A 573,017-nucleotide genomic window follows, 5' to 3' on the forward strand; every position below is an offset into this window, starting at 1 on the left:
TTCACAAAGGGAGGGACGGGGGGAGCCACTCCCCACAAGCCCCTTCCCACCATTCACTTGCTTCTTAAGCAGGAAATTAACTACCCCCGAGTGATGCCCCCCCCATCAATTTTACCTTCTGTGGGGCTAGTATGGACTCTCATTCATTCACAGCCGCCCTTGCTTTTCTGAAACGATGTGCTGCGCCCAGCTAGAGAGTGTCACCTTAAAGAGTAAACATTTATTTCTCTTGCATCTGAGGAAGGGAGCTGTGACACACATGAGCTCATAGAGAAATAAACGCCAGTCTTTAATTTATTATATTTATATTCCGCCCTCCCCGCTTTCGCAGGCTCAGGGCGGATCGCAGGCTCAGGGCATACCACTGGAGTTTTATTTTGCTGCAGTAAGCTAACACAAGCTACTCCGTGCCTGTCTGAGAGTTTCTCTGCACAAGAGATCTTACACAGGGATGCTCAGGTGAAAGATCTTACCCTTGTTCTCCCATTGTGGATACACATGCACTGCTAGAGAGAGAGAGCACACTTGAATATAAGACCACACAGAAAATCAATCACTTGACAGTCCCCTTGTAAGATGTCTTGTGTAGAGAGAACTCTGAGTATTGGTTAGATCCTAGTGAGACCAACGAAAAGCTTATTTTCAAATCCACAGCCAATGTGTTGTGAAAAGGATTGTGTGTGTGTGCACACATGCATGTTGTGAAACACTTAGGGCCAGGGCTTTTTTTCTGGAAAAAGAGGTGGTGGAACTCAGTGGGTTGCCAGCACAGGCGGGAGGTGGTGCCCCTGGTACCACATGTGTGCGTGCAAAGTGCACGCATGCTCCCAGGGCCAATGACGTCATTTTGGATCAGCTGGAACAAGGGGGGAGTTTTTAAAAGTTTAAATCACCCTCAGCGAAAATGATCACATGGCTGGTGGCCCTGCCCCCTGATCTCCAGACAGATCAGGGGAGCGGGGCCACCAGCCATGTGACCATTTCCAAGAGGTTCCGGAACTCCGTTCCACCGTGTTCCCACTGAAAAAAAGCCCTGCTTAGGGCCCAATCCTACTTTATATCAAATGCAAAATGATCTGACTTGCGAGGGAAGAGCCCTTTACTGACTCACAGCGTCTGGTTTTCACTCTCAATGCTCGGCCAATTCTGTCTTCTTCAGAGGCCCTGGGGGCAGTGAGGGATGGAATGATGGCTCCAGTGGCAAAGAGAGTCTTTGGCACCTTGGGGGGGGGTCTTCTGCCCGTGTCCCCTGGTCCTCTTGGGTGAAACCCACACAGAGACTGAGAAACCAAACAAGCTGTCAGCCAGGCCCTGCTGACAGTAGGCCAAGAAAGGGGCTACGCTTTCACTCGACAAGTCTCTGCTTAGTTTTGGCTTGGCTGCATCCATGATTTCCCAGGACCCCCGGACGCTCTTCTTCAGATGAATCTCTGTATCCTTGATGATCAGCCGCTGCGTTACTTCTCCTTTGTGGCAGCAGCATTGGAGCAAAAGATAGCTTGCGAAAATTAGCCCCCTCCCTTAAGGGGAAGATCGGTGCCTGGAGGGGCACTTTGTGGCACAGTTACCAGATTGGGCACCTGAGTCCATCTCGCTGCCAGCGTGGGGCGTTGTGGTTCTCCTGGATGTCAAAGCACAGTAAGGCAAAAGGAAGGCCTGAAACCTCTGAGGGACAAGAAAGGCAAGCGGACATTGTCACGTGAAAGGAAGTTGGGCCCTCCGTTACACTGGTATCAGCTGCTTGACCCCCTCTCCACAATTCTTGAGAAGTTGCATTCGTTTGTCACTCGTTTCTAAGTCAAGTGGGTCATTTCCTAGTCATTTCATTGCAATTCAGCTCCCTTGTGGAAATCGGACATTTTCAGTATGTTCTCCTCTATGGCCACTACCTTGACCGGAAAATACAGTTGGCAGCTAAATGGAATGTTGAGAGTGAATTCAGGAATGTCAGCCCCGTGGGGCAAATCGGTTCTCCCTTTCTTTCTAAGTACCACAGCACAGAGACGTTAATGGGACGAAGAATTTCTTCCAATGAGACCACGAAACACCGTCCTTCCGTGCTGTGGCAACGTTGCCACCCTTTCGGCATTTTAACCTTCCTTCCTCCCACCGTGCTGTGGCAACGTTGCCACCCTTTCGGCATTTTAACCTTCCTTCCTCCCACCATTCGCTAAACAAACCGAGGATCTTGGGACCAACATTTGTTCCTTCGTGGAGCCACAGGAGCCAGCTGGCATTCCTGAGGAACCAAACTCGTTCCTGCCACAGGAAGATGATCTAGGATGCAGAATTTGTTAGCAGCTATTGTGTGAGGGCGTTTCATCCACACGCAATTATGAATTGGTGATGTGGTAACTGAGCTCATTCCTCACCAGATCCTTCCGAGTGGCTGTCATGAGGCATGTGGTTGCACGTGAGGAGACGATGCGCGTTCAGAAAGTTCGATACAGTCGGTTGGCCAAGAAACGACGACACACATGAATTAGACGGTGGCTGTGGTTCCCTTGAGGTTGCGTTGTTCCTTCAGGATTAGCCCTCCAAAAGACCGTGGTCCCCTGCCGTGTGGCCGCTACCATCTACAGAAGGGGGAAGATACTTTGTAGGACACCTAATGGAATTGGCAACGTGTGTGGTGCTCAGGTAGAGCGGGTTGGTTAGAAGAGATTCGCCTTGAGGGGGTTTGGCTTCCTATGGAAAGAAGACAGGACGCCGGAGAAAGGTCCTGGCATGGCTTCAGCCGGCTGCCAAGCTTTCAGGAGATCGGCTGTGTTGGTGGCACCATTGCTGGTGGTCACGCCAGGCCAGAGGGGAGCCTTGAGCGCCTGGGTGACATGGCTGGGCCCCAGGCCTTGCCCGGTGCCAGGACTTGGGCTCAAGCTGCTGCCAGGACTGTTCAGGTTGCCGGTTGTGGGTAAAGAGGCAGTGCTGTCAGGGGTTGGGCTGCAGTTAGATTCCTTGGACTCATCATCTTCCGAAGACGAGCGGGGGTCGGGCTTCTTGCTAGCTGTGGAGCTGCCATTGTTGGCATTCTGCCCTTTAGCATTGGCCGCCCGCTCTTGCTTGCGGAACTTGGCACGGCGGTTCTGGAACCAAACCTGGATGAAAAAGAGACAGGCAGGCATTGAGGGTGTGGCCAAAACACTTGGAAGCTGTCCTTGATTTATATAAGAAGGTCCACTGGAGCCCACAAATGAGGAACAAGGAGTATATTCCAGCAATGTATAACATTAGGTTCATAGCCAGTGATGTTACAATGCAAAAAAATTCATTATATAAAACAAATAAGAGTGCAATATCCAAATTACCAGGGCTTTTTTTCAGTGGGAACACAGTGGAATGGAGTTCCGGCACCTCTTAAAAATGGTCACATGGCCGGTGTCCCCGCCCCCTGATCTCCAGACAGAGGGGAGTTTAGATTGCCCTCCGTGCCACCAAGCAGCGCGGAGGGCAATCTAAACTCCCCTCTGTCTGGAGATCAGGGGGCGGGGACACCGGCCATGTGACCATTTTTGCCAAGGGCAATTTAAACTTTAAAAAAATTCCCCCTTGTTCCAGCTGACCCAAAGTGACGTCATTGTGCAGTCTTGAGTTCCACCACCTCTTTTCCCAGAAAAAAGCCCTGCCAATTACATAATCTAACAAAACATATAGAAAGATCATGTGTTTAGAGATTATTTTCTTTCACCAAGGATAAAGTATCCCATTCAAATAAAATTTCTGTCCAACTTTCACCTGCAGTCTACGTGATTCAAGGGAGCAACTAAATCATGTTAGAGACAAGTGACAACTATTGATTCGGAGCTTTGCCATTGGAAAGGTAATGTTTAATAACCACCCAGCAAAGACTTCGAAACAACGTTCTGCTAGCTGATTACCACTTCCTGAATTCAGCACCTACATTTTCTTTGGCTGTAATCTTTGGATTCCTATAGATGAGAGGCGGACATACAATTCATTTGAATTGGAAATTTTATCCTTAGTGAAAGAAAATAATGTAAGCCACAAGGAAAGGTGGGGCATAAATATTTTAACTGATAAATATTTATTGTGTGTGATGTAACAGTGTGGAATAGGGGTTAGAGAATTCGGTTAGGATCTGGGTGGCCCAGGTTCAAATCCCCACTGCGCCGTGGAAGCTTACTGGGTCGCTTCGGGCCTATCATACACTCTTCCCATGTACATGTCAGGCCTGTGTTCCCTCATGCTGCTCTGCATGAAATGTGTTAGGGGGGTGCACTGCCATTCTTAAGGGTTTGGTTGCCTCCCTTAAATGTCTTAGTTGGCTAGGCAAGTGCACCTTGCCTTCAGTGCACGTACAGGCAATAACAACAACAACAGGCCTTTTATACTGCTCTTCTAGACAGATTAGTGCCTCACCCAGAGCGGTGAACAAGTTAGTGTTGTTATTATCCCCACAATGCAGCTGGGGAGCTGGGCTGGGAGGAGTGGCTGACTCAAGGCCACCTACTGAGCTCATGGCAGGAGTGGGATTCGAACCAGCAGAGTGCTGATTTGCAGCTGGACCACAGTTCAACTTAACACCCACTCAGAATAGCTTAAAAGCTATGTTGTTATTATCCCCACAACAACAATCACCCTGTGAGGTGGGTGGGGCTGAGAGAGCTTCAAGAAGCTGTGACTGACCCAAGGTCACCCAGCTGGCTTCAAGCGGTGGAGTGGAGAATCAAACCTGGCTCTCCAGATTCAAGTCCTGCCTCTCTTAACCACAACACCAGACATCAGTTTATGAATGTCGAGGTCCCCTGCAGTTCACAGGCTGCCATTTCACAACCTGAAGCTGCCGAGTTCTGCTTTGGGACTATCGAGAATGTACTGTAGAACAGCTATAGTTTTCAAATCATATCTTCATCCCAAAGATCACCTCCGACTCTCCTCTTTTAAAACCACAGAAGGAAGCACGGTGAACGAACACAGCAGGGGCTCAGGGGCTTGGGCCCAGGGTGTGGTGCTTACAAAGCATCCCACAGTAAAGGCCTGGGATGCTACAAGCACACACCCGTTTTCCTCTGGGGGATGCAGGAGGCTTTGCTAGCAGCAGGCCTGCCCATCTATTTTGAGCAAGAGGATCTTATTTAGAATGGGTGGGTGGGAAACACTCACTCACTCACTCACTCACTCACTCACACACGATGCACTTACCTGCACTCTGGCTTCAGTGAGGTCTATTTTGAGGGCCAGCTCTTCCCTGGTGTAGATGTCCGGGTAGTGAGTCTCAGCAAAAACTCTCTCCAGCTCTTTCAGCTGTGAGCTGGTGAACGTTGTCCGAATCCTCCGCTGCTTCCTTTTCTCATTGATGGTGGACGGGTCCGAGAAAAACTTGTAGGGAACTAGTTGGGAGAACAAACAGAGAAGAGCGCTTGGCTTAGAACTGGAAATTAGGAGGGGTCTTTTCCAGGATAAGGCACCTGAAAGGGGCAGATATTGCGGCCTGTTATCTAGGAGAATGAGATGGTACTTCAAGGTTTTCAAACACTGGTAGAACCACCTGCCTGTCGCCATTTTACCCTCGGCATTGATGGATATAGATTTGGAGGTTTTTTATATACTTATTTTTATATACTAAACCTATGCTTTTTCAGTATTACATGCTTTGCACTTTTTCTATGCTCAGGAGCCAAAGTACTACTTGTAGTGTAACCTGTAAGAATTTGACACTTGAAACAAGAAGACTTGAAACTCTGTAAGAACTGGTATACTGCTTTTAGGGCTGCACTTATATTATATGTTATATTATTCTATAGATTCCAATAGAAATCAGTACCAGAGAGCCTTTTGTAGAAAACTGATTTGACGCAGCAAGCTGGTTTTGGCCACCTGTGGTATTATCTTCCTTAAAGCTGAGAAGAAACTGGGGAAAAGGGCACGAATAGGAAAACATCCTATCCACAGAATACAGTTATCAGAAGATATCAAGGCACCAGATTGAGACTCATTGGCGCCCTTGAAAGTATTATGCCCAGAAGAAAGTAGGTAAAAGGTTAGACAGTGTCCTTCCAAAATGAGGGCAGAGGAAAAAAAACTGTGAAGACTGGAATTCCCCCAAATAGAGGGGCCAGCCCAGAATTGCATCTTCAAATCAGAACTGACCCTAGATATGTTACGAGCCAATAAGATATCAAATATTAGAATATTGTAATATTGTTATGATTATCTGAAAGTACTAATTGCCTGTGCTTCTATTGTAATTTTGATGAGCTCCGGACACAAGGAGACCACCTACTCCTGTGAAAATGGGCTCCTCCATTGTTTAAATTAAACAATCATATATTGCTTCATTCTACAGGACTCTGTGGTGTGTCTCTCTCTCTTATTGTGATTGGTGAGAGGGACACCTAAGGCACAAGTTTGTGCATAACACCATAGATCTTGAGTGCCTCTGAAATCTGAGGAGAATACCTTTGGCTGGTATCGCACGAGTTTCTGAAACGACAACACTGAATCATTTCGGACACTACTCAAAATGAGTACTAGCAAGGTGGCCTGAAGGAATGCAGAACCTAATTCTGCCCCAGCGGATTCCCCCATCACTCTGTGGTTTTGTTTTTGCATATAGGGGGATTGTGCAATAAGAATTCTCCAATGTTGACTGAAGTGTTTTAATTATTACGCCGCTTGTTTCATATATTTTTATCCGCTCTGAGCCTGGTTCTCAGGGAGAGTGGAATACAAATGTAATACGTAAATAAAAGAAGAAAAGGCTATGCATGGTAACCTGGGACTGGGTCCAAAAGAATAGTGCCGCTTGCACTTGTAGAAAGAGGAGTTAATTGTTCAAATAATACAACATTTGCAAAATGGTATAAAGCATATTCTACACTATGAAATCAGATGTTCTCTCACCAGGAAAAGGTGGGCACTGTGATCTACATAGATTGTGCCATCCATATATATTTGCATCATTTATTCTTCTTCTGGAACTTGTTTGTGGAATATGAAGGTTTTATAACAATAATATTTGATTTATATCTCACCCTTCAGGACAACTTAATGCCCACTCAGAGCAGTTTACAAAGTATGTTGTTGTTATCCTCACAACAAAACACCCTGTGAGGTGGGTGGGGCTGAGAGAGCTCCAGAGAGCTGTGACTGACCCAAGGCCACCCAGCTGGCTTCAAGCAGAGGAATAGGGAATCAAACACAATTCTCCAGATTAGAGTCCTGCTGCTCTTAACCACTACACCAAACTGGCTCCCTGATGTTGAATTCCCCATTCTGTACTAAGTTCCATGCTTGTGTGGAACGGGGTGGGGAGTTGGAGACTGTGGTGTGGGATATTGGGCGAGCCTAACACTTTGCTCTGAAATTATGTTACATCTCAAGTGGCTGAGGTGGTTCAGTGTTTTCCTGCCAGGGCACCTTGACGATCACAGAACCAAAGAGCTGGGAGGAACCCCAAAGGTCATCTAGTCCAACCCCTTGCACAATGCAAGCAATTTACAGCTACCACCCCACACTCCACCAGTGATCCCTGCTCAATGCTCAGAGGAAGGTGGGGGGGGGGAACCAAGATCCCCATGGAACAGATTTTTATCCGTGTCTTTACTAAGGCTTCCACTATGGCACAGAGTTGTTTTCTACTGCCCCAGCAGGTTGGATCAGAACCAACGGCTTGAAATTAAATCAAAAGAATTTTCAGCTAAACTTTAGGAAGAACTTCCTGACAGTCGGAGCGGTCCCTCAGTGGAACAGGCTTCCTCGGGACGTGGTGAGCTCACTTTCTTTGGAGGTTTTTAAGCAGAGGCTCAATGGCCACCTGACAGCAAGGCTGATTCTGTGAACCTGGGCAGATCATGAGGGGGTGGGCAGGAAGGGCTGAATCAGTGCTTACTTCTTGCAGCCCCTTCTTACATGCCCAGGGTAATGCCAATTGCTGCTCTGGGGTCAGAAAGCAATTTTCCCCAGGCCAGTTCGGCTAGGGATCCTGGAGGTTTTTTGCCCTCTTCTGGGCATGGAGCAGGGGGCACTGGGTGTGTGTGTGGTGGGGGGAGGTAGTTGTGAATTTCCTGCATTGTGCAGAGGGTTGGACTAGATGACCCTGGAGGTCCCTTCCCACCCTATGATTCTATCTCATCCTAAAGATGTATCTTTACTCTTGGATAGCTTTCAGCAATTCATTAAGACTTGCCAAACTGAACCTGCTCTTTGAACAGGTTTTGCTTATCAGTACAAAGATTTATAGTGTTCTTCTTGCAAGGCTTTTTCCCCCTCAAGACACCCAGAAACCTTCTAGAGTTTATTTATTTCTTTTTATTGAAATACACCCTAGTCTTTTAAAGAAGCAAGATATCAAAACATATATGATTATTAATATAAATCCTACAAACATGGAACACAGAAAAGCAATAAGAATTAGGTTTGCTAACATTTCCTAATTGACTCTTAAGTTTAAAACAATCAAAGTTTCTATGAAATGCATTAAGATTCCCATAGCAATGGTAAAATTCTCACCTAGGTCCCCAAGAGATTTCTTTCAGTCCAAACTCTGATGTACTATATAAGTTGGCAATTTTATAGGTTATCAGGCAAATATCTAAGATCTTTTTCATGTGATAACATAGATAAACTATGATTGATTTAATGCTTAATTAAATATCCATATTTTCTATTGTATAACATTCTAATTAGCCAAAAAGTGATGTTATATCCAACTTGCAAAACAAAACTATATATCTGTGAGAGGTGACAGAAAAAAAGTTAAGTTAGTAGATCACCATTAGTCCATTCTGTGACTGAAGAACATTAAGTTAGATAGAGTCCACTATTTTTAATTGGCTGTCAAAAATGAAAGCACGCCTAGGTTTAGTAAAGAGTCCAGTAGCACCTTTAAGACTAACCAACTTCACTGTAGCATAAGTTTTCGAGAACCACAGCTCTCTTTGTCAAATGCATCTGACGAAGAGAGCGGTGGTTCTCGAAAGCTTATGTTTCAATAAAGTTGGTTAGTCTTAAAGGCGCGACTGGACTCTTTACTGTTTTGCTGCTACAGACTAAGACGGCTAACTCCTCTGGATCTAACACCTATATTTGTTATACAACACTCTGAAAAAACTACAAGACAGTTCATGCAAAGTACAGAAGTTCACTTAGAATACAAGAGTATTGCTTTGTGTAATGTGTCTTAAACTATATCACTGCCACAACCAGCCAATCTGGCCTGGAGGAAAGGCCATCCTGACCCCAGAGTGGAGACTGGCACATAAGAAAGGCCCACATGAGCCAAGCATTGGCTAATCCCTCCCTGCATGCCAAGCTCAGACTTGGCAGGTCACCCTTGTACCAGCCCAACATTTTCAGGTTGTAAAAATTTCCCCAAAGTGCCCTAGAGCCTGGGTAGGAAGCAATTGGGCAATTCTAGCAGGAAGTCCTGCAAACCTTTCCTGCTAACCCAATATTGCAGCAACTCAAAGGAGGGCTGCGTATGCTCAGGGAAAGCAGGGTGCATGGGCTCACGGGTCCTTTTGTATTGCACAGCGACAGGGCTGGGTGCTGGCTGGACCAAAGTCCTGGGTGCGAGTGCAGGTAAGGCCAGGCTGGCTCAGGAAAAGATTTGCTGATGGTCAGACACGGAGGGGAGGCAGCAGATGCAGGTGCAGGAAGGGCTCTGCGGAGGGCCTGTTTCAGGCATCCTGGGAGGCAGACAGAAGACATGGATGGGGGAAGAGAGAGAGACATCGGCCTCTGATGAACACTGGAGTCCTGAGACTGCCGGGGTAAAAGGACGAGTCCTCTCGCGGACCAAAAACTGGCTAATGAATAGGAAGCAGAGAGTGAGTATAAGTGGGCAAATATTCACAGCGGAGGGTGGTAAGCAGTGGGGTGCCGCAGGGCTCAGTATCGGGTTCGGTGCTTTTTAACTTGTTCATTAATGATTTGGAGTTGGAGGTAAGCTGTGAAGTGGCTAAGTTTGCGGATGACACTAAATTGTTCTCAGGGTGGTGAGAACCAGGGAGGGTCGTGAGGCACTCCAGAGGGATCTGTCGAGGCTGGGCGAGTGGGCGTCAACGTGGCCAATGAGGTTCCACGTGGCCAAGTGCAAAGTAATGCACATTGGGGCCAAAAATCCCAAATATAAATACGCAATGATGGGGTCCGAACTGGCGGAGACTGACCAAGAGAGAGATCGTGGAGTTGTGGTGGATAACTCACTGAAAATGTCGATACAGTGTGTGACGGCAATAAAAAAAGGCCAACGCTATGCTGGGGATTATTAGGAAGGGAACTGAAAACAAATCAGCTAGTATCCTAATGCCCCTGTATAAATCAATGGTACGGCCTCGTTCGGAATACTGTGTACAATTCTGGTCACCACACTTCAAAAGAGATATCATAGCCCTGGAAAAAGTGCCGAAAAGGGCAACTAGAATGATTAAAGGGATGGAACACTTCCCCTGTGAAGAAAGGTTAAAGCGCTTGGGGCCCTTTAGCTTGGAGAAACGACGACTGAGGGGAGACGTGATAGAGGTCTACAAGATTATGCATGGGATAGAGAAGGTAGCGAAAGAAGTATTTTTCTCCCTTTCTCACAATACAACAACTCGTGGGTACTCAATGAAATTGCTGAGCAGTCGGGTTAGAACGGATAAAAGGAAGTACTTCTTCACCCAAAGAGTGATTAACACATGGAACTCACTGCCACAGGAGGTGGTGGCAGCTTCAAGCATAGACAGCTTCAAGAGGGGATTGGATAAACATGTGGAGCAGAGGTCCATCAGTGGCTATGAGCCACAAGGTATAGATGGTACTCTCTGTCTAGGGCAGTGATGCTCTGTATTCTTGGTGTGTGGGGGGGGGATCAGTGGGTGGTCTTCTAGTGTCCCTTCGCCACTGGCAGACATCCTGGTGACACCTGGTGTTTTGGCCACTGTGTGACACAGAGTGTTGGACTGGATGGGCCATTGGCCTGATCCAACATGGCTTCTCTTATGTTCTTATGTTCTCTTATGGGCCTTCCTCTGGCCAGCGCTTGTGCTGACGGACATTTCTAAATTCTGCGATGGGTACAAAGCATGCCCACGTTTGCCTCTCACGTTTCCATCATTCTCTTCTTGCAGCAAGAGCTGTGAGAAAAGGAATACCCGATCCCTAAACTCTAGAAGTCCTGCACTACATTCTGCTCATATGGCGCCGGGTGCTCCCCACACTTATCCAAGCCTTTGGCAACCTGAAAGGGAGGAGCCTTCTTGAAGGGGGAAGGGCAGACAGCAGCAGTCCTGGAAAGGACACCCCCCCAACCACACCCCCTCCCCAAAGAGCCAGCTGAAGAGAAAGGAGGGGCTATTCTGGAAGCAGCTGAGAGGCTGGTTCCCGGGTAGTTTCGACGCGCGCTGCCTCTTTCAACCCAGATTTTAAAGGAATCCTTACTTACAGTTGGAGCCAGTAAGCAAGACATGGTTCAGTCAGAAGCCAGGTACATCTTTAGATTTATTTGTAGACTAGCAGTAAATTCATGATGACTTTTGCATCCTTGCTTGAGGGGGTAAGTTGCTGAACAAAGGAGGGAAGAGGACCATAAAACTACTAGCACTCTAACAGGAAGATCTACAATAAACTTCTCAAATGTCCCGCTGTCCCAATGTTGGAGAGGGAACTACAATTCCCATGAGTACCAATTGTTAAAGGGACAGCACATAGTTCTGACTACGCAGATACAGAGGCTTGCTAAGCTGTGGTGACAGTACAGCGGCCACTGGGCCATGGGGGTGGGGTGGGGGAGCTCTGGAACCAGTGGCCTTCCAGCATCCCCCCCCCCCCGCTGTAAACTACATGGCGGATCCATTCTGTTTCTTTTCCTGTATATATTTTTTTATTTATTTGAGCAATAAACAATACATAAAAGATAAAAACAAAATTATCTATCAAACAAACCAAATTAACAATACATATAAACATAAAAAGGAAAAGGAGAAAAATGAGAAGAAAAAGAAGACAGAGAAAGAAAATAAAAGAAAAACTAACAGCACAATCCTTAGCAGAGTTACGTTGGTCGAAGCCCATTGATTTCAGTGGGCTCAGACTGGAGTAACCTTGCTTAGGACTGCTCTGTAACTAAACTACAACCAGGGTTCCAATTTTCTCCCAAACAAATATATATCATTTTCAAATTTTCACTTGCTCTGTGTGAAGAAATGCCCTCTTTTTTCGAAAGTTTGTATTCCTTAATCCATAAATCCACATACCATCAAATCAGTATTATCTATTTCATATTTTTAAAAAGGTAAAGGTAGTCCCCTGCGCAAGCACCGAGTCATTACTGACCCATGGGGGGACATCGCATCACAACGTTTTCTTGGTAGACTTTTATTACGGGGTGGTTTGCCATGGCCTTCCCCAGTCATCAACACTTAACCCCCAGGAAACTGGGAACTCATTTTACAGACCTCGAAAGGATGGAAGGCTGAGTCAACCCTGAGCCGGCTACCTGAACCCGGCTTCCGCCAGGATCGAACTCAGGTCATGAGCAGAGCTTGGGCTGCAGTACTGCAGCTTACCACTCTGCGCCATGGGGCTCTTGAATCTATTTCATATAAAAAGCCTAAAAAGCCTATAAAATCCACTCTGTTTCTGAACCCAAAACCAGTTTGTCTCTTGGCAGAACACATGGAGGGGGGGATTCCAAAATCACACACACAGCACCAAGAAAAGGCCAGCTGTTTGTTTAAATAGTAGTACCCTGCCTTTTCCTTGTGGCTTAATGGTGTTTGCAATTCCTAAAATTAGAAACACACAAAACATAATAAACCCTCATATCCTCCTCCTCAAGAAAATGCCCACAGCTTAAATCCCATTAAAAGCCCTTGCAAATCAAAAGCTTTTGAAACTTTTAAAGACACCCTGTGCCCTTAGCCGCAGCTTAGAAGGTTGTATTATTGTAGCAAACTCGCCTTATTGGGAGCTCGACCAAAGACGGCCCGTTCTGGCCTGTAGTAGAGACACGTCTTTGGACTCTGAACAGACGACGAAGAACCCGGGACAGCCTTCTGCCTGCACAGCTTCTGCGAGCCCACCCTCTCCTGCAGACTTCAGGTGGTCCCAACATCATATTTATTTATTAATTGGACTTATCGTCCGCTCTCCCCACGATGCAGGCTCAGAGCGGATCACCACCCAATTAAAATACAATATACTATCACAGGCCATGAAGGGCTTTAAAGGTCATAAACAACATCTTGAATTGAATTCAAAAACAAACAGGCAGCCAGTGTGGTTATTTTCGGAGAGGAGGCATGCCTTCCCCTAGGCTAACTGCTGGGCTGCCACATTCTGAACCAGTTGGAGTTTCTGGATGTCTCCAAGGGAAGCCCAATGTACAGGACATGGCAGTAATCCAGCATGAAGCAAATCAAGGTTATGAAAGCATGGATTCATTGACTAGGGAGGGAGTTGGTGAAAACAAGCTGGCAACCCATGTGTAGTCGTTTTACGCTAAGTGGGATGTGCCCCCATTTGCTAGCATCTGCCAGTAATCAGGCTGCTGCCTTCTGGACTAGCTAGAGCTTCTGAGCTGTCTTTAAGGGCAGCCCCAAAGCAGAACTGATGGCAGAACTGATCAGCCGAGTCTGAGAAAGGAGAGAGTTAGGGAAGCAGACGCAGCTGACGGAAGGCACTCTTGGCCACACTCCAGCCAGCCCTTCAGGCAGCAAGGTTGGGCCCATGAGCACCCCAAGCTCCTTCGCCTGCTCTGCAGATGCCAGCTCCGCTCCATCCAAGGCAAGTGGATCCGAGCAGCCTTCCTGACCAGCATCGCCTTCGTCTTGTCTGGATTGAGCCTCGGCTCGGTCTGTCTCAGCCACCTGGCCCCAGCCTCCAAGCGCTGGCTCAGAGCCAAGACCGGTGCATCTTGGAGGCTTCGCGGGTGAAATACGGAGCTGTGTTTCATCTGCATGTTGATGGTCTTACGAAGCAGCCTCAGATATCTAACGCAGACCGTGGCTGAGAGAATCCCATGCGCTCCGCAGCACGTATCCCGTTCTGCTGATTGGGCCCCTTTGGTGGAAGCCCTTTCTGTCTGCTCAGACAGGGAAGACCAGAGCCACTGAAGAACTGCTCCTCTAATGTCAGCGCAGTGTTCCAACCAGGGGCTTAGAACAGAGTGGCCAGCTGTTCCAAGGGCCGCTGACAGCGCTATGAGGGAAGGTTGCCCCCGTCCAGCTTTGAACAGAGATCATCCATCCGTGCCACTCAAGTTGTCTTGGTTCCGAACCCAGGCCTGAAGGCAGGCTGAAGTGGGTCGGGGCAGGTGTGTCCTCCAGGAACCCCTGAAGGCGCTCTGTCCCCACATGTTCTGTCGTCTTTCCTAAAAAAGGGAAATTGGAGACTGACCTGTCACTGGCCACTGTATCCTTCCTTAGCCAGTGAATTTTTTGGAAATCAGAATTCTGTCAAGTGCTGCCTTCCAAGCTCTGGGCAGAGCTCCCTCACTCATAAAAGGCATTAACGACTCTAACCAGCAGCTCCAGCACCTTTTCCAGGCATGAGTTTGAAAGTCAAGGTGGGCATTGATCAGGAGCGCCACTGAAGGCGGTCATACCCTTTCGGCCTCTGTCCGACAAATCAGTCTGAATCTGTCTATGGAAGACAGTCAAGCAGGTGCTTCTTGTGCTACACCCACCGCACCCACCTTCGGCTGGGCCCCCGAGTTAGAACGGATGAAAGAGATTTCATTAGCAAAGAACCTTGCAAAAATATCACAGTTGGGGGCCAAATTATCACCGTTGGTGGGGTTGGACTTATTTATTTATAATTTTTTAAAATATATTTAATCAGATTTATAGCCTGCTCGCTCTTCAACCATGTTATCATGTAAGTAAAAACATGGTACCATAAATAGTATAAAAACATCACTATACAATTTGGTAAAAACAGCAGCACAGATATTGCACAACCCTCCAGCATCAACAAACCCCTTATTTATACCCCCCTTTCTCCCCATTGGGGACACAACGCAGCTTACAATGGAAAAAAGGAGAAGAGTGTATCTTCACAACAGCCCTGTGAGGTAGGATAGGTGGAGCAAATGTGGATGGCCCAAGGTCACCCAGTGGGCTTTCATGGTCGAGGGGTGACTCGAACCTTGGTCGCCCAGGTCCTAGTCTAACATTCTAACCACTACACCAGAACAGCTTCCTGCCTTTCTGCCCAACCAAGGCTACCTAGGCAGTAACAAAAAAAAAATAAGCATCATAAAAACACATCATGATACCAATTAAAAATAGGTCTTAAAAATACACATATGAAACAGAAGGTAGCCAAGTAATACCTAAGGCAGGAAGGAGGAATCACTGAGGCAGCACCAGACAAAAGAAAAAAGCCTTCACCTGCTGCCTGAAGACAATAAGAGGACAGACAAATACCCCCAGGGAGGGAGTTCCGTATTTTTGGCACCATGACCCAAAGGCCCGCTGTCGGGTGGACTTAGTTTTTATCAAGTCACGAACCACGCTCCAAACAATTCCTGTAAGGGGAACAAGATTTGACCGGTGCAGTGATAGCAGAGAAGAAAGCTGCTTATCTCAACATCCCTGCTGCCTCCTCGGCCTGCTCATGAGCTGTACTACAGCATGCTCTGCTTGATACACCCCAGATCTTTCACCAACAATGTGCAGTTGTCTCCTAGTCCATTTTTATACCCACCAGTTCCCTCATACATTGCTTGGTTAAGGTGTATGAAGAAGAAGAAATTAAGTCTATTTCTGACCAGTATGCAACCTTCCAGAGTCACACAGTGCTCTTAAGCAGAATCAATCTTGAACCATTTGGATGTCCAACATTCTGGGTGTTTCTCTAGTCAAAGCCTTGCAAGGGCTGAGATTGGCTCCAACCATTCGTGGCGCAGAGTGTTTGGCAGGACAAAAATACCTGGAACCAGCCCTGACAATATTTTAAAATTAATCCAGTGCCATTGATAGCTAATCATATATCCTATAATCAGAAATGCAGACAAATGTTTAAGGAATTATCGTCTATGTAAACCCTCCCCTCCTCCCTTCAGTGAGGAAGAAGACGCCTAAAGCAAGCTATTTGCGCCCCATCCATTCCATAGTATAAAAGGTGAACGGAAAGTGCTCCAGAAAGGAACATTTTAATAGAATTCAAAGCCTTGCACAATGGTGCAGGGCTGGCCACACAACTGCACACACAAGCTATCCAGGGCAATAATATTTTGCAAGGGCCCCGAGGAAAAGACCCCCTCCATGCAAGCCAAAAGGGGCGGGTCAGAGGGCCCCTGGCAGTGCTGCAAAGAATGCTAGTTGTACAATAAATAGCTTTTGGGGGAGGGAGGCAAAGCATCTGGGAATATTCTCCCCTCCAAAAATCGTTTGCGCCTCATCCTCTGCTACTAGATATCCCGGGAAGCAACACAACGTCAGCTAACAAGGCGTGGAGGAAACGCAAAAGAGCAACTCGTTCATCAGCCGCCTTGAGCATTTTCTTTGTAAAGGAAAAATGTCCCAAGTCAGAAAAGAAAAGCGTCTGTTGGCTGCATTAGGGGCTGCTTCTGAAGGAAAGAACATAACCTGCTTAACATATCTGCTGCTTTAAATATGTACTCCTATGTACCACCAGTGCTTCATGTTGTCTAATGTTAGTCCTAGAATTGATTATGTTCTGCTCCAGTATTTTTTCTACCCTGTATTGGATTCTTGCTAATACTATGTCTTTTAAACTTCTATCTATTTACCCTGTGGCAATGTTTATGAAATGTCCTTGATACTGATTGTACTAATCTCATGCTGTGTAATCCGCCTTGAATCTCAGTGAGAAAGGCGGACTATAAATGACATATGTATTGTCAAAGGCTTTCACGGCCGGAGAACGATGGTTGTTGTGGGTTTTCCGGGCTGTATTGCCGTGGTCTTGGCATTGTAGTTCCTGACGTTTCGCCAGCAGCTGTGGCTGGCATCTTCAGAGGTGTAGCACCAAAAGACAGAGATCTCTCAGTGTCACAATGACATAAATAAAATAAAATAAATAAAATAAAAACAAGATCTTGTTCGTGTCTTGTCTTGAAAACCCTGCAGGGTTGCCATAAATTGGCTGTGACTTGACAGCACTTTTTACATATGGGGGGAGAGCACTCCGGGGCATATTCACTCATTCATTCTTTCATTCATTCATTCATTGTGGGCCTTTCTCAGTGAGACCCAAAAGGGATCACACGGTGCAAGTCAACAGAACCACAGCTAGGACATTCATTTAGCACTTTTTTTTAAAAAATCGCTCTCTTCTGCCAGCAGATATTTCATGCGCCCCAATTTTTTTCCGGATTGGGCCGTCCCATTCTGGCCTTGCTCAAAAGTATTTCTGGGGGTCTTTTTCTGCACAATCCAAAGTCTTGCGTCAGGTTCCTTCCTCTCCCGAACGGGGCTGCTGGAGGAGCCCGTCTCCTGCCTGGGGGACCGCCCTTTCTGTCGCACCTGAGGCCAGAGCGGGGAAGCGTTTTCCCTCCAGGTGCCTCAAGCAAGCTGGCCAAGCCGCCAACCTCTGCCTGCCGTGCAACCCGGGCTTGGCTAGCTGGCCTGAGCCCTCCGGAGCTTCGGGCAGGGCAGCTGCTCTCTGGATGTGCCATGCTGGGGAAAGGGGCGCGCCCCAAGGGAAGTGCTCCAATGCCCTTGCCCAGCAGACCTGCCCCGCCCCCCCTTAATGGGCTCTTTTGTGATAGGGACCATCAAAGCGCCTCGCAATTCGCACTTGATCCGCTGCTTCAAAGGCCGCCCGATGATACTGGGTGGGGTCACTCCGGAGTGACTCCGGAATGCAGCGGCGGGATCCTTCCCCTTGTTCTCACTTAAAACCGGGTCCGCAAAGCCCTCTGGCTCGGCCGGGGCCCCGCGGGTGGCACGCTGGGCTCCTTTCACCTCCAGCTGCCAGGAATTTATTTATTTATTTACTTGTGTCATTTATAGTCCGCCTTTCTCACTGAGACTCAAGGCGGAATCCACAGCGTGAGATTAGCACAAGGACACAAGGTCACCCACTTCCATAACCCACGCCATCGGGGAAATAGATACAAGTTCACAAAGACATTCGCAGGAATCCAATTCAACATAGTGGGGAAGCCTGCGGTCCCTAACTCATTCGCGAAGCATCCGAGAGCCCCTCCCTACAATACAGCCCTCCTATCTGAGTAAAAAGCCTTTTTGAATAATTCGGTTTTGCATCGTTTGGGACGCCACCTCGTTCTTGACCGTGATATTAGGCGCTTACTTGGGAGTAACAGCTATTGAAAATCAAGGAGGCCCGCTTTGGCCCTGAAGTGCGTTCCCCCTCCACCTTCTTAGGGCAATTAGTCCGGAGCGGGCGGAATTCACACGAGCTGCAGCGCCTCGACCGCGCACCGGTTTCCTCGAATATAAAGCCCCGCAGGCGCTGCCGGCGCACAAGGGGGGCCCCTGACAGCGAGAGCTGCGCGCCTCCTCCCTGTGCTCACCTACTTTTTTGGGGGGGGGGGAGAGAAAGATCCCACACGCCTTCACTTCACAAGACTCGGACCAGTAACCTGGATCCACACGGAATTTAAATCTCACCTACTGAGCCAAACAAAAATTACTCCGCACAATACCGGAAAAGCAAGCTGGCACTGTTCACGGATTCAGAGGAGTTAGCCGTGTTAGTCTGTAGTAGCAAAATAGAAAAGAGTCCAGTAGCACCTTAAAGAGTAACCGACTTTATTGTAGCAGAAGCTTTCGAGAGCCGCAGCTCTCTTTGTCAGATGCATGTGACGAAGAGAGCTGTGGTTCTCGAAAGCTTATGCTACAGTAAAGTTGGTTAGTCTTAAAGGTGCTGCTGGACTCTTTTCTATTTTGTACACGGATTGTACTTGGTTCACTGCAACGTGTGAACAGAGCTTACGTGTTCAGTGTGCACGTCACGATTTTAGCACCCCATAACTCGAGCCTTACATTCCACCGCTGCAGGGCCGGACGCGCTATTGCAACGGGTATTCGCGCCCTGGTCCCCCGTTTTATTTTTAGACAGACAATTTATGTTTTATGAGTTGGGGGGTTGCTTTAGCTTGCAAGCCCGCTGGAGCAGAATTCTGGGGAGGCGGCAGGCACCCTCCCTGAAGAACACTTGAAAATCCAAATGGCCGCGCTTGCAGGTGGGCTTCGTTGCACAGGGTGGAGAGGGCCTTAAGCCCCACTCCGTTCGCGGGAGCATCAAATCGCAGCCTCCGCGGGGAGAGGGAGCGAGCCGCTGCTCCCCTTAACTGGTTTCAGAGGCGTTCCCCCAGCCCTAACAGGCGCCTCTTATTTTTGTGGGAACTAAAGACAGTTAAAGCGCTCGATCTCACCGGCCGCTTGATCTGGTTCTTTGCGAACTCTCAGCCACGTCTGGAAGGCCCGGGTCTGGGGCAAACCCAAGCGCGCTGCGCCCGGCGGGCGAGAGAAACCCTCTTCCCGGGGCAAAGGCGGCGGCGGCTCCAAAGGTCAAACCGGCACTCACAACAGGGCTGGATCCTGCTCAAGTGAAGGCTGCGATCCTGAAGGTCTTCCCGGAGAATAACTGCCCCCTCCCCCCTCCAGCGACTTCTGGCCAAGAAGTGCAACAGACCGGACTGGAAGCTGCGCTCTTTCCTTGCAAGGAACATAGCCCGCTTAAATACGGACCTCTGGGAGGACTGACTTCAAAGCGTTTTCACTTTAGCAGGATCGGGCCCTGCCCATTGACCGCGATCTATCGTTCGGGCGGCTCACAGGCTCGGCTGCTACCGTCTCCTCCGTGGCCCGCTCCTCGGAGAACCCGCCCAGAGGCCGGATCCGTTTGAGCCCAAACCACCTCGGTGCTCCCTCGGCCTTGGGATCTGGCACTGGAGCTCCTCGTGGCCGGCAGCGCCAGCGCAGAGAAAAAGTCTCTTGCAGAGCGGCTCCCACTCTGTCCCCATTCCGTCGCCATGGCGCGTTGGTCGCTCCAACCTTTCACGGAGGCCATTTCCACACACGTTGAATAATGCACTTTCAATGCACTTTCGCAATCCTTTGGAAGTGGATTTTTTGTTCCACCCATGGAAAAGCAGTTCCAAATGTTCACTAAAGAGTATTGAAAGTGGATTATCCAACCTGTGTGGAAGCAGCTGGAAAGGAGAACGAAATACCCCTCCGCTGGAAATGGGTCGGGGCCCGCGCAAAAGCCCTGCTTTTTTTGGCCAGAACCGGGACCCCTCCGGGATTATTCTAAAGAAGCGTCCATTTCAGTTCAGGAACAAAGCAAGAAGGAGCAGCCTGCAACAGAGCCCTCTTTAGCGTCAACCTGGACTCTTCGGGAGAAAGAAAATCGGCGTTCGAAGAATAATGCAATTTATTCCAGAAGAAGGTTCGGTGGGTCAGGAAAGGAGCCCCCCCCCCCCCCGGTTTCGGTCCTCTCTTTGAGGTGCCGCTGAGTGCGCTTTCATTCTGTTGCGACAACTAAGCGAATTAAACCCCAATGGGTCGAGATTTTAGGAGGAGGTTTTAGAAGGAAACCGTGCGGTGCAACGGCGGCGGGTCCGTATTGTTGTCGGCTCTCTGGAAAGATAGCGCCGAGTTTGGCAATTTTGCCTCCTCTCGGGGATTCCGTTCGTCTGAACGCACCTCGGGTCAGCTCTGGAAAACCGGCTTCCGGCACCTTTCCCAGGTTCTCCCGATTGCTAAAAATGTCACCAGTATGCATTCCAGGAAACTCCCGCTGGGCAGGGGCTCCGTTTCGGGCCAGGGTGCCGGGAAGAGCCGCGGGGGGTAGGAAGCGTTATTAGGGTGGTTCCGAATCCCCCAACCAAACCCAGATTCGTTCGCTGTTTTCAAAGCGCGAGGGAAACGGCCCAAACCGAAACGAAAGGAGATGGCCGGGCTCAGATTTAGCTTGCAAATGGAGCGGGGGAAACAATGAAAGCGTTCGGGAAATGCAATCGCAGGATTTGGGTCCAGTGGCACCTTAGAGACCAACTGGATTCGGGTCCAGTAGCACCTGAAAGACCAACTAGATTTCCACTAGCACCAACCAGCTTTTCAGGGCATAGATTTTCAGGGTAAAGACCAGATTTGCGTAAGCATCGAAAGTCAAAGCTCCCTTCTTCAGATACTTTTGGGAAATGCAAGTAAATTCGAATCGGAAATCGAAGTCCCCCACCCCACCCCGATGCCACCCAGAGTGTAGATCACTCTGGGCGATTCCGACTTCCACCCTCAAAAGAGGCCGAAAGGAAGCCGAATTAGGAGAAGTCGCTAAGACGACGCTCCTCTGGGCATTTACTTGGGAGTAAGCTCAACAGTGGGACCTAGTTCCAAGCAAAAGAGCGTAGGCTTGGTATAGACAGGACTCCACTGGGACTGGAGATGCTAGTCCGACTGCATTTTAACACACACACACACATACACACACACACCAGCTGTGGGGAGTCGCTGAAGCTCTTCCAGCTCTCCAGCATCAAGAAAAAAATTCCTCAGTTCCCCTCGCCCCACCCCAAGCAGAAAGAGGGGACTGTACGCATTCACACGACGAGAAACCCAGCCTTGAAGATCGCCGCAATTCTGACTTTCCATAAGATCTCGGGGCGCCCAGGTAGCCTTCAGCCCCGGCCTCCCTCCTCTCCTAGCCGAGCGAGTCTGGGATGAAGAGAGAGCCCGAAGGGGCGCCTGGTTGGGGGCAGGAGCTGGGCAGCCTTCAAGTAACACAGAATTCTTCGGCCGCGAAACTGGAAGAGAAGGCTGAGAGCGGGGCAGAAAGGGAAAGACCGGCAACATTTAGGGACGTTACAGTTAGTAACAAGAGGAAAGGCGGCCGTGTTCCCGTGGCATTTCAGTAGGTCTCGTTGTGGATCAGGTTCTTAGAAGGGCCAGGCCAGACTTTTGCTGGGAGCGCCCAATGCGGAGCTCCACGGGATTTTTCACATTTAATTCCCAGTCACCCTGGGTTCCCCATTCGGATTCGGGTCCGTGTCCCGAAGCTCCTCCCCACGGTTCCGATCCGAAAGACCTCTGGAAATTAAACCTCACGAGGCTTTGGGAGCTGGGAACCCTCTCGTCCACCAAGCGCCCGTCCTGGTTTGCGTCGGGAACCGGCAGTCAGAAGCGCCAAAGAGTATTTCCTACTCCGGGGGAGGAGGGGAAACGAGCGTTGTGGCGCCTTGCAAAAGAAGCGGTGTCCCGCGGCACGGCCAGTGTGGCCGCGCTCCAAGTGCCACCAGGTCTTTTCGAAACTGAGCGGGGGGGCCGTGTCGGCATTCGCCTCCCGCTTCTCTTCGGAGCGCCTTTTTCTGGTCAGTTACAAACACTTTTCGGTCCGCTACAAACTTGCCTTGAAATTGACCCGCAGGCTCTTTGAGCCCGAGGGCTGCGGGCGCGCCGCTTGTCCACAGCCTCGGGCCGCGATCCTCAGCAACGACGCTCAACGGGGGGATTTGGAGGCGCTCCCGAACCGAACCGGGTTCTTCTCCGGCTGCGAGCGCCCGGCGCGTCCCCCCGAGGAAGCCCATGAAATATTTCGAGGCGCCCCTTCTGCAAAACACCAAATTAGATTTCTCGCCCTAATCCCTGCATGCGCCCTAACCTGATTACCCCTTAATTCGTTTGGGCTGCGAACGGAGGCGGCGGCGCCGTAACTCGATTAGCGCCAACGTGCGCTCCGGCTCGCCGCATCCTGCGCCCTCGCTGCGCCTACCTGGCGGGGGGCCGGCCCGGGGGCAGGGGCTGCAGGGGGGCCGCAGAGCCGCCGGGCGCCGGGCGGGCCTTACCTGTGGAGTAGGGCGAGGGCTGGTGGTCGCGCAGGGCGCCGAGCGCGCAGTTGGCCGTGCCCAGCGGCGGGCAGGCCGGGTTGGCGCCGAAGCCGCTGCGGATGGGGTTGTACTGGAAGCTGTTGGCCTGGCTGCAGGAGCTGAAGTCGGCGTAGGCCGAGGCCTCCATGGCGGCCATGCAGGAGTCGTAGGAGTTCAGGTAGGAGTAATCCATTTGGTACATGGAGCGCCGCTGCGCCGGGCCGACGGGGCGGGCGGCTGATATAGTTGGCCGCGCTCGGGCCGGGCCAGCGACGAGGCGGAGGGCTCCTTTGCATGACAAAGTCTCCCGGAGTCGATTGGGGGCGGCGGCGCGGGGGGGCGCCCGCAGGCCCCGCCCACCCGTCCATCACTCGCCGCCTTAACCCCTTCGGGCCCCTCCCCAGCCCGGAGGAGGGAGGCGGGCGGGCGGGCGCGATGCCCAGCTGGCACTGGGGGCTGCAAAGAAGAGCGGGGCGCTTCTGCCGTCCGGCAACCCCCAGCAACATCTTCTCAGACTGTGCCCCCCCTCCAAGCCCACGGGGGGGGGAACTCTTCCTTTCTCTGCTGAAGAAAAGGCCTGGCCTCCCCCGCAGGGGTGTTGTGCCTCCTCGCGCTGAACTCCCAGAATGGCCCCAGACCCGCGGCCAGTTGCTTCCTTCTATCATGACACGTGTCTTCTTCCTGTGCCGTGACGGGACCTGCGGGTCGGCAGGGGCATTCTGAGGCTTGTGCCCCCCCTCTCAGAGGAGTCAAGAAGACCGGGCGGGGGCGCTTTGCCCACCGCACTTTGGGCTTGGCGGCGGCTGCGGGTTCAAGGGGCGACGCTTCCAGAAGGGGCGACACTGAAATGGTGGTTTAGGGTTGCAGGAGTTGCCCCTTTCTGCCAGACGCCAGGTTTTCTCTTTCTCTGAGACAAGCCGCACTCCTTTTCTTCCTCGTGGCCTACCTTGCAGGGTTGCCAAAGACGGGCTCCGATTATAGGGGTGCCAGCTCTGGCTTGGGAAATTCCTGGAGATTTGGGGGGCGGAGCATGAAGAGTGCGGGGTTTGGGAAGGCGAGAGACCTGAGCAGGTTATAACGTCATAGAGTCCACCCTCCAAAGCAGCCATTTTCTCCAAGGGAACTGATCTCTGTCGTCTGGAGATCTGTTGTAATTCCGGGAGATCTCCAGCCACCACCTGGAGTCTGGCAACCCTAGCCTCGAAGCCCTGGGGGTTGGTTCTTTCTTTCTTTCTTTCTTTCTTTCTTTCTTTCTTTCTTTCTTTCTTTCTTTCTTTCTTTCTTTCTTTCTTTCTTTCTTTCTTTCTTTCTTTCTTTCTTTCTTCCCCTGATATTTGAGTGAATATTTGCGAGGCAGCGCAGGACGCCGTCTCTGCTCTTGCCCAGCCCCCCCCCGCCAGACCCCCCCCCCCAGACTGGTCTCCCCACCCCGTCAGCAACCCATCCTCTGGAGGGGCCGGAGCGAGAGGACAGAACCGGCCCTGTTGCAGAACAGAAAACGAAAAGCTTGGCTGGATTTTCCTAACGCCCCCCCACTCTATGGCGGGCCCCCCTCCCCGTTCCCTCCCTCCCTCTCCCTGTTGGTCCAGCGCCCCCACCGGCGCCGCTTGACCCGGTGGGGCTCCACGGAGGGCCAATTCTGCCCGGGTCTTGCCCTTGGCACGGGCACCTTTCGGGTTGTTGGGGGGTGGGGGGAAGCGGCTGCGGAGGCTCAGATCTCAGCTGGGCTCTCGGGCCGGGGCCTCCCCGCATCCGCATTGCAATAGATTGGGGGGCGACCCCCCCATCTCCCCCTGGAGGCTTCGGGCGCCTCTCCGGCCTCAGGAGCAAGGCTTCAGCCCTCCCGACCAGCACCAGCTCCATGCGGGCAAGATTCGGGGTTCTTTTGGGGTCCGGCCCTGGATGCCACCCTGGGTGGATTCTCGGATTCGGTGGCCCACTTTTAAGGCACCGATTCTTGCCGCGCTGGCGGCCTTGTCGCCTTGCTTGGGAGCCGTGGAGTCCCCCTGAGTCTTAGGGAAAGGCGGGCTATAAACGCAGCAGTCATAATAAATCTAGTTTTTTGGGGGGGGGGGGTCTGCAGGAGAAGAGCAGGGCTGGAGCCCGGGGGCACCTTAGAGAGCAGCAAGACTTCCAGGGCCGGAGCTCTGGCGAGTGAGATGGAATAAATCGGTCCCGGCCGCTCTTCGGGGGGCTTCTTCGCCTCCCCGAAGTCCTTCCCTGCCGGGCCTGGAGGGGGGTGTCTTGGTGACCCCCCCCAGCTCCAGCCCTGCTGCTTTATTGGCACCCCTAACAGGTCCCACCCCAGAGGGCTGCTGCCTTAGCGCTGCTTTCGCAACCCTCCATTCGGGGGCTGGCTTGTGAAGACCCCCCCCCAATAAAGTGCCCTGGCCCAGCGGGGAGGGGCAGATGCAGGCGGGGCCCTGAAGTTTTAAGAGGAAATCGAAAGGCCTCCCCAAAGCAGGACGGGGAGCAAGCGTGCCTAGTGGTGCGAAGAGGGGCTGCGAAGCCGGGGCGGGGGTCGCGCAAGCCGAGCTGGAAGTATCGGGAAGCCGGAGAAGCCAGGCGGGTTGGCTTGAGAGCCTCGGCTCTGGGTCTGCCCAGGCAAGGAAGGGCGGGGGGGGGACTCCTGGGGACCCCGAAGGCGGGCTGGGTGGGTCTGGTGGGAGGGACCTGGGGGGGACGCCCGATAGAGGGGCCCTTAGACGCCTCCTCCTCCTCCTCCTCCTCAGTAATGGAGGGGGAGAGAGGAGTTGAAACCCCCACCATAGTGCAGATTTCTTTCTTTCTTTCTCTCTCTCTCCTTCCTTCCTTCCTTCCTTCCTTTCTTTTTTTCTTTCTTTTTCTTTTTTCTTCCTTCCTTCCTTCCTTCCTTCCTTCCCCTCCCTCCCGCCCTTCTTCCTTCCTTCCTTCCCTCTCTCTCCATTTCTTCCTTTCATTCTTCCGTCCTTCTCCCTCTCTTCCCTTTCTTTTTCTCTCTCTCTCCCTCCCTCCCTCCTTCCTTCCTTCTCCCTCTCTTCTCTCTTTCTTTCTCTCTTCCTCCTTTCCTCCTCTCTCTCTCCAGTCCTCCCTCCCTCTCCGGTTGTGCCTGTGGAGTTCACCCGCCTCTCTTCTGGGGTTAAACAAGCGGGCGCCCCCCCCCCCGCGGGCGCCCCCCCAACCTCCCCCTCGGGGCTGGACGGCCGGATTGTCAAGTGGGGGGGGGGGGTTGCAACTGGCGGCTCAGGCGCGCTTGGGGGGGGGGTCTCGGCAGGCCTTTGGCTCTCAGGGCGCGACGCCTGCCCCCCCCGGCTCCCCCCGCCCCGCCCCCGGCGGCTCCCGCGCGCCCCTGCCTGGCCCTGCTGGCCCCTCGGGCTCCTCTCCCCTCCGGGCTGCAGGGGCGATCCTGGCGCAGGGCCCTCTGAGCCCCCGGGCCGGCCCCCAGGAAGGCTGGAGCCCCTCGGGGCGGGCGGGCGGGCGGGCGAGCCTCCCCGTCCAGGGGCAGTCGGCCTCCGGGCGCCTCCGGGGCAAGAGCCGGCCGGGGCCCGAGCGCGCGACAGGAGGGCCGGACTGCGGAACCGGCTCCGTCCAGGACATCCGCGGGCCGCCTCCGGCCACTGCCCTGCCCCGGCCGCGCTGCTTCGCGGGCCCAGGAGGGCCTGTCCCGGGCCGCCCGGCCCCCGAACCCGGGCCCCGAACCGGGCCGCTGCTGCTGCCGCCCCGCCGGCTCCTGCCTCGCCCCGTCCCAAGGCGACCCAGAGCAGGCCCCTCGGCCCGGCCCAGGACCCCGCAGCTGCCCGCCAGGACTCCCGGCGGCGCTGCCCTCTGCAAGGAGCTTTCCTGCTCCGGAGCGCCCCCCCCCCCATTGGCTTCCATGCCAGCCCCAAAACCGGGGAGGGGGCCGCAGAGGGGCCTTGAGCAACCTGCGCCCCCCCCCTGCAGAAGAAGGGGTTGCAGAAGAGCCGCAGAGGCGCCGCCAGGGCCCCGATTCTGTCCCTTGCTAAAGCTCGCCCGGAGACGCGGAGCCCAGGGCTGGCCGGGCAGGGCCACGGGAGGCGGCGGAGCCTTGGCAAAGACCCGGGGCGCCTGGGGAGGGCCTCTGGCCGCCCAAGCGGCTTGCTCTCCGGTGCGGTGTGTGTGATGTGCCTGGTTGTTGCCGACCGGTGGCGACCCTCTGAAGGAAATGGATCCAGAGGAGCTAGCCCCGTTAGTCTGAAGCTGCAAAATAATCAAGAGTCCAGTAGCACCTTTAAGACTAACCAACTTTACTGTAGCATAAGCTTTCGAGAACCACAGCTCCCTTCGTCAGATGCATCTGACTCCGGGGTTGCATCTGACGAAGAGAGCTGTGTACTTGTCAGAGATGCTTTAGGCTGATCCTGCACCGGCCAGGGGGTTGGACTAGATGGTCTGTATGGCCCCTTCCAACTCTTATGATTCTATGATTCTCGAAAGCTTATGCTGCAATACAGTTGGTTAGTCTTAAAGGTATTACTGAACTCTTTACTATGAAGGAAAGACCTCCAAAGCGTCCTATCATTAACGACCTTGCTGATATCCTGCAAACTGCGGCTGCTTTTACTGAGTCAAGCCGTCTCCTTTTAGGTCTTCCCCTTTTCCTGCCGCCTTCCACTTTTCCCAGCATCATTGACTTTTCCAGAGAATCTCGTCTTCTCATGATGTGACTAAAGTACGATAGCTTTACTCTTGTCATTTCAGCTTCTAGGGAGAATTCAGGCTTGATGTGATCTAGAACCCACTTATCGGTCTTTCCTCTCAGGTGCTACTGGACCCAAATCCTGCTATTCTTCTGCAGACCAACCTGCTACAGATGCGCATTTCTGCTGGAGTGAAGCTCCTTTGCTGCCTGACTCCCTTCTCTGCAACACCCGCTCCCACCTCCTGTGATATAAAGGCTCCGCTCCTCCCTGTATCTGAAGAAGGGAGCTCTGACTCTTGGAAGCTTGCGCATTAAAAATCTTGTTGGTCTCTAAGGCGTCACCGGACTCAAAGCCGGCTGTTCCACTGCAGACCAACGCTGCTAACCCACCTGAATGTATTTCTCTCTTTGGCATCTTCCCTTGGTTTATACAGCCCCCCTGAATAGAAAAGGGCCTGGGGGGGGTCAACAATGAATTTTAAAGTCCAAGTGTCCTCTCCTTTGAGGAATACCAGAAGTGGGGGCTGGGAGAGAGAGCCGGGGATTAAAAGCATTTTCAGGACAAACACTTTCCCTAAAGAGGATTTAAAAGCCTAATTAGCAATGCTTCCTTTTGTTAGCAAGTTTCAATGGGGCAAGTCCTCCTTAGGAAACATATAAAGGAAAAAAAGAGGGGGGGGGATTGCCAACTCCCCCCCCATCAGGGCTCCTGCAACTTTTAATAGCACAGAAAAAAAATTGCTGGTGAACCTTCCCCATCCCTGCAGTTCCCTGTCAGGAAAGGATTCCACAATGAGTTTTGTGCTTTGCCAAATTCAAGGTACTAGCCGGGAAAAAGTTTTAATTTGCTTAATTTAGACCCCCGTGTTTTTTCCCCAATGGGGACCCAAAGCATCTCACATCAGCCTTCTCCATTTTATCCTCATAACTGAGAATGGAACTGGCCCGAGGTCACCCAGCAAGCTTCCATGGCAGAGCAGGGATTCGAACCCAGCCCTCCCAAATCCTAGTCTGACACCCTAATCACCCAAACTGGCCCTCAAACCCAAGCAGCAACCAGGCTCCAGCCCATAGCCCTCACATGCAAGACTCGCATCCTAAACAGGGGGCCAAGCATCTGGGGTGGGGGTGGGGGAGCTGGACTCCTGCCTTTACCCAAGGATCTGGGGGTGGGAGAGGTTTTGGTAAGAGAAACCAAGTTTTGCTGTAAGCCAAAAGCTCAGCAAACACACCACCTGATGGCCAGCTCTTGGGAAGGTAGCTTTGTGACAGGAGACCTGCTTGGTGGATTGGGCCCACAGGCTTCTCCTCCAGACCTTGACACCACTGTGTCCTCACTGCTTGCCCCAGTCTCTCTTGGGCCAAGGAGAGCAGGGCACAGATTGCCCTATGACAATTCTTGAACACACAGTAAGGAGTCCAGTAGCACCTTTAAGACTAACCAACATTATTGTAGCATAAGCTTTTGAGAACCACAGCTCTCTTTGTTGGATGCATCTGACGAGGAGAGCTGTGGCTCTCGAAAACTTATGCCACAATAAAGTTGGTTAGTCTTAAAGGTCTTAAAGGTGCTACTGGACTCTTCATGATTTTGCAACTACAGATGAACACGGCGAACTCCTCTGGATCTATAAACACACAGCGCAATCCTAAGTAGAGTTATGCCAGTCTTTAGACTTGCACTGACCAGCTAGTAACAGCAAAACCTCACCTGTTTCTTAGGATCTCGCTGGGGTGTGTGTGGGTGAGCAGCAGTGTTATTATTTTCTATTACTGTTCTTTATTCATTCTGAGGGAAGGAGGTGCTGGAACAGGAATTCTTCAGAGGTCCATCCCGTAGGCCTTTCACTTGTCCGTCTGCATCAGGTCTAGCAAAGTTGCTCTTGATTCAGTCACAAAGGAGTTGTGATGTCTTGCAAATTCTGTTGAACTTCCTTGATTAAGTGGAAAAGAGCAAGAGCACCTAAAGAGCACCTAAAAGACTGACAAAATTTGTGGTAGGGTATGAGATTTCGTGAGTCACAGCTCACTTTTTCAGATACTAAGAAAGCTCCTAACCTACTACAAATTTTGTTAGTCTTATAGCTGCAACTGGAGTCTTGCTCTCTTCCACTACTGCAGACAGACTAACACAGCTAACCATCTTGGTCTTCCTCGATTGCTCCATTCTGTTCTGGTCTTTATTTAGTTTAATTGTCAAGGAGGCTGTTTAAGGAGAAAGCTGAAAAGGGTAAACTGACAAGAGTGAGGAAGGAAAGCACGTCTCCGACTAGATCTCTCCCTCTGGAAAGAGATTTGGTGGACCCCTGCCTTGCTTGCTTCTCTGATGGGGCTCAGGGAGTCCTGGCCGTGAAAAAATGTGCTGTATTTGAATGACAAAGAAAAGGTACTAAAATGTCACCAAATAGCCAGACAGCTGTCTTTTCTTCTCCGAATTCTTTCCCCCTACTCCCATGTCTTGGGATACCTTTCTCTTCCCCCCCCCTTTGCTTTGTTTCTCTTTTTCTCATAAATATTCAAATTGCTCATTATTTTGCTATGTTTTAGTTGGTTCTAATAAAAATATTTTGCTGATTTGGGATTTTTTCCCCTATTGGGCCAGCAGTGCAACTTGCAATCTTCGCCAGGCCCCTGAAGATCATCTTTTAAATGTTATTTGGGCTGCGTAGCATTTCACATGCCTCCAGCCATGAAAGAGAGAAGCTTGACTTTCTTTTCATAGGGATGTAAAAATGAACCAAGAAATGCAAATGGGACCTTCCTGCTCTTTGCTCAATGCAATCTGGGTGCCCCAGTGAAAGAGGAATTCGAGTCCGAAGGAAGTGTTCTAGGAAGGGGATCAGCCTAGGCAACCTTCAGACCCCTGATGGTCGTACGTTCTGTCTATCTGTACTTCTGTGTGATTGACCTGCAAAGTAAGGCTGGTTCACACATAAATTCTTGAAACTCAGGGATCCCGAGTAGCAGCCCAGGTATTGCTTGCAACATGTGACTGAGTTCACACATGGACCTGCAGGTAATCCACTGATATACTGAGAGACGTGTGAACCAGGCCTTATGCTCCTACCAATGGATATGCTTGCACAGCGGTTAAGTGGTTCGGCTGCAAATCAGCACTCTACTGGTTCGAATCCCTCGACTGCCGTGAGCTTAGTAGGCGGCCTTGGGTCAGCCACTCCTCTCAGCCTAGCTCCCCAGCTGTACTGGGGGGATAATAACAAATTAACTTGTTCTCCACTCTGGGTGAGGCACTAATCTGTCTAGAAGAGTGGTATATAAGCACACTTCTTATTATTAAATAGAAGCTGTGTCACTGCCCCCAGTCATGAAAGGCAGCCCTCTCCGACATGCCCTTCTGACATTCCATGCGTGCCCGGAGAATGGATTGGGGGGGGGGTTCAGGCAGCTGCCCCTCTGACTAATGTCTGTGTACCAAGACCAGCCCAGTGACCCCCCCCCCATGCGCGCACACACACTGTTAAACCTCCCACTGTCCTCAGGTTCTCTCTCAGCAGTCTCCTTTTCCTCCAAAGGGACACCAAGGCCAGAAAATGGGGCACACCTTTGGCCAAGCTTAGGGTGTAGCCAAGAGACTGAGCAGGAAATCTCTTCTCTGCCACAAGCTCAGTGGGTGGCCTTGGGTAAGCCCTCATCTCTCAGCTCCCCCCCCCCACCTCTACTTAGTCAGCCTTCTGATTCATCAAGGTCAGTCTTATCTACTCTGATGGGCAGCCGCTCTCCAGGGTCTCTGGTAAAAAGTCTTCAACTTCACCTCCTACCAGGTTAGTTTTAGGTTTAGCCCTGTTGGTCTGCAGTAGAACAGCAGGGTTTAGTTTTAGGAAAATAGATTTTTTTTTTTAAGGAAAATAGATTTTTATTTATAAATAACCATTCTACAAACAAACTGTAAGCATCAAATTTCCAATATACAAAATTGCTATTAAAACGATTATATACCAAGGTGAACTGTAGAAGTACAAAAACCAAAACTCTGTAACGGAGCTATTTTTTAGCCCTGTTGGTCTGCAGTAGAACAGCAGGGTTTAGTTTTAGGTTTAGCCCTGCTGGTCTGCAGTAGAACAGCAGGGTTTAGTTTTAGGTTTAGCCCTGCTGGTCTGCAGTAGAACAGCAGGGTTTAGTTTTAGGTTTAGCCCTGCTGGTCTGCAGTAGAACAGCAGGGTTTAGTTTTAGGTTTAGCCCTGCTGGTCTGCAGTAGAACAGCAGGGTTTGAGTCCAGCAGCACCTTAGAGGATAATTGTGCCACTGGACCTTTTGAGAGTCAGAGCTCCCTTCAGATATCTTGGTATCTGAAGAAGGGAGCCTTGACTCTTGAAAGCTCATACCTTGGAATTCTGGTTGGCCTCTAGGGTGCCACTGGGCTCATCTCCTACCAGAGGTCCTTTTAACTGGAAAACCAGGGATTGACCTGGGCCCTTGTGTGTGCCGAGGAGACGTTTTGCCACAGAGCCACAGCCCCTGCCCTCCCATCTGCAACATGATCATAACACAGGCCTACCTTACTGGGCTGTTGTGATGACTACAAGTGCTTTGGGTACTGAAAGTGCTAAGTAATGTTACCCTTTTACTATTAAGGCACAACTGGTGTTGCAAAGGAGTAAGGCAGCAGTTGGAGGTACACTTAACTTGGTGTAAAAATTTATTCCCGAGTACGCTAGGAGGGGAAGAAGTCCCCAGCTCAAATCTTGCCTCAGCCACAAATTCAGTCATTATTCTCTGGGACAGTAAGGCGGTGCCTGAATTAGCAGTTGAAATGGGTTCCAAGGATTGCAGAAGAGCATTCTGCAGACCTCTGTTGGGAATTTACGTTCAGGGTTTACGTTCAGTCGTGAGAGAGTTAAACTGCTTGTGTTACTTAGTTAGTAAACCTATTTGCACGTAACCACTTAGGCTGCCATAGAAAGGGGAGTCTCTCTTCTTAATGAAGTAGAATTAGGATTCTTTATTGGGCAACCAGTTTATTGGGGGGGGCGCAATTAAGTGGAAAGATATACTGAAGTTTTATTGCTCTTTGTTCAGCCTGTCTTCAGTCTCTAGTCTGCTTTTGCTGTCTAGGATGGAACAGTCCAAAGAAAGTCTCTGTCTAGTCTAGAAGCTAGCAAGATGTAGCTAGAAAGGAATTTCTTATTTTATTCCAATGTAACCTTTTTCCCTTTTATGTAGCACGCTATTTTTTTAGAGCTAAACACTGGAGTGTGTGTGTTCTCGTTATATCCAATGTGCATTTCTGCTAAACTCTGCTTATGAATATATCCGTACAAGCTCCAGTTGGTGGCTGGTTGACATAATTCATCACAAGCACAGAGGCTGATCTCTGCTAGGCCAGCTCAACCTAAATAGGTCCAAATGGCTATCCCCAAAGCATTTAGCTAGGAATGGATCCTCCATCTTCAAAGGAAGTGTATCTTTGATTACCAGAAGTAGTAGGTTGCTCTCTCTTTGCAAATCTGTACTGTTTCTATGCTTTACTCATGCACCTGCCTTGGCCTGGAGTGTCCGGTGTTCTGACCCCAAATGGCTAAAGCTCACCCTCTTGGCTTTTACACATGTGCCTTCCCTTTCTGTGAAGCTGGGCAGGAGAGCTTCCCAGGCAATGGAAATTGGGCAGACCAGGTCACCAGCTGGAAGGGACCCTAAACTCTGCAAGGGGACCAGTGACAAATATGTAAGTACCCTCCCTCCTGAATGCCCCCCCCCCAGCGGCTGCCGCCACTGGCCAGGGAGTGCAAGCTTGGGAGGTGGACAGCTTGCTAAACAAGCTAATTAGATCAAGGGGCTGGTGAAAGAGAGCCCCAACTGTCAGGCTGCGGGAGTTGTGAAAAAGTTAATTCAATTAAGTTTCCCCTCTAAACTAATTAGGCAGCAGGCTGCCACGCGAGGGGAGGGGAGCGGCTGTTCTTCTGCTTGCCCAAAGCCAGAGGCAGAATTGGGAGGGGGGAAAAAAGATTTGACAAAGAAATAAGAGGGAGGGAGATAATGGAGGGGGGCTGCTCAGAGAGCCGGTGGGGCCATAGCTCAGTGATAGAGCACCTGCTTTGCTTTGCAGTAGGAACAAGGTTCAATCTCTGGGGCTGGAAGCGGCAGGCCTTGGAAGACGGGGCTATATCCTTACCCCATATTTGGGACAGTGGGGAGGGCTGGTGAAGCCCAGGGGTGCTACTAGCCTGGCTTTGGGCCTTTGCCTCCTTTCAAACGGGCCCTGCCTTCTGCCCCTCACTAGCCATGTGGAGAACGAGCTGCCGCAGGCCAAGATCTGTAGAAGGTACCCATTCCACACCTGTAAGTTGTTCTTCTGACAATGCACAACTCCACCTCCTTAGGGGAGGCCAGCAGCTCTTCTCATGTATCGAGCAAGGAAGGGCCTCCCTCCAGAAGGCATCCAACCAGGGTCGGTTCTCCAGTCGAGGCCCCCACGTGATACTTAGAGCGTGGGGTGCCCACACGTGGAAGGGGCTTGGTTGGCTCCCTGGCATCAGCCGCCCAAGAGGGAAATGGCATCTCCGCCTGGGCCTCTGCAGCTGGCATCCGGGTCCAGGTAAGCTTTACGAAGGCTACAGAGCTGCAGCAGATTCTTCTGGGACTCAAACATTTCTGTGCTGCTTTATCACTCTGTTCAAAACAGGCCAAAAGCATCTCTGAAAATAAAATCCTTACAATCCGACAAGTAACACTTTGCACAATATTTTGCCGTATGGTGCGGCTCACGCCATGCTTTTGGACTATTGAGAAGCAGTGTGGTGTAGGGGTTAGAGTGTCAGACTAGAGTCTGGGAGAACCAAGGTGGGAAGAATCCCTAATCTGCCACAGAAGCTCGCTGGGTGACCTTGGGCCAGCCACACACTCTTGTGAGGATAAAATGGTGAATGAGTAAAGAGTCCAGTAGCATCTTTTAAGACTAACCAACTTTACTGTAGCATAAGCTTTCGAGAACCACAGCTCTCTCCGTCAGATGCATCAGCTTTTGAGAACCACAGCTGTCTCCGTCAGATGCATCAGCTTTTGAGAACCACAGCTTTCTCCGTCAGATGCATCAGCTTTCGAGAACTACAGCTCTCTTCGTCAGATGCATCAGCGAGAACTATAGCTCTCTTCGTCAGAGGCATCAGCTTTCGAGAACTACAGCTCTCTGTCAGATGCATCAGCTTTCGAGAACCACGGCTCTCTTCGTCAGAGGCATCTGATGATGCCTCTGACCAAGAGAGCTGTGGTTCTCGAAAGCTTACGCTACAATAAAGTTGGTTAGTCTTAAAGGTGCTACTGGACTCTACTATTTTGCAACTACAGACTAACATGGCTAACTCCTCTGGATCTATGGAGAATGAGGTAAGTCATGTTGGATCCTTATTGGGAAGAAAGGCGGGGTAGAAATGACGTAAGTAAATAAATAAATATTTGGGAACTAATTTGTTCAGGCTGTCCTCCACTCCCAGTAGGCAAATTCGAGGAGGATGGGTCTATCAGTGGCACATGACAGCAAAACTAATTCCTTATTCCATGTCGTGTTGCTTTTCAACCAAAATTTCCGATTAGACTCTAAGACTTAGAGCACCATACAATAAGAAGATGTTTTAAAAATTAGGAAAAGACTGAGAATACAAATAAACGTGCACAGAACTTCCAGGTCCACAAGCAAAAAAAAAAAAATCTTTTTCAATGCCAGTGGTTCTGGGGCTGCAATAGGTAGGATTTTGACCCCCACTTTCTGGCTTCCTGGAGGCTCCTAAGGGGCCACTGTAGGCAAGAGGATGTTGAATCAGATGGGCCCTCCGTCTGACCTGGCAAAGATCTTTGGATCTTGTCGGGATCAGGCCCTTCCGATGACAGGCTGTGGGCCTGGCGCATGGCTGGGGCAGCAGGCTCCGCGCTCCCACTCCGAGGAGCACAATGTATCCTGCTTATCTCTGAGTGCCCAAAGATAACTGAATTAAGCTGCATAAGTACCTTTCTGGAGAGAAGGCAGCCGCTGCAAAGGGCCTCTAAAAGCTTGTAGGAAAAGGCCCAGCAGCTGGGCAAAGTCGAATTAGAAAGCAGGCGTGTCTGTGTGTAGGCGCGTGCGCGCACACCCCAGTGCTGTGGGGATTAATCATCCGGCAGTTTAAAGCAAGGCAAGGTGTGCTTCGAAGATGCAATTCTCAAAAATCTGATATGGAGCGTAAGGTCAAGATGCCGAGTCATGTTCGCGACTGGGCTGTCAGGCAAGGGTGGGGGGGTTGGGGAAAAAAACCCCGCCCAAGGCAGGGGAGGAAGGAAATGACTTCGGACAAGGTAAAGGAGCTTGAAGCAGGTGGGAGAAGAGGGCACCGGCAACTGAAGGGGGCCTGCAAAAGAGTGCCTGATGATGGTCACGCTGCGTGATGTGGAGGCTTAGCCAGAATGTAAGCAGCAGGCACAGCGGAACCAATCTGTGCATTTTCTAAGAAGAAGGGCACCCTCTCCTTGCATGTTTCCAAGCAGCCTGACTATTGTGCTGGCCTTGGAGCTGTGTGTCCCGGGCTCAAATCCCCATTCAGCTCACGGAGGACCTTTCGGGCCAGTCACGCACAGCCTCCACTGCCTTGCAGGGCTGTTGTGAGTGGAAAATGGGCAATTGATAGTGTCTGCTGCTTTGAGCTCCTTAGAAGAAGTGTAAAATAGTAAAGAGTCCATAGCACCTTTAAGACGAACTGGCTCTATTGTAGCATAAGCTTTTGAGAACCACAGCTCTCTTCGTCAGATGCATCGTCAGCTTTCGAGAACCACAGCGCTCTTCGTCAGATGCATCGTCAGCTTTCGAGAACCACAGCTCTCTTCGTCAGATGCACCGATGCATCAGACGGCATCTCCCATTGCAGGGCCTGCTACCTTAAAGGTGGGAAGCTGGACAGATCCCCCGCAAATATTTCTTTGAGAATACCTACTGGTGGACTTGAAAATGGTCTGATGTTCTCGTATTAAGGTTCGGGTGAGAAACTTCCTCCTCCAAGACAGAACCTATACTCTCATGGGGTTCCATCTTCGCCAGCAGATTGCAGCTGGGCTCGCTTGCTGGAGTCAGCTGCAGCATTGCTGCGCACGTACCCTTTCTGCAAGTGCCTGCCCTTTCCCTATTTCAGGTTCAGGAGCACTTCCTCCGGCAAGGCCATGCGAGAAAAGGGCAGGCTGAATGCCGCGCTCCAAACTGACAAGCCACACAGGGTGGGGGATTGGCCCCTCGAGTGCCCAAACGGGACCAAATGTCCAGCAGCAAGCAGCAGGCCACAGCCCAGGGGCCCTCCTTCCTGGACAGACGATTCCTCTCCCTGATTCGTCTAATTTTTAATGAAATGACTCAATTGCCTTTTCACAGTCCATACAAAAATCTTCTTTTAAAGAATAACATGTTCCAATAAGAACAGATGGGAATTGAACATGTCAGCAGAAACACTGCTCAACCAGTTGGCTGCAGCTCTACCACTCCCTGGCCAAGGCCACTTGGGACGGAGGCTGGCGCAGCCTCCCGGGGGGGGGGGGGTTGTCATTCCAAAGGTTGGTGCCAGAACAGAGAAGGCCCTGCACTGCCCTCTCTCAGGTCTAGCCCAAGCAAGCAAGGGGGCCACAAGGCACGGCTGCTTTCACGGAGCATTCCAAGCCCAGCCAGAACGCTGCGGGTGCTGCACGGGTGTTCAGTGTGCAAACTGTGGAGCACTAAGGGTCCGTAGCCTGCCCCGGGGGGACGGCGTGTTCTGCTGCATGCTCATCCCGTTCTGTCCTGTCCCAGGCCTAACCTGCCCGGAAGTAGCCCGGGGTCCCAGCACCGGCTGCTTTGACACACAGCAGGCCAGCCTCTCCATCTTCCCCCGGCTCACCCCCTTCCTGTGGCATTGTTTGTTCAAGCGCAGGTGAAGCAAGCTGGCTCCAGGCTGGCCCACTCCTCTGCTCCGGCGCAGCAGCCCCTTCTGCTAGCGGGAGCCTGCCTGGGCCTAATTGAATTACCGTCCCGGCACGGGGCTGAAGGCTGCCGGTAATTGAATTTCTGCCGTCACAGGCTGCCGTTTCTCTCCTCCAGCCTTTGCCTGGTGTTTATTGTTTCTTGGTTCGACTGTGATGGCACATTTATTTGATCTGTCACAAGGAGCCCTTTCACCCTTGGCGTGTGTTTGCTTAAAGGCACACCATTGCTTTCTTCTTTACTCCCACCCCCCAAAAAAGCACAATTAAAAACAAATATCAGAGTTTTGTGCCTCATCACAGCCTTTTGTGGAAACCTGCATGCGCCACCATTCCAGGGTTGTGGCTCCATGGAGCAGATGCCGAGTGCTGAAAAGTGCACACATATCGGCCTTCTGAATGGCAGCGGGCACCTTTCTTTCTCAAGCAGGGGCTGCTGTTTTCGGGCAGAGCTAAGGGCGACCGGATATGAGACAGGCGGAGCTGGTCCTCGCAGCAGAATCTCACGGGATGTGCTTAGGTTAACGTGCAGCTGCCCCTGCCCCCCCCCCCGTTCTGTCAGGTGGGGCTCATGCACCCGCATGAAGTAGCATGTAAGCAGAGGGCCACTTGAACCCCCCCCCCTCCAACACCTCAGACACTTGGGAGAGTTTTGCCACATCTAAACATGCACAAAATATGTTCATGTTGCATGCTTTCAACAAACAGGGGACACTGCCTTCCACTTGCGATGCCTCTGGTCCACAAGAGGGACAGAGCTTGCCTTTTAAGCCACTCCATCTCAAAAGCCAGGCTCATAGCCATACCGCCAGACAGCTGATAAACAGATGCCACACCTCCTCCATTCAGTGCCCACACCTGATTGCTGCACCACTCAACGTCCCCAGGCGTGGCTGGGCAACTCCCGTTTTGGATGAACTGCTACGGGGCGCCAGGGCTTCCTTGCGCACAGCTTCTCTACGCAGGTTGGGTTGTGTGAACGGCAAGTCTAGTGGTGTCCCGTGGAAGAATGTAACCTCCCTGCTTCTGGAGTTCTTCCTGGATGGAAGTTGACAAAACCCAATGGGGTTTCTCTGCAGTGTGAATGTGCCTCCAGCTCAGAAGTGGGGACATTAAAGCAGAGGTCCCCTGAGGACACACACACCAGCCCTGGGAGCGCCGTCAAGGCAGATGCTCCGTTTGCAGGCCACAAGCGCCAAACCCAAAAGGCAGAGGAGGCTTTGCTGCCAAAGAGAAAAGCAGTGAAGTTGTTCGAATGTCAGAAGATCTGAGAGACTCGAGTTCAAATCCACACTCAGTCACGACATTCAGGGTGGGTCCTTGGGCGACCCAGCTACCAGGGCTGTTGGACAGAATGAAACAGACAGGTGGTGCTCCTCCTGTTGGGGCGTGTAGCCTTGGCCAGTGGTCCTTTGGCCCTAGGTCCACTAGAGATCTGTTTCCTCTGGGATGCTGAGGAAAGCGTCCTTCTCCAAGGCAGCCTCCTCAAGACAAGGCACGAGGAACAGGCACCCGTTTCCTTTTCAGCAGGAGACGAGAACCTCTAGCTGCTTCCTGACTGCGCCTGGGGCAGATCCCACCTCTTGCATCATTACGCTATGAATTTTCCTGCCCCAGCTGCTAAGTGAGCCTCGCAGACAACTGGGTACAGTGTCAGAAGAACAAGACGATGTCTCTGCCGGCTGCCATTTCCTCTGTCCACGTTTATATCCTACACCATCATCAATATTTATTAATCGGCTTATTCCTTGCCATTCCGCCCACTCCAGGCCTCCAAGGCTGCTTATAACCAAAGTTACAAACAACAGTTAAGAGCAACCAAACAAAGGCTGTGCAGCTGCAGGAAGAGATCCGAAAAACTCCAGATGCCACCCCCTCCCCCGAATCTTGGTGGGCTAGGAACACTTAGACCTTGTCCCTTCACAACAACAACAAACACAACAACAACAACAAACAACAACACATTCCATTTATATACTGCCCGTCAGGACAACTTAATGCCCACTCAGAGCGGTTTACAGAGCATGTTATTAAGGGGACAGATGAGGTGCCAGACCAATACGTCTGAGGTGGGTGTTCCAAAGTCAAGGGGCCACCACTGGAAAGGCCTCGTTTGCAACCACCACTTGCTTATGGGATCAGGGCCTCAGCAGCAGATATAAAGGCAGGGTCTGTACCTGCTCAGAGGCCAATTAGGGTTTTAATAGCATGAAGCAGCACTTCCAATTGAGCTCAGAAACAAGCTGGCAGCTAGAGAGGGCTTGGAAAAGCACCGGCAAGATGCAACCAGTACTGCAGGTCCCACCATTGTAGTAGGGATTCAAAGTAGTTAAATATTGTAGCAAAGCATGGGGGGTATCAAGCTAGTAAATAAAGAACTAGGGAAGGTTCTCTCAACTTTACAGGCTCTTGAAACCAGTTGGGGGGTTACAGTCTTCAAGCATAAGGCGCTGAAGAAACCTAACTTGGATACTGCACTAATGAAGTGGGGATAACAATAATAAGTGCACAAATGTGTGTGCCCTGACCTGGATGGCCCAAGTGAGGCTGATCTCGTCAAATCTTAGAAACGAAGCAGAGTCGGCCTTGGTTAGTAATTGGATGGGAGACCTCCAGTGAAGACCAGGGTTGCCTCTGTGAGTCTTTTGCCATGAAAACCCCACCAGGGGTCGCCATTACTCAACTCTGACTTGAGGGCACCACGCACACATGCGCGCGGGAACCCTTCTGGGCCCCAAGCGCCTTGTCTGGGTTTCCCCAGGCCTGGCACTGGAAATAGGAGCCACTGTCCAACTGTGAGCTTTCCAAAGCAGGCAAGGACCCAGATGTGGCCATTCTTTCGGGAGTTGTAACTGCGCTCTGAGGGGCTAAAGCGCCTGTCAGGTTAGGCAACTTGAGGGCCAGAGGTACAGCCCCTGTGGGTCAGATGCGGGACTCCAACCACAATTGGCCTGCCTCTGGGGTAGACGGTACTAGAACTGGAGAGTTAAGAATGTAAGAGCCCTGTCGGATCAGGCCACTGGTCCATTCAGTCAGCATCCTGTCTCACGCAGTGACAGAGCCAACAACAGGGCAGAGAGGCCATGGCCTTTCCTTGATGTGGCCTCCTGGTCCTGGAATTCAGAGGTTGACTGCCTCTGTACGCGGAGATCCCCTTTAGTTACCACGGCTAGTAGCCCCTGATAGACCTGTCCGCCATGCCTCTAATCCATAATTCTGTCAGTGTATCCATTTCTTCCATCTCTAAGACTTTCTCTATTAATTCTTCTTTTGTTGGTATATCTGTGTTTTCCCAGTATCTGGTATATACTACTCTTGCAGCTGTTATTATATGTATTATCAAATATCTATTTTCCCTGTTTAGCTCCTCCGGTATTATATTTAACAGGAGCATTTCCAGTTTATAGGGTATGTTTATTTCTAGCACCTCTTGCAACAGCTCATTTATCCCTTTCCAATATCTCTTCGCTTTTTTACATAGCCACCATATATGGGAAAAGGTGCCCACTTTTTCTTTGCACTTCCAACATTTATTGGGTATTTCAGTGTACATCTTTGCTAATTTTTCTGGTGTCACATACCACCTATAGAACATTTTATATAGGTTTTCTTTAAAGGTGGTTGATTTTGTTATTTTGATGTTTACTCTCCATGACTGTAGCCATTGCTCCAGATCTATGCCGTGCCCCAGATTTTGTTCCCGCTTTATCATATGGACCTTTAAAGCCTCCTCTTCTGTCTTCAATTGTTTCATAAAGGCATATAATTTTCCTATCAGTTTTCCATCTGTTTCTAACAGCAACTTATCGAAAGGACATCGTTCCATGTAGAATCCCTGTGTTTTGTCTTTGGCAAACCTGGATTCTATTTTCGCTCTTAGCCACCCTCCTGTCTCTATGTTCTGTTCTTTTAGTTCTTCTGTTAACTTTAGCTTACCATTCTTCCCCAATAGCCGTTCATAGGTGTACATATTCTCCCACTTTAGTAAATTTGGTTGGGTGAATGCTTCCACTGGTGATATCCATCTTGGTGTTTTGGTATATATTTGGGGTTTTATTTTCTCCCAGACATTCATCAGGGATTATCTTATTAAGTGGTCCTTAAAATATTTATGTGTATCTTTTTTGGTACCAGAAGTAGGCATGCCATCCCATTTTAAGGTCATGCCCTTCTCATTTTAAAAGCCTCGGATTGCGCAATAAGATCCATTCCGTTATCCATACCAAAGTACAGGCCTCTAATCCCCTTTTAAAGCTGTCTGTGCCTGTGGGCATCACTATATCCTCTAGTGGCAAATTCCACATTTTTATCACTTGCTGTACAAAGAGGCATTTCCTTTTGTCCGGCATGAAATCTACTGCCCCTCAGCTTCATTGGGTGCCCGCGAATTCTAGTGTTTTGGGAGTGGGAGAAAAAGTTCTGTGTCCATCCTGTCCACCCCATGCATAATTTAAAAAACCTCTATTGTGCCCCCCCCGCCTTAGCTGTCCCTTTCCTAAACTGAAAATTCCCAGACTCTTCTGCCTTTTCCTTACAGGAAAGGTGCTCCACCCCAATCGTCTTGGTTATCCTCTTCTGTGCTTTTTCCAGCTCTGCAATGTCCTATTTGAAATACGGTTACCAAAACTGACATAAATCTGCTATCAAAAACCACAACATTCAAAAACCAGTGGGAGAACATTTCAGACTGCCAGGACATTCCATCACAGTTCTAAAAGCAGAGAACCTTCAAGGGAAAAATACAACAGAGATTGCTGAAACTGAATTTATTTCCAAATTTGGAACAACGAATCCCCCAGGGTTGAATGAGGAGATAGGATTTTTCTCGCATCACAGATGCTGATTTTCTGCACTTCGCACCCAGGCTCGATCACGCTAACTGCAACATGTATTATAGCTAGCTTCCGGAGACTCTAATTCCAGAGACTCTAATCTAAGGCCCCCCTCACCCTTCAGCCCACACCTTTTCTGGGTATTTACGGTAGAACTTGGCTACATGCTTGGGAGCATTTACATGGGTGGCCTCTACCCACTCTCTAAAACTACCATCAAAATCTTTCCACTTGATAAAAGAGTTTATTATGTTTCTTCTTGGAGTCCAATATTTCCTCCATTTCATAATGTATTTGTCCGTCTATGAGAGTAGGGTGTGGTATTGGACTTTCAGGATGCCAGTCATCAGGTGAGTTTCTGTGCCCTTCCGCCCAAAGTCATGTCACATCTTTATATGATCATCTATAAATGGTGATAGGTGAATGTATAACGTGCTGCTATGTTTGTAATTTTGATAGTTGTACTTACATGGTGCTAATATAGGTTTTAAATGAATGATATGTATTATTTATATTTTAATGGCTATTGCTGGTGAATTGTGTAGTGTGTTTTAAATTGTTGTGATCCACCCTGAGCCCACTTGGTTGGGGAGGGTGGACTATAAATTTAAGCAAATAAAAATAAATAAATAAATAAAATAATTTACAATATCCCTCCCACCCTCTGCCTAGATTATAAGGATGCCTTCCCTTTTCCTCTCCTTGTATCTGACGAAGGGAGCTCTGACTCTTGAAAACTTATTCCCTGGAAATTTTGTTGGTCTTTAAGGTGCTACTAGACCTGAACCTTACTCTTATAATACAGACCAACACGGCTACCCATCTGAACCTATAACTAAACACAATGTTCCAAATGAGGCCACACCACTAGCTATACAGGGGCATTGCATTATTGGCCATTTTATTTTCAGTCCCTTTCCTAATAATCGCCAGCATAGAGCTTTCTGTGGCACACTGGGTTGATGCTTTCATTGATCTATCCACCATGACCCCAAGGTCTCTTTCCCTCTCAAAGCCAAGCTACAAGGGACGCCTTACACAGGTTGGACACTTGTCAGCTTCCCTCAAGTTTTGATGGGAAATGTAGGCGTCCTGGTTTTACAGCTTGGCTCTCCATTACAGCTGCAAGACCAGAATGCCCACATTTCCCATCAAAACTTGAGGGAAGCTGACAAGTGTCCAACCTGTGTCACGTGTCACTTGTAGCTTAGCTCTCATTCTCATCAAGTTCAGACCCCATTGGCATATACTAGAAGTTAGGACTTCTTGTTCCAGGGTGCATCACCTTACACTTGCCTACGGTGAACTTGACTGGCCACACTGTTGCCCACCCACCCAGTTTGTGGAGCTCCTCCTGGCACTCTTCAGTCAGCTTTGATTTTCACCATCCTGAATAGTTCTGTGTCATCTGAAAACTTGCCCACTATACTGCCTGCGGCAAGTTCCAGATCATTTATGAACAAATTAAATAGCATGGGCCCCTGTACCGATCCTTGTGGGACCCCGCTACTTACTTCCCTCCATTGTGAGAACTGTCCATTTATTCCTATTCTTTGCTTCTGTCGTTTAACCAGTTTTAATCCATAAAAGGACCTGATCTCTTATCCCGTGGCTGTTGAGCTTACCCAGGAGTTTTTGGTGAGGAACCTCATTAAAAGTTTTTGAAAGGCCACGTATATAATGTTTACTGGGTCACTGTTAGCCACAAGCTTGTTCACTTTCTTTTAAAAAAAATGGCGAGGCAGGACTTCCTTTGAAGAAGCAGTGATTTTCCCTCAGCGGGTTTTGTGCCTCTCAGTGCCTAATAATTCTGTCTTTCTTTTACAGTTTCAACTAATTTGACTGGGACAGATGTTAAGCTAACTTCCCTGTAAATTCCTTGTTCTCATTTGGACCCTTTTTAAAACATCAGTGTAACATCTGCTACTCTCCAGTGTCCTAGTACAGAGGCTGATTTTTGTGCGTTATGTGCTGCCAAGTCATTTCCGACCTATGGCGACCCTATGGAGGGAAGACCTCCAAAACATCCTATCATTAACAGCATTGCTCAGATCCTGCAAACCAGAGGACGTGGCTTCTTTTACTGAGTCCAGCCATCTCATTTTGGGTCTTCCCCTTTTCCTACTGCCTTCTACTTTTCCTAGCATTATTGACTTTTCCAGAGAATCTTCTCTTCTCATGATGTGATCAAAGTACGATAGCCTCAGTTTTGTCATTTTAGCTTCTAGGGAGAATTCAGGCTTGATTTGATCTAGTATCCACTTATTTGTCTTTTTGGCTGTCCATGGTATCCGCAGAACTCTCCTCCAGCACCACGTTTCAAATAATCTATTTTCTTCCTGTCCGCTTTCTTCACTGTTCAACTTTCACATCCACACATAGTAATGGGGAATACCATCGTTTGAAGTATCTTGATCCCCAGAGAGACATCTTTATCTTTAAGGATCTTTTCTAGCTCTCTCACAGCTGCTTTTCCAAGTCTCAATCTTCTTCTAATGTCTTCATTGCAGTCTCCCTTTTGGTTGATGATTGAACCAAGATATAGAAAATCTTGAACAATTTCAATTTCCTCATTGTCAACTTTAAAATTGTGTAATTCCTCAGTAGTCATTACGTTTGTCTTCTTGATGTTCAGCTGTAATCCTGCTTTGGCGCTTTCTCCTTTAACCTTCATCAGTAGTCGTTTCAAGTCTTCGCTATTTCCTGCCAGTAACGTGGTCTCATCTGACTATCTCAAGTTGTTAATGTTCCTCTCACCAATTTTCACTCCATCTTCTTTTAGATTCAGCTTTCCTTACGATATGCTCTGCATAAAGGTGGAACAAGTAAAGAGATAATATGCATCCTTGTCTGACACCTTTGCCCATTGGAAACCATTCTGTTTCCCCATACTTTGTCCTAACCCCCTCTTGGATACACACCTTAACATGGTGAAGGGGTTTGAGTGTGTCAGTGAAGCTAAGAGCAACACTGCCAGGAACACAGGCTTGGTCAAGAGTCTAAACTCCTGGAAGAGTCACTCAAGGCGGAATGGTCAAAGCTGAGACACCAGACAAAGATGCCTCCACCCCCTTCAGGAATCAATGGTCACATCAGCAGAAGAGAACTGAATGTCCCAATGGCGATGGGAGCGGAGGAATCCTTGAAGTTTAGCTACTGGGCAGCAGCAGTAATGGAAGGTGACGCTGGTGGAGGATATTTCACAGACAACAGCAGTGCCACTTGAGTTAACCCTAGTTAGTACCGTGCAGAAGGCAATGTTAAAACACCGTCTCCTAATCTCTTACCTTGAAAACCTTATGATGAGACAATCCCAAATGAAAGAAGTTACATGTACAGTTAATAGATTAACCATTTCACAGCTAAGTTCCCTAAAAAACCCTCAACTGTATACCATCAGGTCCTGGAGACTTACTGGTTTTTAATTTCTCCAGTAGATCTAAAACTTTATCTCTTGACACCTCAATTTGACTCAGTTCTTCAGCCTCTCTTCCCGAAAATAGTGGCTGTGGTGTGGGTACATGACACACGCTTTCCACAGTGAACACAGACGCAAAGAATTCAATGAGCGTCTCTGTCATCTCACTTTCTTCCTTTGGCAGTTCTTTTATTCCTTGGTCAATCCAAAAGCCCCACTGCTTCTCTGGCTGCGTTCCTGCTCTGGATATATTTAAAGAAATGTTTACTGTTTGTCTTGATGCTTTTAGCAATCCACTCCTCGAATTCTCTTTTTGCTTACATAATTATATAAATCAAAATCAAATGTTAAAATTATTAACTTACAATTCTTTTGACAGACCTTGTGTTCCCTTCTGCTCACTTCATGAGGGCAGACCTTCTAGTTTTAAAAGAAGTTTTTAAAAAAGGCCATTAAAAGAAAAGATGGAGACTCCTCAAGGGTAACACACAGATTTAATTCTCCACCTGACGGAGTGCAAGAACGGAAGCACTTGCAAGGAGCTCAGCAGCCCTCTTACCAAAGATGGACTTACTAAAAATCTGCATTTCCCTCAATGAACTACTATAGAGAAGTCCTGCAGTCCCAGCAGCACAAAATGGCTGGAAAGAAAAAGGGGAGACTTAGCTGGTAGGAGCAAACAAGAGATATGGGCTCATTTCGAGGGGGAACGCACAGGAACGCAGTTCTGGCGGTTCCCCAAAGAGGTCACATGTCAGGTGGCCCTGCCCACCTGACTCTCGGCCATTTGGGGCCCGTTTCGGACTGGATTGGGGCTGAAACGGCCTGGATCGGGCCTCTGACGGGTGGTGGATCGCACTCCCGCTCAGCAGTGGGCCGATCCTGACCATTTTGGGCCCCTTTCCAGTCATTTTCAGCCCCTTTTTGCCATTTTGGGCCCAATTTCGGCCCTGAACGGCCAGGATTGGGTCTAAAACAGCCAGAATAGGTGATGTCAGGGGGTGTGGCATATGCAAATCAGTTATACTAATGACACATTTCTGGTGATGGCAAGAGGCGTGGCATATGCTAATGAGTTATGCTAATGAGTTCCTCCAGCTCTTTTTCTACGAAATGACTCCTGGATGTGGGACAAGGGGGGTGGCAAATCTTACAAGTGCTGTGTGTGCACAAACACTGCCAAAGAAATGGCCAGTCCTGCAAGCTGAAGAAACGGCACGTCTTGAGAAAAGTTGCTTATCGGCTTGGATGAGGCTCCCGAAGAACCACAAACAGGTCCGCAGGGCTCTCCCCACCCAGGCCTCTCCCCCCAAATCCACCTACACAGCCCAGGCCGCAAGCAGACAGCAGACGTGTTGCCAAGCAAAACCACTCAAGAAGTGAGCTAAGCCACATGCTGTACGGCAAGAGGAAGGCAAATGAATCCAAGATCATCATACAGGGAGAGGGCGCACGAGTCGCCCTGCAGGATCAGGCCTGCGGTCCATCCAATCCAGAGTCCCATTTCCAACAGAGGCTGCACAGGTGCCACAAGGAAGCGACGGGCCTCTTCTGCCGGCTGCTCCCCGTCATCCGATGATGATTTTTTCCTTTGGAGGTTCCCATTCAGTGATCATGGTTAATAGCCAGCAATAGATAAAACCTGTCCAACCCCTTTAAATCCATCTAAGCCAGTGGCCATCACTACATCTTGTGGCAGTGAGTTCCACATGCCATCTAGTCTGTGTGAAATAGTGTTTCTTTCCGTCTTCCCACTCCTAATGGGCAATTTGAGGTACTTATCATATAACATGCTCAAGACTTTTATTTTAATACCACCACCTCGAAGTATGCTGCCATCAAAGCCTGCATTTGGACCGCAGCAGCATCCCAATAACCCTCTTGGTGAAACAGTCCCAATTGCTGCCTCCCCCCTCCCTGCCCCCAGTGGCAAACAAAACTGATGTCGGGGCTGACAAATCTCCTCTCCTCCTGCTGAGCTCCATAAGGCTGAGTCGCATCCCGGTCAGCTCCTGTTGCTTTGTAAAATAAACAAATAAGGGACGCAGAGCACTTTTGGATGCAGAAAAGAGCTAAAACAACCGTCATGGTAATAAAGGTATTCCTGTTCCACTTCTGCTGCCTTCCCTGTCCTCTGGCTCTAATTTGATTAGCTGGCAAACCTCGAGGCAAACTCAATCAATGGGCTGAAATTCTGCATGCTGATGAGAGTTATGTATGCTCTCTGGTGACCAATCAATCAATTCACACTCAAGGTACGACTGCACTGGCTGCTTTTTGTGCAAAGATGGTACAGTCTGCACCTGATCCCTTGGCTCATTCCCAGCGAGCGCTCCGTTGCCTGGTAAGCTTGCAAGAATGTTCGTGCCTCAATAAAGAGGAACTAACCTCCCCGCTACCAGGGCAGTCTGGCACAGTACCTGGGAATTCTGGTCCTGGCCACTCACCCCTCCCGATCACATCTTGGCTTCATTTCTTCTATACTGTGATCAAGCATGCGCTTAAAAACAGCTCTAGAACATGACTTGGTGCACCTTCAGAGACCATGAAGGAACAGCCGATGTGCGTGGGGAATGTGACGAGCAGCACGTGAACATTGAATGCCAAAGAGGATCAAAATGTTCACCCCTGTAGCAACAATGGGTGGTGCAGGTGTGACCTTAGAGGAAAGGCGCCAGGTCCAAGCCAACGGGAAGCTGCCCTGCACAAGCCCCACCGAGGCTTTTGTATGGCACCCGTTCCTTTCCAAAGCCTCCTGCAGGACTGTGTCTTAAATGCCTGAGATACACAGACAGCAGTTACTTGGGGTACAACTTTACATTTATTGCAATAAATTAAGTATCTGGAAGGCGCCCATGTGGTTGCAGAGAGCATCCTACGCCTTCATAAATCCATCCCATAACCCAGGAAACCATCTGACTTCGATTCTGCAATACATCCATCCCAAACACGTTCTGCAATGTCACCGTTGGGGTGGGGCGGCGGCGGCAGGCAGGCTCAGCCGCCCGGATGTAACGAGCAAATTCACATTTGTTTATCCTGAGTACCCCCTTCCCTGCCACATACACACATTCCCAGGTCCTCCCAAGTGGCTCTCTGGGGCAAGGGACTAAAACTTGCCTGCCCCCCCAATCCCCTGGAACACTCTTGCCATACCAACAACGTGAACTGTACAGGTGGAGACACCCTATGGAGCTCTCTCCAGAGAAGCCTCGGCTTCCCACACCACCGTTCTTACTCGCTTGTCCACCTCTCATGATAGTTTTATTACAGGACGCACAGTCCAAAGCTTAGCAGCAGTCCCTGCTCCCACCCCAGGCGAAGGGAAGCCTGGGGCAGCCGTTCCACCTACAAGGAATAGGATACCTCCTCTGGGGTCAGGGGGGCCTGAATATCCAGCTTCCGGCTCTTGCTGTCTTTCTCAACGATCTCCAGCCGTATGCTGGGCCCTTTCCTCTGGCTCTCCTCCTTGGGCAAGGAACTGTCCTTGGTCTTTAGCAGCTGCTTGTCTGAGTCGTCCACTATGATCCGCAAGGTGCACCCGTGCGGCAGAAGCTCCTGTTCGTAGGCAGCAGCCAGCTGGTTCACAACCCGGCGCTCAACCTAAGGGGGGGGGTCAGAGGAATGAAAGAAGAAGTGCAGCCTTGTGACCACCATGGCCCAGGTTGCTGCGGCAGGGAAAGCGCAAGGCAAAGGGAAGGCAGGCTGCGCGCCTTCAAGAGAGGCAGAAGCCGAGCATGCCGGACGCCTGCCATGCCAGAGAAAGGCTCTGCCTGAAGGTGGCCCATTGCTTTTCCTTGGGGGTGCATTCTCTGTCCAGATGCCCACCTGCAAGGGAGGCATCCTTTTCTGTCTACTGCAGTCCCGGTACCCCTATTGCCAGGACGTAACAACCTCAGAAGAGCCCCGCTGGATCAGACCAGAGGTCCGCTTAGCCCAGCATCCTGTCTCACACAGTGGCCAGGCAGTTACTCTGGAGGGTCAGCAACAGGGCAGAGAGGCCAACGCCTTCCTCTGAAGTTGCCTCCTGGCGTTGGGATTCAGAGGTTGACTGCCTCTGGAAGTGGAGGCTCCCTTTAGTCACCAAGGATAGTAGCTGCCAGAACTCTCCTCTAGGAATCGGCCCAATTCCCTTTTTAAGGCTGTCTGGGCCCATGGCCATCGCCACACCCTCTGGCAGCGAATTCCGCCTCTTAATCACCCCTTGTGTAAAGACGTATTTCCTTTCGTTTGTGCTGACTCTATTGCCCGTCAACTCCATTGGCTGCCCCCAACTTCTAGTTTGGGGGAGGGAGAAAAAGCCTCCCCCACCCCGACTGGACCTCCTCTCTGCCTCGCCTTGCTGCCTTTCAACCACAGCCATGGACTTGGACAGAAGGAGCAAAGGGTGCCGATGCACAAACCTTTCACACACTTGTCACCCCAAGTGGGATGTTCCGGGGGCTTGGCAAGTATCCGAGAGGTCTTGTGAACAGTCCCCACCCCCCCCAGGCTCTCTCAGGCCCAGCAAGTCCCAACACCTTTGCCTGCCAGATGCCAGGTGGTTTTTCACTGTTGTCTAGTGAGGCTGCCGGGTGAGCTCTTGCCTGCCCCTGACGAACAGGTGAGGAGGTGGCCGAACCAGTTCACCATTTGGCCTCAAACACAGTCCGATCCATTTTTAACGAGTATTAGGAAGGCTCCGGATCTGGGTCGACACATTCTGAAGGCCTGTCCAATATGCCTCCAGCAATCCACTGAAGAGTCAAATTGCGTTCTGTGTGAAAAGGGACACACCGCCTGCTCTTTGGCTGCGACCTCATTTGAGACATGCGCCAAGAGGACCCAAGACTGCCGGGAGGCAGGAAACTGAAACGAAGCCCCTTGGCTGTGCCTGACGTCCCGCTCTGGTGGCTGAACCATGAAGTCCTTTGCGGGTGGCTGGATTCTAACAGCCCACGGTTACTTCTTTGGCTCAGGAACGGCAGGTCAGTGAAGCAAATCTCATTGACAGACCACTGCCACGGGTTCTGTGCGCAGTCCCACTTGAGGACTGCAAGTCCTGCCACAGAGCGACCTGACTCAGGCCGGGGAGGGGCTGCTGGAAGCATGTGGCCAAAGCACATCTGCAGCTGCGCTGCCCCCCCTGGCACGTCCCAAGGCAGTGGGGCTTTGCTTTAAAAAAAAGCCCTTGGGGTTTTTTTTGACCCGTCTAACTAAGAAGCTGCCTGCTGTGCCATGTCCCACCTTGGCACCTTCTGTGTTCTTCTCAAGGCGGGCACACAGCGGGAGCTCTGCAATTCCTTTGCCAAGGGACATGCCAAAGGCTGAGCGTCTTCTGGAAAGGCCGCCAGATGTGTTCTCCTCTCACTTCTCGGGGCTGGAGGGAGCTGGCACAGCTGCTGTCCCCTTTTCAGGCAAGCCAACTTTGGACACAACAGCAGCATTTCTTTGGCATGTCTGCTACCTTCCCTGAGTCTTCAGGGCCAGGAGGGATATGAATGGAATTGTTTTGAAAAAGCCTGGAGGAGATTCTCTGTCTTTGGACACTCTTCTCACTCTGTGGTTCAGACCTGGAAGGCTGAGCTTATCTACCTGGGGGTGGAGGAAGAGATTCCAGAACACAGGAGTGTAACTGATGGCTGTGAGGCCGTGTCTGTCTCTAGCCTGCAGGAGTATTTTTATCTGGCCCTCAAGCTGCATAACGGTTTGTTGGGAGCACCCCCCTAACAGACTGCAGCAGATGCTCCCTCCCAAATTGTTAACTAGCTTCAGGGCTGAATGTCACGAATAGCAGCAGAGCGGGAGAGAGGGCCGCATCTGGTTCTTGGCCTGCTCTGGAGGGCCCCAAGCGGGACACTGGTTTTCAGTGCTACTTGGGGCCCTTAAAAGTGGGCGGAGACCCAGAGGCGACCGACCAAAACATTGGCCGAACCCTCGTTCGGAGCAGCCGTGCCTTGAGGTCGGCCTGGAGCTGCTTTCCTTCTGGCCCCTTCAGCTCCATCAGCGCCAGAGAGGAAGCTGGAAGGGAAAGGGCGGCTCTCCTGCCCACTGACCTCATGCTTGATGGAGCGGGCCCCGTAGTGCAAGTTGTAACCGTCGGCCAGGACGCCCATGACTTCCCTGTCCCACAGCAAAGTGATGCTGTGCCTCGCCTTGGCCTGCAGAGGGCAAAAGAAGCAGCCTGTTAGGGAGCTCGCTGTCCTTCCAGCTCTGCGCTTCGGGCAGCTGCAGAGGGGCCAAGGAACCTTCCGAGAGCGCATTCCCTACCCCCACCACCCCCCGCTTTGGGGGCTGCTGCTCACCCTCTTGGCCCAGAAGCTCAGCTCCTTGTTAACGAGCTGGATGAGCTCAGAGTGGCAGAAGGGGAGGAAATAGACGATTTCGTTGATCCTGCCGAGGAACTCGTCCCTTCGGAAGTGAGCCTGCGGAAGGAAAAGGCAGAGCGGTGGAAGAGCGCTGGGAACGCACAGCACCCAGAAGCCGCCATTCGAGGAGGAGAAACTCAGACTGGGGGAAGCGGACGCTGGGCCTGTCTGGTTTATTGGCTAATCTGCACTATGCTTCTCCAAAGCCCAAACCCTTGAGCTCTTCCCGGCAGGGCTCATACTTGGGGACGGTCTGAACGGGCGCCTGGCCTCCACCCCTCTGCAAGTCAAAGCGGGTGTGCCTAGACCCTTCGGGAGGCCTTGGGCACGCCTCCGGATGGCTGCTTTTGGGAAGGCTGGCGGCATCTCTAACCTCCTCAGATCCTGTTACTGACCAGTGGGAAGAGGCAGGCCTTTTTTAATCCTGCTGGCTCACCTGGGACAAAACATCTTCCCAATCAAACCCAAAGCTCAGATGGCAGCTCTTCTCCCGTTCATTCAGGTGCCCTTCCCAAAACAAACGCCAAGGCTTTGCCTAGGGGTGCTTGCGCTTCGGAAACCCAAGGCAGCCCAAAGGGTGATCAGCAGCACCCTCTGTACCTTCAAGATGGGGCGGATGACTTTCTCCTTGAACTGCTTGGAGATGGTGATCTTGTCAGTCATCTGGACATCATCTGAAAGGCAGGACAGGGCACGGGTCATGGGCTGCTGCTGGTAGAGCCCTTGGCACAGCAGGGCCTCCTTCGCTCCCTGCCCCCTTCCCCCTGGAAGAGGAAGGCCAGGAGACCCAGGGTGTAGCAGAGAATTCACTCCTTTGGGTAGCTTTGGAGGCAAGCAAGAAGACTCCTTCATACGTAAAAAGCCGGGGCTCGGGTGGTGAGCCATGGCAAAAACAGGGGCTCTAGAGGTAAGCCATGGCCCCCTCTGCCCAACCTCTCATCCCATGTGGGCCAGGGTGCCTTTGCCCCACTTAGCCCCTTTTGAGAAGGGAGCTGTAATTTTCACACCCACCAAAAAAACGCACAAGGACAGGCCCCAAATCAGCTCCACATCTCACATTCAAGAAAGCTGCAAGAGTGGGAATTTAAGTGTGATTAAAAGGAATCTCCAGAGTCATAAGCAATCTGCTCGTGGATACCAGGTGCTGGGGACAAGACCCAAGGGACAGCCCCTGTTCTCCTCCCAGCCCGCTTGTGAGCCGTGAAAGTCAGACAGCCTGCTCCTGCATGGGAGTTGCTATGCTTTTAGGGAAGCAATGCCGGGGGAAGCAGCACCTGAGAGCCAGTTTGGTGTGGTGGTTAGGAGCGGCAGGACTCTAATCTGGAGAGCCAGGTTTGATTCCCCACTCCTCTGCTTGAAGCCAGCTGGGTGACCTTGGGTCAGCCACAGCTCTCTCAGAGCTCTCTCAGCCCCACCCGCCTCACAGGGTGATTGTTGTGAGGATAATAAAAACAGACTTTGTAAACTGCTCTGAGTGGGCATTAAGTTGTCCTGAAGGGTGATATATAAATCAAATGCTATTATTGTTATTACTAGAAACAAAGCCTGTTGTAGCAAAGAATACAATGGGCTCTAGAAAGGGCAGGGGGCCCTGGCCGGCCATTGCCCCCTCCCCAGCGTCCTGAACTGGGCAAGAGGGAGGAGGGCAGGGTGTCATGCCCGCCTCCATGCCCCTCCCTCGTTACTTACTTAATACTCACCCCCATTGTGGCTGGGAGGGGAACGATATATGCCTGCCGCCGTGGCCCCCCTTACTCATGCCTGCTCCGCTTTCCCCATTGCGATTTCAAGTAGGGTTGCCAGCTCCAGGTTGGGACATTCTGTCACTTGACACCCCCCCGAGGATTGCAGCTGGGGGGGGGGAGGCGAGCGAGGCTTGCATGCTGCCCCACCCCCCCACCCCCCAGGATTGCAGCTTGGGGGTGAGAGGAGGCAGCGAGGTTTGCATGCCACTGTTTGATGCCCCCCCCTGCCCCCCAGGATCGCGGCTTTAGGGGGAAGAGGAGGCCAGTGATGGGGTGCTGCAGGTGGGGAGTGCGTGGGGAGGCGGCTCCAGGCTCCTCCACCCGCCAGACACCCCGATGGGGCGCTGCGGGCGGGGAGTGCGCGGGGAGGCATCTCTGGGCTCCTCCGCCCGGCAAACACCCCATCTGCTGCTATATGAAGCGACTCCCTTCCTATTCCTGCTAGGGGCGCAATAACGTGCCTGCACTCTGAGTTACATTGTGAGTCGTCGGAAAGACGCTAGGGGAATTATATTATAGGATTATTACCCAGGTTTTCAGCAATCCTCTTCCGGCTCAGCTCCATGGTCTCCTGCCTTAGCTGCAAAGCATGCTGGGCAATCTCGTCACTGGCCACGTTGGAGGTCATGATAAAGATGGCATCCTTGCAGTCAATGGTCTTCCCTTTCCCGTCGGTCAGCCGGCCCTTCAACAGACAAGGACAAAACACGTAACTTTTGGGGCGGGGGGGGGGGTGGTTCCAGAGATCCCTTCACCTACTTTCAGGTTTCCAACCATTTCAGTCTTCAAAAGCTTTTCTATACAGCGGTCTTCACTGGGGAGGGGCCGTGCTTTCCTGAGAGAGCCCTGTTTTGCATGCGGAAGGTCCACAATTAAATCCTGGACCTGCCTCATCCAAGGATCAGGGAGCAGGTGTTGGGGAAAATCTCTCCTCTGCCTGATACCATGGAGAGCCGCTGCCAGAGCACAACACTGATGGACCCAGAGGTCTGGCTCAGGAGAAGGCCGATGGGCATATTCATAAGGACTAGACACTCCACTTTCCAATGTGCTGGAATGGTCAGAATTCTGAATATGCCTGAAGACTCTGTATTGTAAGGGCAAGTTACAAATACACGGGTTTCGACAATGGCAGGTTTTCAGCCAAGGCTTAGAAGTCTGTAGCAGAGGTTACAAAAAAGGAGGTAACATAAACAGACAAGATCCTCCTTGGTTGCGTTCTCTGGACTGCGTCCTTTGGTACTGGTTTGGCGTAGTGGTTAAGACAGCCAGTTTGGTGTAGTGGTTAAGAGCATGGGACTCTAATCTGGAGAACTGGGTTTGATTCCCCACTCCTCCACTTGAAGCCAGCTGGGTGACCTTGGGTCAGTCACAGCTCTCTCAGAGCTCTCACGGCCCCACCCACCTCACAGGGTGTTTGTTGTTGTGGGGATAATAATGACATACTTTGTAAACTGCTCTGAGTGGGCATTAAGTTGTCCTGAAGGGCGGTATATAAATCAAATGTTGTTGTTGTTGTTATTATTATTATTAGTGAGGCCTCATTGAGACTGATCCTGCACTGAATTCTGGGCCCCTGACTAGAATCAGTGGAGGGCGGCAGGAAGCCTGGAAAAGAGTCACAGGAGAGCTACAAGAAAGCCAGACCTGTGCAAGACTTCTTCCAGCCTGCTAAAGAAAAAAACCTACTCATTTATGTCATTTATAGTCCGCCTTTCTCACTGAGACTCAAGTACAAGGCGGAGTACACAGTATGAGATTAGTACAATCAGTAGCAAGGGCATTTCCATAAGCAATGCCACAGAGTAAATAAATACATATTAGCATGGATCCAATACAGAGTTGAAGAAATGCTGAAACAGAACATAATCAGTTCTAGGGCTGACGTTAGACAACAGGGAGCACAAGTGGAGTACATATTTAAAGCAGGAGATAACATGTAAGGCAACATAGTGGTGAAGTCTGTGGTCCCTAACTCATCAGCGAAGCATCTGAGACCTCCTCCCTACAATACAGCCCTCCTATCTGAGTAAAAAGCCTTTTTGAATAATTCAGTTTTGCATCGTTTGCAGAAAGCCAGGAGGGTGGGGGCTCTCCTGACCTCCTCTGGCAGGCCGTTCCACAAAGTAGGGGCCACCACAGAGAAAGCCCATGTACGGGCTGCTGTTGAGTTCACCCATGTGCAGGAGACCCTGTTCAGATGAGCAAAGCTGCCATGGAGGGACATAGGGAGGGAGGCAGTCCCATAAGTATGTTGGGCCAAGGCCGTGCAGAGCTTTGTATGTAATATAATAACCAATACCTTGAACTGAGCACAATAACTGATAGGTCACCAATGGAGCTAGCAGCGTAAATAGGAAGAACCACATCCCAAGTATAAGAGTCCACACTGGAATGACAGAGACTGGCGTGTGCCGCTTGGACTTCCTTGAAGAAAGGGCAGGACACAAATGTCTAGAACTGCTCAGTTCTCCATGCTGGAGGGGGTGGGGTGGGGGAATAGGCTGGGTTCTTTGTTTTTCCTAAAGATTAATAACACAGTTTTTTCCCTTCTTGCATAGATCATGGTGGCAGCTGCTAAATGCAAAATCAATGTCTGCACTGCCTGCCTGGGCAATTGCTGAAATGTTAATCCCAAGTACCCGGAGCGCATTTGTCCGGAACTGCTGGCATGCCCGCTCCTGGCGACATGTGGTGGGGACAACACGGGGGCCCTGCAGTCTCTTCTCTCCCCCCTCCAAAGGGTTATTGTTTTAGTTTTCGTGGAGGGACCCTTATGGCAGAGGAGACGAGTGTTCAGAACACGGCGAATGGCTCTCCTGTGCAGGCCTGTGTGCCCGCTGCCCTCCCCTCCGGTTAGCACGAGAGAGGCAGAATTGGAAGCGCTTACAACCTCAGCTCTGAGCAATCCCACTGTACCAATCTTCCTGCTTTATAGCCCACAGCCATTTCCTGAACAGTCTATTAAACTGCCTTTCCCAAACAAGTTCGCTCCCCTGCCCAGCAAATGACAGCCTCAGCTGAGGATGCCATCGGCTCCTGGCCAGAACAGGACGCCCTGTAATGGCAGAATCCCAGACAGCTGCCTTTAAATTTTGCCTTAGAAGACGAATGGAATAAACGCTTTGCTGGATCAGTCCAGCGGCCCATCTCTGCTCTTAACAGCAAACCAGATGCCTCTGGGTGGCTCACAAGGAGGGCGTGAGGGCAGTAGGCTTCCCGTCTAACATCACCCCTGCAGCTGGTACTCAGAGGTAGACTGTATCTGAGCATGGAGGTTTTCTCAACAAAGGAGGTTCTATGGTCTCCCCTCTCATTTTATCCTCACAACAACTCCATGAGATAGGTTAGGCTGGGAGAGTATGACAAAGCCACGCAGACAGAGGCAGCTGCCTGCTTCGGGACAGGCACTCCTGGGCCGATTCCAGACGGCCCTCCGCCTCCTGAAACGTCGCGCGGAAAACGCAAAATATTGCGTTTTCTCGCGCGACGACGCGCAATGTTTCGGGAGGCGGAGGGCCGTCTGGAATCGGCCCTGGAATCAACAGTCTCTGGAGCGCCCTCAATAAGCCCTGGCAATGCTCAGAACAAGCCCCGCAGCCCTTACTTCATCAAACAGCTGCAGCATGATGGTGAGGACGTCGGGGTGAGCCTTGTCCACTTCGTCAAAGAGGACCACGGCGTTTGGGCACTGCTTGAGCTTCTTGGTGAGCTGCCCACCTTCCTCGTGGCCGACGTAGCCTGGCGGGGAGCCAATAAACTTGGCAACCTAGAAGGGGGAGAGGTAGCCGACATCCCGTCAGAAGAACTCAGTCACTCGAGAAAGAGGCCTGCCCCGTGGAATAACCCCAAAGTCTAACTCAAGACAACACCATTAATTTAATAGCAAGGGAAAGCACTCCCCTGTGTATAAAATAAATACAGTATTTTCCCGATGGTGAAACAACAAGGAGGAAGGTGCTTGACAGAGCAACTCCAGGTTAAGTCTGGTGAAATCAACGGGCTTAGACCGGAGTAACTCTGTCTAGGCCTCCAGTGGCAGGCAGGGAACTCCAGGGGCGAGGGGATTAGCATGGCAGAAAAAAGCCCTTTTCTACCTCCTGCTCAATCTCCAACCCTCTGATCTGAGGGGTGGTGGAAGAAGATACAGGGATGAGGTTCTCCAGAAAGAACGTGCCATTTAAATGCCAAACAGCGTTCTTATTAAAAGGTGATGCAAATGGTGCATGGTTGGGAATTGGGAGGGAGGGGTGCGAGGGGCCCCCCAACACAGATGCAAGCAACGGGCAGGGTCACCGTACAGAAGCTGGACAGAGGCCCCTCCGCTGGAACAGGTTCATGATTCCACATTACAACGCTGGTTGATGCTGCAACACGAGCAAGGGCCCCATGGAAGGTATTTGCTTTGGGAGCTTATTTTTCCTTCTGAACTTTCTATCAAAAGATCAATTAAAAAAGGAAAGCGGAGAAGACCCCCCCGTACTAACCTCGTGCCTCTCCTGAAACTCTGACATGTCCAGCCGAATAAAGCCCTGGAGAACAAAGAACATCCCTTTAACGGCAGCCCTCCCGTGACCCGGGGGAGGCAGCCACCCTGGGTGGGGGGCCGCGAGTTCCGTTTCATCCACCACAAAGAGCAAATGGCAAAGAGCTGCAGCCTCTCCTGGCATCCTCACCAAATATGACGCCCTATACCCCTTGCCAGGACCCAGTGCCCTTGGATCCAGCCATCTTCCAAGGAGCCTTCTTACAACCTCCGATGACAAGTCGCTTAGATCGGAGGAAGCCTTCAAATGTGAGTCAAAAGCAAAGGCAGGATATAGATATTTTAACAAATGAACACATTTTGCTCAGTGGAGTGGTAGGATAAGGGTAGGATCCACCCCAGTTCCCATGTGTGCAAACTAGAGGCGGGCATGAACTGGGAAAATGGCGGTTTGTTGCTTTTCACGAACCACCATGAACTTGCCCAGTTCACGATCTGGGCCGTTTGGTTCGTTGGTTTGTTACTTCTGGGGCTGCAGAGGGTCTGCAGAAAGCTCACCCCCCTGTTGCCTAGGTAACAGATTGATTGGTGCCAGGCTGTCTGCAGTGACGAAAGGAAAAACAAACCATACGAACTGCTCTAAACATCATAGCGGTTTGTTGCGGTTCGTCAGAAATGAGCTCCAACGAACTGCTGGTTCGTGACCCAAAAAAACCCAGCCTGGTTTGTGACGAACTTTGGTTCGTATTTCGGTTCATGCCCATCTCTAGTGCAAACACTTTTTTCTCACGTTCACATTCTTAGGTACGCGCTTAAAAAAAACATCTACCCCAAAATGTAACGTGTGAAGTAACCGATGGGGTGGTGGCATAATTGGAGGCAGGCAGATCCGATTCACGGGGCACAACCCAGAGGGAAGTTTTAGGTGGGTAGCCGTGTTGGTCTGCAGTAGAACAGCAGGATTTGAGTCCGCTGGCACCTTAGAGACCAACAAGATTTCCAGGGTGTGAGCTTTTGAGAATGAGCTTTCTTTGTCTGGAGAAGAGAGCTCTGACTCTCAAAAAGATACATCCTGAAAACCTTGCTGGTCTCCAAGGTGCCACTGGACTCAATTCCCGCTGTTCAATCCAGTGGGAATTTCTCCTGTGCAGTGTGCACTGCAATGAATGGGAGCTGCACAGGTACACTGCTGCTGTTTATTTCAGTGCTTATTTCACATGGAACTCGGTGCTGGATTGCGCCTGAAGCCCTTGAAGGGACGTGAGCTTCTCTTCTGCTCTTTCAGGTCCCAGGTCTTGCTATTGGCTTGTTTCACACATAATGCTTAACGGTGATTTTGCACATACCTGAATGAGCCTAGAGGGGGGACGAGTTTTGCAAAACAAATAGCCAAACAAATGTCAGGCAGCTCAGTCACTCATTCCCCCAACTGGCAGAGTTTTAATTCACATTCTGATGACATTTTGTTTTTGTTTTTTGGCATCTATGCTCTCCAAACTAGAGCAGCTCTACGGAGCTCCAACATGGTGGTTGCATCTGGGGCCTCTGTACATTGCCCCAGCTCCTCTGCATACGTAACAAAAGCTCCTCTGCAGGCAATGTGTATTCATGGTAAACGTCCTGAGGAGTAAAAGGCAAGTAAAAACCCCCCGGGAATGGCTGACGGGAATAAACTGGGCTGGGCTTTCGCTGTTCATCCCGTGGAAGATGGGAATGCTGAAGATTCTGCTTTCCACTGGCACAGAAACAAAATCTCCACGGGGACACCTTGGATGATCGGTTAAATTGCTGCTCCAGCTGCTCCTCCCCAATAATTTCCTCCATGTTCTGTGACCCCCCCCCAATTTGGTGCATTAATTACCTAAATGATCACCAAACTGATTAGCCATCAATAAGCCACTGGTTGTGTGCGTGCCATTGAATTAGGGCGGCCTCTTTGTCCTTGGCAGTGCATGAAATCTGATGTTGAGCCAGGAAACAAGCGGACGGGACGAATGCAAAACATGAATCCCGATGGATTTTTGCTCTGAAACCTGCACTCGCAGAGGAGCCCTGGAAGGGCCCAAACTGACAATATGTTTAAAATGAGCTTAGTTTACTTATTTATTTTATTTATACCCTGCTTTTCTCCTAATGGAGACCCAGAGCAACTTGACATCATTCTCCTCTCTTCTATTTCTCCTCACAACGACCTTGTGCAGTAGGTTGGTCCCAGTGTGTATATCTGGCCCACAGTCACTTAGCAAGCTCCCAAGTCAGAGTGGGGATTCGAATCTGTGTCTCCCAGATCCTAGTGTGACACGACACCCCCACTGGCTGATCCCAGCAGAAGCCACCATCCTGGCCAGCGCCGAGCTTCGGGGTTGATTCTCGTGGAGCCCCGCGCAAGGAGAGGGACAGGTTGGAACGGTGCGGACTTGGCACGGCTCATCCTTCACGCAAGAGCTAGCAGGAGTCTAGCCCACTGTTCACACATCTGCTCCTTCAGCTATGTTTTCTGTCTATTTCTTTGTTCAAGGCTCCAGAGGGATTGGGAAACTCTCTTCCAGGACCAAGAAGCGCACCAAGCCACCCTTAAACACAAGGGGGCCGGCAGCTCCAGGCCAGTTCCAGCTCCTCCCTAGGCCAAGCCTGGGGGCAGTAAAGAGGCCCCAAGCTGGTCTTGGAAGCTGCGGTGGCCTCACGTGGATCAAGAGTGGAACCATCACACAACCAGCTGTGCTGACAGCTGAGCTCTGCCTCCTGCCTTCCCTCCCCAGTCTCTCCCGGCGCTTGCACGACTCCAGCCAACCCACCCCCTGCTTGGATCCCTCTTCTCTTCTCTGGCTGCTCCACCCACTTCTCCACCTTCCTTCCTCCCAGGCCTCAAACCCTGCCTGGATATCGCAGGAGAAGCTCTGCCAGCTCCTGCCCTGAGGGTCCGACTTCGCCCTCGACCCAAAAGGCAGCAGCCCAGGTCTGCCGGAGCCTGGCCCAGCAGGCATCACAGAATCACACAGAGTTGGAAGGGGCCAGACAGATCCTCCAGTCCAACCCCCTGCCCAGTGCAGGATCAGCCTAAAGCATCCCTGACAAGTATTCATCCAGCCTCTTCTTGAAAACTGCCAGTGAGGGGGAACTCAGCACCTCCCTAGGCAGCTGATTCCACTTTTGAAATACTCTGACCGTGAAAAGGTTTTTCCTAATATCCAGCCGGTACCTTTCTGGATGTAATTTAAGCCCACTGCTTCGGGTCCTACCCTCTGCTGCCAACTGGAACAGCTCCTTGCCCTCCTCCAAATGACAGCCTTTCAAATATTTAAAGAGAGCAATCATGTCCCCCCTCAACCTCCTCTTCTCCAAACTAAACATTCCCAAGGCCCTCAGCCTTTCCTCGTAGGGCTTGCCAAACCCTGGCTCTGGCAGGGCTGCTTAGGAACCACAGCCTGGCCTTCAAAGGGCAAACAGAAAAGGACTCACCTTCTTGACGTCTTTGTGAAGGTACTTGGCCGTCTGCTTGGCCAGCTCAGTTTTACCTGTGTAAGAAGGGGGTGGGGGGGCAGGGCAAAGGGAGAGTGCGCGGTTAAGCCAGGCTGTACGGAGCTCAGGCTATGGCCTGTTTTCATGACTTGGATGTATTTTTATAGCGCCACCCCTGCTCCGTGCAACTTCTGGCGCCAACACACAGACACGGGGGAGGTAAACTGAGGGAAGAGGACAGGTGGGGGGGAGAAAAAGTGCCCTGGGCTTCCCCCTCTTCAGATCGCTTTCCCCACCTGAGCTACAAGAGAAGGCCTGGGCCCCCGGGGCAATCCCCACACCACAGGGCCTCCACACAGGCCTCTGCTGCTAGCCTAGTTTCCAGAGGCTGTTGTGGGGAGGCACCACAGCGGGAGCTCCGCGGCCTTGTGTCGCATGTGGTAGGGGCCACGTAGGAGATTGTCCTTCGGCCCCCTCCTTCATCCCTGGAGCAGGCAAGGGTCTAACTGGCTGCCCCTGCTCTGGTTTGGGAATTCTCCACAACGGGGACCCCAAGGGGACTGCGACGTCATTCTCTTCCGCCTCCATTTTCTCCTCCCCAAAATTCCTGTGACCCATGTTAGGCTGAGACCGACTGCCCCAAGGTCACCCCATGAGCATCCATGGCAGAGCGGGGATTCGAACCCAAGACTCCCTATTCCACCAGATCGTGCTGGCTTCACTGTTCAGCTTGTTTCCATGGAGCCCAGAGATGAGCACATGGAGACACCGGTCGCTTCTAGTCTGTCCCACTTTGGACACAAACTAGCAAACTGACTCATCATTACAAAAGATGACGTACATGTGGAAGGAGAGCTCGGGGTGGGGGGCATGCATCTCCCCAGGTTCTGTGCACAGACACATGCTGCAGTCGTTATTTTTTAATTTTATTCACATCCCACTTTACTTTGTGTTTTCTCACACCATTCTCCCCTCCTCCACTCTACCCCGTCAACAATCTCGGGAGACAGGTTGGACCGAGCGATCGCGATGGGCCCAAGGTCGCCCGACGAGCTCCCACGGCACAGCTGGGATCTGAACCCAGCTGTCCAAGGTCCGGCTCCGATACCAACAACGACTCCACATCAGCAGTCCCTGCAGGACCTGGGCCAGGGACGGTTGGGTCAGCTCAACTCATGGATGCAAGGAAGGTTTTGCTGTCACTGCTTCCAAGTTCGGCACCTCGTTGTCTCCTGTGTAAGGGAATGGCTGCCGTTCCTTCCCAGGTGGAAAGGTGAAGGAAGATCAAGGCAGTTTATTGGTCTTGAACGCTGTAGCCAATGAGAATCAAGCCTTCTCCCGTCTGCATAGCCCCGCCCCTTCACCCTCAGCCTTGGTTCCATTTCTTGGACGCACTAAATGCTGACGGGTCGATGGAAGCTGGCGCATCTCTCTCTATTTCTGCGCACGGCCATCAGAGCACCACTGGGTATTCTATGACGTGGTGCAGCATGGATTTCAGTGGCACCTTGGAGACCAACAGGTCTTTCAGGTGTCAGCTTTTGAGAGTCAGAGCTCTCTTCTTCAGACACGGATTCAAATCCTCACTCTGCCACGGAAGCTTACTGGGTGACCTTGGGCTGCTCACACTCTCTCAGCCTAGCCTACCTCAAAGGGCTGTTGTGAAGATACAAGTGGGGAAGGGAAAGCCATGCATGCCACCTGAGATCCTTGCAAGAAGGGCGGGATGAAAAGGCACCAGACAGGTAAGGGGCTGTCGCTGTTACTGATGGCAACAGACCCAATCCCTGGATGACCTCTCCCGTTTCCGGAAGATGGCAAAGAGCGCAGGTGCCAAGATGGGAACCTGCAGAGCCTCACAAGTCAAAGGCTATGGGGTGGACCAGCCAGTGCCCGTTTCCTGGGATTTACCTACCAGGAAGGGCCTTCCACACTCAACAAATAAGAAGGGGGAAAATCTATCAAGGAAGATGCCTCCTTCCTGAGCAGTGACATGAGAGAACACGGAAGAATTCCTTTGCAAGACTGGATCGGCTGCACTGGCTCAGCCAAGCAACACAAGGCTTCCCCTCATCGCAGTGTCCTTGACGGCGAGACAGGGAGGAGATTCGCTAGGAAACAGGATATTCTCTGTTTACTGAATTTATATGCAATGCCTGTCATAAAACTAGAGGCGTGAAGGCAATCAATAATTCAAAACACATATTACGGAATAAATCTACATCGACATGGTATCAACACACGCGCCAGTCCAGCGACAACTGGAGACTCGTCTCTCCGCAAAGGAGGAGCCTGCATGGACACGGACCCGAGGGGACTCAGGCAAAGGCTCTGGGGGGGTCAAAGAGCGCCTGAAGAGGGAAGCTCCCTAGATGAGGATCTTTCCCTGAACTCCCCCCACCCCCCGCCACCTACATGGCTGCCAAGTCCTGCTTCTGCTTCCCTTGGGAGTCGCTCCAAACACCAAGCTCACTTCTCTGAGTCTCTGCAGCAGCCCTCCTCCTAGGCGGCCTTCTCATCTAGCCCGGTTCTCTGCCTCTGAAGAGGGCACCTCCATTCCAGACATCACCCCAAACACAGCTCCCACCCCCTCTTGTTCAACTGCTCCTCTCCAACAGCAGTCATGATGGGAATGGGCCCCGTGTTCTGGATCCGCAGAGCCCAGCTTTTCCATAGGATTTGGTGGGCCTCACGTCAGAGCTGACTTATGGCGACCCCCTGGCGAGGTTTTCATGGCAAGAGACTAACAGAGGCGGTTTGCCATTGGCAGCCTTTGCAGACCTGGTCTTCATTGGAGGTCTCCCATCCAATTGCTAACCAAGGCCAACCCTGCTTAGCTTCTGAGATCTGACGAAATCGGGCTCACCTGGGCTATCCAGGTCAGAGCATGCAAAACAATTTTGGATCAGTTTCGGATATGACCATGTAGAGAACATTAAGGCTTAAAAAAAAATTGCTGGACAGGAACAATGTTTTGTGAGTTATGGAAATACTGTACCTAGTGCAAACAGTATGGGTTTAGATCCAGAAGAGTTAGCCGTGTTAGTCTGTAGTAGCAAAATAGTAAAGAGTCCAGTAGCACCTTTAAGACTAACCAACTTTACTGTAGCATAAGCGTTTGAGAGCCACAGCTCTCTTTGTCAAATGCATCTGACTAAGAGAGCTGTGACTCTTGAAAGCTTATGCTACAGTAAAGTTGGTTAGTCTTAAAGGTGCTACTGGACTCTTTACAACAGTATGGGTTGGATGCTATGGATCTGTTCTGCTCATGGCTGTGCACTCCTTGGGTGCTACAGTTGCAAGAACCTCAACAATCAACAGAAGGGCTCCTTCCACCAGAGGAAAGCACCGCCATTCCTAGAGCGGTCCGAGGGGTTCATTTTCCCTGATATATCCTATGGAGCCCCATTGCTTGGGAAGGACCACATCGAGCGCCTGAGGTGGGTGAATAGGTATGGGGGCTGCAAAACCCAACAGAGAGGGGGCTTGAAAAAGTAGCCTGAGATTTCTGGCCTCCAGGTAAGAGCATTCCGTACTCTCCGCTAGAGACAAAAAGCCACGAGAGTTTATCTTCAGCAAGGTCTCGACTACCAGTTCGCCTGCTCAGCCTCTGGACAAAGAAGGCCAGCCGCGTTACCTATTCCGGACGATCCCAAGAAGAGGAACACCAGCGGATGCTCTTCGTCGTACCAGCCATTTTCCTTTCTCCGGATGGCTGCAATTGAAACACAACAAAAAAAACAAAAGGAAAGGGGTTATATATCTGAGCGTGTAAAAAAGGGAAAGGCAAATAAATCAATGACACAACAGCAAGTATAATTATCACTAAGTATACACTATGTTTTACTGCTCTCTGCCCACTCAAAGTCCTCGCTACCATTAGAGCTACCTAATTTGATTAGCCGGCAAGGCCCCCAGAGATACCTAATCAGGTTAGCATGGATTTGGAAAGCTGCCCAGAGCAGATTTCGGATAAAGTTTTCCAGGATGTGCACTCAGGGTTGCCAGGGAAACAGAACGGTGGACGGACACTGAACGAACCAGAAAAGGACCCACTGGGTAGGTGGGGAGGGGCGGAGTTCAGGGGAGGGAGGGATGCAAGGGGTGCAACATCTCTCCAGCTTGTAAACGTTACCTTTTGTGCACAAAACCCTGGCAAGGAGAAGTTTGCTATTTCTTTTCTGCTAGCGGGAAGGAAGGTTCGAATTCAAGGTCACGGAAGCCTTGAACAGATGTGCAAGCAACCATAAGCACTAAGGGAAGAATGCAGAGGGGCAGCCAGGGAATAAGAGAGAGATTTTGGTAAACCAGATCCGCCCCCCTAAAGAGAAACAAAAAACCTCCGCTATAAGACAGCAGCATTTAAAAAGCTGGGTGGGTCAGCCCCAGCCCCTGCCCATCTGTCCGGGGGCACTTTTCGATCATGCGGACATGCCCACCGTTGGTATGAGCCACCACCGTAGTCAGTTTAAATTGCACCACATCTAAACAACAAGAAAGGGATGTGCACAAAAACAAACAGGAGAACACCTCTTAGGCACGAATCACACTTATGAACACACGAAGCTGCCGCCTTCTACCGAGACAGCCAATCGGTCTATCAAGGACAGTGTGGTCTATAATGACCGTCTCTTTTCTTTTCTGGAGATATGGGAAACCACAGCCCCGACTCCTTGTTCTTTTTCATAATCAAAAACAAGAATCCATTTGATTGAGGAAGGGGGTAATGAGCATTACAAATCGTAACTGATTCGGCGAACCACGCTCTGTGGCCCTTTTCACACTACACACCTGCTTCCGGGACATCGCGAAACGTCGCGCAAAAAATGTGGAAGATAGCGTCTTCTCGTGAGAGTTTTGCGCGATGTCACGCAAAACTCTTGCGAGAAGGCGCTATCTTCCACAGTTTTTGTGCTACATTTCGCGATGTCCCGGAAGCAGGTGTGTAGTATGAAAAGGGCCTATGTCTGTTTCTTGATCGGGGGACGACTTGCACGAGGTCTACTCGCCATAAGGTTATAGATCCAGAGGAGTTAGCCGTGTTAGTCTGTAGTTGCAAAATAGTAAAGAGTCCAGTAGCACCTTTAAGACTAACCAACTTTATTGGCGATGCATCCGACGAAGAGAGCTGTAGTTCTCTAAAGCTTACGCTACAATAAAGTTGGTTAGTCTTAAAGGTGCTACTGGACTCTTTACTATTTCACCACACGGTGACTCTTCTGGGTGGCATGGCGAAGCAACCCCCGGAATGTGCCAACGCACGTTCTGATCGTGATTCCTCAAGCCCAGGAAAATGTTTAAGAACAGGTTTCAGTCAGGACGCAGAGATCTGCCGTCCCATTCTGCGCTGGAGCATTCAGAAAATCACTTTGCCACACCGAAGCCGCCCGGGAAAGCCAGCCCAGGAAGTGCTGGGAGCTTCAACCATTTTTTCCTTTCAGTGTGGAGGGTCAAGACTAACCTTATGCATTATTAAAAGTGCCTGGAAGAGGTCACCTGCAATTGATATTTGTTTATTGTCCGTCTTTCTCACTGAGATCCAAGGCAGATTACAACAGTGTGAGTGAAAATACAATATAACCCACAGCTAGGTCATACACTGAGCAAAAGACAATAATGGAAAGCTTCTGGATTATCTTTAAAATCAGAAGTTGCTACTGCAATCTAACGTTCTACCAATGTATCACCATGAATGCTGGAGTCCCAGCTTTCATTTTTTAAAAAAGCAAGTCTCTAGCCCATTCCAGAGTTGTAAGGGGAAAAGGCGAGGGCAGCACTTTCCCCCTTATAACTCCGCAATGAAAGGGACTAAAGATAAATTCGAGCCAACCCAGTTACACTTTCATAGGCCAGGACTCAGGTCAGGAGGAATACCTAAAAAGATGAGAGTGCTAACATCTGCCGAGCACCCCAAAACATCTAGAATACAGGGAGACACCATACATATATGCTGCAGATTCCAGGCCGGGCTATGCCTTCGCGCCTCTTATTTATTTACAATATTTCACATGCTTTTCTCCATAAAAAGGGACCTGAGGTGGTTTACAGCAGGCCCTTAAAATTCACAACTGTATATCCAAAAAAGATAAACATAGAAAAGAGCAAGAGGGGAAAGAGTCATTTAAATGTTCACTTATTGTACTAGAACGTTGCTGTCCCTTCCCTGCACCCTGTGGAGGATCCACAACCAGTGTGCAGACACCCAGGGAGGGAGAGGAGAGGCGCCTTTTTCAATGGCCAGCATCTCTGTGTCAAGGGATCTCATGGGACAGGCTGAGAAAGGGCCTCTGCTAACCAGAGAACGCAAGACTGGGTTAGATGGACTCATGGGCCAACCTGAAGGTTTTTGTGCCACTGGTAGATTAGGATACCCAAATCAGGATTGGGCTATCATGGTGAGAGATCATGGAGATGGCTGAATTGCAACTGATAAGCGCAAGACAATAACATCCCCCTGGACTGAATTGAGACATTGGCTTCCTGTCCCATTACCAATGCTGATTCCTCCACAACCCACTACCCCTCTGCATACCCCACCCTATCCAATCACGCCTGCCTTTGTCATTCACCGGTTATCGTCATTGGGCTTCTACAATCACTCCACTCTCCAAGATATAAGGACAGATGGACTCACATTCCAGCTGTATCTGAAGAAGTGAGCTGTGGCTCAGGAAAGCTCCTACCCTACCACAAATGTTGTGAGTCTTATAGGTGCTACTGGCCTCTTGCTCTTTTCTACTTCATGGAGAGAGAGAGTCACACCTGCCCTAAGGGCCTTCCCGAGTACCAGGCACCATTTCCGGTCTTAGGCTTGCCAGCTTCCAGGTGGTGGCTGGAGATCTCCTGGAATTACAACTGATCTCCAGGCCACAGAGATCAGTTCCCCTGAAGCAAATGGCTGCTTTGTAGGGTGGATTCTATGGAATCATTCCATGCTGAGGTCCTTTTCCTCCCCAAACCCTGCCTTCTCCAGGTTTCACCCCCAAATCTCCAGGAATTTCCCAACTTGGAGCTGACAACCCTATCCTGTCTGGTCCTCTTTCTTCTGCTGCATCTCTTAGAGGATTAGTCTAGCTGTATCCATCATAAAAGCATTCTGTGATCGTTTGCACGTCCCCCCAAAAGGGAGGCACAGAAAACTAAATACACGATGCTGAGAGTTCACCCATAAGGCTGCTCTTTAAAATTCTGCACAGACCAGCCCCGGGCAGCCCTTGTCAGAGGTCAGAGGGCCCAGAGATGCAACATATTGCGTTTGACAGAAGCACCGCCTAAAAGTAGGCAGAACGCCAAGCTTTAAAGGAAAGACAAGCAAAGATACTGTTTTTCGGAGAACAGAATGGAATAATGGAAGCAGAAAGGCAGACAGAGCGGAAAATGAAGAGCACCCCCCGAATTGCGGGGTGTCTCAAAGGGCAGCTGTGCTCCTGCCAGAATACGGCGACATCGGGGACGGTGGGGTCAGAAGCGCCCGTGACCAGTAAAGTCCAGAGCAGGACTGGGGAGCCCTGCAAGACCTTCTGGCAGCGCAAGAACAAGCAACTCCCTGCTGACGAGCACGTGCAAGATGCAACCAAGGAGCAGGATGTGATCCATCTGCAGACGTTACTATCTGGCGTGGAACTGGGTTTGTGAAGAAACTCAGACTTCCCTTATTTTTAAAGCGAGCAAACGCTCAGCCCTTACAAATCACAGGGGTAGTAGAAAAGAGCAAGAGTCCAGTAGCACCTAGAAGACTAACAACATTTGTGGTAGGGTCTGAGCATTTGTGAGCCACAGCTCACTTCTTCAGCTGTATCTGAAGAAGTGAGCTGTGACTCACAAAAGCTTAACCTACCACAATTTTTGTCAGTCTTATAGGTGCTACTGGACTCTTGCTCTTTTCTACTGATATAGACAGACAAACACGGCTACCAAAATTTTTGTCAGTCTTATAGGTGCTACTGGACTCCTGCTCTTTTCTACTGCTACAGATTGACACGGCTACTCATCTTGATCTAAACCACCGGGGTGTGAATGCTACCTTTGGCCCAGTCCTGCCTACTCTGCCCGACAGTGGTCTCCAGAGACTTAGAGAAACACTTTCCATGCACCTGCTGCCACTGAACCAGGAGCCCCCCTAATAAACATATCTGGGAGACCCAGGTTCGAATCCCCACTCTGCCATGAAAACTTGTTGGGGGACCTTGGGCCTCCGAGTGAGCTTCAGGGCCAACTGGAGTCTCGAATTCAGGATTCCTCATTCCCAGTCTAGCACTCCAACCACTGCACCGCACCGGACCACATAATAAATATTTATTTTCAGGATGCATATATAGCCTAGCGTGTGTGTGTGTGTGGTGCCCTCAAGTCATAGCTGACTTATGGCGACCCCTGGTGGGGTTTTCATGGCAAGAGCTGAGCCAGTAGGATATGGGAGACCTAGGTTCATTCAGTCTCTCTTCCTCTCTCTCACACAACTCCCATTACAGTGATCTCATCTTTACTTTCCCCACTTCTCTCGGCCCTGGCTCCCTATCTGTAAAATGGGCCTAAGAGAGACCTACTTTGCAGGGCTGTTGTGAGCCAGAACAGCAAAGCCTTTTAAAGCACTGCATGGTGTTTCTGTTTGGCCACAAATGAGGGGCACGTGAGAAAAGAGAACAAAGGCACCCAGCGAAGAAACCCTCCACACTGAGACAGGAAGGCTAAAACGTCAGTTAGCAACGCAGCCAGCCCCGGCTGACGTGGCGTTTCAGGTGCTGAATGCCTTTAACGTCCTTTTATATGGCCGCATCATTAATTTTTCATCCCTGGCCTCAATGGTTGGGGCAGGGGAAATGCACCCCCCCCCCAAAGTTATATGCCTCTCACAGCAGTGAAATGTTGTGGGGAGCCTCGGCAAGGCATTCCCCTCCCCCCAAAAAACTCCACTGGAAGCAAGCGTGGTTCCTGGGAGCAAAAAAGAGATGACCCCCCACATCCCCGTTCCTAGCCCTGGCTTTATGTTTCCATCCGTACCCGTGAAGACGCAGCTCCGGGTCTCCAAGAGGCCCTTTCAGCTGGCTATTGAACTGATAAATTCACTGTATTACTTTACACAAATCAATACCTCAGCAGTTATCAGGGGTTGACGTGGCCAAAATTGGTTTCAGCCAATTTGTGAGCGTAATAAATGTCCATTTATCAAATCAATTCATTCTGTGGGGCTTCTTGGGCCGAGTGTGCCTGCGATACCAAAGGAGTGACGTCCTTCGGGCATGAACCGAGGACCAGCCTGGCGCTTGTGAGCCAACGTGTTGGCATTCATGGAGCTGGCCTGGCTTTGCCCCCTTCTCTGATTTGCTTGCTCGTGGCCCTGGCAGTTAATGGGTTGAGACCAAATGGGTCTTTGAAGGTGAGGCGGTGCAAGGTCAGTGTGCCAGTTAAGGACCAGACAGACCCAAATTCCAATCCCTGCTCACCTCTGACGCTCGCTGGGTGACATTGGGCCAGCCTAACCTACCTTGCAGGGTTGTTGTGAGGATAAAACTGGGGTGGGGAGAATATGTAATGCCTCCTTGGTGGAAAGGTGACATAAAAATCTACTATACATACAACGAAAGCTGACCTGGAAATCTGCTGGTCGCCCAGCCCCCCCTACCCAGTTGCTAAAATGACTTGGGATTCATACCAAACATTGAACATGGCGACATGCATCTTCCAAACAGAACGCAACAGGTGTGACTGCAAATTGCTGCCCTCTTGATCTACGACTGCTCTCAGTTCAAAGGGAAGGAAATACGCTCCCCCTTCAAGGGAGCTCACTTCTGATACAGCAGTGGATGGGGCGGAGGGGAGATGCAGCTCAGCTCCTCCTGGGCTCCTGCTCGGTGGTTGGGCACAAGAGGATCCTCCCATGTTCTCAGATGGAGAAGAGCTCTCCTGGTCTACTGTCATGCTGGAGCGTGACCACGTGGCAAGGCTCTGACACGGATGGGAGGCCATGAAAACAGGGCTTCACACACCGTCATGGCAAGGTCGCTGGAACGCAGAGTAAAAGGCCCGGCCTCTCCAAACATTTCTGAGGCCAGCCAAGGTGGCTCTCGTTCCTCTTCCGCCCACGGAAGGCCCCACCGGAGGCAGAACTGTGATCCTCTAGGACTCCCCCCTTTCACTTCCACTAGCATGGGAAGGGGCACACAGACTAAGTGGCTCCGGCACTGGACCTGGGGCACAGAGAACCTTCCTCTGCCCGGAAGTGTACCGCATGCATCTGGCAAGGCCAAGCCTGAACAGCACCCCAAATGGGAGACCAGAAGGGCCGGGCTAGAAATGGACCAAGGAGAGCAGGGGGTGCCAGGGAAGGACACCTCTCCATATTCAGCAAGTCGGGGATGGAGTGGCAGCGGCGGCAGCAGCAACGTCCCGGGCAGGTCCCAGCTTCCCAGCACAACGTCCCGAGGCAGTCAAGGCGGAGCGCCTGGTCCCGGGTAATTCGATCAAGGGCGCTGGCAGGAAGGCAGCTGCTCTCGCCACCACCTGTGTCTGAGAGGGGCTCTGCCCATTAATCAAAGCTGCCCAATTAGCCCCCGCTGCTGCCTTCAGGCACAGCCGTGCTCTAAATGGGGCGCACACGTGGCAAGGCTCATCCTCTCCGCTCCCTCCCTCCCTCCGTCCTGTGAAGAAACAACATCCAGAGACCTTCCTTTACTGCACGGCTGCGACTTGACAGGCTGGGAGTTTTGCCCGTCAGATTTTAGCATCTGGGCTCTCGGATGCTTTTAAAACACTGTTCAGTTTCTCGGCCAAGAAGCTTAAATATTGCACGGATATACACATTCTAAATGTTGTTGTAATGTTTTAGTATCTGTCATTTGCTGTCTTGGGGACCCTCTATTAGGGATGGAAAAGTGACATACAAATGCTTTAAACAAGCAAAGAAATAAGTAGGTGAGGGCAGAATCTAGGGGCCAAGTGCTGGCAAATGATGGCAGTTTCAGAAGTGGTGAGGTGAGCCTTCTCCATTTCCCTCACCCCGCCCTGCTCTCCTGTTCCATGCCAGTAACCCCCAAGTGCTCCTTCCCCTCGACTGCTTCCTCTTTGGGCAGGCAGCCTAACCTAAGGAGGGGACCACGAACAGTCCCCAGTCGGCCAGTACCAGAGATTTGTATCCTCTGCCATCTCCTCATCCCAAATGCAACTGTATGCCGGGAAATGCCACCTGACGTTAGTTCGACCTACGAGCAAGGTCTTGGTTCTGCACTTACGCCAGCTTAGGGCACTTATCAAGGGATAAGTACTATGATTATCATGCATTATGCAAATCTATCACATTTGCATATCGGCTTCTTTTTCGTAATTTGATTGTGCTTGTCCTGGCTTTTTAAAGACTAACCAACGTTACTGAGGCATAAGCTTTCGAGAACCACAGCTCTCTTCGTCAGATGCATCTGACGAAGAGAGCTGTGGTTCTCGAAAGCTTATGCCTCAGTAACGTTGGTTAGTCTTAAAGGTGCTACTGGACTTTTTACTGTTTTGCAACTACAGACTAACATGGCTAACTCCTCTGGAGGGACAAAGATCCAAATGAATACAGAAAGGGTGGGTGATCTACAGGTGGCCTGCTAAGCCCCCTTCTGGCTGCCACAAGTTAATGAGCATCACCCACGTGCTTCTAAGGGAAGCCCAAAGGACTAGAAACGCTTCCCACCCCTAAATGAAGGCTTGACACTGTCTGGAAGTTGAATTATGTGCAGATTGTGAAAAACACAGACGCAACGATTATCTGTTCTTCCACGAGCTGCCGTCTCTTTGCCTAGCAGCCCATGACCAAGGGCAGCTGATGTGTTCCTGAACAACCTCTTGTGCATTTAATGGCTGATGGTTACAAGAGGCAGACCCGGTCCTCAGGGCAGGGCTTTCAATTTTAGAGCCCTCTCTGACGGTGGAAGCAGATCTGAACTCTTACTCAAATTACTGCAAAGTCGCCCGGCTCACAGCAGCAGACCACTTGCGCAAACTGTTGAAAGTACGAGAGAGAGGAAGGAATGAGCGTCCATCACAACGCGCCTAGAGCTGGTTTCCATCTTGCTGTTCTGGGTACTCCTCTCCCTGTTCAATCCATCCCTTTTAATGGTCTCATGAATGCAAGAGGGGGAGATTTCAGCACCAGGAGTCTGACAAAGAGTTTTAATATTCTTTATTTACTACACACCGTGCTCTGAGCGTCAGAGAAGTGGAAAGAGCTTTGTTATCTTTCCTTCCGAAGGCAGCCAGAGGTTTCAGAGATCTCTGCTTCAGAATGCAATCTGCCTCCCATCTCTGCTTTGGGATACAGCTTGCCTTTCTGGCAGAGGAAACTCACTCTAGGTCCCGTGTGGGTTTTTTGTGGGTGTCAGGGATGCTCCTACAGCACACGTGCTCACAGAGCCCACAACTCGTACTTTGTTTCTGACCTCTCGTGGGACAAAGATCACTTTGATAACAGCTTATGCTACAGTAAATCTGTACATATACTTTTGATGTGTTTATACTATAACGTGTGTGTATAGTGTCATCAAGTAACAAATACACAGCAGTTAGCCCTGTTAGTCTGTAGTTGCAAAATAGTAAAAAGGCCAGTACCCGCCTTTAAGACTAACCAACTTTATTGAGGCATAAGCTTTCGAGAACCACAGCTCTCTTCGTCAGATGCATCATCAGCTTTCGAGAACCACAGCTCTGTATTGTTGAAGGCTTTCACGGCCGGAGAACGATGGTTGTTGTGGGTTTTCCAGGCTGTATTGCTGTGGTCTTGGCATTGTCGTTCCTGACGTTTTGCCAGCAGCTGTGGCTGGCATCTTCAGAGGTGTAGCACCAAAAGACAGAGATCTCTCAGTGTCACAGTGTGGAGATCCCTGTCTTTTGGTGCTACACCTCTGAAGATGCCAGCCACAGCTGCTGGCGAAACGTCAGGAACGACAATGCCAAGACCACAGCAATACAGCCCGGAAAACCCACAACAACCAACCACAACTCTCTTCGTCAGATGCATCATGCTGGACTTTTTACTATCAAGTTACAACTGACTTATGGCGACCCCAGCAAGGGGCTGTCAAGGCAAGTGAGGAGCAGAGGGGGGTTGCCATTGCCTTCCTCTGCAGAGTCTTCCTCGGGGATCTCCCATCCGAGTACCGACCCTGCTTAGCTTCCGAGATCTGACAAGATCAGGCTATACCGTGCTGCCTCCCCTCTCTTTATACTGTAATATCATATGGTGATTTTTGTAGTATATATTTTGTAGTCTAAACCTATTTTGGTTGAACTGGTGTATTTTGCGATTTTTCTAAATGAAGCACATGCTACAGAAATCTGCCTGTCCTTCAAGTGCCTGTTTTTCCTGCAACAGACGTAACGCAGCTATCCCTGTCTGACGTAACGTTTTCCGTGCGTAGAAGAACAAGCATGAGAAAGATTGCATCAGCGTGCAAAACCAGTGCCCGAGTGAATTTTACAGGCAAGTTCTGTGAACAGAAGCCCCTCAGAACCCAGCCTCTCTCTTCTGCAACATCCAGGAAAGCGTTTCATTCTTACATTAAACACAGCCGGGCGTGACTCAATAGCAGCGTCCCTGTTCTGCATGCAGACAAACTAGGGTTCAATGTCTGCAACTCTAGCTCAAGGCCCTCGGACAGGCACCAGGCCCGGGAGATCCCCCTTCTTGCCCGAAATTTCGGAGAGCCCTCCCAAGTGCAGCAGGTCGTACTGGGCCTGTGTCATAACTGGCAGCTTTGCATGACACCAGGAGCTGCTCTACAATAAAAAGCTGCCAGGGAAGGTTTGGGACCCTTAAAAAGGTGAGGCCGGGAATGCTTTGGGGGCCACAATCACATGCTACAGCGTGACCATTTCGGGTTGGTGGGAGATACAGCTGGCCCGTTTGCCAGATGGCCTTTCCTGGCCACTGAAAACCAGACCGCCTCCCTACTTCCTATTTCCAGAAGCCATCTTCCCCCATCCCTGCACTGGAAAAAAACAACCCCGCCCCGTATGAAGCAATTCTGCACTCCTGAATAAATATCTATCCTGTTTCTTCCCATTTAGCTCAAGGCAGTCTCCATGTAACTGGATTTCTGGCATTGTCCCGTATTTTTCCCTCTGCTAATATCACGGCAAGAAACTTATTCCTCCAAAACAGAGATAAGTTTTTCAAAGGTGAAATCTTGAGCTCTGCAGCGCGCTCAGGACACAGCACGTACTTTACTGTACATGCACACTTCTGTTTCAACGAAGTAAGACGCAGGCCGTCCTATTCTTGTTCCAGATACCTGTTCTTTGCTTCTCAGAGGGCTCTGTGAAACAGCAGGCTAATCGAACTGGACGGACTCTTACCCGCTCCCACAGTTGCTATGGCACTCTCCTGGCCAATGATATGTTCTCGGAGCCTCTGCTCCAGGGGAAACCGCCGCCGTTCCTCTATTTCTCTCTTGCGCTGCTCTTCCTGGAACTGCGGGAAGGAGGAGGAGGATATCAGCACCAGCTTCTTAAAAAACATATTCTAACGGCCATTATACGCCGTCTGAACAGAGGACACGAAACCCACACAGCAAGCGTGCTCACAACACAAGATTCTTCACAATCTGCTTTGAGATGTAACGGAGAGATTAATGTTAAAGCCCCAGTGCTTCAGAATGGCCTTGGGGAGAGGTAAAGCATAGAGGCGTAAGTGACTAATATGGCCTCTAGCAGATTATAAACCATATAATTAATATCAATAGATATAATATGTGTCTAGGCCCAGATGGGAGAAGCATCCGAGAATGATAAGAAAGTCCAACTAAACAAGGAACTGAGTATCTAGTTCAAAGACCGGGTGGGTTGGTTGGGGTCCCACAGACAGTCATGTGTATGAAAAAAGAACGTGATCACTTTTTTTTTATATTCTTGGTAATGATGATTAAATATAGGAGAAATGTGTTCACATGGCATTTATGTTTGTTTGGAGAGATGAGTATCAATAACTTTGTATGGTGTTTGAAAGTACAAGATAATTAGCTAACAATGTGAGTGATGGTTGGTAGATGATTTTGAAAACTTATAAATACAGGAAACAAAAATCATCCAGAGTGTCTTCTTTGAACATGTTCCTTGCCTTGTGAACCAGCTTACTTTTGGGCAAGATAAAATGCCTCCTGGAATCACACTCCTGTTACGATCTATACAGAATCAGTGGACGGTACTATCTTATTCTTTTAAGAGCAACATTCGGGTTCAGTAGCACCTTGAAGACCAACATGGCTACCCTCTAAAAATATTAAGTTAGTTAACATCAAATATATAGTTAATTATGTTTTATGTTTTAATATTTAATTAATTAATTAATATCATTTATAGTCCGCCTTTCTCACTGAGACTCAAGGCGGATTACATTGTGCGAGAGTACAACCAGTAGGAAGGACATTTATAAAAACAACAACAACAACATTCGATTTATATACCGCCCTTCAGGACAATTTAATGCTCACACAGAGCTGTTTACAAAGTGTGTTATTATTTATTTATCACATTACATTTCTAGACCGCCCTCCCCGTCAGACGGGCTCAGGGCGGTGTAACAACCAACAATTTACAACATACAATTTAAAACAATAAAAACATCATGAACAAACATTTAAAACGTTTTCCTGTATACAATAAAATTTCTCAATGGCAGATATGAATATTATTATTCAGCATTTTCAATGCAGGGCCTGGGTCTGACAACATGCCCTGCATCAGACTTTGCGAGCTCCTGCATGGGTGGCGAGACGTTCTTAATCTGCTCTGAGCCGGCTTGTGGGGTGAGTGGAATATAAATCAAAATAAATAAATAAATAAAAGTAAAATATAATGATAAACATATAAATGGAAGCAATATTAAATGGAAGCAGTGATTCTCTAGTACTATTTTTTACCTGCGCACTATATGCCAAGCACATCGTTGAGGTGTCCCTCTTGCCAGGAAATAAATGGTCTGATACGGGAAAGCTAACAAGACGACTTGGGATGCTAAATGGCACGCCTATACCCGAATCAGGCCAGACCAGTCAGTCAAGACAATGGGACTCCCCCAAACAACGAGCCTGAACCATCTCACGGGCAGAAGCAATTTTTAAGGACTGCAGGCTCTGCCGCCACATGCTCAAGATCCATGCTCAAGACCGGAGGATTCAAAATAGGCAACACATGCTTGGTCACAGATAGAGGCTGCTACACACACGCACACTCACGCACACACGTGAACTGACAGATGCTAATTTTCTGCACTTCCCACCTTTTCTAATCAAGCTGATTACATTTTGCACCATACCTCTGACTTCTGACCCTTCTTGGTAACACCCCTCCCAGCCTCTGAACTGGGTAGAAGAGATGGATCTTCATTCTTACTTGTATCTGATGAAGTGAGATGTAACTCATGAACGCTTACCCCCCGAAAATTTTTGTTGGTCTTTAAGGTGCCTCTGGATTCTGCTACCGGATACTAACACGGCTTCCCACAGTTAACTGACGTGGAATTCATGGTGGCCACCATCTGGTGGCTTTTAAAAAGTGTTTTGCCAGATTAATGGAGGCGAGAGAGATCTACTGGTGGTTAGTTTAATTTTTAAATTTATTTTACTCCATGCATACCCTGCCATTCTCCCCGTTGGGGACCCAAAGCAGCTTCTATCATTCTCTCCTCCATTTTATCCTCCCTACAACCCTGTGAGGAAGGAGGCTGTGACTAGGCCAAGGTCACCCAGCGAGCTTCCAAGACAAGAGCGGGGATTGAACCTAGGTCTCCCAGATCCTCTAAATACTACACCACACTAGCTCTCTTCTGGGTTACTGCCCAAAACAGCTGCGATGCAATGGGATTCCCAGGGGCAGTTTGCAAGATGCACAGAGCAAAGTGATTTCTTTCCTTCCAGGATGGGTTCCGAGATGCTTCCTTCTCTTACCTCCCCGCAAGAGCAACCTGATACTGTGGCTTCATCCAAGTACCAGTACAGAGAGAATCACGAGAGTCAATAGCCAAAAGATACTGTATATCGTGACATACTAACTAAACAATAAATCGATTTTTAAATATAAATGCCTTATTATTTGTAATAAATATTTTCTTATACACACAAACTGCCTTCAATATATATTGTTACACGCAAACTTCCCACCACAATGGCTGTACAACAAGTGCTAATGCATACGTAAACATGAAGTTCTATGAACAATCATTAAAGTGCTAATAAGGCAAGATAAAAGGCATATTCAGCAGCAATTCAAAGCATAAAGTTCATTGGAGAAATGCCAGGTACAGCACAAAAGGTGTCGATGGAAGGACCATCTGACGGGTGGACCGCTTCACTTTCTTAATCCCGTTTCCGTTCTTTATCAAAGATGGTTGAAGAGCCAATGCCAATTTCAAGTTCGAAAAGCCTTTACAAAAGTACATATGAACAGTTGAAACATAATAAATCATCATAAATTCATAATATACAGTTAATTAATACATACTCACAAGCCATTCATGTATTGACTAGAAACAAAGCCCATTGTGGGGAAAAATACAACAGGCTCTAGAAAGGGAGAGCGGGCAGGCAAGCATTCCCTCCTCCTCCGTCACTGATCCCAGCGGGTGAAGGAGGGGGGTGGGCATTGCCACCTGCTCCGCACCTGATCTCAGCAACATGAAGGGGTGGGTGGTGGGCTTTGCTGCCTGCTGCATGCCTGATACAGGTCAGGTAAAGGGGGACAGGCATTGCCACCTGCTCCGCTTCTGATCCCAGCCGGGTGAAAGGAAAACGGGCATGGCCTTAAGCTCTGTGCCTGATTACGGCTGGGTGAAGGGGGATAGGCATTGCTGCCTGCCCCAAGCTTGATCCCAGCTGGGTGAAGAGGGGTGGGCACTGCCACCTGTTACCTGCTGGGTGAATGAAGGAGCCGGCATTACCTGCTGCTACTTGTCTGATCCTGACAGGCAAAGGCGGGTGGTGGGCTTTGCTGCGTGCTCTTCTCCTGGTCCCAACTGAGTGAAGAGGGTGTGGGCATTGCCACCTTCTCAGCTCCTGATTCCAGCAGGTTGAAGGTGGGTGGACATTGCTGCCTGCTCAGTGCCTTATTCCAGTAGGTTGAAGGGGGTGGGCATTGCCACCTGCTCCACTTCTTATCCTGACTGGCTGAAGGGCAGAAGGGAATTGCCTCCTGTTCTGTGCCTGATCCCACCCAGGTGATAGATCCAGAGGAGTTAGCCGTGTTAGTCTGTTGTAGCAAAATCAAAAAGAGTCCAGTAGCACCTTTAAGACTAACCAACTTTATTGTAGCATCACAGTTCTCTTCGTCAGATGCATGGAGGGCAAGAAGAAACTGGTCAGGTATAGAGGAGGAGAGGGGAGGGCGGAGTAGATGCAAACAGCTCCTTCTGATATGGAGATCAGTTTGCTTCTGTAAAGGAAATCGGTTACTTTTGATAATGAGATAACCATTCATAGTCCCTATTCAATCCCAGCCTGACTGAGTCCAATTTACATATGAATTCCAATTCAGCAGCTTCCCGCTGGATTTTGTTTTTGAAAGGTTTCTGTTGAACTACAGCGACCTTTAAGTCCTTGATGGGATGTCCTGGTAGATGCAAGTGTTCTCCCACTGGTTTCTGGACGTTGCCATTTCTAATGTCAGATTTGTGTCCATTTATTCTTTTGCGCAGAGGTTGGCTGGTTTGTCCCCTTCTCTGATTTGCCGGCTCGTGGCCCTGGCAGTTAAGTGTAATCATTGTTAATGTTCAAGCCCCTGGGCACTAAGGTGTTAAATCTGTAGCTCCAAACGGACTCTTTTCTATGTAGATCTATGTCAATTGCCTCCAGGTTTTTTTTTCTTTTGGAGTATACACTGCCATGCATTTTAAATCCATTTCATTATGTCCTGCCTCCATAAAATGATTAACCATCTTCAACCATCTTTGATAAAGAACGGAAACGGGATTAAGAAAGTGAAGCGGTCCGCCCGTCAGATGGTCCTTCCACCTACCCCCTTTGTGCTGTACCTGGCAGTTCTCCTATGAACTTTATGTTTTGAATTGCTGCTGAAGATGCCTTTTATCTTGCCTTATTAGCACTTTAATGATTGTTCATAGGACTCCACGTATGCACTAGCACTTTTTGTACAGCCATTGTGGTGGGAAGTTTGCGTGCAATGGTTTATACTGAAGGCAGTTTGTGTGGATTCATCCAAGCCAGTGCTCAGCCACTAAAGGGGCTCAACGCTGTTAAAGGAGAGACATGTGCAAGCTGCCCTTCCTTCCGAATGACGACAAGCAGCCTCGTGGCTGGGAGGAGGAGGACGGGGGGCCTCAGGGAGTGGGGGAGGCTATGACCAGCCCCAGAACTGAGCTCCAGAACCTTTCATTTTTGAAATGATGCGTGCGGCACACCTTGGAAGGCCAGCTGTCATGGAGGACACAGCAGGGGAAGGCGGTAGCCTGCGGAGTTCCTGGACTCCTCTAGCCAGCTGCTGTGGAAAACAGGATGTTAGACTAGGCAGACCCTCGATCCGATCCAGCAAGGGCACGTTACATTCTTTTCTTGCAAGACTGTTGTGGAAAGCAAGTTACACAAGGTGGGAATCTGCCCTTGGGGTGTGCTACATCCAGGCCCAAGCCCTACCACAGGCATGCTCCGAGAGCGCCGTGGCAGCAGCGTAAGCAGCAGAAATGGCATGGGAGGAGCGCGTTGCTCCTCTGGCTTAGAAAGACAACAAAACACACCAACCGGCCAGTGCTTTTTCTGCCGTGTTAGTGACCTTGACAGAAGTTTTTAAAAAAATAAATAGCAAACAATCCAATTTTGGCTGCTGCTATCAGTCTAGTGTGTAACTGAGACACCCCATCAGTCGTGATGCTTCTATATGGAGCAATAACTTCCCGGCCGATCCCAGCGGAACGACACTTGCGGGACGGCATCCAGAGCGTCAATGGTGGAGCTCCCTGAGGCTCTGTATATATCACCGACCTCAAACTACTCCAGCCCCATCTATACATCTCTGTCTTTCTAAATATATAGGCCAATTCTTTTTCCCCCCTGCCTTTTTTTTTTTACATTTCGAAAATAAAAGAATACATAAAAGCTGCTCTGTCATAATATAAATGATCGGATGTGACCGAAGGGCAGACAGAGGGAGCTACATAAAAAAGCTAACTGATCGGTGAGGACGAGAGGGGGGGTCTCTGAGAAAGCGTCCTCTCCGGGGGCCTTCGGGAGCGCCAGGAGTATAAAGGAATCGGCTGCTTGCAAAACTCAGACAATGAAACTGACAAAACAGAGACAAAGGGTGAGTTTCTTTGTACAATGTGCAACCAACCTGTGGAACTCATGGCTACAGGATGCTGCAATGGCAACAGACCTATCTGGCTTAGGCTACAATTCAATGCATGTTTATCTGGGAGCAATCCCAGTATGACATATCTCCCCCCCCCCCCCCGCCTCAATCTTGGGAAGATTTTCAAAGCGAAGAAGCTCAGCGGATCATGGTTCAGTGTATAATCAACTTTTTGCAAAGACGCTGAGAATGCAATCTCCTTTGTGATACAGGGGAAGGAGCTTCTTATGAAAGATCATCTAATCCCTTCACCTTTAAGACAATTTTAATAAAGGGAAAGGGGCTGTGGACGATAGCACAGTACGTACTATCGGTTGCTGTATGCGTGAACCTACTATGCAATGTATTGTTGATGGTTGTTGTGGATTTTCCAGGCTGTACAGCCGTGGTCTTGGCAATGCCTACTATGCAATGCCTGCACCATTTAATATGCCCAGTTAATACTTACGCTTCGGTTTCAGGTTTTTGCAACCTTAATCCTATTAACACTGTTAACTGGATGCCCCATCCTGTTGATTTACTCTGCGTAATTCGCCTTAACTCTCTGTGAGAAAGGCAGACTATAAATAAAATATCAAACAAACAAACACACCTAGCAATAAAATGCTCTGTGAAGAAGCATCAAGCACTTATTTATTTAGTATCTTTTAACATTTATGTCATAAGGAAGGGAGGGATCTTTTAGTGAGATCCACCAGAACACCCTAAACTCAAAAGACACCCACCCAGCCTTTTCTTGAAAGCCTCCAATCTTTGTGTTCGGTGGCACCTGAGAGACCAACCAGATTTCCAGAGTGTAAGCTTTCAAGAGTCACAGCTCCGTTCTTCAGACAGGAGTCCTCTCGTGTCTGAAAAAGAGCGCTCTGCCTCTCGAAAGCTCAGACTCTGGAAATCTGGTTGGTCTCTCAGGTGCCGCTGGACTCCAATCCTGCTGTGCTACTGCAGACCAACACGGCTGCCCACCTAAAACTTCAATCTCTGTGCAACTCTCTGCCAACTGATTGCTCCTATCTTGACCCCACATCTACTCTCTGCTGCTTTTCCGCCCATTATTCTACTCCTGTTCTCTACTCCTTGGTGGTCAACATGCATGAATGCTCTGGTCGCTTTGAGACAAATATTTATTTTTATATGACATATTTAACTTGCCTTTCCCCTGTTAAAGACTCAAGAGACCAGTCCATCGCTAACCTTCTGCAGAGAAAAAGAGTCTTCCCTTTCGCTCTTGGTAGTATAAAGTGTCCAGGGCAGAACCGATCCACTGGACCTTTAGTGTTGGCTTCCAGATGAGACAGGCATCACATTCGTCAATCTACCTAGAATCCGGCTAATTGAGGCAGGCAGCAGATGCTACCGCCAGTCACCCGGGAATGGAAAAATACCACCAGCAGGTTCCTTATTGGAGCTGTTGCCACTGCCTGACACTCGGAGAAAGATCTTGGAGTTCTGTGCAGGCTCAAGGGTACCGTGGCCAATGAGCCACAGGTCTCCTGACTTCAGTCTGAAGAGCAGGTCTTCCAGTCCTAAGGAGACAGACAAACGGCTTTCTCTCCACAAGGGCAAGGCCTATGATAACTCAGAATTGTATGCAGGCAACATGCTTTTTGCGTACGCTGAGATCCGGCATCAAACACTGACCTTGTAAAACAGGAGGGAGGAAACCCTGGTCTGGCTTCCATAGGGTGTCAAAGGACAGGCCCCCGGTGAGGTAGCAGGAGGTGTGTGTGTGTTGAGGCCCAAGACCACTCATTACACACACACACACCCAGCTTAAACTGCAAAAAGTCCTCAAAACAAGGCAAGGGGGAAGGAAACTCTGCAAGAGCTGACAACAATGGTGTGAGCCCAATATTAAGCCAGAGCAGCAGACCTCAAAGACTTTGAGCGGAACCACAAGTGACAAAAGGCACAGGGTGGACACTTGTCTGCTTCCCTCAAGTTTTGATGGGAAATGTAGGCAGCTTGGCAGAATGTTGGACAAGTGACAGTTGAAAAGTCCATTGGACAGCAGTCAGAGAGCCAAGCTGCAAGACCAGGATGCCTACATTTCCCATCAAAACTTGAGGGAAGCTGACAAGTGTCCAACCTGTGCCTTTTGTCACTTGTAGTTCCGCTCTTTGTGACAGTCCATTGGTGAGACTGTAGTTGCTCAGAAGAGAAACTAGCCGCTAATCTGCTCCCCATGGAGTCTGGGGTTTATGCCACCAGGCCAAAATCTAAGCCCCCAGGAGCAGCCCCCTGGCTGGACCCGTTCGAACTGAGGGCTGCCCCCGGGAAGAGGAAGGCCTGGACTTCAGCCACCACTTCGAAACCTCCCTGTTGCTCTCAGGAAGGAACTGGGGGCCCAAGTCAACCCTCAGACCTAGAGAGGAAGCCCCACCCTGGCTACTCACCACCAACCGCCAGGACAACCATCGCACCATCATCTGCTCCCTATTTCCCACGTGCTTCACCACTGAGGAATGCCACAGAGACGTCAGCAGGCTTCCCTCCCAAAGCCAACGCCTGCTCTTCCACCTATGCCTCAAGCAGAGCCCTGCGAGCCCTTTCAATGGCAGCAGCGCGACGTGCCACCATGGAAGCCCTGCGGTGTGTGCTGCTTTCAGAGCAGATCTGGGGTACAGGTGTAAGAAATAACTAAAGAATCTGGCTACGAGCTTCCGACCCGGTTGCTTCACTCCTTCCTATGACCATTCACAAGAGCAACACATGTCTGACACCGGCGTGGGGGAGAGCGTTCCTAAAAAGAAACAGAATTCACATATGGAAATGCCTTGCTGCTTTGTCACCGGAGTATGTAAATAAAATCGATGGGATGTGTCTACCCTGTTAATAGTGCCACCAATTCATTCTCCAGCAGTGATTAAAATGGGCAATAAATTCTCAAAGACTCTCGGTGGGCTCCAGGCAGGAAAGCAGGGCTTGCAAACCCTCTACCACCGCATCCCTCCCAGCTGTATATTCATCACGAAGGAGCTCGGAAGACCGCCAGGCGTTATGCGCACACCAACACAAACCCAGAGCACTGCTCCCACCCAGCCACACCTAACTGTGCACGGTGTCCCTCTTTCTCCGCTGCAGCATGTGTCATGTGTTGGTCTAGCCACCGAAGGGAAGCTTCGCTGGATGGCAGAATGACTCCAGAGGACTGTTAAACTTCACTCAGTTCTCTCTCCCCTCCTTTTAGAGATCTAAGTCTGTGGCTCCTGACATGCCCTTCATAAAATTTTTAAGCAGCTGTCCAGGAGGCCACAACTCATTCCAAGAGGCATTCCAAGTGCCACACGCTCAAAACAATACCCACAGATCAGCCATCAAGGGGCCTGCCCTGAGCAGCCAGCAAGAATGCCTCTCTAAAGGTGCCGTTGCCATTCATGTGCAGCGACAGCCAGGCTGCCTATTGCAGCTGCAGCTGGCACTCAACAGCGCCTGAAGCACAACTCTCTGCCAGCTTTGCATCCAAGTTGCACAAATGGGGTGGGCGCTTATTTCTTTACCCTACGGATAGTTATGCCTTTCTCACTGAGACTCGTGCCAGATTGCACAGTGAAAGGCGATGTAATTAACAGGATGCAGCATTTCATAAGGAACGTAACGTGACTAGGATTACAGCAAGCTGAAACAAGCATTGAATGAGACATGTCACACAGAACGCAGACACGATGCAGAAAAATGGTGCTACACCAATAGAAAATAATGCACAGGCTGCAGGATATTCATGTATTCATTTACGTTATTTATACTTCTGTGTCCTGTACACAGTGGTATAGTCCACAGTCCCTATTACCTTTACAGAAATGTTCTCCTGAACAATTTTGTTTTACATAGTTTGCAGAATAGTAAAGAGTCCAGTCGCACCTTTAAGACTAACCAACTTTATTGTAGCATAAGCTTTCGAGAACCACAGCTCTTTTTGTCAGATGCATCTGACGAAGAGAGCTGTGGCTCTCAAAAGCTTATGCTACAATAAAGTTGGTTAGTCTTAAAGGTGCGACTGGACTCTTTACTATTTTGCGACTACAGGCTAACGCAGCTAACTCCTCTGGATCTATGACCACAGTTTGCAGAAAGACAGAAGTGTGGGAGCATTCCTGACCTCCTCAGACACACCATTCCACATGGTGGGGGCCACAACAGATAATACGCACATGTCCAAGCAGTTGTTGATCTTCCTCATTTGCCAGGTGGCCCTGCTCGGGGGAGCGAAGCTGTTGGGGTGGAGCATAGGAACATGTGCGTGGGAGGTAGTTGTGAATTTCCTGCAATGTGCAGGGAGTTAGCCTACATGGCCCTAGAGGTCCCTTCCAACCCTATGATAGGGGGAGAAGCAGTCCTGGCGATATGGGGGACCAAGGCCATGAAGGGGAATAGTCAATCTGAACTGAACCCAGTGGCTGAAGGGCAGCCAATGGTGTGACGGCAGGATAAGCACATCCTGATAATCCTCGAGCTGTGGCATTCTGCACCAGCCGGAGCCTCTGAGTTTTTTGATAGGAAAACTATATAGAGTACACTACAGTAGTCTAGTCTCAATGTTATCGTGGCACGGATTCAGGCGGCCAGATCGGCAAAGTCAAGATACGGAAAAGATTTCAGATCTGAAATCTACCCTAAAACAACAACGACAATAACAACAACAACATCCAATTTATATACCGCCCTTCAGGACAACTTAATGCCCACTCAGAACAGTTTACAAAGTATGCTATTATTATCCCACAACCGGGTTCATTGAGAAATGGCTCCCATTTCTTGAGCACATTACCAAAGAGGATAGCCTGCCCCAAAACCTAGTCTATCTGAAACTCTTATATCTATAAAATTTAGCTGTCTTTTAACCGTATGAGAGATCTAAGGTTACTCTTTGTTGTGTGCAATGTCCAGCTGTGGAGTACATGCTGACATCTTTAACAGAATGTTACTGCTCATCTCCCTCTCATTTGCAACTTGTTGTGTTCGCTTCAATTTAATATGTTTAATTGGCTCTGATAATGTGACCCATCCGTAATTCGTTCTCAGTTATATTGTAACTCATATGAAACATCAAAAATAAAATTTGAAAAAAAAATGTTTAAAAAAAAGGCGGGGGGGGGGGCATTTTCCAGGCTAAACTGAGTTGGAAAAAAGCATTTTTTTTGCAGCCGCACTAACTTGCTTCTCTAGCACTAATGTTGGATCCCGGATAGTACCGAAGCTTGTAATCGACTCAGCAAGGATCAATTCAACTCCATGGAAAGTGGCAAGTACATGAATGAAGCATCCGAGGCAGGAGAATGGATTGTATCCCACCTCTACGCTCAGTATTCAAAGCTATTCCTATACAATGTAGAGGCAGCCTTACATGTTTCTTGGCCGCATCTGTTTACGGAGAAGTATTGCTGAAAACCCTCTTCTAAAGGTGTTTTTCAGAAGTCACAGAACAATTTCAACAACTTCTCGAAGGCCATCCTCAAAGGCCCGTTTTACGACCACTCTCATAACACGGAATCCAGGCACACCCACCTTTGTTTGAGAAGCTGTCAAGAGCTTCATGACCTCTCCTTCTCGGGCATAATCCACGGCTGTGTGCCCCATTTCATTTCTCTGCAGGGGACTGGCACCTGAAAAGGAAGAAGAGGCACTCAACCCATGGGACAGAAGAAGGCGGCTGGCCGGGCACGCAGCTCTCGCGGCCTCTGAGCTATCTGACACCCTCTTTAACCTTTGCTCTCGTTGGGGCTTGGCTCAGAAAGGGACAAGGGGCTACCAGTGGCGAGCCGTACAGATGTCAGAGGACAAAACAAAAGGGGGACCTCACCGGAAACAATGGACTTTGGCAAGGAAAAGCTGTTCCGAGGACGGGGCATGTGAAAGTGAGCCAGAAATGAAAGCTTCGCCCTGCAGGCCGACAACGCTCCTGTGGATTGACCATAGCTACAATTTGATTCGGTGCATTTTGCTCATGGCCTCAGCGGTTGCAAAACACAGTTGTGGGGCTGCCACTACCCCAAACGGCAACATATGATGGCAGAACAAGAGCGGCTCAGTGCAGGGCGTGGAGAAAGAAGAGGACTCTTGGGGTGGAGATCTGCACTTCAGCATTAAAAAAACTCACTTCTGTGTGCAGCCATGAACTACCACACCCGACAGACGCACATAGGGAGGCCATTCCCTTGCAATGGTCCCAGACATGGCTGCATCCAAACGAAACAGAAATCTTGCAGCTCCTTCAAGCTTTCATGGACTAGAGCCCATCAGAGGCCTCAAGACACCTGCTTATCCTTGTAAAGAGACCAGGATGAAGAAGAAAAGGAAACCAGCTCTTTCTGCTCAGGGTAACAAAATCAGTGCTGGGCTACCTCCATAAGCCCTCCCCCACTTGAAACAGTGCCTGTTCCCAGCTCTCGTGGCTGAAAGGAGTTCTCTGCAAAGACAAAAGAGGAGGTTCAAGGTTCAGTCTCAGCCCCTCTCGTCAAATATCTCACGCAACAGGTTGCTGAGAAAGACTCCTCTCTGCACCAGTCCCCGGCATGCTGCCGCCACAGTAGAAGTAGTTATTCGCACTGCAGAGAATGTCCAGATTGAAACCAAAGATGGGCTGCAATCCGAAGCGGACTTGCTCAGAAGTCAGTGGCAGGTCTCCTTTTGGAGTCAACACTGAGGAAGGGCTGGGAGTTGCAGAGAAGCCTGGATGGGTGGGACTTGGGTTACCCAAGGCCCTTGCTGTGACAAAGCAGAAAAAGGAAAACGGGCTCCAAATTTCAACGGCTGTGTATACTCCTAAAGGGCAAGGTCTGATGCAGTGGCCAGAGCGCTGGGCTACGAGCGGGAAGACCCAGGACCAAATCCCCAGGTTGCCATGAAGCCTGTTGGCTGGTCTGGGGCCATTTAGACTGACCTACTTTACAGGGCTGTTGTGATGGTAAAATGGAGAAGGGAGACACACCTCAGCTAGCCAGAAGGCGTTGGCAGGTGAGGTTCACAAGGGCCTGGCTCAGCTCAAGGCAGCTAGCCTGCTTTGTTAAGTTCTGAAGTTACAAGGCTGGCTGAGGCCAGGAAGCGAAACTCATTTCCATGGCAAAATTTTGATGTGTGCCGAGCAGAACTTTAAATTCCTAAATCACAATAATAAGGCTGTATCTAAATCGTATCCTGCTCCTTCCCCCCAGGAGTTCAGGGCGTACATTTCCATCCCTCCCCATCTTAAAACTTTCACAACGGGCCTGGGAGGTAGGTTAGGCAGGGAGACAGTGACCAGCCGAAGGTTGGCCAGTGAGCATCACGGCCGAGCCCGGGGGCGGGGGGGCGGGGGGGATACAAGCCCAGGTCTCTCTAGCCCCCGGCTCTCTGAAACGGCACTGCGCTGTCACGCTGCCGAGACTTCAACAGAGACTGGGAAGCCAGTGAGAGACAGAGAGAGAAATTAGCCATCTCCAGGATCCAGCGTAAGGGATCTATATTTGCTTACAGAATGAAAAATGTGCTCCATAAACATCCGACACAGAGTAATTTCTGCTGTAAGGCTTGTCGCATCCAATAAAGAATATGATCGGGACAGGTGAGAGAGTATACTGCCGGCCCCGGCCACTCAGTGTCTTTTAAAGAGACAGCACCACAATCCCTTCCCCGGCTCTTTTGTTGCAAAGCGGTTCGCCTCCTTTCAAAGAGGAGGAGAGAAAGTTTTCAGGGTGCCCCCATCGGAGGGCATCCCCCAGGCTGGCTTCCCCCCCTCAAATTTCCCCTCTTAGATCTATTAATAATGGCTAACCAATATAGGTCTAATCCCCTGTTAATGGCTTTGACGACTTGACTAATTGCTGCAATAATTGATAGAACCAGACTTGTACAACCGGTCGATTTTCACCTCCGGTACCTACGGCAATAAAATATTATGCTTTAATAAATAACCGGGTGTCAGGCCGCTGGGCAAAGGCAGTACAGAGGTGGCCTCTGGTTCCTTTGGAGCCCTGGCCTGACCCCAGACCTTCCACTCCGCAGGGGCAGTTGCCCCCAGGAGCAGGGCCCTCTGCGTGCAGCAGCAGTCCGGGGCCAGCTCTTGTGATCCTGCTGAGAGGGCGCCAACCTCGCAGCATCCCGATGGCAGGCAATTTGTCACCTCCCACTGGCTGTCTCGCACAGAGGAACGACACCTGGGCAACGCCCCCGGCTCTGCGAAGCATACGCCCTCCGCTCCCCCGCCCCCGCCCCACCACAGACTTCACTCATATTAGCAGGCCCCAGCTTATAATATTTGATAAATAGCAGGCTGCCCTGTTCCTAGCACCAATGCAGCGATGCAGAACCGGCACAGCTGCGGAAGGTCATTCATTGGGGAAATATGTTTCTGTCGGTAGTATTGAAAAAAGTTTAGCCGAGTGACAGGTCTCAATTTTTCAAATTTTATTAACTCCATCCTCTTAATCATTTGTCTTGAATTCCTTCAGATTCCAGATAACTGTCAATAGGAGGGATGGGGGGGCAGAATTAGGGATGTACTCGGCTTTCTTGATGGTGTTCGCTTGTTAATGACACTGGGTGGGGAGGGGGGAAGAAGATGTGCAAGCTAGAAAAAGACAGCGGGGGGGGGGGGCTCCTCTGTGATGCTACTTTGTGCATAAAATCTGGGAGAAGATTGCCAACCGGTTTTATAATGTACGAACCCCGCTGTTGGATCAGCCGATGCACCCCTCTTTCTAATGTCACAGAGAGGCCCACAAGTGGCAAACAAAGGCAGGAGCCGTGTCCTATCGTCCCCACCTCATGAACTGACCCTCAAAGGTATACTGCCTCTGCAGATGGGGGTTCCATTTTAGCTACCACGCCTATCGGCAGGCGCGTTTTTAAAGTCATCATGCCACTCTACTGTATCAATGAAATCCATCAAGTCTATCGGGTTAGAAGACTTGTTGCCCAGTAAGTGACTGACAACCAGTCCCTCCAGCCTCTACCTCTTCCCGACTCGCCATCCCCACACTGCCCATGTGCTTTTTCTTTGTTTACGGCTACGCATTGTGATGAGATGGCGCATGCCCACCTCGCAGGGTGGTGGTTATATCGTGGCAAGAGAACACAAGGTGGGGTTCGGCCTGTTTAAGCTTGGGAGAAAAGGAGGCTTCAAGGCGGCGTGAGAGCTTTTCCAGGCTCATTCTAAGGGCCAACGCAGCAGGCTGGGGAGGTGGGAGTTGAGCTGAGAAGACGGTGCAGCCACGGAGCCACCGGATCTCTGCAAGTGCCTGTCAGAAACCCGGGGAAGGGAATTAGCTACGGGGAAGTAAAAAGAGTGTGAAAATCCCACTCTGTCGGCACAGTCTCTCACTGGGGACATTTATGTCCGGTCTCCTGCCTTTTCTAGGTATTTTGAAAAACAGTAAAGAGTCCAGCCGCACCTTTAAGACTAACCAACTTTACTGTAGCTTAAGCTTTCGAGAACCACAGCTCAGATGCAAGAGAGCTGTGGCTCTCGAAAGCTTATGCTACAATAAAGTCGGTTAGTCTTAAAGGTGCTACTGGACTCTTTACTGTTTTGCAACTACAGACGAACACGGCTCACTCCTCTGGATCTATAACTGGAGAGATGCAGCCTGACTCTGGAAACTGAGCCACCTGATGTTACTGCTCTGTAACCACTGATGTTCCAGTCACTGGGCAATCGTTCATTATAGCCGGGGCTGGGGGCAGACGCCCCTCCTCTCCAGCTCTTGGGCTCTGTGAAGATGGACAGAGTCCTTCGTCTTTGCACAACAAACTTGCTTTATAAATGGCAGACCCAACCCTGCACACTCCTTAATTGACAACAACCAGGAAGGAACTGCAGGCAAAGTCCCAACGCGTGCGCGCATAAGTATGCATGCCAGCACATGTCACCTTGCCCAAGCTCCGGCGCAGTCCAGCATGCGCCAGAAGGAAGCAGGCCCTCGCAGCGGCACCAGGGATGACAGCGTGTCATCAGGCATCACTCCTGACAAGGCCTGACACCCTTATTGCTCTACATGGCTGGTTAAAGTAATAGAAAGAGACGCCTGTCCTCCTGAGCCTCATGCTGATTGGATTAACATGATCACCCTTTCCCCCAGTAAAATAAACGGGCTTCTGTTATGGGACAGCAGGAAAGCTTCTTCGGCAGGCTCTGGGAAGCAGCCAGCCAGCCCCAGTCCAAGCCCTCTCTCCATTTCCATCGCTCCCACCCATGTCCAGACGCTGCGTGCCTGCTTGCTTGCCTCTGTTGGGGGGTGGGGTGAGCCCTCTCCCCATGTGCTTGTTTTGGGGACATCGATGCCCCAAAGGGTGGCAATCTTTTCTTTGTTCTGTGGCTGTCGTGCTCTCTCTCTAGCCAGATGCACGAGTCACAGACCGTCATGCCTCAAAAACAAGGACCATTTTGAATTCAGGAGCTACTAAGCATCAGGGCACCTTAGCCCTGAACGTGGTGGTCCAGAGCAGGGAGGGGGTAGTGTTTCTCCTCCCCCAGCAGTCTCACTCTCTCTAGGATGCTCCAGCAAGCCAATGCCCCCTTCCTCCTCTGCCCCCCCCCTTTAAGGGATGCTCCACTGCCTTCAATATTAGGAGCATGCTCAGACTTTGCTGGATCATTGGGAGTTGGTGGGGGGGGGCGGGTTAGTGTTTTTTTTCATGTACCTTGGGAATCAACAGCACGCAGAAGCCTCAACTTTGGGAGGTAATCTCCCCCTCCCCCAAGGCAACTGATAGCAACATCTGTGCATGTGCAGACATTTCTAAAAATGGAAGAAGAAAAAGAAAAGGCCATTTCCAAAATGACATGGGATGAGCAGAAGCAAGGAGAGGGGGGAGCCAATTCAGTGGCGGCAGCAGAGAGCCTCGGGTGAGGGAAGAAGAGCCCTCGGGAAGCCGGAGCTGATGGGTGGGGCGGGATTTCTCTTTATTAACCATAATGATTATTTAACTCTTTTGTAGTGCTTTGAAGTCCTCAAAGTGCTTGTTATAATCTTGACAACAGTCCTGCCGAGTAGGTTAGCATTAATACTCAAGGACTGTTCGTGTGGTATAGCGGCTGGAGCATCAGACGAAGAAAGGGGAATTTTTATCCAGTTAGTCACCGTAAATAAGCTCTTAAATCTTCCTGCAAGCCCTGCTGGATTAGACCAGTGACCCGGCTGGTGCAGCATCCTCTGTCCAACAGTGGACAGCCAGTGCCCCCAGAAAGCCGATAGATGGGGGCTCCATTTAGACAGCGTGTCTAATGAACAAGCTTCCCCTCTTTGGAACAAGGCAATTCAGGAAACAGCCAGAGCTGCAGCAGGAAGAGGATCTTTGTGCTGCTTTCCTGGATCAGAAATTTTAGCACCGCAACCTCCTTTACAACCCCCCCCCCCCGCTTTGTTCCTGTGGTTCTCTGCTTAGAAGTGGAAGGAGCTGGCAGCAGGCGGAGGAAACCTTTGACCAAAGAGGAGAAACGAGCGTTGCCAAATTTCTACAAGACAAAATCAGATTTTTTTTTTTTAATCTGCCTCAAGATTGTACGAGTCAAACTCTGCATTGCTTGTGGATTTGCCAGCCCAGGTATCTTTTGTGATCAAAAAGCAGACCGCTGCGCCAACAGTGGAATTAACTCCTCTTATCCTGTCAGAGCTATTGCCATGAATGTACTGGAGGCATTCAGGTACATTCAGGTGTAATGCTTTCCTCCTGGGGTTGTGCTACGTCAAATAGCCGCTAAGGGGGGGGGGGGTCGAGGCTCCCTGCTTGTTGACAGGTAGCCTTTCAGGGAGAAGAGCGTCAGCTGAGTTTTCTCCCCAAACAGCTTTCCAGAACCAGTCAAACGAACATTATTTATTATATTTATTTATTTATGGCCCGCCTTTCTCACTGAGATTCAAGGCGGATTACACAGTGTGGGTCAGTACAGTCAATACCATCTAACTTTACTTTCCAACCCGGACGCTGCACCATAATATGTTAAGTTTAAACACCTAAAGAAACATAAATGATCTCTAGCGGCTTTATCTATTTTTCACTGCTTAACGTGTAAATTACCTTGTGGAACTCAGATGTTTATTTAGTTTATTTATTTAAAACACTTTTAAGCTACTTGTCCTTCCAGTTAAGGGTATTCAAGGCAGAGAACCGATGACAGCAATCACAGAATCAAACAAGGTTGGAAGGGACCTCTAGGGTCATTCAGTCCGACACTTGCAAAATGCAGGCAATTCCCAAACACCTCCCACCCACCCCCAACACAGTGACCCTTACTCCATGCCCAGAAGATGGCAAAACACCGTCAGGATCCCTAGTCAAACTGGCCTGGGGAAAATTGCTACCTGACCCCCAAGGCTGCAATCAGCCTTACCCTGGGCATGAAAGAAGAGGCCACGAGAACTAAGCACTGAGCACAGTAGCTTATTTTTTTTAAACACACACACACACACATGCAAAAACCCCTTGACAGAAAGCCAGACCAACCAAACTATCTCATCAGAAGCTCTGGGAGGGCAGAAACATTTTTGCCTGGCACCTAAAAGCTTGATGCCAAGCAAACTGGCATCAGGAGGGAGTGGCCATGTTAGTCTGTCCAATGGTACCTTAAAGACTAACAACACTGCAATAGGACTGTGTGTTTCATAGCTCACTTCCTCAGATACAGGAGGGAGTTCCATAGTTGAGGTACCACAACTGAGAAGGCCATGCTGGGTGCCACAACTGAGAAGGCCATGCTGCTGGGCTTTGCACCAATTGAAACCTCCAAAAGGCCAGCGGCCCCTGCTTCAGCAGTACAGCCTAGACAGGATTAGGACTGTGGATGTCTCACATAAGCAGACCAATGGCCGGTTTTGTTTTAGGTGCAGCCAGAAGTCACCGAGGATTCAGTGGTTAAGTGGTTCGGCTAACAAATTAAATCATACAAATTAATGTGATTTTAGTAATCACATTATAAAACCATTAAAATCAACTAAAACACATCATTAAAACCAGACATAAAAGACATTAAAACAACAATTAAAACATTGGGTGTGAAGAAGGGATCACTGAGGATAAAGGTAAAGGTAGTCCCCCTGTGCAAGCACCGAGTCATTACTGACCCATGGGCGGACGTCGCATCACAATGTTTTCTTGGCAGACTTTTGTTATGGGGTGGTTTGCCATTGCCTTCCCCAGTCATCTACACTTTACCCCCAGGAAACTGGGAACTCATTTTACTGACCTCGGAAGGATGGAAGGCTGAGTCAACCTTGAGCCGGCTACCTGAACCTGGCTTCCGTCAGGTCAAACAAAACAAAAAAGTCTTTACCCTCTGACAGAAGATCCAACAGAAGGGGGCAGACGAATCTCCCTGGGGAAGAGCTTCAGAGCTTTGGTGCCCTCTTCTGGGTTTTCACTCGTCTAGTCTTAGAAAGGGGGGGAGCACCCAAAGCAGGGCCTCCAAAGGTGACTGCAATGGTCAGGTAGGTTCGTAAGGGAGTAGTCAGTCCTTCAGGTATGTTGATCCCAAGCCATGTAAGAGCTTTAACGGACAGCACTAGCCAGTATAGATAGGCCAAGATTGAAGTGATATGGTCCCTATGGCCCACTCCAAGCAACAACTTGGCTGTTGTCGCATTCGGCACCAACTGAAGTTCCTGAACACTTTTTAAGGGCAGCCCCAAGTAGAGTGCATTGCAGTAATCTAACTTTGATGTAACCAGGGTTTGCACCACATTGGTCAGGTGTTTTCTGCCTAGGAAAGATTGCAGCTAGCTAACCAAATCAAGCTGGTAAAAGGCACTCCTGGCCACAGCTGCCACCTGCTTATCCAGCAGTAGGCCTGAGTCCACGAGCACCCCTGAACTATGGACCGGTTCCTTCTAGGGAAGTGCAACGCCATACAGAATGGGTGACACCTTATATCCTGGGTCAGACCTTCTGCTCACCAGAAGCATGTCCATCTTGTAGGGATTAAGCTTCAGTTTACCAGCTCGCATCCACTCCAAAATGCCTAAGATGGAGCCTTGCTGGACCCCGCAGGCCAAAGGCCAAGGAGCTACACAACAGTCCCCCAGCACCACCTTCCGAAACCCACCCTGCAGGTAAGACCAGAACCACTGCAAAACAGTGCCGCCCAGTGCCAGCTTGGAAAGGCGGTCCAGGAAGATACCAAGATGAGATGTTATCGAAAGCTGCTGAGAGGTCCAGAAGATGCATCAGAGTTGCTCTCCTTCTGTCCATCTCCTGACGCAGGTCGTCCTGTTTCGGTCCCATAATCAGGTCGCCCAAGAAAGCGTGAAGTTGTCCAGCCACCGCCCCATTCAATCACCTTGCTCAAGAGCGGAAAATCTGAGGCTGGGCAATATTTGTTGAGATCTCCTTGCCGGGTCCAGGGTAGGCTGGGTCTAGGGTTGGCCATGTTTAATACTTGGAATGAGACCGCCAAGGAAGACCAAGGTTGCTACATGGAGGAAGCCAAGGCAAACCACCTCTGCTCATCTCAAGAGATCGCCATAAGTTGGCTGTGACTTGACAGTGCTTGGTTATTATTAATATTCAAGCTATCGATAGGAGCTCGGGGGGTTGTTAATTTCTCTGCTGAGGAATTATTAATGTTAAGTGTGCGCTGTTGTGTTTATATATCATACAAACATTTTATTTCTTTATTGCTCTATAAAGTATGTCCTTTAGCCAATCTCTACATAAAAAAGGGGAACCATATTCCAGATGACTCATCTCTTATCCCAGAGCTCAGGCGTGGTAGCGTTCCCGTAGTGGGGATAAGAGGGGAGTCACTCCCCGCCTGCAGCAGCCCGATCCAGCCCCAACGGGGCCGAAACAGGGGTCTGGAGGGCACAGGAGCCCACCGGGGCACCTGGTACTGCCCCCCCCCGGCAGCACTCCCCTCCTGTGGTGGCCCAATCTGGCCCCAGTGGGGGCAGGCACCCAACTGGGGCGCTGGGGAGGGGCCAATGCCAGGCTCGGCTGCCCTGCCCTCCCTCCACCCAGATCGGGGCACGGCAGAAGCGGCAATGCCTGCCCCACCTGCCCTGCAGTGGGGATTGTTACTAGTACAAAATAAAAGATTACTAAACACACAATCCCACTCCAAACAGTCAAAGGGGTGGAGATTGCAGAGCAACCTCCTTGGCCTTTCCCTGCAAATCTGAATCTCTTTTTTGGCTTTTATGATGTTGGGCCAAGAAAAACCAAGCTAAGGATTGGTGTATTTTTGCTGCCCAGTACGCCCACGTGCACACGCGGGCATGCACTCTATTTCTCCCTCACTATACGGTGCTATTAAATGTCTTACAAATGGTTATGTCAGTGCTCAAACCTCGGTACCCAGAAAGGCTTTGGAGGGCTCCATTTGTTCCCCCGGCCTGTGGGGAAACGATTCTTAAAAGCTTCGACACAGACATAAACCTGCTGGCGGCCAGGTGCTTATTGCACTCCTGGTGTCAGGATGGAGGGGCCCTCGGCACGCTGACATGATTGGCGTTTACACCCTGGTCTCGCAGGAGTTTAATTACTGGTCTGGGGCTGCCGGGGGTTGGAGCTCTCTGCCTTCAGATACGGGGGTCGATACTGCCGGCCCGCAACATATTGAGCCCTGGTGCTGGCAGACTCTATTGCACTATTTAATCATCTTTTGCAAAATTTACAGGGCAACAGAAGGAATCAATACGGAATTTATCACATTCTCTTGTAAATATGAGCCGAAAGAGAAAGAGAGATCCAGGCACGCGATACAGAGCTGCGAGTATGGGCAGAGGGCTGATCCCACAATGGGGGAGAAAAAGCAGCAGGCGCAGCCCGAACCCCGGGAGGCCTCCACCTGGGCCCGTCCCTGCTGTCTCATTCCTAGCTGCCCCCGCCCCCCCCCGGCCAGTCCAGGTGAAAAGAGCAGCTCATAACGCTCTGGAATTGTGTAACACAGCAGTAAAGGAGTGTGTGTACATGTGTGTGTGGTCCTGGCACCATGGACAGGATTGTGCTTACTCCACAACCCCCCCTCCCCATCACAAACTCCTCTGATCCGTGCAAAGCATGAAGCGGAAGTACCAGTAATCATCGGTACAGGAGCCTGTAATTGCCCCCAGGTTTAGGAGGCTGGAACAGGGGAGGAAGGAGGACCCGAACAATGAAAGACCTCACAGATGCCTAATCCAACTACGCAAACTGAGAAGGGCAGCAGGGCCATACCCTTGCGCCGCTGGCACATACACACCTGCCACCTGCCGTTTTACCAGGCAGTCAATTGCTGGGGTAAGTTTCCAGCAGCACCAACTTTATTGCAGCATAAGCTTTCGGGAACCACAGCTCTCTTCGTCAGATGCACCTGACGAAGAGAGCTGTGGTTCTCGAAAGCTTATGCTGCAATAAAGTCGGTTAAGTCTTAAAGGTGCTGCTGGGCTTTTTACTGTTTTGCAACTACAGACCAACACAGCTAACTCCTCTGGATCTATGGGGTAAGTCTGTGACATTTCTAGCACTAAAATATCCGCAATGGGATTCGCCCCTTTTCTTGCTGAGCGGCGGGTTTTTAAATGAAAGCCTCAAGGAAGTGGGAGGCGCTGAAGACCTACAGACGCCAGAGATTCAAGCGTGTCCCACTTTTCCTTGGATGCTGGCAAAAAGATGTAGAAGCCCAGAGCTGGTCCATAGGACCACCCTCTTCCCAAAGACACACGAGGCACCTCAACAGACAGTCTGATACATGAAAAATGTCACCCATGGGACCGTGGAGTGGCGCAGACACAGCACTCCCATCTCCTACCCAGGGCTGAGACATCTGGGCAAGCAGTTTCCACCCTCCTGCCTCGTTCTTTCCACGGCTTCCTCCAAGCATGAGATCACGTTGAGTCTAGAGATGCGATAGGCCGGGGGGTGGGGGTGGGGGTGGGGGGATAGAACTGGCCTTTTCCCCCCCTCAATCCTTCCACTGGAAAAATGGGAAAATTTGAGGGAACACTGAAAAGAAACTCCCACAAAATATTTTTCTCTTTTAGACTGAGTAAAATTCTCCTTAATGCAAGGTTTTTCACATTCCAAATGGATAGCATGAAAAAGCCTGAGGACTTTCTCAGTTCTTCAAATGGAAAAATTGGTAATTTCGCTCATTTCACTCCCCGCAAATGTACGGCACGAAAATGTCTGAGAACTTCCTCAATCGTTCCAATGGGAAAACTGGTAATTTTGGGAGCACTGACGAGAAACTCTTTATCATGTAGACCCATACAAGATTTTCAAGGTTTTTTGTTCAAATGAAAATAATTTTAAAGGTAAATGTAAACAATATGCAGTAATGTGTTTAATGGTAATATATTATTAGGTTGTCCATTTTTTCAATGTTATAACATTTAGCTTAATATCCGAATATGCTGGCAGTCCTACCTATTGTGATTTTAAGAGAGAGCTTCTGTCTAAACGATATGTTTTCTTTTGATTACTCCAAAATTTGTTTTCTGCCTTTGACTGTTTTTTTTTTCTGCCTCTCAGACAGCAAAAATTAAAGATACGCAGGCTACAGTAGCATAGGGTGCAGCAGTTTGCAATTCTTTCTCAAATACCGAGTATTCTTGCAATTAGTCTAATAGAAAATGAAGATATTTATACTTTCAACTTTCATATGCTGACTAAGTTATAAATAATGCATTTCATGTTGCTAAAACAGTAAAAGAAGTTTTGGGTTGATAGGAAAGTAAGTATAGCCTATGTTTCAATTTATTGTCGAAGGCTTGCCAGAGAACGATGGCTGTTGTGGATTTTCCAGGCTGTATAGGTACCTGCCAACATCTTTTCCACACTGTGACACTGAGAGATCTCTGTCTTTTGGTGCTACACCGCTGAAGATGCCAGCCACAGCTGCAGGCGAAACGTCAGGAACTACAATGCCAAGACCACGGCTATACAGCCCGGAAAATCCACAACTACCATATGTTTCAATTTCCCCCCAAATTTCTGTCCCCCCGTACGTTTTCCCCCCGAAGCTTCAACATTTCCAAACATTTCTAGAGCTGCTTCTGCATTGGGACTTATCAGGATTGCCCCTCTAAGAAGGCCTTGCAAACATCAGTTAGAAGGGTCACCTAGTTAGTAGATCCAGAGGAGTTAGCCGCATTAATCTGTAGCTGCAAAATGGTAGAGTCCTTTAAGACTAACCAACTTTATTGTAGCACCTTTAAGACTAACCAACTTTACAGTAGGATTTTCGATTTTGCTACTACAGACTAACACGGCTAACTCCTCTGCAACTTTATTGTATAAGCTTTCGAGAACCATAGCTCTCTTCGTTAGATGCATCTGACGAAGAGAGCTGTGGTTCTTGAAAGCTTATGCTGCAATAAAGTTGGTTAGTCTTAAAGGTGCTAATGGGACTCTTTGCTATTTTGTAACCTCGTTAGTGTCAACCCCCTTCTTCCCTGCCACTCTACATCCTATTGTGTAGTTGGGGCGTTTAAACTTTGCTCCTAATTCTTCAAGCGCTTGAGTGTCTCAGTATCTGGTTGGATTATGACCACAGCATAACTTGCTTCACAAGTCTGTTGCGATGATAAAATGGAGGAGCGGAGGGCTGTAAAAACAGTCCTGAGGTGCTGGGAGGAAGAGTACAAATGCGAGAGACAGAAGACACGTAAACGTGAACAAGAGCTGGATTGTACATGAATACACACAAAGCTGCCTTATACCGAATCAGACCCCTGGTCCATTAAGGCCAGTCTTGTCTACTCAGATGGGCAGTGGCTCTCCAGGGTCTCAGGTGGGGGTCTTTCACGTTCGTTCGTTCGTTCTAGCCCACCCTCCCCTCAAGCAGGCTCTGGCCAGGTTACAACAGTTTCACTAGACTTTAAAATTACAATAAAGCACAACAAAACAGCAGGAATATTGTCACAAAACATAGTGTTATTACATACAAAGCTCTTCGTGGTCTTGTCCCAGCATGCCTACGGGACCGCCTCCCTCCCTATGTTCCCCCATGGCAGCTGTGTTCATCTGAACAGGGTCTCCTGCAGGTGCCAACCTGCACATGGGTGAAATCAACAGCAGCCCGTACAAGGGCTTTCTCTGTGGTGGCCCCTACCCTGTGGAACGGCCTGCCTGAGGAGGTCAGGAGAGCCCCCACTCTCCCGGCTTTCTGCAAACAATGCAAAACCAAATTACTCAAAAAGGCTTTTGTACTGTAGGGAGGGGGGCTTCTCAGATGCTTCTCTAATGAGTTAAGGACCACAGACTTCACCACTACGTTGCCTTACGTACCACCTGTTGTCTTAAATATGTGCTTCTATGAGCTGCTTGTGCTTCATGTGGTCTAATGTCAGTCCTAGGATTGCTTATGTTTTGTTTCAGCATTTCTTCAACTCTGTACTGGATTCCTGCTAATGCCATGTCTTTGTAAACTTGTGTTTATCTGCCCTCTGGCATTGTTTATGGAAATGTCCTTGAAATTGACTGTAGTGAGAAAGGTGGACTATAAATGGCATAAAACAAACAAACAAACAAACAAACAGTGCAGCCCCCCACTGCTAACAGTGTACGGGGAGGGGAGGGAGCCGTCTTTCTGCCCCCACTGCAGTTTGTGCAAGGGGCGAAACAGCCAGCCAAACAGCAAACATGACCCACCGTCTGATCCTTTTAGCCGGAGATGCCAGGGGCTGAACCCGGGACCTTCTGCCTGCCAAGCAAAGGCTTTGCCACTGAGCCACGCACGGCCCCTCCCTTCCTTTACAGAGGCCGCGCAAAGGTGGCCTTACAGCACGGAGGCCTTTGAACACACTCAGGCCCTGCACAGAGGAACACAATTAATAGGTCACAACGTCCACAGGAAAGTGCTATGAAGCCGAAAACGGCAGCAACGGCCTGTCCCAGTTCCCGGCCTGCTTGCGGTGGCGGCTGGCCCCTGCCCGGACGCATCCTTCATCCCTGGGCAGCCCCTTCTGTCTTGCAGGATTGTGGCTCTTTGGCTGCTAAATGCCCCAGAGCGAGAAGGTGGAGAAAAGTTTGGAGCTGCGCCATGGAAATGCGATCATCATAATAAGCCTCTCGCTTCAAAGGGCTGCTTGCATGATTAAGGCCCCCCCACCCCGACCCTGCCTGCCTGTGTCGGGAGCTCAAGGCCCCCTTTTCCAATCAAAGGGACACAAAACCTGAGGATCGATTCCGTATTAAGGCAGCCGAATAAAGCCTGAAACGAGGAAGCCCGGCTCCCCGCGTGCCATTTACTGGTGTCAGCGCAGGTCAGGAGACTGTCACACGTCAGCGGCAGCCACCCCCAGGAGCACAAGAGAGACGGGCCTTGCGCCTCGCGGTCTGCTGGGCACATACAGACTGACCACAAGGAAGGGTCAAGTGATTCAGCGGAGAGACGGCCAGAGGCCAATGCCACGGGGTGATGGGGGGAGGCGAAGGTTGCCTCCAGCCAGGAGCAGGCCTGAAAAGGAACACCCTCCTCCATACAGTGGGGAGGCTGTTTAAGCACAGAGAAGGGCGGGGAAGCCAGGCTAGTTAATGACTTTGGCCCCAGGGCCAGGTAGCCAGCGGAGGACGTGCTGGCTGGGAGAGAGGGCACTCAGTTAGAGGCCTGGGGGAAAGGGCAAGGGGCACCTGTTCAGAGCAAGCGCCCGGAAGTGTCCGAGTCCCAAGTGTCAGCAGTACAACACACAGGGAGATAATCTGCACAAAGGCCCTGGGGGGCAGCGAGCATGCTCTTCGAAGACTCTCTAGCCAGTGCTTGGGAGAGGCCCCCAAAGACGCCAGCGTCACCAGCAAACGAGGCCTGTTGCGTGAACAGGCCGGGTCCCAGGTCCCAGGTATTTCGTCGCCTTCAGGAAGGTACACCCCATCACCTCCAGGGTCCGTGTACCCTCAGCAGGCCCAAGCCCAGGAGGGGAAGCCAATCCCGTTCTTTTCCCGCTGATGGCTGGGAATGAACGGAGCCTGAAGGGCATCAGTGCCCTCAAGCCGTCCCTTAGGTGGCCTGGCCTGAGAACTGGCCCTGCACGCAAAGCCCCAAGTCTCTCAGGACTGTGGGGGGGGGGAACCCCTTTTACAACCTCAGTGTGGCCTGGAAGATGGCTTCTTACCTTGACATGGCCAACCAGGCCACCTGGATCCAGGTTATGGTAACATCAAGGCTTGACTATTCTAATGCACTATACACCCAAATTAACTAGGAGACTCCAATTGGTGTGAAATGCTGTGGCACAACTGCTATCAGGAGCGAGCAGAAGCATGAACATCACCCCCATTCTGCAGTCACTCCATTGGCTACCCATCGTTTACCGTGCCCAGATCAAGGTATTGGTTATCACATACAAAGCTCTTCACGGCCTTGATCTGGCACACCTGCGGGACTGCCTCCCTCCCTATGTTCTTCCATGGCAGCTTTGCTCATCTGAACAGGGTGCCACCCTGCACATGGGCAAAATCAAGAGCAGCCTGCACACGGGCTTTCTCTGTGGTGGCCCCTGCCCTGTGGATCGGCCTGCCTGAGGAGGTCAGGAGAGCCCCCACTCTCCTAGCTTTCTGCAAACGATGCAAAATGGAATTATTCAAAAAGGCTTTTGTTTTATGGGGAGGGGGGCTCTCAGATGCTTCGCTAATGAGTTAAGGACCACAAACTTCACCACTACATTGCCTTAAACATGTGCTCCTATGAGCTGCTTGTGCGTCATGTGATCTACTGTCAGCCCTAAAATTGCTTATGTTCTGTTTTAGCATTTCTTCAGCTCTGTACTGGAGCCTTACTAATGCTGTGTATTTGTAAAATTGTGTTCATTTCTCCTATGGCATCGTTTATGGAAACGTCCTTGAAACTGACTGCCCTCATCTCACACTGTGTAATCCGCCTTGAGTCTCAGTGAGAAAGGCCGACTATAAATGACATTAAATAAATAAAATAAAAAGGCTCCCAACAAATGCAGCGGAGCTGAGGCATATTTAAAGCTCCGTGGGGCAACAGCAGAGCCAGAGACAAGTCCAGCCCCAGAAGCCCCCTATTTGCTTACCTCCATCGAGAAGCATCTTGATGGACGGGCAGTCGTCGGCGAGCACTGCGTAATGCAAAGCTGTGCAGCCTTTGAAGCTGGCCCGGTTGTTCAAACGGTTGTTGAAGTCGTCCTCCCGTGTGACCAGAACTGCAAGGGAAGGCAAACAGGGAGAGAATACGGATCGCTGTCACGGAGCAACACCACCCAGGCGGCCCAGTCATTGGCATTTCAAACAGGGCGGTGGGGGTGTCCACGGATAAGAGGGAGTAATTGCATCAACAGACTGAGGCTGAGGACACCCAAGCAGGGTATTGTGGTGACTCCACCTGGAACAGGAAGAAGGTGGCAAGACCTTGAAAGCGGGGGGGGGGGGGCACACATCCAATATCGAGGGAAGGGGCAGGCTCTCTCCCAGTGGGGATGCTTTATGAACAAAAACGGCCTTGCTACCTTTCTGTCCCAAGACACACACAGCAATAGTCAAAAGGGGGTCTGGTCTCAGGACAGAGGTGGGACCACAGAACTCATCGGGCCCGGCCTTGAGTCACGGCAGGAAAGGTGGGCTATTCATAAAGGAAATAAATAAAAAACGCGGCCAAGGGGCTAGTGCTTGAGCGCCCGCCTGCAGGGGCTGACAGAGGTACGAGCCTCCCACTTGGTCATCCCACACCTACCTGACGCGGCCAGAGCGCGGGCGAGGGGGGCTGCATGCCAGAAATGAACACAGCGTGGGGAGACCGCTAGAGGAGTTAGCCCTGTTAGTCTGTAGTCGCAAAATAGTAAACAGTCCAGTAGCACCTTTAAGACTAGCCAACTTTATTGTGGCACTAGCAACAAAGCCCACCGTAGAAAAAAAATACAACAGGCTCTAGAAAGGGCCGTGGAGGCGGGCTGGCCATTGCCCCCTCCCCAGCAACATGATCTGGGGTGGGGGAAGGAGGGCAGGGTGGCCCAGCTGGCCATTGCCCCCTCCCCAGAACCCCTATCTGGGGCGGGAGGAGAGAAGGGTAGGGTGGCCTGGCTGGGCATTGCCCCCTCCCCAGAACCCCTATCTGGGGTGGGAGGAGAGAAGGGTAGGGTGGCCTGGCTGGGCATTGCCCCCTCCCCAGAACCCCTATCTGGGGCAGGAGAAGGGTAGGGTAGCCTGGATGGGCATTGCCCCCTCCCCAGAACCCCTATCTGGGGCGGGAGGAGAGAAGGGTAGGGTGGCCTGGATGGGCATTGCCCCCTCCCCAGAACCCCTATCTGGGGCGGGAGGAGAGAAGGGTAGGGTGGCCTGGATGGGCATTGCCCCCTCCCCAGAACCCCTATCTGGGGCGGGAGGAGAGAAGGGTAGGGTGGCCTGGATGGGCATTGCCCCCTCCCCAGAACCCCTATCTGGGGCGGGAGGAGAGAAGGGTAGGGTGGCCTGGATGGGCATTGCCCCCTCCCCAGAACCCCTATCTGGGGCGGGAGGAGAGAAGGGTAGGGTGGCCTGGATGGGCATTGCCCCCTTCCTAGCGCCCTGATCTGGGGTGGGGGAAGGGGGGTAGGGCGGTGGGGCTGGGCATTGCCCCCTCCCCAGTGCCCTGAGCTGGGGTGGGGGAAGGGGGGCAGGGCGGCCTGATCCATGAACACTTTTGCCACAATTCATTTGTTAACCTTTAAGGTGCCATGAGACGCTGCTTGCTTTGGCTGCTGCAGACCTCTGTCAAGATAGAAAGAATGCACCTTTCCGCGAATCGGTGAGCTGTTGTTATGGTGCTAGACTGCAGCTATTAAAACAAAGCTGCTATTTCTCCTGACTATAAAGACTATAAACCTGAAAATATGACTGCAGAGCAAATAAAAGCAACACCGTGGGTTTTTTTTTAAAATTCCCAGGCAGAAATGGTTCTGCTACTTCTAAAAGGCAGAACCGTGAGTCTGAGTGGGTTCTTCAGGCTAGCAACAGGGTAGGCAGTCCAGTCCAGCTGCCTATAAAGAAGGCATTGATGCACAGCGGGGCCCGGCTGGCTCCCAGCCACCCCTGGCAGAGGAGGAGACTGGCACCCCTGCTTGGGCCTGCACCCCCAACCACCAGCCAGGTCCAAGCAAAGCCACGATGGCAGCGCCACAGCTGGTGGTGACACAGGCCCAGAAGCAGAGGGCCGAGCGGTCACGAGGCGAAAAGAGAGCTTGTACTGGCCCTGGCGGTAATAGGCTACCAGCAGCCTGATCCTACACGTGTTTACTCAGAAGTCAGTCCCCTTGAATTCAGTGGGACTTACACCCTAGTAAAACTGTTTGTGGCTGTGCCAGATCTCAGACTGGTGCTTTCCACAAGGGAAGCAACTCTCATGTCACTAAACCACAGATGAGCCTCTCTGCAAGCCCTTCTGGATGCTCTTCAGCTGTCTGGAGGAGGCCGGAAGACCCCCTTTGTAGAGACCGGAAGACCCCCTTTGTAGAGACCGGAAGACCCCCTTTGTGGAGTGCTTGCCACACTAGCTTAGTTTAAACATCACAAAGTATGGGCTGCTTTAGGTCTGGGGAAGGGGCTGACGGGGTTTTTCTTGGACTTCCACAAAAGCATCAGGCCTGGGATTTCTTGGAGAAACAGAAGAAAAGAGCAAGAGTCCAGTAGCCCCTATAAGACTAACAAAATTTGCGGTAGGGTATGAGCTTTCGTGAGTTCTTCAGAAACAGAGACAGCCAGATCCAGTTTAAAACTGGCTCGAGCGTAGGTCGGGGCAGACATTCCCAAAGCTGTGAAAACTCATCCTTTGCTGTTCTGAGAAGCAAGTCGCTGTTAGCAAAACCAGGAAACAGAAATTGAGTTTGGTTCCTTGGCAGCGAACAACAGCTACACCGCCTTCCTGTAGCTGCCGCCGGATTCCCAAAAAGCAAGTTCTAATCCGAGCCAAATCTAAAACATTGTAATTAATAGCCAGTCCCTTCACTCGCTGGCATCGTTGCCAACAGACCGCAGCAGCACCCACAGAAGCAGCGATCAGCGTGGTGGGTCGACCCGCCTTTCCGGTCTAGTTTTCTGCCGGAGCTCGTGTGGTGGGGGTGGGGGGGGGGAAGAGGTGCATATGTATATTTATTTATTTCCCTCCTTTGCCTATCCAGGGAGGGGCAGGATAATCAAGTGGCTGGTGTCAGGGAAGATGAATCTGAGATACTAGGGAGCACTGCAGTAAAAAGATTAAAGTGTTATTATTGCGGGGCTGCTTTCCCCCATGGTCCACCATGACAGCTCGGCCGTCATCTGTAAAAAATGTCTCCACGAGAGATAATCATCGGAAACTCAATAAAGCGTCATGGGGAGCCTCGCCTGCCATCAATCACCGGCAGCCTGGAAATTTTCAGCTCTCCGTCTCTCCTCCCTGCCATCCATATAAATGTCTGTAATATATTTTGCCTGGCATGCGTGGTGGCGGCAGTAGTGTGCGCCTCCCTGCCCCCCCCCCCCCCCGATTTGGATGTTTTTATGAAAAAAAATATTTATACACAAAATATGCAAATCATTAAAAATAACCCTGCAAAACAAAGGCCGTTTTTCTCTCTTGCGTGCACAGTCCTTCTCTCCCTCTCTCCCTCTTTTAAAAAAAGGCAACTGAATTTATTCTTTTTAATAAAACATGTCAACCCCCCAAAAATTAATGCAACTTCCTTCTGAGTGGCTTCATTTTCCTCCACTCCAGCCGCTCCCCCCTCCCTTTACCAAAAAGTAATAAATATATATATATATATATATATATATATATATATTTATATATATATATCAGTTGAAAGGGCAGAATGCAGACAAAATAATTAACTTTATTGGTTGATATATTTTTGTTTTAAATAAAGTCTAGCAACGTGCATTATGCACTGGTTTCCACCTTTTTTTTTGGTGTTGTTTTGTGGATTTTGCATTTAGCGCCAAAGAGGCCTGCCGCACATGATAAACACACACAGGCCACCTGGCTTGCCCACTCTTGCAGCGGCAAGGCGAGGTGCAAACTCCTTCCCTTCCTCTTCCTTGCTTTCAAAGCTGATCCATTGACCCTGAGTCTGCACTGCTCAGTTTAATCCTCGTTGGCATTTCCAAAAGGGGCATTTAGTGGAGGGTGTAAAGCTCAGGTGGATCAGGCTGGGTTTATCTTGCTGACGGACCGTTATGTTGTGTGGTGTCCGTACTACTTGTTGTTACTCTGTTAAGCTGCCTTGAATCTAAGGAGACGAGGCAGGATATAAACATTTTAGATAAATAAAAATAAATCAATAAAATAAAAACACTGTTAATGACAATTAAGTTTAATCTTCAAAGAGCTGGCGTTGCTAAGGCAGAGCAAAACACATAAAAAACCTCTACTGCTAGAAAAAAAATCTGAAAACTATGCAAGACCTAAGGTCTTTAAGATCAATGTTGCTAAGCCTGAGATGAGATACAGATTAGGTCTCGCTAGCAGACCTTGCAAAACCTTAGGTGTTTTGCCAGGAAATAAGAAGTGCAAAATATATGCAGGCTTGGAGAAAGTATGTTAACCTATATATGTAGCAAAGGGGATACCTGCTATTTGGGCAATTATGGTGGCTCTACACAGCTGGCTGAGGATTTAGTTAACTTTGAAGTTTGAAAGTTTCAAGGGAAAAAGAGGGTGCAGCCAAGAAAAAGGCTTTTCAAATACTTTTTAAAACCACCAGCTGCTTTAGCCTGAGCACGCAGCAGGCTGCAGTACCGCAAGTGGATCCCTTCACACTCCAGTTCCTCATCCAGCCAATTGCTAGCAGGAGTAAAGTTGGGGTACAAGCCTACAGGGATTCCAGGCACAGAGGATACCGCGAGGATTTCAAGCACTCCCCCCTCCCCGCAACACAGACAGCATGCCAGTCCAATAGGGGAGGCCTGGAGAAAGCCGGCTTGCTTTTCAAAGCAATGGAGCCTAATGGCGGAGGGAGGGCCACTTGCTGCACTTGCAAAGCTGTCTCCTGGCAAGCCGCAAAAGGCAACCAGCTGGGCAGCTTTCTTGGTAGCAGATGCCACAGGGGCTGCGAGGAAGTGCTTAATAACTCCACTGCCGAACTTCACTCCGCTCATAGGACCGGATTCCTGGGCCCTGCTTTGTGCGGATCCTCCCTCCCTGCTAGAATGAGAATGAACGACTGAACGGCAGGCAGGTTGCTAAGAAGAAGGATCTCCTTGGCATCCAGCAAGGCTTCTTAGGGGAAGAAGGGCGAGCAAGGCACAAACTCTGCCCCAGGAATCAGGCAGACAAATGACCTCTTTGCTACCTTCCAGGGAATGGAGCCCCTTCTCTTTGGCGGTTTCATAGACGCTGCTGAACTCATCTCCCAGGTTTGGGTCAGCACCGGCTGCGAGAAGAAGATTCACCACGCTGTTGGCAAAAGCATAAAGAGCAACGCTGAGTCAGTCACCACGGGCACAGGAGGAAAAAGCCTCTCTAATATAAGCACTCAAGGAAAGAGTTTGTCCATTTTGAATGGTTTTTATACGGCTTTATAATTTTAGCATTTGTTTTGTAAGCCGCCTCAAGGAGATTCTCTGGGCAGGAGGCGTAGAAGTTTTCTAAATCAATAACAGGGGGTGCTTGGGATAAAAAAAAAATATCTCAATCACAGTTCAATTTTCAACCGGGAGGCAGCCACGTTCCGATCTGTTCCATTTGGCAAACTTTCAATCAGGCAAATTTGGTAGTGAAGGAGTTGGAACTCCCCCCACCCCAAAAAAACCCCCAGCGGGCTGCAGATCTGGCAGAGAGAAGACAAAATAGCTGGCCCCTCCCTCTCATCTGGCAGGAGATCAACAAGTTTGAGACCTTCAACAACCAATGAGTACACAGGTGGACACATTTTGCCTGCAACCACAGGGGCTTTTGGGCTAGCAATTTCATATAGGCGGGGCCTGATTCTACCCCTGCCCTTCACATGAAAGACAAGATGCCACCATGTGCTGCAAGGATCAATCGCGTTTCTCTAGCAGAGCATCTCCAACTATGTGATGATTTGCAAGAATCCTGAACTAACTTTGCCACTGTGTGGACCACTGAGAGAGTTTGGTGAAAGCGGGCTCCCTTCTCTCTAGTGAACTGGCTATGCGAAACTTGAGATTTGTCCCCAACAGAGATGTACAATTTCCAGAAATGTTGAAACCATGTAGGGTGGGGGTGAACGGGGGGGTTCTCCCAGTAAAAAGTAGAATATTTTTGAAAAACAGAAATATATGCGTTACGTTTTTCTCAAGCCTAAACTTATTTTACTGTTGAAACAACATAAAATGAATAATTTATAACTTAGTTACCCATATAAAATGCATCGTTTATAACTTAGTCGCAATATAAAATTGAACTGCTTGGCACATTTATGAAATTTAAAAATTATAAACATCTTAGTTTCCTACAAACATCCTTGCACATATGCCCAGTACTAAAGTGGGAGAGTGCTGCAAACTGCTGCACCCCCTGACACCAAGTCAGCACATGTATCTTATAGCGGAACTACAAGTGACCAAAGGCACAGGTTGGACACTTGTCAGCTTCCCTCAAGTGTTGATGGGAAATGTAGGCAGCTGGGCGGAATGTGGGACAAGTGACAGTTGAAAAGTCCATTGGACAGCAGTCAGAGAGCCAAGCTGCAAGACCAGGACGCCCTACATTTCCCATCAAAACTTGAGGGAAGCTGACAAGTGTCCAACCTGTGCCTTTTGTCACTTGTGGTTCTGCTCTTAGTGTCCTCCATGAGAGAAGCAGGGAAAAAGCAACACAAATTTGTGATAAAGAACGAAGCATGTTATGGGGACAGAAACCGTCTCACATAGCTGTAACGGGGAGTATAGCGTATCTAGACAGCAAGCTAACCTGGAAACAGTCAACTCTTTCCTAGTGTATTATCATCCACTGTAGCATATTAATTGTGGATGAAATTAGTTGGATGTAAATTTTATTTCATTTATTTACGAAAGTTTGTGCAGCCTTTCTGGCCAATAAAGGCCACCAAGGCAGCTAACAGTCAAAACAAAACGTTATAAAAATATCACAAAAGCAATTAAAACCAGAACAAAAATAGACATAAAAATGGTAGTAAAAACAAGCTATATATATACATACACACATGTGCTTGCACACACTTATATATGCTTGAAATATGCTGTATATATCTGCACTATACATAGGGCTGATTACCTAATGCTGTAGAGGGAAGATTCTTTATGTAAAACATATTACGCATTCTGAAAGTGCAAAAACCTTGTCTTAAAAAACATTATATTCATTTTTAAAAGAAAAAAAAAATCTGTAGGTGTTTTTTCAGTGCTTTTTTCTCTGAATTTTCCTGCTCCTTTCCCAGGCCGCCACATTTCCTATCCCCAGTCAAATTCTCTTCAGGGAGTCTCAATGGCTTCCTGTGAATTCTCGAACTTCCAGAACCGTCTCCCACCAAACTCAGCCATGGCCTCCAGCTTACAGGGCTTTCAAAAGGGCAGAGGGGCAAACTCAGGGAGGAGGGGCCTGCCAATGGCTATGAGCCCCAACGGCGCCTGGGGCACGGCGTGGCCACGTATTCTCAGTGGTGGCCCAGTCAGCCTCTCCGATGGGCTTCCTCCAGGGAGCGAAGGCCTCCTTAGTTGTTTTATTAAAATGCGTTTCCAACTGGATGTGAACATTTACTAGGTTTTACGGAGCCCTGCCTCTGGAACCGACATTTCCGACTGCTTTTAATGACTGGTCTGTCATAATTTTATAATCCTATAACTTTGTTTGATGTCCTTTCCAATTGTTTGGTGTGGTAAAATCGCCTGCAGCTTTTCAAAGAACGGCATCTGATAAATACATTAAAATAAATATATTTAAACACGCTCGCAATGGACCAGAGGGAGCTGAGTCAGCCCTCGCGAGGCCGCTCTGGAGTTGTGCTTGCCACACCCAGGGGTCAGGCTGACCAGGGACTTCGTGGCAATCCTGCCTCCTGCTGCAACGTGGCTTATTTGTTCGAGTCCCTCTTTGCTTTGCAGTCACCTTAATGCAAAGCGTCAGTTCTGCGGTCGTAGCACGTGGAGGCCTGGACTCATCCTGCTACGCATCCTAGCCCCACAGAGTCATTCTGCACAAAGTGCCACAAACAGGGACTCCGCCCTGCAGAGTCCAACAGTGCAATCCTATGGAGAGTTACGCCACTCTAAGGCCATTGACTTCAACGGGCTTAGACTGGAGTAACTCTCCATAGGATTGCACTGCGAGAGGTTCTAAACTGTCAGCACCCAGGCCCTTCGACCAGCATCCTGCGCCCGTCTGACATCCTAGCAAAATGGCAGGCTGTCCCCTCTGGGCTGCTCTCTTCCCCACCTTTCCCTTTTATGGAGCCAGTATGACATTTGAGCAATTGCGGGTATTGATCACCCCTGTCCAATTTGCAGGTAACAAAACACGATTCCCAACTCGCAAGCAAATTAGCCTTTGCAAAGGTGAACGATGGGCAGCACAGCCCCTGCAAAAGTCACTGTCCTTTTCTTTCTTTGCTGGCAGACTTTTCTTCCTCGCCATCCATCCCAGAACACTCTCAGGGCAGGTCATCAGACCACTGGCAACAAAGCCCCTAAAACATTTGTTGCTCTTAAAGTCCACTGCCCAATCATACATTTTCACAAAAAAGCAACAGAATTGAAACTATGATGGGATTTTTAAGGCAAGCTCAGGAAACCATGAACCCGGCAACCAACTTACTGTAGCAGGGACCAACGGTAAGCCACGTAAACCACGTATCGGTGGCCAAGGCTTCCCTCATCTGTAAAACGGGTAGAAACCCTTCAGCGCTTCTCCGCAGGAGAACTGAGCACTCAACTACAGAAATATACACAGTAACAAACCGAAGCCCAAATGGCTTTGCAGTCGAGGCACATTCAAGTCCCATCTGTTTACTGAAAGCCGCTGCTTCTGGCTGAAGACCGTACACTTCCAATGCCCCTGGTTCCTACCGCTAGCAAGAAAGCCATGGCCACTTCACCCGGAAATGATTCCTGGAGCTAGGAAAAGCCATCCTTTGGAGCGTGGTTTTTCCCACCAAAGTGAGCTGGCACGTGCGTTCTTACTTCAGAGTACTGAAGTCCACTCGTTTAGCGTGTGCGTGTGCGCGCGCACGCACAGAATTCTGCTCTGCGGTTATGGCTTATTTAGTGCACCAATTGATTAAATAAAGCTTGCAGTCGCACTCAGAAGCGGCATGAATGTGGATCACTGAGCCCTGGGAAGCCCCCATCGTCTTGTTTCACACATTACAAAAAAAACTCAGACACTCCACAGCATACATGGGAAAAAATGAGGGACATCTCCACCTTCTTCTGTAACTTGTGAATCGGTCGGTGCCGTTTCCCATTTGGGAAGCAAGTGCAACGGGGCTATGTGAAGGGAGGAAGCCTTGGGCATCGTCAGCGGAGCCCTCCAGTCCTGGGGCCAGCTAAACGCATTACGAGGCTGGCTGGCTGGGGAGCGTCAATAACTTGTGACTGAGCTCGGGCTCCAGCCCCTCGCCCGAAGAGGGCATTAATTTGCTGATCAGGTCTTAATTGCATTAGCGTCTCCTTAATTGTGGCGTCTCCTCATCTGCGTGCATATAAATCTGCATTGACCCCCCGAGGGCAGCCTTTAACTAAAGTTCACCAGGCACTCAATCGATGGCGGTAAGTGCCTTCTGCTGTTAGTGGCTGGGGGGTGTGATGGGAAGGGGGCGGGGGGGGGATTCACAAGGAGGCTCGGGGCGCCCTAAGGAGACTTGACCGGGCCTCAGAGGGAAGCAGCCCCAGAGGCCCACCAAGGCAGCAGCTGGAGCCCGAGAACCACAGAGGCACGCTGGAGCCCAAGGGGCACAACCTGGCAGCCCTCGAGGGAGAGAGATTCTTTCTTCAAGCAGAGTTCAGTATGAAAGCTAACGGGGGCAGAATTTGCCACGTGCAGCCCCAAGGCACATGCCACCCTCTTCACTTGCCACCAGAACGCGTGGGTGGCCACAGACCTGGCCTCCTCCCCCTTTTCGGCAGCAGGAATGCATCTGGATGGGTGGAATGGCTGGGCCCAACCTCCTCCCTCTAGTGCAGGAGTCTCCTCCTTCGAACGCCACCGAGGAGGAGGGGGGTCTAGCAACATTTACTTGTTTGCTGCACTTATACCATGACGGTTCTCCCCCACAGTGGGTTCTCCGCTCCTCCATTTATCCTCCCAACCACCCTGTATGGTTGGCTAGGCTGAGAGGGTGTGACTGGTCCAAGATCACCCAGCCAGATTCTCATGTGAATCTCCTGGATCCTCGTCCAGCACTCTAACCACTACACCACACTGGCTGGGTAGCCAAGCTGGTCTGCAGTTGAAGAGCAAGATCCAGGTCCAACAGCACCTTTAAGATGAAATCAACAACAGCCCGCATATGGGCTTTCTCTGTGGTGGCCCCTACCCTGTGGAATGACCTGCCTGAGGAGGTCAAGACAGCCCCCACTCTCCTAGCTTTCAGCAAACGATGCAAAACCGAATTATTCAAAAAGGCTTTTTACTTAGATAGGAGGGCTGTATTGTAGGGAGGGGGTCTCAGATGCTTGGCTAATGAGTTAGGGACCACAGACTTCACCACTATGTTGTCTTACGTACTGCCCGTTGTCTTAAATATGTGCTCCTATGAGCTATGAGCTTCATGTGGTCTAATGTCAGCCCTAGAACTGACTATGCTCTGTTCCAGCATTTCTTCTACTCTGCATTGGATACCTGCTAATGCTCTGTCTTTGTAAAATTGTGTTTATTTACCCTCTGGCATGGTTTACGGAAACGTCCTTGAAACGGACTGTTCTAATCTCACGCTGTGTAATCCGCCTTGAGTCTCAGTGAGAAAGGCGGACTCTAAATGACATAAATAAAATAAAAATAAATAAATAAAGACCAACGAGATTTCCAAGGACAGTTCCCTGGCTGAACAGCCCTTGGAATTCCTTCTAGGTTTCAGCCTCTAGGAGGATCGAGTTGCGAGAAAGACAGGCCTCTCCATACTCCGGTCACAACCCCAACAGACCAAAAAGGAGTCGTTTATTAACTTCATTAGCTTTTCATTGTATTATCAGAAGGCTGGCCCTGCTGAGAGTCATTTACTCGAGGACTTTTTCTTAAAAACAAAATTGGAAAGTAATTAAGAGGAAATGGCCACTCCCCCTGCCACTGAGTGCTTCCTGGCCATTTCTAAGCTTTCGCTTCCACACCACTTCTAACAGGGTACCATCTTGGTAATAATGGTTTCACCACCGCTCTGGCAGATAAAGGGCCTGAACTCCGGGAAAGACCGAACCAGCTGGGGCAATTATTGTACCATGAAGAGCCTTTTCTCCTTTGAGTCTTTGCACCTCCCCAAGCCTTGTTCTGGTCCACCGGCCACTCGGAATGGTCAACAAACGTCACACTCCATTGCTGGCCATTGTCCCTCGGCAGAGGTCTGGAGCTCTAAACCCATCCCTCCGCAGCGGCCGCAAACAAGGGAGTCGTTGCTGCACGGACATCAAAGTTAAACAAACAGACCCCGGTCCTTCCCACCTCCCTTGGTCCGCCTTAAGGAGCTCCCCGAGGGGGTCACGACTTTCAGCTTGTCATAGCACACATCAAAGTTTGCACCACACACGAACTGGGCACATGGATGCGCGGAGTGTCGCCCGAGAGCGGATATTCAGCCTTTGTGCCCCCTATTTAATCCTGTGTTTTCCCAAATAATTAAGCCCTTTTTTTGCTTATGAACTTGTGACTAAGTAAAGCACCCCTGAGAGGTTGTAACATCAAAGCCCATCCCAGCCGGCTGTCCCGTATTTCCTAAAATTGGATTTCTCCCCCTCCCCCCAACCCTTGGCTTCATCTTTAAATAAAAACTAATTGAATTTAGCTGTGGACTGAATACATTGAAGGGCTGCCTTTAAAGGTTACCAGAAGACACGACAATGGTCCTGGGAACCTCGGGGAGGCAGGGCACAGCATGAGGCGTGCCTTTGGCCCACAAACACACACCACGGCACACAAAGGCAGGTGCTCGGAAGGACGCCTCTTGCAGAAACGTGCCTCTGGAACACCGAAGCTGCACCGGGACGCTGCCAGTACCACCCGCCCTACGGCACAGGGAAGGCGGATTTCTAATAGGAAAACAGTCGCAAAAGCATCAAAATGAGGCAACTCGCAGACAAGGGTTCTCCACATATGCAGAGGTCTCACCAGGCATACAGATAAAAAACTGCCCACCCCTTAAACCTGGTGACGACTGAATATCCTCCAGGAGGAAGGGAATGTTGGCTGACTGAGAGGGAGCCTAGGGGGAGGATTAGCATAGAACCATGAAATCATAGGGTTGGAAGGGCTCACCAGGGTCATCTAGTCTGACCCCCTGCACAACGCACAAAATTCACAAATACCCCCCCACACACACACACTGACCCATGCTCCATGCCCAGAAGACGGCAAAACACCATCAGGATCCCTAATCAAGCTGGCCTTGGTAAAATTGCTTCCTGGCCCTGATTGGCATTACCCCAGGCTTGGGCATGTAAGAAGGGGCCACAAGAAGTAAGCACTGATGCAACCCTTCCTACCCTCCCTCTCACGATCTGCCCAGGTTCACAGAATCAGCATGGCTGTCAGGTGGCCCTCTAGCCCCTGCTTAAAAACCTCCAAAGAAAAGAGGAGAGCCCACCACCACCGGAGGAAGCCTGTCCCACTGAGGGACCGGTCTACCTGTCAGGAAGTTCTTCCTCATGTTTCACCGAGAACTCTTTTGATTTCAACCCGTTGGTTCTGGTCTGATTCCGACCTTCTGGGGCAGCCGAAAGCAGCTCTGCGCCACGTGGGATTTCCAAATCCCCCCCACCCCACAGGTTTCCTTATGAGCTTCAACTTGTCCCATCCTCTGTCTTAAGCCCAGCACAGATAACAACCATTTCAAAGATAAAATTGAGCTATGCAGGAGCCTGCCCCTTCCTTGAAGAATCTCGGCACCAGCATTCTGGCATCTCTGCAACTTTCCAATATTCAAAGTTTAACGGTGGCCTCATGGAGGTAATCTCTATCAGTGGCTGCTGGCCGGGGTGACTAAAGAGAACCTCCACGTTCAGAGGCAGTCAACCTCTGAATCCCAGTGCTGGGGGGCAACAAGAGGGGACAGCTCGGCCTCTAAGCCCTGTTCTTGGCTCTTCTGGGCAACTGGTTTGCCCCTGTGTGAGGCAGGATGCGGGACTAGAGGGCCCCTCACTGGTCTTATCCAGCAGGGCTCTTCTGACGCTCTTATCTTAGCCCTCACTCGCTCGGGCGACTTATTGCTGGAACCGCTTCCTCTCCGCGTTCTAGCCAGCCAGCGTAAAGAATTTCTGGGGGCAGCAGATGCTGGGGAAGGCCTCTCTCTGCCTGAGACCCTGGGAAGCTGCTGCCGGTCAGCTAATGCTCAGCTACAGGGAGCCGGGGCTGACGAGTAAGAAGGCAGCTTCCTTTGGTTCGGTGCGTCCAGTCTCGGAGAGTGACACGTGGGCCCTCCGTAGAACTTTCTGCATGGGCCCCAGGGAGCCTCCGGTGGGCCTCAGGCCACTGTGCATATTACAGAGGAAAACATAAAAATCCCAGTGTTTATAAAAAATTTAGCACGGGAAGCAGTTGGCCTCTAGCAAAGCAAACACTGCCGTGGAAAAGGCAAAGGACCCCCCCCCCTCCTTTCCCCATGGGCTTGGGTCTCCCCCTCCCGTGCGCCTGCAGCTTCACTGGACTTTGGTGTCCACATTCCAAGCGTCAGCTGCACGGAGTCACACCCAGGCTGCACGTGGGCGAAATCAACCGCAGCAGCCCCTGCCCCATGGAACAGCCTGCCTGAGGAGGTCAGGAGAGCCCCCACTCTCCTGGCGTTTTGCAAACAATGCAAAACCAAATTATTCAAAAAGGCTTTTGTATTGTAGGGAGGGGCTCTCAGATGCTCTGCTAATGAGGTAGGGACCATAGACATCACCACTATGTTGCCTTACGCACTATCTGTTGCTTTAAATATGCGCTCCTGTGTTAGTCCTAGAATTGCGTATGTTCTGTTTCAGCATTTCTTCAACTCTGCATTGGATTCTTGCTAATGCTATGTCGTTGTAAACTTGTGTTTATTCACTCTATGGCATTTGTCCTTGATACGGACTGTACTAATCTCACGCTGTGTAATCCGCCTTGAGTCTCCGTGAGAAAGGTGGACCATAAATGACATACATAAATAAAAATAAATGAATAAAAATAAAAGTAAGAGGGCACAGACGTGTCACCTATGAAGAAGCCACGCACTGACCTTGCATTCCGGTTGATAGCTGCAACCATCAGCGCCGTCCAGCCGAGCTTGTGCCGAGCGTTCACGCTGGCTCCTTCCTGCAGCAACCTGAACAGGAACAGAGGGGGGGGATTGGGGGTGGGTGGGGGGGCATCAACCAGAGGAGCTCGACCCAAGAACAGCCTCGCAGGCTGTGCCTCCTCCCCACCACCACCTGCAAATAAGGACCGAGAAGGGGCTCAGTCCCTTCCACTGTATTTTACTATCAACACCGTAACAGCAAAACATTTAACATAGCATACAATAATGGAAAGAGCAAGAATCCAGTAGCACGTGTAAGGCTAGCAAAATTTGTGGTAGGGTGTGAGCTTTCGTGAGCCACAGCTCTCTTCTTCAGATACCAATACAACAATGGCGACAGTATGAATATAAATCAAAGGCAAAATAACCCCACTCCAAGATACATATAACTGCAAATATTAATACAACCAAATCAGTTGAAAAAGACTGAACCCATCTGCCTCTTTTAAACAGATCAGTAATTTGATCTTAAGGTCTGGAGTCAAATTAGACTGAAAGAGGGTATCAGGGTAACTGGGCTTTCCAGTATCACTGACACCGAAAGGACAGAAAATCTTCTGTGATGAAGTTCCTTTGCCCCCATCTAAATGAGTGCCAATTGCCCACGGTTTGTGGAAAGCCGTGTGTCAGGAATGCCTGAACTTCTGTGAGGGACCAAAGATATGAGATCGACCCCCCCCCCCGCCCCCCCTGTCCCATGCAGACTGAGGTGCCATAAGTGAGAATGAGTCACGCAACGGCCAACAGGAGGGTTTGAAAGAGCAGGGGGAGCCAGCGCTATCAGGAGGACCCAATGTCACACCTTCCTTGCCACTCATCAATACCACACACCAAATTCTGCGTGCCACAAAACCCCCAAAACATTCCCACCGAAATGCAGCAAGCAAACAAATGCAATTCCCCTGTAGCGGCTCATTTTGCATTACCCCCATCACCCCAAAACAGTGGGGAACAACTGACCATAGTAAAAATATTACCTGCACAGTGCCTTTGAATATTTAGCCTATATTCTCTTGCTCTCATTCTTGGAAAAGTCACTTTAAAGGCACTTTAAAGACTAACAACATTTATTTCAATATCGCAACAGGCTGATGTTGCAATAAATGTTGTTAGTCCTTAAGGTGCCACTGGAGTATTGCTCCAGTTTAGTGTAGTGGTTAAGAGCGTGGGACTCTAATCTGGAGGGCTGGGTTTGATTCCTCATCCTCCACTTGAAGCCAGCTGGGTAGCCTTGGGTGAGTCACAGCTCTCTCAGAGCTCTCTCAGCCCCATCCACCTCACAGGGTGTTTGTAGTGGGGATAATAATGATATACTTTGTAAACCGCTCTGAGTGGGTGTTAAGTCATCCTGAAGGGCAGTACATAAATCGAATGTTATTATTATGTTATTGTTATTATTTATGCAGCTATGAAAGACTAACACGGCTGCACCTTTGCAACTGCCATTCTTAGAACAACCCTGGAAAGTCAAGGTTGCTGATAAAGGATTCAGAGACAGAGAGGCCGGCATGTCAAAGGCCAAGCAGCAATTCTACAACAGAGGCCAAATTTGACCCAGGAACCCGTGCCCAGTCTCCGCATTGCTATGCTGTGTGCCAGTGGCTCTTTAAGCAGTCTGACTCTGTGACAGGGGGGGGTTAAACACCTGCAGCCACGTTATATAAAGAAAATAACCCCCTTGCTGTAATTTAGACTGTCAGCTTCCTGCGGCAGACGCCCGGCCCTGGCCGTGGACACTGGTGGTGTCACAGGAAGACCCCTGGCTGGATAGGTTTGTTTACTTCTGCGCTACTCTTAGTTGTCCTGAGCAGGGAGGGCTTTTTATTGAAAAGCAACCAACCACCCCAGGGGCTGTTTTAGTGGCACACATCTCTGCAATAGGAAGAGCAGAACATGAAGCTGCATCAATATGTAAGGGGAGGACAGAGTCCGCTACCCAGAGGCAGTTTCAGTGGAGAAAAGCATTTTTACACAAGCGTTGGGAAAAGATCCAGACTTGAGGATTACGGAGACAGAAGCCCTGGTTTGCCTACTTTGGCTTCTGAAATTTCGCCTATGCTGCCCGCCCACCCGCCTGGAGTCCTGGGAGTAAGGCAGGTGAGAAAGAGCGTAATAAATAAACCCTGAAGCACAGCAACAAAACGCTCAAAAAGACACCCTCCCCCACCACGCAGAACACAGCTTAATGCACTTCTCTCTGCAAGGAACACCCAGGTACAGGATAACCTGCTGGAAAGCCAGATTGGATGTCGATGGGGGGGGCGGGGGGCGGCGGGATTCTGTTTACAGCAACACAAGGGTGCCTTCCGCTTTGCAGCTGGACAGGTCTTGCTCAAAGGAGCACTGCCTGCAGCGTGAATCGACACCTCGGCTCCACCTGGGAGCTCCTGACGGCTCCCCCCCTCCCCCCCAACCCCCCATTTTGAATGAAAATTGTCAACAGCTTTGATAAAACACCGGCCAGAACAAAATCTGGGTCTCAACGTTTGGGCAGAGAGTCACAACCCACCGCCTTCAAACGTACTTCTCACGTTACTCATTCAGACGATTTCCAGAGGGAAACAGAGCAAGCCTGCCACGGCCAAAGTGATCAAGAGTGCTGTGGTTTCTTAAAGAACGCACAATTAGGGCATCCATATAACACACCACAAGACTCTTGTCTGTTCTAGGCTCAATGAATCCCGGTGACCTGTTAAGAACCTAAGAAGAGCCTTACTGGAGCAGACCCCGTTGTCTATCAAGCCCGGCACACTGTCTCACACAGTAACCAACCAGTTACTCTGAAGGGCCAGCAACAGGGCAGAGAGGCCTTCCTTCTTGTTGCCTCCAGGCACTGGGATTCAGAGACTGACTGTCTCCGGACATGGATCCAGAGGAGTCAGCCGTGTTAGTCTGTAGTTGCAAAATAGTAAAGAGTCCAGCAGCACCTTTAAGACTAACCAACTTTATTGTAGCATAAGCTTTCGAGAACCACAGCTCTCTTCATCAGATGCATTGTCAGATACATCTGAGGAAAGTGAATCTAATGAACTAGAATATTTTCATATGCCTTTTGTATTTTCATGTGATTGAACTGTATTTTTACTGTGCAAAGCAGAGAGTGAACACTGGGGTAAAGTGCCAAGGCAGATGACATGTGCAAATGCCAGTCACTGCCTGCTATTTGAAGTTTCGGTGAAAGGATACCCACATGTAGACTTGGCTAGGTTACTGGTAGCAAGAGGCACCTACACTACTACGCACTCTGCCATACCCACAGGCAAATAAGAGAAATCTCTTTCTGAGTTAATTATGCTAGAAGTAGCAGTAGAATACCAGATGAACTTTGCTTTATAGGTGGTATGGGACACCAGAAAAATTAGCAAAGATGTATCCTGAAGTACCCAATAAATGCTGGAAGTGTAAAGAGAAAACAGGCACCTTTTTCCATATATGGTGGCTATGCAAAAAAGCGAAGAAATATTGGAAAGGGATACATGGATTGTTGCAAGAGGCGCTAGAAATGAATATACCTTTCAAACCGGAAATGCTCCTACTAAATATAATGCTGGATGAGATAAACAGGGGAAATAGATATTTGATAATTCACATAATAACAGCAGCAAGAATAGTATATATCAGATACTGGAAAAATATAGATATACCAACAAAAGAAGAATTGATAGAGAAAATTTCAGAGACGGCAGAACTGGACACACTGACAGAATTAATAAAAGAAAAAAACAGACATAATGGGAGACAAAAATGGACCCCGCTCTACAGATGGATTGAACGAAAATATAAAGTAGGGACTTAGCTGCACATTAGCAAACCACAATTAAATGAACGGAAAAAGAAAAGAAGTATTAGAACTAAAAGAAGGTAGACTTACAGTGACAATAGCTTAGTGAAAGGTAATATCAATATGATGGAATTGTAGAGATGGAATGAAGTGCATGGTATATAACATGTAACAAAAAACCCTGTAAGATCTCGATTAATTCTGTGATCAGAGTGAACTGGAACGAAAACCAATAAATATATATATATTTTAAAAAGAATACAGGCTGAACTTTGCTCTAGAAAACAAGGACGTAGAGAGAAGGGCTTGCGTCCTTCCCCCTAGACCAGCATGACGCGTCGAGGACATGAAGAGCTCCCAGGTGTCAGAAGGGAGCCTAAGTAGCTTCAAAGATGGTATTTTGCCTGCAAAGCACAAAACGTTGCTAATAAAAGGAGGTGTTCCTTGAATCGGGCTGTGACTCCGTGGTACAGACCCTGCTTGGCATGCAGAAAGCCCCAGATTCAATTTGTGGCACCTCCGTTTAGACCAGAGCAGGCAGTAGGGGATGATCAAATACCCCTGAAGACAGAGATAGAATTCCATGAGATCTGAACACACTGAAAAAGTGGGAAGATCTGAATAAGATGCCATTTAACATGCGCCAGGTTCTGCACCTGGGTAATAAAAACGTAAAGCATGCATACTGGATGAGGTTAGGGTTAGGGTTACCAATGTGTGTGAACAAGAACTTGAAGTATGGATCGATGGGAAGCTAAATATGAGCCCTCAGTGTGACGCAGCAGCTAAAAAGGGAAATGTAGTCTTGGGGTGTATCAACAAAGGCATAATGCCCAAATAGCAGGGTGTTCTCATTACACGATGTACCGCATTACTCAGGCCCCACCTGGAGTATTGTGCGCAGTTCCGGAGGCCTCGCTTCAAAAAGGACGCGGACAAACTGGAAGGGGTGCAGAGGAGAGCAACCAGGATGGTCAGGGGCCCAGAGACCAAGCCCTGTGAGGAAGGACGGAGGGACCTGGGATTGTTCCGTTCAGAGAAGAGGAGGTTGTGGGGAGACACGATTGCTCTCTCTACGTATTTAAAAGGCTGTCACTTAGAGGAGGGAAGGGGGCTGTTCCTGCTGGCGGCAGAGGATAGGATTTGCAATCATGAGTTTAAACTGAAGAGAAAAAGTACCGGCTGGACATTAGGAAAAACCTCTTCATGTTAAACGTAATTCAGCCATGGAATCGGCTGTCTAGGGGTGTGCTGGGTTCCCCCTCCTTGGCAGTCTTCAAGGAGCGGGTGGAGGAATCCCTGTTGGGAATGCTCGAGGCTGTTCCTAAAGGAAAGGAATGGGGGTGGGGAGCACAGCTCCAGGACGTTGCTCCGGGGCAGAGGTGGGCGCCCTGCAGTGTGTGGTGGTGGGGAGACACCATGCCCTCAAGCGGCTTGACACTACATGAGCCGCACAGATCCACTGAGCTGCGGCATTGGCCAGCAGACTTCTGCTTCCAAACACTGTTAAACAGCTGGAGAGCGGAGCGTTATAAAGAGCAGCAATGAAGAAGTGACTGCCCCATCACAGTCTCCGCCCTCTTGGGAGGATTCTGAACTGGACGCTGCCTCTTCCTGCTGTAGTGCTGGAAGAAGGAAGAGCCAATGGCCAACTCGGAGCCCTCCAAAGTGGCACAGAGAGCCAGAGTTGGTCCTCTGGCTGAAACCCCTTGCCACCCCGATGAGGAGACCCGGCCTGGGGAAGACGAACGATATTAGTGGAGCTCTTCCAGAACAGCTCTTCCTGCTCCTCATGCGAAAGCACACCCGAGACTGGCACAGACAATGCTAGGAGAACCCATGGCTGGAAACAGGATCTCGGTGGCTCGAGGCCCTCTGGAACGGCGGAACAGCCCGAGTGTCATCTAGCAGCATAACGTGCATCGGTGTTTCAATTAGGGGCATTTTTAAAACTCAGCACCTTGGCAGTTTTCTGAAAGGGCTGCACTTCCTGTTTGGGGCTCTCGTCGTCATCATTAATATATTCCTCACTTGATTCAATCAAGGCCAATCAATAATGTGACGACCGCTGCTCAGCTCCTAGACAAACAAATGTATTTACCAGCAGAAGCATTTGATTGCTAACTGAATCAAAGCCTCGGATCAATGCTTAAGGATGTTTATCCACATTTTAACCAAATAAGACCCGAGCAGCTCGGCTCATCGGCTTCCGCAGCGCCACATGAGGATGGACACATACACATACCAAGCAGCAACGCAAACTCTAGAGAATAATTTTAGGTGGGAAGATGTGCTGATCTGCTGAGAGGGGAACTGGCAACCGAACAAAACATCCTTGGCCGGTAGGGTTGCCAGCCTCCAGGTGGCGCAAAGCAAAAACACAAGAGGCGTCCCTGAAACAGGACCTAAGCAACTGGTTGGAATAACCACAATCAGGGGCAGATACAGTAAACCCATGCAAAGATAATTGTAAAGAGTGTTTAGTAAATATTTAAGTGCAAAAGTGACTAGTGCTCTTAATAAATACTTATAAATATCTAAAAATACATTTGATGAATCTTAATATCATAAACAGAGGACAAAATATACAACTATCACATATGATTACAAATAGTGTAAGCCGTGTCCAAAGACAAACTATATAAATCTCACAGTCTCAATCTTTTTTTCCTTTTTTTCCTTCTAGATGGTTTGCCAAAGAAAGACGGTCAAACAGGACTGTTCAACAGGCAGGTACTCCGATAGCCAAGGTCATTATTAATTTCTCTTCTTTTCTTTCTGTATTTCTAGGTGGAGCCATAAAGATGGGTGATCTCCCGGAACTACAACTGCTCTCCAGGCCAAAGAGATCAGTTCCCCTGGAGAAAATGGCTGCTTTGAAGGATGAACTCTACGGCATTACATCCCACTGAGGCCCCTCCCCTCCTCAAACCCCACCCTCTCTAGGCTCCACCCCCCAAATCTCCAGGAATTTCCCAACCTGGACCTGGCAACCCTACTGGCCACATTAAGTCAGAGGTTACACCACCATAACAGATACACAGCCAGCCCTGGGCTGATCCTTTGTATAAAATCCTCCACGGCCCCACAGACGTGACACAATGAGGTGCATTCTAAACTTCTAGAAAGTTTTACACTTTGTATTTTATACAAAGGATCAGCCCAGGGCTGCCTAGATAAGACGACGACAGCAGCGGTTCACAAACTGTGCAGAACGGCTGTAGATGTGAAGCCTGGGGGCAAGGGGCGTATGTGAAAAAATCCAAACATTTTCCTCTGTTCTCCTGGTTGTTTTTAACTATTGGTTGTATTTGTGGGACTCCTTAATTGTAGTTTTTAGTGTTAATAGATAATATTGTTGTTATTAATGGTTTTTAATATTGTAAACTGCTCTGGGCCTTGTTGGAGCAAAGGCGGTATAAATATTATCCCATGATAAATGAATGAATTTTTAGTGTGATGTTTTTATAATTTTCTGCCACCCTGTTTGATTTTAGATCTTCTGTTTGTAATCCACTCTGAGCCCGCTTGCAAGGCGAGTGGAATATAAATCTAATTAAATAATTTTTTTTAAAAAAACAATCCCAAGGACTTTTTTTCAATAGAAAAATCAGGAAATGTTGAGAAATACTGGATATGGGGGGTGGGGGGAAACTCCTGTGAAATATCTTCTCCTTTGGAGTAAGTGAAATGCTTCTAAAGACTGAAGGCGGGGTTTCTCACACACAACCATACAGCATGGAAAGTCTGGGAGTCTTGTCTGACTGACAGTTTGAAATTTTTGGAATGTTGTAATTTTGAAACTGGGAATTTTAAAAGTTTGGAATTTTGTAATTTGTTAGTTGTATTTTACATTGTACAAATTCTATGTAATCATTGTATGGAGAATAAGTATGATCAATAAATTTTTTTTAAAAAAAGTCTGGGGGACTTTTTCTGTCTTTCTGACAGAAAAACTGGGAAATTTAGAGGAACAAGGAAAAAAGCTCCTATGATTTTCTTTCCTTTGGGAGCGAGTGAAAGGGGCTGCCTCTGCGGACAGTTAAGAAGCCAAAACCTGCGGCAAACGAAGTGGCAAGACAGAGCGGACGGGCACGAGCGCAGAGGATCAGGTCTCCCCATTCTAAAAAGTCTGTGCTGGAGCCCAACTGGGTGTGTGTGAGCTGGTGGGATATTAACACTTTCTTCCCAAGTATGGTCACAGATCCAGAGGAGTTAACCGTCTTAGTTTGTAGTTGCAAAATAATAAAAAGTCTAGTAGCACCTTTAAGACTAACCAACTTTATTGTAGCATGATGCATCTGATGAAGAGAGCTGTGGTTCTCGAAAGCTGACGATGCATCTGACGAAGAGAGCTGTGGTTCTCGAAAGCTGACGATGCATGTGACGAAGAGAGCTATGGTTCTCGAAAGCTGACGATGCATCTGACGAAGAGAGCTGTGGTTCTCAAAAGCTCATGCTACAATAAAGTTGCATCTGACAAAGAGAGCTGTGGCTCTTGAAAACTCGTTACAATAAAGTTGGTTAGTCTTACAGATGTTACTGGACTCTCTACTATTTTCCCACATATGACTTTCCTTGATAAGAATGTCCTCTGGAGGTGTTATATTTGCCTCCAGGTAGCCGCTTACTGCACAAAGACAGTAAGATTCACACACACACACCTCTTTGCCCAGCACCAGTGTCCCTGTCCAAATCTACCACCTGTCCTACTGGTGGGTGCCGTGTTTCCAACACCTTGTCTAGCTTCTTTAAGACTAACCAATTTTATTGTAGCATAAGCTTTCGAGAATCAAGTTCTCTTCGTCAGATGCATGGTACAGAGACTCTGTACCAGTCTCTGTACCATGCATCTGACGAAGAGAACTTGATTCTCGAAAGCTAATGCTACAATAAAATTGGTTAGTCTTAAAGGTGCTACTGGACTCTTTTTGATTTTGCCACCACAGACTAACACGGCTAACTCCTCTGCATCTATGACCTTGTCTTGCTTGGCCCTCATTCTCAGGCCACGGGGGTAAAAAGTAATTTTTACAATCACGTGCTGAGTCGTGGGGGAGAGGGAGCAAGCACACCCAAGAGAGTAATTCACATCTGATAGGCAGTAAACACACACGCAAACACACACACAACACCCAGCATGGTTGGGCAGGGAGAGCTCGTGCAGGGGTAAGTTCAGGGATTCCCTTTGCCAGGAGCCAGAGATGCACCAATCTGGGCCGTGCCGCCCTCTCCCCACCAATCTTTTATCAAATCCAAATGCTGCAAGAATCCATTGCAGCTGGGCAGCTCGCCAACCGAGGTACCGATCAGGAAGTCCCCGATTCAAATCCTGCCTGTGCCATGATCAGGCCAGCAGCTCCTAGAATAACACCACTGCCTACTTCATATGTATGATTTCAGGATACCGATATTCACAGGCTCTACGTAAAGGCAAAGTACTGACACACCAGACTCCAGCCAGCCTGCACGATCACCCCAGAAAGAGGGCCAATTCCTCCCCCCCCCAGGCTATTTCATTCCTGTAATAAAAATAGGTTGGCAGCCCAGTTCGTGCCCTCCTCTCCGTCCACCGGAGCAGAGCTCCACATGACTTAGGGGGGCAAAGCAGAACAGCTCAGACTCCCCACCCAAGTCTCAGCTTCGAGGGAGACGCGCCATCCCCCGACCCCTGCTGGATTCCTGCCTACTGCCAAGGCCCCCAGCGGAGAGGGGGCTTTGGAACCCAGGAGCGGCTCCAGGGCTAGGCAGGAGAAAGGGCCACGGATGCGGCAGGGATCGTGTTTGTGCCCTGAAGACACGGGATCCAGTGACTCGCTGGTCTGCAGGCCCCTCTGTCCTGCTGCCAGGCAGGCATGCGGCTCCCCCCTCGCCCCCAGCCCAGACATATGGGGCTTCTATTCAGCCTCTCCTCCCGCAAGTTCTGGGTGAGTGACTCCGGGTCGCTTCCACTTAAAGCCAGGGCCCAAAGGGCATGTTTGAGTTTGTGCTCAGTGCCTGCTAGCAGGACCTGCTTCACCCTCCTGACAGGTGGAGGAAGAGGAAGCTGGAAACTTGAACTTTTGCCCACAACAAAGGCTTCTGTCCCGGGCCCCCAGTGAAAATGCTGCCCCCCCCCACCCTCCCCAGCAGGCTACTGTTTAACAGCTGGCGCAACCTATGCTTTCGGAAAGCTTTCTCCCGTGAGGCTTTGGTAGATTCCTGGCAAGGCATCCTGCCCTCCTGTCTCCAAAGGGACGGCCGAGCTACAATCCTCGGGAGAGATTTAAACAGGATGGCAGCACTGTGTAATGGTTAGAGAGTCGAACTAGTATTTGGAGGAGTTAGCTGTGTTAGTCTGCAGTTGCAAAATAGTAAAGAATCCAGTAGCACCTTTAAGACTAATCAACTTTATTGTAGCATAAGCTTTCGAGAGCCACAGCTCTCTTCGGCAGATGCATCGTAACTTTATTGTAGCATAAGCTTTCGAGAGCCACAGCTCTCTTTGTCAGATGCATCTGACGATGCTACAATCAAGTAGGTTAGTCTTAAAGGTGCTACTGGACTCTTTGCTATTTTGGAACTAGTATCTGGGTGTCCTGGCTTCAAATCCCCCCTCTGCCAGGTAGGCTCTGGAAGAAACCTTGGGCCGGTCGCTCTCTCTCAGCCTGGCCAACCTCACATGACTGTTGTTGTGAGGGGAGAATGATGCTGCAAACTGCCTTTGGTCCCCTCTAGGGAGAAACCTGGGTATAAATGCCTAAATAATTCAAGGCCAGTGAAGCAAGGGTTTTGCACTCTTGAATGGGGCTCATTAAAACTGGGCCACGTGCACAGCCGCCACGCAAGACTCTGGCGGCGCCAAGTTTAAATCAGGCCTCGGGACAGCCTGTCCAGTCGTCCCATTTCCCGCTCTCCTTTCCTTCCAAACACTGAAGACTTGCCAGGAACGCCTGAGCACGGCCACGATCTTACAGGTGGACAAATTAAGCCCAAGTCCCTTACTAAAAGCCAGCATCGATTCTCATGGGGATTCTGGAAATTAACTGTTCTGTTTTGCATCTGCAAATGAAGGCAAGGAACCTGAACGCTGCCTTGTGATGATGCTAGAAACGCCATCTGCAGAATCTTCCAAATGCGGTAGGGGCTCCCCGCTCTCTTGGAGACAGAGGCCTCTCTTCTCGGCAGTGCCAATGGCAAATGTGTGGCTGACAAGAGACTTCTTCAAGACCGTGACATTAAAAGGTGGGGAAAGTGTTACCAAGAAGGGCCTCTGGAATCCCCCTCTTACCTTCTGACCTGGATATAAGAGCTGATGGATCTCCATTCTCACCAGTATCTGATGATGGAAGCTTTGATTCACGGAAGCTGAGAGCCTGGAGAAGGCGGCTGGCCTTTTAAGGTGCTAGCGGACTCTAATCTTGCTCCATTTTCTGTTTCCATTATAAGAATTGTGCACATTTTGTGGAATGACAGAACGGTGGGCTCCCTCCCACCAGCACTGCGGATTCAGTATGCTTCAAAAGCATTCTGAGCGGTGACTCACCTGTCCACTTCGGAGACATTGTTGATCCTCGCCGCTTCCAGCAGAGCCTCTTCTGGAAAAGACAACGGGGAGGAAGAGCCTTGAGCGAGGGACAGGCAGAGGGCCACACGCAATGCAGGAATCTTGGAAAAAGAGGCACCTTTCGAAAAAATGGACGGCGCCCGCTCCCTTGCCAGGGCTGCTTCTACCACCAACCCCACTTGCCCAGAAACAGATATTTATGTTAGTGTTTGTACAGATGAAATTTTGTAATCATTGGAGGGAGCTGGATATATGCTGTGATTATATTTACGTATAGGACTTTGTAGATATTTTTGTATGAGATTTTGTATGAGATATATTAATTCACTAACAGCACTTGTCACTTTGTAAGAACATGCATGTGATTCTCTATAGCTCTTTGCATATTTTCCTCCTGTGTCCGGGGTTTTCCCAGCTGACTGCTGCAGAAACAATTGCTGGCTGCGGCCGCAGCTTTGGCCCAGAACCAGGCGCCGCACTAAAATCAGAGCCAGGTTGGTTGCGCTGCCAGATGTTGGCGAAGATTTTACATCAATTCGCATATGTCTGACCCTCGCCCTAGTTTTAGCACAAACGATGGACATGAAGCCAAGTGTCAGATGTCCCAGTTGTGCCTCAAAGCCACAGCGCCATGGGAACAAGACCTGTAAGACTCTTCCAGAAGCAGCAGTGCTCTTCATCTACTGCGGCCCCTTTAAAAAGTCAGGCTGTCAGCCCTTGGATTCACCAGGGGAACTCAGCAATTGGAGTTTCGGACACAGACTTTTATGGTTGTCCTAGGACTGTGAGAGGAGTGGGTTTATTCAAATGTGCTCAAGAAGAAGAGCCAGATTGCAAGATTTTCAGGCATATTCAGGAGGAAACTACACCCCAAAAAAGTGTGTGTGTGTGTGTGTGTGTGTGTGCGTTTCATATCTCAGACTTACAAAAGTCATGTTATCAGCAAAGTTACTTTCTTCTAGGCAGAGGGCTTTGTGTTCTTAGCGTGCAAACGCCATACGCAGGCCCTACTGATGCTGGACAAACTTGTCGACCGAAAGGACTTGTCGACCGAAAGGACTTGTCGACCGAAACTGGCATCGGGATAGGGCATGGTGCTCAGGCGAGATGGTGCTGCTGCGATGAAAGAGCACCCAGGGCGCCACGCCCAGAAGCAGCTCAGGTGTCTTGGGAGAAGAACAAGAAGAAAGGAATCGCCCCGAGGGACAGAAGCTGCCCTGAGAAGGCAGGCGGGCCAGAAGCCAGGCAACCGGGAAACGGACACCGCAGGGACACGACTCCTAGACCTCCTGCTGGAAAGCTGCAGGCGGCAGCCGAAGCTCAAACCAAGTCAGGGGCAGAGCCTCCCAGGGAGGAAGTCCAACCCCTTCCGAGGCTCTGGGGCAGCACGCAAGATCTCAGGCAGAGATCCTGGAAAGCCAAGACGGACAGACCATAATTCTCGCTCAGCTGGCCGCCTTGGCTGAAATGCTCAACTCAAACACTCCCCCTGCTGGCTAAGACTCCGCCAGACAAGACGGCCAAGATTCAAAGAGCCAATGTGGCGCAGTGTCAGACTCAGAGCCAAAACTGACGAGACGCCTGACGCGTGGACAACGCGCGTCAGTTTCCCGCAAGGTCCCACAGGAAGTGTAGTGAGAAAGGACCTCTGCCAGGGGGAAGGGGGAGAGCATCCCTCTTCTCCCTGGCAGAGGTTCATTCTCTAGGCGTCTCGTCTAGACTTCTCGGCTCCCTCTCGCCGCCGCCAGCTCCCCTTGCTCCCCTAAAAGCACTCCGCAGCCAGAGTGAACCGAGCGTGCGGGCAGCGGCAAAAGGGGGCCGATTGTGCCGGCAGCGGTCAGAGGGAGCTGGCAGCAGTGACCGGCTCCTTGTTCCTCTCGCCCCCGCCAGAACGCTCCTCTTGCTCCCCTGAACGCGCTCGGCAGCCAGAGGGAGTCGAGCGTGCTAGCGGGGGCGAGAGGGGCAAGCAGCCTATCGCTGCTGCCAGCCCTCTCCGACTGCTGCCGGCGCAATCGGCTCCCCCTTGCTGCCACCCACACGCTCAGCTCCCTTGGGCTGCGGAGTGCTTCTAGGGGAGCCCGTGATGGTGAGAGGGAGCTGAGCGGACTAAACAAGATACCTAGAGAAAGAACCTCTGCCAGGGAGAAGAAGGATCCTCTCCCTCTTCTCCCTGGCAGAGGTTCATTTTCACTACACTTTCCGTGGAACCTTGCAGGAAACCGAGGCGTGTCCTCCACGCATCAAGTGTCTTGTCTGTTTTGGCTCTCAGATCTCAGAGAGCCAGGTTCGAATCCCTGCTGCCATCGAAACTTGCTGGGTGAGTCTGGGCCAGTCACACACACTCAGCCCCACCAACCTCACAGGGTTGTTGTGAGGATAAAACACAGAAGAAGAGAACAACCGAAGTCCCTTCGGGTCCCATTGTGGGGGGAAGACGAGGAATAAACGAAGCAAATAAATAATTAAAGGGACGGCCCCTTTGGAGACTTCAGGGAGCCACGTCCAGCAGTGACAGGGGCTAAAAAAGAGATTGAGCCTGCCAGACCCACCGCCTGCAAATTGTCTCCTGACTGTCTCCCCTTCCCCTATGTATCCCATCGCTGGCTCCCCCAGGCTTGCGCCACAGGGGTATCCATGCTTTTTAAATAACTAATGTAGCCTGTACTTTTCATGGCGTCAGTCCTGTACTTGTGTATTGTATTGAGCTTTTAAACATTGTTTTTAGATGAATGCTTATGAGACTAAGATTTATGATTTTAATGTCTAATGTTTTATTTTGTTGCTAGCCACCCTGAGCCCATTCGCAAGGAAGGTGCGGTATCAATTTGATAAATTAAATAAATAAAATAGTCACCTGCTTGGCTTGAGCGCAACAGGCAGCAACAGTAACAGTGTGCTTAGATACTGCCCTTCTGGACAGGTAAGTGTCGACTCAGAGCAGTGAATAAGGTCAGCTTTATCATCCCCACAATGCAGCTGGGGAGCTGGGCTGAAAGGAGCGGCTGACCCAAGACCACCTGCTGAGCTCATGGCAGTAGAGTAACACAGCCAGCCGCCCGGCCTCAAATGCAGCCACACAGCAGCCAACACCAGGAAAAAAAAGAGCGCTGCTCCATCTCGCTCTTGCCCCAGGCCTGGGCGGAGCCCGGGCACGCTCCCTTCACCTGGCAGCTGCATCTCACAAAAGCCAATTCCAAGCAATCAGAGGGAATGCCATGACAGGGTGGGCCAGCGTGACGCCAAGTGGTGTGCGTTTCACTGCCAAACATATCGAGAGGGGAAGCCAAATCCCAGCTCTCACGGCAAGGGAAACCCACGTGGTAGCAGCTTGGCTTTGCAAGGAAACGCAGCTCAGCCTCCGGACTGCTGGAGGCAGCCTCGGTCTCCCAGGCTGCTCTGCTGCTCCATCAAAAGACAAGGCAACTGGAGTGATTCTCGAGAGTTTCACTGAGCAGCGGCTTGCCTTTCTCTGAGAGACGGCTCCTCTCAGGAAAAGCAACAACTCCCCCAGGCCTTATTGAGGAGCACAGAGAAATATTCTTAAAAAAGAACACCAGAATATGCTCTGACACTGACTGGAAACAGTAAAAAGTCCAGTAGCACCTTTAAGACCAATCAACTTTATTGTAGCATAAGCTTTCGAGAATCACAGCATGCATCTGACGAAGAGAGCTCTGGTCCTCAAAAGCTTATGCTACAGTAAAGTTGGTTAGTCTTAAAGGTGTTACTGGACTCTTTACTATTTTGCAACTAACATAGCTAACTCCTCTGGATCTATGGCTGAAAACAGGCCTAGGAAAGAGAAAACGTAAGCCTGGTTGATCTGTGAATCCAAAGGTGTGGTGGCCGTGGGTGTCAGGTGGAAAGTCAAAATTCAGAGAAGAGGCTATTGGCTACAACAGATAAAAAACAGAACCTCCAGGATCAGAGGCAGGATACCTGAGGGTACCAGATACTCAGGAGCAGAGACAGAGGAATGTAACCACCTCCCTCTGCTGCCCGCGATCATTTCATGGGTTTCTGGCTAGCAAGGGTTACCGTGTGGGCTAGACAGACCTCCAGCCTGACAGAGCACATGGCAGGGTAGCATTGTGGTTAAGTGACTAAGCTGCAAACCAGCACTCTGCTGGTTCGAATCCCACTCCTGCCATGAGCTCAGTAGGTGGCCTCGGGTAAGTCCTTCCTCTCAGCCCCAGCTCCCCAGCTGCATTGTGGGGAAAATAACAACACTGATGGTTGTTGTGGGTTTTCCGGGCTGTATTGCCGTGGTCTTGGCATTGTAGTTCCTGACGTTTCGCCAGCAGCTGTGGCTGGCATCTTCAGAGGTGTAGCACCAAAAGACAGAGATCTCTCAGTGTCACAGTGTCTGAGAGATCTCTGTCTTTTGGTGCTACACCTCTGAAGATGCCAGCCACAGCTGCTGGCGAAACGTCAGGAACTACAATGCCAAGACCACGGCAATACAGCCCGGAAAACCCACAACAACCATCGTTCTCCGGCCGTGAAAGCCTCCGACAATATAACAACACTGACTTTGTTCATGCTCTGAGTGGACCCTAATTGGTTTTAAAGAGTGGTAAGTACACTGTTGTTATTATTTTATTTGGTTTGTTTTTGTTTATTTTATAGTCTGCCTTTCTGACTCTGAGAAAGGCAGATTACTACAATACAAGTGACAGTGCAATATAAACAAATGCTAGAACTAGGACATTCATTGAGCAAAATATAACAGTGACGAACAGCTAGGACATTCAGGGAAAGAGATATAGTAAGGCATGGTAGCAGAAATTTTTTCCAGCAAACACTGAAATGGAAACTATGCAAGGGAGAAAATTCCCAGGCGCCCAGTCACCCCAGTGTCTAGCCAACTCCACCCTGCCTCTTAGAGCAGCAACTGGCCTGTTCTCCACTAGCCTTGCCGCAGGGCCTCTAATTGCAGGTGTCAAAGCAGCAGAAGCTTTCCCTAGCCAACCAGGAATGCAAGGCTGGCGGCCAGCCCCCTCCGGCCCCTGCACAAGGCGGTCATTCGGGACAGGCCAGTATCTCTCTCTAGGCTCCTCACCTTTGGACATGTTGCTCTTGCTGTAGCAGAAGGCTAGTCCGGCAACCGCCATGGCAGTGGCTGTGAAGGCAGGCACCCTGATGTGGTGGCTCCATCCCTCGTGGCTGCGGTGGTGCCTCCCAGCATGCACCAGGTTGGGCCACAGGTGCAGCCTGCTGGGCTCCTTGGGGAGGGGGACTGGGGGCTCCTGGGCGGGCCCCTCCACCAGGCAGGGCTGCCAGGCCCCCCTCTGGCCCCTGGGGGCGATGCCCGCCACGTGGCTGCTCAGCTGCTGCCCCCTGCTGGCCACCGCCGGGCACTGCAGCCGCCTCTCATCCCCGCTGCGCCCCCTGGCGGCCGCCTGAGGAAGAGGCAGCTCGTCGGGCGCTGCTTGGAAGTTGGCTTCGTGGCGACCCCTGGCGGCCACTGCCGGGTACTGCAGATCGGCGGAGAAGGCCGCGGCGACGCCCCAGTTCGGGTCCCGCGCCGAAGCTCCGACCACGGCCGGCGGGTGCCTGGTCCTCGCCACGAGGAAGCGGGCGAGGCTCCATGGCAGCGGCCCGCTCATCCGGCGGGGCAGCATGTCTGCCCTCCTGCCCGGACCGGCTCCTGTCTGACAGCCTGTCTTGTCGCCCGGGAAACCAAGATGGCGGACACAAGGCGCCGCTGTGAGGGAGCCGTAGCTGCACGGGAAAGGCGTCGAAGCATTGGCTCATGGGAGTTGCAGTCTTTAGTCTTTTCCTTCCGCTTCACTCTTCGATGGGCTTAAATGGAAGGGACTACAGTTCCCAGAAGCCTCCAGAGCAGTGACGTCAACAAAGAGCACCGTGGTTTCTCTTGAGATGCTGGCTGGGAAATAGAGTCCGGCTGGGTGGGGGAAGGAGGGGCTTTCGGCGCTTTTCCGGCTGAGCCTGTCGGGATGCGAAAAAAGCCACGAGTTCGAAACTGACTGGGGGGGGGGGAAGTGTTTAAAAAAATTACAACGTTTATAACGATATTTTAAACAAATAAAAAGCATAGTGCATTATATACAGTTATGATTTAAACCCTTTTTTACTTTTAATTTTTAACTTTTAAACCCTCTTTAAACTCTTTTGTAAATCAAATCATCCTCAAGTGCCCTATTGTCTGGAAAGCGGGTATAAAAGATGTATTTCTTTGTTGAAAAATGTGTAACCATTTCCCCGCCCCTGCTCTTCATATTTCCATACCAGTATCTTCTAAAATAGCTTGCATCTTCCTCCAGAGCAGGATAAGTAACCTTGTATAAGATCGCACATAGCTGCCACTGTTGTCATATTGTGCAACACTGATTTTATTCCAGCACACTTTTAGAGAGTAGAACCGCTGGATGCAGGTAGGTTTACCTGCTCCAGGTTGAGAAACTCCTGGAGAATTGGGGGCTGGAGCCTCGAAAGGGCAGAGTTGGAGAACGGGATGGACCTCAGCATACAATAGACTCCATCATCTAAAGCAGCCATTTTCTCCAGGGGAGCTGATCTCTGTTGCCTGGAGGTCAGTTGTAGTTCCAGGAGCCACCACCTGGAAGGTGGCAAGCCTAGCTCTCTTCCCCTTGATCCTAACTACCCGGTTTAGGCTGAGAGAGACTGGCTAACTCAAGGTCACCCCATGAGCTTCACAGCAGTGGAGAATTTGAACCCAGAACTCCTGGTCTTGACTTACACCCTACTAATACTTCTGACTACATTCCAAACTGCAGCTGCTGTGTGGCGACTCTTCTGTGTTAAATACTTCTGAGTGTGCAAAGACAGGGCTATGGGAGTTGAGCGGGTGCCACTCTGTGCCATACTCTGTGCAGGAAGAGGGCTTCAAGACCACCGCAGGCTGGAATGGGGTCCGAAAGGGGGCACATGCAGGTGCAGGCCCCCCTCCCTGCACCCCTCCAACTCAACGCCTGGTTGCTGCTTTACGGTTTCTTGCAGGGCTCCCGTGCCTTCTCCATTGGTGCATCAGCTGGGAGTTCAACAGGTGTAGTACTCTCCATCACCCCGCTGCTATGCTGGGTGAATGACACCACTGGAATGTTTGCCTGACTGGGAGCTTTAAAAAGCACAGGTTCTAGGGCTGCCAACCTCCAGATGGGGCCTGGAGATCCCCTAGAATTACATTTGATTTCCAGAATATAGAGAGCAGTTCCAGTGGAGAAACGGTGGACTCCATGGGATTCTGCCCACCTGAGGTCCCTCCCATCTCCAAACCGGACCCCCTCCCCAAGCTCCACCCTGAAATCTCCAGTGTTGGCACCCATAGCAGAATCCCTGCCCCAGACCAGAATGCTACCTGGAGTCTGGCTCACCGCTCAGCCCTCTGCCCCAAATGGAACATCAAAATATTTCATTTTCTGACTCCATCCTTCCTCCAAGGAGTTTGAGGCAGCTGGCCTGGGTGTTACCATCACCGCAAGTCTGAGAGGTGGTGACTGGCTGAAGATTCCTGAAGGATTCGAACTTGGGTCTTCCCAGCAGAAGTCTGACCGGATAACCATGCTTCACGCCCGCTGTTCTGTGCAGATGTGTCTGTACTTGTGCATCTGGATCCCTTAGTACTCTCCCCTCCATTTTTTTGCAACTGTAAGCTCTTCGGGGCTGGGTCTTTTTACCAAGAATTACGTCATTCTATAATAAACCACATCTGTTTATGGGACTAAGCGTATGGTCAGGTGTCTGAATGCTGGTGTGCGTGTGTGAGAGAGGAGAGAGGCTTAAAATGATGTCATTAAGCCCTTTGCCTTCATCAGTGAAGGAACTGGATTTCCAACCTGGCCAAGGGAACTCAAGAGGCAGTCCTAAGGGTTGCCAACTCCAGTTTGGGATAATTCCTGGACAGTTTGGGGGTGGAGCCTGAGGAGGGCGGGGACCTCAGCAGAGCAGGATGCCACACTCTTTGAAGCAGCCATTTCCTCCAGGGGAACTGAGCTCTGTAGTCAAGATAACTCGTAATTCCCTGAGATCTCCAGGCCTGACCGGGAGGTTGGCCGGACCTCTTTGGAAGAGAGACAAACAAGAGAGGCTCTTTCAAAAGGATGAAAATCATACATTTATTTTATTTATTTCATGTATACCCTACTTATCTCCCCATTTTATGCTCACGACAACTCTGGTAGGCTAGGCGGAGTGTGTGTGACTGGCCCGTGGCCGGTCCTCTGAATTAACTAGATTATTTTCCTGCAAATTGAGGCCTTCAGCTGTTAGGAGTGTCTAGTCCATATGCCCTGAAGGTCTCGGTCTCTCTCTCTCTCTCTTTCTCTCTCTTCTGGAGTCCCAAGACTGAATGAATCCGGACAGAAAATGCTCTTTGTATGTAACCTCACAGCAGCATGCAACAGCCCGGAAGCCAAACCGGTCTCCAGTTCCTCCTTCCCCTCCTCCTTTCTGCAGTCGTTCCGCAAATGTGTTGTCTCATTGCAATGACTCAGCCCTGCAGGGAGGAGTTCCCCAGAATTGTAAGCAGGGGGAACCGTGCTGTGTGCATCCCCCCACCCAACTCAACACACTGCTTCTCTGGCTGCCTTGCTGGCTGATCTGAAACAGATGTTTCTGCTTCTTTCAGGGTCTCGCCGCAGCTCACTGTTGCTGCTACCACCAGAGGCACCTTCTGATTGCCAAGCTTGCTCATTAGGACATGTAGCTGCATTGATCTAGGCTAACATGCACCCGTGAGAGAAACTGGAGCAAAGAGGAAGAAGGGGCATTGCGCTGGGAAGACCTGTTGCCGTAAGAAGCGGCCCGTGAACGGTGGCACAGTTGAATCTGAGCAGGAGCTCAGCGCTGGATCATTGAGACGGACAAGTGCACACCTCTGAGTGATTGATTGCCTGCCTCCCCTAGGGGTGGCGCTGCAAAGGAGATACAGGTGCAGGAAGAGAAGTCTTCTTCTAATTCCACTTGAGCTAGGGTTCTTAAATTTTTATTTATTTACTTTATTTCTCATCCGCCTATAAGTTTTTCAGTGAGTCTCAAGGCGGATTGTGCAGTGTAAATCAATATGAACCACACCTGGAGCATCCCATAAACTATGCAATAAGTTACAGTAACAGTCAGTACACAGCAGTAGAGTCTGCAGTCCTTATCCCTTCCCCAAAGCATCTCTCAGAGTCTCTCAACGTGAGACATCTTACATGGGGACACTCAAGTGTAGGGAGACGCAATGTTAGCCGGGAAGCGTATTTTAAAGACAAAGCCAGCGGAGATCGCTCTTCAGAGGGATTGTTAATTTTATCTTCGCCTCCCTGAAGGGGAGGTGAAATTGACAGAGCCTGTGGGAAGCAAAGATGAAATTAACAAACCCTCTGAGGAGTGATCTCTGCTAGCTCTGTCTTTTAAAACTATGCTTCCCGGCTAATATTGCGTCTCCCTACACTTGAGTGTCCCCGTGTAAGATGTCTCGTGTAGAGAGAGACTCATAACCATTTCCTTACAGTACAGCCCTCCTATCTCTGTAAAAAAAACCTCTGGAATAATTCAGTTTTGCATAGTTTGTGGAGGACCACAAGAGTGGGAGACCTCCTAACCTCATTAGGCAGGCCATGACGCAACGTGGGGTCACTATAGAGGTTGCTCATGTGCAGACCGTTGTTGATCTTGCCTATTTGCAGGATGGTTGAGATGAGCAAAGCTGCCATGGTGGGGCATAAGGAGAGAGGCGGTCCCATAAATATGAGGGGCCGAGGCCACGAAGGGCTTTGTAGGTGACCGTCGTGACCTTGAATTGAGGCCAGTGTCTGATGAGAAAGCAACGGAGTGACTGCAGAATGGGAGTGATATGCATGCTCTGTCTAGCTCCTGATAATAATTGAGCTGTGGCATTCTGCACCATCTAGAGTCTCCAAGTTTACTTTGAGGGGAGACCTAGGTATAGTGCATTACAGTAGTCTAGGCTCAATGTTACCATGGTGTGGATCTGGGTGGGCAGACCAGCCATGTCAAGGTAGGGGGCCATCTTTTGGGCTAGACTGAGTTTGTAGAAAGTATTTTTTGCAGCTGCCTCAACTTGCTTTTGTAGCAGTAGAGTGGAGGAGAGTGCCCTCAAGTCATCGGTGACTTATGGTGACCCCAGTAGAGTTTTCATGGCAAGATACTAACAGAGGTTGTTTGCCATTGCTTGCAACCCTGGTCTTTGTTGGAGGTCTCCCATCCAAGTACTAAGCAAGGCCAACCCTGCTTAGCTTCTGAGATCTGACGAGATCAGGCTCACCTGGGTTATCCAGGTCAGGGCTTGTAACAGTCAAGCTTATCAAGTATAACCCCTAGTCTGTTAACCAAGTCTGCAAGGGTCAGTTGCATCCCATGAAAAGTGGCGAGCATGATGAGTTTCAATATCTCTGCCTGCCCCACCTATGTGGGTCCTTACTCGATTTTAGCAGCCAAGATGGGCAAAGATCCAGTGCACAAGCAGCAGCCTTCACGGATGCCAAGATCCCGTCAACGTCCATCTCTGTAACTGGGTCAAAATGGTCCTTAAGCAGACCACATGATGTAGGAAGCATTTCTTCCGCCTTGCCTATATTGCAGCGGGCATTCAGAACGGAGCGTGTCCTTGCCATTTTATCAACAAAATAATGTGCAAAGGTAAGTCACAGTTAATTATCCGTTCCTGAGATTGTAACGGTTCAGATCTAGGAGTCAAAAGATGTCGAGATACCTTAAACAATTAGGAAGGTCATGGATAGACATGGGCACGAACCAAAAAAAATTAATGAACCTGTGGTTCGTGGTTCGTGGCTACTGACACCGAACCTGAACAAATGAACCATAACGAACATTTCCTGTTGCCGAACTGGTTTGCGGTTCGTGGTTCGTGGGCGTCGGAATGCCCCCCCGTTGCACTTAGAGAAGTGTTTAGCAGGCTCTCCTCCAGCCAGCATCCAAGTTTGGTCAAGATTGCAATAGGGATCTTGGAATTATACCCTCTCCAATCCGAGGCCCCCAGGAAACTCCCACTCGATATAATTAGAGCCACCAGTTGACGTTGGCCCAGTGTACAAGGGCTTGGCCATCAGAACTGCCTATCAGGGTTTGCAGGGATGAGATTGGAGTGCCCATGGCTACAGAACACCCCCCCTTCCCTCCCCCCGGGTGTCTTCTCCCATGTAACCAATTGTAACCAATTTGCAGCTCCATGGTTGAAAGGAAGACCTGCCAATCAAGGTAAGCTGGGCTTCGATTCGGGTTTCCAGAGCGACAGAAGGAGTGCAGACAGAGTTTAGGCATTCTCCCAGCTCCGTTTCCAAGGGAATTGATTGTTGGTGCCTGACTGTCTGGCTTCACGAACCGCGGGTGAATGCTACGAACTGGGCTTCCAACAAACGCTGGTTCATTGGCCATGGACCTTCACAAACCACCGGATTGCGAATGGACGATCAGGAGGTTTGTGAGTTTTTTTGGTTCGTAATGCGGTTCGTGCCCATGTCTAGTCGTGGGCCAGCTGATGCAACCGTTGCAGCAAAATAATGTTTCTTTGCTGCTGTCATTGACACTCCATAGGTCTTCCACTGAGCTTTGTAGCATGCTCTATCAGATTCAGTGTGGGTTTTCCACCAGTGCCTTTCTAGATGTATTCCAGCCCTCTTCAGGTCACCCACTTGGGCAGGCCAGGATCCTCTCAGATTTATCTGCCATACCAAGCGCATGATACCGGCCATCTTTAACAACCTTGCTGTTGATGAAACTGTGTATCAAAAAGAACAAAGTGTTTTGTGGCACCTTACAGTGCAGTCCTAAGCATATCTGAAGAAGCGAGCTGTGACTCACGAAAGCTCATACCCTAGCAGAGATTTTGTCAGTCTTCTAGGTGCTACTGGACTCTTGCTCTTTCCCACTGCTACAGACAGACGAACACGGCTACCCATCTTGATTTCTCTCCTAAGCAGAGTTACTCCAGTCTAAGCTCATTGGTTTCAAAGGGCTTAGACTGGAGCAACTCTTCTTAGGATTAGACCTTAAAAACAAACTGACCTCTTGTGGCTTTCAAGAGTTGCGCTATAGCGCTACTGGAGAAGGTTGCTGTATTGCTACTCGTTTTAAATGCTGTTCTTATATTTTATACAATGCTATTTTAACTACCTATTTTTACTATATTGACTCTATGCATGTTAGTTGCTCTAAGCCCGCTTGGCGGGAAGAGCGGATTACAAATCAAATAAATAAGTTGTGCTCAGTAAGCAGCTATGCAAAATGCAATCCTATACATGTTTACTCAGAACCAAGTCTCATTGGATTCAATCGGACTTTCTGCTTGGACTGAAGCCAGAGAGGGGGAAAGATGTAGATGCGGGAGGTAAAATGGCGTGGAATGCAAGAAGCACACACTTAGGAATCTGAGGTCATATCTTCCATGATGTGCACAACATTTGCAATAGTGTGTGTATGTTGCCATGGAATAACCACTACTGAGACCTTCTGTGCATGACTCATGGAGGGTTTTATTTCTTTTAATTATGTTCCTGCCCATCTTTTCCGCCCTCTAGTTTATCCTCACAACAACCCTAAGAGATGGGATTCGTCTGAGAGTGGGTTACTGGTCTTCGGCCACCTAGTAAGCTTTCGGGACAGATGGGGGAATGGGTCTATCCTCAGTTAGAAAGGCTCTTCATGATGGCTTGATGTTTTGTGACCTGCGGCTGCAATCCTAAGAATGCTTCCCTGGGACTAAGCCTCATTGCCTCTGAGTAGGCTTGCTTCGGCTTGCTCCCTGTGAGTACCAGATGCTTGGAAGCAATGGCCGGGCTCGTGGGCAGCTGCCTGGCCTGGCTGCAAGGGGGTGCTGGATCGGCAGGGCCTTGCCATCTGAGCCATCCAGCCCTGCAACATTCCTTCCTCGGGTAGTTTACAGGCTCATGCAGAGTTCCCCCATGGCTAAACCTATCTGTGAGAGGGTCAGCCAGCCAAACCTTCTGAAAGCTGGCCCGTGGAGCCTTGTTGCTCTGGGTGTATCAGCAGGCCACGTTCTCCTCTCTGCTCCCTTCTGTCTCTGGTTCCCGTCCTGGAAGGTGGAAATTCTAGGGAGGCAGCCCTAGCTAGGCCAGCCCCCCACCTCACCCCCGAACGAGGGTCATCTAGTCCAACCCCTGAGTTTTGCCATCTTCTGGGCATGGAGTAATGGTCATTGTGTGGGTGTGTGGGCGGGGGCATTTGAGAATTTCCTGCATTTTGCAGGGGGTTGGATTAGATGACCCTAGCGGTCCCTTCCAGCTCTGTGATTCTATGATTCTATCAGGCATTCTTCCCATCACAAGGAAAACGATCCTCCGGGAATCAGCAACCGCTGCGGCTCTCTCTTTGCTCGGGGAGGTGTGCAAGAGGACATTCTGAGGGCTGCCAACAGATGGGCAGGCGAGGAGGTCCTGGTGGCTGCCCGCGCGAAGCCAGAGCGAGCCGAGAGCAGTGACGGGGAGGGAGTGGGAACGAGCCCCTTCGGGCCGCAGGCATGAGTCACACCACAGCCGCCTTGGACAGCCTCGCTCTGTTTGTTGTTTCTCTTCCCATCTGCCGGTGTTTGCAGGAACACGTGGGAAGCCAGACCATGTTTCTCTTCCTTCTCCACCCCCACAGGCTGCAGGCGGCGAAACAAATAATGACAAAGGGGAGCTTTGGCTCCCTCCGGCTGGTGGCGCCTGCCTCAGCCCCAGCACCCAGAGAGCCAGGAGGCGGCACTCAGGCTGGGGCGGGGGGTGCAAAATGAAACCCCAAGTGGGAAACAGCCCCCAAGCGTACCCCCTCCCCTCCAGACCTGTATCTGAGGTTGCTCAGTTTAGTGGGAATTGCTTGTGCTATGCTGGCTAGAGAGGAGAATTTGTGCACAGCGTGGCTACTAAGCCCAGCCTCAGGGACACGCCTGTCCTTGGAACCCTGGAAGGTGAGGCTTTATTCAAGGGGTGAGGGGTGGACCCTTGAAGCTAGGGGTGGGGCCTGGTATTTCAGGGGAGGAGCCTGCAGGCACATGGGCAGGTGTACATGGCGGATGGGTCGGGGAGCGCAGCTCAGCTGCCACTGGTGGCCCAGGTGGGCAAGGGGTGTAGCTAGTGGGCAGAACACCCACGCCCAGCCAGAAATCAGAGTGACAAGAAAAGCGTGACGCACAACCTGAACTTCTGGAAAAAATCGAAAGCAGTCAGCGGCCAAGACTCTATGAACAAAGTACTTTTGCCGTATAAAGCCAGTGTGGTGCAGTGGTTAGGGGGTTGCACTAAGATCTGGGCGAGCTAGGTTCAGAGTTGCCAGCTCCAGGTTGGAAAATTCCTGGAGATTTTGCAGTGGAGCCTGAGGAGGGCGGGGTTTGGGGAAAGGAGGGACCTCAGTGAGGAACAATGCCATAGAGTCCACCCTCCGAAGCTGCCATTCTTTCCAGGAGAACTGATTTCTGAGCCTGGGGATCAGTTGTAATTACGGGAGATCTCCAGGCACCACCTAGAGGTTGGCCTACTTGACAGTGCTGTTGAGAAAGTAAAGTGGAGGAAGGGGAACTTTGTATGGTACCCACTCATGGAGTAAAGCAAGGCTCCTGGAGATCTTTTGAACATTTCCAAGTGTTGTAGGCCTTCAGAAAGAAAGATAATAATAATGACACAGTGAGCGTATATACTGCTCCTCTAGACAGATTGTGGAGAACAAGGTCTGTGTTATTATTATGGCCACAGTATAGCTGGGCTGGGAGGAGTGGCTGACCCAAGGCTCATGGCAGTCATGGGAGTCTAACCAGCAGAGGGCTGATTCTCAGCCCAAACACTTAACCACTATGTTACAGCAGCCAACAAGGCTCTTTAATAACAACAATAACAGTATGCTTATCTACTGCCCTTCTGGACAGATGAGTGCCCCACTCAGAGCAGTGAACAAAGTCAGTGTTGTCATTATCTCCACAATTCAGCTAGGGAGTTGAGGCTGAGTGGAGTGGCTGACCCAAGGCCATCTACTGAACTTGTGGGAGCAGTGGGATTTGAACCAGCAGAGGGCTGATTCGCACCCCAACCACTTAACCACGCTGCTACAGCATAGCACTGCTGCGCATTGTACCATTTTTATTCCACCTTCCCTCCAAGATTCTCCCTTCACAATTTTATCTTCACAACAACCTTGTGAGGTAGGTTAAGGTGAGATAAAATGTGAGTGTTCACCCAGTGAGCTTTCGGACAGAATGGGGATTTGAATCCGGGTCTCTCAGGTCCTAGTCTGGGAGTCTAACAACTGTACCCTATTGGGTTTCCAGAACAATGTGGTTTCCACCTTTGGAAATACTATCGGCAGCGGTCCGTTCAGAATAGCAAAGAGTCCAGTAGCACCTTTAAGACTAACCAACGTTGTTGTAGCAAGTTGGTTAGTCTTAAAGTTGGTGGTGCTACTGGACTCTTTACTATTTTGCACGGCTAACTCCTCTGGATCTGTCCTATCAGAGTCCCCTTATCATTATTTCCTATCTTTATGTGTGGACAGCAGCAGCTGGATTTAAACCCCTCTTCCCCAGACACAACACAGGAGTGGCTCGAACCACCATCAGGTGGAGCTACAATTCCATGCGCTTTCTCAGAAAGAGAGTGACTGAAGGGCCAGCAAGTACCATTGGTGCACATTAATTATGGACGTGAAAGGAGGTGGTGTCCGTGTACCGAGCCAGACCTCTGATCCTTCCGGCCCTTTGACTGGCAGGGGCTCTCCAAGGTCTTGGACGCGGAAAGGTCTTTCTCATACCTGCCCCCAAAGATCCTTTTGCATGTGGAGATACAAGGACTTAACCCTGGAACCTTCTGTACAGGAATGTCTCCTTTATTTATTTACTAGGCCATTGGGGGCTACTCAACACTATTTTAGCAACATGCCTCTGTCTTTCAGGTGCCGAAGGACCGTTATTTTCTATGGGGAGTCAGAGCTTTAAAAGAAACACTTAATAAACATGGTTTCTCAAGTCTAGTTTTTAAAGATGTACCCGAAAAATCTCCGCAGGTGTTTTTGAAAGGGCATCTTTGCATGTCTCTGCATTCTCAGTGGGAGAAAACAAGGCAGTGTTCTGTCAGTTCCCGAACCTGGCTGGTGCCTTTCCCCACTTGTGCTCATGGCAGGCAGACCCACAGGGCTCTAGTGGTGGTGTGTTTTGCTGTGGAAAAAGCAGAGCCAGAAACGGTGTTGCTCCTGAAATAAAAAAGGGACGGGTGCCTCTGATCATGTGCAGAGAGCCTTTTCCCCCAGTGTTGAATAGCCAGACGCACCTCTGGAAGTGAACGTGATAAGGACCTCCCGCTTAGCCTGGGGCTGTGTTACGGATTGGTTGAGGTACAGCCTATTGTTCAGCCGGAAACAACCCTACAAAACAGCTGCCTGGAGAATTTAAACTGCTAATCCTCTTCACGCGCTCTCTTCAGCGGGACTGGGATACCCATTCACATTTTGTTTAGCTGCAAACGAGACTGCTAGAGAGCTAGTAAGTCGACCCAATGCTGGTTTGCATCCCTGCCCTTTTTATTAAGGGTGGGGGCGCCGCCTGTCGATCTTTGCAACCTCTCTGGTTTTTATGCAGTGGGATTCTTTGCAGTTAAAGGGTAGGCAGGTGGACTAGTTTCTGCCAAGTGGACCCTTCAGTCAAATATATATCCCCCCGCCCCCAGATTTGGTATCCTGGTCCTTTCTAGAGAGCGACAGGATGTACTAGAGATGTTGCTGCATTAAGAGTTATTAAGGCTCTTTGGGGAATTTCTGCTGCTAACCGGATTGGGCCGAAGTGCCTCAGCAGTTATGTAACACTGCGACAACTGGACAATATTAAACGGGAGGGTTTTTAATTGATTCACAGCATGGGGCTTTTCCCGCTGAGTGGGCATGGCCAGCTTTAGGAAGGATTTAGCCCAGGAACCTCCTTTTGGAAGCCAGAGTGGAGCTCTGGAATGTGTTTCGTAAGACCAAAATGTTTTTCCAGGACAGCAGATACAGCCACTTCCCAATCCAGCAGATCTCCAGAGCATCAAATATAAAAACTGTAAGGGTTTCGGGACCCTGACCTGGATAGCCCAGGTGAGCCTGATCGTGTCAGATCTCAGAAGCTAAGCAGGGTCAGCCTTGGTTAGTATTTGGATGGGAGACCTCCAAGGAAGACCAGGGTTGTGGAGGCCGGCACTGGCCAACCACCTCTGATAATCTCCTGCCATGAAAACCCCACTAGCGGTCACCGTAAGTCAGCTATGACTTGAGGGCATCACATACACACACATAAGGGTTTCCGGACCCTGACCTGGACAGCCCAGGTGAGCCTGATCTCGTCAGCTCTCAGAAGCTAAGCAGGGTCAGCCTTGGTTAGTAATTGGATGGGAGACCTCCAAGGAAGACCAGGGTTGCAGAGGCAGGCAATGGCAAACCACCTCTGATAGTCTCTTGCCGTGAAAACCCCACCAGGGGTCACCATAAGTCAGCTATGACTTGAGGGCATCACATACACATAAGGGTTTCGGGACCCCCTGCGTCTCTCCTCCCTACAGAAAAAGAGACAACGTCTATCCAGCTGGAATGACATGCTGGGGAGAACAGCTGACTCAAGCTTTGGAACAGGAAGGGAACTTTAAAGAAATACTGATACTTTAAAAATGATAGGGTGGGCTGAGGGTGAACTTTGAAGAAAACACCTAGCCCCCCTCCCTTCTGGCTCTATGCCCTGCGCTACTCCTCTTCCCCCTAAGAAGACAATGGGGGACGACGTAACAGTTCCCTTTTGAACCTTGCTGTTTGTTGGTCACAATAAGGTCGTTTGCAAGGAGAGAGCCTCCGCTGCAATGGAACCTCTCTGTACTTATGGAGGACCCAAGTGGCTGCAAGCAGAGAGCAGCTGAGAGAGTGAGCTGTGATCTAGAAGGGCCCAGGTTGAAACGTCACCTTTACCAGTTCAGCAGGTGGCCTCAGGCAGGGCACAGTCCCACAGCCTGCCTCCCCTCCCTTGCAATATGAGAATAATAATACTGGCCTACCTTACTGGGCTCTTGTAAGAATAATGTGGGTGAAGAAGTTTGTTCCTATTATGAGGCAAGATGGGGCAGAAATCGTCGTCTTGCTTTTCAATGCAAAAACGCAAACTGCTAAATCCTGGAAAAGCAAACTTGGGCCCGTCATAAATACTTAGTGTGATGTGATGGGGACATCGTACTAACTGTATATATTAAAGCTGCATAAAATTTCTCTTGCATAAACATATATTAAAACGGATCCACTTTTGACCTTGTTTTGACTCAAATAAGGGCTTTGGCACATGCTCTGAAGGATTTCTTTATATAGCTACTTTATACTGAATTGGACCACTGGTCTATTAAGTTTGGTATTGTTTGGCAGCAGAGATCCAATGTCTCAAGCCGAGGTCTTTTACATCCACATACAACCTGATCTTTTTAACTGGAGATGCCGTGATATGAACCTGGGACCTTCGGCATATAAAACAGATGTTCTACAACTGGGCCATACCCTGTACCCATGCGTGTCTGTCTACCTATCTACCTTTTCATCTTCATAAATGTTTTGCAAAATACTGTAACTATAGGGTGTAAAGAATATGTTTACCAGTCCTTTTCATATTTGATAGATCTGTTGAAATTCTGCATTTCTTCCTGTATCGAAACATCCCAAACTGGAAAAAGAGTATGGTATTTTAATTTTATATATGGTAACAGCAGCACGGATTTTGTATGCTCAGAAATGGAAGTGTAAAGATATGCCTTCATTGAAAGATTGAACTGGAAAGACTCAGCTGAAATGGCCAAACGTACAGCATTAATTAGAGACAAGACGCTTTCTGTATTCATGGCAAGTTGGAAACCCTTTATGGACTTTCTGCGAGAGACAAAGAAAAACGAATTAATGAATTGTGGGTTTGATTTTTAAGAACAAGGATCTGGGTTACTAAAAAGATGAGGTATAGAAAAAAGATATTACTTAAACCAACAAGCTGATTTACACTAAAGGAGGAAGTATTGTAGGGAAAAAACTGTATGGATTAATAAGACGCTTATGTTTTCTGGTTGTTCTTACTTTGTTGTTTTAGATGTGTAGGCCGCTGTTGCCTCTTTATAGTTGTGTTATTGTAACATCTTTTTCTTTCTTTCTTTCTTTCTTTCTTTCTTTCTTTCTTTCTTTCTTTCTTTCTTTCTTTCTTTCTTTCTTTCTTTCTTTCTTTCTTTTTCTTTCTTTTAACTTTTCCATAATAAAAATTTAAAAAAATTAAAAAGAAACATCCCATACTGTGCCAGAGTTATAATATAATAGTTATATAATGTTATAAAAATTCAAAATAATTTTTTTTTAAAAAAAAGAAGAAGATGGGGCAAGGAAAGGAGGAGAACGTGAAAGAGGATTCAACAGCGAGACAAGATGTTGGGGAGGAGAAGTGGGGAAGGGACACAGAACTCTTTGGCTGCAGATTAGCAAGATGGAAAATCCCCAGGGATATTTGCGTGCTCTACTTTGCCCTTGGACTTTCTTGACTTGACTTGTGTTATGCCTGCTAGGGAAGATTGGTTTTGCAGAAAGATATCCCGGTGTACAATTACCATGGCTTAAGACTGGGCTGTGGCTTGAGCCAAGGCCATATTCTGGACAAAAAAAATAGTTTGGCGGGAGGAATGTTTCACTTGCCCAGGGCGTTCATGCCCTGACATTTCAGCCTGTGACATTAACATTTAACTTAGGAAGAACCACAAAAGGTTCTATGTCAGGGAATACCTCACCAGTGGGGACATATGCTGTTTTTACATTGGTTTTTAATATATTTTTAAAAAATATCTGTTGTTTTAATGTTTCTTCTTTTATTCTGTTGTTTCCCTCCTGGGGTCCTGAGATGTTCAGGAGAAAGGCGAGCATGTAAATAGTTTTCAATAAAAAAATAAGAGCAAGAGTCCAGTAGCACCTATAAGACTAACAAAATTTAGTCTACACAATCTATATCCATCAGTAGGGTAGGAGCTCACGAAAGCCACGGCTTACAAAAACTCCTACCCTACCACAAATTTTGTTAGTCCTATGGGTGCTATTGGACTCGTGCTCTTTTCTACTGCTACAGACAGACTAACACAGCTACACATGGTTGTTGTGGGTTTTTCGGGCTGTATTGCCGTGGTCTTGGCATTGTAGTTCCTGACGTTTCGCCAGCAGCTGTGGCTGGCATCTTCAGAGGTGTAGCACCAAAAGACAGAGATCTCTCAGTGTCACAGTGTGGAAAAGAGAAGAGATGTACGTCAGGAACTACAATGCCAAGACCACGGCAATACAGCCCGAAAAACCCACAACAACCATCGTTCTCCGGCCGTGAAAGCCTTCGACAATACAGCTACACATCTTAATTTAAAAAAACATACTGGAATGTTTTGCCATATAAATTAGTTTTGTGTTTTGTTTCTGTTAATTCATGTGGGATTTTGAATATATGTTTGCTGTGGGTTGAAATGCAGGCCTCTAAAGTAGGGGGGGAGGCGGGGGGGCTTTGATTTCAATTCTAAGTAGAGTTACTCCAGTTTAAGCCCATTGATTTCAGTGGGCTTAGACTGGAGTAACTCTGTTTAGGATTGCCTTACAAGCGAAGCATCTGTGATGTGTTGCTTCACCAAGGGGGGGGGGGGTAGCGGGAATGGCAGTTTTTAGTCAGAGAGTGCTGAGGGAAAGCTTGGTGAGAGCCAGTTTGGTGTAGTGGTTAAGAGCAGCAGGACTCTAATCTGGAGAGCCAGGTTTGATTCCCCACTCCTCCACTTGAAGCCAGCTGGGTGACCTTGGGTCAGTCACAGCTCTCTCAGAGCTCTCTCAGCCCCACCCACCTCACAGGGTGTTTTGTTGTGGGGATAATAATGACATACTTTGTAAACTGCTCCAAGTGGGCATTAAGTCGTCCTGAAGGGTGGTATATAAATCGAATGTTATTATTATTTATTATTAAAGCTTCAGTCAATCGGAGTCTGGGTGTGTGAGAGAAGAAAGTTATTCTGAGGGGGAAGCGCTGAGGGACGAAACCTGTGTGTTTGACTTTAGGGAGGAAATCAGCGTGTGACAATTTTGGGGGGAAATAAGTCTTTGTGACTGAGTCTGTGTAGAAAGACTTTAAAGATCTGTACCTCTTTTGAAACCACTACGTTTAGGAACTATTTTGAAAAACCACCACGCTTAGGAATTACTCTGAAACCATTATACCTATGTACTTATAAATAAATACAATTACTGGTTAAGCAAAATGCCCTTTTCATCTATCATAAACAATTCCATTTTTACCTCATAGCCACTGCCACACACTGATCATTCTTACTGCTACTACCTCTAGCTAATACTTCCTATATAATACCTCAACCTGAGAAAGGACTACGGCCTTTGGTGGCAGCAAACGCCTTTTGGGAACTAGGGTTGCCATCCTCCAGGTAGCAGCTGGAGATCTCCCGGAATTACAATGGCTCTCCAGGTCACAGAGATCAGTTCCCCTGGAGAACATGGCTGCTTTGAATAATGAACTCTATGGCAGAGACTCCTCCCCTCCCCAAACCCCGCCCTCTCTAGGCTTCACCCCCAAAATCTCCAGGAATTTCCTGACCTGGATCTGGCAACCCTATTGGGAACTCGAAGCAACTCAAGGAGGCAGCAATATACAGGTCACATAGAAGTGGCAAAATACCACACGTACCAATCCACAATCAACTGCAGCCATGCAAAGAAGCCTTTTTGTACTTGGGGGGTGAGGGGTGGAAGGCAGGCAGGGGGCTGTTTGAGCTGTCAAGGCCCCAATGCCATGGTCAAGGGCTGCTTGTATGTCTGTGCTGATGACTATCTCAAAAAGGCCTTGTGACACTCTATACTCTCTCCTCCAGCTGCTCATCCATCACCCCCCCCCCTTTGTTTTTCATAAACTGACAAAAAATATGCTTGGGCAAGCAAGAGGAGGAGAGGAAGACACCTCACTCAGTGGCACCTGCTGGGTAAGCAGTGGGCCAGTACTTTGCATGCCCGCTGGCCAGGCTGGGAAAGTCCTCTCTAGTTTGAGACCTTGAAGATTCTAGTCCTCTTTACCAAGCAGTGGTATTGGCCTGCCATTGGTATGAAGTTAAGACAAGCCAAGGGAAACCGCCCGGATAGTAGTACGCTGCGACCAACAACTCTGGGAATACGTGTTAGACTAACAATTTTTTTTATCTTTAGTGCAAAAGTGCAAAGTGCAAATGAATAAATACACAAATGAATAAATATACAATAAATGCAATAAGATCTTCTGATTCTTCTGTCCAAACATACAATAAATGCAGTGAAAACTCCTAATTTTTATGTCCGAGTCGTTATGGAAAAATTTCAGTATCAATGAAGATTGCCGTAAGATGTCACAATGGGAACTTAGCAGCGCGCAAAAAGCAAACGGAGAGTCCCGATGTAAATGATGGGTGACCCCAGTCCAATATTTTTCAGTTTGGACTGGGGTCACCCATCATTTACATTGGGACTCTCCGTTTGCTTTTTGCGCGCTGCTAAGTTCCCATTGTGACATCTTACGGCAATCTTCATTGATATTGAAATTTTTCCATAATGACTCGGACATAAAAATTAGGAGTTTTCACTGCATTTATTGTATGTTTGGACAGAAGAATCAGAAGATCTTATTGCATTTATTGTATATTTATTCATTTGTGTATTTATTCATTTGCACTTTGCACTTTTGCACTAAAGATAAAAAAAATTGTTAGTCTAATACGTATTCCCGGAGTCATTGGTATGAAGTTGCCAAACCAACCTGCATTCCCTGTCCAGTCCCATTCATACCATCTCAACGGTTAGGGAAGAAGAAGAAGAAAATCTATTTGGTCTCTAAAATGACATAAACAGGCCCCCTACATCTCTGTCTCTCAGCAAAAGGCACTCCTTTCCAACCCCTATCCCTTGGCTCTGCCATCTAGAGCAGGCAATATGGAGATGAACTGATCGATCACCTCCTTCTCTCCTTCCTTTAGTTAGCCTACCAGCTGCTTCACAGTGTAATAAACAAGAAACCACCTTGGATGCATGATAAGAGACAGGTGGTATGCTGTCCATAAATAACTCAATAAATGAGAACAAGCAACGAGTTCTTGCTCGGAGGAACTTGCAATTTAAAGTCGGGGGGGGGGGAGGAAAGGGAGAAGCAGGTAAGAAGATACCTTTTGTTCACCTAGCACATAGGTCTGCTAAAGTTACTGGCCCACCAACCCATTTGGCCCCTCCCCCTGACTGTGGCATATCAAGGGGGAGCCCCTTTACAAAATATTCCTGTCTTGCTCACCTGACCACAGTTTCTCACTCAGCAGCACATGTCTGAGGCTGCTGTAGCGCGCACACTGAATTCATCTTAAATTGTAGAACTGGCAACAAGTTTATTGGATTGCTAAACGGATGTGGGGGGCGGGTGTCGGTTGCTACTGAACTGTGACAGCTCCGCACAGAGCCCTTCCCATGTTGACAGCTGAATTAACATTTGTATGCCAGAGTGCATCCCATTCAGGCAGGAATGAGACACACCCTGGTTTCATTCATTCTGAAAAAGACTTCTCAGATCTTTCCCTCCCTTTGTAGCACATGTGCAAAACTGAGAGCCAAGCTACAAGTGACACCTGACACAGGTTGGACACTTGTCAGCTTCCCTCAAGTTTTGATGGAAAATGTAGGCATCCTGGTCTTGCAGTTGTAATGGAGAGCCAAGCTGTAAAACCAGGACGCCTACATTTCCCATCAAAACTTGAGGTAAGCTAACAAGTGTCCAACCTGTGTAAGGCGTCACTTGTAGCTTGGCTCTCAGTGTTCGGTGTAAAAGTGTGGTAAGATTTCTTCCCTGATTCACTCTTTGGGCTGTCTGTGGATTTAAAGCACCTGCAGAAAAGCTTGGATTGGGGCCTTTTAGATGACAGAGTAGAAAAGGCCCCTCTGCCTCCTGGGATTTTCCAAAGAGAGCTCACCTTTGAAAGACTCTCTCTGGGCCTATCAGCCTGGCTGGGCTACAAGGGAAAGAGGAGGGGTGCCTTTGCTTTCTCTTGGCAAATATGCACACGTCTGCTTCTTTATCTGCCCAAGAAAGGTGGCCACAGTGAAAACAACCAAGGATCTTCTGGCCCCTGAAAGAGTTCATAGAATCATAGGGTTGGATCTCCAAAGCCATCTAGTTCAACCCCCTGCACAATGCAAGAAGTTCACAATTACCCCCCCCCCCCACATCCAGTGACCCCCCTGCTCCATGCCCAGAAGATGACAAAACACTGCCAGGATCCCTGGCCAAACTGGCCTGGGGAAAATTCCTTCCTGACCCCAAGGTGGCGATTGGCCTTACCCTGGGCATGTAAGAAGGGGCCACAAGGACTAAGCCCTGATGTAGCCCTTCCTGCCCTTCCTCTCACAATCTGCCCAGGTTCCCAGACTCAGCGTTGCTGTCAGGTGGCCCTCTAGCCTCTGCTTAAACACCTCCAAAGAGGGAGAGCCCACCACCTCCCGAGGAAGCCTATTCCACTGAAGGACCACTCTGTCCGGAAGTTCTTCCTTATGTTTAGCCAAAAACTTTTGATTTAATTTCAACCCGTTGGTTCTGGTCCGACCTACTGGGACAATGGGAAACAATTTCTATGGCATCAGCTCTGATCCCCCCCCCCAAGCATGCACCAAAGTGAGCTCTGGGCTTCTGCCACCAAAAACACTGACTGGGCTTCAAGTTGACTCAGGACTCTCTTCTCCATTGTGCGTCTTTCTTGCTGGCTGCTGCTCCTGGGAGAAGCGGAAGAGTCCCACCGGTCCTTCACTATGGTTACGCTTTGTTTGCTGACCAGATCTCCCCCCACAAGTCTGTTTGTTGGAGGCAGAGTCGGCGAGGCACATGCTGAAATCTAAACCTGCAAGGTGGCCTGATAGCTGGGCTAGCACCTGAAGGCCGCAGTCCAGAATTTCCAAAATGTCTGATAGGTGAGCCATGCTAATTTTCAAGCCACGTTCAACTCTTACACCTGAAACAAAGCTTACATTTCAGATGTGTCAGGGCATGATGGATGGAGGTAGGAAGGGCTGTAGCCAGCTTGCTGGGCTTGAGAGGATCTGCCCAGTAAGACTTCAGAGGAGACCTCCTCCGTGCTTTTGCATGAGTCGCTGTTCTGGTTTATTTATTTTGGGGAAAAAAAGTTTATGGTTCCTCTCTAGGGAACTCTAACTAAAAGCTTGGGTGAAGGGAAACATTTTGGCCCAGCACCTAAAAGAGAGCTGTAATCTAGCCTGAATGCAACCAGTGGGTCACTGTGGCTGGATCACACTTTGGGAGGAGCAGCTGTTGCTTGGCGTATCAGCTGAACCTGATAGGGAACATGCAGGAAACTTGGGCCCCCAAGAGTAGGCCTGGATCCAGCAAGACCCCCAGATATGCACCTGCTCCTTCAGGAGGAGTGCACACCCCTCAAGGACAGGCTGTCCTGAGCAGTTTTTCTATTGACCAACAGCACCTCACTCTTGTCTGGCTTGAGTTTCAGTTTACTAGCCCTCAACCATCTCATTACCATCTCCAGGCCCTTGTTCAGGGTTTCCAATGGGTCGCATGATGCAGCTATTAAGGAGGAGATCATATTTGGTGCTGAAATGAAACCCTGCCCTCAAGTCATAATTGGCTTATGGTGACCCCCTGTTGGGGTTTTCATGGCAAGAGAATAACAGAGGTGGTTTGCCATTGCCTGTCTCTGCATAGCAACCCTGGCCTTCATTGGAGGTCTCCCATCCAATTGCTAACCAAGGCCGGCCCAGCTTAGCTTCTGAGATCTGATGAGATCCGGCTTTCCTGGGATAAGCCCAGAGCAGTGACTCATGAAGAGATATAACAGGGAGCCTCAGCTGAACAACAATAATAAATGTGCTTATACACTGCTCTTCTAGACACTCAGAGCAGTAAACAAAGACATTGATATTATTTTCCCCACCGTACAGCTAGGGTGCCGGGGCTGAGAGGGGGGGGCTCGCCAAGGCCACCTGCTGAGCTCATGGCAGAGGTGGGAATCGAACTGGCAGAGTGAGGATTCGCAGCCCCACTACTTTGGGCTCGCTGAGCCTTGGCACCTTTCCAGCCCTGGTCTTCTTCTACGCCTCTGCTTCACCACTGCTCGCAAACGCCGAGCGGGGGCCAGGCAGAGCCGGAGCGCTCCCCGCCCCCCCCACCGCGAAGCCTGAATCCCGCGGAAGGCAGGACCCGGCAGACGCCTCCAGCGCCGGCAGGGAGGGGAGCGCTTGGCCGGGGCGGGCTTCTGCCTCGCCCGCCTCTCGGCGCGCCTCCAGCCCGGCCAGTCACCAGGGGCGGGCAGAGGGACGCGCGGGGCCGGCCAGGTTAGCCGCTCCTCCCGCCCAGCCTCCCGCCCGCGCCTCCTTCTGCGGCTGGCCTCCCGCCCGCGGCTGGAGAGGGCTCCTCGGGAGTTGGCACCCTCCCGCGGGGCCCGCCCGGCGGCGCCAGCCAATCGCAGCCGGGGGAGGGCGGGGCGAGGCCGGCTGGCTGCACCTGTGCCCTCCCGGGGCGGCCCGGCGGTGACTCACCTGGACGGCGGCGGCGGCGGCGGCGCAGCGCAGTGCGAGAGGCTCGGCTTGGTTTGGCTCGGCAGCCGCGCAGGAGCGGAACGGAGCGCGGAGGGGCTGTGGCCGGCGGAGGAGCGCCCCGCCTGGAGCCCCTCCTGGGAGCGAAGGCGCCTCTCCGGCGGCGGCTGGCGAGGGGCAGCAGGCCGGGCCGGGCCGGGGGGCTGAGCGAGCGGGTCCCGCCTGCGCCTCGCCCGCAGCATGTCCGCCCGCGACAGCGTGCAGATCCCGGACGACCGCGACTTCGGCCTCTTCCGCACCGAGTGCGACGCCGACGCGGGCTGGACGCTGACCTACAGCAAGGGCGGCGTGGGCGTGTGGGTGCAGGCGCTGGAGGCCGAGCGGGCGCTGCACAAGATCAAGGTAGGGGCAAGGGCGCGGGCCAGCCAGGGGGAGGGCGCCGGCGCCGGGCCCCAGCCCTGCAGGGACGCTTGCCAACCTCCAGGCAGCGGCGGGGGATCTCCCGGAACCGCAACTGCTCTCCGGGCCACGCTGCTGTGGAGGGTGATCTCGGTAGCGTGGCGGTGCCTTGACGCGGCCCCTCCTCTCGCCACTCCAAATCTCCAGGAATTTCCCAACCTGGAGCTGGCAACCCTGCCTACGGGGGCCATGTTTCCCGGTAAGGGACAAGCCACGGACCAGGGGAAAGTTGTGCGCCTCTGAGGACTTCCTGCCGGTTCTTGCCTCAGCGACTTCTGCCGGGGCCACTTCTGGTTTTCGCTGCCTCTTTTTCACCCCCCAGCTCGTGCTGCAGGGAACCGGAGGTGGCTCAGGGTGCTGGAGGCAGGGCAGGGCGGAGAGGGCAGCTCAGCAGCAGTCGTGAAAGCGACAAGGAGCTGTGCAAAAACACACTTGTGGTGCTCTGGCCGATGGTTTCCCTAGGGCTTGCGTGCCAGCTGTTCCCAGGGGGGGTTGCTGGAAGAAAGGCTTGGAGGCTTGACCTGTTCTTCCTTCCTTCCTTTGCAGGACTAGAAAAGCCATCTTCTTAACAGGGCATTTTGTTGTCGTCCCCGCGCCCCCCCCCCCCCCGCCCCTGTCCCCAGTCTGGAGCTTGACCTAAAAATGAATGGCGGTGCAATTCATTTCGAAATCCGGCTGCACAATCCTAGTTAGGCAAACACAGATTCCTCTACTTAATCAAATTCCCCATCTTGCCCTCGCTGTTTCTTAGCGTGGCCAAATTGCTTCCCAAGGACAGGAGATTTCAATAAGTCATTCTGTGAGATGACATCTTGAAGGGGACCAGGCTGGTGTCGGAGAATGCTGGATTTCAGGCTTAGAATAACTCTTTGTCTGCTATAAACTGATGAAGAATTCTGTGAAACCTGAATGCTTGCATGCTCCCGTTCCAGCCCAAGTTTATCTGAGAAGAGAGCCGCTTCCTGTACTCTGCAGCCCTCCCGCAAGTGTCCTAGTTAACATTACAAAGTGTAATTATCCTCATCATTTAAGTTAGCTCTGGGGAAGTGATAGCCCAAAGATCAGCAACATTAGGAGATCTGGGGAGGCAGTCTGGTGAATAAGGAAGTCCTGAGTTTGACTCTTGTCTCACTGGGTGGCCTTACCCAAAGTCCCCCTCCTTGCCCTCAGCCCTTCCTTATGGGAGTCATGATACTGACCTACCTCACAGTGTTGTTGTAAGGATTTATAGTAAGGCTAGTAACAAAGCCTGTTGTGGGAAAAAATACAATGGGCTCTAGAAAGGGGAGGGCGGGCAGGTGGGCATTGCCTCCTCTTCCGTGACTGATCCTAGCTGGGTGAAGGCGGCGGTGGGGGGGGGGCAGACATTGCTGCCTGCTCCGCTCCTCCTGACCCGGCCGAGTGAAGGAGCTTGGAATAACGTAGGCAGCTTGGAATACTCTGTGTTTATTATTAATGATTTCTGAAGCACTTTTTACTGTACTAAGTAAAAATATATCTTGCTCAAAGTCTCTCTGGAATACAGTTTGAATTTGCCCATGCTGTCCGACAGACAATGCACTAAGATGGATTCGGTGGTTTTTTTGATCCTGTTTGAATTTTGCATAATTACGTCTTATCCTGGATTTCCTAGAGTGCATAGCCCTTTGCTCCTGCACTATATATATATATTTTCTTATATATAAATGTCTCCCTCATGAGGAACCAGGGCAGGCATCTGATAAAGTGGGGGAATGCTTATTCTGTGTGAGATAAAACCTTGCATTGCAAAGCTGCTGATTTAGTTTTCCTGTAGTGGACTAACATAGCCGTTGTTTAGGAGATGTTCTTGTATCTCTCTTTGGATTTAAAAGCCGCTGTGCTGGATCAGGCTTGTGGTCCATCATCTAGATCCCTGGAAACTTTTGAAGTGTTCACAGCGCTTCATGCACATGATCTTAGTTATCTCTCCAAGAACCCTGTAAGGTAGAGCAGTGTCATAATTCCCAGCCTGGAGTCGGGGGAAGCAACGACCGCATCCTTGTTGAGGTTCGCCTGGTGGGAATGTGGCAGAATCGAGGTCTGCGCTGAGCATTTCCTGGCTGAGAACTCCAATACATAGTCTGTGCATTGAGCCACCCATGGATTGGCACAGTGATGGGCCATCAGAAATATATTTTATTTATTCATTTACTTACTTCATTTGTAGTTTGCCTGTTTTCCCAATGGGCCCCCAAAGCGATTTGCATCAGTCTCCTCTCCTGTATTTTATCCTTCCAACAACCCTGTGAGGCAGGCTAGGTGGAGAGCGTATGACTGGCCCAAGGTCGTCCAGTAAGCTTCCCCCGATGGTTGGAGGGACAACCTAGGTGATTGAGATACATGGCAGGCTGGGCCACGTGGCCTTTACCATGGCAGTGGTCAGATTTGGGGATCCGTTGACTGTTTGCCACCTCCTTGTCTTAACCCAAAAGCGGGGAGGTCTTTTCAGTATGGAAGGCTGTTCTCTCCGTGATGGTTCTCCAGTACTCTTGGGGCATTGCCTTCTAAGTCCGGGCCATGTCTTGGTTCAGGGGCTTGGCATGCCAGCCGCAGCACAAGCGGGACCTATGAATGTACCTCTGGGGGTGATAAAATACCTTGCACTTGATTTGGTTCATTGGGTGCCAATCTGCACATTCCCAACTAACCACCAAGCCAAACTGCAGTGGCTGTTTCATAATACCCCACACACTGTGAACCTGCCAAAAGTTTCTTTCCGTGTTGTGCCCATGAAGCAGTGGAAACCTTCTTCTGTCCTGACAGCTTCTCGTTAGACCCTCGTTCATCATCTTCTCTCCCCGTTTGTAGATGTCAGGCTTTTAGCTATGATCCTCTTACTTAATCGCATCCAGAGACAGCCGGCTGATAAATCTTCCAAGGCAAAACTAATGTCTCCGTGCCCATTAAAGTTTCACGGCACTTAGGGGCCGAAGGTCAATTTTGACTGGAAGCTGGGAAGCCCTTGATTTTCCTTCTGTCTCTATGACTGAAAGCATTCATTACTTAAGTGAGGCAGAAACCCCATTGTCAGGGGTCAAAGGAACTTGAATTTCTTACCAGTACTGTCTCTTGGGGGGCGGGGAGGAGGTGACTGTGCCCACTTACTTGGATTTGCCTGTATTCATTGTGGCTTTAAAAGGAGAATCTGAAAAAAAAAACCAAGGCAGAGAATTGCAGCTGTCTCTTGTAGAATGGCTCGATAGATCAATTCATCTGTTAGGTGTGTTGCCAGCTGACCAGGAAGAAACCTTCGGCATGCTCTTGCGCCTTGAACAGCCACTTGCTCTCTCTGCAGAAATCAGACGCTGAACCTTTCTCCAGCAGGGAACTCAAACTGACCCCTACTAATGTTTGAACCTCACTCTGCTCTCAGAGGCACAGGAGCACAGTGCCGGGTTGAAATTTGGCTGCCCAAGACCTGCTGTCCATGTCCTTTGAGCTAGGCAGAGTCTGTGAACAAGATTTATTCTGAAAGAGGAAGTGAGGGGTGGGGGGAAGGTGCGGTTGATTTATTTATTTACTTTATTTATAGTTCGCCTTTCTCGCTAGTTGTCCAGGTGGATTACATGATAGTAAACAGCGCAGCCAGACAGCACGAGACAAGCAGTGAAAGATGAGTTAACTTGACAATCAGTTAACAAGAGACGTAGCAGGGGGGTGGCAGAGTTTTCGGCCTGAGGGTCAAATCTGTATCTCTTTTTGCTTTTGCGGGTTCTGAGTTGGACACCAGCTCTTTCTGCTGGAGACTTTTGGAAACAGGCGGAGACCCAGATCATAGAACAGAATCATAGAGTTGGAAGGAACCGCTGGGGTCATCTAGTCCACCCCCCTGCACAATGCAAGAAATTCACAAATATACCCCCCCTCCCCGTGACCCTTACTTCATGCACAGAAGATGGCAAAACACCGTCAGGATCCCTAGCCAAACTTGCCTGGGGAAAATAGCTACCTGACTCCAAGGTGGCGATCGGCCTTACCCTGAGCATGTAAGAAGGGGCCATGAGAACTAAGCACTGATGTAACCCTTCCTGCCCTCCCTCTCACGATCTGCCCAGGTTCACAGACTCAGCATTGCTGTCAGATGGCCCTCAAGCCTCTGCTTAAAAACCCTCCAAAGAAGGAGAGCCCACCACCTCCCGAGGAAGCCTGTCCCACTGAGGGACCACTCTAATTGTCAGGAAGTTCTTCCTAATGTTTAGATGAAAACTCTTTTTAATTTCAGCCCGTTGGTTCTGGTCCGACCTTCTGGGGCAGTGGAAAACAACTCCGCGCCATCCTCTCTATGGCAGCCCTTCAAGTACTTGAAGATGGTTATCCTATCCCCTCTCAGTCTTCTCCTCGACAGGCTAAACATTCTGAGCTCCTTCATCCTTTCCTCAGAGGACTTGGTCTCCAGACCCCTCACCATCTTCGTTGCCCTCCTCTGGACACGTTCAAGCTTGTCAACATCCTTCTTAAACTGTGGTGCCCAAAACTTGAACACAGTACTCTAGGTGAGGTCTAACCAGAGCAGAGTAGAGCGATACAGAGAGAGTAAGCTGTCCTCTCCCTTTCTGGGGCTGTGACGGACCTTTGACCCTTGAGCTCTTTTCTTCAGGAGCACCAGATCGCAGGCCAATTCTGTGCTCAGGTGGGCTGACGCTATTAAGCAGCTCGGAGCCTGGATAAACGCCACCCGCCGTGGGCCAGATGTGGCCCCTGCCGTAATCTGCCTGCCTCTGTTATATAGCCTCCTAAATCCTATCTCATAGGGATATTGTATTACGTTTACTCCAGTCAATTAATCCATCTGTTTAAGACAGATAAGCAAGGGTGTGTTTGCACTGGCTGATTACGGGCAGCCCCAGCGTTTATTGCTCCCAGAACCTCTCTGCTTTGAACAGCTGCTCCTCAAGCACAAAGCCGATGGAGCAACTTCTCTGACTGCTCTCCCGGGAAGGGAAAAGGGGACCCTGGTTGGTTTCTGCGGTGGAGGTGGGCCCATTATAGAAAGGTGGCTCGTTTATCATTCGTTTACTGGCCACATGCAGTGGTGGTATTCTGCCCGGTGGTGGTGGTGGAAAGTGCTGCCAGGTGGCAGCCGACTTACGGTGACCCCTCATGGGGTTTTCAAGGCAAGAGACTAACAGAGGTGTTTTTCCATGGCTGGGCTCTCCGTAGCAACCCTGGACTTCCTTGGTGGCCTCCCGTCCAAGCATTAACCAGAGTCAATCCTGTGTAGCATCCAGTGAGATCAAGCTAGCCTGGGCTGGGCTGTCTAGGCTGTTTTGGTTCCACATAGGCAAGTTATCCCTGGAAGCTACTCATGTTTGTCATGAACAGCACATTGTATGCAAATAAGTGTGTACATTGGAGCATTCTTCAGGATGGGTAGCCGTCTTTGTCTGCCTGTAGCAGTAGAAAAGAGCAAAAGCCCAGTAGCACCTATAAGACTACCAACACACATGGTAGGGGATGAGTTTTTGTGAGTCACAGCTCACGTCTTCAGGTGCAGCTAGAATGTGAGTCCATCTGTCCTCATATCTTGGAGAGTGGAGTGATTGCAGAAGCCAAATGACAATAGCCAGTGAATGACAACAGCAGGCAAGATTGAATAGGGTGGGGTATGCAGAGGGGTGGTTGGTGTAGAGAAATCTGCATTGGTAATGAGACAGGAAGCCTAGATCTTGATTCAGTCCAGGTGACTGCATTGTCTTGAGCTTCGTTATCAGTTGCTATTCAGCAGTCTCTCTTTCTAATCTCCCTTTGAAATTCTTTTGCAGGATAACTGGAACATTGCGGGTTATATGTGGTACTTAATTTCTTATATGAGTGTTTGGGGTGCCGGAAACTTTACTTTACTTTACTTTACTTTACTTTACTTTACTTTAATTGAATTTTTATACCGCCCATCTCCCGAAGGACTCAGGGCGGTGTACAGCAAAAGTAAAACATACAAATATAAAACAATAAGAATATAAAATATAAACATATTAAATAATTTAACTAAAAACAGGACAATTCACTTAAAACTCATTTAGGCATCCTCTGACCCCAGACAGAGCCTAACCCCCAGTGTGTGGCAGATTGCTCTAGTCGTTCAGTGGCTACTGAAATGCACTTTGCACATGGTCAGAGGCTCTCTGTTCTTCGTTATTTGCATGTTCCAGAACTGATCCAGGAAGTGAAATTTCTAACCTTGGTATAACCCTCTTATATCTGCAGACGCCACTTTCCGTATCAGTGCTGTGGTTTTGCCCAAAGGTGACATGACGGCATCACTTACGGGCATCCGGGAAGTGATGTTGTCACATTGCAGACGATGTCATAATGTTGCCTAGAAGGGCCCCGCAACAGCCAGTAAGTTCCCCCTTTTCTTCCCCTACTTGCCAGCTGATGGGCTGCGGGGTGCACAGTCTGGGGGTGCTGGGAACCCTAAATATATCAACTAATTAGTAACCACAGTTATAAATAATGGCCTACATTTAAATTATTAGGAAAATACATTTAAATTATTAGGATGAATTTTTGGCAAACAGAAATGAGTTAAATAGAAAAGAGTCCAGTAGCACCTTTAAGACTAACCAATTTTAATGCAACATAAGCTTTCGAGATCCACAACTCTGTCAGATGCATGTGACGAAGAGAGCTGTGGTTCTCGAAAGCTTATGCTACAGTAAAGTTGGTTAGTCTTAAAGGTGCTGCTGGACTCTTTTCTATTTTGCTACTACTGACTAACATGGCTAACTCCTCCGGAGAAATGAGTTAGATTTTACTTGGTGGATGAATTTTGTGCAGTTTCGAAAGCTTGCACCCTGGATTGTGAGTGCTGTTCTAGAAGCACTGGAATTGCCTTGGGTTTGCTGCCCCTTTTATAGCTGTGCAATAGGCAGAAATTTAACACATGTAGTTTCCAAAGCATTGCATGACTAGGAAGCTCTACCAGCTGAATTTCTGCCTGTTGCACTGAAGCACAGGCGCCCAGCCAAACAAAAAGGCAGCGATCCAAAGAGCAGCTCTGAAGAGCATCGGCTGTATCTTTGAAAGCAATTTCTTTGCAAACCCAAGCAAGGATGTGGAGAAACAGGCCGGGTCTTTTTTTAGAAGCCAAAGCTTCCAATTGTGCAGAGCTGACAGCTTTTAAATTTTTTTTTTTTTTTGTGCCGCGGCGTTTACACTCTGCAGATTCAAAGCTTCCCACTCCCTACGGGGGAGCAAGTTTTAGCTCATTGTTGAGTAAATGGAAAGCCTCTCTCTCTCTCTGTGCCGGCGGGAGACGCTTCATGTCGGCCCAGAATTCACACTCAAGCAAGATAAAGACTTTTTGTTTTGGGGGACAAAAAGATATGAAAAATATTGCATCTTCCTCCCAGGCCCGAATCTGGTACTTCAAATAAATACTGAGAAGTGCAGGGTCAGAGCCATTCAGAGACTGCCTGAAATTCCAAGCCAATTGCTGCGCCTGGAAAGATCTCTGGGTTCGTCATTGTGAGGCCGAGGGCCCCTTCTGTAAGGCCAGGTGGAGCAGACGTCTGGAGGAGCAAATTTCTTTAAAGGTGGCAGAACTGGAGACAGACAGATGGACTGACAGGTGCATGATGTTCTCCTGGGCTCAGGCGCATTTCCACTTCAGTTCCTTGAGGCTCGTCTGGGAGAACGTCCGGGTGGATTGTACCCGTCCCTTTCAGGTTTTTATACAGCTGTGGTTTCCTTCCTTCCTAGCTCCTGACCAGAGCTGTACACAACTTTCTTCAAAAATCTAAATCAATTTTGCCAATAGATAGACAAAAAGCTTGTCATGCTTAAAAAAAAATCTGACATGGTTTCACGTTCTGTATTCATTACTCAAAAGGCTGTAGATAATGGGGTGAGAAGATATTTTGGTTTGAGGTTCACAACTGGGTCTTGGCCCAGAGGAAGCTGCACTGAAAGGAAATGGTTCTGCAAGATACTTTGGTAAAGGGATAAGAACTGTGGACTATACTATACATTTGTCTGTTGCTGTAAGCATGCTCCTACTAGGCAGTTTCCACATTGTTTAATGTCCCCTGCTTAATTGCTTATGCTCTATTTCACCTATGCATCAGATTTCTGCATTTTTCAGGTTTCTGCAGTCCGAATCCTACTGCATTGTTTACTGGATGTCTCGGTCGTTGACCCTGTTGACTTTACCGTGTGTGATCTGACTTGAGTCTTAGTGAGAAAGATCCAGAGGAGTTAGCCATAGTAGCAAAATAGTCAAGAGTCCTGGAGCACCTTTAAGACTAACCAACTTTATTGTAGCATACGTTTTCGAGAACCACAGCTCTCTTTGTCAGATGCAACCGTCAGGCTCTCGAAAGCTTATGCTACAATAAAGTTGCATCTGACGAAGAGAGCTGTGGCTCTCGAAAGCTTATGATACAATAAAGTTGGCTCGTCTTAAAGGTGCCCCTGGACTCTTTACTATTTAGTAAGAAAGGTGGCCTTATAAATAGATAGGTAGGTTGGATTTCAGCTCTTCCTCTTTCAGTGTTGGTAACTCCTGGAAGATGGGTTCTGTGTAGCTCAAAAGTTTGCATGCTTTATTGTGAATACTAGTGAACACAGCATTTGCTTGAGATTCCCCTGATCTGTTTAACTTCTTAACTGAAGCCAAATGTCGTGGCATTTATTAGCCAGGGGTTGGAGGATGAGCTCTGTGTCATTTGGAAACCTTGCACAGTCTGTTGTGAACAGACTCTAATTTGAACTGACTCTGAATTCACGGCCCCTGATTTGTGCAGACACCGACCCCTCACCTTGTTCTTCAGGTCCAGCATGAACACAAGTTGGTAATGCCAGAAGAGAGCAGAATTTTTGCTTCTCAACTGGACAGACCAGTTCTCCCTGTTCTTTGGACACGTCCTCTTAACTTTTTCACTTGCCTTGTCGTAAAAGGCAAAAACTACTTCCTCTAGATAGAGATCCCTGAGGAAGCTCTTGCCCACGTCCTGTCTCAGGTTTGCTAATTCTCCGATTGTTATCTGTGAATTGCAAACACCAAAGCTTTGCAGGAGTTACTGGAAGCGAAGTCTCCCTGCGGCTTAGGCCTGGGACCTGTTTTCAGTGCCGGAGCCTAGTCATGGGACGTCGAAGTGATGAGAAAGAAAGGTGACTTTGAACATGCACAGAGTACCTCTTCTTCACGGCGGCACAATTAGTGCTTGTCTCTTTGCATCACAGATTAGGCAGAATCCAACTTCCGGCACAGAATAATTATTTCTTGTTCACAGAATTGCTCAGGGAGTTGGGGAGCCCGCCTGTCCCGCAGGCAGCTGCACTTCCCCATAAGGGGCAGGTTCGTAGCTTAGTGCGTCTTCCTGGCCTGTGGCTAAGGGCTTGGGTCTTCTCTGTGGCACGTAGCACCTTTTGCCAGCTTTGGCAGATGCACCGGCTGTACCCCACGCCTTGAAAAGTGGGACTTGTCCCTTGTCAGATTCAGGCTAGACTACTGTAATGTGCTGTTCAACGGGCTGCCTTTGAAGACTGTTTGAGAATGCAGCAGTGAGATCGCTGCTTGGGATTTTTACCCATTTCCCAAAACATCTATTTCCAGATGCAAGTCAAAGTGATTGTCTTTAATGCCCTAAACATCTAGGGACTGGGTTATGGGAAGGATTGCTTTCTCCCCTCCTGTCCTGCCCATCCACTCAAGTTCCCATCCCAAGCCCTTCTCTCTATGCCATAGTTGCTGTGTGGTGTCAAGGGACAGGGCCTTCTTAGTAGTGGCGTCCCAGCTGTGGAATGCCCTCTCCCTGGAGGCTTATCCTCTTTCTACTTTGCTGGCTTTTCACCAGAATTTTTGCTTTTTGTTTTTCCATCCTCTCTGACATTTTCACAATGCTACCCCACTCAGAAGTTTATGGGCTGGCCTGCGTTGTGAATTATTTACTTCATTTATAGTCAGCCTTTCTCACTGAGGCTTGGTTATGTTATGGGACTGATTTGCTTAGTTATTGCATCCCTAGGACGGTGTTACTGCTAAGAGTTTTACTGTCAGGAACTTTTGGAATGATTTTTAACTTTCTGAATTAATTTGTTTTTGCAAGCTGCCTCACGCAAGACTTAGAAGATGCATAACAGAAAAACAAATAGTACCTCCACTCTTTTCTTCCAAGGCGTTCAGGCTGGCCTTCATAGGATTTTTGCCTCTCACAACAGCCCTGTGGAGAGTGGATTCTTTTTGTACATTCAAGATATACATGAAGGCAGGCACAAGAACTATCATGGGCAAAACCTTTTGCTTTTGATCGTCTGGCTTTCTGTGTTGGCCAGAGGCATTGCAAGAAATCTGGAAATTAATTAAGATCAACTTTGCTAAACCTGAGTGTCCAGACAGCTGTGGTCTAAAGCTTTCCGTGCGGACCCTGCAGCACCCTTTTATAGGCAATGTACCCTCATAAAGGACTTTTATGTGCCATTTAGTTCCATACAGGGATAAGAACTGCAACGTGCCGGCATTTAGCTTCCCACTGGGAATACGTCAGGAATGACTGCAACCAATGTCTGGGACATTCAGTAAACAGTACAATAGGGTAAGGATAGCAGAGATTTGAAAACAAGCAGAGATCTGATATAGAGCAGAAGACAGTGCTGGACTAAAGCATAAGCAGATTGACACGACATATTACACAATGTGGAAACTCTCCAGTAGGAGCATATTTACATACAGACAGTACACCCTGATTTTCTGGGGTTTTGTGGTCAAGGAACGTGGCTGCAACTTCAAGATTAGGTGGTAGCAGAGGATTTTCAGCATGCTGGGAGCAAGTGTGGAATGTCTGAAGAACAGTAAATGGAGGAAAATGAATGCAAAGTATAGCTAAAAGTGACAGTTTTATGCAAATGGGAAAGACTTCACTTAGCAAGCTAAAGAGCCAGGCAGGAGAGAAGGGGAGTGGCTATCATCGGCCTTCCCTTCCAGCAGATAGTGGGCTCAAGTATATTCCTGATACTCCCTTGGGCATGATCTCTCACAACTCCATTCGGCAGCTTTGGAAAGGAACCAGTTCTGGGAATGGGACAATAGTACAGGTCAGTGTGGTATGAAATGATACATTCCAAATGAGAGACCTGGCAGTTAATGTTTAAACAGCTGCTGTGACCTGCTTTCAGCTGGCAGCGGTAGAGATCTGGCATGTGAACTGGGGGCAGGTTATATCCTGACATCCCCACTTCTGGAGATGGGAAAGATGCAAATCCCAAAACCATCATGCTGTAAGCTGGGCTAGAGAGTGATCCAGCGGAGAGATTAAGGCCCAACTCCATGCAAATTGCTCAGGCTCAACGCTGCCTGATCCGAGCGGCTGGATAGCTAGCCTTGCGAAACCAAAAGTTATTGGCCATCAGCCCAAGTAAAGCTCTTGGTACGGTAACAAAGTGGGAAACTCAAGACTGTCCCGTCTGACAACTCAGCAGTACAAAGCATGTGGATGTGTTTCCTTTCTGCATATATCTAGAAATATTATCTGTGTCCAAATATCAGTTTACACGCCGTGGTTTTCACGACAATGCTTTTGTCACGGGTCGAGATGTGGAAACAAAAACTGGCCCCGGATCTTCTGTTTTAAACATTTCCTAAGTGTGGCCGCTAAGCAAGGGCCTAGGGAAGGCAGGAAATAAAAGAGGTAGGAAAAGCTGGATATTCACTCACCCAACTCCTGTTAAGGCACAGAAGTGAAATACTTAAAATGCTCACAACAGTGTATGTGCTCCAATTGTGGGGGCTCAGTAGGAGGGGCCGTGCGTTGCCAGAGTGCAGTTTCGCTTAATTGCTTTTGGGCCAAGCAAAGAGCTATCAGCTGTGTACCCAAAAAGGACCCCTTCCTTTTTAGCCCAGCCTTTCCCCCCAGGTAAACGGGAGGCAGACTTTCTGCAGTGAAGGTTCCCCACATCCGTGCCGGGAAGTGATTCAGTGGCTGAATTTCCACCTGGGATGCAGCTGTTAACTTCCAGAATGTCCTATGACTGATGTCCCCCACATACTTGGAGTGAGTTTATTTGCAAATCTGGAACAATGGATCCTCCAGAGTTGAATCGTGACATAGGATTTTTCTCCCGTTACAGATGCTGATTTTCTGGTCTTTACACTCCCACTCTGCCCAGCCAGTTACAACATGTATTATAGCTAGCTTCCTGACACTCTAATTTGCAATACCTCCCACCTTTCCTTTTTTCCTTTCCTCATATCTGATGAAGGGAGCTTTGACTCTCAAAAGCTCATACGTTGGAAATCTAGTTATTCTCTAAAGTGCTACTGGATCCAAATCTTACTGTTAATTTTCATGCAGTCAATTTAATTTGCATCTTGTTTTCCTGAACATGACGGATGTCAAACTATAGAGAAAGGATAAGTTGGATCTTGCACTCTTTTTCTTGGATTTCTATTGTTAGTCTTTTCTGCTAGGATTTGGTGTGTGTGTGTGTTTTGGCCATTACACATATTTCCACAATGAGGACTAGAAGCATATTAAAATTATAAGTAGGATTCTCCAAAAGCTTATGATCTTTAATGGTCTCAGAATCTTTCCACTCTTTTGTGACACCTACAGAAAAAGCGGTGAGGGTGGGGGATAAGAAACCAGTTTTATCTCTTCCCTTCCTGGATGACAGGTGCCGATTGAGTAAATACTTACTGTACTTACGTTCCACGTATGGTTGGAATGTGGATGTCGTCAGGCAAGCCACGTAAAATAAGAGTTAATAAGGAACAAGGAGAAAAAAACCCCCAGAACCATTAGTGTCATTAAATATTTGCGTTGCTGTGTGGATCGTTTCCCAAAATGTAAATCCTCAAGACGCAAAGAAACAAAGTGCCATTAAGGAGGGAGAAATGGGAGGTGGACACATCTGTCCGATGGGGCTCAGTCTCCAGTTTCTTTCAGCGCAACTTGCGCAAGACAACTTCCCCACAGGAGAAGAGGCAGCCGAGCATGTGTCTGCTTGCCCGAGACATCCCGCATCATCCTGAACGCTGCAGTCTGGCAGGGCTGGTTTTGTAACGTGTCATCAGTTGCAAGAGGAGCTATACAGACAGCTAGTCAGTTTTTTGCATGTCTGGACTTTGTGGTCGTTCTGCTGTTGGTGTGGTTCTTTCTGAAAACCCTCTGTTTAGCCCTCTTCTCTGTTAATAGTTGTGAGTCGGGACACCAGGCAGTTCTCTGTATGTGCCTTGCAGTTGGTGGGTAGGTGGCTTTGGTTTGGGGGGGAAATGCCACATACCTTTTAAAAGCTAAATATGATTGCTGTCTTTAAGTATTTAGGAGCAGGGCTTTTTTTCAGGGGGAACGCGGGGGAATGGAGTTTCAGCACCTCTTGAAAATGGTCACATGGCTGGTGGCCCCGCCCCCTAATCTCCAGACAGAGGGGAGTTTAGATTGAGTGGCGTGGAGGGCAATCTAAACTCCCCTCTGTCTGGAGATCTGGGGGGCGGGGCCACCAGCCATGTGACCATTTTCTTCAAGGGCAACCCACTGAGTTCCACCACCTCTTTCCCCAGAAAAAAAGCCCTGCTTAGGAGGCTGTCGCTTAGGGGAGAGAAGGGGGTTGTTCCTGTGGGCAACAGAAGATAGGACTCGAAGCAACGGGTTTCAGCTACAGGAGGGAAGGTACCGGCTGGGCATTAGGAAAAGCTGCTTCCTGTTAAGAGTAATCCAGCAATGGAATCAGCTCCCTGGGGAGGTGGTGGTTCCCCCCCCCTCATTGGCAGTCTTCAGGGAGCGGGTGGATGAATACTTGTTGGGGATGCTTTAGGCTATTCCTGCATTGGGCAGGGGGTTTGACTAGATGGTCTGTAAGGACCCTTCCCACTCTAGGATTCTAGGATTCTTTAACAAATAGAACGACTGTCAGCACAGTTCTCTTCTGTTGCCAGACCTCTTTGACTTTGCTGATTGGAAAGCTTTGATTGCAGTTCCGTAGCCAATTTCCTCACACATTCTATTCTGCTCAAACTGACTTCTTTGAATTCTCTGCACTGGATGTTGGGTAAATGTATGAAAAATATGACATTCATTCGTTCCTCCATTCCTATTCTGATTCGTGTTTATTACCTATTTTTCCGATTCACTTTTTCATTAGTTTGGGAACGAGCGCATATCCCCGTTAGGATTTTCAAACAGACTGCAGTACCATTTCAAGCTAACACGTGGCAGCATGAAGTGCCTTAACGTTGGGTGGTTTTGCCCCGAGAGCCACGGCTTTCCAGGGTTTGCAGAGTGATTCGTGCTGCAAAGCGCTCCAATGGGATCCAGCGGCCTCCGCGTAGCTCGTGGGAAGCGTGCTTGAATTGCCAGGATTTTTCACCTTCCGCGTGAAATCACGGTTGCGCCTTCCGTGTGGTTTTCCTGTACAGCCTGTCCACAGCCCTCCAGAAGGGAAGGTGGGGGGTGGGGTGGGTGTTTCAGACTGAAGGGGGAGGGGATCTGCTTGGCGTGCCTCAGTTTCCTTCCCTTGCCTCTCTCGCCTGCCTTCCCCCACCTGCCTCTCCCAGCCTGGGAGCAAATGTCAATATTGACCCAAGGATGCCGTGAAACTCCTGCAGCTTCCTGGAACTGTTGCTGTGTGCCGCATGGGCACGGAGGCTGCCTTTACCGGCTCCCTCGTAGGGATTAGAGTCCGCCTTGCTTTTCCCATGGCTGCCTCAGCCTGCAGGTGTTGGTAGAGAAGATTGCCATCCGAGCACCGCCACTTCCCCATGACTCATCGTCCACAGAGTCTGCTGTGGTCTGGCTGCCTGCGTTTCAGGAGGCAGCCGATGGCCCGCTGAGCGGCATCCTGGCTGGCTCCTCCTGCCTCCTTGCCAGGCCTGGAGCTGAGCAGGCACTGAAAGCTGGGCCAGCCCTTGATGGAGGCAATGAAAAGGTCATCCCTGTTACTAAAGGCACAGCGAAGCCTGGTGGTGCGTATGCATTCCTCTTTGCCGATCGTTCCGACCCAGCCATATCCGGGGAGCTCTCTTCCCCAGAGGCTGAGAAAATCCTGCGGCCGAGCCTTGCTCAGGTGCAGTTTACGTCTGGCTTGGCCCACCCTTGCACAGGTCACTCTGGAAACAGGTCTCTTCCACTGGGCAGTAAATTATGCAAAACACACGCACTTGCATTTTCTTCTTTTGAATAATTGATTCTGTGTTTTTCTTGATTAGGACTGAATCTTACATAAGGACATTTCACCCTGTATTTCCTGAATTCTGTGATATTCTGACCCTGCAGTTTGTTTTAGTCAAACCTCCTACCTCGAAGGTCTATCTAGTGAGGACCCCTACTTTGTATATGCAGAAGTGGGCTCTAATTGGGGTTGCTAACCCTGGGTGAGGAAATTCCTGGAGATATGGGGGTGGAGCCTGGAGAGGGCGGGGTTTGGGGAGGCGAGGGACCTCAGAGGGGTGTAATGCCATAGAGCCCACCCCCCAAAGCTGACATGTTCTCCAGGGAGATTAACCTGTGTGTTGTCTGGAGACCAGTTGCAATTCTAGATCACCAAGCTCCACCTGGGAGGTTGGGAGCCCTAATTCCAATCCATAAAGCCCTGAATAAACTGCTATCAGAACCCAATTTTTGTTACAGTTACTAGTCTGGAATTATTCTGCTTCTGATATCTAGGTTCAATTTCAAGGCTGTTTTTAATTAATTAATTACTTAATGTCATTTATAGTCCAGCTTTCTCACTGAGGGCCAAGCTACACATGACGAATGACACTTGAACGGCAAGTGGATTGAGTGGAGGGCAAGTGAACAGGGAGAAATACACTTGCCGTTCAAGTGTCATTCGTCATGTGTAGCTTGGCCCTGAGACTCAAGGCGGATTACACATTGTGATAGTACAGTCAGTATCAAGGACGTTTCCATAAACAATGCCAGTAAGTAAATACAAAGACAGAGCATTAGCAAGAATCCAATACAGAGTTGAAGAAATGCTGAAACAGAACATAAGCAATTCTAGGGCTGACATTAGACCACATGAAGCACATATAGGTAGCACATAGGAGCACATATTTAAAGCAACAGATAATATGTAAGACAACATAGTGGTGAAGTCTGTGGTCATAAGCAAAGCATCTGAGACCCCTCTCTTCAATATAGCCCTCCTATCTGAGTAAAAAGCCTTTTTGAATAATTCCGTTTAGCATTGTTTGCAGAAAGCTAGGAGAGTGGGGGCTGTTCCACAAGGTAGGGGCCACCACAGAGAAAGCCCGTGTACAGGCTGCTGTTGATTTCGCCCATGTGCAGGGTGGCACCTGCAGGAGACCCTGTTTGGAAGAGTGAAGCTGCCGTGCAGAAACATAGGGAGGGAGGTGGTCCCACAGGTATGCTGGACCCAGGCCGTGAAGAGCTTTGTAAGTGATAACCAATACCTTGAACTGAGCACGGTAACTGATGGTTAGCCAATGGAGCGACTGTAGGATGGGAGTGACGTTCATGCTCCTGCGCGCTCCTGATAACAGTCTTGCCAAAGCATTTTGCACCAATTGGGGTCTCCCAGTTTACTTAAATGGGAGACCTCTGTATAGTACATTACGGTAGTCAAGTCTTGATGTTACCATAGCATGGATCCAAGTGGCCAGGGCTGGAATCTTGCTATCTACAAATTTAAAGAAAGAAGAAAAGAGACCCAAGTTGCAGAAATGTGAATCCTGTAACGGGTTGCAAACTGGAAATCTCCCAGAATTATAACAGTCCTCTGGACTACAGAGATCTGTTCCCTTTGGAGAAAATGGCGGTTTTGGAGGATGAGCTCTGGGGTATTATACCCTGGTGAGGTCCCTCCCTTCCCCCATCACCCCCAAATCTCCAGGAATTTCCCAACCAGGAGCTGCCTGCGCTCTTTCCTGCCTGAAGAGTCACACTGGATTTATTTGTATATCCGATGAAGGGAGCTCTCAAAAGCCCAGGCCTTGGAAATCTAGTTGGTCTTTTTGGTGCTGCTGGACCTGAATCTTGCTCTTCAACTACAATCACAACTAACCACCTGAAATTATTTGTTATTTATAATCCGCCTTTCAGAGTCTCAAGGCGGATGACAGTGTGCATCAATACAGTCAATTTCAAAGGCTTTTCAACAAACAATATAATAGAGTATATACATATACATTTGCAAAGATTTAAAACCAGCAGGAATCCAATATAAATTTGAAGCAATGCTGCGACAAAGCATAAGCGACTGACATATTAAAGAATATAAGAACTACCTAGTAGGATCCTACATACAGCAAAAGTCTCTTTACTGATCATGTGTCTTTGAGACCGCTTCCTTTTGGTACTGCCCTCCCATCTGAATAAAAAGCCCCCTTGAATAATTCAGTTTTGCATTATTTGCAGAAGGCCAGGAGAGTGGGAGCTTTCCTGTTTTTTCAGACAGGCCATTCCGAAAGATGGGCCCCCCCACAAAGAACGCCCGTGTGCGGGCAGCTGCTGATTTTGCCCATGTGCAGGGTGGCACCTGCACAGGGCCCTGTTCAGATGAGTGACGCTGCCGTCGTGGGACCAAGGTCGGATGCCTTTGCTTTGCAGCGTTTCTACATCCTGCTCTGAACTCTGAAGAGGGAAGGAGTTAAAAGAAAGGCATTTTAAAAAAATCACACATTAGAAACACACATTCGAGTGGCAGCTTTTGAACGCCTGCTGGGCCCTGCCGAGTAAATGTTTTGGTGAAGCGAGCAGCAGCTGCTGCTGCTTGGCATGGTTGGGAAGCGGGATGCGAAAGCTACCTGGGCTGGGATCGACACTCCCTATCGAGAGGGTAAAAATAGCAGTCGGGTTTGACACGTTCCTTCGAACTCGGTCGCTGATCCTTGAAAGTGCTACAGCCGCCTCTCCCCGCCTTTCTCTGTGTGTTGCTTCCCCCCCCCCCAAACCGCCTCCCTGCTTTCCTAGCTCCTCTGCCTGCTCACCCGGACAGCTCCCTGCACCTTGCAAGCAATTGTGCCAAATCCAGAGACGGCCTTACATTTGGACCAGTGTTCCCGGTGGCTTCTCTTCCTCTCCCTGATGTGCACGCACACCCTTCTCTAAGCTGTTCTGCTCTCCCAGGCTCTTAACACACTTGGGGAGGGGAAAACATCTGGGGAGGGGGGAGGTCTGTTTCCGTAAGGTAACGTGCAGGAGTGTGGGCTGTGGCCTCGGTACATTGGCCAGTCTGGTTGAGACAGGACAGATCATAGAGAATCGTAGGGCTGGAAGGTACCTCCAGGGTCATCTAGTCCAACCCCCTGCACAATGCAGGAAATTCACAACTACCTTTCCCCACACCCCCAGTGACGCCTGCTCCGTGCCCAGAAGATGGCAAAACACCGTCAAGATCCCTAGCCAAACTGGCCTGGGGAAAATTGCTTCCTGATCCCAAAGTGGTGCTGTGCGTGTAAGACGGGGCCACGAGAACTAAGCCCTGATGCAACCCTTCCTGCCCTCCCTCTCATGATCAGTCTTTGGAAAGACTTTCCTTGTGACTGAACTTGCACTCAGCTCAGATTTTTGCACTTCCGTCTGAAAGCCGCAAAGATGCCCTCGAGTGCATTTGGGATCTGACGTCAGATGCTAAAAATGGCCCGTTCTTCTGCATTGTAAATATTCCAGGAGCCCAGCAAGCCCGACTTGCTGACGTGGCCCCCGCAAGTGCTCCGTCCATGAGCCCTGGCGTGGCATCAGACACAGCAAGGAAAAGCCGATCCATAATTTGTGACCTAAATTATATGTTAAAGTGTAGCCTACATTCTCATTTCTTTCATCCTTTCCGCTCTGCATTGGCTCCTCTTTCTCTGGAAGTGCTTCAGGCTCTGACTTTGGCAGTTCTCCAAAGGAAGGGAGTTGCAATAACAGGCGGAGAGTGAGTAGGAGGGGAGGGGAGAGTGAACTTAGCATGAGAGAGTGTGGTTGGGGTGCTGAGCTCGACCTGAGGAGACTCAGGTTCCAATCCCCCCACTCTGCCATGAAGCTAAGTGGGTCAATCCCTGTCTCTCGGCATAACCTACCTCACAGGGTTGCTGTGAGGATAACATGAGCTCCTTGGAGGAACTGTGGGATTCAAATGAGACAATTTCAACTGTAGAGCCTTTTAAAAGACCAACACTTGAATGTATTGCATATCGATGACAGTTGCATATGGACTTATTTTTAGATATTTGGACTGTTCACTTGTAGATTCACCACTGTTTTTTGCTTTGCACAGATAAATGATTTTTTCCCAAAAGTCCTTAAAAGATCTGAAGGACAGGATTGGACCTCAAAGGGAACTGCAGGCCTTACGGGCTGAGACCTCTTTGCTCACCTTCTCCAAGACAGCAAAAGGTGGAGCGTGGCGCAGTTCCGTCCACCTGTGCCTATCCCGGCCTTCCTCCGAGACATTCAAGATGGCGTATGTGGTCCTCCTCACCTCTGCTTTATCCTCACAAGAATCCTGCAAGGCAGGCCAGGCTAAAAGACAGAGAGTGATAAGTCCAAAGTCACCCCATGAGTGGACCTTCTCGGTGGCTTTTAACATGGTAGCAAAGGTATCCAACTGAGTTGCTGTGGTGGGGATGGAAGGAAGCGCTCTGCAGTGGTTCGGGTCCTTGCTGGAGAACCAACTTCAGAAGGGGGTGTGTGTGCTTTCCTGGGAGCGTACTGTTCCTCCCCTGAGAACTGCCCTCGGGGGCTCCTTGGGGTCCATTTTGTCTCCCAGGCGGTTTAATATCTGTATCATGGAACTGCTGAGAGGTTGTCCAAGGACATAGAACGAGGCATGCCGGTGTGAGTTTTATAGCAGCTTTTCCATATATATGTCCATAGCATTGCTCAGAGGCAAAAAGCATCTCAGTAGTACACGGTTCCTTGATAGGAATCCTGTGTACTAAGAAAAAACCAAGAAAAAAACCTTACTTGAAAATAAGCATCTTTTAAGTCCAGTTTCAAAAAGATTTTGCCTTGCGCCACCACACTGAGCAAGTCTCTGATTAAGGGGAGGGGGATATGCATTTGATATGGATATAGCATGTATTCCACAATAGTCAGTACACAATCTTAGTCCCCCATCTTTCTTTTTGCAGAACAACACAGGTGCAGCATGGGGGGAACTGGCTGGGTGGATGAATCCTCGCTCTAAGTTCTTGTCAATAAAACTTCTCAGCTCCTTTCTTTCGGCTGGGCTCATCGAGTACAATTTTCCTTTAGGCAACTTCTTCCCTGGAATGAGTTCAATCGCACAGTCCGTGCCTCTGTGAGCGGGAAGCTCATCAGCCTCTTTTTCATCAAACACTTGTTTCAAATCTCGATATTCGGAGGGAATGGCGTTCTCTTCCTCCGAGGTTAATAGCACAGTCTCTAATGGGGAGGGTGCCTCCCTGCCCCAGACTTTAGTCCATGCATGTTTTGCACAATGATCTCTTTTAAATTCCACCATCCCAGTAGACTATCTGATGTACGGGTCACGGTCCCAGAGCCAGCGACTTCCCAGTACCAAGGGATATTTAGCCACATCGCTGACTACATATGTTCGGTTTTCCCAGTGATCTCCCATGCCCGTAGGAGTAGGTTCAGTTTTGTAGGGTGCCGGATGCATGTTAGACCCGTCCATTTGCTCAAATACTATGGGGTCTTTGAGTTCTGTTCAAGTAACAGAGTACTTGAACGGACAAGCGGGGATACATTTAAACCGAATCCACGCAAGAAACAATTTGGGGGTGGGAAGTCTGGCTACCTGAGAAGACGCCTGTTCTAGATGGTTTCTAGATGGTAGCAGAAGAGCAAGATTTGGATTCAGTAGCACCTTAAAGACCAGCTAGATTCCCAGGGTATGAGGTTTCGAGAGTCTGAGCTCCCTTCGTCAGTAACAAGGAGTCAAAAAAGGAAATCCTTCCTTTTCCCATTCCTCATATCTGATAAAGGGAGCTCTGACTCTCAAAAGATCGGACCCTGGAAATCTAGTTGGTCTTTAGGGTGTTACTGAACCCAAATCTTGCTGTTCTAGATGGGGTTCTGAAAGATCAGAACCACAGCTTGGGAAGTTATCTGGGATCCACCCTTGATTTTGCTGTCATCTGCAGTGCTTTTTTTTTCCCAGCCCCCTCCCAGCACTGCTTGATCATTGTCATTCACGTCTTGATGATTTCCAGCTTAGACTGCTGCAATATGTGGGGCTGGCTTTGAAGACTGTTCGCAGGCTTTCTTAGTTCCAAACGCAGCGGCCTACGTTTTGTTAGGACGAAGCAGACGGGAACGTATTACACCTTTTGCAAAACAGGTGCTGGTATGTTTCTGAGCTTTATTCAGGGTGCTGCTGTTAACTTGTGAAGCCTTTGGTGGTCTCAGTCCAGAATACTTTAGGATGAGCCTGCGCCCTCCTGGCCTTTCCGATCTGCCGGTGGGGCCTTGTTTAGGAGGATGAAAGCGTAGCATCCTCCAGGAGACGGCTGCCTTTTCAGCCGTCGCTCCAGCATCGTGGAGTGCCCTCCTGCTGGTGCGTCATTCAGCGTTACCTTTTCAGAGGCAGTTACAAGCTTCCTTTCCGCTGGGAATTTTAGAGACAAGGTTCTGGTAACTGTGGCTGGAGAGCTGGCGGCGGCGGCTGCTATTTCGGGTTCTGGTTTGAGCCAATGAGCTGTTCGGGTGGATTTTATTTTTGCGTTGTTACACTTTGATCTGTAAACCACTTCTCGTAAATGCTTGCTGGAATGTACCCAATACTGTACATAAACAAACGTGGCGAGGATGTTGAGCAACGTGGCACAGGGCAGGAGCGCTCCAGTCAGCAGGGCGGCCCTCCGCCTTCCCCTGCAGATCCAAAACAGAAGCCACGTGGGTCTCACAGCATATGGGGCTCCCGATATAAGGAGCTCCCGAGGGGCAGAGCTCCCATTGTATGGAGTTCTCAAGTACTTTCCCCTTTCAAATAACCGGTGTGTGGGACCCAGATTGGAGTAAACATGCAAGCTCCTATCCGAGCTGTGATTAGAAGCCCTCTGTTTTCCCCAGGAAGGCAAATAATGGCTTCCAGGGGTGGGGGAAGGCTTAAACCTCTCTCTACCTGCACCACCATCCAGTCTGGATTAGGGTCCTGTATGCCAACAGTTTACCAGGAAATAAAGACTTATTTATTTATTTATTTCTATTCATATTCCGCCCTCCCCGCATCGGCAGGCTCAGGGTGGATTACAATTAATACAATAATATAAAATACATATACCTATAAAACCCCGTAAAACACCGTAAATATTTAAAAACACACAACAAAGCAATACAGCAGCAGATTAAAAAAAAAAACATAGGCGCTAATTCACTGAACTCCCAGTGTCGTGAACGGTTTATTGATTTTATTTCATTTCTGCCCTGCCTTCTCCCCAACGGGGACCCAAAGCAGCTGACGTCATCCCCCTTTTCCTCCATTTTATCCTCACAACAACTATAATGATGATGATGATGATGATGATAATGTACCGCCTTTCAGGACAATTTAACACCCACTCAAAGAAGTTTACAAAGTATGTTGTTATTATCCCCACAACAAAACACCCTGTGAGGTGGGTGGGGCTGAGAGAGCTCTGAGAGAGCTGTGACTAGCCCAAGGTCACCCAGCTGGCTTCCAGCGGAGGAGTGGGGAATCAAACCTGGCTCTCCAGATTAGAGTCCTGCTGCTCTTAGCCACTACATCACAGGCTCTGTGAAGTAGGTTAGTCTAAGAGTGTGTGATTGACCCATGGTCACCCATTGATCTTCAACAGCAGAGTGGGGATTTGAACCTGGGTCTTCCAGCTCCTAGCCCAGCACTCTAACCACTACGTGACGCTTGCTCTTCTTTTAAATAGCCAGTGTGTGGTTTGCCCCCCCCCCCCACAGTGCTAACAGACCCAATGTGGAGTCAAGGAAGACACACTGTACGAAAAAAGGAGCAGATTTTGTATGTTACATTTTACTTCTTACATTTTTAAGTTGCTTCCCCCTTGGCCACAGAACTGCCACAGGGAACAGCTTTTTAAAGGACTGTAATGAAATGATTAGCCTGGGAGAGCCTGATCTTGTCAGAGAAGCTAAGCAGGGTCGGTCTTGGTTAGGAATTGGATGGGAGGCCTCCAGCGAAGACCAGGGTTGCAGAGGCAGGCAATGGCAGACCGCCTCTGTTAGCCTCTTGCCTTGAAAACCCCACCGGGGGTCGCTGTAAGTCAGCCATGACTTGAGGGCAGGATTTCAATGAAATGATCTTGCTACACCACAGAGACCTTGATCACAGCTACGACTCTGAGAATCCAGAGCTTTCTCTTTCCAGCAGGGGCAGGTTGGGATCTTAAAGCAGACCTGGAAGAAACTGAGCCAAGCGGACTCCCCATCCTGTGCCACAGGGCCTGCTAAGCTTGAACCTGGGCTGTGATCAGAAGGGTGTGGACCTTCAGCGCCATTGCCCAACACAATACAAGAACTCGTGGGCACTCGATGAAATCGCTGAGCAGTCGGAACGGATAAAAGGAAGAACTTCTTCACCCAAAGGGTGATTAACACATGGAACTCACTGCCACAGGAGGTGGTGGCAGCTTCAAGCATAGACAGCTTCAAGAGGGGACTGGATAAACAGATGGAGCAGAGGTCCGTCAGTGGCTGTTAGCCACAAGGTATACATGGAACTCTCTGTCTAGGGCAGTGAGGCTCTGTATTCTTGGTGTTGGGGGGGGGGGCAATCAGTGGGAGGGCTTCTAGTGTCCCTTCCCCACTGGCAGACCTCCTGAGGACACCTGGGGGGGGTTTGGCCACTGTGTGACACAGAGTGTTGGACTGGATGGGCCACTGGCCTGATCCAACATGGCTTCTCTTATGTTCTTAGAAGGCCTGCAGGGAGCCACTCAGCCCAGCTTGCCAGGAGACTTCCCTGTTAAGTTTAAGGGCCAAGTCACCTCCCTCCCCTACTTCCTAATCCTTGGGATCTGTCCCAGAGCACTTCGTGAGCCCAGCCATGTGCAGCTGGTTCTGGGGAAGAGCTTGGCAACTGTTTGGCTGCTCACACTTACTCCACGGCGTTGATGAAGCCCAGAATGTGAAACCCACGTCATGTGGATTTTGTAGCGATGTCCAACGTTTCCAAAAATACCAAGAAGGGAAGAGCCTCGTGCCATGGAAGGTATACCGTCTGGCTCTGTCAAAGGAGTGGAGGAGAAGCGTTGAGCTGAAGCGACGAGGGAGTGCAGATGAGAGGCACGCAGCCCTGGTGAGCGCAACGGCACAGTCTCTCTCTCTGAACCTGTGGCGTCACATGGAAACGAGCACACGCTATCCCCAGAAGAATTTCAGGCGCCGGCAAGGAAATCTAGGCTGCATTTGACATAAAGGCAGATAATCTCTCTGTGTTTTGTGTGTGCGATGCGCCGCTAGCTCTGTGGCGGAAAGGAAACCGGCTGCCGTTCTTTGCAGATCAAAGCGAGAGCTTCTTGGAGGAGATCAAATAGCAAAATGTAAATCAATGGAAGTGTTTTTCAGCACACTCGGCTGCCTAATTGGCTCTTTGCGCCAGGAGTGGAGCAGCTGAGGCCAGCTTCAAAGGCAGCCCTCGAATCCCACCAGCCTGCCTCGATGGAGGCCTCTGTGACCACCCCCCGCCCCCCCGCAAGAGGCAAGCAAAGGGCTTGGTTCTTGGAGCAGCACATGAAAATACTCAGAGAGCAAACCCTTCTGGAGTTGAGGCACCTTGGGACATGATTCTGGGTAGGTGTCATCGGAACAGCTGGAGGGGTGTAGTAAGAATCATAGAATCGTGGGCTTGGAAGGAAACTCCAGGGTCATCTAGTCCAACCCCCTGCACAATGCAGGAAATTCACAATTGCCTACACAATCTTAACTAGTAGTCAGGAGAGCGGCTGAGAGTTCCTAGTTCAGGTTCTCGTTGTGTCATGGAACCTCACTGGGTGATCCTAGGCCAGTCACACACTGTCGGCCAAACCTACTCCACAGGGTTGTTGGTGTGGGTAAGATGGTGGAAGGGAGAGCTGTGCTCCCCATGGAATAAAAATGTACAAGAGAGAGAGAGACAGAGAAAGAGAGATTCCTGAAATGCATAGAATCTGGGCAAATCCCAATGAGAAAGTGTTGGATTTGAGCGGGTGTTCCTGGACCTTCCCAGATTCCCCCAAACTCGCCACTCCACTAAGCACAGAGCAAAGCTGCCTACAGCCTAAAGCGCCTTCCTCCAACTTAAGCGGCTCTTCCTGCAGTGCAGACTGGTGGAACTTTCTCCAGCTTGAGGCAGGTTGCTGCCCAACAGGTGAGCCTTCTTTGACCGCATGAGCAATTCAGTTGCCCCTGCTCTTCAGGGGTTGGCCCTTTAACTTAGAGCCAAGCTACTAGTGACGCCTGACACAGATTGGACACTTGTCAGCTTCCCTCAAGTTTTGATGGGAAATGTAGGCATCCTGGTCTTGCAGCTGTAATGGAGAGCCAAGCTGTAAAACCAGGACGCCTACATTTCCCATCAAAACTTGAGGGAAGCTGACAAGTGTCCAACCTGTGTAAGGTGTCACCTGTAGCTTGGCTCTGACTAGGAAAGGTCTCTTGGGCCGGCACAGGCTGAGCCAGAGTTTCTTGCCCTACATGGACTACCCAGCATATAGTAACATAATTTTATTTTTATTTATGTCACTTATAGTCCGGCTTTCTCACTGAGACTCAAGGCGGATTACACATTGTGATAGTACAGTCAGTATCGAGGACATTTCGATAAACAATGCCAGCAAGTAAATACAAGTTTACAAAGACATGGCAATAGCAAGAACCCAATGCAGAGTTGAAGAAATGCTGAAACAGAACCCAAGCAATTCTAGGATTGACATTAAACAACATGAAGCACAGGTAGTACAATATACTACCTGTGTACATATTAAAATCAACAGGTAAGGCAACATAGTGGTGAAATCTAAGAAGAGCCCTGTTGGATCACACCGGTGGTTTGCCTATTCCAGCATCCTGTCTCGCGTCAGGGCCAACCACGGGCCACTCTGGTTACACTTAGCTTCCTCCTGGGCTGTTTCAACGTCTCAATCCCCCACCCGCCCATCAAGGCTCATGCAGAGATGCAGCCAAATAAAAAAGAACAAAGAGTCTCTGAGAAGGGGGACCATCTAGATTTCTGCAGAAGAGGGAGGGAGGGAGAGGACGAGTCAGCCACAAGGATGCCAGGGGCCCAATGCAGTTGAGGCCAGGCTGGGCTTTGCTTCTGCTGCTGGGGGACAGGCGGAGCCTCAAAAGCCCCACTGAAGAAGCAAGGAAGAAAGTGAACCCTCGGAGGACTTTCTTCCCAATCCCAAATAATAAGGCAGCATTTTTGCTTGAATGTAAGAAGAGCCCTGCTGGATCAGACCTGCGCTCCATCTAGTCCGGCATCCTGTCTCACCCAGTGGCCGACCAGGTACTCTGGAGGGCCACCAACAGGGCAAAGACTTGCATTAATTGGCCGTAATCAGGGGTCATTTCGTAGAAAAAAAGCTGCAGGAACTCATTAGCATAACTCATTAGCATATGCCACACTCCTTGATCGGGCCGAAATGGCCGGGATTTGGCTGCTGCCAGATGGGGGATTGTTCCCCCACCTGGCAGTGGCCCGATGGGGGCCCTTTTGGCCCCAATCCAGGTCGAAAGGCCCCAAATGCCTCAAAATGCCCATTTTGCGCACGTTTTGGCCTGGATTGGACCCAAAATGTCCCAGATCGGGTCAGTGCTGGGCAGGGGAGTGGTCCCCACCAGGCACCGACCCAATCCTGGCGGTTTTGGTCCTGATCCCAGCCGAAACAGGCCCCAAATAGCCAAAAATGGCTATTTGGGCCCCGGTTGGGCCCGGATCAGGGCTGAAACAGCCAGGACCAGGTCAGTGCCGGGCAGGGGAGGGTTCTTCCACCTGGCACCGACCCAATCCCGGCTGTTCTAAAATGGCTAAAAATGACCGTTTTGGGCCCGTTACAGCTTGGATCAGGGCTGAAATGGCCAGGACTGGGTTGGTGCCAGAAGGGGCAGGCTTCCACTGCCCGGCACCAACCCAATCCTGGCCATTTCAGCCCCAATCCCAGCAGAAAATGTCCCCAAATGGCTGAAAGTGGCGATTTGGAGCCTTTCAGGCCCAGATCAGGGCCAAAACAGCCTGATCAGGCCGGTGCCGGGTGAGGGAACCCTTCCCTGCCTGGCACTTACCTGGTCTGGGCTGTTTTGGCCCTGATTCAGGCCCCAAAAGGGCCAAAAATGGCCCTTTTGGGCCTGGATTGGGGCCAAAACGACGGGCTGGGTTGCTGCCAGGCGGGGGAGGCTTCCCCTGGCTGACACCGACCCGATCCAGCCCATTCGGTCCCAAGCCAGGCCGAAACGGGCCCAAAATTGCCGTTTTCTCCAGGGGGAACTGATCTATGTCATCTCAGGAGGTGGTGGGCTCTCCTTCTTAGGAGGTTTTTAAGCAGAGGCCGTCGGACAGCAATGCTGATTCTGTGAACCTGGCCAGATCATGAGAGGGAGGGCAGGAAGGGTTGCATCAGTGCCTAGTCCTTGTGGCCCCTTCTTGCATCAGGGCTTAGTTCTCATGTTCCTTCTTACACGCCCAGAGTAAGGCCAATCGCCACTTTGGGGTCAGGTAGCAATTTTCTCCAGGCCAGTTCAGCTAGCGATCCTGATGGTGTTTTGCCATCTTCTGGGCATGGAGCAGGGGGGTCACTGGGTATGTGGGGGGGGGGGATGTATTTGTGAATTTCCTGCATTGTGCAGGGAGTTGGACTAGATGACCCTGGAGGCCCCTTCCAACCTTATGATTCTATCTGGAGATTGGTGGTAATCCTGGGAGGTCAGTAGGCTCCACCTAGAGATTGGTTGCCCTGCTATCCAGTGAACAAGGCAGGAATAAAGACAATGTAATGTCCTGTATTGAGAAACAGGAGGCCCAGTCTGAGAGCCTTTGGTACTTAAGCAGGGGCTATTTATCTACTAGCAAGCTTAGGAGCAAAGCTCGGATTCTTGCTGCCATCGAATACCGAAGCACTTCTCTTTTTCTAGCTTGTCTCTTGTGTCTGGCTCCTCCTTCATGCTTTATATGATTGAAGTACCCGCTGGCTCCCGTGTATGTTGATGTATTGCGTAGGGCCGCACAACTGCTGGGAAGCTGCCATAAAGCCCTCTTGCTGAAAATTACGGGAAGACGGCAGAAGTATTGGATAGAATCAGAGTGAGAGGGAGGGCCTGTGTTGATCGTGGGATACATTATAAGGAGGGGGTAATGCAAGTTAGAGGGGAGTGGGGAAGGGAAACTGGAAAGATGTGGAGCCAAGGGAATTCTACTGGATGTAGCTACATTCAGCAAAGTGAGGAAGAAAAATGGATGATGTATGTAGATCAGAGAAGACAGAGCTGGAAAGACTGTCAAAAGAAAGAGCAATCTGTGGATTGGAGTCCGGGAGTCTCGCTACACGAGACGCCTTGGCGCATGTTCATCAAGTGTAGGGAGATGCAATGTTAGCTGGGAAGCATAGTTTAAAAAGACAGAGCTGGCAGAGATCGCTCCTCAGAGGGTTTGTCAATTTCATCTTCGTCTAGATCTATCAATTTCACCTCTTCCATCTAAAACTGTGTGGGATCCCAACCAGCCAGGAATGGAAATGGGCTTGGAGCTGCCTTCCAGAGCTGAGTTTGGACCTGGAGAGGTTATAGGCTGAAGTTTCCCTTCTGGCATTTCACAGCCCCTTCACTCAGCTCCAGTGTATAGCAAAGCCTTTGCCCTGCTGCCTGCTCTGTTTTTTTAAACTACTCTTCCCAGCTAACACTGAATCTCCCAACACGTGTTCTTTACGTGTCAGATGTCTTGTGTAGAGAGACTCCAAGAAGGCAAATGAAACACTAGCAAAATTCTACATCCAAATAAGCCCCTCGCTGGACATTCCTCCTGCAGCTTTCAGGCTTTAGCCCGTACAATTCAATATACTTTCGAGGGGCTCCCTTCTTACGTCTGCTGTACAGAGTTTGTTAGGATGCTCGATTCTTGCCTGTGTCAGAAGGCCAGTTGTACAAACACACCACAGAATTCACGCCACCAAACAGATGAGAATAGGATAGCCGTTGCCAAACACAACGTTCTTCAGACGCTGAAAAGATCTGCTCTCAAATCTCCTTCCCCCTCACCTCAAAAGCCTCACTTGTAAATGTTTTTGTTGAACGTTTACTTGGCGTGGCTGAATATTTGGTATCCTCTCGACATTTTATGGATTGGATCCCACAGATCTATTCTGCTACTGGTGGCATTTTTCTCCTTTTGAAAGAGGCTCCTTCACGCATTTTAACAATCCTGAGAGTGGAGAAAGTGTGTGCGGGTGGGTGGGTTGATGCCCTGTGGCAAACAGGAATGTAACACAGCGTGTGCAACACAAACTGTATGTACTAGCACATGCAAGGCCCAAAGGCGCACTCTCCTTCCAGCCCTGTAGTGCCGACTCTAGTCCAGAGTGGTTGAAGGGGGCGGTGCCATGTTGGCCTCCCACCTTTGGGTTGGGGAGGGTTCTCCCCACCATTGCACCTTAATGTCTTTGGTTAATTTATTTTATTATTGTTTATTGTATGTTGATTTTAGAATTATTGTTTTCTTGTTTTTATTGATTTTAACTGTTGTTCAACACCCAGAGCCCCTGAGGATGGGTGGTTTATAAATTGAAATAATAATAATAATAATAATAATAATAATAATAATAATACACAAAATTCCCCCATCTGGTGTACACTGCTGCACGTACACACCTTGCACTCCTGCAGCTTGGGGTGCTCTTACCTCTAGTGTACACAGGTGCCAGGGGAGGGGGGAGCAGAAACACAGTGCAGGAAAGTGAAGCTGTTAGGTAGGCCCCTAGGGCCCAGCAGGATGCGCCCCCTCTTCTCTTCCCCACGGCAGCTCGTACCAGTTCTGGAACTCGTTTTTCATTAAGCCTGAGCTGATCCCCCCGCCCCGCCACCCAAGACTCTTCCGTATCGGTTGCTGCTCTCGCTAATATAAAAGATGGCGCATCCAGTTTCATCTGGCATAAGTTAGGAGGTGTTTGCAGAGTGGAAAAAGGAGCACTTTGAAAGGGGTGTAATTGCAGCGTGTGCCAGACAGCGGCTTGACAAAAGGCCGGCAGCTTCTATGAGCATCAAGGTTGTGAGTCGCAGGCTGCCTCGTGTTCAGCACATGATGTTCGTTGCTGATGGGGGTATCGGTGTGCGCATCAGGTTCCCGGGCACTGACCTTTCCATTGTGCTGTTGACGGGGCAGCAGCATTTCCTCCTTTGTATTGTCGAAGGCTTTCACGGCCGGAGAACGATGGTTGTTGGGGGTTTTCCGGGCTGTATTGCCGTGGTCTTGGCATTGTAGTTCCTGACGTTTCGCCAGCAGCTGTGGCTGGCATCTTCACAGCTTCACAGCTGCTGGCGAAACGTCAGGAACTACAATGCCAAGACCACGGCAATACAGCCCGGAAAACCCCCAACAACCATCATTTCCTCCTTTGTTTGATCGTTTCTGGGCTGGTGGGGAGGCGGCGAGAAATGAGTCCTGCGGGGTTGATGAAATATTTAGAGTTCCGGCTTGTAAGCAGACATAAATGATAGCCCTGATTAATAATGAGCGAGCTTGGAAATCAATCCTGAGACCCACTTTGCGATGAATTCAGGCCTGGGAAACGACGGGCAGCCTGCTGATTGTACTAGGAGCCTCCATGTGCGGGTGTGCGGGTGTGCGGGTGTGGTGGAAATACACTGGCTGCAGTTAGGCTGGTCTGGTTTTGTGGCACAGAGTCCCTTTTCTGGAGACTACAGTTGTTTACAGCACATTCCATGGCACTTTTGGGAAAAAAATGCTGGAGGGTGGGGAAAACAGGTTGCCTTTGACTTAAATGTTTGGGGCTCTTCATTATTGCCACATTTCCAGATTGTTCATGTTCTTGCACGTGCGCTCTGCAAGGAAGCCAAGGCAGCGGCGTAGCGTGGGTTTGGAGTGCCCGGGGCAATTCCTGGGCTCCACACATGCGCATGCAAAGTGCGTGCATGCTCCTGGGACTGCACGATGACGTCGTTGGAAGTGACGTCATCGCACAGGGCATCGGAGCGCTCCTGCGATTCAGGCCACTCGCCTCCCTCTCCTCATCAGACAGCCCTCCATGGCAGCTGCCCGCGCCACTGCCGCCAGCTTGGCATGTTCCTCAGCTGCAGGAGGGCCAGCTCTGCACCCACAGAGCCGCCCACCCCGTCACCACGGGTGGTCTCCCACGGAGTACAGGCTGTCCTTGGCATGGCGCTCTGTGGTGCTCCCCCCAAATTATGTGCCCAGGGCGACCGCCCCTCCTCCCCCCTATACTACGCCACTGAGCCAAGGAATGCTTTTTCTTTGTTCTATTTATGTGACCACTGAGTACATGCAGCCCATTTTTAGGCACAACGTGGCACTGTGGTGACCTACATTGTGGCCACAAGTATGTTTGTATCATATATACGTTCACGTCACAGCAGGTTCAAGGTATTTTGAAACCGAGAGCAAGGTACGCCTCTTGGGCCTGCACTGCCACAGTGCCAGTCCACCCAGCTACTGTAGGTCCAGGAGGGAAAGCCAGTCCCTCCCCAGCTGTGCAGCTGCTGCCCCCCAGCTGTGCCCCTCTGCTGCACTGAAGCCGCTCGCTTTGTGTTGCTTGCGTAGCTCAACTGGAGGAAAGGCTGGCCTTGCTGATCCCTTCTTGGGGGTTGGGTCCCACCGAGGGGATGCAGGATCCGTTGATAGGTTTCTGACCCGCTTTGTCTCTCCAGTGCAGGATGGACTGCAAGGATGTTGCGGCAGAGACCCTCTACGACGTGCTGCACGACATCGAATACCGGAAAAAGTGGGACTCCAACGTCATCGAGACTTTTGACATCGGCAAGCTGACGGTCAACGCAGACGTGGGATACTACTCCTGTGAGAGGGGGCGTGGGTGGGCAGTGCTTTGCGTCTTCATTGCATGCCCGAGAAACTGTGGCCAAGCTAGTGCTTGGCTTCCACGTCTTTGGGCAGACCCAACACCCTTTTGCCAAGGAGGACCTTAGCTTGGGGCAAAGGTTGCCTCTTGGCAAAGTGGTTGACCCCTGCCCTCACCAAGGTAACTGCCTGAGGCCAGGGGGAATAATATTGATGATGACGATGATAATAATAATAATTACAACAACAACGGTGTGCTTATATACCCCCCTTCTGGACTCAGAGCACTGAACAAAGTCAGTGTACTTATTATCCCCACAATACAGCTGGGGGCTGGGGGGAGTGGCTTACCCAAGGCCACTTACTGACCTCATAGCAGTAGTGGGATTCAAACCAGCAGGGTGCTGATTCACAGCCCAAACACTGACCCACGGCCACCTACTGAGCTCATGACAGTAGCGGGAGTGGAACCAGCAAAGTGTGGAGTGGCAGTCCGACCGCTTAACCACTATGCTACAGCAACTCACTGAGCAGCACACTTATACACCGCTCTTCTAGGCAGATGAGTAGCCCACTTAGTGTGGTGAATAAAGTCAGTGTTATTATTATCCTTACAATACAGCAGGGGGGCTGGGCTGAAGGGAGTGGCTCACCCAAGGCCACCTTCTGAGCTCATGGCAGGAGAGGGACTCGAACCAGCAGAATGCTGACTTGCAACCCAACCACTTCACCAGTATGTTACGGCAGCTCTTTCCCTGGTGTTGCTTGGCTCTGGGGGTCAGTTCTGCCAAGAGGTGCTGCATTTGGCCATGCACCAGGTACAGACAGTGTCAGAAGCCTCGCCTATGCACGCCCGACTAGGTTACCAAGGCACACATGGTGATACACTGCTCCGTGTAAATCACCACCGGGGGCTCCATCTCGCCCTGCCCTCCCCCCCCTTCCCAGTTTCAGGCCCAATTGCAACATTGGCTGGGCAAAAGAAACCCCCTGGGAGACTTGGCACGTGCATGGCCGGAGCAGCTCCTGGGTGGGATGCTGTGCGAGCACAGAGGCCCACCCATGAGTCCCTATGCCTCAGCCAGCACCCGATGTCCGTTGGGCCCCTCTGAAGTCACGGGCTGAGAGCCAAGACCTCCCTTGCTTCTCTTGCTGTCCTCGGGATCGATATTTGATAGGTTCTGATGCCGATGGAAGAAGGTTGGCGAGCGACCTCTTCTTGTAGTCTGCAGCTCAGGCACGGTTTGGAAAGATGCACGTCACTGGCTTCCCCAGGGCACGTCCCCTGACAGGTGGAGCAACGCAGAAGGGGCCAGTGAGGGTTGGCATCAACCTCTCCTACAGCTCGTGTTGGCTTCCAGGGGGGTCTGCTCCGGAGAATTTCCCCCTGAGCGCTGCCCCACCCTCATGGAGCCCAGCCTCCCGCGCTGTTCCAAATCGGTGTCCTTTGGCAGATGGCTTCCCTTATTTCCGGGTGAGGTCACCTCTTGTCGCCCTCAGAACATCTGGGAGAAGTTTTAGGATGGTGCCTCTTTTTGCTGAGCCTTCTGGCTGCTACAGACCAACCTGACTGGTCGTCTTCTGCAGTCTGAATTTGCATACATCAGCATATCAGATGAGCAACACCCTTTCTTCTTAGCTCAGCTGCAGCACCCGCCCCCCATACACACCCCGCTCCTACGCCCCCTTCTCCCCTTCCTCTCTCTGTGCTGCTGGCCCAGCTAAAATCCCCACTTGGCCATATTGCCGGTCTGGGGGAAAGGGGTGGCGGGATAAGCAAGAAAGTGCCTTGGGGTTGCCAGGCCACCCCACATTAAATTGGGGAGATGAAGGGACAGCTTGCGAGGGTGGGGCTGGGGTTAGCTGCAGCCTGGAAGAGTTCACGCACAGTTCACCATCTTTTCCCTTTGATAGGGAAGTGCCCGAAGCCCCTGAAGAACCGGGACGTGATCACGCTGCGTTCCTGGCTGCCCATGGGCAGCGACTATATCATCATGAACTACTCAGTCAAGCACCCGGTGAGTCCTCTTTCTTTCCAGGCCGGGGGGGGGAAGAGGGGGGGGGAGGCACATGCCCTATGCATGCACGAGCTGCAGGAATTCAGCAGCCACGTTCAGGCGGGATAGGAACACGTAAGCAGGCGGGGATTGCATTTCCGGTGGATTTGATGGGGTTTATTTAGGACAATTTTGGCCCCACGTCTCATAAGCCAGTAAAAACCGACCCTTCAGTTCTGGGCATGCAGCACTACTGCTGTTTCTCTGCAGTACTCGATGCTTCTGCGTCCCCCACCTCTTCAGGTGGCCCGGCTGTCATTTCAAAATCTTTTTTTAAAAAGATGCTTAAAATGGGATTTGCACTTCAGTGGCGAGGCCTGAAAGTGAAAATGTCAGCAAAAACGGCGGCATGCTTTGATCTTATGGATCTCTGTTTCGTGGCTATGACTTTTTAAAAAACACCGAATGTCTAGAGTTTGTCTTTGTTGGGCTTCAGATGTTTCTTAATTTCTTTTTTAAAAAGAGACGGGTTTGGAGGCTCACATCTGCCTGACACAACCCTCCGTGCTTCCTAATCTCAGACTGAGGTTGCCAGGTTGGAGATTTGGGGGTAGAACTTGAGGAGGGTGGGGTTAGAGGAGGGGGAGGACTTCTGCAGGCTATAATGCCACAGAGCCCACCCTCTGATGCTGCCATGTTCGCTGGGGAAACTGATCTCTGTAGTCCGGAAATCAGTTATAATGTCTAGAGATCTCCAGCCTTCACCTGGATGTTGGCAACCCTATCTGTGGGGAAAAGATGCCCCCCCCCCATTAAATTAACATTTGGCACAGGAGGAAGACCCTGACCTGGCTAGGCCAGGTGAGCCTGATCTCGTCAGATCTCAGAGTGGAAAAAGGCACAGGTTGGACACTTGTCAGCTTCCCTCAAGTTTCTTTCTTTTTTAAAAATTTTTATTGGATGGGTCATTATACAAATATAAAAACATACACAGTTAACTTTCCATCATATTGTAATACCCCCCCACCCTTCCCACCCTTTTCTGTTGACTTCCGACAGTTTTCCATTCCCTTTATTACCTCTTAAATAAAACCTTAACCAAGCTAAAATATATATAATATAATAATACCTATCTAATGATAAATACCATTATCTAACATTACATATCCTTTAGTACTATCTATCTATAATATCCAATAACCTACAATATAATATGTCCCCTATGTTAATAGCTATATACTACATTCTAAGAATGGGTCATAGTAATATATTTTATACTATTGCATATCTTTAGATAGCACTATTACATATATCTATCATAACTATAATGTTCAACATTATTAATATCCTTTATATTTTTATCCAATTCATGACGTTATAACCTAGTAAATGATAACATATTGTACCTACATATATCAATAAAATGGTATATTATCACAAACTAGATTTTTTACCTCTAATATAATATAATGATTACTACCTCTGTAGTAATGTAGGGCGTCCTGGTCTTGCAGCTTGGCTCTCCGACTGCTGTCCAATGGACTTTTCAACTGTCGCTTGTCCAACATTCCGCCAAGCTGCCTACATTTCCCGCCAAAACTTGAGGGAAGCTGACAAGTGTCCAACCTGTGCCTTTGGTCACTTGTAGTTCCGCTCTCAGAAGCTAAGCAGGGTCGGCCTGGGTTAGTAAATGGACGGGAGACCTCCAGAGAAGACCAGGGTTGCAGAGGCAGGCAAGGGCATGAAGACCTCACCAGAAGTCTGCCATGACGTTGAGGGCACACCACGCAGGAGGAAGGCCTTCTTTTGTACTGGGCGGAGTCTGGTCTTGACTACTCCCATTTGGAGGGCTGTTGGTACTCTGTTGATGAACCGAACCTGCACCGCGTCTGACGGGCTTTCTGTGCCTCTCGTCTCTTTTCAGAAATACCCTCCCAGGAGAGATATGGTGAGAGCTGTCTCCGTCCAGACTGGCTACCTCATCCAAGGGAAAGGAGCCAACTGCAGCATCACCTACCTGGCTCAGGTAGACCCCAAAGGCAAGTCTTTGCCCGGTTTCTTCATCCTCTTAAGGAAGATCCTTACTCTTGCTCAGTTCGTAAAGAGAGGCTTCCATTTAAACTTCCAGGAAGCTAATCAGGCCTCAAGAATTCCAAATTTCCCCCTGCCTGAGGCAACGATACCATGTGCCTGGCGTCTCAGTTCTCCCTGTGTGTGTGTGTTATGTGCCGTCAAGTCACCTCCGACCTATGGCAACCTTATGAATGAAAAGCGCAAGAGTCCAGTAGCACCTAGAAGACTCACAAAATTAGTGGTAGGATAGGAGCTTTCATGAGCTGTGGCTCACAAAAGCTCCTACCCTACCACTAATTTTGTGAGTCTTATAGGTGCTACTGGACTCTTGCTCTTTTCCACTGCTACAGACAGACTAACACGGCTACCCATCTTGATCTATCCCTATGAATGATCCAGAGGAGTTAGCCGTGTTAGTCTGTAGTAGCAAAATAGAAAAGAGTCCAGTAGCACCTTTAAGACTAACCAACTTTACTGTAGCATGAGCTTTCGAGAACCACAGCTCTCTTCGTCAGATGAATGAAAGACCTCCAAAACATCCTATCATTAACAGACTTGCTCAGATCTTCCAAACTGGAGGACGTGGCTTCTTTTATTGAGTCAGGTTCTCCCTGCCTGTACAGAACTGGAATCCTTCTGGCTTTCCATGCACTCTCGAGAATGGCAGTATTTTGGCTTTTAAGCAAATAGGTAATTTCCAGCCCCTGCCATTGAATGTGTTTGGCTAGCTTCATTTAGAAGCTGAGATGTTCAAGAGGTTCTAGGTGGGAGTTTCCCATGTGGAGGAGTTACGGGAAGGGGGCTTTTTCACTCAGCAAAGCTCACTTATCCCTACCCCTCCCTACCCCTCTGTCTGTATAGATCTGCCCCCCAACACAATAATTATTCAAAATGCACACACTAGCCCGAAATTTTCAATTATTTCCTTGCAATACTTCTGTACAACTTCCAGGTTATTGTTCTACAATAACCTCCTGCCATCTGACTGTCTCTTAAATAAACTGTTGACCTCACCAGTCTGACTGGGAGTTGCCGATCCTGACATAATAGTGGCTAGAGCTGGGTGGCTTCAAATTGGGCAAGGTTTTCCCAAGCTGCCAGAATTCTTTTGAGAAGCAGACAAAACCCACACAGGAACCAATTGGCTGACACCTTGTTAATGTTGCCACCTCTTTCCCCTCGTTCCCTCAAAATTATGTTGCAGAAAAACGTAAAATTCTGCATGCACCTACAAGTGAAGCAAAAAAGTGATTCCCTCTTTGCACAACGGACTGCAAAGGAAAAATTTAAGGTTGGTGTTTGCAGAATTCAGATTATTTTTAGCAGCGAAGGGCTGTGAGTGCTCTCTTTTCTTTCCTGCAGCATCAGCCATCCAGAAATTCCTTTCTCTGCCTCTTTATATCAACTCTCTATGGCCTTGAGAGGCATATTCCTGGCTTAGACCACTTAATGGACTGTGGAGCTCCGTTGAGCTGCTCAAGGAATGAACTCTGTGTGTGTCTGAGCTCTGGCCGCACAGTCCTGCAGCATTGGCTGTAGATCGGGCGTGTGTGTGGGGGTGGGGGGGGGGAGAACTGACAGACGGAAAAGCTGGTTGGATTTGGGTGCTGGCCTTTTTCTTTTTAAAGCCTAAATCCCAGCTGTGCAGAAAATGTATCTCTGACGGCTATAGAAGCTGCAACTGTTTGTAAAGAGGTTGCATGAGATACGTTGAGGATTTGTTCTTGAGTAGCGGGGAATGTGTGATCTGGCACCCTGAGATCAGACCCATACTGGAATCACCAGATATATAAGCAACAATCGCCTCCACCTTTGCCGCTGGTCCCTTTTCCCTAGGAGTCTTTTGCATCCACCTGGGGAAGGCAGACTTCGGCCAGGTTAGTTTGAAATTCTGTTCTTTCGAATTTGTAAGAGCAGTCCCGCAGGATCAAACCAAGGAATTGTCTAGTCCAGACAGGAAGGCCTCAGGCAAGGCACGATGGCGTGGGCGAGGCTCTGTTGTTGGGAGATCTACTGCCAGTCATGGAGGCTCCATTGAGTTTGCTGTTGGCTCATCACCGGATATTAACAATCATTTATGATTTTGTCTAATCCTCTTTAAAACTGGTTGAGCCAGTGGCTGTCAATACATCTTGAGGCAGAAAACTCCATAACTTGATAACAAGAAGTATTCACTCAACTTGTGATAGAATCTTAGCTATAATTACCTTATGGGATATGTAGCTATAATTATGTGTTGTGTGAAGACCTTTCTTTCTTTCTTTCTTTCTTTCTTTCTTTCTTTCTTTCTTTCTTTCTTTCTTTCTTTCTTTCTTTCTTTCTTTCTTTCTTTCTTTCTTTCTTTCTTTCTTTCTTTCTTCACAGAGACAAAGATTACACAGTGTGAGTTAGTACAGTCAGTTTTGAGGATATTTCAATAAACAATGTAATAGATATATAAATGCAAATTTGCAAAAGTTTAAACCAGCTGAAATACAATACCCAGTGTTGAAGACATGTGGAACATTAGCGGTTCTAAGACTGAAATATTTAAACAATATAGAACTACTCCATAAGGTCATACTTAAAGCAACAGATAGTACACAGCAGCACGTAGTAGCACAGTCTTTGGTCCCTGTCTCATTACAGGTGCCTCTCTTTGAGACCCCTTCATTACAGGATAGCCTCGCAGCTGAGTAAAAAGCCCTCTTGAATTATTCAGTCTTTGCAGAAAGTCAGGCGAGTGGGAGCGTTCCTGACCTCTTCAAGTAGGCCATTCCATACGGTGCTACGGAAAATGCACATATGCGTGAAATTGATTTGCCCATGTGCAAGGTGCGCCTCCTGAATTTACCGCCCGTCAATTTCATTGGGTGACCCTGGCATCTAGTATAATGGAAAGGTTCTGTCCTCCTTCTTAACACCAGGCAGAATTTTATAAATTCTGAGAGCCAGTTTGGTGTAGTGGTTATGAGCGCGGGACTGTAATCTGGAGAGCCGGGTTTGATTCCCCACTCCTGCGCTTGAAGCCAGCTGGGTGACCTTGGACTAGTCACGGCTCTCTGGAGCTCTCTCAGCCCCACCCACCTCACAGGGTGATTATTGTTGTGGGGATAATAATGACATACTTTGTAAACCGCTCTGAGTGAGCATTAAGTTGTCCTGAAGGGCGGTATATAAATCGAATGTTGTTGTTGTTATTCCACATTCCTCCTCTTAGCTGTCTTTATGGTATGGCCTTGAAACGCCTTAGCCTTTCCTCCTAGAGAAGGAGCTCCAAAACCCTTGAATATTTTCTATGTGCTTGTCTGGATCTTCTCCAGTAGTACAAGATTCTTTTGAAGACGGGACTCTAGAGTGGTGCTGTTTTCCAAATTCAAATCCCGAGCCCCTTCACAGCTGCCCTGCAAACTCCCGTACAAAGACATAGATTTCAACTTTCCTGTGATTATACTGTTATAGTGGACTGTTTCAGGAATAAGTCCCATTGAATAACATGGGACTTACTTCTGAGTAAACCTTTTCAGGATTGCTCTAGTTACCTATTTGCGGTCTGCCCAGCCCATATGTGACATCAACCTGTGAGTGATAAACATGGGTGCTTCTGATAATAAAAGAGGCCGGCATATCTTTGGAACCGCACAAAATCCATCATTCTGAGAATCTTCCATTTTTTAAAATGAACAAATGGTCTCAGTCGAGGAAAAAAGGCTGGGAAAGGTGTGATGAAGTCTCAGAAGTTCGAGGTGAAAGAGTGAAGTATGCTAATGCCTTCAGTTAGCTTCTCTCTCCAGTCAGCAGGGTGCAAACACTGCAGTATCCGCTCCAGAGATTTAGACAGGTGTGAACAAACCATCCACTCCAGCTCACTCAGCTGGTGCAAATTAATCTAATACAAAAAACAAAGCAACCAAGGATACAAACTCATGCACGGGGATAGAAAATGCAGTGCGAAAATAAATTAGTCAGTAGTTGTCGTCTAGTCACCATCTGTGGGAACCGTCTGTCTACCGCCAGCGGCTTGCTTTCTTGTTGTTGTGAAGTCTGGTAATTATAAATGTTCTTTGCTTACGTGATTTGGGATTCTTTCTTTTAGGGTTCTGGATTACAGACCTAGGGTCAGGCCTCATAAATATGGAGCTGAGCAGCCCTCGTGGTCCTTTTTTGTGCCTTGTTTTGGGGGGGGGGGTTGTGCTATTATTGTTGTTGTTGTTATTGTTATTTATTACATTTCTTACCCGCCCTACCAACAACCGCAAGCGGGCTCAGGGCGAGGTACAACAGTTATAAAATACAATACAGATATCAAAAAACAGTTCATAAAAACAACAGTTCATATCATAAAATCCACAGATAATAACTGTCCCAAGACGGGGTCAATTCCAGGTGCCTGCCCATCAACATACAGGGGGAGGGAAGCGGACAGATAGAATACTGCAACCCATACGTGGGTCAGCTAACGAAGGGCACTACTTGGCCCTATGCTGTACCCATACGTCGGGCAGTGGGCCAGTGGACACTGTACAACCCCACGCTTGGTGGGAGACCGGTGGGAGGCACAGTAACGTTCTCATGCTGGCCTCAACCATATGCCTGGCGGAACATCTCCGTCTTACAGGCCCGCCAAAATGATACAAGATCCTGACGGGCCCCGGGTGTCCTCAGACCGAGAGTTCCACCAGGTTGAGGCCAGGCCCAAAAAGGCCCTGGCCCTGGTCGAGGCCAATCGAGCCTGTGTTCTTCACAGCAGGACCCATCTCACTTCTCTGATGCTTTTTCCCCCTCAGGTTCTTTGCCGAAGTGGGTGGTGAATAAGTCCTCCCAGTTCCTAGCTCCAAAGGTAAGCCGTGGCTCTCTCCTCTGTCAGGCGCTTGTTGACGTTTTTCACCTCCCAGCCATGGAGGGGTAGCATCCCCACGGGCTCACCGTGGGCAAGGACAGGATTCCCTGCTGGGAGGACAAAGGGGAAAGCCCATTTGCTGGGACTGTTCGTGTTTTTTTCCACTAGCCTCAAAGGGATCTGGCTGAGCTTCTTTTGCCTCCTTGTCAAACACAGTGTCGGAAATGTCTCTGCAAGGTCACTATGAAAAGTCATTTTTTCACAGGGGCTGTTTCTTCAGAATGCGCCCCCTTGTGGTGAGGAGGGAGTTTGCAAACTGGGGGCGGCACGGGATTGCAGGTGCAAAGAATTGGGAAGCCCCACTTCGCCCCATGCACCCAAATCTCCCCGCAAGGAATCTGTAAGCTCTCAGGGACTTGACCAGGCCAGTTTCTCAGTCATCCTTTGATTTCCCCCCTGCCTTTTATCAGACTCCCAGCGGTGTTTGTCAGGTCCCCCTATTAAAAACTGGAGTGCAGGGGATGTCGTGGAGGGAGACCTGTGCACGCATGCCCCCTACATACCCTGGTGATTACGTCATTTCCGGGCAACCCAAAAGCAATGGGTCATGCCATGGGCCAATTTTTTAAAAATTAGCCCTGGTTGTGACGCGTCACTTCTAGGTCATGCTGGAAATGACATAATCACTGGGGGACGTGGGTGTACACACACCGATTTCTAGCAACCCTACTCTCAGCTTCTCTCAACTGTCTGTTGCTCTCTTTGGCTCATTTTTTACTCTTGGTTAATTTACAGAGTCATCTTCCCCCCAAAATGTGAAGAATCCCCCGTCTTTTCTTTGGGGTGGCTTGGCCCTGCCGCCCAGTTTACTTGTGATCAGGGTTTTTTTTCTGGGAAAAGAGGTGGTGGAACTCAGTGGTTTGCCGGCAACTCTCGGCAGGAGGTAGTGCCCCTGGGACCACATGTGCGCGCGCCAAGTGCACACATGCTCCCAGGGCCAATGGCGTCACTTTGGGTCAGCTGGAACAAGGGGGGAGTTTTTAAAAGTTTAAATCACTCTTGGTGAAAATGGTCACATGGCTGGTGGCCCCACCCCCTGATCTCCAGAAAGAGGGGAGTTGAGATTGCCCTCCACGCTGCTGCGCGGAGGGCAATCTCAACTCCCCTCTGTCTGGAGATCAGGGGGCGGGGCCACCAGCCATGTGACCATTTTCAAGAGGTTCCAGAACTCCGTTCCACTGTGTTCCAGCTGAAAAAAAGCCCTGCTTGTGATACTTAAGCTGTTGCTAGGTAGCAGCTTCTCCCTCAATCATAAAAACCTAAGAAGAGCCCGGCTAGACCCGCCGTCTCTTGCTTCCCGCAGGGACCATCCAGGGCCACAGGCTGTTGCCCTCCACCAATATATTCAATTGCAGGATGGGAAATCCCTGGAGATTTGGGGGCGGGGGGCGGAGCTGTAACAGACTCTTATTTTATTTATTTATTTTATTTATATTTAATTTATATTCCGCCCTCCCCACATCAGCAGGCTCAGGGCAGATCACAACCAAGTTTAAAAACATATTTCATCATATATACAATTTAAAATCATAAAACATCCTAATACATAGATTAAAATACATGTAAACACCTTACTAAAGATCCTACTATCTCAAAAGAAAGATTTATCTTTTACTCTTGGATAGCTGTCAGCAATTAGTAAGGCCTGTAAAACCGGACTGTTCTTTGAACAAATTCTGCTTATCAATACATTATTTATATAGATCCCTTTTTGCAACGCTTTTCCTCATCAAAGTACACAGATAGCTTTCTAGAGTTTATTTCTTTTATTGAAATTACCCTTTAGTCTTTTAACGAAGCAAGTTATCAAAATATATGTGGTCATTAATATAAATTCTACAAAAACAACACAGAAAGGCAATAAGAATTAACATTTCCTAATTAACTCTACGTTTAAAGTTTTTATGAAATGCATTAAGATTCCCATAGCATTCAATGCAAAGATAAGATTCTCATGAGATTTCTTCCAATCAGAACTCTAACACTCTATCTGAATTTGCATGTTTTATAGGTTATCTTATGCAAATATCTAAGATCTTTTCATGTGATAGCATAAACAAACTATGATTGGTTTGACACTTCATTCTATAGTCGTGATTTCTATTGTATAGCTTTCTAATTAGCCAAAAATGACATTATATCCAACTTGCTAAACAAAACTATAAATCTGTGAAAAATGACAGAAATAGTTAAGTTGGTAGATTGCTATTGGTCCATTCTCTGATAGAAGAACTTTAATCTAGATAGAGGCCGATTCCAGACGGCCCTCTGTAATCTGAAACGTTGCGCGTTGTCGCGCGTCATCGCGCGGAAAACGCGAAATATCGCGTTTTCTCGCGTGAGTTTTGCGTGACCTCGTGCAAAACTCGCTTGAGAAAACACGATATTTTGCGTTTTCCGTGCGATGATGCGCGACAACGCGCAACGTTTTGGATTGCAGAGGGTCGTCTGGAATCGGCCAGAGTCTACTATTTTTAATTAGCGGTCAAAGATGAAAACTCACCTGTTTTGGTTTACCTAACACTTTGAAAAAACACACAGACAAAGTTGAGAAGTTCACCTAGAATATGAGGGTATTGTTTTATATTGCTAACTGCAATGTGCTTTAGTCTATATTACTGCAACAGAGCCTGGAGTGAGAAGGAAGCTCATGGGGCAATACCATCGAATCCGCCTTCCAAAGCAGCCATTTTCTTTAGAACTGTCCGGAGATCAGCTGTAATTCCTCCAAGCCCTTCCTGGAGCTCAACAATCCCCATCACGGTTCATTATCTGTAGGAGACCTCTCCTTTGTGAATTTTTCTGGTCCTCTTTCAAAGCCGTTTCGGCTCATGGCCATCACTACGTACTGTGGGAGCGAGTTCCACAGGTTGATGAGGCGTTGTGTGAAGAAATACTTACTTCCCTTTGGCCGTCCTGAATTCATTGCCCATCAACTTCATTCGGTGACTCTCAAGTTTCAGTATTTTGGGAGGGGGAGAAGTTCTCTCTCTCCACTTTCCCTGTCCAGCGCATCCTTTTATAAACCACCTTAGCTTTCCTTAGGGCTACAAGTGACGAATGACACTTGAACAGCAAGTGAACAGACTCACATGTATTCCTCCCTGTTCACTTGCCGTTCAAGTGTCATTTGTCGCTTGTAGCTTGGCCCTGTACAGCTCCAACTTCTTGTTCATTTCAATTGCCCTTTCCCGCACCTTTTTGAGCTCCAAAATAGCACTCTTGTCACAGAACAAGACATTTCGTCTGCATTTTGTGACGTGTGTGTCTGCAATGGACGGAAACGAATCAGATGTAAAACTGTCAGCTCTCTCTTACTTCGGGAGAGGTGTGTGCAGGCCCATCTGGGTTCCCCAGCAGCTGGAAATACAGACCGTCCTTTGCACGTCTTTTTTCAAGGTCACCATCAGCAGAGATTGCCTGGCGACGTCCCTGGGTCAGCTCTGTTGCCATGTAACGTCCCTTTCCCACCAGCCATAGCTTGACTAATTAGCTCTGGTATCATGTTAAACCTCTGGCCCACGGTGGCATTGGAGAGTAACACACATCAGCAGATGTAATGATACCGCCATTGAATTAAGACCCCACAACTGCAAGACAGAGCTAGCGGCCGGCCTCTCCTTGTTTGTGCCTGTGTGTCGCTTTCTGGAGCGCCTGGGCTTGCTTCCCAACAAAAGAAACTTGCTTTAGAAAAGGTTTCTTGGTTCCTTTTAGAGTAACAATAAATGCCACTAAACCTAAAATAGTTCTTTTAAAACACTTGAGTTGATAGATGTAGATGGTCCAAGGGTAGCAGTTTTTTCAACTAATTTTAAAACGCTTTCTTGTAGCCCCGTAACAGAATGCTTATCTGTGTCTCATTAAGGTTTCTCACTGTTCAGTATAAAAAAGCTTCTCACGCTACTTTTCTTTGCATCTTCTCTTTAATGTTCACACATTCTTGTGCATTGTGGTCGCCCGTTCTCATCTATGGCTGTGATCATCAATCTTTTCAGACTAGGACACCCTGAACTGGGGTTGCCAACCTCCAGGCGAGGCCTGGAGACCTCCCAGAATTACAATTGATCTCAGTTCCCCTGGAGAAAACGGCTGCTTTGGAGGTTGGACTTTATGGTATTGTGCTGCGTGGCGTTCCCTTCCTTCTCTGAAACCTGCCCTCCTCAGCTCCACCTCCCAAATCTCCAGGGATTTCCCAACTTGAAGGTGGCAACCTTACCCTGAACTCCAAAAATAGTGGTGGAGAGTCATGTGATGTCAGAGTCCTAGGCCAGGAAGAGGCGGCGCTGGAGCCGGCAGAGCCAGACAGAGCCCGTAGCAAAGCCCCAGCCAAGGCTCAGAAGCCATGCAGGAGTGGAGAGGGCCCGTGGCTCAGTGGGAGGACATCTGCTTGGCCTGTGAAGGTCCCCCCTTCGAGCCCCAGCACCTCCAGTCAACAGCTCTTGGCAGTAGGTGATGTGAAAGAGCCAGAAGAGCCTTGCCGTCCTGGTGCTTTTCTTAGCGCATGCAGCAAAAGGCAGGGAGCACGGTGCCCCCCCTCTGCACATGCCCACTGGCTGCAGGTCTTTCCAAAAGGAAGCTGCCCCACTGGTGTCTCTGCTGGGGACTTGCATGCCGAGAGGGTTGCCCCAGCCACGTGAAGCTTCATGCGGAGGCAGTGCCAGGCACTGCACGGAGATCTTTCTCAGGGCCAGCTACTGGAGACCTTTTAACTGGAATTGCCTGGGATTTTCTGCACGCAAAGCAGATGTGTGGCTTTTGTGAGGAGCCAGGCCCTTAGACATGAGTTCCTGCAGGGCGGACTCAGTCTCCCAACTGCAGATGTATTACCGCGTCTGCTTGGCTGGCCTCCCTCACCCCGAGGTCCAGTCTTCATTACCTAATGGATTGTCTAATTGAGCCAGTTTGGTGTAGTGGTTAAGAGCGCGGGACTCTAATCTGGAGAGCCGGGTTTGATCCCCCACTCCTCCGCTTGAAGCCAGCTGGGTGACCTTGCCTGAGTCACAGCTCTCTCAGAGCTCTCTCAGCTCCGCCTACCTCACAGGGTGATTGTTGTTGTAGGGATAATAATGGCATGCTTTGTAAACCGCTGAGTGGGTGTTAAGTCATCCTGAAGGGTGGTGTATAAATCGAATGTTGTTGTAATTGGACTCAGACCTTGGTGCTTACTCAGATGGTCCCTGAGCTTTTTGTCCCGCTGACATGAGACAAAGGCAAAAAGTGAGGAAGGGTGCCCAAGTGGAGACAGAAAAGGAGTGCTGAAATCGCCCCAAAACTATTCAGGGCTGACCCCTGAGGTGTTGTATAGGGCTGCCTGTATCACACTCGCTCAGGACCCAGAAGGTAATGCAAAGCACCACAGAAAGACAGGCTGAATTTTATCCTTGGGGCTGCTAAAGTCAAACCTGAAGGAGCCGGGTTCGAATTCCTGCTCGCAGGCACTGTATCCGATTCCTGACCGCTCTCTGGCGATCTTGGCCTTTCCTAGCCAGCCGTTCCCTGTTCCTTGGCTTTGACTCGCCCCTCTTTCTGTGCCCCCCCCATGCAGGCCATGAAGAAGATGTACAAGGCTTGTTTGAAGTATCCGGACTGGAAGCAGAAACACAACCCCCATTTCAAACCTTGGCTGTACCCGGAGCAGAGCACCCTCCCCACCGTGGGACTGGCCGAGCTCTCCATCCAGCACGCTGACTCCCTTGAGAACATCGACGAGAGCAGCTTATCGGAGACCAAAGATGACCGGGCTGAAGGCAGCGATGAGGACAGCGTCAACTGAGGGACTCGGGGGAGGGGGGGCAGGCCACTGGCCGGGTCTCCCACGACATCCACCCACCCGGGCTTCTTTTTGTCTGTGTAACCCATGCAGTTCGTGTTTGGAGAAGAAATACCGCCCTCTCCTCCCTCCACACACCATCATGGAATGAGCCGACTGTTTCTCCACCAACAGTTTAAGGCTGTCACTCCTGGGTGGAAATTAGTGTCAGAAATGTCCTTTTTCTTTGGGGATGGTGAGCTGAATTAGGTACACGGCGATGCCCTCTTGCAATCTCTGCAAATCTGTGGGGAGGTTTAGCACCCTATCGTTGCCCTCCCCAAACCAGGCACTGTCTCCTTTCCCTTTCTGCACAGGACTTCTTTCTTTACTAGTAGGAAAAACCCTAACAAATATAACTTCCCATCTTACCTAACCGGGACTCTAGAGCTGGGAAGAGTCACGTTAAGTTTTTTGTCCCTCTCTAACCAATCGAATGTCAGGAGGCGGCTGGTCTTCACCATAACAATAAGGAGGGAATTTATTTGCCGTACCCTCTAATTGCAAAACGCTGCCTTCTGATTGGTTCAAGGATGGGTCCTTTGCCAGCCCCCCAACCAGGGTGGAGTCAACAGGTCAATCTTGCTTGGCAGAGAGCTATTCACCCATGCAGAATTGCCCCAGTTTTGGCTGAGAGGGTAGAATTAGATTTGATTTAAAAAAAATAGAATAAGCATTCTTAGTCAAGAAAATTCTGCATAATCAGAATGCCTGGGGGATCCTTGATGGACGCTGGACCACAGTTTGAACTGCAGGTGGGGGGGTCAGAAGTGTGAATGTCCCACGGCAGGCCGGTAGACCAAACCAGTCCATGAAGGAGAGGCCAACAAAACCATTCTCCGAGAAGAGGTACCCCCCCCCTCCAATCAGGCAGTGGCGCCATCCCAGAGAGCTGCTCCTCACGGAGTTGGTGTCTGACTTTTTAGACAGATTTCAATTGCAGTCTGCCTTCTGAGCAAGCTTGTCAGAAGAAACCCCCCCCCCCCCGCCCTTCAAAAAGTGGAACTCCCAATGTACGTTGCCTTAAAAAGCCCCCTCCTTGTATTTGTTTCTGCCAGGTTGGAACACCAGTTTCTGGTGCTAAACCTTGCCCATGAGGACAGAGGAAGTTGGACTGAATAACAGAGAGCCCTCTGTACATGCTCAGAATCGAGACCCCCCCCCCCACTCAGTGTGTTAAATGGGGGATTTGATCTCCTGGGCTGGTTTCTGAAACAGCTTCCAAGGTGGCTGCAGGTGCCTTTCTCTCCCTCCCCTGCCCTCCCGCCATGGCCAGTTGCAAATTGCCCCGATTAAATCAAACTGCACACAAAATTGAAGTTTCACGATTGCCTTCAAAGTGCCCCAAGTTCCAGAAGGCGTTCTTTTGCCTGAGCCAGCAGGCTGATTCCTCTCCGCCCCGGGAACGGGATCAGCTTTCTGACCCGGCCAAAGAAAGGGGGCCTGTAGGATCCTCTTCCTCTGGTGGGTGCTTTGCAGTGGATCCTGGAATGACCTTCTCACCGGGAAGCGAGGTTGGAGCCACGTAAAGTGACTGTCCGCAGCTGCCTGCCTCCGCCGGCCTGGGGGGCCCTTCACACATGCGCACCCGTGCGCGCGCACACATCGAGACACTTGAATTCCCGAAGCGCTGTGGACCTTCCCGGATATTTGTATGCATGTGTGTGGTTCTGTGGCTTCTGCCCTCCTCTTTTCTGTGTTATCCTGTAAAACGCTCATTGATGGAGCTGCCTTTTGGGGAAGGGAAAACTTGTGTTTAGCGGGGAGGGGAGGTTTCCGCCCCAAGGTGTTTGCGAGTCTTTCTGCAATATAGGTTAGGATGAAAAGTCTCCAGAAGGCCTCCCCTCAGCCCTACCTGTGTCCCCAGGGCTGGCCTTCCCTCCGGAGTTTGATGACTGTGTCATTCAGGGCCTTCCCTGAAAACACCTTTTTGCATTTCAAGGGAAACAAAAAGAAAAAAAGATGAGATTTCATATCTTGTTATTGGAGCAGTTTATTGAAAAAATAATAATAAAAGGAGTAATTCCAGCATCGTTCTCTTGGTGCCGTCTTGTTACTTAACTGAGTGAAAACCGAACAGCTTTTTCTTGCCCAGTTTTGCCTAGGCTTCCAATAGCTGGAGAAATGAATGAGAAGTGAAGGCGCGCTAAATTCTCACACCCCTCAAAGGTTAACCTGGGAAACAAGTTATGGGCTCTGCTCCCACCATATTTCTACCTTTGTGTGGGGAAATGGAGCTGGCAGGGCCTGTCTCTGCACACATGGAAGTGGAAAAGCTACTCAGTTATCCAGGGGTCCCTTGTCAAGAGGGGTTTTATTTTATTTATTTATGTCATTTATATTCTACTTTTCTCACAGAGACTCAAGGTAGATTACATAGTGTGAGATTAGTACAATCAGTAGCAAGGACAAGGGCAGGCATTTCTATATAGTGTCAAGAACATTTCCATAAACAATGTCATAGGGTAAATGAAGACAAGTTTGCAAAGAAGACATAGCATTAGCAAGGATCCAATATGGGGTTGGAGAATTGCTGAAACAGAACATAATCAGTTCTAGGACTTACATTAAACAACATGAAGCACAGGTAGTATATTGGAGTACATATTTAAAGCAACAGATAATATGTAAGGCAACATAATGGTGAAATCTATGGTTTCTAACTCAGTGAAAATGTCTGGGATCCGTTTCCTACAATACCACCCTCCTAGCTGAGAAACAAGCCTTTTTGAATAATTTGGTTTTTCATTGTTTGCGGAAAGCCAGGAGCGTGGGGGCTCTCCTAACCTCCTCGGGCAGGGTAGAGGCCACCACAGAGAAAGCCCGTGTACGGGCTGCTGTTGATTTTGCCCATGTGCAGGCTAGCACCTGTAGGAGTCCCTGTTCAGATGAGCGAAGCTGCCGTGGAGGGACATAGGGAGGAAGGCAGTCCCATAGGTATGCTGGACCAAGGCCGTGAAGAGCTTTGTAATAACCAATACCTTGAACTGAGCACAGTAACTGATAGGTAGCCAATGGAGTGACAGTAGGGCGGGAGTGATGTTCACGCTCCTGCTCCTGATAATAGTCGAGCCACAGCATTTTGCACCAATTAGAGACTCTTAGTTAACTTAGATGGGAGACCAATGTACGTATAATGCATTACAATAAAGAGAAATTTTGGTTCTCAGTGCCGCCACCATCAACTAATCAGTTATTAGGACATATTCCTCTGGAGGACTAGAACCTGGAACCCTCTAGCCACTAAAAGGACAGTTCAAGCCTTTTTTGTCATCTCTTACTGAAGGACCCTGTTACCAGAACTGCTCTTTATTATAATGGGGAATTAGCTGTAGCAGTCTGTAACTTAAAATTAAGCGCGGATCATAACCTATGTATACGGAGGTCCCGATCCCAGACACTCTAGTGAAAAAGAGGCAGACTACAAATAAGTTCCAAACACGTGTATTTAGTGTGGCGTAAGCCTAAACTTGCACAAGCATACAGAGAACACACAAGACCTAAGAAATACAGGGTATGAAATACAGAGACGTTCGCATTAGCTGGTTCCCAACGATGATAGGGGGAATACTCACTTATCCTGGAGCGAAGCAGAGACACGGCAGCGAGGGTGGCCCAATGCCAGCACTGGGACCACAGACGGACAGCAAGGAGGTCTGGATAGGGAATGGCCGAGGCACCGAGTGGTCTGGGAGACCAGCTTAAATACCCCAAAACGTCCCCTGGGGCTGGTGCTGTACTTGGTGGTTCTCACAGTTTAAAACAAAGGCTCTAATGGGCTACTGAATGGCTTGGATGGGCCACTTTGGTAATCAGATTGTGATAAGTGACACCTCAGGAAGAGGGGACAAAAGAGGGAGGGGGAAATCCGAGTGGGCTGAAAGGATGTTCCAGCGGACAGGGCTTGTCCTGATGTCATCAGCTTCTGGAATGCGGAGGTTTCTTTGAGATGCATTCTCTAAGTGCTTGGGATGGTCGGCACTTAGTTCTTCTCCGGGGCGGCTCCTAAGATATGCAGAGCGGGGCGAGGGGCTCTCGCTGCGGACGTGGTGTGCCCGCTTCGCCGAAATGGCTTCCCAAAGCAGTCTTCCTCTCAGGGTCTTCTGGCTGCCTGAGAACATGGACGCCGGCTGGGCATAGCTGAGGCTGGTTTGCAGGCTGCCCGGTAGCGAGGGCAAGCTCGGGGACCGGCCCGCGGGAGGCTCCAGGCGGGAACTGACCAGGGAGCGCCTAGCCAGGCTCGCTGGAGGTTTCCCCGGCAGGCGCCCGGCTGCTAGCAGCGGCTTGGGCCCATATGAGGCAGGCTTCCATGGAGGCAGGGGGAACAACACTTTAAAACACAGTCCAAGGCAGGGAACAGGCACGGTCCGTGGCAGATGGCAATGCAGGCACGGGGCACACTTGTAACAGAGTCCAAACACACACTGGGAATTCCAGAGGAGTTAGTCGTGTTAGTCTGTAGTAGCAAAATCAAAAAGAGTCCAGTCGCACCTTTAAGACTAACCAATTTTATTTTATTGTAGCATAAGCTTTCGAGAATCAAGTTCTCTTCGTCAGATGCCTGATACAGGGCAGGGCAGGGCTGCCCAGAAAGAGAGTCCTTTGTGCAGTTATCCAAACATGGAGTCAGTAAACTACACAGTCTATTACAGCAGCAAGGCAATTGACACGCAGGCAGGAAACGGACACGTGTATCAGAGCACACACGTGCAAAGCAATCTTTGTGCAGCAGTGAAACAGTAATGCAGGAAACTTTAACACAGTTCATAGCAGGCTTTAAAGCAGGGGAGGGGGCCTACTTGGCAACAGGCCAGCGCTCTCATTCATGTAAACTGTTGGAATAGGCGGTAGCTGCTGCCCTCTTCCCTTTCTACTCTTGGTATAGGTGACTTCAGGGTTTAATGTGGATCTCAGGCTAACTGCATTCGAAAAGGTAAAGTTTAATAAGAAAATGAAAAAGTGCACACATCATGTGCAGACACAACAGACTGAGCAAGGACAAAAGAAACGGGCAATAAAGCCATATTCATCTGATCCTTACTTCCCCTAAACGATGGGAAGTTAGGACAGGTAAGGAGTTGCATGGATTTAGGAAACATCCATTAACTTGCTCCTGTGGTTTGGGGCTTCTCCCTTTGTGGTCTTGACAACAAGATGGAGTCCTGGTTATTTGTGGTTCTAATTGACTTAATTTATACCTTGCCTTTCTCCACGGAGTTAGCCATGTTAGTCTGTAGTTGCAAAATAGTAAAAGTCCAGTAGCACCTTTAAGACTAACCAACTTTATTGTAGCATAAGCTTTAGAGAACCACAGCTCTCTTCATCAAATGCTACACAATGGAGACCCAAAGTGGCTTACATCCTTCTTTCCTCCATGTTATCTTCACAACATAAGAACATAAGAGAAGCCATGTTGGATCAGGCCAATGGCCCATCCAGTCCAACAGTCTGTGTCACACTGTGGCCCAAAACCCAGGTGTCCTCAGGAGGTCTTCCAGGGGGGAAGGGACACTAGAAGTCCTCCCACTGATTGCCCCCCACTCCAAACACCAAGAATACAGAGCCTCACTGCCCTAGACAGAGAGTTCCATCTGTACTTTGTGGCTCATAGCCACTGATGGACCTCTGCTCTATATGTTTATCCAGTCCCCTCTTGAAGCTGTCTATGCTTGAAGCTGCCACCACCTCCTGAGGCAGTGAATTCCACATGTTAATCACCCTTTGGGTGAAGAAGTACTTCCTTTTATCCGTTCTAACCCAACTGCTCAGCCATTTCATTGAGTGCCCACGAGTTCTTGTATTGTGAGAAAGGGAGAAAAATACTTCTCTACCTTCTCTATCCCATGCATAATCTTGCAAACCTCTATCACGTCTCCCCTCAGTCGTCGTTTCTCCAAGCTAAAGAGCCCCAAGCGCTTTAACCTTTCTTCACAGGGGAAGTGTTCCATCCCTTTAATCATTCTAGTTGCCCTTTTCGGCACTTTTTCCAGGGCTATGATATCTCTTTTGAAGTGTGGTGACCAGAATTGTACACAGTATTCCGAACGAGGCCGTACCATTGATTTATACAGGGGCATTAGGATACTAGCTGATTTGTTTTCAATCCCTTCCTAATAATCCCCAGCATAGCATTGGCCTTTTTTATTGCCGTCGCACACTGTATCGACATTTTCAGAGAGTTATCTACCACGACTCCAAGATCTCTCTCTTGGTCAGTCTCCGCCAGTTTGGACGATTAGCAAAGTTGCAGCGGGCAGCTCGGGGAGGGGGGGAAATACTCTAGAGAAAGCTAAGAAAGTTGCAGCTGCCCGCCCCCAAAGATCATTGAGAGCAGGCTTGCGACTAGAGAAACAATTTGCAAACGCAGGCTTTCTCTGACTTTTAAGGCAGCGATCCTAACAGTTCTAACAGAGAGGGGAGGACTTCACATGTCAGCTTTCTCTAGAGCATTCCCCACCCCCCAGCAAGACGATTTGCAAAAGCTGCTGTCGTAGGCTTTCTCCGTCTCTTCAGGCAGCCGTGCTAACGGAGAGGGGAAGGGACAGAAGGAAAAGGGGTGTGGGAGAGGGACTTCAGTACCCAGAAAGACTTGCGAAAATGATCAAGTGCCCTTCGCGTGGAAGATGTCACTTGTAGCGAGGCTCTCAGTTGTTTCCTTTGGCCCCTTGAAGCTCATAGGAGGGGTGTGACCTGGCAATTGTTCTCCGGGCTGGGGACGTGCATTTCTAAGCCCTGGATGCTTTGCAGGGGGGGTGGGGGGGTGGCCTGAGTCATGCTTGCTCCTCTTTCTCATTTCCCCCTGCCAGCCGGAAAAGGGCACTTCGTAACCTCTGAGCCTCTACAGAGTTCAGAACCTTGATGCACATTTTGGAACGTGCAAATTCTAGGCAGCGAGGCATTCTGCTACAATCAGTCCCCTGTTCTGAACGTGCCTTCTGATTGGGAGGCGGCAACCCCAGAGCAGATACTCATGCATAGACCCAACAGGCACTCTCCTCTGAGGGTCAGGACATTTTGCTGGATCTGCACATCAGAACAGGCTTGACAGTGATCCAAGGGAAAGCTGGGGCCGATGAAGCCACACCCAGAGGTGTGATTAAAAGGACACAAGTCTAGAGCGAGGGAGGATGCAGTAGGCGGCCTCATATGTGAGTGAAGTCTTAGGTCTCACAGAAGCCTTTCGTTCTCACTGCATCCCAGTAGTTCTCCTGCAATGCAGCTGTGCGTCTTTGCATGCAGTTTGCGAACTGCTTGCTTGTTTCAATGGCGTTTCCTTCCTTCCACCCACCCATCCGAGTCCCATCCGCCACTTCCCTTGGCAGCTGTTTCCAGTGTTGAGTTGCTTTAAGAATTAGGGACATCTGGCACCCATCTACCTTCTATAGTTTAAAATATTATGGCAGGGCCTTTCCAGATGCAAATATACAAAGGCCCAAGAGAAGAAGCTCTGAGAAATGACTGATGAAATCATATAGATGGCTTTTGCAAAATGGTAAGAAGCTGTGCTGTGACTCCGTGGAAGCGCCTCTGCTTGGCAAGCAGAAAGTCTCAGGTTCAATTGCCAGCATCTCTGGTTAAAGGGATCGAGTAGTAGGGTGTGTGAAAAACCTCAGTCAGAGATCCTGCAGAGCCACTGCCAATCTGAGCAGTCAAGACAGTTTGGTGTAGTGGTTAAGGGCGGCAGGAATCTAATCTGGAGAGCCAGGTTTGATTCCTCACTCCTCCACTTGAAGCCAGCTGGGTGACCTTGGGGCAGTCACAGCTCTCTCAGAGCTCTCTCAGCCCCACCCACCCCACAGGGTGGCTGTTTGGGGGGATAATAATGACATACTTTGTAAACTGCTCCGAGTGGGTGTTAAGTTGTCCTGAAGGGCGGTATATAAATCAAATGTTGTTGTTATTGATTAGACCAGGAGAAGGTAACTTCATGTGTTCTTGAAATGGACATCAAATGCGCTCGTCACTGAGAATCAAAAAATACACAACAGGTCAGAACGTTTCTTTCATCAAAGACACTCAGAGCTGGAAGGAAGCGCCCCTTGGACTCATCAACTCAAGCCTGAAATGGGAACCTGACATAAAGGATTGTGCGCCCTTCTCCCCGTTGCTGGAAATCCTTGGATCTATGGATGGGATCTCCCCCCACAGGTCATCCAATCAACCCTCCTGTCGGATGGGATCCAACTCAGCTAATCCACTCAACTGCTTATCTGACCAAGTTCTGGAAGATGCCTGAATCAGAGTATAGCTTTCAGGCGATCGGGTATGCTATGATTCCACTCCACGCAGAATTCTGTGCAACCCGGCACCTGGCGTTCTCCTGGGCTAGGGGAAAGCTTTTCAACCCTGAATCCACAAAGGAAAACATTCACACATGACCCAGAGGAGTTAGCCGTGTTAGTCTGTAGTAGTTATGCTTAGTAGTCTTAAAGGTGCTACTGGACTCTTTTTGAATTCACACATGAGTGTTTTTTTCCAAGGCCAGGAGTGCATCTCTTTCCTGCAAGAGGAATGAAAGCTTTTTGGAGGACAAAGTAACCAGGACTTGGCATTCTTTCACAGCATATTATTTATAATAATTATTATAAAATCTAGAACCAAATAATGCTTCTGCCTTCTACCCTACATGAATCCTACCCAAGACTGAATATTTGGGGGCCCTTGCAACACCTGGAATCTTTAAGTGTGTGAAATGGCGCCATCTGCTGTCTCCTCTTCACAATCCCATTTATAGTAAAGTTTTGTTCTTTCAGAAAGTTTTCCAGGGTGTAGTAGAGGGGATGGAGTTAAAACAAACACATCTGGACCACATAGGAAAATCCCTGCAAAGGAATTCAACCAAGCAAGAATTACAGAGGAAAGCCCTTATCTGATCCTATCATGAAACAAGTAAATCCTCACAAATACTACAATTCTGCCCACCCCATAAAAAGCACGTATATGCCAAGCAAGCAAGCAAGCAAACACCAATAGTATCAAAAATGCACTGTACACAGTTAAAAAGACTAAGGTTTTGTTCCAGTTTTTCATAGGCTGAGGTACCTCATCAGAACCAAATGGTGCACCATATTCCCCCCAAATGCACTAACCTAGCTAGTAGATCCAGAGGAGTTAGCCGTGTTAGTCTGTAGTAGCAAAATAGAAAAGAGTCCAGTAGCACCTTTAAGACTAACCAACTTTACTGTACCAGAAGCTTTCGAGAATCACAGCTTTCTTTGTCAGATCCCCTGAAGAGGAGAACTGTGATTCTCGAAAGCTTTATGCTCAGTAAAGTTGGTCAGTCTTAAAGGTGCTACTGGACTCTTTTCTACTAGCTAGTAAAATACCCCTTTTTGGTGCCTGGTGGTAGAATTCTCAAATTCAAAACATTCCCGGGTTCGGGATCAAGGATGAGGCCTGATGAAGATGGAAAACATGCTCCCACGCTGTACCTGGTATTACCTGGCATTGCAGTGGAAGAATGAATGAATACATACTACATAAATGCATGTGGCAGTGGAGAGTGCCCTCAAGTTGACTTATGGTGACCCCTGGTGGGGTTTGCAAGGCAAGAGACTAACAGGGGTGGTTTGCCATCGCCTGCCTCTGCCGCCCTGGTCTTCACTGGAGGTCTCCCATCCAATTACTAACCAAGGCTGACCCTGCTTAGCTTCTGAGATCTGATGAGATCAGGCTCTCCTACATACATACATATGACTGAGATCCAGAGGAGTTACCTGTGTTATTCTGTAGTAGCAAAATAGTAAAGAGTCTAGTAGCACCTTTCAGACTAACAAACTTTGTTATAGTGTCAGCTTTCAAGAACCACAGCTCTCTTTGTCAGATGTATCCCAAGGGAGGATCATTCAGTCCTGTGCAGTAAAGAGTCCAGTAGCACCTTTCAGACTAACAAACTTTATTGTAGCATCAGGTTTTGAGAACCACAGCTCTCTTCATCAGATGCATCTGACGAAGAGAGCTGTGGTTCTCGAAAGCTCATGCTACAATAAAGTTTGCTAGTCTGAAAGGTGCTACTGGACTCTTTACTGCACAGGACTGAATGATCCTCCCTTGGGATGCTAATTTCCTATATGCAGGCAACTTTTTTTGTATCTTGAAGCATGCAGTCCTGCAAAAGGCAGCCTGTGGTACTTTCTAAACAGGCACAATTCTGACCAAGAACTAGGCCTCTGTTGTATCCCTGGTGCATACAAACAAAATGCCCAGAATTGTGGCCTTGAGTGCTGCACATGTTTTTTGCCCCGGCCCGTTTTTTGCCCCTGGCCCCGTTTCCCTTAGAGACTCATCTTCTAGAGGAAAAGCCCCCCTTCCCAGCAAGCATCCACGCAGAAGATTCCAAACGGCGGCGAAAGCAACAGATGGGAGATTTTCTTTGGGGGCTCTTTGTCTTGTCAGGAAAATATTCCCCCTGTCTTCCTCCCACTCAAGCGTGTCACACGACTCGGCTTTGCAAAAGAAGTGCAAAACAAGCTCCTGTAGTTCATTCCCTCCCACCTGCCGTGTCTAGAGGGACCCAACCGAAGATGAGTGAGTGGTCCCAGGGCATGTTCGGGAGTTCCAACAGATGCACCCAAAGGCCCCCATTGCCACGGAGAAAGCAGGGCCCAGAGACAAAGAAGAAACTGAGGTCGGAGCTCAAAGCAGCCGACCAGTTTGGGCTGACGCACTGCAGCATCCGTGGTGGCTGACGCCTTGCTTTGTCGTACAGAGTCCTTCTTGGCACAGAGGGACAGGCTGGGCAAGGTTGCTTTTGTCCTGCAGGGCACAACATGGCTCTTCCCCCCTTCTCTGCTCCTGGGATCACTTTCCACGAGGATTTTGGGGCTCTGTCCCCACCTCCTTCTCTGCAACGGCCCCGTGTAGCAGCTCAGTCCTGACCGAGGCTTCCCTTCTAATCAGACTCACTTTCTGGGGGCCAAGCTACACATGACGAATGACACTTGAACGGCAAGTGTATTTCTCCCTGTTCACTTGCCCTCCACTCAATCCACTTGCCGTTCAAGTGTCATTCGTCATGTGTAGCTTGGCCCTGAGTCTCACACAAGTGTTGTGATGTCCCAGAGAACCTTCTTGTGGCGCTTGAAAGACTCACACATTGCGCAGGAAGCTGGACTGGACCCCTGGTCCATTAAGGCCAGTCTTGTCTACTCGATCTGGCGACGGCTGTCCAGGGTCTCAGGTGGAGGCCTTTCATATCAACGACTGCCTGGTCCTTTCTTATCTGGAGATGTCGGAGGTTGAACTCGGGACCTTCTGTATGCCAGGGAGATGCTCTGCCACTGAGCTCTTCCTGAAAATGCCCTTGCCCTAGCGGGCGCAGAATTCACCAGTCTGAGGGGGCAGCATGTGAAGGAGGGGGTGCAGGGGTGTACCAGGAGATGTCTCATCCGCTGCGAAGGTTCCAGGCCATGTAAGGCTTCTGGGATCAGAATCAACAGCTTGAAGGAGGGATGGAAGCAAAGAGGTAGAGGTTGAAGTTATAAGTTCCAGATGTGAATGGCTGCAGCCTTTTGCACCCGCTCAAGATTCCGTATCATCTTCAAGGGCAGCCCCACGGAGAGTCTGTTGCAGTCATCCGTTCTGGAGGTGATGATGTCATCATAGAACACTGTAGCTAGGCTGGCAAAGTTGAAATGAACAGAGCTGAGATAGGTACAAAGGCGCTCCTGGTGACATCAACCAATTGCTGTACCACCAGCAAGGCTGAGGAGCCCCGTGGCGCAGAGTGGTAAGCGGCAGTACTGCAGCCCAAGCTGTGCTCACGACCTGAGTTCGATCCTGGCGGAAGCCGGGTTCAGGTAGCCGGCTCAAGGTTGACTCAGCTTTCCATCATTCTGAGGTCTGTAAAATGGGTACCCAGTTTCCTGGGGGTAAAATATAGATGAGTGGGGAAGGCAATAGTGCCCTGATGCAGGGGACTACCTTTACCTTTTTACAGCAAGACTGGGTCCAGGACCACCCAAAACTCTTTACCTGATATGCTAAGGACTGCTAGGCCCCGTCTGATCCCACCAGCAAACCTGCCTCCCTTCACTTAGGCTTGTCAACCTCCAGGTGGTGACTGGAGACCTCCTAGAATTACAACGGATCTCCAAGCCACAGAGCTCAGCTCCCCTGGAGAAAATGGCTGTTTTGGAGGGTAAACACTATAGCATTATACCCTCATGAGGTCTCTCCCCTCCCCAAACCCTGCCCTCTCCAGGGCTCAACCCCCAAATCGCCAGGAATTTCCCAACCTGGAGCTGGCAACCCTACCTCCTCACCAGCATCACCCCCAACTTGTCTGGAGTCTGGTTTTAGTCTTGTTCCTGACCTCCATGACACCTCCTGAGACAGCCTCTTTGACAAGAAGTTCCCTCTGGTTTCTCAGACTGCAAGTGCAAAGATATTGAGTGGGAAGTCCAAGCTAGGGTTTAACACATACACACAAACATGTGAATCTGCCTTCTGAGTGTGGCCATGGTCTATCAAGCTCAGAATTGTCTACTCTGGCAGGCAGTGGCTTTCCAGAGACTCGCCAGAGGTCTTCCACATCACCTGGTCGTTTTACCTGGAAATGCTGGGGCTTGAACCTGAGACCTTCGGCATGCAAAGCAAATGTTTTACTACTGAACGTAGGACACTTGCAGAAATCCCAACTAGGCTTCCCAGCTAACATTGTGTTTCCCTACACTTGAACATCCCATGTAAGATGTCTTGTGTAGAGAGACTCTTGTCACTGGAATACAGGAACTGGAGCAATTTTCACATAGGAAAGCAGCCAGCGCAAGGTACCCTGTTGGGCTGTAGAGGGTCCTGGAGCCCAATTCATTCCTGCTACAGCAGAAGTCTGCACCCAGCTTCACAAGGGCCCATGAGTAGGTTACGGCACAGACCAAGAGTAAGGCGGATGAAGGCCACGGGGATTTGTGCTGAACAAGATTTGTCCTCCTGGTTATCAGAGTAGTTTGAGCCGAAATTTCACCAGACATTCACCTGCACCGCTGTGACCATAACAACCCACAGTCTGTGGCAGAGAATCCGGCCAGGTGTCACCTATGTGGGGAGTTCTGGGTTCAAAGCCACACTTGAACCCAGAATGGCCTTGAACCGTTGGTTATCTTGTTGAGATTAACGCACTTTACAGGTTAAGCTGCCTTTACTGACGCAGACCTTCGTTCTGCCAAGGTCAGAATCGTCTACTCGGACTGGCACCAGCTTGCCAGGTTCCATCTCTGGCACCTCCCGTTAAAAAGGACCAGGCAGAAGTTGATTTTCATTTCCTAAATTTCGATTCCCTTCATGATTGGCTGGTGCGTTAGTTAAGCGCATTTTTCTGTTAGCGATTTGTAATTGTGTTTTTGGCTCACATAGACATCTTGACTTTTATTTTCTACAGACCTATCACTTCTTTATCACAAGGTCAGACGGCAAAGCAAACAATTCTGAAGGAGGTTATGAAAGGGAACTTATTTAGCGGGCAGAGCGTCGTCGGTTGCTTATCGTTGGTTGCTTATTGGACTGCACAGCTATTTTTCAGACTATACTTTTGTTCAGGGTTGGTCACTGCTCTGCGTATGATATGTACATGCTTATTATGGAAGGACCTGCCTGAAGAGATCAGGAAACCACTCACTCGCCTGGCTTTTTGCAGACCGTACCCAATAGTGCAGCATATCGTCCATGCCCTTATTAAAGCATGTCTCTGAGCGACTTCTTAGGACACAGCCCTGCCATCTGGGTAGAAAGCCCTTCGGAATAATTCAGGTTTGCATAGTTTACAGAAAGCTGGAAAACGGGAGTTTCCGCACCACTAGGGAGTTTCCACGTTGCTTCACATGCCACGTAAATTAGTGCTGCGTTGTTTCAGAAGATTTCATCTCTATGCTCGACTTCATGGACTAAAGTGAACTATTTGTGCTGCTTAGTATTTGTATTTTAAATATTTATATTGTATTTATTGTGATTTTTAAACTGCGGAATGCAAATTTTATTGCGCTTTAATGTAATCTGCCCTGAACCTGCCAGTGGGGGAGGGCGGAATAGAAATTGAAGCAAAATAAAAAATAAATTGTTTTCAATTTTCCTGCAACCATACCGTATTGAATCTGTTCAATGAATATCCCGACCATTTTGCATTATGGTATTTGCTCAGTGAATGGTCTAGCTGCTATGTTGTATCTTGCTTGCGCTGTGTAATCCGCCTTGGATCTCAGAGAGAAGGGTGAACTATACATCATCATCATCATCATCAATAAATAACAATAATCTATTTCTGTTTTTTTATGTTTTGAGTCACTTCTGGTGATTAATTCATACACTATTCAGAGCAAGATTTGGGTATAACAACACAGTAAAGGCCAACTATATTTCCAGGGTTCGAGCTTTCGAGACTCACTTTGTCTGAACACTTTGTCAACACACTATTCAAGACTTTCAAGTTTATTTTTAAAAACGCTGAACATAAAATGTTGAGTATAACGTATTTTAACATAAATAAGCGGGGTGACGGAGAGGAGAAATATTAAGCAGGTTTAATATTCTGTTATGTGTCTATTCTCTAATGTTATATTATGTAATTTGAAATGTTTTGTTACATATTCTCTTATCGATATTATGTTTGCTGTCTAATGTCACTTTCTGGTATATATTCTGCTTTTGATATTCTATCTACAGTTCAATGCTATTTTCTGTTTTAATAAAATAATGTTTTTTTTTCAATCCGGAGGAGTTGGCTGTGTTCGTCTGTAGTAGCTGAAGCATCTGACGAAGAGAGCTGTGGTTCTCGAAAGCTAATGCTACAGTAAAGTTGGTTAGTCTTAAAGGTGCTACTGGACTCGATTTTGTTTTTTTTTAAAAAAAGAGTCTTTCTTTCTTTCTTTCTTTCTTTCTTTCTTTCTTTCAGCAGTTGATGTGCGCCACCCCCTCGGAGGCCAAGCAGATCCCGACCTCGGGCCGGAAGGCGCCCGGGGCAGGGCCCAGGCGGGACGCCGAGCGAGCGCTCCGTTCGCCCCGCGGCCCCGGGGTGGCGCTGCTGCTGCGCCGGAGGCAGCGAGGCAGAGGAAGGGAGGACCGGGGAGGGAGAGGCCGGGGGAGGCCGTCCGCCGCTGGGGCGAGGCGCGCAAAGCGCCCAGGGAAGGGAAAGGAAGCGCAGCGCAGCGCAGCGCAGCGGGAGACGAGCCGGCGCCCGCCCGACGGAGAAGGAAGCGGCGCCTTCGGGCAGCCCACGGCCCGGGAAGAGCGCAGCCGCCGGGCCGGGCCAGGTCAGTCCACTTCCTCCGCCCCCCGCGCCCCCTCGCCCGCCGGGCCCGGCTTATCTGCGCGCGGCAGAACGCAGCCAGGAGTCCGAGGCAGAAGTTCGTCCGGCGAAGCCCCTGGAAGCGGGGACAGGGCGCAGCGTGGGGCGAAGGGGAGTCTGGGGCGCCAGAAAGTCCGACGCAGGGTTGTTCCGGGAGAAGCTTCGGGGAGCGGAGCGCCCTTCTTCGCTAGCGCCGAGCGGAGGCTCCGCGCGGGGCATGGGGTTGCCGGGTCCGGGTCGGGAGATTCCTGGAGATTTGGGGGCAGAGCCAGAGGAGGGCAGGGGGAGGGCGCTTAGCAGGGGTGCCTCCGAAGCTGCCATCCTTTCCAGGGAACTGAAGTCTGGAGATCAGTGGTAGTTCCAGGAGAACGCCAGGCCCTACCGGGAGGTTGGCAACCGTACGTGGGGATCAGAAGGGGACGTGAAACGCTGGCAGGAGAGCGTGGAAAGGGGGGGGCAGCGGTGGTGACCCTGCGCTGGCTACTTTTCGTATGCTAACTCTTTATCCGGAATCCTGGTTCAGCCTGGGAAACCTTTCAACAAATCCCACTTCTGGAGGGCACTGCCAGTCCCCTTGTAGGCTCTGCCCAACCTTTACAGCAGGCACACGTTCAACAGGTGCAGCCCTCATCGCCAGTCGCTGCAGAGCTCCAGTTGGGCTCTCTGTATATGCAACCACTTTGCCATGCCGTGGCAGGGGCTTTCCTGCATTTTGGGGCAAAGTGCAGGGACCCCCTTGCAGCAGCCAGCCCTGGCGAAGAGGGCGCCGTATTTTCCTTTGGGGAGGGGCTGTGGCTCAGGGGTAGAGCGTCTGCTTGGCATGCCGAAGGTCCCAGGTTCAATCCCGTCTCAATAGACAATATTGACCTTGATGGACCGCGGATCTGATTTGGTGTAAGGCGCCTTCTTGTGTTCGTGTGTCCCGCTTTGCTCTGTAAAGCTAACACTCAGCGTGAGATTGTTAAGCACGGCTTCTTGGGTTGAACTGGCGCTTGTTTGAATGCCCCCATCAGAATCTCATAATACATGGATTGTGGGGGGGGGGGTACGTGCAGTTGAAGGCATTTTGTCGCTTCCACCAAGAGGCACCCATTTTCCCCCAGGTCTGCGCTGGTATTGGCCGCTGTGGCAGTGCTGTGGGGGCGATCTAGTCGTCAGTGGCACAGGCAGAGGAGCGCGATGCCAGCCAGTCCTCGTGCCGAGGATGCAAACGGTGTCCCTTGACGTCTTGGTCCCGTCCCCATTGTGCAGTTGTTTGAGATGCTTGGCCAGACGACCAGCCCTAATAATCCTGAGTTACAGGGACCCATTGGTTGGTCTGCCTCCGTATCATACATTCAGGAAGTGTTTCAGGTAGAGAAGACCTGTTTATTATTTTTGTCGCATGAATGTTAGGATGCCTTCTTTCTCCAGGGGCTTCGCCCTGTCTGGATTCCTAGTACGGTTGCCATCTCTTCCCTTGGCCCTTGCTCCTGTGCCTTTAAAGGCAAGCTGAAGCTCAGATGCAAGCAGGTGATCTTGATGGTTTTGCAATGTAAGAATGGGAAGGAGAACAGACGGCGGCTTCTCGATGTGCTCTGTGTCTTTTCGGTGTTCAGTACAGCATCTTGCACTCAGCTAGTAAAACAGCTGTGAGATCATTGCAGTGCCACTGTGTTGAATAAATGGTCCCCAATCTGCAACCCCCTTTCTTTTTGGGAGACCGTGTGTTTGACACCTATTGTAATCAAGTATCTTACAATTTGAGAGGCATGTCATAACGTTGTGGAGGATTCCTTGGATTATGGGATGCCACCGGATGGGCTGACAACACGTCTTCACTGAGTTCTATGTGAGTGTTGCTATGTTTGCACCTTGGAAAACAAGAACTGGGCCTGTGCTGCAGGATTTCACTTGCATTTGGTCTGATTTTGTGGCTGTGGGCTTCGCCCGGCACCCTCTGCTTCGGTCTTGCTCCAGATGTCCTTTGCGTTGGATCCCTAAGACCTGCCCGCCTCGCACAGGCAGCTGCTGCCTGCCAAGCTTGCTCTTGAGCTGGTTTCCTCTGCTCTGTACCAGGTCAGATGGAAAAAGAATTAAAGAGGGCTTTCCGGGTTGCCTTTCTCTAGCAAGCTATTCTGGTTATCTTTCCAGAGGAGTTAGCCGTGTTAGTCTGTAGTTGCAAAATAGTAAAAAGTCCAGTAGCACCTTTAAGACTAACCAGCTTTATTGAGGCATAAGCTTTCGAGAACGATGCATCTGACGAAGAGAGCTGTGGTTCCCAAAAGCTGATACATCTGACGAAGAGAGCTGTGGTTCTCGAAAGCTTATGCTACAATAAAGTTGGTTAGTCTTAAAGGTGTTATTGGACTCTTTACTGGTTATCTTTAACTTAAAAAAAAACGTAATGTAGTTAAAATCCAGATGCTCTGACCAAATCCTCTGTAATGATCATCATTTAGTTTTAGCCTGAAAAAGCAACTACAGGCAGGGGTGAAACTTGAACTTGAGACAGAAGCCCCCTTCCCTAGATCCCAGTATGATCACTAGCTGGGGTGTCCCTGATCCAAACTGGGGGACGCTGTGGCCAGGGGTGGAATTCGCGAGGAGCCCAGCCTGGGTACTTAGGGTGGTGGTGAGCACACACTGAGTTCCAACCTGAATTTCAGCCTTGGCCTCAGGGCCTCCCAATGGGGATCAAGGCTGCAGCACTGGGGAAGGGGTTTATTTCAACTCTGCCCCCCATGCCAAGTCAGACACCGCCCCCCTCCTCTGAGCCCTGGTTGGGGTAGAAACAAGGCCGCCTCTTTCCCTAGTAGGCAGGGGATCCAGAATGCTTTTGCGTGTCCTCGCATAAACCTGCCTGGGATGCCTACAGGCACCAGCTGCTTGGCTCTGGCTGCAGCGCAAGAGAGCTGGAACCACTGTGCGGCAGCCAAGACACGTCCCCCCCTCCCAACATCCTCCACGCTTTCACAGTGGATCTCGGGGTACATGTCTTGGCTTGCCTACTGCGGCTGTGTTCTGGCCGTAGTGCAAACCGTGTGATGTTCCCTTCTTGGTCCCTGCACTGAGTCCTCTTTCCAAGGCCGCTGCTTGCAAAAGAAATGGCCAGCAAAAGAAGGACCACTCTCTCGAGGTTCCCCTCTTGCAGCTCTCCCAACGGAACCTCATACCCGTCTGCTGTTGCAGATAGGAGTAAGAGGAGAGTTCAGTTCCCCTGGGGGCACCAGAATAAAGCGCCCAGGCCTTCACGTCTGTTGCTTGAGGTGCCAGTCTTCCACAGCAGGATGAAAGCGAGTCTTAATTTCAGGTGCTTGGAATTTCCCAGGTCTGTTTCCAAGCCATATATTTGACCTGCCAGACAGCTGGAACGCCTTTGCATTCAGGAAATAACATCTCAGGTGGGTAGAACAAAATTCGAGTTCATTAGCACCAAAGACCAAGAAAATTTTCCAGGATATGAGCATGCTCGGGACTCGTGAATGCATATGCCCTGGAAAATTTTGTTGAACTTCAACAAGCTACTGAACTTTTATTCAGGGAATGGGTATCAGAAACTCTCTTGTCACCTGGAAGGCGTACTAGTTTACTGTGATAGAGCTTTACTGGACTAGACTCCCACTTTAAGTGAAGCATTTCAGGTGCCACAAGACAGTGTGCACCGTTTTTGCTTCGTCAGGGTAACACCGTCTCTCTCTGGAATGAGAAAAATGAGAGGTGACCCACATGCAAGTTTTTAGCCTGGATTGGCCACAGCGCTCTTTAGAGCCTAGAAACAGAGGGGGGAAAAAAACTCAAGGGGCAGAGGAGAAAAAGACTCTTTGTGTGTGAGAGAAGGGCAAACATTCCTTTGCATTCAGTCCTTCCCACAAAGATTTCTGCAGCCTCTTTGCTTCCATTGCGAGAGACCCTTGGCTGCTCTCTTCGCTGCCCGCGTCACCCGGCTGGCACAGGAGCGGGTGCCAAATTCGCTCTTGCGTTCTGTCCCTGGGAAGACGCACCCTGCTTGCTGAGTGCAGGGCCAGCTGCCCCCTTGCCCCCCTTGCCCACCTCTTCCTTCATCAGGGTCCAAAGTGAGCACTTCCTGTGAGTCTGACCCGGAAATTGCAGCGGGTCCAGAATGCTGTTGCACGTGTCCTGATGGGTACACCATACAGGGCACACACAACTCCAACTCTGCAGCAGCTACCCTGGCTCCCCATGGAGTTCTGAGTCTGGCTCAAGGTGTTGGTTTTAACCTATAAAGCCCTAAACGGACTGGGACCAGCATACCCGAGGGACTGCCTCTCCCCCATATATACCCCGGAGGGTGCTGAGATCTGTAGGTAAACACCTACTGGTGGTCCCTGGCCCCAGGGAGGCTTGACTGGCCTCGACCAGGGCCAGGGCGTTTTTGGTCCTGGCCCCAACCTGGTAGAACTCTCTGTTGGAGGACTCTCGGACCCTCCAAGGTCTTCTATCCTTTCGGTGGGTCTGCAAGACAGAGATGTTCTGCCAGGCATTTGGTTGAGGCCAACATTAAATCCATCAATGAGTCTCCCTGCTGGTCTCCCACCTGTGGGGGGGGGGCATATGGTCACCTGCGCTATGCGTATGAGCAGCCGCAGGATATCAGTCCACACCTTCACCCTTTTTATACATGATGAGCAGGTGAATTGCCGAGGTGCTGTATTGTAAGATTTGCGATTTTATTGTTATGCCTTTTTCTTGTTGTAACCCGCTCTGAATTAAATTAAATTATAAATAATGATGATGATGATGTGTGACTAACAGAGGAAGCCTCCTGAAGAGGTAACACCATGCAGCCACCTCTAGGGTAAGGTTGCCAGCCTCCAGGTAGTGGCTGGAGATCTCCCGGAATTACATATGGTCTCCAGGCCACAAAGATCATTTCACCTGGAGAAAATGCCTACTTTGGGGGGCAGACTCTATGGAATTATGCCATGCCAAGGTCCTTTCCCTCCCCAAACCCCACTTTCTCCAGGTTTCTCCAGGTGTCACCCCCCAGATCTCCAGGAATTTTCCAACTTGGAGCTGGCAACCCTACTCCGGGGGCAGATTTGGGGGGCTGTTCGAGGTGGCTGTGTGGGAGACCCAGATCTGACCCATAAGACGGTGTCTGGAGGGAAGTTCTCCTGCTTGGACCCCTTTGAAAGGGACGTGCGTGCACTCATTCCCCCCCCCCCCCCCATGCTGGCGTTTGTGTCTGTGTTCTTCTCCCTTCTCTTTGAGGGTCACGGCTTGCTCTTCTATGAATCGGGATGAATCAGAGTCTGTTCCTCCAGCCAGAAAGGGAGGGTCTTTGCACAGAGCACCCTTTCTTTGCTGTGTGGCTCCCCACTTTTTGCTCTTGGAGTGAACGCTGCTTTTTTAAATTGGCATTCTGGATCTGCAAAGTGGCTTGATCCGCTCTCTAGCTGAGATGATCGTAGCACATCCCTGCTCACCGTTGAGGCATATTCATTTTTTGTGTCTGCATTCTGACATGTCCACTAAAGGACATTGTAGTCATGCACAGAAACATAGATGCATAGAGCGAGAAGGGATCTCCAAGGGTCATCTAGCCCACCCCCTGAACAATACAGGAAATGCACAGCTTTCTCCCCTCCACTCTTATTTTCTCATTGTCCCCTGCTGTATGCCCAGAGGAAGACAAATGACCTCCAGGAACCCTGGGCAATCTGGCCTAGAGGATAATTCCTGCCTGACCTGAAGGGGTGTGTATGTATGTTATGTGCCGTCAAGTTGCCTCTGACCTATGGTGACCCTATGAATGAAAGACCTCCAAACTGTCCTATTATTAACAGACTTGCTCAGATCTTGCAAACTGGAGGATGTGGCTTCTTTTATTGAGTCCAGCCATCTCGTTTTGGGTCTTCCTCTTTTCCTACTGCCTTCCACTTTTCCTAGCATTATTGACTTTTCCAGAGAATCTTGTCTTCTCATGATGTGACCAAAGTACGGTAGTCTCAGTGTTGTCATTTTAACTTCTGGTGACCAACTGTAATGTATTCATTTAGGAGATTTATACCCCTCTTTTCTGTTTTACAGTCAAATAATTTGGAATCATTACATTAAAAAGAAAATTGCCAAGGCAAGAACTTATCCAGCATATCAACAAATGACTATCAGAAAATGTCAACTCTCCAGTTAAAAAGTAGTTGAAATACCAGTTTAATATAAAAACTTGACTCCCTGAAACAAATGGTCTTTAACGGTTGGAGGCAAACGGGCCCTGTACGTTGTTTGGAAGCCCACTGGCCCCACTTCAGAGAGGGGCAAGATTGCCAAACAGGGGTTATAGGGCTGTGTTGTAAGAAGTTGCTCTGAGAGATGGCTTGGTACGGACGGGGACTATACGCTACTCTGTTGGGTCCTGTCTGCTGATTTAGACATGCGCCTACTAGGGAATTTCCACATTGCTAAACATGCCATGTAAATTAGTTAAGCTTTGTTTCAGAAATATTTCGTCTCTGTGGTCAGCTTTATGCTTGTTCCCCCCCCAATTTTCTGCAACTATATTCTACCAACTCTCTTTCGCTGAATGTCCCAACTTCTGTTCATTATTCCACTTTGCTCAGTGAATGTCCTAGCTTTTGATTATATTGTATTTTTACGTGCACTGTGTAATATGCCTTGGATCTGAGTGAGAAAGATGGACTATAAATAAATTGATAATATTTTTTTAAAAATAGCAAGTCGCAGGCAAGTTTACACAAACAGTATAGGATGCCAGTTTTTAGATCAGACAGAGCAGCAGAATAGGCCCTTCGGGCACCACCATTCTACCAAGGGTGTATGGAATTTACCTAGCTAGACCTAGGGTTGCCACTCCAAGTTGAGACATTCCTGGAGATCTGGAGGGGTGAAACCTGGAGAAAGAGGGGTTTGGGGAGGGAAAGGACTTTGGCATGGCATAATTCCATAGAGTCCACCCGCCAAAGTAGCCATTTTCTCCAGGTGAACTGATCTCTGTGGCCTGGAGACCAGTTGTAATTCCGGGAGATCTCCAGCCACTACCTGGAGGCTGGCAACCCTAGCTAGACCCAAGATGTGAGCTCTCAAGGCCAAGTTTCCTTCAAGGCTAGTAAGTGGCAGGTGGTGAAGGAAGGAGGAATGTAGAGCAGAAATGACCTTGCTGTCCAAATTTCCTCTCCCAGGTTCTCTACTGTGACTTTTCCTGTTAAATAATATGCATATTAAATTAACGTTTTAGCATATGATAATATTGGTCAGTATTGAGAGCTGGCAATGAAATGGCTTTTTTTTGTATTCGTGACAATGTATGACTGCAAAGCAGGGCTGGCCCCTCCTGGGAGAGTCCTGGCCCCTTCACAGAACGTTTAGCTTTAATTTAAGGGAGAGGGGAATGACTTGCCCTTTTACGTAGGGAGGAAAATGTGCAACCTTTCCCCACCTTCCAGGGTTCTGGCCAGAGGGCGCAGAGGTAGGGGGCTGGGAACAGCCTGGAGCATTGTAATAATAACAATAACAACATTTGATTTATATACAGGACAACCTAATGTCCACTCAGAGCAGTTTACAAAGTATGTTATTATTATCCCCACAACAATTATTTATTTATTTATTTTATTCGATTTATACCCCGGTCTCCCCACAGATGGGCTCAGGGCGGCTAACAACATTAAAAATACATTAAAATCACAAAAACATAAAATCAATAATAATTTTTTAAAAATCATTAAAATAGTCCAGGAGCAGGCTATTTAAACAAATATTGGGAGTCCGTATATGGATGGCCGAGGGCAGCCCCGGAAGAAGTGGTGGTCTTAGGTGGAAGAAGGAGGACACCCGCTGGCACTCAGCTGGAGGCCCGGCGGAACATCTCCGTTTTACAGGCCCTGCGGAACTGTAACAGGTCCCCCAGGGCCCGGATCTCCAGCGGGAGAGCGTTCCACAACAATCACCCTGTGAGGTGGGTGAGGCTGAAAGAGCTCCTAGAAGCTAAATAGAAAAGAGTCCAGTAGCACTTTTAAGACTAACCAACTTTACTGTAGCATAAGCTTTTGAGAACCAGAGTTCTCTTCGTCAGATGCAATAGTTCTCGTTGTCATCATGGACAAACATAACTACATACAGGAAGCAGAGAGACAACTCTACAACACAACATTCTATAAAACACTACCTTCTGACCCTATGGAGCAATAATGCATCTGACGAAGAGAACTGTGATTCTTGAAAGCTTATACTACAGTACAATTGGTTAGTTTTCAAGGTGCTACTGGACTCTTTTCTATTTTGCTACTACAGACTAACACGGCTGACTCTCCTAGAAGTTGTGACTGATGCAAGGCCACCCAGCTGGCTTCAAGTGGGAAATCAAACCGCGTTCTCCAGATTAGAGTCCCGCGCTCTTAACCACTACACCAAACTGGCTCTCAAACTTGGTACTGAAGGGGAAAAAACATTTTTAGTAGAACTATCTAAGCCAATATATTGGATTGTTGGCATTTAGGAATTTGCTGTTGGAATTGATTTCACAAAGGCTCTGCCAAGTAGCCTTGCCCTACAGTGACCACCGCACCACCACCACATTTGATTTATATAAATTGAATGTTGTTGTTGTTATTATTATTAAGACACTTAAATGCCCACTCAGAGCAGTTTACAAAGTGTGTTATTATTATTCTCACAACAATCACCCTGTGAGGTGGGTGGAGCTGAGAGAGCTCTGGAAGAGCTGTGACTGACTCAAGGTCACCCAGCTGGCTTCAACCAGAGGAGTGGGAAATCAAACCTGGCTCTCCAGATTAGAGTCCTGCCACTCTCGACCACCACACCAAACTGACTTTTCCCCCTATAGTCTGTCCCCCTGCCCCATCCATCCGTCCGCCCGTTGTTCGTCTCTCCATCCATCCATGTGAATGGAAATGTTTCAAAAGAGGATCTTATTTCCTGTGTTATGTGCGAGAGCATCGCTTTTTCACACTGGCAAATGCCTCGCCCGCCGTTGCTTTAGGCAGGAAAAGCCATTCCCTTGGAAGGCCGTTCTAATGTGTTAGGAATAGACATCATTTAATGGTGCGTAAAGGAGAACAGGCGTGACTTCATGCAGATTGGCCCGTGTGATAGCTGCATTTGTAGGAAATGAGATTTAGATTTTTAAAAATGTCTGTTCCCCTTGTGGCACCCTGTATTAAACCATATTTACATTTAAAAAAAAAACAGCAACAGCCGTAGCTGTTATAAACAGAAGGGGTTGTGCCCCTGAAAGACGAACCCAGTTTTTATTCCAGCATCAGCTTCCATGGCCTATGGAAGTCAGTTCTAGAGTAAAAGCATTGTAAATTTCCAAGCCCCCCCCCCCCAGACTTCGCTTTTTTGGAGGTCTGAGAAGCCAGACTGAGTGGAAACACTGCCTCTTTCCTTGCAGCCTTTGTGCTCCCCCCCACACCGTTCGTGGAGAAGTAGCTTAGTTGAGTGGGTGGAGGAAACCTCGGCAGGTGCCGGCCAGGCCAGGGGCTGCCTCTGCCAAGGAGGAAGCAGGAGAGGAGCTCTTCCGTGATCTGATGCTGCTTAGCCAAAGAAGCTGGAAGGCTGCCCTTTGTGATGTGCAGAAGTGCGCTGGCTCTGGGCCAGAGAGCGTTTGAGAGCCAGGGGGGCATTGGGGCTGCGGGGATGTATAAGCGAGCCACCGTGGAGCCCCCTCCAGTAGCCCCAGCCTGAGCGCAGCTTCTTTGCGGCAGAACTTTGCAGCACGTCCGTCTGCAGCAAGAGGAATTGCTGGAAGGCCTTGCAGAGGATCGGCTTCCTTCGCCCTCTTTGGAGTCCCTGTGGCAGCTCTCCATTCTTCTGCTTCTGTCTTTATGAATCGTGCTGCTGAAAAATCTGAGCCACGTGAACCCTGCGTCTCCGGCAGAGCAGATTGGGGCTTGGTTCTGCTTGATCTGGGCCGCCAGTGGCCATCCAGGACTTTCCCCTGTTAGTTTAGTGGCCTGTCCACCCCCAGTTCTGGCCCATCAGTGGCTGCACAATAGGGGGAATTTTCAGCAGTTGCTGCTTGTCCAGAGAGAAATCACAGACTGATGATGTTCTTTAATTCTACACAGTTTTTCAAGAGATGGTTGTGTGTGTGTGTGTGTGTGTGTGTGTGTGTGTGTCCTTTTGCTGCTGGTCCTCTTTCTCCTTAGAAAGGATGTTGTTGCTGTGACTTCCCGCACCCGGGGTTGCCAGTCTCCAGGTGGTGGCTGGAGATCTCCTGGAATTACAGCTGATCTCCAGGCCATAGAGATCCGTTCCCCAGGAGAAAATGGTGGATCCAATGGCATTATACCCTGCTGAGGTCTCTCCCCTCCCCAAATTCTGCCCTCACCAGGCCTTGACCCCCAAAACTCCGGGAACTTCCCAACCTGGAGCTTCCCAACCTGTGATGTGGGGGGCATGTTTGTGGAGCCTGCCATGTCCCACTCCCAAATGCAAATGGTTTTGCGAATTATGCAAGGCACTTGTTTGAGGCATGACTTCGTTTTTCTTTCTCTCTGCTCCTAGCAACTGCCAGAAGTTGAGGAAGGAACAGGGAAAGAGTCGCTCCTGTTTTCATCGCAGGCAGCAGCAAAACATGAGACTGATTGACGGGAGGAGGGGCTTGCTTTCTCCCTTTCTCCCAAATTGCACATTTTTGTATGTGCTGCTTATTGGTTAGACAGGCTAGGAGGAAGCGAGCCGGAGGTCACCATTTCCCTTTCATGTCAATCATAGCTGTGACTTCTCTTGTTGGCTAGAACAATGGAAGGCAGGTGTGAGCTTGTTTCTGGCTGGAGGGTTGGCCCCGACGCTGCCTGCACAGTTTGGCTTCTGTCTCTGAACGATCCAGGAGCATGAGAAAGCAAGCTTGTTCTTTTTCAGAGGGAAGCTGAGAATCCGTCCCAGCGAATAGCTGCAATGGTACAGGAGCTACCTGGACAACTGAGCCCTGTGGCAAGCTAGCCTCGACTCACCCGCTGAAGACTGGACTGCGGGTGTTTTGTTCTCGGCCTTAGAATCTATTCGAATGGCAGGGTGCAACCCTGGAGCAGAGCATGCGTGCAGTGTGTTTTCCCCCAAAGAGAGCATTCCTGACCATAGAGAAATAGCATGAGATGCGTGGAGGGTTTTTTTTTGACAAGTTTGAACTCTTCTCCCAGATTAAAAGCAAAGGCAATAAACTCTAGCGCTGTAAACTGCTTTTTTTTTCTGAATGGAAGACCAGAAGTGCCAGTGGAAATTTACTGCTGGGAATTCTCAGGTGGGCTCCATGCCAACTGCAAAATGGGCCAGCCAAAAAAAACACCAACCAGAGAGAGAAACAGAGAATTCTTTGCACTGAGCTGGAGGGTGGGGAGGGGGGAGGCACAGATGGGTTAATGTGGCTGGAATTAGATTAGCTCCACTTAGAGAATGATTGAGAAGGGGAATAGATCCCGAGGAGTTCGCCGTTTTAGTCTGTAGTTGCAAAATAGTCAAGAGTCCAGTAGCACCTTTAAGACTAACCAACTTTGTAGCATGAGCTTTCGAGAACCACAGCTCTTTTTGTCAGATGCATTGTCAGATGCATCTGACGAAGAGAGCTGTGGTTCTCGAAAGCTTATGCTACAATAAAGTTGGTTATGATGCATCTGACAAAGAGAGCTGTGGTTCTCGAAAGCTTATGCTACAATAAAGTTGGTTATGATGCATCTGATGAAGAGAGTTGTGGTTCTCGAAAGCTTATGCTACAATAAAGTTGGTTATGATGCATCTGATGAAGAGAGCTGTGGTTCTCGAAAGCTTATGCTGCAATGAAGTTGTTTATGATGCATCTGACGAAGAGAGCTGTGGTTCTCGAAAGCTTATTCTACAATAAAGTTGGTTATGATGCATCTGACAAAGAGAGCTGTGGTTCTCGAAAGCTTATGCTACAATAAAGTTGGTTATGATGCATCTGACGAAGAGAGTTGTGGTTCTCGAAAGCTTATGCTACAATAAAGTTGGTTATGATGCATCTGATGAAGAGAGCTGTGGTTCTCGAAAGCTTATTCTACAATAAAGTTGGTTATGATGCATCTGACGAAGAGAGCTGTGGTTCTCGAAAGCTTATTCTACAATAAAGTTGGTTATGATGCATCTGACGAAGAGAGCTGTGGTTCTCGAAAGCTTATGCTACAATAAAGTTGGTTATGATGCATCTGATGAAGAGAGTTGTGGTTCTCGAAAGCTTATGCTACAATAAAGTTGGTTATGATGCATCTGATGAAGAGAGCTGTGGTTCTCAAAAGCTTATGCTGCAATGAAGTTGTTTATGATGCATCTGACGAAGAGAGCTGTGGTTCTCAAAAGCTTATGCTACAATAAAGTTGGTTATGATGCATCTGATGAAGAGAGCTGTGGTTCTCGAAAGCTTATGCTACAATAAAGTTGGTTATGATGCATCTGACGAAGAGAGTTGTGGTTCTCGAAAGCTTATGCTACAATAAAGTTGGTTATGATGCATCTGATGAAGAGAGCTGTGGTTCTCAAAAGCTTATGCTGCAATGAAGTTGTTTATGATGCATCTGACGAAGAGAGCTGTGGTTCTCGAAAGCTTATGCTACAATAAAGTTGGTTATGATGCATCTGATGAAGAGAGCTGTGGCTCTTGAAAGCTTATGCCACAATAATATTGGTTAGTCTTAACGGTGCTGCTGGACTTTACTATTTTGAGAAGGGGAAGAAGCAGAAACTGGAGCTGAATCCATAAAGTATTGTTCTGTACTCATCACTTCGTTGACGCTGCAGGGTTTGTCCTGACCTGACATTGCATACTTTGGGATAAGAGACAGAAAGAGAGGGAGAACGCCCAGAGGGGACTGAAGGTATTTGGGTATTATTGTGTACCAATCTTCAAGCAGAACACAAGAAGATTTCTCACCACCACCCACAGCCAACATCAGATCAACAAAGAGACAGCGAGAGATTCTGCACCTCCTAGAAGGTGCTTTTCTTGCAGCCCGCTTTCTGCTTTCCCCTTCTGCCCGTTTTTTGTCTCTCCTGCACAATCCAAACGGCTTCTGCTTTACACACCCAGTTCCTCCTCTCTGCACGCTCTGATGGGGCCTAAACGGAGACCCTCTCCTGACAACTGGGAAACTTCCACAGACCACTAACGGGTCAGAGGCCCTTTCCCCGCCACACTCTTCGTGGTACCCTGAGAGTAATTTCGCTGTTTTGTCTGCACAGGGATGGGCAAATTTCCACCCCGAATCTCTGCCCACTTTTGAGTGCTCTGAGCCGGGAGTCAATGGCGGAAGCTCAGTTTTGACAGGAGATGAGACAGCACGCGAGGGCTTTTGCTTCACTGCCGGTCCTGTTGATAATCCATCCTTAGATTTGCTTCAAGAGGAGCCTCTGGGGCCTGGACAGATCAGCTGACCGTTGCAAAGCAAGCATACCCTGGCTGCTTGCTTTGCACGGGGCGCATGTCAGGTTCCTGCCCGGCTTTAAGAGGTTGCTATAAATGTGATTGGCCTGTGAACACCCAAACCCCGCGTGGTGTTGGGATCCAGACGTAGGTGCGAAAAGCAACTGCTAAGGGGCATATATGGCTCTGGGGATGGAGCGTTCATTCTCCCTCTACTGATGCATCCCGAGTCCCCCTGGGCCCTCCCCGTGTCTGCTTCCTGCTGCTGAAATCTTCCCCTAGCAATCCCAACGTGCGCCTCGTAGCACATGCAGAATGCTCCCGGTATATTCTTTTGACGTTTTCCAGGGCATGCCCCTTTGTGGGCAAGGCTAGGAATGTCTCAGTGGGCAACGAGAGCGCCCCTTTTCAAGCATCTGCCTTCAGGGACCCCTTTGAGCTTGGTCTGCTCTGCACATTTCCCGGGAACCCCAACTCCATTGCAAACATTTGGGGCCACCCTAGGGGTACTGGCCAGGCCAGATGGCTCTCCCTCTTGCTTATCTAGAACCAGTTGTGGACTGGGAAGTGAAAATGGGCCTGGAGCAAGCCCAGTTCAGTAGTCTGTGTGGTAGACTAGCCAGTGCTCCAGTGCTGCTCATTTCAGTGGGGCTAACCGTGGGCTTTAGGTCACCCACTGCATCCTCTCCCAGGCTGGCTGCAGCTCAGGAGGAGAAAGTGGGGGAACTGACAGCAGCTATCATTGCTGCTGAAGGGTCTGAGCCGAGTGGCCCCGGAGGCTTTGGCCACGTTGCTGGGGCTTGGCTCTGCTAGCTCCTGGCCACCAGAAATTTCCCTGTAAGTGAAATGATCAGGCTACCCACTGGAAGAACACACCCTGCAGTGCACGTTGGGGGATATTGGGCCTTTAACTCAGAGGAAAGCTCTTGGTGGGTTGCAGTCTTGGAGGGTCGGGGACGTCAGGAGCAAACTTGGTCCCGGCAGTGCCACAGTGCTCAGACCTGACCGGGGGTGGTGAGTGGGGCAGCTTGGCCTTGCCCCAACCTCACCATCACCGGCTGAGCACCTCCCAACTCAGGCCCATTGAGCAGCAGCCTGTTAAGAGATGGCAGGCAACGCTGCACCCGCTGTGGTCATTGCCGCTGGCTGGGTTCAGCCCCAACCGCTCAGCTCGATCTCCTCCCAGGCTGGTTCAATGGCCCCACCCACCCCATTGCAGGGGAAGACGGGTGATGGCAGGCCAGCTGTCTTTTGGGTGTGTGTGTGTGTGTGTGTGTGTGGCCATTGATCTTCCTGCCGAGCATCTCTTTGATGAGGTTCCCAGGAATGTTGGGGATTCCTTGGGGCACATCTTGGAAAGCCCTGAACTGTATCATTATAAGCAGAAGCTACAACCGAGTCCCCCTTTGAAGAAAAAAGCTGCAATTTCCACTATACAGGAGGGTCTTCTGCCTGCCCAGTTTGGACATGCCCTGGAATGTAGTCTGCTGCCATTCCCAGATCCCGGCACGATCCTGGATTAGTGGTGGCAAAGGAATGGCACCCTGTACATGCTCTGGTTGACTGTCACGCTTCCAGTTTTGAGAATGGGTGTCAGGCCTGGTTCAGTCTGTGTCCTGTCCCCTTGTATTGCTTGGTACCCGGTGAAGGGAGCTTGGCTCTCAAAAGCTTATACCTGGGATATTTGGTTGGCCTTTACGGTGCTATTGGACTCGAATCTTGTCCTTGTAAGTCCTGTTAATCTCTTGTGAGGATGATTGACGGCACAGAGGCTGGCTAACGGGGCTGCTAAAGGGCTGGAAGGGTCTGCATCTGGGCCCTCTCCTTAACATACTTTCGTCAGGCCTCCAGTAAGGTTAACCTGGGCCGATTCCAGACGACTAACCTTAAATCGCTCCATGCCGCCCTCTTCCGGATCGCGACGGGGAAAATGCGAAATATCGCGCGAGGAAACGCGATATTTCGCATTTTCCCCGTCGCGATCCGGAAGAGGGCGGCATGGAGCGATTTAAGGTTAGTCGTCTGGAATCGGCCCTGGGGCAACCACAAGCCCTTGAGGAAGGCGTTTGTGCTTCTGGTGACTCATGAGCCCTGGCTCTGGGCAGTGAGTCAGCACTAGAGACGGTCACGAACTGAAGCATGAACCAAAGTTCGGCACAAACCGAGCCGGTTTGTGGTTCGCAAACCATCGGTTCATCAGAGCCCATTTCTGACGAACTGCCACGAACTTTAGGCCGGTCCGTTTGGTTCATTTTTTGGTTTGTCACTGCAGATAACCTAGCGCTGATCAATCAGTTTCCTAGGGAACAGGGGGAAATGGGCATTCTGCAGATCTTCTGTTGACCCGGAAGTGACATTTTGTTGACCCGGAAGTGATGTTTTCACGAACCAAACCGGTTTGTGAACTGGGGCAAGTTAGTGGAAGTTTGTGGTTTGTGAAACACGATGAACCATGAACTACATGTTTCCCTCTCCAGTTTGTGCCCATCTCTGATCAGCAGTTACCCGGCAGAAGTTGCCCCACAGCTTGTCTTGACCAAAACTGAACCTGCGGCTGCAGTTTTAAAAGATCACATCACCTGCCAATGGTGACATCATTTCTGAATACGAACAAGAATGCCACAAAACAGCATGCAAACTTTCGAGTTCTCTGGAATTCCTTATCAGGCTGAATGTTCAGGGTTTTTTTTTTTAAAAAAAGAGAGAGAAAAGTTTTTTCAAGGCACAGTGTGACAGTCAAAGCCTGCATATTTGTGTTCTCCTCCTCGCTCCCAGCCAGCCTGATGAAGAGTTCTGCATAACTCCAAAGCTTGTCATGATATTTTGCTCTGCGCAGACCCTTGGCGGCTGCTTCTCTCTCTGCATGGGAGGGAACCATCTCTCGGCACCAGGAGATGCAACAGGCAGAACGCCCCCCCCCCCATGCAATTCTCCCCAAGGCTGAATTGAGGAGACAACTTTTGTTGATTTGGTTTGCAAAAGTTTCCCAACTTTTGTTGATTTGGTTTGCTTTGATTTTTTTTGTCCTGACAACTTTTATCCTCTCCCTCAGACTCCTCAGCCTTTAAGGTGTGTGTGTGTGTTTTAAATAGATTGTTATTGTTGCCTGCATGTTTTTGAAATCAAAAAGTCCAGTAGCACCTTTAAGACTAACCAATTTTATTGTAGCATAAGCTTTCGAGAATCTTTCGAAAGCTTATGCTACAATAAAATTGGTTAGTCTTAAAGGTGCTACTGGACTCTTTTTGATTTTACTACCACAGACTAACACGGCTAACTCCTCTGCGTGCATGTTTTTGGAATGTATTTTTACTTCCTCTGTAGCCTGTTTTATGGTGATTGCTTTGTAAGAGGCCATGAGAGCCGGCATAGAAATCTTTGGAAATAAGTAACAGGCAGTTTCCTCACCCCACCCTCTGGACCAGGAAACGGGGCCCGAGCCAAGCTACAAGTGACACCTGACCCAGGTTGCAGCTGTAATGGAGAGCCAAGCTGTAAAATCAGGACGCCTACATTTCCCATCAAAACTTGAGGGAAGCTGACAAGTGTCCAACCTGTGTCAGGCGTCACTTGTAGCTTGGCTCTAAGGGCAGGAGCAGGTTTCAGCTGTACCCTCGTGGCCTTGCTCTCTCTGGGGGAACCACTGAGCCCGCCCCCCACCGGGCCTCTGCCATACTGAAACTTTCCATATTGACTGGACACAGGGTAGAGAGGCGCTTCTTTTATGTTGGTATTTTGATTGATTCTTGATTGATTGATTGATTGAGGGCTGCCTTGAAGGTATCATCAAAAGGCAGAGATTTTTTTTTAAATCAACATTTTAATTCATTTTAACAAGCAACCCCATAAAGTAGGCCACCGCTATCCCCATAACGTCGGTGTTGTGGGGGGTGGGAAACATGGGGAAACTGAGGCTGCGCAATTATGGCTTGCATGGCCAGCCAGGGAGTTAATGGCTGAGCCGAGTTTGTACCTGGACACATCTGAATTCGTAGGTCATGCTCTGGATGACTCGGGAAGCACACTTTTCTTGGAGTGGCGGGAAGGCAGCAAGAATAACAGGCACCTGAAAACGTTCCTTCGTGCTCCTAGGATTGCACGTTGTTAGGCTTGGCGTGCAGATGTTGCCTGGGGAAAGTGCAGAATGCAACTTCTGGACTGAGCCCATTCCTATGGAGAAAGCTTAGTGTGAATCTAGGCCAGTCTCAGTATGTGCAGCGAGTGGATCATGCAAGGCAAGGGTCTACTTGCATGCAAGCCAACCTCTGTAGCAGGGGTGGCCAAACTGCAGCTCGGGAGCCACATGTGGCTCTTCTAGACATATTTTGTGGCTCCTGGAGGTCTCTGAGTATCGCCATGGCCATACATTTAATTTAGTTTGGCTTATTTCCCTCCCTCCCCTCCCCTCTTTCCATGTTTTTCCCTCCCTCCCTTTCCTTCTTTCTTTCCATGTCTCTCTCCTTTTTCCCCATTTTTTCCTTCTTCTTTCTTTTCATGTCTTTCATATTTTCAATAAAAAATGTGAGGTTGCTGGCTCTGACCTGGGGACTTTGGGGGTGAAGCCTAGCAAGGATGTGATATCACTTTTGTGATGTTACTTCCAAGTCAAAGGTCAGATGATGGCTCTTCCCAAGCTCCACCCCTTCCAATGATGTCACTTCCAGCATACTGCACCCAAACCCCACCCCTTCCTGTGATATCACTTTCAGGACACTCCCCCAAACCCACCTCTTTATCTGAAGTCACTTCAATGCATCATGTCTTGTGGCTCTCAAACATCTCACGTTTTTTCTATGTGGCTCTTACATTAAACAAGTCTGGCCACCTCTGCTCTGTAGGCTTTCTATGCACAGTGTGTGTGGAAGTGGGAGGGGTGCCCTTCTTGCCTGCGTGGCATCTGGAGGTGTTGCCCAGAGAAAGTTCATCGACCCCTTCGGAACGGAAGCATGACACAGGCATCCAGTCCCAGAGAGAAGGTATTTATTTGCTTGGTTGTTGCAAAGGCTTGGTAGGTGTACCTGCACTGCCCAGAAGGCACGTCCCACCCCAGAGGTGGTGGCAGTTCAGCAGGTATCACTAGAAGATGCTATTCTAGTTCTTTGTAGTTTCGGGTGGGTAGCTGTGTTGGTCTGTAGTAGAAGAGCCAGATTTAGGTCCAGTAGTACCTTAAAGACCAATGAGATCTCCAGGGCAGGGGCTTTCGACTCAGGCGCTTCTGGACCTGTGTCTCGCTCTAGTTCTTTATGACATTGCTGCCATTTCGAAAACTCAGGGCAGAGTTGCAGTTCATCCTTGGGGGCCCCTGAAAACCAAAGACTAGCGTGGAAAATAAAATTAATTTCTGCTATCCGTGAGGAGAGTGGCTAGAGAGTGGGACTTGTAATGTGAGCAGGGCTCATTTCGAGGGGGAACGCGCCGGAACGCAGTTCCGGCAGGTCCCCAAAGAGGTCACATGTCAGGTGGCCCCGCCCACCTGACTCACAGCCATTTTGGGCCCATTTTGGCTTGGATTGGGGCTGAAACGGCCCGGATCGGGCCTCTGACAGGTGGTGGATCACTCTCCCACTCATCAGTGAAAGGGCCATTTTGGGCCCGTTTCGGCCATTTTGGTCCTCCAGGTATCACCAGGGCTCATTTTGAGGGGGAACGCACAGGAACGCAGTTCCGGCAGTTCCCCAAAGAGGCCACATGTCAGGAGGCCCCACCCACCTGACTCTCAGCCATTTTGGGCCCGTTTCGGGCTGAATTGGGGCCGAAACGGCCTGGATCGGGCCTCTGACAGGTGGTGGATCACTCTCCCACTCATCAGTGAAAGGGCCATTTTGGGCCCGTTTCGGCCATTTTGGGCCTCCAGGTATCACCAGGGCTCATTTTGAGGGGGAACGCACAGGAACGCAGTTCCGGCAGTTCCCCAAAGAGGCCACATGTCAGGAGGCCCCACCCACCTGACTCTCAGCCATTTTGGGCCCGTTTCGGGCTGGATTGGGGCTGAAACGGCCCGGATCGGGCCTCTGACAGGTGGTGGATCACTCTCCCACTCATCAGTGAAAGGGCCATTTTGGGCCCGTTTCGGCCATTTTGGGCCTCCAGGTATCACCAGGGCTCATTTTGAGGGGGAACGCACAGGAACGCAGTTCCGGCAGTTCCCCAAAGAGGCCACATGTCAGGAGGCCCCACCCACCTGACTCTCAGCCATTTTGGGCCCGTTTCGGGCTGGATTGGGGCCGAAACGGCCTGGATCGGGCCTCTGACAGGTGGTGGATCACTCTCCCGCTCATCAGTGGCCTGATCCTGACTATTTCGGGCCCCTTTTCAGCCATTTTTAGCCCCTTTTTGCCATTTTGGGCCCAATTTCAGCCCTGAACGGCCAGGATTGGGTCCAAAACAGCCAGGATAGGTGATGTCGGGGTGTGGCATATGCAAATCAGTTATACTAAGAACACACTTCCGGTAATGGCAAGAGGCATGGCATATGCTAACGAGCTATGCTAATGAGCTCCTCCAGCTCTTTTTCTACGAAATGACTCCCGAATGTGAGAAATGTGAAAGGAAGCAACGAAAACAAGGTCAGAGAGATTGCACTGCGGCTGGTCACAAGGGTTTGGTGTGTGTGCTTTGGGCAGTCATGTTGCAGTGGAAATGACCAAGGCTTGGTGTGGAGGGAGCAGGGGAGCAGGCAGAGGCACTGCAGGCTCCTGGAGCACCCCATGAGAGACTGTGCTCCTCCCAGCCGTTCCCTCCCCCGTGTGAGGAAGAGGAGGGTGCTTTCTGGGTTTTACTCTTGCTGCTTACCAACCTTCCTGGTAGGTATGAATCGAAGCCTGGAGGTTTTGCATTCAGTTCCTTCTCTCAGCGGCATGTGGCTGAAGACCCCCCCCCCTTTAAAGTCCCCATGAGTGGTAGACAGCCCCTGCTTTCCGTGCAGGAGGTCTCAGTTTCGATCTCCAGAGTCGCCAGAGGCCCGAGGCGGTAGGAAAGAGCATTCTCTCCCAGGAGCATGGCTGACAGACAGAGTCGCCATGACTGTAATTAATGAGATGGAATCTGCGGCAGGCAAGAGTCTAGTCCAGTAGCACTTTAAAGACCGGCAAGAGTTTCCAAGGTATAAGCTTTTGGGGAAGGTATAAGCTTTTGTTTTGCAAATTTCTGGGCCTGTAGCAGGGGTTACTTTGGGTGTGTATGGGAGGAGGCAGTTGTGAATTTCCTGCATTGTGCAGGGGGTTGGACTAGATGACCCTAGAAGTCCCTTCCAACCCTATGGTTCTTTGATTCTAATCAAGCGCCCTTTGTCAGATGCCAAATAAGGAGCTGGACTCTCGAAAGTTGATACCCTGGACATCTTGTTGGTCTTTAAGGTGCCACTGGACTCGAATCATTTCTTCTACTGCAGGCCAACTACCTACCAGAAATTATCTGCAGAAGGCAGCTTCACAGATGGCTAAAGGGGCCAGGGTCCCTGAGACAGATGGCATCTGATGCTTAGAGTTGCCAGCCTCCAGGTGGTAATAGCCAAAAAAACTGGGCAATCCCCGGTTCAGTTGCACTATACAATAGTGGGAAATCCCACCTGGGAATTAACAATATCAAATCTTTTACCTCCAATATATATTAAAGTGACCAGTGCTAGTGCCGCTATATAGATCGTATCGGCATCACCCTCCGGGTCCCATGAGTGAATAAAGAAGGACACGGTAGTCCATTGATGCCCCTGAGGAAGTCCGCGGGATGAAATCTGTGGTTTTGACAGTTTGGGCTTTGTATTTTTGGATCTCCATCTTTCCACCGAGTCAACTAAAGATCTTTGGAAGAGACCTTAAAGAAAAGAAAAAAGGCATTTACTTTGAGAACTTGTAAGAATCTTTGGATACTTACCTTCATGTGGTCCCGGAGCAACTACCCTGATTCCGATTGAAAATACAGGAGGGGAGTGTTCCATCCGTCATTGATTATGTCTTTTGTATGTATTGGATGCATTTCATAGAAATGATTTGTTGGAATTGTATGAATATAATGAAACGGTTTTTCCTGGAATGCATATAATTGGTTGAGCACTGCTCACTTTAATATATATTGGAGGAATAAGATTTGATACTGTTAATTCCCGGGTGGAGCCTCCAGGTGGTGGCTGGAGATCTCCCAGAATTACGAGTGATCTCCAGGTAGTGCAAGCCAAGAGAGCAAGTATCAGGAAGTTTTGCTCCATTGGCAGGCAAGAATGGGGTTTTATGGCTTATACCAGATGTGGCCAACCCCGAGGCCTGTTGTTGCTTGCCTGTCCAACGGACATGTATTGGGCGTACTGATTTCCTGCCAGTTTGGGACACCCATAGTCCAGCATTATGCTACCAAAATGCGCAAGAGCAGGGGAGTGACGTTAAATCCTCGCCCTCCTTCCAATGGTTTCCTGTCATTTTTTTTCACCCTCCTACGTTTCCTGCCGCCGGAAACCACTTGCATGCTGCTACCCTGTCAGATCCTCTACCCTGCCGTCAATACTGGGCACGTTCTGCTTCCAGCGCCTGAACACGAGGGCCCTTCGTAGAATACATTGCCACATAGAGTTATGAGCAAAAATAAATGGGGAAGAATTGTGAAATATTCCGCCCCCCCCAACACAAATGGGGACCCGAGACAGGTTGCAATTTCTATTGTAATAAGTATTGCAGTTGTAATAAATAATCAAAATAATTAACCCTCACCCCTACCACTGGGCAGTGTGCAGGATTCCGTCCTGGAATCCTCCAACCCTCCGCTTTCAAGCCTTTATGATGGGAAGATAACATTGGAGCAGCCGGGCAGTGTCTGAATGCCTCCAGTGTCTCTTATCAGCTGGTATGTCTGTGCCCTGAAGCAAAACCCTTTCTTTCTCAAGCCATCAAATCTCCCTTTCAGCCTGCCGCTCTTCCCTCCCCAGCAGTTCACTTGGGAAAAGTTCCTGCTCAGAAGTACATGACGGACGTGTCTCCTTTAATTCTAAATGCATAGCGGGCAGGCTGTAGCTTCCATCACCCAGCCTTCTGCACACTCACGTTCAGACCGTCACTTGGTTTATTATTCCACTTGCGTAGAATGTGTTTATTTCCTTCATTTATAGCCTGCCAAAGCAGCTTACATCATTCTTCTTGTCCTCCAATTTATCCTTAACAACAACCCTGAGGGGTAGGTTAGGCTGAGAGTGTATGACGAGGTCACCCAGCAGGCTTCCACGGCAGAGTGGGGATTTGAACCTGGGCCTCCCAGATCCTGGTTTGACCCTCTACTCACTGAATATAGATTTGCTCATGGGAGGGAAATAGAATTTTTTAGCATCTGTGGCTCAGATTTTGGGTTGCCTCAGTGTAGTGTGATCCTGTGCTTACTTACAAGTAAATCCCCGTGAGTCACAAAATTTATATAATCCAATAAAAACGGATTACCACATTCTCTCTATTATTCAAGGCTTTTCCTTCTAGAATAAAGGGTGGAGTCAGGTCTTGGTCAGGGCACCAAAACTATGGTACTCTCTACCAAGGAAAACCCACGTCCCCCCCTCCCCTTCTGTTGCCATCTTCCACCAACTTTTTTGTTTGGCATTCCCTCAGTCCTCCCTCCTTCCTGCCCAATGTTGTAATTGTTCTTTTTTACATTTTAATGTGTATTTTAGCTCTGGTTTTAATTATTTTAATGATGTGTTTTTGGTTGGTTTTAATGGTTTTTAAGATATGATTTTATGATATTTTCCATGGTCAAAGATCCAGAGGAGTTAGCCGTGTTAGTCTGTAGTAGCAAAATCAAAGAGTCCAGTAGCACCTTTAAGACTAACCAATTTTATTGTAGCATAAGCTTTCGAGAATCAAGTTCTCTTCGTCAGATGCATGGTACCATGCATCTGACGAAGAGGACTTGATCTGACGAAGAGAACTGTGATTCTCAAAAGCTTATGCTACAATAAAATTGGTTAGTCTTAAAGGTGCTACTGGACTCTTTTTGATTTTATGATATTTGTTTCTTAGCTGCCTTGGTGGCCCTTAGGAAGGCAGAAAGGCAGAGTATGGGCTTTGTAAAATAAAGAGCAGCTCCTGGAATTCCTGTGCCTGCCACGAAAACCTTGGATTGGGCCCCAGCTTCAGCATCCTTAAGACCTGGCGTGGGGATTGGGATTTCTGCTCTTTTCATCTGGCCCTGTTTGTTCAAAGCTCTGCAGTAGGCGGATGCCCCTGAAGCGGGACCAGAATGCTATTAAGACCCACAAGATGGGAGAGAGGGCCACCCACACCTGGGCTCCAGCCCGCTTTGGAGGGCTCCAAGTTGGATGCCCGTTATTCCCATTCCCAACAAATAAATATGCCCGTCTCTTCCTTGGAGACTGTATAGAAGCCACCCCCTCTGCAGCAGGGGATGCTGCCTGCGAAGCGTGTCTTCCTTTCGGTTTCAGGGCAGAGCTGTGGCCAGCCTGCAGCTCGTACAGAAGCTGATAAATCTATCAAGAGACCAGTGGGCTGAGAAGGGAGTTTGTTCTCTCCCCCGGCTTCTGTGTCATGGTGGAGTTATAGAAAAGAGCAAGAGTCCAGTAGCACCAATAAGACTCACAAAATTTGTGGTAGGGTCTGAGCTTTTGTGAGCCACAGCACACTTCTTCAGATACAGCTCGAATGAGAGTCCGTCTGTCCTTATATCTTGGAGAGTGGAATGATTGCAGAAGCCGAATGATAATAGCTGGTGAATGACAATAGCAGGTGTGAGTGGATAGGGTGGGGTATGCAGAGGGGTGGTGGGTGTGGAGGAATCAGCACTGGAAAATGAGAAAGGAAGTCTATGTCTTGATTCAGTCCAGGTGGATGCATTGTCTTGAGCTTCGTTATCGGTTGCAATTCAGCAGTGTGGAGTTATGTGATTCTTGCTGTAACAGACTAACACGAGGAGGCCCACAGTGGAAGTACTTCCTCCTGAGTAAGTGAACATAGGAAGTGATTCACAGGACCAGAGATGTTATGAGCAACTGCAAACTGCAGTCCTCGGTAGTATGTGGGGCATTTTTGAGCATGGCACGAGCAGTCCAGCTTTCAAAGCTTAAGATGGGAGGGGGTCGATCTGTCTGCCTGTGTTGTATATTTTTATCCTGCTCTTCCTTCGAAGCGCTCCAAGCTCTGTACATAGCTCTCTCTTCCCCATTTAACCCTTACAATGACCATGTGAGATAGATCAAGATGCGCAGCCGTGTTAGTCTGTCTATAGCAGTGGAAAAGAGCGAGAGTCCAGTAGCACCTATAAGACTAACAAAATTAGTGGTTAGGGTAAGATCATACCCCACCACCACTAATTTTGTTAGTCTTACAGGTGCTAATGACCTTGTGAGTTAGATATGTTGCACTTCTCACTTTCGGCCTGCCCATTGTGCTTCCCGGTTTGATCCATGAGTGCTTGTGCCGTGAACCTCTCTTGCTGGCCTAGAAAAGCTTCCCCAGCCTCCTCAGACTCTACAGTGCAAGGCACTGGAGGACTTCGCAGTTGTCTGTTGGGATTCTGTAGCAGTGGATTTCCCACACTGTGCGCACAGGGTGTCTGTGTGTGGAATAGATGCACCCCAAGACCCCTTTCCAGTGGTACGGCTGAAGATGGATGTTTTGAAGAAATGCAGTCTGAGAGAGAGTTGCAGGGACCCAGCCTTCCGACGGCTACTGTCTGTGATGACGCGTCAGTCTAGCAGAAGTCTTCTCCTTTTAGGCAGTGGTAGGAAATGAGGAAGGGGACAAATCATTGCATAAGATGTGGTTCTTTTCCAGCTTCGGTTCAACTGTGATATTTCTGTGTGGGCACGATATAAATAGATGTTGATGAAGTTCTATCTTCGTCACGTTTGGGCTGTATTTATATCCTGTAGATTAATGGCTAAATCAGGATTTCCCAGAGAACAGCAATAAACTTCTAAAATGGGGAGCTCTCCCTCCTTTACTTTTTAGAGCACCAAAGAGTAAGAATTTCCTGTCTCCTGTAGTCTGACCGTGCTTCCTGACGGGGCGGACCAAAGCCTGAGGTCAGTGACTCATCCAGGGTTGTGACAGACAGCCTCTTCTAAGGGTGGGTGATCCCGTTGCATCTCTGCATCAGGAGGGCTTGAGGATCTGCTTGCACCCAATACTGAGATGTGGCAGAATGCCTGCCTTCTGCGGGGGCCAGCTGAGAGCAGGAAAGGCAAGAGGAGCGGGCAGCCTCCCCCCTGGGTGGGTGCTTGGGGTCCATGGAAGGTCTTTGCAGGAGATCTCCCCCCCTGGATGGGTGCTTGAGGTTCATGGAAGGTCTTTGCAGGAGATCTTCCCCCCTGGATGGGTGCTTGAGGTTCATGGAAGGTCTTTGCAGGATATCTTCCCCCCTGGATGGGTGCTTGAGGTTCATGGAAGGTCTTTGCAGGAGATCTTCCCCCCTGGATGGGTGCTTGAGGTCCATGAGAGGTCTTTGCAAGATGGATGCTTGAGGTTCATGGAAAGTCTTTGCAGGAGATCTTCCCCCCTGGATGGGTGCTTGAGGTCCATGGAAGGTCTTTGCAGGAGATCTCCCCCCCTGGATGGGTGCTTGAGGTTCATGGAAGGTCTTTGCAGGAGATCTCCCCCCCCCCCCTGGATGGGTGCTTGAGGTCCATGAGAGGTCTTTGCAAGATGGATGCTTGGGGTTCATGGAAGGTCTTTGCAGGAGATCTTCCCCCCTGGATGGGTGCTTGAGGTTCATGGAAGGTCTTTGCAGGAGATCTTCCCCCCTGGATGGGTGCTTGAGGTTCATGGGAAGTCTTTGCAGGAGATCTTCCCCCCTGGATGGGTGCTTGAGGTCCATGAGAGGTCTTTGCAAGATGGATGCTTGAGGTTCATGGAAAGGCTTTGCAGATCTTCCCCCCTGGATGGGTGCTTGAGGTTCATGGGAAGTCTTTGCAGGAGATCTTCCCCCCTGGATGGGTGCTTGAGGTCCATGAGAGGTCTTTGCAAGATGGATGCTTGAGGTTCATGGAAAGGCTTTGCAGATCTTCCCCCCTGGATGGGTGCTTGAGGTTCATGGGAAGTCTTTGCAGGAGATCTTCCCCCCTGGATGGGTGCTTGAGGTCCATGAGAGGTCTTTGCAAGATGGATGCTTGAGGTTCATGGAAAGTCTTTGCAGGAGATCCTCCCCCCTGGATGGGTGCTTGAGGTCCATGGAAGGTCTTTGCAGGAGATCTCCCCCCCTGGATGGGTGCTTGAGGTTCATGGAAGGTCTTTGCAGGAGATCTCCCCCCCTGGATGGATGCTTGGGGTTCATGGAAGGTCTTTGCAGGAGATCTTCCCCCCTGGATGGGTGCTTGAGGTTCATGGAAGGTCTTTGCAGGAGATCTTCCCCCCTGGATGGGTGCTTGAGGTTCATGGAAGGTCTTTGCAGGAGATCTTCCCCCCTGGATGGGTGCTTGAGGTTCATGGAAGGTCTTTGCAGGAGATCTTCCCCCCTGGATGGGTGCTTGAGGTTCATGGGAAGTCTTTGCAGGAGATCTTCCCCCCTGGATGGGTGCTTGAGGTCCATGAGAGGTCTTTGCAAGATGGATGCTTGAGGTTCATGGAAAGGCTTTGCAGATCTTCCCCCCTGGATGGGTGCTTGAGGTTCATGGGAAGTCTTTGCAGGAGATCTTCCCCCCTGGATGGGTGCTTGAGGTCCATGAGAGGTCTTTGCAAGATGGATGCTTGAGGTTCATGGAAAGGCTTTGCAGATCTTCCCCCCTGGATGGGTGCTTGAGGTTCATGGGAAGTCTTTGCAGGAGATCTTCCCCCCTGGATGGGTGCTTGAGGTCCATGAGAGGTCTTTGCAAGATGGATGCTTGAGGTTCATGGAAAGTCTTTGCAGGAGATCCTCCCCCCTGGATGGGTGCTTGAGGTCCATGGAAGGTCTTTGCAGGAGATCTCCCCCCCTGGATGGGTGCTTGAGGTTCATGGAAGGTCTTTGCAGGAGATCTCCCCCCCTGGATGGATGCTTGGGGTTCATGGAAGGTCTTTGCAGGAGATCTCCCCCCCTGGATGGGTGCTTGAGGTTCATGGAAGGTCTTTGCAGGAGATCTTCCCCCCTGGATGGGTGCTTGAGGTTCATGGAAGGTCTTTGCAGGAGATCTCCCCCCCTGGATGGATGCTTGGGGTTCATGGAAGGTCTTTGCAGGAGATCTTCCCCCCTGGATGGGTGCTTGAGGTTCATGGAAGGTCTTTGCAGGATATCTTCCCCCCTGGATGGGTGCTTGAGGTTCATGGAAAGTCTTTGCAGGAGATCTTCCCCCCTGGATGGGTGCTTGAGGTCCACGAGAGGTCTTTGCAAGATGGATGCTTGAGGTTCATGGAAAGGCTTTGCAGATCTTCCCCCCTGGATGGGTGCTTGAGGTTCATGGGAAGTCTTTGCAGGAGATCTTCCCCCCTGGATGGGTGCTTGAGGTCCATGAGAGATCTTTGCAGGATGGATGCTTGGGGTTCATGGAAGGTCTTTGCAGGAGATATTCCCCCCTGGATGGGTGCTTGAGGTTCATGGAAGGTCTTTGCAGGAGATCTTCCCCCCTGGATGGGTGCTTGAGGTTCATGGAAAGTCTTTGCAGGAGATCTTCCCCCCTGGATGGGTGCTTGAGGTCCATGAGAGGTCTTTGCAAGATGGATGCTTGGGGTTCATGGAAGGTCTTTGCAGGAGATCTTCCCGGTGGACTATGCCCCCAGTTCATTAGCAGTGGCTGAAGGGCACTTGTTTGAGTTACTGTTCATGGGCAGCCTCGTGGTAGAGACCGCTGGTACTGCACTTTCCACTTGCTTAACTCTTTCCTTCCTGGTCGGGACGGGGTTTTTTTTGGTGACAAATCTTCAAAAGCAGGCTGTAACAGATGCCTGCTGCCGTTCTGATCTTCCTGCTGAAGATCAAGTTGCAAAACATTCTCTGCATGTTTTTTTTTTAATATTCTCTCAAGTTCCTCATCTGTGGTTTCAACAGTCGGAAAGGTCCTGTAAGCTGAAACTCCCCAGCTGCAAGGCTCTGAATTCTTGTGACGAGAGGACATGGATCGGCCCGTTTTGTGGAGTTGCTGCCAGGGCAGGAGGTGAAGCTGAACGGTGAGTGGGCTGTCTTCCGCGGTCCTGGTCTCCCCCTCCTAAGAGGTTTGGTTCTCTTTTGGAGAGGGCTGAAGGCAGAGGAGAGCTGGTTGTGGAGGGCCTTTTCTCCATGTAGGCTCTTCCTGGTGGCTGATTGAAGTTCTGGGAATGGGCAAGAGGCAAGGGAATCGCTGGTTTGGGGCAGCGCCTTTGAGCTTCTTGCTTTGGAGACATTTCCAAAGATGAGGGTGGAAAGTGCTATCAAGTCGCAGCCGACTTATGGCGACCCCATGGAGATTTCACCTTGTGATTTTCTGTTCTGGTGCTCTTTTGAGAAATCTCACAGGCCTTACTGAGATTCTTTTTTGGAAATCTGCTCAGGATTCACTCACCCCCCTGTGGCACTGGGGTGTGTGTGTCTCCCCTCTAGAGTGTCAGGTGCAAGTCAGGATACAGGTGGGGCAGTGTAGATTTGAATTCTGGCAGGAATGTCCTTTTGGGAACAAAAGAGGAAAGTGGGTTAATGCTGATATCTGTGATGGCGGTAGGTGACTCTTGGGGAAATGACTGTTTTGTGTTTTTGTTGGGGGTGTGTTGTTGTCACTTCTTCCTGCCACATGGATGGGCGGCAACTTGGATTCCTTCCCCGGGCCATCCTTGTGCTGGGCAGGATTGTGTGGGAAGATCCACAGAGAACTGTCAAGCGCTTGTCTTCGTGCCGGTGCCCTGGGACCTTGTACAAGGCGCAGAATTTCGGCTGCTGAAGCTGTTCTGGGCACCTGGATGGGACTGAGCTGTTGACATTGTTCAAGAGTGTCTTCTGGGGCATCTTGCCTGAGGCTTGAAGCGGACAAGGTGGGCTTTCGGTTCCTTTTGGAGTTTCCTGTTTCAGCCCCCAAGAGAGGACACAGGGCCCAAGAGGGAGAAGCACCCTGGGGTGGATAGAGGTGGTTTTAACGAAAAGGCAGCGTTGTGCAGTGAGTATAGTAACAAGCAAGACTAGGGGCTGGGGTTCCCAGTGTCTGGGCACTGAATCCCTGCTTGCTGGAATGCTCCACTCCCTCTTCTTTTCACACCCTTTGTGAGGGGGAGGGAGCAGTTGGAATATTGTCCCCACCCCCCTTTTTAAAGGGGGCTGTCTTCAAATGCAAAGAATAATAATAATAACAATAATAACATTCAATTTATATACCGCCCTTCAGGACAACTTAATGCCCACTCAGAGCGGTTTACGAAGTATTATTATCACGCGAAGTGATGGTATCGCTCTACTCTGCTCTGGTTAGACCTCACCTAGAGTATTGTGTTCAGTTTGGGGCACCACAATTTAAGAAGGATATAGACAAGCTGGAGCGAGTCCAGAGGAGGGCAAAGAAGACTGTGTGGGATCTGGAGACCAAGTCCTATGAGGAAAGGTTGAAGGAGCTGGGCATATTTAGCCTGGAGAGGAGATGACTGAGAGGGGATAGGATAACCCTCGTCAAGTTCTTGAAGGGCTGCCATATAGAGGATGGCGTGGAGCTGTTTTCCGCTGCCCCAGAAGGTTGGACCAGAACCAAGGGCTTGAAATTAAAGCAAAAGAGTTTTTGATTAAACATTAGAAGAACTTCCAGACAGTCAGAGTGGTCCCTCAGTGGAACAGGCTTCCTCGGGAGGTGGTGGGCTCTCCTTCTTTGGAGGTTGACAGCAATGCTGATTCCGTGAACCTGGGCAGATCGTGAGCGGGAGGGGGCAGGAAGGGTTGCATCAGCGCTTACTTCTCGCGGCCCCTTCTTACATGCCCAGGGTAAGGCCGATCGCCACCTTGGGGTCAGGTGGCAATTTCCCCCAGGCCAGTTCGGCTAGGGCTCCTGAAAGTGCTTTGCCATGTTCTGGGCATGGAGCAGGGGGGTCCCTGGGTTTGTGTGGGGGAAGGGGAGGCAGTTGTGAATTTCCTGCTTTGTGCAGGGGGTTGGACTAGATGACCCCGGAGGTCCTTTCCAACCCTGTGATTCTATGTGTGCCCCGTCAGTTGGGACTCCTGTGTGACCTGCAAAACCACTCACGCCGACAGGAGTGCATGAACTTGACGAGAGGGATAAGGTGAAGATGATGAAGTTATTTATGCATCATGTATGTGAACAGACGCTCCCTTCCCTGAAACAACCATCCCCGACAAGACCTCTTGCTGTCAGATACCTGCTAACCTTTAAGGTGCCCCAAGAGGCTCGGTGAGTTTTGATGCAACACGTGGAGGCTGAATTGTGATACATCCCCTCCGGCCTTTTCCCGTCCCTTGCCCACTCTTGCTGGGGCCATGTGTGGACATTAGAAAGGCAGTTGACCGTGTGCTTTGTTCTGGCCTCTGAACCGAGAGATGGCCAAAGAAGAGATCGTTTTGTGTCCAGCCACAGATCTCAGGCGTGCAGCCCTACGGTGATACTGGCTGAATCAGAATGGGACCACAGAACGTGGTGGAGTTGGCTCTAGCATTGAGTGGTGGTTAATCAGCCCTGCTTTTAAAAATAAAAACACAGCATTTGTTTGTCTCTCTGTGTGTACTTAACATTTAGGCAAATCCACACAGGCAAATAAGCCATGGCTATTCTTAGCATGGAGGCTTGTCCTTGCTCTGAAACTGGCCACAGCCCTGGTGTATGTGGCAGAGGGTGCCTCTTGTGTCAAAGCAGGTGAAACCGAGTTGGGAAAGTAGACGGGAACTTAGGGACACATGCAGGGGAAGGTAAAGAGCGAAGGACCAGATAGAGGAAGTGGCTCCTAGAGAAGCACAGAAAGAGAGCGTCTAGGAGTTAAATAATTTTGTTTTCATATTACTCTTGCCTCCCCCTGTTGAAACACTTCTGAGCGTGCTCTGTATTTTTGCTGAGCAACCGTGTCACACATCCCTGCACATTGGGAATTAGGGGAAAGGGTTTCCGGTCAAATGCACCTCAGCTTGTTTTATGCAAACAAGGGTCTTATATCTCTGCCTACTCAACACGTATGGAAACAATCCCCTAGGGTTACCAACCTCCAGGTGGGGGGTCTGGAGTTTTCTGGGAATCGCAAGTGCTCTCCAGAAAACAGAGATCAGGTTCCTTGGAGGAGGTGGACTGTACGGCATCAAATCCCTGCCGAGTTCCTTCACCTTCCGGGACACTGACCCCAAAGTGCCAGGAATTTCCAAAGCAGAAGTGGCAACCCTACGCCAACCCTGCCCTGTACTGTTTTGGTTCCTTATTGCCAGCTGCTTGGGAAGCTCTCTGTGGGATGTGCAAGTCCATTGCAGCTTGATAGCAGTCAAGTCTGGCCACATGACTCACGTCTCCCCCAGCAATCCATTTTGTATCTTTATGGATCTAGATATCGGCAGTGTTTGGTTCAGGCTTGCTGGTGGGCTAGTATTAGTTTGGGCTTAGGGTTTGTCCTTTGACCGGTCTCAAAAAAAGAAAAGAAAAGATGTTTGGTCAAATATTGTCCGTTAATGGTCAACTATTTTAAAACATTGACTTAAAAAGGCAATTTAATCATCAACAGGTTTGATTTCAAAAAACAGGTGACTGAAAAGCTATTACGAAACAAACTTTGTAATGAACTTTATATAACTTTATAATGGTCTATAACTTTGGGGATAGGTCTTCCTAGTCAGGGCAGAGACCTGATGAAATGGCATTACACAATGCTGTGACATCACTTCTGGCTACATAATGAGAAGTGATGTCACTGTGTCATGTGGTGCTCTAGGATTTCTCCAAAAGTCTATGATAAAAAACATGGAGAATGGGGAAATTCCTAGAGCGTCATGCAGTGCAACGGCATTGCTTCCATGTGCCAGCCTTGGTGATGGGGCAACAGGTTGGAGTGGTTGCAAAGAGTGTCTTCATCTAGTTCTCACATTGTCCTCTTTTCTGCCCACTGCTGTCCTGGCCACACTGATCCATGACTTGGTGACCTCTAAATTGTCACAACACTCTCCGCATGGGGCTGCCTTTGAAGACCACCCAGAAACTTCAGCTAGTGCAGAATGTGGCTTCTTATATTTTGACAAGGACTAGTTGGGTTGTTCATATTGGAAGACTTGTTCTGTTTCAGAGGGACATTTTGTGAACTGGGCAGCTAGCTTAGATTTGGGGTATGAATCTCTCATTTGACTGCATTTATGATTATGGTTGAACTGGGCGTTTTTACTGTAAGCATCTAGAAAAAGCAGCCTAGAAAGAATAGGTTTCCCCTGACCATTGCAAAGTTTGTGAAAACAATGGTTTCCCCCGCTGCTGTGCCAGGCTTTCCCTGGCCTCTGGAGTAGGGTTGCCAGCCTCCAGGTAGTGGCTGGAGATCTCCCGGAATTACAACTGGTCTCCAGGCCAGAGAGATCAGTTCACCTGGAGAAAATGGCTACTTTGGGGGGTGGACTCTATGGAATTATGCCATGCCAAGGTCCTTTCCCTCCACAAACCCCCCTTTCTCCAGGTTTCTCCAGGTTTCACCTCCCAGATCTCCAGGAATTTCCCAACTTGCAGCTGGTAACCCTACTCTGGAGAGCAGCGTCGGGCCTTGTCGTGGTGGCGGTGGCCTCCTCTGGAGGGCCCCAGCACAGTGCTGGGCCTTCCCATTGCCTCACTGAACCTTCCCGGGTCTCTAGAGGGTCGTGCCAGGCCTTGCCGCTGCCACAGCAACCTTCCCGGGCCTCCGGAAGCCCTGAGGAGGCTGCCAAGGTGGCGGGAAGGCAGGCTGTGTTGCCGACTCACTTCTTAACCCCATGGAGTGCACCTGCGCTGGGATAAAAAGTGAGTCGTTGGCAACGTCGCTTTTATATATTAGGATTTAAAGTGAGTATGAATTTGGGATGGATTGATAAATTACATTTGGAGACGATATGTCTTTTTTAAATAATATATTCAATGAAAAGCATGCATTTTTCTAGGAAATCTGATTGTTGGAGGCCTCTCTCCTGCCCTTACTAATTAATGGCACCATAATGAAATTAAAAAAACAAAGCTACCTCCTACCCAGGGGCATTCTTGGCTTCCGGGGACATTTGACAGTTTTTGCCTGGGGGTCGAACGGAAGGCAATCTGTTTACCAATCAATTGACAATATTGGCTGAATAATTTACTGATGTGGCACCACAGTATATCTTGGTGTGCATTTTGGAACCCTCAGCTCAGAGTTCTCCACAATTTATTTATTTATCTTATCTCCTTTTATATTTCTTCTTACGCCCAGTGGAGACTCAAAGTGGTTTACATCATTCCTCCGTTTTATCCACACAACAACCTTGTGAGGTTGGGGTTAGTCTGAGAGTGTGCGACTGCCCTAAGGTCACCCAGCAATCTTCCATGGCAGGGCAGGGAATCGCACCTGGGTCTCCCAGCTCCCATTTTGACACTGTAACCTCTACCCGATGCGGGACTTGATGGTAGCCCTGGGGGCTTCTTCATCGTTTCCAGGGAGCCATGGGGTGGTGGGGGGGGGGGGACTGCATGGACCATGCAGCGGTGAGGGCTGCCAACCGCCAGGTGGGGTCTGGAATTCTCCCTGAATTACAGCTGGTCTCCAGACTTCAGGTCCCCTGGAGGAAATGGCAGCTTCCCAGGTGGATCTGTATGGCATGACGTCCCTGCTGAGTGCCCCCCTCCCAACTCTGCTCTTCCAGGCATCAACCCCAAATCTCCTGGAATTTCTAGGTGTGATTTCTGTGAACCTGGGCAGATCCTGGGAGGGAGGGCAGGAAGGCTTACATCAGCACTTAATTCTCACAGCCTCTTCTTGCATGCCCAGGATAAGGCCGATTGCCACCTTTGGGTCAGGTAGCAATTTTCCCCAGGCCAGTGTAGCTAGGGATCCTGGAGGTTTTTTGCCCTCTTCTGGGCATGGAGCAGGGGTCACTGGGGTAGGTGTGTGTGTGTGGAGGGTAGTTGTGAATTTCCTGCCTTGTGCAGGGGGTTGGACTAGATGACCCTGGAGGTCCCTTCCAACCCTAGTATTCTAAGCTAGAAGGGGCAATCCTACAAGAGGCTCTGTCCATTGGTAATGAGCAGGCCTGGGTGTCATCTGGCATGGAGGAGAGGGATTCTGGATCCAGATGGTCCGACAGCAGGGCTTGAATGAGACCCCCCCCCACCAAATTCAGCCACACCTGAAGCTTGCTGTGACCCCCCCCCCCCACTCCTGCCACACCAAAAAAACGGTTATCAGCCCCAGCCTGTCTCTCTCTGCCTCTGCAGCCTTTCATTTTTTTGCTTCGGACGCCCCTTCCTTCCCTTACACGTTTTTGAGGCCGCCCTTCAATCGCTTGCCAAATCTATTGCCTAGTCCAGGGAAAGAACGCCTTTTGCAAGGGTTTGGTACTGGGGACTTGTTTGCAGAAATAGGTGCCGAGGAGCCCCACCCCAAGGCAGAGAGGAGGAGGCCGGGCTGTCCCGTGTCCCGAGCAGCACCGCGGCCAAGTCATTGCCTTGAGTCACCAGACAGCAATCGCTTCTCCTCCTCCTCCATCCGGCTGATCGCTCTTTTTGTGTGGCGCAAAGGAGTGAGCCGGTGCAGAGGAGGGCAAGGCTCCTGCACCCGTAATAGCTGGATAGGAGAGAGAGCGCTTTGGCAGGGAACGGGATCGTTTCCCCCACCCCAGCTAAGCTGTGCCTGCCACAGAATTCCTTCACAGCCCGTAGAGATCTGGGAGCTCGGCAGCTCTCCTTTGCATCTAGGGACCCAAGGCAGTGACCACATTTGTTCTGGATTAAGGTTGCCAGGTCAGGCTTGGCAGATTCCTGGTGATTTGGGGATGGTGGAATTTGGGGAGTGGGAGGAGCTCAGCAAAGATATAATTCCATACAGTCTACCCTTAGGAGCTGCCATTTCCTCCAGGATAGTAAAGAGTCCAGTAGCACCTTTAAGACGAACCAACTTTATTGTAGCATAAGCTTTCGAGAACCACAGCTCTCTTCGTCAGATGCATCATCTGACGAAGAGAGCTGTGGTTCTTGAAAGCTGACGATGCATCAGATGCATCTGACGAAGAGAGCTGTGGTTCTTGAAAGCTGATGATGCATCTGACAAAGAGAGCTGTGGCTCTCGAAAGCTGACAATGCACCTGATGAAGAGAGCTGTGGTTCTCGAAAGCTGACGATGCATCTGACGAAGAGAGCTGTGGTTCTCGAAAGCTGACGATGCATCTGACGAAGAGAGCTGTGGTTCTCGAAAGCTGATGCATCTGACAAAGCTGTGGTTCTTGAAAGCTGACGATGCATCTGACGAAGAGAGCTGTGGTTCTTGAAAGCTGACAGTGCATCTGATGAAGAGAGCTGTGGTTCTCGAAAGCTAATGCTACAATAAAGTTGGTTCGTCTTAAAGGTGCTACTGGACTCTTTACTATTTTGCAACTGCAGACTAACACAGCTAACTCCTCTGGATCTATTTCCTCCAGGAGAACTTATCTGTGTAGTCTGGAGAGCAGTTATAATTCCAGAAGTACTCCAGGGCCTACCTGAAGGTTGACAGCTGTGGGTTTGTTCTTTACCTAAACATACCTCTCCCTCTCTGAAGCAGCTGTACAGTGTGACCTCTCCAAAGACCTTTTCTAGCCTCTCTCTAGCTCTTTGATCCTTAATATCAGCAGATGAAACCTGTTTGTCGATGCCTCCCGCCCTGCAAGGAAGTGGGTGAATGCCAGGCCAGGGTCCCTTCACAATAGTCTTCTGGGGGGGGGTCTCCCCTTTACATGGCACAGCCTTTTAAAAAAGAGCACAGAATGCAAATGTGGTATGCTGACCATTGCATTGTGAGCAGCTACCTACCTGCCAAACTTTCATAAATTCTCTGCCCCACCACCCCCGCCATGTTCTATGTTTAACCTATTTGGAGGCCATGTGGTCCAAACATCCATGGTAACTCGCCTCTCATGTGCTGCAGAAGTCATAATTGCAGTTCATAAACTGTTCGTGTGGGGATAAAATAAGCCAGAGGTGGGCAAATTTTTTTGACTTGAGGGCCACATCTGGGTCTCAGCTCCACTCCTGTTTTAAGGTTCTGAATTGGGCACCAGCTGTTCCCAGTGCTGGAAATGGAAAGAACGGGCATCCAAGTCACCAGCACTCCAAAGCGGGCTGAGACTGAAATGTGAAGAACGGGGGGCTGCACCAAGGAAAACGAAGGAAAAAAGATCAATTAGTGCAAAGGGAGGAATCTTTAATAATTGTACACTCCTACGTGTTTCATGTGCAGCTTTATCATGGGAATCTTCCCAATTCTTAGTTCCCTTCCCGTATATATGGGGAATCTTCCGGGTTCTGTTTAGTTCTCTTCCGGTATATATGGGGAATCTTCTCGATTCTGTTTAGTTCCGTTACCATATATATGGGGAATCTTCTTGATTCTGTTTAGTTCTGTTCCCGTATATATGAGGAATCTTCCAGATTTGGGAACGGAACTAAACAGATTCTAGAAGATTCCCTCTGATAAAGCTGTATGAGAAACAGAAGGGCGGTCTATAAATCGAATGTTATTATTATCATTAATTTGCCCAGCCCTGGGCATTAATGCCACAATTGGTGTCTGCAGCTGAAACCCCCCAGCAACCATTAAGTTGTGTATTTTGCTTTGCTCTGAGTATTTGTGTGTTGGGTGTTGATGGAGGTGCGGAAGAAACTTTTATTTGGAGTAAGTAGGCTGCTGTTTTTCTGTTTCCTCTCTGATGCCCAGGACAATCAGGTACTGATGGTTTTCTGTAGATATCACTTGGTTTTCCAGTGAACGGATCTCTTATGTCTTATCCTCTGAATCTTTCCTTTCCCACTGTATGTTCGAGGGCATCGGGGGCATTGTTGAGGAGTAACAGTGTGTAACTTTAAATGGTGATTGTTCTTTTGTATGTTGTTTCCTGGCTTTTGGTGGAAGCCTTTGATTTATGGTTTTCGTGTGTTCACTTGCCGTTTTACCTACCTTAAGTCCCCAAGTTGTTGGCAGAAAGGAAGGCTTATAAATAGTTGAAATGAATACATGTGGGTGCGGCACCAGCGATTGCAGAAACTGTAGATGTGTTGTGGCTGTGTTTGCTTTCTGGGGATACGTGAACATCCTGTCGGAACGGTCATAATCTTGAATAGTTTTATTCTGACTAAATAAGTCAGTGCTTCCAGCGTTTGTGCATATCTTTCACTGCTGCCTCTCAAGGCTTTTTTGGAACCACGGAAGTCACAAGGCAGGCAAAAGGTGAAAACTTTGTAGTACACGTTGGACACGGATGTGAGTCATTCTCTAGAGTGTTGGTGGCTGAAGTTGGGACTGTGTGCGATTGTCCCAATGACATGCTGCGTGTGTGAGAGAGGCAGACTGGGGCGGGGCAGGTGGGAAGTCAGGGCACGGGAGGAGCTGACTTCGGAGCAGACATGGATTTGGAGGAAGTTGATTCAAGTGCTGCGCATCACATGCGGCTCTGCATTGCTGTGGTTGCAGTTGCAGCACTGAGATGGCTCCCAGGCGTTGCAAGATCCCTTTCTCCATCATTCGAGAATAAAAGCTTTTCTGCGTTGTGGTTTTTGCTAATAGAAACCCAAGGGAGACAGACTCAGTACTGTTGAGATTGGCCTAAGGGGAGATCCTAGGGCAAAGGAAGAAAACACAGGGTTTTGTAGCTGCTTTCCTGAAAGCCTTTGGAGTGCTACAGAATTCTCTTAGGCTAGATGCTAAAAAATCAGACTAGGGATCCATCTGTCTCACAGAGTAGCCAAAATAGTTGCTCTACAAGTAGGGTTGCCAGCTCCAGGTTGGGAAATTCCTGGAGATTTTGGGGGTGGAGCCTGGAGAATGTGGGGTTCTGGGAGGGGGGAGTTGCCCTGGGCAGTGCCAAGCCACACTACGCCACTGCTTGCAAGGAGTTTTGCCTAAAGACTTGCATGCCACAGAGGGATGCCCCATTCCACCACCTCACGGAGGAGCATATGCGAGTCCAATCTCATACACCGAACTCCCCATCCTGTGTGGTCCTGATCCGTATCACGGCTGTGCGTGCACGCAGTCTGTTTTTTCAGAGTGGCAAAGCTCTGGGACTCTCATTGTGTCTGTTTGGGCCCTTTGTTACAAACGAGGCTGTTCATCACATGTGAAGAAATCCAATATGCTGATGGGTCAGGGCTCCCTCAGTGCCGTGCTGACTCTTCCTCAGGAGGGCTTGTACCCGAGGGTTGCCAACCTCCAGGTGGTGGCAGGAGATCCCCTGGAATTACAGCTGATCTCCAGGCCACAGAGATGGCTTCCCCTGGAGAAAAGGGCAGCTTTGGAGGACGGGCTCTGTGGCATTGCAACCTGCTGAGCTCCAGCCCCTGGCCCCAAATCTCCACGAATTTCCCAACTTGGAGCTGGCACCCAATCAATGCTCTTCGCAATTGTTTTAGCAATATTTATTTATTTACTTACTTATCTTTCTCTGTCCTCAAATTCTCATTTCGTGTGCCTTCTGGGCAACTCGCATTTCTTTGGCTTGTGCCTGCGCTCCTTCTTTTTGGCGTTTGAGCAGGCTTTCCATTTTTAAAAGGAAGGGTTCTTGCCGTCTCTTTTTCCCTGACTTTGCTTATGAGTCACACTGGCAACCTCTTAAATTTGGTGGCATCTTTCCCGGTTCATACTACAAACTTTATTTGGGATCCCTCTGTTGTAGATTTAAATACCATCGAAAAGGGCCTGGCCTTCTTTGCTCTCCTTTTCAAATTCCTTATGTCCAGTTGCCTCATATGTTATTACAAGTTTCTTCTTCTGCAGTCAAACGTGGCTGTGCTGGGCATTCCGGGCAACTTTCCATAAACCTTGAATAGCAGCAAAGCTCTCACGTCTTGCCCCTGGTAGCGCTCTGGGCTAAGTCCAAAGTCACGTCTCCTCTAGTTGGTTCCGAGGCAGAGTCTTTGTGCCATGGGCTGTTGGAAGAGGAGGATTCAGCACTGTCCCTTTCCTCAGGTTTCAGAGGGGGGCAAACCAAAGAGTTAGAAAGATAGAGAGGTCAGGGCCCTCTGTTTACTGCTCTGACTGTCCCTTTGATATGCAGATTGCTGTTATCAGGATTTCCTCCTCCTGACTTCCTCCCTCTCACTTCTTCTCTTCCTGGCATTGTTCCAGGCAACACCTCTCTCTGTCTCCTCCCTCCATCTTGACAGCATGGATGCAGGCCTTGCCCTGCCATCCATGTTCATCCTTAAACTAGATAGGTAGTTAGGCTGTGTCTCTCCTCCTTTCCTATCAGAGTATGGAGTTCCTACAATAAAGAACTCTTTGTTTCTTTTCTAAATATAAAGCAAGTGTATGATTTGTTATTTTCTCTCCTGCGCACACACCAACCAGCAGAACGAGCTCACAGCCGCCTATAATCACGCTTCCTATGCCAAATGATAGACTCTGCTAATGGCCCAAACATGGAATCCTTTAATTAGGTTTCTGGGGCCTGCATAACTATTTGTTTATCATGGGCCATTTATCTTTTGAGGTAATCTTTTTTCAGTGGCCCGAACATGACTTTCCCAGAGCGTATGAAGCTTGTTGAAGACTCCCTTTGTCCCAGCATTTCCCACCCCCATCTTTTCCTTGGCGTTTGCGAATCATTGACAAGGTCCTGGTGAAACCAGAGGGACTTAAAGGTCACCCTGATGGGTGACAGTCTCCTGTGGAACTCTGACTCATTTCACACTTCACTTAATCAGCAGTTTAGTTTTAAGCCAACTGTCCTTGAAATTTAGTCCCTCCTGAATTGGTTTATTATCGCACAGCTTAGTTCTGTGTTCACTTCAGCCTTTCACACGTGATACCTTTTTATTTTTAATGCGGGGCAAAAAAAAAATTGGGGCTAAGTTTAAGTACAATTAATCGGGCTTGAAATGCTGTAATGGTGAAGAGAAACTGTAGTTTGTTATAGAGCTAACTCCCTCTGGAGTGACATAATGCCCTTTGTCAAATGTCCCGTGCAAAATGATTTAGTACTCGTTCCGTAAACCAGATGTACTGGGCCACATTTGGTTCACGGATCCCTTTTGAGGGCTCTAAGTTGGAGTCTCTCTACGGGAGACACCTGACACATGAAAAACATGAGTTGGGAGATGCAGTGTTAGCTGGGAAGGGTAGTTTAAAAAGACAGAGCTGGTGGCAGGGCAAAGGCTTTGCTATACACTGAAGCTGTGTGAAGGGGCTGTGAAATGCCAAAAAGGAAACTTCAGCCCATTATAACCTCTCCAGGTCCAAGCCCGGCTCTGGAAGGCAGCTCCAGCCCATTTCCATTCCTGGCTGCCCTCTGGTTGCCATCCCACACAGTTTTAGACTGGAGAAGTGAAATTGACAGAGCCTTTGGAGAGATGAAGATGAAATTAACAAACCCTCTGAGGAGCGATCTCTGCCAGCTCTGTCTTTTTAAACTATGCTTCCCAGCTAACATTGCATCTCCTTACACTTGCCGAACATGTGCTGAGGCATCGTGTCTACAGGGGCTCTTGGATGCCAGCTCTTCCCACACTGGCCTGCCTTGAAGACAGGTAGAGAGCCTGATACGGCCCACTCTGTGACTCTTAATGGCACTCAGCCCTTGAGCTCCTTTTGGGGACCTTTGGCTATCGAGCTGATGTTGTGGTCCGGTGCTTTCCATCCTGAAGAGTAAGCCCAGCTATCTCCATCACAAATAGAGTTGCCAGCCTCATGGTGGGTCCTGGAGATCTCCAGGAATTACAGCTGATCTCCAGGCTACAGAGATCAGTTCCCCTGGAGAAAATGGCTGCGTTGGAGGGTGGACTCTATCCTGATGTCCCCCCCTCCCCAAACCCTGCCCTACCGAGACTCTGCCCCCAAATCTCCAGGAATTTCCCAACCCAGAGTTGGCAACCCTAGCCACAAAGTGAAGCACGGCCCTTGGCAGCTGTGAGGGACGACACCTCCCCTGCCTGCTGTTTAACTAACTGAGCATGAGCTCGGATGTTGAGCCTCCAGGGTCGGCTGTGTTTTTTTCCTCCTCTTGTACAAATGTGGTTGTGCTCTGCCAGGTGTGGACCTGACACAACCCTCACTGAGGAATCTCCAGCAAGGTGACATGGGGGGTGGGAGGGCTGGCGTCTGGGCCTCGCTGTAGTGGTAGAGCATGTGGGGTGAAGAGAGGCTTTGCAATGGCTTGATGGGATCTGAAAGGACATTCCGCACACGTTGGATAATGCACTTTCAATGCACTTTATCAGTCATTTGAGGCGGATTTTTTGTTCCGCACACAAAAAAATCCGTTCCAAATGCTCTATAAAGAGGATTGGAAGTGCGTTATCCAACGTGTGCGAATCACTCTTGGAGAAGTGTGGTGAATGGAGAGTGGAGAAGGTAGGAAGATAAGGTTGCCAACTCTAGCTTGGGAAATTCCTGGAGATTTGGGGGCGGAGTTTGGGGAGGGGGGGTTCTCAGCAGGACGTGGTGCCATAAAATCAGTCCTCTGATGCGGCTGTTTCCTCCAGGGAATGGATCTCTGTAGTCTGGAAATACATTGTAATTTGGGGAGAACCAGTGTGCCAGTGTGGTATAGTGGTTAGAGCAGAATCTGGGAAACCCGGGTGTGAATCCCCACTCTGATATGGAAGTTTGTTTGGTGACCATGGGTCAGTTGCACACTCTTAGCCTAACCTACCTCACAGGGTTGTTGTGGGGATAAAATGGAGGAGAGGAGAAGGAGGCGAGCTTCTTTGAGTCCCCATTGAGGAGAAAGGCAGGGATAAATAAATAAGAACTTCCTGACCCAGGTATGGTTGCCAAGTCCAGACTGGGATATTCTTGGAGATTTGGGGGGTGGAACCTGAGGAGGGTGGGGTTTGGGGAGGGTGGGGTTTGGGAAGGGGAGGAACCTCAGTGGGGCATAATGCCATACAGCCCACCCTCCAAAGCAGCCATTTTCTCCAGGGCAACTGATTTCTATGGCTTGGAGATTAGTTGTAATTCCTGGAGATCTCCAGCCACCACCTGGAGTCTGGCAACCCTGCTATCTGGAAACTGGTATTTCTGCTTGCTGGGCATCCAGGGCTTAGCAGGGATCGGTCTAAAGTTGCCCCCATTGTGTGTGTGTGTGTTTGTGTGGGGAAGAGGGGCAGACACTCTGTACCTGCTTCTCTTTTGGAATCACTGTGTCTCTTCCAGGGCTGACCCTTGTCACAGAAAACAGGGTCAGGGGCTAATCTACAGCTGCGTTTAAGGAACCACGCTGCGGGAGGAAGTGACTTTTGGTGACTTTTCAGAGGAAGTGTCCATTGGGAAAGCTGGGGGAGTTTTTAAAGTGGGCTGGGCATCTGGCGGCCAAGAGACGGAAGTGCCCCAGAATAGGTTTGTGTTGGGAAAGAATCTGCAGCAGGGACGACAAGCGTGATATTTGCTCGGGTGGAAGCTTTTTAGGACACATACAGTGCCATATTGCGCAGAGCTAATCTGGTCTAAGACCGTTAGTTTCAGTGGGATTCGCTAATCTTTGCTAGGATTGCATGGTTAGCTGAGGTTTCCCATTTTTGTCAGCCAAGCAGCCAAAATCTGGAGAAAGAGACCTGTTTGTATTTTGGCCAAGACAGGTCTGTCTTCTTTCCACTGTGACAGGCTTGGCCGTTAGCCAAGTTAATTTCGGAGGCTTTCTCAGCTCTCTTCCACCCCCCCTTTCATTTCGGCAGCAACTGCCTGTGTCGGTGTGGCTCCCAGGACCGAACCAAGCTGTCTTCCTGCCCCCCGAGTGGCTTTGCAGTGCCGCTGGAGAGGGGTACCACCCACAGTTCTCTGCAAAGCCACAGAGGCTGCTGGGATGTTGTGGCTATGGGGTTGTGTTAAGGAGTCTTGAGGACATGTATGCAGAGGCTGCCTGTTGTGTATTAACTGTAGGTAATCAAGATTTGGAAGGTCTCCTGGGGCAGAACAGCCTCTTTGTTCTTTTGCCAATTCAGCCAAGTGAGAGGGAGAAAGCTCAACAGGTGAGCTTGGCTCTGCTTTAATGGCTTAAGACAAGCCAGGAAGGACTCTGGAAAGGAGTCTGGGAGATCCGTGAGCTGCGCCTTCTCTCCTTGTGTGCGCCTTGAAAATGAAATAGGTCCACTTTCTCAGCAAACCGCGGTTTGTTGTTGTGTGTAAAAAACAAAGCAGGCTGACTTCTCTCTCTTCTTTCCTGGGTTTAATTTTGGTTTGGAGGGAAGGAAACAAGCCGGAATTTGTTGTTCAAAAATACAGTTTGCTTTGAAAGCAGGACATTTTTAGTTCTGGGGCCACATAGGAGAACAGTCAGTAGAGAGGAGTGTGTGAGTCCAAGGATGTCCCACTCTTTCCCGTAAGAATGGTCTTTGTAAATCAAGCTGATGGAAGAACAGCAGGATTTGAGTCCAGGGCACCTAAGAGAACGACAAGATTTTCAGGATATAAACTTTCAAGGTCTCGACGGTGTCAGTGGACTCAAATTCTGCTGTTCTACTGCAGATCGACAGGGCCACCTACGTACCTGAAGCCGATGAAGAGTTCTGCAAGAAGACGCTGACATGACATGCTGGGGGAAAATTCCTTCCCTTTCATGTCTTGCTTCGATTATACAAAATACCTAGAACGTACATGAATTATGTAACCTGGTGAGAAACGAGAGTCCCACACAGCTTTGGTCTAATTTCTGGGCGCTTCATCTCTGCAGCCATGAGGACCAGAAACTTGGAGGCTCGTAAATACTGGGATTCTCATGATGTTGCAATTGATGTCTGACATCAAATTGTGTGCGTTTGAGTATGATGCTCACAAGGGGCACACAAAAGTTGGCTCTTCTTGACTCTTGCTTCTCCTTCCTGATTCAGCGACTCCTGACAAAGTCTCTGAGATGAAGATGTTCTTTTCCTGTAAAAGGAATAAGAAATCTAAACTTCCTGGTTTAAGTTGTTCCAAAGGTCACGATGAAGAGCCTGGAGTCCTGCACTGTCTCTCTCTCTCCCCCACCCAGGCACTTAGTTTCATGCAGCTCTCTTTCCCGTCAGCTCTGCATACGAACAGGCGCTTGTGTTGTCTGTTGTGTCATGCTGAAGGCTTGGTTTCTTTGTGAGGATGGGTGTATGTGTGAGAGAGCGCGTGCAGGCGAGCGTGAGTCAGTGGCATGTGACCGCGATGGGGTGTCAGTTTAAGGCGCCTTATTTATAGCCCGCAGGAAACGCCTTCAGAGGTCTTGCACAAGTTGTGAAGGGGAGGAGCAGGCAGGGCAAGGCAGACCCCACTGGGGGATGACCCGAGTCCCTTGGGCCAGCCTCTTCCTTGCCCCAGAGAAGCCCCAGCCTGGAAGCTTGTTTTTAGCTTTTCAGGCCAGGAAAACGTTCATGTGTTTGGAATTTAAGGGTAGAAGGAAGAATGTGTGAGAATCATAGAATCACAGGGCTGGAACTGGGACCCCCCCCCGGTCATCTCGCCCAACCCCCTGCACAATGCAGGAAATTCACAACTATCTCCCCTCCCCACAGGAGTTAGCCATGTTAGTCTGCAGTAGCAAAATAGAAAAGATAATAGATGCAGCCCTTCCTGCCCTCCCTCTCGTGATCTGCCCAGGTTCTCAGAATCAGCATTGCTGTCCGATGGCTACCTAGCCTCTGCTTAAAAACCTCCAAAGAAGGAGAGCCTGCCACCTCCCGAGGAAGCCTCACCCACTGAGCGACCGCTCTAACTGTCAGAGATCCAGAGGAGTTAGCCATGTTAATCTGTAGTTGCAAAATATCAAAGAGTCCAGTAGCACCTTCAAGACTAATCACCTTTATCGTAGCGTAAGCTTTCAAGAACCACAGCTCTCTTCGTCAGATGACTTCTGAAAAATTGGCTAGAATGTATGCTTCAAATGTACGTTGGAAATGTGCTAAACAAGAGGGACGTTTTATTATATATGTGGTGGAGAGGGCAAGAGTTTCTGGTTGCAGGTACGATCATCGATTTAGAAGATTGTGAAGATGAAAATCGAGTTGAAACCAGAGACTTTTTTGTTGGGAATGATGAAATGTTTTTGGTTACCTCATAGCTCCCAAGTGGGCTTCCTTGTTGTTGCGGGAATGATGGACAGCCAGTTGGGAAGAAGTTTTGGAACTTTGTTTATGTATTTGATCACGACAGCAAGAGTATGCACAAAAGTGGAAAACTCCAAGATTGCCTACAGTGAAGGCAGGGCTTTTTTTCAGCTGGAATGTGGTGGAACGGCGTTCTGGAACCTCTTGAAAATGGTCACATGGCTGGTGGCCCCGCCCCCTGATCTCCAGACAGAGGGGAGTTTAGATCGCCCTCCGCGCCGCTGAGCCACCAGCCATGTGACCTTTTTCACCAAGGGCGATTTAAACTTTTAAAAACTCCTCCCTTGTTCCAGCTGACCCAAAGTGATGTCATTGTGTGGTCCTGGGAGTGTGTGCGCACTTTGCGCACATGCATGTGGTACCAGGGGCACCACCTCCCGTCAAGAGTTGCCCCCTGTGCTGGCAACCCACTGAGTTCCACCACCTCTTTTCCCAGAAAAAAAGCCCTGGGTGAAGGAACGGTGGATAAAAGTCTTGGAGTTTGCGTCAATGGCAAAACTTACTCCACTGATTAGGGAAAAGACATTAGTTACATTTTTGACTGAATGGAAACCGTTTATAGACTTTTTACATGAAATGGATAATAAGGACTTGATGACATCTGGATTTATGGATTAAGAAAATAGAAAAAAGAAGGCTCTTACGTTTAACTTAGAATAAGTGAGACTTTGAAAATGATGTATATTTGTTGCGGAGAAAATCGGAACTCAATTTGTAGTTTCGTTTTATTTTTCTTTTATTTGTTTATGTATTGTTAGTGTGTCTTTTTTAAAGAATGTTGTGGTTTTTTATCTTCTTTGTTTATTGTCTGTAGCTTTTATGTTACTGTTTATAGTCTAAATAAAGAAAAATTCTTCGGGGGGGGGGAAACCCTAACTAACTTTATTGTAGCTTAAGCTTTCGAGATCCACAGCTCTCTGATGCATCTGACGAAGAGAGCTGTGGTTCTCGAAAGCTGACAATGCATCTGACGAAGAGAGCTGTGGTTCTCGAAAGCTTATGCTACAATAAAGTTGGTTAGTCTTAAAGGTGCTACTGGACTCTGCTATTTTCTAACTGTCAGGAAGTTCTTCCTAATGTTTAGCCGAAAACTCTTTTGATTTAATTTCAACCCGTTGGTTCTGTTCTGACCTTCTAGGGCAATGGAAATGAGCAGCTCGGACAGATAATTGGCATGCCCTTGCAAGCTAGAGGCTGGTGCATTGCTGTGGCAATTCTTACTTAGTTGGGGAGGACAAGAGAGTCTCTTGGATGGGGCATGGGGGACCACCTGCAGGGTGAATTCATTCACTCAAGAACAGGAATTGATGTCTGGGGTCCATGATGCAGGCTGGGGAGTTTGGGATTTTTTTGTGGTTTTCAGGCAACAGAAATTCTGGAGTTAGGATGCACAGCACATTTTGTATGAGTCACAATGAAGAATCCAGTGGTGCCTCAAAGTCAACACATTTATTATGACTTTAAAAACAAACTGGATTTTTTCATTATGCGTGTATGTTCTTCAGTTGTCCTTCCTTTCCCCACACTCCTCTCCCCCAGAGCAATAATCAATTGTCCCAACTTGCACCACAGTTACTTCCAGTCAAGCACGGCCATGGGGTGGGGAGGGGTGCCTGTTGGGGAACATGGCCTGGTAAAAATGCAAGGGGAGACCAGCCTCTCCCGCAACCTGCCAGGGCCCTGAAACACTAACGGTGCTTTTCAGGTGGGAACAAGATGCGAGGTGTTGCCTTTTTCTTTTCCTCTGTATAGAGCCACCCCCTTCCAGTCTTCTAAAAACTATTTGTCTCCAGCGTAAGGTGATTTTTTTTAGAAATAAAAGGCGACAGCTTTGGTTCAGTGTGCTGCAGTGCAGACAACAGACTCCAAGTTCAGTCCCTGGTGCTGCAGTTTCATGGAACCAGAGATGGGAAAGCCTGAGAAAGCCACTGCTGGTTTGAGCAGGCAGCATAGGGTTGCCAGCTCCAGGCTGGAGCATTCCTGGAGATTTAGGCGGTGGAGCCTGGAGATGGTGGGGTTTGGGGAGGGCAGGGACCTCAGCAGTGTATAATGTCACAGAGTCCACCCTTCTGCCGTTTTCTACAAGGGAACTGGTCTCTGGGTCTTGAAGACCAGTTGTAATTCCATGAGATCTCCAGCCACTATCTGGAGGTTGGATCAATGGTCCGATGTGGTCTAGTAGTTCCATGTGTGTGGATGTGTGAAATGCAGGGACAGGTGGAGAAAAAGGAGTGGAGATAAAGGAGGCTAAGATGAGGAGGGGACTTTGGATCCTGAGCAGAGGTGTCTGTTGTGTAGTTGTGTTCGCTGGACAGGATGTAGCACAGCAAAGGTATTTTCACTGAAAGGGTCACACTGGGTGATCGTCCATGAAAGCTTATGCTAGAATAAAAAGAATTGTCTCGAAAACACCACTAGATTCCTGTGGATTTTTCGTTTAAAGGGTGCATCTAGTAATCCTGATGCATCAGCTTTCGAGAACCACAGCTGTCTTCGTCAGATGCATCGTCAGCTTTCGAGAACCACAGACCTGGCGGTATGCATCTGATGATGCATCTGACGAAGAGAGCTGTGCTTCTCGGAAGCTTATGCTACAATAAAGTTGGTTAGTCTTAAAGATGCTACGGGACTCTTTTACTATTTTGCAACTTGCAAACTAACACGGCTCACTCCTCTGGACCTAGAGAAAATGGCAGTCTCAGTGGGCAGACTCTGTAGAGTCCAGGAGAAATGGAAGTCCTTCCCTTGGTACTGCCTCCAAATCTCCAGGAATTTCCCAGGCCTGAGTTGGCAGCCCTAGTTCGGAAGTGGCAATCTGTAGAGCAGGCATCTAAGGAATATTGAGATGGTTGAGTTCGTCAGTAGAAATGGGCCTAAATGCACTCAAGCTTCTTGGAAGGGCAATTTGCCGACGTTCCCGCAATGCGGAACTCCACATTGCCTGCATTTATAGGGAAGAGCGGGGTCAGCAACTGAAGGGCAGGAAGTCTCAATGGCTCCCCCCCACAAGAGGTTTAAGAATTGTGACCATCTTGGATCTGCAGGGCTGACGGTGATCTTTCTGGTGTTTGATCAACAGGCGCAGAAGAGGGACTGACTCACTGTCCTGCCATTTGGAGAGCTTTTGCTTTTCCAGAGCGGAATGATCAAACTTTAGCACCGAGTGCAGACTGAAGGAGCCGCTGTTTCCATTTCAGGACATTCCACGGGGCTGTTTCCACTTCAGAACAAGGTTGCAGGTGAATGCCTAATAATTAGATGATGGATGGTGCACCCGCGTTTAGAACAAGAGCAAAGGGTGCATTAACTTCATTTTGGGAAAAAAAAGAATTATCTGAGCAGGTTCCCAACAGGTTTCTTCCAGTTTTTTAAACATATTAATGAGTCTCCTACACATGTAGAGTGAAGAACGCATGTTGGGAGATGCAATGTTAGTTTAAAAGACAGAGCTGGCGGCTGGGCAAAGGCTTTGCTATACACTGGAGCTGTGTGAAGGGGCTGTGTAATGCCAGAAGGGAAACTTCAGCCTATTATAACTTCCCCAGGTCCAAGCCCGGCCCTGGAAGGCAGCTCCAGCCCATTTTCATTCCTGGCTGCCCTCTGGTTGCGATCCCACACAGTTTAGACTGGAGAGGTGAAATTGACAGAGCCTTTGGGGAGGCAGAGATGAAATTAACAAACCCTCTGAGGAGCGATCTTTGCCAGCTCTGTCTTTTTAAACTACGCTACCCGGCTAACATTGCGTCTCCGTACACTAGACAAACACACGCTGAGGCGTCTTGTGTAGAGAGACTCTGACGGGCAGCCATTCTCCAGGATCTCAGGCAGAGGTCTTTCATATCACCTACTACCTTTATTTGTCTACCTGGACATGCTGGGGATTGAACTTGGGATCTTCCACATGCCAGGCAGATGCTCTACCACTGAGTCAAACCTCTCCATGCTTTCTCCCTTCCTCTCCCTTTGAAGAGCTTGGAGAGGATTTTGTAGGGTTCTTAGCAGCTCCTGGAGCCAGACTGGTTTAACTTCAGCAGTAGAATTGCATCTCATGGCATGAGATCTTGCTGTCTATCTATCAGGCCTGCTTTATTATTTGTCCTAGGAGTCCCATAAGCACATAGGGTTGCCTACTGCCTGAGGCTGAACTATTGAGTTTTGGAAGTTTACCAAGAATAGATTAATGCCTCTGGGAACTCACGAGCAGTGCTTGAAGGGTGTGCCCTCTTCTGTGTGTCATCTCCAGTATAGACTGCCCGTCTACATGGAGGCTCTATTTAACCCTCATGACTCATTGCTGTGATAGACTGTGGATTTATCTGATCAATTTCTGAAGCTTTCTTTTTTAAATTTCATTTTACAAACATAACCTTCAGAATCTATAATCTTTTATAATCAAGCTGGGTAGCCGTGTTAGTCTGTCTGCAGCAGTAGAAAAAAGCAAGAGTCCTGTAGCACCTATAAGACTAACAAAATTTGTGGTAGGGTAGGAGCTTTTGTGAGTCATACCCTACCTCAAATTTTGTTAGTCTTATAGGTGCTACTGGACTCTTGCTTTTTTCTACTTTTATAATCAAATCGTACATTATAGAACTTACTTAAGTTTACTTTTTAGTATTTCGCTTCTATTTAAATACCTTTATTCTATCTTTCCCATTTATCCTCGTATCTATTGGGATGCATTACCCCTCTGCTTCTGTCATTCTCTGTTTTAATTTCTCAAGCTTTCTTATGCTAGAGTCTCTAAACCGGTTCTGGCGCTTTCGTGCCTGTGGAGAAGTGCTTGAGAGGGGAGGGAATTGTGGGGCTGGACACAATTAGAGAGGTGAATGTGGTTGGAGGGAGCCTTCACTTCCTGTCGTGTACACACCGACTTCTTTTATGGCTGTGAGTTTAAAAGGCTTTGCAGGTTTCATTGAAACCGTAGAAACGCCTGCAAATTTGGTGTGCTCGGGGAAGGATGTCATTTCCTGGTGTGGCCCGACTACTACATGTGGACTGGGAACTGAGTCATAGATTTCCAGTTCTGGTGTACTATTAATTGTGCTGCTAAAATTTAACCATTTGAGTTTAGATTTGCAACAGTATGGCTTTATGTTGTTCCCTGAAGAGGTTTAACCAAACCAATTTGGGTTCAGGGATTGAGTAGGTGTAGAAGGCTTCAAGAAATTCTGAGTCCCCAAAGTTTTCATTCTCTTGCACATCCCGAGCGCGTGCAAAACCAGAAACATTTGGTGTAGAGCTCCAGTACGATGCAGTGGCTAGATTATTAACATTAGCAGATCTTCAGTACTTAATCAGAACTCCCAGGCTCCTTTAATCAGGGAACGTTCTGCAGAAGTCATCTCACCCTGTCCAGCCTCAGATACGTTTAAGAGACCCCCTTCTCCACTCTGTTAGCCAGCATATGCAGTTAATAGGCGGAACAGAATCCTAAACAGAGTTACTCCAGTCTAAGCCCAGTCTGACCACTGTTGGACTCAGGTTTTCACTGCACTGTGAAGCTTGCTGGGTGACCTTGAGCCAGTCACACTCTCTTAGCCTCACCTACCTCATAGGGCTGTTGTTAGGATAAAATGAGGAAGGGAAGCCCATGTATGCTTCTGTGCGCTCTTTGGAAACTGGGAGAGACGAGAATGTACTAAAGAGATGAAATTGTATCATATCACTCAGTGAAGTGTAAACCCTTACACCAGCAGCGGGAGGCCCTCCACGGGAGCAAGAACATCTTCCACTGGAGGAAGGCTGCCCATTTAGCCAAGTAGCGTGGTTGGATACTGCCTATTAACTGCACATGCTGGCCTGCAGAGTGGAGGGGGGGCTCTTAAATGTATCTGAGGCTGTCTTCTGCAGAATAACCCTAAGGAATATTCCCTTATTAAAGGAGCCTGGGAGACCTGATTAGATTTGAAGATACTATTTATTTCCAATGGCAACAGGTCCTCCTGGAGTGTTTCTTAACTTGAAGTGCCATTTCATGTTATGGCTGTTTTAAGACTCAAACTGGGTTAAATACCATGCCTCCCTTTCAAATATCTTAAAAAAAAATACGAATTTTCATCTTTTTTAAATAGAGTTTTATAAAAGATGTAGAATTGTTATAAAACATACAAAGAAATTTTTCCTTTCCATCTATACATTCTTTCCCTCTCAGAAGCACAAATCATTAGTTCATCTTTTTCTGTTTCTTGCAAAAAGTCTATGAAAATTTGAACCTTCATCTTGAAGAAGAGCTCTGTGTAGTTAAAAACTTGCATACTACGTTTTGAATATTTATCGATAAAAGGAATCGTTTGCCCTCCTTGTCATACAATTAAAAAGTAAAATCCCCTCTGACAGTGATAAAATAAACAGCAGCAGTAGTAAATCCTATGAAAAAACAAAGAATCAATGAATGGAAAGTTTGAAAAGATGCAGTGTAAAAGAGCCCTTTACAGCAGCAATGAAATGCAAACGGATAGGTACAAGGGAAGGGTGTGTTTTCCTAGGAGAGCCCCTGTGTCTGGTCCGTGAACATCTTGCAGAGTTGCTCATTGCACTGCGTAGATTGAGCAGATGGATTTCCCCAGGGCTGGGCAACGGATGCCGAGTTCTAGCAGGGGATGGAAAAGATGCTCTATGCCACAATCTGCATCCCTTCCTGCTTCATTGCCCTGGCTTAGCTGTATGGTGGCCCTGAATTCTTCAGCTAGGGCTGCAGATATGGAGGTATTATAGAGAAGGCCCTCCTTCATTGCTTTTATTTATTTGTTATTTATGGCCAACCTTTCTCACTGAGACTCAAGGCAAATTACACAGTGTCAATATTATCAGTGGTTGGGGTATTCGATAAACGATAAGAGGCCCCAACTTCACCCCCCTTCCTCTTGTGTAGAGCCTGAGATTCCTGCTAAGAAGGACTCTGAATGAGTGCAGCCTCCAGTGGTCTCGCCATCAGAAATGGATTGCCCAAACCAAACCAATCTGCTCCAGCCCCTTTGCCAAATGAGGTCAGAGCTTTGACCTCTCCCAGATACCCAGCGCACTCCGCTGCTGCCCCAGGGAAAACCCAATCGCAATGGTGTGCACCCTCTGACCCATGTAAAGTTACACCCATCTCTTTCCCCTGGAAACTGTTGAGTGCCCATGAGCTCTTCTCTGGCCATCTTCTTAGAAGAGAAGTCCCACGTGCAGAATTGGATGGTTATGAAAGATCGGAACTTAGCTAGGAACTCTCAGTCTCCACCCTCATCCTCTTTCCTCTGCTTATTAAAATGCTAAAATTGGAGTGATTGCTCTTGTGAAGTCACGAGTGGATCCTTTCTTTCCCCCCACCCATGTGCCAAGGTGGCTTCTCTTCCGGGGAAGTCCCCAATAATCTCCCTGTGGGGGAACACCTCTTTGTGTAGATTACTCCCCTTCTCTGCTGCCAGCCGGCTTCTAGTAAATGGCATGCTAGATGTGGTGGCAGATCCTACCAGAGGTACAGTCCAAAATGAGGCAGTATTATTAGTCACCGGCATCCTGTTGCCCACGGTCCTGTCGTGACTTCCAAAGGGAGTGGGCATTGGTGGTGGTGAGTCACCCTCTTGGGAGCATGGCAGGCAGTGATGCGGAGAGCCTGGCCAAAGGCCATGGGCAGTGGCAGGCGAGGTGCAAGAAGACGGAGGAAGTGAGGCGGCCTGGCTGCCACTTCCCTGCACTTTATTTGAATGTCTGATGGGAAAGTGAGCAAGGGTTTCTCTAGTCTGCAATAAGAAAGCCAGCGAGGCCAACAGAGACCCTGCGGGCAAGAGGCAGTCGGCATGTCCATGGCAAAGTCAACCTGTGTTTATGTTTGGTTTGATGCTTTGGATTAGACGTGGGCACGAACAGGAAAAAGAAACTGAACATGGTGTTTGTTGTTCGTTGCCGTCCACGAACAATGAACACTGATGAACATGATCCTGTCATGAACACGTTCATTGTTCGTTGTTCGTGGAGTCCAGCAGGCTCTCCTCCAGCCATCAAGATCCCTACTGCACCACTCCCAGAAACCCTACCTGAGCAGGCAGCAGGAAAGGTACCAATAATAAATAATAGATTGGCCCCAGAGCCTGGCAGCAGCCCTGGAACTTGAAGGGGTAGAACTCTACTGCATCACTCCCAGAAACCTTACCAAAGCAGGCAGCAGGAAAGGTACCAGTAATAAATAATAGCTTGGCCCAGAGCCTAGCAGCAGCCCTGGAACTTGAAGGGGTAGATCCCTATCCCACCACGCACAAAGAAAATTCAAGCTCCAATGCAGTCACCCTGTCTCTCTAACAGCAGCTGTCTCTCCCTGAAAGCCAGAGCTGGGAGCCCCCCTCCCCCCTGGTCTTTTCCTCTTGTAACAAATTTAGAGCTCTGGTCCACACTTGAAGGGAAGACCTGCCTATCAAGCTAAATGGGGCTTAGATTGGGGTTTCCAGGGCAACAGCAGGAGTTCAGACAGAGTTCAGACAATCCCTGCCTAAGTTGCCAAGGGAATTGATTGCAGGTGCCAGACGGTCTGGCTTGACGAACAGCAACGAACGAGGCTTGCAACGACCACCTGTTCGTTTAAAATGGGGCCTCACAAAGAGCTTGTTCGCGAACAGCTGATTGGGCTGTTCGTGGTTTTTTAAGTTCGTACTGCTGTTTGTGCCCATCTCTACTTTGGATTGTTCCTGAGAATGCCGCATGTTTTACTGGGCTGAGCACTGCGCTAGGATAGTGAGGCCCCAGTTGCTATCCTTGCTTGCCATAGAACTTTCTGGGTGACCTTTGCCCATTCATTCAGCCTGGCCTACCCCACAAGGTTGTTGTGAGAATGAAATGTAAATGAGAGCGATCCACAGACGTTACCTTGAGTTCCTTGGCAGAAGGGTGGGATGAAAATAAAATTAATGACAGTTTTAAACTAATTAAATGTGAGCAGCCACACCCTATTTCAAATTTCTCTGGGAAATCTTTCAGGATCCCTTCAATTATTCCCTGTGCCGTGATACCAAAGTCCAACTGACGAGAACATTGTGGGTTGCTTTTTGTTGCAAGGAGAGCAGCTGTTTGAAATGGCCCTTGGACACAATCCAGTCCACCCACAACGGTCAGCCGGGCACCCACGGGGATTTCCTCGTCCTCTTGATAACGAGAGTGGGGCCCAATCTGTTCCTATGCTTCTTCTGCTCATTCCAGTGGGGCTTGAGCAGGAAAAGGTCTTGGTGGATTGCATCTCATGATTCAGATCTCCTCATATTGCAGCCTCTTAAGAGGGCTCCAAAAATGGCTTCCTGGGGGTGACTGCTTTGCTTTAGCATAGTAGTTAAATGACTGGGTTGCAAATCAGCCCTCTGCTGGTTCGATCCCCATGACTGCCATGAGCTCAGCAGGTGGCTTTGGGTCAGCCCCTCCTCCCAGCCCAGCTCCCCAGCTGAATTGTGGGAATGATAATAACGCTGACTGTGTTCACCGCACAAAATGGGCTCTCATCTGTCCAGAAGAGCAATAGATAAGCACACCATTATGTGTGCTTATATAGTGGTTATATAGTGGTTAAAAGATCAGGCTGCAAATCAGCCCTCTGCTGGTTCGAATCCCACTCCTGCCATGAGTTCAGCAGCTGGCCTTGGGTCAGCCCCTCCTCCCAGCCCAGCTCCCCAGCTGCATTGTGGGGATAATAATAATGCTGACTTTGTTCATTGCTCTGAGGGCCAGTTTTGTGTAGTGGTTAAGAGTGCCAGGACTCTAAACTGGAGAACTGGGTTTGATTCTCCACTGCTCCACTGGAAGCCAGCTGGGTGACCTTGGGTCAGTCACAGCTCTTCCAGAGCTCTCTCAGGCCCACCCACCTCACAGGGTGTTTTGTTGTAGGGATAATAATAACATACTTTGTAAACTGCTCTGAGTGGGCATTAAGTTGTCCTGAAGGGCAGTATATAAATCAAATGTTATGATCATGTTACTATGAGTGGACACTAATCTGTCCAGAAGGGTGGTATATAAGTACCCTGGGACCAGCATACCTGAGGGACCATCTCTCCCCATATGTACCCTGGAGAGCGCTTAGATCAGCAAGTAAACACCTACTGGTGGTCCCTGGCCCCAGGGAGGCTTGACTGGCCTCGACCAGGGCCAGGGTGTTTTTTGTCCTGGCTCCAACCTGGTGGAACTCTCTGTCGGAAGACACTCGGGCCCGCCAAGATCTGGTTTTCTTTCAGCGGGCCTGCCAGACAGAGATGTTCCGCCAGGCATATGGTTGAGGCCAGCATTAGAGCCATCAAATAAACCTCCCTGCCGGTCTCCTACCAGTGGGGGACTATACGGCCGTCTGCCCCCCATGCATGAGAAGTTACTGATACCAACTCCCACCTCCACCCTTTTCTTTTATGGTGTGCCGGGAAGGACGAATGGGAGCCCCATCTTGAGATACTGGAACGTATCTTTATCTTTGATCTACTGAAATGTATGTTGTGCGAAGTGTGATTTTACTGTTTTTATTATTGTATTTTATCTGTTGCTGTTACCCGCCCTGAGCCTGCTTGGGAGGGCGGGCCATAAATTTAATAGCAATAACAACAACAACAACAATAGTAATAAACAAGAAAAATGATTAAATATAGAGATCTGGCAATAGAAACCACCTGAGTATGGAAGAAGAATGCAACAGTAGTCCCCATTGTCATTGGGGCACTGGGAATTATTTCGAAAAACTTTGCAACTTATATGGAAAAACTGCAGCTCTCTGATATAACACCTACAGAACTGCAAAAGATGGTGTTACTTGGAACAGCATGCATTTTACACCGATACCGGGCTGATACTTAGGCCTCTGGCGGAAACTTGTATCAGCTCAGCAAGGCCAATCAATGATAACATGTGCTCTTTATTTATTATTGATTGTGTTGCGTGTAAGTTGAATAATAATATTTGCCTTGTAGCAGAGACACATCTGAGCATGCAAGAAGACAGAGCTGGCCAGACCTCTAGTGGAATATAGCTTGCCCAAACCTATCTAGAAGAAATGCTAGTTTGATGGATTCTGTACCATTTTTGATCTGTAGCCCTTGAGAAGTCACTGGTGCTTTCATTGATGAAATCTGCACAAGTACGCGGACCACCCTGCACCCTCGATCTCCACCCCACCTCCCCATGGGGCTGGTCTGTGGCTCCCATGATAGCCCAACACTGTTTGGGCCTGTGGCTCTGTTTCCTCTGTTGTAGATGGTATTCTCTTTGTGGGGAGGTGGTGCTCTGTCTTGGTGCTGGAAGGAAGGCAGTGGGAGGGCTTCTGGTGTCCTGGCCTCACTGACAGTCCTTTAGATGGCACTGGATTTCTAGCCACTGTGTGTGACAGAATGTTGGACTGGATGGGCCACTGGCCTGATCCAACATGGCTTTGCTTATGTTCTTATGTTCTTATGTTCCTTGCCCCACACAAACAAAGGCAGACTTCTTGCAAAAATGCGTGCAAGCTCAGTTTTGAGCAGAGCTGGGATGGATCAGGGGATGGTGTGCCAGGCTTGGCCTGGGAAAACTGGGTTTGAAATCTCAGCACAGCCTCTAAGCTCACTGTCTTTATCACCAGTTGCCCCAAAGAGCCATGAGGATATTGTGGGGGAGCCTCCAGGTATCACCATACTCTTCATAACCTGAGTGCGTTGACTTCCTTCCTTTGTCGGATGGTTGGGCAGCCCAGCAAAGACATCTGATAGAAACTCTTTTCTGTTTTCTTCCATAGTTGTGGCCGCCATTTTGGATCCTACAAAAACCTGAGAAGGACGAGGGATGAACTGAGGCCAAGAGAGTCCCCCTTGGCTGGGCTGCCTCGCTGCCATGGCGGAAGGGGCGTCCCTGCCCATGGCCGAGTGGCTACGAGCCCTGCATCTGGAACAGTACATTGAGAACTTCGAGCGGAGCGACCTCTGGTGCGTGTGGGATTGCCAGCACTTGACCGACGAGGCCTTGACCCACCTTGGGATCCTACTGCCAGGTCACCGCAAGCGCATTCTCTCAGGTCTCCTGAAGGCCTTTACGGAGTCTCTGCCCGCTATGGAGTGCCCCAAGCTGCCGCCAAGAAGGCCGATCCCCATGAAACGTAACGTCTTCCGCAGCCATGTGGGGGCTGCTACTTCTGTGACTGTGGAGGTGACCTGCAGTGGCTCGGTGAAGCTGGCTGGTGAGAAATCCGCTGCTCAGCAGGAATCTGAGACCCTCCACCCTGTACCGCCACCCATCCCTCCGAGAGTGGGCTGCCGACCACCAGTGAAGTTTTCCTCTCCTGCTGTCTCGGAATTCTCCATGCCCTCTTTACCTGAGTCACCTTCCCTTCTGGATTTTTCTTCTCCCTCGCCGCCCCTTCCGCCCTCTGGAGGCAGGCTTAGCCCGGACACGGCATTTCTGGAAGAGGCACGGAAACAGCTGTTGCCCCCTCTGCCTGCCAAACGGCACCAGATGGAAAGCAAGCCGCCCTCTCTGAAGGCACCTCCTGTGCCAGTCCGGCCTCCTACGCTGCCGCCAAGGGTTGCCGTACACCAGAAGTCAACCACCAGGTGAGTGTAATGCAGCAAGGAGCCAGTCTGAAGCGCCTGGGAATTAAATAGTGTGGGGAGGGGGAAATGGGTCCTGGTGTCTTCCCCTCCGTCATGAATGTTGTGGTCTTGGAAGACTGTAAGTCTTGGAGGTGCTACTGGACTCTTTTTGATTTTGCTACTACAGACTAACACTTCTAACTCCTCTGAACCTTTACAGAAGCAAACTGATCTCCATATCAGAAGGAGCAGTTTGCATCTACATATCAGAAGGAGCTGTTTGCATCTACTCCTCCCTCCCCTCCTCCTCTATATCTGACCAGTTTCTTCTTGCCCTCCATGCATCTGACGAAGAGAACTTGATTCTCGAAAGCTTATGCTACAATAAAATTGGTTAGTCTTAAAGGTGCTACTGGACTCTTTTTGATTTTGTAAGTCCTTTGAGTCTGTAAGAATAGGGTAGCCCAGTATTTGGACTAGTGATCGCTACAGAAGGAGAGTGACCCTGAATCCGGAGGACAAAGACGCACCTCTGAGGGTGGTGCAGAGACGTGGGGGTGCAGGAAGAACCTGGAAAAATCGGGAAAATAACAGAAAAAGGTTTCTCCTGAATTGTTCTGTGTGCCCCCCCCCCCCGCCTTCACATCTCTAGTGAGGTAGCGCAATGTATTTTAGCTTTTCTTAGCAGAAAGTCTCCTCATTTGACTGAAGTGGTTTTGGGATTTGCTTTGAAAGAACTTGGACTGAACTTTCTGGGTTTCCCTAATTGTTGGTGCCTTTTGTAACTTCTTTCCAAAGTTGGGATCTTGTTTATGTTTTGTTCTTGGAGCGCCGCACTGGTTGTGTCGCAGCCTGCCCCCCTGGAAACCTTTCCAAGTATTTTGCAGAGGCCAGGCATGCTCAGAGCGCTGCATGATGTGATCTGATGTGAGTGACGCCCTGGCCACACACTGCCTTGCTGCAGTCATAACTGGAGCAGTCGATTGCTACACAACAGAAGCCGCCACCCCGATACAGAGAGTGCTTTATAATGTTCCATGCGTTTCACATGCAGAGTCTCAGCAATGGAAAATACACAGAAAAAGGGCAACCAAAATGCTCAAGGCATAATGGAGTAGTTTTGCTATGTGCATTTTTTAGAATAAAGATCACTAAGAGATCGTGCGGAGACATGATGGAGGCGTATGCAATTATGAATTGTACAGGGACAGGGGATATGTAGAGAACTTCTTCTCCCTGTTCCATAATACTAGAACTCGAAGTTATTGGAAAAGAGGTTCGTGGCAGAGAAAGGGACTTCTTTAGTCAAGGAGTGGTTAAACTGTGGAATTCACTGCCAGAGGAAACAGGGATTGCTAGAGGCATAGACAGCTTTGAAAGGGGAATTAGACAGATTCGTGGAGGAGAGGTCTGTCAGTGGCTACTAGCCACGGTGACTAAAGAGAACCTCCATATTTAGAGGCAGTCAACCTCTGAGACTCAGAGGAAGGCCTTGGCCTGTATGTAGGGTACCTAGTTGCCCACTAGTGGTAGGCAGTCTTCTGGGGGTTTGCCCCATTGTCTGCTGATCGCTGGTGATTGGCGGGAGGAGGTCAAACCCCTGGCAGCTGCCCGCCACTAGCAGGCAACAGCGGGCACACTGCTGGCAGGGCGCGTCGTCATGTCCTCAAGTGACATCATTGAGCCACCAGTGGGCATGCTCCTGTGCTTCACAGGGGGTGATTTTGGCTCCAAACGGGATGGTTTGGCCCTGTACAAAGTCCAGGAGCATGCCTACTGCCAGTGCAATGACATCATTTCCTGGAAGTGACTTCATTGCATTGGTGCCAGGAGTGTGTGTGTGAGGAACGACCTGCAGGTAAGTGCTGGGTTCCCCCTCCTGCCAGGGGGACCTGGCACCTCTACCTGTACACCCTGTTTGTTTGACCCTCCAGGGGAACTGGCTTGGCTGCTGTGCAAAACAGGATCTGGGACTAAATGGGATCTGGGATCTGGTCCGGCAGGGCTCTTCTTATATTCCCTGTCTTGATGTAAGCTATAAGGCAGGGCAGTATTCTTATCTCCTATTGCAGGGGTGGGCAAATTGCCGCCCGCGGGCCACATGCGGCCCACTACAGAGTTTTTTGTGGCCCGCCAAGACAGTCAGAAAAATCCGCCTTGAACCGAGATTTCCTTCCCATGCGCGATATGAAATTAGCACAATAAATAAATTGAATAAAACTACCACTATTTTATTTAATTTATATTTATTGATTTTTATGATACAATTTATACCTTTTCTGAAATGCAAAGTTAACTAATGAATGCAATCATTTTAAAAGGTGCGGCCCTCTGCTAACCTCCGCTCCCACAAAGTGGCCCCCGAGCCAAAACAATTGCCCACCCCTGTCCTATTGTATCGGGAGGGACTGGGGGGTCTGAAGGTGCAAAATAATGGCATGGCTGAAGTCACTTGGAGAGTTGATGGCAGAGGCAAGAGTCACACGGGGAAACGGCATTAACCATTACTCTTCAAAAGGGAGATTGAAAGAGATTGGTGGCTGTTGCTGGAGAAAGAGAGAGCCACCGGAAAGGGGCAGAGTCCTCTGGCCGGAATCATCTCCGCGAAGCAGGAGCCCGGCAAGGCTGCGCTCGTGTGAGGATTCCTGGTTTGGTGCTGCCATCTAGTCTTGAACTCGTTCAACTGCACCCCAGGCTCTAGAACTCTGGGGACATGAGAGAAGGGAAGAGTTATAGCAAGTTACAGGCGGGAGGTGACTTGATGGCACATCACACACACAGGTACAGGCCCAACAATCTAAGAGTCTCTCTGCACGAGACATCCTTCATGTGAAGAATACGTGTCGCGAGATGCAATGGTCGCTGGGGAGGATAGTTTAAAAAGACAGAGCAGGCAGCAGGCAGCAGGGCAAAGGCTTTGCTATACACTGAAGCTGTGTGAAGGGGCTGTGAAATGCCAGAAGGGAAACTTCAGCCCGTTATAACCTCTTCATGCCCAAGCCCAGCTCTGGAAGGCAGCTCCAGCCCATTTCCATTCCTGGCTGCCCTCTGGTTGCAATCTCACATAGTTTTAGACTGGAGAGGTCAAAATGACAGAGCCTTTGGGGAGGCGAAGATGAAATTAACAAACCTTTGGAGGAGTGATCTTCACCGGCTCTGTTTTTTTAAACTACGCTTCCTGGCTAACATTGCGTCTCTCTACACTTGACAAACATGCACCAAGGCGTCTCGTGCAGAGGGACTCTGAGAGAAGCTTTTCTGGGGGGAACTGAATGAAAAACATTCAAGTGCCCAGGTCACAGCTAAATGGCTCAGCCCCTGCTGGGCAAGCTCAAGGGGTCCCCTTCTCACTCCAGACCCCAAGACTTGCAGCCCTGAGCTAAGTGAACCTTGGATCTAATGCTGAAAATGTATAGACATGGGGAGGGTGCCTAGCTCTGTGGAGGGTACAGTTGCCAACTGTAGGTTGGGAAATTCCTGGAGATTTGAGGGTGGAGTCTGGGGAGCATGGAGTTTGGGATGGGGAAGGACCTTAGGAGGTTATAATGCCCTCTAAAGTGGCCATTTTCTCCCGGGCAGCTGATCTCTAGATGAGTTCTGACTCCAGGAGATCTCCAGGTCCCACCTGGATGTTGGCAACCTTCATTGAACGGCCCCTGCTTTCGTATGCAGGAGGCTCCAGTCGTTGTGTGCCGGGCTGGATTTATGTACGATTTCATTTATTTGTCGTCCCCTCTCTCCAGAACTGCTTGAAGCAGCTGACAGCTATTAAAAACAATAATGAACAAGCAAGAGACAATAAACGGAATAAAACACAAATTATACCAATAAAACTATCCAAGTCAATAACCAATCAATCAAACCAAGCCAAGAAAAAAATGCCCATAAAAACAAACCAGGAAGTAAAAGCGTATGAAAGAGAGCGGTGCAAAATGAGATTGGTAAATCTGTCCTCAGGATCAGTCCATAAAATAGCCATCAAATGGTGGAACCCCCTTTGTAAACCCCGTGGTGGGTGGGCCAAGGGGCTAGCCCCTTCCTCCCGTGGGGTTTCTTCTCTTCATTGCTTTGTGGCTGCCCTTGATGACTCCTGCTGCTCTGCCAGGGTTGAGCTTTTTTAAAAAATTAACTGCTGGTTTTGTCAGTCCTTGGATTTTATAGTTTATACTGGCACTGGTTTTTATTGTTTACCCAAACTTTTAGCTGGGGCTAGGTTATACATTTTAATCTGCTCACTGCTTTGTTAACTTGTTGGGAGGTGCAATGCAAATGCAGCCAATTAAATAAATTAGGGAACCTGGTCGCATGCAGCTCTCATTCCTTTGTGTGTGTGTGGGGGGGGGGGCTTGTGTGGGATCAGACCCCTCTCTGCATAGCCAGCAAATACATCACTGTGTTTTTTTTTACCCACTCAGTTGGCATCCTGCCTTTTAGTGCGGGCAAGAACCAACCCCCAGCATTCAGCTAGCCCATTCTGCAGAGGGGAGAGGCCTGCACCCCTTCTCCTGGGCTGGATCCTGTGTACACACAGAAATCCTGTCCAGATGCATTGAGGGAGATCAGAGGTGCAGGCTGGGCACTGTCCAACCCCCTGTCCAATGCAGGAATAGCCTAAAGCATCCCTGACAGCTGCTCCTTGAAGACTGCCAATGAGGGGGAGCCCACCACACCCCCACAAAAATTGAAGAGAATATACAACATAAAATCGCTGTATTAGAACTCATCAAGAAACTGAATGCTACATATTCTCCTGGCTTAAATAGAAACTTGGGTTTCCTTACTCATTGTTTTTGTTGAATTATATTTATACCATTTTCAACGTTTTAATTTTTAAAATATTTTAATGATTGCTGCCTTAGGGGCCCTTTTTGGGTAGAAAGGTGGCATACAGATGTTTTAAGTAAATAAATAAATTGCTAAGAGAACCCACGTTTTAGACATTTTAATTCGTAATCTTGTACCAGTATCACTTAATTTTCACTTAAACTGTTCATTATACTTCGTCACTTTTCTTATCTGTTTGAACCTTTGATTTCTTTCCCCATCCGTTGTGTGTAACAGCTACGTCTGTTGATTTGTGACAAGATACCTAACTTTTCTACCTCAGCTCCTTCCTTTCCTTCTAGAGAATTTATACTTGAAAGATTCCTGGCAGAATTCACACCAAGCCTCTCTGCCTTGTCTCCCCCTGTAATCGTCCCCACAAGACGAATTCCCGGTGTGATTTGCCCTTCACATATCTGAAGAAGTGAGGGGTGACCCATGAAAGCTCACGTTTATAAATGTCGCTCGTCTTTAAGGTGCCACAGGATTTTGGTTTGCCCTAAAATTCAGTCAGCATTTTGCTTACTAGGATCAGCTCAATTCTTGTCTGGATTGAGTTGCACTTTATTGGCTCCTGCACCCAGCTACTCGCTGTCTCTAGAGCATCCAACGCCTGCTGGTCTGAAAGGATACTTTGGCTGCCAGCACCAGAAGCCCCGAGAGATCCAGCAGAACCAACTGAGATTTGTTTTCAGGGCGACAATGGCTCTTTCAGTCTCCAAAATGGGTTGGAAGCCAGGTTGAAATGGGTCTAGGTGATCCATTCAAGGTGCCCCCGGGTGCCGGGCGAGTATCCCACTGGCACTTGGAAGATGTTTGTGATGTCCCAGAGAATGTCCACTGCATCTTGGCCCACCAAGTATCCACTCCTCCATTGGAGCACATGGCTTGTCAGGATTAAAAAGAGAGAGAGAGAAAGAGAACTTCACAAACAGAAAAAGACCCTCCTTTTTTGCATGCTGCGTTTTGATTTTTTTTTTTCATTCTTGAATTGTTTTCTGGCGGCTGCTGTGCATCACCTGCCCTGGGGCATGTCTCTGAGCGCCATTTCTGAATGGGCCAACAGGTAGTAGGCCTATATATTGTCGAAGGCTTTCACGGCCAGTGAACGATGGTTGTTGTGGATTTTCCAGGCTGTATCGCAGTGGTCTTGGCATTGTAGTTCCTGACATTTTGCCAGCAGCTGTGACTGGCATCGTCAGAGGTGTAGCACCAAAAGACAGAGATCTCTCAGTGTCAAACTGTGGAGAAAATGTTTGCAGGTAATTTATATCTACTCAGGAAGGTGGGTTTGGGCTGAGTCATCCTGTAAGAGTTTCCCAGGGTGTGGAATGCTAATGGAATGCTAATGCTTCACTGTATCCTGTTCTTTTGCATATGAATTGGTGCTTGATATGCTAATCTTATCTGCAGGGCTATTGTAAGATGTAGAGTATTTTGTTAGCCTGGTGTTTTTCAGGACTGGAAACCATGCTCTATTCATTCTTAAAGTCTCTTCTTTCCTGTTGAAGTTGTGCTTATGCTTATGAATTTCAATGTCTTCCCTGTGCAATCTGACAAAGTAGTTGGCAGTGTTGTCCAGTATTTTGGTGTCCTGGAATAAGATACTGTGTCCTGCAAAACGTCAGGAACTACAATGCCAAGACCACGGCGATACAGCCTGAAACTTACACAACAACCAGGTAGTAGGCCTCTCTGCAGCCCCTTCTCTCTGTCCCTCCTCCCTGTTAATGTATTAAAATATTTTATACCTCTTCTCCCCCATCTCTCAAATGGTGATTCAAGAGAATTCCAGTTAGAAAGTTTCAGGTCGGTAACCGTGGTTAGTCTGCAGTAGAACAGGAGGATTTGGGGCCAGGGTGTTATTTGTGGGGTTAGCGGAAATGCTCATTGGATATAATGAGAACACACACACTCCAGAGTTAGCTCTGTACAATAGTTTACTACATAAAAGGATAAAGGTTATATTGGAAGGAAATATGAAATGGCTAACTAGCTACATCTTGGATAGCTTCTGAACTAAACAGAGACTTGGAGCAAGCTGTTACATCCTTGAGAGTGAAACTAGACTGAACAAAGAGCAATAAACTTCTGTGTATCTTTCTGCTTAATCGCCCCCCCACCAATAAACTGGTTGCCTAATAGAGAATCCTAATTCTAGTGCATTAAGCATAGAGACTCCCATTTTTATGGAGGGAAACTTAACTCAGGAAACTTAAGTTGGACATCTAAATGGTTACATGCAGATAGGTTTACTAAGTAACACAGACAACAGTTTAACTCTTTCATGACTGAACGTAAACCCTTGCTAATTCCTAACATGGGCACCTGAGAGACCAAAAAAGAAGGGAGCTCTGACTCTCGAAGCTTACACCCTGAAAATCTGGATGGTCTCTAAGGTGCTGTTGGACTCAAGTTAGGAAGTGGCTCAGTGGGAGAACTGGGGATCCCAGGTGCCCACCGGTGATGGGCAATCTCTTGGAGGTTTACTTGCTTGCATGCCAGTTGCTGGCAACTGGTGGAAGGTTTTGGGCCACCCAGAGATCACCTGTCATTGGCAGGCGTCCCGGGAACACTGCTAGCGGGCACATTTCCAGTGGATGCAACGATGTCACTTCCAGAGGTGATGTCATTGCGCCGGCCATGGGAGTACTCCTGTGCGTTGTTTGGGGCCAATTTTGGCCACACAAAGAAGCACTCCTGTGGCTGGCGTGATGACATCACTTCCGGAAGTGACATCACATTGGCACTGGGATCATGCTCGAAGAACACACTCCTGCCAAGTACCTGGTCCCCCCCCCTCCTCTAGGGACCTGGGAACCTTAGAGAAAACCCCTGAAGAAAGTCCCAAGCTCAGTCCTTGGGTGTTCCAGTTAGAAGGGTCCTAGCAGCTGTTGGGGAAGAACTGAGAGCTTGGAGACCCACAAGGGTTAGGTTGGGCCATTAAATGACTCCGGAGCCAGCTGAGCTAAGTCCCTCTAGCAGCAACCGTTCAGATTGGTGATGAAGGCGTGCTTATTATTTCCTCTCTTAGTGCTACCAGCTGAGTTGTAGCCCTCCGGGGACTCCCCCAGCAAGCAAAAATGCCAGTCCACACTTGAAAGATGCTGCCCTCTGAAGAGGCAGTGCTGTGCTCTGGATAGATCCGTGGTCTAACTAGTTCCAAGCTGACGATGTATGTTGTGCCACAGAGGTGGTGGATTGCTTGGAGAAGGGAGCTTTCCCTTGAATCACTCTGTGTGTTGCAGGGTGGTGGTTGGTGGTGCTGCGTAAATAATAATTGCAAAAATGGATCAATAAAGAACGGCACAGGAAGCCGGCCCTGCAGAAGCACTCTAGCCCCTGGGGGACGGAGGAAGCCGCAGTATTTGCCCAGCCGGTTCAGCTTGACAGGAATCCGAATGTTGCCTGGATCCCGTCTTTGTTAGCCTCAGAGAATCCTCCTCTGCTGCTGTGCAAATATAGCTTAGCACTTCGGATAATGTATTTTTTTTGCAAAGGCTCGTATCGGAGGAGGAAGTCTCGGCCCTGGTGAATGCTGTGTGGCTTCCTTTTTCTTCTTCTCTCTCTTTTTTAAAGCTCTTAGGCTTTCAGGAAGTTCAGATCAGGAAGTCCTTTGCATGAAAAAAGCTGGTTCCGAGCGGGGGCGTGCTATCCAGTTTGGCTGCCCCCCCCATCCCAGTTCTTAGTATTTGTTTGGCCAGGAGGCGGCAGGGAAGGAAAGCTCTCCGTCAGGTTTACAAAGAAAGCCTCTGGACGTGACGGTGCTGTGTGCCACTGAGCTCTCGCTCGGTTACTTTCTGGGAACAAAATCTGTGTAATCCCTTTTATTGGGGCAAAGCAGGCTTCCGCCCAAGATGGGAGCACCTTCTCCACTTTCCTCAGGTAACAGTGGGAACGTTTGTCTGAACTTTTTGGGCTGGGGGAGGTTTGCGATGGAAGGAGGTTGGGCAAGAGGGGCTTTCAATCTTTTTGCAAAGTTATAGATCCAGAGGAGTTAGCCGTGTTAGTCTGTAGTAGCAAAATCAAAAAGAGTTCAGTAGCACCTTTAAGACTAACCAACTTTATAGCAGCATAAGCTTTCGAGAATCACGTTCTCTTCGTCAGATCTCTTCATTCAGTTCTCTTCGTCTCATCTGACGAAGAGAACGTGATTCTCGAAAGCTTATGCTACAATAAAATTGGTTAGTCTTAAAGGTGCTACTGGACTCTTTTTGATTTTGCAAAGTTAGGCATGGCAGAGGAGAACAGACTGCTCTATTTGCTCTGCTTTCCCTTCCACCCCCACCGTAGCTTGGCTTTTTAAAACTGAATAAAAATTGAGTTCAGCAGTACCTTAAGAGACCAACCCGATTTTCCAGGATGTCATTTTTTGCGAGTCAAAACTCAGCTAGTTGGTGATAACATTTATCGTTGGATGTGTTTTTAAGCCTGTATTGGTTGATGTTTTGTTGATGTTAGCCGCCCTGAGCCCATTCGTGGGAAGGGTAGGATATCAGTCTAATAAAATAAAATAAGTGTGCTTGCCTGCTTCAAGTGAGGTTCCACCACTCTTTGGAAAGAGAGTTGGGGCTTTTATTGGGCAGTGATTGGATGGAAATAAAATGCAGGTTTATGTACAGTGATATGGACCCTTCCTCCTAATAAATGTTAGCATTGCAACTTTTGATTTGTATGCGCACAAGTTGGAAGCTCTCCTGAGAAAAGTTTAGAGGGCAGGTGACTGCCAAGTTGTGCCATTCCGAAATAAGGAGAGAAAGCGAGCATGCCCCTGTGGAGTGTCCTTGAGACTGGGTTTCTCCTGGCACTCAGAGCCAAGATGGTGTAGTATGGTATAATGGTTAGTGTGTCAGACAAGGGACTAGGAGAACCGGGTTCAAATCTCTCTGCTCTGAAGCTTACGGAGTGACCGTAGTCCAGTCAGCCTATCCAACCTCACAAGATCGTTGTGAGGACAAAGGAAGAGGAGAAGAAGAACCGAACTATTCAAAAAGGCTTTTTACTCAAATGGGAGGGCTGTATTGTAGGGAAGATGCTTCGCTAATGAGAGCCAAACTACAAGTGACGCCTTACACAGGTTGGACACTTGTCAACTTCCCTCAAGTTCTGATGGGAAATGTAGGCGCCCTGGTTTTACAGCTTGGCTCTCCATTACAGCTGCAAGACCAGGATGCCTACATTCCCCATCAAAACTTGAGGGAAGCCGACAAGTGTCCAACCTGTGTAAGGCGTCACTTGTAGTTTGGCTCTGAGTTAGGGACCATAGACTTCATCACTATATTGCCTTACATATTATCTGCTGCTTTAAACATGTACTCCTATGTACCACCAGCGCTCCGTGTTGTCTAATGTTAGTCCTAGAATTGATTCTGTTCTGCTTCAGTATTTTGTCTACTCTGTATTAGATTCTTGCTAATGCTGTGTCTTTTAAACTTGTATCTATTTACCCTGTGGCATTGTTTATGGAAATGTCCCTGATACTGTATGGAAATGTACTTGATACTGACTGTGCTAATCTCATACTGTGTAATCCGCCTTGAGTCTCAGTGAGAAAGGCAGACTATAAATGACATTAAATAAATAAATAAATAAATAAGATTTCTTTCTATTTGATAGGTTTGGGTTAATCTGCAAATTTTAATCCTGAACTGGAGATCCAAGGGCCAGGATCCGGTCTCTGAGGCAAAATTTATGGCCCCTGGCTGAGTTGGTAGATTTGTGTAAAGGCGAGGCAAGACGTTTGCCCAGAGGTTCTCTTGTAAGAAAAAGGAAAATTGTCTTGCAGTTTGAAGTTGCTTCTGCTCGGATCCTTATAGCTCTGTGTCTCGTCCCCTCTCCAGATACAGTGGGATTTATTTTATATATATTTTCAGCCTCTGCAAGACCACATGCTACAATTGCCCAATTTCTGGGTTTCCCCTGCCTCACAGCAGTTCCCCCCCCATATCGGATTGGTACAGTCTTTCTAGAAAGATGGTACTCAAAGCAGGTTTCTAGACTGTGGCGACCGGGAGAGGTGGATTTTTGGATTGTGCCACCCTCATCTAGTTCCATTTCCCCATTCCCTCGTTGGGCTTTTGACGGGGGGGGGGGGATGGGTAGAAGGTGTATTGCTATAGCATCATAAGTGTAAATAATAATAATATTAACAACAACTGCGCTTAGACACCACTCTTCTAGACAGATTAGTGCACCACTTATAGAGGTGAACAAGGTCAGTGTTATTATTATTCCTACAATATAGTTGGAGAGCTGACCCAAGGCCACCTACTATCAGTTTTTGAAATAGCTGGAAATAACGATGCCAGTCCCCTGCTGGGGGTGGGGGATCCCCTGCTCTCGCCCTCCACCCCTCGCCCTTGCTTACCTGGCCGGTGGGGGGGCGGATGTGCCTCCTGGAGCATGCTCCTAGGTGGCGCAGCTGATTCGGGCCACTCTGCAGTGGCTGGATTCGGGCCAATTCAGGCCCGAATTGGGCCGAATTGGGCCCAGTTTGGCTCCCTGCAGAGCGTGGGAGCGAAAGTGATTTTTCGGAAGTGACATCATTGCGCGGGTTGGGAGCGGCATGAGAAGAGAACAAAGCAGGTAGGTTCTGGGTCTCCGACCTCCCACCCAGGTGGGTTAGGGGACCTGGCAACCCTAGTTCAAGGTTCTGGTATTGACCTATAAGGTCCACATTCAAGGTTCTGGTATTGACCTATAAGGCCCTGTGCGGACTGGGACCAGCATATCTACGGGACCATCTCTCCCCATATATTCCCCGGAGGACACTCCGATCAGGGGACAAACAGCTGTTGGTGGCCCCTGGCCCCAAGGAGGCCCGCCTGGCCATGACGAGAGCCAGGGCTTTCTCGGTCCTGGCTCCTACCTGGTGGAACGCTCTGTCTCCTGAGACCAGGGCCCGGGCGGGATTTATTGCCTTTCTGCTGGGCCTGCAAGACAGAGTTGTTCTGCCAGGCATATGGCTGAGGCTGGGCCTCCACCAGCCTGGAAAAAGGGGTGTATAAAATCTTAACGCTCCCTGTGAAGGCTGTCCACCATCCTGTTTGAAATGTGTATGGATTTTATTGTATTTTAATATGTTGTTTTCATTGTATTTTGTATTTTAATATGTTGTTATCCGCCCTGAGCCCGCTTGCGGGGAGGGCGGAATAGAAATTTGAAATAAAGAAATACAATAAAATAGTTGGAAAAGAGCATTCCAGCAAAGGGCGGGGGGGGGGGGGGGAATGACAGGCGGAAGGGATACCATGGAGAAAGACCCTCCACGTGGCAGCACAGGGATTCAACCTCTTGTGGAAGCAGTCGGAGACCCTCCAGACTTTAATTTTACACACCACTCCTGTTGCCTTCCTGTCCACTTTTGGGGGCTTCCCAGAGGGCATCTGGCTGGCCACGGTAGGAAATAGGATGCTGCGCGGGTGCTTGGTGTGAAGCGACTGGGCGCCACTATATTCTTAGCTCTTTTCCCATTGATTATATACCTAACATGCCTTGCAACCAGGGAGGCTTGGCTGGCCTCGACCACAGCCAGGGACTTTTCGATCCTGGCACCAACCTAGTGGAACTCTCTGCCTGTTGAGACCCGGGCCCAACAAGATATATCATCTTTCCGCTGGCCCTGCGAGACAGAGACGTTCTGCCAGGCATATGGTTGAGGCTGGGCTACGGATGAGCCTTCCTGCCGGCCACCTGGGGAGGGGGAACGTAACCCCTTCCCGGTCTTTTCTTTTTCCATCTGCTGGACCATTGCTGTCCTAACCTCCCACCCATAGAAATGTTTCAGAAATCTTTTATTGGGGTTGGATAATACAGGCTGCCGCTTAGAGCTGTTTTTATTACTGCATTGGATGTTTTTATGGTTGCAAATGGACATTTTAAAAGTAAATCTAAATGTTGTTGCTTGCAGAGAGAGCGGACTTTAAGTTAAATTATTATTGTTGCTGTTGTTGTTGATGCTATATGTCTGCCTCCTTTTCTACATGGAATGTCATGCCGGTTGATGCTGATTTTCAGAGGCGAGAGAGTGCTACATCCGCGGAGGAGTAGCGTGTGATGCAAAACGCACCTGTCTATGTGCCGCTGTCTGGCTAATAGAATGGAAAATGCAGAATTTAGTTCTCTCTCCTTTGACAGAGAAGCCCATTCATGTTTCCCCTTTGGATGAGAATTTGTCCCCGTATAAATCAGTGGGCTGAGATGAACAGCTACACAAAGGAATCCTGCGGTCCCGTGCCAGAGTTATGGCAAAGAGATTTGCCAGATGCCTTTTCCTCCATGCCACTTTAAAAAAATATATTATTTTATTAAAACCGATAATAATGTTGGACCGTAGAGAAAATATCAGAAGCGGAATATGTACGTTAGACAGTAAACATAATATTGAAAACAGAATATATAGCAGAGTATTAAAACTACATAATAATATAACAGAAAGTAATGTTAGACAGTAAACATAACATCGAAAACCGAATATATAATAGAATATTAAAACTTCATAATATTGTTCCTCTCCATCCCCTTACTTATTTATGTTAAAATACATTATACTCGACGTTTTATATTCAGCATTTGAAAGAACTTTTCTTATCTTTCAGCCGCATGGTCGTAAAAAACATTCCATTTTTCTTGAAATTCTGAAGTTGGTCCATTATGTACATAAGAGGTTAATACGCTGTTTTCTTTTCAAATCGCATAAATCTTTCGCCTTTCTTCCATGTATCCGGGGCTTTTTTTCAGCTGGAACGCGGTGGAATGGAGTTCCGGCACCTCTTGAAGATGGTCACATGGCCGGTGGCCCCGCCCCCTGATCTCCAGAGAGAGGGGAGTTGAGATTGCCCTCTGCGCTGTGTGCGGAGGGCAATTTAAAATCCCCTCTGTCTGGAGATCAGGGGGTGGGGCCACCGGCCATGTGACCATTGTCGCCGAGGGTGATTTAAACTTTCAAAAACTCCCCCCTTGTTCCAGCTGACTCAAAGTGACGTCATTGTGCAGTCCTGAGTTCTACCACTGAGTTCCACCACCTCTTTTCCCAGAAAAAAAAGCCCTGCATGTATCTAAAGCCTGCAGATATTCTGCAATTTTCAGAGTGGCAGCGATGAAGAACTTCAGGCAGTGGAAGCTGGCTGTGCCCCTTGGCAAATCCATGCTAATGTGTGTTCAAAATCAGGAGCACCCAGAAAGCTGATGGGACTTGGACTTGTTCGTTTTGGAAGCCATATTTTTGGGGCAGTAGAGAAGACGCAGTGTGCTTTGTACAGCTAGAAGTTCTGGCTGCCTGGTACTGAGTCAGCCTCTTGGTCTGACTACCTTGGTATTGCCTACTCTGACAGGCAGCAGGGGCTGTGGCGCTGTGGAAGAATGTCTGCTTGGTCCGCCGAAGGTGCCAGGTTCATTCCCCACACATCTCCAGTTAAAAAAACCAGGTAGGAACTGATACAGCAGATCTCTGCCTGAGTCCCTGGAGTGCTGCCGCCAGTGTGAATGTCAGGTCTTGGCAGGTAAATCCCCAAGCACTTCACTGCATCACCTCAGGTTGTGAGTTAAAGATACTTTATTGATGAGATATACCAGTATCAAGATATTTAGACAGGAGCATTGGCAGAAGTGATGCAAGGTGGACAAGCAAGGTTAATTATAGGGGGACGTTCCCGCCCCTGGGAAAGAGAATCCGTTAGGGTTTTGGCGCAGTGTCCCGGATCTGGGAGAGGAGGGAGAAGGTGGGGGGAATAAACTCATCTCAGGGCCAAGCTACACATGACGAATGACACTTGAACGGCAAGTGTATTTCTCCCTGTTCACTTGCCCTCCACTCAATCCACTTGCTGTTCAAGTGTCATTCGTCATGTGTAGCTTGGCCCTCAGTTCTCAGGAAGGATGATATGACTCTGACTGGAACTCCAAGGCCACGTTCTCAAGCCGGGGAATGGAAAGCAAAACACCTGCAAGACAAGCAGCTAACAGCCAAGCAGCAACTATGTTCCCTTTGCACATTCTCAGAGGTTCATAACATTATGCAGAAAGACAATCATGGCGGATATGTGGGAGCATATCTGACAGTGAGTAGACAATACGGACCTTGATGGACCAATGATTGATTCAGAATAAGGCAGTGGCCGTTGTCAACACTCGTCAAGGTGTCAAGCAGCAAAAGGTATTCCGAGCAACCTGCAGATCGGGACCCTTTAACTGGAGGCGCCGGGGATTGAACCTGGAACTGTCTGCTTATCGAACAGGGGCTGTGCCTCTGAACGGTGACTCCACAGAGAAACACCTTTGGGGAATCCCTTTTCAGCTGCATTCTGCACCAACACTGATTTCCGTCAGTAACTGATAACAGTTAACCCTGTGAGGGATGGGAAAGGAAGAAAACCGTGCCTGGAGCCCCCTGCGTGCTCCCCGTTGCATACGTACGAGCCACCAAGTTGCAACGGACTTATGGCACCCTGAGCAAGGGGCTTTCAAGGCAAGCGAGGAGCAGAGACGGTTTACCATTGCCTTCCTCGGTGGTCTCCCATCCAAGTACTGACCCTGCGTAGCTTCTGACGAGATTGGACTATATCTTGCTGCCTTCCCTCCTGGGCTCCCCCTTAGGTATCTTTTTATAATGCCTGATGAAGAAATGTTCTGTGAAACTAGAAAGTCTGCATAATCAAAAAGAGTCCAGTAGCACCTTTAAGACTAACCAATTTTATTATAGCATAAGCTTTCGAGAATCAAGTTCTCTTCATCAGATGCCTGATCAAAACTGGGCAGATACAGAAGAGGAGGGGGAAAGAGAGAGAAGGGGGCATAAATCACAAGAAGACAGAATACAATTAGCATAGAGGCAATCAAAACATTCCTTTGCTTGGAAATGTAAACATCTCCTTTTGGTGTGCAGTCAGTTTGTAGCAGTGAAGGTATCCAATTCCTATGTAGTATAAGCCTTCGGTAACCACAGCTCTCCCTGCCAGTTGCATCTGACAAAGAGAACTGTGGTCCCCGAAAGCCCACACCAGGCGTCACTGGGCTCCCCCAGATCACGCCTCTGTAAAGAGAATCTGTTACCTGTGGTAATGTGATAACCATTCATAGTCTCTATTCAGTCCCAGCTTGACAGAGTCAAATTTGCATATGAATTCCAATTCAGCAGCCTCCTGTTGGATTTTGTTTTTGAAAGGTTTCTGTTGAACTACAGCGACCTTTAAGTCTTTGGTGGAATGTCCTGGTAGATTGAAGTGTTCTCCCACTGGTTTCTGGACGTTTCCATTTCTAATGTCAGATTTGTGTCCATTTATTCTTTTGCGTAGAGGTTGGCTGGTTTGTCCAATGTACAGAGCAGAAGGACATTGTTGGCACATGAGGGCATGTTTCCATACCATAAGGCTCGCACTATGAATTCTCATACCAAAAGGAGTTTCTGTTACATTTTAATCCCACCCTTTATCCAAAGAACTCAGGGAGGGTTATGTACGCCTTTCCTACCTAGGGTTGCCAGCTCCAAGTTGGGAAATTCCTGGAGATCTGGGGGGTGAAACCTGGAGAAACCTGGAGAAAGTGGGGTTTGGGGAGGGAAAGGACTTTGGCATGGCATAATTCCATAGACTCCACCCCCCAAAGTAGCCGTGTTGGGATTTTACAAGTGTCATTCTCTTCTGGAATGAAAGGGTTAATCTGTTTGTGTTTAGCTAAGCATACTTAGTTAAGTTGAGGCCAGTTAGATGTCGAGTAACTCTTCCCGCCAGGGCAAAGGGGAGTTGCATGCCTAATGAACAAATCTAGGATTGATTATTGGCTGACCAGGTTTATTGGGGGCAATTAACATTCTTTCCTTTGTCCAGGACGCCATTGCTGTCTAGCCAGTTGCACTGTTATCTCCAGCATGTAAGGATGTCGGAACTAAGTTAGCTCTTCTTTATTTTATCTCCAGTGTAACCTTTATTATTTTATCCTTTATGTAGTAAACATTATTTTAGAAGCTGAACACACATCTCTGTGATTCTTTATCTTCTGTGCAATACTCTGCTAATCATAATCATAATCCAACACATTGTCTCCAGGTGAAATGATCTTTGTGGCCTGGAGACCAGTTGTAATTCCTGGAGATCTCCAGCCACTACCTGGAGGCTGATAACTCTACCCTATTTCACAAAAGCCTGGTTACTAGACTATAAGGTTTTTGGACAAGCCCATGTTCACCTGGTGAGTTTTAATGCAAAGTGGGACTCGAACCCGGGTCTTCCCTGCCCTAGTCCAGTGCATTAAATCCTCTGCCACACTGGTTCTCTCTTGCAGGTGGGCCTTATTTTGCATTTGCTGTGTGTTCACCTTGCCTTTCAAATGACGCTGCTCTCATTTAAAACAAAAGACGTGAAGTTCGAAGAAGTGACTGTGCCTTTTGGGTTTAATTAAGCCAGAAGTGTCTCTTGTGGCAAATGGATTGGCGCTTTCTGTGTGCAGTTTGGTGGCTGTGGCAAATTCCTTCCCCCAGGCTCTTAAGAAGGTGGATTGCAACCATTCTCCTGGTGTGGCCTTGGAAGTGTTGCGGTTTGCTTTCCTGGAAGCTGGAAGCATTCTTCTGAGAAGCTTCTCTCAGGGCTGTAAGACAACCATCTGTCTGTGAATTCCAGCTCTTTCTTTCACTTGCGCTGTCTGGAGACAAGAAAGGGCCTTGTTCTGTCTTGTATGCTGCCCTGGGGGCCTTTTGGCTGCTTCTCTGTCTGTGTGGCATGTCTGGCTCCCTTTCCCTTTCCCAAGTCTATATTTAGGGCCCTCCAGACAGCCCTTCTAGGGGTTGAGAGAGAGAGAGAGATTGGAGGCCCTGCTGGCAAAAAGGTAAACCACAATAACTTGCTATCCATTGATCCAGAAGAGTTAGCCATGTTAGTCTGTAGTAGCAAAATAGTAAAGAGTCCAGTAGCACCTTTAAGGCCATTTCCACACACGTTGAATAATGCACTTTCAATGCACTTTCGTAATCCTTTAGAAGTGGATTTTTTGTTCCACACATGGAAAATCAGTTTCAAATCTTCGCTAAAGAGTATTGAAAGTGGATTATCCAACGTGTGTGGAAGCAGCCTAAGACTAACCAACTTTATTGTAGCATAAGCTCTTGAGAGCCACAGCTCTCTTTATCAGATGCATCGTCAGATATTTACAAAAAGTTGATGCACAGTTCCTGCATGTTTGGATATGTGTAGCATAAGCTTTTGAGAGCCACAGCTCTCTTTGTCAGATGCGTCTGACGAAGAGAGCTGTGGCTCTCGAAAGCTTATGCTACAATAAAGTTGGTTAGTCTTAAAGGTGCTACTGGACTCTTTACTATTTTGCTATCCATTGTTCCTGAAAGCAGACTTCTCTTTTTCCAATATACTTTTTGGGTTTCCCTCTCCACATGCCTGAAATACATTCTGGGGCAGATAGAATCCTCAGACTTTGACCCCACGGAGGATGTTACAGTCCCAGATATTTACAAAAATTTGATGCACCGTTCCTGCATGTTTGGATATGTGTGCACATAAGTACAGGCAGCTTGGATTTTTCAAGGACAGGTACGTGCCGGGCTGCCACCGAAAAGCCCCTCTTCTCCATTTCAAGGACTGTGGAAGTGAAACATGAGGTGGAAGGGGAAACCAGTTCCCTTCCTCCTGGTGCCGCTCTGCTCCTGGCTGCAGTGAGGGGGAGTTTGTGTCAGGCATGTGGGAAACAGGCCAGAAAAGACAAACAGGCAGTTGTAACAATAGGTCAAAACTTGCATGATCAGTCTGTGTAAGCAGAAATGTTGTCGCCTGACACCTAAGTGGCAGCAGTAGCTGCCAGGAGAACCTCAAGGACGGGGGAGCGTTCCAGAGGGGAGAAAGCCCTGCCTGCAGTTTGTTTATTTTTATTTAATTCACTTCATTTATATTCCGCCTTTCTCCCCAGCAAGAACCCAAAGTAGCTTGCATCGTTCTCTATTTTGTCCTCACAGCAACCCTGTGAGGTAGGTTAGGCTGCGAGTCTATGACTGGCCCAAGGTCACTCAGCAAGCTTTGATGGTAGAGTGGGGGATCGAACCTGGGATGCCCCGACCTTAGTCCGTCACTCTAGCCACTACGGCTGATTTGCAAATTGCGCTCCACGGAGCAAGACTCCAGTAATGTGCATGCTTGCGTGTGAAGTGATCCCAGATTATTTTGACCCTTGGTCAGAAGGCCGGGTGCTCCACCCTCGCCACCCCCCTGGAGCGATTGTGGGATGACACCGCTCTCCCAGTGCGGGACAGCTATGGATAAAAACGGGGTTGAAGAATCCCAGAGGAGGGTGGACGCTTGTTTGTTTTCGGTATGTCGACCCTGTCTTTTGACCCGGATGAGCCACTTATTGAGCTGAAGCTGATAATAGGAGAAAGAAGACAGTCAATAAACCCCCTGCAGAAAACAGAGTGGAGGCAGCTGTGGGGAGGGGCGGTTGCCAACATCCAGGAGGGGCCTGGTGATGTCCCAGAATTCCAGTTGCTCTCTAGAGGACAGAGAACAGATCCGCTGGAGAAAATGTCCCATCCCTGCTGAGCTCCTCTCTGCTCTCGATATTCTGCATTTCCCAAATCTCCATGATATTGCCCAAGCTGGCAACTTTATGTGGGGGCCAGTTTGAAAAGATTCCCCCCCCCAAACCCCAACAGCACCGCAATCCCTTTTTGGAACGACTGAGTTGATTGTCACAAAGTGGTTTTGCAAGAACTTTTCCAGCACGCGTCTTCAGGCTGAAGTGGATTGGGAAGGCGCTGGTGACGACAACGGGCAAGACGATGGCCATCGCTGTGGCTTCCAGCCAGGTCCAAGCCGAGGGATCTGGGCTATGCTGTTGGTGATGCCACTGAGAGCCAAGCTGCAAGTGACGCCTGACACAGGTTGGACACTTGTCAGCTTCCCTCAAGTTTCGATGGGAAATGTAGGCATCCTGGTCTTGCAGCTTGGCTCTCCGACTGCTGTCCAATTGACTTTTCAACTGTCACTTGTCCAACATTCCGCCAAGCTGCCTACATTTCCCATCAAAACTTGAGGGAAGCTGGCAAGTGTCCAACCTGTGTCATTCGTCACTTGTAGTTTGGCTCTCTGCCTCAGCTGAGCTTTGTTCTGGCCAGCAGTGGTCCCCCAAGACAGTGGTCCAGTGGGCGCTTTCAAGGGAAAGGGAGGGCCTCATTTACCTCTAGGGTGAGGGCAGAGAGAAGGACGTTCCTGGCATGGCGGAAATGCCCCGTGGAGGAAATGTGTGACCCTTCTTGAAATGGGGTTGCTCCAGTGTAGCATGCAAATCCATTTCAAAAACTCTATCTGCAAATGGTGCAGAGAGCCCACCTTGAGTAGTGGATATTGTTGGACTACCATCTGGGAGATCCAGGTTGAAATCCCTACTATACCACTCACTTGGTCAGTGGGGAGGAAAAGGCGCAGGGAACCGACTGACCCGTGCGCGTTCTGCCTGGAAGGCACATGGCCCAAATGGGTGCGCATGCTCCCACATGGCCAGAAAATTTCCAGCATGATGTTACAGTGGCAGGTCATGCTGGGGCTGATTCTGTAGAACATGACCCCAAACTTAGTGATCGGGGCCGCTTTTTACAGAATAATTCCCCAGCACAACCCGTTGTTTCTGTGTCATTTCCCAGCAATGTGGGAGGGCACGCGAGGTAACTGCGTGCCGCCCCACTCCCCCACTGCTCTCATCATCTGCTGGTCTGGCCCTCAGGGGACTTGGCAACCTGGATTGTGGGCTGCAATAGCTGTGTCGATTTTGGCTGATGGGTTCACCACACAAACTAGTCGGCAGAAAAAAGCAAGGCGCTCAATCGCTCACAAGATTCTTGCTGGAGATTCCTAGCCTCCCTGGGGGGAGGGATTTCACCCTTCCAGTCCATCAAAGCTTTCCTGCTGGGTCACTGCAAGGTAATTGTTATATCACCCTTAGGCAACGGGCTGTTTACAACCCTGAGCTAAATGGAACCTCCATCTACTGGGGCAGTATACCTTGGACGATCAGACACTGAGGACAGAAAAGTTTGTGCCTAGTTTGTGTTCTTCCTGGAGGCATCTGGTTGGCCATTGTGGGAGGCTGGAATAGATAGACCAGCAGAGGATTAGATAAATTCACGGATGAGAGGTGTGTCAGTGGCTCAGCTGTAGCAGTAGAATGAAACCTCCATGTGCAGAGGCAGTATATCTCTCTAGATGCAACCCTGCTTGTGGGATCTCCTGGAACCGGTTGATTGCTTTCTGGGAATGGGTTACTAGCTGGACCTTGCAGCTGTTCCTGCAAGGCAGCCCTTCCATGCGCTTGCAACATGAAGGGGGGACTAGCCTGTGGCCGCTTGGCTGCGCCTCTCTGTTCCAAACGTCTTTCCTGAATGCTGCCACTTCTCCGCATCATGATCGACAGTCAGTGCTTTGCATTTCCCAGCAGTCTATCGAGGCTAAGTTTGTCCGAGCTCCTTTTGCCGGGCATTTGTGTTGGCGATGCCAAGTTCCTGTCCAGAGTTCAGTCTGCCACAACGAGCGAGCCTCTCCAACTGTTTCCCGGAGACCAGAACCATTGGCCCTTTGTTTGATGTATGGATGGTTGAGCTCTTGTTTCTATAGAGACAGCTGCTAAGGAATGAGGTCGCAGCAACCTGAGCAAACTGGGGCTTGGCCTGGTTGTATTTTTTCATGCTCAGGGATGCGGTTGCCCCCCAGCATTGGCAGGATCTTGCCAGAGCTGGAGACTCACAAAAGCGCCTACCGAAATATAAATGTTGTCTTTCAAGGTGCCACTAAACTGTGGTTTCGTTTGAGATCAGCCTTCCTTAAAATAAATAGAAGGGGGGCATTAATGAAAAGGAAAATTCTGGCAGTATTAGAACTATAACTATACTGTTTGTAAAGATACGATAGGTGTTGTAGAGAAAAATGGAAAATGAAATATGTATTATTTTTTCTTTTTTTCTATTTTTTTCATTTCTTTTTTTCTCTCTGCCCTTTTTATTGGGATTTTACTCTTATTAATAAAACAATAAAGTATTTTTAAAAAAAACAGATCAGCCTTCCTTTTCGGACCTCAATAAACACCAAGTTCTGAGGCCAGATCCTGGGTCTCGGTCTTCGAGGGCTCTGTGGGAGCTTTGGACAAATAATAATAATAATAACAACATTCGATTTATATACTGCTGCTCAGGACAATTTAATACCCACTCAGAGCTGTTTACAAAGTATGTCATTATTATCCCCACAAACCAAGCATAAACGGAAGATTCCCCAACAATCAAAAACCAAGGAACCCTTTTTGAGAACCCTAAGAACACTACAAGGTGTTAATAAACTTATTTGCCAGTGTAATAAAGTGAAATATAAATATTTACAACTTAATAAACAACAATGAATCCAACATTACAAAATTGCATGAGTCATGATACATCTACGCAGTCCATCATATCTCCAATGGCAATTGGGTCAACCTATAAGAACCCCACATCGATGTTTTAAGCTGAATGGCTGTAATAATAACCAAAGCCCAATGGCTATAGTGGCACAAAGTCTGAAAACGGCTTTGTCCCAAATGTATTTCCAAAGCTCAATGGCTTAGATGGCTGGGAATCACCAGGAGGTTGGCAACGAGTCTGCTAGCTTCTTGCTCCACTCGTTTAGTCACTTCTTCTTCACAGCCAGTAATTGCGCTCAGCCAGCATTAACAATTCCAAAAAGGACTGTATGTCCTGTCATAATCAGTCAATGTAATTCAATTATCCCCACAACAACAATCACCCTGTGAGGTGGGTGGGGCTGAGAGAGCTCTGAGAGAGCTGTGACTGCCCCAAGGTCACCCAGCTGGCTTCAAGTGGAGGAGTGGGGAATCAAACCCGGCTTTCCAGATTAGAGCCCTGTGCTCTTAACCATTACACTAGACTGGCTCTCAAAGAAGTGCCTGCCCACCTAGCTGTTACCATCAAGGGCAGATCTGCTGCCACTGCTCCGCCCCCTCCCCACCGCATGGGTTGTTTGACCCATACTTTTCTAAATCTCTCTTGTGGACCTGGATTGTAGGTGCTGTGAAAATCTGCAGTAGTTTTCTGTGCTTTGCTGTGTTAAGCCATCCATTTGCAATGCCTGCTTGACTCGCTTTTGGAGGCTGAAACTGTCAGCGCCCGCCTGTGGTTAACCAGTCAGGTGAAATGCTGTGCCACGCGTTGAAGCTGAGCTAGATCTGGGGCCTTGAATGAAAGATTTGGCTTTTGAGTGAGCGTCTTTTAGGAAGAGAACAGGAAGGGTTGTTCAGTGGCTGGGTTTGTCTTGGCCCCAGAATTCATCCATCTGTCCATAGCATAGACTTTGGACTGTTTCTTGGGGAAGTCAAGGGGCAATTTACTCTTATTCATATAAAAACACATGGGCCAAAACAAAGAACGCTCAGAGAAAATCATAGAATCACAGGGTTGGAAGGGAACTCCAGGGTCATCTAGTCCAACCCTCTGCACGATGCAGGAGATTCACAACTATCTATTATTGAAAGCAAGTACATCCAATCGGTACAAAATCTCAGAAAATATCTGTATTTTTTAATACTTCCCTCCCTTTTTATGTCGACAAGGAGCACTGGCTCTCAAATGCTTCAGGTCGAGTTCCACAGCATACTTGGATATTTAGGACATCCCAAAAATAGGTTTACCCCCTCTGTGAGGAAGGGCCTTCCAGGTGGTAGCCCCACAGTTTGGCAATCACCATTCTGAGAGAGGCCTATCTAAACCTCCACATTTTAAAAACTCTTTTTTGTCCCAGTGGTAAACTTTAAAGGAACTCATTGGGAATTTAAAAGGGTTTCCCTCCCCTTTATTAAGAATTGCTTTAGAAATTTGTTGCCTTTGGTTCCTGTTTTTCATTTCTACCTGGATTCCTGGAGCATGAAGAGAAGAAACAGGTTTCCTTTATGAGCTAGAAAAACAACCCCCCCCCTCCACTGTCATTCATTCATTTATTAAACTTCTAGCCTGCCTTATCCGCAAGCGGGCTCCGGGAGGGTTACAACAATTTCAATACACTTTAAAATGACAGTAAAAGAACAGCAACATCAGTTTCCATAAAAAACATAGTTCCAACAGAGTTTCGTGTGGACCACCACTGCCAACAGTGCGGGGGGGGGGAGCCGTCCATCTGCCCCCAGTCTAACTTGTGTGAGGGGCCAAGATAACCATACTGCCTCACTGATAAGAGACTGGTAGGGAGGCTCCAAGGTAGATACAGGACCGACCTGAACCATATACCTGGTGGAACAACTTAGACTTGCAGTCCTGCCAAAAGGATAAAAGATCTTGGCGGGCCCACATGTCTACCGACAGAGAGTTGCACCAGGTTGGAGTCAGGCCTGAGAAGGCCCTGGCTCTGGTCGAGGCCAGTCGAGCCAGTAGACCACCAGTAGATGTTTGTCAGCTGATCTAAGCACTCTCCGGGGTGCGTATGGCGAGAGGCAGTCCCGCAGGTATGCTGGTCCCAGTCCGTTAAGGGCTTTATAGGTCAAAACCAAAACCTTGAATCTGATCTGGAACTCCCTACAGAGCCAGTGTAGCTGTTAACCAGATATGTGCTCTATATGGAATATGGCTGCAGCAGCACTCTGGACCAGTTGTTATCTCTGGATCAGACCCAAGGGGATCCCTGTGTTGAGTGAGTAACCTGGAGGTGACTGTTGCATGGATCACGGGTCAAAAGGTAGAGGGCCAGCTGCCTGACCTGCTGAAGATGAAAAAAAGCAGGCCAGGCAACTGCTATGACCTGGCTCTCCATTGATAAGGAAGTACCAACCTCATTCCCAGACTCCTGACTGCCAGAGCGGGCACAAGTGGCGCACCATTGAAAACCGGGAGCTGGATCCCCGACCCCCGTGGCCCACAATCCAAGTACAGGACCTCCGTCTTCATAGGAGTCAGCTGCAGTCGACTCTATTCACCCATCCAGACACGGCCTCCAAAGCTCTAACTAGGGCATCTTGGGCAGAGCCAGGCCGGCTGCCCATCAACAGATACAACTGGATGTCATCTGCATAGTGATGACAACCCAGTCTGAAACTTCATAACAACAAATCTCCAGTGACAGAGATCAGTCCCCCTGGGGAAAACGGCTGCTTTGGAGGGTGGACTGTGTTGGTTCCTCTGAGGCCCCTCCCCTCCTTAGGCTCCACCCTCCCCAGGCTCCACCCACAAAGCTCCAGGAATTTACCCGCCTAGATTTATCAGCCCTACTGCTGCCCCATCTTTACTAGTTTTGTATTCTAATCAACGTTTTAATGATGTTGAGTTGTGTAATCTAATCAACATTTTAATGGTGTTAATAAGTTGGACCTTTCTCTTAGGTATTGTTTGTATATAAGAATGGTACTCTTTACTTGAATGTTATAGAGATATGTTGGTCAAATCCACATTACTCATTCTAAGTCGCATGTTCCCCTCATTCCCCACGCAGTCCCGAGTGCCAGTCACATTACCTCATTAAACAGACGCATTTCATTCGCATTTCTCCCGAATGTGTGGTCACAGGTTTTCAACGGGAGTTTCACGGTGGCCGTGAACGGGCCAATGTGCAATTTACGCGGTTTTTTTAAAAACCACCCCCCTTCCTGTCTCTCCGGCCGTTCCGAGAGTTCCTCTTGGCTGATTCAACTTGCAAGTGCTCCGTAGTCTGCAAAAGACTGTTTTTGACTTCATAGCATTGGATTTATTGATTATGCTGTTTCTGAATCAAATCTGGTAGTTTGAAAAATCATTTTGGGGTGAATCCATCCTCAGAACGGACTCGCGAAACTTCCTTTTTAACTGTTTTTTATTTTTTTTATTTTATATTACTGTAATATCGAAATTACGAAATATCGAAATAATGACATTTCAAGGAAGTGAAACCAGTAAAATTCAGGCACTGAACTGTCCTGCATAGGAAATACCCACAAAAGCTTCCACAAGCTTCCAAATTTCCAAAAAAGAAACGGGAGAGAGCCATCAGTGCTGTCAGTGGGGGAAAGAGAGGCATCATTATCTTCAATGATGTTTCTTTATAAGGCAAGATCGAAATAACGGAAAAGTGCGCTCAAAAAAATTAAAAAAAATGGGCGGGGAAAAAAAGGTCCCGCCCAAAAAAGCGGTTTCCGAGCGGCTGTGTGATTGGAGGGACGCGCGAGAAAGACGGATTGGAAGCAGGAATGTGAACGAAGAGGAAAAAATCACGGATTGGAGGCAAAGGGAAGATGTCCGATAAACATGCGGGTGATGGGTGAATGTGGATTCGACCATTGTTGTTCTTTCAAGTATATATGTTTTGTAGTTGAATGTAATTGTTCTTGACTTTCGGTGATTTTCTGATGTGTAGTTTACCTTTGAATTAAATACAACTGGATATGAACACTAAGGTTTTCATCCTACATATCCTAGCAGAAATTTTAAAGAACATTTATTTATGGTTGATTATAAAAATCTAGAATAGATTTATTAGCCTTTTACTTTTACAGTAAAGATCTGTTCCAGCTTTACTAGTGCCGGCTGAACTTTCCTTTCCATTTGCCATATTATTTATTTTTGACATTTGCCTCTTGCTTATCAGCCGGGGCAGCGGCTGGACTTTTGTAATGATTTACTTAGTCCTGGCCTCTGAAGTGAGTTGTCTTGTGAGTGACCTTTCCTTTTTTTGAAAACACCGAACAGAATTTATAAGAATGTTTAATGCCGCACACCAACGGATCTGGCTGTGCTTTCTATCGAAGAGCTGTGAGTCAAACTGAGTAGCAGCTTCTGAACCATCTTCAAGGGTTGCCCCAAGTAGAACACATTGCAGTAGTCCAGTCAAGATGCAACTAAGGCATGGATTACTGTGGCTTGGCCTGACTGAACCAGGAATGGGCACAGCTGAGGCTCCAACTGAAACTGGGCAACTGCACTCCAAGCCACCACAGCCACCTGACTTGCTGGTGACCACTGTGTCAAGCAGGTCTCCTAATCTGTGAATGTGAATTTTCAAGGGGAGTGCATCTCCTTCCAAGGCAAGGGGAGATCTCACATCACTGGCCAGCCTTTCTACTAACCCAGACAACCTATGCCTTGTCAGGATTCAGTTTCAGCTTGTTCAGCCTCATCCAGCCCATTACTGACTCCAAGCACTTGTTCAAAACATCAACAGCATCCTTGGCATTAGATGGAAAAGAAAGGTAAAACTGGGCCAGACCAGGTAGAAGGTAAAACTGCAGCCCAAACCTCCCAACGACTTCTTTGAATGGCTTCAGAAAGATATTAGATACATGGAAAATGAGAGGATAAGATTGATCCCTGCAGAACCCCACAGGCCAACAACCAAAGAGCAGATCATAGAATCATAGAGTTGGAAGGGGCCATACAGACCATCTAGTCCAACCCCCTGCCCAGTGCAGGATCAGCCTAAAGCATCTCTGACAAGTATTCATCCAGCCTCTTCTTGAAAACTGCCAGTGAGGGGGAGCTCACCACCTCCCCAGGCAGCTGATTCCACCTTTGAACTACTCTGACCGTGAAAAAGTTTTTCCTAATATCCAGCCGGTACCTTTCTGCATGTAATTTAAGCCCGTTGCTTCGGGTCCTACCCTCTGCTGCCAACTGGAACAGCTCCTTGCCCTCCTCCAAATGACAGCCTTTCAAATACTTAAAGAGAGCAATCCTGTCCCCCCTCAACCTCCTCTTCTCCATACTAAACATTCCCAAGGCCCTCAGCCATTCCTCGTAGGGCTCAGTCTCCAGACCCCTGATCATCCTCATCACTCTCTTTTGTCCACATCTTTTTTGAAGTGAGGCCTCCAGAACTGCACACAATACTCCAGGTGCGGCCTGACCAAGGCAGTATAGAGAGGGGCTATGACCTCCTGCGATTTCGATGCTACGGCCCCTTTGATACAACCCAAGACTGAGTTTGCCTTTTTTTGCCACCGCATCACACTGACTGCTCATATTTAGTTTACGGTCCACTCTTACCCCAAGATCTGTTTTGCATACACTACTGCCCAGAAGTGTATCCCCCATCCAGTATTTGTGCTTCACATTTTTGTGGCCCAGATGTAATACTGTGCCCTTATCTATGAGCGGAACTACAAGTGACAAAAGGCACAGGTTGGACACTTGCCAGCTTCCCTCAAGTTTTGATGGGAAATGTAGGCAGCTTGGTGGAATGTGGGACAAGTGACAGTTGAAAAGTCCGTTGGGCAGCAGTCGGAGAGCCAAGCTGCAAGACCAGGACGCCTACATTTCCCATCAAAACTTGAGGGAAGCTGACAAGTGTCCAACCTGTGCCTTTTGTCACTTGTAATTCCGCTCTATGTTGATTTGTATCTTGTTTACAACAGCCCACTTCTCCAGAGTATTCAGGTCTTGTTGAATTTTAACTCCATCTTCTTGGGCGTTTGCCACTCCTCCCAATTTGATATCATCAGCAAATTTAATGAGTAGCCCATTTACCCCTTCATCCAGATCATTGATAAAAATATTGATCAGAAATCTCTTAGCACCACCTTCTGAGACTGACCTCCTAGATAGGATTTGAACCTTCGTAACCCAGAGCCTACCACCAAGAGGCAGTTCAGTACGATACTATGGTCTCCAGGAATTTCCCAGGTTGGAGCTGGCAACCTTACTTAGCACACAAGGGAATCTGACCTGTTACTCTTTGTGGTGTGGGATCTCTATTGTCAGTGGAGAAAATGCACTTTGTGCATTCTCAGAGGCCCCCTCCCCACATTCCTGTGTCGATGGGTTGAGGCCTGGCTTTCTGGAAATTGGCTCTCGGGGACTGAATTGAGTTCAGATTTAGCCCTGGCTGTGGTGGTGGTGGAAGAGAGTGCCATCAAGTCGTAGCTGACTTACGGTGACATCTGCTGAGGTTTTCTAGGCAAGAGACTAACAGAGGTGGTTTGCTGTAGCTTGCCTCTGTCTAGAGACCCTGGTCTTCTTTGAAAGTCTCCCACCCAATTACTATCCAAGACCGACCCTGCTTAGCTTCTGAAGATCGGGCTTGCCTGGGCTGTCCAGGTCAGGGTTCCACTCTTTCAAAGAATAAGAGATTTGGGCCTTGAGAGGAGTCAGGGGTGGTGGTGGAAGAGTATAGGGAAGGTTTAGGCCTCCCCCCAACAGCTGGGCTGGGTCAGGCTTGAGGGATCTCATGAATTTGTTGAGCTTCTGCTTCAGGGCTTGCATCCGGAGTCTGGTTGGCTTCTTGAGCAGTGATTTAGTTCTTCTTTGTGCCTAGGGGAAATCCCCCCTCCTGCTCCTCTGTTTCCTGAGCTTAAGCAAATCATGGCCTGCTTCCGGCAGTGAGAGTAAAAGGGAACATGGGGGAAGCGGTGATATGGAAGGGTCCCAAATTTTGCACCGAAAGTGGAACACACAATGGGTTGTCATGGGGTTGGGGGCCATAAACAACAACAACAACAGTAACAATAACATTCGATTTATATACTGCCCTTCAGGATGACTTAACATCTACTCAGAGCGGTTTACAAAGTATGTCATTAATATCCCCACAACAACAATCACCCTGTGAGGCGGGTGGGGCTGAGAGAGCTCCTAGAAGCTGTGACTGACCCAAGGTCACCCAGCTGGCTTCAAGTGGGCAATCAAACCCGGTTCTCCCGATTAGAGTCCCACTCTCTTAACCACTACACCAAACTGGTTCTGGATGCTGGATGCAAACATGACCGTCCGTTGCCGGGAGGTCAGTTCTTGGTTCCTTCTTGGCTCAGGGCTGCCAAACTTGTTGCGTGCTGGTTCTGTGGTTCACTGACGTTTCTTCTTTCCAGTCCTCTATCTGTCCCCCTCCCCACTTAAAAAATTATTATTTATTATTTATGTCATTTATAGTCTGCCTTTCTCACTGACATTCCGGGCGGATTACACAGTGTGAGGTTAGTACAGTCAATTTCAAGGACATTTCCATAAACCATGCCATAGGGTTAATACACACAAGTTTACAAAGCCACAGCATTAGCAAGGATCCAATACTGAACAAATGCTGAAACAGAGCATAAGCAATTCTCATAGGAGCACTTATTTAAAACAACAGATTGTACGTAAGGCAACGTAGTGGTGAAGTCTGTGGTCCTTAACTCATTAACGAAGCATCTGAGAGCCCCTCCCTACAATACAAACGCCTTTTTGAATAATTCGGTTTTGCATGTTCTCCTTTGACTGTTTCTGCATTACAAACGTGAACTACTTTCCTATTGGTGCAGCAAGCTAGGATTGCCTGATCAAGGACCCTTTGGAATTGTTGTTCTCTGAGGGATACCAGGTTGCCAACCTTGCCCTGGCAAGAGGCTTTTCAGGACCAGAAGATGGTAACAAGAGCCCTGCTGGATTAGACCAAAGTGCCTTCTAGTCCAGCACAGAGTTTGCAGCTCCGGCCAGCCAAACGTTTCTGGGAAGGCAACCGTCGTCCCTTCTTATTTGCTGCCCTGCAACTGGTAGGCGGAGGAGCACAGCTGCTGACAGGGAGGGTCCATTTAGCTATTATAGCTGTAGTTGAAGTTGTCCTTGAGTGAATTGGTCTATCAGAATACGATGCTGTCAGTGGTTCTCGTCGCTCAAGGAGAGTGACGAGGAGAGCGACGAGGATGATCAGGGGTCTGGAGACTGAGCCCTACGAGGAAAGGCTGAGGGTCTTGGGAATGTTTAGTTTGGAGAAGAGGAAATTGAGGGGGGACATGACATGATTGCTCTCTTGAAATATTTGAAAGGCTGTCATTTGGAGGAGGGCAAGGGGCTGTTCCAGTTGGCAGCAGAGGGTAGGACCCGAAGCAATGGGCTTAAATTACATGCACAAAGGTACCGGCTGGATATTAGGAAAAACTTTCATGGTCAGAGTAGTTCAAAGGTGGAATCAGCTGCCTAGGGAGGTGGTGAGCTCCCCTTCACCGACCGTTTTCAAGAAGAGGCTGGACAAATATTTGTCCGAGGTGCTTTGGGCTCATCCTGCATTGGGCAGGGAGTTGGACTAGATGGTCTCTATGGATGGTCTCTATGGTTCTATATCTTTCGAGAGGAAGTCTGTGGCTGTTTGAACCAGTTAAAAGTTGGGCGTCAGCTTGGTGGCCGTGTTGAGATGGGCATCCTAAGGTGTCTGCAGATCTGTGGATCTTTTCGATCCTTTCCTGCGAGAATCCTCTGTGATCTGACTCCTTCCAAGTATTGGCTTGTGGTTTCCAAGGGCGCATCATAGGATAAAGAATATGGTCGGGATGCCAGCCTCCCCAGCCTGCGTTTGAGCCCAATTCATGGTGGTATTACAGTGTGGCTGCCCCCGCCACCTGGTCAGGGCTCCACACCACAGCAGTAATGGTCACCTCTGTGCCTTGGGCAAACGGTGCTGTAATCTGGAGAAGCCCGCTGGAGGTGAAGTGGGAGAACCACGCCCGTCTTGTGTCCTGATCTAATGCGAGATCTCTGGCTTTTCGTTACAGCCGCAGCGTGAAGGACGAATCACGAAACCTGGAGGACCCACCTACAGCCCCCCCCATCCTCTTTCCTCGGGTGAAGTTAGAGGAACCTCACAGTGCCCCTGCTCTGCCTTCAAAGCCTGCCTTTCTCTTCCAGACAGAAATCGGTGAGTGTGTGTGCCTGGTGGCGAAGACAAAAATGGAAGTGAAAGGAATATTCACGCACGTGTTTGAGATTTGCTTGATTTTGCTATATTTGTTAAAATGTGCCCCCCCATCTCCCCCCCAAAAGGGGCCAAGGCAGAGGGTGAAGCATTTTAAAGCTTTGAACCAGCATCTTGAATTGAGCCCAGAAGTACACAGGCAACCAGTGAAGAACTGAAGCAATACGTTGAAATTAGCAACAAAGCCCGTTGTGGCGGAAAATGCATCGGGCTGTAGCGGGGCCTTGGAAGGGTCTTTGCAGCAGCAGCCTCCTCAGGGCTTCTGGGGGACCGCCGTGTTGCCGACAACTCACTTTTTTGCTGGTGCTTGGAGCAAACTTTCCGGGGCAGCAGGCAGAGGCTCGACCGCCAGGAGTCCCTGGGAGGGGTGGCCAGGAAAGTGGGAGCGGCTTCCCCTCCCAAGGAAGGGCTGCTTCTCTGGGCGTATCCTGGCGAACGTGCAGTGTTGCTGGTGACTCACTACACCTGCACCAGGATAAAAAGTGAGTTGTCGGCAACATAGTTTGCCTTTTATATAGTAGTAGATTGATTTGCATCCGAGTTGTCTTCAAGGGCAGCCACATACAGAGCATGTTACAGTAGTCAAGTCTTGAGGTTGCAATCGCATGGATCAGTGTTGCCAGTCTAGAAGGGCAGGGGAAGTAAAAGGCACTTTTTGAGTAATTTTGAATGTGAAATTCGTTCTCGAAATGTCTTGGTCCCCCCCCCCCCTCCGTCCCAGGCATCAAACACAAACTCTTGTAGTCTCAGTTGGCAAATACTATGTACTATTTCATGTCAACTGCTAAGCAGGGGTGGATGTTGAATTCCAAAGGAATGAAAAAAAAACAATCCGGAAAGGTGCCTTTTTTTACAGTAGTCAACATGCGGAACGGCAGCTGCCAAGAGACTACACTAAGCTTTTGAAACGGAAATGAACCCCCACCCCAAATGGGCCCATCCCTGCTATTAAGTACTTTCAGATGTTAATACCATTGCATGTCACCTCTTAAATATTGTGTCGTTTTGATTGTAAAATATCCACCATTGAAATGAAATCTCCCAAAATATCAAATACTGATCTATCTGCCTAGTTACCCTGCCCTTCGTCCTAGGAGCTCTCCTCCACTTGACCCTCACAGCAGCCCTGTTAGGTAGGCCAGGCTGACCTAGAGTGACTAGCCCAAAGTTACCCAACAAGCTTCAGGGGAGCAGTCGGGATTAGAGCAGGGGTCTCCCAGACCCTATCACTGGACCACCAGTGCCCCATAGGAAATATCTGGTGAACGTTCATAACATGTTTTCAAAGACTTTGAGAATATCAAGAATTGCTGCAATGTCCTCTCTAGGTCTGAGACCAAGAGGGTGGTAGTTATTCTGGATGCAAGCATACCAGGATACGGTCCTCTGTATGCATAAGAGGAGGTCGGACAGCCTCCATCCCTGGGTGAGGATAGAAGGAATACTTGAGTCAGGGGCCCTGGGTTGCATTATGTGGTCCCAGGCTAATCCCCTTGCATCTCCAGTTGAAACGATCTGCCATAGGAAGATCCAGAAAGGCCTTTCTTTGCCTGAATTTGGAGAGAGCTGCAATTGACAGTACCAAGCTTGTCGGACCAGGTGCCTGACTCCCCCAGCGGCCGACATTTTGAGGTGCATGGTGTACCACCAGAGAGTCTCAGGGCGGTCCTGTTTTTCTCAGGTGTAATTGTTGGTGCAACACCTGAGGAAGGTACAATGAAACAAGTTACTTGCTGGCTCCTTGTTGAGTCCTTGTACCCTGATATTTACAGCACCTGCAGGAAGAAAAAGAATAAGAATATATTTGAGTAGTGAAGTATTGCTTTTTTCAAGTACTTACCTGTTCTGCTAAGAAGGTTGTGTTCTGTCATTTCTTGAAATGTACATTATTATTAGCTGTTACTGGGTTACATGACAGCTGCTGATTTATGAATATTTTGTACTCTGTGGATGGATATTTCATTGTTCTTACATACGGTCTTGTAGCACATTGCACTTTATATATTCATAAATCCTGTTTGGAATACATCTTTTTCATTCTTCTACTTTGCTTATTGATATTGCCCTCCGCTTTCTGCTTGCTGTTGTGTTTCCTCTGAGGGTTGCTCCTTTGGTTGGTTATCGATATCAAACGTGGCGACCGGTTGCCGTTCTCACCCGCCCCCATCACCGCTGCTCCTGCCCAAGAGCCGGAGAAGCCAGTCCTTCTTGCGCAACACAGCGTAGCAAACTCCACAGGGCTGTTTGGATCTCCTGAGATTCTTTACTCTTGTGAGAACTGGAGGGTCTCCTTGGTTGCCTAAACAAGCAGGGTGACCGGTGGCTAGATGAGCTGAGGAAGGAGTCTGGCCAGAGTTCAGAAAGCCCTGCAGAACATCAGATCTGTGAATGCATGAGGCTGCCTTATACCGAATCAGACCCTTGGTCCATCAGGGCCAGTCTTGTCCGAGACTGGCAGTGGCTCACCAGAGCCACAGGTGGAAGTCTTTCACATCACTGCCTACCCTGCTTCCTTTAAACGGAGATGCCCGGGGTTGAACTTGGGACCTTCTGTGTGCCAAGCAGATGTTCTGCCTCTGAGCCACAGGATGGGATGGGCAAGAGAGGGCGAGGAGGAGGAGGAGATGTTCTTGCTTCCGGGTGGAGGTGGTGGGGTGGGAACGTATACATGGCAATGCCTGAGCACTTGGCAGGCAGCGTGGATAGGGTGGCAGAGGGTCATTTTGTGCTTCTTTGCGGGCAAGAGTGCCTGGAACTGACTTGGCTTGTCTCTCCGCAGATGATTCCGACTACGAGGATCCCCTGTTTGAAGAGGAAATAGGTATTCCCTCGGAAGAAATGACTGACAAGGTGGGTCTGTCGTGCTCTGGCTCCTGCGGGAGCCGCCACCTCCTTCCCCTCCAAACCCACGGAGAGGAGAGCAAAGATTGGTGCTATTTTGAGGCATTAACCTGGATCGGCTGTTTCCCCTGGGAACGAGCTCTTGGGGCAGCCACTGTCAAATCTGCTTGGTTTCCTTGCAAGATGCATTTACTCAGACTCACTACTAGTGAGTAGACCTGCTTAGGATCAGCCCTGAAAGCTCGAGACAGGTAACAGTGGAGTAAGTTTCTCATCTATAATCATCAGAGTCCTTTTCTAACTGCTGACAGAGAACATCAGAACCTGCTGATGTAGCAGCAGAAGTGGGTCTTGCATCTTGAGTTCCTTTCCCCCCTGACGATGGCCCTGCTTTTCGAGCCCCTGTCGAGATCTTTATTTTCTTTTGCCAGAACTGATATTTTTAAAGGCCCTCCCGTGTCCATAAATAACAAGACCCTTTCCCTGCAAGAGGAAAAGTAGCACTGTCTGAAGTGTGCTGGGCTGCAAGTTTTCTCCTTGAGATGCTATCGTTACTCCAGGGGGGCTGTAGATCTCCCCCCACCCCCTTTATCTGCAGGGGAGTCTGGGACCTCTCCCCTGCTGCATTCCTCTGTTTCTGCCCTGATCGGGCGACTAGAGGGAGCCTCCACATTCAGAGGCAACAAACCTCTGGATTCCAGTGCTGGGAGGCGGCCTCCGGGAAGGTCTTTCCTCTGTGTCCTGTTCGTTGGCTCCTCGGGGCGACTGGCTGGGCACTGTGTGAGACAAGATGCTGGTCACTCGTCTGGTCCAGCAGGGCTCCTCTGATGTTCTTCGTATTTCTGCTCCCACTAGTTGCAATCCTGTCCGTTTCTGCTGATCTGGCCACAGGGGAAATAGCTGACGGCTTCTCAGAAGGAACTCTGGGCAGTGGTTCCCGCTGCTATAAATAGAAAGGGCTGCTTCTGAGCAACATCCGATTGTGCGAGCATCAGAGGTGCAGGGGACAGAGAAGCCCCAGCTGGGAAGAGAACAGGGTTCTTACGGGTGCTGCATTTCCCCTTTTGATTCCTGAAGCACGGATTCTTTTGCAGTTCTCGAGCTTTGGGTAATAGGCAGAGATGTTTCATTCTGCTGGAAAATGCAATGGCATGAATGAAAACAAACAGTTGGGTATAAGATGTATTGTCGAAGGCTTTCACGGCCGGAGAACGATGGTTGTTGTGGGTTTTCCGGGCTGTATTGCCGTGGTCTTGGCATTGTAGTTCCTGACGTTTCGCCAGCAGCTGTGGCTGGCATCTTCAGAGGTGTAGCACCAAAAGACAGAGATCTCTCAGTGTCTCAGTGACACTGAGAGATCTCTGATCTGTGACACTGAGAGATCTCTGTCTTTTGGTGCTACACCTCTGAAGATGCCAGCCACAGCTGCTGGCGAAACGTCAGGAACTACAATGCCAAGACCACGGCAATACAGCCCGGAAAACCCCCAACAACCATAGTTGGGTATAAGGTTTGCAATGTAGGTAGGTAAGTTGGAAAATATAGCAGAGATTGTGCAAAGATTGTGCATTGGAAATGAGAATAGATTCACACACACACTCCAGTGTAGCTCTGTAAAATTACTAAAGGATAAAAATTAGGGTTACATTTGGAGAAAATAATAAATTGCTAAGCTGACTACATCTTGCTAGATAAGTGACTTAGAGAAGAGATAAGAAGAAGTGAAGTGGAAGTGAACAAAGAGCAATAAAACTTCAGTACATAGCATCAATTAATTGCCCCCAATAAACAAACTGCCCAATAGAAAATCCTAATCCTACTTCATTATGCTTAGTGACTCCCCTTTCTATGGCGGGAATCTTATTCGAAACTCTAATGGTTACATTCAAAGTATGTTTACTAATTAAGTAGGTAATACAAGCAGTTTAACTCTTTCATGACTGAAATGAAAACACTTGCTAAATTCCCACAGTAAGTTTGTTGCAATTAGTCATTGGCCATAGCAAATTAACAGTTTAAAAACATACAGTTAACATCCAATCCATAAACTCCATATACTACAGAACGTCAGTACATCTATAACGGATACAATCCTTGAACTGTTTAATGGCAAATTATCTATCCAAAAGTCCCACGAGCGACCACCTTTGCTCATATCTTTCTTGCCGCAACTGCAAATAAAGAATATTTGTGGGACACCTCCGAATCTAAATCAGATGACAATATAGAATTTTTCTCCACCGCTTTAAACTGGCTAAAATTACTGCCAGAAGTTTGTCTCTTGGGGTACAGATTTGCAGTATGGATTGGGTTTGGTTCCTACAGCCACAATGTCCTCCCCCCCCCGCCACTTTAGGGCTGCCACTTAGTCAGTTAATTAATTGCTGTGCTTGTTAGAAGAGGCCACATATGCATATTTTAATAAATAATGTGAGCAGATAGATGAATGTGTTAAAAATTTGATCGCAAAGCTGCCCCCAATTAAATGGGTAGCAGATTTTAAAAATATTGCTTATTGTTTTTGAATGTAGGCCATGGCCTGACCATGCACTCGACCTGGCTTCTTGGAGGGGGCTTTTTCTCCTCCTCTTGACTAAGAGGGGAGGCCTTATTTGAGATGTATCATCCCAAACCAGATTCCCACCCCCTCCATTGCTACAAGTAGAATCCATCATATTCGTAAGACATGCGGATCCAAAGAATGCAACCTTTCCTGCTTTTATTCCTATTCAAATTTAATCAGTTGGTTTAAAATTCATACAACTGGATATACAACTCAGACTTTTTAAAATTGTGCCTTTTTATTCGTGGGTCCTGCTGCTCAGACACAATGGCTAGAGAGTGCTGGAGCTATATCGGGGCCATCTCTGTGACATGTAGCACTGGAAAAATCTCTTTATCAACAAAGCACAAGGTTTGGCGCATGGATTTGGTGTGCCTGACCCTACGAGCACCTCTCTCCGGAAGAGGCTTGTGACTTATCCACCCAAGGTCTCTTGAGGCTCGCTGAGAGACGGTCCCAGGTGGTGTTTCCTGAACAGAGATCAGAGAAAGGCCTTCTTTGGCCCAGAGCAGGGCGATAACAAGAAGTTAGGGAGATAACAGGATTTGCATCAAGTGGGTTAGGCGGCTCTTTGTAAATCTACTTGCCTGTGTTATTTTGGCTGGGCAACCTGTTCCAAGACGGGGAGATAGTAACAACAAGTTAGTGTGATAACAACAACTGGTGACTCATCGTTAGAGCATCTGCTTTGCGTGCGGAAGGTCACCGGCTCAATTCCCAGCAGCTCCACATAATGGATCTCTGGTAACTGAGGAGGTGAAAAACTTAAGGCCCTTGAGAGCTGCTACCAGTCAGAGCAGGTGATACTGTCCTTGATAGCCTGAAGGTCAGACTCCGTATGGGCAGCTTCATGTGTTTATACCTGAGGCATCTCTTGCTGGTCTCTGAAAAGGCAGCAGATACATTTTCTAAATAATTATAGTCCTGCTTGCGGTCACCCCTCTAAAAGGTCCAGCGGGAGCTGTGTAGCGGACACCCCCTCGCATGCAGATTTGAAAGGTCCCAGGGCCAAACTAGATGTCCAGGTTTTTAGAGGTGGATCCAAGTTTTGAGACCAAACTCGGGTTCCCCGCAGCCACACAGCAGCTGCAGAAAATGGCTGGTTAAAAAATAGAGAAGGGCCTGTTTGGGCTTGGAATGCCACCGCAGGGCGAGGACGGGTTCTTGCATCTTCCCAAGCCGTTTTCCCATGCGGAATCTGTGTGGGAGGGGGGAGTTATTTCCCTGTTTTTGCTGTTCCATATGCATGGAATGCTTCATTATTAAAAAAACAGCATGTTTAGTTTGGCCCCGAGGCCCTGAAAACAGTGAATACCGAATTAACCCTTTGTGTCTTCTCTCTGAAGGGACAGGTCGAGACCACCCCCGATGGTTCAGCTCTGCGTTCCATTCGGTTCAACAGCTTGCTCAGCGAGGACGAGTTGATTGAGGATTATTTTAAGGAGGAATCCCCCCCTGGGTGAGGCCCACTCTTTCCTTTCTGCAACAGTGTGTGCGTACAACGCTCCCGGTTATTCTGGGATATCTTGCATCATCCATTGAATCAAGTCTTTGAAAGAACAGGAAGAAGCCCCGTTCCATGGCTAAATGGTAGTTCATGCGAGAGATCTGTGGTTGGATACTGCGGTGTGAATGTGTCCAAACTGAAATGCAGGATGGGAGATGTTTACCCCGTTTGTGCCATTGTGCATTTTATTGTTTTTAAGTTACGTTTTGAACTTGTGGGTATGTGAAGGGCACAGATTGCGTGTCCTTTGGTGATCCGATAGGTAAGCTGTCATTGGAGTTAAGTATTGTCCTCCACCATTTCCCCAGTCTAAAATGTCCTCCCTGACCACTGCATCTACTTGCTCCTGTATGTTACCCCCAGGGACAACTAGTAGCTTGCTGGATGTGATGGAGTTTAGGAAAATGGCATGTAGGGGAGGGTTAACTCCCCCCCCCCCCAGTGTCATGGGTGCAGATCTGCATTGCCGTATGGCCGAATGATGGTCTTTGAGACTTGCTCTGTAGAGCGAGGAGGATCTTGCCCTGGGATTGCTGAATCATTGGATTCATTTTCATGACAAGTTACTGTAGGATCACAGCCTCTACATTCATTCCATTTGTATAGCAAGGGTTTGAATCGGAGGTTGGAAGAGTCTGTGATTTCTGGAAAGAGAAAAATTGTGTACAATACACTGATCTTCTTGGAAGAAGGGCAGGATAATAATGTCCAAGAGACTCTGGACTCCTCACTTTATTTCCAGTTTCACCTCTCATGTCCTGGGTGGGGATCGAAGGGTTAAATCCCCCTCTCCTTTCCTTGAATGGCCCCAAGGCAAATTGAAGCTGCAAGAGATAGAAGGAACATTATTCCAGGCCTCTCCCTCTGCCTTGCTATGTGGAGGATCTTTTTTTCAGCAGAGGGATTTGCTAAAAGGGTAGGATGAGAAGTTAGAATTGGATATCAAGGTGGTGGTTCCATGTCTCAGAGGGGCATTTGCAATTCAAATTAGGAGGGGTCCAAAGAGGAAGAGGAAGCTGTTTTCAGAGAGGGCTACTCCACCCTGTTCTTAGGGGCCAGAATGCTCTCACTATCTCAGATCCAGATGTCGAGATGGGAAGGGTAGCAATCAAAAGATATTTGGGGACCAGAAGCCCCTTTGAAAAGCAGAGGGGTAGTGTATATGTGTAAAGCACAGCAGATAGCCACCCAGTGCAGTTTTGCTTTTAGTGAATCTAGGCTGGCTCTTAGGAAATCCACTTGCCTGTGTTGTCCCTCCTGGGCGACCTCGTTCAAATATATTCTGAGCTTGTTCATCTGGCTAGATCTACCACTTGGGAAGGTGAAGCAGCCCCTGCCCCCCCCCCCCCAGGGCAGGATTTTCGGGCTAGCATTAAAGGGAAGCAAAATTTATTTAGTTTATTGTCATTTTATTTTTTTTTTACTGCTTGGGGGTTAAGAGAGGACACTGTTTTGGGTTTTCCGTCTTGCACTGCCTCTGGTGTTCGGATGAATTTTGACTTCCCTCTGAAGGTCACACATGAGTGGCCAGGGCACTGGATCCCTCCCCATCAGATTTGGGAAGGGTCACCCCAGCCTTGCTCCTTTCCTCTCCGGCATGTGGCTGGACTTGCTTGCTACGACCTGTTGAAGCGCTCCACCCTGCCAGCATTTTAGTGCATTGAACTCTCCCCAACGTGCACACATAGTGTGTGTTTCTGTGTGTGTGTTTGTGTTGTTCTGTGGCCTGGGATATACAAGACAGTCTTTGAGAGTTGGTTGTTGGAGTGGGGAGGATCTCGCCTTGGGGGCTGGTGACCTCCCCACCCGCTGATATTTTCAGATTGAAGAAGTCTCCAACTATGTATCTCATATAAAAACATAAGATAATGGAAAGGATACTGTTCGATGATCCCCATTTCCCCAAGTGGTGGGGAGTTCCAGAGACACCACTACATATTTTTCATTTCATTTGGAGTAGAGAGAACACGGGAGACTTAGGTTGTAACATTTGCTTTCTTTGCGGATGTATAAGTAGACTTTAGCAGAGATGAAAACATTCCAGTGGATGGGCAGCACAACCTTGAATTCGGCCTCACACTCCCAGAGTGTGGCAGCCATTCCCCCCCCCCCAGTTTAGCTAACTGCAGCCCAGACGTTCTTCTGCTTTCTCTGGATTGAAAACTGAGCAGGGCCCAGTTTGAGAAGAGTGTCACCCCGCCCCCCTGATGTTTCCCCAATAAAACCCCCTACCATCCCCACCCCTCTAAAATTTGCCATTTGGCCCAACTGGGAAAACGTCAGCCGGGCTCCAGCATCTTGTCAAGATTGGGGATGAGGTTAAGCTATATTTGAGGGGCCAGATCGGATTGGTGGGAACTTTTCGTCCCGCTCTTGATCAGCTTAACAGTTTGTCGGGAGAATCAGCTTCAGCTGGCAGGGTGACGCTCCCAAGAAGCGACTTAACAGCTCAGGGACCCGTAAGAGCCGTGGGGTGGGAGAGGGGCCTGCGCCGGGGTCTCTGCTCGCTGGGGAGGTCTTTCAGGTTGATGACGGCGCTTCCCTGTTCCACCTCCAGCAGCTGCTGAAGAATCTGCCCCTTGCCGGCAGGGTCAGGGAACCGTCTCAAGCAGGTTTCCCTGGAGAGGCAGCGTAAAATTTTGGGAAATAAGTAAATAGCATCTTTTCCCTTCCAGCCCCGTGACTCTTAAGTTATTCCAAGCCATTGATCAGGTATCCTAAGTTTTTCTTCAGCATCACTGAGAACTGGTGACTTGCTCAGCTCTCCTTCCAAATGGAAGTTTGATTTCAGGCTTTTTAGTCTTGTCTGTTGCTGTGAGCTGCCACAGGCGGTGTTTTTTGTGTGTGGTTTTTTTGGAGATCATGGCCAGCACGTATTTTTAAATCCATAATTGGCCATCACCTGCCTTTGAAGCTGCGCAACTCTCGAAGGCCCCTTCTGATGGGACGTCCCCCTTGTTCCTCCCCAGCAACAACCACTGGAATGGCTGTGGGCTGAACTCCCCCTGCCCTGGCAGCGCCCTGTCTTTCGGCACCTTGAGCTTCCACATTGACAGCATGGATGGAGTCGACACATCTGGCTACCCGTCACCTGTCATCAAAGCAGGCTGGCTGGACAAGAATCCTCCTCAAGGGTGAGTAAGCCTTCTCTTCAAATCCCGCTGAAAATGGCTTTCTTCCAGTGGTGTAGCATGGGTAGGGGCAAGAGGGGTGGTGGCCCTGGGCATATAATTTTTAGGAGGTGCCACGCTGAGGAAAGCCTGCACTCTGTCCATGGGAGGCTGCCTACGGCGCCCTGGCCACCTGCTGCACTGACGGGGTGGCTGGCTCGCTGGGCGCTGAGCTGGATGTCCTGCGCCGAGGAGCGTGCTGAGCTGGTGGCAGTGCTGTGGGTGGCTCCCGTGGAGGGCTGCCTGGTAAGGGGTGGGGAGGCTAGTGGCCCGAATCGCGGGTGTGCTCAGGGAGGGGGGTGGGGTGGCTGTGCCCTAAGCAATGATGTCACTTCCCGGACGTGACATCATCATGCAGTCCCAGGAGCACACGCACGCAAAGTATGTGTGTGTGGTGCCAGGGGGCGCCACATCTTTCTGGGAGTTGCCCTTGGCACTGCCAAGCCCCGCTACGCCACTGCTCTCGTCTCTGAATTTTTTTCATTTTAGTTTCAGGTGAGTAGCTGTGTTGGTCTGCAGTAGATAAGTTGAGTAGAACCTTGTTGGTCTTTAAAAGGATACTGGCTTCGAACCTTGCTTTTTAATTTTTATTTGTGATGCCTTGATTATTATTTTTAAGCCAACATGAACCAAAATTAAAGGTGGGATATAACCACAGAGGAAATCTGTTTTCTGCCTGTCGATGAAATTGTTCTAGTTGGTGGTTGACCCCCCTGTTTGATCTTCTGGGTGTTCTCCTAACCCCTCCAATCACCGATTGACAGGATGCAGAAATTAACAGGGCTTTGATGCCTTGGTTTCTCCAGGTCCTACATCTACCAGAAGCGCTGGGTGAAGTTGGACAGCGACTACCTCCGATACTTTGATAGTGAAAAGGTGAGCTGGGAAGGGGAAGGTCCAGTGAAACTGTTCCCCTTTCTCGGCAGGTTTCTATCTCAAATCTCTAGCCTGGCTTCTCTTTTCCTTTTTCCTCTTGCACAAAATTTTTCTCTTACCTGAAAAGCGCCATGCCCAAACGGTATCACTCTCTCCATGTATGTGCCCCTTCCCCACCTGCCAGCTGAAGTGGTCATGCCACTTGAGCATGGCAGTGCCCTGAAGTGGGCACACTACCAAGTTCACAGCACATACTACCAACTATGCCTGCTCCCACCCACCATATTGTGACACTTTAATTTTTGCTACTGCAGTTTCCCAAATTGAACTCTATATATGTCTGCCATGAGTATTTCTCTCTAGGCACTCATTCCCTCCTATGTGTAGAGGTTAAAGTGTTAGAGTTTTTCCTAATATCCAGCCGGTACCTTTCTGCATGTAGTTTTAGCCCATTGCTTTGAGTCGTATCCTCTGTTGCCAACTGGAACAGCTCCTTGCCCTCCTCCAAATGTCAGCCTTTCAGATATTTAAAGAGAGCAATCAGGTCTCCCCTCAACCTCCTCTTCTCCAAACTAAACATTCCCAAGGCCCTCAGCCTTTCCTCGTAGGGCTCAGTCTCCAGACCCCTGATCATCCTTGTCGCTCTCCTCTGCACCCTCTCGATTTTGTCCACATCCTTTTTGAAGTGAGGCCTCCAGAACTGCACACAATACTCCAGGTGCGGCTTGACCAGGGCAGTATAGAGAGGGGCTATGACCTCCTGCGATTTCGACGCTATGGCCCGTTTGATACAACCCAAGATTGGTCCCTCTTTCTGGGAACCACTTGCATGCCTTCACGGTTTTTACTTACTCTCTGTAATTCACCTTGTGTCTCAGTGAGAAAGTCAGGCAATAAATAACAAAATAAAATTAAAAACCTCACTGCCACTTGAAGCAGCCCCCTTTGCTCCTGGGGGGCATCCCCTTATTCTGGGTGTCTTACGAGGTTCTCTGGGAGGCATCAGGAAGGGTCCTCCATACCATCAAGCATCTTTTCCCGTCCTCAGTTTTGTGTACTTTTTCCCAGGACATTTACTCCAAACGCCTCATCCCAGTGGCGTCAATAAGCCGAGTGGCCGGGATTGGGGACCAGAAATTCGAGGTGATTACCAACAACCGGACTTTTGCCTTCCGGGCTGAGAGTGATTGTGAGTGAACCTTTTCCTTTCTCCTGCTTCTCTGAGCCTAAACAAACTGGAGTTTTGTGTCCAGCATAACCTTCCATATGTAACGGACTTTTATCCGTGTCTTACTAAGGGTCCCACTGTCTCAGACGAAAGATTTAGCTTTACTCTTGGACGGCTTTCAGCACTTAATTAACATCTGCAAAACGGAACTTGCTCTTTGAACAAATTTGTTTATCAGTACAAAAATTATTTATTGGGTTCTTTTTTGCAAAACTTTTCCCCATCGAGACGCAGAGTCCTTCTCGAATTTACTTATTGAAATACACCCTAGTCTTTTGAAGAAGCAATATATCAAAACGTATATGATTATTAATATAAATCCTACAAAGATGGAACATAGAAAAGCAATAAGAATTAAGTTTTCTAACATTTCCTAATCAATTTTAAAACAATCAGAGTTTCTGTGAAATGTGTTAAGATTCCTTTATACAATATAAAGATTACCTTTATACAATATAAAGGTAAGATTCTCACCTGGGTCCTCAGGAGACTTCTTCCAATCCAAACGCTGACATACCATTTGAGTTGGCATTTGTATAGGTTTATCTTACGCAAAAACCTAAGATCTTTTCATGTGATCGCATAGATAAACTATGATTGGTTTAATGCTTAATTAAATATTCATATTTTCTATTATGTAACATTCTAATAAGCCCCAAAGTGACGTTATATCTAACTTGCAAAATAAAACTATAAATCTGTGAAAAATGACAGGAAGAGTTAAGTAAGTAGATCAGCATTGGTCCCTTCTGTGATTGGAGGATATTAATCTAGATAGTGTCCACTACTTTTAATTAGCTGTCCAAGATGAAAGCACACCTGGGTTGGTTATACAACATATGAGAAAAAAATACTAGAAAGTTCATGCAAAATGCAGAAGTTCACTTAGAATCTTTTTCTTTCTTTCTTTCTTTCTTTCTTTCTTTCTTTCTTTCTTTCTTTCTTTCTTTCTTTCTTTCTTTCTTTCTTTCTTTCTTTCTTTCTTTCTTTCTTTCTTTCTTTCTTTCTTTCTTTCTTTCTTTCTTTCTTTCTTTCTTTCTTTCTCTGCTATGACTTGAGGGCACTCTTCACCACCGCCAGGTGCCATTGGGGTGGGGGTAAGGAATGACTATCAGATGGAAGGGCAGGTTGTATGGATTATTGAATGTGCATATTTAAAATCCATTTGATCATCTTCCATGCAGTTTCCCTGAGCTTGGCCCGCGAGGGGCATTACTGCATTCACATCTTAGAAGCTAACTGCACAATACTTACACAAGCGTGCAGAAAGGAGGCTAGATCACTGCTTGGCTCCAAAATTTGTACTCCACCTTTCCTCCTCAGAGCCCTGGGCATGTAACCTTTACGCTCATGTTTCTTAAGACATCAGGCCTCAGCACTCAAAACAGCTGCCTGGCGTAGCAAAGGTTTCAAAGAAATTTCATCCAGACACCATTTCAAATGAAAAGGTCTTTACAGCCCACCTAAAAGTCAGCCCCAATGAGATCCTACAGATCTCTGCAGAGAGCTCAGGACATAATAATAATAACGGCAGGCACATAAAGGAGGAGAGCTGCTGTAGCATAGTGGTTAAGTGGTTGGGTTGCCATTCCACACTCTGCTGGTTCAAATGCCACGACTGCCGTAAGCTCAGCAGGTGGCTGTGGATAAGCCACTTCTCTCGGATCCAGCTGTATTGTGGGGATAATGATAACATCAAATGTGTTCACCACTTTGCGTGGGGCACGAATTTGTCTAGAAGATCAGTATATAAATGCACTGATATGTAAGCTACTGTAGCATAGTGGTTAAGTGGTTGGGCTGTGAATCAGCACTCTGCTAGTTCGACAGCTACTACTACCATGAGCTCTGCTGGTGGCCTTGGGTGAGCCTCTCCTCTCAGCCCCAGCTCCCCAGCTGCATTGTGGGGATAATAATAACACCAACTTTGTTCACTGCTCTGAGTGGGGCACTCATCCGTCTAGAAGAGTGGTATATGAGCACACTGTTATGTGAGCTGCTGTAGCATAGCGGTTAAATGGTTGGGCTGCCAATCTGCATACTGCTGGTTCAAATTCCATGACTGCCATGAGCTCAGCAGGTGGACTTGGGTGAGCCACTGCTCTCAGCCCAACTCCCCAGCTGTGCTGTGGGGATAATAACAACACTGACTTTGTTCAGCCCTCTGAGTGGGAAGCTAATCTGTCTAGAAGAGCACATTGCTATTACATGAACTGGCCATTGCCCACTGAGCCATTCTGTGGGAGGGCACGGTGAACAAGTTTTGGACTGCAAGCATGTCTGGCGAGCACGCTTATACAAGGAGAGATTTCTGAAAACAGAAAACTAGCATGTCAGGGGCCAGGAGAACAAGTGAGTGTTCTCCCCTTATATGCTAGTTTTCAGTGTGAAAGGATTTTTTCTTTTTCCATGGGGGAATCCCTTGCTAGCAGACTGAAGGATTTCAGTCGAGGGTCAGAGTTAACCACCTGGTAAAGATGGTGGAGCTTGCAGAGCTGGCAAAACTTACTTTGAGTAAGGAAAAGACATTATTTAAATTTATTGTTTCCTGGAAACCCCTTACAGACTTTTGCAAGAAATGGAAAGAAATGAAATCATTTGTGCTTTTGAAGATTAAGAGGAAAAAATGTTATGGGGGAAAGTAGTTTTTGTTAATGGTAATTTTGGAGTAAGTGTATAATACATAATACCTATATATCTTTCACAGAAAAAAATGGAGATTATGCCTATATTTTTCTTTATATTACTGTTCTTTTTTTGGTCGTCCCCCCCCTTTTTAATCTTTTTTATATCTTTTTTTAAAAAATCCTTATTAAATATCCGTTAAAAATAAGTTTTAAAAAAGATGTAACCAGCCAGCATGCCTGACCTGGACTGTGCCCTCTCCCACAGCAGATCGAAATGAGTGGATCAGGGCCCTTCAGAAGATGGTGGACGAGTGGAAATCCAAGTGTTTGGACAGGTTGTCTGCCCTGCACCTGTCTGGGGGCTGCTTTGAATCCGTGGACAGGTGTGGCCTTCTGGAACTGCGGGGCTTCAAGCACAAGCTGTATGTGACAGTGGCGGGGGACAAAGTGTTCCTCTACAAGAATGCAGAGGTGGGTACGTGCCAAAGGGCCTTACCTGGCTGAGACCCAGCCCTGGCTCAGTGATTAACAGGTAGTTAGGAACCCTCCATCCCTCGCGGCCAGCAAGGCAGGAAGGTTGGATGGTGGAGCCAAGATCCTCTCCCCGTTTGTATGTTTGTTTATGTATGTCATTTATAGTCCGCCTTCCTCACTGAGACTCAAAGCGGATTACACAGTGTGAGATTAGCCCTGTCAAGGACATTTCCATAAACAATGCCATAGGGTGAATAAATACAAGTTTACAAAGACGTGGCATTAGCAAGAATCCAATACAGAGTTGAAGAAATGATGGAATAGAACATCAGCAGTTCTCGAACTGACATTAGACAACATGAAGCACATGAAGTATATAGGAGTACAAATTAAAAGCGGCAGATCATATGTCAGGCAACATAGTAAGGCTGTGGTCCCTAAGTCATTAGCGAAGCATCTGAGACCCCCTCCCTACAATACAAAAGCCTTTTTGAATAATTTGGTTTTGCATCGTTTGCAGAAAGCTAGGAGAGTGGGGGCTCCCGTGACCATCTCAGGCAGGCCGTTCCACAGGGCAGGGGCCACCACAGAGAAAGCCCATGCTGTTGATTTTGCCCATGTGCAGTATAGTACCTGCAGGAGACCCTATTTGGATGAGCGAAGCTGCTGTGGAGGAACATAGGGAGGGAGGCAGTCCTGTAGGTATGCCAGGCCAAGGCCATGAAGAGCTTTGTATGTAATAACCAATACCTTGAACTGAGCACGGTAACTGATAGGTAGCCAATGGAGTGACTGTAGGATGGGAGTGATGTTCAAGCTCCTGTTCACGCCTGACTCTTTGTTGCCCTGTGTCATCATGGGGTGACAAAGGCAGTTTACCTTAATAACATTATAGTAATAACATTCGATTTATATACCGCCCTTCAGGAGGTCTTAACACCCACTCAGAGTGGTTTACTAAGTATGTCATTATTATCCCCACAACAACAAATACCCAGTGAGGTGGGTGGGGCTGAGAGAGCTCTGAGAGAGCTGTGACTGACCCAAGGTCACCCAGCTGGCTTCAAGTGGAGGAGTGGGGAATCAAACCCGGTTCTCCAGATTAGAGTCTGCACTCTTAACCACGACACCAAACTGGCTCTCAGTAAGTTCTGTGATTGGTCCCAGGGCTGGATCGTGAGGTCCCAATGAGTCCACTTTGCAGAACACGGCTGGGTTCTGGCGAGGACCTGATACAATGGAATAAAGAAGGTATCTCACAGGTCTGGGAGGGCACATTGTAACCGTAACACAGTGGGAACTCTTCCAGCCCACCCCAGCTTAGCATAATCACTGGGAGCCTTCCTAATGAAGAGTCTTGTTTGGTGTAGTGGTTAAGAGTGGCAGGACTCTAATCTGGAGAGCCAGGTTTGATTCCCCACTCCTCCACTTGAAGCCAGCTGGGTGACCTTGGGGCAGTCACAGCTCTCTCCGAGCTCTCTCAGCCCCACCCACCTCACTGGGTATTTGTTGTTGTGGGGATAATAATGACATACTTTGTAAACTTTGTAGACCGCTCTGAGTGGGCATTAAGTTGTCCTGAAGGGCGGTGTATAAATCGGTTGTTGTTGTTATTGTTACTGTTGTTGTTGTTGTTGTTATTAAACCACTCTAAGTGGGTGTTAAGTCATCCTGAAGGGCGGTATATATACTGAATGTTATTATTATATTATAAGACCAGTTAAAGACATCCCTTTTTGTCTCATCAATAAAGTGCAAAGTGTAGATGTATTGTCGAAGGCTTTCACGGCCGGAGAACGATGGTTGTTGGGGGTTTTCCGGGCTGTCTTGCCGTGGTCTTGGCATTGTAGTTCCTGACGTTTCGCCAGCAGCTGTGGCTGGCATCTTCAGAGGTGTAGCACCAAAAGACAGAGACACTGAGAGATCTCTGTCTTTTGGTGCTACACCACTGAAGATGCCAGCCACAGCTGCTGGCGAAACGTCAGGAACTACAATGCCAAGACCACGGCAAGACAGCCCGGAAAACCCCCAACAACCATTGCAAAGTGTAGCTTTGTACAGCCTCAGTTTGCACTGGGACTTTGCAAAGATGGGGAGATGACTTAGCTTTCCAACTTGCGCTCTTTCTTGTTTTAATTCAGCTCACTCACCCTGCTGTTAGAATTTTTAAAAAGGGCTCATCGAATCCTGGCTGCCAGGTCGCCATGGTACCTAGGAATTCCATTGTGTGGCTAGCATTTTCAGCCACAGTGGTCAGCAGCAATGACCAACAACAGCGCAAAGCTTATTGAACATTTTGTTTCAGAATGTTTTGTTCTGTGACATAAAAATAAATATGCCTGAAGTTCCGGTCATTGCTTGTTTATATGTCAGCTTAACTTTGCAGCCTTCAGTGGTGGTAGATGTGAATTCATTTCTTAACCTTTGTTTTCTTATACTCGCTCCAATATTTAATTAAGACAAGGTTTTTTTTAAGTAAGAATTTTTCCTTATTTAAACTATAAACAGTAAACATAAAAGCTATAAACAGAAGATAAAAAAGACAACATTCTATTAAAAAACCACACTAACAATACATGTAAATATAAAATAACAAACAAGTAGCTAATAATAATAGAGAAAAAATACAGTTTAAAAAATAAGAAAAGAAAAAGACTAAAACTAGACGGGAAATGATGTTATCACACAGGCTCATGAGCAGAGCTTTTTTTCAGGGGGAACGTGGGGGAACGGAGTTCCGGCACCTCTTGAAAATGGTCACATGGCCGGTGGCCCCGCCCCCTGATCTCCAGACAGAGGGGAGTTTCGATTGCCCTCCGTGCCGCTGGAGCGGCATGGAGGGCAATCTCAACTCCCCTCTGTCTGGAGATCAGGGGGCGGGGCCACCGGCCATGTGACCATTTTCTCCGAGGGCAACCCACTGAGTTCCACCACCTCTTTCCCCCCCCCAAAAAGCCCTGCTCATGAGCATGTGCCCTTCACACTGGGCTGATTTGGGGCCTAAATGGGCCTGATTTGGCTCATCTGAAGCCCAGGTTGGCCCAGTGCAAAGCGCAGGAGTCCTGTTGGGGCTGTGCGATGATGTTACTCCCAGGAATGACGTCGTTGCACTGCCCCGGGAATGCACCCAGGAGGTCCGTTCCCTTGGCCTTTACCCCCCACTGGCCAGGTGAGGGGGGGCAGAGAGTGGGAGAGAGGGATCCCCCGCCCCCACCGGGGTAATGCCAGCCCTAAAATTGGGTGTGCTGGGAAGAAGTCTGGAGTCCTTCTTGGCAATATGGAAGAGGTAGGCCTTGACTGACTGCATCTCCAGTCATGATGGTGAGAACAGCGGGCATGGCCAGTGCGCTGGTGGCTTGAGGCAAAATTTGGAGCCGTTCTGAGATGCAGTGTTGTTCTCCAGCCATTTCTGATGTAAAAAAAAAGATGACAAGGTTTGCTAGAATTGTATTAATTAAAAGTCACTCAACATCCCAAGTGGTTTTGAGCTGCCCAGTCCTTCCTCATGGGAATGTGTGTTTTGTGGAGCAATTCAGTTTAGTTTAGTTTAGTTTATTCGGTGTTTAACCCGCCCTCCCTGCAAGTGGGCTCAGTACGGGGTACAACAATCATAAATAAAAAATTTTACAATAAAATTCAGCAATTAAAATCATATATACACAAAACCCTCAGACATTCTTGCCCCCAGCATACAAAGAGGAGGGAGGGAGACAGATGAGACGGAGACTGGTGAGAAACTCAGTGCTGGACCTGGCGCTGGCCTCAACCGTATGCCTGGTGGGACATCTCCATCTTGCCGGCCTGCCGAAATGATACAAGATCTGGGCGGACCCTGGTGCCTTCAGACAGAGAGTTCCACCAGGTTGGGGCCAGGACCGAAAAGGCCCTGGCCCTGGTCGAGGCCAAACGAGCCTCCCTGGGGCCAGGGATCACCAGCAAGTTCTTACCCGCTGAATGAAGCGCTCTCCAGGGCACACACGGGGAGAGACGGTCCCTCAGGGGTGCTGGTCCCAATCCGTTTAGGGCTTTAAAGGTTAAAACCAACACCTTGAAATGGATCCGGAATTCCACGGGGAGCCAGTGAAGCTTCTGTAGGATTGGTGTCACATGTGTCCTGTATGGAACACCCACCAGGACACGAGCAGCAGCGTTCCGGACCCCTTGTAGTTTCTGGGTCAGACCCCTGCATAGAGCGAGTTACGGTAGTCCAGCCTGGAGGTGACCGTTGCACGGATCACTGTTGTTAGGTCCTGGGCTGAGAGATGGGGCAAGCTGCCTGGCCTGCCGCAGATGGAAAAAAGCAGTCCGGGCAACAGGCGCGACTTGGGCCTCCATAGACAGGGAGGAATCCAAGATCACGCCAAGACTCCTAACCGATGAGATGGGCGCCAACGGGGCCCCCCCAAAGGCTGGGAGATGGAACCCCACATCCGACAGCCCACGGCCCAAGTACAGGACCTCCGTCTTTGCAGGGTTCAGCTTCAGTCTGCTCTGCTTCACCCAACCAGACACGGCCTCCAAAGCTCTCAGAAGGGCATCTGGGGCAGAGCCAGGTCGGCCGCCCATCAACAGATACAACTGGGTGTCATCCGCACCCAGTTGTACCAGTAGCTCAAAGGGGCTCAAAGCCCCTTTGAGCTACTGGTGGATTTGTGTGCAACAGAGGATGGCGTTGGGATTGGAGAAAGAAGAGGCAGGAGTTGGATTTCTAAGAGCTAAGCTACAAGTGACGAATGACACTTACCTGGCAAGTGAACAGACTCACGTGTATTCCTCCCTGTTCACTTGCCATTCACTTGCGCTCTACTTGATCAAGTGGAAAGCAAGTGAATGGCAAGTGAACAGGGAGGGATACACGTGAGTCTGTTCATTTGCCAGGCAAGTGTCAATCGTCACTTGTAGCTTGGCCCTGAGACACCCAGTTTTTTTAGTTTAATGAAAATCAAAGGTGCTTTTCTGTAAGGGTTGTGTGAACGTGTTTGGAAGCAGATCCCAGCGTGGTTTATTGCTCCTGCGGCTTGCATGACTGCTTGCTCCTCAACCTCAAGGTTTGTGCCACCAAGAAAGAACCTGTTTGCGAGCAGCTGTAGCTTTCCTTTTGATACTGCTTGCAACCCACACGTCCGTGGTTCCCAGTGACACTGAGCATTGCCCTTGCGCTGGGGAGCTGCCACGTCCTTATGACTTACCATCAACTCCCAGTGAACCTGCCAGACCTTTATGGTCATCTTCCAAGGCATTCCTTTGCCACCTAGAGGGTCAGCTAGAGGGTCGGCAACCCGAGACAGGGCCTTCTCAGCTGTGGCACCAAAATTGTGAGATTCTCTCCCCAGGGAGATTCACCTGTCTATCATTATCTTCCTCTAGTGGGTGAAGACCTTTTTGTTTCAGGTGGCATTCTCTCATTGACCCTCCTTCTTGTTGTTATATGCATATTATTTTTCGTGATGGTCGTTAATGTTTGCTAACCATTTGTCATGCGGAGGGCCTTACTTGTATGGAAAGATAGGATAACAATGAATGAATACACATCCTTATTCGGCCAGAGCCCAGAGAGACCATGGGCAAACTCTAGGATCCTGTCGTTGTCCGCTAACCCCCTTCTGGCCTTCTTGTGTTTGGCTCAGGAGTTTCGCTTGGGGATCGGGATCACTTACATCGAGATGAATGTGGGAAATGTCAAGGATGTGGACAGGAGAGGCTTCGACCTGACAACCCCATACCGGATCTTCAGGTGAGAGGGGCACCCTGGGGGCTGGAGGCCTTCCCAGTCTCATCTGCTCCCCTGGGCAACCACGGCATGTGCAAGACTCCGTGCCCACCTGTTTCCTACCATACTACCTGCCATGCCCATGTGGCTTGCACACATTCTTCCTACTGCAATGACCCTTCATTTCCCTGGTCCTTTTCATCTTAGACAACAAAACAATCAAAAGGACTAGTCTCAACAATCTGAAAATACAAGGGAACTGCAGGTCCTAAAAGACCACACTAACAATATAGAATTTTATTGTTCAAAGTGCTAGTGCAAAGTGAATTTTTTTTCAATAACTTATAATCTACTCCATGCATAGGTATTCAGACCCAGTGCTCAATAGTCCAATATAACAGTTCCAATTCCTAAATGATGATAGGCAACAAGAGTACTGAATTCATATGATGCAATGTCCAATATGAAATCTGTTGTTTCTTCTTCTGTAGGCTTATGAATTCAGTACTCTTGTTGCCTATCACCTTTTAATCTTAGAGACGGTTCTCAAGCAGCTGATGTATGATGATAGAATCATAGGGTTGGAAGGGACCTCCAGGGTCATCTAGTCCAACCCCCTTCACAATGCAAGAAATTCACAACTACCTTCCCCCCCCACACCCCCAGTGATCCCTGCTCCATGCCCAGAAGATGGCAAAACATTATCAGGATCTCTAACCAAACTGGCCTGGGAAAATTGCTACCTGACCTCGAGGTGGTGATTGACCTCACCTTGGGCACGTAAGAAGGCCATGAGAACTAAGAACGGATGTAACCCTTCTTGCTGTCCCTTTCATGATCTTTCTCACCCCACCATGCAGTGAGTCCAGCTGCAGATACAGTTTAGGGTTTTGTAAAAATTGGGTGAGGTATAACGTTAAGAGCAATCTCTGTGCATACTCAGGCTTTGTAAACTTCACCCCCCCCACACACACACACCAGAGTTTGTGTGGCTCTTGGATTTTCTTACTTTACTTTTCTCCCTGATTGAGCCTCAAAAGGGCTTACAAAAAACACTAACACAGTTTAAGCAACCAGTATAAATAAACAAAATAAAACCACAACTTGCATTTATAGGGCCATTCTAAACAGAGTTACACATGTCTAAAAGCCAAATAAAAGAGACGAATTACACAAGGAGGAGCACGTGGAAGGAGTCGCAAAGTTAGCCGGGAAGCTGAGTTTTAAAAGAGATCGGACGGCGCTGTAAATTTCCCCCCTCTACAGGGCCAGGGAAGATCACTCCTGACAAGGTTTGTTAATTTCCTCTTTGCCCCCTGGAGGCTCTGTCAGTTTCACCTCCCCTCCTAGGAGGTGAAGAGGAAATGAACAAGCCCTCTGAGCAGCCATCTTCCCTGGCTCTGTAGAGAGTGGACGTTGACAAAGCCTTCCGATCCCTTTTAAAACTCAGCTTCCTGGCTAACATTGCGACTCCCTTCACGTGAGCGTCCTCGTGTAATTCGTCTCTTGTAGCTTAGCTCTAAGCCTGTTGGCTTCAGTGGACTTAGATGCGCTTCAGTCTGCTTAGGATTGTACTGTTAAACAGTATCCTGGGCTGGGCTGTTCCCTCAAGGACATGGGTTATGAGCCACAGCCTAAGATCCAGGAGCTTTTTGGGATTTAAGAGGGAAATGGAAGCTCCGCCTGGGTCCTATGAAGCTGCAGCCCTCTACCCAGCATTCCCCTTGGCACAGCAACCCTAAAGGGCATGCAGTGGCCATGAATGCCAGAGCACAAAATGAGGGGGGAGGCAGTGGAGATGCAGCCAGGGCATCTGGGAGGGTAACTTTGGGCTGCGGGTAAGCGGGGGTTGGGGAGAATCGAGTTTATCCTTTTCTTCTTGGCCATGCGGGTCCCTCTTTTGTCCTATTGTATTAACGTTTTAAAATCCCAGTCTATCCCAAGGGCACAGCATGGCTTGCAATATCAGCTCGTCCAGAATGCAGCAGCACGCGTCCTTACCGGAACGCCAATTTGAGCTCACTTTCATCCTGTGCTGTGCCAGCTGCACTGGCTCCCGGTGGAGTTCTGGATCCGGTTCAAAGTGTTAACCTTGGAGTTTAGAGCCCTTCACGGACTGGGACCTGCATGCCTGCGGGACCGCCTCTTCCGTTACGTCCCCTGCAGGGTGTTGCGCTCTGCAGACAAGCAACTCCTGGTGGTCCCTGGCCCGAAGGGCATCCGTCTGGCCTCAACCAGGGCCAGGGCTTTTTCTGCCCTGGCCCCGGCCTGGTGGAACGCTCTCCCGCTGGAGATCCGGGCCCTGCGGGACCTGTTACAGTTTCACAGGGTCTGTAAAACAGAGATGTTCCGCCGGGCCTTAAAGACCAACACGTATTTTGGCCAGTTGTATAAGCTTTCACAAACAGGGCGCTTTTTTTGTGGCAGTCTTCTCATAAGTTGTAATCTTCCGTGCTGGCCCAATTCTCTCAACCAGAGGAAGAGTGAGTGGACCCATAGGAACAGTCTAGTGGGGCTCTGTAGAAGGAAGGGGGACTGGTGGAAATTGGAGCGACCTTATATATATGCGAACCAGACCCGTCCACCTTTTTAAAAAGCTTTGTTCATGAGTCAAAGTTGACCTCATTAAATATGAAAGTATCTGGGTATCTAATAAAGGGCATCTGTCAGAGTGAGCTTTAATTCGTGACAGCTTGTACTCTGAAAGGTTTTGTTGGTCTTTAAGTTGCTACCGGGCTTGAATATAAGTTCAAAATCCCAAATGACATTCAGCCATACTCTAGCAATTCTTTAACAGAGACCTTTTAAGGGAAAATCTAGATTTTTGGAAAAAGCAGCAAAGGAAAGCTGGTGCCCCCAATTTTGACCCCCCCCCCATCCTCCCAGGCTTCTCTCTGCCCCTGGATTCCCCTTGCCGATATTTCCGCTGAACCGCCGCGGTTGCTGCTGCTTCTGTCTCTTAGCTTTGCTGCCGAATCTGACCAGGAGAAGGACGAGTGGGTGGAGGCCATGCAGAACTCCATCGCTGAGGCTCTCTCCAACTCTGAGGTGGCCGAGCGGATCTGGACAGTGGAGGGAAACTGCTTCTGTGCGGATTGCGGGGCCCCGAAACCCGAGTGGGGCTCCATTAACCTCTGCGTGGTTATCTGCAAGCGGTGCGCAGGTACGGACGTCTTGGCGAGACGGGAAGAGCAATCTTGGTTTGACTTGGTGCAGGGCAGGCTGTGGGGTGTGGAGAAGTCCTCCCTAGAGGACAGGCAACTTGTCCCTTACCTGTCAACCTGTGACTTAACTACAGTGATCCAAGCAATGGTCATCTCTAGGCTAGATTACTGCAACTCGCTCTACGCGGGGCTGCCCTGGAGCCTGACCCGGAGATTACAGTTGGTACAAAATGCAGCGGTGCGTATTATTACAAGAGTGCCAAATAAGGCGCATATAACACTGTTCTTATGTGAGCTGCATTGGTTGCCAGTGGAGTACCGGATAAGAGTCAAGGTTCTGGTATTGACCTATAAGGCCCTGTGTGTACTGGGACCAGCGTATCTACAGGGCCGTCTCTCCCCATATATACCCCAGGGGACACTCTGGTCAGGGGACAAACAGCTGTTGGCCCCTGGCCCCAAGGAGGCCCGCCTAGCCTTGACTAGAGCCAGGGCCTTTTCGGTCCTGGCTCCCACCTGGTGGAACACTCTGTCTGCTGAGATCAGAGCCCGGCAGGACCTACTATCTTTTCACTGGGCCAGCAAGACAGAGTTGTTCTGCCAGGCATATGGCTGAGGCTGGGCCTCCGCTGGCCTGAAAAAAGGGGTGTATAAAATCTTAACCCTCCCTGCGAAGGCTGTCCACCATCCTGTTTTAAATGTGCTGTTTTTGAATGAATTCTTAATTGTATTTTTAATATGTTGGTATCCGCCCTGAGCCCGCTTGTGGGGAGGGCGGAATACAAATTTGGAATAAATAAATAAATAAATAAATAAATAAATAAATAAATAAATAAATAAATAAATAAATAAATAAATAGAGGGCTTGGTCCAGGAGAAATCCATCTCGCCCAGTGCTCCACGCCCTTGACGTCAGCATGAATTGTCCGGGAGAGCGATTGCCTGCTCCATGATTACTGTTGCTATTTCACATACAAACATGCTCTAGAAAAGTAGACATCCCTAAGAAGAGCTGTGCAGGATTAGATCAAAGGTCTGTGTAGCCTCCAGCCAAGCAGATGTGTCCTGCATCTGGCATGGAGGTTCATTTTAGCCATCAGGACTGAGCCACTGACGGACTTATCCTCCGTGTCGTGGAAAGCCATTTACGACAGCAGCAATTACAACTCCTTGTGCCAGTGAGTTCTATAAGTTAACTGTATAGTAAAGAGTCCAGTAGCACCTTTAAGACTAACCAACTTTATTGTGGCATAAGCTTTCGAGAACCACAGCTCTCTTCATCAGATGCATCAGCTTTCGAGAACCACAGGTCTCTTCTGGTGTCTGACGAAGAGAGCTGTGGCTCTCAAAAGCTTATGCTGCAATAAAGTTGGTTAGTCTTGAAGGTGCTACTGGACTCTTTGCTATTTTGCTACTACAGACTAACACAGCAAACTCCTCTGCATCCTATGTATTGCATGATGAACTTCCTCTTGTCTTTCTTCAGTCTATCGCCCCTGAAATTCATTTGGGTGCTTACAAATTCTAATGTTATTGGAGAGGAAGGAAATACAGCTGCATTATTTTATAAACCTCTGTTGCGCCTGGCCTTACGCATCTTAGGCCTAAGATCCATATATGGGTTGCAAGGAAGGGTGAAGGAAATCTTGTCCTGGAACACCGGGAATTTATGTCGTGGAGCTATATTTCACGCTGCTGAATTTGAATCTTGGATCTTGTGATTTTACTGTTTTATTTACTGTATTTATTTGTATGCTGCAATCCGCCCCGAGCCCGCTTGCAGGGAGGGCGGACTATAAATTTAATAAATAAATTTGGGGATGCCAGAGTCGAAAAAGAACAGGAAAAAAAGATTAAATATAGAGATCTGGCAATAGAAACCATCCGACTACGGATGAAGAACAGTAGTCCCCATTGTCATCGGGGCGCTGGGATCTATTTTGAAATACTTCACAACTTATGTGGAAAAACTGCAGCTCTCTGATATAACACCTACAGAACTGCAAAAGATGGTGTTACTTGGAACAGCGTACATTTTACACGGATACCTGGCTGATACTTAGGTCTCTGGTGAAAACTTGTATCAGCTCAGCAAGGCCAATCAGTGATAATGTGCGATCTTTATTCATTATTGATTGTGTTGTGTGAACAACAACAACAACAACAACAACAATAACAACAATCTCTGAATGAAGGCCCCCCACTCCAATGCTTTAAACACCCTGCTTGAGCTTTTTCCAGCACGGCTTTGTTCTTTTTGAGATATGTTGAGCCGAACGGCACACATAATCCGAAAGCAGCTATCGAAAGGCATGGAGAGGCCTCTGTTTTATTTCCACTTTCCAGTTTAGCGTTTCCTTTCGTGGCCACCACAGGCTCCGTTTGTTTTCACTGAGGTATCCACCGTGACCCCAACTGACCATTCAGACACCATTTACATGTATTCTCCCTCACACCAATACACACAACTTTGTTTATACTTTACCCTGAATTTCATTTGACTTTTTTGGGGTCAAAATCATCCAGTTCATGGAGATCCTTTGCAGACTACTGTCTCATAATTCTGACTCTAAACACAAGCGAGAGGGGTGGATCGGCCCCCAGGACTTCTCCCAGTGGGCCAGGCCAGGAGTGAGAAGGGCTTGCCCAGGGCATCACCTGGCCTGCCCGTGTGAGATGGTGCCCATCCCAACAAGGGACACTCCCAGTCCACCCAAGCCCTTTACAGGGCTTGGGAAAAGGTGGCCCACTTGGCAGGCAGGCTGCTTCTCCATCCCAATCTCCTTGGGAGGGTGAGCCAGGCCAGGCCAGGGGCAGGGTCTTTTTCTCTGGCCGTTTTCCCATCCCAGTCCACCTCTGGTGGGTGACATAGTTAAAAGATGATGGTTGTTCAAAAAAGTGCTTTTTCAACCCATTAGAAGGAGTAGTAGAGTCAGCAGGTCAATGAATGTTCATTGAGCCGGTTCGGTGTGGTGGTTAAGAGCCGCAGGACTCTAATCTGGAGAGCCGGGTTTGATTCCCCACTCCTCCGCTTGGAGCCAACTGGGTGACCTTGGGTCAGTCACAGCTCTCTCAGAGCTCTCTCAACCCCACCCACCTCACAGGGTGATTGTTGTGGGGATAATAATAATAATAACACAGCGCTCTGACTGGGTGTTAAGTTGTTAAGTATATAAATCGAATGTTGTTGTTGTTTTTGTTATTCCAAGTACTTTCCGCCTTCTGGGGAAGACAGACTGCTCTTGTTCCCAATTTGCAGGCTGGAGAACTGAGGGTTTCATGTGGAACTGCAGCCCGAGGTGGCAAAGAGCCTCTGGCCAAGATTGTTTCCCCCCCGCATTGTGCTATGGGAGCTGCTGCAGTCTCTGCCCTTCCCTGGGAGCCACGACCTCCCTCTGTCTCAGGCCTGCCAAGGGACCCCTCTGCAGCCAGCCCGGTGTGGAGTGCAGCCTCACCGGTCTCCCAGTAGGAAGAGGGAGCTGTTGAACAGAGCACCATGGCTGTGTCTCAGGCAGGCTGTCTGACTCTTCCTGGATCCTGCCCAGTGTGTACCTTGAGCCCCTCCCCTTCCTCAGCTACACAACCCCACATTCCAGCTGTCCCCCTGACTTTATTTGTTCCTCCAAACCTCCCTGCTGTTGCAGAGTTTGTGTGCCTGCTCGTTTGGAAAAGATCTATCACTGACCCTGGAAAAGACAGGAGTCCGTCAGACTGACCCTTCGCAGTCTCGTGTTACTGCCAAGCATTTCTCTTGCTGCATACGTTTTTTGGCTGAGAAATTGGAGCCCAAGGCTGTGCAAGGACATGCGTGTGTGTTTTGTTTCCCTGCACAGGAGAACACCGTGGGCTGGGGCCCAGCGTCACCAAAGTGCGGAGCCTGAAGATGGACAGAAAAGTCTGGACGGAGGAGCTGATAGAGGTACTAGAGGGGGGGAAGGTGGAGAGAAGGGAGGTGGGGTGATGCCCCCTGGAAGCGCTTCTGTCTTAGAGAAATGCTGCAATGGTAGAAAGCAACATGCTGTTGTGAGCAGCAAAAGGGAAGGCCCCAATCTTAATTTCAACCAATGGGCTGAAATTAAATCAGAAAGAGTTCTCGGCTAAACGTTAGGAAGAACTTCCTGACAGTTGGAGCGGTCCCTCAGTGGAAGAGGCTTCCTCGGGAGGTGGTGGGCTCTCCCTCTTTGGAGGTTTTTAAGCAGAGGCTGGATGGCCACCAGACAGCACTGCTGAGTCTGTGAACCTGGGCAGATCGTGAGAGGGAGGGCAGGAAGGGCCGCATCAGTGCTTAGTTCTTGTGGCCCCTTCTTACATGCCCAGGGTGAGGCCACTTGCTACTTTGGGATCAGATGGCAATTTTCACCAGGCTAGGGATCCTGATGCTGTTTTGCCATCTTCTGGGCATGGAGGAAGGGTCATTGGGTGTGTGTGGCGGAGGGGAGGTAATTGTGAATTTCCTGCATTGTGCGGGGGGTTGGACTAGATGACCCTGGAGGTCCCTTCCCACCTTATGATTCTGTAATCTTGTGCAGTGTGCAGGGCAGTCTATGTTTGCTATGAGTCAAGTCCTGAAGACGCAGTGGCAGCGAAGGACTGGGGGTGAGAAAGAGGTTTCAGTGTTGTATGAGGAATCCATTGGTTAAAAAAAGATCACACTTAAGTGTTTAATATGTGGAGACGTTCAATAGGTGCAATACAATTTTTATTATCAAAAATGTGGGTTGACTTGCAACAAACAACCTCCTCCCTCTTCTTAGGGACGAAAAATGTAGAAATTACATTTTAGGACTCTTAGAAATATAAATATGACCACAGGGGGGTGCTTCTTCACTAGGAAGCTCCAAAGAATTCTGCTGGTCGGAAGCAACATTGTTTTCCCCTCCATCATGCCCTGGATGGCCCAAGCTAAGCCACCCTTTCACCTCCCTGGGCACAAAAACTGCCTAAACATGTACCCCAGATTAACAGAGGGCTGATCAAGAAGCTATCTCAGGCGCACAGAGTCCGCCTGAAGGTGCACGTGGCGGGTGGTCCATGGAGCGCACAGCGCAAATGGAGCCTCTCACTACCTAGGTCCCGTGTCAGGCTGATGTGGGAACCCCCCACCCCCTTCAGTGCGGTGGCTGCTCTACCAGTGGAATAGCCGCTGTCCCGCCACAAGGGACAGCAGTTTTCTGGATCTTGCTGGTTACTGGCCATTTTTGCACTCCGGGTGGCCAAAGGATAAAAACTCCCCCCCCCACCATTCCGTGTTTGTTTGGGGGTGAAATAAGGATTGAAAATCGCATGAGATATTTTTTTTTTATTAAGCTTTTTTTTTTATACTTTTATTTTTATTTTTTTAAACCAAACAAACAAACAAAAACAATGTACAGAAGTAAAATAGAACAACAACAAAGTCTTAGTGAACTATATACAATAAACGTCATGCCAATATAGTTAAAACAAAGACAACTAGCATTTTTTTTCCAATTATTTGATAGTCGTTGCTTCAAATCTGAGTAACAAAAAGTAAATGCTTAGGTGGAGAGTGATTTGTATTGGAAATGAATTCAATGAATGGTAACCATTTTGCAATAAAATCAGTTTCTTTCAAATAGTGTTCACTCTGGTATAATTCGTCATATATTTTTTCTTGTATATAGTGGTCCCATATTTTTTCTAACCATTTTTCTGCTGTGGGAACCGTCTTTGATTTCCAATGTAAAGCTAGCAAGTTCTTAGCTACAACCAAAAGGTTGCTAATTAGATCTTTTCTTATTTGTGGAATTTCAAAAGTATCCCATACATTCAAGAATATGATCTTTGGATCAAGGGGGATTTTGTAGCCCGTTATTTCTTTTATATAACATAATATATCATTCCAAAAAGGTTCTATTCGGGGGCATTCCCACCAGCAATGTTTAAACGTTCCTATATTTCCACACTCTTTCCAGCAGAGCGGAGGATTTGTTTTAGTTATTAGTGAGAGTTTTCTTGGTGTTATGTGCCATCTGTGAATGATTTTGTAATTTTGGATTTGGGAGGTAACTGTCTTAGGTTTTAGAATGTTTGCAGTCCATATTTCTCTCCATTGTTCAGGTGTTAGCTCTATGTTGCAATCTAAGTGCCAATTTGTTTGGCATTTTAGAGTTTTAATTTGGTTGAGAGATAAAAGGATGTTGTATAGTTTAGAAATTAATCCCTTTTGTTTGAGTGATTTGGTATCAAGTAGGAGTTCAAAATCGGTTGCGTTCTTTTTAAGTAATTCTTGTATTTTTATTTGTTGTAGCATGTTTGAGAGTTGAAAATAGGCAAACCAGTGAATCTTGTGTTTTATTTTTTGTTCTAATTCTATTTTGTTTATGATTCCCTTTTTTGTTGTTATATCAATTATGCGGATCATATTTGCTTGGAGCCATATATTTTTAAAGGCTTTAGTTTGCCCTGGAGGGAACCAATGCTGTTCTATAAAAGAAGAGAATCTTGAGAATTGTGGTATGAGTTTGAATCTTGTACGATCCCAGGTATTGATTATTGATTCTAGAAAAGGGTTATTTATTTTGTGGGGTCGATCTTTTTTTGTGTTCCAAAACATATTTTGTATATTGCAATGTTTAAGTTCTGACTCCAAGATTGCGATCCAGTCAGTCTTATTTGCTGTAATTAAAATTTGTAATGTATTGAATAGTCTGGTGGCTGTCTGATAGAGTTCTAGATCAGGGTATTTAAAGCCTCCTTGCTGTTTTCTTAGCTTAAGAGTTTTTATTAAGCTTTTAATAGGAAATGTAGAACTACAATTGCAGGAGAAGAAGAAATAACAAAAAATACAGTAACTTTGTAAGATAGCGAATACAGAAGAGGATTACAGTTAAATCCGCCCTGAGCCTGCTGGAAATGTGGAGAGGGCGGAATAAAAATCAAAAACAAACAAACATTATACAATAATTGCTAATTACAAGAGGAGTTAAATGTCAAAAATAGTTTGATATAAATAGTTTGGAGGAGAGAGATATTTGTTGGCGATAAACTCAAAAAAGGGCCACAATTTTTGCGTAAAAAGATGATTGTTATGTTTTTGTATGTTATATGTTAATTTTTCTAACATAAACTGATCCCAAACTTTTATCAGCCATTGGCCTTTAGTTGGAAGAATTTTCTGGTTCCATCTCAATGCTATCAGCGTTTTGGCCACCACCAATAAACTACCGATTAATTCACGCCTGATTAAATGTATATTTGTATTTTGCCAGAAGTCAAGAAAAATAATCTGTGGATTAAACTGAATTTTATACCCTGTAATACCTTGCATTTGGTTAAGGATTGCTTCCCAGAATGTCATGACTATAGGGCATTGTCACCAGCAATGTGCAAACGAACTGCAGTTTTCCCAGCAGGTTGGTGAGCTGGCATGAGAGATTTTGAATGCAGATAATGCGGAGTGGTGGGGGAGAGGCAGCTGTTAAGGATTTCTGAATTATTAAGCCTTTCTGCAGTATTTTGGGGCACGTTCAAAGCATAGCCGGGTAATCCTTCCAGCACCTTTGTAAGGGAGTCCTCTTCTGTTCTCTCTCTGGTGTACGGGGTGGGGGGACCACCCAGTAAGTTTGAGGCTGAGGTGAGGTTTGCTTGCAGGGTTTCCTAGGCTCATCCGAGGCCCAGACTAGATGCAGCACCGGAGCCTTTTTTGCATGTCTGTAGCAGCCGTGGAGAGCTGGATTGGGTGGGGCCGTGGGCACGAGAAGGAGAAGCAGAATTTAACGCTCCCTTCCCTTACGTTGTGGCCTTGATCGAAATAGCACTCCCCTGGCTTTACCAGTAAAAATCCCCCAAAGGTCCCTTCAGGGGTCTCCCAGCACATTGTGTAGCTTGTCTTGGAGCCACACTGGCTCTCTGCAATATAGTGTACGAGGGCCCAGTTTGCATGCCGTGATCTTTGGTGCATTGTGTCTCCAGTGGAAGCTGCTGCTTGTGTAAGGCCCAGGTTTGTTGTTGATCCGCGGCATGGCCGGGCCTCTTATTCTTTGTCTGCCTCAGAATTTGGCTTTACGGTCCAGTCTGCCACAGAGACCACTCCAGAAGTTGATGGGGTGGGCAGGAAACAAACCCTGCTGGAAACGTTCTTGGCAAGGGGGTGGCCTGAGCTGCCGGCCTGGCCCCGAGCCCCCCTCCCCACCGAGTGTGGCCTCTGGCCTCTGTGTTCTGCCGCCACACCCGTCTCTGCTTCTCATCATCCCTGAACTCCGTCCAGCTCCTTCTTCTCGGCACGTCCGTTTATTTTTGCTTGTTTGAAGATCAGCCTTCAGGAGAGGGGAAACCGTCTTCCTTGTTCTTCCTGGCCAAGGGCATCAAGTTCTCATGCCCTGATACCTCCTGGGTGAAGAGCCCAGACAAGTTGAAGAGGTGAAGCTGAGGTGAAATGCTTTCTTCCCCTTTGCATTTTGGCTGGCTGCACATTTATTTGGGTGTATCTTGACCCCCTCAGTAAAACAGCATACCCTAAAGTATTGCCTGCATCACAAAGTGCGGCAAACATGTCCACGCAAAACTACCCGTCCCACAAAAATACCTACAAGCCATTCCCCTGCTGTCCCCAAACTTGTGTGCTTGAGCCAATTGCCGATGATTCACATGCAAGAATCACTGTGCAAACCCGGACAGTTGTACACAGGATGGCGATTTCCTAAAGGGCCAGCCCCTGCAGAGGTCTGGGAATTGGGTGAACCATAAGGTGGCAGGGCAGCCAAGAACCCGGGAAAGGGGTGGCTGAAGTCGGCAGGCAGGAGGAATGGGGGAACACAACGCAGAGCAGAGGATGAAATCAAGAGCAGATGGAAGCATCTTTAGATCCCGCTGGGCTGACTAGAGACGGGGATGGAGCTGTCAGGCTATGGATGACAGGATATGGCAGACAGGTCTCTGGACCATTGCAACAAGAAATCTAACCTCTTGGTTAAATGGTTTTATTCAGAAATCCAATCTTTTCCATATATATGTCCATAGAATTACTCAGAGGCAAGGAAGCATCTAAGTAGTACATGTATTGTCGAAGGCTTTCACGGCCGGAGAATGATGGTTGTTGTTGTTATACAGCCCGGAAAATCTCTCTGAGAGATCTCTGTCTTTTGGTGCTACACCTCTGAAGATGCCAGCCACAGCTGCTGGCGAAACGTCAGGAACTACAATGCCAGGACCATGGCTATACAGCCCGGAAAATCCACAACAGCCATAAGTAGTACATGGTTCCTTGATAGGATTAGAAACTTGAAGAAAGTACAGCTCTAAATACTCATTTCCCCCCTCCCACTTAGACCACAGGTTTGCGCGGGAAAGGGTCTGGGAATGCATGGAAGTAAACTGTAACATTTCAGACAGTGCAAGGTCACTTCTGTGAGCTTCAAAGAAAAAAGATAAGACAGCCGGGCTCTCAGGCTGCTAGAGAAACAAAAGTGATAGAGCATTTGCAAAAAGAAATCAAGGCACGGCATTAGCAATGGTTACACACATAGAACAATGGCATGGATGTAGGTGGTACAGACATGGTAGGAGCCCTCCTGGAACCTGGCAGAGGAATCGTGCCCCTCCACCCTCCCTTTGGCAGCCTTGCATGCCTTCCAATGCATGAGCCAGGTGACCTCGCATGCATCTCTGCAGCACCCTGCATTTGGCATGCAGTGGGGCCTTTCTGACATTCCAGAGATGGCATCTTCAGCCCACGTGCTTGTCTGCATATCTCAGATCTGAGATTCATTCGCAGCATGTTCCGAATTCAGTCCTGATCTCGTGTGCCGCACCTTAGAGTGGCTCGTGCTGGGGCTTGTTTGGGTCAGGGAACGAGTAAAGCAGGAAGAGAGCCTGGTGGCTTTGAAATCCTGGGCCACATTTGGTAACTGCATAATTTGTCTTGAAGTTGTTCGAAATGTTTTGTGGCCTTTTAGTGACTTCCAAAAGAAGCCGACACGCCTTGCTTTCCCTTCTGCTCAGACATCTTTCGGCAGGGAAAAAATTGGTGGTGCTGCCGTTGGCTCTTTCTTGCCCGTCACCGTTGCCAAGAAGTGTATGCTTCTGGTTTGGCATGTCACTGAACTGAGAAGCATGTCTGGGTCAGATGTGAGGACTCGTAGTCTGAAAAAAGCTGTTTTGCTCCAGCCGAGGGGGTCACAGGAGTAGCTGGCGTGGTCCAGCAGTTGGAGGGTTTGCCTGAAAGTGGGGAAAATGGAGTTCAAATTCCTTTTTGGCCATGGCGTTCACTGTGTGACCTTGGACCAGGTATTCTCTCCCAGCCCATCCAACCTCACAGGGTTGTTGTGAAGATAAAAGTGGAGGGAGAGAACCATGCTAGCAGGGATAAAAATGTAATTGATGGGTCAGAGATGGAAGGGCCGTTTCTCTCCCCTCTTCAGCGCCCCCATAAATTATGAGAGTCTCCCTTTTCACAGCTGTACTGTGACTGATCGCCAGGGGTCATTTCGTAGAAAAAGAGCTGGAGGAACTCATTAGCATTACCCATTAGCATATGCCACACCTCTTGCCATCACTGGAAGTGTGTTATTAACATAACTGATTTGCATATGCCACACCCCCTGACATCACCTATTCTGGCTGTTTTGGACCCAATCCTGGCCATTTAGGGCCGAAATTGGGCCCAAAATGGCAAAAGGGGGCTGAAAATGGCTGAAAAAGGGCCCAAAATGGTCAGGATCGGGCCGCTGCTGAGCGGGAGAGCAATCCACCACCCGTCAGAGGCCCGATCCGGGCCGTTTCGGCCCCAATCCAGGTTGAAACGGGCCCCAAATGGCCAAGAGTCAGGTGGGCGGGGCCACCTGACATGTGACCTCTTTGGGGAACTGCCGGAACTGCGTTCCTGTGCGTTCCCCCTCAAAATGAGCCCTGCTGATAGCCCAAGGGAGCCTGATCTCACCAGATCTCAGAAGCTAAGCAGGGTCAGCCTTGGTTAGTAAGTGGATGGGAGACCTCCAGTGAAGACCAGGGCTGCAGAGGCAGGCAAGGGCAAACCACCTCTGTTAGTCTCTTGCTATGGAAACCCCACCCGGGGTCGCTTGCCATAAGTCAGCTATGACTCGAGGGCACTCTCCACCACCGTCGCTGTGACTGATATCAAGAGCGTGCCAGGTGCTGTATAGAATGTCCATGTGGTGGGGTATCTGCCTGAGGGTGCGATGTCCAAAGAGGACAGAGATGGAGACTGGCACGTGGGGAAGTGGAGCAAGGTGACCTCTGATGGTCAAGCTGGAAGAGCTGCAACGTATTTTGCTGAGAAAGTGACGGCAACCCTTTGGTCTCTTGGAAGTGGGGAGCAACAGCACATGGGGCATAGCCGTTAGGATGGCAGGAGGAGATGGGCAATGAGCACGGAGCAGGAGCTCTTTGCGGTGTCCACGGCTTGGGTGGGCTCGGCACTGCATATGCAAGCAACAGCATGGAGCAGGGGTAGGCAGTCCTGGCAGCCATGCTAAACAGCAGCGTGCCAGACTAGTTTGCTGTGCCCGGCAGCATTCTTGCAGGGGTGTAGTCGAACAAGGCAGTCTCAGTCCCCTGCTGTAGAGCAACCGGGGTTGAAAATGAGACTTCGAAGTGTGGTGGTTCATAGAGTGTAAGGACCAGATGTTTCTTTGGGAATTAAGAAAGCAAGAATCCTGCACGCTGACCTTTCGGAAGAGACCCAGTTTTACTCCCCCGCCAAAAGGAAGCAATATGTAGAACGTGCATTTGGCCAAGTCCTATTCTGATCTCTCCGCTTTTTGCTGGTTTGCACGCCAATGTCTTTGCAGGAGAAAGTTGCCACGTTTTCACCCGTCAGGCCCCCCAAAGTGGCCTGTCCTTGGCGCCTAGGATCTCTAGGCTGTAGGGAGGGGTGATAGATGTGGAGGACAGAGAGGGACACAAAGTGAATCTAGGGAAGATCAAGCGTGCTTAGCTTGGAAGCGGTTTACATGCCCCCCAAAGAATTCCCAGTATATGGCTTTGCATCAGGTCTGTCTCTTTTGTGCAACCCGTTTACTCTACAGAAATGTATTTATTTTTATTTTATTTATGCCATTTATAGTCCTCCTTTCTCACTGAGACTCAAGAGTAGAAAAAATACTGAAGCAGAACATAATCAATTCTAGGACTAACATTAGACAACATGGAGCACTGGTGGTACATAGGAGGACATATTTAAAGCAGCAGATAATATGTAAGGCAATATAGTGATGAAGACTATGGTCCCTATCTCATTAGCGAAGCATCTGAGACCCCTTCTCTACAATACAGCCCTCCCATTTGAGTAAAAATCCTTTTTGAATAGTTCAGTTTTGCATGGTTTATGAATAGCCAGGAGAGTGGGGGCTCTTCTGACTTCCTCAGGCAGGTCATTCCACAGGATAGGGGCCACCACAGAGAAAGCCTGTGTGTGGGCTGCTGCTGACTTCACCCGTGTGCAGCCTGGTACCTGCAGGAGACCCTGTTCAGATGAGCAAAGCTGCCGTGGAGGAACATAGGGAGGGAGGCGGTCCCGTAGGTATGCCGGACCAAAGCTGTGAAGAACTTTGATCGGGTGAGAATTCCTTCTGTGCTGGAGATGTCCCGCCACAGCGGCAGTGCTTTGAATGGGCCATGAGCTCTGTGGAAAGGCTGGGCCTCATTTGAGCTTCAGAGACGGGTTTCAGTTGGGATTAATTCTCTCCTTTTCACATTTGATGTGCTTGCTAGTGACCTAGAAAAACAGACCAACTGGAGGGGCTGCTAAAATTGGCTGTTGAAATGCCAGCCAGTAGGCCAGTGGTAGCCAGCTGGGGGGGGCAGTTGAAGGTCACAGCAAAAGCCTCCATACCATCCAGCACAGCAAAGACAGTGGTTGAGGAAGGGCAGGACACAGGTGCCTCTCTTGTGGCTGAGACACTGAACCTCGCATCTCAATAACTTCGTCTTTATTTTTCTGAAAAGTTTGTTGCATCACAACGTTTTGGAGCATGTAACAAAATTATAAAACCACATTAATTTTCCCTTGCAGAGCGGCTTTTATCGCCACCTAAACAGCTCAAGCCAAATCTCGTTGGTTGTTTTATGTTGGGTTTCAATTAAGAATTTTTAATGTTTTATGTTTTTATTCTATTTTATTTTGTAAGCCACCTCAGGCAGAATCCTGGGAGAGCCAACGTAAATATTCTCTAAATAAATAAACAAGTATATCCAGCTCTCTGAATCCACCGCCGTGTCTGCAGTCATTCCTCCTGATAATGGGTTGTGTGTATACTACGATTCTGTGGGAATTTAGGGAAAAAACAGCAAAAAAAGTTGGGGGCAGCAGCAGATTTCGAGCTATCGTGGCTGCAAAGATGTGTTTGGAAGCTCTGTTGGCAGGTGAAATAAGGCTTCTCGTGTTTGGGGGGCAGAGTGGAGCTTGAGTGCTCCCCTCCCCAGAATTTAGAAAGGTCGGAGAATTCAGGTTTTTCACTGCACAAATTCTGGATTCTGGATACACCATGTCCCTACTTCTGTTTTGCTTCCTGAATAGGAAGTTTTTGCTGTGCTGTTCCAGGAATGGTTGCCCGAAAGACACGCAAGAATTTTGGACTGGGGGCAAGCCTTGGTTAGTAATGGGATGAGAGACCACCAAGGATTTCCAGGGTCATTACACAGAAGCAGGCAGTGGCAAATGCCTCTGTTAGTCTCTTGCTTTGAAAACCCTGTGGAAGCTCCCTAAATCTGCTATGAACTCGATGACACTTTACACAGACATCATATATAGACCAAGATGGGTAGCCGTGTTAGTCTGTAGCAGTAGAGAAGGGCAAGAGTCCCGTAGCACCTATAAGACTAAGAAAATTTGTGGTAGGGTATGAGCTTTCGTGAGTCACAGCTCACTTTTTATCTGAAGAAGTGAGCTGCGACTCAAGAAAGCTCATACCCTACCGCAAATTGTGTCAGTCGTATAGGTGCTACGGGACTCTTGCTCTTTTCTATTATCTTACATAGACATTGGCAGATCCCAGCCTGTTAAGAAGCAATACGTGTTTGTCTTTAAAAGTGGGGGAAATCAAGGCAGAGCAGGAGTAATCCAAGAGCAATCGTCTTGCTGGCCAGAAAACTCAACCCTCAGAACTATGCCTGTGGGGCTCGTATGTGCCAGAGCGTGGAAGAGGCTCCTAGAGAGCTTAAGCAGAGGAGAGAGAATATGAGTTGCATGGTATGATTTTGATGCGAGGAAATGAAATTCCACGCTCATATTTCCGTGGTGTTTGCATTCTCAGCTCTTCCTCCAGGTTGGCAACGCCGTAGCCAACAAGTTCTGGGCTGCCAACGTGCCCCCCAGCGAAGCCATCCATGCCACGAGTGGGAGTCAGGAGAGACGGCGCTTCCTTGTTGCCAAGTACAGGGAAGGCAAGTATCGGCGGTATCACACTCTCTTCGGGAACCAAGAGGAACTCAACAAGGTTGGTTGCTGGACGGGAAGCGAGAACCAAGGAGGGATTAGAGTGGTCATTTTGGATTGGCAGATCCACTGGCGATGATGGGTGGCTAGAGGAAGGGCGAAGCCTTTTCAGTTTATGGCTTCGGCTGCCTGAGCCACGTCTGGTTCCAGTCAATCTGCAGAAATGGTGGCATTTCCTTCTGATACGAGAAGCCTTCCATCCCCAAGTGGTGTGCAAACAGCTGCAAATTCTGGCCCCCTTCTGTAAATTACAAAAATCCGGTAAATTCCGGCCCCCTTCTGTAAATTACAAAAATCCGGTAAATGTACATAAATTGTACATGATGTCTCTGGACACGTGCAGAGGATCTTTTGCTCAGTTCTACGGTTGAGCCACCTTGGATGTAAATTAGAGAGGCAGATGTACGAATGTATGAATAATAGCAATAATAATGAGACAGTTGCAAAGAGCTGGACTACTTGGAACGCGCCATATACTAAGGTGATACCTCACTGACTGCTAGATTAGTGAATTACATCTGAGTCAGAGTGTCTCTACAGAACATGCCTCGGGCTGTGTTTGTCAAGTGTAGGGAGATGCAATGTTAGCCAGGAAGAGTAGTTTAAAAAGACAGAGCCTGCGGAGATCGCTCCTCAGAGGGTTTGTTAATTTTATCTTCGCCTCCCCGAAGGCTCTGTCAGTTTCACCTCTCCAGTCTAAAACTGTGTGGGATCCCAACCAGAGGGCAGCCAGGAATGGAAATGGGCTGAAACTGCCTTCCAGAGCTGGGTCTGGACCTGGAGAGGTTCTAATGGGCTGAGGTTTCCCTTCTGTCATTTCACAGCCCTTTCACACAGCTCTAGTGTATAGCAAAGCCTTTGCCCTGCTGCCACCTCTGTCTTTTAAAACTACCCTTTGCAGCTAACATTACATCTCCTGACACGTGTTCTTCGCATGTCACATGTCTCATGTAGAGAGATTCTCAATGAAGGACCAAAAAGTTCCCATTCAAACACCTGGTGGACTGCGATAACATCACTTAAATGAGTTTACACAGTTGATTTGTTAAATAAGGAAATGATACCAGGAGGTGAGAAAACCCCATAATTCTTCCACGCTTTCTTGTTCCTAAAAATGCTCATCACAAGTGGGGAAATAGAAGTAGGGCTACGTAAAAGCCTTCCGTTTCTACATGTGAGGAGGAAACCAGTTCTTCCTTGCTTGGCCTGTTGGTGGCCGTGTCCTGTTGAAGTTAAAAAGCTGACCTCTGCTGAGTCCTTGCCCACATGTCAGTGGCTGAGAATCAGCACTCTGCTGGTTCGAATCCCACTGCTGTCACCAGCTCGGTAGGGTGGCCTTGAGTCAGCCACTCCTCTCAGCCCAGCTCCCCAGCTGTATTGTGGGGATAATAATAACACTAACTTGTTCACTGCTCTGGGTGAGGCACTAATCTGTCTAGAAGAGCGATATATGTGCAGTTGTTGTTGTTGTTATCCTGGTGAGTAAATCCTTCCAGGCCAGTTGACACACACAGTCACGAGTCTCAGCTCCCATTGTTTGCCAAAAATGACTTACGTTTTTAAAAAGTTTTGCATTTATATAAAGTCCAAGATGGGCAGCTATGTTAGTCTCTCTGTAGCAGTAGAAAAGAGCAAGAGTCCAGTAGCTGAGCTGTGACTCACAAAAGCTCATACCCTACCTCCAATGTTGTTAGTCTTAGAGGCACTACTGGACTCTTGCATATAAATTCCAATTAGCCTGGGAATTACTTTGCAGGTCATGTAGTGGCGGGAGTTGACTGACTATCAGGTCCAACCCGTTTCTGGCCCTCCGTAACTGAGCTGGGACCGGCAACAGCTCTCCAGGCTGGAGAAAGGGCCTGAGTTCCTTTTAACAGGAGCTGCTGTTGCTTGAAGCGGAAGTTTGTGCAAAGCCCCGGCTCCACTGCCCTTTGATTTAGGACTTGGGGGACAAAATCTGCTTGGGGTAACCCCACTGAAAAAGAGGCCAAAGAGCCTTGATGGCTTGAATAAACCCCAGTCATGTACGGTTGCAGCGGCCCTAAAGCTGCACCTTTATTGTGCAGAGGCTGGTTTGCAAAAATGCACAACTGACTGAACAAATTAGCAGGGGGAGGCAGTTATTTCACGGTGATTTTTTCGCTTCTCTGGCCTGACCAACAAGTGTGGCTGCAGAGCCAGTTCCTGGGGGCGTTTTTAGTCCAGTCTTGGGGCCAAGAGAGTTGGGGTTCACGGGCCATTTGCAGGGAGATCCATTTTACACCAGTGGGGGCTTAGCAGCCCCACCCCTGCAATCCCTCCTCTGCCTGACTTCAGGGAGCAGTCCGGAAACTGTAAAGGAGAGCACGCAAGGAGACTGGAAGCATTCTAGGGCTGCCTGAGAGCTGATTGGTTGTGGCGGTGGGATTTTGCAAGATGCTTTTAAGTAAGAGAGTCTGGCTATTATGCTCTGGGTGTGGCTAGTACCAGGGGACCAGCTATTGCAGCCTGGAATGTCCAGCCCACGTGCTTTATAGCAAAGAGAAAGTCAGTGGGCGGAATGCTGCAAACGCAGCTGTTTGGCCTCTTCCTTCCCTTCTTTTCTATGGGGTTTCCATGGGACTACTTAGGACTAACTTGGATGCCAGGTTGCGGAAGGGACGCCATCGCTACCAGATCGGATGGCCATTGATCTCCCTTCAAGGGAACTTTGGGAGACCGCAGTCCTGTTAAGAGGCGCTGAGGAGGGGTGGAGCTGATACTTTCCTGGCCGTGAGCTAGAGGGGAGGCACCTTAGAGGAGTTTTAGAAGAATTTCAAGGCAGGGAGGGATTGGTGGAATGCCTTGAGCTCTTTCCGGAGAAGGAGGGAAATGAAAGGGGTTTAAGCAAATACTTTTCCCCAGCAATGCAGCAAGTGGCATTTGGGGTCCTAGGAAAAGCCGTTTCCTTGCTGTTGATGGGGAAAAAACAAACGTACCTCTAGATTCCCTTCCCCAACCAAATTGCTGACTGCAGTCAGGGAGAAGCGCAGTGAAGTCGTCTTGGAGAGGATCCACCCTCCGTTAGAGAGAGGACGCAGACCAGGCATTTGGGACTGATGCGGGCCAGTCCGGGAAGCCTTTATGAGGCTATGAGAGTGAGCATGTGGTCTCGGTCGTTCAGACATCAGCCTGGATTGTATGGTCACAAGTGGATTCTGTGGCAGGGCTTGTCCTCCGTATGGAAGAAACGCAGCCCTGCTATGGCTGAGCAGAAACGTATCCTAACATTGCGGCCCTGGGAGCAGCCAGCCTGCACGTTCTGTGACCACAGGTGGGTTGAATGCAGGTCACTGACAAGATTTTCCAGGGGACGAGTTTTCAAGCATCAACGCGCCCTTCTTCACTTCCGAGGAGGAACGGAGATCCCTGAGGATATAAAGGCACAATGGAGCTTGATTAGAGCAGAAATGAGTGTCTGCTACAGATGCTAATTTCTGCTCTAATCAAGCTGCATTGTGCCTTTGCAGCCTGAGTCCCTTCTTTGGAGCACCTCCCATGCATGAGGTATAAAGGCTCAGGGATCTCTCCCCCCTGTAACTGAAGAAGGGAGCTTTAACTCTTGAGAGCTTATGCCCGGAACATCTTGTTGATTTCTAAGCTCTCCAGTCCTGCTGTTCTACTCCCAAGCACCGAAGCTGCCTGAAACAACCAACTGATGTCACCTGCCAGGGGTTTTGAGAGCTGCTGTAGCAAAGTGGTTAAAAGGAAGAACTGCTGGTTCGAATCCCACTGCTACCACCAGTTCAACAGGTGGCCTTGGGTCAGCCACTCCTCCCAGCCCAGCTCCCCAGCGGTATTGTGGGGATAATAATAACACCGACTTTGTTCCCCGCTCTGAGTGGGGCACTAATCTATCTAGAAGAGTGGTATATAAACACACTGTATCACCATCCTCTGACCCCTGCAGCTCCAAGCAGGTTGCAAAGCCAGAAGCTATTTTCTGTGCCCTTCCTGAACAATGTTTGGCCTGCGCTGTGAAAATGTCAGGTGGAGGAAGCAAGCTGAGCCCCATATGGGACCCTCAGTCTTCAGGGTGCCACCTCCAGGTTGGAAAATTCCTGGAGATTTGGGGGCGGAGCCTGGGGTAGGTAGAGTTTGAGGAAAGGAGAGACTTCAGCCAGGTATCATGCCGTAGAGTCCACCCTCCAAACTGGCCATTTTCTCCGGGAGGAATTGATCTCTTTAATTTGGAGATCAGTTGTGATTTCAGGAGGTCTCCAGGCGCCACCTGGCAGTTGGCACCCCTACCAGGTCTGGACAAGCTGTCCCTCCTCGGCCATTCAGACAGGGCAGCCTCTGCAGCCGATGAGGGTTTCATTCAGAGTTTGTAGATGCAGAGGAGTTAGCCGTGTTAGTCTGTGGTAGCAAAATCAAAAAGAGTCCAGTAGCACCTTTAAGACTAACCAATTTTATTGTAGCATAAGCTTTCGAGAATCACAGTTCTCTTCCTCAGATGCCTGATACAGAGACTGTCTCTGTATCAGGCATCTGTATCAGTCTCTGTATCAGGCATCTGAGGAAGAGAACTTGATTCTCGAAAGCTTAGGCTACAATAAAATTGGTTAGTCTTAAAGGTGCTACTGGACTCTTTTTGATTCAGAGTTTGTGGGACTATTCCAGGCGAGGCTGGGGGAAGGGAGGCGAATGCTCTTTTTTGTTGTTTTTTTGCTGTGAGCATCTGCACTCTGGCGGCCAGCCGTGAACGAACAGGATCTGAGCTGAGCTGGCCGGGATCAAATTGCACCAGCCCCTCCCACCCCCTCTCTCTCTCCTGGGGCTTTTCTGTTTTCACTCGCACGGAAGTCTATCCCCACCCTACTGGCCCTTCTGGCCGGTAACCAGGCTGGCCCGAGGCCTCTGGAATTCCACCCGTGGGCTGGCTTGACTCCCCTCTCCCTATAAAGGGCCCTTACATCTTCTCTGGCCGCCTGACTTCCTCTAGAGCTGCTGTCTCTGAACTGGTGCTTAGTTGGCTTTGGGGTGGATTTGTCCCTGCTTTGTCCCTGCGCGAGAGGGCCCTGCAGTCACAGCTGGCACCTGACTGAAGAATGGGGGGCTTGCAGCTCTCTGGGGATGCTGTGGTTTCCCCAGCCTGAACCGGGTGGGTTTTGCCTCCTGCTCCGTGCCACTGCACACCGCATCTCTCTCCGGTGTTGCTGACTGTCTTCCGTCGCACCTCTGCAGGCTCTGTGCGCTGCTGTGACAACCAGTGACCTGGCCGAGACGCTGTCCCTCGTGTTCTGTGGGGCCGAGGTGAGCTGCTACTCAGGGGACCCCGCCTGCCCGTCACCCTTTAACCTAGCAGAGGAGGCCGGCCAGAAGCTGCAGATGGAGTTTCTCTTTCACAACAAGACCTCAGGTGAGGGCGAGAGAGTTTGCTCTTGGCGGGGGGGGGGGGGCTCCTCTGCATGGGTGTGTGTGTGTGTGTTGCAACTGAGCCAGAAGTGCCTGTGTAGCTGGAGCAGGTCAGTTGTGAAATTAGGACGTGGTATGAGCTAGGCTTTCCAGAGCTGAGTTCCGGGGCTCACTTCTCACACCAGGGCTGAGCCTCTTTAGAGGTAGCATTCCCCTTGTTGTTGAGTCCTGGGGACAAAGGCCTGCCTTCTGCCCCGCTTGTCAGAGTGCTGGGAGAGAGGAGGAGGGCAACTCTTGCTGGGTGGCAATGGGCAGAGCTTGGCTGGGGGCCCCCCGTACCCAGCAATGCCAGCTGTGCAAAATCATACACCACGATACCTTTCTAGAACTCGTTTCAACCTACCTTTGGAATTACTCATTCGTGGACAGGGAAGATTTGGTGGAGGTGACGTGGCTTCCTATAGGTCCAGCAAGCACCTGGGTGCAGGTAAAGGGCATGTCCCGATCAACAGGCGTGAAACTTAGGGGTGTGCCAGGTCCTGGTTAAGGTAAGATGCCAGCCAGCCAGCGACTTGCCAAGGCCAAGAAGCAAGTGAGAAAGAGGAAAGAGTTTGCAGAGGAGGTGGAGGAGAGGCAGTGTCTAGAAGTGCCAGCTTGGGAGCATGAAGGTTGTACACACGGCTTCACAAAAAGCCCAGCCGCTCAGATCTACACACTGGAATTTCCCCCAGGCGTTGATTTTGGAGCGCTGTCACCTTGCTTGTTTGCAAAAATGGAAGAACCGGATTGAGAGCCGCTTCTGGTTGTTTAGAAGGGCGAGCTGTAAATTACAGGCAGAGGCCACGTGGTTTCCTCCCCTGCTGTTCTGCAGAAGTGACCCCTTTGCCCCTCTCTGCAAGAGAATTGAGATGGGCAAGGCCAGTCCAAGGTACTTTGCCACCCCCAGCAAGGCGCTCTGTGGAGGGTGCCTCTTCCTCCACTACCGATGGCCCAACATGGATTCAGGGGGTGATGCCCGATGCCTTCTGTGCCAGAGACGTTCAGCACCCGGCCCAAGTAGTCGCTCAGATGGTCTAGCTCAGATGGTTGCTCAGATGGTCTGCCATGGGAGAACTGGTGAGTGGAAAGAGGTACCCGCCATAGGTGGTCTCGGAATCATTGAGGATTGATTGATTGATTTGATTTGGTTTATAGCCCGCCCTTCCCACAAGCGGGCTCAGGGCGGGTCACAATAATAGGCAAAATGACAGAGAATAAAACAGTAAAATCACAAATCTTAAAAAGCACACATTTCAATAAATCAAAATCTCAACAGATATAAATTCCAGTCTCCCAAGATGGGTCCCCTTCACTCTTCCTTGCCCACCATACATAAAAAGGTGGAGGTGTGAGTTGGTATCTGTCTGTAACTACACATACGTGGGGGCAGATGACTATGTGCCCCCCACCCCCGCTAGGAGGAGACCAGGGCCCTTTTCACACTATTTACCTGCTCCCGGAACATTGCGAAATATCGTGCGAAAAAACGTGGAAGATAGCGTCTTCTCGTGAGAGTTTTGCGCGATGTCGTGCAAAACTCTCGTGAGAAGATGATATCTTCCGCGTTTTTGCGCGATATTTTGCAACGTTCCGGGAGCAGGTAAATAGTGTGAAAAGGGCCCAGAAGGGAGGCTTATTTGATGGATCTAATGCCATCGCCTCGGCCATATGCCTGGCGGAACATCTCTGTCTTACAGGCCCGCCAAAAAGATACAAGATCTTGGTGGGCCCGGGTATCTTCTGACAGGGAGTTCCACCAAGTTGGGGCCAGGACCGAAAAAGCCCTGGCCCTGGTCAAGGCCAGCTGATGCACATATGGGGAGAGGTGGTCCCTCAGGTATGCTGGTTCCAGTCCGTTTCGGGCTTTATAGGTTGCCATGCCAATGTCATCATTTTTTAAAATGTTAATCTTGACTGTCCTAAGGGAGTAGCCATGAGAGGTGACAACATTTTTTCAGGAATGGGGCACCCCCTCCTTTGCTTTGCTTAATCTCGCAGGGAAAAGTCCACCCAGCTTTGTAGCGTCCCTACTCGCAACAGGTCCATCTTCTCTACTGTGTGTGGTTCTGATTCACGGATTTTGCAGCCGTCAGTGGAGCACTGCAGTCTTCCAGTGAGAGCTGTCGTGGTGTCATGGTTGGAGTATCGAACTAGGGTCTGGGGGATAGAGGAAGGTTCGTCTTCTCCCCTCTGCCTCTGTCCGATTGCTCCTTGCACGCTCTTATTTCTGGACAGCAGGAATTCCTGGCGAGTGACCAGAAGTCCTGTTTCAAGGAGAGGTTAGACGACAGTCGGTCTGAGTGAGTCAACGGCAAAGGCAAACAGGCTGAAAAAAATAGCTGCGCTTGCTGAGTGCCGTGCAAAACTTGGACTGGGTTTAGTCGGCATCTGGTTCTCGTTGTCGGTCTCTCTTTTTTGAGTCACTGTTTGGTTTGGCTTCTGCCGGCCGAGGAAACGGTCAGGCCGGTGGATTGGGGAGCATCCTGCGCTCTTGAATTGTTTGGCACTTGTGGAAAGCATGGAAGGGTGGGGAGCGGCTCTTGTTTTTTCTTCTTCTGCAAAATGTTGGGTAAAGGAAACTTTAGGATCATCGGGGATGCTCGTTCAATCCACCATAGCCTCCTGCAATCCATGGATCTAGCCGGCGAACTTCTGGAAGAACGAGTAAAGGATTGGACTGATGGTGGCCGATTGTCTTCCTGGATCTGATTGGCTGCTCTTGGCCCGGCTACCTGGTGCCTGTTCCTCTGGGCCCCTCCTCTTCCTAGATGCACCTGCAGCTCTTCCCACCCCGTGCCCCCTATTAAATATCAGCTTCACAGAGAGGTAACATGACGTCTCAAGTAACTGTGGAGGTGTAGAGTGCCCTCAAGTCAGAGTTGACTTACATCGACCCCTGCTGGGGTTTTCATGGCATGAGACTATCAGAGGTGGTTTGCCATTGGCTGGCTGCACCACCCTGGCCTTTGTTGGAGGCCTCCCATCCAATTACTAAGCAAGGCTGACCCCGCTTGGCTCCTGAAATCTGACGAGATCAGGCTCACCTGGGCTAGCCAGGTCAGGGCCAACTAACTGGACAGGGGAACAAAAAGAGGAGGCTGTTAGCAGAACTAGAGAGCGGCAGTAGCTCTCAGCGGCAACCAGGCCTGGATCAGGTGGCTCATTGCAGCCACCAGGCAATAATTTCTAGGCCAGATGTCTTCAAGAGACAGTTGTCTTGTGGGCAGGGCTGTTCGACATCTCACACCTACTGAGCGTTCCCCTGGGCCACCTCCCCTGACCCTCCTTCTCTTAAGGGACGAATAGGTTGATGTTGAGAAAATGGTGTGGGGAGAACGAACACAACCCCCCCCCCACACCCTCCATTGCTATGATCTGAACACTCCCCCCCCCCGCACATATACACTGCTGATAGATCAAGATGGTTAGCCGTGCTAGTCTCTCTGTTGCAGCAGAAAAAGAGCAAGAGTGCTGCAGCGCCTATAAGACTAACAAAATTTGTGGTAGGGTAGGAGCTTTCGTGAGTTGCAGTTCACTTCTTCAGATACAATGAGCTGAGACTCATGAAAGCTCATACGCTCTACCACAAATTTTGTTAGTCTTATAGGTGCTATGACGCTCTTGCTCTTTTCTATATACACTGCTATTTGGTATGCTGGAGATTCCTGATAGACATTTAGACGACATACAAATGACTCTTTTTGGAGTTGCTCTTCTACTGCAGACCGACATGGCTACCCACCTGGATCTACTACCATCTGTTCTGCCTTCTTCTATAGGAAAGATGATTTAAAACCAAATTACTGTTTGAGCTTATGGTTTAAGTTCATTTGACCCACTGCTTACTGATTTGCTTAACTGTGGCTTTCTGTTGTCAATCATAGTAAAGAGTCTAGTAGCACCTTTAAGACTAACCAACTTTATTGTAGCATAAGCTTTCGAGAACCACAGCTCTCTTTGTCAGATTCATCTGATGAAGAGAGCTGTGGTTCTCGAAAGCTCATGCTACAATAAAGTTGGTTAGTCTTAAAGGTGCTACTGGACTCTTTACTATTTTACTATTTTGCAACTACAGACTAACGTGGCTAACTCCTCTGGATCTGTTGTCAATGATTTATTTTGTATTTGTTTCATCTATAGCGTCCATAGCAGCAGAAAGTTCTGGGATTTCCTGCGTTTCTCAAGTAAACTGACTCATGGAAATCTGAAATTCACCCAGAAATTAAAGCTCACAGATGCTTTAATTAAAGCATTAAAGAAATTAAAGCTCATGTGGATGTATTCAGGTGTGCCCTAGTGGCAGCAACCGACTGGATTTTTTTATATTTCCCTCTCTTCTCATCTATCAGTGCAGCTGCTCAGAGGAAGAGGAGTTCTTGGCAGGGAGGAAAGGAAGAGGCGCCCAGAGCCTTTCGTCTTAGCAGGGCCCCCAATCCTCTATTTCCGGATGGGTAGCCGTGTCTGTCTGTCTGTAGCAGTAGAAAAGTGCAAGAGTCCAGTAGCACCTGTAAGACTAACAAAATTTGTGGTAGGGGATGAGCTTTCATGAGCCACAGCTCACTTCTTCAGATATCTGTTAATCTTGTAGGTGCTACTGGACTCTTGCTCATTCCTCTGTTTGTTAGTCAAAATGAAACAAAGGTGGACAGGAGCAAAGAGATGAGGATCAACCCCAGATGCTGAGCCCGCAGTAGGGCTTGAACCGGCCTCCTGAAGGAAGCCGGAGAGGGCCGGGGAGTTAGCCTCTGCAGAAGCAGTGGAAGTGGGGGGGGGGGACTGTGGGCAATGCTCTTTGCCCAATCGCCTCCAGGGCTGCAACATGGCTTGCTTACCAACTGGGTGTGGGAGTGCTGGTACGCCCTGTGCCCGTAAGTTGTGACAAAGGAATCCGTTTGCCAGGACAGCCCCGCAAGCCACGGAAACAGGTGCAGGCCCAGTGGTGAAGGGACTCAGAGGGTCTTAAGTGGCTTATGGCGGAACGGGGGCTGCCAAGCCTTGCGTGGTGCTGCTGGCCTCATAAAGTCCTCTCCTCCCGCTGGGACCAGCTTGGCCAGGCTTGCCAGCTCCACCCGGTTTGTGCCATCCTTGGCAAATCCTCTTCCCCGGCTTCTCTGCACACGAAGCATCACAGGAGAGTGGCTGGCATTGTGAGGAGGCGTCTGACCGCTTACCCCGTTCTTTTTAGTAGAGAGATTACGAGGGATTGACTCGACAGGGCCAGCGTCATTCTGCGGGCACTGCTGGCAGGATTTGCTTTGGAGCTCCGGAGAGTCTGCTTCGGTTTCCCTCCTGGGGGGACGGGACCTGTTGTGTAGCTTCTTTCTGGCTGCCCCATTCCTTGACTTCTCGGTGTAATGCTGTAAAGACTCAGACCAGCCTGCTATCAGCGGAGGGAGACACATGTCTGGGCCTCAGCCGCTCTGCCCTTTCTGTCTCTGGCTATCCCGCAATGTCTCATGGGAGCAGCTGTGGCTGGCATAGCTTGGCTTTCAGAAGGTGCCAGGTTCAGTCCCTGGCATGTCAAATTAAAAGGACCAGGCAGTCGGGGATGTGAAAGACCTTCCACCGGAGCCCTTGGAGAGCTGCTGTCACTCTGAGCAGACAACACTGATCTCAATGGACCAGGAGTTTGATTCAGATATGACGGCTTCATGCCCTCATGTGTTTGCAGAGATCCCTCGGCTGGACATGGACACCAGCAGCCAGAATCTCTATTCGGTGGCCCTGCCGTCCGTCACACACAATGGCTACCTCTTCAAGACGGCCTCCATGGCCAAGCCAGCCCAGGAACGGAAACCCCGGGAAGGTAAGGAGGTTGGACAGGAAGATTATATGGGTAGGTATCCCAGTGGTTAGGGTCTCAAAATGTGCTGCAAGCCTTCCTAGGATGGTGCCTATGGTTACCAGTAGGGGTCTGCACCCGAAAAAGATTCAGGGTAAACCCGAAGCGGGAAAACAATCCGGAATAACCTGAATCTCGAAATGGCAAGCCGATTCGGGTATTTAAACCACTTCGGAACACACCGAAGCTCAACGCAGCACTTTTCTCAACCTGCTCCTCCCCCCTCCTATTGGGTAAAAACAGGTGGGAAGCTCAAAGCAACACTTTTCTTGCCATTTGCAAACGGCAAGAAAAGTGCTGTGGCTGCTGTTGCTGTACACAAAGCTTCTCAAGGTGTTACGAAGTGCTTTGGAAAGCTTTGCTTCAGTATTTCTGAATCAGCTCAGCAATGCTGGGGCTGATTTGGAAATACCGAATCTACCCGAATCGGAAACCCAAAGGTTTCACCCCTAGTTACCAGTGCAGATACCCCACAAAAATGAAGGGAGAGGAAACACATTTCACAGGTCCTTCCTCCTTACTTTGAATATTCAAAGAGTTCTTGACTTGCGGGTGCTTTGAGGAAGTGCAGGACATAATATCAGAGGCACAATTTGACTTCCTAGGCAATTGAGCTTTCATCATTTGGCAAAAGCAAGTTGCTCTCCCTTATGGTTGTGAAGCTATTGGGTGAACAGTGTTTGCTGAATTGTCAAAAACTAGAGAATCTGTTGAATTGTGTTTCCCATAGTTGTGGGGCTTTTGGGACCTGCACTGCAACCTTCCCAAGTAGAAGTAGTAGAAACAGAATAAATTGTGCAAAATGCCAAAGGTTGCAGAATAAATTATATATGTGCAGGTGACGGGGAGGGGCTGTGGCTCATGGCCCAGGTTCAATCGAATTAGAAGGATTAGGCAATGGGTGATGCAATAGCCGCCGCTGCCCGAGACCCCGGAGAGCTGCTGCCAGTCTGAGTACACAGTACGGATCTTAACGGACCGAGGGTCTGATTCGGTATAAGGCAGCTTCGTGCGTTGCAGAATTCTCAGCACAGAATCGGGATTATCAGGGTATGGAACTCTGGACGCTGCAGCAAAAGAGCTCCCTGAGCCGTCACGATGGAACAGGAAGGAGGAAAATGAATCTTTCAGGTCTAAGCAAACCAGCACCTTGGGCCCCGTGGAGACACGGGCCCCGTACAGACTTACCTGTGGAAGTCTCCTCTCGTTGTCTTTGTGTGCTGGCTCAGCTCTTAGCAGATGATACACCGTGGCAAATTCTCTCCTGAATCTCCTTCTACTTCCTCCTCCATCTCCGCCTCTGTCCCGTCCCCCATACAGAGTTCAGTCGCCGCTGGTGCCGCCTCCACGATGGCGTCTTCAGCTACTACGAGAACGAGCATGCCACCGTGCCCAGCGGAGAGATCCGGATGCAGCAGATTGTGTGCCTGGTGAATCACCCGCCAGACACACATGGGTGAGCGGGCCCTCCACCGTCCCAAGTGGGAATGGCCTCCCAAGAGGGGCTTGGTCCTGGTCCATCCGTCGTAGAAAAAGTGGGCACAGAGGGCTGTGAATGTCACGCTCACCTTCAGCACTCCCAAATTCATGGCTTTGAAGTGAGCGGTGACGGGTGGGAAAGAGGTCGGATTCCCCACAACTTCCTTGCTTCCTTGTGGGGCTGGAAAACCAAGTGGGAAGATCTGGAGTCTGTATTGTCAGCTTCTGGTTTCTTCTTCCTGCAGAAGGGACTTGAGGGAAGAGGGGCTCACAGAGGTCCTTCTGGGAGGGAGTTCCAAGCGGAAGGGAGTGCTCTCTTGGTTTTCACTTCCAGGAGATTTTCAAGCTCTCTCTCAGCACGCGGAGCTCGCCTTGAATCAGTCCAATCCTTGATAAGCTGAAGGGGAGGGCATGTTTTGGGATGCTCGCGTGTTTTCAGGTACTCCCCTCCCCTGACATCCTTCCCTTTCCTGTCTCCTTGCAGGGTTACAAACACTTTTGAGGTGTACGTGGATTCTGAGCGACTCTACCTGTTTGGACTGGACAGCCTGGAGGCAATTCGGGAGTGGACGAAGTGCCTTGTGAAGGTGAGCGGCTCCCTGCTGGCAGATCGGACTATGGAAGGGCTGGTAGGGGCTGGACTCGGTATTTCTTTCTCCCCACCCATTGCCCCTGGCTTATGTTTGCCGTGCTCATATGGGATTAAATACTCCAGGCAGCCTGCTGGAGTATTTGCCAGGAGAGCCGCAGCAGCCCGGCTCTGCCCCTTCTGACCGACTGCATTTCTCTCCAGCTTTCTGGCCAAACAATCTAGAACGGCGGAGCCCCTGGCTGCCTTTCTGAGAGGGCATTCACTTCTTAAAGCTACAGGCACTGCTATAGTACTTTTTTTTAAGCCTCCAGTGTATTTTTTTTCTGCACCCCCTGGGTTTTTTTTCTTGGTTTGTAGAAAGATCTGTCATCTCTGTTCATGGCCCCAGTCTCTGGATTGGATGACCTGCAGGTGGGGCCATGTTGAGAAGTCGATGTATCGATACACAGCTGTGCTTTTTAATGTAGACTTCCCTCCACATGATGTTTTCTGTGTAGAGCTTATGGGTTTCTCATTTAGAAGGTTCGATTGGGCAATTGAACATTTATATAAATCAAATGTTATTATTTATTTATTTATTTATTGTGAGCTTCTTTGAGCTGCATTCTGTTTCATTCAGTGCCTGGAATGCAGTGGAAGAAGAAGGGGGTGTTAGACTGACCAGTAGGAGGAAGAAATATCCCAGGCCTGGGGGGGTCATCGTCATTGCCATGTGGGCCTTGCAAACAGATCAAAGCCCCTCTTCCCCCACCAAGGAGCTGATTCCCCCCACCTCCTTTCATTCTCCCCTCCCCTATGCAGTCTTTCATCCCTCCCACCGCGGAGGGTCTCGTGAGCAAAGAGTTCGAGCGCCTCGGGCGACTGCAGTATAAGGGCGGCCTGAACTTGGAGCGGGCAAAGGAGGGCTGGTTTGCCTTGGTGAACTCCACCCTCTATGCCTACCTCGAAGGGAGCGAGAAGGAGGAGGCCATTCACCTGAGGAAGCTCCAGGAGCTCTGTGAGTAGTCCTCTTTCTGCAGCTGTGTGCCGCTCAGGTCCAGGAGGCAATCTCTTGGCATGTTGCGTTGGTGCTAGTTTTGTGATGTAGCCTGCTGAACTGCCCAGTCAGATTCTCATTCTCCTTCTCTTTCTTCTCCTCCTCCTCCTCCTCCTCCTCCTCCTCCTCCGCCTTCTCCTCTCCTCCTCCTCCTCCTTCCCTTTCTTTTTCTTCTTCTTCTTCTCCTCCTCCTCCTCCTCCTTCCCTTTCTCCTTCTCCTCCTCCTCCTCCTCCTCCCCTTTCTTCTCCTCCTCCTCCTCCTCCTCCTTCTATAGTCCACCTTTCTTCCTGGGGCTCGAGGTGGCTTACTATTATTGTTGTTGTTAATAATAATAATTTCATTTATATCCTGCCTTTTTCCATGGTGGTGACACAAAGCAGCTTACATTATTCTCCTCTCATCCAGTTCATCCTTACAACAACCCTGTGAGGTAGGCTAGGCTGAGATTGGCCCAAGGTGACCCAGTAAGCTTCCATGGTAGAAGGGGGATTTGAACCTGGGACTCCCAGATCCTAGCCTGACCCTCTAACCATTATGCCTCACTGGCTCATAACATATGATAATATGGTAAGAACTATTCAGTCAATCAGCAAGTGAATTATAAAGCATGATTTAAAAGATTTGAATCTTAACAGCAGAGATCCCTCGTAAGCAGTAATCCAGTGGGACTGGGCAGACTACAAGTATGAGAAAGCCTATTCAGTCAATCAGCGAGCGGAGTACAAAATACGATCAAACAACTCCGTCTAGCAGCAAAGATGCTTAATGAAACACATGCCTCCAGGCAGCCCACAAGTAGGTCTTGGGTGTTGTTACCAGAACTGCTCTTTATTATAATGGGGAATTAGCTGCAGCAGTCTGTAACTATTAATATTAAGCGAGGATCATAACCTATGTTTACGGAGGTCCCGATCCCAGACACTCTAGTGAAAAAGAGGCAGACAAGGAGTAAGGTCCAAACACGTGTATTGAGTGTAGCGTAAGCCTAGCTTGCACAATCATACAAAGAACATACAAGGTCTAAGAAACATAGAGTAAGAAATATAGAGACGTTCGCATTAGCTGGTTCCCAACGATGATAGGGGGAATACTCACTTATCCTGGAGCGAAGCAGAGACGCAGCAGCGAGGGTGGCCCAATGCCAGCACTGGAACCACAGACGGACAGCAAGGAAGTCTGGATAGGAATGGCCGAGGCACCGAGTGGTCTGAGAGACCAGCTTAAATACCCCAAAACGTACCCTGGGGCTGGTGCTGTACTTGGTGGTTCTCACAGATTAAAACAAAGGGTCTAATGGGCTACTGAATGGCTTGGATGGGCCACTTTGGTAATCAGATTGTGATAAGTGACACCTCAGGAAGAGGGGACAAAAGAGGGAGGGGGAAATCCAAGTGGGCTGAAAGGATGTTCCAGCGGACAGGGCTTGTCCTGATGTCATCAGCTTTGGAATGCGGAGGTTTCTTTGAGATGCATTCTTTAAGTGCTTGGGATGGTCGGCACTTAGTTCCTTCTCCGGGGCGGCTCCTAAGATATGCAGAGCGGGGCGAGGGGCTCTCGCTGCGGACGTGGTGTGCCCGCTTCGCCGAAATGGCTTCCCAAAGCAGTCTCTTCCCAGGGTCTTCTGGCTGCCTGAGAACATGGATGCCGGCTGGGCATAGCTGGGGCTGGATAGCAGGCTGCCCGGTAGCGAGGGCAAGCTCGGCGACCGGCCCGCGGGAGGCTCCAGGCGGGAACTGACCAGGGAGCGCCTAGCCAGGCTCGCTGGAGGTTTCCCCGGCTGGCGCCCGGCTGCTAGCAGCGGCTTGGGCCCATATGAGGCAGGCTTCCATGGAGGCAGGGGGAACAGCACACAAAACACAGTCCAAAGCAGGGAACAGGCACGGTCCGTGGCAGATGGCAATGCAGGCACGGGGCACACTTGTAACAGAATCCAAACACACACTTGGAAGTCCAGATACAGGTCAGGGCAGGGCTGCCCAGAAAGAGAGTCCTTTGTGCAGTTAACCAAACATGGAGTCAGTAAACTACACAGTCTGTAGCAGCATCAAGGCCATTGACACGCAGGCAGGAAACTGACACGTGTACCAGAACACACACGTGCAAAGCAATCTTTGGTGTAGCAGTAAAACAGCAACGCAGGAAACTTTAGCACAGTTCATGGCAGGCTTCAAAGCAGGGGAGGGGGCCTACTTGGCAACAATTCCCCCCCTCGGAGACCCCGGGACGTCAGGCGCGCGGGTCTCCGAACTTGACTTCAAAGGCGAGGTGGTCGGCAATGTCCGGTGGTCGAGCTTCGAGCGAAGAAGGAGTGGGAAGGGAAGGAGGGGGAGGCGTCACTCAAAAATTTAGTTTGGAGAACCACCTAACCGAATAAGTGCAATTTAGATCAGCCAATGGGCTGCAGGTCTCTGGGTTCACACCAGGGGGTGTGCTAAGTGCAACCGTCAGAATAAATAGCAATAATTCATAAGTAATAGCAATTCATAGTAATAGGCAGCAATGATCAATTCATGCATATAAATAGCAATAATTCATAATTGTGTACATTGATTAATTCATGATTGAAGGTAATTCATATGGAATTCATGATGGGTTAAAAGCATTAAAAACCAGGAGCAATTAATATACATGGATCAATTCATGGATAGTTAAAATCATAAATAGATACATAGGATTAAAAGCAGGGACAATTAAAAGCAATTCATACAGGGTAAAGTGAAATGTGCAAGCATGGCATAATTCATCAAGGGTAGAGTAATTCATAAATGGCTAAAATCATAAATACATATATGTGATTAAAAGCAATAGTTCATGAAGTCAAAAGCAGCAAGAATAAAAGCAAGTGCGTGGAAACAATTCATGAGGGGTAAGCGGCGGAAGGGCTCATGGGGGCAGAAAAATACACTCTGCAATTAAAAACCAAATCAATATGGCTGGATTAAAATCAAATTCATAGACTAGAACTGCCTCGGCGGAGGGAGTCAGGTTAAAAAGGCAATTCCTAAGGTTAAAATCAAATTCATCGGGAGGAAGTTCATGGGCGCACTTGCGATAGATAGAGGGGGGGACTAGTTCGGGGCTAAATTCATGGGAGTAAAATTCATAAGAAGCAACGGCAAGAAATTCATAAGACCATAGAGTAACAAAGATCACAGACGGCTCAGTCCGCAGTACAGCTGCTGGACTGGGTTGCATATATACAAGAACAAGCAAGCTTAGTCCATGTGCTCCAAAACACACTTCCACCCCCCCTTGCTGTCTGCGTCAATCCGCAGAGTAGGGTCGGCAGGCGGCGAGAAGGGCTTCAGGCACACAGTTCTAGTCCTCATGGAGGTGGCGTTGCTGGTGGTCGTCTGGAGACGGGCCGTGGGCTGGGAGGCAGAGAAATATGTCCCCCCCTAGTCCACAAGAGGGCCTCGGAGCGGTGTCCAGCAGCAAAGCGTCCATGTGGGCCGGTGCAGGATTCATACACATAATAAGCATAATCATAGTTCATACCGGCACAAGCAATAAAACAAACACGGGTTAAAGGAGGGCGCCAAGAATAACCATTAGGGCAAGAGGAGGTCTGGATTGTAATGGTCCAGACGGTAGGACAGTTGGAGTTGCTGGAGCTGTCGGCGGCTCCAACAGCCCAAATAAAGTAATGAGGCACATAGTAAAACTTGAAAGGCCAAAATCACAACGATTGGGTGCAGAGCCAAATTGTAAATTCCAGTGGCAGTGGGGCTCCAACCAAAGAGGGTCTCCCACCACAAGTGCTCGCCGGTGGTCTTAATCCGCTGGACAAGATCCAAAATCTCTTTCCCGTTGTGGGACACAACCAAAGCAGTGGTGTCCCCGTCCCTCTGGATGCTCTGGAGGGTGCGGTGGAGCTGCGGGTGGGCCAGGAGCTCGTGGATTAGCTCCAGACCGATGCCAAGGGAGACAGGCTTCACATAGCGATAGATGGAGGGTGCCACCAGGATCTCTTCTTGGGTCCAGACCGGTACCGTGTAGGTGAAGTCGCAGGCTGCCACCGAAGACAGGTTGCAAAAGCAGCGGTTGACTCCCGGGATCACGGGCTTCAGCTGGAACGAGTTCAGGACCACAAAATCGCACGCCGTTCGCACGCAGGCACATCCTTTCCCAATGTAGACCACAGCGGAGCTGTTCTCCCGGACGACCTCGAAAGAGCATTCATTGAGGGCGTCGACTTGCGGGGCTACACAGGGGTGATGAGGTGCAAAGGCTTGGTCTTGGCAAATGAAGCCGGTCTGGTCTCGATGCTGGCACCCTTGGAGGCTGACGAGCTGCCATCCGGTCGGGGTGAAGCGGGCCCAATGGTCGGGGTGGCGGGCGTAGAGGACCTCGGTATCGCTGACTTGGAGTCCCAGAGGCACGACTGGATACACGTGGAATGACTCGTGCGCACTGGCCGTTAATAAAAATAATTTAAGCTCCTGGGTGGTCGGTGAGAATGAGGAATTTACGAGAGACCACCAGGATTCAAGCTCCAGTTCAATGGGTGACAATTTGGGCATAATCAATCTTTTAATTTCCAGGGGCAAATGCCCGTCCGTGGCTTGCCGAATTAGCCCCATGGCCACAGCCTGGTTTAATTGTTGGGCTTGCATACATGCCATGGCTATTGACATGTTGCGTTCCAAAGACTGTGTCCCTTTGAGCAGCAGAGAAAAATCTCTTTCAATTTGACTCTCCCAGTTAACTAAAATGGAGCTGATCTCGTGTTGCCCATTTGAAATGGAATTTAGGGACTGCACCACCGGTTTACCTAAGTCGGAGATGCTAGTCGTGACATGGGCAAACTTATTAGCGAGAGTCTCAATGTTGACCGAATCCATGATTGCTAAGCCTCCGGCTGCAGGAGCAGTCCAGTCGGCAATGCTTCGTCTGGCACGCGAGAGAGAGGGAGAGGGATCGATCCACAGTTGTAGCCATGCATTCCAACCCTTGCTACCGGCCTCCAGATAGGGAGCGCACTGCGGCAGCCTCTGGGTTATATTTAGCTCAGCTAAGTCTATGCGGATCTCTTTTAAAGACATTTGCGGGCGGACTAGAACTCTCTCTCGAATGTCAGTTTTCAAAACATGGGAGCCCACTATATGCGTGCCGCCTTGGCTTAATTGTTTATTGCTAGCAATCAAAGGGTCAATTTGGATGGTGTGGGTCTCCTGGGTCCGGATCAGCAAGGAATAATTGCCTGGTTCGTGAGTCAAATTTACAAAGAGCAGCCCAAGCCGGTGAAATTTCTCTACTAGGGGCTTGGTTTGGCATTCGGGCGTCTGTTGAACCAGAATCCAATCGGGTGGGCCGTGTTTGGCTAGGTCTTCCTCTTTTACGATCCAGGTCAGGTTCTCCCAGCGTTCTATAGCAAAGGAGAGAACTGCACCTGAAGGGGGCGTGATAGTGACTGATGCAGATTCAGTGGTAGTAGTGCCTAGTAGGATGGTCATTCTAAAGGGGTCTCCTGCCTTCCATACTGCGGCCGACACTAAAATAACTTCACAGTATGGTCCGAAAGCCTCAGTGACAAATGGCGAGGTTTCGAGGTTGGCAGGGGTGGTATATTTGTCTACCACCGGGACTGCGGTGGGGGCTGGCCTGATACGGGGAAGAAACATACATGGAATTGGAGCAAGTGGTGAGACTGTATCGGTAGGCGAGTAACATACTAGTTCCTGGGACATAGTTTTTACTCCCACACATAAAATAACAAGCTCTGGGGGTCGGATCCACTGCTCTTCGCAACTGCGGAAGTTTGTGCGGTCCGTGGGGGTGGTCATATTAATCTGCTGCACAACCTTGCAGACCATCATTTCGTTTCCTGCCAATGTATTAATACATCTCCAGTGGGGGTAGGGCATTAATTTGGACGGGCGTCCCTCTACTAGGGTGCCTGCCAGCACGAGCAAACACAGAGTAGCCAGGTGCCTCATCTCCTGGCCTTCTTTTCCTTTCTGTAGTGAAAATATCCTGGGGAGACCTGCGGATATAAGTACAGGTTCCCTGAGTTTCTTGCAGCAAAATAAAATAAAGTAAAGGGGGAAAAAGAAAAAGGGAGAGCGTTTCTCTGCCAGCACTGTCTATTAGGTGGGGCTCGAACGAGAAGTCCCGGAGCACTAAGCGAGCCTTCCAGCTTGTTGCTCTGGGGGACTCCTGTGCGGAGGCTTCGTCCGAAAGCATGTATATTTCAGAGGGGAAACGTCTTTACGTCGGGCTAGGGTCGGCTGTGCGTTAGGCGGGATTATGCAAACTCGCCCCAGGGGTCCCTGGGTGTCTGGACTATGTGGCCTTCAGGTGCCCCTTGCTCGGTGGCGGGCTGCTTTTATTTTGCGGGCTGAGAGCTATCGGTCCGGCTCGGCCTGGCCTTGCCGTTTTAAAAAGAAAAAAAAACTAAAGAGCGGTTTCCATTAACTATAAGGGTTGCTGCAGACGGGGGCCCTCGTTTTAATTTTTCAAAAATAGGCCTTCGTCATATGTTTGCAGGACAACCAATTTTTGGGGGGGACTCCCTCGGGAGGCCCCATCTTCTGGTTTAAAAAAAAAAGGTACACTGGGCAAAAAGAAAAATACACTGAGCAAAAGACAAATGCACTGAGCCAAAAGAAAAATACACGGAGCAAGAGGCATACGGGTGTGGGGTACTTTTGGGTTGCCCTCACTTGGAAGGCCTGGCAGGGCTTAATAAAACTTCAATATGTCTCCCCCCCTTCTTTTCCCTTGTGCGGTACGGGCAAGGGAAAAGATTACGTGGGGCGGGCGGCTGCTGGCGGAAAGGGCCGAAGTGGAGCCGAGGGCGCTCGGCAGCGTTTATCGAAAAGCGGCGGAGACGGCCGAGATCTGCCGGCGCCACTGGGTCTGGGTTATTCGGGGGTCATCTTGGCGCGGGGGATTCTGGCTATGTAAATGAGGTACGCTGCCCCTTGTGCGTGGCGAACGCACCCCAATAACACATTCCAGAGGTAACATATTTACAAAATACTGGCGGGTCTTTTACCTTTGCACTAAAGCGTACTGGCTGGTGGCGCCGTATAGCAACTCACCATGACGAATATGAACATTAGTAAAAGAGGGATGTTGGGCTATCTGGGGGTCCTTTTCCAGGGGAGGCACGGCCCTCAAAGCCAAAGCCGACCATCATGCGAAAGCGTGGGTCTGGCAGGTGAGACCCCGAATCTACGTAGATGCGGGATCTTCACCAGCACGGCGGGTGAAATGTTTTCAAATACAGAGATCACCTTTATTGGTGTGTCTCCAATATTGGAAATGCATTCACTCTTGGGCTAAAGCCTCTCCAACCACTTTCACACAGCAACTCTCTTTTGCCTGTGCAATTTTTTCCCGAACATGCGGCTTACAATCCAATTAAGAATCACTCTCGGTGGTGGTCCTATTTGGCTTTGGTTGCCGTGTCTTTCCCTAAGGGTCCCAACTGTGGGGCCCGCCTAATGAGGTCAAAGAATAGAATTGGAAAAACTTTTAACATTTACACCGATATCTACATATTCTACTATTTCTTTTATTCTAAAGCTACAAAGGTCTGGTCTAAGGGGACACACGGTATCTCTGGCCCAGGGTGGAGGGATATCTGGCGAATCACTGGGCAGAGGGGGGCTGGACTGGTGGAGGTTCCCCCAGGGTCGTACACAGGAGGGGCGGTTTGCAGCGGCTTCCCTTTCCATTCTTTTAACTGGGAGGCATGAAAGTATTTTAGCCACGTTCCTCCTGTCCTTCTCTGGATGGCTACCTGATAGACAGCTGGGGAGACTCTTTTTGTGATAGGGACTGGGCCTTGCCACTTGGCTGCTAGTGAGTGCGCCTTTTGCGAAAACTTCCTGTACAGAACGAGCTGTCCTTCTTCCCACTGCCTGGGGTTCCTGACCCATCCCAATTTGCGGTCCATATCCTTCTGAGCGGTGCCCAACTTCTGGGCCACTTGCATGTGGACGGTGTGTATGGATGAGAGCAGGTCCTGGACCCAAGCATCATTAATCACTACAGGCTGCATGTCGGAAGGGAGCTGCGTATCTAGCCAGAAGGCTTCCGGGAGTTGCATTCTTCGCCCTGTCATTACCATATGGGGTGTGAGCCCGTGAACTGCGGTAGTGCCTCTAATGGCCATTAGGATTATGGGGAGTTTTTCATCCCAGTCTCTCCCGGAGGAGCGAACCATCTTGCGGAGAGCCTCCTTGAGGGTCCGGTTGGTTCTTTCTATGGCGCCTGAAGCTTGAGGGTGGCCGGCTATGTGGAACCGTTGCTGGATGCCTAGTGCTTTACAAAGCTCCTGTGTAACTTCTCCGATAAAGTGTGAGCCTAAATCGGAGTCCATGACTCGCACAATGCCCCATCTTGAAAAGACATTGTTGAACAGTAGTTTGGCTGTGGTGGCTGCATTGTTGCGCTTGCACGGAAACGCTTCGACCCATTTGCTAAAGGGGTCTATGACAGTGAGGCAGTAGCGATTGCCACGAGCAGTGGGGGGAAGGGGGCCGATAAAGTCAATCTGTATGCGAGCCCAGGGTCCATCAATTCTCTGATGCTGGAGGGGAGCTCTAGGTCCGGTGGGGTCTGCATTAACCATAGCGCAGGACAGACAGTTGTCTACCCATTGCGCTACTTCGGTGCGCATGCCAGGCCACCAACCAACCTCTTTTACCCTTTCCAGAGTCAGATCCTTGCCTCGGTGTCCCTGCTCGTGGACAAACTGAATTAAGTCAGCCCTAACTTCCAATGGTACTACCCAATGGCGTTCGCCGGCTGCATCTACTGCCCAAACTATGCCTTCCTCTTCTCTGATCATGAGTCTTCCTGTCTGATCCCTTCCTGCGGTTAGGAGGTCAGTTATTTCTGGGTCAGATCGCTGCAGTTGTGCTAGGTCTAGTGTTCCTGCGGTTCCCTGAGCTTGGCTGCGGGCTTGTGCCCGAGTGGTGACAGGGCGGAGGGGACAATCGGTGGCTAGTTCCGGTGGGGGAGCACTTTCAGTGGCGGCTGCCTTGGCTGCAAGGTCTGCCTGGTCATTCCAATAAGCGGTCTCTGAGTTCGTCTTCTGGTGTCCCTTGACATGGGTCACCTGCGTTGGGCCTGAGCGAGACTGGAGGAGTGCTGCTACTTGCTGCCATAGCTGTAGGTGGGCTACGGGTTTCCCATCGCTAGCTCTCCACCCCTGATTCTGCCACACCGGGAGCCAGACCGTGGCGGCTTTGGCCGTCCAATCCGAGTCTGTGTAAATGGCAAGTGGGCTTTCTGGGGGCTCAAACTCAAGCACTGCCAGAAGCGCTTGCACCTCAGCCGCTTGGCTGGAATGGGGGCGGGCTGGACCTTTGAGAGTATGGGCGTCGCTCACTCGCACGGCGCCGTAGCCTGTCCGAGGGGAGCCTCCAACGTGAAAGGAGGAGCCGTCACAGAACCAGCATGTGAAGCCGTTCTGTCGGGCTTCCTCTAGCGGGACTCCCCAAGTGACTGGCCAGACAACCTGTGGTGGCGGGTCCAGGGGGCACTCGTGCTCGGTCCCGGTCACCAATAGGCCATAGGGGGCTGGTGGCTCAGTGGTTTCCTTTTTGAATTCTACTCCGCGGTTGACCAGGGCCAGGGTCCACTGGGCTATGCGGGCGTTTGAGACTTGTCCGTCTTGTATTTTTCCCGACAGGATATATTTGAGAGGCGTGTGAGTGGTTTGAACTATTGTACGTGAACCTCCTATGATAAATTCCCAATGGGTCAGACTCCAAACTAGAGCAAGGCAAGTCTTTTCGCATGGGCTGAACTTGGTCTCTACTGCGGTTAGGTTGCGAGAGGCATAGGCTACTACTCTAGCGGTTCCTGCTTGCTGCTGGGTGAGCGTGGCTCCTATGCTCTTGTCTGATACTGCTAACTGGATAAAGAAGGGCTGGGTAACATCTGGATGGGCTAGGGCCGGGGCTGCGGCCAGACTGCGCTTTAGCTCGGCTAAGGCTGTCTGTTGCTCCGGTCCCCACTCCCAGGGAGTGTTCTTCTTGAGGAGGGCGTAAAGGGGGCGAGCTTTGTCTGCAAAGGACTCGATGAAGTCTCGGGAAAAGTTAAAGGTTCCTAGAAGGGCTCTGAGGGAGGGGACATCGGTGGGTGCAGGCAGCTTGGAAATGACCTCCATTCGCTGGGCATCCGGGGTGCGACCCTCGGGTCCCAGGGTCAGACCCAGGTACTTGACGCTGGTCTGAACCAATTGGGCCTTTTCCCTGCTTGCCTTGAACCCAGTCTCGCGGAGGAGTTCCAGGACTTCCCTGGTGATTTGGCGGGCTAATTCTTCCGTGGGGGCGTGGACCAAAATGTCATCCACGTAGCTCAGTACGTGGGGCCTCGAGGAGGGTTGGAGGCGTTCCCACATCTGAACTACATGAGCATGACAAATGCTGGGGCTGGAGTGGAATCCCTGGGGGGTCCGCTTGAATGCGTATTGCTGGCCGCGGAAAGTGAACGCGAACTTGTACCAGCAAGACTCATGCAACCGGATGGAGTGGAAAGCATTGGCCAGGTCTATGACCGAGTAGAACCGGGACCCAGCGGCAATGGCCGTTAGGATCTCATTATACTTGGCCACAACCGGGGCAACTGGAGGGGTGGTGGCATTCAGGGCACGGAAGTCGACCGTCATTCTCCAGGTCACTCCATCTGCTTTTAGAACTGGCCACAATGGGGCGTTGCAGATGGACTGCATCGGGAGTATGACGTCCCACTCAAGGAGTCCTTCTATAGTCTTGGCTATCCCTGCCTCAGCTTCTGCTGGGTACTTGTACTGTCTTTGGGGAGGGGGGTCCTTTCCTTCAATCAGGACGCAGGCGCCCTTCACTATCCCACACTCGGCCTTGTCTGTCACCCACACTTCGGGAAAGTCCTGAACCCAGGGGTCTCCTGTGATGGGGGCGAGAGGAAGGGGGGCCTTGAGGGCTGCGCATCGATGGACCGCATTAACAAAGTCTGGGCCTCCCGGGATGCGCCACAGGAGCCCGTTCGCTAAGTCAATGGTCAGTCCCTCGGCACGGAAGAATGGCATGCCCAAAAGTCCATCGTCTTCTCCCCGGTTTGCGCACGCCGAAATCCGGGTGGCCAGGTTCCCAACGGAGAGGGGGATATCCTGCCAGACCGGGGATTCCTGCGTGCCGCCCCCAAAACCGGCGAGCTGCATGGTAGTGGGGGTCTGGGTGCCCTTTGTGACTAAGGTGGGCCGGAGTATATTAAGTGAAGCTCCGGTATCTATGAGGAGGGTGGCAGGCTTCTTCTTTTCCCCGGGAGTCCCGATCCCTGCCTTCACTGTCGGTCTCCCCCATGTGTCCGGCTTTAGTTTGGCAACTATGCCCACGGAGGGAGACTGGGACTCGGGGCAACCCTATTCTGATCCTGCACACTGGTCGGTGGAAGCGGCGCTTCCTCTAAAGGGGTTGTTGGGGCTCGGTCGTTCCCGGACCGCAGCTATCGGGGGACTCGAGAAGGGAGGGTCTGGCGGTAACGGGGGCGCCGACGGAGGTACTGGGGGCTGCTGCTGGTCTTCCCACTCCATGATCGCCTTCATTAGAACGGACGTGGGCTTTCCGTCGAAGAGCTCCATGTTCGCTCCAATGTTTTTGAGGCGCATCCACAGTTCCCAACGGAGGGAGTCCCTGGACTGGGGCGTGCTGCCGCGGTCCCGGTAGCCCTCGTGGTCGCCCTGCGATGCTCCCCAAGCGTTAGACTGATCTGGAGGCGGGTAGACCTGATGATTGTACGGGTGTGATGCTCGCGAGTGAGAAGGGGCTAGGGGCGCCTCCTGTAATCGGGGCTCGTGGGATCCCTGCTGGGAGGAGGAACTGTAACTCGGGGTGGGCGCAAAGGAAACTCCCGGGCGGTAGTCCCTTGGTCCTCTTCCCCGGTTAAAGCTACTGCTCCTTCCCCTCAGGATCCCTCCCCTTGCCTCCGGGTACGGGCTGCGTCCCTGCGGTCGGTATTGAGAGTGGGGGCCATGATTGGCATAGGTGACTGCACTTATCGGCTCGCTCTCCTTTCTACGAGAGGCCGGGGGCTTCACATGGCGGATGGCGCCGGTCTCTCGCAACAGGCCAGCAATGCTCCTGATGCGGGATTCCAGTTCTCCCCATGTAATGCTCCCGGGCTCGACTCCTGCTAGGGCTAGGCGAGTGGTGCTGTTGAGTCCATCTATGACTGCCCTCCTGAATTCTAAGTCGTCGAAGTCCGGCATGTCGCTCAAATCTAAATCTACCTCGTCTGCTAGTTCGGCTAGGAGCTGTTTCCTGGCTAAATATGCCTCTGGATCCTCTCCGGGTTTTTGAGACTCTGCAATATACAGGGCTTTTAAACTCTTGGTGGGCCACAGGAAGGCGCACAACTCTTTCATGGCACCATACTGACTGCGAGTGGCTAGTCTCCTGTTAGAAATGTATGCATTAAGAGAGGTGACTATTTCGGGGCTGGCACAATGGCGAGCCAGCTGAGCTACATCGGAGCCACTGGCGGAGGGTTGGGACATGGTCACGTGAGCAAACCATTGTATAGCTGAGTCTCGGTTCAGGGGTCCCATTCGATCCGCTATGGCTTGGAGCTCATCGGGCCTCCAATTGCGGGTCTCCTTAACTATTCGGTCTGTCTTCCTGCCATCCTCGTCTGTGGAGACAATTTCTTTGGTAGCTATCGGATGGAGGGGCTGTGGAGCTTCCTCGGGCTGGGGCGAAGGAGGTGACCAGTGGTCGGTACTACCTTCGGGGAGGGCCAAGAGGGCTGCGGGATGCACGGCGGAAATTACGGCCTGCTGCATTCCCAGGTGCTGTTTTAGGGCCTCTAGCTCCCTCTTACAAGCGGAGTGGTCTGCTGCGGCTATCTTTGCAACTTTCTGCTCTGCCATGAACTGGGCAGCATGGGTTAATTTTGCAATCTTCTCTTGTCCTTCAATTACTGCGTGCTCAGCCATATCGGCACGAGCGGTGGCTACTTCAGCCTTGTGCTGGGCGTCCTGGAGGGCAGCGGCTAGTCCCTGCTTCTCCAGCATGAAGTTAACGCGTTCTGAACGCCACTCGGCTGCTTTTTCCTCATGTTCCTTCTTTTCTCTCCTTAGCTTTTCTATCTCCTGTTCCTGTTCTTCCTGAGCTATCTGTAGCTTATTAATTAGGGACACGCTGTCCTGTAGGGCGGTGAAAAGTGCCCAAGCTCCATACCTATCTTTCTTACTGGACCTAGGTTTCTCTTTTTCGCAAAAATCTTGGAAGGCGCTTCTGACTATCTGGAGCGGGTCGGGTCCCTTGAAGGAACCGGCTTCCCAAGGGCAATCTCCCTTCTTAACTAGCCACTTCTCCAGGCGGGGCACGGTGGGGGCTGCCCGGTACATTTTACTTCGTTTTTAGTTTAAGGCTGATCTCGGGGGAGGTTAAAGAGTGGATCAGCGACAACAGGGGTGGGGCGATTAAAGCTGCTCAAGGGTTTTAACAACTTCTTCCTCTCTATGTCCCTTTTGGGAGGTTTATCCTTCCCTCAGGTCCTCAAGGGTTTTTACCAGGGGGTTTTAAGGTCCTACTTTTAGGGTTAAAGGGTATTTTTAAGGGTTCTACACTCGGTTCTTCTCCACCGGGGAGAAGGAAAATTCCTATTCCCGTTTCAAGCTTGCCTACAAGCCACGGGACCAGGAAAAGTTTACTGGCTCAGAGGGTGCTCTCAAGCTCTAAAAGCCCAAGAACAAAAACGCTCAGTGCTTCCAAGCCTCTGCCTAGAAGCCAAAGCTCAGGGGTCTCCCAAGCCTATACTCAGAAAACCAAAGCTCAGGGGTCTCCCAAGCCTATGCGCTCAGAAAACCAAAAAGTGTTCCCAAGCCTCTGCTCGGAAACTGAAGTGCTCCCAAGCCTCTGCTCAGAAGCCAAAATGCTCTCAAGCTCTCTGCCCAAGAACTAAACTCAAAAAGTCCCCAGGCCTCGTGCTCAGAGACAAACGGTTAAACTGTCTCCAAGCCTCGACCAAAAGACTGAATGTGCTCAAGGACTGCCTCTGCAAGTCCCCAAGCAAAATTGCTCAGGAGTAACACTTACTGTACTCCCAAGCGGAAAAAGCGCTCAAGAGTTCTACCAACTCTCAAGCGGAAGTGTGCCCAAGAGTCCCACTGACTCCCAAGCGGAAAAGCGCCCACGAGTCTGACCTAAAACTCGCAAGCGGAAAGGCGCCCAAGAGTCTACCTTAAAACTCTTAAGCACGGTGCGGCCGGCTGCCGCGGGGCTTCAGGAACCTGGCTTTAGATTCCCAAAGCTAACTGACTAAACGGACTAACAATCCCTTCACGTTTCCTCCGGAGCGGGGATTGAAGCCTAAGTGCTGGCAGGAGCGGGGTCTGGACGGACTTAGGAGAGACGGGGGAGGGCGGAAAAGAATTTTATATGTGCTGCTTCAGGATATATATCTATAGAGAGAGCCTACTTCTGGGATCCCACCCACATAGACGCGTTTAGGCGGCCCGGAAGGTGGCCAGGAACTTCACCAGTTCAGAGGTCCTCACCCACAGTACACCGGTTATAACGGCTGGAGGGCCTCGCGGTGCACCACAAAAGGCAAGTAGTCCAAAGCTGGCTGAAGGAGGAAATGGGGAAAAGCCAACCCACAAGATAGAAATGCTCGCTAGAGCCACACACATTCACACTTTTAATTCCCTAAGCTAAATTGCGCTCTTTACACTGAGGTCTGGAAAATTTTCCTCTAAGTCAGTTCGCTGAAGACACGCGTGTCGACTCACGTGTATTCACACGAACTGGGTTATGCCCGCATTCTCCACCAGTAAACTGTTACCAGAACTGCTCTTTATTATAATGGGGAATTAGCTGCAGCAGTCTGTAACTATTAATATTAAGCGAGGATCATAACCTATGTTTACGGAGGTCCCGATCCCAGACACTCTAGTGAAAAAGAGGCAGACAAGGAGTAAGGTCCAAACACGTGTATTGAGTGTAGCGTAAGCCTAGCTTGCACAATCATACAAAGAACATACAAGGTCTAAGAAACATAGAGTAAGAAATATAGAGACGTTCGCATTAGCTGGTTCCCAACGATGATAGGGGGAATACTCACTTATCCTGGAGCGAAGCAGAGACGCAGCAGCGAGGGTGGCCCAATGCCAGCACTGGAACCACAGACGGACAGCAAGGAAGTCTGGATAGGAATGGCCGAGGCACCGAGTGGTCTGAGAGACCAGCTTAAATACCCCAGAACGTACCCTGGGGCTGGTGCTGTACTTGGTGGTTCTCACAGATTAAAACAAAGGGTCTAATGGGCTACTGAATGGCTTGGATGGGCCACTTTGGTAATCAGATTGTGATAAGTGACACCTCAGGAAGAGGGGACAAAAGAGGGAGGGGGAAATCCAAGTGGGCTGAAAGGATGTTCCAGCGGACAGGGCTTGTCCTGATGTCATCAGCTTTGGAATGCGGAGGTTTCTTTGAGATGCATTCTTTAAGTGCTTGGGATGGTCGGCACTTAGTTCCTTCTCCGGGGCGGCTCCTAAGATATGCAGAGCGGGGCGAGGGGCTCTCGCTGCGGACGTGGTGTGCCCGCTTCGCCGAAATGGCTTCCCAAAGCAGTCTCTTCCCAGGGTCTTCTGGCTGCCTGAGAACATGGATGCCGGCTGGGCATAGCTGGGGCTGGATAGCAGGCTGCCCGGTAGCGAGGGCAAGCTCGGCGACCGGCCCGCGGGAGGCTCCAGGCGGGAACTGACCAGGGAGCGCCTAGCCAGGCTCGCTGGAGGTTTCCCCGGCTGGCGCCCGGCTGCTAGCAGCGGCTTGGGCCCATATGAGGCAGGCTTCCATGGAGGCAGGGGGAACAGCACACAAAACACAGTCCAAAGCAGGGAACAGGCACGGTCCGTGGCAGATGGCAATGCAGGCACGGGGCACACTTGTAACAGAATCCAAACACACACTTGGAAGTCCAGATACAGGTCAGGGCAGGGCTGCCCAGAAAGAGAGTCCTTTGTGCAGTTAACCAAACATGGAGTCAGTAAACTACACAGTCTGTAGCAGCATCAAGGCCATTGACACGCAGGCAGGAAACTGACACGTGTACCAGAACACACACGTGCAAAGCAATCTTTGGTGTAGCAGTAAAACAGCAACGCAGGAAACTTTAGCACAGTTCATGGCAGGCTTCAAAGCAGGGGAGGGGGCCTACTTGGCAACAGTGTCAGAGCCACTGCCTGGTTTTGCCCCTCTCCCCTCCAAGCAAGCGGCACTCAGAGGTGTGCTTCATGGGAACATGGAAGTTCTGCCATGGCTAATAGCCATTAATAGACCTTTCCTCCTCTGTGGAATTGACTGGTCCCTTTGTGAAGCCGTTTCATCCATCCATCCATCCATCCATCGCTCCCTCTCTCCATCTCATCCTTCCTTCCTTCCTTCCTTCCTTCCTTCCTTCCTTCCAAACATTTATCTGCTGCCTTTCTATCTTGAAGGAACTCAGTGAGTTCTGTAGGTTCCAGGGGTCATTTTGTAGAAAAAGAGCTGGAGGAACTCATTAGCATAACTCATTAGTATATGCCACACCCCTTGCCATCGCCGGAAGTGAGTCATTAGCATAACTGATTTGCATAAGTAACACCCCCTGATATCACTTATCCTGGCATTTTTGGACCCAATCCTGGCCATTCAGGGCCAAAATTGGGCCCAAGATGGCAAAAAGGGGCTGAAAAATGGCCGAAAAGGGGCCCCAAATGGTCAGGATCAGGCTGCTGCTGAGCGGGAGAGTGATCCACCACCCGTCAGAGGCCCAATCCGGGCCATTTTGGCCCCAATCCAGGCTGAAACGAGCCCAAAATGGCCGAGAGTCAGGTGGGCGGGGCCACCTGACATGTGACCTCTTTGGGGAACTGCTGGAACTGCGTTCCTGTGCGTTCCCCCTTGAAATGAGCCCCGGTAGGTTCTATGAAGAAGTACTTCTTTTTGTCTCTCCCGAACCCACTGCCCCTTGATGGATTTCCCAGAGTTTTAGCATTCGTGGAGAGGGAGAAAGGGCACCCAGAAGGGCGACCAGCCAGAGTGATGTCCCCAGTTGTGTTTTGTTTTCTTCCCCTCCCTCCTTGGTTTGCCCGGGATTCAGCCCATACGCACAGAATGAGTTACTAACTGGTTGAGGCCTGCCTTTTAACCCATTTGATTAATCAATTGGAATTGTAATGCGTCGGAACATTCACAAAACACAAGCTTACCGCTGAATGATCAGAAACGGCCTCTTGCTGAGACGGCTGAAATTCATTTTCTAAAACAGCAGAGCCACAATGCGCCCCCCCCAACGCATAGCATAAGGGGGCCTTGTGGATTAAATTGCTCCCCCTCCGTTTTCTGGCCTGCCAGTGAAGGCGATTCCAGGGTAGGGGCCGAACGCTTGACGCTTCTCTTTGCTTTGCAGCTATCCAGGGCGACAACGAAGTCCTCGTGCTGGTGGAGAGGAGAAGGTTAGAAAGCTGGGGGGAGTGGGAGTGGGGGGGGGGAAAGCTGATTGGGATGGGGGGTGGGATTTATTCGAGGCTTCTCTAGCTGGTCCGTTCCAGCAGCTCCTTCCAGGTAGCCAGAGCCACAGCAAAGCCTTTCCCAGTTGCTGGACACGGGGAGGGAGCTGCTGTTTCTTCTCTCCCCAGTTCCGAGACAGAGAGAAGGAGCTAGCAGGCAATGCTGACACTGGCATTGTCCTGTCAGTCCTTAGCAGTGAAAGAGCCAGCCGTCTCTGCTGCACTGGGGGGGCTGCTTGAATTGGTGTCCTTTTCCTGCCCCTTTCTCATGAGGAGGAGGAGGGGGAGAGGGACTGGAAGAAAATCATTTCCCTGCCTTTCCAGCTCCTGGTTCCCATACATGCCTGCTTCCAAGAATAGGGTTGGGGCTGGAATGCAAAGGTTCCTGGGTGTTCCCCTTGAGAGACCCCCATCCAGGGCTTAGTTTGAGCCAGGTGTGTCTTTGTAGTCGAGCTCAACCCCTACAAAAAGTGGGTGCCTCTGAGCATGTGCAGGGTGCTTCTCCCTCACACCGACCTGTCCTCCCAGCATGTGCTAGCAAAGCCGGCTGGGGCCCTCGCACCCCTTTCTTTAAAAAATCCACGCCCCCCTCCCTCCCAAGGTGGGTTTGGTGGGACGCAAACGGTGCAGCCCTTTGGGTTGTTTCTGGACAGCAAGAGGAAAGAAAGGATTTGGAGTTATTCCTCCACTGCTTTGTCCTCGAAGGAAGGCATGAGCGGACTTCCCATCTCTGCTTTTCATAGACAAAATCTACTTGTCGGGAGGAGGGTGGGGGCCCCGTATTTCTCCAGCATGAGTGAGCTCACCTTTTCTTCCCTCCCCTCACCCCGCCAGGACATTGTACATCCAAGCCGAGAGGAAGCTGGACTTCTTGGCATGGGTCAGTGCTATCCAGAAGGCGGCAGGGTGCTCCGGTGACACTTTGTCTGAACAGCAGCTGACGGATTCGGACGTACCTGTAATTGTGGACCGGTGCATTGATTATATCACCCAGTGCGGTACGTGAGAGTCTTTGGGAGTCAGGAGGCAGTTCGTCCGCGTAGCCTCTCTGTGTCTCATCCTTAGTAAGAAGAAGCCTCAACAGCCAACTGCAGGCCCAGCCCAAAGAAAGCCCAACCTGAGTATTGTGGAAAGAGTGAATGGCACAGAGGGAATTACATTCTCTCTGTTTCTTAGAATATCAGTATCAGAATCAGCTGCCTCTTCTGGAAGAAGTTAGGCTGTGGAACTCTTTGCTACTTGATGCTTTACTGGCCACAAGCATAAACCAACTTTTTTCAAGACAAATCCCCATTTCATATATGTGGCAGGGCCAACTATTTTAAAAGTTTTTCCCAGACTGTACTACAGGTAGAGATGCAAAATTTCTGGAAATTTTGAAGCCAGAGGAAAAAAAATATTTTCTTCCATGGTTGGGAAAAAAGGGACTTTGAAAAATATGCAACACATTCCTATCAAATTAAACTTATTTTACAGATATAAAATGCATCAGTAGTAACTTAGTTTCTAACAGAGCAATCCTAAGCAGAGTTGCACTGGTCTAAGCTCATTGAAATGAATGGGCTTAGACTGGTGTAACTCTGCTTAGGATTGCACTGTAAAACTGTACTATTTGGTATATTAATGGAATTTAAAAGTATAAACGGCTTTGTTTGCAATAAGAAAAATCGCAGGTATACTCAGTAATTGCGAAGTTGCCAACTGCCGCGCACTATGCGACCGTAGCAAATAATGTATTATCATATGATCACTAAACACACTATAGCATATTAATAGCTGTCAAAATTATTTACGTTTAAACAGAAAAATCTTGAAAATGTTGTATATGTCTGCAGTAAACATAGTAATTATCTCGTGCTGGAGCTTGTTTTGTATAAAAATTTTCATACTATACATTTTGAGTAAAACTTTGTCTTTCATTTCACTCATTCCAAAAGGGGAGGGAAAAAATCACAGAATTTCCCAATGTTTCCATTAGAAAAACTGAAAAAAGAAATTAGAGAAAGGGAATTTCCCCCATAAATGTTACCATTCCCCAACCACCCACCCCCCGCTTCTAATTACAGACATCAGGGGAGGAGTTTGCATGTTGTGGTGCTACTCCAGGCACACAGAAAAATACCATGGTAGAAAAAAGCCTTTACCCTGACATGCTGACTTTCTACATGCAAGGAGGGTTTTGTCAGAGGAGCATTCAGACATGCCTGCTTCACCTGCTTTCTGGAAAACCCTCATTGCTGGACCCTGCTGTATGAGTTAAGAAGACCTGATACAAATTTTGGGAGACTGGTGTTTCAGAGACGTTACAGTCCACGAGAGGCAGAAACACGTCCTCCCTTTCCAGGGAGGAAGCCACCAATCTCCTGACCACAGCCTCCTGCTTATTGAGTGTCATCCTCTTCCTTGGGGCTTTAGAATGAGGCAAAATTAGAAATCGGATAACTACTATTATTTTTTTAAATGGAACCCATCCCTTGTCCCCGTCTGAGCTGCTCCCATCAGCCTGTTCCACGAATCCTCTGGTGTCTCCCCCAGGACTGACCTCAGAAGGGATCTATCGGAAAAGTGGGCAGAACTCCAAGACCACCAGCCTCCTCGAGATGCTCCGGAAGGACGCTCGCCGGGTCCGGCTCAAGGAAGGAGAGCATCATGTGGACGACGTGGCCAACACACTGAAGAGGTTCTTCCGGGAGATCGAGGATGGGCTCTTCACCAAGGACAGCTCCCAGGCTTGGCTCAGAGCCACAGGTGATGGGTTCAGGTGTCCCCAGCAGGGAGGGGCTGTGGCTCATTGGGTGGAGCATCTCCCTTGCCCACAGAAGGTCCCAGGTTCAATCCCTGGGTGTTCCAATTAAAATGATCAAGCAGTAGATGGTGTGGAAGACCTCTGCCGGAGACCCCGGAAAGCGGCTGCCAGTTGGAGGAGAAAATGCTGCCGTGGATAGACCAAAGGCCAGTCTCAGGAGGAGGCAGCTTGATGCCTCCCCGTTCCTGTGTCTGTTCAAGGTCTTTGCCAGCTCTGCCCGGGGCCCAGGCAGTGCAGGAGACACCTCTCCTAGATACCTCCCCTCCTGTAGACATGACCAGGTGAAACCCTATTCTTGGCAGGCTGCGTTTCTGCATGCGAGGAACAGAGAGTTTGCTAAATAATGTGTGGAAACATGAGAAGTATCCCCCTGCAGGGACAGGCGAATGGTTCATCTAGCCCAGCAGTTTCGGTGTATGGTTTTAACACAGAGCTGCTTCTGTTACCCCTTTTCCTGACTCTTTTTGTTGGTAGACCACTGGTAACACCACTGCAAGTGTGATTCAAAGGGGGAAGTTAATTCTTGTTCTGCTCTCCCAATGAAAATGGCTCTCCCTCCCCAGCTGCTGCTGCTGCTGCTGCTGGGAAAGCTTATAAGTACCTGTACTTTCCCCCTTTTTATTGAGACAGATGTTTGAGTGCTTAATATTTTTTCCCTGCTGATACATTTTATTATTTCATTAGTCTAATGCTGGGATTAGTTCAGAGCTGATTCTTCTGACTCTGTTTGGAGACTTTTCGTAAGCCGCCTTAAGGCAGGAACTGCAGATTTGGAGATTTTAAAATTCTAAATCCAGAGGAGTTAACCGTGTTAGTCTGTAGTTGCAAAATAGTAAAGAGTCCAGTAGCACCTATAAGACTAACCAACTTTATCGTAAAGAAGAGAGCTGTGGTTCTCGAAAGCTTACACTACAATAAAGTTAGTTAGTCTTAAAGGTGCTACTGGACTCTTTGCTATTTTAAAATTCTAGAGGAGGAAAAGGGAAAGAGCACAGTTCAAAGGCACTGAATGCTTCTGTTGCTTGAGGCTGGCGGTTGGAGAGAGCCGGGCGGGGAAGCGGAAGTTGCATGCCTGCTTTGGAATGGACTTTTGGAAAGGTAAATGGGGAAGGACTGTGACCAGGCAGGACCTCTGGCCCCCGTGGCTCTTTAACATATTCCAGCCGCAGGGCCGGATCTTGGGTTCCTGGCGCCCAGGACAACCTGGCCGCCCCCGTGCACGTGCACAGTGCACGCGCGCTCCCAGCACTGCGTGATAAATTCACTTTGTGTGCCGCCAGCGGAGCAGCGGCAGTGCCGGCGGCTGAGAGGCTGCCCGTGCCACTCACCACTCCGCTGCCCACCCCACCCTGTCCAGTCACACCTGCTATTGTCATTCAGCATCTGAAATCAATCCACTGTCCAAGATATAAGGACAGGTGGACTCACATTCTAGCTGAATCTGAAGAAGTGAGCTGTGGCTCACGAAAGCTCCTACCCTACCTTAAATGTTATTAGTCTTATAGGTGCTACTGGATTCTCGCTCCTCTCTATAATGCCCCTTCTTCTAAATGCATCTGTAGTCCAGTGTCTTACATCTGGGAAGTACCAAGTTCATTCAGTCCCTGCCATTTTCTGCCAAAGGGTCTCAAGGCTCATTTTGACTTGGGACCGTGGAAAACTGCGAGTCGAGGGTGTAATTCCAGCGGGGTCACCATGTTCATCTGCTGCAAGAAAATAAAAACAGGAGTCCAGTGGCACTGGAGAGACTAATAAAATGTATTCCGGCAGAAGGTATCAAGCGTCAGGGCTCACGTCCTCACCAATATCAGACGGCTGGGGTCTCTTGTTAAATCCATCAAAAGTCAACCATTGCTGAGTCAAACGGTCCAGCGAGCTGATTCGGTTTAAGGCAGCATCATGTGCTCCCCGGAGTCCTCCACTCACCATTTCTTTTATACCCCAGATGTTGCTGCAGTTGTTTAGTCTCTAAGCAAAGAGATCTTTGTAGGCTTCCTTCTGAAGTCTGGAATTTATTGAGTTGGCGACTCCTGCACTATTGGGTCACTCTGGCGCCACCTGCTGGTTCCCGTTTAGCTACATGAGCTGGGGAAAAAAACCCTTTTTATTACTTTAGTGTCTTCTACAAGGGACGGGACTTTAGGGTGGTGGGTTTCTCTACAGTTTTCCCTGCCCCAGTCCCCTGGAAGTGCCCCCCCCCCTGGACAATGAGGACTTTTTCATTTTTTTTTTTTAAGAATCAACTCTAACGGTAGTAGCCACGTTAGTCTTGCCTGTAGCAATAGAAAAGAGCAAGAGTCTAGTAGCAGCTATAAGATTAACAATTTGTGGTAGGGTGTGAGCTTTCATGAATCACAGTTCACTTCTTCAGATAGTATCTGGTATGTGAAGAAGTGAGCTGTGACTAGCAAAAGCTCTAGCTTTTGTGAGTCGCAAAGAGACCTTCCTTGGCAAAGATACACCTTTCCCCTTATATCTCTGCCGTTGCCCCTACCAGTTTCCCTTGTTTGCTAGGGGGTTTAACAACAACAACAACAACAACAACGTTTGATTTATATACCGCCATTTAGGACAGCACCCACTCAGAACAGTTTACAAAGTGTGTTATTGTTATCCTCACAAATGCACAGCCTGTGAGGTGGGTGGGGCTGAGAGAGCTCTGAGAGAGCTGTGACTGAACCGAAGTCACCCAGCTGGCTTCAGGTGGAGGAGTGGGGAATCAAACCTGGTTCTCCAGATTAGAGTCCTGCCGCTCTTAAGCACTACACCAAACTGGGGAAGGAGGAGATCTCCTCCTGCAGACTGACGTAGTGGGGTCCATTCTCCCACTGTGTCATCCCCCCTCATGTGTTGACCTGGCCTGAATTTTTGGCCAGTGGACTAGAGGGCTGCCCTCTGTCTGGACTGCACCGTTTCTGGCTGACGGTTCCTCCACAGAAAAATCCCTTAATATGCATTATCAGATTTTGATACACTTTAATTTGGATTGTTCCATGCTTTGTGTGTGTTAAATATTGCATGCCACTTTGAGTTGTTTCATTCACGGGAAGGTGGCACATACCTTCACTAGAAAGGTCTGAGGGAGGATGCCAACCACAGCTCCGCTGTCTGCCTGGCTCACTGTCTGTGGGGAGCAAGTTTTTTGCATGGGGTGTGTGTGTGTATTCATTTGTGCCCTCTGCGGTGGTGCATCCCTGAACCAAGTCATCTGCCCCGTGTTCTGTGTGAGAGAATTGTGGGCTTTGCACTTGTATTGCTGTGCGCAGGGGCCTATTTGGATGCCTGCTAGATGTGCCCTTCCCAAGGGAGCTCTGGAGCAATCTGGTCTGTTTATCTGTTTTTATTTATTTGCAAGACTTTTACCCCGCCAGTCCACCCTCACTGAGCCACCAAGTCAGCTAATAAAATTAAAATCTCATCTGTTGTCCTACCCTGTGAACAGGGCTGGTCTTTGCATGATGTGGCTTCTCAGACATGTTTGATTGGAAAGGTTCACCAGAGAGAGTGCCCTGGCCCCGGCCTGGTGGAACGCTCTCCCACTGGAGATCCGGGCCCTGCGGGCCCTGTTACAATTCCGCAGGGCCTGTAAAACGGAGATGTTCCGCCGGGCCTTTGGCTGAGTGCCAGCGAGTGTCCCCCTTCTTCCCTCTAAGACCACCACTTTTTCTGGGGCTGCCCTCGGCCATCTGCTATGCCCGTATACGGACTCCTAATATTTGTTTAAATAGCCTGCTGCTGGACTATTTTAATGACTTTTTAAAAATTATTATTGATTTTATGGTTTTGTGACTTTTAATGTATTTTTTAAATGTTGTTAGCCGTCCTGAACCCATCTGTGGGGAGGGCAGGGTATAAATCAAATCAAATCAAATCAAATCAAATCAAATCAAATCAAATCAAATCAAATCAAATCAAATCAAATCAAATCAAATCAAATCAAATCAAATCAAATCAAATCAAATCAAATCAATCAATAGCATCGTCCTACTGTGGTCTGAAGTTAGGAGAATAGTTGTGATCAGGGCTTTTTTTCTGGGAAAAGAGGTGGCGGAACTCAGTGGGTTGCCCTTGGAGAAAATGGTCACATGGCTGGTGGCCCCGCCCCCTGATCTCCAGACAGAGGGGAGTTGAGATTGCCCAGCGCGGAGGGCAATCTCACCTCCCCCCTGTCTGGGGATCAGGGGGCGGGGCCACCGGCCATGTGACCATTTTCAAGAGGTTCCGGAACTCCGTTCCCCCGCGTTCCCCCTGAAAAAAAGCCCTGGTCGTGATGCCATGTTCCGCTCACAGCCTTTTCCACTGGGTCTCTCCTGTCTTTCCAGTCCTCGAGGATAGCAGAGAAAAGATCAGCCAATATCAGACGCTCCTGACCTGCCTCCCAGCAGTCAACAGAGCCACAGTGAAGGCCTTGATCAACCACCTGTACCGGTAAGGGGGGGTCCCGGGGAGGCTGTGGGCATGGCAGTAACCGAAGGATGCTCAGGGACCACCCTGCAGGAATAGAGCAAAAACTCCTCTTGCCCAAGGCTGGCCAAAAGAGAGAGCCAAAATGGGACACACTGAGCGGTGGCTGTTTCGGCTTGGCAGCTTGGATTCAGGGGCGCTGCTGCTGTGCACGGAAGATTCGTTCCCCGTTGCTGTGAATGGACCTCAATAGTGGCCCAAGCACGCTTTGTTTCCTTGCAGCATCCAGTGCTTTTCCGACGTGAACCAGATGAACACGCACAACCTGGCCATTGTCTTCGGGCCGACACTCTTCCAGACAGATGGCAAAGACTACAAGGCGGGACGCGTGGTGGAGGATCTCATCCAGCGTTACGTGGATATATTCAATGTACGTTGGGCGAAGGGAGAAGCCCTCGCCTTCGTCTCTGGGAACAGAGAAGGGGTGCGATGACGGAGGGAGGTGCAAGCAGGCTGAGCCACTGTTTGCTGCTTTCGCTGGAGGAGAGTGAAGGCAACCCGAGAGAAACTCGGGCAGCCCGGAGGCCGGCGGCCAAGAGGCTGCCGGCAGGGGAGCCTGGGCGACCAGTGAGATCAGCGAAGCTCTGCTTGCTTGTCCAGAGCCTCTGGGATTCTTATCCGTGTCTAACGAAGGCTTCCAATATCTCAGACTAAAGATTTATCTTTACTCTTGGACAGCTTTCAGCAATTAGTTAAGACCTGCAAAATAGAGCTTGCTTTCTGAACAAGTTAGTTTATCAGTACGAAATTATTTATAGGGTTCTTCTCGTAAAGTTTTCCCCCATCAAGACATGGAGAGTCCTTTAAGAGTTTCTTTCTTTCTTTTTATTGAAATACACTCTAGTCCTTTTAAAGAAGCAAGATATCAAAACATATATGATATAAATCCTACAAAGATAGAACACAGAAAAGCAATAATAATTAGGTTTGTTAACATTTCCTGATTAGCTCTAAGTTTAAAACAATCAAAGTTGCTATGAAATGCATTAAGACCTGGTCTGGGCTGGTTTGGCCCCGATCCGGGCCCAAATGATCATTTTTGGCCATTTGGGGCCCGTTTTGGTCAGGATCAGGGCCAAAACCGCCAGGATTGGGTTGGTGCCTGGCAGACAACCCCTCCCCTGCCTGGGACCGACCCGATCTGGGTCATTTGGGGCCTGATCAAGGACAAAATGTGCCCAAAATGGCCATTTTGAGCCATTTGGGGCCCATTTCAGCCTGGATCGGGGGGGGGGGGTTGTCCCAAATTGGGGCCAAAACGGCCCTAATTGGGCCACTGCCTGGTGGGGGAACACTCCCCCGGCTGGTAGCAGCCGAATCCCAGCCATTTGGGGCCCGATGAAATCAATTTTGCTAATGAAAATCTTCCAGCCGTGTCAAGGGGTGTGTCATATGCTAATGAGTTATGCTAATGAGTTCCTGCAGCTCTTTTTCTACGAAATGACCCCAAGAAGAGCGTGCCCTTTCCTACTGTTTCCTTGCGCATCTTTCGTGGCTGCTTCTGCCTGCATCCCTCGCAGGCCAAAGTTCAGCCCTCTTTGGACGGCCTCTTTTCTATTCCGTCTCCTCATGCTGGGCAGGTGGACGAGGAAGAGATGCGGCGGCAGCAAGAGGAGATCGCAGCCATCATGAGAATGAGGATTGCGGGCTCCTCCAGTGGGGCGCAGGTAGGTAGGGGTTGAGCCTCTGTGGCTTGCTGTAGCCAGGGGAGTGAGCGAGAGCACGTCGCTCCATGCCATGGAGGGCGGGGGGGGGGGGTATCTGTTTGCATCACGCTGTGCCAATTCTGAGGACTGGGGCAGGGGGCTGTTGTGCAAAGCCATCTCCAACTGCCGACTCTGATTCAACGCCCGCTCCTGGCAATAGAGCTGACCCTCCTCAACCCCTATTCCTCTGTTGCCTGGGGCAGGTTCAAATTTTTGTAGGATCACATTCAGGGTATGCAAAAGGCCGAGCTGACGGGTTCAATAAGAAATGAGATTTTTTAAATTAAAAGCCAGCTGCCTCAGGACGTTGTGGAAATTGGTAAAATCGGCTGAATTTCAGCTCAGTCAAGGCTGCCTGGAGTTGTGTAGCTTTTGACTGTATTCAAGCAACCTCAAGGGCTATCCATTGAATGGAGCAAAGGCCGGGGCAGAGGCAGGGAGAAAAAGCACACGTTCAAACACTGTCTCCATTAAGGGTCCCATTTAGGCAAATGGTTTGCTTCCGGCCTCCTTTCGGTAAAACAGGGCAATGGCCAGAGCTCATGTTAGGAGTCGCCAGACTGTCTTCATAATGTGACTCGTATTTATTCTGCTGGAAATCCAAAGGGTAACAATCTGCAGAAGGGCCTCTGCAAAAAACAGGAAGAATTTCTGTAACCGGAGCTCCTTAAGATGGCGAAAACAGTTTTTATAAGAACAACCTGATAAGGTCTGATCCTGGCCGTCTGCAATGTGCCCCCAAAGGGATACTCGTCAGCTTGCAACATTTCCTGTGGGGCAGCAGAATTTGAGTCCAGTGACACTTTAGAAACCAACAATACTTTCAGGGCGTAAGCTTTTGAGAGTCAGAGCTCCCAAATTCAGATACAGAAAAGCCCCCTTCTTCAGATATGAGTAGGAATGGAGATCCCAGAGATTACTTGTATCTGACGAAGGGAGCTCTGGCTCTCGAAAGCTTCTACCCTGAAAATCTGGTTGGTCTCTTAAGGTGCCACTGGACCCAAATCCTGCTGTTTTACTGCAGACCAACAGGGCTACCAAAACTACTTCCTGTGCAGTTTCCATCTGCCTCTGAACACAAGAGGCCGTGCCAGCGACCTCAGTCAGAAAAAAGAATTTTAAAATTAAAAGCTGGATACCTCAGGATGTTGAAGAAATTGTTGAACCCAGGTGCAGCTACCAGGCAATGATAGACTTAACCCTTCCTGAAATATCTAAGGAAATACAGTTACTAGGGAGATTTCTGATCCTACATCCAGCTTAGCTGTGAGATGAATCTGGAAAAGTTCTGCTGAAGAATTAGTTTGGATCTTCTCTTCAGATTGGGAAGCTACTGCTTCCTTAACCCCCTTTTCCTGCTCCTCAATATCTGTCCCCTTCTAGCAAGCTGGTGACTTCATCTGCACGGTGTACCTGGAGGAGAAGAAGACAGAAGCAGAGCAGCACATCAAGGTGTGTATGGGTGTGTGGGGTGGGGGTAAAATTGAGCAGGAGAGGAAAGGAGGTCTCCTTGGGTGGCCTTCGCTGGTAGCAAGCCGTGGTTCCTTCTAGCTGTTGTGGGGTAACAGAAGATGGAATAGAAGGGGAGGCAGAGTCACTTGTGAGGGATGCTGCAAAAAGGGTGTGGGTGTGTGCAGTCCAATGGCCCTGCCCGCATGAGCACAGACAAATTGTGTCCTTGAGTATAGATTCTGGTTGGCATATCTGTGATGGATAGTAGGGAAACAGAACCAGACTGGCTGGGCTTGGGACCCCAAATGAGCTTGACTTCAAAAAGCATCTCCGGAGATGGCTGTTGTGGATTTTCCGGGCTGTATAGCTGTGGTCTTGGCATCTCCGGAGAGTTTGTCCCAGGACCCTTTTGGAGCGACCCCAAATTTCTCCGTTAGGACATGGCAAAGGGCTTAAGAGTGGAGGCTTTTGATCCATGTTAGTGTGTGCAGATGTGGTAATGTGTGAATTGGGCTGAATTAATGGGAACACAAGAAAAAAACCCATCTGGATGAGAGTGACGGTTCACCTTACCTGGCACCTGCTTTCCAGATGTGGCTGGGGCAAGGCCCCAAGCAGGGTGCAGAGGCAGCAGGCAACTCTCATGATTTGCCTCTCAGCAATGAGTCTTCAGAGATATACTTCCTCTGAACATGGAGGTTCCATTTGCTATCATGACTAATAGCCACTGAAAGACATTTCTGTGAATTTGTCTACTCCCCTTTTAAAGCCCAGAAGACGTTCTGTCTGTCCAATTTCTTTCATCCCTAGCCAATTCCTTAATTTTCCTCTGGCCCATGGCTGGATTCCTTTTTCCCCCTAAACCAGAAAGCACCAAGTGCTTTTGCCTTTCCTTGTTGGAAAGGTTCTCCAGTGGCTTGGTCTTTCCAATTGTCCTTTTTTGCACCTTTTCCCAGCTCTAGAATACCCTTTTTTTGGCATTCCAAATGTGGCAGCACCGTAGGTTGACACAAAGGCATTCTGATAATGCAGAGCTGCAGTAGCACAGTGCTTAAGTGGTTTGGTTGCGAATTGGCACTGTACTGGTTCGAATCCCGCTACTGCCATGAGCTCAGTAGGCGGCCTTGGGGAAGCCACTCCACTTAGCCCCAGCTCCCCAACTGTATTGAGAGCCAGTTTGGTGTAGTGGTTAAGAGCACGGGAGTCTAATCTGGAGAACTGGGTTTGATTCCCCCCTCCTCCACTTGAATCCAGCTGGGTGACCTTGGACTAGTCACAGCTCCCTCAGAGCTCTCTTAGCCCTACGCACCTCACAGGGTGTTTTGTTGTGGGGATAATAATGACATACTTTGTAAACCGCTCTGAGTGGGCATTAAGTTGTCCTGAAGGGCGGTATATAAATTGAATGTTGTTGTTGTTGTTGTTGTTGTTGTTGTTGTTGTTATTGTGGGGATAATAATAACACTAACTTGTTCACCACTCTGGGTGAGGCACTAATCTGTCTAGAAGAGTGGTATATAAACGCAGTTATTATGGGTGTGATGGCAAGAATGTTTCACTCCCTCTTGCCATTCCCAAAATGATAAAACAAACCGTTGGAGAAGAAGGTGTTCGGTACACGGCCGTGGCAGGTGATGCTCAAATCCCACTTTTGTGCAGAGCTCTGAGCTGCTACAGAGGCTTCATGTTAACTTTCCCTGCCTCCAGATTCCTGCAGCCATGACAGCAGAAGAACTGACATTTGAAATCTTGGACCGAAGGAAAATTGTCACCAAGGACAAAGATTACTGGAGTTGCTTTGAAGTCAACGAGCGGGACGAAGTAGGTGAGTGGTGTCCGGCCTGTCCCCAGCCGCCCAAAGGTCTTGAAGACCAGGCGGCTGCCCTAAGCTGTGTCTCCTCAAGGGGCTGGGCCAACTGCTCAAGCAGTCTCTAGTGCAGGAGTCCCCAACCTGGTGCCCGTGGGCACCATGGCACCCGCCAACACCTTTCCTGCTGCCCGCCAAATGTTACTGGAAAGCGTGTGGGGCCAGGTGGGGCTTCCGCCAGCAGGCCTTCTGACCGACCGTTGGAGAGCTCGTTGGCTGTGCAGATTTTTAAAAAAGCTGCCATGGCAACGGTTGCCACCGCAGCACAAGGATCTTCGCTGCGTGACTGAAGGTGCACGCAAGAAAATACTTTTAAACAATATGTTAATTTTAAAAGGCATCCTGTTAAGCGGAGCTTCTGCCTGAAGTGTTGAAGGGTTACTGTTAGAGTTATGCATGACCTCATTCCCTGACATTTTGTGGTTGACGCTGCCTCTTGTGGCAGCCATTTTGTGGTTGGCGCAACCTCTTGAGGCAGCCGTTTTGTGGTTGCGCTCGAGTTGCCAGGTCCCCCCCCACCCCCTTGGGGGGACGTTTTATTTATTATTTTATTTATTGTTTTACCCTTTACCCTTTCGCTTTTGTTTCTCACCTGCGCTCCTGGCCTGTGTGATGATGTCACTTAGAAGACATCTGGCACTCCACAGGAGGCCGAGTTGGGCCCGACATGGGCCCGATTTGGCCCAAATCAGGCCATTGTGGAGCGCAGGAAGGCTGCTGCACTCTGCAGGTGTCAGATTCGGGCCCAATTTGTCCCAAATCCACCCGGATTTGGCCCAATTTGGAACCAAATCTGCCCGAATCAGGCTGCTGTGGAGCACACAGTAGTGCTCTTGCACTCTGCAGCGGCCCAATTTGGGCCCAATTCAGCAAGAATCCACCTGGATTTGGCCTGATTAGGCCCAAATCTGGCCACTGTGGAATGTAGGAGCACTCCCACGCACTGCAGCAGCCCGAATATGGCCTGTATCTGGCTGAATTGGGCCCAAATCGGGCTGCTGCAGCATGTGGGACCATGCCGCGCAGCCTGCAAGTGCGTCCTGGGAGGTGCATCCCCCCGCCTTGTCAGGTAAGTGGGGCAGGGGTAGAGGGTGGGAGTGGGGGGAATCCCCTGCTAGGGGCGGGGGACTGCCAACTCTAGTGCCGACCACCCTGTGTCAGAATTCCAAAGGTGACCACAGGCTCAAAAAGGTTGTGGGGACCCCTGGCCTAGGGACAATCAATGAAATCACAGGCGTCCACCCCAAGGCGCACACCCTACATCCCTCGCAGGGCTGTGGAGAATGCTGGGGCTACCCAGTTTGTCCTGTCCCCTCGCAAGCGTCCCCCCTTCCCTTTTCTCCCCTCCTGCAGAACGGCCTTTACACTACAGCGAGAAAGTCCTTCCCATTGTGCACAGCTTGGGGAGGGACAGCTTCTTGGTGGTGAAGAGGCAGATATCCATGGAGCACATGTTGGTGTACACAGGTACGGTAGAGTTAGCCTTGGGGTGGGGGGCAGCAGAGAAGGGGGCGGCTGTGGCAGCCGTCGGAGGGGCCTTTGGGGGCACCAGGGCTTTTGCATCCCCCCCCCCCCAAATCGGCACTTGAATATTGCTCTCTCGACATACAAGGATAGGACAAGCAGGTCTCTGAATTCCCAGATTTAGTTTTCTTTAAAAAGGTGGCTTTCTCACCTCTTTCCTTGTGGAAATATAAGGAAAAAGGCATATCTCCCTCAATGAAAAGACCTAAAGATTTATTTATTTATTTAAATGAAAGCTAGGAATTCAGAGGCCTGCTAAACCCATCCATTTTCTTGGGCGTTTTTATATTGCTATAGCAACGTAACGGCTGCATTTTAAAAAATTGAAAATAAACACACTTAAAGACGAAGGGAAAGGGGGGGCTCTGCTGACACACGTAAAGCTCTGGCGGGGCAGGGAAGGATAGCATTCCCAGGCAGGGGGGCTGCAGCGGGCTATTGAGGAAGATCGATGTGCCCCCCGCCCCCCCGTGCCTGCCTATCTTTGCTTTGGAAAGCCTAAAAGGAGCAGCAGCTCCACCACCCGTCTGTTTATGAACTGTATGGGAAGTGCTACGTCCTTTTCAAACTGCGCCACTGTTTTCTGGCCCTGGAAGTGGCCACCGTCTCCCCTAGGCCACCAGGGCTTTTACAATTTTTTTGAAATCAACACTTTAATATTGCTGTATCAATATACTGTTGTAATGATAGGTTTAGGAGGTTCTCTGAATTCCGGGTTTTAATTAGAAAAGCAAGTATCAAGCTCCTTCCCTAGTGGAAACACAGGGGAAAAGGCATTTCTCCACAAGGGAAGGAGCTAGAGACTTTTTTTTAAAAAAAATGAAAGCTGAGAATTCAGAAAACCTGCTAAAGTTACCAACTTTTTTGTGCATGTTCATATCGCTGTATTGATATAAGGGCTGAACAGTTTTTTTTAAAAAAAGATTGATAATAAAACCACTCGTCTTCATGTGGGGAGGAGTGGTTTGTGAGGATAATCCGACCATTGCAAAGCAGGTTGTTGGTGGGTGAGATTGATTGTGACGAAGAAAACCGAAAGAAGCATTACGCACGAGGAAAAAAGGGGACTCAAAGCCTGCTTTCAGAAAAAGATCGGGGGGAAGGGGGGGGTCTCATGAGAACCAGGAAAAAGAAAGAAACAAACAATCCTTGAAGTGGAAACTAAAGGCGAAAAAGGATTGCGTGGAAATCAGAGGTTAAACTGAAGCAGTGTGGGGTCAGAACTGATGAAAACCCCTGTGCAGTACAAGCCCAAAATTAGGAGGCCACTTCCATATTCAGTAGAGCATAAGTTTTCTGCAAAGGACTATAAATTCCAACCCTCCCTGCCCCCCACATCTCTCTCTCGCTCTCTGTTGCAAGTCAAAGATATATCAGGAGACGCTGCCTCTCTGAGGGGGGGTTGGGCCTTTTATTTTTGATTCATATAATTTACAGTCCACCTTTCTCATTGCGACTCAGGATGGATTATATATAAGTCAGTGCAGTCAGCTAGGATAGCAGAAATGTGAAACAAGGCATTAATATTAAACATGACGTTAAACAATGCAAGAAATGATATTATGTAAGAAGAAGTATAAAGTGGTGAGAGCAAGAGGAAACGTTCAACACCAGGAGTATTAGTAGCATAGCCCACAGTGCCGCTTCTTCTATTGAAGCGGCTTCCTGAATCATTCTGTTACGACACAGCCGTATTCTTTTATAAAAGAAATCTGAAACAAGGCATAAATATTAAACATGACATGTTAAACAATGCAAGAAATGGTACGATGTACGTAGAAATATAATGTGATGAGAGCCAGATGAAACATGTAGTACCAGATAATATATATTAGTAGCATAGTCCATAGTGCCGCTGCGTCTGTTGAAGCGGCTTCCATGAATCATTCTGTTATAATACAGTCTTGTCCTGTTATATAAAAGGCAAGCCGTATTGGTGACGACTCACCTTTTATCTTGGTGTGCCTCCAGAGGGCACCGCTGCAGTGGGAGGGCCAGGCACGGCAGCCCATCCCTCCGGAGAGTGTGCCACGGCGGGAAGGCCTGGCAAGATGGTCTGTCCCTCCAGAGGGCACACTGTGGTGGGAAGGCCATGGGGCGCTCCATTTTCTAGAGCCCATTTTTTAAAAAAACCCGGCTTTGTTAGTTCTTTTATAAAAGTTTTGCAGAAAGGTCAAAATGTGTAGCCTTCCTGTCTTCCTCAGGTAGTATTATAGGGTTTCCAGAGGTACTTGTATGTGTCTGATTATATCATGGTAATCTGCAGTCACTCTAGCCTTGCACCCCTTGCTGTGTTTCGGTGGTAATTTCCCCTTTGCCTGCCGTCAACCATCCCTCTACCCTCTTGTTTTTCCTCAGCCAGTAGGGTGGGAGATAGCAAGCACGGCATGATGAAATTCCGGGAAGAGAAGAACTTGCTGGGCCTGGGGCTGAGCACGGGCTTCCATGACCGCTATTTCATCCTGAACAACGAGTGCCTGCGGCTCTACAAGGAGGTGCGGGTATGTGGACGGAGATCCCAAGCTGAGCCCCTTCTGCCTTGGACGTCTCCCCAGGTCTCCTCCAGTGACTTTCTGGGGCTGTGGTTTTCTTAGCGGGATGTACTTGGGCTGGGGTCTTGTCTAGGGGGGCAGTTGTGTGGCCCCTACTGGTGGGCAGGCGGATGCAGCTATTTAGACTGCCCTTGGCCTGTTTTATTTTGGAAATGACTCTTTCTTCCTCCCACGCTCCTGTTCTCTATGTCCAGAGCCACAAGCCAGAGAAAGAATGGCCAGTGAAGAATATGAAAGTCTACTTGGGAATAAAAAAGAAAGCACGTCCGTCAACCTGGTGAGCATTTTGCTTTGAGTTCAGATTGGATCTCTCCTTCTGGCCCAGCATCCACTAAACTTTCCCATCAGAGGTGCTCTTTTTAATTTGAATTAAAATTAAGAACAAGAATTATAAGCAGAGCTTCACACAAACAGACGCGCACACACAGAGTCACTACACACCACACAAAGAAAATCACCTGTGGTTCTGACGAAGGGAGCTCTGACTCTCAACTGCTTATACCTTGGAAATCTAGTTGGTCTCTAAGGTGCTGCTGGACCCGAATCTTGCTTTTCTACTATGGACCAACATGCCTACCCACCTGAAACTATACAATGTCTATGTGTCATGACTGGATGGAGGCTAGTTGAATGCGCAGACTCACCCAGAGTTCCAACAGGGAGCCTCCCATTCAAGCAAATATATTTACTGCTGCTCTGCCCTGGGAACGAATGGAAGAGCCAGTCATGCCTGATGTGCAGACTTCCAGAAGAGGTTGACTGAAGGGAACCTAGGCCAGGGCAGAGACAGCCCCCAACCTCCTGTGGGCAGATACTCTCCTTTTTCAGTTCTTACACAGCATGCCCAGGGAGCTTCCACACCCCGTTTGAGAATTATTGCTGTAGGATGACCTGCCCTAACCTAGCTGGGATGCTGGGCAAACCCTGTGGTTGAGGAGGACCTGAGATGGCACCTGGCCTCCCCTTCTCAGGGGGCCACAGGTGAGCATGCCTTCCTCTGCCTCTGTGAGCGTTCAGGAGAAGGATGCCAGGAGTGCCGACCCTCTCTTCACCTGGCAATCTTTCCCACAGTTTACTTCTGTATGGGAGCAGCTGCTGCCCCGACCCAGTGGGTGACCTCCCCCTCCCCAGCTTCTCAGAAACTGTGAGGAGGAAGCTAGGTGTGGAATTGGCATTTTGAGCATGATCCCAGATTGCTTCTGCCCATTGGGAAACTTGTTGTATGCATAATCTGAGATGTGCAAATCAGTCGCAGCAAAAAGAAACAGGAGTCTAGTTGAGACGGGTAGTCATGTGGGTAGAGCAGCAGGACTCGGGCCCAGTAGCATCTTAGAGAACAGCAAAGTTTCCAGGTTGTAAGCTTTTGAGCGCCAGAGCTCCCTTCTTCAGACTAGGAGTCTAGCGGCATCTAAGAGATCTACAGGATTTTTGTGGGTTAGGTAGGGTTTATGCTGCCCTACCATATTTTTTTGCCTGTTGGGTGCCACCAGGCTCCTTTGTCTCATGGGCCCCAGCTTTTGCAGGCTGCGACTTGGCCCCAAGGGGACCCACAGAGTGGGCCTGGCAGAGCAGGAATCAGCACTTGGGGCTTCAGCACGCAACTCCAGCACTGTGCCCTGTGGCACTTCGCCAGCCCCATCCCCCTCCTGCAGCCACAGCCTTTGCAGCAGCCTGCTTCTAAGCAGAGGGACTGGGCCCGCAGCTGGACTGGATGGAAGTGCACGCTGCTGCTGTTGCTGTGCAGGCAAAGACTCGCTGAAGAGTCCTGGCCAGTTGGTTAACCTGAATGATCCCGGCCGCAACGCTACAAAGCCCTCCGTCCTCCTCCGTGCTGTGCTGCCCCTTCCTTGCAGTGAAGCCAGCCCTGGCTTTTGTGGAGCAGAGAGATCTCGGAATGCCAGGGGTTTTGAAAAGCCTGTTCGGGTCACGTGAGGCAACACTCGTTCCACTTTAAACTTCCAAGGCGGAACAGTGCCGGGACAGAGGAAAAGCCGAGAGCAAAGCCCCGGTGGATGGTTAAACGGAGCAGGCGGCGGAACTGCCGGGGTGTTGAAAGGGACCGGCGATGCTGCTTGTTCCGGGAGACGGGAGTGTTGGCCTCTGGCGCTGCTCCCGCTCGCTGCCACCAGATGGCACAGATGCTTAACAGATGCCAGGAGCTGGTAGCTTGGCGTCTTAAGCGCGCATCTCCCCTCCGTCTGTGCCTCTGTAGAGACCTGTCCTGGCCAGTTCTTCCTCCAAGGAGTGCGTTTTGGCTGCCCCAACTGCCAGTGAAGCCGGGAGAGGGGCCTAATTTTTATATCGAAAGGGCTTGCTGGTGGCAGGAGCGCCTCATCTTCCCGACCATGCTTATGCACTTTCAGCTTTTTTCCTCCAAAGATGGGCTTTGCAGTCTTTGGCGAGCTGGGGCCCCTCCTCCATCCATCACCCCACAACTCGGGAGGCAAGAGGCTTTACTGAGAACTGCTTTTACGGCTGCCGCCGGTCCAAGAAGGGGTCTGGAGTTCACACCACCTGGGCAAGGCTGCTGGCCCACTGTTCCTCAGGCCCTGATGGCCCGGTACTGTGCCACCACTCTGGGTGCTGGAAGCTCCTGGCCAGCAGATTGTTGGGCTGCATCTGGCCAAGGAGGGGCGGTTCCATCTCTCCTCTTCTGTGCACCCAGGGCCCGGCACACCCTGCTGCCTGTTCAGCCGGCCTGTGCTCCCATTCCTGTGAGCGGCCTATGGCCATGGTTGTGAGTGGGACCACCAAGGAAGGAGCAGCGGGAGGCAGGGATGGGTGCCCACAGTGGCCTGTTTTGGGTATTGGCATTGAGTCAGCTAAAGACGATGGGCCGTAGGGAGGCAGTGATTGGAGTGTCAATCTCAGATCTGGCTTCAAATCTCCGATCAACTATGAAACTCTTGAAATGACCTTGGGCCAGTACCTCTCACATAGCCGAGCCTGCCTCGCAAGGCTGTTGTCAGGGTGCAATGGGGAGGGGAGACCTCAGGCGTGCTGCCCTGAGTTCTCGGGAGGAAGGTCCAGGTTGATCGATAGATTGAATAATACGGGTGGCCAGATCGGCTGTGTCCAGGCTACACTTAAGTTGAAACGGTGTTTTTTGCAGCTGCATTTATTTGCTTCTCTAGCAGCAGACTCGAAAAGAGTCCAGTAGCACCTTTAAGACTAACCAATTTTATTGTAGCATAAGCTTTCGAGAATCAAGTTCTCTTCGTCAGATGCATGGTACAGAAACTGGTCAAATATAGAAGAGGAGGGGGGAGAAGGGGAGGCTGTCCTCCCTCTCCCCCCATAACTGCATCTTCTCTCTCCTCCCCTCCTCTTCTATATTTGACCAGTCTCTGTATCAGGCATCTGACGAAGAGAACTTGATTCTCGAAAGCTTCTGCTACAATAAAATTGGTTAGTCTTAAAGGTGCTACTGGACTCTTTTTGATTTTGCTACCACAGACTAACACGGCTAACTCCTCTGCATCTAGCAGCAGACTGGGTCTTATATAACCCCTAGGCTCTTCACCGAGCCAGCCAGAGTCAACTGAACCCCATCAAAAGTTGGAAGCGCAATGCCCTTCGAGATCGCTGCTTTTCCAACCAGCATCACTTCCATCTTGTCTGGTTCCAATTTCAGTTTGTTTGCTTTCTGCCAGTCAACAACAGCTAACAGGCAACGATTCAGTACCTCTGGTACATCACAAAGGAGGAGATTTGGATAGCAAGATATAGAGCTGGGTGTCATCTGCATACTGATGACGTCCAATTTCATAGCCGCAAATTACTTCTCCTAAAGGATTTACATAGAGGTTGAATAAGATGAGGGATAAGGGCCGTTTCCACACGACTCGCCTTCATCCGGAATGCTGCGGAACGTCGCGAAAAAAATGCAGAAGATGGAGTCTTCTCTCACGAGTTTTGCGCGAGAAGACTCTATCTTCCGTGGTTTTTTTGCGACGTTCCGCAGCGTTCCAGATGAAGGCGAGTCGTGTGGAAACAGCCAGGGTTGTGCCCTGTGGAACCCCGCAAGACAGCTCTCACTCTGAAGATAGCTGGTCTCCAACAGCAACCCATGGAGGAATGTCTGAAGCCCGTCCAAGGCACATCCCTTGATACCCACTTCTGCTTCCAAATGCCTCAACTGGATGGCATGTTCTCCCATGTCAAAGGCTGCAAATGGGAACATGCTAAGCAGGGACGGAGGGGGAAACTGCGGCTGAAATTCCTGAATATTCTCCTCTCTCTCTCTCTCTCTCTCTCTCTCTCTCTCTCTTTTGCAGCTGGGGCTTCACGGTGTTCTTCGAGAATGACAAGCAGGAGAGGCAGCAATGGTAAGCGGCTCAGGCAAGCAGATGGGCCCCAAAGAGCTTTCTGCCCCCAAACAGCCTTTTTATGGCATTAAAATTTTTTTTTTAAAGATTTGATTTAAAAATAAAAGATATAACAGTAGAAAGTGCACAAGAACTTATGCAAGCACTGCATTTAAAATTAGATTAGACCAGGGCTTTTTTTCAGCTGGAACGCGGGGGGACGGAGTTCCGGCACCTCTTGAAAATGGTCACACGGCTGGTGGCCCCGCCCCCTGATCTCCAGACAGAGGGGAGTTGAGATTGCCCTCGCGGATTAGACTAATAGAAAGATACATTCGGAATATGTAACGGCCCAACTAAATTGTATAACAGCTCTCATTCCCTCTCCTTAGTGACTTATACACAAACTTTAGTATCAACAATATTTAGTTAATCATTTTTCCAGTGTCTTATCTTTTTATCTTTGTAACAGATTACCTTAATTTATTTTAGCTTTAACCTCAGCAACCAAAGAAATCTTTCCATTTTTTTCCAAAATTCAGCTATAGGTCTGTTATGCACATAATAAGTTAATTTGACTATTGATACATATTTGTAGATTTTATCTATCCTCTCCGGGATGTCTGTTTTTCATCTCGCTGCGTATAGCGCTCTTGCTGCTGTTACTTTATGACATGCTCGAAGAGAGGGGTGGGACTGGAGGGTTGGCCCAGGACCAGGTGGGGTGGGAAGAAGAGCCAAATCCTGGGAATTTTCAGGGTTTCCTGTGGCCCGTTGTTGGGCAAATGCTTTGGCTTCCGTGCTCCATCAGGGTCTCCACCCACTTCTGAGGGTTTCCAGATGGATGCTGCTGCCGTCTGGCAGCAAAGGGCTAATCCGATTGCGGGTGGGATGAGAAGCTCCCGTAAACAGCCACGCCTCCTCCCCAGCCATAATCTGACCGCCTCAAAGCTTGGCTTGCAGGAGGAGAGGTAAGGAGAGGCTTAGCGGATGTTGCTACCTAAAGCAAGTGAGGAGAGGGAACGGAAAATAAAACGTGGAAGTGGGATAGGGCTGCAACAAAAGGCAGCGTTGCACGTTGCAGTTGCTGTGGGAAGTGGCATGCCAGTGGTTCCTGCAGCAGATGTGCAAATGGTGTACATCTTGCTCAGTTGTGCACTCATCTGGATCTGTATTCCCTTGCTGACATTCTCAACATAGCACAACAGGAGAGAGAATCGCGGAGAGAACTGGTAGAAACAAAAGCAAGAAAACCCGCGATATACTGACTAAGATGTCATAAGACACAGTCAATAGAACAACAAAGCAAGGAAAACAACGAGTCCTCCTGTGGAAGATACTCTAATATAGAAATGTTTAGTCCTATGTCTGTCATATACGGTCTCTGTACCCAAAATGAGTAAATTCTTAAAGTGCTACTGCAAATGGGTGAAGGATATACACACTAGAAACACAGAACACAAATAGTTAAGGTGCTAGTCCTCAAAGAGTAATCATATTGCACATGGAAATATTAAAGTGCATGAATAGCAGCATATAACAAATTTAGTATCATCAGCAAATTTAATGAGCAGCCCTTCCACTCCTTCATCCAGATCATTGATAAAAATATTGAAAAGTACCGGGCCCAAAACCGAGCCTTGCGGCACCCCACTGGACACCTCCCTCCAATCTGATGAAATATCAATCTTTTTCAAAGAGTCACAGTCAAACAGCAATCATGTTGCAAGAACACAGAAGTAACAACGTGGAGAATTAGTGAATTAGTTGCAAAATGGCCCAAAGGCTGTCGGTAGTGACATTCTCAACATGACACAGAATGCACCACGGTTAGCGTGGGCAGTTCCTGCAGTCACTCACCATACGTGAAGTTGCTCAACAACCAAGCAAAGATTTCCGGCTCAAAACAGATGTTAATCAGGCATCAGTTGGGGTGTGGTGGCTGGATGGGTCTTGTTCTGCCCCTTGCCAAAATTCATTTATTTTATTAAACTTCTATTCTGCCCTCCCTGCAAGCGGGCGCTGGGTGGATCACATCATTCAGACACAATAAACATATTCACACAATATCCATAAAACTCCATTCAATCTTGGCTCCAGAGCTAGAGGTTGCTGGGAAGATATTAGAACAGATTTTAAAGGGATCAATCTGTAAGCATCTGAAGGACCGCTCAGTGATCCGGGGAAGTCAGCATGGTTTTGTTCCTAACAGATCCTGCCAGACCAACCTGGTTTCCTTCTTTGATCGAGTGACCAGCTTACTGGATCGGGGGAACTCTGTTGACATGATTTATCTGGATTTCAGTAAAGCTTTTGATATGGTCCCCCATGACATTCTGATGGGCAAACTGGAAGACTGTGGACTGGACTATAGGACAGTTCGGTGGATAGGGAACTGGTTGGAGGACCGCACACAAAGAGTGGTGGTCAACGGCGTTTCATCAGATTGGAGGGAGGTGCCCAGTAGGGTGCCGCAGGGCTCGGTTTTGGGCCCGGTACTTTTCAATATTTTTATCAATGATTTGGATGAAGGAGTGGAAGGGCTGCTCATTAAATTTGCTGATGATACCAAATTGGGAGGGGTAGCAAACACCCAAGAAGATAGAATTAAAATTCAACAAGACCTGAATACTCTGGAGAAGTGGGCAGCTGTGAATAGGATGCAATTCAACAAAGACAAGTGCACAGTATTACATCTGGGCCACAAAAATGGGAAGCACAAATACTGGATGGGGGATACACTTCTGGGCAGTAGTATATGTAAAAGGGATCTTGGGGTAAGAGTGGACTGTAAACTGAATATGAGCAGTCAGTGTGATGCGGTGGCAAAAAAGGCTAATTCAATCCTGGGTTGTATCAAAGGGGGCATAGCGTCGAAATCGCAGGAGGTCATAGCCCCTCTCTATACCGCCTTGGTCAGGCCACACCTGGAGTATTGTGTGCCGTTCTGGAGGCCTCACTTCAAAAAGGATGTGGACAAAATCGAGAGTGTGCAGAGGAGAGCGATGAGGATGATCAGGGGTCCAGAGACTGAGCCCTACGAGGAAAGGCTGAGGGCCTTGGGAATGTTTAGTTTGGAGAAGAGGAGGTTGAGGGGGGACATGATTGCTCTCTTTAAGTATTTGAAAGGCTGTCATTTGGAGGAGGGCAGGGAGCTGTTCCAGTTGGCAGCAGAGGGTAGGACGAGAAGCAACGGGCTAAAACTACATGCACAAACGTACCGGCTGGATATTAGGAAGAACTTTTTCACGGTCAGAGTAATTCAAGGGTAGAATCAGCTGCCTGGGGAGGTGGTGAGTGAGCTCCCCCTCCCTGGCAGTTTTCAAGAAGAGGCTGGATGAATACTTGTCAGAGATGCTTTAGGCTGATCCTGCACTGGGCAGGGGGTTGGACTAGATGGTCTGTATGGCCCCTTCCAACTCTTCTATGATTCTATGATTCTAGGTCAGGGAGGGACCGCTGCTAGTTCCTCTCTCCTGGCCAGCTGGGCTCCCTTGTGAGAGTTTTTCAGTTCTCTCCCTGCCAACAATGCGTCTGACCAAAGAGCACTGATGGGAAGCAAGAAGCAGAGCGGCGCCCCATAAACGTGCTGTGTCTTGTCATGTTATGTGCTGGTTTGGGATTTCCGCTTGAGAAAGTTAACAGATCGGGGAGGGAGTTGGTGCTGCATTCTCACCCTCTGACCTTCTCCGGCAGGTATCTGTGCTGCGACACACAGCAAGAACAACGGGAGTGGTTTGCAACCTTCCTGTCTGTGCAGGTGAGACGTGGGATTGGGATTGGGGGGGGGGCACCATCCCGTTTGGGCACCCCAATCAGACCCTCATGCATGGCCTTCCCGGTGTCTGTGTTGGGCTACCCTCTGCTCCTGTCCTGCATACGAGTAAAGACAGAACCCTAATAGATGCCAGGTCTTGCGTACAAAATGTTGTCCCGAGGAGATCCAGCTCCCACAGCCACAAAAACAGAATCCTGCCCCCCCTCCCCCCGCCGGTATAAATTATGCAGATTCAGCTCATCTGCACAGCCTCCCCGCTTGCATCATTCATGGCACTTCCGCTAAGCCTGGAGTGTGGCATGGAGACCCCGAGTGCCTCCTAGACTCTTCCCACCTGACCTCTGGCAGCCTTGCCCAGGCACTCTGCCCGTTGCGTTCACGTGGCACGGACCTCTCTCTGTTCCTTGGCATACGTAAGGGCTAGAAACTGACTTTTTAGAAATGAAATGAAATAGGAGGCGCTTAGAAAGTGGACTTCTGCCTTGTTGTTCATTTGCGTGGTTCTAGCGGTGTGGTCGCTTGGCAGGGAAAGGCGGTTTTCAGTAACCTCTGGCCTTGGCATTCCCTGGTGAAGTGATTCCTCTGGTACATGTTTTATTGGTTTACTGGGGGGGCCTCTTGCTGGTTAGTCGTCATGGCATTTCCAAGCTTCTCTGCTTCCTTTCATTTTCTAAGCAGCTGCAATCATGAGGCCATGCTCAGGTTTGCCTGGGGCATGTGGATGTCTCCAGGTAGAGCCGTCTCATGCCTGCCATACAATTGATCACTGGCTGATCTTGTCACTCTCCATGGAGGGAGCCAATCCAAGAGGGAGCCACCGCGTCTCAAAATGTGCTTCTCCCCTCCCTCTCATTTGCCAAGGCCAGGCCTTCTCCACCTGAGGCCCTTCTGGGGTTGGGGGCAGGAGCACTTCTGTGGCCTGTGCAGTGCCCATAACTGTGATGGAAGCCCACTCGCCCACGCACAGAGGCACACAGGCACATCATCTGTGTAGCTGTAAGAACATCTTTGCAAAGTTCTTGCACACTCCGTTGCGCTATCTGGTGCAAGCTCTGGAAACTTCAAGGGTTTGGTGCCTCCACACTGGCTCCTCTGGGAGAACAATGGTGAGACCAGTCCATGCTTAATGGCCCACCTCGAAGGGATTTCCTCCACTCCCACTTGAGAAAACTTCACAACCCCTGCCCAGCTTCTGCAAACGCACACGCCACTCCTAGGTTGTTTTCTTGTTAATTTCAGAGATGGGTTTGTTGCCCCTCCAGAGACCTCCAGACTGGAGAAGTAATAGCAAACAGGGAAGCCTTGAGTGTTCGCTAGAAACCGCCCTCAAATCCTGTTTTCTTTGCTCTGCATTTCCAGGCTCCCTTCCATTTGCCTGTTTCCATGTGTTCCTAGAATAAAATCTTAAAAATTGGTCCTGGAAGCTGTCTTCTAGGCAAAACGCTGCCTCCCTCTAGCTGTTCCAAGTCGTGCTACCCAATGAGTGGGAAAGGCTGAGGGGAAGCAGTGGCCTTCCAAGTCGAGAATCTCTTTTTCGCTCACCCACTCGCTGGGGCTGCCGAGGGCCAGGACTGTTCTGGTGTGGTCAGTGAAGGCCACAAAGATCAAGAATGCAGGGTGGCCACCGTGGATTCTGCACTCCTCTACGTGGTGGGCAATTGTGAGATGAGGATCCCCTAAATAACATTCACCACCCTTCAGAACAAAGTGTGCTATTATTATCCTCACGAGAATCACCCTGTGAGGTGGGTTGGGCTGAGAGAGCTCTGAGAGAGCTGTGACTGACCCAAGGTCACCCAGCTGGCTTCAAGCGGAGGAGTGGGGAATCAAACCTGCCTCTCCAGATTAGAGTCCTGCCGCTCTTAACCGCTCCACCAAAGCGGCCAGAAGACTCTAAATCTGTATTCTAGCATACAGAGAAGGAAAGGACTGGCCTAACGTTGGTGTTACCACTTTGACTGTGCCAAATCCAGTGCAGTCCAAGAGACTTGTGTGGCTCTAAACCCTGCAAGTGATCCTGAATTGCACCCAGATGCTGTTGTTTTGGGAAACAGGCACTCAGGAGAGCATGGGTCTATTCCACCATTTGCCTCCTTGAGGCCAGGAGGATGTACAGACGAGAATGAACGGTTTGCCTCTGTCTTGAACAATGACCTGCTACTATCTATATGCCAGGAAGCAGAATTTGGTAATATTGGTCCAGTCAGGGTAGCCCCCCCCTCCCCAAAACTGCAAGGCAAGTAAGAATTGCAAACTTTCCAAAGATGCCGCTGAGATTACCATTAGAACTTCAGCGAAGCTGTTGAAAATCAACCCTGCTGCACTAATTTATGAGAAATACATTTTTGAGCATCCACAAATCACGCCTTGATTTAAATGTAATGTGAAATTTTAATCAAATATCTTTGTCTTGTAATTACAGTGCTATTTTTATTTCTGTGCTAAAATGCCAATGGGCTGAGAGCCTGTCCATAAAATGGCATGCAGAGAAGAGAGGAAGTTTAACCCTTTGACTTCCATTTGCTTTCTCTAAAAAGAGACGTCTTTCCACCCCTTTGACCGTCTAATGGCAGAGTGAATAGCAAATTCAAGTGAAGGTTGAAGGGTTCATCTCCTCTCGGTTCCTTGCCTGGCTCCGAAGTAAACTGTGGCTGCGCAAGCTGGTAATCTGCATTGGATGGAGGAGCCCAAGATTTTTCTGTTCAAGTCCTGTGGTTCTGAAAAAGAATGTAGACTGAAAACAAGAGTGGACTGGGCCTTTAACCCACTGGAAAGATTCCCCAGGGGTCACTGCTCCAGAGGGCCACTGGTCTCATCCCTGCCGTGGCCCAGGTTTATCCTCGCATATTCTCATGAGTCAGCTGGTTACGGTGGGAATTTCCCACATGTTTTACTGTAACTCTCTCAGAGCCAAGCTACAAGTGACGCCTGACACAGGTTGGACACGTGTCAGCTTCCCTCAAGTTTTGATGGGAAATGTAGGCATCCTGGTCTTGCAGCTGTAATGGAGAGCCAAGCTGTAAAACCAGGACGCCTACATTTCCCATCAAAACTTGAGGTAAGATGACAAGTGTCCAACCTGTGTCAGGCGTCACTTGTAGCTTGGCTCTCAGTTTGTTTGGCTGGCACAGGTTTAAGCAGAACGGACCTTCTCGCTTGGCTCAGCTTGCTCCCGAGCTGTTATAAGATCCCAGTCCACTCCTGGGAAGAACTTTGTACCAGTATCTTGAGTTCCTCGAAGGAAGAACAGGATAAAAACATATAAATAGATGCAGGGGTTTTTTTTCTGGGAAAAGAGGTGGCGTAACTCTCAAGAGGGAAATAAGGAAGAAACACTCGGGTATCTTTGAAATATTATTTTCAAGCACTATTGCCGAGTATTGTCAAGAGGTGCCGGAACTCCGTTCCACCACGTTCCCCCTGAAAAAAAGCCCTGAATACAAACGTATAAATAGAAGGACAGAAGCTACAGGGTCCCTCCTAAGCTTACAAAGGGAATTCCAAAACTTATGTTGCATCCTTTAGTTTCCCAAAGATTCTTCCGTTTGAACCAGAGGAGACACACCCTGCATGCAGCCTGACCTCACTTCTTTCAGAAAGTGAATACCCAGCTTGATTCTGGGTGTGCCAGGACAGACACACAAGAGCTCTACAGGTGTGTCTGCTGATTGTTGGTGGAAATGGTGGCAGAACCCTGGAGGAAATGGTTCCATATGAAACAAGGGTATTTAGAACCGGTCACTTGTCGGGTTCTAAACAGGAGCTGGGCCGATTCCAGACGTGCGACGTTTCGCGAGGCGGGGGGCCGTCTGGAATCGGCCCAGCTCCTGTCTTTTCTGCATCCCCCTATAAGAAAAAAGTTTCATCCTAGAGAATCTGATACTCAAGTATCAGTAGTTTTGGACCTGCCTTTCGTCTACCTGGGTAAGCTATACATACCTTCTCAACAAGACCCTAGATCCACGCACCTAGAAGACACATTGGAAGGTATAGTTGGACTTCTATATGAACTTGATCGTCGTTGCCTATATTTGAATGAATGTACATGGAAAAATATTTCTCAGTTGGGATTTGGACATTGCATATAGTCTATATAAGATATTTAATGTTATTGTTACAACATATTTATTGAGCGCTTGTTCACTTTATTTCAATACAAGTCTTTTGTACCGTTGGGCATAATAATAACCTTTTCCTGAATTGTGGGGCTCCACTTTGATTATTTGCATCCTGCTTTGGCTTTTTGTTTTACGTCGTTATGCGTATCTCTCCTGCTTCGTGAATTTGAAAAAGTGTGTGTTGTGTACCCAGGCAAGCCTGGGCCATCGTGCTGTGTCTTGTTTGTATTGCTGCGTTTGCTTTCCAGCTTGTATCCCGTCGATAGTCCAGAGGAGGCCAGTTCACACCCACCGACAGGGCTGAGTCTTTTTTTTAGCAAAAAGACCCCCCCCCCCGCCTGTTAAAGGCTTTCCCCGCTCTTCGAACCGCCATTGTTCTTCGTTCATCAGGCCTGCAAATTTTGTCTCTGGTCTGCGTTCTGCCAGTGATGAGCATATAGCCCTGGATTGTTGAGTTTATGGTCTGCGTTTCGTACCTCTCTCAGATGGGTCAAATGTAGTTGCGTCTGTTCAGGAAAAAAAAGAGATGCTGTTAGTTTGAGTCATGCCTGAGTCACGGGAGATGACGCTATCCCCCTTCCTCCAGCTGGAAAAGAGGCAATTTTTGTTTAGGATCTTCACAAACGCCGCCGTTGCTTTAGTTGGGCCAGGCTCTGGGCCACCTCTCAGGGGGAGGGAACGGGAGAGGACAGGATGGGAATGAGAAGGCAGAGGCACAATGAGAAGGCCTCCCATGGCTGCCTCCTGCCCCTTCTGTTGGACGTCTGGCTGGTGGTCATGCAGCTCCCGGCCGGACATCTTTCATGCTTCGGGTTTGGGTCTCAAGTCCACACGGTGTCGAGCCGAGAGGAGGAATTGCAGCGAGTGTAGAGAGCAACAAGGCAGAAGGCTGAAAGGCGGAAGGAGGGAATAACGGGGAAGGGGGTGGCCCAGTGTCTTTGCAGATTAGAACGGCAACCCCCCTCTATTGCTCTTTGGGATCTGTTCTGGGGCAGACTGGATCTTGGAACACTTGCCTGAGAGCGGAACTACAAGTGACAAAAGGCACAGGTTGGACACTTGTCAGCTTCCCTCAAGTTTTGATGGGAAATGTAGGCGTCCTGGTCTTGCAGCTTGGCTCTCCGACTGCTGTCCAATGGACTTTTCAACTGTCACTTGTCCAACATTCCGCCAAGCTGCCTACATTTCCCATCAAAACTTGAGGGAAGCTGACAAGGGTCCAACCTGTGCCTTTTGTCACTTGTGGTTCCGCTCTTAGAGGGCTGCTAGTGTCTGGAGCAAGCTGAGCCCCACGATGGTGGAAGCTCCGAAGGGGTTGCTTGCCTTGGACCCAGCCAGAGGGGTTGTTGATGGGTGCACGCTCCCAATCGGTAATGGCATAGAAAGCGGCAGCAGGCAAACCGATGCTGGTCACCATTAGCAGTGGCCTGGTCTGAGCTGGGCCTGCCGTGGCCTCTGGGCCCGCTCGCTCCCTCGCCATCTCAACGTCTTTATCCACACCTCACCTGTTCTCTCTCCTCTTCCCCTCCTTTTCAGCATGGTTCCAATAACCTGTGGCCATCGGAGTCCTCGAAAGTGCGAGCATCCCGGATCCAGCAGGATTCCCGGCTGGGAAACATCTCACTGATACCTTTGCGGGGCAACGAGAATGAGATGAGGAACAGCGTGGCGGCCTTCACGACGGACCCTCTGACGGTGAGCGTGGCTCCCCTCCCTAGTGACCCTGCTGTTGTGGACAGAGAAGCACACAGTGCAGGGCTGAGATGTAAACTTTGCCCTGGGAATTTCCGGCAATTGTCCAGCAAAAACTGGACGCCTGTGACTGGACCTTGGGATTCAGTTGTCCCCCTCCGTTTGACCCCAGTGCTCCAGGCTGGATTTCTGCTCCAGTCCGTCCTTGGAGCGCTGGTCAAAGGTCCCGCCACTGTGCTCTGGGTTGGAGACAAATTCCATCCATTTCAATGAGGCATGCCTGGAGGGGTTCTTTTTAAGTCATACCCCGGGTTTTTTTTGCAATAAATGTAAAACTGAAATCCCAGCAACAGGCCTTGCGGCCCAAATGGCCTTGTAGAGCTCTTATTCTCTGCATGTGTTAAGGGGGTTAAATGGCAGGACACGGCTAGACCATTTGGCCTGCAGGTTTGCAAAGCCATTCGTCCATTGATTGGTTGGTTGGTTGGTTGGTTGGATGGATGGATGGATGGATGGATGGATGGATGGATTCATTCATTCATTCATTCATTCATTCATTCATTCATCTATCTTTCCACGTGATTCAAGGCAGCTTACAATAATAGTTAAAAAGCATTTCCAGTTAAAACCAAATAAAATAACACAAGCCAAGTTTCTCCCTTCTCTTCCTCCTTAAAAGATACCTGCCCTTCACGCACCCCTCATTGGCCAGGAGAGCATCCAGTCCCTCCCTCCTGGCTGCCACGTCTCCTTTTGAGGCTCTGCCCTGATGTGGTGGCCAGGACTGTGGCGGCGACACTGAGTGCAAGGAGCAGGTGGGAAATGCAGACAGGCTCATCGGAATTGCTTGGCAGGGCCTGTTTGAAGTCTCGAGAGGCCGGCTCAAGATTTCCCCTCTAGTAAAGAATGAGAATTCATGTGAATTGCAAAGCTGGGGGGTGGCATCTGCCCTTATCCTTGCAAATGATGCTTCAGTCACAAGAGCGGTAACAGAATTAACGAGACCATTAATTCTGTCTAATAACAAGACCGTTAATTCTGTCTAATAATTAAGATGGCTGTGTTCCAGCCCTCCAAGCTGGATGTTTGGGGCACGTCTCCTGCCCTTAAGGGAGGTCCCACATCTGCTCTGGCAGGTGTCTCCGTACAGGTGTGGTGGAGCCAAATCCTTGGCTTGTGAAAGATCTGGGTTACCTCTTGCGGCTTCTCTTGCAAGTTTGCCAAGCCACCATTTGGGGTGTTGATGGGGCACAAAGAAGGCCTGGAAACCCGCAGGGTCGCAGACTGTGGGCTTTGGCGTGCCGCGCAGACTCTGCCCTCTTTGGAATGATGAGTGCTGCCATTTTAAAAACCAAACAGGTTGAGAAAAAAGGGCTCTTAAAGGGCCAGGCTCCAGTTCCTGGCCTCTCCAAGGAGCCATTCACAGGCTGCAGCACTGGCACAGGCCTCTGCCTGAGACCCTGTGAATTGCTGCCTGCATGGCTAGAAGTGCCACGGGCCTGGGCCAGTTGCTTTGCTCGTAACTCTCACTTTTCCCATGCATGAGGCCTTGCCAGGCAATGTCCCAGAAGCAGACCTAGGGATCCGCATTTCTTGCTCTGAGGTTCTTCTGCGGACATCCCCTGGCTGTGTTTTGTGGTGCCTCTTGCCAGACACCCTTCAGTGCTGTGAGTGGCAGGGTGGAGCAGCTGCCTTACCCCCACTGCCCCGTCTTGCCCTTGCGTGCCTCCCCTTGGCAGGAGCCTCAGCCACATTGCTGAAGCAAAGCTCCGTGTTGGGGGGCACCCCTCCTCAGTCACAGCATCCGTGTCTAGGGATGTTCCACCGGCTTATACAGGCCAAATCTTTGCCTGCTTTCTCTGACACATTCTTAGCTGCCTGTGTATTTTTTTTGCATAATTTGTCCCAGGAACAAAGTTGCTCCAAGAGCTCATAGGCTGCATGTAATAACCTCAAGGTTGCCTAGCTTGACTCAGGCGAAGGGGCAATCTAAGGCAGCGGGGCGTAGTGGTTAGACTAGAATCTTGAGAGATCCTGGTTCCAATCTTCAGTCTACTGGGATCCCTGCTGGGAGACTGGAGGGGAGTCGATCTCTGTCAGCCTACCTACCTCACAGGGTTGTCGTGAGAATAAAATGGAGAGTCTTGCAGGACGGAGAGTCTTGCTGTCCTCGGCATAAAATAAACGGTATCCTGTTTCCTCATGCCTCCCAAGGAGTTCACAAGCAGGGTGGGAAGGCAAAAGCCCTCCTCTGCGCTTGTTCTAATTTCATTGGTAGACTTCCTCTAAACATGGAGGTTCTGTCTTAGCACCACAGCGAATAGCCATTCTCCACGAATCTGCCCAGTCCTTTTCAGTGTCTTCTAAACTCACCACTTCTGCACTCTAAGCTAAAAGCCCCAAGAGGTTTGGTTGCTCCACGTGGGGTAGGGGGTCCAATGCTTTGACAATTTGGTTTGCCCTTTTTCAGAAGGTGGAAATTACTCCTTTTGATGTCCTCCACTGACACTCCCCTTGGGCGTTTAGTAAATAACAGAAATTTCAGAACTCTGAAAGACATCCAAAACCTATCCTGGGCCACTCTCTGCCCAGACACCAGCCAAGAGTTAAAGATGTCATGAACCCAGTTTGGAATAGCTGGCCTTGTTTCAAACCTAGCAATGCGTGTGCGTTTGTGGGTTTGGCAGGAGCGCTTTGGAAATGATCCATACCTTCATTGCCGTTTCTGACCTGCTGCTTTTTCCTCTCCAGCTGCTGCGGGATCTATGAAGCTGGAAGCCCGAAGTGTCAGGTAATACCCCCCATCCTTGGACCAAAGCCTCTTCCGTGAGCCCCAGAAGGCCTGGGCCAAGTCAGCAAGAGGCAGCCTTTGACCCCCCCCCCTGCCCCCCAGGGCAGGATGCCTCAGGGTGGCAGACTGAAACTTCTGAAAAAGTGGCACAGCTGGAGGGGGGAAATGCCGTTAAGAACCATGGGGTTGGAAGAGAGGGCCACATCTGGGTCTCGGCCTGCTTTGCAGGGCTCCAAGTTGGATGGAAGCTACTCCTGCATAGGTGATGGCCAGACGGTCCGTGTCAGTGCCGGGAACAGAAAGATCCGTCTTCCAATCAGAGACTTCCAAAGTGGGGCTATTTTTAACTGGAGAAATAGCATGAGGGAGGGAGGGAGAGCGTAAATCACACACCCCTTTCCCCAGGTGTGGCCTGTACACTTTGCCCCCCCCCCTTACATATACACACCATGTTTGTGGGTCCATTGTGCATTGGGGGATCTGATCACACATCAAGCAAATATCTGGAGAGGTCCTTTAAAAAAATCAAATTTTAAAAACCTCTGTTGGTTCCATGGTCCCAGTCCATAGCTGCCCCCTCTCCACTTGCGTTGCTTTCTGATGTTGCAGCGGGACTCCAGAATGCTGCTGCACGTGTCCTGGCGGCTACCCCATGCGGGACACATGTGACTCCAACCTTGCAGCAGCTGCGCTGGCTCCCCGTGGAGTTCCGGATCAGGTTCAAGGTTTTGGTTTTAACTTATAAAGCCCTAAACGGACTGGGACCGGCATACCTGAGGGACTGCCTCTCCCCATATGTACCCCGGAGAGCGCTTAGATCAGCAGGTAAACACCTACTGGTGATCCCTGGCCCTAATGAGGCTTGACTGGCCTCAACCAGGGCCAGGGCGTTTTCAGTCCTGGCCCCAACCTGGCGGAACTCTCTGTCGGAGGATACTCGGGCCTGCCAAGACCTTGTGTCCTTCCATCGGGCCTGTAAGACAGAGATATTCCCCCAGGCATTTGGTTGAGGCCAGTACTCCGATCCACCGATTGGCCTCCCTGCCTGTCTCTTATTAGTGGGGGGCTATACTGAGTCATCTGCCCCATGTAGGAAGGGTGGCTAATTTCGCACCAACTCACGTGCCCACCCCTCTCTTCCCTTGTGGTTGGCAGAGAGGGGTGAAGAGTCAGAACATAGTGCAGAGTTTGTTTTTATGCTGTTAAATCTGGCTTTTATCATTATTTAATGTACCGTTTTATCAATGTGTTTTTATTTGTATGTTATAATCTGCCCTGAGCCCGTCCGCGGGGAGGGCGGACTATAAATTTAATAAATAGTAATAATAACGTTAAGCTACATGTCAAGGGATCTAGTGATGAATCTCCAACAGTATGTGTGATTTGGATCGGTTTGGCCGTCTTGGCTCCCACTCCCCTGTGGAAGTTTTTAAAGCTCTCCCAGGGAACAGCTCAAATAAGACTAGGGAAGAGCCCTGGTCCATCTAATTCAGCGTCCTATCTCACCCTGGAGGGCAAACAGCACGACATAGGGTCCGAGGCCTTCCCTGGAAATTGCCTCCTCATATTCAGAGGTTCATTGCCTGCAAATACGAGGTTCTCTTTACTCACCTTGGCTAGTAGCTATTGATGGATTCGTCCTCCATGAATCTGTCTAACCCCCTTCTAAAGCTGTCTGCATTCATGGCTATCAATGTGTCCACAGGCAGTAGATCCAGAGGAGTAAGCCGTGTTAGTCTGTAGTAGCAAAATGGAAAAGAGTCCAGTTGCACCTTCAAGACTAACCAACTTTACTGTAGCATAAGCTTTCGAGAGCCACAGCTCTCTTCGTCAGATGCATGGAGGGTATGAAGAAACTGGTCAGACATAGAGGAGGAGAGGGGAGGGGGGAGTAGATGCAATCCGTAGCTTCTGATAATGGGATCAGTTTGCTTCTGATAATGAAATCAGTTACTTCTGATAATGAGATAACCGTTCATAGTCTCTATTCAATCCAAGTCTGACTGAGTCAAATTTACATATGAATTCCAATTGTTTCTTCATGCCCTCCATGCATCTGACGAAGAGAACTGCAGTTCTCGAAAGCTTATTCTACAGTAAAGTTGGCTAGTCTTAAAGGTGCTACTGGACTCTTTTCTATTCCACAGGCAGTGAATTCCACAATTTAATTACTCATTAAAGAAGTTGTCTGCCCTGAATTTACCACCCATCAACCTCATTTGGTGCCCACCCACCCAGTTCTAGTATTATGGGAGAGGGTGAAGTTTTCTGTCTCTATGTTCTTGACCCCATCCGCAGGGGTCATGGATCACTTTATAAACCTTTAAGACTAACCAACTTTACTGTAGCATAAGCTTTTGAGAACCACAGCTCTCTTCGTCAGATGCGTGGAGGGTAAGAAGAAAATGGTCAGATATACCCTCCACGCATCTGACGAAGAGAACTGTGATTCTCGAAAGCTTAAGCTACAGTAAAGTTGGTTAGTCTTAAAGGTGCTACTGGACTCTTTTCGATTTTGCTACTACAGACTAACACGGCTAACTCCTCTGGATTTATAAACCTTTTATCACTTTCTGTACATTTTGCATTCTTTCCCTTTATGTCTGTAGGTTTGTTGGCGAGCAGAATTCCAGACAATCTCTTGGTGTTTTCCTGGCTGGACCAGCAAGGAGGGGAGGGGAAAACGGGGACCAACGGCTGTGCCCTTCAGACTTCTTGCTCTCCAAAAGGCCAAGCTGACTCTAAGAGGAACAATTAAGGAAATGGGTAGAAAGCACCAGTGGCCTTTCTAGGGAGGCTGGACCACCTTCTGAATCAAGCAGTCACCGCTCTTGTGGAAGGGAGCAGCAGGAGGCAAAACCGAGTCCTGGAGTGGAGACCCCTCACCCGTCGGCATGTGCCAATTGGACCACCGATCTGACATTTCCAGCCTCCTGTGTGGCGCATCGCCACCTTCGTCTCCCTCTGAGGGATGGAAGCTGTAAAGCATGCCCACTTGCTGAGAGGGTGATGTGGACTGTGCATGGTTGCTGGAGGTGCGCTGGATTTTACCCGCCTTTGTTTGGAACTGAAACTTGGGCCAAGAAGACATGATAATTTGAACGATGTGCGAGGAACCAAAACCGCGTGCCGGCAAAGAGCCCTCGTTTAGCTTCCGGAGAGGACTGAGGAAAGAGAAGGAAAAGATTTGTGGTGCCTGTCCTCTGCCTGGCTTGTTAGGAATCCTCTTCTCTGGTGTCCGCTCAGGTGCAGATGCTCGAGCATCGGTCTTCCTTCCTCATGTGCTTGACAAAGACACGGCCCCTTCCATGGGACGTTGCGCAGAGAAGGAAGGAAAAGGCTTTGTCTAAGGTTCTGAACAAAAGACGAAAGAAAGGAGTTGGCGGTTTGAGCACTTCATACCAGCCCAATGTGGAGGGGGCAGGACACATGTTTTTTGGGGGGGGGGTGCTTCCTTCTGCCTTCTTCTTCTGCGGTACAGGAAATACAAAGTATGAGACCTCTGCTGGCGAGCTGGGGGAAAGGGCAGGCACCATCCTTCTTAGCCAACATAAAGATGTCTTTTTGTGTGTCTTTTTTTGTAATATTAAAGATCTCTGGGGGGTCCATTGAACGGCTGTCTCTGTGGTTGATTGGGGGCTCTTGGGAACCCAGTAGACCTTCTGGCAAATGAGCTCCCCCCAAAAGGGGCGACAGGGGATGAGGGTAGTTTCATCCAAGATGCCAGCCGTGCTTCAAACTCTGAAGAGCTCCAGTTTTTAGGGAGGGAAGGCAACACCTGTTTTTGCATGTTACTTTTGTTTTGGCCAATTCAGCAACACGGATTCTCCTTTAGAGAGCCCCCCCTCTACCAAGACTCAGCCCCGGCAGGCCAGCCGGCTGTCACACACACCTAATGAAGAAGAGTGCATCTGAGAATGTGCAGATAGACATTCCCTCACAACAAGTCTCCACAAGAATAGAGTGGTGGGATGTGTGAGTTAAATCCGCCTGTGGGGAAAGTAGCAGGCATGTCCGGTTGGGTCTGGGTTGGCCTGTTCACAGCTGGCCTGCCAAAACAGCTGCCAGTTAAAATGGGTTTCTGGACCTTCCAGGGAAGCTTGATCTCAGCAACCTCCTTTTCAAAATGGATCTCACCCATATGGTTTTTCCTTCAAGGAACTGAACACTGGCTGGGACTCACAGTGGGTGAAGCCTCTAGCTCTGATTGGCTGACGCGCTGTGATGTCATGCAGTGTTCAACCGCTCAGGGAACAGTAAAACAGGGTTGGGACTGTGCATCAGTAGCCTGAAGGGAGTGGGCAGGCAAGGGTGGGCTTTGGGGCATGTGCTCCAGAGGACCAGAGAGGCCTTATATCAGGGGTCTCCAACCTTTTTGAGCCTGTGGGCATATTTGGAAAATTATTAAAACCACCATTCAAAACACAGCAGAGTGTGAAAGAACATAAAACATGAAGCAGCTTAATTTAGCCTGTAAGAAAGAACAAGAGCTCTTTTCTACTGCTATAGACAGACTAGCACGGCTTCCCATCTTAATTTAGTCTGGAAAGAGGATGTGGCCAGAGCAGGAGGGGATAAGATTGTATTCCTCAACCTCCTGAAGGTCTGCCCCATGGAGGGGTGCAGGGGCTTGTTCTCTGCTGCTCTGGAGAGCAGGACTAGATCTAAGGGCCTTAAGTTACTGGAAGGTTGAAGCTTGGGAGAAACTTCCTAAAGGAGAAGGTGGTTTGGGAATGGAACTGAGGTCCTTTGGGGTGGAGTGTAGGCTGATGAGCTGTCTTTTGGAAATGCTTTGGCCTTCCCTGAGCTCTAAGGGGTGGCCCTCAAACGCCCTTTCTGACTTGCAGATGGCAATTTGGGTTGAGCTGTGTGAGAACGCATCTCTCTTGGTTGTGCAATTCCTGGATTTGAATTATCCTGAGCCCATCCCTTCGCAGAGACTGATTCTTAGCAGCCCCAGAGCAGCTATCTGTTCTTGGCATGTCTCAACTTTCCCTTTTGTTTTAAGACAAATTATCATCTCTTTCCAAGGAAGCCATTATCCATTAGCCACGAAGCTGCTTAGGGGCTAATGGAAGAGAGCCCCTCCCCTTCCTCTGCATTGGGCCCCAGACCCCATTAGCATTGCTGGACTGTTACGCCTCCATTAGTAAGTGGAAGGAGGGGCAAGCGGTGCAGGAACTGAAAAGAGAGAGATGTGGGGGGATGCTGAGCTCAGCTGGCGGGCAGCGATGCAGGTAAATTGTACATAGGAACCTGCCTTACACCGAAGCAGACCGTCTGGTCATCAGTTTCTGTATTGCCTACTTGGACTGACTGGCTCTCAGGCCGCGGTTTTTCACATCACCTGCTGCTAGCATCTTTAATGGAGATGCTGGGAACGGAACCTGAGACCTTCTGCATGCCAACAGATGCTCTGTGGACAAGCCAGGTACAACATATGCGCAAAATGACAAACACCAGGGGCAGCAGTAGAGTGCCTCTGAGCATAGCTAGAAGGTGCTGTCCTTCCCTGGTGCTAGTGGCTCTTTGGGAAAGGCGTATAGGCAAGGGGAAATGGTAAGGGATGGGCGTTGGAGGTCAGTAGGAGCCTTGTAAATTCTTATCCAGAAGGCCTGGAACCCAACGCCATGTGTGTGTGTGTGAAGGGGGCTCTTTCTGGATTTCCTTCAAGGTCTGCTGGAGGCTTAATAGAGACGGCAGCCCCCTGGTGCCTGCCAGACGGGATTCTAATGCAACAGCTGTGACCCCAGAAGGGGTGGGTGAGAGCAGAGGGGGAATTGCATGCCGACCAGCTGCAATGAGGAGCTCAGGATGGCATAGTGGTTAGAGTTCCAGACTAGGATCCAGGAGACCCAGGTTCGAATCCCCGCTCTGCCATGGAAGCTCGCTAGGTGACTGGGCCAGTCACGCGCAATCAGCCTAACCTACCTCACAGGGTAGTTGTGAAGTTAAAATGGAGAAGAATGTTATAAACTGCTTTGGATTCCTGTTGGAGAGAAAGGTGGGGTAGAAATGAAGAAAATAATACACGGTTCTCCATTACTCATTTTATATTCTCAACAACCCAGAGGTAGGTAGGCTGACATAGAGAGAAAGAGAGAGTAGCTGGCCCCAAGGTAACCCAGCAAGCTAACTGATAGAATAGGATTCCTTGATCCTAGCCCAAGATTTGAATCCAGTAGCACCTTAAGGACCAACAAGATTTCCAGGTATCTTTGTTAGAGATGGGCACAAACCAAAATACGAACCAAAATTAAGCACGAATCAGGCCAGTTCATGGTTTGTGAACCGCGGTTCGTCAGATCCCATTTTTGACAAACCACCACGAACTTTAGGCTGGTTCGTTTGGTTAGTTTTTTGGTTCGTGACTACAGACAGCCTGGTGCCAATCAATCAGTTTCCTAGGTTACAGGGGATGGACTTCCTGCAGAACTGCTGCTGACCCAGAAGTGACGATTTTCTGACCCGGATGTGACGTTTTCACGAACCAAATGAACCGGTTTGCGAACCAGGGGCAGATTCATGAAAGTTTGTGGTTCGTGGTTCGTGAAATTTGACGAATCACGAACTGCATGGTTCGGGTTTTTTCCCAGTTCGTGCCCATCTCTAATCTTTGTTAGGTATTTGATTAAGGGAGATCTGACTCTTGAAAGCTTATTCCCTAGAAAACTGGTTGGTCTTTAAGGTGCTGCTGGACTCGAGTCTTGCTCTTCTACTGCAGAACAACATGACCACCCACCTGAAAATATTCCTAGTCCAACATTCTAACCACTACGCCACAATTGGTACCCTACAACAGAATACTTGTTGCCAACAGTGTGACTACTCTTAGTCACTTCCGTCCCAGGTATGGTTCCCTCAGCTGTTGTGATGCACTTCTGCACTGCTGCATCTGCCATTAGGAAGCACTGCCTTCAGGACTGAGAAGTGGGTGGTGCTTTGGCTGGGTCCCTGAGGCCACTTCCTGTGGCTTCCTTGCCACGTGTGAAAAAAAACACACCAGCCTGCCTGGAAGTGGCTCTTTTGTCCCCACTACCAAAATTGCTTTAGAAGGATAAGCCATGGATTGAACTTGGCATAATTGGTGCTTTACCCTCTTTCGATGTGTGCAGAAGATACAACTTGGATATATTTGCTGCAGATGCAAGTCAGCCAAACAGAAGTTGGGGCTTCTTGTTGGGAGCAAAAAAAGAGAATCTTTGCTTGTCTTAGATCCAGAGGAGTTAGCCGTGTTAGTCTGTAGTAGCAAAATCAAAGAGTCCAGTAGCACCTTTAAGACTAACCAACTTTATTGTAGCATAAGCTTTCGAGAATCACAGCTCTCTTTGTCAGATGCATGGAGGGCAAGAAGAAACTGATCAGATACATATTTGGAGAGGGGAGGGCGGAGTAGATGCAAACAGCTCCTTCTGATATGGAGATCAGTTTGCTTCTGTTAAGGAAGTCAGTTACTTCTGATAATGAGATAACCATTCATAGTCTCTATTCAATCCCAGCCTGACTGAGTCAAATTTACATATGAATTCCAATTCAGCAGCTTCCCGTTGGATTTTGTTTTTGAAAGGTTTCTGTTGAACTACAGTGACCTTTAAGTCCTTGATGGAATGTCCTGGTAGATAGAAGTGTTCTCCCACTGGTTTTTGGACGTTTCCATTTCTAATGTCAGGTTTGTGTCCATTTATTCTTTTGCACAGAGATTGGTCCCTCCCCTCTCCACCTATATATCTGACCAGTTTCTTCTTGCCCTCCACGCATCTGACGAAGAGAACTGTGATTCTCGAAAGCTTATGCTACAGTAAAGTTAGTTAGTCTTAAAGCTGCTACTGGACTCTTTTTGATTTTGCTTGTCTTGTGTGGCCTATTTCAAGAGCTTGTCCAGCTAATTCCCTGGCCCCATAGCGCAATGTTTTTTGCACTTTCTAACACCAAGGAGCCCCGTCTGCACCTGTCTGTGCCAAGGAACCAGAGCATGCAAGATTCTCAGGTGTGTTTTAAGATATATCCTGTGCATACATAGCCAGGAAGTGGGGCCCCTTCTGAACTGAAAGCCTTACAGCATACACATTACTACTGTGCATCTGCACATAGCAAGAGAAGACCTGCAGCTGTCTCTCAGGACACCCCATTTCTGAATTTGCCATCCAGGGACCCCTGATAAGCTTCCACGGGGCTCGAGAACCGCTGAGCTAGAGGAGGCACGCAGAACAGGCCAGGCAGCTTGCCCCTTATTTGTCTCCCCGTGACATGACTACAGTGGTCCAAGCAATGGTCACCTCTAGGTTGGATTACTGTAACGCGCTCTACGCTGGGCTTCCCATGGGCCTGATCCGGCGGTTACAGCTGGTACAGAATGCAGCAGCGCGGGTCATTGCTGGAGCACCGGTGTGGGAGCATATTACACCGGTGCTACGCCAGCTGCATTGGCTGCCAGTGGAGTACCGAATCAGGTTCAAGGTTTTGGTGTTAACCTACAAAGCCCTACGCGGACTGGGACCGACGTATCTGAGGGACCGTCTCTCACCATATGAGCCCCGGAGGACTCTCCGCTCTGGCGGAAAACATCTTTTAAGTGTCCCTGGCCCTAGGGAGGCCCGCCTGGCGTCGACCAGGGCCAGGGCCTTTTCAGTCCTGGCCCCGACCTGGTGGAATGCTCTGTCTTGCGAGACAAGGGCCCGGCAAGATTTGCTTGCATTTCGCCGGGCCTGTAAGACAGAGCTATTCCGCCAGGCATATGGCTAACGCCGGGCAGTGCCCGCCCCCCCCCGTGAAGGGGGGGTTAAACCATCACCCCTATGCAAACACAGAGGCATGTATGAACCACTGGGCAGCATGAATTGTTATATTTAATGTTTTTAAATGTTTTTAAATGTATTATTTAATGTTTTTAAATGTTTTTAAACATGTTTGTATTTGTTATCCGCCCTGAGCCTGCGAAAGCAGGGAGGGCGGAATATAAATATAATAAATTAAATTAAATTAAATTAAATTAAATTAAATTAAACACTGTCATGGCAACTTCTGGGTGCTGTTGCCAGGGCAACCACTGAGCATCCACGGAGTGCACTTCTTGGGTGTCTTAGCGTTATCAAGCTCATCTTCTCACCTCCATCCCACACATGTCCCCTCAACTGTTGGTGATATTCCAGTAATAAAGAAAAGGGAATGGACCCCGCCCCCGCCCCCATAATTATAATCTGCCAAGCTGATGGTTTTGGCTCATGCGAAGAGCCAAAAAACAATTTTGGAAGACTGGGCTGAAAGGTGGATGTCAGATGGCGCCCATTCATTCATTAGTCTAATTGGATAGGTGGTTTTGGGGTGTGGGGCCCACCTTCATCACCCCCCCCCTGCCCATATGCGACCCATTCAGCCAGAAGCAGATGCCAACATCGGCAAGTGACTAGAAGAAGGGGAGCTAGAGGTATGACTGGTTTCAGGACCAGGACTAGGAGTGGCAGAGTAAGAGAGCTGGGGGGAGGAGGGGCAAGGGTCCAGGACACAGAGGCTACTACTGCTTTCAGTGTAGTATACATGACAGTGTTGTGTAGTGGTTAGAGTCTCCGACCAGGACCAGGAGACTTGTCTCCAAGTCCTGCCGTGCCTTGAAGCTCTCTGGGTAACCTTGGGCCACTCGTGCTGTCTCAGTGCAAGGAGATAGTTGTGAATTTCCTGCATTGCACAGGGGGTTGGGCTAGATGACTCTAGAGGTCCCTTCCAACTCTATGATCCTATGATACAATGGGCAAGAGGGGACCCCTTGTTGTGCTACTCTGAGCTCCTTGGAGAAAGGGCAGGATTAAAATGCACAGACAGACATGCTGATTCCTGGGCATAATACAGAGGGGAGGCTGGGCCCTGGGCTTCATTGTGTGCACCCCCTCCCCCACCCACACAGATCACCTGCTCCCTCCAACAGTGTCTGGAAAAGGTTTTGCTTTCCCATATCTCCCTGCTTGGATGTGGCTGCCGGTGTTTTATAAAACCCCAGCCTCGCCTTGACATTTGAGAATCTGCAATTTCTCCGCTTCTGCGTTGGTCGCCCTGATATTTACACAGCATGGTCCATGTGGAAGGTGGAACTGCTGCGCTCGCTTGTATCTGCAAAGGGGCAGGTTGGAGATATTAAGCAGCCCCGGAGCCAGCTGAGCTGCAGGTGTGCTCGGCTCAGACCTGACCAGCCCACTGCTGCTGGGACTCGACTCGGCTCACTCCTTGGCTGCCGGTGACCCTCTCACTCTTAGTAAAAGAGCCCGTCTGCTCCTATCAGCGAAGCAGCCCTGCTCACTGTTCAGGGAAGCTTCCATACCAGGGAGGGGCAGCCCACAAAAGTGGCTGACCAAAAGTGGAAGTTGGTCCCCAGTTCCTTATTCACAGTTCCTAGTTCCATATTTGCAGAGCAAAACACAAATGTTGGGGAAAATGGAAAAGCTCTGTACCCCAAAATAAAGACTGTAGGAGCACATATCATACACCTCCGTATTCAGTGGACTCTCCCCTCTAAGTGGACATATTCTGGGTCCTCCAACAAAACCCAGTTCTTGAGTTAACAGCTTCAAAATAATATGTCTACTTAGAGGGCAGAGTCCACTGAATATGGAGGTGTATGATATGTGCTCCTACAGTCTTTTCCATTTCCCCCAACATTTGTGTTTTGCTCTATGAATTTGGAACTGGGAACCAACTTCGTCTTTGTGGCTGCCCATCACTCAAATGGCCCCCTCAAAGAGGGGGAGCATCTCCAGAGATGAAAGAGGGGGGCATTGCAACGGGATGGGGCGGAAGGCTTCATTGGATGAGGGGGAGACAAAGGGATGCAGGCATCTCGTGGCCTCGAGGTGGCTGGCAATTGTGTCAGCTAATCTGTGAGAAAACCTTGAACATCTTTTAAGTTAAAAAAAAGAAATGCGCCCAAAGGGGAGGGGAGGAATCTATGGCTTGCTTCAAGGCTGCAGCTACTTTTCTAACAAAGTGGTGGGCCCCTATTCAGTGGCAAGAAGCACTTGGGCAAGAGGAATGGCACAAGAGACCCTCCTTCGCAGAGCTTTATTGGTTCCAATTAATTCCTCCGTGACACGTTCTGACTCTATTTTTCATCCTCAAAGCAGAACACAAAGGACTCCAGGGGAAAAAAAAAGAATTGAACAGACAAAACTTTGCACAGGAAAGCAATAAGCAAACTCATGAACGCCCCAGGATGTGGAGCTGGCTAGGAAAGGAAGGCCTTGGGGACCGACAGCACCCCCCACATCCACCCTATGGCCTCCTCTTGGCTCCTCTCAACAATCTGAGGCCTTTATATTCACCTCTGTGGCTTTCTTCCTCACCTGGACTGAGCCAAAGTGCTCTTTAACCCTCCCTAATTTGGAGCCTTACCTTCGACTTTGATGGAGTTCGGTGTAGTGGTTAAGAGCAGCAATCCTCGAGCCTGGAGAGCTGAGTTTGATTCCCTGCTCCTCTGCTTGAAGCCAGATAGGTGATCTTGGATCAGTCACAGCTTCTCAGAGCTCTCTCAGCCCCACCCACCTCACAGGATGATTGTCGTGGAAAAGAGCAAGAGTCCAGTAGCAGCTATAAGACTAAAAAAATTAGTGGTAGGGTAGGAGCTTTCATGAGCCACAGCTCACTTCTTCAAATGTCGTGAGGGTGATTGTCATGAGGATAATAATAACACACTTTGTAAACCGCTCTGAATATGGCATTAAGTTGTCCTGAAGGCTGGTATGTAAATTGAATGTTATTATTGTAACATTTCAGCTGCCTCGACTCAAGGGAAAGCCACAATGCAAGCAGGCTGGTGTCAGTCCTAGGATGGCAGTCCCTGGCAGTTAGATCCCCAAGCCCTGTCACAGCAAGCATGCAGGTGCATTGGTTGAAGAAACTTTATTTAGAGATCTATTTAGTTCAGGTGTGCACTCATAGGTAGAAGTTGGCAGAAGTAATTATTCAAAACGATAGGACTACTGATATAGGGGACATTCTCCCACCCTTTGCATTCAGGCGCCAAGACCCAAGAAGTTACATGGGAACAAATTAGTTTAGTCTAGACAAAGTACAGAGTGGAATCATTCTCTCCTGTGAAAAAGATACATTTCGGAACACAGCTGCAGCTCTGATCCAAGGCCACTCAGAAGTGAAAGCGCATATTTCTTAGAGATAACAAAGAGGCCACTTGCTTCTCTGGAAATTAGTATTAGTACCTAGACACCCTCAGGTGACTTATATAAAATGCATAAGCAGGGTCGGATCTAGGGTTGCCAGCACCCAGGGCAACCCTAGTCCAACCCCTCATGCATGCGCGCAATGCATGCACGCTCCTGGCACTGCATGATGATGTCACTTCTGTGATGTCATCACGCAGGGTGGAGCATGCTGCCTGCGTGGTGTGCCGGCAGAGGCAGCATGCGGTGCTGGGAAGCCGCTTGTGCCTTTCGCCTCCCTGCAGGACAGGGGGCGGCTGGCCGTCCCCTGTCCTGCCGGGCAGGCAAATGGCGCAGGCGGCCTCACAGCCCCCGTGCTGCCTTTCACCTGCCCCGCAGGACAGGGGGTGCGTGGCAAGCCAGCCACCCTCTGTCCTGCGGGGCAGGTGAAAGGCAGCGTGGGGGGCTGGGACGCTACCCGTGCTGCCGCCCGCACACTCCCGACAGCTGGCAGCTGCTCCCGGAGCCCCCTCCCTGACAGCACCGGGGGCAGACTACCCCCCCCCCTCAATCCGGCCCTGTGCATAAGATACAGTAGTTAACTTTGGCATTATATCAGTATGAGTTTAAGATGCAGTGTAAGATGCAGAACACAACAATGGCATGGATGCTTATATCACTCTCAGTATAAAATGCAGAATACAACAATGTAGAACACAACAATGGCATATAACACAACAATGGCATGGATGCTGGCATACATGACAGCTGGAGTGAGCTGGTGGGGTGAAGAATTCTGCTGCAGCTTCCGCCATTCCTGTTTGCGGAAGCGACTGTTGCTGGAGTCAGTGCTGATCCTGCCTGAGCTCGCCCCATGCGCAACACGAATGACGGCCCAGCAGGAACTCTGTTGCTGGCCAGGGATTTATGGTTAGGAACCAACAGGAGAAAGCTGTGACACAAAAAGCTCTGGCTGTGTGGGACTGGGCCACAGCACTAGCAGCACCTCCAAGACTCAGATGGTGCCCAAATCTAACCTTTTAATGATTTATCTTTTTTATTAGGAAATGCATGAATGTATGTACTTATCAAGGTTATGAGTAGAGATGGGCACGAACCGAAATTGAACCAAAATTAAGCACGAACCAGGCTGGTTCACGGCTCGCAAACCACAGTTCGTTTTAATCCCATTTCTGACGAATCGCCATGAATTTTTAGGCTGGTTCATTTGGTTCGTTTTTTGATTAATCACTGCAGACAGCCTGGTGCCAATCAATCCATTTCCTAGGCAACATGGGATGGACTTCCTGCAGACCTTCTGCTGACCCGGAAGTGAACTTCTGCTGGCCCAGAAATGATGATTTTCTGACCTGAGTGTGACGTTTTCACGAACCAAACGAACCAGTTCGCGAACCAGGGGCAGGTTTGTGAAAGTTCGTGGTTCGTGAAATTTGACACACCATGAACCACATGGTTCGTTTTCCCCTGGTTCGTGCCCATCTCTAGTTATGAGTCAGAGAGTGACTTCAGGAAGAGCAGACACAACATTTTGAGGAACAGACATCAGATTACAGTAAATGATCCATATCTCTCCCTATGCATACTGTCTCTCTTTCATTTTATTGTTTTCATTTATACCTCATTTTTCTCCCTTGCAGGGTTTCAGAGTGGCTTACAAAATTCTCCCCCTCTCTGAGTTCATAAAAAGACGCCAACTTGGAAGGACAGCTGGCCCTCTCAGCGTTCTTTCCCTTTTACTTCACACGTATTCTGTAATTTCAGACATCTCTGCTGCCTTTATTTGCATCAAGGGATATCTTTGGCAGAGACTCCAGTTGGTACAGGATGCTGCAGCCAGTTATTTTCAGGTGCTAAGCAGAGCAGACATATCTCACTCCCTTTCTACAGTCACTCCATTGCTTGCCATTTAGTTGCCATATAACCAGGACCTTAAACTGAACCCACTGGTTGCTATAACCGATGGAGTGACCGCAGAAAGGGAGTGAGATGGCTGCCCAGCCGCACCCAAGAGGGACTGGCTACGGCTTTCTGTGCCAATCGGAGTTTCTGCCAAACTGACAGAAAGAGGAGAAGAAGACGGCTAATTTTGAGTGATCTGCAGCTGACAAAATTCAAACCGATTCAGGACTCTGCTGGAATCTAATTTATAAAATGAGAAGTGCAGACTACTATCTTAACTGTGCACTCTTTTATTTGAGAACTTTTGATTGATTGACAAACTGCTCCCGAAGTAGCTATCAATGCTGAAAATCCAATACAAGCACAAATTTCTGCGGAGGGGAAGGGTCTTTGCTGGTTCTGGGCTAGGGTTGCCAGCCTCCAGGTAGTGGCTGGAGATCTCCCGGAATTACAATTGGTCTCCAGGCCACAGAGATCAGTTCACCTGGAGAAAATGGCTACTTTGGGTGTGGGGGGTGGACTCTATGGGATTATGCCATGCCAAGGTCCTTTCCCTCCCCAAACCCCACTTTCTCCAGGTTTCTCCAGGTTTCATCCCCCAGATCTCCAGGAATTTCCCATCTTGAAGCTGGCAACCCTATACTGGGCCTAGGCACAATGGAAGGGAAGCTGGCTGCAGCTTCCTGGGCAGCAGAGGGCTTAATCGGGTGTTTAAAACCTACCTCTTGATTGCTCTGCTGTCAAGGTGATTTATCCCCCTTCTGGGGTCCGGCATTTATTTTATTATGTCACTTATAGTCCGCCTTTCTCACTGAGACTCAAGGCAGATTACACAGTACAGTCAATTTCAAGGACATTTCCATATTCAACGTACGTCATAAAATACATCAAAGAATAATAATCAAAATAGCTAGCAACAGCTAATTTAAGATGATGAACAACGGGTAATGATACATGACCCAGTGATGGGCAGGCCCCAAGAAACAGTGGCCGGGTTTCCTCGGGAGGTGGTGGTTCTCCTTCCTTGGAGGTATTTAAGAAAAGGTTAGATGGCCACCCGACAGCAAGGCTGATTCTGTGATTCAGTATGAACATATGCAGATCAGGAGAGGGAGTACATAAAGGAATGAGCCAGTTCTTGGCTCTCGTGGCCCTTTCTGACATTCCCAGGGGTAATGCTGATTGCTGCTACGGGGTTAGGCAGGAATTTTCCTCCAGGCCAGATTGGCCAGGGATCCTGGGCTCATCCCATCATGCACTGGGATGAACCAAAGTTTCTAGTTTAATAATAACAACAACATCTGATTTATATACCACCCTTCAGGACAACTTAATGCCCACCCAGAGCAGTTTACAAAGTATGTCATTATTATCTCTACAACAATCACCCTGTGAAGCAGGGTGGGGCTGAGAGAGCTCTGGAAAGGCCACTCTTAAGCCTAAAATCCATTAATACTTTCCTTTGGGCGTACAGCAGGGGCCAGTGGGAGAGCAGGAGGGGAGGTAACTGTGAATGTGCAGGGGGCTGGACTAGATGATCCTTGGTTCCTTTCCAGCTCTGTGTTTCTATGAAACAGCCTCTCGGGTGTTTTCAGAAGTGGGATCTGTTCCAGGAAAAGTTTGCCAAGGTGTTCTGCCGACCCCCAATTTCTGGAACGGGAGCAGGGCCCTGAGACCAAGGCGGTTCTGGAATGAAAGGCCCTAGGCATTTTTCACGTTCTTATTAAGGGGCTTGTTTTGTTTCATCAGAAATAAATAGCTTGGGGGAATTGTAGCAGGGAAAGGAAGAAGCCAATAAATTAGAAACGGCTCCATTTCCCAGCAACCTTCCGAAAGAAAGCAGCGAGGATTAAGTTTCCAATGAGGAGTGCAATCAAGGGAAGAAAATTGAAATAAAGACAATGAACGGAATTACAGAGGGAGCCGAGGGAGGGGGGCGCTCAGCCCACGCTCACGGTCGTGTTGTGTCTCTGACCCGCATGGATCGAAATCGGCAAATGCGTCTGATGAAGAGAGCTGTGGCTCTCGAAAGCTTATGCTACAATAAAGTTGGTTAGTTTTCAGGGGGGATGTGGTGGAACAGAGTTCCGGCACCGCTTGAAAATACTCGGCAATAGTGCTTGAATAATATTATTTCAAAGAATCCCGTGTGTTTCTTCCTCATTTCCCTCTTGAGAGTTCCGCCATCTCTTTTCCCAGAAAAAAAACCCTGGTTAGTCATAAAGGTGCTACTGGACTCTTTACTATTTTGCAACTACAGACTAACCCAGCTAACTGCTCTGGATTTTTAAAACATGTGATAGTGTACTATCTGTTTATACAAAAGGGCTCTATGGCCCTTTTGTAATTTCAGCTCTTTCCGCCTTACCTACCTCACAGGGCTGTTGTGAGGATAAAAGTAGAGACAGTGTTGTACAGTGGTTAGAATACATGACATTGAGATCTAGTTAAATATTTCTCTTCACAAAAGAGGAATTGGTCCCAAACGGACTCACGTTCCAAAAAACAGGAATAGAAAAGGATTGCTGGATTTCAGGGAGAAATTCACCGGAGAGGAATTAAGAGGATTTCATTTAACAACGCTAGGCAGCAGGCCAGCAAATGTCTGGAAGACGCCTGTTTCATTCCCAAACAACTCCAGGCAGGCGGACTCAGGCCCTGCCCTAGGAGCGTTAAGGATTTTGTAGTGGCTCTGATCGAAACCACCCCAGCTCAGAGCTGCTGTTAGCCCAGGGGTGGGAGGCACATCTCTGCCTCAGCTAAGCACTAGGAAGAACTTCCTGACAGTCGGAGCAGTCCCTCAGTGGGACAGGCTTCCTCGGGAGGTGGTGGGCTCTCCTTCTTTGGAGGTTTTTAAGCAGAGGCTGGATGGCCATCTGGCAGCAATGCCGAGTCTGTGAACCTGGGCAGATCGTGAGAGGGAGGGCAGGAAGGGCTGCATCAGGGCTTAGTTCTCGTGGCCCCTTCTTACTGTCAGGTGTTAGGATCAGCTGTCAAACAGGATGCTGTGGCTGGGGAGGTTGGGAACCTGGAGGTTGGGAACCTGTCAGCCTTGATGCTGCAGCTGAGGGTGAGAAACTGAGGAATTGTTTGTTCTGCTTAATCTCTCTCCCCGGGAGAGCTGCGCTCCCTGAGAATCTCTGGCCTAGAGAAACACATGAATCCCCATAAATAACATAGCACATCATTCTGCTTGTCTGGTTCTCTGGCTGGGTTAGCTAGGGGAAAGGGGGGTGGGGTTGAAGTCTATTTACTTGATACTTGTACGTAACCACCATTCCTGTCAAGAACTTCGTAGAGGTATGGACTGGCAATTTATCAATAAAGGTCTTCTACTCATGCAGTGAAGTGGATTATTGAGAATATGCCTGGTGTCCAACACTTGCATGCAGGGCCGGCCCCTGCCTCGGGCGCTCGGGCACCATACATGCCCAGGGTAAGGCAGATCACCACCTTGGCGTCAGGTAGCAACGTTCCCCAGGCCAGTTTGGCTAAGGATCCTGAAGGTTTTTTGCCCTCTTCTGGGCATGGAGTAGGGGTCACTGGGTGTGTGTATGAGGGGAAGTAATTGTGAATTTCCTGCATCGTGCAGGGGGTTGGACTAGATGACCCTGGAGGTCCCTTCCAGCCCTATGATTCTGATTTGTGTAATTTATTTACTTAATGTATACTCTGCCTTTCTCTCCAACTGGACCCAGAGTGGTTTATCTCATTCTCCTCTATTTTGTCTTCACAACAACCTTGGGAGGTAGGTTAGGCCGAGAGTGCGTGACTGGCCCAAGATCACCCAATGAGCTTCCTTGGCAGAGCAGGGATTCGAACCTGATCTCCCAGATCCGAGTTCGACAATCTAAACACTACACCAGATTGGCAGTACGTTACAAACACGTAACTTGTGCCCCCTGGGAGTGCAATAAACAGAACCTGAAGACCTGGTTGCTGGACTCGCCAAGTCCAAATAATTTTCATTAAGCATAGGAGACTCTGAAGCTCAAGCACTTCTATCGAGAAGTGTTACGGGTTCTGCGAGAAGGAGCAGTGGTCTTGAACACAGAACTGAGAACAGGGAACCCTGTGATGGGAATTGGGTAGGATTTCTGCAAGAGGAAATGCCAGTGATCGGAAAAGGCAGCCCAGGAAGAGAAATTCTCTTAGTTCCTCCTTAATCATTTTCTCCCTGAAATCCAACAGTCCATTTCTTTTCCTCTTTTAAAGGATTTGGAGCCTGTTTTTACCCAATTGCATTTTGATCAAAGAGAAAGTCAAAGTGCGGTGGGGCAGGAAGGAGGTTCTACAGATGCTCGGAGGCAGGCAGTGTGATTCTAAGCGCCTGCTAGAGCACACCCCCCCCCCCGTGCAGTGGATAAAACTACAAAAAGGCTGAAACTACAAAAGGGCACCTTGATTTTTCTTCAAAGAAAAATGAAAGAGAACCCCTGCTTTTAAAAGAGAGGGAGGAAAAAACAAGAAATAATGGTTGACTTGGATGGTCCAGGCTGGTCAATTTTGGAAGCTAAGTAGATTCAGCTCTGATACTTGAAGACCACCAAGGAAGACCACCAGGGCTGCTATACAGAGGTAGACAATGGTAGAACCCACCTCTGAATATCTCTTGCCTCAAAAACCCCTTGAAGTGTTGCCATAAGTCACCTGCGATCCCCCCAAAAGTGAATTTTGGGGAAAAGAACAAGATTTGGGTCCGGTAGAACCTGAGACCAACTAGATTTCCAGGAGACAGATCAAGATGGGTAGCCGTGTTAGTCTGTCTGTAGCAGTGGAAAAGAGCAAGAGTCCAGTAGCACCTATAGGACTAACTAAATTAGTGGTAGGGTAGGAGCTTTTGTGAGCCACCGCTCTCTTCTTCAGAGACCAACTAGATTTCCAGGGTTTGAGTTTTGGAGAGTCAACATATCTGACGAAGGGAGCTTTGAGTCTTGAAAGCTCATATCCTGGAAATCTAGTTGGTTTCTGGAGGCGAATCTTGCTTTTCCGCTGCAGACCAACACGGCTACTCGCCTGATACTATATTCTTGGGAAAAGGAATTTTGCTCTCCCTAACAACACCACAGTCCAGCCAGGTGTGGCTGGCTCAGGAGCTCGGCTGAGGATGCTGATGCAAATGTGACCCCCCCCCTACACACACACACGCACACAAAGGAGCGTCTCCTCTCTCCCTTTCCCTCTCCCTTCTCTTTCCAAACCTGGCGGCTCAGTCCTCCTGTGCCTAAGGGGTGAGTGAGGATCTGCCCGGAGTCACTGCAGCAGGCAGGACAGGCGGGTGTGGCGGTGGCGATGCTCTGGTCTGGTCAACGCTGTCTGCCTCTGGGGCCATCCGTCAACTGCTAGAACCTGCCGGGTAGCGCTGATGGATCACCCTGCGAGGGATCCCGCAGAGCTTCGGCTGGCCGGTTTCCAAGGAAACTGATTCAGAGAGGCAGAGGGAGGGAAGGTCGCTGGCGGGGAGCTCCTCTCTGGGTTCCTGGATTTCCAACCTTGCTGAGCATCCCCCATCCCTCTAACCACTGAGGGCTACTGCTCCCATGTTGGGATGCGTAGCCTGGAGAGAAGAAGAGGGGGAACAATCGCAGGAGCACAGAGCCCGAAGTGATGGAAGAGCAGGATTTGAGTCCAGTGGCACCTAAATGGCCAACAAGATTTCTAGGGTATGACCTTTCAAGAGCCAGGGCTCCCTTCTTCAGATATGAGTAGGAACGGAGATCTCCGAGCCAAGCAATTTGCAATATGTTGATCACCACTGTTCTATTGCCATTGGTATTGTAACTGTCACAACAGAGAATCTCCCGTGTGGTATTATGTCTTCACAATTGTTTTAATAAAGGATATATTAATTGAGTACTGTTTCACAAATTTGTTTATACAGAGTAAGGGATGTAATAAACAATTTGTATATTCTTTTGTTTCTCTTGACACAACCATATACTACACCATATATTGCAACCTCCCTAGACCTCAATTATACAGGCATCTTATGCGTTCTAAAAACAATTCATTAAAGAGTCCCGTGCTCAAAGTGCTATCATGGATGTTATTAAAGTGCAATTGCTTTTGGCATCCTATGACACTATTTCTCATATAGAACTCGATTTGCCTTGCATACAGGTACAATACAGGTACAGTATAAGGGTAATTCCAGACACTGTGAATGTCACAGATCAAAAAGACCTATAATCATAGGTACACGTAGTTGGTTCTGTGACTGCATTCTCTAACGGACGGTCCAGATCCTTGTAAGGTCCGTTTCCAAGCTTCTTTCTCAAAGAGCACAGATGTCAAAGATTCATCATAGTTAACCTTCCATATCCCTCTTTGATTTGTCAATTACTTCCATTTGTTGTACATTGGTATTGTAACAGCAGCAGCAACAGTGTGCTTATATACCGCTGTTCTGGACAGATGCGTGCCCCTCTCCGAGTGGTAAACAAAGTCAGTGTTATTCTTATCCCCACGATACAGCTGGGGAGCTGGGCTGAGAGGAAGGGCTGACCCAGGGCCACCTGCAGAGCTCGTGGCAATAGCGGGATTCAAACCAGCAGAGTGCTGAGTCACAACCCAACCACTTAACAACTATTCTGCTACCAGAGTGCTTCTTAGGGTAGGTTCCAGAACCCAGTGACCTTGACACTGGCCAAGGCCCGCTACAGACAAAGGGACTGCTCCCCCAACTGGAGACACTCTAGCCGTCTCCCATTTTCCACTGGCTGCAGTTGAGGAAGGAGTGGACAGGCGAGACAGTCTGTCTCTGCCCACATCACCAGGCACTCCTCCAGCCATGAGACCAAGGGAAGGGGGCTGAAATTGAGTCCTCTGGGCTGCAGTTGCAAGGAGAGAATAACAGAAAGTCCTTCAGGGGGGAAAACGCCACTTGTGCACAATGCCCCCATCCGTTGCCAATCACATTGCAATGACTCATTCCATCCCCCCCACTGTAGAGCATCCTTTATCAAAGCCCCACCTGGAACGCCTCTATCTCTGCAATCAGCCGTCCTCCATTCAATCCAAACTTCCTTTGGAGACCTATTGTAGGAGAGTGGAGGCCTCCTCGAGAGGCACAAGTGGTAACTGAACGAGTGGCGATTGTGACAGCCCTGAAAGGAGGGCTGATTGGCTTGCGAAAGGCAGGCTGCCGAGTCCCAGCGAGGCAGGCTTCAGGGCCAAAGGGGATGAATGGAAGACTTCGGAAAATGGTAGGCGGAATGCACAAGGCCACTGCTCTCCACACTGCCTCCGATTTTCTAAGCACTGCCGGTTCTCTAGAGCATCGAGCTCTTTTGTTGCAAGAGATATTAATCGGGCGAGTTGCCATTCAAAACTGCGCTGGAAGGAATAAAAGAAAAAAATGTATCGACAGAGCTATCTGGAGAGAAAAACGTCGTGATGATTGTATGGTAATATTAAGATGGCCCCCTCTGCGTTGGTGTTTGGACACCATTTGGATGAGCAGGGTAGAACCAAGCACCGAGCAGGGCTCGCTTTCATCACAACTCTCTTGTTGTTTGTGACACACCAGACTTGCTTTCATCCCAAGGATACTTGGCAGGATCCAAACACTGCCTGTTTTTTTCTTACATTGGAGAGGAAACACAACAGAGAGAGTATTTGGGGAGAACAAAGGCTTGGGACCAAGTCACTTCTTTGCTGCTTGGTGGCCCTGAGAAAGCCCATCTCTTAAATGATTAAACTAGTTTTATAGTCCACCTTTCTCATAGAGACTCAAGGTGGATTACACAGTACGAACACATGTTTGTACTGAGATGTTATTTTATTGTTTTTATCCATTGTAATCCATTGTAATTTACAGGGCTTTTTTTCTGGGCAAAGAGGTGGTGGAACTCAGTGGTGGAAATCAGGACCGCACAATGACGTCACTTTGGGTCAGCTGGAACAAGGGGGGAGTTCTTTAAAGTTTAAATCACTGTTGGCGAAAATGGTCACATGGCCGGTGGCCCCGCCCCCTTATCTCCAGACAGAGGGGAGTTGAGATTGCCCTCCGCGCCACTGCGCGGAGGGCAATCTAAACTCCCCTCTGTCTGGAGATCAGGGGGCGGGGCCAACGGCCATGTGACCATTTTCAAGAGGTGCCGGAACTCCATTCCACCGCGTTCCGGCTGAAAAAAAGCCCTGGTAATTTATTTATGATTGTAACCCGCCCTGAGCCTGCTTGTGGGGAGGGCGGGCTAAAAATCTCATCAATCAATCAAGCTGATGCGATCAACGAGACATCTAATTCAGCAGTGAACACACAAACCTATGTTATACTCCATCAGACCCTTCCATCAAAGTTAGTACTCAGACTGCTTGTGATTTTCTAGGAACTCACACTGAGGTATTTGACATCACCTCCAATAAGATTCACGGCCAATAAATTTCATTGAGTGGCCACGAGTTTTAGAGTGACCCGGCGAAAGGCAAAAAACGTATTTCAACCCACTTCCTATAAACGATGCATAATTGTGTAAATCTCAATCACATCCCTCTTCAGTCATCTTTTTTTCTTTGCAACAAAGCCCCAAACTACACTTTCTACATTTTCCACTTTATATAATTATCAAGGTACATGAGATTAAAGAAAATGCTTCCCAAGAGTCCCTGAGAATGGCTCTTCTCTAGTACATTTAGGCTGTTACATAAAGCCGCTGTTGCTATTTACTTGAGAAGCAAAACAGGCTGTTCGAAGGATCTAAAACAGAACAGATGGAGAGAAAGATTCACCCTTGGGGGCACCCAGTGATGTTGATCAGCAGTAGATTTGGGACTGACAAAAGGAAGTGCTTTTTCACATAATGCATGCTTAGCTTATGGAACTCACTGCCACATGCTGCAGTAAGAAAAGTAGGGTTCCATAGGAATCAAGAATGGGACCAGTGATATTTGATTTGATCAAATATCAAATGGAATCGGGCTGTGAAGCTAAATGGCTTAGTTTGCAGATTAGTAGAGTCCAGTAGCACCTTTAAGACTAACCAACTTTATTGTAGCATAAGCTTTTGAGAACCACAGCTCTCTTTGTCAGATGCATCAGCTTTCGAGAACCACAGCTCTCTTCGTTGGATGTATCAGCTTTCGAGAACCACAGCTCCCTTTGTCAGATGCACCTCGTGATGCATCTGACGAAGAGAGGTGTGGTTCTCAAAAGCTTATGCTACAATAAAGTTGGTTAGTCCTAAAGATGCTACTGAACTCTTTACTATTTTGCGACTACAGACTAACATGGCTAACTCCTCTGGATCTAGTTTGCAGATGACACCTAAAATTATTCAAAATGCTGCGAACCTAAACAGATTGTAAAGAGCTCCAAAAGGATTTCTTCTAATAGTGGCAAATGTTGTTCAATGTAACTCTAAAATGGCAAAAATCCTAACTTTATGCTGAAAGGGTCTGAACCAGATGAGAATGAGATTGAAGGAGATCTTGGAGTAAAAGTGGAAAGTTTGATGAAACTGTTCATGTACTCATGACTAAGGCAAATTCTATGTCAGGAATTATTAGGAAAGAGATTGAAAACAGCCAATATTATAATGCTGCTTCAAGGTTCTTCTTAGGGTTTCATGTTCTTATAGGTTTATGGTGAGGCCTTCTTTGGAGTATGGTGTGCAGTTCTGAGTGCAGGCAAATTTGCAGAAGAGGACAAGCAAGCTGATTAAGAATTTGGAGTGCCTTTCCTATGATGAAAGGCAGGTTAGCCTAGGATTTTTCAATTCTGAAAAAAGACAGCTAAAGGAAGACATAATAGAGCTTTACAAAAATGTGCATGGGGTGGAGAAAGTAGATAGCGGGAGCTTGTTGGGCCAGAGAAAAGGAAATACTTCTTCAGCCAACAAGAAATTAACCAGTGCAATCTTAAGCAGAGTTACTCCAGTCTAAGCCCATTGATTTCAGTAGGCTTAGGCTGGAATAACTCTGTTTAGGATTGCACTGTAAATTGTGGGCTTCACTACCAGTGGACGTAGAGAAGGCCCAAAGCATAGAGAGCTTTTAAAGGGGTTTGGACAGATTCATGAAGGTGCTTGAATGATAATTAAACGGGACCTCCATGCTCAGTGGCCATAATAGTAGTATTGGGGGTGGTGGTGGGGGGGAACAATAGAGACTTTGGCCTGCATGTAAATCTTCCAAGGTCCTCTGGGTGGCATCTGAGTTAAAGGCAGAGGCTGGACTAGGTGAAACTTTGATCTAGTCTGGTTCTTCTGATTTTTAATTTTTTTCCTTAAAGGTTCCAACTAGGAGCTTAAAGATGTCTATGGTTGTTGTGGGTTTTCCGGGCTGTATTGCCGTGGTCTTGGCATTGCAGTTCCTGACGTTTCGCCAGCAGCTGTGGCTGGCATCTTCAGAGGTGTAGCACCAAAAGACAGAGATCTCTCAGTGTCACAGTCACAGATCTCTGTCTTTTGGTGCTACACCTCTGAAGATGCCAGCCACAGCTGCTGGCGAAACGTCAGGAACTGCAATGCCAAGACCACGGCAATACAGCCCGGAAAACCCACAACAACCATCGTTCTCCGGCCGTGAAAGCCTTCGACAATACATTAAAGATGTCTCTCTGGAAATCAAGAACAAGATAATCAAAGCTGACAGGGAGAAAATTTATTCATTTGAAATGTGGCGCTGGAAGAGAGTTTTGCAGATACCATGGACGGCCAAAAAGAGCAGTAAGGGGGTACTAGATCGAATCAAGCCTGAATTCTTCCTAGAAGCTAAAATGACAAAACTGAGGCTATCGTACTTTGGTCACATCATGAGAAGATTCTCTGGAAAAGTCAATTATGCCAGGAAAAGCAGAAGGCATCCGGAAAAGAGGAAGACCCAAAAGGAGATGGCTTGACTCAATAAAAGAAGCCACGTCCTCCAGTTTGCAAGATCTGAGCAAGTCTGTTAATGGCAGGACTTAGGGAGGTCTTTCATTCATAGGGTCGCCATAGGTCGGAGGCAAGTTGACAGCACATGAAACACACAGGAACTCAGTACTTGAACAAACGTGTTGACAAATTGGATGGATGCAGGTGAGAGCAAGGTTGTCAAGGGGTCTGGAGAAAAATAAAGGTTTAATGTGTGGAAATGGGCAGTTGGATCTTTTCATGGCATGGAGGTAAATGACATCATCTGGTAAATAACATCCCTTTAAAGGTAAAGGTAGTCCCCTGTGCAAGCACCGAGTCATTACTGACCCATGGGGGGACGTTGCGTCATGACGTTTCCTTGGCAGGCTTTTTGTTACGGGGTGGTTTGCCATTGCCTTCCCCAGTCACCTACACTTTACCCCCAGGAAACTGGGAACTCATTTTACAGACCTCGAAAGGATGGAAGGCTGAGTCAACCTTGAGCCGGCTACTTGAACCCGGCTTCCGCCAGGATCGAACTCAGTTTGTGAGCAGAGCTTGGGCTGCAGTACTGCCGCTTACCACTCTGCGCCACATTCCCTTAAGTCTTTATTAAAGGGACAGGACATTTCTCTCCAGTTGGCAAATCTAGAGGAGCTCCACAGAAGCGAACAAAGGATTGGACTATAAAGCTGGTGAAGGAAAGATGGAGGAAGGAGAAAAGAAGGGGGGAGCTGGGGGTGAGCCAAAGAGAGCATAAAATTCTGTTTCCAAACAAGATAGAAACTCGGTTTCCCCCTTTCTCCCCAGAAATGACTGAAGCAGAATTTTTTAAAAGTTCAGGTTTAACGCTTTGCTCTAATTTCAGGCACTTAGTGTAGAGATCAAAGAAGATCAAATCAGTATTTTACAAGCCCGAGAGCAGGTATTTCTTGCAACAGAAATTCTAATAGGTAACCAATATTGAGCAAGCTTGTTAAACACCAGCGCACATAATAAACAACAGGCGATTGGTCAGTTCATCTAAGCTGCAGCCTGGCCATAAAACCAGCAAAGAGAAACCAGTCTTAATATCTTTTCCCTTCCAATCGGGACGTGCAGCATTTTGATGTCTGCCGTGGTTTCTCAAGTGCTTCCTCCCTGGCCCGGCGGGAAGAATAGGTCTCCTTCTTTCCGAGGCTGCCTTGGCATAGCCTGTTATTGGCATGGATTTTCTAACCCAAAAAACTCACAATCCTGTGTGTTGCTTGGCTGCTCACGGCCTGAGTGGCAACTGTCCAGGGTTTCCTCTCGGCAACTGGTTGGAGATGTCACCACCTGTAGCACGCTTGCCCTGCTAGAGGCGCATGTGTGAAAAGTGCTGTCAAGTCACAACTGATTTATGGCAACCCCAGCGAGGCGCTGTCACGGCAAGTAGAGATGGTTTGCCAGTGCCTTCCTCTGCAGAGTCTTCCTTGGCAGGGAGCATGCGAGGGGGCCCCGGCAGCCACCCAGATTGGGGCTTTGGGTGGGTGGGGGAGCAGGCGAGCGAGGCTTGCCTGCCGCCATGCCCCCCACCCCTGTCCCGGGATCACAGCTTGGTGGAGAGAGCAGGCAAGCGAGGCTTCCCTGTCGCTGCGCCCCTTGCCCCTACTGGGATCGTGGCCCCAACAGGGCTCGATCTGGCCACACGGATGGGGAGCGCGGGGATTTTTCTGATGGGCTCCTGTGCTCAGCAGCAGCTCCTTCTGGCCCCATTGGCTGACAGAGCGACTCCCCTCTTATCCCACTAGGGGCGCACTAACGCGCCTGCACTGTGGAATCCCGGTGAGTCGTCGGGAATACGCTTACAGAATTATGTAGTAGGATTATCATCATCACCTCCAGTGAAAAAGTAGGTAGCAGGTGATGTGATAGACCCCTGTCTGAGCCCCTGGAGTGCCACTGCCTGTCTGAGTAAACAATATTGGCCTTGATGGACCGAGGGTTTGTTTTGGTATAAGGCAGCACCATATGCTTTCATAGATATAACCCGCAAACTAATTTTGAAAATCAACTGTTCCCCGTGTTGGCAAAGTGGCACACCAAGTGCTGTGGCTTAGAGGCACGCCAAAGGTGCCAGATTCTGTCCCTGGCACCTCCAGTTCAAAGGTTTGAGGTAGCCGAGATTGGGGCAGCCCCTAAGAACGCAGAGCCCTGCTGCCTGTCAAAGGAGGCATCAGATAGGTAGTTAAGCTGCGGACAAGTCGTGCATGACTCCAATATCTCCAATGGAAGGTCTCGGGTACGGGAACGTCCTTTCTCTGCTGCTGCTTCCTCTATGTGGCATCTTCTTGGGCCCAGGGCCTAAACTGAGGGTCAAGATTCAGTCCAATCCCGAGCCTCTAATGAAGCTCAGACAGAAAGCCATTTTTTTTTTGCTTGCAGAAAGCCCCAGGACATGGGTTCAGTCCCTGGCAGCGTCTCCAACTAAAGTATTTCAGGAGCAGTTGCTGGGGAAGAGCTTTCTTCACCTGAGTACAAGGAAGCCACTGGCAACCAGAGTGGACAATGTGTGGGTGTGCTACGTGCCATCAAGTCTCCTCTGACCTATGGCGACCCTATGAAGGAAAGACCTCCGAAACGTCCCATCATTAACAGACTTGTTCAGATCCTGCAAACTGGAGGGCGTGGCTTCTTTTATGGAGTCCAGCCATCTCGTTTTGGGTCTTCCTCTTTTCCTATTGCATTCTACTTTTCCTAGCATTACTGACTTTTTCAGAGAGTCTTGTCTTCTCATGGGAGTGGACAACACAGGGCCTGAATTAGGGCAGCTTCATATGTTCCCCTGGGAAAAAACCTGGCCTTCTGGGGCCTTTGGTCCAGGTCACCTGGAAATAAGAATGTCACCCTACTAGGTACGCACATGGAAACCCAAGCATTCGTAACCGAGGACTGCAGGGCCTGTACCATTTTAGGCAGCTGCAGAAATCCAACTACTGCATCCAATTTATTTAGTTATTTCCGATTTATATTCTGCCCTCCAACACATTTCCAGCAGGCTCAGGCCGGATCCAAGTGGCCCAAAGCGAAAAGGGTGGGTTGGGAAGTGGTCTCCAGTTCCAGTTGTGCCTCAGCCCCAAACTTCCCCAGGTAACCGTCCTATTTTGCCAGCCTTAGATCCCCTCACCCCAAGACAGGGATAATAAATACTGCTCTATCTGATAGAGTTGTCGGGAGGTTTAGAACAGTCTAGAAAGCTCTGTCTTCATGCTTACTGGGAACTGGTTAGAAATGCATTTTGGCTATAATAATAATATAATAACAAAATTTGATTTATATACTGCCCTTCAGGACAACTTAATGCCACGCTCAAAGCGGTTTACCAAGTGTGTTATTCTTATCCTCATGACATTCACCCTGTGAGGTGGGTGGGGCCAAGAGAGCTCCACGATGCTGTGATTGACCCAAGGGCACCCAGCTGGCTTCAAGCTAGGGTTGCCATCCTCCAGCTGGTAGCTGGAGATCTCCCGGAATTACAGCTGATCTCCAGGCAACAGAGAGCACTTACCCTGGAGAAAATGGCTGCTCTGACAGGTGAACTCTATGGAATTATACCCCACTGAGGCCCCTTCCTTCCCAAGCCTCGCCCTCCCACAAAATCTCCTGGAATTTCCAAGTCTGCACTTGGCAGCCCTACTACAAGCGGAGAAGTGGGGAATCACACCTGGTTCTCCAGATGAGAGTCCTGCCGCTCTTAACCTCTGCACCAAACCGGCTCTCTGTACCTCAGGATGGGGGACTGCTGCTGAGACACTGGAGACATCAGAACCCAAGAAGAGCCTTGCTGGGGCACGACGCGCTGACTCAGCTGCTACTCTCAAGCAGGCAAGCGTATCTGAGGGTCTTCTACAGCCCTTTCAGATGTAGGGCTGCTTTCCCCCTCCCAATGGTCACTCGCTCTGACTGGCAGTGAGGAGACACAGCCCCGTCCGGCACTGGCTTTCCAGCCACCTGCTTGGGGCTTCCTCTGGAAACTGGGTCTACCCCAACCTCCAGTGCATCTCCTGCTGGCCGCTCCCTAAGGATCGGGCTGAGTTCCAGATGTGCCCCCCACATTGCCTATCCCAGCCGCACAGAGAGATCGGAACTGCCCTTCCCCCAGAGAAGGTGCTGAAGGTGGCCCCCCTCTTCCTCCCACCCACAACCCACGCCCGAAGTAATAACTGCTGCCGATTAAGAGCGGCGCCGATTTAATAGAGCTGCCTCCATGGGCTGCCAGACTTTAAAACACTCATTATTTCATCAGACGCCCCATTAAATTGTCACTTCCCCACACCTCTCTCCAGTCCCCCGCCTGGCAAGCGGCACGTCTGCAAAGCATCACTCACACAGCTGGCTCCTCCCCACCCCCCTTGTTCGCCCCCCCCAAAGACATCACTTTCCGCAATGCACCTGTGCAATGCTCCCTCCCACACGGCAATCTCCATGGGGAAGAGGCAGGGGCCAGAATACGTCCCGGCAGCTCTTTGGAGTCCTTTAAAGTATGCCCCCCTCCCGTGAGCTGTGCCCACATGGTCAGCCTGTGTCAGAAGGCAGGCCCATGCCTTTGAATGCTCCATCCAGAAAATTCCATGCACCAAGAAAGCTAGCAAACCAGGGGGCAGATTCTGGCTTAGCCCTTACCTTGGCATGCTGATTTTCTACATGGGAGGGTATTTGGGGGGGGGAGGGGTGGTGGAGAAAATTCCTCTTGCAGGTTGAAGGGGCACAGCCTGTCCCAGACTGGGTGACGGTGAAGTTTTAATCTTGACACTGGGTGTGTGTGTGTGTGTTTGTGCAAGATATTTCAAGGTGTAGTTCTTAATTATACATCTCTAATAGATGGAGTCCTCGGGCCAGATCTTTCTGTTCCACTCAAGGTGGACTGCTTTGCTGGTACAAGGAGTCATTTGGCTATAGCAGAACTTCACTTGCCCTGGACTGGGCTGTTTTCAGCAATGAAAAAGGTGCAGGCACACTGGGTGGGTCACGTGTGCAGAATTCTCCTGCCCTGCATTTGATTTTTTAGGGGGAGGGGGGTGCTGAGATTAGCAAGCTGTCTAGGTCTGGATGGCTGAAGCAGAGTCAACTGCAACTGAGTCCCACAAAGATGGAGGTCCTGTATCTGGGTCATGGGTAGACATGGGCACAAACAGAAAAAAAACCCCCGAACATGGTGTTCGTTTGTTGCCATTCAGGAACAATGCACAACGAACATTGACGAACGTGATCCTGTTCACGAACATGTTCGTTGTTCGTTGTTCATTGTTCGTGGGGGGCAGCGGGCTCTCCTCCAGCCATCAAGATCCCTACCACACCACTCCCAGAAACGCTACCTGAGCAGGCAGCAGGAAATGTACCAATAATAAATAATAGCTTGGCCCCAGAGCCTGGCAGCAGCCCTGGAACCTGAAGGGGTAGATCCCTATCCCACCACACACAAAGAAAATTCAAGCTCCAATGCACACACCCTGTCTCTCTAACAGCAACTGTCTCTCCACTGTCTGCAAAGTCAGAGCAGGGAGCCCCCCTCCCCCCTGGTCTTTTCCTCTTGTAACAAATTAGGAGCGCCAGTCCACACTTGGAAGGAAGACCTGCCTATCACGCTAAATTGGGCTTAGATTGGGGTTTCCAGGGCAACAGCTGGAGTTCAGACAGAGTTCAGACAATCCCTGCCTGAGTTGCCAAGGGAATTGATTGCAGGTGCCAGGCTGGCTGGCTTGACCAACAGCAACGAAGGAGGCTTGCAACGACCACCTGTTCGTTTAGAATGGGGCCTCACGAACAGCTTGTTCGCGGGCAGCAGATTGGGCTGTTCGTGGGTTTTTTTAGTCCGTATTGCTGTTCGTGCCCATCTCTAGTCATAGGTTGTTGGGGTCTGGGATCCAGCTCCCAACCCTCGATGGGGACCTTCTTGCGACCGTTTTGAGGGTTAGGAGTTTGGGAGTGATACTTGATGCCTCCTTAATAATGGAGGCTCAGATCACAGTGGCTGCCTCCTTCCATCTACAATAGGCCAGGCAGCTTTCAGCCCATGACCAAACGATAGTGATCCATGCAAAGGTCACTTCCAGGTTAGATTACTGTAACTCGCAGGGCTTCCCTTGGGTATGGTCCAGAAATTACAGCAGGTCCAGACTGCAGCTGCGTGTGTCCCTGTGGGTATTCCATTTAGGGCACATATAACTCCTTTCTCACAACAGCTGCATTGGCTCCCTGTAGAATTCCAAATCAGGTTCAAGGTTTTGGGTTTTAACGTATGAATCCCTTAGCGGACTGGGACCAGCATACCAATGGGGCTGCCTCTCACGATATATGCCCTGAGGGTACTTTGATGAGCTGGAAAAAATTTGCTGGTGACCTCCAGCACCCGGGAGGCTTGCCTGGCCTCGACCAGAAGCAGGGCCTTTTCGGTCCTGGCACCGACCTGGTGGAACACCCAGTCTGCGGAAACTCAGGCCCAACCAGACATGTTATCCTTTCATCGGGCCTGTGAGATGGAGTTGTTCCACCAGGCATATGGTTGAGGCTGGGGGTTAGGTATGCCACCCCGCCAACCTCCGGTCTGGGGGGCAGGGTATTGTGACCCCCCCAAGCTTTCCATCAGACTGGTTGCTCTCTCCACCTCCCGCCCTTTGAATGTTAATGGGGGCCACCAGCTGAGTTTTATTGTTGTATGAACTGAGTTTTATCATTGTATGAAGTGTTTTATGTATGGTTGTTGTGGATTTTCTGGGCTGTATAGTGTCACACTGTGACACTGAGAGATCTCTGTCTTTTGGTACTATACCTCTGAAGATGCCAGTCACAGCTGCTGGCGAAATGTCAGGAACTACAATGCCAAGACCATGGCTATACAGCCTGGAAAATCCACAACAACCATCATTCTCTGGCCGTGAAAGCCTTCGACAATATATGTTTTATGTATGTTTTGATGTGTTTTAACCTGGTTGTTACTCCGCTCTGTGCCCGCCATGGGGAGAGCAGACAAAAAATCAACTAAATGAATGAAATGAAAAAGAATCAGACAACATTCGGTTAATCTCAGGGAGGGGACAGAATCCCCCCCCTCTGGAGCTGGCCCTACAGGCACCCCATCCTAGAATGGGAGGGGGGTGTTGATTAATTTAGGAGGAGAATGGGCAAGGGATCCTTGAGTAAATCAAGGAGGAAAATTGGGTGTGTGTCCATTGATGCACTAGGAAAGCTTTTAAGGTTACAAAGGGAAAATTGCTCTCCCCCCCGCCCCGCTGCTAAAATCCAGTTCCAAATCTCCAGTCAGCCCCTCCTCTGCCTCCCCTTGCCTTTCCTCTCTGCTCCATTAACTGCCCACACATTGCTTATCTACTCTTGAAAAAAGCAAACTGCTGCTATGTGCTATGTCACCGTGACAGCTCTCCCGTGGAAATGGCACATGTGCCCGAGGCCTCTCTCCATTCCGGACTGGGCCTTTCTGCACCAGACCCAGAGATGCTTGCGCTGTACAATCTCAAGTACTCACCCCCAAGAATCTTTGCACAGGCCTATCAGTAGCCAAGCAAGGGGAAGGGGGGGGGAGGCTTCTTCAACATAGAAAATGTGGTGTAGAACATTAAAAGCAGCATTTAGAACGTGTGAAAAGATTTCAGAACATGGGGCTTAATTTCCAAGAAAAGAGAGATCAAAACATCACCCTCAGAGTGAAAAGGCTTCCCCCCACCCCCGATCCCTGCTGCGTGGAGAGGGACCCACACTTTTTACTCCGTGATGAGGGAAATGCACTCTATCTGCTCAGAACTTTAGTCTTCTAAAGTTTCAGCCTTGAATCAGGCACAGCTAGAATGTAGATACATTTTTCAGATATCCAGAGGAGTTAGCCGTATTAGTCTGTAGTACATTTAAGATTAACCAACTTTATTGTAGCTTCAGCTTTCGAGAACCACAGCTCTCTTCGCCAGATGCATCAGATGAAGAGAGCTGACGAAGAAAGCTGTGGTTCTCGAAAGCTGATGCATCTGGCGAAGAAAGCTGTGGTTCTTGAAAGCTTATGCACCAGTAAAGATGGTTAATCTTAAAGGTGCAACTGCACTCTTCGCTATTCTTCAGATGCATTCTGAAGATACATTCTAACTGTATCTGAAGAAGTGAGCTGTGACTCACAAAAGCTCATACCCTACCACAAATTTTGTTAGTCTTATAGGTGCTGCTGGACTCTTGCTCTTTTCTACTGTGAAAGTTGTAGGCAGCTTATTGCGTCGTTATCCCCTTTTATTGCATTCTTTTCTAACTCTGTGCTTGTCTTGTTTTAATGCATGGTTTGTTGTATGCATTATACTGTTTTCATTGCATTGGCTTCTAATTTGGAAATCCACCTCGAGTCTCAATGAGAATGGTTTCAGGTGGGTGGCCATGTTGGTCTGCAGTAGAACAGCCGCATCTGAGCCCAGTGGCACTTCAGAGGCCCACAAGATTTTCCAGGTGCAAGCTTTCAATAGCTTGCACCTGGACGCCCCCTTCCTCACCTGGAGCAGCTCCCTTCTTCAGACATGGTGATCTATAAATGAAATAAATAAACAAAAGGTCTTTTGTCATCGTGAGTCAGGTGTGCCCATCACCTGCTGCCTGCGCCGTATGGGCCAAGACCACGCATTGGCAAGGGGGATAATTTGGCTTGGCAGGCCAAGGAAAGGAATGCCAGCTCCCTCTCATACAAGCTAGCGGAGTCCTTGCCATGCACCAGCATCCTCTTTATGGTTCTGCCCCAAGCCATTACTTGGGAGTCTTCTTGGCCCAGGAGCTGCCCCAGGAAACAGGGGTGAGCCACGGCGAAGCTGAGTCCATGAGAGAGCCCAGCTCTCCAGCCATGCTTCTGGTCTCTGCTCAGGGGTTTTAAAATCTCCCTCCTACACTGATAGAATTTGAGAGCTTCCTCTTGCTGGCGTTGCCTGCCTTCATTAGAGGCTTCTGTTGGCTTGCTGGTCTCTTTAAAAAAAACAGGAGTCCAGACCAGGGTGCTTCGTTGCTTGGCATGGCAGGGTTGGGCTTCATCTGCACTGCTTCTGCACTCCAGAAACAGCTGCTGCAGCCCATCCTATAGACCAAGGAAGGAATTTCCAATGCCCATTATTGGTAAATAGTAAAGAGTCCAGTAGCACCTTTAAGACTAACCAACTTTATTGTAGCATAAGCATTTGAGAACCACAGCTCTCTTCGTCACATGCATTGCCAGCTTTCGAGAACCATAGCTCTCTTTGTCACATGCATCGTCAGCTTTTGAGAACCACAGCTCTCTTCGTCACATGCATCATCAGCTTTCGAGAACCAAAGCTCTCTTCATCAGATGCAGTGCCAGCTTTTGAGAACCTCAGCTCTCTTTGTCAGATGCATTGCCAGCTTTCAAGAACCACAGCTCTTTTTGTCAGATGCATCTGACAATGCATCTGACGAAGAGAGCTGTGGTTCTCGAAAGTTTATGCAACTACAGACTAACATGGCTAACTCCTCCGGATTTGTGATTGGTAAGGCACCTGTCACAGTCTCCCACACAGCTTTCTTCTCTCTACTGGCTCCTGGGCTTCATACCTAGCCCAAAGGTGCCATAAAAGGTGGGTAGGAAGGACGGGCCTGGAGAAATTCACCCTGGGATGAGAACAGTTTGGCAGAGGATCCTTTTAGGATGATGGAGGGGGATGGTTGATTGGGGGGCTTGGGTTTCTGGTGAAAAGGGATGAGGGAGTGGGGAGGAAGGGGGTATATAGACGAGGCCCCAGGCACAAGTGGCAAGGCCTGATCTAAGGTTACCAAACACCAGGTAGGCCCTGGAGGTCTTCTGCAATTACAACCGATCTTCAGACAACAGAGATCAGTTCCCCATTTGCAAATGGCAGCTTTGGAGAGTGGACTGTAAGGCATTAGGCTCTGCGGAGGCCCCTCCCCTTGTCTCCCCAAACCCCACCCCCTCAAGGCTCCACCCCCAAATCTCCAGGAAGCCTACAGCCAGTCTTCAGTTGCTTGTGGTACATTTGGGACTTTGGCCAGAGATCCATCAGGGCCACAAATGCAAGCTTTGCAACTGAATTTCTCGCTTTCACTGCAGCCCCTGAAAGCCCATAGGGGCGGCTCACAGTGCAGCGTAATAAAATCGTACGACAATAATCTGGATTCTTCAGATCCATTACTGGTGCTTTCCATCCATGTGAGAGTCTCTTGCATCCGCAAAAAAATGTCTTGCGCTAGAGGAAAACACCAGCCCGAGCAGAAGGGACCTGTGGCATCCAACCGCTTCTCGCTACAACCAATTGCAATTACCCCCAGCATCAAACCACCCAAGAGCAGCTTGTGAAAGGACTGACCTATTAAAAGGAGTCCTGCTCCTGCCCTGGTACTTTTGAGCAGTCACCCTGAAAGGAGCTAGATGATTGATCAAGCCACCCTGAGGGTGCCACTCCTAAAAAGACTCTGCATTTTCCTCCATGAACTTTGCTTTTGATAAGGAAGGGACTCAGCAACACCTGGCATGGTTTAAGGAACTTCATGCATAGATAGTAAAAAGTCTAGTAGCACTTTTAACACTAACGAACTTTATTGTAGCATAAGCTTTCAGGAACCACAGCTCTCTTCGTCAGATGCATGGAGGGTATGCCCTTTTTTGGGGGTGGGAAAGCGTAAAACTGGAATAGCAAGATGCATACAGTCCTGACGTCCAAGCCCCGTCACTTATAAAGATAGTGCTAGAAAAGAGCAAGAGTCCGGTAGCACCTGTAAGACTAACAAAATTTGTGGTAGGCTATGAGCTTTCGTGAGCCACAGCTCACTTCTTCAGCTGGTGCTGTTGATAATGTGTTCATTTGTGTTTTTAAAAACATTTTCTGTCCCACTCTTCCACGGTTCAGAACAACCTCCAGATCATACACATTCACGACAATGCAAGTAGAACAAATCTACACCGACACAATTAAAAACCTTCCTAAATGAAAAGCCACATCCTTTAAATAAACTTATAGCAATGCTTCCGACAATCCTGAATAATAATAAATGACAATAAAGGTTTTTTCAAGTGGTATATTAATCAGGGGGAAAGCCATTCTCTGCCTAGATTCAGCCTGGATCAGCTGCCCTCCACGCAGCATCCCGTCGGGAGGTTTCCATAGCTACCTGGGAGACCTTGGCAACTAGAAAGTAGCGGGGATGTGAATGCAACAGGGTGCCATGTGCGTGCTGCGCTTGTTTCGTAACACCGATAATAATAGTAGCAATGCACCTTAGAACCTCTTGCCGAGTGCTCTGCTAGATGAGTGATTTTTATTCTCCTGTCGAGTGGAAGGCTTTTCGAAATGGCAGGAGTCTCAGCAGGACAACTCCTGCCTTGAGGCAGGGTGTCCGTCCCTGTAGCCTCTTCCTCAGCTCCTTCTCCAGCCTCCCTTCTTCTCCTTAGGCCATTGGGTCTGACCCAGGAGTGGGGCTGACAGGACCACTTCTTCCTAATCTATGAGATCTGTAAGAAAAAGCCTCCCGGTTGAGTGAGTTGATAAGAGTATGGAATGGTTAGCGAGGCGGTTTGTTTCCATGTGGAGATAGTTGCGGGAGGGTAGCCATGTCGGTCTGTAGTAGAAGTGTAGACCCAAATCTTGCTCTCCTACATGGAGGTTTTTCTCCACTTTGGTGTCCAAACTGGGGCATCCTATTTTGGGGGGTGGGGGGAGTATCCACTTTACGTCATGCTCTGATCATATGCCAGTCATGGTTCCCCCTTCCTCTATGCATGCTTTCCCAAACTTGCTTCCCTACAAACATTGTGGAAAGATCCCAGCCACGGTGCCTCTTAATACCTTACGGGGAATTTCGAGTCATGCTGGCTCTTTTACTGCAACAGCTGGACTTTTTCAGAGGTTCTGCCAATCGCATCAAGTGGGGTCCTTGGAGGTTGCTTTACTGGTGTGGACCTCCTGCCCTTTGGAGAGCCACCAAACCTGGGGCCCAGGGGCAGGCTGGCCCTTGAACTTGCTGTGGAGGTCCCAACTAGGTGGGCATCTGCCTGGAAGGACCACCAGTGACCAAGAACAAACTGAGCTGAGCTTCCTTTGTTGGTACAGTCCTGGGATTAGCCCCCCCCCGCCTTCCGCCCATGCATCGGTTGAGCCTCAGCATTGTGATTCTGCTTCTCTCATGTATTTTCCTTTTCCTGCCGTTCTACTTTTTGGCTTGTGCATGCATGTCTCCTCTGGATGCCAGGATAAAGCTGGTTTGTTCCAGACACACATGTGCGTGTGCTAGCGCACCCCTCACCACACTCATGAGCAGCAGATCCAGAGGACTTAGCCGTGTTAGTCTGTAGTTGCAAAATAGTAAAGAATCCAGTAGCACCTTTAAGACAAACCAACTTATTTGTAGCATCAGCTTTCGAGGACCACAGCTCTCTTCATCAGATGCATCAGCTTTCGAGATCCACAGCGCTCTTCATCAGAGGCATCAGCTTTCGAGAACCACAGCTCTCTTCGTCAGATGCATCAGCTTTCGAGATCCACAGCGCTCTTCATCAGATGCACAAGCAGTGTTTTTTTTAGCAAACAATCCTGGTGTCATTGCATCTCTGAGCCGTGCATCAGCAGCAACCTTTAAAAAATGAACACCCAGCAACGTTGGGGGTATTTAGCTAGGACTTCTTTGATTTTGAAGAACAGGAGTTATCCTGGAAAGCGTGCGAGGAGAGTGAAGAAGCCTGCCAGCAACCATGTGCAGAGTGCATTTCCTTCCCCAATAACCCATGTGCACCTGAGTTTGGGTGACATGGCTTCCAGCCAAAAGCTTCTGGGTCAAGGCTGACAGGAATCTCCTGGAGTCTTTTTTTCTGTAGGCATCAGCCTCCGGGCTCAGGGGCTGTGTCCAAGCGGTGTGCAGGGAGCAGGGGGGGTGGGGTTGTCCTCATTGTTTCTGCCTGATTTGAAACTCGTTTCTGCAGCTCCTTTAGAAACCTGCCCGGTTGGTTTCTCTTGGTCTCCTCTCTCCCCTTCCAATCCTGCTTACAAATGCAAGCAAAACAACCCAGCAGGGTAGAGGTGGGAGGGGGGCCACTTGAAAAGATGGAAGCCGCAGGAGCCACGCTGGGCGCCTCACCGCGGGGTGGCTGCACGGTGCATCTAGGCCATTAGGCCTGGGAATTATGAGGCCAAATTGCAGGGGGGGGGCGGGTTTAAGCTTCGACGGGAGCCAGGCACTGCCTGTTCTACAGTGGTGCAGGAGGGCTGGGTCCAAGCAGGCAGCGAAATGGGGCTGGACCAGACAAAGGGGTCGGCCCAGGATGCCAGGGGAGCCCTTTGGCTGTTCCAGGCACACAGAAAGCTATGCCAAACCCCTGCCCAAAAGGGCAGCCCCGCTGGGGATTATGTGCCCCCCCAGGCTTTTGTTGATGATGTGGTCCTGGTCCTAGCATTCTCTGGTACTGGACCCTGTTAAAACGCAGTCCTTATTTAATCCTTGTCTTTGGAGGAAAAGGTAGTCGACTGAGTTCCATAGGGATTACTGCAAAGTAAATGTGCTGAAGCTTGCAGTCGGGTTGCTAACTCCAGATTGGAAAATTCCTGGAGATTAGGGAAGAGTGAGGAGCCTGAGGAAGGGGCTTGGGGAAGGGAGGGCCCTAAGCAAGGATGTGATGCGGTAGAGCCCACCCTCCAAAGCTGTCATTTTCTCCAGAGTAGCCAATCTGTGTGTTCTTGAAACATTAAAGAGTCCAGTAGCGCCTTTAAGACTAACCAACTTTATTGTAGCATAAGCTTTTGAGAACCACAGCTCTCTTCGTCAGATGCTACAGGACTCTTTACTATTCTACTTTGATGCTACTGGACTCTTTACTATTTTGCAACTACAGACTAACACGGCTAACTCCTCTGGATCTATGTAGCCTTTGGATCAGTTGTAATTCTGGGAGGACCAGGAGGCAGGTGACCATACTATGCCAGGGCCAACGGTACGTGGGAGCATGCTTTCAGTCAGCACATGGAGTGGACATTTTCATTGAGCTTTCCACTACAACCCCCAGATCTTTCCCCATCTCATTCTCAGCCCGTTCGGAAACCATCGGTGTATATTTAAAGGGAGGATCTTTTTGTTCTAGTGTGCAACATCTTGCACTTAACGATGAACATTCATTTGCCATGTTGTGGCCCGCTCCCCCAATTTAAAGAGCTTGTTAACAATCTGCCATTCTGGATAATTTGGTATCTTCTGCAAACCTGGCTCCTGCCCTGCTGCTTTGGTGATGTGTCCAGTTTTTACTGATGCATCAATTGAACTCGCTCCCTGCTTCGGCCCCCTCGGCCTCCTCTGTGTTTGGAGACCTCGCAGTCCCCGTGCATATCGATAAAGCACAATGCTAGCTTGGCATGTGGCAGCTGCCTGTGTTCTAAAGAGGAAAGGCATCACCTCTGGCAGTGGGGGGTCCCCTCAATGACAGGCCCTCCCCAGCTGACTGACAGCTGAGTCAAACGAGCTTTCGCTTAGCAGATTGCGACATGCCAACCTTCAAAGGTCAGGTTTCACCAGGGGCAGGATCCATGGCCATTTGTGAAGGCTGCTTCTATGAGCTTTTCTCTGGCCTGGCCCCAGGAGCAAGCGGCAGGCACTGCCTGTCAGTCACACGTCCAGCAGAGAGCGTCTTTCCAGGGACTGGTGGGGAGAGCTGTTGCAGTGGAAGGTCCCGCTGATTGTCAGCTAGGCAGGGGAGCCCTGGCGGCTTTCAGACTGTCATGGGAGTTCTGTGGGGTTCAGATGCAAGAGAGTTGTGTGCTAGGAATAATTTCAGAACACTCTCCATCCAAACTGCTTCCTGGATTTTGAAAATATATTCTACTATCTACTGTTTAAACAGAATAGTAAAGAGTCCAGTAGCACCTTTAAGACTAACCAACTTTATTGTAGCATGTGCTTTCGAGAACCGCAGCTCTCTTCGTCAGATGCATCAGCTTTTGAGAACCACAGCTCTCTTCGTCAGATGCACCAGCATTCGTGAACTACTGCTCTCTTCGTCAGATGCATCGTCAGGTTTCGAGAACCGCAGCTCTCTTTGTCAGATGCATCGTCAGGTTTCGAGAACCGCAGCTCTCTTTGTCAGATGCATTTGACGAAGAGAGCTGTGGTTCTCGAAAGCTTATGCTACAATAAAGTTGGTTAGTTTTAAAGGTGCTACTGGACTCTTTACTATTTTGCTACTACAGACTAACACGGCTAACTCCTCTGGATCTATGTTTAAACAGAGACAAGCAAACATCACAAATTATTTATTTAAGTTTTGCCCCACTTTTCAGCCCAACAAGGACTCAATGATATTGTCTATATCCTCAGCGCCTTTTGAAAAAAAAGAAATGCCACTTGTAGAAGGAGAAATTTCAAACTGTGAAGCTTGCTGGGTGACTCCCACTTGCTCTTAACCTCTCCTACCTTTCAAGGTTGTTGTGAGAATAAAACAGAGGAAGGAACCTAGCCAGGTATGCCACACTGAGTGTCCTGGAGCAAAGACAGAATTGAAAAGTATTGAATAAACCAATATGGGTGTAAAGTGCCGTCAAGTCACAATTGACCTATGGCGACCTCTGCTGGTGCTTTCCAGGCATGTGAGAAGCAGAGGTGGTTTGCCATTGCCTCCTTCTGCAGAGTCTACCTTGGTGGTCCCCCATAGTTTTCAAGATCTGATTAGATCCGGCTACATGATGCTGCCTTCCCTCCCAAACAAACCAATTATAAGCCACAATTAAAGCTGAAAATAAAAATGAAAGCAAATAATTGATACTTAACAATGGAACCAGGACAACAATGCAGCCGCTGTGATGAGGTAGCTGGTGTCAGAACAGGATTTGGGCAACCAGGTTCGAATCCCTGCTCTGCTATGGGAAGCCTGCTGGGTGACCTTGGGCCAGGCACACATTCTCAGCCTAACCTACCTCATAGGGTTGTTGGGAGGATAATAATAATATATGATTTATATACTGCCCTTCAGGACAACTTAACACCCGCTCAGAGCGGTTTACAAAGTAGGAGAATGGTGTAAGCCACTTTGGGTCCCCGATGGAGAGAAAGGCCGGGTAAAAATGAAGTTTACAAAAAAACCTCCTAATAACATTATAACCAGGGCTTTTTTTCTGGGAAAAGAGGTGGTGGAACTCAGTGGGTTGCCAGCACAGGGGGCAACTCTTGGCCCCTGGTAACACATGCATGTGCGCAATGTGTGCGCACGCTCCCAGGACCACACAATGACGTCACTTTGGGTCAGCTGGAACAAGGGGGGAGTTTTTAAAAGTTTAAATCACACTCCATGAAAATGGTCACATGGCTGGTGGCCCCCGCCCCCTGATCTCCAGACAGAGGGGAGTTTAGATTACCCTCCACGCTGCTCCAGTGGCGCGGAGGGCAATCTCAACTCCCCTCTGTCTGGAGATCAGGGGGCGGGGCCACCAGCCATGTGACCACTTTCAAGAGGTGCCGGAAGTCCATTCCACCGCATTCCAGCTGAAAAAAAGCCGTGATTATAACTGATTACAATAACAAAATATTTCCAAACTTGTGTGTGTGTGTGTGAGAGAGAGGCTTTTAAAATGTGTGGAGCATCCTGGGTCTCAAGAAGGTTTTTTATGCACCTTCCAAGCTTGCATAGGTTTACCGTCTTTCCCCATTTTGAGTTCTAGACAAACTCTGAAGTTCTTCTCCCTGGATTCCAGAGTTCCAAATTACCTAGTTTTGTTTGCCGAGGAAACCTGATGGATTATATGGACAGCATGCGAATTAACCCCTTTTAGCCTCACAACGACCCTGTGCGGTAGGCCGTGCAGGAGCCAGAGAGCGTCTGGTCCACTGAGCTTCGTGCCAGGGTGTGGATTTACACACAGAACTCCCTGGTCAAAGTCCAGCACTCCGCTCACTACACCACACAGGATTCCTTTTCTCCGCACAACTGGGCGTACCATTTTAGCCAGACCCTTTCGGTGTGGTTTCTTTCCAATGCAAGTGAGCACCAGAAAACAGAGTGTGTGTGGGGGTTGGGGGGAGGGAATCCCACATTATTAGTGCTTAAAGGCTGGTGCGGATGACTGCAACCCACATGCTGACCACAGAAATCCTCCGTGTTCAGACCTTCACCGCGTCAGGAGTCACCTGCGTGCTGTTGCCATGCACGTTTCTGCAGCAGCAGATGGGCTACTTGCCAAGGGTTTGGCCCCACCAGAAGCTTGATTTGGAAGTGACGCTGGTGAGACAAACACAGGCTCCTGGGGGACTTTGCAGGTGCATAGGGTCATATTTAAACGGGGCTGTGATGTGAGCAAGCCCTATGTGGGACACATCCTTCTTGTTGAACAGATGGCAGTTGCATTTCAACAAGTTGCTGTGTAAGAGCCAAGCTCCAGGCGTGGGGAGGGCTTTTGTGCTGCCAGCATCAGGGTTGGGCCTAGAGTAGCCAACCTCCAGGCAGTGGCTGGAGATCTCCTGGAATGGCAACTGATCTCCAGGCCACAGAGATCAGTTCCCCTGGTGAAAACGGCTGCTTCGGAGAGTGGACTCCATAACTTGACGTGGTCCCTCCTCTCCCCAAACCCCACTGTCTCGAGGCTTTAGCCTCCCAAATCTCCAGGAATTTCCCAACCTGGAGCTGGCAACCAGACTGATGCTGGCGAGGCAAAGATCCCCCCCATGCAACTTTGCATGGGCTCAGGGTTTCTCCTTCCAGGTGTGCTGCATTCATGCAAAGCAGCTGCATGGGATTCATAAGCATGTCAGAGATCCATTGCCTTTGCAGCAAACACACTGGTAGGCGAGCGGCTTTATGTAGGTTGCAGCTGGTTGAAAGGCAAGCCTGAGGCCCCACACAGTTGCTTGCACAAGGAATCTCTTTCTCTCCCCAGCCTCCCTTCTCTATCAGTTCTCCAATCAAACCACTACCCACCTTTTCTACCCAGCTACCACTGGCTACCAGGTGACGTAGGATTAGCACCCATTCCCTGGCCATTTGAGCAGCAAGAGCCACGATTCTTCCAAACAGGGACTTCGTTTGCTTCTGAAACAAAAAGCCTCTCTGCTGGACTCTGTGTCACGCGGGAGCTCATCGGCTGTTCACAAAGGACTCCTTTTTCCTCGCTGGCATCGATTCCAGACAGCCCATTACTGCCTTCAGTGCATTTAATTGACAGCTCAGTGTTGTGCCGATTGCTCCCTTCTTTGGGAAGATGCTGAACCAGGGCAAGGCAGGAGAGGCAAGGAAGAAAAGGCCCAGCAATTCTGTGCCCTTTGACATCGCGGAGCCTGCCGGGGCTGGGCTCTGGACAGCTCGGCTCGGCTTCATTGCACCAGGCCTCACAGCTGGACACAGTCCTGCCATCTTGAGCATCCGACGGGACCCAAACCGCATGCCGGAATGACTGATAGATCCCATGACGCACAATCTGAACGTTGCTGTGGGCAGGTTCCTATGCAAAGAGCTGGCCTCAGCACCTAACAGATCAAAGATCAGAAAATATTTTCCGGGCTAGCGTAATTCCCCCAGTTTCAGAGCCGTCTGAAGCTGCCCGCATCACCTTCCATCACTGTTCACTCTTGGTGCTAAATAAATTAGGAATAAGTTAAATAGCATCAGATCCAAGAGAGCTTCTTGTGCCCCTGCGGCTCAGTTCCCTCTGCTGTGGAAACTGCTTGGCCTTAGCGGTTTCCAGCCAGGAAGAGGGCTACTCTTTACCCCCTGTGGCTGCTTAAATTTTCCAAGGAGCTCACGGTAATACGCATAGAGGGCACTGCCTGAGAAACCTTCTAAGAGCCAACTTGGTGGTCCCATGCCTAACAGAAGGTAAGCAAAATAGAACCACTCCCAGATAAGGTTCTGTCTTTCTTTTGCATCACTGGGGGATTCTGAAGGCACACAAACAGGGCTTATTTTGAGGGGGAACACGCGGGAATGCAGTTCTGGTAGTTCTCCCCAAAGGTCACATGTCAGGTGACCCCACTCACCTGATTTTTGGCCATTTTGGGCCCATTTCAGCCTGGATTGGGGCTGAAATGGCCCAATTTGGGCTCAAAATGGCTAGGATCAGACCCAAAACAGCCAGGATTGGTCCCAAAACAGCCAGGATCAGGCCCCTGACAGGTGGTGGATCACTCTCCCGCTCAGCAGCGGTCCAATCCTGACCATTTTGGGCCCCTTTTCAGCCATTTTCAGCCCCTTTTTGCCATTTTGGGCACAATTTCGGCCCTGAATGGCCAGGATTGGGTCCAAAACAGCCAGGATAGGTGATGTCAGGGGGTGTGGCATATGCAAATCAGTTATGCTAATGGCACACTTCCGGTGCTGTCAAGGGGCGTGGCATATGCAAATGAGTTGTGCTAATGAGTTATGCAGCTCTTTTTTTATGAAATGATCCCTGCACACAAATATATTATTTTTGAAAAGAAGGACCCGCACAATAGCCTGGTGAGGACTGAGCATGCTCTAGGAGTCTAAGAATGCAAGAATCAAAAAGAGTCCAGTAGCACCTTTAAGACTAACCAATTTTATTGTAGCATAAGCTTTCGAGAATCAAGTTCTCTTCGTCAGATGCATGGTACAGAAACTGGTCAAATATAGTAGAGGAGGGGGGAGGAGGGGAGGAGAGAGAAGATGCAATTAGGGGGGTTAACTCCTCTGCATCTAAGAGGCTAACTCCTCTGCATCTAAGAATGCAAGAAGTTGTGCAACATTTAAAAGGTGGAGGGAGTGAAGCAGGAGGATTGGCCTTCCTTCGTCCCCTGGAGAAACAAGACCAACCCCAGAGTGTGAAGGTCAAACCGGGACAACTGGCAACCCTCAGTGCAAACCTGGGGGCTTTCTGTGGCTTGCCAAGCAACGGTGAGTGCGGGAATTAAGTTTCTGGGCAATTTACGAAGCGGATTTTGCATTGCAGTTTCATGGGCAGCCTGAAGAGGGCAGAGAGACTCACCAGCTGGGCTGCAATCTGTGTTTTTAATTCGCACATTTTACAGTGTTTTTTTAATTAAACCTTTTACTTATAAAATCTTTAAAAAGATGCACAAATAGTGCTTCGGGCCCAAACGATGCAGAATGTAAGTCTTTAATAACCGTTGTAATGCTAATCTTCACAGGCTCGTCACACGGCCCGGCTTCTCAAAGGAAGAGACAAGAGTTTCTGGGGAAAGGCCAGCAGGCAGCATGGAGTCTTCCCCCTGTGAAGAAACAGGGAGGCAGGCTTTCCCAAGGGGCCAGTTCCACAAAACGGGTTCTGCTTCAGCAGGGGATGACGGAGTGCCGCCCACAGAAGCAGGGTTCAAGAAAGCCAGGTCCTATTTCCCGTGACAGCTGCCGCTACTGAGATACCTTTAACGGACTGCAATCAAAAGTGGGGCGGCGGGGAGGGGTGGGGGAGCAGCTTTCCAAGTTTCCCTCAAGATGCTTCTTCCATATGGCGATTCTTTGACTCGCTCTGATTTTGAATGATCAATTGCTTAAAAAAATCACTCTGTTGTACTTTCTGGTTTTTAACGGGTCTCTACACTGTGCTTGGAACTGATTTCAATGAATTTGAATGGGTGAATAACCAGTGAATAACTCTCTTCTTCCTAGTCTGTTAGGGTCAGGGGGGCCTAGGGTCAGAGGAAAACAGGACCTTTTTAGCCTTGGCCCCCAGCCTCTGGAGTGGGCGACCCAAAGAAATGCTTCAGTGCACCTCCTGGGTGCTTCTTGTTTCGGCTGACATTTGAACACGAGGGCGGGGGAGGTGGGGGGTTGATACTTCCTTTCCTGCACAGGTTGTCTGTGATTATTTTGTTCTGGTGCAGGAAAATCATCCAAAGTCCAAACTCTGTTCAGTTAGACCACGAAAGCAGTCAGAGACAAATTGGAGAAGAAAGCAGAGACGGGTCCGTGTGATGCTGCGGAATAAATGGAACAGCAGCGGGAGAAAGTAAAACTTCACACCAGGCCATTGGAGAGGAGCACTCTGTAGTAGCAGAGGAGACGGAGGACTTGGGAGGCAGGCAAGTTGGGAGCGATTCTCTTGGGTAGGAGAGCCATACGTGCCTTATAGTGGGTGGTGATCAGACCCAGACGCCCTTCCATGTTGACTTCTGATTCATTGAAAAGATGTAAAATCAAAAAGAGTCCAGTAGCACCTTTAAGACTAACCAATTTTATTTTAGCATAAGCTTTCGAGAATCACGTTCTCGTCTTCAGATGCCTGATACAGAGACTGGTCAAACACAGAAGAGCAGAGGGAAGAGGCAATTAGGGGGGGAGGGGGAGGGAGCAACCAAAACATTCCTTTGCTAGTATATGTAAACATCTCCTTTTGGTGTGTGTATCAGTTGGCTTCAAAGGAGTTTGCCCTGTTAGTTTGTAGAAGCCAAACAGCTAGACCATCCAATTCCAATGCAGTATGGGCCTTCGATAACCACAGCTCTCCCTGCCAGATGCATCTGACAAAGAGATCTGTGGTTCCCGAAAGCCCACGCCAGGTACCACTGAGCTCCCCCAGACCCCACCTCTGTAAAGGAAATCTGTTACCTGTGGTAATGTGATAACCATTCATAGTCCCTATTCAGTCCCAGCTTGACAGAGTCAAATTTGCATATGAATTCCAGTTCAGCAGCCTCCCGTTGGATTTTGTTTTTGAAAGGTTTCTGTTGAACTACAGCGACCTTTAAGTCTTTGATGGAATGTCCTGGTAGATTGAAGTGTTCTCCCACTGGTTTTTGGACGTTTCCATTTCTAATGTCAGATTTGTGTCCATTTATTCTTTTGCGTAGAGGTTGGCTGGTTTGTCCAATGTACAGAGCAGAAGGACATTGTTGGCACATGAGGGCCTATATCAGATTGGAGGATGAACAGCTGTAAGAGCCAGAGACAGTGCAGTTGGTGCCATTGGGTCCTGTAATTGTATTCCCTGGGTAGATATAGGGGCAGAGCTGGCATCTGGGTCTGTTGCAGGGCCTGGTACCTGTGCTGGTGACTCTGCTGGCCGATTCATGATTGTGGGTGAGAAGTCGTTTAAGGTTGGGGGGCTGTCTGTAGGCAAGGAGAGGTCTTCCACCCAGGGCTTCTGAGAGAGAGGCATCGTTTTCCAGGATGGCTTGTAGATCACTGCTGATACGTTGGATGGGTTTGAGCTGGGAGCTATAGGTGACAACCAGTGGTGTTCTGTTGTTAGTTCCTTTAGGTTTGTCCTGGAGTAGGCTGTTTCTGGGTACTAGTCTGGCCCTGTTGATTTGTTTCTTCACTTCATTTGGTGGGTACTGTAGTCCCAAAAATGCTTGTTGTAAATCTCTTAAGTGTGAGTCTCGGTCGAGAGCATTGGAGCAGATACGGTTGTAACGTAAGGCTTGGCTGTAGACAATAGACCGAGTGGTATGTTTAGGGTGGTAGCTGGAGGCATGTAGATATGAGTATCGGTCTGTTGGTTTCCGGTATAAAGTGGTATTTATCTGTCCATTATGTAGTTGTACAGTGGTGTCCAGGAAGTGTACCTGTTGTGTAGAGTGGTCCAGGCTTAGGTTGATAGTAGGGTGAAAGTTATTGAAGTCCTGATGAAATCTCTCAAGGGCTTCCTTCCCATGGGTCCAAATGATGAAGATGTCATCCAGGAATCTTAAGTATAGTAGTGGTTCCAGTGGATGGGAGCTGAGGAAGCGTTGCTCCAAGTCCGCCATGAATATGTTAGCATATTGTGGTGCCATGCGTGTGCCCATGGCTGTGCCATTAATCTGTAGATATAAGTTGTCACCAAATTCGAAGTAATTGTGAGTGAGTACGAAGTGACAAAGTTCAGTGGCGAGGTGTGCTGTGGTTTTGTCCAGGATAATATTCCGTATGGCTTGCAGTCCATCCGCATGTGGGATATTGGTGTATAAAGCCTCCACATCCATGGTTGCTAGGATGGTGTCATCAGGTAGGTTGTCAATGGACTGTATTTTCCTGAGGAAGTCAGTGGTGTCCCAGCTAGGTTAATGTCCCACCCCCAGGTTAGTAGCCCGTTGAAATTCTGGCGCAAACACCAGAAACAAAAAGCACCAGAGTTTAGACTATGATAGGCAACAACAGCAAGTTGGGGATGAAATCATCCCCGTTTTCAGGGAAGATACACTTCAGACTAGCTGCATCTGGCCTCAAGGCTGTTGGCTGCAGAAGTGAAAGTGTTTAACTTCAAAGGGGAAGATAACACACCGAACTTCCAACTAACAGGCACTGAAAGGTACTCAGAACTAGACATGGGCATGAACCAAAAAAAATTAATGAACCTGTGGTTCATGGTTCAATGCTGCTGACGAACCTGAACAAACGAACCGTAATGATAATTTCCCATTACCAAACTGGTTCGCAGTTCATGGTTCGTGGGCATCAGAACAGCCCCCGTTGCACTTAGAGAGCCCATATTCGCAGGGAGTGTTTAGCAGGCTCTCCTCCAGCCAGCATCCAAGTTTGGTCAAGATTGCAATAGGGATCTTGGAGTTATACCCTCTCCAATCCGAGGCTCCCAGGAAACTCCCAGTCGATACAATTAGAGCCACCAGTTGACATTGGCCCAGTGTACAAAGGGTTGGCTGTCAGAACTGCCTATCAGGGTTTGCAGGGATGAGATTGGAGTGCCCATGGCTACAAATCACCCCTCCCCCCTCCCTCCCCCCGGCTGTCTTCTCCCATGTAACCATTTGTAACCAATTTGCAGCTCCATGGTTGGAAGGAAGACCTGCCGATCAAGGTAAGCTGGGCTTCGATTCGGGTTTCCAGGGTGACAGAAGGAGTGCAGACAGAGTTCAGCATTCCCCCAGCTCCTTTTCCAAGGGAATTGATTGATGGTGCCTGACTGTCTGGCTTCATGAACCGCAGATGAACACAACGAACTGGGCTTCCAATGAACACTGGCTCGTTGGCCACGGACCCTCATGAACTGCCGAATTGTGAACAGATGTTCACGCAGTTCATGGGTTTTTTTGGTTTGTAATATGGTTCGTGCCCATGTCTACTCAGAACTCTCCTTAGGGTCAGAGGATTAATAGGTTGCACATAACATATCCATGGCATGTACTACAGGCAGGCACACATGACATAGGGTTTGGTTATGCCCTCAGTAGATCTGGGAAAGGGCCTCTGAGATCTTGAGAAGGCGCTACCAGACAGAACAGACAGCTCCCAGCTGACTGGAGCAACCACATGACTCGTGAAGAGGCAGCTCGACCAAAATGGAGGGGACTCTCTGTGGCTCGATGTTTGGCCTGACATCAAATTCCTAACCCAGCATAAGAGCAGCCCTGCTGGATCAGACCAGCAGCCTGTCTCCAAGAGAGGACAGACAGGTGCCACAGGGAAGCCCACAGACAGGGTCTGCTGGCCACACCCTTCTCCTGCTCTCCAGCATCTGACAGAGGGATTCCGAACCCAGAGCCCTGTTCCGCTCTTCTGGTGAATAGTCAACGCTTGGCCTCTCTTCCTTCAGCCCCTTTAAAACCCATCTCAACCAGAGCCCTTCACTCCATCATGTGGAGGTGGGTTCCACAAGTCAACTCAGGAACGTTCTTGGAATCGGTCTGGGAAAGCCTGACACCCAAAGAGCTGTTGCCAATCGAGGGGGCTTGATGAACTCAGCCGAAGGCAGCTGCACGTGTTCTTGCAGTCATGGAAGGATAAGAGCGTGCATTTTTGTGACAGTTTTCCTTTTGTACCTCGTAAGAACTATAGCAATAGTATGAGGCAAACAACTGCCATTATTTATCCAAAGGCAAAAGATTTGCATCTTGGGAATGAATACAAAGTGCCAAAGCCCATTTCATTCTTTCTAAGAAACAGTGTATGTAAATCCATGTACCAAACCAGGCCGAGAGGGGCTCCCACGGACACGTCACACCAACGTACTAGTGAGGGGGGCAGAAACCCGCTCTCCTAGCTGTGCCCTCCTCCCAGCGGCAGCCCTGTTTCCAGACTGTAGGACCCGACGCTTGCAGAAAGGTTTCCAGAGGAGCTGTTGGCAATGCCGCCGTTGCCGTTGTGAGAAGTTATGGATCAACTTCTCCTGGGAAGACGCAGATGTTTATGCTGCCCCCTTTGGCCTGTAATTTTCTTTTGCTTCGGATTGTAAAATTAAATAAGCAGCCTGTCCCAGCGAGAATATACGTCTTCATCATTGATCCACAGACAAATCAATTTGCAGCAGCGACACTTTCCAGGACTAATTGCTCTGAGCCTCCTATTTCCAACGGGAGGACAAGGAAGAACAGGACCGCGTCGAATTTCTCCCACCCCCCCTGACACCCCCTTGGCTTCCGACTCTCCAGCCTGCTACAGAAACTCCTTCCCTGTCCATACAAGAGAGAATAAAATCCCACTTCCACACAGCTGCTTCACTGATTTCAACATCCCGTGACTGTTCTTCCCCCTTCCCGCTGCAGTTATTTACATGCATTTTTCATCTATTCATTTATATCCTGCTTTGTCCCCAAATGGGAACCCACAGCGGCTAACACCCGAATTAAGTACAGTGATACAGATACAGAAACAACCAAATAGGAAAACGTAGAGCAAATTTCTCTTTCTTTCTCTGCTGGGAAATCTTTCTACGCTTACACCAACCCGGGGATTACAATCTTCGGCAGTAACTGTATGACAGTGAAATCTTTTATATAGTGCAAAGTGCAAAGTGCCATACAATCAAGTAATAAATAAATAAATACATACAATAAATATCTTTCTAGGCTATGACCCTCAGGCTAAAAGCCCTTTGGAATGAGAGCCAGCAGGGACAGAGTGTGGACGAGCATCCCAAGAGACTTGGCTTTGCATCTTCTTTTCTAATATGAAGCTTGCTGGTTTAGTTTAGGCAAGTCACATTCTCTCTGCCTAACCTACTTCACAGGGTTGCCATTATTAGGCAAAAGAGGACAAAAGACTGTTCTAAGCCACTTTGAGCCCCCTTTGGGGAGAAAAGTGGGATATATATAAATGGATGCATGCAAAAAAGAGAAGATGCCATCACACACACACACACGCACGCACGCACGCACGCACACAGAGCCATTCCTAGGCCTTAAGAACTGCTAATAATAATAGTAACATTCGATTTATATACTGCTCTTCAGGACAACTTAACGCCCACTCAGAGTGGTTTACAAAGTATGTCATTATTATCTCCACAACAATCATCCTGTGAGGTGGGTGGGGCTGAGAGAGCTCTGAGAGAGCTGACCCAAGGTCACCGAGCTGGCTTCAAGTGGAGGAGTGGGGAATCAAACCCGGCTCTCCAGATTAAATCCCAGCACTCAACCACTGCACCAAACTATGCCAAGCTCTGTGGTGGAGAACAGACCTGAACTGCGTAGATCCCAATGGAGCTGATTCTCCCCTTTCTGGAGCATGGAGTGGGGCTCGCATCACATGTGCCCCTCCCTGGGCCGTCTATTTCCCCAAGTTGGTCTTTGTCGCAAACTGCACCCTTATTTCTTGTTCACCCTCATTCTGCTTGATCTGCCTTCCGTCCATTACTCAGCTGAGCATGACCCACTTCCCCCTCCTCCAAAACAGTCAAGTCCTTTGTCTGCCATAACCAAGTCCCCCTCTTAGCATCTCTGACTGCAGCGATGCCACGTTGACCAGCTGCAGCTGACTCACCCAGTCCAAACCTGGCACTGAAGCCATTGAGGCAAACATCTGCAAGCGCCCATCAATCCTACAGCGTGGGCTGGAGTGGGGAGAAGTGGGTTGGTGACTGTGGTCTTTGCAGTGCAACCATTGTGCCCTCCCAGTGCAGCACGGGAAACAGAGCGTCTGGCGCAAATTCAGTTAGCTTGAGTGGAATTTCGAAGGGGAGGTTATAAAATCCATTTTTGCGTGGCTGTGTTACATTTCTCAGGATACTGGTGCAAAGAAATATAGACCCCTTTTGGTGAAGTTCATCAAAGGGCAAGGGAATATATTCCTCTCTGGACAGACCAGGAAGTTAAAATGACCCAGGAATGAAATGAGCCAAGTTGAATGGGGAATGATGGAGGCTCTCCGATTATTGTCTTCAAGCAGAAGCCATTGGCTGGATCCACACCAAGTGGCCCCTGTGGACCCTTCACCAGGACTAGAGCTTGGTGTCAGAATCTGTGCAAGTGCCCTACACTCCGTCATGAAAGAGTTAAATGGTTGTTCTGTTTGTTTAGTCAGACAGCTAGTTAGCATAGGGCCACTTAGGCTTCGAGAGAAGTTCCCTCCAGAGAAAGTGGGAGTCTTTAGTCCTAATGAGAGAATCTAGGATTGTCTATTGGATGAGCCAGTTTATTGGGGGGCAATTAGCTAGCAACATAGACTAAGGTTTTATTGCTCTTTGTTCAATCTACTACTTCACTAGACCATGCAGACTACTTCTCTTGCAATCTAAGCTTTTCTCTCTCTAGTACCTAGTTGAGACTATCAAGATGCAGTCAGAAACTGTTTGTTGTTTTTCCTACCCAATGTACCCTTTTCACCCTATTATGTAGTCAAGTATTTTTATAGAGCTAGAATCTCAGAAGTCTGTCTACTTATTTCCATTGTGCTGTTATCAAACTCTGCTACTCTGCAAACTTATATCTCATTGCTGTGCAACCCCCAACACTCGGCTTATTCTGGCCTCTAGCAGCCCTCCAAACCCGTTCTCACCCCCTTCAGTCTGCTTTGCAGTTCTCATTGTAGGTTTGTCAGATTCAGCCTAGGGAATCCCTGGAAATGGGATTTTATTATGTAAGTTTTAATTTGTTACCCTCCTTAGTGGCCATTAGGAGGGTAGAAAGGAGGGGGGGTTATAAATTTGTAAAATAAAAATAAAGCAAATTTGGGGATGGTGCCTTTGAAGGGGGAATTTGGGTAGTATACCCATCTAGTATCTATGGTATACCATCGAGTTGGCCCTCTGAAGCAGCCCTGTCTGAACAGGGTCTCCTGCAGGTGCCATCCTACACATGTGCAAAATCAAAAGCAGCCTGTAAAAGCAGGCTTTCCCTGTGGAATGGCCTGCCTGAGGCGGTCAGGAGAGCCCCCACTCTCCTGCCTTTATGCAAAGGATGCAAAACTGTATTATTTAAAAAAGGCTTTTTACTCAGATAGGAGGGCTGTCTTGTAGGGAGGGGGTCTCAGATGCTTGGCTAATGAGTTAGGGACCGCAGGCTTCACCACTATGTTTCTTTATGTCCTATCTGTTGCTTTCAATATGTGCTCCTATGTTCTACCTGAGCTTCTTGTGGTCTAATGTCAGTCCTAGAATTGCTTCTGTTCTGTTTCAGCATTTCTTCATCTCTTTATTGGATTCTTTCTAACGCTATGTCTTGTAAACTTGTATTTACTTACCCTGTGGCATTGTTTATGGAAATGTCATTGATACTGACTGTACTAATTGCACACTGCGTAATCCTGCTTGAGTCTCAGTGAGAAAGGTGGACTATAAACGACATAAATCATCACCATCAACATCATCATCATCATCATCATCATCATCATCATCATCATCATCATCATCATCATCATCATCAAATAATCGCAGGAGGATGGTTGGCTTGGGGCCCCCAGCCTTTTGCAACTGCCCCACATGGCAGCCGTTTTGTGTTGGTGCTCATGATCCTTTCTCAGAGTTTCAGAAATACCCAAGGGCTGAAGAAGGCTGGGGAGCCCTGCAGGATGGTTAGAGGTAGGCCAAGGAGCTAAGATAGGGTTGCCAGCTCCAAGTTGGGAAATTCCTGGAGATCTGGAGGGTGAAACCTGGAGAAACCTGGAGAAAGTGGGGTTTGGGGAGGGAAAGGACCTTGGCATGGCATAATTCCATAGACTCCACCCCCAAATTAGCCATTTTCTCCAGGTGAACTGATCTCTGTGGCCTGGAGACCAGCTGTAGTTCCGGGAGATCTCCAGCCAGGCTGGCAACCCTAAGCTAAGAACTGGACCAGGAAGAGGCATGCTGACGCTGCCCCCCCTCCAAGAAACCAGCTCAGACGCTGTCTGTCTTAGCCGGCCTCTCGGGAGCTTGTACCTATTTCCGTCTTGCAAAAACTGGAGGCGTGGCACCATATCCCCAGTGGGCTCTCTTTCCCAGTTCGGCTGCTGCCAGGGCCAAAAATGGGCCACACCAAAACCAAGCCTGGAGGAGGGTGTGCCTGCAGGGAGAGAAGGAGCACGTGGGGCTCGCACCCCCCTGTGTTCTTGCGCTTAGGTCACTCTTCAGCTTCGCACCGTTCTCAGTTGGCGCCTCATCCCAGCCTACCCTGTTGATCTCATTTCCCCACCAACTGCCAAAGGGATCTTTTCATTAGCAGCTTCCCCCGGCGGGCTGCGATGCTGCTGAGTCCCCTCTCGCCTCAGAGAGTCCCAGAAGTGATAATTAGCTGTGGAAACTTCAAAAGGTCGTCAAACTTCTCCGGGACTGGGATCTAGAGCAACGAAATGTTTAGCTTTGGCCAAAGGTTGCCCTGTGACAGCAGGAAGTGTCTGGCATCTCAAAGTCTCACCACAGGAGCCCTGCAAGGCGAGCACCAACCCGCCCCCTCTCTGCAGCACCACCAGGATGGCTGGCTAGCAGAGATCCAGAGGAGTTAGCCCTGCTAGTCTGTAGTAGCAAAATAGTAGAGTCCAGTAGCACCTTTAAGACTAACCAACTTTATTGTAGCACAAGCTTTTGAGAGCCACAGCTCTCTTTGTCAGATGCAAGATGAAGAGAGTGGTGGTTCTCGAAAGCTTATGCTACAATAAAGTTGGTTAGTCTTGAAGGTGCTACTGGACTCTTTACTATTTGGCTAGCAGAGGGAGCTGCAGACAGAGGAAACCCAAATACTGACACAAGGGACCCAAATGCTGGGAGTCAAGGAGTCCTGGGTGTCAGGTGACTCCAGAGAGCCAATCCCGCACCCCTGCCTACTATATCACTGCAAAGACTTGGTGCCTTCTCCCAGTCTGGTCCTTACTGCTGGCTTCTGCTTAAGCTCAGAGAGATGCCCTGGTAGGGACAGAGGCTACACGCTACTCTGTTGGATGCTGTCCGCTGATAAAGACACGCGCCTCCTAGGGAGTTCCCACATTGCTACACGTGGCACGTGAATGAGTTATGCTCTTGGTCTCGGAAAGATTTCTCCTCTGTGCTTCGGCTTTAGGCTTGTTTCCAAATTTTCTACTACCATGCCCTATTGTATCTGCTCACTGAATGTCTTGATTGTAGTTCATGATTGTACTTTGTTCAGCGAATGTCCTCGCTGTTGATTATATTGTATTTTCACTTGCGCTGTGTAATTCGCCGTGGATCTCAGTGAGAAAGGCTGAATAATAATAATAATAATATAAAATGCATGCAAATGAGCAAGGACAACATCAGCAGAAATCCAATACTGAGTTCAAGAAAAGCTGAGATGCAGCATAAGCAGTCCTAAAACTGGCGTATTAAACAACACAGAAACTAGCCAGGAGGATGATACAGCCACAGACAGTGCACAGCAGCACAGTCTATGGTCCCTTAAGTGCAACTATAGTGTAAGCACCCAGTGAGTGACCTTGCTATTGATGATATTGTATTTTCACTTGCACTGAGTAATCCACCTTGGATCTCAGTGAAAAAGGTGGACTATAAATAACAACAACAACAACATTGGCTTCCCCAATCGTTTTTTCTGGTCTGTCCAACTCAGGTGGGGCTTCAACCTGAAGGACTGCACTGCAAAACTCTGTTCTGATCTCTTCACTTTGCAACCAGCTGTCTTCCACCTATCTAGCTACTGCTGGAATTTGATCCTACCCATACTCATACCCAGGGCTTTTTTTCAGGGGGAACACGGGGGAACGGCGTTCTGGAACCTCTTGAAAATGGTCACATGGCTGGTGGCCCCGCCCCCTGATCTCTAGGCAGAGGGGAGTTTAGATCGGTTTAAACTCCCCTCTGTCTGGAGATCAGGGGGCGGGGCCACCAGCCATGTCACCATTTTCTCCGAGGGCAACCCACTGAGTTCCACCACCTCTTTCCCCAGAAAAAAAACCCTGCTCATACCCATGCCAGTTTGGAGTAGTGGTTAAGAGCGGCAGGACTCTAATCTGGAGAGCCAGGTTTAATTCCCCCCCTCCTCTGCACGAAGCCAGCTGGGTGGCCTTGGGTCAGTCACACTCTTTCAGAGCTCTCTCCGCCCCACCCACCTCATAGGGTGATTGTGGTGGGGATAATAATAACGCGTTTTGCAAACCGCTCTGAGTGGGTGTTAAGTTGTCCTGAAGGGTGGTATATAAATCAAAAGTTATTATATTATACATTATGATCCAGACATCTGAGATGAAGTTCTTGCATTTCTCAGAGCTTCCACAGGTGAGGGGCCTGCACTGTGGAGGCCCTGCTTGTAGGCTTCTGCGTAGCATCTGACTGGCCCCTCTTGGAAAGGGGATGCTGAATTAGATGGATCATTGGTGTCATTGGGCAGGGTGACCCTTATAATTTAATGGAAAAGGTCTTCCTCTGGCTGTCAGAAGAGTCACAGTGAAGACCTAAAGGAACCAAAGCTCTGAGCCTGTGCAAGGCGCCTTCATGTTAATGGCACCAAAGCTCAGTGGCTGAGCTGCTGCTTTGCTCGTTTCAGGATCCATCCCTGGCTTTTCTGGTTAAAGATCTCTGGGGCCAGGCACTGGGAAAGATCTGTCTTTGCCTGAGACCCCGGAGACTGGCAACTATCAACAAACAATTTTGAAACGTGCTGAATTTCAAACGCTTTGATTCCAGCTTTTCATGTCAAGCTTGTGAAGTGTACTGGGCCTTTGGTGGCTCTAGCTGGCAGCCAGGATGCGGAGTTGGATAGTTTGATGCTAAGCATGATGATACCCAGACTCTTTTGCCACCATCAAGAACTAAATCTGCCAAGGAAAAGCCACAACACGTCTTTTCGGCTAAGAACATAGAGTTTTGCAATGGCGCACGAATCCTTTGGGAGGATGATAACCTAAACACCAAGGTTTATAATCACCAAGTGAAATGTAATAACTCCAGCCTCTTGGGAGGGGGGGAGGGAGGGACGGAGGAAGGAAAGAAGGAACAACAGACACATCGTCCCATTGTAAGAAAAGCCAGGGGCCCTTCAGAGCCACCCGCTGGAGTGGGCTTCATGCTTAAAGCGGGTCATCCCCTCGGCACTTGTGCCATGGAAGTGAAGAGCACAATTTCCTCCCTCTGCCCATGTGTGGGTTGGTGGCTGGGAGATTTCAAACTGGTGCACGTAACAGCTAGAGCGTTCAGTGTGGAAAACAGCCATGGTGTGTGTGAAAAATTGTCTCTAGAAAGAAAGCTCTTTGACGCAAAGGAGCTGGCTGGGGCTTCTTTTCCATTCCTGCACCGAGTCGGCATCATATAGATGCGGCCAAGCAGTTTCTGGCGGACGATTTTTCCGCCAAATATACCCCGTCCAGGGTCTTATCCAGGGGAGCTGCTGTAGCATAGTGGTCAAGTGGTTGGGCTACTGTGACTTTGTTTGCCACTCTGAGCGAGGTACTAATCTTCTAGAAGCGTGGTATATAAGTGCACTCTTCTTCTTCTCCATCTCCTTTTTCTTAAACTTCTGTCTCCTTTTTCTCCTTCTCCTTCTTCTTCTCCTTCCCCTTTTCCTTTTTCTTCACCTTCTCTCCTTTTTCTTCTCCTTCTCTGTCTCCTTTTTCTTCTCCTTATTCCCTTTCTCCTTTTCCTTTTCCTTACCTTCTCTGTCTCCTTCTCCTTCTCCTTTTTCTTCATCTTCTCTGTCTCCTTTTTCTTCTTCTCCTTCCCCTTCTCCTTTTTCTTCAGCTTCTCTGACTCCTTTTTCTTCTCCTACTTCCCTTTCTCCTTCTCCTTTTCCTTCACCTTCTCTGTCTCCTTTTTCTTCTCCTTCTCCTTTTTCTTCATCTTCTGTCTCCTTTTTCTTCTTCTCCTTCTTCGCCTTCTCTTTTTTCTTCTTCTCTGTCTTTTTCTTCTTTTCCTTCTCCACCTTCCCCTTCTCCTTCTCCTTTTCCTTACCTTCTCTGTCTCCTCCTTCTCCTTCTCCTTTTTCTCCATCTTCTCTGTCTCCTTTTTCTTCTTCTCCTTCCCCTTCTCCTTTTTCTTCAGCTTCTCTGACTCCTTTTTCTTCTTCTCCTTCCCCTTCTCCTTTTTCTTCAGCTTCTCTGACTCCTTTTTCTTCTCCTACTTCCCTTTCTCCTTCTCCTTTTCCTTCACCTTCTCTGTCTCCTTTTTCTTTTTCTTCTACTTCTCCTTTTTCTTCATCTTCTGTCTCCTTTTTCTTCTTCTCCTTCTTCGCCTTCTCTTTTTTCTTCTTCTCTGTCTTTTTCTTCTTTTCCTTCTCCTCCTTCTCCTTCCCCTTCTCCTTTTCCTTACCTTCTCTGTCTCCTTCTCCTTTTCCTTTTTCTTCATCTTCTCTGTCTCCTTTTTCTTCTTCCCCTTCCCCTTCTCCTTTTTCTTCAGCTTCTCTGACTCCTTTTTCTTCTCCTCCTTCCCTTTCTCCTTCTCCTTTTCCTTCACCTTCTCTGTCTCCTTTTTCTTTTTCTTCTCCTTCTCCTTTTCCTTCACCTTCTCTGTCTCCTTTTCCCCCTTCTTCTCCTTCTCCTTTTTCTTCTTCTCTGTCTTTTTCTCCTCCTCCTCCTCCTCCTCTTTACCATTAGGCATGGCCATCTCTCTCCTCAGCCCGGTGTACAAACACACAAACACCATGCCATTAAAACAATCTCATGAGTCACCACAGGAAATTTTGTGTTTGAATTCTCAAATGCCATAATTTGACCATCTCACAGGAATAGGTGCACATTTCAGGCTGCCCCCTCCTGATCAACTGTACCCATTTCTGACCCTTCCTCCAGTGGTTGGTCTCTGTGGACCACTCTAATGGAAAATGTCCCAAATTATTTTATTTTACTTTCTAAAGAAACAATAATGCGAGTGCCAGTTCCAAGACATTTTCTGCTGAATCTTTCCAGATGCTTATCTTGTCTGCCATTTCCATTTGACGGTTACCTAACCTTCCCCTCCCCACTGAATGTGGCATTTTTAAGGCCATGTACACATTTGCATTGAGTTCTAAATAGTGAAGATTGTGGCAAAGCCATTAGAGAGACAATGGGACATTTAACAGGCAAAGGAAGAGCCTTCACTTGTGACTTTGCCTCCACAACAACACATCCCTCCCAACCCTGACGGATACAAAATAATTGCATTGGGGGGGGGGGGTTGGCATTTATATTGTAGAGAATTGTTCTGCTTCTCGGATTAGGAACATCCACGTAGGCTTTGATCTGATTAACAGCGCACCCATTTGTCACACAATCCAAGCACAGCTTTATAGCCTCCAAAATGAAAGGATTTGACAGTTTACAAAAAAAGTATGATTCAATGGGGATTGTTGTTGACAAAATGAAGGTGGGGGGAGAACTGTCTGGACTGAGTGAAGCTAAAAAGACTGACAAGCTCAGACCCCCACCCTCTCACCATGTCACTAAAGGGAAGCATGGAGAGGCAAAAACCACCATAGGTCAAGATTCGACGCACAGCTGGGGATTCGTAGCGCAATCCTATGCAGAAATACTCCAGGCTTCCAGTCTAAGCCCACTGAAAGCAATAGGCTTAGACTGGAGTAACTCTGCTGACATTCTGGCACTTTATCTATCAGTAAACTGACCGCTGCCTCAGTAGAAGTGAAAAGTACACAAGCCCCCCCCCCCCCTCCCCAGCAAAGCAAGTGTCTTTCAGTCCTGTTTCTAAGGGATTCCTTGTAGAACTCATATTGTAGGGCTAGTTGTGGTTGGTTGTAGGAAGGAATAAGAACAAGACATTGAATCAAAGCGCAGAAAAGATATATGTACCTTTCTCTTCTCTGATGAATGGAAACAGATGCAAGAGCGAAAATAAAAGGACAAAATTTCAGACAAATAGAGCAGCCAGACCTGGAAGGAGATGAAGTTCTTTAAGAAGGAACTTGTGACCACCGAGCCATGTCCTTCACAATTAATTAACAACAACAACAACAACATTCAATTTATATGCCACCCTTCAGGATGACTTAACCCCCATTCAGAGCGGTTTAGTATGTCATTATTATCCCCACAACAAAACACCCTGTGAGGTGGGTGGGGCTGAGAGAGCTCTGAGAGAGCTGTGACTGACTCAAGGTCACCCCGCTGGCTTCAAGTGGAGGAGCAGGGAATCAAACCTGGCTCTCCAGATTAGAGTCCTGCCGCTCTTAACCACTACACCAAGCTGGCTCTCAACTTCATTAGTACACCATCTTTCCCTACAACGAGACCTAAAGTAGCTTACAACATTCTCCTCACCTCCATTTTATCCTAAAAACAACTCTGTGAGGTAGGCAAACCTGAGAGGGTGGGATGGCCCAAAGTCACCCAGTGAGCTTCCAGAGGGACAGAGTGGGGATTCGAACCCGGGTCTCCCAGATCCAACACTCTGACTGCACCAAGTCAGGCCTCCTGGATTCTATCCAGCCCAGTGCTGCCTCCTCTGACAGGTATCAGCTACTTAACTGGAGGTGCTGGGAACTGACCCTGAGGAAGAGATAGTTCTTTCTTGTGACTTGAGATCTTTCTGGATGTGTTGGCTATTGGAGGAAGTTTAGTTTGACTCCAGGGTATAGCATTTATTTTTATTTTATTCATAACCCCCTTGTGAATCAAAGTAACATACAGCATTTCCTTCCTTTTTTATCCTTACAACAACCCTGTGAGGTAGCTTAGGCTAAGAGTATGTGACTGGCCCAAGGTCACCCTTCAGGCTTTCATGGCAGAGTGGGAATTTGAACCTGGGTCTCCCATGTCCCAGTTTGACACTCCAACCAGTACGTCATGCTGGTGTCTTGCAGCCGTTTGAGAAGATGCCATGAGACTGGTTTGGGGCATCTTCAGGAGGACAGAATCCAGATAATGCTTCATTCTGCATTCTGCAGGTGCAATGGTCTGCAAACATTTTTGGGACATCTTAGAGGCTGCAATACATGTCTGATAAAGGTAGAAAAAAAATCTGACGGGCCACAATTGTGACTGGAGCGGGGGGATACGTGTTTCTGACACAGACAATATACGAACTTAAGAAAAGCTGGCTGGATCAGACCAGTAGTCCATATCTAGTCCAGCATACCAAGGAGATTTGAGATCGGCTTTAAAATGAATAAAAGTGGCACACAAATGTAATACTTTTATTAATCTACCTCGAGATCTTGTTCTGTAATCCTATGCATTGGTTTGCTATTACTTGAGTGCTGGTGGAGAGGTACTCTACACATGCACAGAAACCACCGTCTCACTTACTACTTTGCAGAAGACACGAGATGCCCTTATTGCTGATGACATCATTTTTTTCTTGTGCAGTTGAAAAAGGCTCCTGAGCAAAACTGATCTGAGACCTTGACAAGTGCGGAGGCATTATGAGGCTGCACCATCTTCATCTCTGGGGTTTGTAACGAAAAAACCCAGGGCTTTTTTTCTGGGGGAACGTAGGGGAACGGATTTCCGACACCTCTTGAAAATGCTCAGCAATAGTGCTTGAAAATAATATGATTTCAAAGAATCCCATGTGTTTCTTCCTCATTTCCCTCTTGAGAGTTCCGCCACCTCTTTTCCCAGAAAAAAAACCCTAGAAAAACCCAATAAAGCCTAGAGATAAATCAATGCAAGTAATTTAAATAAAACCATTTTAAGCTGAATGCTGCAAAATATTGGAAGAATGGCAAAAACACACTTTAGAAGCTCTCGGAATATTCTCCCTGGGCTATGCAATGCAAGACGTGGAGTTAATCACATTTTGATGAGTTAAAGCATCAGTTAATGACATAATGTACCCTTTCGGAGGGTGCCACACTCTTAAATGTAAGCACTTTGCTCCTAAAGTATTTCAAAGGATAATTCCACACAGTTTTGTGGCATTACAAGGTGCTGAACTGTTAAGCCACAAAGCTTTTCTCCTTATAGGGACCTATCCCAAATGAGCAAGAAGTCACAGGAGAGAGAACAGGGGAAGGAGGCCAAACACTCACCACAAAGTCGCAAATTGGCTTCTCTTCAGACGAGCCATTTCATTGCTGAGTTTCTGATATAATATCTGCACTTTGGTTTGAATGGAACCCTCTTCTGCTGGGCATAAAAAGAGTCGCTGACAGCCCAAAGGGAAAATGAAAAGAATTGCTGCAAATGAATTCCCTCAAGTACAAAGTGGAGCCATCAAGACGCAAGATGGGAAATACGTATATTGCAAATCTACTAGTGGCCATTTACTGAAAAATCAACATTGCTCGGTAGTGGGAAAATGAAGAGAGGAGGCTTTGAATTGTGATAATGGATTTCTTAAGCAGAGAGAGGGAATTTCATTTGCTTCCCCCCAGAATGGAGGAACCAGATCGCGGATGGGGACAACAGAAGACAAGCCTTAGCAAGTTTATTTTTGTCCCAAGCAGTTCAGAAAAGGTTGGGACAGGCGTGTTTGTGTGTGAACTGACATTGGGGTGTGCGTCTGTGCTTGCTTTTGCCACTCCAACCTCACCCAACCTGTTCATCTTTATTGCTTTACAAAAGCTACATGTGTTTTCTGTGCTTCTTCTCTCCCTCAGAGAAAATCAACTCTGTAAAGTTTTTTTCTAAATCTGCCAGGTAGGAGAAGAAACCAGTCTGTCTTACATTATTGGCCCTTTCTAGGCAGTGCAGAATCCAAGAGCATGACCCCAAGCCCCAAGGGGAGTGCTGGAGTGTAGTGCTCAGATGGTGCAAGCTTGGGCCAACATGCTCTGCGATCTTCCAAGACTTTCTGGGACATATCTACGAAACAGTCCACCTTAAGAGAAGAGACTGGAAGGTGCCAATGACCATGCTATTTAGGATTTGACTGCTCCCCAGACTTTAGAACTCCTCACCTCAAGAATCCCCTCTAGCTACTTTGCCTCTGGCCTTCTGGAGATCTGTAAAAAAAAAACTCGCCCTTTTTATTCTAGGGGGCACCTAATGGTAGATCGAACTAAGATTCTAAGGTGGACATGATTAAGTAGTGATTATTTATTTGTTTGTTTGTTTATTTATTTATACCATATTTTGATTCTGCCCTCCCCACGAGCAGGCTCAGGGCAGATAACAACATTAAGAACATTTAAAACATTCCGTATTAAACCATTTGAAACATCGTACCAAAATATCGTACAAAAATAGCAGCACTCTTTTTCCTGATGGCAGCAATACAACTAATAACAAATAATACAACAGTGCAACTGAGTATATCAGCAGCTTAAAAACAGTGGTGGGTAGCTTTCACAGGGAGGGGGGGGTAGATGTTTTATCCTCCAGCCAGTGGAGGCCCAGCCTCAGCCATAAGCCTGGCGGAACAACTCTTTCTTACAGGCCCAGCGGAAAGATAGATCCTGCCGGGCCCTGGTCTCAGTAGACAGAGAGTTCCACCAGGAAGGAGCCAGGACTGAGAAAGCTCTGGCTCTAGTCGAGGCCAGGTGGGCCTCCCTGGAGCTAGGCACTGATAACAATTGCTTGTTATGCAGAGATTTGTGCCCTCTGGATAACAATTAAAATGTGGAATTTTCAGTCAGAGGTGTAGTGACAGCTGTAGGCAAAGATAGCTTTGAAAGGGGGTTAGGTTGGTTCATGGAGAAGAAGTCCATCAAGGACTAACAGCCACATTGACTAAAGGGCACCTCCACATGCAAAGGCAGTGAACCTCTGAATACCAGAGGCCTCGGATGCTATCTCTTGTTGTTAGCCCTCATGGACAACTGGCTGGTCACTTTGTGAGACAGGATATTGGATGAGATGGACTATTGGCCTGATCCAGCACAGCTATTCTTATTTTCTTATGATATGCTTCTGCTAAGATTGATTGGCCTTGACTGTTGTTAGGTCGCTCTGCTGCTCTTTAAATACGATTGATGGTGGTTGCGTTTCTTTTTTCAGATGACCCTTAATCTTTTTATCCGTTCTTCTCTCAAGAATCTCCAGGTGCTATTCCTTCTTCCCCCCCTCTGCGTTTTATCTTCACAACAACCTTGTAAGGTAGGTTAGGCTGTGCCACTGGCTCAAGGTCACTCAGTAAGCTTCCATGGCAGAGCAGGGAATTGATCCTGGCTCTTACTCTGAAACTCCAGCTGCGACATGGCACTAGCTGTCCAGAGTGTCTTATATTGTCCTGTTGTTAATTCTTACTGAAAACCACTTGGAGTGATCTTTCAAGAGAAAAGCAAAAGAGAAACCCTCAAGCGAGTAAGTTGCCTGCCGCTTGTTCCCTACAATTAATACCACCTGTAACGTGCGCTGATATTTCTTGACTGGTAGTTCTGGGGAGTGAAAGATTGTGACTGAAAGGAGACTCCATATCCAGAGGGAACAAATCTCTGCATGCCAAGGTGGGGAGGCAGCATCGGCCTCTGTAACCTGTTTTTTTGGCCCTCCAGGGCAACTGGTTGGATAGACAACTGGTCTGGTTGAGCAGAACTCTTCTCATGCTCTAAAAATAAAAGCAGCAACACCCATTCGTCTTCAAGGCCAACAACCACCAGGCGGGAGTAAGAAGGAGCAACCTGCCCCAGATGTAACCTGTAACCCGGATGTATTTAGAGTCCCTTATCTGCTGTATGAGTCTTGTCCATTCACCCATGTCCGTCATTCATTTGGAAATGTAATAGGTCTTGAGCAGTCACGTTGGAGTGGATTGGCAACCTTCCAGTTGTACTTGTGCCCAAGAAGAACTATGTTTCATACGAAACGGGAATTGTATAAGATGCCTGCATAATCCCGTCGGCACCTGTGGATTTTACATCTCATTGGACTTGAGCCACCACCATAAGACTGCCTTGTGACTTCCTCTTTAGTATATCCCCATTGTGGGTCTGTTTCGGACATTTATATTATGACTTTGACAACTGAATTGTATTAACTATATTTATTGTTTTCATTGCATGTTATTTATTTGCACTTTGCACGTTTGCACTATTGAAACATTTATATAAAAGTCAGCATTAATTGCATATTTCCGGACTTGTTGCTTGTACTCCTCACTATCCGGTTTTCTCCCCTTGTTTGGCTTAGTTTCACCAGATGTAACCTGAGCAGGAGATTCAAAATAGGCACCTAATGCATATGTAGTATGTTGACAACTGTTAAAATAGAGATATTTTCCAGTTTGGAATAATTGGCCATGTATTCAAGGTAACAGATGAAAAGTCAGGTATCAGAGGCTTAGTTGGGGCAGCTGGCCAGGCAGAGTGGCATGTCATTGGCCATGTGCCTACGGCCTAACACTGTCCCGGGAACTGGACAGGGGGACATTTCTCTCCATGAGTGAGTTCTCAGCTCCATTGTGGGGTGTGCATTTCATGTGGGACTCAATATCAAATGAGAATCTTGGGTCACACTCACTTCAGAGTTTTCTACCATGGCTGAATTAGTCTGGATTGGATGCCAAGCCCAAACTCTGGTTCATCAGCAGTCTGGCACGGAAATGGAAACCTCTTGCCTATCCAAGCCTTGGAGGCAGAAATAGACAATATATACTGTCTTGCTGGCACAGATAGGGAAGGAACGAGAAATGCATCACGGGTCCCCATGTGCTGGATTCTCTTGCAAGGTTCAAAAGGAGAAAAGAAACCTGCAGGAAACCCTTTTTTCCAAACAACAACAAATGTTGGTTGTTGTGGGTTTTCTGGGCTGTATTGCCGTGGTCTTGGCATTGTAGTTCCTGATGTTTCGCCAGCAGCTGTGGCTGGCATCTTCAGAGGTGTAGCACCAAAAGACAGAGATCTCTCAGTGTCACAGTGTGGAAAAGATGTTGGCAGGTCATTTGTGCCAACATCTTCTCCACACTGTGACACTGAGAGATCTCTGTCTTTTGGTGCTACACCTCTGAAGATGCCAGCCACAGCTGCTGGCGAAACATCAGGAACTACAATGCCAAGACCACGGCAATACAGCCCGGAAAACCCACAGCAACCATCGTTCTCCGGCCGTGAAAGCCTTCGACAATACAACAACAAATGTATTGCTGAAGCCCAGTGCAGAAAGACGACTGTTTAATCGGCAGAGGAAGGCCTAGCCTGTCCTGTCCTGTCCTTCACACCCAGACTTCATGGGAAGAACAGAAGAGGACCAACAGGAAAGGACGATCTCAGAATTCAAGCCTGAGAAGCAGGTCTCTGGAAGGGCTTCAGGCAGGGAGTCACCTGCATTCATCCAGTTTTGACCAGAAGAGGGAGCAGAAGAGAGAGGAGAATCCCTCTGGTGATAGTCAGAGTGGGTCATGTGATATTCTCTGACATCCTAATTAAAAACCCTCCATCCAGTTCAGGCATGCTTTTCCTTTCATGGACCGGGGGATTTGCTTGGGTTGTTAAATAGTAAAGAACCGAGTAGCACCTTTAAGACTAACCAACTTTATTGAAACATAAGCTTTCGAGAACCACAGCTCCCTTCATCAGATGCATATGATAAAGAGAGATGCATCTCCATCAGGAGGCAGGAGGTCATAGCCCCTCTCTATACTGCCTTGGTCAGGCCGCACCTGGAGTATTGTGTGCAGTTCTGGAGGCCACACTTCAAAAAGGATGTGGACAAAATCAAGAGGGTACAGAGGAGAGCGACAAGAATGATCAGGGGTCTGGAGACTGAGCTCTACGAGGAAAGGCTGAGGGTCCTTGGGAATGTTTAGTTTGGAGAAGAGGAGGTTGAGGGGGGACATGATTGCTCTCTTTAAGTATTTGAAAGGCTGTCATTTGGAGGAGGGCAGGGAGCTGTTCCAGTTGGCAGCAGAGGGTAGGACGCGAAGCAACTGGCTTAAATTACATGCACAAAGGTACCGGCTGGACATTAGGAAGAACTTTTTCATGGTCAGAGTAGTTCAAGGGTAGAATCAGCTGCCTCGGGAGGTGGTGAGCTCCCCTTCACAGGCAGTTTTCAAGAAGAGGCTGGATGAATATTTGTCAGGAATGCTTTAGGCTCATCCTGTGTTGGGCAGGGGGTTGGACTAGAAGGTCTGTATGGCCCCTTCCGACTCTGTGATTCTGTGATCTGATGAAGAGAGCTGTGGCTGTCAAAAGCTTCTGTTACAATAAAGTTGGTTAGTCTTAAAGGTGCCACTGGACTCTTTGCTATTTTGCTGCTGCAGACTAACACGTCTCACTCCTCTGGCTTTGGTTGTGGTCACCTTTCCTGCACCTGGGCAGGATCTCTAATAAATGGCGCTGATGGGGTAAAAGCGTATCCATGGGAAAATACTGCCTTGCAAAACCTTGTCAGAAAAGACAAGGGGGATACTTTCAGGATTCTCCCATCCTAATTTCTCAGTTGGGCTTCGACTTTGAAACGACCTGGTTGTTGTTTCCAAAGCAGAATTGGTGCATTTGAGATCCTCCGTCATTCAATTTTGGAAAATGTCTCACTATTGGGTTGTGCATGTGAGATTTGCCACAGTAGTAAGATCTTTCCATGCCTTCGTGCCCCTTCCACATTGCTGCTGAAGACATGTGCAAAAATAAAACTGAGGGAGGGGGGAGAGTTATCTTCATTTGGTTGTACACAGAGCTGCGGTAGGATTATTTTGTGTAGTCGCCTGCAAACACAAGGGGCTGTATCTGTGCATCAGCACCTGTTGCTGAGCATTCCTACAGTCCTCCTGGACTCATGCGCCAGGGCCGGAGAAGTAAGAGAGTAAAATGAGGTCCTGTGGTGCTTTGATCTTCCTAAGAGAGTGTGAAAGCTCCTAAAAATCTTGAATACCACCTGTCAGCTCTGGGAGGAAGGCTGGTCTTGCTCTGATGGTTGATGAGATCAAGACATAGGCAAGAAAAAAACACCCGCTAAGGGACAGAAACACCTTGTGCCTATACAGGAAGCTCACTCGGGCAAAGCAAGGCCTAGAAGTTGCTGAGGCCTGCCTGCCCGCCAGGCCATATGGAAGAGCCTTAATCTCACATTGCCACAGGGAGTTGTGCTTTCTAACCAAATGTTGCCTGGATCTTTCTCCCTCCTCACCCAGCCTCCCCACTTCTTCTCCCACCCCCCAGCCAAGCCTCCCCTCTGCAATCTCTTTTGTTACGAGAAATTGCTCTGACCCGATTTTTAGGTTTCCACGGTTCCTTACTGGCTGCCAGCAAAAAAAAAAAAAAGGATTAACATACACAGCGGCTCCTTTCCCCCTCCGTTGTAACAATACAAAAACCCGCACGAATTAAATTACCAACATGCACCCGGCTAATAATAGCTGGAGCGATTTCAGCAGTGGAATAGCAGCCCCCGGATCAACTGACTCCCTCATTACGATGATTAGCCATTCTTGGCGAGAGGAGGGCACTGGGCGTGCAGGTTGGAGTTTTGGCAATAAAGGGCCTTGCAGTGGGAGCTGAGGTGTGTGTGCATGCGCTTGATGTGGGGATGGGAAGTGGATTTCAGCAGGATCTCTGCAGCCTCGGAAACAGAGAACAGGAGTGATGAAATTAACCAGAAGAGCCCAAATGAAAAATCTGGTGTCACAAGAGAAAAATTACGGAGGAAAGGAAGGAGCTAAAGGGCAAGAAGAAGATTAAATTTGAAATGAGCAATGCGCTCTCTCATTCTCTGTCTCTCTCATGTGTTTGTGTGTGTGTGTGTACTTTGGCACTGATCTGCCACTGCTGTAAACAAGCAAGGTGCTAAAGAGCCTCACCTGGGGGAACTGATACCGTTTGCACAAAATCTTGCACCTGTATCAATACACCCCGCTCACAGACATGCTCCAAAGGTTTGAACATCATTCTGATTAAACAAATGCATCTCTAAAAGCATTTACCACTGTTGCTCCAGTGCTCTGGTATCTTTTCAGGCCTGGGGCTAATTCCTGTGTGTGTGTGCACACACGTGTGTGTGATAGGTAATGGAAGCAACAAGTCTCAGTTGTGGGGGTGGGGAGCTGGATGCATTCTACATGTGCTCAGAGGGACTTTTCTTTGGTGTGACTGATTGCCATGTTCAAGGGACCAAGCCCTTGCATTAGAAGCATGTTCTTCCTGAGGCTGGTTAGTTGTGCTGCTACGTTCATGTTTATATGTATTTTAACTTGTGAAGTAATTTTGGATGTTTTCATGGTTACTAATTTATATATTTTTATATATTTTAACTGTATGTGTCTGTAATCCGCCCTGAGCCTGCTGGAAATGTGTGGAGGACAGAAGATAAATAAATAAATAAATAAATAAATAAATAAATAAATAAATAAATAAATAAATAAATAAATAAATAAATAAATATCAGTCCAGCCCTATTCCCCACTGGTCAGCTTCTCCATCTGAAATAGCACCTGGCTAGTTTCTGGTGGGTAGCCCTGCCGGTCTGTAGTAGAAGAACAAGAATTGGGTCCGGCAGCATGTTAAAGATCAACTAGATTTCCAGGGTATGAACTTTAAGGGAGCTCTGACTCTCGAAAGCTCATACCCTGGAAAACTAGTTGGTCCTTAAGGTGCTATTGGACCCAACACCTGGTAGATTTCCATAGCAGCCCAGGTTTTCTGTACGTTTCATGTCATTTTGGATTTTTCGAAAAAAGAAAATTTCTGTGTGATCTGTGAAGGAATTAGCATGTTCAAATGAACCCCAGGGTGCAAATGAACCCCTCCCTCTCTCCTTGGCACTGCTGGCAGTGCCCCCCCCGAACCCCACTTGCCCTCAACTCTCCCCTACTATACAGCTCCGGCATCGATCATCGTGTTGGCCCGATCGTCTTTCTGGCTTGCTCGTTCAGGCACTACACATGCACGCTTGCTCTCTCTCTCGCTCTCTCTGCCTCTTGCTTCCTCCCTCCCCTTCCGCATGCTTCAGCAACCCTGCATTAGGATCTGTTACAGCATCAGTCTTCAAACTCCCTCCCAGAGCAGAGAGAAAGAGAGAGACTGTCCTTAACAGCTCCATTATCATTCCCGGGCTGGTGGGGAAGGCAAGAGGGAGCTGCCTCGGCCGGGCGCTGGGACAGCATCTCTCGCCTCCCGCCGCAGCCTCCTGAAGCTGCCCTCTCCTTCTGGCAGGGCTGGCGAAAGGATGAGGAGAAATGGGCCAAGCCTGCGGCCACTCCATCCTGTGCCGAAGCCAGCAGTACCAGCCGGCCGCATCTGACATGTGAGTCGTCTCGGCATCCCTCGCCGCCGGGAGTTCCGAGACTTATGGGGAATTTGGAGGGGTGGAGGAGGAGGGGGGACCCGCGGGACTGGAGCCGAGGCGGGCGGGGGAGGCGCCGGGAAATGGAGCGGAGTTGGAAGGGAGACAGGAGCGAGCCAGAACAAAAGGGGTTGGAGAGGGCTGGGGAAAGCAGCAGCGGATCCGCTCGGAGGAGAGACTCGGGCGGGATGGCGCGAGAGAGCAGGAGACGGGCGAGCCGGAGGAGGAGGGGACGTGGGCGAGGCGCGCCGGGGAAAGAAAAGTTCTCCCTCCGAAGGCGAGCCTGGGCGAGGGGCAGCGCCGGCTGGGCTGGGCTGGGCTGGCCTCTGCGCCGGGCTGGTGCCTCCCTCCGGCGGGTACCGGGCCAAGGGGGAGCAGGTGGCCCGCCAGCCCCCAAGCCGTTGCCAGGGCGACGCGGGGATGCTGCCGCGGAGCATCCCACGCCGGCCGGCCGGCCAGAGGGACCAGGCGCTGTCGCTGTCCGCGGTGCTGAAGCCGAACGCGGTCGCTGTCCGCGGTACTGAAACCAGGGCTGCTGGCCGCCTGCCGCAGGAACAAGATGCTCGGCGCGCAGGGCGAGACAGGGCGGCCCGCTGCGGAAGGGCAACTTTACCGGCAGACGAGCAGCCCTCGGAGGACCCCCTGGGTTTGCCAAAGGGAGGGGTCTGAGCGTCTCCGGGGCTAATTTAGTACTTATGCTGCTTTAAAAAAAATATTTTTGCAAGAGATGGTTGGGTGACTGGAGGCCTGGAAGGGCAAAGAGCAAGGCTGGGTCTTTTGAGTCAGGTTCTGCTCTACGTTTCTTCCGAGATTGGCTAGTGAAATTGGGAAGATATGAAGGAGAGCATGCAAAAGACTTCACTGGATGCTACAACGTCTTCAAGTCCAAATGATACTTGGCATTGAAAGAGTAAATTATGAATTAGAGAGTGTGGAAAAGTTAGAACAAGAACATCCCACCCCCCCACCCAGAGTGGAGCTAGCCTTTTCTATATACTCTATACATTTATTGATTATTTGCATTATTTATAGTCTGCCTTTCTCACTGAGACGCAAGGTGGATTACATAGAGTAAGTCAATATGATCAAAAACTGGGACGTTCAATAAGACAATAGGGCATGGATAGTGGAAATTTCAAAACAAGCAGAAATCTGATATAGAGCTGAAGCAATGATGAAAGAAATCATAAGCATTTAAACGTGACATGTTAAACAATGCAACCCCCCTACCTATTAAGCATATACTTACAGCAACAGACAGTGCACAGTAGTATAGTCTACAGTCCTATCCCTTCACCAAAGCCTATCTCTGAACCATTTCCTAACAGCACAGCCTTCTTCCCCATTTAAAAAAGCCCTCCTGAATAATGAACACATGGGAAGTGCCAGAATGTGCAGAAAAAAATGACAATTGAGTAGTGTGGAACCAAAGAATTTTGTTGAAATATAAATGATTCCCCCCCCCCCACAAATGGTGGGCATGGCAACAAGTGTTTATATTAAGGAAATTTCTCTTTGCTGCTTTTGTGCCCTCTTATGCAAAACAGACTGAAATAATTAGTTTTGTCCATCTGTCCTGGCCTGGAGGCACCAATAAAATCAGCATTATAAAATATGCTAAAACTGCAACAAGGGTCTGCAGAGGAAAATGACCGCAGGACTCATCCTCGCGGCACCATTTCATACTATTCACTGCAACTGTCAAACTTACATCCAACTGTGTACATGTCTCAAAACTTTGGCAGGCTTTAACAGCTTGCAGAGGGAAGTTGGCTCCGTTCCATGTGACCTCTTTGTTTCTGTAAATATTCCAAATTTCACAGCACAGACTAATAAATACATCCCTTCAAACACTGATCACCCCTGCCTTACATTTTGAAATCCTAGCCAACCGAATACACAGCAATAAATGCCATCGGCTTTGCAGTTTCCAAATGTACAGAACTGTGACTTACAGACACATTACTGTGCCACCCTTCCAAAAGCTCCAGAGGCATTAATTGGAACCTCTGCAATGCAAACGCTCGTCTCTGCCACAGCTTAGATCTTCTCTGCTTAGCTCATGTAGGCAGAAAAAGCTGGTTTTCCCAGGGCTCAAAACTGACACCCTTTTCTTTGATGACACAGACCCGCTGTTTCATGAAGCTAGATAATGAAAACGGAGGAGAGCACTGGTTTTCAGTACTATGAAGCTTTCATTTAGGAAGCAGCGCCTATGGTTTGGCCAGCTCTGGGGGCTAACGGCCCCTCTGGTCCTTTGCGTTCCCAGACTTTCATCTACTGTGGGAGGCAAATGGGAGAACAAGGTCTTCTGTAAAGGACAGAACTTTGCATATCAGGGGGGTGCTCTAGTAAATTTTAAATTTTATTTTAGGTCATTTATACACCACCTTTCTCAAAAGATCAGAATGGATCCAAATTGATATAAAGGATACTTTTCAGAGAAGAGCCCTGTGTTAATCTAATGCTTGCTTACCTGTCCAGAAGGCATGTACACTACACTTGGATCTTAAACACCATCCTCTCCTTCCCACCCCCGTTAAACACACCTTCTGTCTTAATTTCTGAGGGCCCCACTCAACATAAGGCATTGTGACTGCAAGCCAATTCAGAAGTTACATTTTGCAGCTATTAGAGTGACTCTTATGAGAAAAAATGCAACTTCTGAAGCAGAGGCATGCTCACACCACTACAGGTAGCTACTATTGACTCCAAAAGCCACGCTCATAGATCCAGAGGAGTTAGCTGTGTCAGTTTGCAGTTGCAAAATAGTAAAAAGTCCAGTAGCACCTTTAAGACTAACCAACTTTATTGAGGCATAAGCTTTCGAGAGCCACAGCTCTCTTCATCAGATGCAACTCTCTTCACCATGCAGCTCTCTTTGCCATGCTGACATTTATATTTTACATTTGTGCAAACACCTTGAGTGGGTCTGTATTCTGTACCGCTGTGGTCTGGAGGATGTGGCATTTAGATGTGGTGTGCCAGAGCCTCAAGTTTACCCTCTACTTGGCCAGTTGGCTTCAGGAGAGGTTTAGCTGAAACTTCCTTGTGGGAGAAGAGCAAGATTTGAATTCTTAAAGCACCTTAAAGATTAATCAGATTTCCAGGTGCTTGCTAGATTCGCTTGTCTACCAAAATTTTGCCCTTCTACTCAGATCTTGCTCTTCCACTGCAGACCAACAAGGCTACACACCTGAAACTATCTTCCTGGTGAGAATGGCATTGGGACAACATTGGGTTATGATCCCATGGGCCTGTTCTGCTAACGGCTTTCCTCTGGTGCAGGGGGCTGATATAGCCCATCTGGTTTGCAGAAGACTCCTTGTTGAAGCAGTTATGTCAATGGGAAGGCTCCTTGCTCTAGAGGAAAGCTCAACACATAGAAGAATATACATGCCAATGATCCAGTGTAGTCAGTCCTTGAAGCAAAGTGAGAAATATTTCTAAAGAATGCTGTTAATGAACTGGGCCCCGCATATGTCTTTCTCTCCGAAAACCAACATGCGCTCATAGCCCCAGAGTACCCGCCCAGGCAGGGAGTGTTCCCCGTCTACTCGGCAGGACGGTTTGTTGTGTGTCTGATTAGCAGGGTCCTTGCTCTCCTGGGTCCCTTCTCCTGCCTGTTTGCCACTGTGATATACACCACCCTCTGTCAACAACACCCTGCTAACATTTGCATAGACCGCATAGCAAAATAAACAGGCACGAAGAAGACATCAGCTAGGGGTGCTATTCGGCTGCTGACCTTAGTTATCATACTCCTTACAAAAAAAGCCTGCGGAGTAAGAATTCATTAGCAAATCCAATACAGTGCAACTTGGATTCAGCATTGATTGGGGATGGCTCTTTCAGTACAGGAAGGGTCTCACTGAAGATGTGTATATTACTTATCTGCAGGGCTCATTTCGAGGGGGAACGCACAGGAACGCAGTTCCGGCAGTTCCCCAAAGAGGTCACGTCAGGTGGCCCCACCCACCTGACTTGGCCATTTTGGGCCAATTTTGGCCTGGATTGGGGCTGAAATGGCCTGGATCGTGCCTCTGACAGGAGATGGCTCACTCTCCCGCTCATCAGCGGCCCAATCCTGACCATTTTGGGCCCATTTTCAGGCATTTTCAGCTCCTTTTTGCCATTTTGGGCCCAATTTCGGTCCTGAATGGCCAGGATTGGGTCCAAAACAGCCAGGATAGGTGATGTCAGGGGGTGTGGCATATGCAAATCAGCTATACTAATGACACACTTCCAGTGATGGCAAGAGGCGTGGCATATGCTAATGAGTTATGCTAATGAGTTAAGCTAATGAGTTCCTCCAGCTCTTTTTCTACGAAATGACCCCTACTTATCTGGCTTTACTGGTTTGCCACCAGTCAGTGGCTGCTAGATAGGGAGTGGGCCACACCCATTCTGATGATGATGATGACGATGACGATGACGACGACAACGACAACGACTCTGCTTTTCTCACTGAGATCCAAGGCAGATTATAACAGTGCAAGTGAAAATACCACATAATCAACAGCAAGGACATTTATAATGAACAGCAGTTAGGACATTCAGCGAAAGAGATGCATTGGGGCATAGTAGAAAAAGATTTGAAAAGCAAGCATAAAGCCAAGCACAGAGACGAAATCTTTCTGAAACAAAACATAACTAATTTACATGGCATGGTTAGCAATGTGCAAAAACTTTCTAGTTAGGTGCATGTCTACATCAGCAGACAGTACCCAACAGAGCAGCGAATAGTCTCTGTCCCTACCAAGGCATCTCGCTGAGCTACTTCTTACGACACAGCTCTATCACCTGGTTAGAAAGCCCTCCTGAATAATTCAGTTTTGCATAATTTGAGGAAGGCCAGGAGAGAGGGAGCTTTCCTGACCACCTCAGGCAGGCCATTCCATGTGGGGGCCACCACAGAGAAAGCAGTGTGTGGTAGCTGTTGATTTTGCTGAACTGCAGGGCGGTATATGCAGAAGACCCTGTTCAGAGGAGTGAAGCTGCCATGGCAGAACATGGAGAGAGAGGCGGTTGCACAGATATGAGGGGCGGAGGCCATGAAGGGCTTTGAATGTGATCGTCATGTCCTTGAATTGAGCCCGGTAACTGAGATAGCCAATGGAGTGATTGCAGAATGGGAGTAAGATGCACGCTCCCTCTATCTCCTGAGAGTAAACAAGCTGCTTTGCCATCAGTCACGTTGCATCTATTGTTCTTTGAATTCTGCACAGGAATGTCTTAGAGCTGTTGTAGCACAGCGGTTAAGTGGTTCGGCTGCAGATCAGCACTCTACTGGTTCGAATCTCACTCCTGCCATGTGCTCAGCAGGTGGCCTTGGGGAAGCCACTCTGCTCAGCCCCAGCTGCTCAGCTGAATTGTGAGGATAATAATAATAAAAAACTTGTTCACCTCTCTGAGTGGGGCACTAATCTGCCCCAGCTGCTCAGCTGAATGGTGGGGATAACAACAACAACAACAACAAGTGGGGCACTAATTTGTCTAGAAGAGCGGTATATAAGTGCAGTTATTTATTGTTGTTGTTGTTGTTGTTGTTGTTGCTTCTGAACACATGCACCTGCCTTTTACTGAGTCAGGCTCTAGTTCCATCTAGGTTAGGATTGTCTAGTCTGACCGGCAGGGACCCTCCAAGTCTCCGCAGGAGGTCTTTCACATCAGCTGCTGCCAGAAATTTTTAGCTGGAGATTCTGAGGACTGAATCTGGGACCTTCTGCAAGCCAAGCAGATGCTCTGCCCCTGAACCATATCCCCTTTCTTGCATTCCTTGCTCCTGTGGCAGCATGTTGCAAAGGTTTCCTTCTTCCAATGTATCTATAACATTCAGATCTCAGAAGCTAAGCAGGGTCGGTACTCGGATGGGAGACCACTGAGGAAGACTCTGCAGAGGAAGACCATGCCAAACCACCTCTGCATCTTGCTTGCCCTGAAGGCCCCTTATTGAGGGTGCCATAAGTTAGCTGCGACTTGATGCACATATGTACGTATGTATAGCACATATATCTTTTAGGAACCTCTCAAAGTGGGCTCTGGACCTTTAAAACACATGCTACCAAGAGTGAGCGCACACTGTCTTACGATAATAACAAAAAACTACATTCAAAATTATGGATTAATAGATACCCATCTATCTATCTATCTATCTATCTATCTATCTATCTATCTATCTATCTATCTATCTATCTATCTATCTATCTATCTATCTATCTATCTATCTATCTATCTATCTATCTATCTATCTATCTATCTATCTATCCGCCTTTCTCACTGAGACTCAAGGCAGATTACACAGTGCAAGTCAATATGGTCAACATTTAGGAGATTCACTGAGTTCACAAACTGTGGCAGTCAGTTCCACCATAGAGCATTTCCCAAGGAAAATTCTAAATGTGTTCAATATAACAGATCTGCTTAATTTAATTAAAAGTGCCAAACAAGTTCCACTGTTTCAGACATGTTTCAGACTTCAATGGCCATTCTAAAAGACAACAATCTTTTGGAAACAGTATCAATAGCAACAATAAACACGGTTATATCTCAGAATTATAAAGTGTCTGGCCCCATTGAAATCTGTTCCTATACAGCCTAGAGAAACCCTTCTTTCAGTGACATCAGTCTTGTACTGCAGACCAGTTGGGTCCCTGTACGTGGCACTTCCAGATTCTGAATTTGCCCAGGGCCTCCCTTCTTGTTAGCAGCTACGGAGGCAGAGTCTCCAAAAGAGGACTCAACTGAACCTCTTTTGGACAACCTGCCTGCGTCCCTGTGGGCCTCTGGTCCACATGATGTGGGAAGCCTGTGGTCTGTGGACCCAATCAAGATCTGAATTTGGCCAAATTTCCAGTTTCGGAACATTCCACAGTATCCATTAACAAGAGAACCGACTGAGGGCATTGCTCCGGTGACTGAAGCTCTATTGGAGCAGCATGTCCTAGTGGAACTACCACAGGGTTCTCCGTGTAATACGCCCATCCTCCCAATTAAGGAGGAGGGAAAGTTTGATGAAGAGGGACATCTTCTTTATTGATTTATACAGGACATGAGGGCTATTAATTGTGTTGTCATCTGCTGCCATAACTTAGTCCCCAATCTACAGACAGTCCTTTCCCAGGTACGACGTGGCAGTCTTTGCTTCAGTGTTTTCGACTTAAGCCAGGCGTTCTTTGTGGTCTCACTTCACCGTGAGTCGAGGTTCTTGTTTGCATTCAGATTTGGAAGATGGGCTTATACGTGGTGTCCCCCCCCCCCCAGGGTTATTGTGAGTCACCTACTATTTTCTCTCAGACGCTTTTGAGTGATTTGACTGGCTTTCTCCCTGGTCCTGATTTTGCACTGGTTGTTTACATTGATGACATCCTCCTCACGAGTAGGATGTGTGAGGCTTGTACAGCTGACACGCCGTCCCTTCTTTCCTATTTGGCTCATGCAGGATACGAGGTTTCAAAACCTAAACTGCAATTTTGCAAGCTATCTTGGCCACTTGTACAGATGCATTCCCACAGATGCAGTCCACAAACAGCACCGCCTTCCCCAGGGCAAGAAGTCTTCTTGGAAGCAAGAGATTTCTTATACTGCAGTCTGTGGAATAGATCCATGGGAACTAATCCTAAAAATCTTAAGCATCTGCTCTACGGCATAAGGACACTCCAATATATTCTGAAATTTTACTACGTAACTGTTGAGGAAAGCATGATCTTCCCTGAGATCTTTTCGAACAGGAATGAAGAAAAAGTTTGGCTGGAATATGATAAGCTGATCTACTATATTGGGCGTGCTTGGAATTTCCTTGGGAGACGTTCTATGATGGATCTGACAGCCACAGTTCATTAATTTAACTGAACGTATTGTGGGAGAAAGATGGTAATAAATTGTTTTGACTGTAGGAAGAGTGTTTAAATAATATTAATTGTTAGCAACCAACTTCCTGGTTTTTTTTTGCTAATCTTCAAGATGAGACAATCTCAGGCATGTCTGCTTGGAATAAGTTCCCTACCGCAGTTGTGGCTGCATCTCTGCCATAGCAGGTGGGCGGGGGGCCTTTGGAAGCGTCCCCCCTCTCTCCTTCGTCTTGCTTGGCTTCGGGAGCTGGAGGGAGAGCCTGTCAAGAGGGCTCCGCGGGACAGGGTGTTGCTGGCATATCGGTGTACGTGGCATGATTAAAGCAAGGAGTGGAATATCAAGGCAGCATATCATGTATTTATGCAGCACGGAGGCGCATGTTATCAGAGCAATTATGCTTAATAAATGAGTTGCAAGACAACAGGAGCCCCAGTGGAATAAGTGCCTTATTAGAGCATACCAAAAGCCAAGTCTGGGCCCAATTGCTTTTATACCTTGTTAACAGAATGAATCCACTGCCAGGTAAAAAATCTCATGCAATTGGTGCGATGGAGGAACATGTCCCTAAAGACCAGCTTTGGGAAGGGATGAGGCAGTGTGCAGCTACTCAGAGGAAAAATAGAGAAAATGGTGAGGTGGATGAAAAAAAAAAAGATTTTCCCCCGCCCTGAAAAATGGCAAAAGCAAAACTCGGCTGATCATTTCCACTCATTTGAATCTGCAACGTGGCTCTGAGGGGGGAGGGGGTGTGACAGACCCTTGACGCATGAGGCTCGGTGGCAATGTGGCAACATGGAAGTGACTTTCCATACCAGGAATCAGCCCTGATTCAAGGCATCGCGTTGCCCCAAGGAAGGGACAGCCATTGCTTCCTCATGAGTCCAGAGGCAATGCCTCTCCCCCCCAGCCATGCTGCTTATGGCCAGGAGAGAGGCCCACCTCGGCAGCTTGTCATTCTGCTGCCCCAAGCAGTCACTGGGGTGGCTTGACCACAAAACAGGACCTACCGAGAATGGAACGCCTGCCGGTAGAGGCATAGCCTAGCCCAGAGTCCCTGCTGGAGAATTTACTGGTCTATCTATCTATCTATCTATCTATCTATCTATCTATCTATCTATCTATCTATCTATCTATCTATCTATCTATCTATCTATCTATCTATCTATCTATCTATCTATCTATCTATCTATCTATCTATCTGTCTGTCTGTCTGTCTGTCTGTCTGTCTGTCTGTCTGTCTGTCTGTCTGTCTGTCTGTCTGTCTGTCTGTCTGTCTGTCTGTCTGTCTGTCTAAAAAACAACAACAACAACAACAACAACAACAACAACAACAACATTTGATTTATATACTGCCCTTCAGGACAACTTAACGCCCACTCAGAGTGGTTTACAAGTATGTTATTATTATCCCCACAACAAAACACCCTGTGAGGTGGGTGGGGCTGAGAGAGCTCTGAGAGAGCTGTGACTGACCCAAGGTCACCCAATTGGCTTCAAGTGGAGGAGGGGGGAATCAAACCTGGCTCTCCAGATTAGAGTCCTGCTGCTCTTATGCACTACACCAAACTGGGCACCTCTGGGCATGGGATAGCCTGGTTCTGGCTGGTTTTGTTGAGTTTCTTTTACACTGAATATATCTGAACGCATAAAGCTGCCGTCTGCAGTATGTGGTTCTCTCCATCCTGGGTGCTGTCTGCTCTGACAGGCAGTGGCTCTCCAGGGTCTCACGTGGAGGGAGGTCTTTCTTGAGACATGAGATCTTTCTGGATGTTGCCTATTTCCCAGGATACAGGGCACCCAATAAGCCTATTTGACTGGACAGTCAGATCTCACTGTAATATAAACACCTCAATGCTGAAATCATACTTTGGTTATGGGTTCGAAATGCTTCTGGGAAGTAATACATTCAAGGCTAAAATCTTAGTTACAGAACGAAAACAGTGAAAAGTGTTTACAGCTGAAAGGAACTCTCTCGCCTCACTGTAAGATCAGGTTGACCTACAGTTTAATCCCTAAAGTGAAGGAGAAAGAATCCGCCTACCGAGGCAGACTTGCCTCTTCTGTAGGTGTCCAGCTTAAATAATGCTCTCATAGGATTTTAGGAGAGGGGTCCTCTGAAAAATCCCTTAACAGTTACCCAGCAAGTTTCCATGGTGCAGGTGGGATTTGAACCCTGGGTCTCCCAGATGATAGTCTGGAATTCTAACCAATGTACAGTCTTGGTTCTTTTGGAGGGCTTTCTGCCTCTTCTTGGGAGAGGCGCGATGGAGGTCCTTTTGGAACTACTAAATTCAAGGAGGGCAAAAATATATCCGTTTAAAGACGGAGATGGTTATTTCCAAGTGGGATTTGTTGTCATTGCTTTCCCTGCTTTGTAGGCAACCAGAGTTTCTGGTCCTCAGCAGTCCCTGCCTTGTAGCAGAGTTGAGGTTCTGTCTAGGGTTGCCAGGTCCAGGTTGGAAAATTCCTGGAGATTTTAGAGGTGGCACCTGGAGAGGTGGAGTTTAGGGAGGTGAGGGGCTTCAGTGGGGTATAATTAGGCTTGCCAGCCTCCAGGTGGTGGCTGGAGAGCTCCCGGAATTACAACTGCTCTCCAGGCAACATAGACAAGTTCCCCTGGAGAAAATGGCTGCTTTGAAGGGTGAACACTATGGAATTACACCCCACTGAGGCCCTCCCCCTCCCCAAACTCCACCCTCTTCAGGAATTTCCCAACCTGGACTTGGTTACCATAAGTGTAATGCCATAGAGTCTACCCTGCAAGGCAGCCATTTTCTCCAGGGGAACGGATCTTTATCACCTGGACATCAGTTGTAATTCTGGGAGATCTCCAGCCACTACCTGGAGGCTGGCAACCCTAGTTCTGTCCCGCGTATGTCAGGGCTTCATGGCCCTAATTTCATAAACAAACGTATGGTATTGCCTCTTCTGAAAGTTGGAAGCTGTTGCAAATTCGTCTTTCTCTGTTGCAAGGGCTGATTTGCATCTTAAAGCAATAAGCCAGGTGCATGGGGGGGGGGGGAGGGGGATGCTTCTGCACACACCCTTATGCTGTCAACTCCACAATAGGGTGATTTTATGAAACAAAGAAGTCGATTGTCTGCTCCAGTCTCATGACAATAAAGTTGTCATTTCTCTGCTTCTGCCATCAGTGGTGAATGCCAACAGATGACTGCTCTCAAAGTGTGTGTGTGTGTGTGTGTGTGTGAGGAGAAGCTGCTGCTGCCGAACCGTAGGAACTGACTGCCACAAGTCCTTCTGCATTGACCTTTGCCCCGAAGTCATACCTTCCTATCCCCCTTCCCTTTTCAACCCAGCACTGGCATCTCGCCCTCTGCAAAACAAGATGGACTAAATGCCTAGGGGCAGGGCCTTCTCAGCCATGGCCCCAGCCTTGAGCTCTTTTGAAGATAGGAGGGATAAAAATCCAGCAAATACTATTTACATGGCCATCTTGGAGAGTCCAAAGCATTTTGCGTCCATCAGTCCAGTCATTTGACTGGGGAGCCTCCAGACTCATGGTCCATAACCAAGGTACTGTACAACTCTCCCTCCTAGGGTTGCCAGCTCTAAGTTGGGAAATTCCTGGAGATTTGGGGGGGTGAAACCTGGAGAAACCTGGAGAAAGTGGGGTTTGGGGAGGGGAAGGACCTTGGCATGGCATAATTCCATAGAGTCCATCCGCCAAAGTAGCCATTTTCTCCAGGTGAACTGATCTCTGTGGCCTGGAGACCAGTTGTAATTCCGGGAGATCTCCAGCCACTACCTGGAGGCTGGCAACCCTACTCCCTCCCAAAAGGAAAGGGCCCATATCTAAGATTCTTAACTTGCTGGAGACAAGCTGGACTCTCGTTATTTATTTAGCCATGCCTTACAGATAATGCCTTCCCTTTTCAAATTATTAACTTTTTCCTGTTTTGCTTGATATTTTATTTGATTATGCTTTTTTTAAAAAAGATCATTTTCTTTTAAAATAAACAATTTACACAAAGTTGCCTTTAGAATGGAGTTTGAAGAGAAACAGTTTTTTTTTAAAAAAAACTGATTAAACAAATCCCCCGCCCCACCCCCCAGTTGATTCCTTCCTGCATTTACATTTAAGATTTCATTCTTAGATCTCTTGCCATTGCTGTTTGCCCAGATTCTTCCCTTGGGCTTGGCTTCCAGCCCTGTAACATTTGGAAGTGCTGTGCGTCGTCCTGAACTCATTCAGACTTCTGACAACTGCTGTCAGTACAACCGTAACAAAGCAATTCACTGAATGTACAAACAAATACATCCAGCAATGGCTCAATCCACTATTATTCTCATTACAAATGAGTGAAAGAGATCAGCAGACACGTGGCTCAGTTGCAATCGAGGACTCGAAGAACAGAGGTCTGCTTCTTAGAACCAGTGAAGGCACTGGGCCAGCTTGAGGTACAGTGGTGCCCCTTCTGGCTGTATCTGAAGAAGTGAGCTGTGATTCAGGAAAGCTCATACCTTACCACAAATGTTGTTAGTCTTAGAGGTGCTACTGCACTCTTGCTCTTTTCTACTGTGTTGCCCCATCCTTTCCTGTAACTACACCCATGCCAATCCCTGGGGCATTGCTAGTGGCATTACAGGCCTAGCAGCAGACAGTGGCCACAGCCTGCCCTGCTGATATCCAGCAGCTAGCCAAGTCCCCAAGATACTGGGACATCCTCTGCTTCGTCCCCCAGAATCTGGCTCTTTGGTATCCTCGCTGGGCAACTGGACCTGATTTAGGGTCAGATCAGATGTGACCGGGGAAGACCCTGAATTGTGCATCTGGCCTGCTTCACATATTTCCATTGAAAATAGCAGCTGCTGGAAGACCAAATTCAGATCAAGTGGTGTGGACAGCGTTACCAACCTCCCGGTGGGACCTGGTGGAGCTATGTAATTACAACTTATCTCCAGACCAGTTTGGCTGGGGACCCTGATGGTGTTTTGCCATCTTCTGGGCATAGAGTAGGGGTCACTGGATGTGTGTGTGTGTGTGTGTGTGGGGGAGAGTTAGTTGTGAATTTCCTGCATTGTGCAGGGGGTTGGACTAGATGACCCTAGAGGTACCTTCCAACCCTATGATTCTATGATTCTATTCTACGACTACAGGGATAAGTTGCCCAGTAGAAAACGGCTGCTTTGGAAGGTGGATTCCATGGCATTATACCCCTGTGGCCCCTCTCCTCCCCAAACCCTGCCTTCCCCAGACATCACTCCAAAATCTCCAGGCATTTAACAACCCTGAGTTGGCAACCCTAAGAGGTCCCCCCTCCCCACACCATTATCCCAGCCTCAAACAGCCGCATTGTGGGAAATATAGAGGCACTATAAAGAAACTTTGATATCCCCCAAAGGGGCTAAGAGCACAGGGTGGGTGGGGAGAGGATAGGTTGGGCAAATGGCACAGGACGAAAGAAGTCAACCTGCTCTCCCACCCGTAGCAGCCCCGATTTGAATGGGTGTCTCCCCCTGCTCCTGTCCCCAAAGAAAAGCTGTGTGTTTATAAAAGAATGACTCATGGATCTCACACAAGGGCCTCCATTTTGCTCCCTGTTGCACGCAGTGATTGCACGTGTTCTTCTGGCTCCAGAACGTGTGCAAATGCCGAAACCACATGTGTGGGGCTAATTATGTGGATCTTTCTTAACCCAGCTAGAGCCGTTCCTCCCAGCAGGCTGGAGAAATAACATGGAGGAAGAGCCCTGCAATCGATCCTGCCGTGGAGTTGTGGGCTAAATATGGCCTGATGCAGTGACTGTCAGAACGGAAACAGCAACCTTAATCCGAGATCAGAAAATGCTCTCTGATTCTTTTTAAAAAAAATTACCTACGTATATTTCTTTGTCAAGAGATTTCTTTAGATCCACAAAGAGCATGTGAAAAATTCAGTGCAAGGGAACTTAAAATAAGGCCAAACTGCAGAATTATACGTTCCGTTTGCACAAGAGACATGCAGTTAAAATGTTTGTCTTGAAAGAGCAGGGATGGGAATTTTGAAATCCTTTCTACCCTAGAAAACTCACATGCCATCTTGAAAAGCCGCCAGCCTTGGTTTAGCTAGTGACATCCAGAGAGCACGCTCAAATATCCGGCAAGAAAGGAATCGCAAAGAAAGTGCTGAGAATATTTCTGTTGCACCTGGTACAGCCTGTGCTGGTACAGCCACCATCTGTGCCGCTGCATATATCTACAGAATCAGGGTGTGGCTCTCTACAGAACTGGACCCCACCTATTTCTGCCTTGTGCCAGACAATGCCTTCCGTGTTGCTTCAAAGCTCGCCTGCATTTTGCACCAAGAGAAAGAGACCCCATCAAAAACGATTGCTGTCCCCAAGACCTCTCTCCCTAGTAAACCAAAGCACTGCTTAGATGATGAATCTAGGTTCTTCTCAGAGGTTGGAGGTGAGGTGAACAGGCACGATCCCTCACCTACCACTCAGTGCGAATAGATTTGCTCTCATGTGAGCAAAGCTGGAGCTTCAAGACTGTAGTATAGTTGTTAAAGGTGACATCTGAATTCCAGCCACAAGACTGCCTCTGACCAGGCCTCAGCATGGGAACATGCAGGGCTCATTTCGAGGGGGAACGCGGAGGAACGCAGTTCTGGCAGTTCCCCAAAGAGGTCACATGACAGGTGGCCTCACCCACCTGACTCTCAGCCATTTTGGGCCTGTTTCGGCCAGGACTGGGACCAAAATGGCCCAGATCGGGCCTCTGATGGGTGCTGGATCACTCTCCCGCTCAGCAGTGGCCCAATCCTGACCATTTTGGGCCCCCTTTCAGCCATTTTCATCCCCTTTTTGCCATTTTGGGCCCAATTTCGGCCCTGAATGGCCAGGATAGGTGATGTCAGGGGGTGTGGCATATGCAAATCAGTTATGCCAATGCCACACTTCTGGTGCTGTCAAGGGGCGTGGCATATGCTAATGAGTTATACTAATACGTTCCTCTACGAAATGACCCCTGGGAACGTGCAAATGACCAACAGAGAGAAATACCTCCGTGTGTGGGCTGGTCTATCAGCACTCTTAGGGTTGCCAATCTTCAGCTGGGGCCTGGAGATTTCCTGGAACTGTAGCTGATCTCCAGACTACAGAAGGTATCATCCCGCCGGCCGCTAATATGTGGTGTGCCACAGGGGGCGATACTCTCTCCATTATTGTTCAACGTCTATATGCACCCCCTCGCCCAGCTGGTGCGACGTTTTAGGCTTGGGTGTCACCAATATGTGGATGACACCCAACTATATCTGTTGATGGACGGCCAGCCTGGATTGGCCCCGGATGTCCTGGAGCATGCTTTTGAAGCCGTGGTCGGATGGTTGAGGCAAAGTTGGCTGAAGTTAAACTCTGTGAAGGCAGAAATCCTGTACTTCAGTAGCGGAAATGTGGATTTGAGACCCCGGCTCCCTGCACTCGATGGGGCAGTGGTCACACCGGCTCCAAGAATTAAGGGTCTGGGGGTGATCTTGGATTCCTCCTTGACAATGGAGGTCTAGATCTCTGCGGTTGCTACATCCTCTTTTTTCCACCTTAGGTCCTCTTTTTTCCACCTCTGATGAACCAAGCAACTCGCCCCTTATCTTTCGCCCCGCGACTTGACTACAGTGGTCCAGGCAATCAATTATTTAATGTGTTTTAATTGTACGTGGTTGTAATCCGCCCTGAGCCTGCTGGTGTGGGGAGGCGGAATATGAATCGAACAAACAAACAAACAAACAAACAAACAAACAAACAAACAAACAAACAAACAAACAAACAAACAAACAAACAAACAAACAAACAAACAAACAAACAAACAAACAAACAAACAAACAAACAGTTCCCCCGGGGGGGGGAATGGCTGCTTTGAAGGGTGCATGCTATGGCATTATACCGTGCTGAGGTCCCTTCCCCCCAAACCCCACCCTCTACAGTGTCCACTCCGTAATTTCCAAGCCAGAATCGGCAACCCTACCTCAACGTTATATGCAATTAGCAGAAGTAATGCTTGGTATTCATGTTTGAACATCCCAATCGATTCACATCATTTATGATAGAATCGTAGGGGTCCCTCCAGGGTCATCTAGTCCAATCCCTTGCACAGCTGGAAATTCACAACTCCTTCCCGTCAACACACACCCAGTGTCCCCTGCTCCATGCCCAAAAGATGGCCTGGGGAAAATTACTACCTGGCCCCAAGGTGGTGATCGGCATTACCCTGGGCATATAAGAAGGGGCCACAAGAACTAACCACTATCCTTAAACAGCCCTTTAAGACAGGGCAGTATGTATCACTCCCTTATTTAAAAAATACTGGATGAGGATGTTGGAGACCTGGGTTCAAATTCTGCTCTGCCACGAATTAACTGGAGTGACCGTTGGCCAGCCGCTCCCCCTCTGCTTGAACTACCTCAGTTGTGAGGTTAAAACGAGAACAGGAGAACCACATGGGCTGCTCTCAGCTCCTTGGAGGAAAGGCTGGAGGGAGATGCATTAGACAGACGCAGGGCTCATTGCGAGGGGAACGTGCGGGAACGCAGTTCCGGCAGTTCCCCAAAGAGGTCACATGACAGGTGGCCCCGCCCACCTGACTCTCGGCCATTTTGGGCCCGTTTCAGCCTGGATTGGGGCCGAAATGGCCCAGATCGGGCCTCTGACGGGTGGTGGATCACTCTCCCACTCAGCAGCGGCCTGAACCTGCCCATTTTCAGCCCCTTTTTGCCATTTTGGGCCCAATTTCGGCCCTGAATGGCCAGGATTAGGTCCAAAACAGCCAGGATAGGTGATGTCAGGGGGTGTGGCATATGCAAATCAGTTATGCCAATGACACACTTCTGGTGATGTCAAGGGGTGTGGCATATGCTAATGAGTTATGCTAATGAGTTCCTCCAGCTCTTTTTCTACGAAATGACCCCTGGACAGACGGGACTCTCCTTCCTGTTTTTGGAATTGCCAGACCCTCCCCCACCCATCCTGAAATGGCTGCAGGATTCCTGCTAAGGAAAAGGCCATTTGATCCGGGGCAATTCATTTGTTACTTGTTTTAATCTGGGCCTTTGGATGTTTTTAAACGTCTTTGGCATTTGAGCATTGTCTCTTCTTTCTGAGTAATGGATCACATGCCATCTGGTACTTTTGAATAAGGACGAGTGTAAATTTTCAAATTAATGTGTGCATTGCGGGAAAGGGGGAGAGAAACGCCACTGTGTGTCCCTGGCTCAAAAGCTGACGGCTTCTACATGGGCTGTAGCCCAGGCAGACCCTCTCCCCTTACAACTAGGGTTGCCAGCTCTGGATTAGGAAATACCTGGAGATTTCGGGGGTAGAGCCTGGGGAGGACAGTATTTGGAGAAAACCGGGTGTTTAGCAGGGAAGCGAGGCCTTAGAATCCACCCTCCAAAGCACCCATTTTCTCCAGGTCCAGAGGAGATAGCCCTGTTAGTCTGTAGTTGCAAAACAGTAAAGAGTCCAGTCGCACCTTTAAGACTAACCAACTTTATTGTAGCATACGCTTTCGAGAGCCACAGCTCTCTTCCTCAGATGCCATGCTCTTTTAGTCTTAAAGGTGCGACTGGACTCTTTACTATTTTCTCCAGGGGAACTGATCTCAGTCGTTTGGAGGCCAGTTGTAATTCCGAGAGATCTCCGGGCTCCTCCTGGAAGTTGGCAATCCTACTTAGAATACGAGCCAAAAACAGGAGGGTTCTTCAGACCACGGGTGTGCTATCAGAGGCAGCTCCCCGCAGTCTCTTAAAATATAGACCAAACTTTCAGAAGATGGTTTATTTTAAAAAAAAGACACATCTGGCAGGTTTTTATCCTCCCTGGTTTATTAAACCTTCTTGTAATGGCGGCTCCGCGATCTCCCTCGAGGACTCTTGGAGGCAGGGACATAACTTAAGTCTGGCGTGTTGCAATTTAAAACAATTCCTCGCAGCTTTCTCAGGGTTGCTATGGAGAATGTTAGTAGCACAGGCACTCGCGCAGCACTGGTCCAATATCTACAGAACTGTGGGTTTGGAAAGAACCCTAGAGGTCATTCAGTCCAGCCGCAGACCCTGGTGGGCTACCTTGTGTCTAAAGCACCGCTAAGGGGACCCCTGGCCTTCTTTATTGACAGCCCTGCTCTTTCCCCTTTAACATACAAAAGGTAAGAGGAAGATGTTTTTCCTATTGCTTTATCTCTACGCCAGGACAAATTTCACCACGTGAATTTCTCAGCGAGATTGCTTTTAAAGGCACAGGAACAGAGCCAGCGAAAAATATTTAGCAACCCTACTAAGGATACCATACCCCTGGTGGGGACAGGGGGGTACACCTTCTGTGCACGCTCCCCTGCGGCGCTGTGCACTCCTGTGCGCACCAGCCACCTGGATCGGCCCAGTTTGGCTTGCACTCTGCAGCAGCTCAAAATGGGCCCGATCTGCGCCAAAATGGGCCCAAAACGAGCCCATTTTGGCATGGATCGGGTCCGTTTTGGGCCACTGCGGAGGGCAGGAGTGCTCCTGCACTCCACAGCAGCCCTGATCCAAACCACTGCGGAGCGTGGGCACAGTCTGGGGGGGGGGGGGCGCTGCGTGATGACATCCCCCTGCCAGGAGGTTGAGGGGGCCTGGCAACCCTAAATCCTACTTTGTTGGCACCCTGACCTGGATAGCCCAGGTGAGCCTGATCTCTTCAGATCTCAAAAGCTAAGCAGGGTGGACCTTGGTCAGTGATTGGATGGGAGACCTCCAAGGAAGACCAGGGCTGCAGAGGCAGGCAATGGCAAACCACCTCTGTTAGTCTCTTGCCATGAAAACCTCACCAGGGGGGGTCGCCATAAGTCAGCTATGACTTGAGGGCACTCTCCACCACCACCACTCTGTCGGCAGCTGCTTTCCCGGGTCTCAGCTGAGATCTTCCACTTCACCTGCTAGCTTATGTGTTGGAAATTTAGCAGAGTAAATAACGCACAGCAGAATAATGCATAGACATGTATGTGCTTAGCTTCTAATTAAAAGTTTACTACAAAATAATTCAGGGAAAAAAGGGCTACGTGGAAAACAAAACAAACACCGTCTAACTAACTCTGAAATTCCCCATCTTGTTTCTTTGTTCCCTTTCTCTTTCTGCCTATTTGCAGGATAGCTCGGGCTCTCTCCAGTATATTGATCAGCCAATAGTCCATCTTAGGGTCACCCCATTAAGAATAAAACCTCCCCTTCTTTGGCGGGAAGAGTCTACTCTACACTTAATGGGCTCTCTGCTTAAACTTGCCATCATTAGCTTACAAAAACTTCAGCTTAACCTTTTCATGACAGAAGAGGTGACGCTTGCAAGATGCAAAACACGTGCGAGCAGATCCTTCTCAGTCAAGCTACAAGTGACGCCTGACACAGGTTGGACGCTTGTCAGCTTCCCTCAAGTTTTGATGGGGAATGTAGGCATCCTGGTCTTGCAGCTGTAATGCAGAGCCAAGCTGCAAGACCAGGATGCCTACATTCCCCATCAAAACTTGAGAGAAGCTGACAAGTGTCCAACCTGTGTCAGGCGTCACTTGTAGCTTGGCTTTTGGGACTTTTGGCATGCAAAACAGGGGCTCTACCAACAATCCAACAATCCTGATATTGGGTTGGATCCAGATTAGATCAGCAGGTTTCTGCTGCTTCCCTCTTCTTGCTGCAGCCCCCGGGGTCATTCCTTAGCATTCCCTGTCCCCCAGCAGCATTTATTTATTTATTTATTTATTTATTTATTTATTTATTTATTTATTTATTTAATTCGATTTATATTCCGCCCTCCCCGCAATAGCAGGCTCAGGGCGGATTATATATATATATGCACACTTAAAAACAGAATTAAAATCACATATGTATTAAAAATATTTGTTTGGATCAGAGGGCTGCAGTGGGAAGGCGGAGGCAGGAAAGTTCCCTTCTGCCCTTGGGGAATTTTACAGTGCAATCCTAAGCAAAGTTATGGGCATAAGTCTCCTTAGGATTGTACTGTTAGTCTGGCTCCAATATGCAGCCTCAAACATTCAGAATGCAGGACAAAAAGGACCTAGGTGTGTGTGTGGACATCAAGGACATCTAGGTGTGTGTGGACATCTCACAACCGTGTGTCTTCCATGCAGTAAATGACTGATTAAATGCTGGGCACTGTATGCCTATTGTAGGATGTAAACGATCCCGAAGCTTTTGCACCGCCTCCATGAATCGCCACAGACAGGGTCGGCTCTCCACCGAAGCCAGCCAAGCAACTGCTTGGCCGGGTCCAATGAGGACGGTTCTGTCGCACTTCACTTTTCTCTCTTGCTGTGCTGGAGCAATGATTGTATTTCCCCAGATCTTGTTGTCATCAAACAGCCAAGTTTCAGCTGCTGGACCCAGGTCCGATATCGGTGGTGTCTGGGTTACCTTCATGGAACATCAAGGCATAACTACCATGTTTTCCTTCCAGGAGCTCAAGCTGTGGCATGTGGCTCTCCTCTCCTGCATTTCCTTGGGTTAGACCAACAGAGAGCCGCTGGCCCCCGGCTGCCCAGCAAGGTTCGTGGCTGAGCAGGGATTTGAACCTGGGTCTCCCTGGTTCTTAGTCCAACACGACACCACACCAGTTTGCACTTCAGGCTCTGTCCCAGATGTCTTGAGCAGCTCCCTGTTCTTAGCTTCCACTTTGGAACCTTTCTGCATTGACTACGTTCTGAAAACCAGCAGGCAGCCCCAATGATGCAGTAACTCCCCCAGTGCTCTGGCACCTGCCACTTGCAGAAAGGAAACCGAGCGCTTTGCAAAGCCTTAGCCTCTCTGCATCTACCTGCATTTCTTGCAAGGGCTCCTCTGGAAACCTCATCCCCTGCACAGCCCGTGGGAGCCCCCGTCCATCTGCTGTGTGTGTTCACCGCACAGCAGAACCGGTAGACCAGCATGGTTGGACACCAGGGGCTTGGATTAATATACTTGTCGAGAAAAGCACACGGCGGGAGGGGGGAGTCGGGCTGCTCCCTCGGCTGTTTGCTGCAAAGACTTTCCCATCCTGTCATCAAAGACAAGCAAAGTGGGGCTCTTCTTCTGAGCAGCTGCTTATTATTCCAGCTCAGGGGAAGCGTTGGATGAAATTAGGGCTTGCCACGTTGTGCCAACTCCACGGACCACAGAGCACACGTCCCCAATTTGGCCACAGGCAGAGGCAACTGCAACTGGGAGCCGAGCTGGGTGACAGATGCACCTCCAGGGAGCCAAAGGGAAGAGCCAGCCAGTTGCTGGCCAGCCAGCCAGCCAGGCCAGGCCGCGTCCTGTTGATTAGGGAAATTTACAACTACTGCAAGCGGCATCCCGAGCCACACATGTATCTGCAATACATTACTTTTTTTGTTAAAAGAAAAGAAAACACACTTGAGTTAATATCGCACATAAGATGGGGGAACAATGCATTTTTAACGTGAACTCTAGTCTTTTTTAATATGCTTATTTATAAAGTGCCTAGGAAAGAACTGGCACGGTGCTGTACTAGGTAAAAATAAAAGGCGGCTCTGCCCGCAGGCTTGCAACGGAAAAGTCCCTGGAATATGGCTATTAAAATGCAAGCAGTCTGGTCAGCATCTTAACAGACGGCGTCTGAGTGGGGCAGAATATCAGCCGCCGGTCAGCCTCTTCACTATGGAGAAACTTGCAACGCCTGGGAGAGTGTTATATGGTGGCCTCGCTCATGTGAGTTGATGGCAGAATGTTTCTAACAGCTTGGCCCTCCTTAGCATCAGCAACGGCTGAACCCAGAGATTTCCCCGGATGTCAGCAGGCTCCGCTCTACAAGGCCGAAAAATCCCCCCAAAGTGAATGACTGAACTTGTGTGACATAAGCTGGCGCTGTGTGCAAAAGTGGCAATGTTCTTTTGTGCAACTGTCTAAGGCATTCTGATAGTGGATAAAGTTGCAGAGTTTAATATTAGCGCAGTGGAAATAAGTAGACAGACTTTTGTGGTTTTAGCTCTAGAAAAAATGCTTTTACTGCATGTCAGGGAAAAGGGTACATTGGCTGGAAAATAAAGAATAGCTATTATCTACGTCTTGACGGTTGACTGGAACAGGATAGACTAAAACTGCAGACTGAAGACGAGACAAAGAGAGAGTGCACAAAGAGCAATAAAACCATAATATATGTTGCTAGTTAATTGCTCTCCAATAAACTGGCTCATCCAATAGGCAATACTAGATCCCTACATTAACACTAAAGACTCTCCTTTCTATGGCAGGAACTTTTACTCAAGGCCTAAGTGCTTCTATGCTAACTAGCTATCGGAATAAACAAACAGAACAACAATTTAACTCTTTCATGAACATAGGACTGAACTTGCTAAAATCCCAACACATACCACTCCAGAGATTCCTACGTACAGCATAGAACCAAACAGCTACATCCCTCAGAAAAGCTGGTTGGCACAGCCAGTTCCGACTGCCTTGACCACCCATTCAGGGAAGGCGAGAGAAGCAGCCTCTGGGTTCCGTTCTCCCTTGGAAGAAATGACAAATTAAGCGTCTCTCTCTGTGACCCGATCTTGCATATATCAAGGATGGAACGGGGTTGGTTGGTTTGTGCCGCACGTTAGGTGTGTTGTTTCAGCTTTCAGCAAGGAGGAGTAAAGAGATTTTTTTTTTTGTCTGTGTGGCGGAAGGGTGCAAGATTCCTGACAAGATTCCAAGGACTGACCTTGGATGCATTCAGGATTCATTTGCCCCGGAGCAGCGTCTCTGGTGAGCATGTGTTGCGGTTCCTTTTTATTCCTCACCTCTGCGTAGTAAGACGTTCCAGGGGCAGCTCTGTAGGGTACCCTTTGCCTGGGAAGAGATGGAGCCCTCAGTCTTGCCAGTCTCCAGAATATTTGCTTTATTTACAAAGATCCATGCTCGCTACAGGCCACGGGTGACACAGGAGACGACGGGCACTCCCTCCTGGACCTACGTTCCCAATGGCCAGATCTGAGCAGAGCCAGTTGAGGACAGAGAAAGCCAAGGAGGAGGTCCTGGATGGACTTTGCTTGGAAAAGCACGACTCCCCGAACCAGCCCTGAATAGCACAAAGCTCTCAGGTCCACCAGAACCCTTGTTGGTGCTGTCTGGCTCCATCCTGGAATGACCAGCAGTATCTGAGGGCGCATGCCCAGGTTGTGTGTGATCAAAAACATTTACTAATAACAACGATCTGGTGCTTTGCAGAACAACATAAGCAAAAATGACAAGTCCTTGCCCTGAGGGGCTCCTCGGCGTCTAAATTTAGAGAGGGAGAGACCAGTGGAGGGACAGCTGGTTGCAGAGCGATGGGGTGAAAGCCACTATTAGGAGTGAAAAGAGCACGAAGCGAAGGGTTATTCCAGATGGAGATGAGGCCAAAGGGCCCAGCCTGTGAAGGCACTCAGAGAAAGAGGTCGGTGCCAACATGGCAGAGGCAGTTCTGGGCACCAGGGGCAGCAAAGGAGGAAGGGTGCGGTCAGTTAAGAACAGGAGACTTGGGGGCAGCTGAGGGTGAGGGGCGGGGCAGGGGGCAAGTTCAGGAGCAGGGCAGCTGCTTTTGCTTGCAGAAGTTCCATCTCTGACCTCTTCAACTTAAAGAAGGATCTCGGGGACTAATGAAGCCCCTGCTCTGCTTGAGCCCCCAGAGAGCCCCCGCCACTCAAAACAGACACTGCCATGGAGTTAGATGAGTCACTGCTGTGACTTTTTTTAGTCGGGCCCCTGCTCAGCCTGTGGAAGAGGTCAAGATCAGCCCCTGGCGAGGTTGTCATCAACTCCAACCTGGGAAATTCCTGGAGACTTGGGAGCTGTGCTTGCAGAGAGGGGAAATTGGGGAAGGGTTTCACCTAAAATCTATGGTATACCATAGATTCTGCCTTTGGAAGCTGCCATTTTCTGCAGAGGCAACTGGTCTCTGTAGCCTGTAGATCTGTTGCAACTCCAAGAGAACTCCAGGCCTCGCTTGGAAGATAGAATACAAACAAGAGGCTCCTCCAGGAAGCAACAGTGGTGCTGTTCCCACCTGGACGACAGCAACCAGCGGGTGGCACTAAAAGTGGCGAATGACACTTGCCTGGCAAGTGAACAGACTCACGTGTCTTCCCCTCTGTTCACTTGCCATTCACTTGCTCTCCACTTGATCAAATGGAGCACAAGTGAATGGCAAGTGAACAGGAAGGAATACACATGAGTCTGTTCACTTGCCAGGCAAGTGTCATTCGTCACTTGTAGTGCGACCCCTAGTCTTTGGGCCAGGGCCTCTCAGGAAGAAAGTGGTGGTGAAGGACTTTCTCAGCTTATGTGGGCCAATCAGAGCAGAGCACACTGAGAGCCAGCTTGTTGTAGGGGTTAAGAGCGTGGGACTCTACCCTGGAGAGCTGGGTTTGATTCCCCACTCCTCCGCTTGAAGCCAGCTGGGTGACCTTGGGTCAGTCACAGCTCTCTCAGAGCTCTCTCAACCATACCCACCTCACAGGGTGTTTGTTGTGGGGAAAATAATTCCAGGAGATCTCCAGCCACCACCTGGAGGCTGCAGAAACAAAGAAAACGCAATTTTTTTGAAAACGAAAAAAGAGTTCGGAACAGATTGACTTCAGAAAAAAGAAAGGATTGAAGGTTTATTTTGCAAGCGTATTGTTCTACAATTTGGAACATAAAAGCTGGATTTGGTTGTCGTGGTCCCTGCATTTTCTTTGTTTCTGCATTGACTTTGGGACGACCCCTCATTTTTTCTTTCTTACCACCTGGAGGCTGGCAACTCTGGATCATGCTGGGCTAGATGGACAGACTCTTTTACTAAAGCTGCTCCTGGCTAAGGGGTCAGCAGGCCAGCCCCTATTTTGCATATAGGATAACAACAACAAGAGTAGTAGTAGTAACAACAACAACATTTGATTTATATACCACCCTTCAAGACAACTTAATGCCCACTCAGAACAGTTTTACAAAGTATATTATTATTATCCCCGCAACAACAATCACTCTGTGAGGCGGGGTGGGTGGGTGGGGCTGAGAGAGCTCTGAGAAGCTGTGACTGATCCAAGATCACCCATCTGGCTTCAAGCGGAGGAGTGGGGAATCAAACCTGGCTCTCCAGATTAGAGTCCTGCCGCTCTTAACTGCTACAGCAAACTGGATCTGGGGCAATCCTTGGTAGCAGCAAGGCTTGATGACTGATCCCCTGATCATAGAGATCAGATCCTCTGGAGAAAAAGGCAACGTCAGAGGGCAAACTCTTCCATAGAGTCTAGGTAAAATCCTGCCCCAATCCCCCCCCTACAGGCCCCACCCCCCAATCTTCAGGAATTCCCAAGGCAGGAGTTGGCAACCCTACTGGCACCTTTGAACTGCTGGCTCTCCCTGCCCCTCGGAGGAGACAATACTGGGATCAGAGGAGCGGCTCAGATGAGGTCCAAAGCAGGCATGCAATTTCCTGGCACTTTTCGAGGGCAAGCGTTGTGGAGAGACACTCTGATGCCCGGACACCGGGGTTATTATCACGCGCTTCTGTGATGGCACCCCAGTCTAACTGCTCTTGGCTCTTGAAGGGGAAATGACACTGAAGAGCCAAGCTACAAGTGACACCTTACACAGGTTGGACACTTGTCAGCTTCTCTCAAGTTTTGATGGGAAATGTAGGCATCCTGGTTTTACAGCTTGGCTCTCCGTTACAGCTGCAAGACCAGGATGCCTACATTTCCCATCAAAACTTGAGGGAAGCTGGCAAGTGTCCATCCTGTGTCAGGCGTCACTTATAGCTTATGTGTGTGTCTCCCCGCCCTCATCCCAGGCCTGAAACCACCTTGGGAGAGAGTCAGTTGTGACTGGCAAAACTGCAAGGGGGCAGGGTTCAGTCAATCCCTCTGCCTCCATCCCTGGGTCTCCGCTACCTTTGAGGGTTGGCTGCCTGGGACTCTCTCCTTTGGCCCTAAGGCAGTGTGTGTGTGTGGGGGGTGTCACAGGTTGGGAGAGCCAGGCCTGGAGAGCATGTGGGAGCATGGAGGTGGGGGGGGGAGCCTTCTGCAGGCCCCCTGACTCCAGGCTGCAAGTCAGCGGCAAATGGCTTCTCGTTTCAAGGCGGGAGGAGACTGTCAGGAGGAATGATCTAAGGTTGATTCCAGGAATTTGATTTATTCCTCCCCCCTCCCCTGCTGCTGCCACCACTTTCAGCCTCTACTTTTATGCTGTATTTTCCTCTGCCTCTTTCTCGGCTCCCGCGTGGCCTCCTGATGGGAGTGCTGGGCCTCGGCCAGAACTGGCGACGGTGCGGCAAATGCAAAGAAGCAGCCCTGGGTCTCCCTGGAGCAGCCCAGATGGGCACCGTCGATATCGGGCCCAGGCTGATGGGGCTGCTGCGTGGGGAACAGGGCCGTGCAGAGGGAGGGGGCTGCCTTCTCGGGATCAGGTTGCCCTGGCCGGCTTCCATTGCGCTGCACCATCAGCGAAGGGCCTGCTGACGAACCAATTTATTTGTAGCATCAGCTTTCGAGAACCACAGCTCTCTTCGTCAGATGCATCTGATGAAGAGAGCTGTGGTTCTCAAAAGCTGACAATACATTTGACGAAGAGAGCTGTGGTTCTCGAAAGCTGATGATGCATCTGACAAAGAGAGCTGTGATTCTTGAAAGCTGACGATGTATCTGACAAAGAGAGCTGTGGTTCTTGAAAGCTGATGATGCATCTGATGAAGAGAGCTGTGGTTCTCAAAAGCTGACAATGCATCTGACGAAGAGAGCTGTGGTTCTCGAAAGCTGATGATGCATCTGACAAAGAGAGCTGTGGTTCTCGAAAGCTGACAATGTATCTGACAAAGAGCTGTGGTTCTCGAAAGCTGATGATGCATCTGATGAAAAGAGCTGTGGTTCTCAAAATCTTATGCTACAATAAAGTCGCTTAGTCTTAAAGGTGCTATCTCTTCATTAGAGAATGTGTGGGGAAAGGTGCTCTTGCGTTGTGTGCACAAAGTCCTGGAATCTTCAGCTATTTAGTACCTTTTTATCCATCCTTCCTTCAAGGTGCTCAATCAAGGCATTGTTTCGCCTTCCTCAGTCTTACCCTCACAACAACCCTCTGAGGTAGGTCACGTAGAGAAAGAGAGACAGAGCGACTGACTGCAGATCACCCTTCAAGCTTCAGGATAGAGTAAGGATTCGAACCCGGTGTCCTAGATCTTCCTAGTCCAACACTGACCACACTGGCTCTGTCAAGGGAGACGAGGGCAAGGCAACTCCGCTTTGTGTGTGTGGGGAGGGGCTGTGACTCAGAGGAAGAACTTTGCATGCAAAAAGCCCCAGGTTGAACCTTGGGCTTTAAGGAACAAAGGCGGTGGGACGGATTTTTCTCTGCCCTGGAAGACCCTGGAAGGAAGACACAATAATGCTGGACAATGCTCTGTCTCGGTATAAAGCAGCTTGGCATGTTCCTCTTGCAAAATCTACAGGGGGTGGGGAGAGAGAGAGAGAGAGAGAAGGTGTGTTATATGCCGTCAAGTCACCTCCAACCTATGGCAACCCTATGAAGGGAGGACTTCCTAAATGTCAGATCTTGCTCAGATCCTGCAAACTGGAGGACGTGGCTTCTTTCATTGAGTCCAGCCACCTCGTTTTAGGTCTTCCTCTTTTTCTGCTGCCTTCCACTTTTCCTAGCATTATTGACTCTTCCAGAGAATCTTCTCATGATGTGACCAAAGTACAATAGTCTTAGTTTTATCATTTTGGCAGGAATGATAAATGCAGGAAATTCACAGCTACTTCTCCCCTCCCAGAGACCGCTGCTTTATGCCCACAGGACGGCAAAACCAGTTCCCCTGGAGAAAATGGCTCTTTTAGCATTATACCCTGCTGAGGTCCCTCCCCTCCCCAAACCACACCCCCTTCTAGGCTCGACCTCCCCCCAATCTCCAGAAAGTTCTCAGCTGGAGCTAGCAACCATACCTTACCATAACCCTGTGGGGTAGGCTGAAGGAGCATGACCTGCCCAAGTTCATGCAGTGGGCTCTAACCCTATAACTTCTTCACCACGCCACAGCATGTTCCTCTAGCAAGCATCCTGCCCCGTTCATTGCCCTGGGACAGGCAGCAGTTCAACTGATAGAGCACACTTTAGCAAAGGAAGAAAACTTCCTGTACTGGACTAGTTGCTGTCATGCGCTACTTCAAGGGATAGCCAGCCTGTAAATCGTAACCAGAGACCACCCAAACATACGTTATGCTGCAAACCCGATGGGTGCATAAAGGTGGAGAAAAATCTGGTTTCCTAGGCAGAGACTGCAGGGGTAGGAAAGGAGATTTGGGCAACCAATTAGAATGCAGGGAGGGTGGAGGCAAGGCAGGAAGTCGAGAGCTCATTGGCCTAAGACCTTCCCTGCATCTGTAGATTCTTGGACTGGGTGCTGTAGGGATTACGAGGTACTTGATATGCTCACGCGTAAGAATGTAAGGCTTCCCCCAATTTTAATTTCATTCTACAAATGTTATTTTTCTTATTGCTTTTGAAATAAACAGAGTCAAGGGTGCTCTCTGCCTTTGCAAGCTTCCCTATTTGTTGGAGAGGCTGTTCTATGACAAAGCCCTCTGTACATGTTCAAGGGAATTCTTTGCTTTGATACTTTTTTAAAATGTGGACTAGAGTCTTGGATTTGACAACAGGTGCTGAGCTCTGGCTCAGATTGAAGCTGGCTGAGAAAGTGTAACAACAACAACAACATTCGATTTATATACCGTCCTTCAGGACCACTTAACACACTAATAACAAAGTGTGTTATTAGTTGTGCGTGTAGTTTTGGGTGTGACCCCTGGTTTATTTTTCCAAAAAAGGGAAATGTCAGGTTTTGTCTTCAGCCTGCTGGCTGGTATTGATACAGTCATGTTTGTCCTATTGGTTGCTGTGAGCTTTGGAGAATAATTCCGTGCCGGAGTCTGAACTGTGGCATAAACTGTTTGTTTGAATATGGCAGCTGCTCTTTGGCTCTGTATGTTAAAATATTTGCATTCTGCCTCCTAATTATAACCTTCAAGTAAGTTAAGAAACAAAGCGCAAACGGAAAAAAAACATTTAAAATAGCCAAGAAAGAAGCCAAGGCTGGTCAGAGGAGAACTAAAAAGAGGTAATAATATAGCAGTGAGATGAATGCATTGAAAATTAGGCGCTTCTGTGTGTAACGAGTGGGATGTCTGGAAGGTCTGGGGAGGGGGAATTAAAATTATGCAACAAATTGCAAAAAACGCTTATCTAGTCTGGCGTAACCCTTTCCCCCCCAGTTCTCCCTGTATCCTTTTAGATAAAACAGCAGCAGCTGGCTGTTCATTGAAAAACAGCTGGTGTCCTGTTGAATTGCAGTGCCATAAAGCAGGCTGCTGGGAAATGCAATAAGAATTCATGAATAGCAACAACAGTCCATTCAATGAAGACTTCCCAAAATTCTTCAAAAGGAGCTGGCAGGAAACTTCACAGTTGTGATGTGGATCTGGTGATGTGGGGTGGACATGCAGAGCTGGGCCACTCCCTGTAGACCATACACTGAACATGAGTTAGCAGTGTGATGTGGTAGCTAAAAAGGCAAATGCAGTTTTGGGCTGTATCCACAGAAGCATGGTGTCAAGATCACGCGAAGTGATGGTATTGCTCTACTCTGCTCTGGTTAGACCTCACCTGGGGTATTGTTTTCAGTTTGGAGCACCACAATTTAAGAAGGATATAGACAAGCTGGAAGGTGTCCAGAGGAGGGCAATGAAGATGGTGAGGGGTCTGGAGACCAAGTCCTATGAGGAAAGGATGAAGGAGCTCAGTATGTTTAGCCTGTCGAGGAGAAGACTGAGAGGTGATACGATAACCATCTTCAAGTACTTGAAGGGCTGCCATAGAGAGGATGGCGCGGAGTTGTTTTCCACTGCCCCAGAAGGTCGGACCAGAACCAACGGGCTGAAATTAAAAAGAGTTTTCATCTAAACATTAGGAAGAACTTCCAGACAGTCAGAGTGGTCCCTCAGTGGAACAGGCTTCCTCGGGAGGTGGTGGGCTCTCCTTCTTTGGAGGGTTTTTAAGCAGAGGCTAGATGGCCATCAGACAGCAATGCTGATTCTGTGAACCTGGGCAGATCGTGAGAGGGAGGGCAGGAAGGGTTACATCAGTGCTTAGTTCTCATGGCCCCTTCTTACATGCTCAGGGTAAGGCCGATCGCCACCTTGGAGTCAGGTAGCTATTTTCCCCAGGCCAGTTTGGCTAGGGATCCTGATGGTGTTTTGCCATTTTCTTGGCAGGGAGTAAGGGTCACTGTGTGTGTGTGTGTGTGTGTGTGTGTGTGTGTGTGTGTGAGATATTTGTGAATTTCCAGTGTTGTGCAGGGGGTTGGACTAGATGGCCCCAGAGGTCCCTTCCAACCCTGTGATTTTATGATTCTATGCTTATCTGATGGTTGAGAGTGCCCTCAAGTCACTGCTGACTCATGGCAACCTCTGGTGGAGTTTTCATGGCAAGAGAATAAGAGGGGTGGTTTGACCCCTGACCTATCCAGGTCAGGGCATATGCTTGCCTAGAGACCCCTTTAATACTGGCACAACTTGTGCATTTTAAAAATTACTGTAAGGTCCCAGTGACTTTCCAAACTTATCACATAGGGGCTATACTGAGAATCTCTCTACACAATTACATAACAACAACAACTGCTTTGAATGGTGTTAAGTCATCCTGAAGGGTGGTATATAAATCAAATGTTGTTATTATTATCCCCAAATGTTATAATTATCCCCACAACAAAACACCCTGTGAGGTGACTGAGAGAGCTCCGAGAGAGCTGTGACTAGCCCAAGGTCACCCAGCTGACTTCAAGTGGAGGAGTGGGGAATCAAACCCGGCTCTCCAAATTAGAGTCCCACACTCTTAACCTCTACATCAAACTGGCTCTCAAGTGAATGGGGATGCTCAAGTGAAAGCTCTGACCCTTGTTCTCCCATGGTGGATATACATGCACCGCTAGAGAGACAAAGTACACTTGAATATAAGACCCCACAGAAAATCAGTCACATGAGCGTCCACATGCAAGATGTCTTGTGTAGAGGGACTCTGTGGGACAAAACACATGAAACGCACAGGCGAGTGTTGGATCCTGTAAGGATCCCTGGGAATTATAGTTAAAACAAAAACAAAAGCCCCCGCCGCTCAATGTGAATTGCAGCTTAGCTACGGAGAATTGCAACTGGAGGGACTTTCTCAGACACTCTCTCTTTCAAAAGTCCTCCGGGAGCGAAGGATGGGAGTGGAGGGAGGCTGGGAACAAGAGGCAGGAAAAAAGCCGAGGTGTTTTGCCAGTGAGAGAGAAACCTGTTCTCTCCCATTCTTCTTCTCCCAGCAGGGGCTGGGGTTATGGGGAGAAGCAACGCTTGAGCTTCCTTGAGTGGAAGTAGATCAAGATGGGTAGCTGTATTAATCTGTCTGTAGCAGTGGAAAAGAGCAAGAGTCCAGTAGTCCTTATAAGACGAACAAAATTAGTGGTAGAGTAGGAGCTTTTGTGAGCCACAGCTCACTTCTTCAGAAGTGATCTTTGGGGTACCAAGGACAGTTCCTTATTCTGAACTCCTTATCTGAAGAAGTGAGCTGCGACTCACGAACGCTCATACCCTACCACTAATTTTGTTAGTCTTAAAGGTGCTATTGGAATCTTGCTCTTTTCCACTGTTTGAGTGGAAGGTTTGAGATGTGAGGACTAGAAGCTTTTAGGTAACACAAAGAGAAAGGGGGAAGGGAGTATAGAATGGCTGCTTAGCGGCAGAGCATGGACTTTGCATGACGCTTGGGGTCCTCGGCTAGGTACGACAATGACCTGATGTGGTATAAAGCTTCAGTGCAGGGCTGGTTTGTTGCTTTTTGAAGTGGGGGACAGACTAGATGGCCTTTGGTGTTCCTCTCCTCACCTTGGTAGGCATCCCTAGCCAACTCCTGAATGGGAACAGTCAAAGGAATAAGCAAGAAACTTCAACACAAAGCAAATACTAATTAAATCCTGCAAATTTGCACATGCAAAATGAATTTTCCACTTGTTAACCCCAAAAGTGAGTACTGGCGAAGAGGGTATTAGAAGCTGTGTGAGCGAAGCTCTTGAGGAATTGTGGAAGTCAGAGTTTTCTGGGTCCTTTAATCTAGCCATTGAACCAAACTGTCTGTCCATGCATCAAGATGGTTATAGGTGTTCCCAGAGGGGCAGTCTACTGAAAGCTATTAGCCACAGTATCTTCAGCTTTGGCCAGTTCCCTGGCAAAGCTTCCCAACCAACTGCTGTGTGGGGGGGGGGGTCATCATGTCTGGGGTGGGGTTTGTTCACTTTTACTCATCAGTAGCAGAAGCAGTCACAGGTCCCTGTTCTCCCCCCCCCCTTGTTGGCTGAAGACTGCGTCAGCTTCCCTGCTTAACCATAGTGAGGTTGTCAATTGCTTGGGGCAGGGGGTCACATTTGGGATGCCGGGAGTCAGGCTTCCTACTTCTGGAGGTAATCCCCAAATCTACCTTTAAAGAGCAGCAGACTGGAAAGAACTGGGCTTAATAGTAAAAAGCCCAATAGCACCTTTAAGGCTAACCAACTTTATTTGTAGCATAAGCTTTCGAGAACCGCAGCTCTCTTTGTCAGATGCATCGTCAGCTTTTGAGAACCACAGCTCTCTTCATCAGATGCATCGTCAGATGCATCTGATGAAGAGAGCTGTGGTTCTCGAAAGCTTATGCTACAATAAAGTTGGATCTGACTAAGAGAGCTGTGGTTCTCGAAAGCTTATGCTACAATAAAGTTGCATCTGACGAAGAGAGCTGTGGTTCTTGAAAACTTATGCTACAGTAAAGTTGGTTAGTCTTAAAGGTGCTACTGGACTCTTTACTATTTTGCTACTACAGACTAACACGGCTAACTCTGCTGGATATATGTGGGCTTAGGAAGCTTTGACTCCCAAAGCACACACCCTAGAAATCTAGTTGGGTCTTTAAGGTGCTACTGGACCCAGATCTTATTCTTAAACTGCAGACCCACACAGCTACCCACCTGAATCCATGTGGGCTTAAAAAACCAAGAGTCCAGGGGCTTCTTAAAGACTAACGTGGCGACTCATAAAAGCTCCTATTGAAGTGTTAGTTTTTAAGGTGCCCTTGGACTTTTGATTTATTTTGCCACAAGAGACTTAAGACGGCTCCCCCTTTGCAATTGTCCATGTGAGCTTTGACTATGTGTGAACTGTGTGGGGCTTGTGAAATGGCCCCCAGGCATGGGGAGCGGAGACGAGAGCAGCTGGGCCTGGTGGCAGGCAGGGCAGACAGAGAGGTGCAAAAATGCCGCTTCTCTGTACGGCTGGCGTCTCCCTTCCCAATGATGAAAGCATCCCAGGCAGAGCCCCGTAAATATCACTGCACATCAGTACATGGAAAGGCTTACGAACGTCCCCCAGGCCGACAGCCGGGGCTTGTCTGCTGGGCTCCCTCTGGAAACCTCACAGCTTTCACAGGCTTCTTGTGTAGCCTCAGGCAGAAGGCTCTTGTAAGTGAATGACTGGTTAACACCAGTTGCCAGCTCGGCTCTAGTCTGCATCTTGGAGATAGCGCAAGAAGCAACCCCAGGAGGCGCATAGGGAGGGATTTTTCTCGGGTAATGAACCGCTTTTTGTCTCCTGACCTCGCTTTGCCCCCTGATTCCCTGTGCACACAGTGATCCAAGCTCTCCTGCTTTTCAAGATTGCTTCTGGAAGGTGGTTACATGGAAGCCCCCTGGCTGGTCTTGATGAATGCTGTTCACTGTGCGCTCTCTCACATTTGACGGGAGAACCCTTGTAAGTACACATCTCTCCCAAGGTGTGCTTAAAACTGGCGTAGCTGCAGGTTGGTGTCAATCTACCTTCCTTGATTTTTTTTTAAATTTAAAAAGCCCCTACAAATGCATTTCTGTCTCGGCTTTGTGCTCCTCAGTAAGGGCAGAGAGTGGAGTGGAGAGTGCCCTCAAGTCAGAGCTGACTGATGGGGACCCCTGGTGGGGTTTTCAAGGCAGGAGACTAACAGAGGTGGGTTGCCATTGCCTGCCTCTGCAGCCCTGGTCTTCCTTGGAGGTCTCCCATCTGATTATTAACCGAGGCCGACTCTGCTTAGCTTCTGAGATCTGACGAGATCAGGCTCACCTGGGCTATCCAGGTCAGGGCAAAGAGCAGCACATGTGAGTTTGGATGTTAGATTGACTTAAGACTCTCCCCTCTTCTTGAGGAACCCTGGAAGCCACCGTTCTGTAGAAGGGGCACAAGGGATGTGTATCTTCCCTAAGCTTTGCAGTATCTGTTGTTTTGATTTATATCTGTTTTTTAATAAGATCCTCCAAGGGTTTGCAAATGGGTGTTCCGCTCTGTGTTGAGTAAGCAACCTTATTTGTTGATGTTAATCGATGATATTTTATAGAGTGGCTTGAGACCCCTCTTCAAGGAGCTTGTAGAGATGGGGGGGGCAGACCTTGCTTGTTAAAGGATTATGAAAAACGGACTTTGAAGTGTATGTGGTTTTCCAACATGGAACCGCTCTCCACCATTCCTTTCCAAAAACTACTTAGCAATATCTCCTGTGTTCCAAATTACCAAGTTCACAATATGAAATTATCCAAATTTAGCTTCCTTTTGCTGAGAAGTTCCCTCTGGCTCCGAACATTCAGTATCGTGTTTTACGTGCATATTCTTGGGAGGTGATAGAAAAGAGCCGATATGACGTATCTGCAGAAGTGAGCTGTGGCTCACGAAAGCTCCTACCTTACCACTAATTTTGTGAGTCTTATAGGTGCTGCTGGACTCTCGCTCTTTTCCGCTGCTATAGACAGACTAACACGGCTGCGCATCTTGATCTATCTCACATGGTCATTGTAAGGGTTAAATGGGGAAGAGAGAGCTATGTACGGAGCTTGAAGCGCTTCGAAGGAAGGGCAGGATAAAAATATACAACACAGGCAGACAGATCGACCCCCTCCCTTCTTAAGCTTTGAAAGCTGGACTGCTCGTGCCATGCTCAAAAATGCCCCCCACACTACTGTTGACTATTGACTGGTTAGGAAGGCCTGTAGGGGCCAAAACGCATATGCTTTATTTAGTTGTACATAGTCCATCCAGTGTTGGTCAATTTAGTTCTACACAGTCCATAAGTGTCTTTTAAAAATATATTTTTAACTGTAGTTTGTATATACACTTCTTAATAAATTTATGCAGTTTTGTTATATTTCTTTTGTTTTAGCTTGACCCTTCTGTCTCACATTTCCATACAGTGTCAAGGACATTTCTATAAACAATGCCATAGATACAAGTTTACAAAGACCTAGCATTAGCAAGGATCCAGTACAGGGTTGAAGAAATGCTGAAACAGAACATAAGCAATTCTAGGGCTGACAGTAGACAACGTGAAGCAGAGGTAGGCAGCATATAGGAGCACATATTTAAAGCAACAGATAGTATGTAAGACAACGTAGTGGTGAAGTCTGTGGTCCCTAACTCATTAGCAAAGCATCTGAGACCCCTCCCTACAATATAGGCCTCCTATCTGAGTAAAAAGCCTTTTTGCATAATTCAGTTTTGCATCATTTGTGGAAAGCTTAGAGAGTGGATATCCCTGATCCTAAAGGTGTTTATGTGTCCAAATAACCCAGAAAAATCTATGGTATGTTCTGTGAGTACAGACTTGCTAATAGCACCTATCAGCTTCTGTTAGGTCTCTGGAGAAGGGTGGCTCTAGGCCCAGGTTTTAGGCTGACTTGTAAGTTACAAATATCTCTAACCTGCATTTGGTGTAAAAGGGAGAAGAATGTCCCCAAAGCAATTTACAGCAAGAATAAAATCTAGATTACAAATTGTGATTGCATCAAAACAGTCAAAAAGGCCACCAGGAATTGGAAGATAAGAATAGAATACCCAAACCGGCAGGAAGCCAAGAAATAAGCACAATTGAATTGCAGAAATAGCCGTGCCGACCCCAAGCTTGGCATCCGTTAACGGAAATCAAAACTCTGTCCAGAAAAACAGTTTGGCTGTTTTCCTAAAGGCAAGAAAGGGCGGCACCAGTTGCTCCTCTTGGGGGAAGGAGCTCCATATTTTCTGTGGTTTGTGTGCGTAAAGTGCTGTCAAGTTGCAACTGACCTACGGCGACCCCTGCTGGGGCTTTCAAGGCAAGTGAGAAGCAGAGGCAGTTTAACTTTGCCTTCCTCTGCAGAGTCTTCCTCGGTGGTCCCCCATCCAAGTATTCACCTTCCAAGATCTGACGAGATCGGGCTATCCCATGCTGCCTTCTCTCCCCTTTTCGGTGGTGCTGCCCCAAATTCTAGAGATTGCCCTGGGGCATATTGGAAGGTTGCTTGTCAGTTGGGAAGAGGTCAGTCCATCACATGAAAGTCTCTGCACCTGCTGAGGTCCTACTCAAGGTAACGCAGCCTGCACGGTCAGTCAGGTGGCAACAAAAAAGGGCATTTTCCTTTCCTTGCAGCCCATTTGTGGATCCCCTTCCTGAGAAAGCTCTGCCTGGTACCTTTGCCAGCATCTTCTAGGCATGTCTACAGCAAAAACGACCACGGTGTTGAATGTGAGACTCACACAGTTAAACAGACTGTGCTACGAAAGTCTACTTAACGGTTTTGGCTTTGTATATTTCAGAAGAACGTTCTGTATGCAGAAAGCCGCTGCTATCTTGAATGTATAAATTGCGAAATAGTGGTAAGGGTCATTTAATACCCTGTGGTTGCAATTGATTGTTAAACTTAACTAGGGGAACAGTTTACCCACTGTGCCTTTTACACTCTCAGAGCACAGTCTACTTAACTGTGAGTTGAAGAAATGCATGAAGAAATGCATGTAATGATGTATTGTCGAAGGCTTTCACGGCCGGAGAACGATGGCTGTTGTGGGTTTTCCGGGCTGTATTGCCGTGGTCTTGGCATTGTAGTTCCTGACGTTTCGCCAGCAGCTGTGGCTGGCATCTTCAGAGGTGTAGCACCAAAAGACAGAGATCTCTCAGTGTCGACCATTACTAACTTTGATCAAGCCATACCTGAAGAAGATGTTTTCATCGAAATGTGGTTTATAACCGGGAACACGTCGATTGTGTGTTATTGTGGATTTGGATATTTGAATTTATATTTAATGTGAATTTTGCCAGTAAATTGTATTTATTTTGGATTGCGTATGGCATTGATTGTATGAACAGTGGATTACACATGCTTCTATGAGACACCGACAGGATAGTTAATAGGCAATTATATGAGTACGTAACTGATGCATTGTTTGTAATTTTTCTTATTACACGGTTGTAGTTTTGGTTAGTCTAGCATCTTCTAGGCGCCTGATAAAATATCTCCTGCCTCCCCCAATATGCATCTACTTAGATATTGCCATCTTCTAGTGAGCACCTAATTTGTGTGCCATCAGTTTGTTCAGTGACGGGGCCTTTGTGAGTGGTGGCACCAAGATTATGAAATCCCCCCCCCCCAGCAGAAGCCTTCAATGCCTGTTTGCAGGGCTTTTTTCGGGGAAAAGAGGTGGTGGAACTCAGTGGGTTGCCCTCGGAGAAAATGGTCACATGGCTGGTGGCCCCGCCCCCTGATCTCCAGACAGAGGGGAGTTTAGATTGAGGGCAATCTCAACTCCCCTCTGCCTGGAGATCAGGGGGCGGGGCCACCAGCCATGTGACCATTTTCAAGAGGTGCCGGAACTCCGTTCCCCCGCGTTCCCCCTGAAAAAAAGCCCTGCCTGTTTGTTCTGCCACACTTTTGACTCTTTCCCAGGAATGGTAACTTTATCTGATGCCTCCAGATCAGGTTTTTTTTAAAAACTCTTTATTTTGGCCTCTTTGCTGGCTGTCAGACTATGGTGTCTGATGACATGTAAGGTGCCTTGAATCCCGTTAAGTTAACATGGGAGAAAGGTAGTGCAGCAAGGATGAAAGCAAGAACCTGAATCCAGCTATGTAGGTTGGAAGACTGAATGACACTACAGCCTTTGGAAGAGGTTCTTCCGACTCCCCCCTCCTATTATGGACCCTCGGTTTGCCCCCACTGCTGTTCTGGAGGATCTGCTCTAGCTGTGAATTTCCTGCATTGTACAGCAGGTTGAACTACATGACCCCTGGGTTCCTTCCAGCTGTCTGGTTCTCCATTTTATGTTTCCCAGAATAAAACAGGGGGAGGGGGACAGCTTCAGTGAGAAACAGAATCATAGAATTAGAAGGTACCTCCAGGGTCATCTAGTCCAACCCTCTGCACAATGCAGGAAATTCTCAACTACCTCCCCTTCCTCCACACACACCCAGTGCCCCCTGCTCCACGCCCAGAAGATGGCAAAACACCGTCAGGATCCCTAGCTGAACTGGCCTAGGGAAAATTGCTTCTTGACCCCAAGGTGGCGATTGGCATTACTCTGAGCATGTAAGAAGGATCCACAAGAACTAAGCACTGATGTAGCCCTTCCTGCCCTCCCTCTCATGATCTGAAGAGTGAGACCTGCTTCTCCAAATCTACAGATGGCAGGATACACCCCAATGTTAGTTGTACCTGCTCCAGCCTTTCCCTCTGCAAATGCTTAAACTCAAATGATGGATGTGGATCTATGCTGCCACTTTGAGGGGTCGGACACCAGGTGCAGACTGTCCTGGCTTCCCACAAAGAATGCTGTGGGTTCAGTGAAGTGGCGACCCTAAGCTTCCCCTTCCATGGCACCCATCAGGAATCCCCCCCCCCCCGGGGTGGGTGCATGCAGGTGTTCCGGAATGCATCTCCGGCTTGTGTTTGTTGCTTGGGGAAAAAACAGTTGAGCTGTGGCAGGCATGATTGGTGCGCGTGTGAAGGGGCTCTGTATCCCAGGCCCTTTCTAGGCCAGCGGCAGCCAAAAGAGCAGCGTCTCAATTGCTGGGCCGTGAGTCACCAGGCGCCATTATCAATTCACAAGAGAGCGCAAATGAGTTTTGTTAATCAAATCTTTATTAGGTATTTGCTCCTGCCCCCCTCCCCCCTTTTGTTCTTTCCATTGTGTTCGTCTCTTGACTCCTCTGGTAGTACATCGGCGAGGCTTTAATTGTGGCGATATCTTTGGAAAGCTGCATGATTACCTCCCATTGTGCTGGGCGATCGGAGCAGCAGCCCTTTCTGAAACGCTGGGCTCCTTCCTCATACGCCTCTTTCTCCTCCGCAACCAACTGCTGATGAGATCAGGGTCCTCTCACCTGGCCCTTGCTTGTAAGATTACAGATAGCAGTGCTAAAAGGCGGCTAATTATGCCACCGCTGGTTTGCGGGCTGTCTTTGCAGAATAGATTGCACAGACATGGGATTCTGCAGGGCGTTTGCATCTCTTTTCTTCCTCTTGCAATGCCTGCTTTCAGACATATATTTGCCCGGCTGTGAGGATTGTACCCATTTGAAGCCAGCAGGGCTCTTCTTATGTTCTTATGAAGCTACATAACCTTGGTGTTTAAAGCCCTTCATGGACTGGGACCTGCATACCTGCGGGACCGCCTCTTCCATTACGTCCCCTGCAGGGTGTTGCACTCTGCAGACAAGCAACTCCTGGTGGTCCCCGGCCCGAAGGACATCCGTCTGGCCTCAACCAGGGCCAGGGCTTTTTCTGCCCTGGCCCCGGCCTGGTGGAACGCTCTCCCGCTGGGGATCCGGGCCCTGCGGGACATGTCACAGTTTCGCAGGGCCTGTAAAACGGAGATGTTCCACTGGGCGCTTCGGCTGAGTGCCAGCGGGTGTCCTCCTTCTTCCATCTAAGACCACCACTTTTTCTGGGGCTGCCCTCGGCCATCTGCTATGCCCGTATAGGTAAAGGTAGTCCCCTGTGCAAGCACTGAGTCATTACTGACCCATGGGGGGATGTCACATCATGACATTTTCTTAGCAGACTTTTTACGAGGTGGTTTGCCATTGCCTTCCCCAGTCATCTACACTTTCCCCCCAGGAAACTGGGAACTCATTTTACCGACCTCGGAAGGATGGAAGGCTGAGTCAACCTTGAGCCGGCTACCTGAACCCAGCTTCCGCCGGGATCGAACTCAGGTCGTGTGCAGAACTTGGACTGCAGTACTGCAGCTTACCACTCTGCGCCACGGGGCTCTTCCCCATGCCCGTATACAGACTCCCAATATTTGTTTAAATAGCCTGCTCCTGGACTATTTTAATGATTTAAAATAAATATTATTGATTTTATGGTTTTGTGACTTTTAATGTATTTTATGAATGTTGTTAGCTGCCCTGAGCCCATTTGTGGGGAGGGCAGGGTATAAATCTAAATAAATAAATAAATAAATAAATAATACACCCTTAAGCTCTTTCTCATCACCCTTATTCTGATTGTCTCTGGGGCTGTCTTGTGCCTACCAACCTAGAAACCCACTTCGGACTAGTCATCCTCTTTTTGGCGCTTGAGGAGGGCATGGCTGTGTGGGTAACTTTAAAATATTAGATTACTCGGATTGCTTCCTTCGTTAAGACCAGATTCTTGAAGCCCCAGATAGGCAATAGCTGCCTCCCCCGTGCTGTAACGGAACTCTAATTGCACACAATGGCTGCTTCCACACACTTTGGATAATCCACTTTCAATACTCTTTAGTGAACATTTGGAACTGCTTTTCCACGTGTGGAACAAAAAATCCACTTCAAAAGGATTGCGAAAGTGCATTGAAAGTGCATTATTCAACGTGTGTGGAAATGGCCAATGTGTGTACACCTGTCGCATGTTCCACTAGCATCTTTGCTCATACCGCCCGGAACAGCGTTTCAAAACCCAGCATCGCCTGTTTGTCTCAAGATGGTGTGTTACTAGAATTGTTGGTTCAACCTAGGAATAAGGGTGGCTTCAGCATACGGCTTTCAATTCTCTAGAAATGTAGGAATTTCTGGATGAAGGCAGTCGTTTCCCCAACCTTGTAGGCTTTCATTGATAAAGCATGATTTCATTCTGTCTCTTAACAATTCCTTTGGAAGGTAATAGATCCAGAGGAGTTGGCCATGTTAGTCTGTAGTAGCAAAATCAAAAAGAGTCCAGTAGCACCTTTAAGACTAACCAACTTTATTGTAGCATAAGCTTTCGAGAATCACACTTTTCAAGAACTGTGATTCTCGAAAGCTTATGCTACAATAAAATTGGTTAGTCTTAAAGGTGCTACTGGACTCTTTTTGATTTTGGAAGGTAAGGTAAAGGTAGGCTGATTCCGCACACATTGGATAATGCACTTTCAATGCACTTTATCAATCGTTTGAGGTGGATTTTTTTGTTCCGCACATGAAAAAATCCATTCCAAATGATCTATAAAGAGGATTGGAAGTGCATTATCCAAGGTGTACGGAATCAGCCGTTGTCTCCTGTGCAAGCACCGAGTCATTACTGACCCATGGGGAGACGTTGCATCACGATGTTTTCTTGGCAGACTTTTTGTTACGGGGTGGTTTGCCATTGCCTTCCCCAGTCATCTACACTTTACCCCCAGGAAACTGGGTACTCATTTCACCGACCTCGGAAGGATGGAAGGCTGAGTCAACCTTGAGCCGGCTACCTGAACCCGGCTTCCGCCAGGATCGAACTCGGGTCGTGAGCAGAGCTTGGGCTGCAGTACTGCCGCTTACCACTCTGCGCCACGGGGCTCTTTCCTTTGGAAGACTTGCCCTTTATTCCGAGGATTCATTTGTGTTGTGCACGTATGTCTTTCTGCTGCTCTCTCATCATCCCCCGTGTCTCATATATTCAACTGTATGCTCCTTGGGCCAGAGACCTGTCACTGCGGGGTACTTACGTAAGGAATAATGGGGTGGGCCACGAATGCTCCGTCCTGTCCTGCATCCCGTTGGCCAGGAACTTCTATGGATGCTTCCGAGAGAAACTCTAGACCAAAAGTAGGACCTTTTTGTGTGTGTGCCCAAAGGGGATGTTTCAGATAAAGTCCTGATGCACAGCCCAGAGAAAGGAGATGTGACTCCCTCCCTGATTATCACAGATATGGGGCATGTGGCTCGAGCACTTAGACAGAATTCAGCGCCAGCGTTCCAGACATGCCGTCTCTGCCTCTTCTGGGCAGCAAATTGCCGTCAACGGGGCTGCTCCCAAGCTTGCATTAATCACGGGGAGAGGCATAGCCATGTGCCGAGCTGAAAACATGATTGCCTAGAAATGGATGCTGTGTGCAGAAATCAGCATCTTCAAGAGCTCTGTATTCTCTGTGGGTTTTTTTTAAGCCCTCAAGGTTTTTACATATATCCTGCCCTTCTCCAAAGACTGTGAAGAGGCAGACCTGCTGTCTGTCCTGGTGTTCCTCTCCATAGCTCTGAGAGCGACTGGTTGAGAATTCAAGCCTCCTCCTTCCTTGGGGAGAAGACAGGTCTGACCCTTGGACACCATTCGGCAGACTTAAGATGCCCTCCAAATGTGTAGGTTCCTTTCCAAAACTAGTAGTCTCTCATCTGACGAAGAGAGCTGTGGTTCTCGAAAGCTACTAACCAACTTGATTGTAGCATAAGCTTTCGAGAACCACCGCTCTCTTCTGACGATGCATCTGACGAAGAGAGCTGTGGTTCTCAAAAGCTTATGCTACAATCAAGTTGGTTAGTTTTAAAGGTGCTACTGGACTCTTTACTATTTTCAAAACTAAGCTCTGAAACTTCGAAGCTGGTTTTCATCTGACCTGGCTGTGCCTGATGCTGATTTCCACCACCACCACCACCACCACCGATTGTCATATTTCCCAGGAACTTTTGGCCTTTTTATTTTGTCTCTTTCCTTTATAATCCGCCTTTCTCCCTGAGAAAGTCAATGCAGTCAATAGGATGAGATGTCTAATGAGCAATGTAATAGGACTAGGATTACAGCCATCTGAAACAAAACATAAAGTATTAGACAAAACATGTTAGAACTGTGCAGAAAATCAGTAGAACACAATACAGTGGGAGCAACATACAGATAATACATACTAAACTCAGTGGTGAAATCCATAGTCCCATTCCTTTTGTAAAATAGAAAAGAGTCCAGTAGCACCTTTAAGACTAACCAACTTTACTGTAGCATAAGCTTTCGAGAACCACAGCTCTCTTCATCCTGCATCTGATGAAGAGAGCTGTGATTCTCGAAAGCTTATGCTACAGTAAAGTTGGTTCGTCTTAAAGGTGCTACTGGACTCTCTACTATCATGTTGAGGAGGAAGCAAGGCATAAATACCTTCATAAATAAGTGAATCAAGTAATATCACGTGGCATGGTTTGATTTCTATCCCATGCTTATCCGCCTCTTCCTCCAAGGTTCTCTCCCCCTTGTTTTAGCCGCACAACAACCCTGTGAAGAGGTTAGGCTGAAACAGCGTGACTAGCCCAAGATAACTCGTTGCAAAATGTCCTTTTGTAAGAACACCTTTCATGCATTTAAAAAAGGGGAGAACAGCCTGCTGGTGCAACAGGAGAGAAGAGTCGGTCTTGGTTTTTTGTTGGTGCGCTTGCCTGCCTGTGGTTGGTTTTGATTGCAGTGCAGCTGTGGGACCCCTGTGAGTCAACTCAGTTCTGCCTCCCTGCTCTGGAGACATTTGGTCATGAGCTTAATTATGTGTCTGATCCCATCTGTCTACTGGTGCACCTCTTTCTCCAAGTCTCGGGTTGGCAACCTCTAGGCTGGCTGGAGGGCCCCTGGAATTACAACTGATCTCCAGGCGACAGAGATCAGATCCCCTGGAGAAAAGGGATGTTTTTGGGAGGTGGACTTTTTGGCATTCTGCCCCATTGAGGTCCTGACTCCCCAAACCCCACCTTCCCCAGGCTCCAACCCCCTCAAACCTCCAGAAATTGCCCATCCTGGAGTTGGTAACCCTATCCCGGCACAATTGTATCATAGAATCATAGGGTTGGAAGGTACCTCTAGGGTCATCTAGTCCAACCCCTGCACAACCCCTTCACAACTACCTCCCCCCCACACACCCAATGACCCCCTGCTCCATGCCCAGAAGATGGCAAAACACCATCAGGATCCATATAACAGCAACAGCAACATTAGATTTATATACTGCCCTTCAGGATGACTTAACACCCACTCAGAGCAGTTTACAAAGTATGTCTTTATTATCCCCACAACAAAACACCCTGTGAGGTGGGTGGGGCTGCGAGAGCTAGAAGCTGTGACTAGCCCAAGGTCACCCAGCTGGCTTCAAGTGGAGGAATCAAACCGGGCTCTCCAGATTAGAGTCCTGCGCTCTTAACCACTACACCAAACTGGCTCTCAAACAGGTAGAGCGGTCCCTCAGTGGGACAGGCTTCCTCAGGAGGTGGCTTTCTACCTAGCTAAACTGGCCTGGAGGAAATTGCTACCTGACCCCAAGGTGAATCGGCCTTACCCTGGGCATGTAAGAAGGGGCCACGAGAACTAAGCACTGATGCAACCCTTCCTGCCCTCCCTCTCCTGATCTGCCCAGGTTCCCAGAATCAGCATTGCTGTCAGGTGGCCATCCAGCCCCTGCTTAAAAACCTCCAAAGAAGGAGAGCCCAACACCTCCCGAGGAAGCCTGTCCCACTGAGGGACCGCTCTAACTGTCCGGAAGTTCTTGTCTAAGGAGTGCTGGGCACTCCGCTCCATTTTGTCCCCAAAGCAGCCCTATGGGTTAGCTCAAACTAGGAGGTTGTGTGAATCACCCAGTGAGCTTCATGGCAAAGTGGGGAATTGAAGCCCAGGTCCCATACCTACAGCTGCAACTGTTTCCCCTGTGCAAGCAGGCTGTCGTTCACTATGCAAAGCGGAAGTGCTGTGTTTTGGGGCTTTAGCCTTTTGCCGTTGTCTACCGAGCCGAGTCAGGCGAGCCGCGTAATCCAGCAGGTAAGTTGCCGGTTGGTGGCAATGCTGGACGGCTTGGATGGGGACAGCAGTGGGGGTCACAGGGCGGAGGTGTGTGCTTGCCAGGTGTCCCCTCTCATGTCGCTAGTGGTTGTGTAGGAGGCAGCAACAGGCCTGGTGCAGGTCTGAGCCGATCAGCCCCTGCGGCACTGTTGGTACCATTGGAATTCGGCTCTTTTTGTTCCTGGGCCCTTTTGCTGTTTCCGCCTGCCCCGGCCCTGAGCAGAATCAGAGAAGTGCGCTGGGTTTTGTCACTGCACCGGTGGGGAGTTTCTTTTCTTTCTCTTTGAGCCGTAACTGCTGTAGGGTGGGATGAAAAGGGATTAAACGAGGCATTGGTTTTGCGCAGGGGAGTTGCATTCTCCGAGCTGTGTCAACGCCCCCCCCCACCTGTTTACTTCATTCCCTTTTAATCACCATCTCGGGAAGGGCCTGATTTATTCAGCGACAATTCAAGGGGACAAACGGAAAGGTTGGTGCTAATTGCGAGCCGAGCCTTTCTTCGCCGCTGTGAATTCCTGCCATGTGGGGGCTGTTGCTGTTGAAGTTCAGGCAAACGCTTTGGAGGCAGATGGTAATGAAAGGAAACAGCAGCGAACTCTCTTTTCAAAAAAGCCCAGCTGCAGGAGCCTTCCGAAGCGAGGCTTCTCTGCCTTTTGATTTCCAAAAAAGCTGCTTGCTGCAGAAGAGGGCTGAGTTGCCCTGCCAGATGACGGTGGCTGCTTCTTGTCGAAAGAGCATCGGAGCGGGTAGAAGACCCTTCACTGCACAATGCAGGGTGCATTCCAGAATCCCTTGCAGGGGGGATGCTGAGGCATCTGACGAAGAGAGCTGTGGTTCTCGAAAGCTGGCAATGCATCTGACGAAGAGAGCTGTGATTCTCGAAAGCTTATGCTACCATAAAATTGGTTAGTCAAAAAGGTGCTACTGGACTCTTTGATTTTGAGGCAGAGCTGGATCCGATGCAGCCAGAGTTGCAGAATTGCAGCATTGCAAACGGCGTCCCAGGCAGGGGGGCACTTCTTGGGCCATGTGCTGCCTAATTGGCATCTCCAGAAATGGTGCCACTCCCCAGAGAGCTGCTTTCACATAGGAAAAGGTTATCCGGCCAGAGGACCCATTTGACTGACAGACTGAGCGCTAGGGAGAGTCGGTGGGGCCAAACTGCACTCTTTCAGAAGATCCCAGTGGTTCCATTCTTAAACAGTTGCCAACTCTGGATTGGAAAATTCCTGGAGATTTGGGGGTGGATCCTGGGGAGGGTGAGATTGGGGGAGGGCAGGCTGGTGGGGCTGGGCATTGCCCCCTCCCCAGAGCCCCAGTCTAGGTTGGGGGAAGGAGGACAGGGCAGCCCAGCTGGCCATTGGCCTCTCCCTAGAGCCCCTATCTGGGGGGGGGAGGGCAAAGTGGCTCAGATGAGCATTGCCCCCTCCCCAGCGCCCTGATCTGGGGTGAGGGAAGGAGGGCCAGAAGGCCCGGCTGGGCATTGTCCCCTCCACAGAGCCCCTATCTGGGGTGGAGAGAGGAGGGCAAGGCGGCGGGGCTGGCCATTGCTCTGTTCCCAGAGCCCCTATCTAGGGTGGGGGGAGAAGGGCAAAGCGGCCTGGCTGGGGATTGCCCCCTCCCCTGAACCCCTATTTAGGGTGGGGGAGGAGGGCAGGGTGGCCCGGATGGGCATTGCCCCATCCCTAGCGCTCTGATCTGGGGTGGGGGAAGGAGGGCAGGGCGGCCTGATGGCATTGCCCCCTCCCCATTGCCATGATGTGAGGGACAGCGCCAGGCACTCTGGTGGGCTCCTGCACCTGGCAGTGACCACTGTGGGCAGGGAGCGCGCAAGGGGGGCTGCTCCAGCTCCTCCACCCGGCAGCCACCTGGATTGAGGCTTTGGCAGGGGGAGTACGTGAGTGAGGCTTGCCTGCTGCCATGCCCCCCACCCTGGCCCCCGGGATTGCGGCTTGGTGAGGAGAGCAGGCGAGTGGCTTCCCTGCCACTGCGCCCCTTGCCCTCGCTGGGATCGTGGCTGCAACAGAGCAGGATCTGGCTGTGTGGATGGGGAGCACAGAGGCACTGCCAGTTTCCTGATGGGCTCCTGTGCCTGGCAGCGATGCATTCCAGCCCCATTGGCCAACGGAGCAACTCCCCTCTTATCCCGCTAGGAGCGCACTAATGCACCTGCGCTGTGGAATCCCGGTGAGTCGTCAGAAATACGCTTGCAGAATTATGTAGTAGGAAACTGAAAACGCTGGGCATGGTGAAGCCAGGCTGTGTGGTTGATCCGGAGCAAGCAAACGGACGGACAGAGGGGAGCTCTGGGGAACACTGAAGGGCAGAAGTAGACTGGAGTCCAGTTTCAGCCGGGCTGGGGGGCAGAAGGACTAATGCTTCTCCTCTTGCTATGGGGCAGGCAATGTGATAAATCTAAGCTACCAAGTTTGGACAGATGCAGTTACATTTTGTGGGAGTCCAATATTTTGTAATATTTTGAGAGCCCTCATAAAACTGCTCGTTAATTAGCAGGGTATGACCATTTTTGCATCTTAAAATGCATTTGACCATGACTGTATTCTGGGACTTCAGATTTAAGGTTTTGCTTTGCTGATCCCTAAGAAGCATTTTCAAACAAGATCTTTGTCTTTTGGCTCCTCGCCTAGACCCCCACGTCCGTCGCCTGGAGTTTTGCAGGTGCCCTGAGGAGGGAGTCGCTTTCTGCTTAATTAAACTGCCGTTCTGTTTTCATCGGGGCCAGGTGGACTTCTTGGATGCAGATCAGAAAGAGGTGATAGATCTGTTTCCTGGAGCACCAGTGTAGAAAGCAGGAGGGAAAGCATGGAATTCAAGCCCAATTCCCTTGCTTGAAGGCTGAGGAGGACATTTGGCTTGCTAAATAAATAAGGGGAATTAAAAACCCGGAGACCTTGCTTCTTGCTGTGATTTGCGGAGGAAAACCTTCATTTCAGCGGGCAGGGAAGGAGATAGGAGAAGACCGTGTACACTTTTAATTTTATTTATTTACTAGTAACAAAGCCTGTTGTGGGAAAAAATACAACAGGCTCTAGAAAGGGGAGGGCGAGCAGGTGGGCATTGCCTCCTCCTCCGTGACTGATCCTGGCTGGGTGAAGGCGGGAAGGGGCGGGCATTGCTACCCACTCTGTGCCTGATCCCAGCTGGGTGAAGTCAGGGGGCAGACATTGGCACTTGCTCTCTTCCTGATCCCAGCTGGGTGAAGGTGGGGGCGGGCGGGCATCACTACCTGCTCTGCTGCTGATCCCAAATGGATGAAGGTGGGGATCGGGCATTGCCACCTGCTCCACAGCTGATCCCAGCTCGGGGAAAGGGGGTGGGTGGGCATTGCTCCCTGCTCCGTGCCTGATCCGAGCTGGGTGAAGGCAGTGGGTGGGCATTGCCACCTGCTCTGTGCCTGATCCCAGCTGGGTGAAGGGGGGCAGGCATTGCCACCTGTGCTTGATTCTGGCCGGGTGAAGGGGGTGAGTGGGCATTGCCGCCTGCTCCACACCTGATCCCGGCCAGTTGAAGGGGTGGGCGGGCATTGCCACCTGCTCTATTTCTGATCCTGAGTGGGTGAAGGGAGGGCAGGCATTGCCACCTGCTCTGTACCTGTTCCCGGCTGAGTGAAGGAGGAGCAGGCATTGCCCCCTGCTCCGCTGCTGATCCCAGCTGGGTGAAGGCAGGAGGGGGTGGGCATTGCCACCTGCTCCATGCCTGATCCCATCTGGGTGAAGGGGGGGTTGCCACCTGCTCCACTCCTGTCCCCAGCTGGGTGCATGTGGGGGGCGGGCATTGCCACCTGCTTTGCACCTGATCCTGGTCTGGGCTTCCCGTCACAGCATGCTCTCGGAGGGATGGGCTGCCCCTTTTGGTCTTCCCTCCACAGCAGTGTCCTCTGGAGGCGCACCAGGGTAGGAAGTGAGTTGTCTGGAACACAGTTAGCCTTTTATATAGTAGGATTCATTTCATGTATGGCCCATCTTTCTCTGCAACGGGGTCCCTAAGCGGCTTACATCATTCTTCTCTCCTCCATTTTTATCAGCACAACAGCCCTGTGAAGTAGGTCAGGCTGAGTGGTCACCCAGCTATCTTCCATGGCAGAATGGGGATTTGAACTTGGGTCTCCCAGCTTCTGGTCTGATGCTGTAACCCATACACTACTTTGGCTGTCTGCTCACCTCTGCTGTGTGTGTTGGGGGTTTAATAAATACCCGATTTTAGAAATGTGATGCTTCGGATTGCAGTTAACAGATTTATGCCGTGGAAAAGGTGAAGGTGGGAGATGGTATTGTTTGTTTAAGTTCTCTGCTGGGTCTCAGTGGACTGTGCTGGGTTTTCCTCTCTCCCCTCCCTTTCAGGTCAGTGAGTGCGCAGCTATCTTATGGATGCCTTCTTAAAAAATCGGGCGAAAGATGCTCATTATGTCAGCACTAGAGCCATCTTTCCTTGCTCGCCCCTCGACTAACATCAGTCCCTCTGCTCCTTTCTGGACCCACGGCCCACCTCTGATGCCCAGATAGCAGAGCAGGACCCTGGGAGCTGCAGTCCTGCACACCCACACCCACACCCACCCAGAGACAGAATACAGCATCACAACTTCCACGCAAATTTTTCTGTACCTCCCCACCCACCCCCAGTTCAACCTTGTTGTGTAATGTTGCTGCTCTGTCATTTGTCCAGGAGCCGAGCTTCCAAATTCTGTGCAATAATGCAAGTTTGTCTCCTAATTATCCCAGAACAAACAAGAAAGAGACCCGTCAAAAGTGATGCAGCAGATCTAGAACCAGAGCAGATGGAAGACCTGAAGCTCTCAGGTGGGGCCCACTCCTTTGCCTTCCTTGACTGGCAGCTGCTGTCTGGGATCTCCTCTTTTAACATGCTAATGTCAAAGATTTGTCCAGTGTCCTTCTCTGCTCTGCTGCTGGCTAGGAGGACTCTGCCCATGCAACAGACCTTTTTTTAAAAAAGCTTTTTGTTTCTACCCCACCTCTCTCCCCAATGGAGACCCAAAGCGGCTCACATCCTTTTCCTTTCCTCCATTTGATCTTCACAACAACCTTGTGAGGTAAGTTAGGCTGTGAGTGTGTGACTGGCCCACGGTCACTCAGCAAGGTTCCATGGCGAAGTGGGGATTCGAACCTGGCTCTCCCAGATCCTAGTCCAACCCTTTAACCACACTGAGAGTGTCTCTCCACGAGACAACTGATGCGTGAAGAACACGTGTCAGAAGATGCAATGTTAGCTGCAAAGGGTAGTTTAAAAAGACGGAGCCAACGGCAGGACAAAGACTTTGCTGTACACAGGAGCTGTGTGAAGGGGCTGTGAAATGCCAGAAGGGAAACGTCAGCCCATTCTAACCTCACCAGGTCCAAGCCCAGTTCTGGAAGGCAGCTCCAGCCCATTTCCATTCCTTGCTGCCCTCTGGTTGGGATCCTACAGTTTTCGACTGGAGAGCTGAAATTGACAGAGTCTTTGGGAAGGCGGAGATGAAATTAACAAACCGTCTGAGGAGCAATCACCGCCAGCTCTGTCTTTTTAAACTACGCTTCCCGGTACAGTTCTAAACTAGAGAGGTGAAATTGACAGAGCCTTTGGGGAGGCGAAGATGAAATTAACAAACCCTCTGAGGAGTGATCTCTGCCTGCTCTGTCTTTTTAAACTATGCTTCCCGGCTAGCATTGCATCTCCCGACACTTGACAAACATGCCCCGAGGCTTCTTGTGTAGAGAAACTCTAAGTCAGACCACTAGATTTCATCCAGCTCAATGCTGCTTCCTCTGACAGGCACCAGCTATTTAACTGGAGGTGCTGGAAACTGAACCTGCGTTCAAAGCAGATGCTCCCCACTTCCACATTGAGCCCTGAAGTTGGATGTTCTTGGGAAGAAGGAGGGTGTCTGCCAAAGTGTGAAACCATGTCAATTCCGCCATGATTTGGCCTTGGTACTTGATACAGCTGCTTTCTTCCCGGGGGGGCTTTCTTCTTGCTCATCAGTGAGTGGCGAGGCCTGCTGCCAAGTCTTCTTTTGGTGTGATTCAGACTCTGGCTGTTTCCACACGACTTACTGGCCTCTGTAGTGTTGTAGAAAACACGCAGAAGATAGCGTCTTCTCGCATGAAATCGCACCAGGAAGACGCGATGTCGTGCACACAGATAGTGTCTTCCTCGTGCGGTTTCACGTGAGAAGACGTTATCTTCCACATGTTTTGCGCAACGCTCTGGAGGCCGGTAAGTCGTGTGGAAACAGCCTCTGCTCGGCAACTTTTGACTGTTTCACTGAGGAGTGGGCGTGGAAGCCAATGGGCTGGGCTTCCTGAGCCTGGGCTGAGGGGACATCCCGCAGGCCCCAAGGTTAGGGGACATTGCTGCTGTACTTGTCCATGTAAATGCCATTGGGAGCGTGTGACGTCTGCACCGAGTCCCTTATCCTGACCCCGCAAATTCTCCGGATTTTGGTACTAAAGCGAGCTGTTTCAGAAAACAGAGGGCAGCTGGATATTCTGCAAAGGCTCGTTTTTGTGTGTGTGTGGGGGGAAGGAAGCTGCAAAGATCTGCCTTCGAGCCCACCTAGATCTCTCTGTCCGGCATCAGCTTCGTCTCTTCCCAATTCTGATTATAGCCACCTTCTTGCAAGCCCTTGCTCTCGCTATGCCGATCACATCCCAGGGAGATCCTGACATAAATTTGCGGCCCCGAATGGAAAGAAGCCATCTCCCCCCTCCTCCACCTTCCCTACATACATGATCAGAATGACGGCAAATATTCAGATTCCTGACCTACTTTTTCCTGGGTTTGCTTTCAGCAAGAGGCAGGGGGAGAATACAGAATCTGCTCGTCTTGGAGTTTTGAAACTTTGACAGTTCTGAGCTGTGCAAACTGAGATAATTGCATGGAGAAGGCTTGAAATATGCATAGCACTGGCTTGCCTGCACCAACAATAAGCCTGGCATTATAAAAGCCGTTGTTACTTCTTGTAGGGGGAAGACAGCCAACAGCAAAGATTGTGGGACCAGTTCCCGGAGGTGAATAAGCCTCCCTGGAGTTATTGGCCTGGATGCTTAAATGGGGCCCTTCCTGCCTTGTTGACGAGTTCCCCAAACAACCACTTGGCTGCTGTGGGGAGCAGATGCTGGATTAAATAGTCTGATCTGGCACAGTGGGTGAAGAGTGCCCTCAAGTCAGAGTTGACTTATAGCGACCCCTGGTGGGGTTTTCATGGCAAGAGACTAACTGGGGTGGTTTGCTGTTGCCTGCCTCTGCAACCCTAGAAGTCTCCCATCCAATTACTAACCAAGGCGAACCCTGGTTAGATTTTGAGATCTGATAAGATCAGGCTCACCTGGCCTATCCAGGTCAGGGCATATGCTTGCCTAGGGACCCCTTTAATACTGGCCCAATTTGTACACTTTAAATATTACTATAAGGTCACAGTGACTTTCCACCTTGGCCTGTATTTTAAGTCCCATCTGTGAATTGGGTTTTTGGTGGGGCTGCAGAGAGGAACTTTTAGCTGCAAGATGTTCAAAAGCAGTGGAAAGATGATAATTTGCACTATGCTACTTTATTGGTTTTACCAATTGTACCATATTTATGATTGTAACCTGCCCTGAGCCTGCTTGTGGGGAGGGAGGGCTAACCAACCAACCAACCAACCAACCAACCAACCAACCAACCAACCAACCAACCAACCAACCAACCAATTTGAAGATGGGGTCCAGTCCAGGACTGGATGTTTGTCATATTCATGTAACACAAAGATGCAGCCTATATGTTTACCTGATGGTGGAGAGTGCCCTCTGGTCATAGCTGACTTAGGGTGACCCCTGGAGGGGTTTTCATGGCAAGAGACTAAGAGAGGTGGTTTGCCATCGCCTGCCTCTGCAACCCTGTTCTTCCTTGGAGGTCTCCCATCCAATTACTAACCAAGGCTGACCCTGCTTAGCTTCTGAAATCTGACAAGATCAGGATCTATCCAGGTCAGGGCCCAGCACAGCTACGCATCTTAATTTTTTTTTGCAGGAGAGATGAAGACAGAGGAGTGTTGTGGCTGAGTGGTAGAGCATCCGCTTGGCATGCAGAAAGTCACCAGTTCAATCCCCGGCATCTCCAGTTAAAAGGATCTGGTAGCAGGTGATGTGAAAGGCCTCAGATCTTGGCGAGCTTCTGCCAGTTTGAGTAGGCAATGCTGGCCTCGATGGACTGAAGGTCTGATTCAGTATAAGGCCACCTTCATATGTACATATATGGCTAGATGGCCATCTGACAGCAATGCTGATTCTGTGAACCTGGGCAGATCATGAGAGGGAGGGCAGGAAGGGTTACATCAGTGCTTAGTTCTCGTGGCCCCTTCTTAACATGCCCAGGGGAAGGCCAATCACCACCTTGGGGTCAGGGAGCAATTTCCCCCAGGCCAGTTCGTCCAGGGATCCTGATGATGTTTTGCCATCTTCTGGGGATGCAGTAAGGGTAATTCTGTGTGTGTGTGGGGGGGGGGAAGGTAACTGAATTCCCTGCGTGTACAGGGGGTTGGACTAGATGACCCTAAAGGTCCCTCCCAACCCTATGATTCTATCATTCTATTTAGACTGTACATATATGTACAGAGGAGACTGAAGACCACTTTCTCAACTAGGCTACTCTATTTATTTATTTATTTATTTATTTATTTACTTCGCATTTCTATTCCGCCCTCCCCCCGAAGGGCTCAGGGCGGATTACAAGTTAAAAACACATTAAATGTTTCATTTATACAATATAAAAACAATCAAAATTTAAAAACACACAATCATAAATATACATTAATATACAATAAATATTTATGTACTTATACATTTATCACCCGCCTGTCTTTTGCGTGCTCGGGTTGAGGTCATGCACAGCTCTGACAGTAAACTCTTCAACATTTCGGGCAGGAGTTTCGTTGGAGAGAATGCTGCTTCTTCTTTTTTTAAAAAGAATTGTTTCAAAATATTTTCTTCCATACAGACAGTGAAGATCCCTGTGCTGTGGCAGCAGCTGCTGCCCAAAATAATGTTTTTATAATGATAACACTGCCGGTTCGCTGCTCTGAGTGGAGCACTGATCTGCCTAGAAGAGTGGTGGTACGTAAGTGTGGTTGTCGTTAAAAATCTGCTCAGCCCGGCACATCTCCAGTTGCCAGTCAGAAGCCCCACCTGGCCCCGCTCACTTGGTAGGTGTTGGCAAAGTTGTCGGTGGGTACCACAATGCCCACGAGTGCCATGCTGTGGACCCCTGCTATAGTGTAGCTCCCAGAGAAGCCTGCTGTTGCCCTACAGACTGGGGGGGGGGATAAAACCTGCTCTTGCAGCAGGTCTGTGGAGAGGCAGCATTCAAAATCTCTAAGTAATTAAAAATGGGAGAAGGCCCACGCTTAGGATCAGAATGCACACCCCTTTGCCTGCAAAAATCTCGGGTTCATGGTCTGGCATCTCTGTCTGCTTCTGTAGAACCCCTCTCTGCCTGAGATCTGGAGAGCAGCTGGGCTAGAAAGCAACTTTGCCTGTTTGTCAGTTTTCTTTTTTAAATTATTATTACTATTTTATTGATTTCAAAAAGAATACATACGTATACATACATACAAAGAATACATACATCCAGTGGGGTGCCGCAGGGCTCGGTTTTGGGCCCGGTACTTTTCAATATTTGTATCAATGATCTGGATGAAGGAGTGGAAGGGCTGCTCATTAAATTTGCTGATGATACCAAATTGGGAGGGGTAGCAAACACCCAAGAAGATAGAATTAAAATTCAACAAGACCTGAATACTCTGGAGAAGTGGGCAGCTGTGAATAGGATGCAATTCAACAAAGACAAGTGCACAGTATTACATCTGGGCCACAAAAATGGGAAGCACAAATACTGGATGGGGGATACACTTCTGGGCAATGGTATATGTGAAAGGGATCTTGGGGTAAGAGTGGACTGTAAACTAAATATGAGCAGTCAGTGTGATGCGGTGGCAAAAAAGGCTAATTCAGTCTTGGGTTGTATCAAAGGGGCCATAGCATCGAAATCGCAGGAGGTCATAGCCCCTCTCTATACTGCCTTGGTCAGGCCGCACCTGGAGTATTGTGTGCAGTTCTGGAGGCCTCACTTCAAAAAAGATGTGGACAAACTCGAAAGGGTGCAGAGGAGAGCAACGAGGATGATCAGGGGTCTGGAGACTGAGCCCTACGAGGAAAGGCTGAGGGCCTTGGGAATGTTTAGTTTGGAGAAGAGGAGGTTGAGGGGGGACGTGATTGCTCTCTTGAAATATTTGAAAGGCTGTCATTTGGAGGAGGGCAAGGAGCTGTTCCAGTTGGCAGCAGAGGGTAGGACCCGAAGCAATGGGCTTAAATTACATGCACAAAGGTACTGGCTGGATATGAGGAAAAACTTTTTCACCGTCAGAGTAGTTCAAAAGTAGAATCAGCTGCCTAGGGTGGTGTGGTGAGCTCCCCCTCACTGGCAGTTTTCAAGAAGAGGCTGGATGAATACTTGTCAGAGATGCTTTAGGCTGATCCTGCACTGGGCAGGGGGTTGGACTAGATGGTCTGTATGGCCCCTTCCAACTCTTCTATGATTCTATATACACATAGACATCACATCAGGGGATATCAAGAACAACTTTGTAAGAAATCAACAGCGATGATAACAACAATGTATTATACTCATCTTCCATCTCTAGAGTTCCTTCCTCTTTATATCTTGTTTTCCTTATCCAAAACCTAATTTACCTGTAAGTCTACCCTGCTTATTTCCTGTAAATATTCTCTCCTATCTTCATATCCTATACTTAATTTCTTGTTCCATAATTTGATTTAACCCACCTATGAAAGGGTGACCATCTTTTCTGCAGATCGCCCCTACTTTATTCTTTTATCAAGTCTGTTAAGACATCCATTTCTGCTGTTTCTAAGATTTTTCCTATCGCTTCTCCTTTCAATGGTATCTCTAGCTTCTTCCAATACCTGTTTGTCAGTTTTCATCTCATTTCCCTTTGGGCCAAAATCTGTGGCGTCTCCATCCTCCGAGCGGCAGGAGATGCAACCTGCAGAGACGCAATCAGGAGAGAGGGGGACGAGAGCGGAGAAGGCTGAAATCTGACGGAACGTGGAACTGTCACGGAGGACCCCTCTTGCTGCTGATTGACGTGGGAGGCCAGCCCAACTCACCGTGCAGGTCTTTGCAAAGCCCGAGGGAGACGCCTCCCCCCCCCTCTCTCTCTCTCTCTTTCTCCCCCAATTGAAGCTGACCCTTGAAGGCTGCCCTCGAGCCCCCTTTGGAGGGAAGGGCAGCAAGACTAAGTCGGCTGCAAATCCTTTGCAAATCCCTGGTGTGTTGACTTGCGCCTGCCTCTTGAGAATGAAAGCAGCAAGTTGTGTCCTCCGGTCAAGGGCCTTTTAATGCTCCCGAAGAGCCTCTCGGGCCTTGCTCGGATCACCCATTGATCTACTTTGAGCCCAGGAGAGATGGGGAGGGGGGGGGAGATGTTGGGTTTCTCTGCTCTGTCGCGTCCTCATTGTTCCATGTCAAAGGCTTGGGAGCGTTTTGTGATGGAGGCTGTCTGGTCTCTATACCCTCCTGTTGGAAGGGGGGGAGGGAGAGCTGACACTTACCTTGAGATCAAATCCTAGTAGTGCTGTTATCGCTCCAACAGTGGGTTTGCTCTGACGCTTTGCATGGGACCAATTCAGCCTGTTGGAAGCCCAAATTGACCCCTGCATAGCGCAGGAGCAAGCCCACCACCGGGCATGATGACGCCAGTTGAAGAAGTGACGTTGCCATGCTCGCTAAGAGTGCACCCGCTGCACACTTGCTCAGGAAGTTCCTTACCCCCCCCCCAGGCCCATTCCCCGTGCCTTTCCCCCCCACCAGCCAGGTAAGCTGTGATGGGGAGTAGGGGATCCCCCACCTCTACCGGGAAACTGACAGCCCTTATTGTGACTAGAGTCCAGTAGCACCTGTCAGGGCTTGTCGCTGCCACCACTGGGCGGGGCCCCAGCTGGGCCGGCCCTGATGTCAGAGGGGCACCAGGGATACTGCAGGACCCTGCTCTGTGGAAGGGGGTGCGGTATACATCACCCAGACTCCCTCTCAGTCCACTCGCTGGCCTGCTCAACCTGGCCTGCTTACCCTCTGCATCCTCCATTATCTCCTCCTTCCAGAACTCTCCTCCAAGCCTCCACTCTCACACTGCTCTACTCTCACTCCACACCATCACTCCTTACTCACACCCACCACCTCAGGGCTCTTCCTAGCCACCTTATATAGGGCTTCCTTTCCCCGCCCCGCCCTCCTTCTAGGCTTGTTCCCTCTCCTGACTTGGCCCAGCTGTGCCTTCCCTCAGGTGTTTCCCTCCTACCATTAATCCCTTCTTGGCTTCCTTGCCTTGCTGGCAGGGTGGGGTTGAGTGCGAGCCATCCCCAGCTGAGGTCTCCTTGGCCTTGCTCACGAGGAGCTGCCCCAGTAGCCCTTTGAACTGCTGAGCTTGCCTGGCCTTGCTCACGAGGAGCTGCCCTGGCCAGCTTCTGGGCTGCCTGCTCATTGATGCCGGGCGGAGCTACCCATCTCCTCCCCCAGAATGCCTGTGGCAGCTCCACCTGGAGGGGCTTGGCTCCTAGCCACTCCTGAGCCAGGCTGCTGTCCTCTAGCCAGGGTGTGGCTCTGGGCTGTAGTGGCTGCTTCTCCTCCTTGGCAGGTAAGGGCTCTGTTTGGGCTGTTGCTGGGTCCCTATTCCCCCTGCCTTGGCCCTTTTCCTCTAGCCTGCTTAGCTCCCTCTCTTCCCCCTGGGGGGGTGGGACTAGCTGGCTTCTCCCTGCTCCCTCCAGCCTTCTGAGGCTTTGGCCTTTCGCCCCTTCCCCCTGGAGTAGGCAGGTTCAGGCTCTGTTTGCCAGACAGAGCGGTTGAACTGCTGTCTCCCGGCTGCCCCCTGCCGCTGCCTGTCAGCAAGTCGGGGGCTGGGCTGCTGACCCCGGACAGCACCTTTAAGACTAACCAACTTTATTGTAGCATAAGCTTTCAAGAACCACAGTTCTCTTCACCAAATGCATCGAGAACTGTGGTTCTCGAAAGCTTATGCTACAGTAAAGTTGATTAGTCTTAAAGGTGCTACTGGAATCTTTACTATTTTGCGACTACAGACTAACACGGCTAACTCCTCTGGATCTTGTTGTGACTGTCTGTCCCCAGAGCCCCAGGCCTGATTGACGCTTGACTGGCAGGTGTACTTGCCCAGATGGACTTGCCTACTCCCTCTAGTACCAGAGGATGTATTCCTCTTTCTACCTGTTTCTGGGGAAGATGCTCTTGCAGTCACCCTGCTTACAGGCTTCCTAGAGGCAGCTAGTTGGCCAGTGTGTGAACAAAGTGCTGGACTGGATGGGTCTCTGGTCCGATCCAGAGTGGTTCCTCTTACGTTCTTATGGGTTTATGAAGATGGGTGTGGCAGCGGGAGGGAGTGATTTCTCACCACACTAACATTGACGATCAGAGGGCAACATCCTTTATTCTGATCCCAGACTCCAAGACCACGAAACATCTGCCGAATACTGGAAAATCTACAAGATTCGGGTCCAGTAGCATCTTAAAGACCAAATCTTGCTCTTCTATTACAGACCTACACAGATACCCACCTGAAAATCTACAGTAGCAGAGGCCATGTTTTATTTATTAATTTGACCCATTGGAAACCGTTTGCATAAAACTAAAATGCTAGGGTCGCAATCTGTGGCTTGGGTCATACAGCTCCTCCGAGTATTGAGCTCTGGAGAGTTGCCATTGTTTTTGGGAGGCATGTGTTGCTCCTGTGCATGCACAGAGAGCAGGGAGACTACATCGCCTGCTTTGCATGCATGCAAAGAGGAGCAACAGGACAGCAAGGTGGGTTCACTCGCTGGAGCAGAGGATTTCTCTGTGGCTCTGATCAGTTCCACACTGCAGTCTCTCACTTGGTGCTCAGCCTGTACTTCCTGTCCTCGGTTCGCTGGCTTAGCTGCCCACAGTCCTGGCCTTGACAGAGTGATGTCATAACTCTAACTCCACCTCTTCCTGTTGCGTCACTCACTCTGATGTCACAGGGCTGGGATGCCACAAGGAGTCTCTCATGGACTTCAAGCTTCGTGCGTCCCATGTAGCTGCCTGCTGGTTCAAGATGGGTCCCAGATCTGGAAAGCTTCGAGACCACTGATCTAAACAATATAGTGAAAAGGCAGGAGGCAAACAAGCTGGTGAGCTTTGCCAAAAAAGCCAGCTGCATAGCTGCCACTGGAAACTGCAGCTCTGAGTTGACATTTCTGCTGTAGCCGGTTGCTCCTCTCTCATGCAGAAGCCTCTAGTGGGATAAGAGTGCTGCAGTTTTCTGATGCTGCCGGGTTTGTTTTCTCTGCCAGTGGCTGGTGCTGAAGTGGAATAGGGCCAGGGAAACCCACCGAGCAAGAATGTTGCCTGAAAGTGCTCATTCTAGGCAGTCTAGTCAGTGCTGGGGAGATCAAGGGCTGCCATTTTCAGTGGCACTCATGCATCTCCTGTGGCATTCTAGGCAGTTCTAGGCACTATTGGGGAGGAGGAGATCAAGGGCTGCCATTTTAAGTGGCATTCATGCATCTCTTGTGTCATTCTAGGCAGTTCTAGGCATTGCTGGGGAGGAGGAGATCAAGGGCTGCCATTTTCAGTGGCACTCTTGCATCTCCTGTGGCATTCTAGGCAGTTCTAGGCATTGCTGGGGAGGAGGAGATCAAGGGCTGCCATTTTAAGTGGCACTCATGCGTCTCCTGTGTCATTCTAGGCAGTTCTAGGCATTGCTGGGGAGGAGGAGATCAAGGGCTGCCATTTTCAGTGGCACTCATGCATCTCCTGTGGCATTCTAGGCAGTTCTAGGCACTATTGGGGAGGAGGAGATCAAGGGCTGCCATTTTAAGTGGCATTCATGCATCTCTTGTGTCATTCTAGGCAGTTCTAGGCATTGCTGGGGAGGAGGAGATCAAGGGCTGCCATTTTCAGTGGCACTCTTGCATCTCCTGTGGCATTCTAGGCAGTTCTAGGCATTGCTGGGGAGGAGGAGATCAAGGGCTGCCATTTTAAGTGGCACTCTTGCGTCTCCTGTGTCATTCTAGGCAGTTCTAGGCATTGCTGGGGAGGAGGAGATCAAGGGCTGCCATTTTCAGTGGCACTCATGCGTCTCCTGTGGCATGCTAGGCAGTTCTAGGCATTGCTGGGGAGGAGGAGATTAAGGGCTGCCATTTTCAGTGGCACTCTTGCATCTCCTGTGTCATTCTAGGCAGTTCTAGGCATTGCTGGGGAGGAGGAGAGCAAGGGCTGCCATTTTAAGTGGCACTCTTGCATCTCCTGTGGCATTCTAGGCAGTTCTAGGCATTGCTGGGGAGGAGGAGATTAAGGGCTGCCATTTTCAGTGGCGCTCTTGCGTCTCCTGTGGCATTCTAGGCAGTTCTAGGCATTGCTGGGGAGGAGGAGAGCAAGGGCTGCCATTTTAAGTGGCACTCTTGCGTCTCCTGTGGCATTCTAGGCAGTTCTAGGCATTGCTGGGGAGGAGGAGATCAAGGGCTGCCATTTTAAGTGGCACTCTTGCGTCTCCTGTGGCATTCTAGGCAGTTCTAGGCATTGCTGGGGAGGAGGAGATCAAGGGCTGCCATTTTCAGTGGCACTCTTGCGTCTCCTGTGGCATTCTAGGCAGTTCTAGGCATTGCTGGGGAGGAGGAGAGCAAGGGCTGCCATTTTCAGTGGCACTCTTGCGTCTCCTGTGGCATTCTAGGCAGTTCTAGGCATTGCTGGGGAGGAGGAGAGCAAGGGCTGCCATTTTGAGTGGCACTCTTGCGTCTCCTGTGACATTCTAGGCAGTTCTAGGCATTGCTGGGGAGGAGGAGAGCAAGGGCTGCCATTTTCAGTGGCACTCTTGCGTCTCCTGTGACATTCTAGGCAGTTCTAGGCATTGCTGGGGAGGAGGAGAGCAAGGGCTGCCATTTTCAGTGGCACTCTTGCGTCTCCTGTGACATTCTAGGCAGTTCTAGGCATTGCTGGGGAGGAGGAGATCAAGGGCTGCCATTTTCAGTGGCACTCATGCGTCTTCTGTGGCATTCTAGGCAGTTCTAGGCATTGCTGGGGAGGAGGAGATCAAGGGCTGCCATTTTGAGTGGCACTCATGCCTCTCCTGTGCCATTCTAGGCAGTTCTCCCATACATCTCCTGTGGCATCTATGTTTGCCCTCTTCAGGGAGTAGCAACATCAGCTCAGAAGGAAAACTTAACAGTTTACACTTGTGGGTGCAAAAGCCCCGAGGGACTTGCCTCATCCGGTGAGGTTGGCAGTCCCTGCTGTGGATGCTCCACTGAGATGTTTTGCCTTTCCTGCTGTTGTCATTCCCAGCTGTTTTATGGAGACCCTGGCATGCAAGGCTGTCTCCTCACTGATCGAGGACTGCCGATCTAGAAGATCTTGGGCGGCTTTTGACTTTTGCTATGCATAGTTGGCCACCAACTTCCATCAAAGCCGTGCAGTGAATGAACCGTACAATGTCGCCTGCGTAGTTCTGCCTTATTGGGGTGGCAAGCAGCAGAAAGATCGAGGTGCTTCTGTTGTGGAAGGACAAAAGCCAGGCTTGTTCTCGTCCTCTCTCCCTGCCTCCGGCTTCCCATAACACAAAGGGTACGTGCTTTCATACTCGGCATATCGTCGCAAGCGCACAAAAAAGTACGGGCCACTAAATGCCGTAATTGCAGCTAAGCTTTAATTAACATAATTACATTTCTGCGCAAATAAAACATTCAGCCTAGTAATTCCTAGGCTGCAAATACGAACTGGCAGATTTTCGCCTCCAACTTTGGAGTTACCAGCATTATCGGTATCAAAGCAAATAGTCAGATTGTAAGTAAATACAATCGAAATGGGGGTGAAGGAAGGCTGTGTGTGTACCATGTGGCTGTCAGCCAAACTGAATTGGAGCTGCTTGGCTGGATCTCATTAAAGACTGTGTGTTCTGCACTAATTCCAAGGGAGGGAGCCTGCCTTTTGCAATTGCTGCCTGGAGCCAGAGCGGCCCCTCTTGCGGTGGCTGCCCTGCGCAACTGCGCCACCTGTCCAATCCATGGGCCCTACTTACTTCCTGTGCCCGAAGAAGGGAGGTCTGAATCACCCTGAAAATCTTAAAAAGATAGATAGTTCTGATGCATCTGACGAAGAGAGCTGTGGCTCTCAAAAGCTTATGCTACAGTAAAGTTGGTTAGTCTTAAAGGTGCTACTGGGCTCTTTTCTATTTTGCTACTACAGACTAACACGGCGAGCTCCTCTGCATCTATGACCCTAAAAATCTTAGATGCAGAGGAGTTAGCTGTGTTAGTCTGTAGTAGCAAAATCAAAAAGAGTCCAGTAGCACCTTTAAGACTAACCAACTTTATTGTAGCATAAGCTTTCGAGAATCGAAGAGAACTTGATTCTCGAAAGCTTATGCTACAATAAAATTGGTTAGTCTTAAAGGTGCTACTGGACTCTTTTTGATTTTCCTAAAAATCTTGCTGGTTTCTAAGATGCCACTGGACGAAAATCCTACTTTTATACTGCAGACTGACATGGCTGCCGGAGGCCAGCATCCAAGCCTGTGTCTTCCTGCTTCTAAGGTTTTCTAGCTGGATGCCAGCAGCGTTGGGGGCAGGAACTCTCGGAGGGCACTGGAGACCCACAAGTGACCCTCTCTTCCAGTCAATGGTTCTTAAAGGCCCTCAAGTTGTTTAACAGATTTTCAGGAGCATCACCGGAGAGGACCCTATGCCACAGTTCAGGCCAGCAGGCCGGTGCTTCTGATAATCTGTTTAGCATCTTGAGAACCAGAAAAAAAACTCCCACGGTCCTTCCCATCCTGCAGTCACTCCACCGGCTACCTAACTGTTACTGTGCTCAGTTCAAGGTATTGGCTATCACATACAAAGCTCTTCATGGCTTTGGACTGACATACCTACGGGATCATCTCTCTCCCTGTGTCCCTCCACAGCAGCTTCGCTCATCCGAACAGGGGCTCTTGCAGGTGCCAGCCTGTACATGGGCGAAATCAACAGCAGCCCATACACGGGCTTTTTCTGTAGTAGCCCCTGTCCTGTGGAACAGCCCGCCTGAGGAGGTCAGGAGAACCCCCACTCTCCTAGCTTTCCACAAACAATGCAAAACTGAATTATTCAAAAGGCTTTTGTATTGTAAGGAGGGGCTCTCAGATGCTTCGCTAATGAGTTAGGAACCATAGACAGGGCCGGCGCGCCCATTGAGGCCAGGTAGGCAGTGGCCTCAGGGCGTGGGGTGCCGGAGAGGGTGCCGAAGGAGGCGCGGGGGCGGGAGTGCGCACCATGGACCTGCAGCCTCCTAGCCCTCCCACCCTGAGCTGCCGCCGCCACCAGAACACTTCCCCAGTTGGGTTCAGCAGCGGCGGGCAGGCGTCTGCGGTGGCACAGGGAAACGGAGCGGGAGAGCTCGGAGGCCACCTGCACGCTGTCCCAGCCGCCCGCCACAGCAATCAGGCTGGCGGCGTGCCTGCGTGCCCGTGATGACATCACACAAGACATCATCACGCAGGCCAGTGCGCATGCAGGCGCGGGCACAGGCGCTCAGCTGGCTGCAAGCGCCGAAAACCCTGGCGTCACTGCTGACCATAGACTTCACCACTATGTTGCATTGGATTTCTGCTAATGCTATGTTTTTGTGAATTTGTATCTATTTACCCTATGGCATTGTTTATGGAAATGTTCGTGATATTGACTGTACTAATCTCACACCGGGTAATCCACCTTGAGTCTCCATGAGACAGGTGGATTATAAATGGCACAAATAAATAAATAAATAAATATGTATTGTCGAAGGCTTTCACGGCTGGAGAACGACGGTTGTTGTGGGTTTTCCGGGCTGTATTGCCGTGGTCTTGGCATTGTAGTTCCTGACGTTTCGCCAGCAGCTGTGGCTGGCATCTTCAGAGGTGTAGCACCAAAAAACAGAGATCTCTGTCTTTTGGTGCTACACCTGTCTGTGACACTGAGAGATCTCTCTTTTGGTGCTACACCTCTGAAGATGCCAGTCACAGCTGCTGGCGAAACGTCAGGAACTACAATGCCAAGACCATGGCAATACAGCTCGGAAAACCCACAACAATCAAATAAATAAATAAATAAATAAATAAATAAATAAATAAATAAATAAATAAATAAATAAATAAATAAATAAAATAGGAACCCATGAGAAAGGTGGACTATAAACAAACAAACAACAAACAAGAAATAAGAAACAAACAAATAAATAAAATAGGAACTCCGAGGTCTTGATAATTTGCCCACCTCTGCTTTAACAACTTGAACAAACACTCTTCCAGCCCCTGGACTTAGTGCTGAGAAAGCTTCCATTATAGAATTTCTACCTGTGGAGCAGCCATTAAATTTCCCACAAAGAATATTTTGGAAGTTTTTTGCTTGTGGAAGGGAGTGGTGCTATTGAAATAAAGTGAATTAAGTTCAAACATTTTATTTTTGCACAGAAGGTTTCACGGAGTTCCTTGAATTTTTAAAATGGACTCGTGCAGGAAGTAGAATATTTCAGGGCGTAAAAAGCATCCTGCCTCAAGAGCTGGGATAATATTATTATGTTGTAAATAATATTAAATCAATAACATGACTAGATCTCCATTAACATATAGATCTTGCCGGCCTCTTGCGAAAATATTCTGCAGAGTGTACAAAGTTTAAAAAAAGAAAACCACTATACTATGTTGGTTAGCTAGCACATGTGGGGTTGGGTGTCACCTTAAACTGGAATAATATTTTATCCCAGTTCAATATGTACCAGCTTTTGGCCTAAAAGGTTTTTAAAAAAATTCTGCACCTTGGTCTGTAGGATTTTTGGAGGGTGTTAATTCAAATGCATCTCTGGGAAACCAGCCTCAAAGATGTTTCCGGTACAGATTGGTAATGGTGACTGCTTCCTTTTGGTTAATATATGGAAAATTTTAAAGGAGGTACACTAGTAGGTTTTTGTTGAGCTCTAAATGCTGGAGAAAACAGATTTCTACTTCCCTTTTCTTATGCAAGAGTAAGAGACTCTCTGGAGCCTCCATGTTCAGAGGCAGTTTCAGGTAGGTGACCATGTCGGTCTGCAGTAGAACAGCAGGATTTGAGTCTTGGGGCACCTTAGAGCCAAGCTACAAGTGACGCCTGACACAGGTTGGACACTTGTCCGCTTCCCTCAAGTTTTGATGGGGAATGTAGGCATCCTGGTCTTGCAGCTGTAATGGAGGGCCAAGCTGTAAAACCAGGACGCCTACATTTCCCATCAAAACTTGAGGGAAGCTGACAAGTGTCCAACCTGTGTAAGGCGTCACTTGTAGCTTGGCTCTTAGAGACCCACAAGATTTTCAGGGCGTAAGCTTTTGAGTATCAAGGCTCCCTTCTCCGGATATCTGAAGATCCAGAGGAGTTAGCCGTGTTAGTCTGTAGTAGCAAAATCAAAAAGAGTCCAGTAGCACCTTTAGGCTTATACTACATAGGAATTGGATGCTTATACTGCTACAAACTAACACGGCAAACTGACTCCACACCAAAAGGAGATGTTTACATTTACTAGCAAAGGAATGTTTTGGTTGCCTCCCCGCTAATTGCATCTTGTCCCCTTCTGATATATGTCCTCTTCTCTCCCCTCTCCCTCCTTCTCTTCTGTATTTGCCCAGTTTGTATCATGCATCTGACGAAGAGAACTTGATTCTCGAAAGCTTATGCTACAATAAAATTGGTTAGTCTTAAAGGTGCTACTGGACTCTTTTTGATTTCGGATATCTGAAGAATCTTGTTGGTCTCTAAGGTGCCACTGGATTCCAATCTCTTTGAATGTCTCTGTGCCGTGCCTGGGGGCTTCTAGATGTCACTAAGTGAAACGGGGTGTTGGTCAACCTGACTTTGGATTTGATCGGTACAGCTATTCTCACGTTTGTGTGTGTATGAATGCAGCTGATCAAAAGAAGGCCTGTTTAACGTATGAAATTCATTATTATAAGATGTGCTGGTGGCTCTTAGCTTAGCTGGGAAAAGTCATAGAGGAGGGGTCAATGGTGGTTGATAGCTAGACTGAACCTTCATGTTAAGAGCCTCCGAGTCCCGAATAGATGCTGGGAGGCAAATGTGGGAGAATCTTCCCTTTCGTGCCTTTGTGGGCTTCTAAAGCATCTGGCTGGCAGTTGTTGAACAGAGAACTTTGGTTTGACGCTGCAAAGCAGCTCGATGCATCAAGCAAATCAGTATTTGATTTGAACAGTTGCTGCTCCAGGCAAGAGAGGACAAGTGCTAGAGAGACGGGGAAGGGGGGGCTCCCTTTCTTCTCCCCCTCTTCTTCCCAGCAGGGCGCTCTCTCCACAGCAGGGGGACATCCTGTCCGTTCAGCGTCTCCAAACTTCAGGAGTTCAGCCTGGCTAATTAATGTTACATGTGGCCTTTTTTCTTTATTGATGAGAGGCATAAAAGGATTTTTAAATGAGTTTCCAACTCTTAGGACCAAACCTTTTAAAAATAAGCAACCCACTTTACCGTTAAATGGAAACAAGGTGGATCGCGCCGTTTTTGTCTCCGTTTGCGATCCTACTTTGATTAACGACCATAGGACTTGCTTTTGGTTAAATGTGGATTGTAAGTTGCCAGGTATCTTCTATGTTGTACCAGTTCTGAAGTTGCAACCGGAATAATTTTGTTAGCCCCAAATTAAGACTGTATTGATCTGTGTACATGCTTTTAAAAGCTTTTTAGCAGCTACCTGACAAAACCTCCGCAGGTGAAGCTTTCTTAGCATTCAAATGCAGTGATGGGAAGGCTTCACCAGATGAACTTCTGCCTGCCACAAACCTGTCAAAGGCAAAAGGATCCATGCTGGGAAGAAGGTGGGAACTCTGGGAAGTTCATGTTTAGCAAGGTCTCCCTGGATCTCTTTCTTCTGCTCCTCCTCCTTTACAGAAATGAGGTTGTCTGACACAGAGCACTTCTTTGGGGAAGGGGCAGAATTTCATAGCAAGCAAAAAGCAATCAGTAGGGCTGTTTCTGGAATGGAGAGACAATATTTGGAGAGCACTTTACCTCTTGATCTGAAGCTCTTAAAGTTCTGTGTTTGTAAGAAAAGGTGGACGGAAGCTGATTTTGAGTTTATTTCTCCCCCTTGTGCAGATAAGATTGTAATGTGTAAAGGATTTTTTTTTATGACCCCCTAGTCTAAAGACTTATGTATGAGCATTAGAGATGGGCATGAACTGGAAAAAAACCCGAACCATGCAGTTCGTGGTTCATCGCATTTCACAAACCATGAACCACGAACTTTCACAAACCTGCCCCTGGTTCACGAACTGGTTTGTTTGGTTCGTGAAAACATCACATCCGGGTCAGCAAATTGTCACTTCCGGGCCAGCAGAAGGTCTACAGGAAGTCCATCCCTGTTGCCTAGGAAACTCCAGGCTGTCTGCAGTGACGAACCAAAAAATGAACCAAACGAACCAGCCTAAAGTTTATGGCAGTTTGTCAGAAATGGGCTCTGACGAACCGCCAGTTTGTGAACCATGAACTAGCCTGGTTCATGCCGAACTTTGGTTCGTATTTCGGTTTCTTGCTGATCTCTAATGAGCATTATTACAGCTGCCCTCTTGCACAGCAGGCAAAAGCTTTTCTTTGTAAGCAGATTCCTTCTGACACATTTTAAAACTGAACACTGCAGGTCAGGAAGCTCTATAGTAAGGAGACAATATCTCTCTTGTTTTCACTTTGTGCTCAAGAATTAACCTTGGATAAGCAGTCTCTCAGGAAGATACCCAAAACTCCTGTGTGGCACCAAACATTTAGCATGTTTATATTACAGAGAGATTTTACTGTCTTGTCACTCAGGACTGTTTTGGTGCCATGTCTGCGGAAGAATTTGATTCTAAAGAATTGTTTGTATTTGGTTTTGTATAACAATTTTATCTTTTGGTCCACCATACCTATGGGACCGCCTCTCTCCCTATGTCCCTCCACCGCAGCTTTGCTCATCTGAACAGGGTCACTTGCAGGTGCCAGACTGTACATGGGCAAAATCAACAGCAGCCCATACACGGACTTTCTCTGTGGTGGCCCCTACGCTATGGAATGGCCGGCCTGAGGAGGTCAGGAGAGCCCCCATGATCCTGGCTTTCCGCAAACAACGCAAAACTGAATTATTCAAAAAGGTCTTTTTCTCAGCTAAGAGGGCGGTATTGTAGGAAAGGGGTCCCAGATGTTTCGCTAATGTATTAGAAACCATAGATTTCACCATGATGTTGCCGTACATATTATCTGTTGCTTCAAATAATCCTACCTGTGCTTTATGTTGTTCAATGTAAGTCCTAGAATTGATTATGTTCTGTTTCAGCAATTCCTCAACCTCATACTGGATCCTTGCTAATACTATATCTTTGTAAACTTATATTCTTTCCCCCCATGACATTGTTTATGGAAATGTCCTTGACACTGTATGGAAATGCCTGCCCTTGTCCTTTCCACTAATTATACTAATCTCACACTATGTAATCTGCCTTGAGTCTCAGTGAGAAAGGCGGAATATAAATAACATCAAACAAAACAAACAATTAGCTTTGAAAGTATATAAGATTCTCTGCTATGGCTGATCTTTATGCTTATGTCCTAACAAGACAAAACATCTGGGTTTTATTCATGAAATAAAGCTCATATTTCTTCATTGATCACAGTTTGGGGCATTAATTAATGGAGGGTGGAGACTGTTAAGGAAAATAAAATCAAAGCAGAGTACTTTAAAAAAAAAAATTCCGTAACGTAACGTAAGGCTTGGCTGTAGACAACCGTTCAAGTAGTATGTTTGGGGTGCTAGCTGGAGACATGTAGATATGAGTATCGTTTGGTGGGTTTCCAGTATAAGGTGGTATTTATCTGTCCATTACGTAGTTGTACAGTGGTGTCCCAGAAGTGTACCTGTTGTGTAGAGTGGTCCATGCTCAGGTTGATGGTGGGGTGAAAGTTGTTGAAGTCCTGGTGAAATCTCTCAAGGGCTTCCTTCCCATGGGTCCAAATGATGAAGATGTCATCCAGGAATCTTAAGTATAGTAGTGGTTCCAGTGGATGGGAGCTGAGGAAGCGTTGCTCAAAGTCTGCCATAAATATGTTAGCATACTGTGGTGTCATGCGCGTGCCCAAGGCTGTGCTGTTGACATGTAGATATAGGTTGTACCAAATTCGAAGTAATTGTGAGTCAGCACGAAGTGGCAAAGTTCAGGGGTGAGGTGTGCTGTGGTTTTGTCTGGAATAATATTCCTGATGGCTTGCAGCCCATCCGAATGTGGGATGTTGGTGTACAGAGCCTCAACATCCATAGTTGCTAGGATGGTGTCATCTAATAGGTTGTCAATGGACTGTATTTTCCTGAGAAAGTCAGTAGTGTCTCTCATGCCTCTGATGAAGAGAGCTGTGGTTCTCAAAAGCTTATGCTGCAATAAAGTTGGTTAGTCGTAAAGGTGCTATTGGACACTTTACTATTTTGCAACTACAGACTAACACGGCTAACTCCTCTTGGTCTATCCTCCTTGTGCATAATGTTTCTTTTGGTTTTTTTGTCCCGCCAACTCCTACCCACCTCCAACCCACTTTTATTAGACTTCATCCATTACACCTCCCCTTGTATTGCCACCCCTGGTTTTGTTTTGTTTTAATAGACAATTTCATATTGATATATCAACCTACTGTTGTAATAATACATGCAGCATGTTGTCTGAATTCCTAGATTTCATTTTTAAAAGAAAATAAGTCTCTACCCCCTCCCGTGACGGAGATATGGCTTTTTGTTATATCTTGGGAAGGAATTACAGCGGCTTTCCCCCCAAGTAATCTTATTTATTGTGCTTCGTACTTTGGGATTGCTTGTGTGTGTGTGTGTGTGTGTGTGTGTGTATGGTTTGCTAACCTGTGATTCTTTACTTGTTGGAAGTAAACTTGTCACCTCAAATGCTATTTGTGGAGAATTGTAGGATACAGGTTTAAAAAAAAATACAGAGGTGAGGTGAGGAGGTAGGAAGTTGTACAAAGAGCAATCCAATGGGAACGGTGGGCTGGAGAAGATTTGGTCGGGGCAGGGCTGTGGCTCAGTGGCTGGATGCTTTAATTGGCAAGCAGAAGGTCCCAGGTTCAATCCCCAGCATCTGCGGATTAAAAGGCTCTAGTAGAAGGGTGAGGCGAAAGATCTCAGCCTGAGAACCTGGAGAGGTCAGAGCAGAAAACACTGACTTTGATAGAAGAACAAATCCATGCAGTGTAAGGCAGCTGTGCATGTTCAACGTGGCTCATCTTGCCCTTATGCAAACACTGGTGGCACATCTCTACTGCACAGCAGTGCCCTGGTGCTACCAAGTGCACAGCACTGCCAACTGTAGCTAGCCCCATCTACCACACTGAGACACTCCCCCCCCCCCCCGCTGTTCCTGGGGTTTCCCAAACTGGAAGCCAGGAGGGGTGTGTGAGTGACTCAAGTATTTTTCTCCACGCTCATCTCCCGCACTCGGTATCCTTTCTGTGCCCTCAAAGTTGTTTCCCAAGTCAGTAAGTGTGGAAACCAGTCTTTCCTGCTGAGGATGCCCATCACGTGTGTGTAAGTAGACTAGGTTTTCCAGCTTCAGGCTGGGAAATTCCTGGAGATTTGGCGTTGGAATTTGGAGAGGGTTTGGGGATGGGAGGCCACTCAGCAGGGATGTGATTCCATAGAGTCCACCCTTCAAAGCAACCATTTCTTCCAGGGGAACGGATCTCTGTAGTCTGAAAATCAGTTGGAATTTGGGGAGGACTCCAAGTAGGGTTTCCACGGCTGGACTGGGAAGTTCCTAGAGATTTGGGGGTGGAGCCTGGAGAGGGTGAGGTTTGGAAAGGGGAGGGACCTCAGTGGAGTATAATGCTATAGAGTCAAACTAGACCAGACACCCGACAAGTGAAGGGCACATGTCGGTTTCCTGCAAGTTTCCATGGGAAGTGTAGTGAGAAAGAACCTTGTCGCGACTGCCACCGGTGTGCTCAGCTCCCTCTTACCACCGTTGCTGCGCTCGGCTCCCTCTGGTGCTCTGTCGGGCACTCCCTCTGTTGTGCTCGGCTCCCTCTGGCTGCATTTAGGGGAACAAGAGGAGCATGTTAGCAGCAGCAAGAGGGAATGCGCTTCCCTTTAAATGCACTCAGTAGCTGGAGGGAGCTGAGCATGCCAGCGGCAGTGAGAGGGAGCTGAGTGGACTAGACAAGATTATGAGAGAAAGAACCTCTGCCGAAGAGGGATTCTTTCCCTCGTCTCTCTAGCAGAGGTTCCTTTTACTACCCTTTCTGTGGAAACTTGTGGGAAACAGACACGCGTCCTCCACGTGTCAGGCATCTCATCTAGTTTGACTCATTGAGTCTACCCTCCAAAGCAGCCATTTTCTCCATAGGAACCATCATTGTACTCTGGACATAATTCCCTCATCTGGAGGTTGGCAACCCTGGATCCCTCCAGAAAGAAGCACCTGTAAACAGCCCAAGTCGGAGGATGAGCTTGCACAAGTGGATTAAAGTGAAATGCAGCAACCCTCAACTTTTGTTGCAGGTCCTCAATAACTTTTATTTCTGAATGTCGTTCCCCACCCCTGCCCCAATGAGCCCTTTTAGGCCCAGAGTGGGTTAAAAATCCAAGCAAACAGCAGGGCTCTGGGCCTCAGCAGCATTAAATCACAGGAGTATTTTTGCTGCTGCAGTAGGCACAGGGCAAAGACTTTAGCTGGTGGCGACATTCGCCCTTGGCCGCCTGCCGTGGGCCCGCCAAAGATGGTTTAATTTCCTCCTGAGATGGTTGCCCTGAATTCTACCCTGTGCTTTTTTTTTAAAAACATTATCGCTGCTTGTCTTGTGATGAACTACAACCGCTGGGAAGGTATGTGTTTGGGGGACTGGGGAGGGGAGACATTGGCTGTATCTCACCAGGTTCTGCAGTCATCATTACTCAGGCTTGGAAGCCAGCAGCCTTGGCTGGGCTGTCAGCCGGATGTTCTATTGCTCCCTGGCGAGTGACACTTTCCTGGGAAATGCAGCTGCTCCACAGCCGCTGCTCCCGGGACTTCTGTCCGTGCTGACAGGGCCAGGCGTGCTGTGAAATGTGACAGCTCTGCAGAGGAGAGACAGGGATTGCCCCGGCTCATCTTTAGGAGACCTGGGCAGAAATCAGAGAGGGATTTGCAGCTCCTTCTGTGGGCCAAGCTACAAGTGATGAATGACACTTGAATGGCAGGTGAACAGACTCACATGTATTCCTCCCTGTTCACGAGCTCTCCACTTGCACATAGTGATCAAGTGGAGCGCAAGTGAACAGGGAGGAATACATGTGAGTCTGTTCATTTGCCGTTCAAGTGCCATTCGTCACTTGTAGCTTGGCCCTGTTATACATACCTCAAACTAAGCCCTGGGTTTGAAAGGCTGAAGTGGAGAAATGCCTGGCGAGGGGCCGTGGGTGGGTGGTAGTGATGGCAACTGGTAGTATAAATGGTAGCCCAAGAAACTCATGCCTCTTAGCCACTGGAGTGGAATGTCTCCATGTGCTGGAGGTGCTTGTGTTGACGTCCCACTTGGTGGCTTCCTAGAATCATAGGTTGGAAGGCACCTCCAAGGTCGTCTAGTCCAACCCCCTGCACAGTGCAGGAAATTCATAACTATCTCCCCCGCCCCCCAGTGACCCCTGCTCCATGCCCAGAGATGGCAAACCACCATCATGATCCCTAGCCAAACTGGCCTGGGGAAAATTGCTACCTGACCCCAGAGTGGCAATTGGCCTTACCCAGGGCATGTAAGAAAGAGCCACGAAAACTAAGCACTGATGTAACCCTTCCTGCCCCCTCCCTCTCATGATCTGCGCAGGTTCCCAGAATCAGCATAGCTGTCAGATGGCCATCTAGCCTCTGCTTAAAAACCTCCAAAGAACGAGAGCCCACCACCTCCTGAGGAAGCCTGTCCCACTGAGGGACTGCTCTAACTGTCCGGAAGTTTTTCCTAATGTTTAGCCGAAAACTCTTTTGATTTAATTTCAGCCCGTATGTTCTGGTCCAACCTTCTTGGACAGCGGAAAACAACTCCGCACCATCTTCTATATGACAACCCTTCAAGTACTTGAAGATGGTTATCCTATCACCTCTCAGTTATCTCCTCTCCAGCTAACCATCCTAAGCTCCTTCAACCTTTCCTCGTAGGACTTGGTCTCCAGACCCCTCACCATCTTCATTGCCCTCCTCTGGACACCTTCCAGCTTGTCTATATCCTTCTGAAAATGTGGTGTCCAAAACTGAACACAGCACTCCAGGTGAAGTCTAACCAGAGCAGAGTAGAGCGATACCATCACTTCTCGTGATCTGGACACTCTGCTTCTGTGGATACAGCCCAAAACCACATTTGCCTTTTTAGCTACCACATCAGACTGCTGACACACGTTCAGTGTATAGTCTACTAAGACCCCTAGATCCTTTTCGCACATACTACTGCCAAGACAAGTCTCCCCCATCCTATAATTATGCATTTGATTTTTCCTACCTAAATGCAGAACTTTTATCTCTTCTGAAATTCGTTTTATTTGTTTTAGCCTGGGGGCATCTGGTTTTTTCGGTCTGATTGAGAATTAAATGTTGGAAATGAGTGTTCAAGTCATTTAACTCCTGCATCCTGTTTCACCAGTACACAGACATACACAAAGCTGCCTTATCAGACCTTTGGTCCATCGGGGTCAGAATTGTCGGCTCAGACAGGCATCAATTCTCCTGGGTCTCAGGCGGAGGTCTTTCGCCTCATCTGATCGTTTTAGTTGGAGGTGTTGAGGACTGAACCTGGGAGCATCTGCATGCCAAGCACATGCTCTAACATTGAGTCACACCCCCTCCCCTAAACCAGATGGAAATTGACCTCTCAACAGGCCCAGGCCTGCAGCCCCAGTTGCCCCTTAGCTCTGGTATTTGTTCCTCTCATCCTAGGACAAAGCAGCAAGCTTGGTGGTAGGGCCTCCAGCTGCCTTACTGAGGCATCCTGGGGAGAGCCCCCACCAGGGCTTTTATCTAGCAGGAATGTGGTGGAAGGGAGTTCCGGCACCTCTTAAAAATGGTCACATGGCCGGTGGCCCTGCCCCCTGATCTCCAGACAGAGGGGAGTTTAGATGGCCCTCCGCGCCGCTCCAGCGGCACAGAGGGCAATCTAAACTCCCCTCTGTCTGGAGATCAGGGGGCGGGGCCACCGGCCATGTGACCATTTTCGCCAAGGGCAATTTAAACTTTAAAAAACTCCTCCCTTGTTCCAGCTGACCCGAAGTGACGTCATTGTGCGGTCTCGAGTTCCACCACATCTTTTCCCAGAAAAAAAGCCCTAGTCCCCACCAAAGAATAGCAGCAATATCTGGCCACTTTTCTAGGGTCAGCATGGAGAGCAGGCCCATCCGACATCACCCTGGGGGACGCTGGCTGGCTTTTCATCTCAGAGAATCTTCACCCATTTTGTGTCTCCCTCCAGAAGGAAGCATCCATGGGCAGTCGCCATGGCGATCGTGGAGAACTGGCTAGGTGGGGTTACCATAGAGATGGGAGGCAGCCTTGAAAGCTGGGGTCACCAGCGGGTGCAACAATGTTTGCTGGTTGCCATAGAGACACGAGGAAGCCTTCTAAAGAAGAGACAACAGGTTCGCGTTCCAGGGAAAGAAGAGACACGGGAAGCATTCGCTGAGTTCTTGCAAGCCAAGGGCCCCCCCCCCCCCCAAGTCCTTTGCACTGGTACTAAAGGATGTTGATTTGTGGCGGAATTTTGCACTTTTATTTCTTAAAAGCTTTTGCTGCGCCCTGTCCAATAGCTCGGGATAGCTTACAGTAAAGGTGTAAGATAATCAGCAAAGTAACTTAGTTATTGTGCATTGGAAGTAATGAGAATTGACACAGACTCCAGCGTAGCTCAGTAAAATTACTTTACTAAGAGGATAAAAATAGGGTATTTATTTATTTACTAGCAACAAAGCCCATTGTGGAAAAAAATACAACGGGCTCTAGAAAGGGCAGGGCATGCTGGCTGGGCATCGTCCCCTCCAGAATGCCTGATCAGGGCAGGGGGAGGACAGGGCGGCCAGGTGGGCATTTCCCCCTCCCCCATGCCCAGATCTGGGCAGGGAGAGGGCAGGGCGGCCGGGCAGGCATTTCCCCCTTCCTCGTGCCCAGATCTGGGCGGGGGAAGGGCCGGGCAGCCAGGCCAGGCTGGGCAGCAATGCCAGGGGGAGTGGAAGGGACTCCAAGAGCTCCTGTGCCTTGCAGCCGCCCCATTTAACCCTGAATGGGGCAGCTGCAGGGCCTGGGAGTGCTTCCCCCTACGCCTCCCCTTGCGGCATCAGTCGAGGAAGGATCAGGAAAGGATGGGGGGCTCCTTTCTTCTCCTCCTGCCCATTGGCCGCGATTCCCAAGGCTCCTTAGAGGCAGAGGGGAGCCCCACCCCCCTGGCCACTGCGGGACCTTGGGAGGGCTCAATGCAGCAGCGGGCTCCTCGGAAGCCCCAAGGCAGCGGGAAGACTTGGCGCCACGGCTGGGCCTTCCTAATGCTAGGCTGGGCCTTCCTGCTACTGTGATGGGCCTTTCTGGGCCTCTGGAGGCCCCAAGGAGGCAGTGGGGAGGCAAACCGTGTTGCCCTCATTTGCTTCTTATCCCCATGGACTGTGCCTGTGCAGGGATAAGAGGTGAGTTGTTGGCAACACAGTTTGCCGTTTATGTTTAAGGTTGTCACTTATAGTCCGCCTTTCTCACTGAGACTCAAGGTGGATTACACAGTGTGAGATTAACACAGTCAATGTCAGGAACATTTCCATAAACAATGTCATAAGGTAAATAGATACAAGTTCCCAAAGACACAGAATTAGCAGGAATCCAGTACAACATAGTGGTGAAGCCTAACTAGCCCCAGTAAGAAGAGGTAGCTAATGTTGACTAATTGAAGCTTCTGAATTGTTGGTTGTCGTGGGTTTTCTAGGCTGTATTGCCGTGGTCTTGGCATTGTAGTTCCTGATGTTTCACCAGCAGCTGTGGCTGGCATCTTCAGAGGTGTAGCACCAAACCTTTTGGTGCTACACCTCTGAAGATGCCAGCCACAGCTGCTGGCGAAACGTCAGGAACTACAATGCCAAGACCACGGCAATACAGCCCGGAAAACCCACAACAACCATCGTTCTCTGGCCGTGAAAGCCTTCGACAATACTTCTGAATTGTCTTCAGGGGCTGCCCAACATAGGGTGTGTTATAGTAGTCCAGTCTCAAGGCTACAGAATCAATGTGGCTTAGTTAAAAAGGGAAGATGGTGATGGGGGGAAAGGCATTTCTAGCAACTTCTTCAACCTGCTTCTCTATTGGTTGAGCTGGCTCCAAGAGCATCCTTAGACATATTGCACGAACGGTTAAATAGAGCTGAATCCTGGTTCATGTTCCTTCTCTTCCCTTCCCTTCCTCTTCCCTTCTTTCTCCGGAGTTTCTCTGACTTTGACTCCTTCTACCGCGGCTTCTCCAGTCGGCTTCAAGGGGGGGCGGGGTGCATAAGACTCTGGGAGCATGGAGAAGTCCTAAGGAGATGATGGGATGGTTGGGTGTGAAAGGGAACCCAGCTCTATCATCTCCTAGAAAGTCCAGGGCATAGTTGCAGCTTACAGGGTAAAGGATGCAGAAAGGAACAACACTTTGATCCTAGAAAGAAAATTTGAGAAGAGCGTCAAGAGACTGAGGAGGAGGAGAACAGAGGATTTATGCTGGATCAGGCAGGGGAACCCCACCCTATCTTCCAAGCACCAAGCATACATACACCCGGGCTTCCCACGAAATAAAAGCCACTGTATACAGGCTTCTACTGTAGGGCTGGTGTCCACTGTACTTCCTTGGCAGAGCCCTTGATTCCCAACAGACTGGCAGATATAGTTCCCAGGTGCCTGCTGGTGGTGGGCAAACTCCCGGGGACTTACTCCCTTGTTAACTGATCACCAGGTGATCAGTGGGAGGGGGCAAGTTCCCGGAGGTTGCCTGCCACTAGCAGGCATCTCAGGAGCGCGTGCCGTGCACACACTCCCAACCGACATGGTGACATCACATCCGGAAGTGACATTGTTGCACTGCCCACGGGAGCATTCCTGCACTAGGTTTGGGGCCAATTTGGGCCCCAAATGGGCCGAATTGGCCCCGTGTGGAGTGCAGGAGTGCTCGCGCAGCTGAAATGGTGACGTCACTTCCGGAAGTGATGTCCTCACGCTGGATCCGGGGTGTGCGTGCGCTTTGCACGGGTGCAAAACAGGACCTGGTGCAGCACATGAGGTAAGTGCCAGGGATGCCACCCTCCCGACAGGAGGTGAGAGGTACTTAGCAACCCTACTTGCAGATGCTAAGTGGGGGGGAGTCTCCCACCACAAGTTATTTCTGTTAAATTAATAAGGTTGAGCAGTTGCCCTATGACCTGAATGTTTTCTTGGAACGCTCCAAAAATGGAACCTTCAACCTCCCCACAACATTTCATTTAATTCAGTGTTTCCCAAAGTAGGTGACGGGATTATCTAGAGGGTGCTAAGAGGGAAGCGGGTGGCAGGGGAGTGCTGGAGGTTGGCTCCTCCAAGCCCATTGTTTACTTATTTACAATTGACCAGGCTACAGCCTAGAGCAAAATGCCTTCCTCGCTTCAAGCTTTTCTGCCTTTGCACGCTGCTGAAATCTGGTGGAAACTATTGGAATTTTTAGTAAATGTGCTGCCAGAGCGCTAGTCAGACCAGTATAGCACGTAGAATGCATTTTATAGGGTAGAGTAGGGGGCACTGGCGATGAGTGTATGGAACCGAGGGAGCAGTGGCCCCCCAAAGTTTGGGAACCACTGATTAAATGGAATCTGTATTCATATAGATACACGGGGGAGGATTTGGGTTAGTTCCCCCAGCAACTATTTTGTGGTGGTATCGCCTTTTCTGGAAATTTTAAAAGGTTGGGGGCCTCTGGTATAAAATGCTGGGAAAATCCCCTCCTTCTGGGAAATTGGGCTGAGTGGCTGAGCCTGTGGGGTCCTGATTTGAGGGGAAATACATCTGTAATTAATTCTGCTGTTTACTAATTCCTGGTGGAGTTCTAGCTTCCAGTAACAACAGCAATGTGAAAAACTGTTAAGGACATCTTAAATACACCCTAGAACTGGAGCAACAGACCAGAGATGAATCAGGTTCCAGCAGCATCAAATTTGACACCTTATATTATATATTCCAACGCCAGGGACTAGGGTTCCCATCCTATTCTGGCCTTATTGTTCTGCTCTCTGTTAAGTCTATTAGGAGAGTCAGTGGTAGGGTTGCCAACCTCCAGGTCATGGCTGGCAGTCTCCTGGAATTATAACTGATCTCCATTCTCCTGCAGAAAATGGTTACTTTGGAACATGGCATCATACCCTGCTGAGGCCTTTCTTCTGCCCAAACCCTGCCCTCCCCAAGCTCTACTCACCCCCCCCCCCAATGAATTCTTGCCTGACCTCGGCTGAGTCCTACACCAGCTAGGAAGAATTTCTGTTTTAACGTGAGCAGAAGCTACGTTACTAATGACAGACTCTTGCTCTGCTCACTGTTAGATCTGGCACCGTTAGGCTGCTTTCGAAAGGTATTTTTTCCTCATTTATTTTTTAAAAGTCTATTTAGTATCAGAAAAAGTGAGAAAGCATGCAATTATTATTTTGATGGAAAATTTACCAAATTGCCTTTTAAAGGTTTTTCCTCTCCCCCCACCCCCTTTTTTAATTCAGCCCCCCTCTTTTTTTGGCACTGCATATTAAAGCAGCAATTATGTAACTTGCAATAAATTACTTTAACGGGATGACTCATTACAGCACGTACAGAAAAGTCACCCGGTATTTTTAGATGGCACACCGAACCCTGGGTGTGTGTGCTTTAACCCATCGGTGGCAACGTGGTTATAAAAAAGAAGGAAGAGACCTCCAGTTAGGCCCCGCAGCCGTGTCCCTAGAGTGTGGGGAATAAAAACATCGGAGCCAATCAGTTATGGGATGGGCAATGCTGCCTTTCTGGTACATTTAGACCAGCATTTCGGGGGGGGGGGCTATCACCTGGATGGACTTTGGCCCGATAAAGTAGACCAGGCGTTTGGGCTCTCGTTCTTGAGAGGAGAATGGCTTCCTTGCCCCTTCTTCCGTAAGGATGGGGAACTGGCACATGGCACCAACAGAGCTGCCTCATTGCTGCCTAGCTGTTTGCCAAGGTGTCTGTGTGAATATTGTTCCTGCCTCCAAAACACTCTGCCAAAGCACATCACCACGGCTCTGGATGCTCCTGACTCTCGCAGTTATGTTCTCCCTGCGTCTGTCAATTTTAGTACAAAACAGAAGTGGGTCCATAATGTGTCACTGGTAAGGGAAAGCATTGTGAAGATGCCTAGGTGCAGGGCTTTTTTTCAGTGGGAACGCAGTGGAATGGAGTTCCGGCACCTCTTGAAAATGGTCACATGGCCGGTGGCCCCGCCTCTGATCTCCAGATAGAGAGGAGTTTAGATTGCCCTCCACGCCACTCCAGCCATGTGACCATTTTCGCCGAGGGCAATTTGAACTTTTTAAAACTCCCCCCTTGTTTCAGCTGACCCGAAGTGACGTCATTGTGCAGCCTTGAGTTCCACCACTGAGTTCCACCACCTCTTTTCCCAGAAAAAAAGCCCTACCTAGGTATACTTTCTTGTCAACGTACATCACTTGTGCTGGAAACCTCTTTTGGGGTAACACCTCTGCCGTTAGGCCCTGCGGGGCCGTGTATTGTGTCAACAGCTGCTGGAAGGGGGTGCTGTTAGGGGAATGGATCCACGGGGACAGCCCGTGCCTACCTGCAGGAACTCCTAGGTGCTGTTCTTGTGTGTCTACATACTGCATGTTTCTTCGACACAAGTATTTCTTTCCTTTCTGGATCTCTGTTACGTGCACCCCATCGAGTGCAATGCTTCCTTTTTGGCTTCCTGCTGCTCTGCCTATGACACCCTTGGAAATTTGAGGTCTACTACAGCAGAACCTTGAGTGGATCACAGAGCTGTACCTTCTGGGGCGGTGAGGCTCCAGAGAGCTGCCATTTATTCATTTAATTTTGCTGTCTTTGGGAAAGGGCTGCTAGCCTGCACGTGATCAAGGGCCCCCAGGCTCCGGTGTCTTGCCATGCATGCTGAGAAGCGTGGCAGGATGGCAGCGAGGAGGCGATCCAACCTTTGGCTTACTCCTCACCACAGAGCTTGGGGTTCCTGACCTGGCTTTCTTGGGTTGCATCTAGAGATGGGCACGAACCTAAATATGACCCAAAAAAACCCACGAACCAGGCTGGTTTGGGGTTCATGAACCAGTGTTCATGGAAGCTCCTTTTCACGGAACTTCCACGAACTGTAAACTGGTTCGTTGGGTCATATTTACGGGCCTGCAGGGCGGCAGAAGAGGCCGAAAATGGCCTTACCGCCCCTCCTGGGAGGAGAGGGTTTGGGCAGTTTAAAGGGCCCTGCTACCGGCAGGTCCCTTTAAACTATCAGCTGATCGTTTAAAGGGACCTTCTGCTTGCACGGCAGGGAAAGGCCCTTTAAACTGTTAAATGCCCCTTTCCTGGCCGCTGTTAAGGCCAGAAAGGGGCATTTAAACCCCACAAACCACGAACCGGTTTGTAACTGGTCCAGTTCTGTCATTCGTGGTTCGTGAAACCCACGAACCACGAACCTGCTGATTCGTTTTTTGTTGTTGTTCTGTGCCCATCTCTAGTTGCATCCACACAGTGTTGGATATTGTGCTATCGGTATATTATAGCACAGTTCTCAGCAACTGGATTTTCCTTTGTGAAATGAGAATCCTGGAAGCGAATGATCACTGCAATGCCACTGTTTGTGGAGATAACCTTAGTCTGCTTTACGAGATCTTGGCCATGACATCAGTGAGTTCTCTCCCCTGCTATGAAAATGGCTGGCCGGCCTTGTGTTACTCTTGCTCTCTTGCTCGGCATTGCCTACCTCTTTGGGTTGTTGCAAAGATAAAATGGGGGAGAGGTGCCGATATAGACCACCCTGGGCTCAGCAGAGAAAGGGGCAGGATAAGACAGTGTTAAATAAATAACTTGGTCCCCCACTGTTCTTGCCACATGGCTCTGATGTCTGCTGTTTTGTAGCTTAGGGGGATCCGGCTCTGAAGCAAATGAAGTCCCTGCCACTGCAGGCCGAAGGTATTTGTAAGTGGACGTTGACGCTTGGGTTTTACTAGCTTGCTTACCGGCCATCAAAATCCTTAGAGTCAGAGATGGAAAGTTGAAATTTGGTACATGTGTAGTCTAAGACACCCCGACAGCTTGGAAAGAAATAATGATATCTTGTGGGCAGGTGGGATGGCAGTATTCATCCAAAGTGTACTGTATGCACACCATGTAGGGTGGAGGGTTGCCAGCCTCCAGGTGGTGGCTGGAGATCTCCCGAAATTACAACTGATCTCCAGGCAACAGATTTCAATTGCCCTGGAGAAAATGGCTGCCTTGGAAGGTGGACTGTATTGCATTATACCCAGCTGAGGTCCCTCTGCTTCCCAAGCTCCACCCCCCAAATCTCCAGGAATTTCCCTACCTGGAGATAGCATCCCTAAATTGTGGGACTTGTCTGGGAGAACCGCTTGGATGAAGCCAAATAGCTGCTGTGCTTCTCAGAACGATGTCTGCTTTCTGTCCCTTCTGTCAGGGCAAGCAGAACGAATTTGGACCATTTGTAGGCTTCTTCGATGGTATTTCTGACCCCATGGAATGGATTTCTGCCGGAGGTCCCAAGCCTGCCATCCTTCTGGGAGGCACACAAGGGAGTTTTTTAAATATATATATATATATATTATTTTCTAAACAACAAAAGGGATACAAAACAAAAATGGAACAGGAATGCAAATTATACTAAAGGAAAATTAAGGTACCCATTACAAAGATTGTCTAGAATACAATAATCACATATCATTTAGATATCATAGTTGGATTGATAACAAGCAGAAAGGCTTCCTCTCTCTTTTACTATATCTCGCTTTGAAGATACAGTTTTTGAAGAAAGGGCCTGTCCTGTCTGTACCCCTGCATCCATGCCCTTGTTCTCTGTGTTGAACCATTGCTAACGCTGTGCCTTGATTTCATTTTGGCAATGCTCTAACCATCGCTTTTGTTTCTCCAGCAGCCTGAGAACCCGGCTGTCTTCTCTTTTTTCTTTGAAGCTCACAGAAGTGACCTTGCGCTGTCTGAAATGCTACAGTTTACTCTCATGCATTCCCAGACCGTTTCCTGCACAAACCTGTGGTCTAGGTGGGAGGGGGGAAATGAGTGGGTATTTAGAGTTGTACTTTTTTCAAGTCTCTATTCCTATCAAGGAAGCGTGTACTGCTTAGATGCTTTCTTGCCTCTGAGTAATTATATGGACATATATATGGAAATGATTGGATTTCTGAATAAAAGCATTTAACCAAGAGCTTGGACTTCTTGTTGCAATGGTCCAGAGACCTCTCTGCCATATCCTGTCATCCATAGCCTGACAGGCCCTTTGTTCTGATGGCTGGCCATGCAGCTGCATTGATTTTTCTTTTGGATGTCCGCTTTTCTTTTGGATTGTCTGCTTGTTGTGGTTGGCAACTTTTCTTTGTAAGTTGTTCCTAGCTTTGATTTATTAGCATGTTGGGGGCTGCCTTGGGCCCCTCTTTTTACAGAAGAATTTGCCCAGGACACAATGTATATCACAGGGCACAGATGCCAACACAGGGTGAGATTGCCAACACTTTTTCTGGTTCTGCTCCTATGCCTTGAATAGACCAGCTTGCATTCCTTTTGGCTTTGACATGAGGATTAAAATGGCAGGAAAGAATTGCTTTGTTTTGTATGCTGGGAAGATGCAGGGCATATGTGCCTTTCCTTTGGCCATTCTCCAAAATCTATCCCATTTATATGATCTTCTGAAAGTAAAAAAATACTAAAAATACTCAGCTCAACCCCACCCCTCCTGAGTAGATATAAATGACCTGCCAACATCTTTTCCACACTGTGACACCGAGAGATCTCTGTCTTTTGGTGCTACACCTCTGAAGATGCCAGCCACAGCTGCTGGCGAAACGTCAGGAACTACAATGCCAAGACCACGGCCACACAGCCCGGAAAACCCACAACAGCCATCGTTCTCCGGCCGTGAAAGCCTTCGACAATACTATTTCATTGCTGGTAAATAGATAATGGCCATTTCTACACATCTTTAAAGGGATGGCCCACTCACCGAATGCTGACAGCTTTCCCCCTTCACTCCAGACATCTCTGTTTTCAAAACAGTTGCATGCTGTTTGGCTTCCATTTTTTCTGGGTGTCAGGATCTAATATGTTGTGTGGTTCCTTGGTCAGAGTTACGCCATGTTTAATCTGTAGTTGCTAGCTTTTTTCTCCCTCCAGGTCCAGGTGTTATTTTGACCGTGCTTTCCATGGGAGAGAATACTCTTATCTGTTTCTATAGCCGGAGACCTTGATGGGCCGAGCCTTCCCACAGCAAAGTTCCCATCGCCCTGGAAGATGGGGGGGGGGGGGAGGCTGGGAGTGAAGGGTTTGATGTATCACAAGTTTCATTTTCTTTTCTCATTCTCAACAATGCCTATGTTCAGCCAAGATCCTTTCTAGGCCTTGGAATATGGATACTTGTGTCAGAGCCTAGTCTTTCAATAAACCTTTTGAAATCAAGAAATTGTGCTTCTTGCAGAAGGGGGAGACGAACTGTAGATAACAGGGATTCCATAGTCTGACACTGGGAACACACTTTCCCGCAGTCCCCCAAAAGGCACCAAAAAAAAGGAAACGTTTTGAAAACGGAGATGTCTGGTGCGAAGGGGAAAAGCTGCCAGCATTTGGTGAGTGGGCTGTTCCTTTAAGGATGTGTGGAAACAGGTAAGATCATGGAAGTGGCACCACCTGGGCTCCAACGGAGTGTACCTGTTTCCCACCCTGCAATGTTTGAGCCCTGGGTTGACGTTAAAGTCACAAAAGCAAGAAAGTCGGCAACCTCATAACGATGATCATACCGGTCGAGGGGATGAAGTTGGTAGATGGGGAAAGGAAAGGAAAGAAGTGACAGGGGGAGGCTTGGTCTGGATGCAGATGTCTCCATTTTATTATTATTTATTATTATATTGGATTTCTAGTCCTCCCTCCCTGCCAGGCGGGCTCAGGGCGGAGTACAACATTTCAATTTACATAAATGACAGTTAAAAACAGATAAAACATTATACAAATAACATTAAAACAACATTTGGACTCTTCTGTGTCTTGACCCAGCAGCAGGCAGCCACGCACCACCACCCAAACGGTGGCCACGTGGAACGGAAAAATTGTCTGCCTGTCGCTGGCAAAGTCGCTGCTCCTCTGTTCCATTTTGAGAGCTTTCCAGTTGGTCTAATTAAACATGATCCCTTTCTACAGCTCCTCTCGGCATGAGGTCCTGGCAAATTAATTTGGAAATATAAATATTGAATGAATTAATTGGACAGAAATGATCCCGTTTTAATCCAGGTTGAATTGCTTGGCAAGGCTTTAGCAGAGAATTGGAGGAGGAGGAGGAGGAGGAGGAGGAGGAGAGCTGGCAGAGTCCGGAGAGGAAAGAACAAGTGATCGGGGCACTTAAATGACTGGAGCTTTTTGTTGCCCTGAGGTAGGTAACCCACCCCTCCTGGGCTCATGTAATCGTTGCCCGGATTCAAGAGAACCCCCTGCGGCAGCCGCCTCTCTGTTGCTGGGTGGCCTGAGCTGAGCCCCTGTGGAGGATTCGACAGCATCCTTGTTCTGCCACCCCAGGCAGTTGCTGGAGGACCAACCCTTCCCGTGATGGAAGAATACATCCCAGAAGGGCCAAATCCTCCTGTAGAGCAAAGTCAGAGGGCCACTTACAAAGATGTCACTTCCTTAGGATGCCCTGGAGGGCATATGGGGGCATTGGTTTAGGGATGGGCGCTTGGGTGGTCAAAATGGATTTGGTGACCTGATGGGTCAAATAGTTTAAAAACGTTTTATTAGAGTGATGGAAAAGAATACTTGAAGTGCCATCAGCTTTCACAGGTGGGCTAAATGGAAATCCCAGATGGTATGCTAGTTGCAGTGTTGGATATGCACCAGACAAACCTGGATTCAGACCCCCATTTTGCCCCAAATGTAATCCCTGTAAGTAGAAGACGGGCGCATCATGGACACAGCTGGGTTCTCAGCCATCTTGCTCCCTTATGAGCTTGGTTTCTGCTTGCAGTGCTTTTTGCATGAGGCCCAGGCATATGGATTTGGAAATACAAATGCTGAGTAAAGTAGCCAGAAATGGCCTTCTACTAATGAGCATTAAGGGAGGGGGGGATGCACTTGCCCCTCAGTTGAATCCTGGAGTGGCTCCAGACTCTTACCACATGGCTCCCCCCTTTAGTCTGCTGGCCGTGAACAATGAGCTGCTCCTGAGTTAACAGAATCACAGGGTTGGAAGGGACCTCCAGGGTCATCTAGTCCAACCTCTGCACAATGCAGGAAATCCACAACTACCTCCCCACCCCCCACACCCAGTGACCCCTGCTCCATGCCCAGAAGATGGCAAAAAAAAAAACCCTCCAGGATCCCTACTCAAATTGGCCTGGGGGAAATTGCTTCCTTTTAATTTTTTTTAAATTTTCTAAACAGCAAAGGAGATAAAGAAAAAAAAGATATGGAAAAACAGAAATACCCATTGCACTGGGGGAAAATTAAGATACCCTTAACAGAGATTATCTAGAGCACGATCACTATACATCATTTGAATATTATGTTCAAGCCCACAACAACCATTCTCAAAGACATTTCCTCTCTCTCCCACTGTCTTGCTATTAAACCAAATCCTACTACATAATTCTGTAAACGGGTTTCCGACGACTCACTGGGATTCCACAGCACAAGCGTGTTAGTGCGCCCCTAGTGGGAGAAGAGGGGAGTCACTCCGAGGGCCAATAGGGTGGAACGAGTTGCTGCTGGGTGCAGGAGCTGGAGCCGCCCACCTCACGCACTCCCCGCCCGCAGCGGCCCCGATCTGGGTGGCTGCTGGGTGCAGGAGCTGGAGCCACACCACTCGCATGCTCCCTGCCTGCAGCAGTCACTACCAGGTGCAGGTGCCCATTAGGGCGCCTGGTGCCATCCTTCTCACTGCAGCACTGGGGAGGGGGCAATGCCGTCAGGCCGCCCTGCCCTCCTTTCTCACCCCAGATCAAGGTGCTAGGGAGGGGGCAATGCCATCCGGGCCATCCTAACCTTCTCCCCACTGCTCCACATAGGGGTTCTGGGGAGAGGAAGATTGCCAGTCAGGCCACCATGACTTCCTCCTCACCCCAGCTCAGGGTATTGTGGAGGGGGCAATTCCCCGCCCCGTGGCCCTGCCCCCCTCACTATGCCCGAGATAGGGGCTCTGGAGGGGCAATGCCCAGCCAGGCCCTCCTGCCCTCCTTCCCCCACTCCAGATCAGGGTGCTGGGGAGGGGGCAATGCCCAGCCGGGCTCCTTTCCCCTCCTCCCCACCCCCAGATAGGGGCTCTGGGGAGAGGACAATGGCCAGCTGGGCTGGGCTGGGCTGCCCTCCTTCCCCCAACCCAGACTGCGGCTCTAGGGAGGGGGCAATGCCCAGCCCCACTGCCCTGCCCTCCTTCCCCTACCCCAGATCAGGGCACTGGGGAGGGGGCAATGCCCAGCCCCACCACCCTGCCCTCCTTCCCCCCGATCGGGTTGCTGGGGAGGGGGCAATGGCCAGCCCGCTCCCCTGGCCCTTTCTAGAGCCCATTGTGATTTTTGCTTCAACAGGCTTTGTTGCTAGTATTATTATAAAGTGTTTAACAATATTTACCACTATACCCCTTCCACCTCCAAATCAATAACTTAGAACACACCCAGAGGAGTTAGCAATGTTAGTCTGTAGTAGCAAAATAGTAGAGTCCAGTAGCACCTTTAAGACTAACCAACTTTATTGTAGCATAAGCTACAATAATGTGGCTCTTGAAAGCTTATGCTAAAATAAAGTTGGTTAGTCTTAAAGGTGCTACTAGATTCTTTACTGTTTTTCAGAACACACCATGATCTATACATTACTATACTACAATGCACCAAACTATACTAAATATACTAAACTAATCGAGTTAAATAATATATTTTTCCATTTCGGAAAATTGCTTCCTGACCCCAAGGTGGCAATCGGCTTTACCCTGGGCATGTAAGAAGGGGCCACATGAACTAAGCACTGATGTAACTCTTCCTGCCCTCCCTCTCATAATTAGACATGGGCACGAATGGAAAAAAAAACCCCGAACACCCTGTTTGTCATTCGGTGCCATCCAAGAACAATGAACAACGAACATGGACGAACATGGACTGTTTCCGGACATGTTCATTGTTTGTTGTTCATGGGGGCCAGAACCCCCCCCCCCCACGCCCCACGTAGCCCCCCTCCCCTCAAACCCACTTACCTGGCCCTTTAAAGATCCCTTTAAACTATCAGCTGGCAGGCGGCAGGGGGGGGCCCTTTCCTGCCACGTGCAAGGATCAGGGCCATTTAAACATCCCACAAACTGACCTTCCCAATGTCCAATACCCACCAAATTTGCAGGGGACATAGTCCTCACTGTCCTCTGAAGACCCCCCCCCCCCCCCAGTTTCAGAGAGATTGCACCCTGGGAAAGGCATGATGCATGGGCTCCCCGTTGGCTGTCATTTTCTCTTCACAGTGGCAAAAACGGGACTCTCTGCTGGAAGTACTTTGAAGGGTTAAAGCCAGAAGGAGTTCAGACAGTCCCTTCCTCCCCCCCCCTCCCCGATAGCCAAGGGGATTGATTGCAGCAGGCACTAGACTGTCTGGCTTGTCGAATGGCAGCCGAAGGCAACGAATGACCACCTGTTCATTTAGGATGGGGCCTCACGAACAGCTTGCTCGCAAACAGCAAATTGGGCTGTTCGTTGTTTTTTTCTGTTTGTAATACTGTTTGTGCCCATATCTACTCATGATCTGCCCAGGTTCACAGAATCAGCACTGCTGTCAAATGGCCATCTAGCCTCTGCTTAAAAAACTTCTAAAGAAGGAGAGCCCACCACCACCTGAGGAAGTTCTTCCATTGAGGAACTGCTCTAACTGTCAGGAAGTTCTTCCTAATATTTAGCTGAAAATTTTTTTGATTTAGTTTCAACCCATTGATTTGGGTCCAACCTTCTGTGGCAATGGAAAATAACTCTGTGCCGTCCTCTCTATGGTAGCCCTTCAAGTTCTTGAAGATGGTTATCGTATCACCTCTCAGTCATCTCCTCTCCAGGCTAAACATACTGAGCTCCTTCAACCTTTCCTCGTAGTACTTGGTCTCCCGACCCCTCACCGTCTTCTTTGCCCTCCTCTGGACACGTTCCAGCTTGTCTATATCCTTCTTGTGGTGCCCCAAACGGAACACAATACAGAGTTCTCTGCTCTGGCTGCTGTTAGCCTTTGAGCTCCTATTTATCCAACTTTTTGCAACTGGGTTCCAATATTTGCATTGGATTTGGAGGAGGCTGCAATATTTTCCTTTAAAAATATGAGCAGAGTCCAGGTTTCCCATTTGTTTCTGGTTGTGATGTGCATGCGCTGTTTGTTTTAAAGCCGCCATCGATACATGTATTTGCTCTTCACCCCTGCTGGGACACGGGCACATTTCGCACAGCCCTTTGCAGCGTCACTTGTTTGGACTGGAGAAGGGTTACCAACCTCTAGGTGGGGCCGAGAGATCTCCGGAAATTACAACTTCTTTGCAATCTACAGAGATCAGTTCCGCTGGAGGGTGGAACCGATGTGGATTTTACGGTCTTCCCATCCCCAAACTCCATCCTCCTCTACCCCCAAATATCCAGGAATGTCTGAACTTGGAGTTGGCGCCCCTAGACTGGAGTGGTTTTTCATAGGATTGAGCAGTGATTCTCTGAATTAAATGCCATCCCTTTGTTGCTGGGATCTGTCTTTACATGTGGGGAAATCTTTTTGTGGATCCCATTAATGATCAATCCTACTACATAATTCTGTAATTGGGTTTCTGACGACTCACTGGAATTCCACAGCGCAGGCGTGTTAGTGCGCCCCTAGTGGGAAAAGAGAGGAGTTGCTCCATTGGTCAATGGGGCTAGAATGAATCGCTGCTGGGTGCAGGAACTGGAGCCGCCCCCCTCGCACGCTCCCCACCTGCGGTGGTCACTGCCAGGCTCAGGAGCCTGTCAGGGGGCCTGGTGCTGTCCTTTACATTGCAGCACTGGGGAGGGGGCAATGCCGTCAGGCTGCCCTACCTTCCATCCCCCACCCCAGATCAGGGCACTGGGGAGGGCGCAATGCCCAGCCGGGCCACCTTGCTCTCCTCCCCACCCCCAGATACGGACTCTGAGGAGAGGGCAATGGCCAGCTGGGCCACCCTGCCCTTCTTCCCCCAACCCAGACAGGGTCTCTGGGGAGGGGGCAATGCCGAGCCCCACCACCCTGCCCTCCTTCCCCCACCCCAGATCAGGGTGCTGGGGAGGGGGCAATGCCCAGCCCCACTGCCCTGCCCTCCTTCCCCCAACCAAGATAAGGGCTCAGGGGAGGGGGCAATGCCCAGCCAGGCCACGCTGCCCTCCTTCCCCCAACCCAGACTGGGGCTCTAGGGAGGGGGCTATGCCCAGCCCCACCACCCTGCCCTCCTTCCTCCACCCCAGATCAGGGCATTGGAGAGGGGGCGATGCCCAGCCCCTCTGCCCTGCCCTCCTTCCTCCAACCAAGATTAGGGCTCTGGGGAGGGGGCAATGCCCAGCCCCACCACCCTGCCCTCCTTCCTCCACCCCAGATCAGGGTGTTGGGGAGGGGGCAATGCCCAGCCCCACTGCCCTACCCTCCTTCCTCCACCCCAGATCAGGGCATTGGGGAGGAGGCGATGCCCAGCCCCACTGCCCTGCCCTCCTTCCTCCAACCAAGATTAGGGCTCTGGGGAGGGGGCAATGCCCAGCCCCACCACCCCGCCCTCCTTCCTCCACCCCAGATCAGATTGCTGGGGAGGGGGCAATGGCCAGCCCGCCCCCCTCCCCTTTCTAGAGCCCGTTGTATTTTTTGCTACAATGGGCTGTGTTGCTAGTGAATGTATGATTTAGCTGAACGTTTGCCGCTTGAAATTGGCAATGTGTAGGCACGGGCCCCTGTGCCTGTCTGGAACTCAATGCCCACCCCAAGGTTTTGTGGGAGGGATTTTTTTCTTATGATGTGACTGAAACTGTACAAACTGTGTGGGGGGCATCCACTGTGTAAAAGCAACTTCCCACGTGGAATGGCGCCTATGAAGTGCCACTTGTGAGGAGTTCCTGCATTGCTATAGATCCAGAGGAGTTAGCCGTGTTAGTCTGCAGTTGCAAAATAGCAAAGAGTCCAGTAGCACCTTTAAGACTAACCAACTTTACTGTGGCATAAGCTTTTGAGAACTACAGCTCTCTTCTTCAGATGCATGATGAAGAGAGCTGTAGTTCTTAAAAGCTTACCCTGCATTGCTAGTGAGCAATATTTAAGTTGGACCTCGTAATGAAGAACTGGCTGTAATTTCTTTGATTACCTAGCTCAAAGCTAAGAAAAACTAAGATCATTTAATACAGAAATAGAGTAATCATAACACAGAGACCTTAATGTTGAGTACAAAATATGGAAGAGATTAAAAGCTGATTAAAAACTGTTAACATTATAGTTTAGGTATAAGCAATCAAGGAGAGGGAGAAGAGAACTGTTACATAAGCTAGTTGGGTTGTTTGTCACATATTTCAAATATACTTTTCTGTTGTAGCTTAAATGTAGCTCAAATGTAGTACTTTGTATTCTGTATAAGTTTCTATGCACTTTCTATTGTCATTTTGATTTCTTTTTTGAAATAAAACTTTATTTTTTTACAAAAGAATTTGTTGGGATGAGGAAAAATATGGGTGTTTTCTCCAGAAGTGGAAGGGACAAAGCGAGGGGCATCGGTATTTAATTTAAAATAGGGGCAGAGGCTTAACCTTGTCCAGAAGGATACATATGAATCCAAGAAACCCAACTGTTGCTCTTTGTGGGTCTGCAATGTCTGCTCTGAGTAGTGTCTTGGTGAGAGTGATGAGGAGTAAGCACAGGATAGTTCCCCAGCAGCTGGCTGCCTGCCCAGCCTGTCTATAAAACCCAGCCACAGAAGAATAAAACCCAGCCACAGAGGACCAGCAGGCGTGGAAGCAACATGTCGGAATCCTGCTCCTGTTGTAACCACTTGGCTGAACCTGGCCTTGCCCTTGCAGTACTATTGCGACCTTTGGACTGTGCCTTGATTCTGCCTTTGCCTAGCCCTCGGAACTTGCTGTTCACTGATCTTTGGACTGCCCGACCTTGCTGTCTGGACTCTGGAATGGACTCAGACCTCGCCACTGGACCAGCCCTCGACACCATCCTCCAAAGCAACCATTTTCTCCAAGGGAACTTATTTCTGTAGTTTGGACATCAGTTGTCATTCCTTGAGAAGGCAACCTGGTTGCAGCAGAATCAAAAAACTGTCTTGTGGCACCTTGAAGAACAGATTTATTGTGGCAGAAGCTGCGAAGTGGGCTCTCGTCTACAGAAACGCATGCCATAATAAAATCTGTTCATGCTGAAGGTGTGTAAGAAGGCTCCCTCTAATGCAGAAATTCCCCCTCCTTCCAAATCAGGCTCCCAAATGAGTGCAACACTCATTTAAAAGTTTAAACAAGGCATAATTACTTATTGTGATTTGCATTGCGTGCAGCTTTGAGTTCATGAAGTACAAAACCTGCTGAGAAAAGCAGTAATGAAAACTGTGTGTGGGCTGGTTGTGGCTGGTCAGTGGTGAAGGGACTTGCATTCTCAGAGGTACGCTTGGCCTCACCTGTTCCTGGAGTTAGTGGTGGAATTCAGTACAAATTCCAGAACTCAAATTAACTGTGTGCCTCTACTACTCAGGTCTGGGA

The 573,017-nt window shown here is 49.1% G+C and overlaps 4 protein-coding genes and 1 long non-coding RNA gene across 11 annotated transcripts; 2 read left to right on the forward strand and 3 right to left on the reverse strand.

The window, feature by feature from the left end:
- Positions 1 to 2,654: 2,654 nt before the first annotated feature.
- Positions 2,655 to 22,949, reverse strand: PHOX2A (paired like homeobox 2A). Its single transcript, XM_054974831.1, has 3 exons — positions 22,727 to 22,949; positions 5,161 to 5,348; positions 2,655 to 3,095 (listed from the first exon to the last, which is right to left on the reverse strand). Exons 1-3 carry the CDS (start codon positions 22,947 to 22,949, stop codon positions 2,655 to 2,657), a joined length of 852 nt encoding a protein of 283 aa, XP_054830806.1.
- A 21,325-nt stretch (positions 22,950 to 44,274) lies between these two features.
- Positions 44,275 to 135,159, reverse strand: CLPB (ClpB family mitochondrial disaggregase). 2 transcript variants are annotated; one of them, XM_054975095.1, is made up of 17 exons: positions 134,557 to 135,159; positions 129,474 to 129,525; positions 118,108 to 118,194; positions 109,075 to 109,178; positions 103,849 to 103,977; positions 87,428 to 87,525; positions 75,929 to 76,043; positions 65,235 to 65,312; positions 61,598 to 61,653; positions 58,140 to 58,184; positions 57,260 to 57,421; positions 54,181 to 54,337; positions 52,508 to 52,581; positions 51,845 to 51,964; positions 51,596 to 51,700; positions 48,927 to 49,163; positions 44,275 to 44,948 (listed from the first exon to the last, which is right to left on the reverse strand). In XM_054975095.1, the coding sequence occupies exons 1-17, from the start codon at positions 135,116 to 135,118 to the stop codon at positions 44,937 to 44,939; spliced, it is 2,193 nt and encodes a 730-aa protein (XP_054831070.1). In that variant the 5' UTR covers positions 135,119 to 135,159; the 3' UTR covers positions 44,275 to 44,936. The 2 variants fall into 2 exon arrangements, with proteins under 2 accessions (XP_054831070.1, XP_054831069.1); XM_054975094.1 differs by lacking the exon at positions 44,275 to 44,948 and having other exon boundaries at positions 48,371 to 49,163.
- A 20,905-nt stretch (positions 135,160 to 156,064) lies between these two features.
- Positions 156,065 to 205,197, forward strand: STARD10 (StAR related lipid transfer domain containing 10). Its single transcript, XM_054974606.1, has 6 exons — positions 156,065 to 156,452; positions 188,264 to 188,411; positions 190,326 to 190,429; positions 192,333 to 192,447; positions 197,248 to 197,300; positions 202,906 to 205,197. The coding sequence occupies exons 1-6, from the start codon at positions 156,291 to 156,293 to the stop codon at positions 203,131 to 203,133; spliced, it is 810 nt and encodes a 269-aa protein (XP_054830581.1). The 5' UTR covers positions 156,065 to 156,290; the 3' UTR covers positions 203,134 to 205,197.
- A 13,115-nt stretch (positions 205,198 to 218,312) lies between these two features.
- On the forward strand, positions 218,313 to 414,945 carry ARAP1 (ArfGAP with RhoGAP domain, ankyrin repeat and PH domain 1). Of its 6 annotated transcripts, none has more exons than XM_054973345.1 (35): positions 218,313 to 218,411; positions 266,951 to 267,110; positions 275,585 to 276,395; positions 307,644 to 307,786; positions 310,623 to 310,693; positions 314,594 to 314,706; positions 317,724 to 317,888; positions 318,731 to 318,800; positions 319,869 to 319,989; positions 322,921 to 323,126; positions 328,757 to 328,863; positions 331,803 to 332,002; positions 335,837 to 335,922; positions 346,235 to 346,417; positions 351,622 to 351,796; positions 357,503 to 357,637; positions 358,994 to 359,129; positions 359,637 to 359,739; positions 360,546 to 360,741; positions 378,176 to 378,221; positions 379,110 to 379,273; positions 380,811 to 381,023; positions 385,404 to 385,509; positions 385,768 to 385,915; positions 387,126 to 387,212; positions 388,635 to 388,703; positions 390,411 to 390,528; positions 391,924 to 392,037; positions 394,453 to 394,649; positions 394,841 to 394,923; positions 398,924 to 398,974; positions 402,650 to 402,713; positions 408,386 to 408,544; positions 411,293 to 411,332; positions 413,942 to 414,945. In XM_054973345.1, the coding sequence occupies exons 3-34, from the start codon at positions 275,680 to 275,682 to the stop codon at positions 411,308 to 411,310; spliced, it is 4,563 nt and encodes a 1,520-aa protein (XP_054829320.1). In that variant the 5' UTR covers positions 218,313 to 218,411; positions 266,951 to 267,110; positions 275,585 to 275,679; the 3' UTR covers positions 411,311 to 411,332; positions 413,942 to 414,945. The 6 variants fall into 6 exon arrangements, with proteins under 6 accessions (XP_054829320.1, XP_054829321.1, XP_054829319.1 ...); XM_054973344.1 differs by lacking the exon at positions 218,313 to 218,411 and adding an exon at positions 246,780 to 246,868; XM_054973347.1 differs by lacking the exon at positions 218,313 to 218,411 and adding an exon at positions 246,780 to 246,868 and having other exon boundaries at positions 394,453 to 394,595.
- LOC129325588 (uncharacterized) lies at positions 406,856 to 408,459 on the reverse strand. The gene is made up of 2 exons (XR_008596649.1): positions 408,355 to 408,459; positions 406,856 to 407,355 (listed from the first exon to the last, which is right to left on the reverse strand). It is a non-coding gene; the product is annotated as an uncharacterized LOC129325588 (long non-coding RNA).
- Positions 414,946 to 573,017: the final 158,072 nt, after the last annotated feature.

The sequence above is a fragment of the Eublepharis macularius genome, chromosome 3 (assembly GCF_028583425.1).
Source record: "Eublepharis macularius isolate TG4126 chromosome 3, MPM_Emac_v1.0, whole genome shotgun sequence".
Classification (NCBI taxonomy): Eukaryota; Metazoa; Chordata; class Lepidosauria; order Squamata; family Eublepharidae; genus Eublepharis; species Eublepharis macularius.

What these genes read in the sequence shown, in the direction of transcription:
- PHOX2A (XM_054974831.1), bottom strand. Translation starts at nt 22,949, where the DNA reads ATGTACCAAATGGATTACTCCTACCTGAACTCCTACGACTCCTGCATG. An exon ending in GCCCTCGCCCTACTCCACAG is followed by an intron (nt 5,349 to 22,726) that starts GTAAGGCCCGCC and finishes TCTCCCAACTAG; the next exon opens with TTCCCTACAAGTTTTTCTCG. An exon ending in TCACTGAAGCCAGAGTGCAG is followed by an intron (nt 3,096 to 5,160) that starts GTAAGTGCATCG and finishes TTTTTCATCCAG; the next exon opens with GTTTGGTTCCAGAACCGCCG.
- CLPB (XM_054975094.1), bottom strand. Translation starts at nt 135,118, where the DNA reads ATGCTGCCCCGCCGGATGAGCGGGCCGCTGCCATGGAGCCTCGCCCGC. An exon ending in GCTATCAACCGGAATGCAAG is followed by an intron (nt 109,179 to 118,107) that starts GTCAGTGCGTGG and finishes TTTTGCCAACAG; the next exon opens with CGTGGTGAATCTTCTTCTCG. An exon ending in TCATCCGCCCCATCTTGAAG is followed by an intron (nt 51,965 to 52,507) that starts GTACAGAGGGTG and finishes TTCCTTCCGCAG; the next exon opens with GCTCACTTCCGAAGGGACGA.
- STARD10 (XM_054974606.1), top strand. Translation starts at nt 156,291, where the DNA reads ATGTCCGCCCGCGACAGCGTGCAGATCCCGGACGACCGCGACTTCGGC. An exon ending in ACTACTCAGTCAAGCACCCG is followed by an intron (nt 190,430 to 192,332) that starts GTGAGTCCTCTT and finishes GTCTCTTTTCAG; the next exon opens with AAATACCCTCCCAGGAGAGA. An exon ending in GGCTCAGGTAGACCCCAAAG is followed by an intron (nt 192,448 to 197,247) that starts GCAAGTCTTTGC and finishes TTTCCCCCTCAG; the next exon opens with GTTCTTTGCCGAAGTGGGTG.
- ARAP1 (XM_054973345.1), top strand. Translation starts at nt 275,680, where the DNA reads ATGGCGGAAGGGGCGTCCCTGCCCATGGCCGAGTGGCTACGAGCCCTG. An exon ending in GACAAGAATCCTCCTCAAGG is followed by an intron (nt 317,889 to 318,730) that starts GTGAGTAAGCCT and finishes TGGTTTCTCCAG; the next exon opens with GTCCTACATCTACCAGAAGC. An exon ending in ACCAAGAGGAACTCAACAAG is followed by an intron (nt 346,418 to 351,621) that starts GTTGGTTGCTGG and finishes GCACCTCTGCAG; the next exon opens with GCTCTGTGCGCTGCTGTGAC.